General features: G+C 45.9%; 2 protein-coding genes and 1 long non-coding RNA gene across 4 annotated transcripts; 1 reads left to right on the top strand and 2 right to left on the bottom strand.

Annotated features, from left to right (window-relative positions):
• Nucleotides 1-3,295: 3,295 nt before the first annotated feature.
• On the bottom strand, nt 3,296-26,381 carry LOC147113476 (uncharacterized). The gene is made up of 2 exons (XR_015079216.1): nt 26,295-26,381; nt 3,296-5,948 (listed from the first exon to the last, which is right to left on the bottom strand). It is a non-coding gene; the product is annotated as an uncharacterized LOC147113476 (long non-coding RNA).
• Nucleotides 26,382-26,426: 45 nt separating this feature from the next.
• Nucleotides 26,427-63,899, top strand: LOC147113477 (G protein-coupled receptor 26-like). 2 transcript variants are annotated; one of them, XM_085994617.1, is made up of 4 exons: nt 26,427-26,828; nt 26,912-27,481; nt 34,510-34,623; nt 63,122-63,899. In XM_085994617.1, the coding sequence occupies exons 2-4, from the start codon at nt 26,940-26,942 to the stop codon at nt 63,351-63,353; spliced, it is 888 nt and encodes a 295-aa protein (XP_085850743.1). In that variant the 5' UTR covers nt 26,427-26,828; nt 26,912-26,939; the 3' UTR covers nt 63,354-63,899. The 2 variants fall into 2 exon arrangements, with proteins under 2 accessions (XP_085850743.1, XP_085850742.1); XM_085994616.1 differs by having other exon boundaries at nt 26,427-27,481.
• Nucleotides 63,900-139,962: 76,063 nt separating this feature from the next.
• On the bottom strand, nt 139,963-434,710 carry LOC147113478 (inactive carboxypeptidase-like protein X2). The gene is made up of 14 exons (XM_085994619.1): nt 433,774-434,710; nt 432,965-433,066; nt 348,188-348,297; nt 330,250-330,389; nt 272,668-272,752; nt 270,499-270,649; nt 250,845-250,933; nt 215,465-215,588; nt 190,832-191,028; nt 190,507-190,686; nt 180,463-180,760; nt 155,109-155,248; nt 150,503-150,602; nt 139,963-146,940 (listed from the first exon to the last, which is right to left on the bottom strand). The coding sequence occupies exons 1-14, from the start codon at nt 434,018-434,020 to the stop codon at nt 146,690-146,692; spliced, it is 2,214 nt and encodes a 737-aa protein (XP_085850745.1). The 5' UTR covers nt 434,021-434,710; the 3' UTR covers nt 139,963-146,689.
• Nucleotides 434,711-576,716: the final 142,006 nt, after the last annotated feature.

Below are 576,716 nucleotides of genomic sequence, written 5' to 3' on the forward strand. Positions count from 1 at the left end.
TCACAGTTGTGATGTAGGAAACGCGGCAGCCAATTTTCATACAGCAAGATCCCACAAACCGCAATTAAATCAATGATCAGATAACCTGTTTCGGTGATGTTGGTTGAGGGATAAATGTTGGCCAGGAAATCAGGACTCCCTTACTCGTCTTAAAATAGGGGTTTTTATGTCCACCTGAGTAGGCACATATGGCTTCAGTTTAATATCTTATCTGAAAGACCGTATCTCCCACAGAACTGTAATCTCTCAGTATTGTGCTGAAGTGTCAGCCTAGATATGTGCTTAAATTCTGGTGGAAGCTTTAATGCACAACTTTCTGACTCAGAGGCAAGAGTGCAACCACTGAGCCATGGCTTGGCAGTTGCACCTCAACACTCTAGCAATCAAATAATTTCACACACGTTAGTACTAGCGGTGAAACTTTGCAAATTTATCCTTCCCTCCATGAAATTATCTGCCACAACCTAAAATCTGGCCCTTGTTAGCAGGAGTGCAGACACAGACATAGCCATCATTGGTTGACTCAGGATTGTTGGAGCATGCGTTAAGCAATGGAAAGGCTCTGGGATTAATCCTCTGACCCTCAGCACAATTTTTTTCAATCAGCAACCACCATACCCATTAGTCTGTCCTTGTGCTGTTTTCATCTAGCTCGACCCTTTTCTTACCCTACCTAATATAAAACCTATCTGAACGTGTTACTTTAGGATTCATTCCAACTACTTCAGATTGCCCTCATGCATTTGGTTTCAGTTCTTAGACATAACTTAAGGGACCTTTCATCCAATACTTAGATCAAATGTTCAGTATACAATCATAAAAGACCATATAATCATAATCTTATGCAATAGTTGATCATATTTCTGTGGCTTTTATTTTATTTTCTACTACAATGCCATAGACTATTTAGCAGAGCAGTTTGATGCCACGGCTGTTCAGCCAACAGCTTCACATGGTTACTGATGAATTGCCCAAATTTTGCAGTTTAGTTAATGATATTAAACTAAGATTGCTTTGAAATATTGTATGTATCTGTCTGAAATGGTGACATTTTGCATTCCTAGTCAGTATGCCATTCAGACTAGTTCTAGATATGTTATTTTGCTTCGCTGCTTAAACCTTCAATAATCCCTTTTTTGGCCAAAGTTGCAATTTAAAATTATGCACCGTAATTTCTCAACAGAGATGAGACATTTATTTTTTTAAATAATAACTATTATGAACGTGTTGTGTTTTTTTTAATAGAAACCAGGAAAATTAGATGGCCAAACACGACATTATTTCTGGATGTAACAATAAGAATTTAAAATGGTAACAAATGAATGTAAAGTATCAAATACAGATAGAGTGAGCAGAAATTTGGTGTAAGATTTTGATGTTTTGAAACTGAGCTATACAGGATGAAGATTAAAAACTGACTCTAAATGAAAAATATTTTCACAGGAACAACCTACTACCACTTAATTTTCTGACTATGTCAACAATGAGTGGAGTTCAGTGAGAACAGCAATCCGAAACATTTGGTGAAAAACATGCACCTTCTATGTTTACCAAGAATAGAAATGCATATAACAGAAAGGCTATGTAACACACCTCATCAGTCCTAATCTGTAATTACCCAGATGTAGAGGGTGGTGTGTAGGTCAGCCTCACCACTGACTTATGAGCGGTTCGAATCGCTTCCACTCCCTTGATTCTAGACCTTGGGCTTATTTGGGGGTTGTGACAAAAGTGCAGCAGACAACTGGTTTTGGTGCAAGAAACTTTGATCTTTATTCAAGAAAGAAAATACAACATAACAATCTTATACTCTAATAAAAATGGGGAACATTTTAATACATACGAGGGAAATACAGTAGAAAATACCTCACCCCTCCCTATCCCACTTCCTAGCTAAGTTGAACTCTAGAGGACCAGGGATAATGCTCACCAAACGAATCCTTGACAGTTGAGCTGGTTTGTGGTTTCGGAGTTCACTGGATGTGTTGGTCGGTGTCTGCTGTACCCCGGACACGGTAGAGGACTTCGACTGGTCAGCCTTTGCGAGTTCGCTGATGTGGTCGGGTGCGTTTTGGGTTTATGGGGTGAGTACCCACTTTTCTTCTGTAGAGATAGGGTTTAGAGTTCCTTTTAAGTAAAAATCTTACCCGAGGGTAAGTCAGGAATAGATTGTAGAGTGGAAAACTTTTGAATCTTCGGTTTTCTCCTGAGTTGTTTTTCTTTGGTCGCGGTGGCTCGATATTACCAGGTTGGTTGGTGGTAATATTTTGATGGTAGTTTCATAAGGCTCTTGTTGCTGCGATGTGTCCGATGATGTCCTGGGTCACTGAAGCTGTTGAACTTGGGTGTACGGTAGAATGCTGCCCCGTCTCAATGCTCCGGTTTCTTGTGTGTTGCTTCTAGAGAGAACTGAGTTCTTGAGAAAACAGGCCTTCAATTGTACTTTGAGGGGCCTTCTAATCTGCGCACCAAATCAGTCCCGGTTTATTGTTTGATTTGGGCGGGCTCGTTAATGGTAACTTGATTAGAAATGTGTAAAATAGTTTTGGGATGCTGTACTGATTATTCAATGAGCTGTTGAGCTCCTAGTTAATTGTCATAGCTATACTCAGGTTTCGAGTCTCCTGTCTGAGCCCGAGATTTCTATGTAGGTTGGCGAGGTGATTTGCGTTATGCATGTTTTGGATGGGTCCGGTGTTTTGAGTGGGGACTGCACCTCCGTGGGTCGATTGTTAGGATGTTAATGTCTGATAGGGGCTGAGTGAGGTTACAAGGTTCCCCAGACAATTTTATTTACTCCAATACCCAAACTGTCTTTACAGAGGTTGATCCCATTCCCTGTTGCAGCCTTTTCTCCCTTTACAGGCCCAACATGCCTTTTAAAATGCCAAATCTTGGTTTCCGACCTTGAATCTCCCTCCGTTAGGCCCAATGCGTATTTTATCATCCTGAAGCTTGTTAGAAAGAGTCCAAAGTCATTTTGCTTAGGGTTTTCTTCTAGCTTTGGGGGAATCTGTGAACTTTGAGAATCTTACACAGAGGCTCCATTCCATTGTTTCCATAATGTTGCCCATCTAATTTTTATTCAGGTGTTAGCCTGAATTTATTTCTCATATTGTTTCTGTTCCATCAGTTTTTGACAGCTAATGCCCGTGTAAAAATAAATGCTAAAACAATCAGACAGATTGTAACAGAATGAAGAGGCTGTACGAAGCATTCTGTTTCCATCCTGTCAGTTCAGAATTCAGTAAACATGAATCATATCTCAGAGACTCAAAGTACAATGCACCCCAGCAAATAATGCATGACAGAAAACTTGATTAGCAATGTACATCCATACCAGTTTGGAAAACTGGAATCGCCACTTGATTGAGATTACTCAAATTGGGGGGAAAATGGTGCACAGAATGTGAGAACCGCTTTGCCAGATTGCTAAAAAATGGACATCTATAGAACCCAGCTAGATTTGCAGGGACATGATGCCTTAGACATACCCCTGCCCCCAAATTATTAGGATTATGAAAGCTGATTTTCTAATTGGGGTACAGTGGTGAAGCAACCTGAAATGCATGAGCACATCTTATATAAAACGTGCATGGCACAGACCATGCGAGACTTTGTGAGGTTCGCTTGTTAAAATAATTATTCATTGCTCATAGGCTTGGGCCATATTCTGGGAATATGCAGGCTGAAGGATGGGGTATCTGAAGCAGCAGAAGATTTAAAGAGCTGCTGCTGTTCCTGAAAGGCTCAACAACAATTACAGGAATGCAAGTTAACATCTACCAAAATGTAGTCACTGTTTTGAGAGAAATGGCTTACGGTATTGCCAGAACCCAGCGAGGAGGGAAAGGAGTGTCTCCTTTACCAGAAGAGCCCTGAAGGTGATGCCGAAGGAGGTGCAACAAGGCATGATTGTCACCTTTAGGTCTGAGGGGCACCCTCCTCAGAAGTCTGTTGTCCGTGCAAAGGGGTTACAGACCAGGTGACCTCTGTGTTGCATGTGATGGGGGTCAATGGCAAAGACAAGTAAAAAGAGGACATTTGGCAATGTAATTGTACCCTGAATGTAGATGCTTCAACTGTAACATTATGGCATAGCTGCAACACACACTTTCACCTCAGTTGCATCTTGACTTCGGAAACATGGGGCCCGAATATCCATAAGCTTCGCTCCTGATAGAAGTGCCAGAATATGCCCACCAGAAACCTTCACTACAGATCCCACCGGAGTATCAAGGGTCAGAAGGACGTTCCCTATTTGTAAGTATTACTGGTAGGCAACCTACAGCACTATGGACACCTCTAGGGTGCATGCTAGAGCAGGAGCAGATACAGTCAAAAATTGCCAAAACACTCCCAGGTAGTCTATTAAATTCAAACAGATATTTACCTTAATGGAGGTGACTAACCCTTTAAAAAGTGCGTCTGTACCATGCTTCCCATCTGCTGAGGCAATAACTTCCCAGTCGAGGTTAAGACCCAACAAATCAGGTACTTCCACATACAAATTTAGCAAATGGATCCTTAATCATGTGCAGGACCCTCATTTTAATATTTAAATCAATGCTACATTCCTTACAGGCCGCTTAAAAAAACAACTCAGGACCAACTTAGCAGTAGTCCGGGTGCAATATCGCACTGTGAAAATCGGCATTGTTGAGCCGGTTTCATGCTTGAAAATGAGTGCACTCTTCTGATTTTGGTGATTAAACAAATAGTCTGTAACTAAAATAATTTTAAATAAAACTTAATAAATTAAATTAAAATTTGATTGGCCGGGGTGATGATGCACTCCAGTCCCCGCGGTGCCCACCAGTTGCGGAAGGCCTCAAGCGTGCCGGCAGACACCGCGTGCTCCATCTCCAGGGCCACCTGGGCGCAAACATGGCCGCGGAAGAGAGGTAGGCAGTCGGGCTGAACGACCCCCTCGACCGCCCGCTGCCTGGACCAGTTAATGGCTATTTTGGCCAGGCCCAGGAGCAGTTGAAAATGGGTGCAACAATGTGGAATTTAGACCCTTCTGTATCTACACTATCAAATCAATTTAACGACCTTGATGAGTATCCCGCAACCTTCTAAATGCGAGAGTGTTGTTAGAGTATCTCCTCTGACATGTTCAGGTAGGAGTGTTGGGGTCAATAATGAGGATCCTGGGGTAGTGACAGGTGCGGCTATAACATCTCAGGTGTTGTCATGCCTGCATTTGCTGTCCCTTTATTAACTCAGCTTCCTCATCTAAATCATGGAGTGCAATAGGACCCTCCAGATGAATTCCTATCTTCAGTATTTTGTTTGCTGCTAGTTTCTTTGCAGTAGCAATCAACAACACTGTACAAACGCTGTGAAGATGCAAAAAAATACTGCCCTCCATGGGAAAAGAAATATATCAAAGTTTCTTCCAAAAAAACACAAATTTCAATTAAACTTTGGGAGCGATAACCTAGCTTTAGAATCCAACTTCAGCAGGTCAGGCCAGTGGATTAGTCGTGCACCCAGTTTAAATGGGGCAATTGAGTACCATGGATAAAGCAAGCAATGCGTACTCATCGTAGGGCCTCATTAACATAAACGGCTCCATTATAAAGTCTGGTGAAGGCCGGCAGTGCAGTTTCCCTTTGGACCTCCCACAAGATGCAACACATAGCAACTCAGCAACTCTGAACACAAAATCCTGAACAACGCTCACCCAATTTCAACACTGATATCTTACATTAAAGATTGTACATACATGGATTCAATAATGAGACAATACAGTAATTAATATTCAATAAAATTAGCATTAATTAATTTAACAGAAAATCAGGGGCTGGCGCCGTGTAATTTCCCAATATTCACTCTGAGTGTGTACCGGGAGTGTTGAAGCAGTAAATCTCCTCTTAGATCCCCAGATGAGTCCATTAATGCAACATCTTCTGCAAAAAGCACTGCAATTATTTCAGAAAAACCTGGAACAGACAATGACAAAGAACACATTATTGATGCAGGCCTCAAATGGGACAGTTGACTGTCTCGTCCCACTCCTCTTTCAAGCGAGATAGGTTTGGTAAGTTTGCCAGCTAGCCTTATATAAATCTTGGAGCTGGAGTACACAGCGCAGATAAAATCCAATTTTTGTCTACATATTCCCACAGCTACTAGCTTCTTCATGAGTGTATGAAGCCAGGACAAAAGCTTTACAAAATCGATGAAAGTAATGTTAATTGCATTACAACCGTCTAACACCCTCTTGGCCATTCAATACATTTCTAATTTTTTTAATATTGCTATTTTGCTCCTTCCAGTTAGTAACTGTTACTTATGTGGATCTGTACTTATCATTCGCATTATAATCTTTCTTTCTTTGTGTTTGTCTGACATTTGCACTACCTCAGCAATCTATCATTTCAGCTTATATTTCTTTGCTAAACAATCACCTCTGCTTGCCTTTAAGTCTTAGCAGCTTTAAATTTCTACAAATCAGATTCTTGAACATTACTGCCTATCACAGTATGAAAGCTGGATGGCAATTTCCTCTTTTGTTCCCTGAGTTCTCATTTTAACCAGCTTTAGTTGTCTTTTTTTGTTCTTATTTTAAATCTTGTGCTAATCTTCCTAATAAGATCCTGGTATTGGATCATACAATACTTGTTTCAATTGTATAAAAAGGAGTTAAGATTATGTAGTAATATATTGTATATATGGAAAAACGTTTGCTTTGGGACAATTTGCTGATATTTTTGTTGTGAGGAATTCACATTTTGGCTTTTATGAATATTAACAGTGATATCAATAAGCAATAAGTTTAGTTATTTTCAATATCTTTCTGAAACATATGCATCATAGTGACAAATCTTTCTAATTATTTATACTGCAGTGTCTAAATTTTTTCTTAGTGTCTGTAGTCTTTGTTTTTCTGCTTTCTTATTGGTTCATACATTTTTCTGATTGGTGATATTTGTCAGTGGAAAGTAGTCACATTAAATATTAATCATTTTGTCATTCATCATCCCATCACGAATCAGATTACAGACATGACACTTCAACAGAACATCATTCCCTGACTCCATCAGGACTGCTGTATAGCATCCAGTCCCAACAGACTCTCACAGGTAACCAAGGGCAGAGTGGCAGCATAGCTCTCAGGGTGCCTCACCTAAACAAGCCTACAACTCAATTTATGACAGTTCTGATGTACAACAGAAGCCTTAGCCTTCACAGGTATGGTAATCAGTTTATGGATGGACCCCTGGATCTGATCACAGGTGGGGGGCTTGTGAAGGTAGATCGGCTTCAGTGTCACTTGACTAGAAAGGAAAACTATCAGCCAGAGTCCTTGGTCCTAATCACTTGTCTGTGTGTTTGGGGATGAAGTTTAGGACAAGAATGGGAATAGCTATTATGCCAGTCATGGTTAAATAAGCCATGTCAGTACTCATTGTTTAGGTTGAAACATGAATAATAATTGGGTGAGGCACTAAAGGGCTGCTGGCATTTTCAGATCAAGAGGAAGAATTTTTTATTATTTTTTTAAAATTTTTTTTTACACGTCCCAGGTACTCAGCATGGTTTTATCACCATCCTACCAAGCTTTCATGCCAGCTATCACTGTTTTATGTTACTTTTGGGGAAAAAAAATCAAAATCATAATTGTATTTGTGTGGTGTTTCAACTGTACATACAGGGCTCTGTGTCTCTTCTCTTTTGTTTCCTGATCCAGATCAGTTTTACGTTTGACCCCCTGAAGGAGGCCACCTACATCCTTAGATGTTACATATTTAATTATCGAATCCTTCATACCATCGGCTGGTCAGTTGGGTGGTCCAGCCCAAGCTGCATGACCCCGCTGCCACCTAGACACACGCGAGTCACTTGGCCATGAGAATCAACCACTGCCGTCTGCATGGCAGCCCACTGCTATTCCAGACTCTTCACAAGGAACCAGGTTGTGGTCCCAGGTACTCAGCATGGTTTCATGAAGGGGAAGTCATGTTTGACAAATTTGCTCGAGTTCTTTGAGGAAGTAACATACAGGGTGGATAAAGGGGAACCAGTGGACGTAGTGTATTTAGACTTCCAAAAGGCATTTGACAAGGTGCCACACAAAAGATTATTGCTCAAGATAAAAAAATCACGGGATTGGGGGTAATATTCTGGCGTGGGTGGAGGATTGGCTCTCTAACAGAAAGCAGAGAGTTGGGATAAATGGTTTGTTCTCAGACTGGCAATCAGTAACTAGTGGTGTTCTGCAGGGGTCAGTGCTGGGTCCCCAACTCTTTACAATCTATATTAACAATTTGGAGGAGGGGACAGAGTATAACATATCAAAGTTTGCAGATGATACAAAGATGGGAGGGAAAGTAGTGAGTGAGGAGGACATAAAAAACCTGCAAAGGGACATAGACAGGCTAAGTAAGTGGGCAGAGATTTGGCAGATGGAATACAATACTGGAAAGTGTGAGGTTATGCACTTTGGCAGGAGAAATCATAGAGCAAGTTATTATCTTAATGGCAAGAAACTGGCAAGTACTGTAGTACAAAGGGATCTGGGGGTCCTGGTGCATGAAACTCAAAAAGTTAGTATGCAGGTGCAGCAAGTGATCAAGAAGGCCAATGGAATGTTGGCTTTTATTGCTAGGGGGATAGAATATAAAAACGGAGGTATTGCTGCAGTTGTACAAGGTATTGGTGAGACCACACCTGGAATACTGCGTACAGTTTTGGTGTCCATACTTAAGAAAAGACATACTTGCTCTCGAGTCAGTACAAAGAAGGTTCACTCGGTTAATCCCAGGGATGAGGGGGTGGTCATATGAGGAGAGGTTGGTCATATGAGGAGAGGTTGAGTAGATTGGGACTCTACTCATTGGAGTTCAGAAGAATGAGAGGCGATCTTATTGAAACATATAAGATTGTGAAGGGGCTTGATCGGGTGGATGTGGTGAGGATGTTCCCAATGATGGGTGAAACTAGAACTAGGGGGCATAATCTTAGAATAAGGGGCTGCTCTTTCAAAACTGAGATGAGGAGAAACTTCTTCACTCAGAGGGTGGTAGGTTTGTGGAATTTGCTGCCCCAGAAAGCTGTGGAAGCTACATCATTAAATATATTTAAAACAGAAATAGATAGTTTCCTAGAAGTAAAGGGAATTAAGGGTTACGGGGAGCAGGCAGGAAATTGGACAGGAGTCTAGGTTCGGAATGGTCATGGCCCTATGGGTAGTGTAGTGGGCCCAGGGGCCGTGTAGCCTGGTTCTGCTCCTACTTCTTGTGTTCTAATTCTGTGTTGGATTTCAGGAGATGGTTTTATTCCTGTTCCTGGCTGGGGTGGAGATCGCCTTTACAGAAGGTAAGTACTGTAGAAAATATAGGGACAGAGTGATCTCCTGGACGAGTTTCGATCACCTAGATGGGTTGGAGAGGAATTTCCCAGATTTTTTCTCCCAAATTGGCCATTGGGTTTTTTAATCTGGTTTTTCGCCTCTCCCGGGAGATCACATGGGTTCGGGTGGATGGAGAGTGATAGAAGATTTGAGGTTAGGATCAGATCAGCCATGATCTTATTGAATGGTGGAGCAGGCTCGAGGGGCCGATTGGCCTACTCCTGCTCCTATTTCTTATGTTCTTATAGCAAAATACTGCAAATGCTGGAAATCTGAAATAACAGAAAATGCTGGAAAAACTCAGCAGGCCAGGCAACATCCGTGGAGAGAAATTAGAGTTGACGTTTCGGGTCGAAACCCTTTTTCAAAAGAGGAAATAAAATAGATCGAAGTCAGGGCTTCCCTTCCCCCCCACCTGACTTCGATCTATTTTATTTCCTCTCCAGTTTTGAAAAAGGGTTTCGACCCGAAACGTCAACTCTAATTTCTCTCCACGGATGTTGCCTGGCCTGCTGAGTTTTTCCAGCATTTTCTGTTGTTATTGTGGTCCCAGGTACCCTGCAATCATGCTTTGTTGCTTCAAACTCCACGTTGTATGTTCTGTGATACTGTGCCTCTAAATGTAATTTGGGTTCAGGCCTGTCGAATCAGATATGACTACATACATATGTATTTGAAAATCAATTTCAAATATATTAACATAGCAGCAACATGACCATAGCAGTAAGAGGACATTACACTACTTATCACTATGGGGAACTTTTACCAACATGACAGTGATTATCTCTGTCCTGGGAATTACGCCACCCGAGGTACTTTTCTTCTGTGGAGGATTCACCGTATCTTCTGGCCTAGGTGTAACCCAATCGCTTTATACTCTCTTATCACTGCTATGTGACAGCTCTGCTGCAACTCCTTTTTGTTTACATTGCACTTTCCTAGAACTTTATTACTCTTCTCTAAGCTAATGGCACCTTTTGTTGAATTAACACACTAGTGTCCTTGCAATTAGAACCAGTAAATATCAATTACCTGTGACCAAATATTGCAGCTCAAAATTAAATTACATTTCTCAAATGAAAAATTTAGCTTTCACACAGCTACAATATGCTTTGTAGCCTTATGATACAAAGCAAAGCATTGGTAGTATAACACTAACAAACTCGATCAAATTCTGCTGTTACCCTGATTAACCCTTTCCATTCTAGTTTATTACATTCACCCAAAGTTATTAACCATCACTGCCTACCAAGTTATTTGGCATCAGCTACATAATCCAGGTCCTCATATGAAGTTCATTAGTCAAAGAGATCTGCCTGCCTGACCCCTCTTCCAGAATGCTGAACAGTGGGGCCAACGTAGGCCAGAACCCTCCTTTTTGCCACAAATTGACATCACATCTTCAACCTAGATCTTGCTCATGGGCTGAAGGGTGCCTTTTGGTTGCATGCCTCGTAGCTCCAAACCTAAGTTTAGTTGATAAAACCCATGTGGTCGGGAAATGGTAAGCAATTGGCAAATTCAAATTTGGTCCCTCTAGCCCATGAGGCCTATATGATGACATCATTTGCACATCAGTGAGGTTGGCCCTGTGAGGCACTCAGTGGCATGGGTGCCAGCTGGCTCTTGCACAATGTGCTCGCCCACTGACCATACATATTCTGGCAGTCAATGCTAGAGGGCACCTGCTTAATTGCTGGTAACAGGACAGTATATGTAGTTTATATAATGCACGTTATACAATTGCCTCATTACAGTGTTCTTCATTCAAGGAATGAAACTTTTCCACAGGAAATGTGAGTGCCCAATTGAATAAGTTAACCATAATGTGTTGCAGAGAAAGCTGTCATGGCAACTTGGGTGACCCTGATAAGAGCAGTGTTCAAAGCAACAACTAGGAAATAGTTGAAAGATTGCAATTAAATGGAAAGTAGTGTATAATGGATCAACATAAATGACTTTAAAACTGATGGTTTGCTTCCATTGAGGATTGACTGCTGCTTAGTCCTGGAGCAGATTGTATTTACCTTTTCGCTGAATTATTTTTATTTGCTTCCTACCAGTGGCAAGTCAAAAAGTGGCAATCAGCATGAAGTGGCAATAATGGATGTTTCACTTCAATTTCCTCAAAAAGCAATGAATCATTTTGCAACACAATCACTAGATGCTAGTTACTGTTCTGTCACTGGAATATTATGGATGTTTTAGTATATTGTCCAATTTGAAGGAGCCATGAACATTTCCATCTGAATAGCTAAGAAGAAAATAATAATAGAATGAATGTTTGGTCCTGTAGGAAGTTAATTGCTCGAATTAGGTATTATTTAAACTTAATGGAGTTTGAAATCATATTGGTTCGGATTTTGCGGTGGGTAATGATGGTGAACTGTCAGTGTTTGCCGTCATTACCCCTCTGAAACTGACCGTAACTTCAGGAGATAGTGTACGTGCAAACGCAGAAATCCTGAATTTGTGATCAGTCATTCACTGCTCCAACAGAGGCTGCGCTATGGATCTCCCTGACCACCCCTGCCACCTATAGTTGGTAATTAGTGAAATCAGCACTAATATCACTGTTAAATCCCCAAATATATATTAAGCCTTGTTGGAATAGGTATAACTGGAGTATTGACAACGTATTGACTGCTAAACAACTGTTCTGGCCCTAAAAAAACTTTTTTACATTGTGGAATGTCAAATTTCTCCATTATGATTTTAAAAAGTTTTTAAAATGTAAATTTTAAGTGTGTTCATGATATTTCAGCTGCTACCTTATCCCCATGTGACAGTCCCAATCTTTATTTACAGTGAGTATTAAAGCTGCCTTTTATTTCCTGGTTTGCTGTCTGTGAAAATTTTTCAATGTGATTGGCTGCTTAGGCAGCTTGATGACGTCACTGCTGCACTACAGTCTGAATCCCCTATTCACAGCATAACAATCAATTACACATCGAGAAACCTCAAGTTTTTGCCACAGAGATCGCAAGAGCTCTGTGGGCAGTTTTCTTCGAGGTCAGCGGCGATCACCATCACATCGCCGCTGACCGCAAATTACGGGCCATTGTTTTGCAAAAGTTTGGTTGTTTAATGAAGGTGAGAAAAACAGTGGCCTAGGATTACTGGAGTGGGGCAACTCAGTGTGCCTGAGTAAATAGTCTTGTTCCTGCACCCTTCGGCTCAAAATATTTTTGCCCACGAAGTTGCTGGAAGTGCGTGTTGATAACGGCACGAGGACAACACTATATCTGGGACCTAGTCATAGAGTCACAGAGTCATAACGGCACAGAAGGAGGCCATTTGGCCCATCAAGTCTGTGCCGGCTCTCTGTAGAGCAATCCAGACAGTCCCTTTCCCCTGCTCTATCCCTATAGTCCTGCAAGTTTATTTCCCTCAAGTGCCTATCCAGTCTCCCCATGAAAACATTGAGTGTCTCCGCTTCCACCACTTCCATCGGCAGTGAGTTCCAGGTCCTCACCACGTAAAAAGGTATTTCTCACATCCCCCCTGTATCTCTTGCCCAAAACCTTAAATCTGTGTCCCCTGGTCCTTGTACCATCAACTAGTGGGAACAACCTTTCCCCGTCTAGCCTATCCAAACCCATCATAATCTTGTACACCTCTATCAAATCACCCTTCAACCTCCTTTGCTCTAATGAAAACAAATCCAGCTTCTCCAACCTGTCCTTGTAGCGAAGATCCCCCCATCTCCAGAATCATTCTGGTAAATCTCCTCTGCACCCTCTCAAGTGCCTTCACATCCTTCCTAAAATATGGTGACCAGAACTGGATGCAATACTCCAGTTGTGGCCTAACCAGCGCTTTATAAAGGTTCAGCATAACTTTGCTACTTTTGTACTCAATACCTCTATTTATGAAGCCCAAGATCCCATATGCTTTGCTAACCACTCTCCCAATATGTCCTGCCACCTTCAGGGACCTATGCACATTAACTCCCAGGTCCCTCTGTCCCTGCACACTCTTTAAAACTGTGCCATTAAGTGTATATTGCCTCTCCCTGTTCCTTCTGCCAAATTGCATCACCTCACACTTCTCTGTATTAAATTCCATCTGCCACTTGTCTGCCCATTCTGCTAGCCTTTCTATGTCCTGTTGCAATAAATTGGTATCATCCTCACTGTTTGCCACACCCTCAAGTTTAGTTTCATCTGCAAATTTAGAAATTCTACTCTGTATTCCAATATCCAGGTCATTTATATATATCAAAAAAAGCAGTGGCCCCAGCACCGACCCTTGGGGAACACCACTGCCTACCATCCTCCAGTCTAAAAAACAGCCATTTACCACAACCCATTGTTTTCTGTCCTTAAGCCAATTCCTTATCCAAGCTGCCACTGACCCACCTATTTCATGAGCCTCAATTTTGTTAACCAGCCTTCTATGTGGTACTTTGTCAAATGCCTTCCAAAAATCCATGTAGATAACATCCATTGCATTCCCTTCATCAATACTCTCCGTTACTTCATCAAAAAATTCAATTAGATTAGTCAAACATGATCTGCCTTTTACAAATCCGTGTTGGATTTCCTTAATTAGCTTAAACCTCTCTAAGTGCCTGTTAATTTTTTCCTTGATTATTGTTTCTAAAGCTTTACCCACGATTGATATTAAACTGACCGGCCTGTAGTTACAGGAAACTCTTTGGTATCTGGCACCGACAGGACCGGGATGGTGCCGGTTGATTAAAAATTCCGGATGACGGAGAGGGTTATCTATTTTTAACAAACAAAGAGTCAGACTCCTGTTATTGAGGTGTTCAGACTTCTGACAGCGCCAAGAAGCCAAGTAGTGGCAGTTTGGAGAACTACCCCCACTGACTAACTTGGCCACCGCAGGAGACTCGGACTCGGCAACATTTCCGGTTAATAGAGAATTCCGGATATCTAGGTGCCGTTTAAACGAGAGTTTCCTACACTAGGATTGCCCTTGCACCTTTTCTTGAATAATGGTGTCACATTTGCCACTTTCCAATCCTCAAGCACCTTCCCCGCATCTAGGGAAGATTGGAAAATTATGGCAAGCCCTTCTTCTATCTCCTCCCCCAATTCCCTTAGCAACCTGGGATGCAAGCCATCTGGACCAGGTGACTTATCCACTCTAAGCATACCCAGCCTTTCTAGTACATCCTGTCTATCAATTTTCACCCCTTCCATTGCTTCTACCATTTCCACTTCTACCAATATTTTGTCAGCATCCACCTCCTTAGTAAAACACCGATACAAAGTACTCATTGAGTATTCTAGCCTTGCCCTGTGCCTCGAAGCATATATCATCATCTTTGTCCCTAATAGGCCCGACCCCGTCTCTTACTACCTGTTTACTGTTTATATGCCAGTAGAAGATTTTTGGGTTCTCTTTTATGTTAACTGCCATTCTACTCTCATATTCTCTATTTGCCAATCTTATTTTCATCTTCACTTCCCCTCTCAACTTAATGTATTTGGTCTGCTTCTCCCTTGAAAAATTCACCTGACATGCATCATACACCCTCTTTTTTGATTCATCATCTTCCCTATCTCCCTTTTCATCCAAGGAGCCCTTGCTTTGGTTCCCTTACCCTTCCCTCATGTTGGAATGTACCTAGCCTGTACTTGGAACATCTCCTCAAAGATCACCCATTGTTCCATTACAGTTTTTCCTGCCAGTCTTTGGTTCCATTTCACCCTGGCTAGATCCTTTTGCATCCCATTGAAGTTAGCCCTATTCCAGTTTAGAAGTTCCACTCTAGATTGTTCCTTGCTCCTTTCCATTGCTAATCTAAATCTTATGATACAATGATCACTCGTACCAAAGTGTTCTCCCACAGGCACTTGGTCGACCTGGTCCACCTCATTCCCCAGCACCAGATCCTGCAATGCCTCCTTCCTAGTTGGGCAAGAACATACTGGTTAAGGGAATTCTCTAGAACACATTTCAGAAATTCCTCCCCCTCTTTTCCCTTTAACCTAGCATTATCCCAATCGGTATTTGGGTAATTAAAGTCACCACTCTATAGCTCTTGCATATCTCTGCGATTTCCCTGCAGATTTGCTCCTCTACGCCTCTCTCATTATTTGAAGGCCTATAGAATACCCCAAGAGCGTGATCACACCCTTTTTGCTCCTCAACTCTAACCAAATGGATTCTGTCCTTGTCCTCTCAAGAACATCCTCTCTTTCCAACACTACAATGTCTTCCTTAATCAGCACTGCCACCCCACCTCCCTTTTTTCCTTCCCTATCTTTTCTGAACACCTTGTACCCTTGAATTTTAAGTTCCCAGTCCTCACCGTTTTAAAGCCATGTTTCCGTTATTGCCACATGGCTAATTGTGCTTGTAGCTCACCAACCTTATTCACCACACTTTGTGCGTTTACGTACATGCATTATAAACCCATTTTTGAATTTTTCGTAGTCTTTCTTAGTCTGCTCCTAACGAATACTTCCGCCTCTAGTACTACTCAACACACTCACTCTTATGCACCTTATTCCTCTTTTCTACTCCTATATGCTGGTGCCCATCCCCCTGCCAAGCTAGTTTAAACCCTCCCTAACAGCACCAGCAAACCTCCCCGCGAGAATATTGGTCCCGGCTCTGTTGAGGGGTAACCTCTCCGGCTTGTACTGGTCCCACCTTCCCCAAAAATGGTCCCAATGCCTCAGAAATCTAAAGCCCTTCCTCCTGCACCATCTCTCCAGCCACGCATTCATCTGTTTATTCCTCCTATTCCTGTACTTACTAGCACATGGCACCGGGAGTAATTTGGAGATTACTACCTTTGAGATCCTGCTTTTTAATCTCTTTCTTAGCTCCCTATAGTCTGCCTGCAGGATCTCATCCCTGTTTCTGCCCATGTCATTGGTACCGATATGGACAATGACCTCTGGCTGTTTACCCTCCCCCCTCAGATTGTCCCGCAGCCGCTCAGTGACATCCTTGACCCTAGCACCAGGGAGGCAACATACCATCCTGGAGGCACGTCCGCGTCCACAGAAACACCTATCTGTTCCCCTAACCAATGAATCCCCTATCATTATTGCTCTTCCACGCTTCTTCCTCCCCCCGTGCAGCTAAGCCACCCATGATGTCGTGGCCTTGGCTCTGGCTGCTCTCCCCAGAGAAGCCATCACCCCTTCCAGTTTCCAGAACTGTGAACCGGTTAGCGAATGAGATGCACTCTGGGGATTCCTGCCCTACCTGCCTGGTCCTCCTTCTCTGTCTGTTGGTCACCCATTCACTCTCTGCCTGTACATTCGGAGGCTGCGGGGTGACCACTTCTAGAAACGTGCTTTCCAAGTATTTCTCAGCCTCGCGGATGCACTGTAATGACTCCAGCTGCCGCTGAAGCTCCGAAACCCGGAGCTCGAGTTGCTGCAGTTGACTACACTTCCAGCACGTGTGGTCGTCCAGGCCACAAGAAGCGTTCAGGATTTCCCACATGGCACAGTATGTGCAAATCACAGGACTGAGCTGCCCTGCCAGGCCTCCATTTACCAGACTATGGAGGTAATTTAGCCGAAATAAACTTAAAACTTTACAAGAAACACAACAGCTACCCACCAATCAGCACTTCTCTCTATTAGATAGGCTACGAGCTACTTAGCAGAAATATACTCAAAACAGAACAAAAAAAAACTTACCACCAATACTCACCCTCTACTTACCTCTCAGCTTCCTGTGCCAGCGACACCTTTGAATTCTGACGTCACTCCTTCATTGTGTCGCTTGTGGACTGTCTCCCTCGCAGGACCTTGGTGAACAACAGGACAAACATGAGAAGGAGGGTGAATTCAATGTCAAATCAGGTAAAGAAAGAGAAATAAAGAGAGGTAAAGAAAGAAAGATTGGCTTAAGAGAGAGAGAAAAGAGAGACAGAAGGGAAAAGTAAGAAAAACTCAGGCGCGATTTTGCTGATCTCGGCAGGTCCGTGGTGGGCGACATTGGAGGTGGGTCCCGACCCCGCTGCAGGCTCCATCCCACGATCTGAAATAAATTTCCCTTGATTGGCTGGGAAACGCACTGGGTGGGCTTAACAAGCCCAATTAGAGGAAGCGGGTCTGGTAACGTCATTTGATGATGCATCATCAGCCGTTTTCCTTGAAGAGACCATTGCCAACTTAAATTTGACATTTGTGCTGTCAGTGTTCTATAGCATTGAGGTACTGCAAACACTGACAATGACTGCACAAAGCCACAGGGCTGCACCCAGGCTCTCCCATGACTCCCTCCATATGTTTATGGAAGTAACAGCACACGGAGATCCTCTTTCCTTCCCATGGGCAGAAGAGACCTCCCCAGGAGATCAACACATTGCAGAGGAGGGCACAAGCAGGGATGTGGTCAGGAGGACCTGAGTGCAGTGCGACAAACATTTCAATGATCTCAATAGATCACGAAATGTTAGTACAAAGCCACATTCAACCTCATCCTGCTGTGCCTCTCATCACATCCCCATCACTCTGCCTTCCCTACCCTACTCCTGCATATCCTTACTCACACCAACTTACCTTGCTCCTCCATCCATCCCTCTCTATCTATATTATCACATCCCCATCTTACTAGCCACCCCTCACACTCATACTCATCCTAGTGCAATCATACCAACTAACACACAAGGGTAGGCACTTGGATGTTTTATGCAATGTTCATGTAAAGTTTCTGTTAATATGGTGTCAAGCATTGAAACCTTTATTTTCAACACTTTGCGTTCTTGGACAGATTTGTGTGCACCTTTGGAAGTGGCTTAGTGAGTTGCAGTGAATGGTGAGACATAACAGTACCCCCTGCAATGATGATGAGTGTGAAAGGAATTGCTTGGGCATTGTAGGGATGCTTTATGGTGTTGGCGTGGGGTGGTGCCAGCCTAACGCATCATGTGGCATCCAGGGTATACAGCATCAAGTGAAGTAAATCTGGCCATGGTGAGGCCATCACTGGCTTCCCGGGCAGCAATGTGCTTAGGTGCTGATGCCCTCTGTCCTGTGCTGCATTCATTGATTGCGGAGAAGGTTGGTGGTGTTGTTGGGGCTGCTAGCATTGGGGCTGATTGTGGTGAGATTCTGAGGACCAAGGTGAGAGAGTATAAAGGGTACCCATGCTGATGGCATAGATGGCAGGTGAAGTAGAGCTGACAGAAGCGATCTGTCAATGGTGAGAGAGGTAATGAGGTCAGACTGGATGGAGACTTGTGTAAAGACTTGCAGCATGGTGAATCTGTTGTGGAAATGCAGTGAGGAAGAGCTTGTGGCTGAGGGAAGATATGTCTGTAAGGTGGGAGCTTTTACTGTACATTTGGCGCATTCAACTAATCAGCTGATTCAATGGCCAAAACCTCCCACCTCAGCTTCACAGACCTGGTCTAGCAACAGCATGACACCCATGGGCAAGCTGTCAAATTCAAAAGGTCAGTTTAAAGCCATTGTTAAGTGGCTGTAAACAAGCCACTAATCATTTAAATTGGCTTCCCTGACATTTGGTAAAGGTGCGTGGCGGTGGCTTCACAGCGGGGTCCTGACCCGCTGGGGGAAAAAAAACACTGCCACCCGACCCGCCACCGATCACGCCCGCTGATCCCCCCAGAAAATCATGGCCCATATCTTCAGTGCAAGTGGATACGTGGAGCCCACATATACTGCTCCATGAAAATTGTGTCTAATCAGCACTTGAGTGCTAAACCTACAGGTGTCTGATTTAGTACCTCCAGACAAGTTCAAATTAAGGTAATCGTCAATTAGAACCAATCTTGAGTGCTAAAACCTGACTTCCAAACAGACGTGTCTCATTAGCACAGCACCCATTTGGCATCTGTTTTCACCCCGTCACCAAAATAACCCCCTCAATGTCCTGAACAGGCCCACTGAAATCCATTTAACATCTCATTCAAAAGGACAGCATCTCTGAGAATGCAGCACTCCTTCAGTACTGCACTGAAATTTAGGCCTAGGTTATGTGCTCAAATCCTGGAGTGGGGCTTGAACTCACGACTTTCTGATTCAGTGATAAGAAACTGTGTTAAGCTGGTACTTGCTCATAATAGAAAATAATAGATTTGTAATACTTCCCATTCTAATAATGAGCACCTGGAATAAGCTACTGTAGAACTGCCAGCATCCATGGAAAACCCCCTAGCATGTCCCAATCCCTTCCAGAGAGAAGGGACACAGACAAAAAGTTGGGAGAAAAGTTCTTCAAATGACTATCACCGGTTGGCAGATGTTCAAATACAACTAGATAACTAAAGCACAGAATTTTAATGAGACCACAACTGATTATTCAAGGGGTTAAATTTGCTAAAACATTTACTTTGTTTACATACTTTGTTTTGCTATAATACTTTTGCAAAATGTTTGGGTGCTGATGCCCTGTGTCCCATGTAGCATCAGGTGGTTGTGGAGAAGGTTGGTATTGTTGTTGGTGATGTTGGTGTGCCTGGTGATGTTGGTGTTGAGGCTGATCGTGGAGGGATTCAGAGGACCAAGGTGAGATTTTTTCAAGGGCACCGACGTTGCTGGAATATATGGCAGCTGAAGTTGAGATGACCGGAGCGATCGGTCAATGGTGAGAGAGCTTGCTCCAAGGAGGTGACAGTGGATAGACAGTTTACTCCAAACACTTCCAAATTGCATACAGCTTAAAAGTGTCTTCCAAGTCCTGAAGGCTCCAGCTTCTGACATTGGAAAGTGAACAGCTGTGAAATGTTAGCTTTCATAACACTTTTGCAGCTGTCACCTATTCACAGCAATAGGGAGAGACAGAGAACCCGACCTACTTACCTGACATGATCTCCAAACGACGTGAACCTTGTTAAAAAAGTGGTAAAATAGAAACAGGCTGGCAAAATAGTAGTTAACAAGCATTTAACTGTCTTAAATGCCTTCCCCGCCGCTTGGTGTCGGGTCTGTTCTGAAATCGCAGACCCGACACTTTGGAAACTTACATGGAGGCGGGTTCGGAGCAGGTTCCCAACCTGCTGTCAATCATTTAAATTTTAGAAACATAGAAGATAGGAGCAGGAGTAGGCCATTCAGCCCCTCGAGCCTGTTCCACCATTTAATGAGATCATAGCTGATCATCCAAATTCAGTACCCTGTCCCTGCTTTCTCCCCATATCCCTTGATCCCTTTAGCCTTAAGAAATATATCTAACTTCTTCTTGAATATATTTAATCAATTGGCCTCAACTGCCTTGTGTGGTTGAGAATTCCACAGGTTCTGGGTGAAGAAATTCCTCCTCATCTCTGTCCTAAATTGCTTAACCCTTATCTTTAGACTGTGACCCGTGGTTCTGGACGCCCCCACCATCGGGGAACATCCTTCCTGCATCTAGTCTGTCTAGTCCTGTTAGAATTTTATAAGTTTCAATGAGATCCCCTCTCATTCTTCTAAACTCCAGCGAATATAAGCCCAATCGACCCAATCTCTCCTCATACGTCATTCCTGCCATCCCAGGTATCAGTCTGGTGAAGCTTCACTGCACTCTCTCCATGGCAAGAACATCCTTTCTCAGATAAGGTGACCAAAACTGCACACAATATTCAAGGTGTGGTCTCACCAAGGCCATGTACAACTGCAGCAAGACATCCTTGCTCCTGTACTTGAATCCTCTCGCTATGAAGACCAACATACCATTTGCCTTCTTAACTGCCTGCTGCACCTGCATGCTTAACTTCAGCGACTGGTGCACAAGGACACCCAGGTCTCATTGCACTTCCCCTTTTCCCAATCTATTGCCATTCAGGTAATAATCTGTCTTCCTGTTTTTGCCACCAAAGTGGATAACCTCGCATTTATCCACATTATACTGCATTTGCCATGCATCTGCCAATCACCCAACCTGTCCAAATCATATTGGAGTTTCTCTGCATCCTCCTCACAGCACACACGCCCACCCAGCTTTGTGTCATCTGCAAACTTGGAGATATTACATCTAAGTCCCTCGTCTAGATCATTAATATATATTGTGAATAGCTGGGGTCCTAGCACTGATCCCTGCGGTACCCCACTAGTCACTGCCTGCCACTCAGAAAAAAGACCCGTTTATTCCAACTCTTTGCTTCCTGTCTGCCAACCAGTTCTCTATCCAAGACAGTACCTTACCCCAATCCTGTGTGCTTTAACTTTGCACGCTAATCTCTTATGCGGGACCTTATCGAAAGCCTTCTGAAAGTCCAAATACACCACATCCACTGGTTCTCCCTTATCTATTCTACCAGTTACATCCTCAAAAATTTCCAGTAGACTGGTCAAACATGATTTACCATTTGTAAATCCATGTTGACTTTGTCCGATCCTGTCACCGTTTTCCAAGTGCTCTGCTATTACATCTTTTATAATGGACTCTAGCATTTTCCCCACTACCGATGTCAGGCTTACCAGTCTATAATTCACCCTTTTCTCTCGACCACCTTTTTTAAATAGTGGGGTTACATTAACTATCCTCCAATCCATGGGAACTGTTCCAGAGTCTATAGAATTTTGGAAGATGACCAGCAATGCATCTACTATTTCTAGGGCCACTTCCTTAAGTGCCCTAGGATGTAGATTATCATGCCCTGGCAATTTATCAGCCTTCAATCTCATCAATTTCCCTAACACCATTTCCCTACAAATACTGATTTCATTCAATTCCTCCCTTTCATTAGACCCTATGTTCCCCGACATCTCTGGGAGGTTATTTGTGTCCTCCTTTGTGAAGACAGAACCAAAGTATGTATTTAATTGGTCTGCCATTTCTTTGTTCCCCATTATAAATTTCCCTGATTCTGACTGCAAGGGACCTATGCTTGACTTCACCAATCTTTTTCTCTTCACATATCTATAGAAGCTTTTACAGTCAGTTTTTATGTTCCATGCAAGCTTACTCTCAATCTATTTTCCCCCTCTTAAATTAATCCCTTTGTCCTCCTTTGCTGAATCCTAAACTGCTCCCAATCCTCAGGTTTGCTGCTTTTTCTGGTCAAATTATATGTCCTCTCCTTGGATCTTATGCTATCGCTAATTTCCCCTGTTAGCCACAGTTCAGTCACCTTTTTTGTTTTCATTGTTATGCCAAACAGGGATGAACAAATTCTGTAGTTCATCCATGCAATCTTTAAATGTTTGCCATTGTCTATCCACCATCAACCCTTTAAGTAACATTCCCCAATCCATCCTAGCCAACTCATGCCTCATACCATCGTATTTTCCTTTATTTAAATTCAGGACCCTAGTCTCTGAGTCAACTACTTCACTCTCCATTTTAATGAAGAATTGTATCATATTATGATCGCTCCTCCCCAAGGGGCCTCGCACCACAAGATTGCTAATTAATCCTTTCTATTTACATAATACCCAGTCTAAGATGGCCTGATCGCTAGTTGGTTCCTCGACATATTGGTCCAGGAAACCATCCCGTATACACTCTTGGAATTCCTCCTCCACAGTATTGTTACTAATTTGGTTAGACCAATGTATATGTAGATTAAAGTCACCCATGATAACTGCAGTGCCCTTATTGCACATGTCTCTAACTTCCCATTTAATGCCATCCACAACCTTAGCATTACTGTTTGGGGGTCTGTATACAACTCCCACTAACATTTTCTGCCCCTTGGTATTTCTCAGCTCTGCCCATACAGATTCCACATCATCAGAGCTAATATCCTTCCTTACTATTTTGTTAATCTCCTCTTTAACCAGCAATTCTACCCCACCTCCTTTTCCTTTTTTCCTGTCCTTCCTGAATATTGAATACCCTTGGATGTTGAATTCCCAGACTTGGTCATCCTGGAGCCATGTCTCCGTAATCCCAATTATATCATATCTGTTTACACCTATTTGCGCAGCTAATTCATCCACCTTATTACGAATGCTCCTCACATTCAGACACAAAGACTTCAGGCTTGATTTTTTAACGCTCTTGTTCCTTTTAGAATTATTATTTACTATGGCCCTGTTTGATTTACACCCTTGATTTCTCTACCTTCCACTTTTGCTTTTCTCCTTCCTGTCTTTTGTTTCTATCCTTGCTTCCCTTTCCTCTGTCTCCCTGCACAGGTTCCCAACAGAACCGCCTCTGGACCAGCCCTCTGAGTGCTGGCAAAATTGTGGCCATTGATTCAGAATTGGATACTGTATCTGCACAATGACAAATGGCATCTGCTATATTTGCTTCAAAGAAATTAATCACTTGCAGTTATTGCACATTTAAAAGCATAAATAACAGTTAGAATTTTGTAGTGAAAATTTCTTCCAATTGACGATTTCTGGGTGTCTTCAGTATAAAATATCCACACTTCTGGGGAAAAAAGATTGAGATTTATAGAGCATCTTATCACCTCTGAGGAATGTCTCAAAGTGCTTCACGCAAATTACTTTTGAAATACAGTCACTGTTGCTATGTAGGCAAAAGCAGCAGCCAATTGGCACACAGCAAGAACAAAAGCAGCCATAAAATAAATATCCTGTTAAAGGGGTAGAAATTTAACCTCATTGTGCCCGTTTTACGGCTGAGCCCGAAAATGGGCCCAGACAAATTTCTTCCCGTCTGTTTTTGCTGTTGTTTGAGGGAGAAATGTTGGTCAAAACACCAGGAAAACTCTCTGCCTTTCTTTGAATAATACTACAGAATCATTAGCATTTACTAGTTTAAGATCTCAACAAAAGGTCAGCACTTCGTGATAATCCAGCAACCCCGCATTGCTGTGTCACATCAGATTATGTGCTCAAGTCCTGGAATAATAATTTCAATCAACCACCTCTTAACCAACTGAGCCAAGCTTGTACTATTGCCCTAAACATTTCTTGACGTGAGCTGCTGTTGCTTTAACTCTCGTAGTTTTGTAGCAACGGACTCCTCTAAATGCTTTTCTCTCGTAAGTCCTTGTCACAGCTAGGAGGAATTGCTGGAGCTGCACTGTGCGCCGTAAGAGTTTTTTCAACTTGATGAAACACACTAATGGGCACCAAGAACCTGAGCATCCATAATTAAACAGTACTACTGCAGAAATAACAGCAGAACACGGTGCCTGCACCACGCATGACTTGCTGGTTGTTGGAATTGTTTAGACTGTGTTATGTATTTAGGTGCTTTATGCTTGTTATGGGAAAAATCTGGGCAATATAACATTCAACCTGCCTAAACCTAGTACAGATTAAGGAGTATGATCACTGTATTAAATATTTTCAATTAGTTTAAAATCCAATCGGAAAATTATCAGAAAGATGTTCAGTTCCAATATGAATATGACTGTGTTCTAGCAACAACAACATCGCATGTATATAGTGACGTTAACATAGAAAAACGTTCATCGGTGATTTTCATTTTAAATTATCTTTCGGGAATTCTTTGTCAACGATTGCATAACCAGTTCCCTAGGGCTTTTCATTTACTCCAACAGGCACAAGTGCATAAAAGCAAGGCAAAGACTTTTAGACTTTCTTTTGTAAGTCTCCAAATGACGACATTAATGCTATGCCATCAAATATTTTTAATTCAAGATTGAGTGAATTTCCATTATTAATTTCAGACTACTGCACTATCTGTAGGAGCAACAAAGAGAATTCATGCTGAAAAAAGAGGAAGCAACTGTCCATGATAAAAGATCTTGTACGGCAGCATTGAGAGATTTCTAACAGTGCTGCATAGATTGATTTTTGAATGTGTAAATGTGCATTATTTGGGTGTTTTTTTATACTAAAGAGAAGGTTGCACAAAGCCCATTCCAATACAGTATCTGTATTATGATCAGGATCATGGTGCTTATGTTTAAATTGCAGTAGTGTTCGTGCTGCTTAGCATAGTTAAAACTATTCTATTAGTCTTTCTGGAATCAGATGGCACAGAAGGAGGCCATTTGGCCCATCGTGCCTGTGCCGGCTCTTTGAAAGAGCTCTCCAATTAGTCCCACTCCGCTGCTCTTTCCCCATAGCCGTGAAAATCTTTTCTTTTCAAGTATATATCCAATTCCCCTTTGAAAGTTACTGCTGAACCAGCTTCCACCACCCTTTCAGGGAATGAATTCCAGGTCATAACAACTCGCTGCATTAAAAAAAAATCTCCTCATCTTACCCTCTCGTTCTTTTGCCAGTTGTCTTAAATCTGTGTCCACCACAAACTTACAATTAAGAATTTAGAGTTGGATTCAGAGCTCCAACCTTGATCATAAATCCTGTAAAATTACCCAAATTTCATCATTTCTTTGTTCCCCTCCCCAGCTTCATCAACATTTCTGTGTTCCCCCCTCCCCTCTTAAAAATATCTTCTCATCTAAGATTACAATTTTATTTCTAACATTTTCGGTCATAAGCAAAATGAGATCCATTCTTGAAATAACTTGAAATACCACCTATATCATGTGCTTTTACTGAGGCTTTCCAGAAAACATCGCCTTGTCGATAAGATATACTGTAGTCATTTAGCATAGACTCCGTGCTTGATACCGGGATAAGCTGCAATAGCGATGGAGAAATGCGTTCATTTCCCTCGCATCTTGACTTGGTAGGAATTGTTATAAATGGGGTATAAATCATGACTGTTTCCTGTACAGATAGTGACCATTCCCGCATGTTACACCGGTGAGATCCAAGTAATGGGGATCACACGTGGGATACATGTGTTATGCAAACTAGTGCCAACTTGTGCGTGATGTGTAACATATCGCATGCGTTAAATGACATTACTGATTGGCTGCCAGGCTGAGGGAACTACAGCTCTTTCGGAATGAAGGGGTTTCCTACTAGTACCCCTCAGTTTTCTCAAAACCATTTTTGAATGGGATTGTTTATTGCGCAGTTAACAGCGAAGCAAGAGTATGAATATATTAAATCTAATATCTTAGTACCTAGTACTTTTAAAGTTATGATAATGATTAGTATATAATTCGTTTAATCTGATAGTTAAATATGGCAAGTTAAGTTGTTTTACTGATCTGGTATTCTGATAACAAAAATCTACTTACTGTGCCTATTGCTACCGTGAATATCACGGTGCTCGGTATTAGGAGAAGCGTTAGTTCTAATGTACATGGTGGACACTTTTGTCCACAATTTTTCAGCGACTCAGATGTTCATGTGATAGACAGACCCAATAAATCTTACCTCCACTCAAGGCAGCGCGGAGATTTAAATGAGTGTGCCAATAATACCGAACTGACAGGACGGCTCCTCGCCAATAACCGTTGATCACTTGTGATTGGACTCTCGGAAGAACCCGTGAACTCTTTGGGAGGACAGGCGGAGAGTGGTTCAGCCCGGCTGATCATTTCAGACCCTCAGTTTAATGGACTTCCCTTATGCTCTGTGCATTAAACCGAGCCAGTGACGTGGAACAACCAACATCCCCATCAAACTGCAACTCGGCTGCGAAATAACACCGGACCGACTGGGGCCGAAAGCGAGGACAAATCTGCACAAAAATGTATTTTCTGGGATTTGGGAGTAACAGAACTGGCTGCAAGAGACACTGAGCGGCCAACACCATGGACACAGTGGAGGTGATCTTCTCTTTGTTTGTAGTAGTTCTGACGATCGTGTCGTTGCTGTCCAATGTCTTGGTGCTGATCTGCTTTCTCTACAGTGCTGAAATCCGGAAACAGGTCCCTGGGATGTTTATCATCAATCTGACCCTCAGCAACTTGCTGATGACAGTGCTGAACATGCCGCTGACTTTAGTGGGGATTATCAACAAAGAGCCGCCGGGTGCCGACTCCCTGTGCCGAATCGTTGGCTTCCTGGAGACTTTTCTGGTAACCAATTCCATGCTGAGCATGGCAGCTCTAAGCACCGATAGATGGATTGCGGTGGTTTTTCCTTTAAGTTATAATTCCAGGATGCGTTACAAAGACGCTGCGATCATGCTGGGTTACACGTGGTTCCACTCGCTGTCCTTCCCTATAGTGGCCGTCTGTTTATCCTGGGTCGGGTACAGCCACCTGTACGCCTCCTGCACTCTCTGCCAGACCCGAACTGACGACCGCATCCAGTTTGTGGTTTTTACGGTAGCTTTTCACACCCTCAGTTTTCTCCTTTCGCTAATAGTGCTATGTTTCACCTATCTGAAAGTGCTGAAAGTGGCGCGATTTCACTGCAAGAGGATAGATATTATCACCATGCAAACGCTAGTGTTACTAGTGGACATTCATCCAAGGTAGGCAACCCGGACCGTGGGTCAGTCCCGCCAGCATTTACTACTCTCTCTTTTTGAATGAATAAATAAATGTGCATGGTTATATTTTAGATCTCTTATCTTTCTCTGCAGTAATTCTCCCCGGAAGCAGAGACACATTTACACATATACACAGAATGGGCGATTAGGATGTTCTGACCAGTCAGTCTGCAGTGTGTGCAGCACTATGACTAAGACCTTGACTGAACTCTATAAATATGCGCGCATTTTTAGGGTAGCTACATTTTGAGAAGCATAGGTTAATTTTAGTCCCCAAACAAGACTCCCTCCTTTTAATATTTCTTTAGTATGTTTGAATTTTTGAAGACACACACGTCGATTACTGATGGGGTTTATCCTGAACATTCACTTGGAAATGACAGACATGTTGGAGAAAGTTCATGGAAATGATGTATTACACTTGTGTATGCTGTGTTAATTGTACAGGATATTTTGCGTCGGCTGACGTACCATGCAGCCTCCGCACTCTTTAACAGTGACAGATTATAAAAATAAGATACAATCTAACAGTACGCACGTTGCAACAAGCTAGAAGGTGCAAAGAAGGAAAATGAATGACTCCTAACAGCCTAAGTGTTTTTTAAATCCTCTTTACTTTCTTTTAATATAGGAAACGGACTGAACAATATATATTCTTCATGTAGAATAAGATACCTTGATACAACAACCTATGTAGCTCTATGCATGTTAATGGTTTTATCCCTGAGTAACTTAAATGGGAATTTAAAAAAAAACAATTGTGGTGATCATATTTCAAAATATTTGTCATTACGGACAATATAATGTTGCTGGGCTGAAAGGGATCCCCATGAAAGATCAATTTCAAGAGTTCCATTCGATGATCGCAGCATACTGGTGTAAGAAATGTTCTGTAATTTAATTCTCCCGTATGTGATCTCATTTGATCACACTTGCTGAAACTGCAGAGGTACCAAATACAAAGTGAGGAATATTGTATTGCCACATTGCTGATGAAACTGATGCGCTGTTAAATTCGCCTATTTCACATGATACCAAGTAAAGGATTCAATAAAACGATTTACTTCAGAGGGAATTGTTGCTTTGAAATCTCTCTGACATGGCTTACCACAGTTTTTGTTTGCTTCAGTGTCACTGGCTCGATGTGGTCTCCCTGTAGATACAAATATGTCGCTTGCAGATGATTTGGGGCATTTTTACTTTTCAACTGTTTGCCAATAAATCCTTAAGTTTTTGAGTGGGGTTTAGTGGACTTTAATAATTCCCCCATTTTTTTTTGTTCCATACTTCTTAAAATCTTTTTTCAAAGACAAATACACCTTCTGCAAAATGGACCAATCCTGAAGGAAATTGGTCTTCCTGCCATAGAAAATGCCCAAATTAGGAGTAGCCGACAACCATAATTGATATTTGAGACTCAAGTTTCAGACTAAGAAAGTTTTAGCTTGAGATGAAATTTTATTGTTAAATCACAATAAACCTTTGTGTGTGTATTTTGCCAGCTTTATATTATTAAAATGTGAAAACACTGGGCAGTAGAATATTACATCTTTGAATTGCCTCTTTATTAGGTTTATGAAGTTGCCTCTGATAAAATATGATTTTCCCGTGATAAGGATTAGGTCTCCTAGTTCAAAAATTGCAAGATGTATTCCTGTTCATTTAAACAGATTTTCCAGACATTGAATAAAAAAAGTCAAACTTCAGTAAAGTCCACAACCATAAAATTCATTTAACTCAGGTTTGTAAGAAAGGTCTCCTGTACTAATTTTAGCAAACATCCATGGTTGGTCACTTTACTGCAGATACCATGCCATTAAAACTTCTTAACCCTTAAGGAAGAGAATTTTTTTAAATTTTACTGTTTCATATCCCATCCCTGTTTGAACACCCATTAAGAACATAAGAAAATAAGAACATAAGAAATAGGAGCAGGAGTAGGCCATTCGGCCCCTCGAGCCTGCTCTGCCATTCAATAAGATCATGGCTGATCTGATCTTGGATTCAACTCTACTTTTCTGTCTGTTCCCCATAACCCTTGACTCCCCTGTAGTTCAAATATCTGTCTATCTCAGCCCTTGAATATAATCACTGACCCAGCCTCCACCGCTCTCTGGGGTAGAGAATTCCAAAGACTCACGACCCTCTGAGAGACAAAATTCCTCCTCATCTCCGTCTTAAATGGGTGACCCTTTATTCTGAAACTATTCCCCCTAGTTCTAGATTCCCTCAAGATGGGAAACACCCTTTCAGCATCTACACTTTCAAGCACCCTCATAATCTTTTATGTTTCAATAAGATCACCTCTCATTCTTCTAAACTCCAATGAGTATAGGCCCAACCTGCTCAAACTTTCTTCGTAAGACAACCCTTCCATCCCAGGAATCAACCTAGTGAACCTTCTCTGAACTGCCTCCAATTCAACTATATTCCTCCTTAAATAAGGAGACCAGAACTGTACGCAGTACTCTAGGTGTGGTCTCACCAACGCCCTGCACAGTTGTAGCAAGACTTCCCTACTTTTATACTCCATTCCCCTTGCAGTAAAGGCCAACATTCAATTTGCCTTCCTAATTACTTGCTGTACCTGCATGCTAACCTTTTGTGTTTCATGTATGAGGACACCCAAATCCCTCTGTACTGCAGCATTCTGTAGTCTCTCCATTTAAATAATATTTTGCTTTTCTATTCTTCCTACCAAAGTGGATAACTTCACATTTTCCCACATTATACTCCATCAGCCAAATTTTTGCCTGCTCACTTAACCAATCTATATCCCTTTGCAGACTCTTTGTGTCCTCCTCACAACTTGCTAACCCACCTATCTTTGTATCATCAGCAAATTTGGCTACAGTACACTCGGTCCTTTCATCCAAGTCATTAATATAGATTGTAAATAGTTGAGGCCCCTGCACTGATCCCTGTGGCACCCCACTAGTTACAGATTGCCAACCTGAAAATTGCCCATTTATCCTGACTCTCTGTTTTCTGTTAGTTAGCCAATCCTCTATCCATGCTAATAAATTACCCCCAACACCATGAGCTTTTATCTTGTGCAGTAATCTTTTATGTGGCATCTTATTGAATGCCTTTTGGAAATCCCAATACACTACATCTACTGGTTCCCCTTTTATCCACCCTGCTTGTTACATCCTCAAAGAACTCTAATAAATTTGTCAAACACAGTTTCCCTTTCATAAAACCATGTTGACTCTGCTTGATTGTATTATGATTTTCTAAATGTCCTGCTACTACTTCCTTAATAATGGATTCCAACATTTTCCTAATGACAGATGTTAGGCAAACTGGCCTATAGTTTTCTGCTTTCTGTCTCCTTTCTTGAATATGGGCATTACATTTGTGGTTTTCCAATCCGCTGGGACCTTTCCAGAGTCTAGGGAATTTTGGTAGATTACAACCAATGCATCCACTATCTCTGCAGCCACTTCTTTTAAGACCCTAGGGTGCAGGCCATCAGGTCCAGGGGACTTGTCAGCCTTTATAGTTTGCCTAGTACTTTTTCTCTAGTGATAGTGATTGTTTTAACTTTCTCCCTCCCTTTTGCTCCTTGATTTTCCACTATTATTGGGTTGCTTTTAGTGTCTTCTACCGTGAAGACAGATACAAAATATTTGTTCAAAATCTCTGCCATTTCCTTGTTTCCCATTATTAATTCCCCAGTCTAATCCTCTAAGGGACCAATGTTTACTTTAGCTACTCTCTTCCTTTTTATATACTTGTAGAAGCTCTTACTGTCTGTTTTTATATTTCTTGCTAGTTTACTCTCATAATCTATTTTCTCCCTCTTTATTATTTTTTTAGTCGTCCATTGCAAGTTTCTAAAAAATTCCCAATCTTCTGGCCTACCATTAATCTTCGCAACATTGTATGTCTTTTCTTTCAATTTGATAACCTCCTTAACTTTCCTTAGTAAGCAGCCAAGGATGGTTCAGCAACTGAAGTACATTTTAAGACACAACGCAAACCATTTTGGTCATTCTGTGGCCATTGAATTACATCAGTTAGTTCCAAGAAAGGTATCTGCTGCTATAACTGTGAGTTCAGCTATAGGTTTTTAATAATCAAATAGTAAATTATCAACAACTTGCATTTATATAGCACCTTTAGAACATAAGAACATAAGAAATAGGAGCAGGAGTAGGCCAATCGGCCCCTCGAGCCTGCTCCGCCATTCAATAAGATCATGGCTGATCTGATCCTAACTGCCAATCCACTATCACAGAACCATCTCCTGAATCTAACAGAATTAGACACATGAAATAGGAGCAGGATCAGGCTACACGGCCCCTGGGCCCGCTCCGCTACCCACAGGGCCATGACCGATCCGAACCTAGACTCATGTCCAAATTCCTGCCTGCTCCCCGTAACCCTTAATTCCCTTTACTTCTAGGAAACTGTCTATTTCTGTTTTAAATTTATGTAATGATGTAGCTTCTACAGCTTTTTGGGGCAGCATATTCCATGGACCTACCACCCTCTGAGTGAAGTAGTTCCTCCTCATCTCAGTTTTGAAAGAGCAGCCCCTTATTCTAAGACTATGCCCCCTAGTTCTAGTTTCACCCATCATCGGGAACATCCTCCCCACATCCACCCGATCCAACCCCTTCACAATCTTATATGTTTCAATAAGATCGCCTCTCATTCTTCTGAACTCCAATGAGTAGAGTCCCAATCTACTCAACCTCTCCTCATACGTCCATCCCCTCATCCCCGGGATTAACCGAGTGAACCTTCTTTGTACTGACTCGAGAGCAAGTATGTCCTTTCTTAAGTATGGACACCAAAACTGTATGCAGTATTCCAGGTGCGGTCTCACCAATACCTTGTACAACTGAAGCAATACCTCCCTATTTTTATATTCTATCCCCCTAGCAATGAAAGCCAACATTCCATTGGCCTTCTTAACACAGTAAATCATCCCGAGGCACTTCACAGGAGCATTATTAAGCAAAATTTGATACCGAGCCACATAAGGAGATACTAGGACAGGTGACCAAAAGCTTGATCAAGGAGGTAAGTTTTAAGGAGTGTCTTAAAGGAGAGAGAGGTAGAGATGCGGTGAGGTTTGGGGAGGAAATTTCAGAGCTTAGGGACTATGCAGCTGAAGGCACAGCTACCAATGGTATAGCGATGAAAATCGGAGGTGTGCAAGAGGCCAGAATTGGAGGAGCGCAGAGATCTCAGAGGGTTGTAGGGCTGGAGAAGGTAACAGCAATAAGGAGGGGTATGACCATGAAAGGATTTAAAAATAAGGATGGGAATTTTTAAGTTGAGGTTTTACTGGACCGGGAGTCAATGTAGGTCAGCGAGCACAGGGGTAATGGGTGAACCAGACTTGATGCGAGTTAGAATACGGTTAGCAGAGTTTTGGATGAGCTCGAGTTTACGGAGGGTGCAAGGTGCGAGGCTGACCAGGAGAGCATTGGAATAGTCGAATCTAGAGGTAACAAAGGGATGGATGAAGGTTTCAGCAGCAGATGAGCTGAGGCAGGGGTGGAGATGGGAAATGTTATTGAGGTGGAAATAAGCCGATTTGGTGATGGAGAGGATATGTGGTCGGAAGCTCATCTCGGGGTCAAATAGAATACCGAGGTTGCGAACAGTCTGGTTTGGCCTCAGACAGTTGCCAGGGAGAGGGATGGAGTGGATGGCTAGGGAATAGAGTTTGTGGCGGGGTCTGAAGACAATGACTTTGGTCTTCCCAATATTTAATTGGAGGAAATTTCTGCTCATCCAATACTGCATGTTGGATAAGCAGCGTGACAAATCAGAGGCAGTGGAGGGTCAAGAAAGCTGGTGGTGAGGTAAAGCTAGGTGTCAACAGTGTATATGTGGAACCTAACGTGGTGTTTTCGGATAACAAAGCACTATCATACATTGTTCATATTTGAAGGAACTTGTAAACTCAGTTGTTGGTAATGACCTTGGGTATGGTAGGTTGCTTTTCCTTGGGGCAAATAAATGGCTGAGTATGCTGCAGTCTGGACTCTCATCACAAAATTTAAAAAACTGTCCACTAGTAGTATGTTGAGCCAAGTCACGATTGGTCCAAGACATAGCTCAATAATAATATATTTGTTACATATTATAGTGAGGGCATGTTCTTCAAGGATAGCTCATGGAAAAAAATAGCCTGTCTGGTAGAAACTCTGAACTGAAACAAATGTGTGCTTCAGCCAAACCTGTTTTTCTCTTAGTCAAAGTTGAAACTGATTTGGATGAAATTAGTGAAGTCGATTATATACAGTTGGAATCACTTCCACCATTTGACACCATTTATTAGGTTGAATAATATAAAAGAAAAATCTTTTCCTGGAACCACATTGACTAATATTGCCATTGCTATCTGGTCTTTATCGGATCATATCATTCAAGTATAAAATAGTGAAGAACTAAATTTAGTGTATACCTTTTTAATGTTTGCTCATACACAACACCATAAATATGGTCTTTGTCATAAATGTATTAGAATTGCTAAATAACATTTTACATAATATACATATATTACATTACTTAAGATTCCTAATATATGTATACAGTGTTTGTTCTAATTAAAGACATATTTATGCTGACTAATAGTTAAATGTCAAGTAAATTTCATTTCTGAATTATTGCCCTTACTGCTTCTGTAAGATGATTAGTGCTGTCTGTAAACTGTATTGATCTGACAGCTGTGGTGATAAACAGCAAAATATGTTTGAAGTGATTTTGTCTATTTTTAAATGATGAAATCTCTTATGACAATGACCTATAGTTGGCTAGTTTTAATATTGATAGCAATTGAACTGCTTATAAACTGCATACCTTCCAACCGTGTGGTCTTTCTTGCTGATTTTATAACACAAAATAGAGTAATCCTTTTAGATCATATTACTGGCGACTTATACTCCGAAAACCATGCTAATTTTTACTTTCTGTGATTCTTACTAGCAAATGCTTCTGACTTCATAGAATATCCTGTATAGTTGCTTATCTTTATTTCTTTGCAGTGTAAGACAACGCTGCCTAGAAGAGCAGAAGCGGCGAAGACAACGGGCAACAAAGAAGATCAGTACTTTCATCGGTACCTTTATACTGTGCTTCGCACCTTATGTCATTACAAGGTGTGGTATAGTAATGCAATGTTACACTATAGCAAATGATGGAGCACATTGATGACCATGTGACAGATTTAAATACTTTGCAGAAAACAATATTTGTAAGGCTTGATAAGTTGAATCTAAAGCTTTCCATATACATCTTAGTCTTATTTATCCACACTTTGTTATTAAGCTTTACATTGTTATAGTTCAGGTTTACGTGGGCAAGGAATAAGACTTAGATTTGTCATCATTGTCTTGAACTTTTAGAATTCAAATTGAGTTTAAGGATATTGTACAGGATGCTTTTAAAATGCAATGGCACTAAAATTTAAGAGACATAAGCCTGTTAACTACTGTCAGCATTCTAAGTAATCTATCTGACCCTTATTTGACAATAAAGGAAGAATAAAGAATGGCTCCTGAGAGACTTAGGCAACCTACTGCAGCCCCGACTCATTGACCTTGTGCCAACCATGCAAGAAGCAATGCCCAGATACAATAAAACTTATGCAACAAACAGAATGATTATCAAACACCGAGATCTTAAAACAGCACTGCAGTTGTCTTGACTTATAAGGGGTACCTTACAGTACGGCTCTGTCCCAGTATTACAAATTTAAAGCCTGCTCTAGATATCCTCTTGGGTTCAGCATCACTGGTTTCCCCGTAGGTGGATCCCCCATCTGTTATGATCAGATGTTTCAGCCGAGTATCTAAGTCATATGATAAAATGACCTAGGGCTGTAACAGCAAAAGCCCTTTGTTATATGAACTGGTTGCTCAAATATTGCTTGTGTGACAAATGTTCATTTTGCAATCTCCTGAGAGGTGGACTGGTTAACACTTTAGTGAGATGAGGTCAAATACAAATCATGAAGCTGCTTTATTTTACAGTCAGTGATTTGAATGGCTGCTTAGCACTGTTAACAGGTGCTGGCTCTCATCACTGATCTTGTCATGCCACTGGTGAGCTCATTGTGCAGACTTATGTATAATTAATTGCTGCTCTTTAAAACAGCAATATTAGGGGTTAACATGAATGCTTTGTAAACCTCAAAAAGCTTATTCAAAACTCAGTTAACCCTTGATCAGCACACCATCAGTAATTTTCAGGCTATATATCATTGATAATCACTGCTGCTGTTATTTTACTGCGTGCAATTTGTTAGCTTCTAAAATTGTAATTATTTACAATGATATTTAATGGGATTAATTTAGGGCTTCACGTTAAATATTAGAACTGATTCTCTGATATCGCATTCACACATTTCATAAGCGCACCTCACTGTATCAGGTAAGTAGGCCTGAACATCCAGTTCACCAAACACCAAGTTCACTGTTCAGATTTTTTGTGCTTTTTGGAGGCCTGACATGGTGCATGTGGGGATTTCATTACACCTCTTAACTGTAGTGATCCTTCTATAAATTGATCCCACACCAAACTTTGTGATCGTTTTCAGCTGTTCACTCTTTTATCACTGATCGCCTGCTGGAAGTTCCTGTTCTGGCCTTCAGAACTTTGCTTCTTAAAGTGTGAGGGGACTGTTCCCATTATTTTCACTTTTCATATATTTAGTTTGGCATTTACTTTGGTGCATTACTTTCTGCTGCTGTTTGCTTGTGCATTGCAAGATCCCTTTGCAAATCTTTTTGTCACAGCACTGTTGCTGACAATAGCTGCTTCATCAGCAGTAACCACAGAGCTCAGCTTGGGAATTCCATTGGGTCTTCCAGCAGCAATGATGGATTTGGAGGTGAATGATGAGTTCAGACAGATTGTGCCTCAGGCGTCTGTCACCCACTAGATTGCAGCTCAGGAGCCAAGTCCTCAGATCTATTTGCACCCAGTCAAGGATGCCTGAGGAGAGTTGTCTTTGTCATCTACCCTTCATGAGGGAGGCTGTCACAGAGTGAGGTGATCTACTTGAGCCCAATATTTAGCACAGGGATAGCCCTGCTGATGGTTATGAAAGTTTTCACAGCATTAGCCATTACACCACCAGACCCTTCCAAGCTATTTGCAGCATTCATTAGTCTTCAGTTCACTAATGCTTAAAACAAGTGATTGAAGCCTTATGCCAGAGAAAGCACTTCCATCACTTTCTCCATAGAAAGGAGCAGTAGAGCAAGACAACTCAGTGCTTTTACCAGGTAGAGGGCCTTTTACAAGTTCAGGTCCTCATTGATGATGTGCATACCAGGGCCCTTAGCAACAGCACCATGACCTATATGAACAGAAAAGGCTTTCATTCCATCAATGTATAAGTGGTATTGGAACATAGCACAGAGTAATGAAGATTAGTGCACGATATACCAGCAGCACCCACGGTGGCCTTGTATTTTGACAGTCAACTTGCCACCACTATATAAAGGAATAGAGAAACTTGATGGCTGTCGGCTAGGGGGGACCAAGGATACCCATGGTAACCCTGGCTAATAGAACAATTAAAAGCTTCCTGAACAGAGGCAGAACTCAAATACAGTGAAGCTTAGACCTTCACCCAATTAGCTTGCTGAAGTAGCCTGTACCATAACCATGTTTGGACACACTGATGTGGGGAAGTACTGCTCTGTAGTCATGAAAGTGTCAAAGATTACTAGAATCTGTTATAAAGTGTCTCTTGCTATCCAGGTAGGGGAAACTATTCAGCTGGAGGGAAGGGTCTGCCTGAAGCCTATGCAGATGTGCAGCCAGAAGCCATTGATTGATAGGACTTTTACTTAAATCTGTAAATGTGTTCTTCATGAACAGTTTTCATCATAATATATTGGCTCCAAGAATAACATGGACTGCCTCTATTACCTTACCTGCCTATAACCCACAGCCTGCAACATTCATATGTTCCTTCCGAGAATAAACCTACACGCTAGGTGCACCCACTTTATTTTAGAACTGTCCTATTTTGCTTCCCTGTTGCTTGCCCTTGATGAGAGTGTATGGTTTGTGACAGCTACTACCTAATCTTATGCCCCTTCTAAGTGCTACCTCAGGGAGAGAGAAAGTGCAGTGGCAGCCTGTTACTCTGCAATGGAGGCCTCATGACATGGCTATCATGCTGTTTAAGATGTTTAAAGGATTTGATAGGGTTGATAGGGAGAAACCATTTCCTCTGGTGGGGGAGTCCAGAACAAGGGGGGCATAATGTTAAAATTAGAGCTAGGTTGTTCAGGGGTGATGTCAGGAAGCATTTCTTCACATAAAGGACCGTGGAGATCTCTTCTCCAAAAGCTGTTGAGGCTGGGTCAATTGAAACATTGAAAATTGAGATGGATAGATTTTTGTTAAGTAAGGGTATTAAGGGATATTGAGCAAAGGCAGGGAAATTAAGTTGAGGTACAGATCACCCACGATCTAACTGAATAGCAGAACAGGCTCAAGCCGCTGAATGGCCTCCTGTTCCTATGTAATTCTTTCTGCTGAATTATGAAATAACCCTACAACTACTGCCAATACCTTGGCCCCTACATTGGCTGCTCCTCCTTGCATCCTGCCGCTTCTTCAGTCCTCTGAAGAACACGGCTGGAATAGGCATGAAAGGTAACTGCCTTATCGATGCCTCCTCCTGGTCCATTCCAGCTGCTCAGTGTTCCTTGTGAATGACTTGGAATCTACATGGGAACAGATCACTCTCCACCACTTAGGTGTGTGAGACACACATCAGGTTTCTCTCGAGCTGATCCCCTAGTCTCTCCAAATCAGATATGATTAGGTGCTGTAAATTAGAACCTGTATCTCTATATCCCCAGTCACAACATCCATGAGAGAAGCCACACACATAATTTATGCCCAGGAGAGCCCAGAATATGGGTCAGATCCCAGCTCGCTGCCCCATTTGGACCAGACCTTTAAATTCCAGTTGTGGGAGGGAGCAGGGTGTGCGCAGATATTCCCCAGTGTCTATATCCTGGGTGCATATTGGGGAATTCCCGAGCTTCCCTGGGAAATTTCTCCCTTAACTTCCTTGAAAAGCTTCAGTGTAACACAAGCCAGTTAAGCTTGATCAGTTTCTTTCTCTAGTTGGAGTGGCTCCAGTGGGAGCCAAAGAGTTTAAAAAACAATCTTTGGCCAATTTGGGTCTCCAGATGACTCTGCTCTGCTTTAGAAGAATAGCCTTCCCAGTTATGGGTGAGGGGGAGGGGGCGTGGGGTTCCGCTCCGCCACATATGCCAGCAGTGTAGGACCCCAGGAATAGTCAGGCCACAGCGCAACATCTATCTTTCCAGCATCTCCTGCAGATGGCTGTAAAGTGACTGCTTACTCTACAATGCCCTATCGGTTTCCCAATCATTCTCGTATGAGTACACAAATGTCAGAGTAGCACTTCTGCAGAATTTTTGACGTATCATGCAGGCACCTCTGAAAATTCTCAGTAATGAGTTTCCCTTTGTAGGCAGCCCCTCTGAAATAAGAATTTGTGGACCTGGCAGTAGAAGAAGATGCAGCCCTGGTCCTTTGTCCACTTTGTTGCTGCTCATCTGTTGCCTCAAATTGCTCTTCCTCACTTGTGCTCTGTGCTTCACCAGGTACTCTCTTTTGACCTTCTCTTTCTGATTCACCTGAGGTGAATGCACTTGATCTGGTGCGTGCATGGTGGGATGCGTAAGGTTCCTGCTCATCTCTGATGACAGGTATGTCATCTTGGGAGGTCCCTACACAAAGAGAAAATAAACATGTGTTGGCATGATGAACACGTGAAATGGTTCTGCAGACAGTTACAGTTCTGATATAGAGCTGCTGCTGGGCTGGTATTACTGAGTGAGTGTGTTTGTTGGGCTGCTACCTGTCCTTGGCTCACACCCTCTCCCACAATTTGAAAGGCTGCCTCCTCACGGTGGTTCAAAGTGAGGAAGTTGGCAGGCCTGCCACCAGACCAGTTTCTGTCTTTCTGGCTGTGTACAGCCTTCTCCTTTATAAACAGACAAAACTTACACTTTCAACATTTGGAAATCACCTCAGGACCCAACCTACATTCCACCTTATGTGAATATTTGACTAAACAGTGTAAAAGCAGTTTCAGACGGCAAATTGACTTGGAGTCACAAAGTTCAAGTTGAAGCATTATGGATATAATGGGCAAGATGTGACTGGTTACATCAGTGCTTTCCATGTTCCACAGTTGATGCTGCACCATGTTGGAGGCACAATGCTTGTGGTATGAACATAATGTGGCATGAGTTGTCAAACTGTGGGTAACACTACCTTATCGTTCTTCCTCAGGCCTGAACATTTCTTTCTCATCTGCACAAGTGACCTATAGATATGAGAGTTAGTATTCACTCGATTCAACAGCTCATATTTGCCTGCATAGAAGGGTTTCCTTCTATCCCAAATATCACTATCCTCCACCTCCGTGAGACCAGCTAACCTCATCATTAAAGGAAGCAGTTCTGCCTACTTTCCCTTAACGACCTTCCATTCCTGCTGTCCACACAGCCACCACAAACACTGGTGTGTAAATGAAGCAGCAGCACTCGTGAGTAAAGAACATGGAGTGCATCAAATCTGGTGAAGTCAGCTCCCCGCTCCTCATGCATGAAACATTATGTTCACACAGTGATCCTAGCTCCATTTCTGTTGGAATTGTAGCATCAGCCCTATTGCTTATAATAAGCATTTCAATCTTTATATATAGAATTAATTGAATTATTACTGTTCAAAATAAATCTTTTTGTGACTAATATGAAGTAAGATTGATAAGCTCACAACATCATATGTTTGAGAAATTTCATACACCCAAAATGTGTTTAAAGATATTTGTAACAAAAATATTAGGCAGTTTAGCACTATGAGGAAAATCAGTTATAATGAGATTCCCTTTGTCGTGAAAAGCTTCCTAAGCTCCAAAGAAGACATTATACAGATATTCAAACTGTTCCTGTTACAGTGAAACTGCACTTATAATGACATTTTGATGATGACAAACAGCTTTTTACTGTAAATACTTTGCAAAATGTGCCAATTGATAGAAATGCTTGTCCTGGTAATGTTGGTTTGAAAAGCACCATTTTACTCAGGCACAATTTAATGTCTATTCATGTTATCATGTTTTCTTTAAAAGAACAACTAGGTAATGGAAACATTTGATGTTCAGTTTAGTTCAGATTTCAGCTGGAGACTGTAGACTATAACCTTATTATCCTGCTCTCCAAACAGGTAACTGCATTTTGCTAATAGTAATTTCAAAAAAAGGAAAAATAATGAAAAGAAAAGTTTGAAACAAAGAATAAATGCAGCCAGAGTTAATAAAATACAGTCAAAGAACAGTTGTCATATCTTCATGCTCATCCCTTGGAGGATAGCATGAAGTAGTGGAAGGATTCACAGGAAGGTTCCTTTCATGGCCGTGACCATCTTTACACAAACCGATAGGGTGGTTAGTCTGATATGGCAGGAGGGTTCTATGGGCTAGTACAACCCATACGATGGTGGGTTGGGGGGTGGGGGGGGGCGAGGCAGGAGAGTTCACCCAGGTATCTCGCTGGATGTCAACCCAGCATTCAGAGCTGCAGCTCTGGTCTCCACTTGGAGTGGGGTTGGAACCCTGCACCTTCTGACCCCGAAGCAAGAATGCTACCACTAAGCCAAAGGCTTGCTTCAATTGAAAATGTATATATACTCAGTAATACTAAGACCTTCCCACACTAGTAGCTACCTGGAAGCAAGAGATTACCATTGTATCTTGTCTGCTTCTCTGAGTAATCTCTCAATTTTACATTACTGCATCTTTATAGATATATGTTACAGGCTTCCTATTAGCTGTTTTCCTGTCACAGAATAAACAGATCACGAATTAAAATTAGAGATTGGATTCACTGACATGAGAATTCCTAAGACAGTTCTACCTTTTCTAGAAATGAATGTTCTAGTCATTTTGGTATCTCCATTTAAAAATGTTATATTAATCCATGATACCTGAAAATGATCCAATACACAGTCATTATAATATTATAACAGTGCTGCCTTGTTAAATGGAAGTTAACTTTATGATAAATTTGCCAAATTTATTTTCATTTGTTAACAAAACATATATAAAGCAATGACATAAGTTGTATTGAAACACTTAATCATATAATCATTTCTTGACTCATTTGCCCCACAAAAGAGGTAACTAAACATTTTCTCATGAAAGCAGTGCTTTTTAATGTTTTTCCCTCTCTCCTTTCTTGAAGGTAGTGATCTCTTGTGGGGTATGGTTTCTTGGGTAGCAGTGAGTGTCAGCAAGCTATTGAACTGTGGGGAGCATCACATCAGATCCCGATACACTCCTCACCTGATGTCGAAGTGCACTTGTAAACACTTTTTATAAATACCATTGTCCGGATTGTCAGCCCCATTGATATCGTCACTGCCTTAAATATCCTGATGGACTTCTGCATTCTAAATTCTTATGAATTTATTGTATCTCATGAAGCTGGCCCTGATTTTTAATTCTAGCCGGGTTTTGGGTGAGTGGGTGGTGAGGTGAGTTAGAAATTCACTCGCTGCAGCAGAAAAGAGGCCCGGGCTATTTTAACTCCCGGGCCTCATTAACATGCTGGGGTCTACTTGGGGCGGGAGGTAGGCATGAAGTGGCTGCTGGTCTGCGGAAAATTGGGCAGTCCCTGGCTGCCCACCAGCAGGCAGGTAGGTGTGGGGAAGAGGGTTCCATGAGAGCCTTGCAGGCGGAAAAGAGGGGGTGGGGGAAGGAGTCTGGGGCAGGTGAGGCCTAAACTTTTCTTATTAGGCCCTGAGGCGCACCCCTGCTGCACTTGGCCTCAAAAGGAAATTAAACACATACTGTAAATGGCCTCTTTTGGTCTCGGATCCTCTTCTCATTTGACTTTACCTGGCGGGAAAGCCATAGGGGGCGTCCCCAATTGGGCCCATGTTAAAATAGTACAGGAAACTTTCATTTAAACGGAGGTTAAATCTCCGGAATGCTCTATCCACCGGCAAAATTCAGGAGTCGGTTCAGATAACTTTTTTTACTTTTCGTTGCTTTTTTCCTCCATTCCTGGCTCTGCAAGCATCTAGCTGAAGCTGTTGCTCAGCTGCAGAGACGCTTGCAAGCTGCGCCGACTGTTTTGAAGCTGTTGCTAAGCAACAGGGTTTGTTGCTAGATACGGAGCTCAGAAGATCCGTATGTTTTAACATTAGTGCTGGTTTCTCCGGCAGTGTTGATCGACCGGCACCAGCTCGGTCCCATCAGTGCCGGATACCAGAAAGTTTCTTGTAGTTGGGGCCTGATGACATCAATCTGCTACCTGTCCAGAAGCCTGAGTTAAAATCATAAATGGTGGGATCCAGGCGACTCCGTAGTGAGTAAGTAACCATGGGCAATTTAACTACCCACCTGCCCAGTTCGTGCTGGGCGGTTAGGGTTAAAATCACCTCAGAGTAGTTGTGCTGTAAAGCATTTTAGAATGATGCCAATTAACCCAACGATAAATATTATTTGTTAGTATCTGCACAAAATTGAAACTTAAGTATCTCAGGACTAATTGGAAAGCTGTCTCGCTTCCTTTTTGATTACTGCTGACTTAAGTGATCATTCCCACCAGTACAGGTTACCAAATTAGTTTTTGGATCACTGCCCTGCAGAGACCATCACTAACCATTGGAGAAGATAATGAGTCCCTGGCAAACATTTGCTGCTTGTAATTTTAAAATGAGTGTACATTTATTTTAATTACTTTCTAGGATTCTGCAACCTGACACTTCCCATGGAAAGAAGCACTCACAGACAGCATTGGGTACAGTTGCTGCTAGGCTGCGCTGAGCGCAATTTGCCAGAAAATCGGCCAAACCAGCGCAAAAGATTGAAGAATTTCAAGCGCAAGTTACGCCCAGCATAAATCGAGTTTCCACGATCTTTTGCACTGGTTTATAAAACATTACGCTGGAAGCTGGGCCCGCCCTTAAAACTGGCCATGCCCGCGATCGAATTAATCACCATGGTGAATCTCTGCTAATTGCACCCATTTGCCGTCCCGACGAAGTTCTTAAAATTAAGCCTTTTTTTTAGGGACACAGGCACTAATCATAGAATCACAGAAACTTACAGCACAGAAGGAGGCTATTCAGCCCATCACACCTGTGCTGGCTCTTTGAAAGAGCAATCGTGCTCAGTGCCACACCCCCACTTCTTGCCCTTAACCCTGTAAGTTCCTCATCCTCAGGTACCTGTTCAACTCCCTTTTAAAATTATTAATGGAATCAGCTTCCACCACCTTTTCAGGATGAGCGTTCCAAATCCTGATGATTCTCCTCATCGCCCCTCTAGATCTTTTGCCAATGATTTTAAATCTATGACCTCTGGTTATTGACCCACTCACCAGAGAGAACAACTTTTCTCTGTCTACTCTATCAAAACCTCTCATCATCTTGAGAACCTCGATTAGGTCACCTCTTAACCGTCCCTGTTCCAAGGAGAACAGTCCTAACTTTTCCAACCTCTCCTCATAACTGAAGTCCCTCATCCCTAGTAACAACCCAGTAAACCTCCTCTGTACCCTTTCTAAGGCCTTTACATCTTTCCTGAAGTGTGGGGCCCAGAATTGTCCACAATACTCCAGCTGCGGCCTAACCAGTGATCTATAAAGTTCGAGCAGGATCTCTTTGCTTTTATATTCTATGCCTCTGTTTATAAACCCCAGTAACCCATATACTTTTTTTTAACCATAATAGGTACCTTTTAAAAGCTTTTAAATATAAAAAAATATCTAATTTACTAAGAAACTGACTACTGTACACCAATTTAATTAGTAAATAGTTCTGTATAGTTCTCTTTAAGTAATTTTCAGTTATTTAAAATTGAGTTACTCACAGATGGTGAACTAGACACTCTTATCAAAAATGGTTATTTTTGTGATAAACCCATTTTCAGCCGTATTACTAAAACTACACCAGGTTACCACTCTTAAATATATCAAGGAATATTTTATAATACAAGAGAAAAAAAATTACGTTCTAAAACGCTGCCCGATTGTGCTGGTTCATGGAAGATTTTACGTTTGTGATTATGCAAATGAGTTTGAACGAAAACTTGAGCCATAAAATCACTTTGGAAAACTAGCGCAATTTTGAGCGCAATTTGCGCCCAGATTGCTAATAGCGCCCAAAGCGGAAACTCTACCCCCATGTCTCAGCAAACTGCGAGCAGGCAGCCCATGATTTTCTGTCCATTTTAACAGAGCGAAACTCACGGTTTGCATGCCTGCCACGTGAGTGCCTTTTCTTACTTGGAGCAGATTCATCCCTTATATGTGCCCAATGCTACTCAAGTTGATCCAGTGCTGTAGGACCCACTCCACGATGTAAATTGAGTGCTTTATAAAGTACTAGTAAGTAACTGCTGTTGGCAATAAGACCAAATTGAAGTTAATAGTGAGCAAAATGTTTTAGGGGTTATTGCTACTGTATCTTAAGATAAAACGGCTTAGAAATGACCCTGTGTGATATCAGCATACAAAATCACTAGGTGCCCAGATTTAACAGAGTTCTTAGCTTAACGCTTCTGTTAAACTAGTGAACAAATTTTGTAGTAAAGTTTTCCACTTTGTTTGTTTCCAATTATAAAATGAACCATTTTGAACCAGTTTATTGTTGTGCAGAGTTTCTTTAGGTTGGTGGTTGGCCATACCTAATGATGTGATAGCAATACCCATAGTGGTGAAGTTGAGGGCATTCACCTGGAGGGTGTAAGGACTGGATCTGATGGTAGAAGGGACTGTTGGTGCAGGGGTGGAAAGATGATTCAACCAAAGCGTTCCTCGATGATCTGATGCCATACAGCTTTGGCAGCCGGTAGAATTGATGGCCCTTGGTCTTTCTCGGTATCCTGCTGTTGTTCCTGCTCCTGCACCTCTATTTCTTCCTCCCAAGTGACTCTAAGGGCTTTCCCCTTTGCAGGGCAAAGTTATGGAGCTCGCATCGCAGCAAACTACAACAAATCTGGAGACTCGGGGCTATATTGTAGGACACCTGCAGACCTTTCCATGGCACAAAACCTTTGTTTCAGGATGCTGATGGTTTGCTGAATCAGAGCTGTGGTAGAGGCGTGACTCTGATTGTGATGCTTCTCTGTATCTGGTCTCGGGTTCCTGACAGGTAACATATGAGATACCCCTTGTCCCCAAGCAGCCAGCCTGAACACTTGAGGGTATGGTTGGAAGACAGGGGGGATTGAGGACTGCATAAAGACATCATGACTGTTGTGTCTGTGTATAATAAGACACAGACTGCAGGAGAATGGTACAACAGGTGTTTACTCAACGTGGCTCACACTGGAACTGATCTGTACAGATTACTATTCAGTGCTATATACAGGTGTGGTCACTGCCGGTATTGCAGTATACATGAGCTGTAAAAGATAGTTCCCCCCTTAAAGGTATATACATTACAATTCCTCCGCTTTTAGATTAACAGTACCATAACACTCATTAAACAATTAAATATCAAACTAATTACAATTAACACTTTTAACATGCAACATTAGCTGAAAATAGTCTATTTATATATTCAGTCTTTGGGGAGGCTTCCTGATCCTTTCTGGATAGCGCCTTTCCCGAGTGTCTTGCTCTTGGTGCGGAGGCGATTCTGGCCCCCTGTCGTCGGTTGGTTCATCAGCTTCCGATGCTACTGTTTCTGGGGTAGATGCGACTTGTACGTCGGGTTTGTAAAGTCTGTGGGTTGTGCAGTTAATAAATACACAGACTTCAGAAGTAACAAACAAACAGGTCTTTACTATTCGAAGGTCCGGGCGAATCTGCCCCAGAAATCCTGCTACAACACTTATATACTGGTGTGGTCACTATCGGTATTACAGTATACAGAAGCCAAACAAATAGTGCCACACCTAAAGTAGTTCCCTTAAAGGTGAACGGTTACATTCAATAGTTCCCTTAAAGGTAGACGGGTACATACACTACAATCCTCCCTTTTTAGCTTATTACTTACAGAGTCCCCGTTAAACATACATATCTTCAACTTCCTATAAAACAAATTACAGCTATAATCTCGGTGGAGTCAATGTCATATAAAACAATTTACAAATATAATCTCGGTGGAAACAGTTCATAGATTCAGTCTCTGATCTTGACTTGTTCCGAACAACATTTCTTTGGGGTAGCCGGTTCACCTGGCTAGCGTGACTCCTCCATAGCCTTTTTCTTGACGTAGCAGCTTGAACTTTCGTCCTGTTGAACCAGCAGTGCGGACTTTGACAACCAACTGGCTGTCTTGACATTTACCAGTTTTTCAACTAATTTAGCTCCTTTCGTAATGTCCCGCCTGGAATGGTAGAAGTGCTAATATTTTAGACAGTTATTATCTTCTGCTTCTTTTTCTTTTCTGCCTTTTTGAAACTCTCGGAGCTCCTTTCTCGGCTGCCAGCTGTAGCGCCACCAACTCTCTATGTTCCTTAGACCTTAAGTGCTTCATCCGGATTTCAGCACTTTGAGAGTTTCCATCACAAGCTGGGCAGACCACATCCTCATAATATTCAGTGTCACTCAATAGGTCATGGTAATATTCAGGTTCGTCCTGAGTTAGGCCAGCGAGAGAGACTTCTTCTTCCTCCTCACCCGTCTGGACGTTAGCTGACGGTGGTTCCTTCCCTAAACATCTTTCTTGAAAAGCCTTCTTCATGCATTCATATTCATCCCGCTCTTCCTGGGTTATCTGCCATTCCTTCACGACGGACCTCATTTGTGAGTTCAATACCTTCCTTTCCACCGGTAATTGCGTTATCAGGCTATTTAACCCTTCTACTGAAGTAACGGTTTCCACCTTCTTCTGTTCGCCTTGACGTGATTCAACGTACTTTTGGCATCCTTGTAAAATTTGTGTTGCCACCTCAGCTATCTTCGTGACTTTTGAGAGCTCCAAACTCGTTCCCCCTGAAGATTGAAGCTCGTGTTCAGATTGTTCCCCTTGTAGAGTCTTGTCCTTCAGCATATGAAGGAGTTGGCTGACCGTTAACTCTTCCCTGGGAACACGGTGGATCAGAGTCTTCTCCATTTCATCCACCTCTTTCTCCAATACTTCCACCTTACGTTCCTCTTGAACTTTGGCTTTCAGCGCTCGGAAAAGCTGCGCCCTGATGCTCTCTAGTTCATGTTCAGGGACCATTCTTACAGTGTCCTGTTCTTCCACTGCAAGGATTCCCAGTTGAATCTGTTCTTCAAGTTGTTGAACCTCAGACATTGCCGCCTCATATTTGTCTTGGGTGTCCTTCAATGTTTTTATAAGTCCTTGGACATCCTGTCTTTCATGCTCTGCCATGATTTTCACCTCTAATTGCTCATCTATGGATGGAGCTTCTATCGATGAGTCTGTCTTGGCCTTGAGCTCATCAAGAATCTCCTGCAGCCTTTGGACTTCTTGCTCATGTTCAACCTTTAGTTGTTCATATGCTTCTACTGAAACTAGCTTTTCGGAGGCTGCCGAGTTAACCCCCTTCTGAATTGTAGCCTGGGCCTGTTCATACTGTTCTTTCAACTTCTCACACTCTGCTTGTAAGGAGTCGTAAAGAAGAACTGGAATAAAGTCCTGGCTCCCTGAAGATTCCTCTTCCTTTGGTTCATTCTGGAAATATTCTAGTTCCTGAACAGCATCAGGGGAATGTGATTGGTATTTGACCATGATGGCTCTATGGTCGCTCTCTGCTTGAGCTAGCTGTCTCTGTAGTCTTTCCAGGTTCCCCCATTCGGTGTCCTAGAACTTTCCCATATTTTTCATCTCCTGTACGAGACGATCACTCAACTGTTCTAATTGTTGTCGTACTTTGACATAAGTTTGCGTCCGAGCTCGGTGTTCTTCCGTCATGGATGAATCCTTTGCTTGAACAGGCTCAGAATTCTCTGTCAACCTGGAGTTCTGCTCTGCAGCTTTATTCTTCTTGGTACCATAAGTCCTTCTGCCTGTCTTCGTTTTCGACTTGGTCTTATCATCATCCATTTCAGAATCTGAGCTAATAGCTTGCACCGAGTCCTCCCTCATTATGGCTTTTAGGTAATGCCATTCCATGTCTATTTTCTTAATCCACTCCCGTCCTAGAAGTGGTGGTCCTCCCTCAGGTAATACGTACAAGCTCATTCTTGGGTGTTCTTTACCCCTATCTCTCACCTTGACTCTTATTTTCCCCACGGGGTATACGTTATGCCCCGTGTATGTCTGTAATACAAACTTGGTATTTCTTAAAGGTATGTGAGAGAATAGCTGGTGGTAGTCCCTTCGGTTGATGACTGATAGAGCTGATCCAGTGTCCAGCTCCATTCTTATTTGGACTCCAGCTATTTTTAGTATGACCCAGATGGCCTGTAGATCCGTTTCTTTACCCACATTGTGGATTCTCAGACTACCCAGCTCCTGGTTGTTTGGGTCTGAGTCTGAATTCTGTTCGTCTGAACTCTTCTCAGCCACCTTGTGTACCTTGTTGTACTTTTCTGGTGGTGGCTTCCTTTGATTATTGATCTTTTTCCCGGACCGGCATACCGGCGCGACCGGCGGCACTTAAAACCGGCGGGTTCAGCAGAGGCGAGGTCAGAGAGCTTGGACCTGTGGGAGAGCAGCAGCGCAACCGGCGGCACTTAAAACCGGCGGGTTCAGCAGAGGCGAGGTCAGAGAGCTTGGACCTGTGGGAGAGCAGCAGCGCGACCGGCGGCACTTAAAACCGGCGGGTTCAGCAGAGGCGAGGTCAGAGAGCTTGGACCTGTGGGAGAGCAGCAGCGCGACCGGCGGCACTTAAAACCGGCGGGTTCAGCAGAGGCGAGGTCAGAGAGCTTGGACCTGTGGGAGAGCAGCAGCGCGACCGGCGGCACTTAAAACCGGCGGGTTCAGCAGAGGCGAGGTCAGAGAGCTTGGACCTGTGGGAGAGCAGCAGCGCGACCGGCGGCACTTAAAACCGGCGGGTTCAGCAGAGACCAAATCAACAGCAGAGGAGAGAGGTAAAAAGTAATCAGAGTGTGACGTCACCAGGGAGCAGGTAAGTGATTGGTTGGTGAGTATTTCTCTTTTTTAAACTTAAACTCTGTAGTTTATAGTTACTAGGGTCTTTTCTGGTGTAGCAGGGACTGTTGGTAGACTATACAAGCGCCTTAGAGATATTTTTAATTGGAGATAGTAAATTAATTTAAATTAAGTAAAGGGAAGGTCATGCCAGGTGAGCCCAGCCCCGTGATATGCTCCTCTTGCTCTATGTGGGAATTCAGGGACACTGCCGGTGCCCCTGATGACCACGTGTGCCAGAGATGCATCCATCTACAGCTACTAGCAAACCGCATTGAGGCGCTGGAGCTGCGGGTGGATGGGTTGTTGAGCATTCACGATGCTGAGAGGTTCGTGGATAACACGTTTAGTGAGTTGGTCACACCGCAGGGAAGGGCTGCACAGGAAGATAGGAAATGGGTGACCACCAGGAGGAGCAATAGAAGCAGGCAGGTAGTGCAGGAGACCCCTGTGACCATTCCCCTCTCAAACAGGTATGCCGCTTTGGATACTGTTGAGGGGGATGACTCACCAGGGGAAGGCAGCAGCAGCCAACTTCCTGGCACTGGGGGTGCTCCTGCTGCCCAGGAAGGGGGGAAAAAGAGTGGGAGAGCAATAGTGGTAGGGGATTCTATAGTAAGGGGAACAGATAGGCGTTTCTGTGGCCGTAGACGTGAATCCAGGATCGTTTGTTGCCTCCCTGGTGCCAGGGTCAAGGATATCACTGAGCGGCTGCAGGGCATTCTGGAGGGGGAGGGTGAACAGCCAGAGGTCGTGGTCCACATTGGTACCAACGACATAGGTAAAAAGAGGGATGAGGTCCTGCAGCAAGAATTTAGGGAGCTAGGTGAAGGATTAAAGAGCAGGACCTCAAAGGTTGTAATCTCTGGATTACTCCCGGTGCCACGTGCTAGTGAGTATAGGAATGGGAAGATAGAACAGATGAATGCGTGGCTAAAGGGATGGTGCAGGAGGGAGGGCTTTAGTTTCCTGGATCACTGGGTCTGCTTCTGGGAAAGGTGGGACTTGTACAAGTCGGACGGTTTACACCTGAACCAGAGGGGAACCAATATCCTTGCGGGGAGGTTTGCTAGCACTGCTGGGGGGGGTTTAAACTAACTTGGCAGGGGGATGGGGTACAGAGTGGAGCTATAGCAGGGGTGATTTACAGCCAAATACAGAGAAAAAAACAAGGCAGAGCAAATATGCGAAGGCAAAAGGGAATATGGCAGGGCTGGAAGGCATTTATTTTAATGCAAGGAGTCTTGCAAATAAGGTGGACGAACTGAAGTTGTTGTTGAACACATGGGAGTACGATATTGTTGCTATCACGGAGACATGGTTGAGGGAGGGTCAGGACTGGCAGCTCAATATTCCGGGGTATAGAATCTTCAGGCGAGACAGAGGGGGGTGTAAAAGGGGAGGGGGTGTTGCAATATTAATTAAGGAGTCAATTACTGCTGTAAGGAGGGATGATATATTAGCGGGTTCCTCTAATGAGGCCATATGGGTAGAACTTAAAAACAAAAAGGGGGCAAGCACTTTGCTGGGAGTGTACTATAGGCCCCCAAACAGTCAGGGGGAGATAGAGGAACAGATATGTAGGCAAATCTCAGAAAAGTGCAAAAATAATAGGGTAATAATAGTGGGGGATTTCAACTTCCCCAATATAACTTGGGATAGTCAGAGTGTGAAAGGCTTAGAGGGTGCAGAATTCTTAAAGTGCATCCAGGAGAGCTTTTTGAGCCAACATGTAGAAAGTCCTACAAGAGAGGGGGCGATACTGGACCTAATTCTGGGGAATGTAGCCGGGCAAGTGGTGGAAGTGTCAGTAGGAGAGCATTTTGGCGATAGTGACCATAATTCGGTGAGATTTAAGGTGGTCATGGAAAAAGACAAAGACGGCCCGGAAATAAGGGTTCTAAATTGGGGGAAGGCCGATTTTAATATGATAAGGCAGGATCTGGCCAGAGTGGACTGGGAGCAGCTACTTATAGGAAAATCCACATCAAGACAGTGGGAGACTTTCAGAAGGGAAATAGAGAGAGTACAATGCCAACATGTTCCTGTAAAGGTCAAGGGTGGGACCAACAAGCAAAGGGAACCTTGGATGACAAGGGATATACAAAAATGCATTAGAAATAAAAGGGGGGCTTTTGGCAGTTACAAAAGACTAAAGACGGAAGAAGCCCTAGAGGAGTATAAAAAGTGCAGGGGCATACTTAAAAAAGAAATTAGGAGGGCGAGGAGGGGCCATGAAATAACACTGGCGAGCAAAATAAAGGAAAATCCTAAGATGTTTTATAAGTATATTAAGGGCAAGAGAATAACCAGGGAAAGGGTAGGGCCCATTAGGGACCAAAGTGGCAATCTGTGTGTAGAGCCAGATGATGTAGGCGGGGTTTTAAATGAATTTTTTGCATCTGTGTTCACTATGGAGAGAGACGATGCAGACATAGAAATCGGGCAAGGGGACTGTGACATACTTGAACATATTAGCATCGAGAGGGAGGAGGTGCTAGCGGTTTTAGCAGGCCAAAAAGTGGATAAATCCCCAGGCCCGGACGAGATGTATCCCAGGCTGCTGTGGGAGGCAAAGGAGGAGATTGCAGGGGCTCTGACACAAATTTTCAGAACCTCTCTGGCCACAGGGGATGTACCAGAGGACTGGAGAACAGCTAATGTAGTACCATTATACAAGAAGGGTAGCAGGGATAAACCAGGGAATTACAGGCCAGTGAGCCTAACATCTGTGGTAGGGAAATTATTGGAAAAAATTCTGAGGGACAAAATTAGTCTCCACTTGGAGAGGCAAGGGTTAATCGGGGATAGTCAGCATGGCTTTGTCAAGGGTAAATCATGTCTGACAAATCTGATTGAATTTTTCGAGGGGGTGACTAGGGGGGTGGATGAGGGAAATGCTGTGGATGTGGTTTACATGGACTTCAGTAAAGCTTTTGACAAAGTCCCGCATAGGAGACTGGTCAAGAAGGTAAGAGCCCATGGGATCCAGGGTGCCTTGGCGCGTTGGATCCTAAACTGGCTGAGTGGCAGGAGGCAGAGGGTGATGGTCGAAGGATGCTTTTGTGACTGGAAGCCTGTGTCCAGTGGGGTACCTCAGGGATCGGTGCTGGGTCCCTTGTTGTTTGTGATCTACATAAATGATTTGGATGAGAATGTAAAAGGTATGATCAGTAAGTTCGCAGATGACACGAAAATTGGTGGGGTGGTAAATTGCGAGGAGGAAAGCCTCAGGCTACAGGACGATATAAACGGGTTGGTCAGATGGGCGGAAAAGTGGCAAATGGAATTTAACCCTGAAAAGTGCGAGGTGATGCATTTTGGACGGACAAATAAGGCAAGGGAATACACAATGAGTGGTAGGACCCTAGGAAGTACAGAGGGTCAGAGGGACCTTGGTGTACATGTACATAGATCTCTGAAGGCAGCGGAACAGGTAGATAAGGTGGTTAAAAAGGCATATGGGATACTTGCCTTCATTAGCCGAGGCATAGAATATAAGAGCAGGGAGGATATGATGGAGCTGTACAAAACGCTGGTGAGGCCACAGCTGGAGTACTGTGTGCAGTTCTGGTCGCCTCACTATAGGAAGGATGTGATTGCTTTGGAGAGGGTGCAGAGAAGATTCACCAGGATGTTACCTGGGATGGAGCGCCTCAGCTATGAAGAAAGACTAAACAGGCTGGGGTTGTTTTCCTTGGAGCAAAGAAGGCTGAGGGGGGACCTGATTGAGGTGTACAAAATGATGAGGGGCATAGATAGGGTAGATAAAGAGGAACTTTTCCCCTTAGTAGGGGGGTCAATAACAAGGGGGCATAGATTCAGGGTAAGGGGCAGGAGATTTAGAGGGGATTTGAGGAGGAACTTTTTCACCCAGAGGGTGGTTGGAATCTGGAACTCACTGCCTGAAAGGGTGGTAGAGGCAGGAACCCTCACAACATTCAAGAAGCATTTGGATGAGCACTTGAAATGCCATTGCATACAAGGCTATGGACCAAATGCTGGAAAATGGGATTAGACAGGACAGGGGTGGATGGGCGGCGCAGACACGATGGGCCGAAGGGTGTCTTTCTGTGCTGTAAAACTCTATGACTCTATGACTCTATGACTCTATGACCTTCGCGATGTGACCCAGTTTGCCACATTTCCTACACTCTTGGTTCTTAAACCAGCATTGATTCTGGTCATGCGTTGTCTTCCCACAACGGTAGCATTTTGTTGTGCTTGAAGTAATTTGGTCCACCCCGAGTGCCGCCGCCTTTAGTTGCATTTCCGCCGTTCCTTTCGCTGCGGCTTCGTGCGATGCAGCTATAAGGACAGCCCTGTCCAGTGTGAGGTCATTCTCTTCCAGTAGTCGCTTCTGCGTCCCTTCTTTGGACAATCCGCATACGAACTTGTCCCGCAGCGCTTCTGTCAGATTCCCTCCGAACTGGCAGTATTTCGCTAGCCTACGCAGTTCGACCAAGTATTCCGCATTGCTTTCGTCTTTCTTCTGCGTTCTTGCGTAGAATTTGAATCGTTCAGCCAGCATCAGCGGTGTGGGGTTCAAGTGGTCCTTCAGCACAGCCACAATCTCTTCGAAGGTCTGATCCGCTGGTTTATTTGGTGCTATTAGATGCTTCAAGAGCCCGTATGTTTTTGCCCCCATCGAGTTTAGCAATGTTATCGCCTTGTCGTCTTCCTCTATTTTGTTGGCTTCGCAATAGATCTCTATGCGTTCCACGTACGTGGCCCAGTCTTCTATTTCAGAATTAAAGTCGTTAATATTCCCTTGCTTAGGCATCTTTCTTCCCTTGGGAGCAGCACCAGTATTTCTTATTTATTTATTTGTTTCTAAGATGGCGGTTTTCCCGCGAAATCGGCGGTTTCCCGCTCTTTCCTTCTCTCCCCGCCCACTTCAATGGCGGTATGTCAATCAAGATGGCGGTTTTCCCGCAAAAATGGCGGTTTCCCGCTCTTCCTTTCTCGCCCCGCCCACTTCAATGGCGGTTTCCTGCTTCTGGCGTCTTCTCCGCCTAATGGCGGCTTCCCGCGTTTCTTCCCGGTGGAAGGGGTACGCTTCCCCCTCAGCGGACAGGTTCAGCCGCTGGCTGGCTACCGCACAGCTCCCCTTACTCGGCTATGTCTTTTCCTCCCGCCCGCACGGCTCTACCGGCGCTGGGTACACCCCGTTAGCGGAGGACAGTTCTGCCGTCGGACTGGCTCTCGCGCAGTCTCTCTCTCTGTACCCGGCTCTGTCTCTCTCACCCGCACGTTCGATGCTACCGGCCCTGGGTACCCCGTTGGTGGAGAACAGCTCAGCCGCTGGACCGGCTCCTCGCAGTCTCTCTCTCCGCACCCGGCTCTCACCCGCACGGTTCCCGTTCGCCTCCCCAGCCCTCTCGCAGACCGGTGTTTCCCTCCCCGGCTGCGGCTGGGTTTCTCTTCCCGCGCCTACTCGCAGGCTCAGCGCTTCGTGGCTGCGGTCGCTGCCCCGATTGTCCCGCCGATCGCGGTCCGGCTGTCACCCGACGCCGTTGGACCCGACTTTTGGCCGGCACAGCTCCCCCTCGACCGAGGTCGAGTGCTCTGCCCTTATCCTCCGGATGCTTCTACACCTTCCCCTACTCACAGTCTCTTCGGCCACCTTGTTTCTTGCTGGTCGGCTCACTCCGCACCGTGGCAGAAGGGTAGTCAGTGCCTATTGCTGATACAGCTTTTGTTGTTAGTCTTCCTGCTTTCTGTTGTTGCAGCCTCGTGTTTTCTTTTGGTAGCACGACGAGGGCGGTTGTCTCTCTTCGACGCTCTTCGTTGCTTATGGTAATCTTGCCGCAAGGTACGATCGGACTCGTCGCCACTGTAAAGTCTGTGGGTTGTGCAGTTAATAAATACACAGACTTCAGAAGTAACAAACAAACAGGTCTTTACTATTCGAAGGTCCGGGCGAATCTGCCCCAGAAATCCTGCTGCAACACTTATATACTGGTGTGGTCACTATCGGTATTACAGTATACAGAAGCCAAACAAATAGTGCCACACCTAAAGTAGTTCCCTTAAAGGTGAACGGTTACATTCAATAGTTCCCTTAAAGGTAGACGGGTACATACACTACAGGGTTCATCACCAGTTACGTATGGGCGAGGCATGGGGTTGACTTGTTCCTGTGACTCTAGGATCTGGTCAGCATGGCGTCTCACGATACTCTCCCCAACGTCCACTGTGTACATTAGTGGGCCCTGCCGTGTGCATATCGTTCCTGGCTGCCATTTTTCTGTTCGGTAGTCGCGGGCCAAGACTGGTTGCCCTACATTGAAGCTCCTTGTTGGCTTCTCATGGATGTGCTGGAATTGCTTACTCTCAACATCTCTTCATACGTTTGGTCTGAGCAAATCCAGGCGAGATCTTAACCTTCGGTTAAAGAACATCATGGCTGGGGCCTGGTTGGTGACTGCATGTGTCGCATTCCAGTAGGCGAACAGGAAATTGTCCACTTTGTGCTGCAGCGGAATGTTGTCATTGTACATAGCCTTTATTGCCTTCTTAAAGGTTAGTACGAACCTCTCAGCCAATCCATTTGTGGCTGGATGATACGGGGCGGATGTGTAATGCCTTACCCCATTCTTTTTCAAGAACCTCTGGAATTCTTCGGACACAAACTGTGGTCCGTTGTCAGAGCAAATCTGTTCTGGCAAGCCATTCCTGGCAAAAATGGTCCGTAGGACTGCAATAGTTTTCTCCGTGGTGGTGGAGGACATTTTGATGACCTCAGGCCATTTCGAGTGCGCATCCACGGCTATTAAAAACATTGAGTCCATGAATGGACCAGCAAAATCAATATGCACCCGTTGCCAGGGAGATGAGGGCCACTCCCATGGGTGTAGAGGGGCCTGTGGTGGTGCATTTTGGACTTTCTGGCATCCTGAGCAACTCTTGGTCAGGTCCTCAATTTGTTTATCGATTCCCGGCCACCACACATAAGCCCTGGCTAGGCTATTCATTTTTACCCCTCCCAGATGACCCCCATGAAGCTCATTGAGCATGCTATCCCTTAACTTGGGTGGAATTACCACTCGGGATCCACACATCAAGGTCCCCCGGCACACTGACAGCTGTTCTCTCCTTGTCGAGAATGCTGGCAACAGTGAGTCGCCATGTGCTGGCCATCCCTTCACCGTCAAATCATATACCCGAGACAGTGTCGGGTCATTTCGGGTTTCCTTTTCGATACAAGCGTTAGTTGCTGGTAGGTATTCAACTACAGTCGAATGGAATATTTCGACAGGATCCACTGCTGGTACTTCCTCCGCAGTAGGCAGTGGCAGGCGTGATAGCCCATCAGCATTTCCATGCTGTTTCGTGCCCTTATATTCAATCACATAGTGGTGCGCCCCTAGAAAAAGTGGCCATCTTTGTAGTCATTGCGCAGTCATCACCGGAACGCCCTTCTTTGGATTAAAAGAGGCTGGTGATCAGTCAGCAAGGTGAATTTCTGCCCGTGCAGATAGTGATTGAACTTTTTCACTCCCCACACTAGGCTGAGGGCTTCCCTGTCAATCTGGGTGTAGTTACGCTCGGCTGAGGTTAGTGATCATGACGCAAAGGCTATTGGCCTCTCTGAGCCGTCTGAGAATTTGTGCAACAGCACCGCTCTGCCGTAGGGTGACGCATCACATGCCAACCGAATTGGTAATGCCGGGTTGTAATGGGCCAATACCTCTTTCGATGTGATTAGTGTTTTGCTCTTCTGGAAAGCTCATCTACATTCGTCACTCCACTTCCATGGCACCCCAGTTTGCAGTAGGGTGTTCAGTGGGTGTAGTATTGTAGACAAATTTGGCAAGAACTTATGGTAGTAGTTTACCAGCCCGAGGAACGACCTCAGTTGTGACACATTGTCCGGTGCTGGAGCCTTGACTACTGCCTCAATCTTCTCTGGGGACTTATGTAACCCCTCTTTTTCGATAACGTGGCCACAATACGAGATCTGTTTTCTAAAAAACTCGCATTTGGGGCGGTTAGCTCGGAGCCCATATTCCTGCAATCTAGTGAGCACCTGCTCCAGGTTGGCAAGGTGATCACTGTCATTTTCGCCCATGACCAGGATGTCGTCCAAATAACACTGGGTCCCTGGGATCCCTTGCAGGACTTGCTCCATTGCCCTCTGCCAAATAGCCGGAGCTGATGCTACCCCGAATACCAGCCGGTTGTATTGGTAAAGACCTTTATGGGTGTTGATTGTGAGGTATTTTTTTGATGCTTCTTCTACCTCCATTTGCAGATACGCCTGGGCCAGATCAATCTTAGTGAAGCATTTCCCTCCAGATAGCGAGGCGAAAATATCTTCAATCCGCGGAAGTGGATATTGTACGGTGTGAAGGACCGGGTTCACTGTTACCTTAAAGTCCCCACAGATGCGAACCTTCCTTGGTTCCCCAGGCGTGCTGCTCAATGACTTTTTCATCACAGGGATGATGGGTGTAGCCCACTCGCTCCAGTCTACCTTGGACAGTACACCTGAACGTTGCAGACTCTCCAGCTCTGCTTCGACGGCTGGGCGGATTGCATAAGGTACCAGTCTGGCCTTAAAAAATTTTGGGCTTGCGTTTTCTTCAATTTTAATCATCGCTGTCATGCCTTTTAGTGTTCCGAGTCCTTGCTGGAACACTTCTTTCGCGTCAGTTAGGATCTTTGACAGTCGCCCAGGTGTGACGTCGTCATCCTTTTTGTCAGCCACAGTCAGTGCCTGTACGGAATGCCAATCCAGTTGTATTTTCCGGATCCATTCACGTCCCAGTAATGGTGGTCCTCCATCTTGCAATACATACAGGTCTAGTTTTGGTGTTTCCTTACTGTTATCACACAGAATCACACAGAATCCCCACATTGCAGATAGAGGCCATTTCGGCCCATCGAGCCTGCACCGACACATATCCCATCCTATCCCCGTAACCCCATATATATAACGGTCACCCTTATTTTTCCTTTGGGGTAGACTTTTTGCCCCGTGTACGTCTTCAAAATAATTTTTGTGTCTCTCAAGGGTATGTGTGAGAATAGCCACTGGTAGTCCCATCGGTTTATGACTGTTAGGGCTGATCCTGTGTCCAATTACATCTTTACCTGGACTCCTGCTATCTTGAGAGTGACCCAAATGGTTCGGTGATCCTCCGTTGTGATCACATTATGTAGTTTCAGACAACTCAGTTCCCTGCTTTCGGAGTCGTTATCACTCTTTTATTCATCTGAACTATTCTCCGTCATCTCATGTACCTTCTTGTACTTTTCTTTGGTAGGTTTCTTATTGCTGGTTTTCTTTCCCAACCTGCAGACTCATGCTATGTGTCTGCACACTTTGTCTTTGAACCAGCAATCATTCTCATCGTGTGTTGTTCTGCCGCAGTGATAGCACTTCTCTGTTCTATATGACATTTCGTTTGTGCCATATTCTTGCGGTCTCTGTTGTATCTCTGCAGCACCCCGTGCTGCTGCTTCATATGATACCGCAATGCTGAAAGCCTTTTCCAGCGTAAGGTCCTTTTTAGATAAAGTCATTTCTGGGTTCATTCACTTTGAAGCCCACACACAAACTTGTCCCTTAAGGTATCTGCCAGTCCCGCTCCAAACTGGCAGTGTTTCGATAGTTTGCGCAGTTCTGTTAAATAATCAGCATTGCTTTCATCCTTATGCTGTTTCCGCTTGTGAAACTTGAATCTTTCTGCTATCAGCAGTGGTGTGGGGTTTAAATGTTCCTGTAGTATCGTTACTATGTCTTCAAAACTCTTTTCCATTGGCTTCGTTGGGGTTACTAGATTTCGTAATAAGCCATACGTCTTTGCACCCATTAAATTTAACAATACCGACGCTTTCTTGTCATCTGACACCTCATTTGCCTTGCAGTATACCTCTATTCGTTCGACATATGTAGTCCAATCTTCGACTTCATTGTCAAATGCGGTGATACTGCCACTCTTTGGCATTTTGGGTGTGGTTTAAAATGGCGTCTCACGCGCTTTCCTTCCTCCCCCGCTGCTGCCAACGCCACTCCCGACGGTTCTCGTGGCAATGGCGGCGCCCTGTAGGTTTTGCGCGCTTCTCCTGCGCTGCTGCCAACACCGCTCTCGGCGGTCCTCGTGGCAATGGCGGCGCCTCGTGGGTTTCTGCACATCTCTCTCTCCCTCTCTTCGACGCTGCTCGGCCCCTGAACACCGGCTGCACCTTGTGCACTCTGCCCTCTCTCTCCCCCGTCGACGCTGCTCAGCACTTTGCTGTGCCGCTCGGTCGGACTCTAGCCCGCCGCTGTCCGGGAAGGGTCTGCGCACTACCTGTTGCCAGCCCGTTTCGCTGGACCACCTCGACTGGAAAGCCAAGCCTGGCTCTCGACAGCCTCCCCTGCAATTCTCGAGTCTCTGCTGGATGACTGGGCGGTTGCCCATGGTCGACGCCCGAGTCTCTGGCCTTGACCTCCAATCCACTGATCTCCAGGAACGAATCCCCGGGAGGTGATGCAGAGTTGCAGGTAGGTTCGAACTTGCCTTGTCGCCAATGTTGTGTCTGTGTATAATAAGACACAGACTGCAGGAGAACGGTACAACAGGTGTTTACTCAACGTGGCTCACACTGGAACTGATCTGTACAGATTACTACTCAGTGCTATATACAGGTGTGGTCACTGCCGGTACTGCAGTATACATGAGCTGTAAAAGATAGTTCCCCCCTGAAAGGTATATACATTACAATGACAACTAGCAGGAAACTGGGCACAGACCTGCATGTTACAATTCCTGTCATTACACACCAGCTGCACGTTAACTGAATGCAAGCCCATCCTGTTTAGGAATCGTCCAGTGTCTTGGTGTGGAGCACACAAGGGTATATTGGTGCAGTTAATAATGTCAGGCACGAAGCAGAGGAAATAGGACAAAGACCTGTGATGCCCGGTCTTTGCCCCTTGATGTTGCCCTGGGAAGTTGAGGCTTCCTCTCAAGCAAGTGGGTGCACATTGCCTGCACATACAACAGGTTCAGCCCAGGGCAGTCATTTATATAAGGTAGGAGGGAGCATTCCTGCCTCTCCTGCTGTTTTAGGAGTCCTCAACCACAGCAGCCATTGCCACAGCTGCAGACCTCTCAGGCTTGCATCAGTGGCCAAGTTTCTCCTCACACTTCCAGATCCTAGTCCTTATCAGCGGGAGGGCCTGCGCCACTGATGTGACCAGGCCATTCAAATAACCCGGCCCACCAAATGCAGGCATATTGAATGCACCTGTCTCGCACTTGAGTAGAGATGGAAAAGGAAAATGAGCCCAGTATCACTTGAAGATACGAATTTAATTTCACCATAAACCATTCTGTAGATGTTACATGTACAGCTCGAAATGACTGCTGGGTATTTTAGCTGATGAACACTTAGTACCTGAAATGTTTCTGTCTGCTAGTTTGATGAAGGCGTTAACCCATTTAAAGTAAACAGGTTAAGACATCTGACAGAGGAATGCTGTACAAACGCATTAAGTGCTCATCTGCTGATATAACAAACAGCTTATTATTTTTTATTGGTATTTTTCTCCATTTTCTTGTGAGAATCCTTCTCCATTCACCTTCATGGTTAGGGGGTGAGGGGATGTGGCAGATACCCTCTAGATGAAGTCTGCAAGCAAATGTCAGTCAAGAATTTAATTTAAACTTAAGTCTGCTGATCAGATGTACAGTGCTGTAGTTTAGTAGACACCTTCAATCAGACTGCTATTTTGAGCTTCTTAAATAAAACTGGAGTATGTTAAAAAGTTGAAGAAGTGCTTTATTCTTTATCTTCAATTTTTTCATAAGATTGGTCCATTGTTCAAAATGTCATATTAATATTACTATTCTTTCTGTAGATTAGTTTAGTTCAGCTGAACACATGCCTTTCAATTAGATATTCATGTTTAATCAGTGGGATTGACAGTGCTGGCCCTGAGGTTTATAATGTTGTTTGATAACCCCACTGCCTTTGTTAAAGAGTATTAATGCATGAAATGAAAGCTGAATTAAACGTTAATGTTAAGAGATTGCCATGTGAATGTGATGCTATATAAATGGATGTAGGTCCTTTGTAAGGTCATTTGGATAGTAAGAGCTCAAATACTGGCTCCCAATGTTCCAGCCTATGGTAGATCTAAACACTATTGTAAATGGTCAAATAATGTTAATACTCAGTGCAAAAATAGCTTGATGCATGGAGAAATAGTGTAAGATGAGCACAAAACTAAATTTGCACCTTTTTTTAATAATTGCCCCATTAAAGAATACTAATGCCTAGGTTAAGGATGATGGACATGTATCCTATAATAACAATAACAATTTGCATTCATATAGAACCTTTAACTTAGAAAACATGCCTAGGTACTTCACAGAGAAGTGAGGAGAATGTGCACTGAGCCAAAGGAGAGATTAGGAGGGCTGACTGAAAACTGGGTCATAATGACAGGTTTTAAGGATGATCCTAAAGGAGGGGAAGTGGAGGGGTTTAGGGAGGGAATTGCAGAGAGTTGGGCCTAGATGGCTGAAAGCATGGCTGCCAATGGTGGGGAGAAAGGAGGATGGATAGACTAGAGCCAGAGTCAGAAGAACAGAGAGTTAAGAGTGGGGGTTGTGGAGGGGGTGGTTGGCGGTGGAGGGAGGGAAAGGACTGGAGGAAGTTACTGAGGTATGATGGCGTGAGGCCATGGAGGATTTATATACAGGGATGAGAATTTTAGATTTGAAGTGTTGGGAGACTGGTAGCTGACATAGGTCAGCAAGAAAAGGGATGTGGATGGGAAATGAACAGCAGACTTCTAGATGAGCTGAAGTTTATGGAGGGTGAAGGATGGGAAGCCATTATTATGCAGTTCAAGTGTCTTCACTCGGATATTAATGTAATATAAAAAAAACTATTGAGAAAACTTGATTCAACTTGCAATTGTAGCTTGAATACCCAATGGAAGCAATGAAGCCCCTTTAACATAACTCTGTGACAAATGCCTGTGTGGAGGAAGTCTCCTGATCTCTATCCATAACTTCAAGAGAAGATTGGCAGAATTCCCGGAGAAATGGCATAAATAGCCATTTTTATTCCATTTCTGTAGTTTCTTCAGGAGTTGCATTAATCTTCAGTTATAGTGGGAGATCGGGAGAACCCTGCGGAAATTCTCTCCCAGAGCCTTGTTACTATTATTAGCAAACCCTTTGTAGCATTAAAAGACATGAGTTGCCTGATTCACGACCCTGTGATCATGAGTTTGAGCCTCACGGTTAATGAACAGCTGGATCTGTGATGGATTTCATCATTTGGTTCAATGGGAAGCGAAGCTAGCATATGTGCCTCCTCCTATAAGCTGTGCACTTCATATTGGGTGGAATTAGCTTTCAAAGCCACAGTGAAACTAGCTTGCCTATTGTCCCTCTTGAAAGCATCTGTGTGGAGGGAGAAAGCACTTGATTGAAAAGGGAAGTGTGTACAAATTCACAGCTGAAATGTAATCTCTTAAAAAATGCATTAGAAGATTCCTGTTAACATTTTGTTTTTTGACAGGCTGGTGGAGTTGTCTGTGTCAGTACCAATCAATCCATACTGGGGAGTTCTTTCCAAATGTTTGGCTTACAGCAAGGCCGTCTCAGACCCCTTTGTATACTCTTTGCTGTGTCATCAGTACAAGAAGACATGGATGGACATTATTAATAGACTGCTTAAAAGAAGCTCCTTAAACTCCTCAGCACTGACAGGTGAAACGCAAAACAACAATTTTGTACAAACAGCTGAATGAAATAAACTTCATGAACAGAAACAGTGCGCCAGATACATGTATTGGGATTTTTATTGGAATATCTGTCTTATGGAACTTTTGACTTTACTCTGCTTTCTACTACTTTAGACAATATTTTGGTTAATGTTTAAAGGAAAACTAGCACAGCTCACCTTTACACTTTTGTAATTATAATTGTTATTTGGTTCTTATGTGTACTTGGATGATTGGCGTGTATTTTCAGTGAGGTCCTGTAAAAGCTCACAAGTAAAGTCACCTTGTAAAGTCTGTGGGCGGGTGGGTGTGGTGCGCTGGTAACTGAAAATGATAAGAGCTGAAATATCTTATTTACTTAGAGGATAATTATAGTCAACCAATAGAAAGGCAAAATTCAGAATTCAATCTCAACAAATTCTGATATCAGTAACAATCACTGGTCGAGTTTTCTTTTTTAAATCAGAGCCTTAACCATATATGTCATCAAATGTAAATCACAGTGTATTTAGAAGGAACCATTATTAAACCAGTTGGTTTCTGGGAATAACTTCCTTTGATATCATCACCTCAGCAGTGAGCACTGTCCTTTATTGACATCACCATCTCAGGCTATTATCTTTCTTAGCACCCATGTAATCTTTGTTATAGATTAGCCCCATTTATCAATACATATTATTTTTTTCTCTTAAGAACTGTTGAATGTTTTCAGGTATCCCACTGAGCAAAACTTAGTCTGGAAGGATATTGGTGATTAAATGGCAATTTAGTTTCACTCTTCACACCTTGTCTAATATTGGAATATGTAAAGGAGATGCCTGCATATGCCTTTCTTTTCTCAACTAGAGAGGCAGTAGGAAAGCAAATGAGCTATTAATGTTCAACATAATTTATTTGAGTAAGAACATAATTAAAGCTTTTGACTTGCCTGACAGTAACTTCAGAAATAGATTTACTGGTAAACAATTTGCCAATTGACTGGCTTACCTCTCAATTTTACTGCTGTTTTTGTATAATCATCTGAATGTATATAGAAACATGTCTGTTACCGTACCTGTCTGTAGGACATGCCAGTCAATCAAGCTGAAGTAGATAAGCAATGGTGACAGTTTGTTATCGATTACCAAGGTGTTCAAAATGAGTTACGCACACCTTAATAACAGATTTTCAAGACTTTAGAGCTGATTAGTATGATGGAAATTAGCAGCTTTCCAGCTAGCCCATTGTGAGATGCAAATGCCTAGAACTGAACAACGTAAATCAGTCAGTCAGTAACTATGATGGATGATCTTTTGACTATTTCATGACACATAATTTTCTTGTGAAATACAATTGCATCGTTATCTTTCTTGAAGAGTTTGAGCTCTAAAGTAAAATGGATTGCTGCACTCAGGCCTATAAAGACTTTCCCTTGAAACACTCCACAATTAGTATAGGAAATCAATGAAAGCAGGTTGAAGTTAAAATCTCATGTAAGGTTGATATTGCTGACTTTATCCCTCCATTGTAACTGACCTGTCAATCTTTTTATTAATAAAAGCAATTCTAGCAGCTTTTGGAGAGCATCAGAATGTAAATGTAACTATAATGTTGCATTATCCTTTGTGGCTGACATTGATAATTACAGGGTTCATAATGAACTCTTGTGCCAAAAAAAATATGAACCTTGATCACAACATAACAACAGCTCAAAGAAAAGTAAATTTTGAAGGTCCTATGTTCACCATATTATGTGGGTGATTTTAACCCTACCTGCCTGGTGGAAACTGGGTGGATGGGCAGTTAACATAACCCAAGTTATTTACCCACCCTGGAGCTGCTGAGAGCTGACATTTATTAATGTAACTAAATACAGTAAATCTGGTGTCCATAATTCACCGTTTAAAATATCAGACTGTGGTCCCTGTCCGACTCCAGTCCTCTTAAAGTAACACTGGTAGCATGAAACTAGTGTCTCTTTCCAGACAGTAACCAACCCTATTCACCTGTCCTCCCGAGCAGGCTGGAAAGGGCAGCTGCTGGCGAGGTCCTTCTTAACATATGCATGTCAGGTCCCGATGATGTCCCCGGGCCTCGACTGCAATTTTTACTAAGCGGCCTGAGTGGGAAGCAGCAGTTAGTTTCCCGCCAGGCCAACACAGTGGCGAAGAGGAGCTCTTACATTTTTTTAAATTTTCCTTGTGGGGCCAGGAGGAGCAGGAACCCACATCACCCCCCACCCCCCCCAAGGAAAGCTTAGGCCTTCCCTACTGTAAACTCACCCGCTCCCAATCGCGGGACTCCTATGAGGTGGTCCGACAGTCGATCCCGCTACTTACCTGCTGTCGGCGGGTGGTCTCTGGGCCGCACAATGTTGCACAGCTTCCCACCCAGCCGAGCTGGTATCAGCTGATGGGATTTAAACGAGGCCTAGCCATTAAAATCGGCCAGGACTCATTCTACCACTGGCAGCTAAAATGCAGGCCAATGAGTTTTCAGCTGCAAATAATAAAAGTTATCACTTAATAATTTATTAGGATACTAAAATGATTGAACCAATCAATACTATATTGAGTGCATTGCCTTTTTTGTGTCACAGGATGCAGATACTTGTTATTTCTGGTAGTACACTATAGTCAAAATAGACTAATACAGAAGAATATTTATCTGCTAATGTTTGTTCTATTCACATTTAGAAGAGGTTAATTGAAGTTTTTAATACTCCATTTATAAATGATCAAACTGGAACATTTACATTTAGGTAATTTATATTTTCTTCCAATTTCAAGCAAGTGTTTGAAAATTGTGTGGATTCTGTCAGTTAGTATTTACTTTTCAAACTGGAGAGCTGAGCTAGAAGCAATTGCCCAATACATTTTCCCAGCTTTTTAAATATCTAATAAAATATTAGCTGTACTCTGAGGATTGTGTCATGAAATGAAAGGTAAATCCATTGTAGTTAATACTTCATTAAAGGCATTTTTTCAGCTCACACGAGAGTGGTAAGACAGTTGTGAATATAATAAGTCTAACTGTTCTAAAATGATAGCTCGAAAATGTTGCCAGAGGAATAGGATCAGTGTGGTGTTATTCAAGATGATGCTGAATGCAATGTCCCATGATTTTTGCAGTAGTGAAGTATTTGAAGACTTACAATCCTCTAAAAGGTCCTCCAGTAAAATTGTCATTTTGAACCCTTTCCTTTTGGAAGTATTTCTATTGCAAACATCAGTGAAGAAGTATTTTCAGCCACTTCTTTGGATATGTAAATTAGCTCATTTGTTTACTCTATAGGTCAGAGATTCAGTTAGGAATTCTTTACATTCCTTACATCAATTAAAACCATCAAAAGTTAAATGATGGGTTGTTATCCATTTTGGAACATCTTAGCTTTTTTGACTTTTTTATATTAAGAGAACATAAAAATGTCCACGCCATTGAAAAAGTATAAATTCAGTAATTGACATGAATTAGGTATAAAATGAATAATTGCACTTATGTTCCTGATGATTATTACTTCAATCGTAATGTTCTGGCTACAGAGGAGAATAAATTAATGAGTTACCGTTCCCCACCTACTCATTCTGCAGTAAGAATATGCATTTGGCACCGAAGCCAACCTCCAGTAAGTCTTGACAAAGGGTTCACCCGAAACGTTGACTCTATTTTCTCTCCACGGATGTTGCCTGGCCTGCTGAGTTTTTCCAGCATTTTCTGTTGTTATTTCCAGTAAGTCATTATTGTGGGTCACCCGTGCACTTGCAATCGCACTTTTGGTTTCAGAGGAAACTGGACCGCTGATAGTATGAGCAAGTGCAAACCTTCCAGCGTAAGTGAAAGGGTATTATTTAACGCACGTTGCTTGACAAGCATTGTAGCATAACAACAGTATAAACGATATTCTGTTCTTGCAGTATTTCAATATGCATAATAAATGCATGCTTCCAATCTACAGGTAGAAGCTAAAGAAGCAAATCCATCCCATACTCTTCCCGGTGCCACTTATAATGAAGACATTCCAGTTTTCATTGTAGTGCTCTATCTAGTTTCAGGAACACGTGGCTTTTGTAATCATGTCATTGATCTCTTTTCTTTGACTTTAGGTTCCTACTAATTACACAGCCAAAATCAAGGTGCATAGAGTGGAGTTAGCAGCATAAACACACAAACCATGTGTCTCTGAAACTAGTCTCTGCTGTGAATAGCTGCACATTGAGTAATCATAGCACAAAAATATTAGGACCTAAGGAAGCCTACCATTAACTGATTTTGACACTTTTTTGCATAAAAGTTTGACTTGATTGGTCCATCATGTAACCTATTCAATCTTCAGGATCCACCCTTCCATAGGCTGAAAAATAGATTGATAAGGCTACTTTTCAACCAATAAAAATGCAACTGACATCTTCAAATGAAAGGAGAAAGGCAATTAAAAGATGCTTAAATAGCCAAAAAAGAATTTAAAATAGTGGTAGCTTAAGAGAGTAAAATAAGTCAAAATAAAACGGCCACGATTGTATTTTAGCTTCTTAATTTTGTAGTTTAAGATTAATGTCACTTTTTTTAGGAAAAAAATAAAATTCTAATTTTATTTCAACGAAAGTAAGAAGCGTTCCGGGCTGACCGATCGCAGCACTCAGCCCGCGTCCGGTGCTCAGAAATTATTTTTTAAAAATCAGCGATTACAATCGGCCACCGCGCCTTTAAATGGCGCCCCACGAGCGGCCAGCCTCACTGCTCGCGGCCCCTGCAGCAGTTGGTGCGGGGTCGAGGGGGAATTTTTCTCCCGAGGCGCTGCGCCTGAAGATGATGTCATGATCTCCGGGTGCGGAAGATCGGGGCGATACCTGATCGCACCATCACTAACCTCCCGAGGAATTTTGCAGGTGATGCAGTTAGTGCCTCGGGGGGCGAAAAGCCATTTGCGCCCTGTTAGCGCCTCCCACTGGAGGTGCTAACGATGGGGATTTTGCCCCCTCAGAATTGTTAACAATGTGAATCATTTTCAATCACATTTTTTAAATTGTAGCATAGATACCCCTTGTTAGCGGTATTGAAAAATTAGCCAGTAGGTTTCAACCACACTGCAATTGGATAGCAATTGTCCAATTATAGATTTCAAAGGTATAACCCAGTTTTCTGCCACTATTAGCAAGAGGTATATTGCATTAAAGGGTAATAAATAATCAGTGCAAGTACTGACCCCCATATTTGCCTCAGAACATTTTATTAACAATAAACCTTCACTGAGGGGCTGAACCATAAACATCCAGCAGACCAGCATGTCACTGAAATGGACAGAAACTCCTGATATCAAACAGAAGTCCTTCATAAATCATGTTTGATAACTTTCATTAGGTGCTGCAGAGTTAGCCTATTTACAGGCTGGCTTGGAATTGCCTTTTCCTGATTAAAGAAGTTCTCTTGAGTTTTTCTGTTTTTTCAGCTAACAGCAAAACTTGGCGAAAGATGAAATGAAACAGATCCCAATTTTTTTGTAGTTAGACTAACTAAGCAATGCTCAATGATAAGCACTGAGAATTCCCTGCTTGATATCAAGGAACACATCCACTTGACAGAGACATCCGCCTGCATTGATTGTTATCAATCAACAATAGAAGACTATTTAGAAAGGAGACTTGAGTTACATAAGGTGCTAAGTATGCCGATAGTATTTCCGACTGTAAGGTTTAATTTAAGTATACAGATTTTATCAGATTGGGACATTACTAAACTGAAAATGCACCCATGGAAATTCTGCAGCTGTTGAGCACACTCACTTTACTTATTATTCCTAATGTTATCTATAATAACAATAAACTTGGTATTAAATGCAATTTATCTGTGAAGTGCACAAGGTATGCAATTCTGTGCAATAATTGAATAGTGTTGCGCATTGCTTTAGAATCTGAATACTGTCTCCCCTGAGGAATCAGTGAGTAACTGAACCATCTGGTATGAATCATTGCCTTCAGGAGAAAAGAACGTTTGGGAGAAAAATATTCATTGACCTTTTCACTGGAGAACTTAATTTAAAGTTTAAATATAAAGTTTTCTTCTATAGCTGGAAATATGATTTTGTATATCTCATTGCAGCATGTTACAAGATAGAGTTAGTGAAAGGTACAGAACCATATCACAGTTTTCCCCCCTATGTATTCATTGCACCTCCTATCCCTATTCTTTTTTTGTAATATCTCAGCCCCTCCTCCTGACACCACAACTCGCTGTGTAAAGAATAATCGTCTGCTACCACAAAATGACAGCAATTCAGTAAACCTGTCCAACGGACCACTGGGCTGCAGTATAGCAGCAATTCACAGCACTCTTGAACTAAACATGATCATTATGTAATCTTTTATTTTGTACTCTAATATTGAATGCTCTTTCAGTGATCATCAGACTAATAAGTGTTGTGAATCTCACTTATATTTGGTGTGGCTTAAATTTTTTGCCATTGTTATGTAGTTGTTGCTGGGCTATTGGGGTTCCTGCATATGATGTGGCTATCAAATACAATTAAAGTATCGACAACCTCTTTGAAGTCTACAGTTTCAAGGGATCAGTGCCGGTGGAACCTTTACATGTGGGTGGACAATAAAAGTCTACTGGAGATTTTATACATTTCATGAATGGATTTTCATTCTATTGATATCTTGTCTGATAAGAACATTATGATCGTTGATTATCCTACTATTCAATTGTAGGTGGCAAAAATATTTCTGTTTTGCCTTTTAATGCTCTTATATTCAGAATTTTCTTGAGGTTGTTATCAAACATTCCTGTGAGATTCCCTACATTATATGTTCTATGTATGAATTCAGATTACAAAATATATTGACTGTCAATTTAAAAAAGTTTAAAAGGTTTATCACAAAAGCAGCTCATGTACAGTAACTTTTTTTTTCATTATTTGACCAACTGGCTAATGTATTTGTCATAAAATTCTACTGCAATTCTGTTTGTGAAAAGTTTATGTAAAGCGGTGCAGATTATCCACAGCAGTGCTTCTTGAGTGGTGTCTAAGTTATGTCTTCAGCTTAATGTTTTTCAGCCCACACAGCTGAAAAGTGACCTTGTTCATAATGACCAAAGCACCTGAAAGCCTGATAGTGACTGTAGCAACTGAATCCATTGATGACAATGCAATGCCAGTGTGGCAGTGCATTCATATAATAGGCACATTAAAACGGTAGCTAAACCTGAACTGCCAAACAAGACACGGGCTGGAAAGTGTTAAACACAAATGAGTACGATGTATGTTACATCTGTGATGTTGAAAGTGATTCTGTGTATGCATAAAGAAATATTAGATACTGTATTCTATTTTTAATATATGGCAATGTTGTTTGAATTTGCAAAAAATATTTATTGTGATTTTATTAAATTGAATCGTAATGTTAAATAACAAATATTTGTTGCATCTGGGTAATTTGTCCCAATCATTAGATGTATTTTTCACTATGTCCTTTGTATGAACTTCACATGTGTCTTCATGATAACTGACTAGATTTATTTTTGCTTAAGGATCCCTATTCCTTTGAGTATTAATGTGTATTTTATCAGTGAAAGGTCAAAACCCTAGTGCGAAGTAATCAATGACAAAAAAATCCATGACACATTACAAACTACAAATACCTCGCCATAGGGTAATTATAGAACATTGCTTCAACATGTCTTTTTGATCACTGTGAGTTTGAGGCAAGTACAATAAATATGTTATTACTTGTACTGCAAATCATACAATAACCTCAGTGCTAAAACAATTAATTGGTACCAATCTGAATCTTCAAAATACCTGTGACACTTAGAATAAAGAAGCCAATTTAGAACCTGTATAATTAAATTTTCAAGAAAGATGATGCAGATCTGCTGAATATTTATTGGAAGCACAGTTTCACTTGAAAGGCTGGGAAGACCAGAAAACCCTCAGACTTTGAACAACAATTGGATCATCTGGCATCTTCCCCCAACCCCCACGTCTGTATAAAATGTTATTCCAAAAATGGACGTCAGGTTTAATCTTCATGAATCAGAAAAGTCTAACAGTTTCATGAGATAATTGAAACAGTTAAATGTTTAAGCAGTTGATTATATTCAAATTCTGTATTTTATACTCTGGAACATACACACTACATGACAACCGTCATTGGTAAAGTGTCACATTGGTAACTAGTGCAGTGGTTAAAATGGCTCCTCAGAAATGTCAACAGGAGTGTCTCCTTGGTGAAGGATCCTGTGAGAATATTTGAATACACATAAAGAAAACATTTTGTGGCATCCTGCAATGCATCCGTTCAACATCACTTACAAATATCACTGATTGCATTAATTGTGTCATATCTGCATTTTCATTTTTATATCTGTATTTTACTCATTTTACTTGATCCATTTGTCTCTCCAGTTGGATTGACTGAATCCTCTCTGAAATCCTTATTTTATTGGTAAGAGGAATTTTTTTCCAACTCCATAATTAAGATGTTGGGAACGTGGAATGTAAAATGCCGCCAACTTTATCTGATCATAATATGCAAATCGTATATCTCAGTAAGCCACTTATCCTTGCTGACTTCACTTATATCCTTGCTCTCATTTGATAAGCAAACACCCCACTCCACAACTCCCAATTAACAGTTTATGTCTGCAACTTAAGGTGAGTTGATATCATGGCGAGGAAACTATGCTCACAATAAATATTCAGCAGATCTCCATCACCTTCCATGCAATTTTAATTACACAGGTTCTAATTTGGCTTCTTTGTTCTAAATGTCGCAGTAATTTTGAAGATTCAGATTGTAACAAATTCATTGCTCTAGCACTGAGGCCATTTGCACTGCAAGTACTAATGTATTTACTGTACTTGCCTCAAACTGGCAGGGATCCCAAAGACACGTTGAAGCAATGTACTATAATGTTTTACAATAGCAAAATACTGTGGATGCTGGAAATCTGAAATAACAACAGAAAACGCTGGAAAAACTCAGCAGGCCAGGCAGCATCCGTGGAGAGAGAAACAGAGTTAATCAAGCACTCCTAGTTTCGTTATAGTACACACAAATTCAGAGCAAAGCTCCCTTTATTCTACCCATCAATGAATGTTAAACTGAACCTCAGTTGAGCAGCCTCAAATCTTTGCGAGTGTGCATTTTTGCATTTCACATACCAACCATTGTGTGGTCTTCCTGTGACCAGTCATCAGTCTTGAACTCCTATAGCTCCAAAATGGACTAACTATGTATGCATTAGGTTGAATGGGGATTTTTATGCCTGTTCTTTTGACAGATGGGTATGAGGTCCCCATTTATAAAATAAACAGAGGGATTTGAAGATAATGGCGGTTACAAAGTGACTTATATGCTGGTACTTGTAGTCAAACTCCTGTGATGCATAGAAATGTTAATATGAACATTTTAAATGATATTAACATTCTGCAATAGATGTTTTTAATTCAACAAGCTTATTCATGTTAGATCCGTGATTCTGAGAGTATGCTGTTTTTCAATAACCACACGGATGCTGATACTTAACGATAAACAGGTATTTACTGGAGGAGGGTAGTCTCAAGACTGGGGGTACAGAGGCATGCGCAAGGCTTATATACAGGTGTGGTCACTGCCGGTACTACAGTATACAGGAGCTGTAAAAGTAGTTCTGTCTTAAAGGCACATACACTACAATTCCTCCCCTTTTAGATTAGTAGTACCCCTAAAATTCAAATAACAATTAACACTTTAACATGTACATTAAACAACAATAGTCCATTTATAGATTCAGTCTTTGGGGCGGCTTCCTGACCCTTTCGGGATAGCGCCTTTCCTGAGGTTCTTGTTCTTGGTGCAGAGGTGATTCTGACCCCTTTTCATCGGGTAGTTCATCGGGTTCCACTGCTACTGGTTCTGAGGTAGATGCTACCGGTATGTTGGGTTCATCCCCAGGTACTCGAGACATGGGGTTGACGCGTTCCTGTGACGCTAAGACCTGATTGACGTGGTGTCTCACAATGTTCTCCCCGACATCCACTGTGTACATTAATGGCCCCTGCCTTGTGCATATCGTTCCGGGTTGCCATTTCTCTGTTCGATAGTCACGGGCCAAGACTGGTTGTCCTACATTGAAGCTCCTTGTCGGCTTCTCATTGATGTGCTGGAATTGTTGGTCCTCAACATTTCTTCGCACATTTGGTCTGAGCAAGTCCAGACGAGATCTCAACCTTCGGTTAAAAAACATCATGGCTGGGGTCTGGTTGGTAACTGCATGTGTCGCGTTTCGGTAGGCTAATAAGAAATTGTGCATCTTATGCTGTAGTGGAATTTCATCGTCGCACATGGCCTTTATTGCTTTCTTAAAGGTTTGTACGAACCTCTCAGCCAATCCATTTGTGGCTGGATGATACGGGGTGGATGTGTAATGCCTTACCCCATTCCTTCTCATAAATTTTTGAAACTCTTCGGATACAAACTGTGGTCCATTATCAGAGCAAATCTGCTCTGGCAAACCGTTTCTGGTAAATATGGTCCGTAGGACTGCAATCGTTTTCTCTGTAGTGGTTGAGGACATTTTTATCACCTCAGGCCACTTCGAATGAGCATCCACTGCTATTAAGAACATTGAGTCCATGAATGGACCAGCGAAATCAATATGCACCCGTTGCCATGGAGAGGAGGGCCACTCCCATGGGTGTAGAGGGGCATGTGGTGGTGCATTTTGGACCTTCTGGCATCCTAAGCAGCTCTTAGTTAGGTCTTCGATTTGTTGATCGATTCCCGGCCACCACACATAAGCCCTAGCAAGGCTTTTCATTTTCACTCCCCCCCCCAGATGACCTTCATGTAGCTCATTTAGCACTCTCTCCCTTAACTTGGGTGGAATCACCACTCTGGATCCACACATCACTGTCCCCTGGCATACTGATAGCTGTTCTCTTCTGGATGAGAATGCTGGCAACAGTGAGTCGCCATGTGTTGGCCATCCCCTCACCGTCAAATCATATACCCGAGACAGCGTCGGATCATTGCGGATCTCCTGCTCTATATCCGCGTTCGTTACTGGTAATCGTTCAATTATTGACGAATAAAATATCTCGATAGGGTCCACTGCTGGTGCTTCCTCCACAGTAGGCAGTGGCAGGCGTGATAGCCCATCAGCGTTCCCATGCTGTTTCATGCCTTTATATTCTATTTCATATTGAATCGCCCCTAGAAACAGGGACCATCTTTGTAACCGTTGTGCAGTCATCACTGGAATGCCCTTCTTAGGATTAAAGATGGAGACAAGTGGTTGGTGGTCAGTCAGCAAGGTGAACTTCTGCCCATGCAGATAGTGGTTGAATTTTTTTACTCCCCATACTAGGCTGAGGGCCTCCCTGTCAATCTGGGCGTAGTTGCGCTCGGCTGAGGTTAGTGACCGAGACGCAAAGGCTACTGGCCTCTTCAACCCGTCTGGGAATTTGTGCGACAGCACCGCTCCAATACCATAGGGTGATGCATCACATGCCAAACGAATTGGTAGCACTGGGTTGAAATGAGCCAACACCTCTTTTGATGTGATCAATTCTTTACACTTCTGGAAAGCTCGTCTATGTTCATCATCCCACTTCCATGCTACCCCTGTTTGCAGTAGGGTGTTCAGTGGGTGTAATACCGTGGACAAATTTGGTAAGAACTTGTGGTAGTAGTTTACCAGCCCGAGGAACGACCTGAGTTGTGACACATTTTCCGGTGCTGGAGCCTTGACTACTGCCTCAATCTTTTCAGGGGACTTATGTAACCCCTCTTCATCGATGACGTGGCCACAATACGAGATCTGTTTCTGGAAAAACTCACACTTGTGGCGATTAGCTCGTAGCCCATACTCCTTTAATCTGGTGAGCACCTTCTCCAAGTTGGCGAGGTGATCACTGTCATTTTCGCCCGTGACCAAGATGTCGTCCAAATAACACTGGGTCCCTGGAATCCCTTGCAGGACTTGATCCATTGCCCTTTGCCAGATAGCCGGAGCCGAGGCTACCCCGAACACCAGCCGGTTGTATTGATAGAGACCTTTATGAGTGTTAATCGTAAGGTATTGTTTCGAAGCTTCTTCTACCTCCAATGGCAAGTGCGCCTAGGCTAGATCAATTTTGGTGAAGCGTTTACCTCCAGATAGCGAGGCGAAAATATCCTCCATTCGTGGAAGCGGATATTGTACCGTGTGAAGGACTGGGTTCACTGTCACCTTAAAATCCCCACAGATGCGGACCTTGTTTGGTTCCCCAGGCGTATTACTCAACGACCTCTTCATTACAGGAACGATGGGTGTAGCCCACTCGCTCCAGTCCACTTTGGACAGTACTCCTGAACGTTCCAACCCTTCCAGCTCTGCTTCGACAGCTGGTCTGATTGCATAAGGCACTGGTCTGGCCTTAAGAAACTTTGGGCTTGCATTTTCCTCTATTTTAATCGTTGCTGTTATGCCTTTTAGTGTTCCTAGTCCCTCCTGGAACACTTCTTTTGCGTTGCTTAGCATTTTTGACAGTCGTCCAGGTGTGACGTCGTCATCCTTTTTGGCCTCAACCTTCAGTGCCTGGATGGAATGCCAATCTAATTGTATCTTCCGGATCCATTCACGTCCTAGCAGTGGTGGTCCTCCATCTGGCAATACATATATATCCATTTTAGGTATTTCCTGGCCTTTATATATCACTTTCACCCTTATTTTTCTTTTGGGGTAGACTGTTTGCCCCGTATACGTCTTCAAGACAATCTCTGTAGCTTTCAAGGGTATATGTGAAAATAGCCGCTTGTAGTCCCTTTGGTTTATGACTGTTAGGGCTGATCCTGTGTCCAATTCCATTTTCACTTGGACTCCGTCTATCTTGCGTGTAACCCAGATAGTCTGGTGATCCTCCATTTTGGTTACCTTATGTAGTTTCAGACAACCCAGCTCCTTGCTTCCGGAGTCTGTGTCACTTTTCTGTTCACCTGAACCACTGTCCATCACCTGGTGTACCTTTTTGTACTTCTCCTGTGGAGATTTCTTACTGTTGGTTTTCTTCCCAGATCTGCAGACTCTTGCTATGTGTCCTGCATTTCCACACTGTCTGCACACTTGGTCCTTGAACCAACAATCCTTCTGGTCATGTGTTGTTCTGCCGCAGCGATAGCACTTCCCTGTTCCATAGGACATTTCATTGGTGCCATATTCTTGCGGTCTCCGTTGTATCTCTGCAGCGCCCCTTGCGGCTGCTTTGTGTGATACTGCCATACTGAAAGCCTTGTCCAGCGTAAGATCCTTTTCTGATAGAAGCCGTTTCTGGGTTCCTTCACTTTGTAGCCCACATATAAACTTGTCCCTTAACGTATCTGCTAGTCCCGCTCCAAACTGATAGCTTGCGCAGTTCCGTTAGGTACTCAGCATTGCTTTCGTCTTTGTGTTGGTTCCTTTTATGGAACTTAAATCGTTCTGCTATCAGCAGCGGTGTGGGGTTTAAGTGGTCCGGTAGGATTTCTACTATGCTTTCGAAATTCTTGTTCACCGGCTTCTCTGGGGTTATTAGATTTCGCAGTAACCCATAAGTTTTTGCACCCATGGAATTTAACAAAACCAGTGCTGTACACCTCAATACGTTCCACATATGTCGCCCAATCTTCGACTTAATTGTCGAACGTAGAGATACTGCCACTCTTCGGCATCCCTGGGTGTGATTGAACTGTCAAAAATGGCGTCTCCCGTGCTTCCCCTTCTTCTCCGCTGGCACAAAATGGCGTCTCCCGCGCTTTCCTTCCTTCCCGCGCTCGCCCTTCTTCTCCGCTGCGGCTTCTAAAAATGGCATCTCCCGCACTCTTCCTTCTTCTCCGCGGCTCAATGGCGTCTCCCGCGCTCTCCCTTCTTCTCCCCGCGGACACTGTTCAGCCCTTGAGCCCTGGCTGTGCTCTGCGCATTCTTTTTTTTTTCTCTCGACGCCGCTCGGTCCTGAACCTGGCAGTTGCTTTACCCTCTCTCGCTCCGGTTTGTTTTTTTTTTACTCGACGCCGCTCGGTTTTCAACCCCCGGCTGCGCCCTGTGCGCTTCACCCTCTGTCTTACCCCGTCGACGCTGCTCGGCTTTCTCTCCGCCGTCGGTCGGCTCCAGCCGCCGCTGTCCGGGAAGGGTCTGCGCTGGACCTGTCGTCAGTCTCTTGCTGATCATCGTGGCTGGGGAACCAAGCCCGGCTCTCCACAGCCTCCCCTGCGATGTTCACTCTCTGCCGGACGACTGGGTGGTTGCTCATGGTCGATGCCCGTGTTCCTGGCCTCGACTTTTTTTTTGTTACACCGCCCTCGAATCCTCGAAGGGAAATGCAGAGTTGCAGGTAGATTCGAATTGACACTCGTCGCCACTGTTAGATCCGTGATTCTGAGAGTATGGTGTTTTTCAATAACCACACGGATGCTGATACTTAACGATAAACAGGTATTTACTGGAGGAGGGTAGTCTCAAGATTGGGGGTACAGAGGCATGCGCAAGGCTTATATATAGGTGTGGTCACTGCCGGTACTACAGTATACAGGAGCTGTAAAAGTAGTTCTGTCTTAAAGGCACATACACTACAATACATATATATTAATGATCATGCTAGTTATACTTAATCTGCGTATGTTCATCACAATAATTCAAACAATGCACTTTTTTTATTGTTCTATTACATAAAATACACATATAATGGGTTGACCTAGCTTAAATATATCAAATAAATTAGCTAGAAAATATCCTGTTCCTAAATCAGATTTTGATCATATATATATTCAGAAAGCTGTTCATAAAAAAAGTTTTATCTGCTAGCAACAGAAAAGAATACGTGGCGACCAAGAGTAACATTTTGTAGAGTACAGAGATTTCTATAGGAGAAAGCAATAGACATGGGGCGGAGGTGATGTTCCTCTGGCACCCACCCCATTGAAGAGGTGCATGGCAGTTGGAAATGGCAGGGAAGCAGTGACTATCCCTTGGATGCCCAGAACCCACCTGAGCAATTTTCAGGCAGGCCAGTAAATAGACGCCTAGAATTCCCAACCAAATGGGCAGGAGGCTGCTTGCATGTGCAAATCTGGGTCCTAGACCAGTGATAGGACCCCATTTGCAATCTTCAACTACAAATAGGCAGAGTGTGAGCAGCCTCATCCATTGGTCCTAAAGGGATTGCTGGAGGCCGCTCCAAAAACGACCAGGAACATTTTGGGGGGAGGTTTTTGTTGGGACTGCGCCACCTGACCCCACAGAAATACCACAGCATGCTGCCGACCACAGCATACACCTGCTCCTGGTGAGTCTTCCTCCTCCTTTTACTGCCGACTTCTGACTTGGCTTGGCTGGCTCATGGAGTCACCGGATTTTCAGCCTCCCGGTTTGGCAAGCTGCCCGCTGGCGCTATTGAGCGTCAGGTAGCTCTACTGAGGCTTGAACCTGAAAATAGTTCGGGCTTCCCGCTGATAGGTCCAGGCGTGTGCAGCTGATTTCACGCCCGTTTCAGGGTATGTTTAAAATCACCCCTTCATCTTTCTGGATCTGACTTTGGAAGTAAACAAAAGAATATACATATTGGATCAATATAAAAAGCTTCTAAAAAATAATGATACAATATTTAACCTTTAGCAACGTGACTGTGAGGTTCAAATCCATGGAACACCTGCTTCTTCCATGATCCTAGCAAAACACGGGCATTTAGTAGCCAGCTCAGTTATGACACTGATCTAAATGAGTGAAGCCTAGAGGATATGTACAGTTTAAAATGTCCCCTGCATTAATCACATTCACTGGAGAGAGATTAAAAGAAAAAGAAAGACACTGCGGCTGAGTTTCACACTTAAATTTTTTGACTATTGAAGATAAACAATCTTCTTATTCCTGTCAAGGTTTGAGGCCTTCAGAAGGAGAAGACAGCAGATAATGCCAAGGAACATCAGAGGCGGACATGCCCACATCCAACATTTAGCAGCACATGAAGAGGAAGCAATGCCAATAAGTGGCATCAACTTTGGCCTTTCAGTCGGGGACGAAGAAGGGGGAGTCTCTGTGTCTTCTGTGGGTTCTTGAAAACATGTACCATTCCTTATTTAATGTTTCTCTTGTAGTGTATGTACCTTGAAGAAGGAACTATATTCTGCAGCCCCTGTATACTGCAGTACCAGTAGTGACCACCCCTGTATATAAGCCTGTGTAGTAACTTTGTATAGTAGTTCCAGTTCTGTCTCCATTCAGTAAACACCTGTTATAACCAACTTCTGCAGTTCGTGTCTCAATTACACACGGACATTACATTGGCGACGAACAGATCCGAACTCACCTACAGTTCTGCACCACCTCACGGGGATCCATCCCTGAAGCGAAGTTATTAGAGGTCGAAGCCAGAAGGGAGAAATCCAAAAAGAAAAAAAACCAAACAGAAGAAACAGGCGTCGACCGTGGGCAACCGCCCTCTGATTCATCGAATTCGAAGATTTGCAGGAGAGGCTGTCGAGAGCTGGGCTTGGTTATCCAGTCTATGGTGTTCCAGCTAATCGGGCTGGTGGCAGGTAGTACACTGATCCTTCCTGGGCTGCGGCGGGCTAGAGCTCGATCGGGTGGCTTTTCAACGGGGCCAAGCAGCGTTGTCAGGAAGAGGAGAGAGAAAGAGAGGGTGGAGCACACAGGGCGCAGCCGGTGCTATGAAGCCGGGCAGCGTACAGACCCGAGAAGAGGGAGGGAAGTGTCCCATAGGGTCTGCTCTGACGATGGGAACAGTAATTAAAATAAAAGAAAAAGAAATTAGAAGCGCAGAAAGCCGCGAGGAGCTGCAGTTCGCCACGGGGACCGCGGAGAGCGGCGTTGGCAGCAGCGCGGGGGGAAGCGCGCGAAGACCATAGGGCGTCGCCATCAAGGCATAAAAACGCCAGCAACAGCACTGGCAGCAGCGGAAAAGGCAGAAAGCGCGGGAGGCGCCATCTTAATCCAGCGGGGAAGAAGGCAAAGCGCAGGAGGCGCCATTTTGTTCAATCGGGGAAGAAGGCAAAGCGCGGGAGGTGCCATCTTAGATCTCCAAGATGCCGAAGGCTGGCAATATCACTGCCTTCGATAATGCAATAGAAGACTGGACCACGTATGTGGAAAGAGTCGAAGTATATTGCAAGGCAAATGAAGTAGCCGATGAGAAAAAGGCATCGGTGCTACTAAACTTAATGGGCGCAAGAACGTACGGCCTATTGCGGAACCTGATCACTCCAGTCAAACCGATGGCGAAGAGTTTTAACGAAATTGTTGATATCCTACAGGAACACCTAAATCCTACACCGCTGCTGATAGCAGAAAGATTTAAATTCCACAAGAGAAATCAGCATAAAGATGAGAGCAATGCTGATTACCTTACAGAACTATGCAAGCTATCAAAGCACTGCCAGTTCGGAGCAGGACTGGCAGATACCCTACGGGACAAATTTGTCTGTGGACTCCTGAATGAAGGAACCCAGAAGAGGTTACTCTCAGAGAAAGAGCTGACGCTAGATAAGGCTTTCAGCGTGGCAGTATCGTACGAAGCAGCAGCAAGGGGAGCTGCGGAAATACAGCAAAAGCCACAGGAAAACGGCACCCATGAAATGACACGGGGATTTGAAAAATGTTATCGCTGCGTCGGAACAACCCATGACCAGAAGGACTGCTGGTCCAAGGACAAAACATGCAGGCAATGCGGAAAGATGGGACACATTGCACGAGTTTGCAGGTCCGGGAAGAAGACTAACAAAAACAAAAAGACTACTAAGGAACAGTACAGGAAAGTACAAAAGATGACGGACAGTAGTTCCGAAGACCAGAAGAGCGATAGTGAATCCGGGAACAAGAGACTAAGCTGTCTCAAACTACACAACATAAGCGCAAAAGAGGATCACCGAACCATTTGGGTCACCCTCACGATAGCAGGGTCCCAAGTCAAAATGGAATTGGATACAGGATCAGCCCTGACCGTCATGAATCGACGAGACTACGAGCGGCTATTCTCACACATACCCTTGAAAGACACATCCATTGTCTTGAAGACATATACGGGGCAGAAAGTATACCCCAGAGGGAAAATAAGGGTGCCTGTCGAATACAATGGCAAGGAAATACAGAAATTGTATCTGTACATACTGCAAGATGGTGGACCACCGTTATTGGGATGTGAATGGATCAGAAAGATACGTTTAGACTGGCACTCCATTCAGGCACTGACTGTGGCTGGTAAAAAGGATGACGACGTCACACCTGGACGATTGTCAAAAATCTTAGCTAACGCTAAAGAGGTATTTCAACAAGGACTGGGAACTCTTAAAGGCGTAACCACCTCGATAAAAATAGAAGAGAATGCAATTCCCAAGTTTTTCAAAGCAAGACCGGTACCGTATGCAATTTGCCCAGCCGTCGAGGTAGAGCTGGAGAATCTGGAGAATGCAGGCGTGTTATCTAAGGTAGACTGGAGCGAGTGGGCGACACCCATCATTCCTGTCATGAAGAAAACGTTAAACAATAAGTCTGAGGAGCCAAGGAAGGTTCGCATCTGTGGGGACTTCAAGGTGACTGTGAACCCAGTCCTTCACACAGTACAGTATCCTCTTCCGAGGATAGAAGATATTTTCGCCTCACTAGCTGGAGGGAAACATTTTACAAAAATTGACCTAGCGCAAGCATATTTGCAGATGGAGGTTGAAGAATCCTCTAGGAAATATCTCATGATAAACACTCACAAAGGTCTTTATCAGTATAATCGACTGGTATTCGGAGTAGCATCAGCTCCGGCTATATGGCAAAGAGCGATGGAACAAGTCCTGCAAGGGATTCCGGGGACTCAGTGTTACTTGGACGACATCCTAGTGACAGGTGAAAATGACAGTGAACACCTTGCCAACCTAGAGCAGGTGCTCACTAGACTAAGAGAACATGGGCTACGAGCCAACCGCCCCAAGTGCGAGTTTTTTAAGAAACAAATATCGTATTGTGGCCACGTGATTGATGAAGAGGGGTTACATAAGTCCCCTGACAAAATTGAAGCGGTAGTTAAGGCTCCAGCGCCTGAAAATGTGTCGCAACTGAGGTCATTCCTCGGATTGGTGAATTACTACCATAAGTTTTTGCCGAATTTGTCCACAATTCTGCACCCACTGAACGCCCTGCTACAAACTGGAGTAGCATGGAAATGGAGCGATGAATGTAAGCGGGCCTTTCAGAAGTGTAAAGGCCCGATCACTTCAAGAGAAGTATTGGCTCACTACAACCCATCACTACCGATAAGACTGGCGTGTGATGCGTCTCCCTACGGCGTTGGAGCGGTACTGTCACATAAATCCCTTGATGGTTCAGAGAGGCTGATAGCTTTTGCGTCACGCTCGTTAACTGCAGCCGAGCGTAACTACGCCCAGATTGACAGAGAGGCCCTCAGCCTGGTGTGGGTATGAAGAAGTTCAATCACTACCTGCACGGACAGAAATTTACTCTACTAACTGATCATCAACCTCTTGTCTCCATTTTCAACCCTAAGAAGGGCGTCCCGATAATGACAGCACAACGGCTACAGAGGTGGTCCCTTTTCCTAGGGGCACACCAATATGACATCGAGTACAAAGGAACTAAACAGCATGGGAATGCTGATGGATTGTCGCGCCTACCGTTGCCGATGGTGGAAGAAGCACCTGCAGTGGAACCTGTGGAGATATTCCACTCAACCATAGTCGAATGTCTACCTGCGACGAATGCAAACATAGAAAAGGAAACACAAAATGACCCGACACTCTCCAGGGTCTATGATTTAACGGTGAAGGGATGGCCAGCACATGGCGAACCACTGTTGCCAGCATTCTCGCCGAGAAGAGAACAGCTGTCAGTGTGCCGAGGAACCTTGATGTGTGGATCCAGAGTAGTAATTCCACCCAAATTGAAGGATAGAGTGCTCAATGAGCTTCATGAGGGTCATCTGGGAGGGGTAAAAATGAAGCACTTAGCCAGAGCGTTTGTGTGGTGGCCGGGAATCGATAGAGAAATCGAAGAGATGACCAAGAGCTGTACAGGATGCCAGAAGGTCCAAAACGCCCCACCACAAGCCCCTCTACATCCATGGGAGTGGCCCTCATCTCCATGGCAAAGGGTACACATTGATTTTGCTGGGCCATTTATGGACTCGATGTTTTTAATTGCGGTGGATGCACATTCAAAGTGGCCAGAGGTAATAAAAATGTCCTCAACCACCACAGAAAAAACTATCACAGTCTTACGAACCATATTCGCCAGAAATGGGCTGCCTGAACAGATTTGCTCTGACAATGGACCACAGTTTGTGTCTGAAGAGTTCCGGAGGTTCTTAAAGAACAATGGTGTTAAGCATTACACATCCGCCCCATATCATCCAGCCACCAATGGATTGGCTGAGAGGTTCGTTCAAACATTCAAGAAGGCTATCAAGGCAATGTGTAATGAAGACATACCCCTACAACACAAGGTGGCTAACTTTTTGTTTGCCTACCGGAATGCGACCCATGCGGTTACCAACCAAACTCCAGCCATGATGTTCTTCAATCGAAGACTAAGATGCCGCTTGGATTTGGTTAAGCCAAACATCAGAAGAGATGTGGAGAACAGGCAGTTTCAGAATATGAATGAAAGGCCAACCAGGAGTTTCAAGATAGGTCAACCAGTTTTGGCCCGGGACTACCGCACAGAGAAATGGCAGCCAGGAACGATCTGCACACAGCAAGGACCTCTAATGTATACCATGGACGTTAGAGAGAGCATTGTAAGACGCCATGCTGACCAGATTCTAGAGTCACTGGAAAACGTCAAATCTACACCACGATCCTATACACCTGGTGATGAAACCGAAGTACCAATTGCATCTACCTCAGAATCGGTGATATTGGAAGCAGACGAACCAAACAACGACGTTGATCCCGAATTAACCTTGCCAGAAGAACCTGATACCCCAAAGAGGCGTTATCCAGACAGAATCAGGAAGCCTCCTCAAAGACTGAATTTATAATTGATTAACTTCAGCTAATGTATATAGCAACCGTAATTGTAAATATGTTATTTAATTATTACTCGAATGTTATGTACTGTTTAGCTAAAAGGGGAGGAATTGTAATGTATGTACCTTGAAGAAGGAACTATATTCTGCAGCCCCTGTATACTGCAGTACCAGTAGTGACCACCCCTGTATATAAGCCTGTGCAGTAACTTTGTATAGTAGTTCCAGTTTTGTCTCCATTCAGTAAACACCTGTTATAATCAACTTCTGCAGTCCGTGTCTCAATTACACACGGACATTACATCTCTGTATTCTTCACTCTCTTCACCAACTCTCACTTCCTTCATAAGAGATTCATAAAGTAGTTTTTTACTCTAGAGGGTGCAAGACACAGCTGAGAAGATTGCTAAGAGCAAGACCTTGCAGTTATGCTAGAGTCCATTGTAAAAGATGTAATAGCAGAGCACTTGGAAAGCAGTGACAGGATCGGACAAAGTCAACATGGATTTACAAAAGGTAAATCATGCTTGACTAATCTACTGGAATTTTTTGAGGATGTAACTGGTAAAATAGATAAGGGAGAACCAGTGGATGTGGTGTATTTGGACTTTCAGAAGGCTTTCGATAAGGTCCCAAATAAGAGATTAGCGTGCAAAATTAAGGCACATGGGATTGGGGGCAAGGTATTGACTTGGATAGAGAACTGGTTGGCGGACAGAAAGCAAAGAGTTGGAATAAACGGGTTGTTTTCCGAGTGGCAGGCAGTGACTAGTGGGGTACCGCAAGGATCGGTCCTAGGACCCCAGCTGTTCACAATATATATTAATGATCTGGATGAGGGAATTGGATGTAATATCTCCAAATTTGCAGACGACACAATGCTGGGTGGGTGGGTATGCTGTGAGGAGGATGTCGTGAAATTCCAGTACGATTTGGACAGGTTGGGTGATTGGGCAGAAACATGGCAAATGCACTATAATGTGGATAAATGTGAGGTTATCCACTTTGGTGGCAAAAACAGGAAGGCAGATTATTATTTGAATGGCAATAGATTGGGAGAAGGGGAAGTGCAAAGAGACCTGGGTGTTCTTGTGCACCAGTCGCTGAAGGTAAGCATGCAGGTGCAGCAGGCGGTTAAGAAGGCAAATGGTATGTTAGCCTTCGTAGCAAGAGGGTTCGAGTACAGGAACAAGGATGTCTTGCTACAGTTGTACAGGGTCTTGGTGAGACCGCACCTTGAGTATTGTGTGCAGTTTTGGTCGCCTTACCTGAGGAAGGACTTTCTTGCCATGGAAGGAGTGCAGCGAAGATTCACCAGGCTGATACCTGGGATGGCAGGAATGACGTATGAGGAGAGATTGTGTCGATTGGGCTTATACTCACTGGAGTTTAGAAGATTGAGAGGGGATCTCATTGAAACCTATAAAATTCTGTCAGGCCTGGACAGAATAGATGCAGGAAGGATGTTTCTGATGGTCGGGGAGTCCAGAATCAGGGGTCATAGTCTAAGGATAAGGGGTAAGCCATTTAGGACTGAAATGAGGAGGAATTTCTTCACCCAGAGAGTGGTGAACCTGTGGAATTCTCTGCCACAGAGGGCGGTGGAGGCCAGTTCATTAAATATATTCAAGAAAGAGTTGGATATATTTCTTAAGGCTAAAGGGATCAAGGGATATGGGGAGAAGGCAGGGACAGGGTGCTGAATTTGGATGATCAGCCATGATCTCATTGAACGGCGGAGCAGGCTCGAAGGGCCGAATGTCCTACTCCTGCTCCTATCTTCTATGTTTCTATGTTTCTATGTAAGTTCCCTCTGCCTTTGGCAACACTGGCGATCAGTCACCCACCTCATCATTCATATCCCTCCCTTGCACTCAGCAGGTCAGAGACAGGTAGTGTAGATGAGGAATTGACACATAGTAAGATGCAGAGCACAAAGAAGCCTGGGGAGGCAAATGAGGAAGGGGCACCTCATGTAGTTGAATGGAGGTGTAATACATGTCAGTCCCTGGCTGCAGAGCAAGCAAATTATGAACTCAAGGGTCTCCTGCCATGAAGAAAAGGATGCTAGCAATTCATCAGACGCAGATGGAGATTTTATGTGGCTTCTCCCACAATGGCTGGGATAGAGGTGGAATCCACTGTCCCAATATGTGCCAACTTCCAAGAAGGTGATGCCTTTTGTGATAGAATAGCCTGCCAGCACTCTTGTCCAGGCTTACACATGACATTTAGATGATGAACCAATGGAACCACATCCAAGCTGAGTCAGCATCTTCATGGAGGAGAGGAGGAAATTGTGAGGGGGTTGGTGCAAGTAGAAAACAAGACAGCCAAGAAAGAACCTATGAGGGCCTCAGTATCTCAGTATGTACAGATACACGAAACATGCAGCTGAAGGATCAGTTCTGGGTTGGTATCCTGGAACTTTAAGGATGTCAACAATCGAACTAGGAGGACAACCTAATAAACTTGCATGAAAAATGACATGCGATGGAGGCTTCTTTCAGAAAATCCACCGCACAGGGCAGCATTCACAAAATGAAAGAAAGCAAAGATAGGGAGGAATACTTTTCAATGTAAAGTACACTTACCAGTTAGGTGATGTAAAAATGGTAAATAAATCTTAATTGAAAAGAGATATTTGAAATTCTCCACCATTTTATGTTGTCACATATGGCTGGGAGCTGCTTCACTGACATCAATGACAAGGCCCATCTGTTCTTGTTACTCTAGAAAAAAAAAGCTGTTGGACAGTAATTTTGACTCAATCACCGGCAAGGTTGCTGGATAGGCTTAACACCAAAAAGGGAGATAATACTGGTTTGGTGACTCAATGATTAAATACACCATCTAGTGTGTCACTGAGTCACACAGACCGTGAAGGAACAGGATTGATCCATGGCCAGCGCCGAGTTAGCTGACCTCATATGGGTGGCGCTAGGGTGCCCCAATCATCCAGAGATACCACTGCTGACTGTTGTCTAATGACCATACCAGGGAATGTCTGTTTGTGAATGTCAAATAAGGGCAGCATTAGGTTCAACTGTCATGTTTCCCATAGTTGAATAGACTGCCAAAGCTCACAGTCTGGATTCACAAGTACAGAATGGCCCCTTGGGTGAGGTGCTGGAGAACTGCCAGTGGCATGGATCAGCATGAATCAGTGTCTTCAAGACAGCATGGAAGAATGAAAAAAATTGCAGGGGAGACTATCCTTTGGGCAGGAGCAAATGAAGAGGAGGAGCTAAATGTGCTGAATAGCCTTTTATTTTATCTATCTTTGTGCCTTCATGTGTTGCTATTGGAAGATAAACAAGAGAGCACAATTTCAAAACAAAAAGAGAGTAAAGCTAAACTTAAAAAAATATATATCAAGGTTTCAAAAGTGAGTGGTGTGAGGTAAGGTTGGAGGTTGGGATAAAACATATATGGGGAGATTTGGCTGCAAAGGAACCCACCCAATTTCCTTCCTATTAATTTAAATGGAAGGACAATCATGCGGGTTCCTTTATAGACGTGCGCTCTGACCCACCCGATTTTCTGATATTTGCTGTGCCCGGACTATCCAGTGTAGCTGTGTGCGGACCCAGGAAAATCTCTCCTCTTGAGACTTCTGGTGGATACGTACAGACATATTAATGGGAATAAAGACATATTCACTGTTATTAGATATTCAATTGACTGGAACATGGACAAAGATTAATTCAGCAGGGTCAGTCAAAACTAAAACAATCTAGCATTAAAGTAATCCGTGTCACGGTGTGAGAATCAGATTACTTGATAAAACCATTCTTTTTGAGATGCAATACACTAGCACACATATCACTGCTTTAAGGTCAGGTCTACAAATAACAATTTACAAACAAAATCAAAATAATCTCATAATTTGTAATTCCTGGAAACTCTGGCTATCCCCTTCTTATAAGTGAAGACCATATTCTGTTTTGCATAGGATTACATAGGATATACGGCACAGAAACAGGCCATTCGACCCAACCAGTCCATGCTGGCATTTATACTCCACTCGAGCCTCCTCCCATCTTTCCTCATCTAAATCTATCAGCATAACCCTCTATTCCCTTCTCCATCATATGCTTGTCTAGCCTCCCCTTAAATGCATCTATACTATTTGCTTCAACCACTCCCTGTGGTAGCGAGTTCCACCATTCTCACCACTCTTTAGGTAAAGAAGTTTCTTCTGAATTCCCTATTGGATTTCTTGGTGACTATCTTATATTGATGGCCCCTGGTTATGCTCTTCCCCACAAGTGGAAACATTCTTTCTGTATCCACTCTATCAAAATTGTTCATAATTTTAAAGACCTCTATTCGGTCATCCCTCAGCCTTCATTTTTCAAGAGAAAAGAAATCCAACCTGTTCATCCTTTCCTGATATGTATACCCTCGCATTTCTGGTATCATCCTTGTAAATCTTCTCTGCACCCTCTCCAGTGCCTCTATGTCCTTTTTATAATATGGCAACCAGAACTGTATGCAGTACTCCAAGTATGGTCTAACCAAGGTTCAATACAGATTTAGCATAACTTCCCTACTTTTCAATTCTATCCCTCTAGAAATAAACCCTAGTGCTTGGTTTGCTTTTTTATGGCCTTGCTAACCTGTGTCACAACTTTTAGTGATTTGTGTATTTGTATTCCTAGATCCCTTTGTTCCTCTACCCCACCTAGACTCGCACCCTCCAAGTGATATGTGACCTCCCTATTCTTCCTACCAAAATGTAATACCTCACATTTATCTGTGTTGAACTTCATTTGCCAATTATATGCCCATTCTTCAAGTTCATTAATTTCCTCCTGTAAGTTGTTGCAGTCCTCCTCAGTATTGACTATCCCCCCAATTTGGTGCCATCTGCAAATTTAGAAATTGTGTTTTTGATTACTAAGTCTAAATTGTTAATGTAAATTGTGAACAGCAGTGGTCCCAGCACTGATCCTTGTGGAACACCACTACCCACCTTCTGCCACTGTGAATAGCTACCCTTTACTCCTACTCTCTGCGTTCAGCCTTGAAGCCAGCCAGCCAGCCAGCCAGCCACTTGTCCCCTGACTCCACATTCTCTGACCTTGTTCAACAGTCTATTATGGGATACCTTATCGAAGGCCTTTTGAAAATCCACATAAATTACATCTGCTGTATTACCATTGTCTACTCTCTCTGTTACCTCTTCAAAAAATCCAATAAGATTGGTCAAGCAAGACTTTCCCTTTTGAAATCCATGTTGAATATTTATTATTATATTTTTGGTTTCTAGATGTTCTTCTATTTTCTCCTTTAGTAGGGATTCCATTATTTTTCCTACCACCGATGTTAAGCTGACTGGTCTATAATTCCCTGGGCATGTTCTATCTCCCTTCTTAAATATCGGTATTACGTTAGCTATCCGCCAGTCCTCTGGCACTATACCTTTTTCTAACGAATTATTAAATATGTGTAGTAATGCCTGTGCTATCTCTTCCCTAGATTCTTTTAAAATGTGTGGACGCTTCATCCGGACCAGGGGTTTTATCCTCTTTGAATTGATTAATTTATTTAATATATCCTCTTTTTTATTTTAAATGCACTTATCTCATTACTAATCTCATCATCCAATGTCATGTCCACCTGTTCTATCTCCCTGGTAAATACTGAAGCAAAATAATTATTTAATATTTCTGCCATCTCTCTATCGTTACCTGTGGTATTGTCCTAACCATCCCTTAATGGCCCTATTCCCATCCCAGCCTTCCTTTTTTTATTGCTGTGCCTAATGTAAGGGGTGGTGTTGTGTGGTTTTTGGTCAGCTTCACCTCTGACTATTTTGTGTGGTTCGAATCGCTCCCACTCCCTTTTGTTCTAGACTTTGGACTTATTTGGGGGTTGTAATGAACTTGCAACAGACACCTGGGTTGGTCAAAAGAACTGAGATCTTTATTTTGAGACAGGAAAATATACAGTACAATAAACTTATACTCTAAAAGGGTGGGGAACACTCGGAATAAGCGAGGGAGAATTACAATATACAAAATCCCTTACCCTCACAACCCCACTATCCTAACTAGGTTGAAATCCAGAGGACCAGGTAATGCTCACCAAACTACTTTCTTGACAGATTGTAGAGGTTCGCGATTTCGGGGTTCTCCTTAGTTGTGGCGGTTGGGGCCTGCCGTACCCCAGATGTGGTAGAAGACTGCACCAGCGTTGGGTCTTCAGTTTGGGTTTGTCCGCTGATGTGGTTAGTCGCACAGTTTGGATGTATCGGGTGAGTACCCAATATTCTTTGGTTAGGCTAAGTTTTAGGGTCTTTTGTGTCAAAATCTTACCCAGGGGTAAGTCAGACTAGCCTGTAGAGTGGAAACAAGTCTGTGTTTTTCAAATTTTCGGTGGTTGGTTTCTTGTTGGTCGCGGTGGCCCAATATTACCTGGTTGGTGGTAATATTGGTAGTTGTTGGTTTCTTTAGGCCTTTGGTTGCCACGACTTTCCTTTTTCTTCTGTTTCTCCAAGTCTCCGATTCTGATGATGATCCGTTGAGCTGTACTGTGCTCTCACTGACTCGAGTCGACTGTCTGATGACGAACTGACTTGAACTGACTGTTTCTCTGAAAAAAGCAGGCTTCAATTATACTGGTTTGAGGCCTGGCTTATCTGACCGCCCAATTTTGGGTTCCTTTGTTAAATTTGGCAGGCTCGTTATTTTTAATACGTTTTAAAACTTTAACGAGCTTCAGGGATGGTCCATCTATTCTTAATTGGCCTTCAACTGGTTTTGGGTTTGCCTTGAAACTAGTTTAAAAATGTAAAACGTTTGTAAATCTCTTTGATTGGTTTTGGACTGCTGTTTGATTGTTGTATCCTGTTGGGCTATGTTCTTTCCTTTGTGTTGCTGTGGGCATATACTGTTTTATTCATGTACTTTTTGGCTCTGCGATTTTCGTCGGGAACAGGTTTTATTGTCTTTATGTAAAGGCTGAGGTGGCCCAGGATATTCCCAGACTGTCCAATATCCAAACTCGGGGGCCCACCCCACCTTTCCTGTGTCACAGCCTTTCGCAAGTCTGAACATGCCTTTTAAACCAGCCAAATCTTCCTGGGGTTTTTAATCATAAATCCCTTTGGCCCAATATTCCTTCAAACAGTCCAATATCTCTCCTTTCTTCCTTTGGGGGGAAATGTGTAATTTTGTGATCCTTACACTATAAAATATTTTACTATTTTGTTTTATGTTCCTTGATAATTTAATTTCATAGTTCCTCTTTGCCTCCCTAATTGTTGTTGATTACAAAGTCTAAATCATTAATATAAATGTTGTGTGTGACCACCAATCATTGATGTAACTATTAGAAATGTAATGCATCAAGATAGATATACATATGGTTGATTGTGAAACATGATGTTTGTTTATATGATCAATATCTGAATATGAATTGTATAAATGTGAAACCTCATTAAATAAATAGTATATGTATATAGTACTTCATCACATCAAATGTCTCAAAGTGTCTCACATAAGTTTTATTTTTGAAATGTAGTGACTACTATGAAGGCACTATAACCTATTCATCAAAAGGCATAAGTTCTATCTTTCTAAAATATGATTGTACATTCATGATGCTAGTAGAAATAACTACTGAAATATACTAATTAGAATTCATTTACATTTTAATTTAGATCAACTAAAATAAATGTCTCCTAGTATGTCAACATCTTAAGTCCATGTATATGAATTTCATAGAATATAATTGTTATGCTACTAGACATAATGTTAATTAAGGTCACTGACTGTACCTTCTTCACACATGCAAATTAAATCTATTCCAAAATAAACTTTCTTCTCATGAAATGTATGTCATTTTTATGAAGCTGAGATACTGTTAGGCACAGTGATAATCTCAGACGTAACATATTCATGAGTTCTAATAACGACCAAATTTAGCCATACAAATTATAAAATACACTTCCTTCACTGAAAGTTTCTGTCACAGAAAGAATCCTATTTAAATGCTCAATTACATAGGCCAAATAGCATTGCGTCAGTTTCAGTCAATCCCTTTTACTAATTACTAATATATGAGCAGGTGTGTGTTTGTTATGCAAAACTGTTGCCAGGTTGGCTTTTGGATAACAGATTGCATGATAATGAAACTCAGGTTATTAGTTACCATAAGATTTTGATGTTTTTATTATTTTATAATAAATCTTTGGGCTACAGAACAGAAACAACTCCAATCAGCTTCTTTAACATTTACAGAATTCCACCAGGTACAGATCAAAGTGGTGAGATCTCAAGTCCAGCCATCAGCTCTCCTTATCCTCCTTCCCCTCCTTCCCCAAGCCAAAGTACCCCAGACAATGATTCCCGCCCTCTTCAGGCTCCACTCTGCTGCTTTCTGGCCCAGATTTAGGCCTCACCTACAGCTAACTCCACACCTGCACTTGTCACTGCCAGCGATCCCCCATAACAAAAAGAACCCCTATTCCATCAGTCAGAAATAGTAGACCCACAGATAAATATTGCTAGCTGTTCTCTACAAACTCAACAGAACTTGCATTACAGTCTGGCTAATAGTCACACTTTAGGTCAGGACAGACATGCATATTTCTGGAGCTTCCTGATATGCACAGTCTGATTGCTGCCACAAAAGATGAGGATTTCAACAGCAGATGGGCTGAGGTGGGAACAGAGTTGGGCAATATTATGAAGGTGGAAGTGATCAGTCTTTGTGATAGACAGTATAGACCAAGTGAAGGCAATCCCACTAAACTGGATAATGGAGAAGAGTGGGATGAGGATGGTGTGGTGTTGTTGACTGTGTTGAAAGCTGCAGAGAAGCCAAAGATTACAAGAAGGAGTAGTGCACCATAATCACAGAAAATGCCATTCATGGCGCTGTTTAAGACCGTTTCTGATATGTGGGAGGGGTGGAATCCAGATTGGAAGGATTCAAACAAGTTTGCTGTGGAGGTAGTGGGCCTAGAGCTGGGATGTGACTACATGTTCAAGAACTTTGGATAGAAAAGAGAGGTAGGAAATGAGGAGGTAGTGAATGAGGACAAATGGGTCAATGGCAGGTTTGTTGAGGAAGAGCTGATGATGACAGTGTTGAAAGGGAGGGGGTAGTGCCTGAGGAGATGGAACCATTTATAACACTGGCCGAAATGGGGCCCAGGAACGTAAGAACAGGAATGGGCCAGTCAGGCCCTCGAGTCCATTCCACCATTTATTAGATCACAGCTGATCTGTACCTCAACTCCATTTACCTGCCTTTTCTCCATATCCCTTGATACGCTTACCTAATAAAAGTCTTTCAATCTCAGTATTAAAAATTTCAATTGACTCCGGATGCACAGCCCTTTGGGGAGCTAGTTCTAGATTTCCAATACCCTTTATGTGAAAAAATGCTTCCTAATTTCACTCCTAACTGGCCTAGCTTGAATTTTAAGATTATGCCCTCTTGTTCTTGATTCCCTCACTAAAGGAAATAGTTTCTCTGTATTTACCCTATCAAATCCCTTTATCATTTTGAACACCTCGATTAGATCACCCCTCAACCTTCTAAATGGAAAGGAATACAAGCCAAGTTTATGCAACCAGTCCTCATAATTTAACCTATTAAGCCTCGATATCATTCTGGTGAATATGCGCTGTGCCCCCTCCATAGGGAAGGTGAGTGGTCAGAAGCTTGGTGGGAATGGGGGCCAGGGAGCAGGAAGTAGGTCTCCTGGACAAGATGAACTTGAAGACGGCAGGAGGGGAGATGGTTTGAACTAGAGAGAGAGGGGGGCTCAGGGCTAAAATGGAAGGGGGTCAGATGGGTTTGATTTCTTGGAGGAGTGAGGCAGCAGACGCTGCTGAGCGGATGGTCTCTATCTTGGTGACAAAGAAATCCATGAGTTCTTCTCCCTTGTTGTTAGAGGTAGGGGGGTATAGGGGCAGAGAAGTGGGGTTTAAGGAAGGGGTCAGTGACAGAAAGAAAAGGAGCATGTGGTTATCTTTGCTCTCCTATAGCACCCTGGGTGTTATACTAGGGGGAATGACAGCAATAGGAGAAATTGATGACAGACAACTCTGTGCCAGAAGTTTTCAGTTATGGTTTAGATTTTGACCAGTTGTGCTTAGCCAGCAGAAACACTGGGCTAGTTTGACTCTGTGACAGTGGCCACGGCACACAAGTAGCGAACATCCATTTGATTTCAATGGAAAAGAAAATCGGACGGGGTGTAAAAGAGGCAGCCGATTCTTTGTCACCCTTTCCTGCCCGGCGATAAAAGTTAAAATGATTCCCCCCCATATGTGACTATTCCGGCAGTTGCACCAGGGTCATGCTCACTGGTGCCCTCCAACACTGAACCCCCCCTCCACCCCCCCCACTGCAGTTCGCAAGGTCATTGGGAGCACACCTCATTTGAATGGAACGACAAGTGAAAGTGCCACTCGAGGTGCTTCTTTGGCACCCATCTGCCCCGTGACGGTGGAAATTCAGCCAGTCGAGCACCACCAACAGCGGTGCTGCTCTGATTGTCCCCGAAGCAGTGCGGTTGATTCAGGAATTTTGGTGAGGCCCACATGTGTAAAGGAAAAGCCATATTTCAGAAAGATACACCATCCTGTGAACAGATTTCTGATATTATTAAAACATGATAAACTGGGGGTTAAAAATCTAAAAGCCTCAATGACACAAGCTGTAAACAAAAATACAGGCTTTTGAGATAAGATGAAGATGCCTGTGAGGGTGCTCTAAATGATTATCGAGATAACCAACAAAGATGGGATAATGTCAATCGCATTATCCAATTAAATCATGACCTCTTAGGTCTACCCCAAACTAAACCTATAATGAGATCAGAAACTAGGGATAAAAAAACCAGAGAAGGTACCTTTGGTACTCAGAAACAAGGACTGTATAGACCCAAGTCTCAAGTCCACCCTGCCCAGACACAAACTCGTGGCTTGGGATCTCCAAGAGGGTATTCCAGAAGGTTTACACTCCCAACTCACCCACAATATGAGACATCTCCCCAGAAAGATGGGATAGACGAGGGGCTAGACCTCGAAAGGAAAGCAAAGGACAGTGGACTCCCTATGGGGGCAGCTTTTACACTGGCCAAAACTATCAAAGAGCCATGGGAGGGTACAGAGAAAACCGAAATTGGGATCAAAAAGATTCCCAGCAGAACCAACGTCCACCTCAACAGGAGGATTGTCAAGAAAGTAAACAGTCCGACAAACCCCCTCAGGGATCTGGAAAACATGAAACCCCCAAGAGGGAGGAACAAAAATCAGTTAAAATAATTAAAGATAAAGCAGCAAATGAAGCTCAGGATCTTGAGGATGAACAATCCCAGGATTGAAGGCCTGGCACCCAGCCAGGGCCTCTTGAATTCCCCTATGCCTTGGCAACCTTGCTCACAAACACACAAGTGAAAGCCCTGTTTGATACAGGAGCTGATTACACTGTAATAGATCCTGCAATTATAAAAACTAAGTGGACAGGTTTGGGAAGCCCAATTTGTAAAAAATCATTAAGGGGATTCACACAAGAGAAAACCAAAATAATTAATTTTTACAAGATACCTATTACTATATATGGAATCACGGTGACCCTAGATGCAGGACTGGTACCACAATTGGCCTGTTCCCTCATTATAGGACAACCAGACATGAAACATTACTGTAAAATTTCAACCAGACCTGTAGAAGCATCCACAGACCAGGATGACAGGGAAAAACATGTTGGAACACAGCTTGATCAAACTTGCCTAGAAGGGGGAGGCAAAGACCACCTCAAGCAACTCATAAATAGACACTACCCTTATCTACAATGCCATCCAAATCAGTGTGGAAAGATAGAGCGTCTCCCCATCATGGAGGATGATGATACGGAGGAGGGAATCAGACAAAGACCTATGAGAACGCTTACAGAATACCAACAAGTTATTTACTGTGATGGATCGTCAATGACGATTAAAAAAGAGACATCCCAACAATCCTCAGCTGGGATGGAGATAATAGTAGGGACTTTTCAAGATTCCTATTTTTTTATCCAGAAGAATTACTCTCTATACCCCTTGGCCATAAGACAGCGCAATATGCTAAAGCCGCAGCATTATGGCATGCTTTAGAGAAAGCAGACCTTACTAAACCCACACTGTGGAAAAATATTCTCCGTTTGGGAATGGAGAAAAAGAATTGTCAGGTGATTCATGTAAACGGGCATACCACTGAGACAGTACACTCAAAAGGAAGCAGCCATGCAGATGAACAAGTGAAACGTTCGGTCTGCATGACACCCCCTCGAGAGGGGCCTGCCAATGTTAGTGTAATCACTAGGGCGGAATGGGCAGCTAATCAGGATGAGGAACGGATTCAGCTATTAGACATGACAAAAGAGAATCCACCAGGATAGCCACCAAAGTATTTTTACTCGGAAACCCCTACGGGTATTGTACTAGTTAAGTTGCCCAAAGGAAACCAAGAGGTACCCCGAGACACAAACGAGAACAGCTTGTAAAAGACGCTCATGAGGGCATAAGTCAAGCATATTGTGGTGTTAGAACAACATTCTGCAAATTGACCCCCTTATATTTGTGGCCAGGCATGGCTAAAGCCTGTAAAACATATGTGGCAAATTGTGAGCCATACTATTTAACCAATAAGTCATCACTAATTAAGCCACCACCACTGGCTCCTGTGAAAGCTGATGAGCCAATGGGAAAATTCTTTATTGACTTTATTGGACCACTACCCCCATCTTTGGGATATAGACATGTTCTCGTTTGTGTAGATGGATGCACTTCCTTCTTCTGACTGGTTCCCACAAAAACTGTTTCAGAAAACGTACTTGCCAGGGCTATTTATGATATAATTACTGCAGCTGGTGCACCCAAAATCTTACACTCCGATAAAGGCGGAGCCTTTGTATCTAAGGTCTTCAAAGACTACTGAGAACAAAGGGGGATTGGGTTAGAGCACAGCACGCCACGTCATCCACAATCAGCGGGACTGGTGGAACATAAAAACCAGGAAGCAAAAAAGCTATTGGTCAAACTGTTGAGAATCAGGGGGAATAAGTGGACCACCATCATTCCAGAGGTACAGCTATCACTCAATAATGTGCCCACATCTGCATCAGGGACAGTGCCCCCTAAAACTCCATATTATCTGATGTTGTGGGGTTGAGATGCATACACCGCTTACCCATAGTTCTTTTATTGCCTCTACACACTCTGAGTCCTTGACCTGACAGCGATAGTTAGATTTTTTTAAAAAGAAGTAACAGAGGAGATTCATCGAATTGATCAGAGGATAAGGGAAGCAAATATGCAGAAAAAATTGATAAATAAAGCATGGCAACCCATAGTAGGAGAATGGGTACAGGAAAAAAAGTTCAAGCAGAAAACTGGTTTAAGACCGAAGTGGAAAAACCTGTTCAAATACATTCTGTTATTAACGAAAGAACAGTTCAAATACATATTAACCAGCCAAATGGCAAGCATATTCTTAAAACTGTCTCCATAGACAATATCAAAAGAGGTGCTCCAGGATACGGAAAAGGAGGAACAATACAAGGTGCAGTCGTACACTGTCTTTCAATACCCAGCTTGGAGCACAACACAGGAAATGGATGTAATAATAATAATTCAACTTTATTGTCATTGTACAATGAAATGTGATCTTGCAAGCTCCCATGAGTCCAGTACAAATAACATTAACATTAAACGTAAATAGCACTGTCCTGGGAGAAGCAAAGCCGCTGCGTCTGTGCGTGCCGCCATTCCATTTCCACCATTCCGACAATCTTTAGCCCAACGCCCGGGCCTGCTCACCAGCCGCCCCTCCCAGGGCTTCTTCCGTGACCTTCTCACCAACCGCCCCTCCTCGGGGCTCCTTCCGTGACCTTCTGCACCTGGTCTTCCCTGATGGTCACCCCTCCAGGTACTAACCAGGCCTGGCTCTGCTTAGCTTCCACACCTTGCCAGTGACCCTGTCCCTCGTCCCAGATCGAATTACTGATGACGGTCAGTCAGACAGTGTCGCCGGCTCTTCCACACGTTGCTTGGCAACGCATCAGGAATTGGATTTGCGAAAAGCAACAAACGAAACAAGGAAAGATCAACAAGTTCCTTCAGTGAAGGAAGAAGACACCGCGGATAAAGAAGGAATCAACTGAGTGCCTGGCAAGGCCTTTACGACAACACGCATCTGTACACACCCCAGATTGAAGGAACAGCGTGTCAAGCTTCAACTAGTTTCAACTGACGTCTATGAATAACTCATTTCTACGGAACATACATCTGCCGTTTGGCCATTCTAAGTACATGTTGTTTCGTTCATAGCATGACTATGTACTTATCATCCTTTTAAATTGTGTTCTATTTAAAATAAGGCAAAACATTGTCCTAGGATGACTTCAAAGGAATTTTCATCTAGCACATGAATGTGCATCTCGTGAAATTAATATGCTATTGTAACCTCATGGGAAATATTGACCAAACTCTGTCTAGATATTCCAGCTCAATTTTTGGTCAAGAAGGGGGTGTAAAGGAAAAGCCATATTTCACAAAGATACACCATCCTATGAACAGATTTCTGATACTATTAAAACATGATCAACTGGGGTTAAAAATCTAAAAGCCTCAATGACACAAGCTGTAAACAAAAATACAGGCTTCTGAGATAAGATGAAGTGTTAACACAAAAGTTGTAAACACCACACAAGCTTTTGAAATGGGAATTGATTGTTAATGCTGAGACAAAGGCCCTATTGAAGAAGCAAAGGCTTGCTTCCAAGGAGTCTGCAGTTTGGAACCAACACAATAGCAATGCCCAAGTAAAGTGTTAAAAACTGACACTTCGAACAGAAACACAGAATATTAAAAAACCATGTGCCTTTGTAAAAGTAACATCAAATGAGAAACAGGAAACACGATTATATATACAACCAATTGAAGTAGCTAAGAAATGCAACAAACACCCTAGTTGAAGTGTTTTTGATTTACATATTGTAAAAAGTACCTACAGAAGACTTTGAAAATATGACTTCAATAGATGACACCAAGCAATCACATGGTTTTTGTATTGAAAATGGAATAGTTAGGAGACACGCCGTCTGATTATAACCAGTTAAGCCAATATTAAGAATTGAATTGAAGAACCTTTGTAAGAATGGCATCAAAGAAATAAATCTCGGGCGACTGTCTGTGTGGAGTTTGCACATTCTCCCCGTGTTTGCGTGGGTTTTCTCCGGGTGCTCCGGTTTCCTCCCACAGTCCAAAGATGTGCGGGGTTAGGTTGATTGGCTATGATAAAAATTGACCCTTAGTGTTAGGGGGATTAAATACATGGGGTTACGGGGATAGGGTGGGATATGTGTTGGTGTAGGGGTTACGGGGATCGGGTGGGATATGTGTCGGTGCAGGCTCGATGGGCCGAAATGGCCTCTATCTGTACTGTGAGGTTTCTGTGATTCTGTGAACCATTTTATATGATAAATTTTTGAAACACCTATACAGCAGACAGGATTCTAAAAGTTAACAGTTAAATTGACAGTAAGATTAAAAAGAAATCAACAGAAGATGACTAGAGATAATTAGCTTACATCAGCAGAAAACTTCAAAGGCTAAACCGCTAAAAAAAGGTATAAAAATAGAGCTTTTCAGATGGAAAGTCAGAAGTCGCTGGAAAGGGCAAGCGATTCTCAACTTCAGAGGCAGTCTCTGTAAGTTTTTAACTCTTTGGCCTAGAAATTCAGTATCGCCACGTTTGGGGCGCTACAGCCGGGCGTTCGCTAAATTTAGCGCCCGGCGCAACTTAGCGCCACCTTCACCGAAATTGAGTTGCATCACCCCAAGAGGTTGCTGCTGCGCTAAAGCAGGCGATGCACGACTAACATAAGGTGCCAAGCCGGTGAGCCGAGGCGCTAACACCGAGGGCAGGCGCAGCGCAGGTGCGGCGAGTTGCTGATTGAAGGCAGACACGCTGGCGCCAGTCAGCTCTTAAAGGGGGAGGGTGGACTTGGTTGGCTGCCATGCCCTGCACACAGCAGCCCTGAAGCAAGGCCTGACCATTGCTGGATCATCATTTCTACGCCCAGGAACATGCAGAAGGCTAGGGAGCGAGCGGAACGCTTCAGCGAAGGTGCCCTGAGGCTACTGGTTGGCGCAGTAGAGCGCAGGCGACCTGTCCTCTTCCCTGACAGTGGGAGGAGGCCGCTTCCCAGTGAATACCGAAAAGCCTGGAGGGAGGTGGCAAACAGGGTGACCACCAACAGCATGGTTGCCAGGACACCACTTCAATGCAGGAAAAAGTTCAACGACCTCACTCGGGTTGTCAGGGTGAGTACCCTTTCCACTATCCTGTTCATCCCTGCATGTGCACCTCAGTTTCTGGCCAAAGGGACCTGAAAGCCCCAATGCCCAGCCCTCATCCAAGAGCTGTGGGACTCTCAAGAAAACCACTTGCACATTCAGCACTTTACACACTGTCAGGGCTATTCCACCATGGGAGGCAGTGCAGGCAAGATGAGGGCTTGACACTGTCAGGGCTATTCCACCATGGGAGGCAGTGCAGGCAAGATCAGGGCTTGACACTGTCAGGGCTATTCCACCATGGGAGGCAGTGCAGGCAAGATCAGGGCTTGACACTGTCAGGGCTATTCCACCATGGGAGGCAGTGCAGGCAACATGAGGGCTTGACACTGTCAGGGCTATTCCACCATGGGAGGCAGTGCAGGCAAGATCAGGGCTTGACACTATCAGGGTTATTCCACCATGGGAGGCAGTGCAGGCAAGATCAGGGCTTGACACTGTACTTAGAGGCTGTCCTTTCTCTTGCAGGGCAAGCTGGCCCACAATCGCAGGCAGCAGCAATGGACCGGGGGAAGCCATCCTGACCTCAAAGAGCTCAGCGACCCGGAGCAGCGTGTGGAGCACATTATGGCAGGCCAGCTGATTGGCCCCATCGCCAGTGGAGATGCCGACCCTGTTCTGGACAGCAATGGTAAGGTCATCACCTTTTTGGCCTCTCTCTTTCCACTTGTGCCTCACACCAGCATCCTTTGCCACTATTGAACCAATGCAGTGCATAGCAGCACTCATGCCCCCCTCGCTGCCGCCCTGTCCTCATTCTAAAGCAGCTCTTGTGCCTCACTGCTTTCAGATGCTGATTCGCCAGGTGAGGAGGCGGGCCCTCAAGCTGCCACTGTCAGTGATTCTGAATTCGAGGAGGAGGAAGAGGAAGCCGGCCCATCAGTGCCACCCTCAGCCGAGGCAGCCCATGGCCATGATGGGGACACGTCTTCGCTGGAGGGGAGCAGGGGGGAAGGGTCTGAGGCGAGTGAAGCTCCGGGGCCCAGCGGGCTGCAGCAATGCGGGAGGGGTGGGGAAGCTCGGCAGCCTTCTCCCCGGAGGGTGAGTGCAGCCTCCAGTCCTGCTATGGTGAGCGCAGAGGAGGTGCAGCTCCTTGGTGAAATGGGCGCCCAGGCTGAGCGCAGGCACACTGAGCTCATGGCTGCAGTGGCAAGGATGCCTGACTCAATAGAGTCACTGGCAAGGAGTGCTCAGGAATTCAGGGCAGCATAGGCCAGGAGTCTGCAAGAATTCAGTGCAGCACAGGCAAGGAGTCTGCAGGACTTCGCGGCAGCACAGGCGGCTTCCAGCCAAGTGCTCAGTCGTGCCGTGCATTCACTGGCTGGTCTGATGCAGACACAGATCAGGGCCACACGGGCACTAACTGCTACCACCCTCGCTGGATCGGCCAGGCATCGCCGGGGTCCTCGCCATGCCGCAGCAGCCCAGCAGTCTGTGCTTCAGCAGATTGCTGCGCATGCTGCAGTGCTGGCCCGTGTGAGTGCCAGTGTATCAGCTGACCAGGGAGTGCCTGTGCTCTGTCAGGTTGGCAGCATTCCTGCAGCCAACACTGTCACTCCTCCACTGCAGCTGCCACCACCCGTAGGACAGACTGCTGCTGCCCAAGCAGAGTTGGAGCAGTCAGCAGCCGGGCCCTCCAGGCCCAGAGCTGGTCCAGGCCGTCCCCCAAGGGCATCTGGCGTCTCACCATCTGACCCTCAGCAGCCTTCCCCCTGCCTTGCTGCAGCCACTGGGGTCCCATTGAGGAGGAGCTGTAGGGCGGGAAGGGGCCATTCACGGAAACGAGGCGGACCACCCTCACAGTGGAAAAAGTAGAAGGTGTGGCCAAATGTTATGTTTAGATATGAAGGCCGAGAATGTTTTTTTTATATATGAAGGCTGAGACTGTTGTGTTTGTTTTTTATATGAAGGCCGAGGATCATGGTCATTTTTGTTTAACTGTTTTTTTCATTTTCTGAAGGTTGTGAGAGCCAGTTATGTCTCTGACTGTTTTTTGGGGGGTTTATCTGAATTAGTTTGTCATGCAGGAAGGGCACAGAGTTTGCACAGTAAAACATTTTCTTTAATCACATTGTCCATGTTTGCACTTTGAACAATTTGTTGCCTTGACCAGCTCAGGGTTTGCGGAGCGGCTCCATTCATGTTCTTTCATTGGCACAAGCCATTCCCTGAGAGGGGGCCTAGAACCTAGTTGCAATAAGCCGCCGACGGACGGCCCTTGCACTTTGTGCCTCCCTCCCGTCTTGGTGCTCCTCCTCCTCCTCCTCCTCCTCCTCCTCTTGTGGTCCTCCAATGTCTGCTGGCAGTGGCTGACTCCTGAGGATAGCCAGGTTGTGCAGCATGCAGCACACTACAACGAAATGGGAGACTCGCTCAGGCGAGTACTGTAGGGCTCCACCGGAACGGTCCAAACAGCGAAACCATTGCGTGAGCACGCCGATTGTGTGCTCAATGATGTTCCTGGTAGCTTGATGGCTGTCACTGTATCGCTCTTCAGCAGGGGTGCTGGGCGCACGGAGCGGGGTCATCAGCCAGGTGCACAAAGGATAGCCTTTGTCCCCGAGAAGCCATCCTCGTGGGTGAACCGGGACTTCGAAAATGTCTGCCACAGAAGTCTGGCGCAGGATGAAGGCGTCATGGCTGCTGCCTGGAAAGCGGGCATTGAAAGCTAGTATGAGCTGCCTGTGGTCACACACCAACTGGACGTTGAGCGAATGGTAGCCCTTCCGGTTGCGGTAATCCTCGGCATTCTGTAGAGGTGCCCGCTGTAGTGTCCGTGTGTAGATAAAGACACTGAAGACAGGAGTTGGTTCATGGGTATTTACTAAGCAAGTCTGGGAGGGGTTCTAAAGGATATACACAATACACAGGCTTATATAGCCCAAGTGGCAATTACCGGCATTACGCACACCTGGGGCTCTTAAAGGCACATACACCACAATTGCTCTTAAAGGCACATACACCACAATTCCTCCCCTTCTAGCTAACTAGTACATCATATTTTAAGTAATTATTAATTACATGTTATATGCAAAATAATATACATTGCTGTATTAATTAATTATAAGTTAGTCTCTCAGGAGGCTTCCTGACTCGGTCCGGATAACGCCTTGGGGGTGTAGTAGTTTCTGGTGGTGTAGTAGGTTCTTCTGGCAAGGCTGATTCGGCTTGAAGGCCAGTGTCAGGTTCATCGGGTTCCAGTATCACCGGATCGGAGGTAGATATGGGTATCTCTACTTCATCGTTAGATGTATAGCGTGGTGGTGTAGCTTGTCCCTTTTCGGATGACTTGATGATTTGGTCCGCATGGTGCCTTATTATGCTTTCTCCGATGTCCACGGTATACATCAGTGGTCCTAGTCGTGTACAGATAGTTCCAGGCTGCCATTTCTCGGTACGGTAGTCCCGGGCCAAAACCGGTTGGCCTATCTGGAAGGCCCTAGTTGGCCTTTCATTCATGCCCTGAAACTGCCGGTTCTCCACGTCCCTTCGGATGTTGGGCTTGACCAAATCCAGCCGGCATCTTAGGTTTCTATTGTAGAACATCATGTGGGAGTTTGGTTTGTAACCATATGTGTGGCATTCCTATAGGCAAATAAGAAGTTATCCACCTTGTGCTGAAGTTTTATGTCTTCATTACCCATGGCCTTTATGGCCTTCTTAAAGGTCTGGACAAACCTTTCAGCCAAGCCATTGGTGGCGGGATGGTATGGGGCGGACGTGTAGTGCTTTACCCCATTGTTCTTTAAGAACTTTCTGAATTCTTCGGACACAAATTGCAGTCCATTATCAGAACATATCTGTTCCGGCAGTCCATTCCTGGCAAATATGGTCCTTAATACTGTGATGGTTTTTTCCGTGGTGGTGGAGGACATCTTTATTACCTCCGGCCACTTGGAGTGTGCATCAACTGCGATTAAGAACATTGAGTCCATAAATGGACCAGCAAAGTCGATGTGCACCCTTTGCCAGGGAGATGAGGGCCACTCCCATGGATGTAGAGGGGCCTGTGGCGGAGCATTTTGGACGTTCTGGCATCCTAGGCAGCTCTTGGTCATGTCTTCGATGTCTCCATCGATACCTGGCCACCATACAAACGCCCTAGCTAGGTTCTTCATTTTCACTCCACCCAGATGCCCCTCGTGAAGCTCCTTTAGCACTTTATCCTGGAGTTTGGGTGGAATCACCACTCTGGATCCACACATCAAGGTTCCTCGTCACACTGACAGCTGTTCTCTTCTTTGTGAGAATGCTGGCAACAGTGGTTCGCCATGTGCTGGCCATCCCTTCATTGTTAAATCGTAGACCCGTGAGAGAGTAGGGTCATTTCTGGTCTCCCTTTCACTGGCAGAATTTGTCACCGGTAGACATTCCACTATGGTAGAGTGGAATATCTCTACTGGGTCTACTGTAGGTGCCTCTTCTATCGTTGGCAACGGCAGGCGTGATAAACCGTCAGCATTCCCATGCTGTTTTGACCCTTTGTATTCAATGTTGTATTGGTGTGCCCCTAGAAAAAGGGACCACCTCTGTAGTCTTTGTGCCGTCATAATGGGGACACCTTTCTTAGGGTTGAATATGGAGATGAGGGGTTGATGGTCAGTCAGCAAGGTAAATTTTTGTCCGTGTAGGTAATGGTTGAATTTCTTCACTCCCCATACCAGGCTGAGTGCTTCCCTGTCTATCTGGGAATAGTTACGCTCAGCTGAGTTCAATGAGCGTGACGCAAAAGCTATCGGCCGTTCCGAGCCATCAGGGAATCTATGGGACAATACCGCTCCTATGCCGTAAGGGGATGCATCGCATGCCAGTCTGATTGGTAGTGATGGGTTGTAATGAGCCAAAACTTTCTCGGATGTGATTAAGTCTTTACATTTATGGAAGGCACGTTTACAGTCTTCGTTCCATTTCCAAATCGCTCCTGTGTGTAGAAGATCATTAAGAGGGTGTAGAATAGTTGATAAGTTCGGTAAAAATTTATGATAGTAATTTATTAATCCCAGGAATGACCTCAATTGTGAAACATTTTCAGGTGCTGGGGCTTTTATAACTGCTTCAATTTTTTCAGGTGACTTATGCAACCCTTCCTTATTAATTATGTGGCCACAATATGATATCTGATTTTGGAAAAATTCGCACTTGGGGCGATTTGCTCGTAGGCCCCGTTCTTTCAGCCTAGTGAGCACCTGCTCCAAATTGGCAAGGTGCTCATTGTCGTTTTCTCCTGTTATAAGGATGTCATCTAGGTAACACTGAGTCCCCGGAATCCCTTGCAGGACTTGCTCCATAGCTCTTTGCCAGATAGCTGGAGCTGATGCTACTCCAAAAACCAGTCGATTGTACTGGTACAGGCCTTTGTGTGTGTTTATTGTGAGATACTTTTTAGAGGTCTCCTCAACCTCCATCTGTAGATATGCCTGTGCCAAGTCAATTTTTGTGAAACATTTTCCTCCGGATAGGGAGGCGAAAATATCTTCTATCCTCGGAAGAGGATACTGTACCGTGTGAAGGACCGGGTTTACAGTCACCTTAAAGTCCCCACAGATGCGAATTTTTCTCTGTTCCTCAGAGTTATTTTTCAATGCTTTTTTCATGACTGGAACGATGGGTGTTGCCCATTCGCTCCAATCTATTTTGGATAATACGCCTGCCTTTTCCAAATTCTCCAGCTCTGCCTCGACTGCCGGACGTATTGCGTATGGCACCGGTCTTGCCTTAAAAATTTTTGGAATTGCTGCATCTTCCACTTTTATTGAGGCGGTGATGCCTTTCAAGGTTCCTAGTTTCTCTTGAAACACTTCTTTGGCGTTGGCCAAGATGTCTTTTAATCGTTCAGGTATGATGTCATCATTGTTTTTTTCCTTACTGGTCACCGTCAGTGCCTGAATGGAGTGCCAGTCTAAACGTATCTTCCTTATCCATTCACGTCCCAACAACGGTGGACCACCATCTTGTAGAATGTATAAATACAACTTTTGTATTTCTTTGCCGTTGTATACCACAGGCACCTTTATTTTTCCTTTGGGGTATACTTTCTGCCCCGTATATGTTTTTAAGATAATGGATGTGTCTTTTAGAGGTATATGCGAAAATAGCCTCTCGTAATCTCGTCGATTTATTACGGTTAGAGCTGATCCTGTATCTAGCTCCATTTTAACTGGGGACCCTGCTATTATGAGGGTAACCCAAATGGTCTGGTAATCTTCATTGGCAATTACATTATGTAATTTGAGAGAGCTTAGTCTCTTGTTCCCGGAGTCGCTATCGCTCTTCTGGTCTTTGGAGCTACTGTCCGTCATCATTTGTACCTTTCTGTGCTTTTCCTTATTGATTCTTTCCCCGTTAGTGGATTTTTTATTTTCAGATCGGCATACACGTGGAATGTGTCCCATCTTTCCGCATCGCCTGCATGCTTTTTCTTTGAACCAGCAATCCCTCTGGTCATGGTTGGATCTGCTGCAGCGATAACATCTCTCGAAACCCCGTGTCATTTCATGGGTGCCGAAGTCCTGTGGCCTTTGCTGTATCTTTGCCGCTCCTATTGCACTGAAAGCCTTGTCCAGTGTTAAATCTTTTCCAGAAGATACCTTTTTTTGTGTTTCTACACTTAGGGGATCGCAGATGAATTTGTCTTGCAAAGAATCTGCCAGTCCTGCCTCAAATTGGCAGTGTAGGCTATCAACAATCTCCTCAAAATTCTTGTCCATCGGTTCGGCTGGAGTGATTAAGTTGCGTAACAGCTTGTATGTTTCTGCGCCCATTAGATCCAGAAGCACTGAAGCTTTTTTTTCATCTTCTATTCCATTTGCGGTGCAAAACACCTCCACTCTTTCTACATATGTGGTCCAATCCTCTATCTTGTTATCAAAAACATCAATATTGCCAAAGTTAGGCTCTGTTTCGTTATCAAAAGCATCAATATTGCCAGACTTAGGCATTTCAAAAAAGATATGGCGCTTCCCGCGCTTTTTTTTTCTCTCTGTAGCAACGATATGGCGCTTCCTGTGCTTTCCCGCCGCTGCTACCGATAACAACGCTGTTTTACTGTGGTTTCCGTTTATTCACTGTTGGAGACTCGTTCCCGACGGAGGTCTAAACGTTGACCTGCTTGCCGCGCCGGCCGTCTCCCGAGTGCACCCTCCCAGTCCGTTATTGCTTGCCTCCGATTTCGCTGCCTGTCTCAGCTGTAGAGCCCGCCGCTGGAGCCCCAGCCTGACGCCCAGGAAGGATTAGCGCAGTGCCTGCCACCAGCTTGGCCAGCTGGTGAAACCACAGTTTCTATTACTTCCTTGAGTCTTCTGGACGCTGGAGGAATCGATGTCCTTGAGGTGCTGCCGAATTGCAGGTAAGTCCGTTTCCACTTCGTCGCCACTGTAGTGTCCGTGTGTAGATAAAGACACTGAAGACAGGAGTTGGTTCATGGGTATTTACTAAGCAAGTCTGGGGGGGGTTCTAAAGGATATACACAATACACAGGCTTATATAGCCCAAGTGGCAATTACCGGCATTACGCACACCTGGGGCTCTTAAAGGCACATACACCACAATTGCTCTTAAAGGCACATACACCACACCCGCAAAGCCACATGCGTGCAGTCAATGGTGCCCTGGACCATGGGGAAGCCCGCTATTCCTCCAAATCCCATTGCACACTGTTGCTGCTTGTCCAGGGTCATGGGGAAGGAGATGTACTGACGTCTCCTTCTGAAAAGGGCATTGGTCACCTGGCGGATGCAGCAATGTACCGTGAACTGGGAGATGTTGGCTATGTCCCCAGTAGCGGATTGGAAGGAGCTGGTGGCATAGAAGTTGAGAGCCACCATCACCTTCACCGCCACTGACAGAGACGTCCTGCTCCTCAGCTGTGGCTGCAGATCTCTGCGAAGCAGGTGGCAGATCTCAGTGACCACCTCCCTTCTGAATCGCAGCCTCCGAACACACTGCTCCTCAGACATGTTCAGATATGAGAACTGCTGGCGGTATACCCTGGGTGGGTAAGGCCTCCTGTGCTGACGCCTGTTGGCCCTTCTCCATCTGGCCATGACTGGCACTCTCTCACGGTGTCTCTGAGCCATTTGAATGCAATGCAGTAAGCCAACGTTTCCACCCATTGCAGCCCCCACTATATGTGGCGACTCAAGGCTATGGCATTGAAAGTTAAGTCCAAGTGCAAAGCTCTGGCCTGAAGCCAGAAGTACCTGTGCGCATGCTGAGTCAAAGCAGAAAGCTCTCTCCCTTTGTCTCTCTCCAAATATCTGTCTCTCACACAGAAGGATTGCCACAAAATTGCTGCCACTTATAATGCAGGAGGAGTCCCCTTTAAATAGCATCCCCCGTGCCCCGCAGCGACTGGGAACCGTTCCCTTCTGCCAGTCGCTGGGGGCGCCAGGTGCACAGAAGGGCGGCACCACTGAAGTTCCGGTTTGGGGCGCACCAAGGGCGTTGCACCATGAAATGACGTCAGGATCTGCGCGCGCAGCTGAGCGGGCGCTGCGGTTTTGCGCCGCCGCTAAATCTTGAGTGAAGTTCGCGAGAGGCGCAGATCGTGCCACGCCCAGGCGCTAGCCGCTTAATGCCCCACTTTTCCTCCTCTTAAGGTGCTCGCGGCTGGCGCTAACAACTGAATTTCTAGGCCTTTGAATCTCAGGGATCAAAAAGGTACTCTTATTTGATTTTGGTGGATATTCTGGATTAGAAATAATAAGAAATGTAAAAATGTTCGAAGTTAAGATTTGAGAATAAGGATCTCTGAGAATAAGAAATGTAAGTTATTTGTATTTTGAACTGTTAAAGTCGCGATTGACTCACAAGCTGTTACCTGTATGTTGGCTCTTAAATAAATCTATATATTTTTAGAACTGTCTCAAATAGTATTTCTGTATCAAACTCGCAAACTCAATTTCTGTAAAAAAGGGTGTAAAAGAAAAGATAGCCATCCGTGGCTAAGTAAAGTAATTAAGGATAGTATCCGACTAAAAACAAGGGCATATAAGGTAGCCAAATCTAGTGGGAGGATAGAAGATTGGGAAGTCTTTAAAAGACAGCAAAAAATAACTAAAAGATTGATTAAGAAAGGGAAGATAGATTATGAAAGTAAATTAGCAATAAATATAAAAACGGATAGCAAAAGTTTCTATAGTTATATAAAAAGAAAAAGGGTGGCTAAAGTAAATGTTAGTCCCTTAGAGGATGAGACTGGGAAATTAATGGTGGGAAACATGGAGATGGCAAAAACGCTGAACAAATATTTTGTATCAGTCTTTACGGTAGAGGACACTAAGAATATCCCAACACTGGACAAACAGGGGGCTCTAGGGGGAGAGGAGCTAAATATGATTAAAGTCACTAAGGAAGTGGTACTTGGTAAAATAATGGGACTTAAGCCAGATAAATCCCCTGGACCTGATGGCTTACATCCTAGGGTCTTGAGGGAAGTGGCGGTAGGGATTGTGGATGCATTGGTAGTAATTTTCCAAAACTCCCTGAACTCAGCAAACTCCCTGGACTCAGCAAAGGTCCTGGCAGATTGGAAAACTGCTAATGTAACACCCTTATTTAAAAAGGGTAGTAGGCAGAAGGCTGGAAACTATAGACCTGTTAGCCTAACATCTGTGGTTGGTAAAATGTTAGAGTCCATTATTAAGGAGACAGTAATGGGACATTTGGATAAACATAATTTAATAGGACAAACTCAGCATGGTTTCATGAAGGGGAAGTCATGTTTGACAAATTTGCTCGAGTTCTTTGAGGAAGTAACATACAGGGTGGATAAAGGAGAACCAGTGGATGTAGTGTATTTAGACTTCCAAAAGGCATTTGACAAGGTGCCATACAAAAGATTATTGCTCAAGATAAAAAATCACGGGATTGGGGGTAATATTCTGGCGTGGGTGGAGAATTGGCTCTCTAACAGAAAGCAGAGAGTTGGGATAAATGGTTCATTCTCAGACTGGCAATCAGTAACTAGTGGTGTTCCGCAGGGGTCAGTGCTGGGTCCCCAACTCTTTACAATCTATATTAACGATTTGGAAGAGGGGACCGAGTGTAACATATCAAAGTTTGCAGATGATACAAAGATGGGAGGGAAAGTAGTGAGTGAGGAGGACATAAAAAACCTGCAAAGGGACATAGATAGGCTAAGTAAGTGGGCAGACATTTGGCAGATGGAATACAATACTGGAAAGTGTGAGGTTATGCACTTTGGCAGGAAAAATCATAGAGCAAGTTATTATCTTAATGGCAAGAAACTGGAAAGTACTGTAGTACAAAGGGATCTGGGGGTCCTGGTGCACGAAACTCAAAAAGTTAGTATGCAGGTGCAGCAAGTGATCAAGAAGGCCAATGGAATGTTGGCTTTTATTGCTAGGGGGATAGAATATAAAAACAGGGAGGTATTGCTGCAGTTATACAAGGTATTGGTGAGACCGCACCTGGAATCCTGCATACAGTTTTGGTGTCCATACTTAAGAAAAGACATACTTGCTCTCGAGTCAGTACAAAGAAGGTTCACTCGGTTAATCCCGGGGATGAGGGGGTGGTCATATGAGGAGAGGTTGAGTAGATTGGGACTCTACTCATTGGAGTTCAGAAGAATGAGAGGCGATCTTATTGAAACATATAAGATTGTGAACGGGCTTGATCGGGTGGATGCGGTGAGGATGTTCCCAATGATGGGTGAAACTAGAACTAGGGGGCATAATCTTAAAATAAGGGGCTGCTCTTTCAAAACTGAGATGAGGAGAAACTTCTTCACTCAGAGGGTGGTAGGTTTGTGGAATTTGCTGCCCCAGCAAGCTGTGGAAGCTACATCATTAAATAAATTTAAAACAGAAATAGATAGTTTCCTAGAAGTAAAGGGAATTAAGGGTTACGGGGAGCGGGCAGGAAATTGGACATGAGTCTAGGTTCGGAATGGTCATGGCCCTGTGGGTAGTGGAGCGGGCCCAGGGGCTGTGTAGCCTGGTTCTGCTCCTACTTCTTGTGTTCTAATTCTGTGTTAGATTTCAGGAGATGGTTTTATTCCTGTTCCTGGCTGGGGTGGAGATCGCCTTTACAGAAGGTAAGTACTGTAGAAAATATAGGGACAGAGTGATCTCCTGGAAGAGTTTCGATCGCCTAGATGGGTCGGAGAGGAATTTCCCAGATTTTTTCTCCCAAATTGGCCATTGGGTTTTTTATCTGGTTTTTCACCTCTCCCGGGAGATCACATAGGTTCGGGTGGGATGGAGAGTGATAGAAGATTTGAGGTTAGGATCAGATCAGCCATGATCTTATTGAATGGTGGAGCAGGCTCGAGGGGCCGATTGGCCTACTCCTGCTCCTATTTCTTATGTTCTTATGTTCTTATGTTTTGTGAAGAGGGTTTTCCAGACCCTCATAATATCCAGAAGGTTACAGTCTAGTTAAACTTATTAAAAGTGCTATCTGGAGGACGGTAACATCGTCAAGTCATTCCTTTCCATTAGAGAGAGATAGCCTGGACCTTTAGACCCAATTAAGCGTCTTATAGAATTCGGCTATCTCTAACTTTAGTTGAAGGTAAATATCTGGGGAATATGCCTGATCTGGGGTAGCCCGAAAAGGGCTAGGACTAGTAATTATCCCTTCACATGCACCCTCGGCGAGGCTTTTGCATCTTGCCTCACTCGGCATGCTCGCCTCCACTGAAACACTGGGTCAGAAAACCGGGAACTCCCAGCTTAGGGTGTCCCTGCTGCCAGCCCTACCATTGGACCCTCAGTTGCTGTGCAAGGGGCGGCTAGGAGTTCTGTTTGCTAAAAGCCAACTTGGAAACTCGCAGAAATAGCTGAGGCATGATATTTCAGGCTATGCTACCTTCCTTAGAGGATGGGCTGATGTCCCACCAAAGGCACTGCACTAGACTAGAACTCCTGTGGAATTTTGCAGCCGCACAGATAGGGAACAGAGAGAGAGGCTATAGGATAGTTTCAGCAGTATGATTTTAACCTAATAATATTGCTTTACTGCAAAAATTATTTATGAGTAAAATGAATACTCAGACATGATTGCATATGTATGAACAGCCTAAAACAAAAATACATTTGTATAATTATTACTTGACTACATCTCTGATTATTTGTCATTGTAAGTACCAAATCTGCAGTTAAACACAACACACCAAGGCAGGAACAGTAAGATTCAGGAAAGGATAAAGAACTTGTGCTTTTGTGTTAACAATGAAGCTAATCTTTTAATGATGTTTTGTGCAGGCACACACATATTCTCACAGTATACTATATTTTGGATTTTTCTCTGTACAAAACCATCTGCTGTGATCAGTGTTCTCCCTGCTGCTTCTGTCTGATGTAATCAATAGCCTCCCACACATTCCATTCTTGTCTCTCTTTACTTCCAGGCTGTTGCAATTGTCTGATGCCCTTAATTTCTTGATTTTCTTTTTCAGCCTCATAACTTCTACGACACAGTTTTAAACGACAAACTGAATTTGAAAGTATTGCAAACTGAAGCTTTATATTTTGTGATAACCACGTAAAATATTCAACAACATGAATTGTAAAATGAAATGAAGATTCTGACCAGAATTACCAGAGGCAAGGGCAGTTATTTTAAGTACATGGGAATGAACAATTTAATGCTTTAAATTGTGACTCAATTTGAAATAAATATTAATTCTTAAAAGATTTCTTCTGCTTCAATTTGTAAAAATATATTAATAAAACTAATATTTATATTGATCCCATTAAGAATTCTTGTTGTCACACATTATATACAATGTTGCTAACCTATTTCTAACTTGATGATTTTGTTTTTTTCATTAACCATGCCGGCTGCGCATTGAAGGGAAATAAATTCCATGCCATTATTCCGAAATATGTGTAATATGCTAACTGCATAACAATGACATCTACCAGCTATACGTAGTAGTTAATGCTAATCGTTATGGAAAATTGGATTGCCAGTATTTATTCACAAGCATCTGCCTGTGAAAGAAGGAGAGATTCATTACTGTCATCACTGTGATGGCAGTGCATTCAATTATCACTATTTCTGTGGGTGGCAGTGCGCAGTGTGGGTGTCTCAGGAAGACCACATCTGTATATCTGGTAATGAATTTTAGTGCATGAAAGAAATTACCGAAGTAGTGTGATACGACTGAAGTCTTTCTCATTTCTTGTGACAGCTCAATCTTTTGTCGCCTTTATGGTTTCAGAGCTGAGGTCAATTTTTGAGCATGTAAGTACAGGACTGACTTGAATACTGCTCTGCCACTGTCAAATTGTTGTCTGCCCTAATGAAAGGCAGGCAATATCCTGTCAATCAACAGGATGCACAAAGGAATATTTGTGAGATTTAAGTAATATGAGGATGGATTTTAACTCTTGGGCGGCTGGTGAGAAGGCTCCCCGATCCTGCCGGTGGTAGGCCCCATTATCATGCCACTGGGCTCCCGCTTCATCACTTCTGCTGCTGCCGGCCCCACAAAAATACAGTTTCACTTATCTTTTAGGGGCCTCTTTATCTTCACAACTGGGTGGAGTGTGCAAGGTGAACTTGCTGTCCAGCCATCCCTTGAAATATAATCAGGGTCCTGTGTACTTCCTATGACCCCGATTTGCATAGTGTCTTGAGGCTAATGCTCGATCCAGTGGGTGCCTGGGCCGCCCAGAGGAAGGCCCCAGTAAATATGGCTGCAGTATGAGAATGGGGTGATTCGTTCACCACAGCCATTTTAATTCCGCTAGCAACCTCTTTCTACTGGGTGGATCGAGTTAAAATTAGCCCTCTTGTCTTGATGTTTAGTAGCAAGGTCATACTCATTTAAAATTAGGAAGCTTAAAGTAAGAGATGCAAAATGTGATGAAAAATTCACCTCGTGATACCAATTTTCTGCACTGGAATGCTGCTGTGCAGAGGGAATAGCTTGTTACAGGGCTCTGTGAATCTCACTGTCTTTGTATAGTTTTTACAAACCCAAAGCTTTCCCTGTGAGGTTTCTCTAGGAATAACTGCAGGTTTGTAAAAAAATAATGTCTGAGGCTACATGAACATGATTATCATTTCGCTATCAAGCATGCTTATTAATAACTGCTAACAGTAAGATTTTACCAGAGTTCCTGTAGGATTAGATATTAGTGATATTACTATAGACCACTCCAAAATAGGAGAAAAAAAATGACTGTCAGAACTGTGCAGGAAAGCTCCGTGATATGTGTCAATAATTAGCATAAACCTTAAGGAGGCCATTCAGCCCATCATGCCTGTGCTGGCTCTATGAAAGAGCTATCCAATTAGTCCCATTTCCCTTCTCTTTCCCCAGAGCCCAGCAAATGTTTCCTATGTAGGGGGCCAAAGCAGTCCAAACGTTCACCACCATGGGCAGAGCCAGGCCAGGTGTGGAGGAGGTTTGGAGGCATGGCTGCAGGAAACGGCTACCTCCCTGGTGAAGTGTAAGCAGTGAAGACAGAGTTCCTCAGGCATGCCCAATGACTGTGGCATTGTCAGTACACCCACCTGCTTGGGCTAAGCCCTCCATCAATACAGATACACTTGCATCTACACATCTTGCAGAACTCCTTCCCATCCTCTAGCTCTGTGAGGGCAAGAGGAGTTCTCAAAGGAATGTCCATCCTATACAGGGGGCAGGTGGGTGCTGTCAAAAATCACAGTGAAAGTGGTAGGTGGTAAATAAGGGAAATAGGAAAAAAATTAAAAGACAAGATTAAAGCAATTAAATAAATGAAACAAAAGGAAACCAAAGAGGCCAAAAAGCAAGTTCTCCATTCTTCCCAAAATGAATGGACACACAGCTTTAAGATGACCAGGAAACCACTTCTCCTGTTGGTGTGCCTATTTATACAGGTGCACATTGATGACATCGCATATTGGAGCAAGCCACCAGAAAATGCAGAGCATAGAGGCCTCATGTAATTTACATATTTATTGATGTGTAATGAGCCTCACGCACTCCAGCAGCATCAGCCACCTGCCCGCCCAGTGCTGCCTGATTGGAAAAACATTCTCCGGTGCATTTCCAGTGCTCAGAATGTGACTTTCCAACCCCCTCCCTCACCTGCTGCACTTTTTGCAGTGCTAGTTCAGGGGAGCAGAGAATCTCCACCCAAATTCTCTAGGGCCTGGGGCTTCCTCATGATTTGCACCCAGATACACGTGTATAAGAGCAAAAATTTAACACAACAATTTGTAAGACCAAAACGATGTAAACTTTTTGAAAATTGTGCAAAGACTGTGTTAAACTTTAACCTTTAAACATGAACAAGAGTGCAAAAATTTACCAAATTTAAGAATTGTACAAAGATTGTATTAAAATTTAACAAATCTCTTCTAGCCTGGCAGCTTTCCTCCCATTGAACCACAAGGAGGAGAAAGTGGAGGTAGTAGAGACAGGAATTAAATTCCCCCAACTCTCTCAAGACATCTCGCTTGGCTCCAATACCCAGATGAGCTCTTCTATCAGCTGGCCCCCTGAGCTGCCTATCAGCCGGCATGGATGGTGCGACTTCTTGCGATGCGATGGATGGATGATGAGCCGTGGGCCTTACGGCCATCTGCTTCTGGAGCAGGCATGCTACTCCCTGCATCCTTGGATTGCCTCGTGCAGTCTGTCGTGTGCAGCTGGCAACGTGCCTGCTCCTGTAAGGCTGGAGCCCAGGGTGGTGCTGCCACCCATGGAGATGGAAGCATCAGCCGCTCGGATCGCATGTACCAACCCACCAGTGCGGAATTGATCTGCAGCCTCAGCCAATGCCCTGATGGGTGGATCAATGGCAGCTGCCAAATCCCGCAAGGCCTCATTGAGACACTGAAAAGCACGAGTCATCACACCCTCCAGTTTGTCTAGCAAAGCCTGAACAGCAGAAGCCTCAGCCTCCATTAAGTTGGGTTCCTGACTTCTACTTTGTCAACCCTTTGCAGCTGAACTACTTGTTAAAGCAGCAGTCAACTGTTGTATGGGCTCCTGGAGCTGTAGTGTCACCTGTGCGATGTTGCCGCAGATCACCACAGCAGAAACTGACACCAGGCCATCAAGGTTGTCCATGTTCTCATTGATGGAGCCCATTCCACTCTGATGCTCCACCAGCAGACGTCCCTTCATGTCTGCAGATGACAAGCCAGACTCCACTGACTCACAGCTCCATGGCCGCCTCTTGAGAGGCAAATGCATCCTCCATCTCCTCTGAATCTCCCCACCACCCCCGTCACAGTATTGCTGGAGTCAGACCCCTGGGAGATATCGCAGCACAGAATTGCTCTCTGAGCACAGTTATTTGTGTCAGGACTGGCGCCCGGCTGAGGCGAGTCGGTTGACTTTGTCACTGCTTGGGGGTGACCTGAGGGTGGGGTTGGGGATTGCACACCCAGGAAGGAGCGTTGGTGAGAAGCCCTGTCCTTCCACTGGCCCCTCATCTGCCAGCCCGATGGGCATGAGCGGCATTGTGAAGCCCTCTTGCGGACAGCCTCCTTCTCACCGTCAGTCATCTGCAGGGAGGGAAAAGTTAAAAAACACTTCAGACTCACTACAGAGTGACTTAAATTAATTACTGTCAAAGTTTGCAGAGATACTTACTTTGTGGTCTCCAGCCTCACTCTGAAGGGGAATTTGCTTCTTTACCTTTTATACTACCACATCCTAGCACTTTGAGGCTCCATTGACTTTTTTCCAGTTACATTTCGATTACGCTCGTTGATTGCACTGATTCATGGGAGATTTTACGTTGGGGTTTATGTCAATTAGTTTGCACGGAAACTTGGGCGCAATTTCACCTTGGCCAGACGGACGCATTTCCCGATTGCGTCCGTGGAGCAAAGTTCAGGTCATGTTCTTCAACAGAGTTGAATTAGTTGATCTTTTCTTCATCTGCCCAGTGCTGACCAGAGCAAACAATCTGCAACAGTTGTTGCAATGCCAGTTAGAAATCAGCATCCGCAATGCATCGCAGTTGCAAGGAGATAACATTGCAAAATGATGCAAGTTCAAATGAATGATGTCAGTATTAACAATCTCAACGAGGCTACCACACATGGATTCAGCACTATGCTGCCAACAGGCCACTTTATGTCAGCAATAATTGTGTAGTGTGCCATGATAAAGCCAAACAAAAAATGTATGCCATATAGCACTCCTGAAATGAATCACACCTTGTCCAGAGGTAACACAGCCATTAATAGTGATGGCAAAAGTAATTTCTAGGTTTAAATGTTCGACCAAACACAATTCTTTGAAAAGAATTTAAAAATCTTAAATAATTGTGAGCATTTATAGAATCATAGAATTTTGCTGCACAGAAGAAGGCCATTCGACCCATTGTGCCTGAGGCCAACTCTCTGAAAGAGCTACGAATTAGTCCCACTCCCCTGCTCTTTCCTCATGCATATGTTTCCTTTTTAAGTATATATCTAATTCTTTTTTGAAAGCTACTGACGTAAGAAAACTACTAGGCACTTGGTCTGAGTATTAAACGAGGCTTTAATCAACTGTTTTTCAACATGGAGATCTAGTTGTGTATTCACTGGTTCCTGTTAAAGAATGTCCTGAGCAAGCTGTCCCGAGTATTTATACTCTCCCTGGACAGCGCCACCAGCAGGCTGCCCAGTATAATTTCATAAGTCATTTCCACATGAATGACAAGATTCATGTCATTCTTCCCGCCTGAAAGATTGGAAGTCCGGCGGCTTCCTTCTACCGAATTAATCGGACTAAGAATAGACGCAGTCGTTTGGATCTCTGTTGGAGGCCGGAAGGCACATCTCCTCTGACTGTGTTTTGGTCCCTGGGTCGCTTGGTTCGTACTGGCAGGCTGGCAGAATCTGTGTCGCCTTGATCGACCTGAGGGGGACTGGGGAGATCATGGCTCCGGGTGCGGGCCCCCACCGGCACACAGCTGACTTCACCCTGCTCAGTAGTCGGTGTCTGACCAGCGTCCTGGCTTCGGGTGGCCATCCCGCTGGGAGCGCTCTATTCCCCAGGTTGATCCGGCAGAATAGCTGGCAGATTCCTTGACATCCTGGGTAGGGCGTCATCCTCAGAGGAGCACAGGGTATCGGCATCATTAATACGGATCCCACTATCGATTGGGTCCGTGGGACCGGTTGGGCAGGGAGCTAGATCCTGAAGTGACACTGTGGATTGCCGGCCATCAGGGTACCGCACTTGCGCATACGTGGGATTGACATCTGTCAATTCCACTTCGTCAATGAGGGGATCACTCTTAGAGGATCAGACAAATCTTCGGAGCAGCAAGGGGCCAGGAGCTGCCAACCATGATGGTAGGGACGTCCCATGAGTGGAGCGACGCTGGAACCCGAAGAATCGTTCGTGAGGAGTAGCGTTGGTGGATGTAGAAAGAAGAGACCTGATGGAATGCAACGCGTCAGAGAGCATAGTTTCCCACTGCTGGTCTGATAGGTTGTGTGACCTCAGTGCAAGATGAACAGCGTTCCAAACGATGGCGTTGTATCTCTCAACCTGTCCATTTACAATAGGATGATACGGTGTCATTTTACTTTTGGCGAGTCCCCATTGGGAAAGATAACTTTTGAGTTTGCTTGACATGAAGGAGGGACCTTGATCAGAGTGGATGAAATTGGCCATACCGCAAAGGGAAAAGACCTGATCGAGGCATTTGATCACTGTGGAAGTAAGCATATTGGAACAGGGGAAAGCAAAGGGAAAGCATGAATATTCATCCACCATAGTAAGCAAGTAGGTGTTTCACGTTGAGGAAAGCAATAGCCCTTTAAAGTCAATGCTGAGTCACTGCATAGGCTGTGTAGCGTGTATGAGCGAGCCATCCGACGGATGGAAGAATTGCGGTTTTAATTCTGCGCAAATTTTACAAATTCTACGGATCCGGTTTGATTTGATGACACCATTGCCCACCCAGTAGCCAAGGATGTTGACTGATGGTACTGCTTTCACAGATTTGGACTCATTTAAGGTTAAGTTGTGACAACGGAGAACGTCAAGAAATTTCTGGAGGTTGGCACCATGCTCCTTCTGGTTATGACCAGCAATGGTGATATTATCCAGATATGGAAAAGTGTCCATTAAGTTCTCCTGCTTGACTAGGCTGTCCATTGCCCGTTGAAAGGTGGCCATCCCATTGGTGACTCCAAATGGAAGGCGACAAAACTGGTAAAGCCAACCATTGGCCTCAAAGGCCATATACTTTTTGTCAGAGTCCTTTAATGGTACTTGATGGTATGCGCTCTTTAAGTCAAAAGTTGAAAATACCCTGTAGTTGGCAAGGTTATTGACCATGTCATCGATGCGTGGTAGTGGGTAGGCATCCAGGTCGGTATACTGGTTAATAGTTTGCGAGTAATCGATGCAAAGACGTTTCTTGTGTTGCTTCAGAGGATTTTTAACAATGACGACTTGAGCCCACCAGAAAGATGAACATGGCTCAATGATACCGTCAGCTAGAAGATGAGAGATTTCTGCCTCGATAAAGGATAGATCATCTTGGCTGAAATGTCGTGATTTAGTGACTATGGGCTTACATCGGGGGGAAAGATTGGCAAACAAGGAGGGCTCATCGAGCGAAGCCGCCGAAAGCGCACAAAACAGTACTTTGGAAATAGTAAGCTCCGGCTTTGGCCCTCCAAACTCGAAAGTGAGTCTTTTGTGTTGTTTCTGGAAATCCTGTCCCAGGAGCACATCACTGCATAAGTTTTTGAGCACCCTGAGCTGGGTGGAAAAATAAGTGCGGCCATTGAGAATAAGGTCGACAAGACAAAAGTTGGAAGAGTTGGTGGTCAGTGTTGTCAGAGCTATTACAATTTCCCTGTCTGAGGGGTAAATACGCAGTTTTAACTGATGAAGCTGTCAGAGCTACATGAGTCGGTTAATGCACTCAAAATGTGTCCATTTACCGAAACCCTCGTGGCTGCATGGAACAGGCTTTGGGGAAAAACAGCTGTAGCACTAGTAGTGGCTCTTGGGGGAGGAGCAGTTTTATAGATAGCAGCTGTAACACTAGTAATGGCTCTTGGGGGAGAAGCAGTTTTATAGATAGCAGCTGTAACACTAGTAGTGGCTCTTGGGGGAGGAGCAGTTTTATAGATAGCAGCTGTAACACTAGTAGTGGCTCTTGGGGGAGGAGCAGTTTTATAGATAGCAGCTGTAACACTAGTAGTGGCTCTTGACCACCATACTTTAGAAAAGTGATCTTTCTTACTGCAATGATTGCAGGTTGCATTACGAGCAGGACAAAATTTCCTAAAATGGAATGCACCTCCACAGAAGAAACACTTCTTTTTAGATTGCCACGATGCCACTAGGGTAGGGTCGTCATCAGTGAGGGCTTCCGCCTGAGGCTTACCGGGGGAGTCACTAAAAGTGGTAGCAGCAGTCCGTGCATATGGTAAAAAAAATAGGCATCTGAATTTTTTTGAGCTAAGTCCAGAGAATATGCCTGGTTATAGGCAGCTTGTAACCCAAGGGTTTTATTCTCCAACAGATGCTGGCATATGAGGGAAGAAGCAATTCCATTAATAAAAGAGTCATGAATTAATTCCTCCCAGTACTGCTCAGCTGAGACAGCTTTAAGGTTACAATCTTTGCTGAGCCTGCGAAGCTCTTGAAGGAATTCATCAAGTGATACCCTGGGTTGTTGTCAAGTTCTGGCCAGTAGGTGCCAAGCAAAAATTTTGTTTAGGGCCTTAACATACAGTTGCTGTAGTGTTTGGATAGCGGAGTCATAGTCTACACAGTCTTCGATAAAGTCAAACACATGAGGGGATACATAATTGGCAAGCATTCGTAACTTATTAGGAACATTCTCACCACACTCCTCGAGAAAGTTGCTGAAGGTACGATACCAGTGTTTCCATACCTTAGCAGCTGTAAGTGAATTCGGGTCCAGGTCGAGACGGGCGGGTCTGAGTAGTTTCCCCATGATGGATTGATTACCACGTCCGAGTTCCCTTCTACAGTTTGAATCATAGCTGTCTGTTCCCAAATCACTCAGAGTGTGGAGCGGGTTGCAGTTGATTAAATTGATGTAAGAAAACTACTAGGCACTTGGTCTGAGTATTAAACAAGGCTTTAATCAACTGTTTTTCAACATGGAGATCTAGTTGTGTCCTTCACTAGTTCCTATTAAAGAATGTCCTGAGCAAGCTGGGCCCATGCCCGAGTATTTATACTCTCCCTGGACAGCACCACCAGCAGGCCGCCCAGTCTCATTTCATAAGTCATTTCCACATGAATGACAAGATTCATGTCAGCTACTATTGAATCTACCACCACCACCCTTTCAGGCAATGCATTCCAGTATTGTTCAATTAAAATGGTGCAAAAGTGATTTTAATGAATTATTACAAAACCTTTTTGTAAATGTGTAATTATATATCTTGGTTAAAATACTGTGGTCAGTTATCTATAGCATGTGGAATTAAATGATTATGACTGGCACTTTTCAAAACCCAGACATTAATTTCCATTAGGTGCCACATGGAAACAATTCATTTCATACCCATTATTATCAAGATTCAAGTGAAAACACATGTAGACAATCTGTCCGTCAGCCCTTTGAGTATTTCATTTCATAAGTTCTCAATCAGAATATCAAATACCCACAGGCCATTTGGATGGTACTCTCCCAGATAGCTCCACAGATATAGGCCTAGAAATTGAGTGGGGTTAGCGCCCATTTTGAGGCGCTAGAGGGCCTAGCGCCGCAAGTACAGCCGATTGAGAAATTCACTTGGGCGCTGCCATCGGCGTTAGCCGGTTGCGCTGCGCCGGCACCGATGACGTCATCGGTGTGCGCAGCGTCCCGGTTGCCGTGGCAACGCGCCCGAACGCCGAAATTGAGTTGCGGCCGCCTCGCCCGTGGCAGCCGCAACCAACGATTTTTCAAAAGTTCGCTACGGGTCTTAGCGCTGGCGCATTAAGGTCGCGCGGCGGCCGGCCACTTTCCCGGCGGCCGCCTGCCCGCACCTCCCTCCCCGGACTCCTCCAACACCCCCCCGCGGCACAGATGCATGTGGGCCGCGAGCCCGGCACTTCTCTGAGGTGCCGGGCTCATTTTTCTCCACAGATCAACGGCCAGCGGTCGGGTGCAGGCAGCTCCTCCTTAACGGAAGGAGGAGGCCTGCACTTCCCCAGCCTGCCGCACCGCATCGGGTGCCGCAGCAGCGGATTAGCGCCGCAATGCGGCAGTCAGCGCCCATTGCGAGGCGCTGACACCCTCCAGTAGCGCCGGCAGCCGTCTGGGCGCGGCGCTACTGAATTTTTGGCACGCGCAGGGGGACTTAGCGCCGGCGCTAAATTTCCGGCGCTAAAGCCCTGGCGCGGCGCCAACTCAATTTCTAGGCCACACTCTCTGGCCATGTTAGGAGAGCTTTAAGGGGCTGTCCTACAAAATAATGTTACAAGATAAAAATTCTATAAGTACAAATTAAGGATCCAACCTGCCCATAGTCTCGGATTTCAGTATAACTTTGCAATAATACTTATGAATAGTTTCAAAGATATAAATATTATCCTCAAGATTTTAAAATATTTACAAGGATAAGCTCTATGGTCACCTTCATGCTTGATCCCCTCCCTCCCCAGAAATACTTGTATTATACTTTAATCAATCTGCTTTTCTAATTGATTCAAATGGTAGGATGTTAAGAGTGAGATGCAGAAAAAGAAAACAGGGACAGCACTTCTGGAGAAATAACAGTGGAAATAAAGCACCAATTTCGCAATGACAAAGTAACCTAACAAGATCATTTCAAATGATTTCCTTGCGTCAAAAACAGAACCAATATCACTAACATTTTTTTCTCAAATGTCAGTGCAGTACAATAAATACCTCTGAGTCTAATCATAAATCAATATTTGACAAACCATATTTGTAGAGATACTTAACATATTGTACTGCTACCCACATCATATCCTCTATACATAAAGAGGATTTCATGAGAAAATATCAAGCACACTCTCAACATTGAGTATCTATTGGATGAATACCAGCTTTGGAGACTTGTCAGTTCACAAGCATATGTATTAATATCTCCTCTATCTCACACAAGATGGTCTGTGGAAAGTAGGATTAGCATGAATGTTTACAGATTGCAGATTGCTTTTGTGTGTGGGTTGGAAATCATATGTCAATCAGACAGTATATTGGCCAGCACAGGGAACCAAGCACAACTTAGCATTTACTTTCTTCTACATTCTATTACGCTAGAAAGCTCAAAAACAAAATCAAGATACATGTTTAGTGTCCGGTTGAAGCCAAAACCGGTTTGCATAAATGTGGAAGTTGCAATGTAAATGCACACAAAGTGGAACAGAAGATGAAAAGAGGCCAGTGTCAGAGGAGCGGAGAGTTTGGGGAAGTTGTAAGACTGCAGAGAGAGGAAGAGATTTAAACAGAAAGCTATTGCTGGAGATGCTCTGCCTACGATCAAATAGGTAAACATGGAACTAAGTGAGGGTAGTCTCACAATGGAGGAGAGTCGTTGGCGGAAGATGATGTGGTCGACCATGTCAAATATAACCAGCATTCTATAATTCTCAATATTCTAATTTATAGAGTCATAGAGTCAGAGAGTCATACGGCACAGAAGGAAGCCATTTGGCCCATCGAGTCTGTGCCGGCACTTTGTAGAGAAATCCAGTCAGTTCCATTCCCCCATTCTATCCCTGTAGCCCTGCAAGTTTATTTCCTATCCAATTTCCTTTTGAAGTAATTGATTGTCTCCGCTTCCACTAACCTCGTCGGCAGTGAGTTCCAGGTCATTACCACTCACTGCGTAAAAAAGTTCTTCCTCACATCCCCCCTGTATCTCTTGCTCAAAACCTTAAATGTGTCCCCTAGCCTTTGTATCATCAGCTAATGGGAACAGCCTCTCTCTGTCTACCTTATCCAAACCCATCATAATCTTGTACACCTCTATCAAATCTCCCCTCAACCTCCTTTGCTCCAAGGAGAACAACCCCAGCTTCTCCAACCTAACCTTGGAGCTAAAATCCCTCATCCCTGGAACCATTCTGGTAAATCTCCTATGCACCCTCTCAAGGACCTTCACATCCTTCCTAAGGATGTGGGGACCAGAACTGGACACAATACTCTAGTTGTGGCCTAACAGATCTTTATAGAAGTTCAGCATAACTTCCCTGCTTTTGTACTCATTACCTCTATTTATGAAGCCCAAGATCCCATATGCTTTGCTAACTACTCTCTCAATATGTCCAGCCACCTTCAAAGATCTATGTACATGAACCAGCGGGTCCCTCTATCCCTGCACACTCTTTAAAACTGTGCCATTAAGTGTATATTGCCTCTCCCTATCCCATCTGCCAAAATGCATCACCTCACATTTCTCTGCATTAAATTCCATCGGCCACTTGTCTGCCCATTCTGCTGGCCTATCTATGTCCTGTTGCAGTCGATTGGTATCATCTTCACTGTTTGCCACACCTCCAAGTTTGGTATCATCAGCAAATTTTGAAATTTTATGCTGTATTCCAATATCCAAGTCAATTATATATATCGAAAAAAGCAGTGGTGCTAGCACTGACCCTTGGGGAACACCACTGTCTACAATCCTCCAGTCTGATAAACAGCCATTTACCACAACTCGCTGTTTTCTGTCCTTAAGCCAATTTCTTATCCAAGCTGCCACTGACCCTCCTATTCCATGAGCTTCAATTTTGTTAACCAAACTTATATGTGGTACTTTGTCACACGCTTTCTTAAAATCCATATAGACAACATCCATTGCATTCCCTTCCTTGACCTTCTCTGCCACTTCATCTGCCTTTTACAAATCCGTGCTGGCTCTCCTTAATTAACTTAAACCTTTCCAAGTGCCTGTTAATTTTTTCCCTGATTATTGTTTCTAAATCCTTACCCAACATTAATGTTAAACTGACTAGGATTGTCCTTACACCCTTTCTTGAACAAGGATGTCACATTTGCCATTTTCCAATCCTCTGGCACCTCCCCCGCATCTAGGGAAGATTGGAAGATTATGGCAAGCCCTTCCACTATCTCCGCCCCCACTTCCCTTAGCAACCTGGGATGCAAGCCATCCAGACCAAGCAACTTATCCACTCTAAGCATATGCAGCCTTTCCAGTACATCCTGCCTATCAATTTTCACCCCATCCATTACCTCTACCATCTCCGCTTCTACTGTTACTTTGTCAGCATCCTCTTCCTTCGTAAATACCAATACAAAGTACTCATTAAGTATTCTAGCCTTGCCCTGCGCCTCTAAGCATATATCACCTTCTTTGTCCCTAATAGGCCCCATCCCACCTCTTACTACCCGCTTACTGTTTACATGCTGGTAGAAGATTTTTGGGTTCCCTTTTATGTTAACTGCCATTCTATTCTCAAATTCTCTCTTTGCCAGTCTTATTTTCCTCTTCACTTCCCATCTCAACTTATTGTATTTGGCCTGGTTCTCACTTGAAGAATTCACCTGACATGCATCATACACCTTTTTTTCTTTCATCATATTCTCTATCTCCCTCGTCATCCAAGGAGCCCTTGTTTTGGTTCTCCTACCTTTCCCTCTTGTTGGAATGTACCTAGCCCGTACCTGAAACATCTCCTCCTTAAAGATCACCCATTGTTCCGTTACAGTTTTTCCTGTCAATCTTCGGTTCCATTTTACCCTGGCTAGATCCCCTCTCATCCCATTGAAGTTAGCCCTCTTCCAATTTAGAAGTTCTACTTTAGATTGTTCCTTGCTCTTCTCCATTACTAATCTAAATCTTATGATACGATGATCACTCTTACCCAAGTGTTCTCCCACAGACACCTAGTCCGCTTGGCCCAGCTCATACCCCAGCACCAGATCCTGCAATACCTCCTTCCTAGTTGGGCCAAGAACATATTGGTCAAGGAAGTTCTCCTGAACACATTTCAGAAATTCCTTCCCTTCCTTTCCCTTTACTCTAACATTATCCCAATCGATATTTGGGTAATTAAAGTCCCTCAATATCACCACTCTATAGTTCTTGCACATCTCTGTGATTTCCCTGCAGATTTGCCCCTCTCCCTCCCTCTCACTATTTGGAGGCCTATAGAATACCCCCAATAGTGTGATCATACCCTTTTTGCTTCTCAACTCTAACCAAATGGATTCTGTCCTTGTCCCCTCCAGGACATCCTCCCTTTCCAACACTACAATGTCTTCCTTAATCAGCACTGCCACCCCACCTCCCTTTTTCCCTTCCCTATCTTTTCTGAACACCTTGGGCTGGTGTAAGATTCGCAAAATTTCTACATTTCCCCAAAGGTTATTAATAAGAAAAGGGACCCTGCATGGACATTTTAATGAAAAAGGGTACCCAAAATGGCGTCCACACCTCGTGGCAGAAAGCTTGTGAGATTTTTAAAACTTGGACTCTGCAGCACAGGCAGCTCATGGGGAAATCAAAACCAAAGCTGCAGTTTCTGTGAAGAGAGACTTTGCATTTTTAAAACCAAACAGGACTTTGAATTATGTATTAGGCCAAATCGGAGACAAATCTAAACCCAGTTAGGCCTATAGTTAAGGCCATCAAGCAGTTTGCATAAATAATCGGGAACAGATTAAGGAAGCCATCGAGGCTGGACAGGCCCATCAAGGTGCATTCATGACAAAACAAGTCAATTATCGGGCCAGTAGATGCGATTAACAACCATCTAAAAAAAACAGTTAGTATAGATTGCTACCATTATTTAAAATAGCCCGCCAAGATTGGGACAAAGAACTAACCTGATTTGGCACGCAGATAAGGGTTTTCAAAAGGAGTATAATTGAAGGCCCCGGGTAGCAATTGCGCTCTGCTCTTCTCTCTCTGCTCTCAGCCTTTGCTCCGGCTCCGGCCCCTCGCCCTCATGCTGCTGCTCTTTCCCCATCCCGCGCTTACCCCCTGGCCTTTGCCCGTGCCTTTCCCCATTCCGTCTGGAATCTCCCAGGCACTGCATCAGGCGGACATGGACAATTCAGGCCAGTGGAGGAGGGACGCGATGAGGCGAGGAGGCAGGATGAACTGAGGAAGATAACAGAGGAGATGAACTGAGGAGACGAACTGAGGAAGACGACTGAAGACAGGCTTCAAATCATCGGGCCTACAGTCTCAGCTGACCTGCGACTATCTTCATACAAACTCAAACTGTCGGCCGAGGAAGAGTAACCGTCATCCCTGCAAGGTAAAGTATCCAAGCAGAGACTTTAACTTTGGGGTACTTATACCTGGACAACGCCCTTGCAGCACCTGAAGACCACGTGACGACGGCAGGCTCCAGAGAGCACCAAGAGCGAACCCCGAACCCCACCGCGGTTTTGAATTCAGCAGATCTTTTGGATTGGTGAGCATGAAGTTCTGACCCCTCATAGCTTAATCTAGTTAGGTATAGGGGGTGGGATAAGGATAAGGGGATTGTTAAGATAGTTGTTTTCCCTCGATGTGCCGTGTGTTCCCCATTCCCTGTATAAGTATTTTATTTTGTATTTTGCCTGTAAAAGCGCATACTAGTAACTTTTTCGTAAGATTGTGTTAATTTGCTCTTCAATAAAAATCTTGGTTTTTGCTTACATCCAACCACCTGTCTACTCGAGTCTTTTCTGTATCGCCGCCTTGTACCTAAGTCCAGTGTCTAGAACCCAGGGCTGTGGGAGCGATTCGAACTGCTCATAAACAGTCAGAGGCGTAACTGACTGGGCGCACGCGCCACCCCACACCACCCCCTACACTGGATTTTATCAATGGGGACGTGATGGAGGTGGGACTCCCACTTTTTGGGTTGTAGTCCCACCTTCATCGACTTGTGGCCAACCCACACTATTTTCCCTTGATTGACCTTGTTAAGCCCGCCCAGCAGGCTCAGCAGGCCAATTAAGGAACATCTGGTTACTGGTGATGTCAGTGATTGACATTTCATCTGTCAAGAGCTTTTGACAAATGAAAAATCAGCGTTTGACAGCTCTGTGAAACTGTCAAACACTGACAATCTGTCTTCTAACTTGAGTCCTTCTACTTAGACTCAGTTAGAGATCTCTCCAGACCAGAAAGCAGAATGCTGCAGATTTTTACATTTCAGCGGCCATTCTGCTTTCTGTGCCGGTGAGATGAGGGACTCCCGAGACCTGAAGGAAGGAAGCCTGCAGGAGAAAGTAAAGGTAAGTAAAACTTATTAAAACACTTTACACACACCTCACACACTTACCTCTGCACACATGCACCCATCACTCACCTGCACAATGGACATCTCGACTCCTCCAACCCCTTCAGACCGACGGTCCACCTCGCTAACTTGCCGTGGTTCGGAGCTGTTGGGAAGCCCACATTCAGGGCTAAAAATAGGGATTAGGCAAAAAACTGCCTGTTAACTACCTGTTAACAGGCAGTTAATTGGCACTAATCCCCTTCCCGCCTCGGGGAGGCGGCTCCCAGCACAGGTCAGATACCCGCCTCCTGGGACATTGGCATGGAGGCAGGTTGGGGGTGGGATGGGTTTGTGACCCCCGATTCTGCAATTTTCCCACCACTCCCGCCTCCAAATCCGCCTCCACGGGGCTTGGAAATTCGAGCTCCTTGTTTCCGTGAATATTAAGCGCTCAGTCCTGACCATTTTTAAGCCACATTTCCGTTATTGCCACTACATCATATTCCCACATGGCTAATTGTGCTTGTAGCTCACCAACTGTATTCAACACACTTTGTGTGTTTACATACATGTATTCCAAACCTGTCTTTGTATTCCTCGTAGTCCTTCTTAGTCTGCACCTATCTAATATGGTACTAGTTCTTTCTCTAGTACTATCCAACACTCTCCCTCCTTTATGTACCTTATTCCTCTTTTCTACTTCTATATGCTGGTGCCCACCCCCTGCCAATTTAGTTTAAATCCTCCCCAACCACACTAGTAAATCTCCTCATGAGGACATTGGTCCCAGTCCTGTTGACGTGCAACTCGTTCCTTTTGAATAGGTGCCTCCTGCCCCAGAACTGGTCCCCATGCCCCAAGAATCTGAAGCCTGCCCTCCTGCGCCATGCCTCAAGCCATGCATTGATCCTCCCTATCTTCCTATTTCTACACTCGCTGGCGCGTGGCACTGGGAGTAATCCAGAGATTACTACTTTGAGGTCCTACTTTTTAACTTCCACCCTAGCTCCTGAAAGTCTGAGTGTAGGACCTCAATACCTGCCCTCTTTATGTCATTGGTACCAACGTGTACCACAACTTCTGGCTCACTCCCTTCCCCCTGCAGAATATTCTGCACCTTCTCCTTGATGTCCTTTACCCTGGCACCAGGGAGGCAACACACCATGTGGGACACACGATGACGGTTACAGAAATGCCTTTTTGTCCAACTATGGAATCTCCTATAACGACTGCATTTCTATGCTTTGCTGTTCCCCCCCCCCACCCCCCATGCAGTCCCTTGCCCATTGGTGCCATGGTCTGGACTGCACTCCTTCAAGGTGTCGTCTCTCCTAGCAGTCTCCAATGCTGCGTACCGGTTTGAGAGTGACACACACCCCGAAGACACCTGCACTTCCTGCCTCTTCCTACTCTTCCGGATGGCCACCCATTTACTATCCTGAACACTCTCTGCCTGTGGGGTGGCCACCTCCTGGAACATATGGTCCAGGGAACTCTCAGCCTCCCTGATGCTCCACAGTGACTCCAGCTGCCGCTCAAGCTCGGAAACCCTGAGCTTGAGCTCAAGCAGCTGGAAACACTGCCTACACACACGGTCCCCCAAGACACATGAAGTGTCCTGAAGTTCCCACATGGCGCAGGAATTGAAAGCAGCAGGTATCAGCTGCCCATTCATGATCTAAAAAATGTCTAGTCCCTCTTTCAGAAGCTAATTAGTATCCTGGTTATACTATTCATTTTAATGAATGTCTCTAGACCTCAGCTCTCAGGTATCCCCGACTCACGCTCCCTCTCTTGGACCACTCCTTGTTTTAAAAAAAAACAGAATACCACCACTTCCCTCAATGCACCGAATTCCCTCACTCACCAAATCCCGAGTTTAGTACTCTGTAGAAGCAGTACTATGTCGAACTGGGCTCTGTGCTACTTACTCCGTGCGTTAACAAAAGCCTCCTGTATTTATACGAGCAGAAATTCTAGAGACCTGAGTCAATCCCTGCTGACAATAATTATCAGGTAACCAGTTCTGTAAAATAGTTTTTTAAAGCAATTGATTGCAATCAGTCCTTTCATTTATTACCGTCTCACATGGTAGCTTCTAGGAATTGTGAAAATAATTAAAATGGCCTCAAATGTCTATATATATAAAACACTGAATCTGGACATCCAACTACCTGAATTCAGGGTGGAGTTTTATAAGTCTTTCATGCTGTGGAAAAAAAGTCAACATATGTAGAAACTACATATTAGAGCCTCACTACATGATCTATATTCAATAGATTTTATTTAGTTCAATAGTAACACTGGGGCTTTTAAGGGGATGTACTGAAGCAGAAAACCGGGCACCCCAATGCAGGCATCAACACAAAAGGGACTGGTAGCCAATGGATAAATGGTGCACTAGGCTCATTAGGTCTTCAGTTTCTACTTAAATAAGTTGCTGCCCCATAATATACTGCAGCACTAGAGCAGCCAGACAGCCAGCTCCAGCCACACAGCATCTATTTGGAATGGTTGCTGAAGTGGAGGCTATCATTAAAAATTGTAAAAACAAATTTGAACTCCCCTGCTCCCCTCAGCAATGCAGCCATTGGCACCAATTCGCCACTTGCCCAGTACCCCACATACCTGCCTGTGCCCCTCTGACCCTTATCCACTCACTCAGGCCGGAATTTTACCAGCGCTGAGAGGATCGGATTGAAGGCGGGTCAGCTGTGAAATTTGAAATGATTGGCAGCGGGCCGGGACCCCGCTGTCAACCCACCTCCATGCTAGTCTCCCAGGTGTTGGGTCTGTCAACGCTGAACAGACCCGACACCAAGCAGCAGGGGAGGCAATTTATATCATTAGCCAGATTGTTAAGGGGCAATTAAGTATTATTTGAAGCTTACCTTCAGATTTTTGGAGTTCGCCAACAGCTTCCCTGCTGCTCGGGGATCACGTCAGGTAAGGAGGTCGGATGTTGTGTCATCATGGGGTTATTTATTAACTTGACAGCTGCAAATGGTCTATAAAAGCTCCTATTTCATAGGTCTTCACTTTCCAAGGTTAGAAGCTGTTGCTTACAGCATTTGGAAGACAGATTGAGCTTTATGTAGCTAGCAAGTGTTTGAAACAAACTCTTTATCCAGTGTCACCTCATTGGAACAACCTCTTTTACCATTGACTGATTGCATCTGTCATCTCAACCTCACCTGCCATCTATTCCATCAGCATCAGTGACCTTGAAAAAAATCTCACCTTGGTCCTCAGAATCCCACCACAATCAGCCCCAACACCAGCATCACGGGCACAGGTACAAATTAAGTTGGTGTGAGTAAGGATGTGCAGGAGTAAGGTAGGGAAGGCAAAGTGATGGGGATGTGATGAGTGGCACAGCAGGATGAGGTTGAGTGTGGCTTTGTACTAATGTTTCCTGATCTACTGTGATCATTGAAAGGTTTGTGCCACTGCAGCCTGGTCTTCCTGACGACATCCCTGCTTGTGTCCTCCTGTGCAATGTGCAACCAGGCTGTGTTGGTCTCGTGGGTGTAATGATCAATAACATGTCATTCTATAGTGGGCACTAGGTGGAGCCGTAGAGCTGTGTAGAGCTGTATATAGCTGTATGTATATAAGACTACACTACCCAGCTGTATGTATATTAAGACTACATTACCCATGAGGCACTAGGCTAGCCACAAGGCAGCAGTCAAGATGGATGCCTCTACAGATACTGTACCTAGTCCACATGTGCTCAATAAAGTGTCTAGCAAAAGCTAGCTGTGTTCATAATAAAAATGTCTATTTATTAATGAACATAATATGGTACCAGGATGGTGAAGATCTGCTGAAAATTGTGAAAAGCGACATGGAGAATTTGAAGCCACCAGAGCGTTTGAAACTCACAGGAAATATCGACTACAATTGGCAGACTTTTAAACAACAATTCGAACTCTACATGGCAGCCATCAGATTCGGTACGAAGCCAGACGCAAGGAAGATAGCATTGCTGCTTACGGTTGCAGGCCCACAAGCGATAGAGGTATTTAATACATTTGTATTTAATCCAGAGGAGAACAGAGAAAAATTAGAAGATGTGCTAAAAAAATTTGATGCACATTGCTCTCCCAAAAAGAATGAGACCTATGAAAGATACATCTTCCGTTCTCGGACACAGCAGCAAAATGAGACTTTTGATAGCTTTATAACTGATCTGAAACTGAAAGCACAGACATGTAATTTCTCTGAGCTCAAAGCATCCATGATTCATGACCAGATTGTGTTTGGTATTCATGATAAAAAAGTCAGGGAACGTCTGTTGAGAGAAACCGAACTAAATTTGGAAAATGCTGTGAAAATATGCCAAGCCAGCGAGCTAGCTCGAAAGCACGCGAAGACTTTCAGTGAAATCAATAATGATGTGATTGTAATGAGTGATAATGCTGCTGTCGGTGCTGTGTCCTACAAGGGGAAGAAACGTGGGCAGAACAGAAATGAAAAGCAATCGGAGGATGAAATTTTTAATTGTAAACGCTGTGGTTACAAACACCAGTTAAGACAATGCCCAGCGTTTGGAAAAATGTGCACAAAGTGTAATGGAAAGAATCACTTTGCCAAACAATGCTTTTCAAAAGTAAAAACTAAGAAAGGGCAACGAGTTAATGTAATTGAGGACACTGATTTAAGTGAGACATTTTTGGTAGGAATGGTGTCATGTGACAATATCAAAAAGGATACAGAAAATGTGCAGCACTCAGAAATGGACAATGCTGAACATAAAGTTAATGCAGTAAAAGAGGACAAATGGATGATCCCACTGCAGGTAAATGGAGCATTAGTTACCTTGAAACTAGACACTGGGGCAAAACCAAACTTAATCAGTATGAGTGACATTAACAATATGAAAGAAAAGCCCAAAATACAGAAAAAGTCAGTACTACTGAAGGACTATAATGGACAGAAAATAGATAGCTTAGGTGTATGCAGACTTAAAGTTACAGTCAAAGACAAAGTGCATCATCTCATGTTTTCTGTTGTGGCTGAAAGACTTGATTCACTACTGGGTGACAAAGCTTGTGAGGACTTAGAACTGGTCAAGAGAGTCTACCGTTTAAACTGTTCCATAAGCAGACCAGATGACTCGGTGGATTCTGTAGTGAATAATTTCCAGGATGTGTTCAAAGAATTTGGAGTTCTACCATTCACTTACAAGATCCAGCTAAAGGAGGATGCTCAGCCAGTGGTACATGCTCCACGAAGAGTTCCAGCACCCCTGCATGACCAGCTCAAGAATGAACTAGACAGAATGACCACACTAGGAGTCATCAGGAAAGTCGAAGAGCCAACAGACTGGGTTAACTCCATGGTATGTGTAAAGAAAAAAAACAATGATCTAAGAATATGCATGGATCCAAAGGACTTAAATGCAAACATAAAACGTGAACACTACCAGATTTCCAAGCAAGAAGAAATCACCAGTGAAATGTCAGGTGCCAGATACTTTACAAAGCTCGATGCCTCACAAGGATTTTGGCAACTAAAACTGGATGAAGAGAGCACCAAATACTGTACCTTCAACACACCATTTGGCAGGTATTGTTTCCTCAGAATGCCTTTCGGGATAATATCTGCATCTGAAATCTTTCATAGAGCGATGGAACACATAATTGAAGGTCTGGAAGGAGTTCGGGTCTATGTTGATGACATCATCATCTGGGGCCCCATACTGAAAGAACACAATGAGAGACTGACTAAAGTGCTACAGAGCATACGCCGGAATGGACTGAAGCTCAACAAAGCCAAGTGTCAGTTTGGCGTCCAGGAAGTCACTTTCCTAGGAGATAATCTATCTGGTAAAGGAATAGAGCCAGATATGGAAAAAGTAAACGCCATACTCAAAATGCCCCGACCCACTGACAAAAAAGGAGTGCTACGCATCATGGGAATGATAAACTTCATTGGAAAGTTCATTCCTAACTTGTCAGCCAAGACAGCCTGTCTGCGAGACCTGCTACATAAAACAAATGAGTTCGCATGGACAGAAAGACATGAACAAGAGTGGATAAACCTCAAAACAGTGCTGACAACCACACCTGTACTCACCTTCTTTGACCCAACAAAAAGAATCAAAGTGTCAACGGATGCATCAAAAGATGGCCTAGGTGCGGTCTTGCTACAAGCAGAGGGTGAAGATTGGAAGCCTGTTGCCTATGCCTCCAGGTCTATGACTGATACTGAGTGTCGATACGCCCAGATTGAAAAGGAATGTCTAGGCTTGGTAGTTGGACTAGAAAAGTTTCATGGCTACATATATGGACTTCCCACCTTCACAGTTGAGACAGACCACAGCCCTCTGGTTGCCATCATAAAAAAGAACCTGAATGAGATGTCTCCAAGGATTCAACGACTCATGATGAAGCTGCAAAGATATGACTTTGAACTGATCTACACACCGGGCAAATACAGTGTCAGCAGATGCACTATCCCGAGCACCCACAATGAGTCATGTGAGCTCTACTGAAGAAGACGTGGATGTTCATGTGAGTATGGTCACTGCTGCGCTGCCCGTGTCAGACACAAAATCAAAGCAAATAGCAGAAGAAACAGTAAAAGATACAGTATTACAAACAGTAATCAAATCAATCAAATCAACTTTTATTGTCATTGTTAGTGCACAAGTGCAGTACAACGAAATGTAGGCTTGCGGCTCCCGAGAGTGTACATTTGGATTAAGACATTTAAACATTCAACATACATTTGGCTTGTAGTATATTAACATAAATATGACCATAATAAAGTGCATTGGCAGATGTGCAGGCTTTAGAGTTTATTTGTGGAGTTCAGTAGGATGACAGCCCTGGGAAAGAAGCTGTTCCTAAATCTGGTCGTACGGGTGCGAATGCATCTGTAGCGTCTCCCAGATGGTAGGAGGGCGAACAGACTGTGGCTGGGGTGGGTAGGGTCTTTGATGATGGACCGTGACCTCCGTAGGCAGCGTTTCTGGTATATGTGCTCTATGGTCGGTAGCCGGGTGCCGGTAATGCGTTGGGCAGTTTTGACTACCCGCTGCAGGGCTTTCCGGTCATAGTAGCTACAGCTGCCATACCATACTGTGATACAGTTTGTCAAGATGCTCTCTATAGTGCAGCGGTAAAAGTTAGAGAGGATCAGGGGTGACAGATTACATCCCTTCAGCCTCCTTAAGAAATATAGGCACTGCTGGGCCTTCTTCACCAGAGAGGAGGGACCAGGAGAGGTCTTCCGTGATGTGGACTCTGAGGAACTTAAAGCTGTCCACCCTTTCCACCACAGCCCCATTGATGTGGATGGGGGTGTGACTTCCGCCTTTGGACTTCCTGAAATCCACAATGATTTCTTTTGTTTTCTTGGTGTTAAGGGCCAGGTTGTTATCGGCGCACCACTTCACGAGATGCTGGACCTCCTCCCTGTAGGCTGACTCGTCGTTGTTGGTGATCTGGCCTACTACCATGGTGTCATCCGCAAACTTGATGATGGTGTTGGAACCATTAACAGCCACACAGTCGTGGGTGAAGAGGGAGTAGAGGAGGGGGCTCAGCACACATGCTTGTGGGGCCCCCGTGTTCAGGGTCGGGGGGGGTGTGGTTACCTAATTTGACAGACTGGGGTCTGTTTGTTAGGAAGTCCAGGGTCCAGTTGCAGAGGGAAGTGTTCAGGCCAAGAGTTTGGAGTTTGGTGGCCAGGGAACATTCATCATGGTTGGCCAAAAGGTTCCTGTCCAAAATATTTTCACATAAGGTCAGAATTGAGTGTCGCAAGTGGACTATTACTAAAACAGAACAGAATAGTCATTCCACAGGCTCTACGTCAAGACATGCTCAAAAGGATTCATGAGGGACACCTCGGAATTAAAAAATGCAAAAGGAGAGCAAGAGACACTGTTTATTGGCCTGGCATAAATAAGGACATTGAGAACATGATAGGCAAATGTGAGACATGTCAGAAATACCAAAACAAACAAGCAAAGGAACCAATGATAGTAGCTGACATACCAACAGCACCATGGCAAAAGGTTGGTATGGACCTTTTTCATTTAAATGGTAAAGACTATCTAATAGTGATTGACTACTATTCTAACTATCCTGAGATGGCACTGCTCTCAAGCACCACAGCATGCAGTGTCATAATGCATGTGAAATCCATCTTCGCCAGACATGGAATTCCCAGGATTGCCGTTAGCGACAATGGTCCGTGCTTCAACTGTAAGGAGTGGCAACAGTTTGCAGCACATTATGACTTTCAGCACATCACATCCAGTCCTTTGTATGCTCAGTCAAATGGTAAGGCAGAGAAAGGTGTTCAAGTTCTCAAGCAGCTACTGAAGAAAGCGACAGAAAGCAAGTCTGATCCTTATCTCGCCCTGCTGAGCTACCGAGCCTCACCTTTAGACTGTGGTTCTTCACCTGCTGAACTACTAATGGGTCGCAAGTTGCACACCACGCTACCCTGCTGTGCAAAAGAACAGCAAAGTGAGGAACTGAGACAGAGACTTCAACTGTTAAAGCTGAAACAAAAATCATACTATGACAAGTCATCCAAAACTCTAAAACCATTGACAAGGGATGATGTTGTCAGGATTGAGGATCCAGATGCATGGAACAGGAAAACTACAGTTCTTGAGGAAGTAGGACCAAGGTCATACACTGTTAGAACTGAGGAAGGACAGATTCTCAGGAGGAACCGCCGTTCCCCCCTAAAAACACAAGAGACTATTCAAGACCAGATTGATGACAATGCCGCAACTGCATCTTGTCATTCACCGCCAGAACAATCTCATGAAGACACATCAGACTTACCCGTGTTGAGAAGATCCACACGTGAAGTAAAAAAGCCTGATAGACTTAATCTTTGAGTACAATGTAAAGCCTTGAAAATGTGTTGACTGTTTTGAAAATGTTTATGTTTATAGAGCACTAACAAAAGTGTTACTGATATTATCTTTATTGTTTTGTTGAAAGTTGATTGATATTGATTTTGTTAAACCTCAAAGAAAGGGGGATGTAATGATCAATAACATGTCATTCTATAGTGGACACTAGGTGGAGCCATAGAGCTGTGTAGAGCTGTATGTATATAAGACTACACTACCCAGCTGTATGTATATTAAGACTACATTACCCATGAGGCACTAGGCTAGCCACAAGGCAGCAGTCAAGATGGATGCCTCTACAGATACTATACCTAGTCCACATGTGCTCAATAAAGTATCTAGCAAAAGCTAGCTGTGTTCATAATAAGAATGTCTGTTTATTAATGAACATAATATTGGGGAGGTCTCTTCTGCCCATTGGAAAGAAAGAGAACCTCCCTGCGTGCTGTGACTCCCTCCAAGTATATGGAGGGAATCATGGGAGAGCCTGAGTGCAGCCGTGCACCTCTGTGCAGTGCCTGTCAGTGTTTGCAGCACCTCAATGTTGCAGAACACCGACAGCACAAACATCAAAGTAAATTTGCGCCTGGTCCCTTTAAGGAAACCGGCTGATGACGCGTCATCAAATGACATCATCAGACCTGCTTCCTTTTAATTGGCTGGGAACCTCGCTGGGTGAGATTAACAAGCCCAATCATCGCAAAATCACTTCAACAGAGCGGGATGGAGCAGGCAGCGGGCTGGGACCGCGCTACCGACCCCGGCCACCCCGGACCTGCCTCGGTAGGTGAAATGGCAGCCTCAGTGTCTGGTGTCCTCACTCACACTGGGAAAGCACCTCACACGCAATGGGCAGCCAGCAGCTCTTCACTGGCTACTGGCACACCCGGTGAATAAGACATGTTGTTAAAGTGGCAATAAATTATGCAAATAGACTGGGCTCACAATGTAAACTCGTTTGTGCACATGGGCACATAATGTTGCTAACGAGAGCACAGAACTTGGACTGCATTATCAGCCTCATTTCCCATAACTCTTTGAGCCATTCAAGTGCAACATCTATGCAATAAGTCTTTAAAAGTATCTCAATTCACCTTTCCTCTTTTTTTTGTAGTCTCACCCTAAGTTTTCTGCTTCCTAGCAATTCCTTTCCTATTTATAGACGTTATTTTACTCTCACAAAGACAGCAAATTAACAAATCTGAACAGTGCTGGCGTCTATTTAGTTCTATTCATTCTCTGCATTTATTGTCCATCCCTAGTTGTCCTGAGAAGATGGTGGTGGGCCGCTGTACCAGTTTGATACAACTGATTGTCTTGATAGGTCACTTCTGAGAAATGTTAAGAGTCAAGCATGTTGGTGTGGGACTAGATTCACATATAGGCCAGACCCGGTAAGGATGGCAGATTTCCTTCCTTAAAGAACATCAGTGAACCAGTTGGGTTTTTATGCAAATTCAATAGCTTCATGCTCACTTTTTTTAATTGAAACTAGCTTTTTTTTAATTTCCAGATTTAAAAAATAATTAATTTAGATTCCCAAACCGCGATGGTGGGATTTGAACTAACATTCTCTGGGTTATTAATCCAGGACTCTGAATTACTAGTCCAATAACATAACCACGGCACTACCATACCATAATTCACCAGAGAATACCTACTTTGAAAATATCATAAGGATTGTATCATTTTTTTAAAGTAATTTGAACGTAGTTGCATAAAAAGTGAGTTGGACGGGATGTGTACTTCATAAATAAAAAGTTCCATTTTAGGGCACTTCAGCTTAAAACAATTCAGTTATCAGAATGATCTTATTACAAACGAAATACATATAAATGTTTCCACATGGTTATAAATTTCTGGTTGTAGAACTATTACAGAAAACAGAGATGACACCAGAGCCCCTGTTACATTTGAAATGCATTTTCCCCATCGATCTGTAACTGCCACACACATTATGTGGAACTAAAAGGCTCCTAGTGGAAACACACATGGAGCTCCAATGTCTGATATCAATGCACAGCATCTATCTCTATGGAAGGTCAGGCTGCTGTGCTCTACAGAACAGCCCTTTAAACAAGGATTACTCTTTAAATGTAAGATGTGGGGGGGGGGAGGTGGGGGTGCGGGGGAGGTTGAAAAATTCTATGGAACATACAAAGAGTTACAGATAAAAGGTTAAAAGTGCTCTCAGACCCAGGCAACAATGGTTAGCTGTAGGAAAATGGACGAAAATGGGGCCAAGACTATCATCCATCAGCTCATTATCAATATTACTGAATCAATGCAGCAACAGTGGCAAACTGATATGTTATAATGCTTTATTAAAGTGCAAGAACACTTATAGAGTTCAGATGACTGCAAGTTAACAAATTAGCACAAAGTGACAAATTAATACAGAATGAACAAGTTACAGTCATTCTAGCAGGTTAAGTACAAAAACGTTATGGATATTCAGCTTACAATTTCCACCATAAATCCGAGTGTACACCAAACATATAAAATTTTTTATATAATTATGCAGGAATAAGAAAGGTACTATTTTCCAAGGCCATATTTAGAACCTCAGCCATGACTACATAAATGTTTAATTTACACTTTCATTACTTGCCACATGGGAACGTAACATTGGTTGTAAACAATACTTAAAACACTCAAAGTGACGTGACAAAATACTGCTAAATTTTCTTTTTGCACACAAACTCAATATTGTCCTTTCAGCTTTAAATTGACCCTTCTACCATACATTTCATTATAGTCGTGACAATACCATAAATTGAACTGATTTTTAAGGGACACTTCACTGAAGGGAAATAATACCATTTTGGGTTTAGAGCTAGCCTGAAAACACCGTTACCTTTAGCTGGTCCCAGTCTCCATCAAATGTCCACATTTCTATTTGTGAAACATAAATCTAAAATTTTGTGATGTCTTGAAAATTTGAATATTTAAAATCAAAGTTACTGACAAAATAATTCAAATAACTCAAATTTTATCCATTGAACATTTATTTTGAATACCTTTATAATAACATTTCTTGTATCTGTATTAACCTCCTTGGTTACGTCTCTGTGTTTTTCTCCTTCTAATTAGTTATCTTGGTTATACTTTTGCTAATCACCAAGAATACTGTGCAAAAGCTTGCTCCCTAATTAGAATTTTGCCCGAAGCACATCGACCAAAAACAATTCTACCCTATCATATTCCACCAAAAAAGCTCTTCCAGATGCACCTGCCATTGCAGTTCCTCACATCCCACTATACAAAATGCAAGGCGGTGATTCCAACTTGTGCACAAAGAAAAGTTCCTCTTTCTTCATAAAACCAATGATATACATCTACAAGAGTCCTGGCTTTATTTATGTATTTTAGTATGCTATGGCACAGGGAGTAGGAAGAAAACAGACAGAAAGGCAGAGAGACAGGCACTGGCGGGGAGAGAACAGGGTGACAGATGTTGCTATGGAAATGGGAGAGAGACCCTCTTGGTAACTGGTAGTGGAAGGCAAAGATCAAGAGATAAAAAGAAAATGATACCATCTTGGGGTAGTGGCATTGTTAAAAGAGAGGGAGAGATATACTGTCATGGGTGCAGAGAGATAACTAGTTGAAGAAGGAATACCCAGTTCAAGGGGGGGTGGAGAAGAGATGAAGACCCTGTTGTGGGGAGAAGAGAGTGAGAGAACTGGAGTTATGGGGGCATTTATGCTTCTACTGGAAGTGGGAGAGGCTATTGCTGTCAGAATTTAGTGTGCCCACATTTTAAAATAGCCAATCCTAAAACACACCATGAGCAAAGTCATAAAAGATCCATCAACATATAAAATGTTCTTAATTTGACAGGTAGGGGGCGATCTTCAACTTCTGCCTGAAATTGTATCCGGTGAGTCTTAGGGCTAGATTTTCGGGGAGCCATCAGGCGGGGTTTCAGGCGTGTGGGGGGGGGGGGGGCGTAATCCCGACTTTGGGGGTCCCGACACCATCCCGCCCAAAACCCCGCCCCGCGTAAGTTTCAGGGGTGGCGTGTACCTGCCCCGCACTGGGACCCGCCAAAACCAGGCGGGAAGGGATTAGTGCCAATTAACTGACTGTTAACAGGTAGTTAACAGGCAGTTTTTAGCCTAATCCCCATTTTGAGGGGTTTCGTGTGGGTTTCCCGACGGCTCCAAACCACGCCAGGTTAGAGCAGCGGGCCGTCGGGTTGAAGGAGTTGGAGGGGTCGCGATGTCGGCACTCAGGTGAGTGATGGGTGCATGAGTGTAAAGGTAAGTGTGTTTGGTGTGTCTAAAGTGTGTAAAGAACTTTTACTTACCTTTACTTACCTTAACAGCCTTTCTTCCTGTAGCCATTGGGAGCGCAGCACTCAGCCAGCACTGAAAGCTGAACAGCTGCGATCTGTTAAAAGTGACAGCCTTCAGCTTTTAGTGCTGCTGAGATTTCTAAATGAGTCTGCGCAGAAGGACTCATCTTAGAAATCAGACTGTCAGTGTTTAACAGCTTCAAACAGCTGTAAAACACTGGTATTTCATCTGTCAGAAATCCTGACAGATGAAATTTCAGTCTGTGACGTCACCTGTTGCCGGGTGGCCCTTAATCGGCCTGCTGAGCCTGCTGGGCGGGCTCAACAAGGTCAATCAAGGAAAATCGCGCGGATTGGCCGGACGGCGAAGTAGGCGGGTCAGAAACCCGAAAAGGGAAGTCCCGCCTTCTTCCCGACAGGTTCGACAAAATCGACCCCTTAGTGTTAATAGGGCAACTGAGGTGCCAGCCATCTGTTTTTCGTGGAATTGAAAAGGGACTCCAATCCGTGGGTGGCACGGTGGAATAGTGGTTAGCACTGTTGCCTCACAGCGCCAGGGACCCGGGTTCAAATCCGGCCTCGGGTGACTGTCTGTGTGGAATTTGCACATTCTCCCCGTGTTTGCGTGGGTTTCCTCCAGGTGCTCCAGTTTCCTCCCACAGTCCAAAGATGTGTGGGTTAGGTTGATTGGCCATGATAAAAAAAAATTAAAAATTGGCCCTTAGTGTTAGGGGGGATTAAATACACGGGGTTACGGGGATAGGGCTTGGGTGGGATGGCTGTCGGTGTAGGGACCGGGTGCTAGGGTTTGGATGATCAGCCATGATCTCGTTGAATGGCGGAGCAGGCTCGAAGGGCCGAATGGCCTACTCCTGCTCCTATCTTCTATGTTTCTATGTAATCCATAGAAATGTGATTAAGTGGGACATCCTTTTGATTGATCTGAATAACAAAATAAATGTGCAGCAAACAACATTCAATGGGGGTAATTTTCAGTTTAGGCGTAGGCAGGTGTATAACGGGAAGCCAATCCGCAACTAACAGTTTTCTGCTGCACCCCTATTTTCTGTGACCATTTCATGTTATCTTTTTATTGTTTCAAATTTATCAAATTTATTGCAGCATTGATTTATTTATGGGCGACAGTCTCACTTTTGAAATCAAAAGATTATCTGTTTTGACTGAATCTAATTAGAAACTGGAATTTGGTATTTGGACGGACCCACTGATAACGATTGTTTAACAGATTAAAATGACATAGTATATGCCCAGAACCAATAAAATAATATTGTGAGTCCATGTAAGTTGATATGCTTTCATCATTTACATGAAACCACAAACTGTTTAGAACTTTCCCTTGTTGGCTCTTTCCATTTTACCACAGTTCAAATCAATTTTGTATTAGAATGACTGAAATAGCGTTTGAACTGAAATTCATGAGTAACTCTTTTAAACTGTGATGCCTCAGCTGTTCAAATTGGTCAATAAGGTTTTGAAGTTTCATTTTAAATGTAAACTGATGCTTCCTTTATTTTTTCCAAGTTAGGCACTTGGCGCAATTCTCTACAGCCTTTAGAGAAGTAGCATAAGAATGAGAGATCAAAACAGGTTTCTGATTTCCTTGCTGATAGTGTAACAGTAATTGTGTAGAATGTGCAACAAAGGCCAGGAATTGCCTCAGTAAACAGGGCTTTTGCTGCACGAACAGTGAACTTATGGCAGTGGAGCGGCTCCAGATCCAAAGCAATTCCCACTTTTTCACTACGCTTAACAGAAACATGGTTATTTCGATATTATTACCAAAATATTCATCCATGGGGAATAGTAACTCCAATACAATACACTCATTAAGTTGCAGTTCATTAAGGATGCAAAGCGATTTCTGCTTCACACTGGCAGTCTAAGTTCAGAGTCAGGCCCCAACCTGGCTCCAGTGTGAAACCGTGTGAGACGTCTTGAAGTAGTGAAGTAGTCTCACGCTACACGGAGTTTGAATCTGTTGGACCCCCAGGCACTTTGTAAACACACCTAATCTCAATTTAAATGTTTAAAGTGTGGGGATTCTCCGCGCCTTGCTTAAATGTTTACATTTTTAAACTGTTGAAGAGAGCTTTGCCCACACTTGTATCCAGGCCTGCACAGACCTGCCTTTTGGGCGAGACTGGCAGGAGTTAGACAACGTAAATGTGGTTCTGCCTGTCTAGGGCACGTACTGCAGCTACTGATCTCAGGCTAATAGCTGCAGTGTAAATGCACCCTAAGTTAGTGCTTCAGGTAACATAGGATTGGTTCCTATCTGAGCACATTGCTGTAGAGTTATTTATTTATGATATGTGACTATATGTCATGTGGAATGTAAGAAAAGGCCAGGACAGTGAGAGTGTATACTCAGTGAACCAGTGCAGACTGGTTACTGGAAGAACATGCAGGCCAGAAAGAAAGGCAAAAACTATAATAGAAGCAACTCTGAATATAGTACTGTTGGGAATAGTGTCTGAGTCTATTCTAATAGAACCCTAATGCCAACAATCACTTACTGTCAAATCAGAATCAGCATCACGGTGGCCATTTGCCTGTGGGGTACTTTGCTGCTATGCACCCTTGAGTCACTATGAACAAGTAAACTGCTGTTCTAACATATTGGGCACTTGGTAGATACAGGCTGCATTTTACTGGTGCAACATTTTCTTGTAGATTCTCCCTAACCATCCTTGTGCAAATGGGGACGAAAGCATCTCTCAGGCTGTCCCCCTAAGCAACTTATGTTTATTTAGTAAAGTTGTCAGACTTAACTTGAACACACCAGCTGCAAGTTAATAGGGAGGTACTGTACTAGCCTCAAATAGATTCAAAAACACAGCAGACCCATTTGATAAGAGTTTTTTGAGGAAGTCACTAGGGTCGTGGATGAGGGAAATCCAGTAGACATTGTCTTCTTGGACTTTCAGAAAGTCTTTGATAAGATACCTCACACTAGGTACCTTATCAAAGAAATAATGAAATCTTATGATATCAGTAGAAATTCAAAATGCTTGATTAGGAATTAGCTCCAATCCCACAGCCAAAATGTTGTAGTTAACGGATGTGGTTCAGCTTTGGAGACGTGCTACTAGTGGTGGCCCCCAGGGATCGGTCCGAAGCCTGCTACTCTTCACGGTCTTTATTAATGACCTGGACAGTGGTGGTGGAAGTATGGTAAGTAGGTTTGCAGATGACACCAAAATCTGTGCAAGGGTTAAGACGGTGAGGGAGTGCAATCAAATCCAAAAAGATTTAGATGTTCTAGTGGGGTGGGTCACACATTGGCAAATGGCATTTAATTTAGATAAATTTAGTGTCATGCATGTTGGTTGGGCCAACACAGAATAGACGTATCATTTACAGGGAACAATACTGAAAGAAGTCGAGAGAGAAAACGATCTTGGTGTTATTGTGCACAGATCACTGAAGGTTCACGACCAATGCAGAGAAACTGTAGCTAAAGCTAACAAGGTATTGGGTTGTAGTAATAGAACCATTCAGTATAAATCAAAAGACACCATTTTGAATATATACAGGTCGCTGGTCAGACCCCATCTAGAGTACTGCACTCAGTTTCGTTCCCCCCACATGGTGGGTGATATAATGGCCTTGGAAAAGGTCCAGAGGACAGCTACAAGAATGATTTCTAGCTTTAAGAAGCTCAGCTACTCCGATAGACTCAAGGACCTTGGCCTATTTACTTTAGAGCAGCATAGACTTAGAGGTGATCTGATAGAGGTCTATAAAAGAATTAAAGGGCTGGATAGCGTCCCTATTGATAGATTATTCCAGGTTAACAAATTGAGGAGGACCAGGGTACATGAGTTTAAACTATGTATGATAAGAATAGACTGGATATTAGGCAGTTCTTCTTTTCCCAGACAATTCTGAGCCCTAGGAATACATTGCGAGCTGATGAGCTGGATGCTGACTCTCTGTACATCTTCAAGAGGGAGCTGGACTGGTTCCTGACTAGGGCAGAGATCGCATCATATAGAAGCTAAGTGTCTTTATAGGTAACAGTTGGTCCATGTGAGCACTGAGACTGTTTCGATCGCCTGAGGGGGGTCAGAGAGGAATTTTACAGAGTATTTTTTCCCTTATTGGCCCTGGGCTTTACTGGTTGTTTTGCCTCTCCCAAGAAATTAGGCTGCGGGGGAGGTGTGAGGTGTGGGGATGGGGGTAGGGGGAGGTTAGGGGAAGGAAGAAGTGTTTAGCCATCATGGTCCAGCCATCATGGCGTGGGGTAGGCTTGATGGACCAGCTAGTCCTTCCCTGCTCGTCAATTGTGTATGCTCGTATTCCATTTATTACAGTACAACTCATAACACTGCAGTAAACTAAACACTCCCAATAGTTAGAGAACATTTGAAGGTACAACCTTTCGAGATACATGAATAATATCAATGCAGCATCTGTTAGTAGTGACCAGTGCTTCCAAAAATAGTACTATTAAAATCTTATCTTTATATGTAGGCAACAGTGTGGCAAGTTTTCTAACTAAATCATGCAGAAAAGTGCTGAATAGTGTGAAAGTCGCATATGTTATATATTAAAATAATGAACTGAATGATGTGCCCACAAATAATATAAACACAGATTGCATCTTGTTACTTTAAATGAATTGGGGATGTTTGTTGTTATTTTATATAAAATATCTTAAAATGTGTTCATTTAGAAAGGTCTTTTTTTGGTAATTTTCTCGACGAGGAATTCCTATAACTGGCGACGTCTGTGTCGAACCCGCCTGAACCGTTTGAGCGGCAGATTGATTGGCTGCTTCCCAAACTTCTCCATTATCTCTTTAATTCTTGCCAGATTCGTTCGGGCCAAAATAAAATGACACTGCGTTGCTCCCATGTCGTATCCCACCTCACAGTTTCGGGTTGCACTCGAGTAACCTTCAGCCTTGGCAGTGACTTTGTACTCACCAGGATTCAAGAGACGCCAGTAGTCTCCATCAGTCGCTGCAACAAAAGATGCACCAACAGGATTAAACGCCAGAGCTCATTTGCTATACCGGCAGCTTTATCTGTCACACTGCACTCCATTTTACGATCTGACTTGAATTGGAAGACAACTGCCGCTTGATTAACAACACAACAATTTTTTGATTGCTCTCCAAAATCTGTTACAGTATTGAAAGTTTAATTTCTTTTTATTATATTATATATTTTGTTTAATGGTTAAAGTGGCTAGCGCATACACCTTGGGTTTTTTCTTCAGTTTAACCAACCTGTTACTCTTATATTGGTCAATGCCAGCTAAGACATCTTTCTTGTTGAAACCATTGTGCTTTACTCATGACAGGAATTGACTATATTCCGCTTCAGCTTTTATTAGAAGAATTCCCTCTTTGTCAACCCACCATTTTTAGGCCTCTTTATCTTCAGGGCTCTCCAATATACAGTGTACACAGTAAATTTTCTATACATTCATCAGTTTGATTTTAACTTAAAACAATGCATGTTAATTAACTAGATTTCAAATATATATATATATATAAATAATTTGATTTAGGATCATCTTGGGAGATTTAACTTTCAGTTTTTCTGATTTTCCCTCATTTTCGTTTTCTTTTGGCCTTACATGTCAGATCTATGTGAATAAGGAATGGATTCACGTTTTGCCATAATTTCCCCAGACGTCTTATGATTTATTTAACCTTTCAGGATACTTTTATTTCCTGAGATCATTTCAGTTTCCTCCAATTTCCAAATCAGTCAGTTTATATCCCAAGAAGGTCAATGCCTTGAAAAGTACTTGGAAGGAATTTTAATTCTCCCCTTCTGAGGGGGGAAAGGAGCGAGCAAGCTCCAGCCTGAAATACAACTCAATACAGGAAACTCTTTTTTATCCGGCACCGACGTGACCGGCGTGGTGCCGGTTGATCAAAAAGTCCGGATTACAGAGAGGTATACTTACTAAGGTATGAGAGCCCCGTACACGGCCACAGATCCAGGCGTCCCTGTTGCGTGCAGGAACCCCGGTTACACGGCCACAAATCCAGGAACCCCAGTTACACGGCCACTAATATGAAGTAAAACTTACCTGAACCTACTCCTGAATTTTGCCGGTTAAGAGAGATTTCTGGTTATTTAGGTGCCAGTAATAAGAGAGTTTCCTGTATAAGCCTCAGTTAATACCAGATGTTTACCAAGTCTTCTTCTTAGGCAGTCCCTCGGAACCAAGGATGTCTTGCTTCCACATTAAAAATTAGTTCGCAGGTGACTGATGAGTCCAATGCGGGACCTACAGTCTCTGTCACAGGTGGGGCAGACGGTGGTTGAAGGGGCGGGTGGGTGGGGTGCTTGGGTTGACATGCGCTCCTTGCGCTACCTGCGCTTGGCTTCCGCTTGCTCCCGGCGAAGAGACTCGAGGTGTTCGGCGCCTTCCCGGATGCTTCTCCTCCACTTTGTGCGGTCTTGGGCCAGTGATTCCCAGGTGTCGGTGGGGCTGTTACACTTTTTCAAGGAGGCTTTGAGGGTGTCCTTGCAGCGTTTCCTCTGCCCACCTGGGGCTCTCTTGCAGTACCGGAGCTCTGAGTAGAGCGCTTCTTTTGGGAGTCTCGTATCAGGCATGAGGACAATGTGACCCATCCATCGGAGCTGATTGAGCGTGGTCAAAGCTTTGATGCTGGGGATGTTAGCCTGAGCAAGAACACTGACGTTGGTGCGCCTATCCTGCCAATGGATTTGCAGGATCTTGTGGAGGCAGCGTTGTTGGTACCTCTCCAGTGCTTTGAGGTGCCTGCTGTACATGGTCCATGCCTCTGAGGCATACAGCAGGGCGGGTATCACTGCTGCTCTGTAGACCATGAGCTTAGTGCCGGGTTTGAGGTCCTGGTCTTCAAACACTCTCTTCCTCAGGCGAACGAAGGCTGCATTGGCACACTGAAGGCGTATGAGAGTACCGGCCACCACAAGGGGAGATGTGGGACCCACTGGTTGGTTCCAGATCAGGATAGCCTGCTACCCTGAAAACCTGGCAATATCTAGACAATTTAGCCCACCTCCTCCCCCCAATCCTTATGGGGCCAAAGAGAGCTATTAGCATGGTCTCAAGACTCTATAAACTTATGGGATTGCCGAATGCATTGTGCTTTGACCTATCCACTGGATTCTGTGCTTTTCTGCTGCGGGCATGAGGCTACTCTACAAGACGAATCAACCCTGGTAAGTTCACGTTTCAGGTTGATGAGTACACTTCCGAGCGTATTACACAACCCTGCACTCCCAGTGGGGAGCTGCGCTTGGAGGGAGCTCACGTGAGAGATGTGGGCCCGGGTTTTGCTATAATAATAATGGTGAGGCTAACAGTGCTTGCCATTATTACAGCATAAATCTGACAGCAACTTCTGGTGTCCACACATGCACAGTTAAACATGGAAATCCAGAAGTTACTGTCAGAGATACCCTGCTCTTACACAGGGTGTGCTGTTGCAGTCCTCACCGATAGACTCGGCACTGAAATCACAGTAATGGCATGAACTAAGTATAATTAGCCCCGAGTCTTGCACTATAAAACAGCTGGAAACGTTAGGGCTATTGCATTCAGAAGTGAGTTTATAATGGCATAATAAGTGATAATTACTGCTGAACAACCTCTCCGGCCCTGAAAAAATAATTTAATAAATGCGGAGTCTCATTCCCCCAGAAGAAAATCAATGTTGCAGATTTTTTAGAAGTTTCTCCCTTATGCCTCTCCCCGAAGAGGGGGCGCTGCAATGGATCAGACATGGGATTTGTAGAAATCTCCGCTGACAAGCCTGCGAAAACTCTCTCTCCTTCGCCGCTGAGGGGAAAATCTGGGCCATTGTAGCCTTGATTCTCTGATGAGCACTCTCTGGGAAGATACCCAGTGGGAGTGCAGGATTGTGAAATGATCCTTCTCACCTGATTCTGATACACTACTGTTTGCAAATGGGAACCTGAGTTTTAAATTTGTTAAAATGATGAAGTACAATTATGTAGAAAAACTAGTCAGCCTAGATACTTTGCCAGATACTGAGCACAGACAAAAGGATTCACATTTGGTATAGTAGCTGTATTGGTGTTTTCAATTCAAACTCTGATGCCAACCATAAAGGAACGCTGGCAAAGAAGCAGACCAACAGAGTGCTTAACAAGCTCTTGAGTAGATGACCTAATTAGCTGCTGGAGAGCTCTATTATCAGGAAAGGTGTCGCCTTTCCCATAATTTAAATGTAGCTATCCAAAAACGGAGAGGAATATCTAATGGAAAGTCTGTTCTTTGTCGAATTAATTGAAATTGAGCAATTGTAGTTTCTGACATGTGTCTGTCCAGTTGAATGACACCTTGGAAAAAAGATTCAAATGATTGAGTTGATCATCTTTAGTGACAACTAATAGTCATATTCCATAAGTAAGTTTCCTTCATACCAAAGTATCTGCCGCTACCCACCACAAAGAGAAGAATCAAGCCCAATATTTCTTGCATAGTGTGCACCTACACTATAATTCGTACATTTCAGTCTAATTTTGTTGAGAGAAAAAGATCTTTTCTTACCTGTTGTAACATCATGATTTATACCTTCAACAGATATAACAGCATTTGGAATTCCTCTTCCTTGTTTATCTTGCACTATACCTTTGATACCCCTATGGACCTGATTAGGGAAAAAAACTGAGACTGAAATACACAAATATAAAAACGTAAGTCTCCTGTATTTGCAAATCTTACAGCTATTACAATTACTAAGTGCCAAAAGGTTAATTCACTCTGTAACAGATCTCCTGGAATTCCTCACACGTATTTTGTGTTGTGGCAGAATGTTTAGCACTTTGTGATGGGGGCCAATGTATCTTAGCCACACAGTTAACTGCACTTGGATCAAGTTGCTGCGAAGCCAGCAGCAACACAGTCAAACGGCGCATATGTACCTGAAAAGATACGAGGGTGGATTGTCCAACACGGGTGCAGTTTACTACCAAATGGTTAGAAATGGAGTTAAGCCCACATGAAGTAAAGTGTGCCGTATGCAATGCAAGCTTCCACTGTCAGCTCATTGTCATAATCACATGTAGGCTGAGGCAGAGATTTGGACATGGGTGGAGAGTCATTGTCATAATTACATGTAGACTGAGGCAGAGATTTGGACATGGGTGGAGAGCACACTGGTTGTGGGAGCACAAGTGAAGGGAGTATGGAAGTGAGATTCAAGGGGATGCAAACAATTGCAGGGAAGAGTCAGACAAGGGGGACAAAAATCCATGCAGACTTTTAAAGGCTAAATTAAAAAGTACTTCCACTTATTGGTAGCCTTTTCCAAGACTGATGAGGGAGAGGGCTAAGAAGTGACAGGCAAAAATGAAGTGAAAGGAAACCCAATTCTCCAGCAAATGATAGAGCAGCTCACACCCAGCCTCCCGTTTGATGGCTGCTGAAGTGGAGGTGTCGCTGTAAGTAGGACCTTGACAGCAAATAAAAGAGATAAGCATTTGGAATTTGTGTGGGGCTTCTCCCGATTTCCCACAGTAATGCCATGGAAGATCAGCAGAAGCCCTGGAGAAGCGATGTAAGTGGCCATTTATGTGATTTCTTCAGGGGTTCTGCTGAACTTCTGCTGAAGTTACAGTTGGAGATCAGGAAAGCTCTGTGGAATCCTAAAGTGTGGATTGAGCCTAGGCCAGATGTCCAAAGTTCAAGCCTCCAAAATAAAAGTTACCCTAATTTAGCACAGCAAAATATTTACACATGAATATTAACAGTTTTCTAGACACAAAAACAATCTTAGCGGGAAAAGTCAACACTAGCATCTACCTAAGGTTTTACCAGAATATTATAATGTTGTGAAAAATAGGTCAGCACCTCCACTGCATGTAAATGCACTGATTTATATGCAGGGCAGGAGTATGGAAGATAAAGTAACAGCTATAGTTTTACCATGATGAAAAAATGTCCTTAAGGTATTGCAAGGGATTACTCATCATTGTAATCTTGTCCACATAAATGGGGGAAATGTCTTGTGTTATTTTACGGTCATTTCCTTTGTTTATGCCATTATCACAAATCCACTTTCCTTTGAGAATTACTGCTGGATTGTTTTGTACCACATCAACATGAAAAATACATAAAAGCTTCATATTTTCCCATTTATTCATGAGAATACTAAAAATGGAGAAATGCTTCATCGCAGATACATTTCTCTACTTTAAAGCATTAGAAATTTGTAATTTTTTATGTTAAGTCATTGAAATTGTGCGTATTTTGAAAGGAATTTTCATTACCTAAAGAGTTAAGCAGATTCAGGTGTCAGAATCAACGACAGAGAAACATATTTTATTCACAGGTTGGTTATAATTTTACTAACCTATCATGTGCATTTTGTATTTATATATTTATAAATGGTGATAAATATACAGACAGTAAGATGATATGTAGAAAGCAGTTTTTTGGAATCTGATGCCAAAACTACTGAAGCAAAATGCTGTGTAGCTTAATCTTGTAAATAAATGTAAGCCGATTAACTGAAATTATTTTTCACAAATTGCATTTAAGCATAAAATTCAGTAAAATCACATTTAATATGACATCTCTCAATTCAACTGAATTTTTTTTACTTCTAAAAGGTATTGGCCTAGAAATTCAGCTTGGTAGTGGCACAAAATGGCGGCATTGGATCGGCCGCCCCAGTACACGCAGCACCTGATATTCAATTCCGTTGCAGTCATTGGAACTGAGTATCAGACGCTGCTCATAACGGGCGGCTGATCTGATACTGCTCGTTTCGTGCCACCGCCCGACATGAATTTCTAGGCCATTATCTCTAAAAGTGCCTTTTTAAAAAAATGTTTAAGTGTAGAACAAATTGAAAACAATGATTTCAGTGGCCTAGGAACTGGATCGTGCCAGAAAACGGGCGCTAAGGGGCTGGGGCATGCGGCTGTTGGCATGGTCGCACTCTGCAAGTTACATTTCTGCTGGGACCTCATTTGAATGAGTCAGGCATGCAGCCAGTGCTACCCGCTCTATTCATTGGCTGTACGGCTGTTTGGGGGAGCTGGAAATCAGTCATCCCTGGTGCCATTTAATGGCAGCCAGCACCTCTTAAAGGGGAGGTGCACTCTGGCTGTAGAAGGAATGAAACACTTCTGAACAGAGATATTAGCTGCTCGACCTGAAGATATTGCCCCTTGTTTCTCAGACGCTGCTTTGGAAGCCCTGGTGGGGCAGTGGACAGGTGGAGGGAGATCTTGTTCCCCCCAGGGTGGAGAATGGAAAAATCACCCAGTTCAAGATGGAATTTGCGGAGAAACCTGGGTGTGGGCTTCTCCATCTTCTATCGGTGATTTGAAGTGGGCTACCTGACTCCACCATTTAAACTGTCCTAGGTTTTGGAATGGGGGTCTGCATATCCATCGCTATTGATGCATTTAAGTCCTGATCTGCATCACTAATGGTAGCAAAGTGGTGATATTGGAATTGGGACTGTGTGCTCTGTATGGGTTGGCTGTGAGAGATGGTGGTTTAGAGTGCCTGTTATGAAGAGCAGCAGACTTTTTTTTTTACATTTTGCTCTCAGAGTGCATCACTCGTGAAGAAACGCTCACTGATTCTATACCCCTGACCTTTTGGTGCTGTAAATAAGCGTGCTGTCATTTTAAAAAAGGAAATAAGAACCTGGACCCAAAAATAACATAAATCGGGTAAAAGTCAGTTCGTTGACAATTAACTTGGACAGGCTAATTCAGCTCACTTTTAGTATGAATAAAGTTGTACATCCTTGCTGCTTCAACACTAAGTCCTCCGGGTACTGAACCTCTTTCTGCTAAGCTTATTATCAACACCATTCCAGCATACCAAAGTACCAGCTCTGACTCAGTGACAATCAAACAGAAGGACCCATTGTAGCTTCCACTTTGGCTCCTTGCATCATCTTTTGATGTCACTGAGCACAGCACAGAAGAATGAAGAGAAAGTTAATTATTCACAGAGAGGGCACTAAGCTTACCATAGATGGGAGAAGTGTCAGCAGGTATGCCAAGTGCAACAGATGAGGGTGGTGACACATCACAGAAATTGAAGCAGTAATAGCACTAACATGAGTATATTGCCGCCAGGCAGACAGTCGTAGTGAGCAACAGTCTTCTTCCATCCAGGGAATACAATTATAGCCACCACAGTTATCACATCTGTATTATTTGCTATAATGAGACCTGAAATGGCTTACAACTGCAGATCACTTTTCTGTCTGTGTGCTTGTTGTGTCCCTAACAGGAGCAGGTATAACATACCCTACACATGATTAAATCTTAGCCAATTGATGGACTAAAATAAATGAAAACATGGCTTCAAATTTCAAAGAAACCTCATTTTGACATATTCCACATGTTGCTTTATCCTGCTCATCTTTTATTTATATCGATATTTTGCCGATGCATCCAAGTCTGCAAAACCTTTATGAATTCAAAGTGACAGTGGGTGCTTTTAATTTGTCACGCCTGGCATTAATGGGGCGGCAACGGCCTCAAAATGGGGTTGTTAGCCGTACAGCCCCATTAACCCCTACAATGCAGCCGCTGCCATTTTGAAAGGGGTCTACCACAAAGCTACTGCCTGTTTCAGGCTGTTGGTTTCTTTTACGATGTAAATTGTGATCCTGATTGACATTTTAGGTCGCAATTGGTTGGAGAGCATGCCATGCATGCTCTGATTAGTTGCACGGGTGATAGAACTGAACAGGCCCAGCAAGGGTAAGTTTAAAATTATATTTGTGGGGCCCGGAGGAGCAGGAGTAGGCCACCCTGGGACCTCTCCCCTATCCTACTCTGTGATTGCGACCCCTCTCCCACACTTACCTTACTACCAGGCGTAGCAGCCCAATATTGGCCAGACTTAATCCCGTGGTCTACGTCAAGAGGAAAGTTTGGCACCTCGCACCTCAATGAGGCCAGGGACTCAAAATCGCCACCGCCTCTTCGCTGTCAATCGATCGCTCCTAAAGTGATAATCAACCTCACATTTTTTTTGCCCACTTCTATCACTCACACTGTAGTCTAGTTTGTCTTGCAATAGAATGGCATATATCTTCTACCCAGAAATAGTTGGTCCCTTCCAGGTGTTAATTGTAGAGGAGGATAGTATAAAGAATGAATCTTCTTCTATAATGTACCTGTTCCATGAAAACAAGCAGGGATTCTCGGTTGTTTTCCCACTGCTCTGGTAGTTCACTCTCATGAGGGAATTTGTCGCAGCCCACATACATAGATATTTCAAAGCAGTTTGTGTGCAGGTAACTGAAGTCGTTCATACCTTTAAAGAAAACATGACTTTTATTTTAAAACACAGTTGTCCGATAATTATCTGGCCAATTATCATAACAATGTTTAATTGAAATCAAATTAAAGTTCCATGCTCTTCTAACATTGGAAAAATTTGGTTGCTTTGCGCCTCCCGCTAGTGCCTTAAAAGGGCGCTAATGGGGCACAAAGCAACTAGCGCCCGGGCGTGACGATGTTTGTGCTGCTTGTAAAATTAACTAGACATTTTGTGGTGGCGCTAAACACTACCGCCACAATCTCCTGCGTCGGCAGATCATGACGTCAGTCGAGTGCGCAAAGCCCCGGTAGCGCCCCGGACCGGATTTTGAGTGGTGCCCCCTGCCTTACCGCCTGCCGCTAGCAACGACAGGTTGAGGGGAGCGTTTTGCAGTCAGAAAGGGACTGGGGGAGCGCTATTTAAAGGCGACCGCTTCCTGCCTTATTTTGTTGGTGACATTTTTGCACCACGCATTCTGAGAGAGAGAGAGAGAGAGACTTCTGGAGAGATTCAATGCTGTGTGAAGGAGTTTTGGGTACTGAGCAGCACTTTGCAGGTTCATTTTGATTTGCCCTTCCTTGTATCGATTTAGAAGAGATTGTGGGGGCTGCACTCTGAGCTCTTTCCCTGGGTCTCTCCATTGTTCTTTCCAACAGATTTGATGTACAGGTCTCTCCAGGCTGAGATTTAAGGCTGCAATGAGCAGGATGTGGATGGAGTGCAAAATCAACCCTCCCCTTTAAGATAAAAACAGAAAATGCTGAAGAAACTCAGCAGGTCAAGCAGCATCTGTGAAGAGAGAAACAGAGTTAACGTTTCAGGTCGATGACCTTTCGTCAGAACTCCCCTTTAAGAACTGGCCGGCGCCAGTGTGTCTGTGTTCCATTGCTGACTGACATCACATGAGCTTCACCAGCGCTCTGAGGTAGCGCCTCGCTCCTCAGCCTTTGCGCCTTAAGACAGGTGTGAATCGCCTGATTTAGCGCTCCAATCACCTCCATGAGCGATAAAAGCCAAGTTTGCCGTCGGAGGCGATAATTAGCGCCAGGCGCTAAACTTTGCGCACGGCCGATAATGGCGCCTCAAATGGGGTGATACCGAATTTTTCCCCCTTCTATTCTTTATCATTTACTTCAATTTCCAACTTATTTAAATATATTTTACTATCATCTCACTGTTATAGGATACTAACATTTACGCAGTGTAGATAATAGAGAAACATTCTTCAAAATACATTGGGGAAAAAGAACTGTTGTGGTCGCTGTTTGTCATCACATTGTAAGTACATTCAAAAAGAAAATGTTTGTGCTTTCACTACACGGGGTCATGAGCGCAATTCATTCCCGTGGGTTAGCTAAAGACTTTTGGGTATTTCTTGATGATTAAATGTAGAATTAATTTTAGTAATCAAACTTTTAGATCTAGCAGATGATACATTAAGGGGTATAGTAGCGTCAACAAGAACAACTTACATCATTATATAGCACCATTAATGTAATACTAACAACCCAAGGCGATTCACAGGAGTTTAATCAGACAAAATTGACACTGAGCCAAAGAAGGAAACATTAGGACAGGTGACCAAATGCTTGGTCAAAGAGGTAGGTTTTAAGCAGCATCTTAAAGGAGGAGAGAGAGGAGGAGAGGCATAGAGGTTTGGGGAGGGAAATCCAGAGCCTAGAAGGCTGAAGGCACGGCCACCAATGGTGGGGTGAAGGAAGTGGGAGATGCACAAGAGGCCAGAGTTGGAAAAACATAGAGTACTTGGAGGATTCTAGGGCTGAAGGAGGTTAGAGAGGTTGGGAGGGGTGAGGCATTTGAACATGAGGATGAGAATTTTAAAATTGAGGCATTTTGTGGACCGGAAGCTAATGCAGGTCAGTGAGTACAGGGGTGATGGGTGAACGGGACTTGGTGCAAGTTAAGATACAGGCAGCAGAAGTTTGGATGACCTCAAATTTAGAGAGGACAGAAGATGGAAGGCCAGAGCATTGGAATAGTTGAGTGTGAAGTTAACAAAAGCATGGATGAGCTGAGTCATGGCTATGGTACTGTACTAGTAAATCTGGAAGTGAGAAGTTCAAATCTTACCATGGCTAGTTATGAAATTGAATTCAATAAATCTGGTAATTTGCACCAGAATTTTTTTTCTAAATGTTGCTGCATTGTTGTAGAAACCCAGCTGGTTCACTAATCTTCAGGGGTTGTGCCACCTCGACCTGGTCTGGCTTACATGTGATTCTAGTTCACACTGTGTGGTTGATTCTTATACCCTCTAAAGTGGCCTATCCAGTGGCTCAGTCTTACAATCACTACTCAAGAAGATTCAGCACTACTTTCTCAGAACAACTAGGGATGGGCAATAAATGTGGCCTTGCCAGTGTCACACACAACCCACGAACAAATTAAAAATAAAAATAATGTTGTGTATTTAACTAGTGTTTTTTTTTAAACTCTCATTTATAACCATCTTTGCATTTTGTCACTATCTGAATGCATAGCATAGCTATTGTTGGGTTTTACCCAAATCCATAAAGTACAGGGCAGTTTCATGATCACTCATTTAAGTTCCATGTATAATCGAGTACATAAACCCACACCTGGTCCAAGCACAATTCAGAATGAAGCTTAGCATTCTAAAGTATCACACTTCTTCCAAGTTGCTCCTGCTATATAGAATTCCAATGATGGCAAACCACTTCTCATTAATACTATTATATAAAATTTCTAATACACCAAGACCATTTCCCATTACTTCTTATTATATGCCCATATGTTTATCTTAAAGACAAAATCTTGATCTAACTATAAAAATGCAAAATGCCAATGGCCATCCGTGAAGACACCTTGAAGCAGAGAATGACGGCACATGTGCAGCGATCTGAAATTCATGTGGTGTGTGGGGAAAGTAGAGGACTGAGATTACACATATGTGGAGCGCTGAAAAATAATGGACCCAGTTGAGCAATACAAGCTATACAGGAATGGAACAGAAGGCAATTCTGAGGTGGGAGATGGGCCCAGAATCATTCGGCGGCTGGGGTGTGAATGATCAGGAAACACTTTGGGGAAACTGGGGCTTGGGAACACTCAATGGAGAAAGGGTCTGGATGCCATGCTGATGGTATTTTGGGAGTGGTCAGGGAGTGAGGGTACAGAGAATGGCAGCTGTGGCTGGAAGCATAGACCATGACCTCTGTAAAAATTTGATTATAAACCTTATTTTGGCATTAGAAATTTCAGTTAATGAGAAGAAAAATGAGGCCCTCATTTTTTTTTCCAAAAAGTGTTTTGAGTGATTTGATTGATTTACCTTTTCCTTTCTTTTATTGGTATGTTCTTCTGACTGGCCATTCAGGAATGGCTATTTTCATAAGTCCTTAGTAATTTCTCATTGGTAGTTTTTTAGTTAGTTTCCTAACTTTTGATTCATATGCTTACTACCTCTTCAGTTCTGCTGCTGTTTTGCTTCGAGCCAATCAACAAGGTGTGATGACAAAATTGTGATGTTATAGGAAGTGCACACACTTAAGGGGCAGAGTTTCCGCTGTGGGCGCAATCAGGAAATGGCGGCTAAAATGCGCTTGAAATTGCACTGGGTAGGTTACAGTTCAAGTTTCCGCTAAAATTCATTTCCATAATCACAAACGTAAAATCTTCCATGAACCAGCACAATCAGGCGTAATAGAACAGAATTGTTTCCTTTTTTATCTTTCCATTAAAAAGTATCCCTTGATGTATTTAAAAGTTTTAACCTGGTACAGTTTTATTAATACAGCTGAAAATGAGTTTATCAGAAAAAATAGGCATTTTTTAATAAGGGTGTCCAGTCCTCACCTGTGAGTAACCTGATTATAAATCACTGAAAATGACTTTAAAAAAACTATACTGAATCATTTAATAGTCAATTTCTTAGTAAATTAAATATTTTTTGATATGAAAAAAACTTTTAAAACGTGCCTACTAGTTCCTGTGCGCCTAAGAAAATGAACGCAATTTGAAGAGCTTCCCCGAACCAGCGCAATTGGCGAATTCTTGCAATTTTGACCTGGGGGTGAGACCACTTTTGTGGGCGGGGCCTGATTCAGGTGAATTGAATCTTGAACCAGTGTAAAAGAACGCGGAAAAAACGAGCATAAGTAGTTTTGGCTGTAACTCACTTACGTTTCAAATTCCCCAACCTTTTGCTTCGGTTCGGCCGATTCCAACTGGGTTGCCTCGCGGAAACAATGGAAATTCGACCTGAAAACCCTTTAATATATACTAGTTGATCTCCCATGGTGTTGCACATGGGGAGCTAAGGCCAAGTGTTGCCAAGAGGGTTAGGAGGTAATTGGGCCACTGCATGCAGATGTAAATCCATCTCCAAGGCAACATTCCATCCTTATTTTAATAAAATATTATGATTTCGTATTATTATGAGCTAAGTAGCAAAACTGACAAGCAATGTAGGAAACAGAGAAGTAGAGCTGGTTGCAACACCGAGGTTTCTCTGCAGTACAGGCTGGAGTTGGGAGATGTAAAGCTGAAGTGGAGTAAAGGCACCACTGGCACGAGGTATACTTACAATGCAACATGGTTTACACAGGCAGTTTCCATTACAAACATGAGCATAGTAATTTATAATGGGAAAAGTTGATATAAAATGTGATAAAAATATGTCAATGGGAAGTGAGGTTTTGTAGACAGGAAATGCGTGCAGGCACAAGAATTTTAATATACTATAGATAGTAACATTTTTCAAAAGGGTGAAAATAGTGACATTCTGTTAGATAGTGGCTTTTGATTAGCTAGGTTGTTAGTTTCAAAGACATTTGAGCTAATCAGAATGTTCTGTGCTGCACATTTTTGCATGCCAGATGCAAGGCTTTTAATTACACAGTTGCGTCAAGTTTCTATTAAAAGCTCATATAAACATTTGATCAGAGACGTCAGTGACACTGACTTAATGGTGTTCTTTTATGAGTCAACTGTGGCAGCTTTAAGAAGCATGTCTTGAAGTCACTGTCAATAGGTAAGATATTGGCCTGGAATTTCCTTGTATTTTTCGCCATAAATATGGTGTACAAACATGCTCATTTTTAGAAAGGAAACTTGCATGTAAATGATTTCTGCCACTTTTTGCCACCTGACTCGTTCTTTTGACCGCTTCCACCATCTGCCTGATGAAACTCTGTACTGCTCACTTCCACAGCTCTGCCGCATCCAATGGCACAGCTGACGCCAGTTTCCTGCTTTAATGCCACCAATGCACAGCCTCCATCACCTGATCTTGATGTAGCTCAGGAGTTTGAGCACTGGTGTCCCCAAACTCCTTTTTTGGATTTCTGCAGCTTTCTTGTGAGTTTCCTCGCAATTATTTTGACTTTTTCTCAGTGAGACCTGAAAAAGGCATTTTTATGTGGACAGATCTTTAAAGTGGCTCACAATGCTCCCAAGAGTACCATCTTTGAATCTGCCTGACTTGGGTGGCCCCATCAGAAGTTATACTCCCACAAGCAGAGCTCTCAGGGTCATAGGAGCACACAAGCCTTCTGAATACATCAAGGTGCAGTCCCTATGGAAAGCAATGTAAAAAGCAGCCTTCATAAATAACTTGCTTTACTGTTTCCTAACACTGTGTGTCCTCCTGGTGACTAGACGTGCCTTTCTATCACCTATTCTAGTGCTGCTTCTAACAGTGGCCTGAGGGCCAGGAAGTGGTGGGCTTCTGATGCTGGGCAGAAGGGCCATGGGCCAGGGTAACCCTTGACTAATGGTATTTGGCTCCTGTCATGGAGCTACTGTTGGCTGTGTCTCTGGAGGAAGTCCCTGGGTAGCCTACTCTTGCCTGCTAGATTCCATTGGTATGGTGCTCTTAGGGAGAAGGCCAGAGTCCTGACGTGTTCTGCTCTCCTGAGAGACAGCATCATCAGGCACTTGGACTACAAGCGCCACCCTTCCATTTGGCCCGGAATCTCCGACCCCAGTTATTAGTTGGGTGGCTGGTATGATGGCCGCCACTAAATCCTGGAAGCCCTGACTCACTGAAGTTGCCAAGGAATGGAAGGCATGATTAAAGGTGCCCTCCAATATGTCCCCTAATGCCAGCACAGCTTCAGTCATGCTGACAAGAATGGTCCCTGGCTGCCTCTTAACTGAGGATCTACTGCAGACATGGATCCAGCTGCCTTTTGCTGTATCAGTTCCTGCAGACCAAACAACACCTCCATGGTGTTGCCACAAATCAGAGCTGTAGACTTTGCAGCCACTTTCTATGAGATGTCTTAAATCAGGGGACATCGTCCTCAGAGCACTCATGTGCCTCTCGTGTTGTTGGTCTTTTGAGGCAAGAACACTTGAGGTTTGGATCCCAGAACTCTGAAGTCCTTGGCCGTCTTCTACTCAGACTCTGTGATGAATTGGCCACCACCTTCCCTATTTGCCACTCTTATGGGTCCCACGTGCTTTGTGTCTCACTCAGTGAGCTTTCCGAACTTCCTTTAACTAGCTCCCCCTCCCCCGGTGCCAATCTCTGAGCTGGTGCCTGGAACAGGTCAGTCAAATAACATAGGTGTTAAGTCAGAGGGGCTTGGGTTCATGAGGATGGCGTGCTCTCAGTGGAGGACAGAAGATTACAGCCCTGGTCTTCCCCCTCTTCACCTGGGCCTTCAGAAAGATGTGGTGTTGCCAATATCAGTCTTCCAAAGTATCGCATTTCTGGCATAACACAACCCACAGAAGCCTCCAGTCCTGCACAGTTGATTTATGCTGCTACAGCTATTGTTCACCAACCATGTGAAGCAAAAATATTTTCTGCAAATAATGCAAAATGACAGGGTGATGGTATAAATGACGGAAATGAGAATGTTCATTATTTCTGGTTTGTATGTGAACTTGTGGCCTGACCCATAACCAAGTTGGGACCAGTTATATTCCTGTAAATCACCTCAGTCTATTCATTGTCTAGTTTTTGTCACTGCTGTGAATTATTATTGCACTGAATAGTGAAATTATTATCCATTTTTGAAGAATATACCATATGGAACAATAAACTGCCAATTTCTCCCTTCAAATGTCTCCCTTTTTCGCCCCTGACTTCACAGAATCACAGACACCCCACAGTGCAGATAGAGGCCATTTCGGCCCATCGAGCCTGCACCGACACATATCCCACCCGATCCCCGTAACCCCTACACCAACACATATCCCACCCTATCCCCGTAACCCCACGTATTTAATCCCCCTAACACTAAGGGTCAATTTATCATAGCCAATCAACCTAACCCGCACATCTTTGGACTGGCGTATAGTACCATGGGTGATAGCAGCCATCTGGAACCTTGCCCAAGTGGTTATTATTCATGTGTGAGTTTATGCAGTGAGTGCTGGCAGATTATTCAACTGCGGATGACACTATCCTCACCTGATGGCCACACAAAAGTGCTTACCAGCAGCTGTTGTGTCGGTACCTTTCTACCTAGACACAATTTAGGACTCAGAACTCAGAGATTCAAACATGAAGTGCTTTATTGGAAGGAAAGGAAGTTCTGGAAAGTTCCGAACAAAGAGAGCTAAACTTAACAGAGAACACCCAACCATTTATCTCCTGTGACAGCGCCACCACAGGTGGGAGGAGAATACACAATAGAACACACAATACATAACATATTCCTCCCCTCTTAAATGGAAGGTCCACATTATTCCTCAACAGGTAAGTTACTTTCAATGCACTCAACGAACCTAGGGTAGAGGTAGACTGCCTCAAACCCTGACTTTACCCTGGGGTTTATTCTGTCCCAGTCTTGTGGGTAAGTCACTAAGCCTACAGATCCAAGCGTCTTGGAGGCCGCCGCTCTCTGACAGGATACCGGCGGTCATCGCTGGCTTCCACAGCAGTAGGCATTGACACAGGCCTGGATGGAGAAGGTGCCTGTGTCAGTCGAAAGTCAGGAGTTTGCACAGGTGGAACAGTCTCTATGACTTCCTGTGTTGGAGAAGAGCACTGTGGCAAGGGATGCTGGTTTGCGGTATCATCCGGAAACAGTTCAGGCCAACCAGCCATTGGAGCCTCTGTGGCTGTCTCTGCTCCTAGCAACAGTTGATCTGTGTGTCTTCTCCAGACGACGTCCTCAGCAGTCTCAACCGTGTAAGACACAGGGCCCGTCTGCGCGATCACCGTAGCAGGAACCCATTTCGGTCCAGTGTTGTAGTTTTGAGCTAGGACGTGCTCTCCTGGATGAAACCGTCTCTCCTTGGCTCTTTTCTCTCTCTTTTCAACTTGAGCTTGTTGTTGACAATGGACAACCTGTTCTGCCCTTGGAGGTTTGAGTAAGTCAAAACTTGTCCGCAACTGCCTCTTCATCATGAGCGAAGCGGGGGAAGTTTTGGTTGTGGCATGCGGCTCGTTCCTGTAGGACAACAGGAAGCTGTTCAGACGTTGGTGGATTGAGCCCTGACCTTGCGATGCCTTCAAGGCGTGCTTCAAAGTTTGCACAAACCTTTCTGTCTGGCCGTTAGTAGAGGGATGATAGGGCGCAGACCTGATGTGTTGGACACCATTCACATGCAGGAAGGTTGCAAACTCCTGTGATACAAATTGTGGACCGTTGTCACTTACGAGTTGTTCTGGTGAGCCATAACGGCTGAACATCTCACCAAGTTTCTCAATTGTTTTCTCTGCCGTGGTAGACCTCATCACAGCGACCTCCGGCCACTTGCTACGAGCGTCCACAACCACCATAAACATCTTCTCTTCGAAAGGACCGGCGAAGTCCACATGTACTTGCTGCCACACTTCTGCAGGCCAATCCCAGGGGTGTAGGGTTGCCAGCTGTGGAACATTCTGGACCCTTTGACATGGGGAACATGTTTTGGCTTTCTCCTCAATATTCCCATCGAGTCCTGGCCACCAGAAGTAGCTTCTTGCCATTTCCTTCATCCGAACCATCCCACTGTGGCCTGTATGAAGTTGTTGCAGTATAGGTTCTCTCAGAGATGGCAGAATGATGACACGGCATCCCCAAAGAAGACAACCTGCCTGGACGGAGAGCTCATTTCTTTTTGAAACGTAAGGTTTCAAACTAGGAGAATCTCCTATAGCTCTCCCTCGAATGACATCGTCCATTACCTCAGACAGGACTGGATCGTTGCGGGTGTACCTTCGCACCTGAACTGCAGTGACAGGTGCTCCCTCCACTTGTCTAAAGTAGAATATGTCTATCTGACGAGGCTCTGGGGGAGTAACAGGCAAGGGTAGCCTTGAGAGACCGTCTGCGTTGCCGTGCAAGTCTGATTTGCGATATCTGATGTCGTATGTGTGTTCTGACAACAGTAAAGCCCACCTTTGCATCCTGCTTGCAGCGAGAGACGGAATTCTGGTGTGGGGCCCGAAGATTGAAGTCAATGGACGGTGGTCCGTCAGGAGTGTGAACCTTCTCCCAAACAGGTACTGATGAAATTTTCGAATTCCAAAAACGATTCCCAAGGCCTCGCGCTCGATCTGCGCATAGTTACTCTCGGCCTTGTTCAAGGTGCGTGATGTGAAGGCGATAGGTTTCTCTTCACCTGAAGGCATGATGTGGGATATGACTGCTCCCACACCATATGGTGATGCATCACATGCTAGCTGCATGGGTAGCTTTGGGTCGAAGTGTGTCAGGACCTCCAATTTCAGCAATGCTTTCTTTGCTTGGGCGAAAGCTTCGTTGCACAGTTCAGTCCATTTCCATGTTTTGCCTTGACATAGCAACTGATGTAATGGCTTCAGCAATGTTGCTAAGTCTGGAATAAACTTCCCATAGTAGTTAAGTAGCCCCAGAAATGAACGTAACTGGCTCACATTCTGGGGTGCTGGGGCCTCCATGATCGCCTTGACCTTTGACGGCGCCTTATGCAGGCCAGTAGCATCAATCACATGCCCCAGGTACTCAACTGAAGACTGAAAGAATTCACATTTGTCTTTACGAACTCTGAGTCCGTACTCTTTCAGTCGTTGTAGTGTCGCATCCAAGTTCAGAAGATGATCCTCATTTGTCCCAGTGACAAGGATGTCGTCCAGGTAGCACTGGACTCCTGGCAGTCCACTCAAAATCTGATCCATTGCCCTTTGGAATAGAGCAGGGGCCGACGTAATTCCAAACGGAAGGCGGCAGTACCTGTATAGCCCCTTGTGTGTCACAATTGTCAGCAGCTCCTTTGATTTGTCATCGACATGCATTTGTAGATAAGCCTGGCATAAGTCTATTTTGCTGAACTTTTGCCCTCCGGCCAGGCCCGTAAAAAGATCATCAATGAGAGGAAGGGGGTACTGTTCTGCAGACAGCACTGGGTTAATAGTCACTTTAAAATCCCTGCAGATTCGAACAGATCCATCCTTTTTCAGGACAGGAACAATGGGTGTGGCCCATTTGCTCACGCTCACAGGCACCAGGACTCCATTCTCGACTAAGGCCTCCAAGTTAGCCTCAACTTTTGGCCTAATTGCATAGGGTACAGGTCGGGCTTTGTGAAACTTCGGCTTGCTGTCAGGTTTAATGTCCAGTCTCACGCTGATCTTTTTCATGCTCCCAAGTTCCCCATTGACGAGTTCTGCATGTTTGTTTAACACTGCAGTCAGACCTGACTCCCCTTTTGACATCATGCGGACTGCAGGCCAGTCCAGCGTGATTTTCTCTAGCCACGCACATCCCAGTAGCGATGGGTAATTTCCCTTTACCACATATAGTGGCAGTTTTGCAGTCTGTCCGTTCAATTTAACTGTCACCTCAATGACGCCTCTCATGGCCACAGGTTCGCCGGTATACGTCTTTAGCACAATGTTTGTTGGCTGAAGGGTAAGATGCTTTAGCATTTTGTTGTAGACAGTGTCTGAAACAAGGGACACAGCCGCGCCTGTGTCCACCTCCATCCGCACTGATTGTCCCTCCACCAGTGGTGACACCCAGTAGCCATTTGAATCACCTGCAACCTTCAGTATGTGCACCTCTTCCTCCTCAGAGGTGTCGCTCCCCTCTGTTTTGCTTGTTCCATCATACTGCACTGAATGAACACTCTTTTTCCTCTCTTGTCCAAATACAGACATTTTGCTTCCATGCTTCCCAGCTCTGTCTGTTCTTTTTTTTACCTCTACAGGCGCGTTCAATGTGACCCTTTTTGCCACAATTTCGGCATTCCAGCTCCGTACACCAGCAGACATTAGCCCGTTTTCCCACAACGGTAACATGTGCCGTTCCGCGCACCTTTAGGCTCAGACGACACCTTGTGAACTCTCCCTGTTGAACTCAACTGGTGAGCCTCCTTTTCCGCCATCTCCATGGAGACACTAACTTCAATGGCCTTTTCAAGAGTAAGGTTGTCCTCAGTAAGAAGGCGCTTCTGTGTGGCTGCATTTTGCAGACCACACACAAGTCTGTCTCTAATGGTGTCATTCAGCACCTCCTTGAACTGGCAGTGTTCCGACAACCTTTTTAAAACAGCAATAAACATCGTCACTGATTCCCCCTCCTCTTGATTCCGTTTGTGAAATCTAAATCTCTCAGCAATAACCAGAGGTTTTGGTGAAAAACGTGCTCCAAGAATTTCCACTAGTTGCTTATATGTTTTAGTTCCTGGCTTATCTGGCTGCACGAGGCTGCGAAGTAAATTGAATGTCTTCGGCCCGATTACACTCAAAAAGGTAGGCATGACCTTTTCATTTGCCACCGCATTCGCCAATACAAAATAGTCAAAACGTTCCGTATAAGCGCTCCATTGCTCCACATTTTCATCAAAATCACCAATGTTTCCTAATATAGTAGCCATCTCACGTTTCAAATTAAATTTTCTGTTTGCTCACTGCACCCGTAACGTACGCAGATTCATCTGCTCCTCGTTGTCACTTGTTGTGTCGGTACCTTTCTACCTAGACACAATTTAGGACTCAGAACTCAGAGATTCAATCATGAAGTGCTTTATTGGAAGGAAAGGAAGTTCTGGAAAGTTCCGAACAAAGAGAGCTAAACTTAACAGAGAACACCCAACCATTTATCTCCTGTGACAGCGCCAGCACAGGTGGGAGGAGAACACACAATAGAACACACAATACATAACAGCAGCGGTCACTGCATAGTAATTGGAAGCAGAAACGCTGGCAGATTTCCCTCTTTTCTAGGCAAGGGGTGCCAAGCCATTATAGTTCCAGAACTACTACCTTGGTGGAGACCAACTAACTTAGCACAGATCAAGGACCAAGTTTAGGAGCTTCCTGGTGTGTATTGCATAGTGTGACACTATATGGTGCTTTCAATCACTGAGCTATGGGGAAGCTTGCAATTCATATCAACTGATTACACTTCAGAAAAGGTAATCCATTGGAGGTAAAAGCATTTCGGGACATCCTGAGGACGTGAGAAGCTCTATATAATTGTAAGTTCTTTCTTTTTTCTTAACCAGCTTATTTTTTTTTGCTTAAGGTATATCTCTATAACTTATTGTTATGTTGTTATCCATCAGTCACACAGGCCACGATTTTGCCGGTGCTCAGAGGGCAGGTTCGGAGGCGGGTCAGCTGTTAAATTCGAAATGATTGACGGCAGGTTGGGAACCCGCCGCGAACCCGCCTCCATGTAAGTTTCCAAAGTGTCAGGTCTGCGATTCCAGAACAGACCCGACACCAAGTGGCTGGTGAGACATTTAAGATAGTTAATTGCTTGTTAAGTGCTTGTTAACTGCTATTTTGTCTGCATTTTTCTATTTTCCCACATTTTTAACGGGGTTCCCGTCATTCGGAGATCACGTCAGGTAAGTAGGTCGGGTTCTCTATGTCTCCCCATTGCTGTGAATAGATGCCAGCTGCAAAAGTGGTATAAAAGCTACCATTTCACAGCTGTTCACTTTCCAATGTCAGAAGCTTGAGGTTTCAGGACTTGGAAGACACTTTTGAGCTGTATGCAGTTTGGAAGCGTTTGGAGTAAACTCTCTGGGGGAGAAATTGGGTGGAGTCACAAACGGGGCGCCAAGCTCGCCTGGGCGCCAGATTTTGCGCTGCGATCGGAGCAGCAGCGATCGCCGGAAATTCAGCTTGAGCGCCCCAAGAGGGACACTGGGCGAGGCTCGAGGCGCTCCGCGTCCCTCTTAGGGCGCTGAAACTGAATATCGCAGTGCAACGTGCCACAGCGCCACACGCTGCGGCACAGCGCGCTGCGGTACTGCAGGCCTTCCTCCCATTCTTAAGGGGGAGGGGCTTGCACCAGCAGGATGAGTGATCGTGAGTGCCGGCAAAAGAGCCCGGCACCGAGGAGAAGTGCCGGGCTCTCGGAAAACAGCCGGCAATGCCGCGGGGGGAGAACAGGAGGCCAGGGACGGAGGTGCTGGCAGGCGGCCACCGAAAAAAACGGCCACCCCGCACCTCCACCTTAATTTGCGCCACTGCCGCCACTGGTAGGCCCCATGAACCGGGCATGATTAGCGAGCGGCGCTACAGAGGCAGTCGCTGCCAAATATCACGATCGGGGCGGTAGTGGGGCGCTGCGCACACCGATGACATCATCGGTGGCGGCGCAGCGCAACAGGCTAATGCCGCCATTAGCGCCCCAGCTAAATATCGCGGGAGGCGTGACCAGTGGCGCTAAAGCCACTGAGTGCCCTCTTTAGGCGCTAACTGGTGGCGCAGCCCACTGAATTTCTCCCCCTCTATCCGTTGTCACCTCCTTGGAGCAAGCTCTCTCGCCATTAACAGATCGCTTCAGTCATCTCAACTTCAGCTGCCATCTATTCCAACAACATCGGTGCCATTGAAAAAATCTCACTTTGGTCCTCTGAATCCCTCCTTGTTCCTCTGAAACCCTCCAAGATCAGCCCCAACACCAACATCACCAGGCACACCAACATCACCATCAACAATACCAACCTTCTCCACAATCATCTGATGCTGCACAGGACACAGGGCATCAGCACCCAACCACATTACTGCCCGGGAGGCCAGCAATGGCATCATCACGGCCAGATTTACTTCACTTGATGCTGTACACCCTGGCTGTACACCCTGGCTGCCACATGATGCGCCAGCTTAACACCACCCCACACCATCACCATAAAGCATTCCTACAATGGCCAAGCCATTCCTTTCATGCTCATTACCATTGCGGGGGGTACCGTTATGTCTCACTATTCACTGCAACTCACTAAGACACTTTTAAAGCTGAGCACAGATCTGTACAATAAGGCAAAGTGTTGAAAATAAAGATTTCAATGTTTGACAACACATTAACAGAAAATTTACATGAACATTGCATAAAACACCCAAGTGCCTACCCTTGTGTGTTGTTAGTTGGTATGATTGGACTAGGATGAGGGTGAGTGTGAGGGGTGTCTAGTGAGATGGGGATGTGATAATGTAGATAGAGAGGGATGGGTGGAGGTGCAAGGTAAGTTGGTGTGAGTAAGGATGTGCAGGAGTAGGGTAGGGAAGGCAGAGTGATGGGGATGTGATGAGAGGCACAACAGGATGAGGTTGAGTGTGGCTTTGCAGTAACGTTTCATGATCTACTGAGATCATTGAAAGGTTTGCGCCACTGCAGCCTGGTCCTCCTGATGACATCCCTGCTTGTGCCCTCCTGTGCAATGTGCAACCAGGCTGCGTTGGTGTCCTGGGGAGGTCTCTTCCGCCCATGGGAAGGGAAGAGAACCTCCCTGTGTGCTGTGTCTCCCTCCATAAGCATATGGAGGGAGTCATGGGAGAGCCTGGGTGCAGCCGTGCACCTTTGTGCAGTGCTTGTCAGTGTTTGCAGCACATCAATGCTGCAGAACACTGACAGCACAACTGTCAAAATGAATGTGGACATGGTCCCTTTAAGGAAACCGGCTGATGACGCGTCATCAAATGATATCATTAGACCCGCTTCCATTTAATTGGCCAGGAACCCCGCAGGGAGGGCTTAACAAGCCCTATTAACGGAAAATCCTTTTGACAGAGCGGCTGCAGCCAGCAGCGGGACCAGAATCCCCCAACCAACACTCCGGCTGCGAACCCGTCTCCGCTGGAAAAATCCAGCCCATAATGTCCCTCCTTCATGGAATAAACCAGGTATTCTCCTATTTCCACTACATATCCTCTACTTGTTCTCAGAAAAAGATTTAAACAACAGATGTTAAGGATGTAGAGGATACATTAGGAAAACCCATGAGACATTTATTATCCACAAATGGACTAGTCTGATAGATCATGAGCAATGAAGTCACAACTGATTTACATTCAGTGTCACCATTGGGATATAAATCATATTCTATAGGCTTTCATAATCTGATTCTGTTTCTAACGGAGGGGCTGATTGGCCTACTCCTGCTCCTATTTCTTATGTTCTTATGTTATATGTTAAAAGATTAATTATATAAAGAATGAGAAAAAGTTGATCCTGTATGGTTAAAAACAGATATATTTAATGGTGCACGTGGTCCCTTGTGGCATAGTTCCTCATGGCGCCATTTCTTGTGGCGTGGTTCTTCCTGGCATGGTCCCTCCTGCTGTGGTTCGTGGCACGCTTCCTCATGGTGCGTTTCTCTGTGGCATGCTTCCTTGTGGCATGGTTGCTTGTTGCACACTTCCTTGTGGTGCAGGTCCTCGTGGCACAGTTCCTTGTGACGCGGTTGCTTGTGGGGCGGTTGCTCATACCGCGGTTCCTTGTGGCACTGTTCCTCGTGGCATGATTCATTGTGGCATGGTTCATTGTGGCATGGTTCCTTGTGGCATGGTTCTTTGTGTCGCGGTTACTTGTGCGGTTACTTGTGGTGCGGTTACTTGTGGCGCGGATACTTGTGGCACGGTTCCTCATGGCACGGTTCCTCATGGCGCGGTTCATTGTGTCGCGGTTCCTCATGGCATGGTTCATTGTGGCGCGGTTACTTGTGTCACGGTTCCTCGTGGCATGGTTCACTGTGGCGCGGTTATTGTGGCGCGGTTCCTCATGGCATGGCTCATTGTGGTATAGTTACTTATGTCGCGGTTCCTCATGGCATGGTTCACTGTGGCGCGGTTACTTGTGTCACGGTTCCTCGTGGCATGGCTCATTGTGGCATAGTTACTTGTGTCGCGGTTCCTTATGGCTTAGTTCATTGTGGTGAGGTTACTTGTGGCGCGGTTCCTCGTGGCTTGGTTCATTGTGGTGCGGTTAATTGTGGCGCGGTTCCTCGTGGCTTGGTTCATTGTGGTGCGGTTAATTGTGTCACGGTTCTTCATGGCTTGGTTCATTGTGGCGCGGTTCCTCATGGCTTGGTTCATTGTGGCACGGTTACTTGTGGCGCGGTTCCTCGTAACATGGTTCCGTGTGGCACAGTTCCTCAGGGCATGGTTCCTCATGGCGCAGTTCCTTGTGGCATGGTTCATTGTGGCACGGTTACTTGTGGCGCAGTTCCTCGTGACATGGTACATTGTGGCACGGGTACTTGTGATGCGGTTCCTCATGGCGTGGTTCCTCATAGCGCAGTTCCTCGTAGCACAGTTCCTCATGGCACGTTTCCTTGTGGTGCGGTTGCTCGTGGCGATTTGCTTCTGGTGCGCTTCCTTGTGGCGTGGTTCCAGTGCAGCTGAAGGCAGTCTGAGTGCTGATTATCCAGTTGTTATGTGACACGGATTTAGAATGTTTATAGTCTGGACTATCTCTATAAATAAATATTGGAATTAAAACTAATTCTAGCAATTAGATTGTGATGTAATGTCACCTTCATAAAATATGAAAAATATTTCTCAGAAATATATTAAATGTTGGGGAAAAGTTTAAAACGCTAACAGTGATAAAATGCAACATACGGCCAAGAGTTAAATTGCTACCTCTGTTTCTCTCTCCACAGATGCTGCCTGACCTGCTGAGTGTTTCCAGCATTTTCTGTTTTTATATGACCATGTGTAATGGTTCCAACTGCTGCTGCATTGTTATTGTAAAAATACTTCAGTAAGTAGTTCTACAATGCTAGCATTATCTCCTGGTGTAGTTTAAACAATGACAACTTCTTGCATTTGTATCGGGCCTTTAACAAGCTGAAAGATCACAAGATGCTTCACAAAGGCAAAAGTGGACAGTGATAGAAGAGGTATGGAAGTGACTGAACCCACAGTTAAAGAGGTAGGTTTTGAAGAGGGTCTTAAAGAAGGGGAGACATAGAGTAAGGTGAAGGGCTTTAGGGAGAACATTTCAGACTATGGGGCCAAAACAGCTGAATGTTCTTTCACCAAAGGTGGAGCAGAGGGATGAGAGGATGCAAAAGAGGTCAGACTCAGAAGAAAATGAGAGGCTGGATTTTGTCAGCCCCGGGGAGGTGGGTATGGAGGCGGGACTGCCGGTAAAGTTGCAGAATTTGGGGGCGGCTGGCAAACGCGCCCCCAACCCGCCTCTGTGCCCTTTTACCAGGAGGCGGGAAGCCCTCCTGCCCCGGATCCAGAGTACAGGTAGTTAACAGGCAGAAAAAAGGATTAGTCCCATTTTACCTATTCAAGTGCAGGCTTCCCGACCTCGGAGAACCCCGCCGGGGTGTAGGAGATGTGAAGGAGGTCTGCAGGGGTCGGAGGGTTCTGTAAGTGAGATGTAGAGGTGAGTGATGGGTGCAAGAGTGGAGTGGTAAGTATGTAAGGTGAGTGTAAAGTGTTAGAAAATGTTCACTTACCTTTGTTTCTGCCTACAGCCTTCAGTCGCTGTGGATCCGGAGTCCTGACATCTTCATTGTAGATTTCACAGACTGGCTGTTGGATCCTCCGAACCAATAGCCAGGTGATTTCTGCAAAGTTGAAAGGTTTGATGAGTCCTGAACACAAGGACTCATCAAACTACGCAGAATGTCAGTGTTTGACAGCTTCACAGAGCTGTCAAATGCCGACATTTTTTCTTTCAAGAAATCTTGACAGATGGCACGTCAGACGTTGACGTGCTCTGTCAGTGACTTCCCCCTAATTGGCCTGCTGAGCCTGCTGGGCGGGCTTAACAAGGTTAATCAGGGGAAAATCCCGCTGGTTGGCCAGAGGCTGATGGAGGCGGGACTGAGACCCAGCAAGCAGCAGTCCCGCCTCCAACACGTCTCCATTGAGAAACTCCAGCGCGAGGTGTTTGCTGACATGTAGGGCTGGAGGAGGTTTCAGAGGTGTGGAAAGGTGATGCCATGGTGAAATTTGCAAATGAAGACAAGGATTTCACATTCATTGCTTTGGGGGATTGGGAGGATAGTATTATGGGAGTGCAGGATTTAGTGCGGAATAGATGGGGACATCACAGTTTTGGAATTTGTGTAGGATGGAACTTGGGAGTCTGGTAAAAAGAGTGTTCAGAAAGTTGAGCCTGGACGTGACAAATGTATGGATGAGGGTTTCAACTGCCGTAGTAAGGATGGAGATAAGTGATGTGCAGCGATGAATAGTAAGGCCAGCTCAGGGTCAAAAAAAATACTGAGGTTGCACATCAACAGATATGGCCAGAGCAAGCAGCTAGACAGGAGGAAGTAGGAGCCTTGAGCGCAGAGATTTTGGCGGGAGCCAGACAAGATGGCGTCAGTCTTACTGATAAGTAAGGGAAAGCTCTTGCTCATCCATGACTTAATGTAGTTCAAGCAGCTAAATAGCATAGGAGTGGTGGAGCACAGGTTGTGACTTCGAAAGTTATGGTGGTGAGATAGACCTAAGTATCTCCACCACATAGGTGGAAAGTGACCAATGCCAATGGATGAGGTTGCCAAGAGGCAGCATGCAAATGAAAAAGGGAGAATTCTAAGAATGGATCCTTAAGGATGAGAGTAATTACCATTACAGAAATGTGCAGGCTGTTTTGAGACAGGTAGGAGTGGAACCAAGTGTGAGCAGTGCTTTGGAAGGGAATCAGATGGGGGTTGGGGGGGACAGTAAAGGAGTCAGAGTGGTTAACCACGGAGAGGTTAAGGGGGACAAGGAGGGATTTAAAGGCATGGTCACAGTCATTAATGATGTTGTTGTTGACTTTGACCAAGAAGGTTTCTGTACTCTGGATAGGGCAGAAACCAGACTGAGAGGATTCAGACAGGGAGTGATGGGAGAGATGGGCATGCAGCTAGGCGATGATGATGACACCAGAGGGGAAAAGGAGGTTGGAGGTCTGACGGTATGTGAAGAGAATGAGGGGGGCCAAGAGTAGACCTTTTGAGGAAAGGTAATGATAGCAACTTTGCAGTATGTACAAACAGAGCTTCAGGTAAGGGAGCCATTGAAGGTATACTGTGCATTGAAATCTATATAGTTCTGTGGTAAGGAGTTAGATGGGAGAAGTAGCGTGAGTCCCACTGAGGCCTGTAAAAAAGGCTTTACTAGGAAAAGATATCAGTTCCAGAGGGTCACTTGCTCCATTAGCAGCAGGAAAAATGAAGAGGAAATATTTCTTTAGGGTCTTGCCAGGTCTCCTCTCCGCCATCGGAGAGCATTGCACTGGCAGTTTGAGTGGGACAGACACCACTGATGCATCTGTGCAGATGCGGGTGGCTTACCTTGGCCATACCCGATAGCTCAGTCCCCAGGATTTGGGTTTGGGTTTCCAGTATGGGGCTAGGGCGGATGAGGTTCCATTCCACCACACTCGTACCAATGGAGTGAACCTCCAAGAATTTTGGCTAAAGTGTTTGTATTTCAATGGTGAGGATGCAGGGAGGAACTTTCAGCTTAGGAGAAGCAAGAGAACGAAGAACACTGACCATAGTAATGCCGATAAAATAGAGACAAGAAAGCTTGCGATGGGGAGAGTGGATGGAGATTAGAGTTGCAAAAGGATCACCAATCAGATGACACCCTTTCTCTTGTAACCTATCCATTAATGAAGACGCGGTGTTAGAAAAGCTTTATCAGATATTCAAGTCTCGGGAAGACTTAAGAGCTGAGGGGAGAAATGTTTGACATGGAAGGTGCAACCAAGCAATTTTAGCAATGGTGGAGATGCTATGCCAATACATCATGGAGCTGAAATTGATCTTGGGCGATGGTGAAAAATGGGCGCTAGCAAAGTCAATGGAAAAGAAAATCGGGCCGGGTTTAAAATGGGCTGTCGATTCGCTCTCACCCATTTTGGGTTAATGCCCAAGACCAATTTCAGCCTCCATGATTTGAAATGTTTTTAATGATACGTTGATGTTGGGAAATGTTTCGTAATGTAACATTCAGAATGTAAATGAGCCTTTTATTTCCGAATGAGTTGCCAGATGTCACTTATTATAGCAACTCAAATTAAGTTGTGTTTATTCTTAAGAACTGTTGCAAGGTCTGAGCTGTACAATGAGTATGCGTAATGGTTGGATTTATTGCTAGTATAACTTATTCTAAATCAATAATGTCAGACTCAACAATACAAATTTGATAGCATCTGCTCTATCTGTTTCTTGCATATAATTAACATTCCCAGTAGACTGGATACTAGCTAGCTTTGAAAATTATTTTCTAGCTTCCACAAACACAAAGCAGATGTATTGTTGTTATTCTTACTGTGGCATCTCCATCTTTCACAAACCCCTGTAGTTACACGTTTCCAGAAGGCCCACTATATGATTCTGCAATAAAGCAATAGGAGGAGTCACTGCAAAATAGTCAATTAAATATCTCTAAGGCAACCTGGCTAGATGCAGAGTCCTCAAAGAAATGACAAAGGAAATAGGTAAGGCTCAAGAAAATCGATAAATAAGAGAATGGAAAAGAGCAAACCTAATCCAAATACTCAAAAAGAGAGACATGAACCTGGAAATTATAGGCCACTCAGCTTGATGACCATTGTGCTGAAAATACTTAACAGCATTATCGGGATATTATCAATGCTTGTTTAAAAAGCATAAAAAACATAAGAAGTAGTCAGCATGTAGAAGCAATAAACCATGTCTCATAAAATCTATTGAACTACTGAAAAGGCAACTAAGCTAGTAGATAAGCACTATCTAGTGTGCATAATTTACTTCAAATTTTAAAAGACATTTCATTATGTTCCAACAGTGAAGCATTTAAATAAGGCTAAGGCTTATGGAATTAATGAGAAATTAGAGTTGGATTAAAGACCAGCTTGGTAGCAGAAGGTGATGATAAATTGAAAAAAGCTCTGTCTGCAGGGCAGTAGCTAAAGGGGTTCTATAGGCTTCGTACACATGATTCATAAATGATTTGGAGGAGAGTATTTTGTAGTATTATAATGTTTGCTGATAATTCTATGTGTCTAAATAATGAGTTTAAGGGAAATTGATAGCATTAAAAGATATGTGAATCAATTAAGCAACTAGGCTAAGGAATGGCAAATTAATTTTTATATGTTGATATATATCAGGTCGTGCATTTTGGAACAGTAAACAGGAATTGTGTGTATCTGATGAAGGGGTGTCCATTAGCAAAGATGAAAGGTACAAGGGTATGATTATTGACTACTCATTGAAGGTCCCCACTCAATATAAAGTTATCAACAAGACTAATCATGTATTAGGATGTATCTCAAGGTAATCTCATTACAAGATGAAAAATCTAACTTTGTGTAAATCATTGGTGAGGCCACATTTAGATTATATTGTGTATTTTGGGATACTGTTTCATTGTAATTTGTAACAGTCCTCATTGGTAGGATGAGCATTCCTACTGAACTCTCTCTTGCCCTTAAAAAGCTGGCAGACAAGAAGGAGTTCCAGGGGAATGATGAGGGGGAGGTATGCCTGTACCTGAGGTGGATAGCACACTCACTGCTACCCAAGTGTGCAAGTCCCCATCAAAGGTACTCGAACATGACAGAGATATGCCTTCGCCACCTATACTTTACCAGGGTAACCTTTCTCCTGGTTGTGATTGGGCTCGAGTGCCAACTTGTTATACAGCAGAAAAGTAGTCTTGAGATATTGGAAGTTGAAGGCGCAGTGTCAGACATGTGGACAATCTGAACAACCCACACACCGACCTGGTTGTCAGCAAGTAACAATCCATCATGTAGCTGGGTTGTTTTATAATGATTTAAGGTGTTATGGCTTTGGAAAATGGTTAGTTGTAAGATAGCACAAAATCATTCTCATCTTACTTAAATACACTGGCCCATTGTCAATGGGCATTTCCACTGTCTGCCAGAAATAATGGGGTAGGTTCAAAAGTGGGTGGGAATCAAGCATTGTGGATTCACACCCCTGCCCATCCAAGTACAACCTGAAAATACAACAAAGTGCTGCGGGAAATCCCAGCTCTTTTTAAAGTGCCACAATATTTTTAATAACAACATTTTATCAAATTGTAAGTATTTGAAAGAAACAATAATATAGGTAATTTGTTCTAAGATTTGTTTGCTATAAAATTCTGCTAACATTTCCACTTCTGTGCTGAACATTTGAACTTTCTATACTGTTTTGATTAAGAGTTTTTGGGAAGTGATTCAGTTTGTACCAGTTATGGTACTGTAACAGATTTATTTTGCCATTTACAGCATATTCATTAAGGTCACTATCAGAAAGCTTAGTATCAGTTGTATTTAGATATTTTAATTATCGTAAGTTTCTATGTTAACCATTTTTGTCTGGTGCGTTAGCTTCATAGGTTTACTTATTATTTGTATTTCTTGTACTGTATGAAGCACTAATGTGCTTTCTTTTTTCATCAACTATAATAAATACCAAAGCCTTTAGGTTTAGTTTGATTTAAGCCCTTCTTAGTTTGCTGGAATTTCCATATATATTACAGCTCACAAGATGTGTGTGGACACAAAGGGCTAAATTCGATTGCCCCCGAATATGGGCACAGGGATCATGATGCGCAATCAACCCATGCCCGTTCAAAGTAATGGAGGCAACATGCAAACTTTGTGGTGCCTGCTAATTGTGGCATGCAGCCTAGCGTTGAACGCGCTGCTGAGTGGCTACACACCTCAGCAGGGGGCCCAAATTCGTGCGAGGCTAGCAACAGTTAAAGCTAGCCTGCACTTCTTAAAGCCAGCCCTCACCTCTTAAAGGGGAGGTGCATTCTGGCTGCAGCAGGTACTGGAAGTCATTGTAGAGGAGTAAATGATCTATAGGAAGAGTCAAGATGGTGCATCATCTACAAGGTGCACTGCAGCAACTCGCCAAGGCTTCTTCGACAGCACCTCCCAAACCCACAACTTCTATCACTTAAAAGGACAAGGGCAGCAGGCGCAGGGGAACACCATCAGCTCCAAGTTCCCCTCCAAGTCAGACACCATCCTGACCACCATATCGCCGTTCCTTCATCGTTGCTGGGTCAAAATCCTAGAACTCCCTCTCTAACAGCACTATGGGAGTACCTTCACCACATGGACTGCAGCGGTTCAAGAAGGCGGCTCATCACCACCTTCTCAAGGGCAATTAGGGATGGGCAATAAATGCTGGTCTTGCCAGCAATGCCTACATCCCAGGAACGAATAAAAAAGGCAGACCGAGGGCTCCCAGATTTTCTGATGCAGCACTCGAGGCCCTGGTACAGGAGGCAGACAGGAGAGATGTTTGGTATCCACAGGGGGCCAGGAGGCCCTCCAAACAAACTGTGGTCAATGCCAGCAGTGTAGCCTCGAGGACCTGGATGCAGTGCTGCAAGAAGTTTAATGACCTCACACGTGTAGTCATGGTCAGTGAATTCATCTTCAAATGCCATATCCTTACAAGTGAACCACTAGGCTCAGACACTGCTCAATTAACCACCCCCCTTCACTCACCTACCAACAATCTCTATCAATCATGTCTCAGGCCTCACATTCATAGCTTCACCTCACCCTCACACACTGCTGCAAGCCTCACACCCACATCTGACAGCTTGCACACATTACCAGCTATTCAACCATGACAGTCACATCACCCAAACACATTGCACCACGCTCACTGACACACTTCCCTCTCTCTTGCAGGGCACACACTACTACAGCAGTGTCTGGAAACAAGTGGTCTTAGCAGAAGCCTTGAAGTAACCTGCCACACCACTCCCTGGAAATTTCAGCAACTTCAAATAAGATAACAAACCACCAAACACTCTACAAACTCACCAAGTGCCAGTAGAAATCAATCAGCTTCTCACGTGAAAGCAGTTGATGATCCCTTTAATTAGCGCTGGTGGTAGGTCCTTCCTGCTGCTGAACGCATGTTCAGCTGTGCATGTTTAAGAGAGGGCATTAGCTGGAGCGTTGAGGTCGAAAATGGCAGCATTGGCGTCAAATCAGCATTGCATGCTGATTGACATCAGGATCTCCCTACTCTGCATACTTCCAGCGCATGCTCCCAGCGCCCGCGCTAACGGCCTACCCAAAATCACATCCAGCACGGCCCGCAGCAGAAATGTGCATGCACGCCGCAGACACCATTTCGGACCAGAATCGGCCCCCGTAGCACTGAAAAACCAGGCACTACACAGCTGAATTTAGCAGTTAAACAGTTTAAGCAGTGAGGGAGGATTAATTAATTCTTTCAGCTCCGACAAGTACTAGCATTACAGGAGCTGATAATTAATTATAGCAACAGATCAATCAAAAAGAGGTCAATATGAGGGCAATCAATTCCAGGTCTGGTCTCAAGTGGTGTCGTTACAATGATACTCAACACCCATTATGCAGGCCTGATAAAAGGGATATTGTCTGTGTACAACAACACCTTTTGTATAATGCTCTTCGTATAAAGGAAAATATCAGAGGGCTTTAAGGAGGGTGAAGTAGATGAAGGAAGGAAAGGAGTGTTAGAAGGGGGAACCGAAGGACTGGGGGGATAGGTAGGTTTCTATGAAATCTTTGAAGGCAAGGGGAAAGAAAGCAAGGTAAAGTGGTTGAGGAAGAGAATTTCAGAAGGCAGGGGCAAAATGACTGGGTATCGCATGAAAAATGTCCCACAATCATTTTAACTTTTCTTGATTCTTTGCAAACACGTAGACACAATGACACATTTTAAATTAAAACATGTTATTATGGTTCAAAAAGTAAGGCTGCCACCACACAGCATGTTATTGTGACTGTTTGTGTCTCTAAGATATAACTGTAGAAATGACTGTTGACGGTGTTATCACCCAAGTTCTGAATGTACTGGGACCAATTTCCTCTCTCTGCTATTTTACTAGAGGCAATAACTCATTTAAGATAAGCTGATTAAAATAGCAGAGAATAATTTGGTAAGGGTTATACTTTTACACAACCTGTACCCAACAACGTTCCTAGAAATTGAGGAAAAGCTGCACAAGAGGCTGAATTAGAAAAGCAATGGGTCAATTGTTGATTATTATTTCTATGCTCATTACATTCATGCATGCATTTCACACTTACTTCCTGCTACTGTGTGCCATGATGCCCCATTTATAGTTCCATCTTCCTTAGCAAAATCATCTGTGTGGCACACTCTTCTATTTGCATCTGTCATTAGACGGTGAGTGGAAGCATAAGAGAAAGCCAGCCACCTGAAGACATGATCATCTGGCGTGGCACTGTACTCATGGACTTTTGTGCTCAACCGTGTCATGTCGAATGGATATGTCACAACCAATTCTCCTCCTTGTACATTTCCGCCCAACACAAATGGAAACTTTTCCATCCAGGCAATCACTGCTCGTGTCTCAACAGCTACCTGTAAAATTAATTATTTTCAATCAGAATTATGTTCAATATTTGGTGCAGAATAAGAAAAGGATGTGCAGCTCTCACTGACCCCTGATATCAAAGCTATCTATTTTCACCAGTACTGGATACATGCTCCAAGGACTTAGATAAGTTAAGGTGTCATTAACCCTCCCACCCCCTGCCCACCCTCCCCAAGAAAGGTAGGATTTATTTATTAAATTATATTTTATAGAGTAATTTGGCTGATGTACTAGTAAATCTGTCTAGCTTTGTTCTTCATTGATAATCTGTGAATGTAAAACAAAATAAAATATCTGCACAGTTCGATAATGACTCACAACATGTATTTAATAGACTTTGTCCAATTCTGATTCAAGCACAATTCAGCCAAAACTTTAGAGCATGCAATAGTTAAAGCCAAGACAAGCACTCTTCACTGAATGCAATAGGCGGGTTAAGGGGTTCATATTTTCTGCGTTACTGACTTAAATTTTCAGTTTTATTTGTAATGGTTTTGGTTAAAGCTAAAATTGTTTAAAACATAAATTAATTCTATATAGTTGAGATTTTCAAAGTTGTTACACTTCAACCCCTAAAATCTACATTGCAGTTTGCAGTCCCATTATAACCAACAAGGTGGTACTTGCACCCACCAGTGAGTTGACCACGGACTCTAGTAGAACTGAGAAGCGGGGGGGGGGGGGGCGGAAAGGGGTTCAGCTCACTTTGATATTCACTGATGGGTCAGGAGTGCAACTCCTGTGCAACGTGGGAGTAAGTTACTGTGGTGGGGGAGGGGAGAACGAAACTTGTTGCTGTAGGTTGTAAAAGCCTTCAACAACTGGCACCCTCCTGGAGGCACAGCAGGTAAGTGGTATGTATGTTCTCCTTTTTGCTTTTGTCAGAATGTTCAAGTCCAGTGGTTTGTAACCTAAGGAATCCTTGTGTCTTCTTGCCTACTCAACATTTTATCATGGCTTCTACTTCATATTCTGGTAGCTCGTGAGGAAGAACTGAGGTATGTGGCGGCAGAAGGAGGTGAGGCCACAATTTTGCAGATGCTGATCGACACATTCTTCTTGATGCGATCCACCAGAGGAGAGGTCGCCTGCTGGGCTCGCAGGGAAGGAGGCCACCAAAATCATGTGGAGGGAGAGGATAGTGGCACTGAGTGCCACCTCCCTCACCCCCAGCATAGCCCACAACAGGTCCTTCTCAAGATTTAACTGTCATTAGACAATGGCTACCTCAGTTCCAAGAGTCTCTTGTACCACAGCAGCTGCCAACTACTTCTCATGACACTGACCTGTCAGTGACATTTAGATGCAGCACAAGGATAAGTATTATAAATGCACACCCAGGCACCCAGCGGAAACATAATGATAAGAAGTAGGTTGGAACACTTATTGTAAAATAAAAATTATGTTGCATTTTTAGTTAGGTTTGTTGCTCGATGATATAATAAAATCACATGACCTCTGGTATGTGTGACGTGCCAGAAAGACAGGTGTTTATGTATTGAATAGTTGGAATTGGCCGAATGCTGGGGAAATGTTGTGGTGGAATTTAGCTAATCTGAGGAGAATGTATTACTAATGATCTCCCTATGAATGTCGCTGGCAGCTGACACTGAAGAGTCTGCCAAGTGTTGATCCACCTGATGCTCAGGTCCAGGCTCCTCAGTATCAGTCCAGGCTCAGTATCAGTCCCACTTCCCCCTAGGAATCCATGAGCAATTCTTTCTGAACTATGAAGTTGTGACGGGCACAGCACCAGAGACCTGTCTCTCCAGATCTATCAATGCAGCAAAACGTCACCTTCAGAACCCCTATAGTCTTCTCACTTTCAATGCATGGGCCTTACAGTAGCAATGCTCTGCTGGTGAATTTGGCAGTCAAAGGCTTTCAGAATTTTTGTCCCCTTATTGTGACACTCCCTTTTAATTGTTCCTATCCATTTGACTTATGCAGAGATTTCCTCTGCTACCCCGTTTGCACTTTAGATCCATCCAAATCACAGCTGAAGTTATGGTACTGAGCTGACCTAGAAACTATTTCCATTTGCGTCTGTCAAAAACCCACTAATTGCCATTCTGGTGGTGATAACACCAATTGGCTTGAGAGTGCATAAAGATAGCTGGCAAATAAAATGGAAAAATTCACACTGCTGCAATAGAGAAATTTTGAAGTTTGGTTGAACACAACATAAAAAATGACAAAAGCAATGATGCTCCCACAGTAAAGTTACAATAAATGGATTATTTTCTCCTGTGGATAGAGAGGCGACTGACAGAACAGTAAATGGCACTTATCAGTCAACATTTGAGTTATTCTGGACAATCTTGCCATTTTGTTCTAATAATGCAATGATGAATGACTGTTGGATTAAACCTTTGCATTTTCCTAAGCATAGTGCTTCCAGGCCAAATTATATGTTGCCTCACTTGCCAATAAAAGAAAAGTGAGGAGTATAGAAAGCGAATTGGACTTTATTAAATCTATTTCATTCCTGACATTGGCATGAAGACTTATGTGGATTTTTGCTGCTAACCCATCTGTTTTACATTTACTTGGTAGCTCAATCCTTAACTTGCTAACAATCTGCAGGTGGACCATGCCAAGGCTACTGAGCTCATTTAACTTATACTCATTGCCGACTGATGAACAATTTGCAGATCAACCTGATGAGCAAATTGATGAAATATAACTCAAAATCTTATAGGAGAAATGCCCTAAGAATTGCCTTAACTATGTTATCAAAATAGAGCCAGTAGTTAGACTGGGTGCTAGGAAAGGGCTTTTGTTAATTAAACCGTGAAGGCTTATCTAAACAAAACAGGGATGGAAGACAAGCCATCAAGATGGCTTTTTAAGGAGGGTATAAAGATGTCCTGCCTTATGTGGATCTGTGTGCGCCCCCTTTGTTAGCAAAAGCTTGAGAAGCTAGGGAGTAAACGGACGCACTGGCATGTCTAGGTGCCAGTGTTTCATTGATCTGAAGGTCATCAGGGGTAGCACCAGAAGGGCTGAACTCTTTTAACACATCTGTCACTCAAATCGGTCAATGGAATTGAGGCTTCTTTGGAAATTAAGGATATATAAGTGTTTTTGACACTAATATTCAGTCTTCCATTTTCAGTCTTCAGTCATTGGTTTGTACTTTAGCTCTAGTTCTTTTAGGAGTCTTTCTAGTAGAAAGTGTAGGAGTTCTTTATCTAGAATATGTAGAAGGCTGTTTGTGCAAAATTGGAAAGGGCAACTCTGACAGAGATAGTGAAAGTTACAAAAGTTATGATAGTACGGCTATACCAGCCAAATACAAACAGATATTAAGCGTATCACTTAGATGTACAAGTTTCCCTGAGATCAAGGGAGGTGAGATGTAATCCAGCTAGTCCAGAATCAGCTAGCAGCATGGAAAGGGAATTCACCCAGGAGCTCAGGATCCAGGAGGAACAGATAGCACCTCGACAGACAAAGGTTCCCCATCACTCTGATCTCACAGAAGACTAACACCATGCTTCCAGAGGAAAGCGAGGCAACCAGTTCATGCTCACCAGCTCATAGGGATGAGGTTGTATAAATTCTGGAAACATTGATAACTACAAGCATATAGACTGTAACCTATTCAATAGACTGGGGCTATCTAACACGTCAGCTATCTAAGGAGTTTAATCCTAAATTAATCTCACCAATTTATATCAATCTCAGATACTGATCGCAACTGTAAATTTATAATCAGCAAGCAGTTAATGCTGAATTAATGTGACACAACTGAACTGCCCTTATAATCTCTGTTACTTATTTCGTAAATTGCCCCTACTAATTGTGTGCACACTCAAAGTGCTGATAACTGTGATGCTAAGTTTAATAAATAATTGTTAGTTCATGACTTGTTGTCTGTCTTCTTCTTTTATAATTGGCAAGAAAGGGTTAATTGATTCACTTAGTAGCTTGTATGGATCCTGATGGGAGGTTGGTGATGTGAATGCTAATATCATTCAAACTGGTTAATGTAAGACATTTCAACATGCGAAATTTGAACATCATTAACTCCCAGGCATTGACTGGGTGGAAAACCTCAGACGGTTCCTTGATGAGAAGTTAAGGTGAAGGAGTTAAGGATTTGGCTGGTGCCATTGATGAATATTCTTGTCAGCGTATCGATCCCAGTGTTCTTAGACTTTCTAATTAGGAAAACAAAAAGGTCTCCTCCCATAAGGCCACTGTCATAATAATCCTGTTTAGAGGGGGCAGCAGCCTTGCTTTAATTAATTACTTTCTTCAGTTTGATATCAAATTCCAAATTGCTCATTTTATCCTTCTTCTCTTCCATTATAATTTCATGGGGAAGATACCTGTTGGAGTGACCTGTTTCTAAACTCCGCTTCTGTATATGGACATTTCAGGAGAGGAATATCAATCAATATGCACGGTGGCATAGTGGTTAGCACTGTTGCCTCACAGCGCCAGGGACCCGGGTTCGAATCCGGCCTCGGGCGACTGTCTGTGTGGAGTTTGCACATTCTCCCTGTGTTTGCGTGGGTTTCCTCCGGGTGCTCCGGTTTCCTCCCACAGTCCAAAGATGTGCGGGTTAGGTTGATTGGCTATGATAAATTGACCCTTAGTGTTAGGGGGATTAAATATGTGGGGTTACGGGGATAGGGTGGGATATGTGTTGGTGTAGGGGTTACGGGGATCGGGTGGAATATGTGTCGGTGCAGGCTCGATGGGCCAAAATGGCCTCTATCTGCACTGTGGGGTTTCTGTGATTTCTGTGATTTCTGTGACTTCGAGCAACTGACGGTTAACAAGATTCTCCTGTATTCTCCATCCTTCGAAGCTGACTCACTTCCAGATCTTGACAGACAAACATGATTAGCTTATCTCAATAGGAAAGGAGGTTAAATGGACCCATTTTGCGATGAAGCCATACTATCTGTTTGCAATCTGTCTACATTCTAATGAATGGACAAGAACGCCTCCTTATCTCCCTCCCACTCCCAGCTGTTTCACATTTTGAAGTTCCTGTAACAGATTGTGGCATAGAATCATTTGGATTCTCTGTAAATACAAGACTTTAAGGTTTGTGATTCACTATCGTTATCCTTGTCATCAAGATGTATTCATTAACCCCAAGGATCCCTATTTGTTTCCATCTTTCCAAATAATTAAATTGTTTATAACCAAGTTCCACAGCATTCCCACTGACACAGATTTTCTGATTGCCTCTCCAGATTTCAGAACTGTTCTTTCTGCTCCCACACCCTACAGATTGGATCTTGTCAAGGAAGTCTCCTTCTTGCAATCCTCACAGCTTCATCATTATCTGGGGCCAAATTGGATCTCAGGGGATTCTGCTATTTTCAGGAAATTGTTAATTTTACTTTTGCAGCAAAGGCACATTTCACTTCACCTTGCTATAACATAATCTTTAGGGAGTTGACTGACTTGACAGATGTCAGACTTCTAGTCAGATTCTAACCACTTTCTCTTTTGTTCTCAAGTCCCTTGTAGTATCCTATTTGTCTTCAAACAACTCTCAAGTCACATTCTTCTGCATTAATATCAGTGTTCCCTGCAGTCATACCCACCATCTAATCTAATCCTTATGGTTTACTCCTGTAGCATATTCAAATATACCTTATATGGGATAGGACTATCCCTTTAATCTTATGCAGAATTTGACAACTACTCCTACTCGCTTAGAAATTTGTCTGCTATTTAGTTTCTCTGATAATACTAAACTGGGCGTAAAAGTTGGCATCTTCACTTTCTGAAGATATTTGAACTTTGGTTTCATCTAGTCTCTTTTGGCTATAAGATTCTCTTAACTTGGAGGTGAAACTGCAGCAGTCTTCACTAAAGAAGAGGATGCTGCCAATGTCCCAGTAAAGGAGGAGGTAGTAGATTAATTGGGTGGGATAAAAATAGATAAAAGAGGTGGTTCTTAAAAGTCACCCGGTCCAGATGAGATGCAGCTTAGGTTGCTGAGGGAAGTAAGGGTGGAAATTGCGAAGGCTCTGGCCACAATTTCCAATCCTCCTTAGATATGGGAGTGGTGCCAGAGGACTGGAGGATTGGAAATGTTATACTCCTATTCAAAAAAGGGGAGGGATAAACCCAGCAATTACAGGCCAATCAGCCTAACATTGGTGGTGGGGAAACTTCGAGATATTAATCCAGGACAAAATTAATTGACACTTAGAAAAATATGGGTTAATATTTAATAATCCAGAACAAATTTCTTAAAGGCAAATCGTGTTTGATTAACTTGATTGACTTCTTTGATGAAGTAACAGAGGGTGGATGAGTGTAGTGCAGATGACATTGTTTATGGACTTTCAAAAGGCATTTAATAAAATACCAAATAATAGATTTGTTAGCAAAATTGAAGGCCATGGGATTAAAGGGGCAGTGGCTGCATGGATATGAAATTGGCTAAGGGACAGAAAGCAGAAAGTAATGGTGATCCGTTCTTTTTCAGACTGGAGGGAAGTATGCAGTGGTATCACCCAAGGGCTGGTGTTTGGACCACTACTCTTTTTGATATATATTAATGACCTGGACTTGGATATACACGGCATAATTTCAAAGTTTGCAGATGACATGAAACTCAGAAATGTAGTGAACAGTGAGGAGGATAGTAACACACTTCAGAAGGACATAGACAAACTGTTAAAAAGGGCAGATGGATTAGCAGATTAAATTTAACACAGAGAATTATGAAGTGTTACATTTTGGTAGGAAGAATGCAGAGAGGCAATATAAAGTAAATGGTGCAATTTCAAAGGGAGTGTAGGAACAGAGAGACCTGGGGGTGGGTGTACACAAGTCTTTGAAGGTAGCAGGACAAGTTGAGAAGGCTGTCAAAAAGGCATACAGGATCCTTGGCTTTATAAATAAAGGCATAGAGTACAAAAGCAAGGAAGTTATGCTAAACTTTATAAAACATTGGTGAGGCACCACACTTTAGGAAGGATATTAAGGCTTTAGAGAGGGTGCAGCGGAGATTTACTAGAAGGGTACTAGGGGTGAAAGACTTCAGTTACATGGAGTGACTAGAGAAACTGAGGTTGTTCTTCTTAGAGCAGAGAAGGTTAAGGGGAGATTTGATAGAGCTGTTCAAAATCATGAAGGGTTTTGATAGAGTAAATAAGGAGAAACTGTTTTTAGGGGCAGAAGGGTCAGTAACCAGAGGACACAGATTTAAGGTCATTGGCAAAAGAACCACAGGTGACATGAGGGAAAAAAAAGTTCACAGCAAGTTGTTATGATTTGGAATATACTGCCTGAAAGGGTGGTGGAAGCAGATTCAATAGTAACTTTCTAAAGGGAATTGGATAAACACTTGAAAAGGAAAATAATTGCTGGGCTATGGGGAAAGAGCAGAGGAGTAAAATTAATTGGACAGTTCTTTCAAAGAGCCAGCACAGGTACAATGGGCCGAATGGCCTCCTTCTGTGCTGTATCATTCTATGATTCTATGAAACAACTTGTTTTTGACATCTCTTATTTTCTGTTTTGGTAAATATCTATCAGAACAATATTTTCTTCTGTTTGGGACACATTTGCATAGTTCTACTTCACTTCAAGGGTGTCAGGAGTAATTTTCTGTCTGTTCTCCTATTCAATTATGGAGTAAGTCAATGTTTTCTGGTGCCATTTCCAAGTTCAATTAACACTACACCAGGGGTGACTTTGTCCCCAGAACCGGCAGATGAGGAAGCAGTCTTCGACCATCTTGATGGCTATCAGCTGGAAAAGTTTCCAAACCTTTCACAATTTCTGCTGGATATCAGTCATCCAAAAGAGTTTTCTTTTTCTGAAGGGGTTATAATTTTGTAAACCAAGGTTCCCTTTAAAGCAGTGGTGAATAGCCATTCGTACTTGCTCCTAAAGTGACCTCGACAGGATATTGTTTTGTTATTGTCTTAATTATCTACTCTCTTTGTTCACATCTTCCATCAGAAAAAAATCTAGTCAGATTGAAGCTGCATTCCAACCCTTATCCTAAATAAGTATATGCACTGCCATCTAGTGAGAGCTGCTGCTGAGGAAAACCTTAGGGGTAGATTTTCACTTCGGGTGGTTTTTGGCTGGACATTGGGTGGTGCAGTTTGGATTGCCTGTTCAATGTCATCAAGGAGAGGCCCAAACCATTGTGACGGTTGGGCCTCATTTAAATTTCACTGGCACCCTGCCCATGCATTCCCAGCAATAACGGGCAGCCCGGCCAATTCGAGGGCAGGATTTCCGGCAATCCCAGTGCCCATTTATAGAGTGAATGCACCTCTTGTTGCTGCTATAGGTGGAGTCCATCTGGGGTTCCAAACCCAGTTCCGACTTACGCTGGGAGTGTGCCATTGGGCCCATGGATATTTGGGGCCAGTATCTAACAGAGTAACGACTGCCCAAGGACAATTATCATCAGAGGTTTATATGGCCAAGTTTGTCTGATTCATTGCATGAAATTGGGTTTGTCTACCAGCAGGGAGTGCATGCTATATATAATACTTTTAATAAATTATAGATAGCACCGCTGGTCCTGACAAGCGTCACTGTACCTGAAAGAATATCTAAGACAAAACCCAAACTTGTAACAGATACCTTGTATAATTATGTGCAGATAAACAGCACATTGGCGATGAGGAGAAATACCAGTATTAGTAAATTTCCTCCTTTGTTTACATTCCTTAAGATATATTACCAGGTTAAAATGGCATTTCTTAGCAATACCGTTACTCCACAGTCTCTATGAGATAGTAAATTAAATGTCCTAAATTAAATAGGTTGTAATTAGATTAATTCATTTGTCCTGGCTTTGAACAACCTTGGAAAGCTGCATGTGTACATTCTATGCTATGCAGAGCTATTTAATATCTAGCCAGATAAAGCCATTGATGAAGCAAAATATTGTTTAACCAAGATTACTGATCAAAGATGCAGAAAGCCACGGCTTAATCTGCTCACAAAACATATGAATATATTATTGACACTGTTCAGATTGTGTACCACATTCTCACAATCATATTTTTGACAATATATCCCATGTTATTTAATGCCATCCGTATATTGCAGAACAGCTTAAGTAGAAACAGTCCCAAGTGCTGTGGAATCATTCGTATTACCACAGGGCAGATTCCTCAGCACCGGTGATAACATAAAAACAACTGAATACACACAAGGTTGCACACAAGCAGTTGTTTAAAAGTTTCAATCGTGACATTCATTTCTGGCTTCTCAGCCTCTGCCAATGTATGTGGAAAATCCATTCAGACCAGCTATGTGAAGCCCACTGACCCGTATGTACGGGCTCAGTGTTCAGTCATTCCCAGCCAGCACACATGTTATCTGCAGCAACAGCTGTTCAAGTTTGCCCCGGCTGCACTCCAGACCAGCAGCAAAGCATCACCTCTTCAGTTCGTTCTCACAATTTACAATACAGTACCGCCACTGGAGATGGGCTGCTGCAGTCAGTGGTAGTGCTGTAATATAAAAGGATTATTTAAATACTGTCTTTTGGGGATGAGGTATCTGAAATGTAAACTTTATGACAGTTGTCATGATTAATGTGAATCTTTGAAAAATCTAATTTCAACTAAGTATTTTGCTTGTACTCCATTTAGCTGCTGTTCTGTCCATCTGCTGGTATGAAGTAATGAAATAACCTTCAATTATTTTACTTTATAATGTAAACAACATAGTCAAATTATTATTTTATATATACATTGTGTGCACATAGACAACTCACAGTGGCGTTTTCAGATAAGTACCACTCAGGGATGGGTAGGTGATGATTATTCACTTTCTTATACCCTCTTCTGCGCTCCTCTCCCTCCCAAAGAATAGAATTGAGATCAGGAAAATTATGATTGATATCGATGCCATCATGAGTCCAACGTCCCAAAGACCAGCCTACTAATTCAGAACCCTAAAATGCAACACACGAGAGTGATCACATTCAAACACATACTATTATATGATGGGAAAAGTGGGATTGAGCTGCATTAGTAAAGTTCAATTCATGTAAGTGCCCGGAGAGAGCAACAACTGTGAGAGGTTTAATGAAAAATTACCACTTCGAAAGATTTTTCATATCCATCAGGATTAACAGAAGGTAACAAATGGATCCTAGTCTCCTCCACAAGGTGCTTGATTCGTGGATTTCCTGCCAAGTACTCTTGACACATGAACTGCATCAGTAAGAGGAGCAGCTCACGGCCAAGCACTTCATTGCCATGAGCTCCTGAAGAGTAATGGAACTCCGGCTCACCTAGTTCAGACAAACACAGTCAAAAATTACTTCATACAGAACTAAAAGTAAATGATACATTACTTACCCCATATCATTTTAATTTATGTCCTTTAGTACCATAACCAATGGACTACCAATGACCATTTAGGCTGTAAAACTCAAAGGTACACAATTGTATTCTCTAAATAAAGCAAACTGTCCCGATTTGTGTTTCAGAGAGGATAAACTAGTCTCCCTTCGGTGATACAATTTAGGGTGCCATTAACCTCTGGCCTTACTGAATGATTTAGTGGTTACAGAACAGGACTAATACACAAAGTCAGATCGCATGAGGTTAGGTCACTTTGGTTCAGTTTTCTGGAAAATATTCTAGACTGAAGGGAACTGACTGTAACAGGGAGCAAAGTACAGCAAATTTGTAATTTCTAGGACATGGTTGAGCTTCTGAATGAAAATTTCAATATTTCGCATCTACTTGAAGCTTGTTAGAAGTTTCAACATTATGCACTTTTAGCAGCGAGCTTGTTAAATTGTCTAACACACTATACTCAGAACAAGTCATTTTACACTATTAATGAATTAGATCACAAGATCAATTTGGATTATGAGGGCCTTACTATTACAACAATCAGTGAATTAAGTACACTTTCCATTCAGTTTCAAACTAACTAAAAATAAAGCTGAGCGATTTAATTCCAAACCGTAGAAGCCAACCCCATTTTATTGATGGAAAAGTCAAATCATTGGCTCATTGACTATCCTAAACAGGAGCTGTGCAAATATTCTGGAGTTTACATTGGACAGACTTTTCAAAGTTTAAAAGAACTTGGACTCTGAGTAATGAATGTGTTGTCATCTCCAGTGGATATGTGCACGCATCCAACACACTTTCAAATAGTTTTATACAATTTTTGAATATTGTCTGTAATTTTTTTCCATTATGTCTATTGCCACTTGACTATGTTGTGCCAGTCCAAACATTCAGTCCAGATAGGTATAATGACAATAATTCAGCCAAACTAATATTTGGTTACATTTGGCAAACTGACATGAGTTGATACTTCCTCAGTTAGTAAGGAGTTCAAGAGACCACTGTTAATATTGATATGATTAGAACAGACATTTCTCATACTTACCATCAAGTGTCAACTCTAAACATTGTGCCATGTCTCATTTTAAAACTTATTGAGGTCGATTTTTACTTCCGGGATGCGCAGCCTAGAAAGCAGCTGACCCATTCAGGAGATGTCACTGGATGACTTAGCCAATTTTAACAGCCGGCCTGCATTACCATACCCAATGCCAACTTCATGACCAAAACGGCCTGTAAGTCGGCGGGAAGCACCTGCCCAGCATTTAAAATCAGATGACTCGTGTATTGATTTCTTTGTGGGTTCAATAACGACTCATTTATGAAAGAGAATGAGTTTTAATCTGAAGTCTATTCAACTCTTTTTAACAGCCTTTACAGAACACACTATGCTGTGATGCATCTAGAATGAAACTGAAAGTAAAACTGTCAGCCTGTTTGTCTGTGTCACATGACCTCTGCTGCTCAGGCACAAGCAATCAAAAACACAGACAAATATGCTGTAAGGCATAAGTAATCAAACACAGACAAATATCATCACTATTTGCTGATATCATTACATCTCCCTTTCTTAAAACAAAAGTATTTTACTTTTAACTAACAACATTTAATGAACTTACATTATCATTATCATGATCAAGGTTTTTTACCCATGCATTGTGTGTTCACATGAAATATGTCAATACACTAGAACTTGAAGAAAGAATAAGATAACATTACTTCCTTCTATAACAATAGTCCTTAAATTTGCTCAATGAGTCTCTTAGGAGGCTTCACGTCTCTTGAGGATTTTCTGATTGATTGTCCTTGAATCTGAGTTGTTGCCTCAGATGATTGGTTCTCAGCTGTGTGATCAGGTTGTTCACCAGTATCAGTCTCTTGACCTGCTGTGGCTGGTCCCATGAGAAGATCTCGACGATTTCTTCTCAGAACAGCACCCTCATCTGTCTGAATGGTGTATGATCTTGGTTGAACTTCACTCAGGACAGTTCCCTTCTGAGTCCATGTGTTTGTTTTGTCTTTGAACCTTACTTGGTCACCAGTGTGGAGTTCAGGTAGGTTTTGTGTTCCTCTGTCATAGTAATACTTTTGCTTTTCTTTCTGTTGTTCTTTGAACTTCCTCACTTTCTCCCCCTCTTTTGTTTTCAGGAGGTTCTCCGGGATGGGTAGGTTTGACCTTAGCCGACGTCCCATCAGGAGTTGGGCTGGTGACATACCACACTCGAGCGGCGTTGTGCGGTATACAAGCATGCTTTGGTAGAAGTCAGTTCCACTGTCTTTTGCCTTGTACATCAGTCTTTTCACTGTCTGGACTGATTTTTCCACTAGTCCATTGGACTGTGGATAGTGAGGACTTGACGTTGTGTGGACAAAGTCCCACTCTTTGGCAAAGTGTCGGAAATTTGCATTGTTAAACTGGGGTCCGTTGTCTGTGAAGACCTCGCTTGCCACGCCATGTCTGGAGAATATGGCTTTCATACTTCTTATCACAGCTTCTGCAGTGGTGGTGTACAGTCTACAAACCTCTGGATACAGGGAGTAATAGTCTGTGACGACAAGATAGTCCTTCCCTTGACATACGAATAGGTCAGCGCCTATCTTCTGGTAAGGTCTGTCTGGTGCTGGGTGTGGCTTTAGTGGTTCTACCGGATTGCTTGCTCGATATTTCAGGCATATTGTGCAGTTTGACACCTCATTTGTCACATCTTGGTTGATTCGTGGCCAGTACATCACCTCTCGTGCTCTTTTCTTACACTTTTCGATTCCCAGATGTCCTCCATGGACCTTTTTTAGCATCTCTCTTCTCAGACTCTTTGGGATAACTATTTTACTTCCTTTGTAGATGATGTCTTCGACCACTGATAGTTCCGCCCTGCAGTTCCAGTACTCTGCTATATCAGGTGAGCAGTCTTGCTTCATGTTGGGCCATCCATCCAAGATGCTTTTTCTCAGTCGTCTCATTGTTTCATCTTTGTTTGTCTCAGTCTTTATGAGCTCCATTTTTGCATCTGCTATGGGCAGTGCACTTGTGATCATGTCCACGTAGGCGTTCACTTTTTCATCCATTGTGGTGTTTGCGGGCTCACTTGGGTCAACAGCTCTGGACAACGTGTCTGCTGTATACATCAGCTTACCCGGTGTGTACGCAACATTCAGTGTATAGCGTTGCAGCCTGATCATCATTCTTTGTATTCTAAGCGGACAGCTATTTAGTGGCTTTTGGAACAATGCAATCAAGGGCTTATGGTCAGTCTCTACACTGATTCCTTGTCCTGCCACAAACTGGTGAAATCTTTCACAGGCGTATGTGATGCTGAGCAGCTCCTTTTCTATTTGAGCATATCGCGTCTCTGCGTCTGTCATTGAGCGCGATGCATATGCAATAGGTTGCCAGTCGTCATATTTTTGCAGAAGAACGGCACCGAGCCCACTCTGTGATGCATCTGATGATATCTTGATGGGTCTCGCTGGGTCATAAAACCTCAGAACTGGTTCCTCTGTGAGCAGTTTCTTTAGATCGCTCCATGACTTCTCATGCTCATGATTCCATTCCCATTCTATGTTCTTTTCAGTTAGTCTTCTCAGCGGCGCCATCTTTTCTGAAAGGTTGGATATGAATTTACCCATGTAATTGATCATTCCATTAAACCTCTGCACGTCCTTTTTGCATTGTGGCCTTGGCATATTCTCAATGGCGGACACCTTTCTGGGATCTGGTTTGATGCCCTCACTGCTAAGGATATCTCCCACGAATGTCAGTTCTGTCACCCCGAGCTGGCATTTCTCTCTATTCAGCTTCAGGTTTGTTTTCCTTGTTGCTTCCAGCACTTTTGTCAGTCTCTCGTCATGCTCAGTTCTCATGGTTCCCCATACTATGATGTCATCCATTGATGTATCAACTCCCTCCAGGTGCTCATAGATCATATGGATAGTCTTGTGATACACTTCAGGAGCTGAGGCAATGCCAAATGGTAACCTTAGGAATCTGTATCTGCCAAATAGAGTGTTGAACGTGCACAGTCTTGAACTTCCTTCGTCCAGCTTCATCTGCCAAAATCCTGAGGATACATCTAACTTGCTGAAATATTTTGCATTTGCAAACTGTGCCATGATTTCCTCATGTGTAGGAAGCTTGAAGTGCTCTCTATTTATTGCTCTGTTTAGATCTCTTGGATCCAGGCAAATTCTGAGCTTTCCATTCTTTTTGTCCACTACGACGAGGGAACTCACCCACTCAGTTGGCTCATCTATCTTCTGGATCACATTCAGGCTTTCCATCCTGTCCAACTCTGCCTTCAGTTGCTTTTGAAGAGCAAACGGAACTTTTCTGCATGGATGTATGACCGGTGTCATACTTTTATCTACTCTGATCGTGTGTTCTCCTGGAATGCAGCCTAGACCCTTAAATAGGTCTTTGTACTCTTTCATGAGTTCATCATAGACTGTCTCTCCTTCGCTTTCCACAACGAGGACTCTCTTTACCAGGTTCAGTCTCTCACAGGCTTTTAAACCTAGTATGGCTTGCACATCCTTAGGCACCACGATTAATGCTAGCGTGTGCTCTCTGTCCTTGTGTGTTACTTTGACAATGCATTTTCCTTTCACTGGTATATCAGTACCTGAGTATCCGGTCACTTTCACTTGTATTCCATGTAACTTTGGTCTGGGTCTAATTCTCTTAAAATCGGTCTCTATCACATTAACTTGTGCTCCAGTATCCAATTTAAATGGAATGTGTATGTCATTCACTTTTAGTGTCAACATCCAGTCTCTTTCTTCTTTTTTGTTTTCAGACACCACATCTACATAGAATTCCTCTATCTCACTTTCATCTACTGTATGGACCTTGCTTTGTTGTGCTTGGTTCTTACAGCAACGGGCATAATGGTTGTTTTTGTTGCATCTATTGCATGTTTTACCATATGCTGGACACTTTCTTGGTGGATGCTGTGTACCGCATCGACTACATGACTTCCGATTGTCCCTTTCATTTTCATTTGCTGGCCACGTCTCTTTTTTCACATTGGCGCTCTCTTTGTTAAACGGTTTGTAACCGTTCTTTCTCACTGCATCCACGTTGCAGCTACTGTCACTGAACAGCTCCTTTGCCTGCAACTTCACAGTCTCTGTAGCCCTATACAGTGCTATGGCGTTTCCCAGGTCTAGATCTTGCTCTCTTAGCAGTCTTTCCCTTAGACCGTTATCTGGAATACCACACACCAGTCTGTCTTTTATCAGCGAGTCTGTGAGTCCCCCAAATTCGCACGATTTGCTTCGGTTTCTCAGTTCAGTCACATACTGATCAATAGTCTCGCCGATTTTCTGTACACATGTGAAAAATTTGTGCCTCTCAAAGGTCACGTTGCGTTTAGGTATGCAGTAGGCCTCAAACTGTTCCATTATTTTATCTAGCTTCATTTTGTCTCCATCAACATCAAATGTGAAGTTATTATACACCTCGAGCGCTTCATCACCCACGACATGTAAGAACAGTGACGATTTCCTTTTATTACTTTTCTTGTCAGCTCCGATAGCTGATAAATACAACCCTACACATTGTTTGAATCTCCTCCAATTTTCAGCCACATGACCTGTCAATTGAAGCATCGCCGGTGGGAGTAAACCTTCCATTTTTCACTTTGTTAGCTATTCTCTAATGGTAAGCAACGATGTTCTCTTCTGGCTTGCTAATCTGTGGAGAGCTGATTTAACTTCAGATATTTTCTCTTCATCTCTTTCAGCCACTTCTGACACCATGTATTGATTTCTTTGTGGGTTCAATAACGACTCATTTATGAAAGAGAATGAGTTTTAATCTAAAGTCTATTCAACTCTTTTTAACAGCCTTTACAGAACACACTATGCTGTGATGCATCTAGAATGAAACTGAAAGTAAAACTGTCAGCCTGTTTGTCTGTGTCACATGACCTCTGCTGCTCAGGCACAAGCAATCAAAAACACAGACAAATATGCTGTAAGGCATAAGTAATCAAACACAGACAAATATCATCACTATTTGCTGATATCATTACAACTCGGAGGCCACCGCTGGAGACTGGGGGAACGGTTTCCCGCACACAGTAAGCGCATCAGAGGGCTGGAGAAGGGGAATCGTGGTCGGGGCGGGGCAGGGCGGGGTGGGGGGAAGGTCATCCGGGGCAGGGAGGAGCACTCCCGCTCCCCGTGACCCACAAGAAGACCTGTAAAAAGTTAAGATATTACGCTTACCTGGATCTCCTCTGGCCCTGGATCTTGATCCTAACAGCTTTAAACTGGTGGGGAAGCCACCACTGCTCCCCCACTCAGGCCACAGGTAAATATAGCAGTCGGACCGCGATGACGCCATTGGCGACTTACTGCATACGTAAAGAAGGACACTGCTGGCTTTGGGCAATTTAAAATTGCAATCGGCCAGATTGGGAATGAAGTGGGTAATTTCCCCCGCTCCTTTTTAACTTCTTCTCCTTCCGGTTTCTACCGGACGAATTGGGTTAATTCAACTATATTATTTGTAATTTAAGTTTTTTTTAATACTGTAGTTCTTTGATCTTCCATAGTGTTGCTGACTGTAAATTGGATGACATCTATGTTTTAAGTGTTTGTAATGCACAATGTGTTTTTATTTCTGCTGAAGTGAAATTGTGACCCCTTAGGTCATAAAGTCTGAGTTTGGTTAAGTAAATGGAGCCTCAGATCAAACAGAGTTAGTTTGTTTGTCGAGAAACGGTTCAGAGTGAGGCCAATTAGTGTTTAACTGCAGTTCAGTCTACTGAGCCAATTTACATGACCCTTGTTTCTGGGGAATCCCCATTTTTCCTGGTGCAAAGGTCAAGAAAAAGGGTTGGACAACTGATTCCCTGGATGTTTGCCCGTTTTATGCTGCAAGGATTTCCGCAGCTTCCCTGGGAAGGCAGAGCAGGCTTCCACCTGGAATTGGAGTGATCTAGACAATCACATGCTAATGAGACAGTAAGGGGCATTTCCACTGCTCTCATTTTATTCTTAACAATGCTGGCTGGGTGACCCAGTGCAAGGATGCCCAGTAAAACAAGGTATGAGAGCCTGCCCTGCTGTTATTCCAGGTCTTCTGTGGCCTAATCAGCGATTCTTAAAGGAGACCACTCCAAAAATGTAAGGAAAGTATTTAATAGTTTAACTTCAGTGGTGCCAGTAGGATCAGGAGTGCTCCTCCTGGCTCCACAAAAATACTGCGGCCCACGCCCACCCCACCTTTTACCCCGCTCCCAGGACCTACCTGCAGGCCAGCTCGCAGTCAGAATTAGTCAGACCCCGATCGTTGAGCTGCACTGGGATGCCCAATTGGGATCCGCAGCTCGCCGGTTCAATGCAAATGAAGCCCGGCGATCCATTACGCTCGGGTGTCAGGATTGCGCCGCCTGTTTCGCGCTGGTTTCCGGCGTGAGTTGAATTTCTCTCGCTAGTGCTTTTTTTCCCTTTGTCTCAGCTGTCAAAAAACTGTTGCCTTGGTTGCTGGGTGTAAAGTCTAGGCTGGCTGCTGGTAACCGAGGCCTGGCGTAATTGCTGGGAACTGATGCCAGGTATTGTCAGTAACGGAGGCCTGAGTTGACTGCTAGGATTTGAGACATGGTCTGCTCACTGATGGGGTTAAAAATCCCATTCCTGTGCCTAAGTTTAGAAATGTGTTTTTAAAAAATTCATTCATGGGATGTGGGCATTGCTGGCAAGGCCAGCATTGATTGCCCATCCCTAATTGCCCTGGAGAAAGTTGTACTTACACAGATACTCTCACAGTGCTGCTAGGTAGGAAGTTCCAGGATTTTGATCCATTGACAATGAAGGAATGGCGATATATTTCCAAGTCAGGATGGTGTGTGACTTGGAGGGGAACTTGGAGGTGGTGGTGTTCCCATGTGCCTGCTGCCCTTGTCCAGCTAGGTGGCAGAGGTTGTGGGTTTGGGAGATGCTGTCAAAGAAGCCTTGGCGAGTTTCTGCAGTGCATCTTGTAGATGGTACACACTGCAGCCACGGTACACTGGTGGTGGAGGGAGTGAATGTTTAAGGTGGTAGATGGGGTGCCAATCAAGCAGGCTGCTTTGTCCTGGATGATGTTGAGCTTCCTGAATGTTGTCAGAGCTGCACTCATCCAGGAAACATAAGAACATAAGAAATAGGAGCAGTAGGCTATTTGGCACTTCAAGCCTGCTCTGCCATTCAATAAGATCATGGCTGATCTTGTACCTCATCTCCACTTTCCTGCACTATCCCCATATCCCTTGATTCCATTAATGTTCAAAAATCTATCGATCTCTGTCTTGAATATACTCAACGACTGAGCCTCCACAGCCCTCTGGGGTAGAGAATTCCAAAGATTCACCACCCTCTGAGTGAAGAAATTTCTCCTCATCTCAGTACTAAATGGCTGACCCCTTATTCTGAGACTGTGACTCCTGGTTCTAGATTCCTCAGCCAGGGGAAACATCCTCCCTGCATCTACCCTGTCAAGCCCTGTAAGGATTTTGTATGTTTCAATCAGATCACCTCTCATTCTTCTAAACTCTAGAAAATATAGGCCTAGTCTATTCAATCTCTCCTCATAGGACAATCCCCCCATCCCAGGAACCAGTCTGGTGAACCTTCGTTGCACTCCCTCTATGGCAAGTATATCCCTCCTTAGGTAAGTAGACCAAAATTGTGCACAATACTCCAGGTGTGGTTCACCAGGGCCCTATATAATTGCAATAAGACGTCTTTACTCTTATACTCAAATCCTTTTGTAATAAGCTTTCCTAATTGCTTACTATACCTGCATGTTAACTTTCAGTGATTCGTGTACAAGGCCACCCAGGTCCCTCTGAACACCAACATTTCCCAATCTCTCACCATATATAAAATACTCTGCTTTTCTATTTTTCCTACCAAAGTGGATAATTTCACATTTCTACACAATATATTCCATTTGCCATGTTCTTGCCCACTCGCTTAGCCTGTCTATATCCCCTTGAACTTACATTCCCACCCAGTTTTGTATCATCAGCCAACTTGGATATATTACATTTGGTCCCCTCATCCAAATCATTGATGTAGAATGTGAATAGCTGAGGCCCAAGCACTGATCCTTGCGGTACCCCACTAGTTACAGCCTGCCAACCCGAAAATGATCCATTTTTTCCTACTCTCTGTTTTCTGTCCGTTAACCAATCTCCAATACATGCTAGTATATTATCCCTAATCCCATGAGCCCTAATTTTGTTTAATAACCTCTTGTGTGGCACCTTATCAAATGCCTTCTGAAAATCCAAATACACCACATCTATTGGTTCCCCCTTATCTATTCTGCTAGTTACAACCTCAAAAAACTCTAACAGATTTGTCAAACATGATTTCCCTTTCATAAATCCGTGTTGACTCTGCCCAATCCTATTATTATTTTCCATGTGCACTGTTACCACGTCCTTAATAATAGATTCTAGCATTTTCCCTACAATGATGTCAGGCTAACTGGTCTGTAGTTCCCCATTTTCTTTCTCCCTTCTTTCTTAAATAGTGGGGTTACATTTGCTACCTTCCAATCTGCGGGAACGATTCTAGAATCTATGGAATTTTGGAAAATGACAATCAATGCTTTCACTATCTCCATAGCCACCTCTTTCAAAACCCTAGGATGTAGGTCATCAGGTTCAGGGGATTTATCAGCTTTCAGTCCCAATAATTTCTCCAGTACTATTTTTTACTGTTACTAATTTCTTTCAGTTCCTCATTCTCGCTAGAGCCTTGGTTCTCCACTATTTCCGGGAAGTTTTTGCGTCTTCTTCCGTGAAGACAGACACAAAGAGCTGGATTTTGTCAGCCCCGAGGAGTCCAAAGATGTGCGGGTTAGGTTGATTGGCTATGATAAATTGACCCTTAGTGTTAGGGGGATTAAATACGTGGGGTTACGGGGATAGGGTGGGATATGTGTTGGTGTAGGGGTTACGGGGATCGGGTGGGATATGTGTCGGTGCAGGCTCGATGGGCCGAAATGGCCTCTATCTGCATTGTGGGGTTTCTGTGATTTCTGTGATTTCTGAGGCGGGTATGGAGGCAGGACTGCCAGTAAAATTGCAGAATTTGGGGGCGGGTGGCCTCTGTGCCCTCTTGCCAGGAGGCGGGAAGCCGTCCTGCCCCGGGTCCGGTCTCCTCAAGGCGGGAAAGTGATTAAAGCCTATTAACTGCCTGTTAATAGGTAGTTAACAGGCAGAAAATAGGATTATCCCCATTTTTCTTTCTGAAGTGCAGGCTTCCCGACCTCGGGGAACCCTGCCAGGGTGTAGGAGATGAGTAGGAGGTCTGTGGGGGTCGGAGGTGTCTGAAAGTGCGATGTAGAGGTGAGTGATGAGTGCAAGTGTGGAGTGGTATGTATGTAAGGTGAATGTAAAGTGTTCGAAAATGTTCACTTACCTTTGTTTCTGCCTACAGCCTTCAGCTGTTGTGGAGCCGGAGTCCCGACATCTCCATTGTAGATATCACAGACTGGCTGTTGGATCCTCCGAACCAACAGCCAGGTGATTTCTGCAAAGTTGAAAGGTTTGATGAGTCCTGAACACAAGGACTCATCAAACTACACAGAATGTCAGTGTTTGACAGCTTCACAGAGCTATCAAACGATGACATTTCTTATTTCAAAAGTTCTTGACAGATGGCACATCATACGTTGATGTGCTCTGTCACTGACTTCCCCCTAATTGGCATGCTGAGCCCGCTGGGTGGCTTTAACAAGGTCAATCAGGGGAAAATCCCTGAAGCTGATGGAGGCGGAATTGAAAGCCGGCAAGCAACAGTCCCACCTCCAAAAGCTTCCCATTGAGAAAATCCAGCCCAAAGTATTTGTTTAATTTCTCTACCATTTCCTTATTCCCCATTATAATTTCTCCTGTCTCAGCCAGTAAGGGACCCACATTTACTTTTGCTAATCTTTTCCTTTTTGCATATAGAAGCTTTTACAGTCTGTTTTTATGTCTATTGCTAGTTTACTCTCGTATTCTATTTTCCCTTTCTTTATCAACTTCTTGGCCTTCCTTTGCTGAATTCTAAAATCCTCCCTATCCGCAGGCTTACTACTCTTTTGGGCAACATTATAAGCCTCTTCCTTTGATCTAATACTATCTTTAATTTCTCTTTCTTTATCAATTTTTTGGCCCTCCTTTGCTGAATTCTAAAATCCTCCCAATCCTCAGGCTTACTACTCTTTTGGGCAACATCACTTTGCTTCCAATTTCCACCCTTCCCTCACCTTCACATGGTCCATCTCCGACTCTCCCTTCCCTTCCTCGACTTCTCCGTCTCCATCTCTGGAGATAGGTTATTGACTAACATTCACTACAAGCCCACTGACTCCCACAGCTACCTGGACTACACTTCCTCCCACCCCGCCTCCTGTAAAGACTCTATTCCATTCTCCCAGTTTCTCCGTCTCCGCCGCATCTGCTCCAACGATGCCACCTTCCATACCAGTGCTTCCGACATGTCTTCCTTTTTCCTCAACCGAGGATTCCCCTCTACTGTGGTTGACACGGCCCTTGACCGTGTCCATTCTATCTCCCGCACTTCTGCCCTCACCCCTGCCCCTCCCTCCCTCCCGGAACCACGATAGAGTTCCCCTTGTCCTCACCTTTCACCCCACCAGCCTCCACATTCAACGGATCATCCACCGCCATTTCCGCCACCTCCAACGTGATCCCACCACCAAACGCATCTTCCCCTCACCTCCCCTTTCAGCATTCCATAGGGACCGCTCCCTCCACGACACCCTAGTCCACTCCTCTACCACCCCCAGCACCCCTTCCCCTTTGCCCGGCACCTTCCCGTGCAAGCGCAGGAGATGCAACATATGCCCTTATACCTCCCCTCTTCCCACTGTCCAGGGCCCCAAACACCCCTTCCAGGTGAAACAGTGATTTACTTGTACTTCTTGCAATTTAGTATACTGTATTCGCTGCTCACGATGTGGTCTCCTCTACATTGGGGAGACCAAATGCAGAGTAAGGGGCTGCTCTTTCAAAACTGAGATGAGGAGGAACTACTTCACTCAGAGGGTGGTAGGTCCATGGAATATGCTGCCCCAAAAAGCTGTAGAAGCTACATCATTACATAAATTTAAAACAGAAATAGACAGTTTCCTAGAAGTAAAGGGAATTAAGGGTTATGGGGAGCGGGCAGGAATTTGGACATGAGTCTAGGTTCGGATCGGTCATGGCCCTGTGGGTAGCGGAGTGGGCCCAGGGGCCGTGTAGCCTGATCCTGCTCCTATTTCGTGTGTCTAATTCTGTTAGATTCAGGAGATGGTTCTGTGATAGTGGATTGGCAGTTAGGATCAGATCAGCCATGATCTTATTGAATGGCGGAGCAGGCTCGAGGGCCGATTGGCCTACTCCTGCTCCTATTTCTTATGTTCTTATGTTCTTATGGATGACCGCTTTGCGGAACACCTCCATTCAGTCCGTAAGGGGGACTCCGAGCTCCCGGTGGCCTGTCACTTTAATTCACTGCTCCATTCCCACTCAGACCTCACTGTCCTCGGCCTCTTGCACTGTTCCACGGAAGCTCAGCGTAAGCTCGAGGAACAGCACCTCATCTTTCGATTAGGCACTCTACAGCCCTCTGGACTCAACATAGAGTTCAACAATTTCAGATCATAACCTCGGCCCATATCCCATATATATATTTTCTTCTTTTTTTCTTCCCTCCCACATGGCAGCTGCCCTTCATTCTGCCAGCGCAATTCACACCTCATCTAGAGCCATCCTTTGTTCCTTAACCTGCCCTATTACCACCTCCTCTTGCCTTGAATATCTCTTAATGTCTCTCAATGTCTCTTAATCTCTCCTGCTTTCTATCCTATCACTGACCTTCCTTTTTGTTCCTTCACCCCCCCTTTTCCCAGCCCCTAAACTTGATTTCCATTTCCTGCTTTTTTCCAGTTCTGTCGAAAGATCATCGACCTGAAACGTTAACTCCGTTTCTCTCTCCATGTATGCTGCCCTGTCCTGCTGAGTTTTTCCAGCGTTTTCTGTTGTTATTTCAGATTTCCAGCATCCGCAGTATTTTGCTATCGCATCATTTTAAGCCTCTTCCTTTGATCTAATACTATCTTTAATTTCTCTTTCTTTATCAATTTCTTGGCCCTCCTTTGCTGAATTCTAAAATCCTCCCAATCCTCAGGCTTACTACTCTTTTGGGCAACATTATAAGCCTCTTCCTTTGATCTAATACTATCTTTAATTTCTCTTGTCAGCCACGGTTGGACCACTGTTCCTGTGGGTCTTTTGTGCCTTAAAGGAATGTATATTTGTTGTAAATTATGTATTAATTCTTTGAATGCTAGTCATTGCTTGTCTACCATCATACCTTTTAATGTAGTTTCCCAATCTACCTTAGCCAACTCGTCCCCCCATAGCTACGTAGTTTGCTTTGTTGAGATTTAATACCCTAGTTTCGGATTTAACTAAATCACTTTCAAACTCAATATAAGATTCTATCATATTATGGTCACTCTTCCCTAAAGGCCCCTTTACTACAAGGTTATTAATTAACCCTTTCTCATTGCACAATACTAGATCTAAAATAGTCTGTTCCCTAGTTGGTTCCTCAACATACAGATCTAGAAAACTATCTCGCATACATTCCATGAATTTATCCTCCACACTATTGCTGCAAATTTGGTTTGCCCAGTCTATATGTAGATTAAAGTCCCCTATGATTACTGTATTACCCTTGTTACATGCGCCTCTAATTTCCTGATTTAAACTCTGCCCTACATTACAACTACTATTTGGGGACCAAAAACAACTCCCACCAATGTTTTCTGCCCCTTGCTGTTTCTTAGCTCCACCCAAACAGATTCTACTTCTTGATTTTCAGAGCTAAGATCCTTTCTCTCTACTGTCTTTATCCCATCTTTTATTATCAGGGCTACCCCTCCTCCTTTTCCATTTTGCCTCTCTCTTCTAAAAGTGAAGTATCCTGGAATATTTAGTTCCCAACCTTGGCCACTTTGCAATCACGTCTCCGTTATGGCTATTAGATCAAACCTGTTCATTTCTATCTGCGCTATTAATTCATCTATTTTGTTGCGAATGCTTCGTGCATTCAGATATAGCTTTGACTTATTTCTATTTTTCCCTGATGTCAACTTAGTCACTGATGCCTTATTACTTTTGTTATTCTCTCTGTCCCTTCCTGGCCCACTCTGCTTATTTTTACCCAAAACTCTACTCTGCTCTAGAGCCTTGACACTTCTCTCGCTGCTTTTAAATTTACTCTTTCCTGAATCCTCCCACCCCCAAACCCCCCCGCCACCCCATTCCATCACACTCCTGACTTGAGCCTTGCAGATGGTGGAAAGGTTTTGGGGAGTCAGCAGATGAGCCACTCGCCACAGAATACCCAGCCTCTGACCTGTTCTTGTAGCCACAGTATTTATGTGGCTGGTCCAGTTAAGTTTCTGGTCAATGGTAACCCCCAGGATATTGATGGTGGAGGATTTGGCGATGGTAATCCCGTTGAATGCCTTGGGGAGGTGGCTAGACTTTCTCTTGTTGGAGGTGGTCATTGCCTGGCACTTGTGTGGGACAAATGTTACTTGCCACTTATCAGCCCAAGCCTGAATGTTGTCCAGGTCTTGCTGCATGTGGGCACGGACTGCTTCATTATCTGAGGAGTTGGGAATTGAACTGAACACTGTGCAATCATCAACAAACATTCCCATTTCTGACCTTATGATGGAGGGAAGGTCAGTGATGAAGCAGCTGAAGATGGTTGGGCCCAGGACACTGCCCTGAGGAACTCCTGCAGTGATATGTCCTGGGGCTGAGATGATTGGCCTCCAGCAACTACGACCATCTTCCTTTGTGCTAGGTATGAGCTAGTGGAGAGTTTTCCCCCTGATTCCCATTGGACTTCAATTTTACTCGGGCTCCTTGATGCCGCACTCGGTCAAATGCTGCCTTGCTGTCAAGAGCAGTCACTCTCACCTCACCTCTGGAATTCAGTTCTTTTCTCCATGTTTAGACCAAAGCTGTAATGAGGTCTGAAGGCGAGTGGTCCTGGTGGAACCCAAAATGAGCACTGGCAAGCAGGTTATTGGTGAGTAAGTAACAGTTGATTGCACTGTCAACGACACCTTCCATCACACTGCTGATGATTGAGAGTAGGCTGATGGGGCGGTATTCGGCTGGATTGGATTTGTCCTACTTTTTGTGGACAGGACATACCTGGGCAATTTTCCGCTTTGTTGGCTTGATGCCAGTGTTATAGCTATACTGGAACAGCTTGGCTAGAGGCACAGCTAGTTCTGGAGCAGAAGTCTTCAGCACTACAGCGCAATGTTGTTGGGGCCTATAGCCTTTGCTGTATCCAGTGCGCTCAGCCGTTTCTTGATATCATGTGGAGTGAATCGAATTGGCTGAAGACTGGCTTCTATGATGGTAGGGACCACAGGAGGAGGCCATGATGGATCATCCACTCGACACTTCTGGCTGAAGGTGGTTGCAAATGCTACAGCCTTGTCTTTTGCACTCACGTGCTGGGCTCTGCTATCATTAAGGATGCGGATATTCATGGAGCCACCTCGTCCGGTTAGTTGTTTAATTATCCACCACCATTCATGATTAGATATGGCCGGACTACACAGCTTTGATTGTGGGTTCACTTAGCTGTGTATATAGCATAATGCTTCCGCATGTATAGCATGCATGTAGACCTGTGTTGCAGCTTCACCAGATTGGCACCTCATTTTTAGATATGCCTGGTGCTGCTCCTGGTATGCTCTTCTGCACTCTTTATTGAACCAGGGTTGGTCCTCTGGCTTGATGGTAATGGTAGAGTGAGGGATATGCCGGGCCATGAGGTTACAGATTGTGGTGGAATACAATTCTGCTGCTGCTGATGGCCCACAGTGCCTCATGGAGGTCCAGTTTTGAGCTGCTAGATCTGTTCTGAATCTATCCCATTTAGCACAGTGGTAGTGCTACACAACACAATGGAGGGTGTCCTCAGTGTGAAGAAGGGACTTCATCTCCACAAGAAATGTGCGGTGGTCACTGCTACCAATGCATAGAAACATAGAAAAATAGCAGCAGGAGTAGGCCATTCGGCCCTTCGAGCCTGCTCCGCCATTCAATATGATCATGGCTGATCCTCTATCTCAAAAGCATATTCCCGCTTTCTCCCCATACCCCTTGATGCCTTTTATGTCTAGAAATCTACCTATCTCCTTCTTAAATATATTCAGTGACTTGGCCTCCACAGCCTTCTGTGGTAGAGAATTCCCAGGTTCCCCACCCTCTGAGTGAAGAAATTTCTCCTCATCTCAGTCCTAAATGTCCTACCCCTTATCCTGAGACTGTGACCCCTTGTTCTAGACCCCCCAGCCAGGGGAAACATCCTCCCTGCATCTAGTCTGTCTAGCCCTGTCAGAATTTTATACGTTTCAATGAGATCCCCTCTCATTCTTCTAAACTCTAGTGAATACAGGCCTAGTCGACCCAATCTCTCCTCATACGACAGTCCTGCCATCCCAAGAGTCAGCCTAGTGAACCTTCGCTGCACTCCCTCTATGGCAAGTATATCCTTTCTTAGGTAAGGAGACCAAAACTGCACACAGTACTCCAGGTGTGGTCTCACCAAGGCCCTGTACAACTGTAGTAAGACATCCTTGCTCCTGTACTCAAATCCTCTTGCAATGAAGGCCAACATACCATTTGCCTTCCTAACTGCTTGCTGCACCTGCATGTTTGCTTTCAGTGACTGGTGTACAAGGACACCCAAGTCCCTTTGTACATCAACATTTCCCAATCTATCACCATTTAAATAATACTCTGACTTTGTTTTTCCTACCGAAATGGATAACTTCACATTTATCCACATTATACTGCATCTGCCATGTATTTGCCCACTCACTCAACTTGTCTAAATCGCCTTGAAGCCTCTTTGCATCCTCCTCACAACCCACAATCCCACCTAGTTTCGTGTTGTCAGCAAACTTGGAAATATTACATTTGGTTCCCTCATCCAAATCATTGATATATATTGTGAATAGCTGGGGCCCAAGCACTGATCCCTGCGCTACCCCACTATTCACCGCCTGCCACCCCAAAAAGACCCATTTATTCCTACTCTCTCTTTCCTGTCTTAACCAATTTTCAATCCATGCCAGTATATTACCCCCAATCCCATGTGTTGTGTATGTACCTTTAAGGGAATAACTGGTCTCAGACTGCAGTACCGGCAGTGACCACCCCTGTATAAAAGGCGCTAGCAAGCCTCTGTAGTTTCAGTTTCCCGATTGACTCCATTCAGTAAAGACTTGTTTAAACCAACTCCTGCTGTCCATGTCTCAATTATACACGGACATAATATTGGCGACGAGCAGATACGAACTTACCTACAGTCTGCACCACCTCCTGGGATCCATTCCTGAAGTGAAGTGAGCAGAGGTCGAGGCCAGAAGGAAGAAAGAAGCAGTAGAAATGGGCGTCGACCGTGGGCATCCGCCCCTGAGTCAGCGGAGTTGAAGATTGCTGGAGAAGCTGTCGAGAGCGGGGCCTGGTTCCTGTCGATGGTGCTTCAGCTAATCGGGCTGGTGGCAGGTAGTACACTGATCCTTCCTGGGCTGCGGCGGTCGCGAACTCGAGCGGGTGGCTTGCAACGGGGCCGAGCAGCGTTGTCGGGAAGAGGAGAAAGAGAGAGGGTGGAGCACACAGGGCGCGGCCGGTGCTACGAAGCCGGGCAGCGTACGGACCTGAGAAGCGGGAGGCAAGAGTCCCACAGGGTTGTTCCACGATGGGAAAATAATAAAAAAAGAAATATTAAACGCGCAGGAAACCGTGAGGAGCTGCAGGTTGCAATGGAAACCGCAGAAAGCAGCGCTAGCAACAGCGGGGAAGAAGGCAAAGCGCGGGAGGCGCCATCTTAATCAGCGGGGAAGAAGGCAAAGCGCGGGAGGCGCCATTTTGTTAAATCGGGAAAGAAGGCAAAGCGCGGGAGGTGCCATTTTAGATTTTCAAGATGCCGAAGACTGGCGATATCACTGCCTTTGATAATACAATAGAGGACTGGACCACGTATGTGGAAAGAGTCGAGGTATATTGCGAGGCAAACGAAATAGCCGATGAGAAAAAGGCATCGGTATTGCTAAACTTAATGGGCGCTAGAACATACGGCCTATTGCGGGACCTGATTACTCCAGCCAAACTGAAGGCGAAGCGTTTTAACAAAATTGTTGCTGTCCTACAGGAACACCTAAACCCTGCACCGCTGCTGATAGCAGAAAGATTTAAATTCCACAGGAGAACTCAGCATAAAGATGAGAGCAATGCTGAGTACCTTACGGAACTACGCAAGCTATCAAAGCACTGCCAGTTCAGAGCAGGACTGGCAGATACCCTACGGGACAAATTTGTCTGTGGACTCCTGAGTGAAGGAACACAGAAGAAGTTACTCTCAGAGAAAGAGCTGACGCTAGATAAGGCTTTCAGCGTGGCAGTATCGTATGAAGCAGCAGCCAGGGGAGCTGCGGAAATACAACAAAAGCCACAGGAATACGGCACCCACGAAATGACACGGGAATTTGCAAAATGTTATCGCTGCGGCAGAACTAACCATGACCAGAAGGACTGCTGGTCCAAGGCCAAAATATGCAGGCAATGCGGAAAGATGGGACACATTGCACGAGTTTGCAGGTCTGGGAAGAAGACCAGCGACAACAAAAAGGCTACTAAGGAACGGTACAAGAAAGTACAAAAGATGACGGACAGTAGTTCCGAAGACCAGATGAGCAATAGTGAATCCGGGAACAAGAGACTAAGCTGTCTCAAACTTCACAATGTAATCGCAAAAGAGGATCACCGAACCATTTGGGTCACCCTCACGCTAGCAGGGTCCCAAGTTAAAATGGAATTGGATACAGGATCAGCGCTAACCGTCATGAATCGACGAGAATATGAGCGGCTATTCTCACACATACCCTTGAGAGAGACATCCATCGTCTTGACGACGTATACGGGGCAAAAAGTATACCCCAGAGGAAAAATAAGGGTGCCTGTCGAATACAACGGCAAGAAAATACGGAAATTGTATCTCTACATACTGCAAAATGGTGGACCACCGTTATTGGGATGTGAATGGAGCAGGAAGATAAGCTTAGATTGGCACTCCATTCATGCAATGACGGTGGATGGTAAAAAAGATGAAGACGTCACTCCTGGACGATTGTCAACAATCTTAGCTAACGCCAAAGAGGTATTTCAACAAGAACTGGGCACTCTTAAAGGCGTAACCACCTCGATAAAAATAGAAGAGAATGCAATTCCCAAGTTTTTCAAAGCAAGACCGGTACCATATGCAATTCGCCCAGCCGTCGAGGCAGAGCTGGAGAATCTGGAGAAGGCAGGCATGTTGTCTAAGGTCGACTGGAGTGAGTGGGCAACACCTATCATTCCTGTCATGAAGAAAACGTTAAGCAATAAGTCTGAGGAGCCAAGGAAGGTTCGCATCTGTGGGGACTTCAAGGTGACGGTGAACCCAGTCCTTCACACAGTACAATATCCTCTTCCAAGGATAGAAGACATCTTCGCCTCACTATCTGGAGGGAAGCGTTTTACAAAAATTGACCTAGCACAAGCATATTTGCAGATGGAGGTTGAAGAATCCTCTAGGAAGTATCTCACAATAAACACTCACAAAGGTCTTTACCAGTATCATCGATTGGTATTCGGAGTAGCATCGGCTCCGGCGATATGGCAAAGAGCGATGGAACAAGTCCTGCAAGGGATTCCGGGGACTCAGTGTTACTTGGACGACATCCTTGTGACAGGTGAAGATGACAGTGAACACCTTAACAACCTAGAACAGGTGCTCACTAGACTACGGGAACATGGGCTACAAGCCAACCGCCCCAAGTGCGAGTTTTTTAAGAAACAGATATCGTATTGTGGCCACATGATTGATGAAGAGGGGTTACATAAGTCCCCTGACAAAATTGAAGCGGTTGTTAAGGCCCCAGCGCCTGAAAATGTGTCGCAACTGAGGTCATTCCTCGGATTGGTGAATTACTACCATAAGTTTTTACCGAATTTGTCCACAATTCTGCACCCACTGAACGCCCTACTACGAACGGGAGTAGCATGGAAATGGAGCAATGAATGTAAGCGGGCCTTTCAGAAGAGTAAGGACTTAATCACTTCAAGAGAAGTATTGGCTCACTACAACCCAACACTGCCGATCAGACTGGCGTGTGATGCGTCTCCCTACGGCATTGGGGCGGTACTGTCACATAAATTCCTTGATGGTTTAGAGAGGCCGATAGCTTTTGCGTCACGCTCGTTAACTTCTGCCGAGCGTAACTACGCCCAGATTGACAGAGAGGCCCTCAGCCTAGTGTGGGGGGTGAAGAAGTTTAATCACTACCTGCACGGTCAAAAATTTACTCTACTAACTGATCATCAACCTCTTGTCTCCATTTTCAACCCTCAGAAGGGCGTACCGATAATGACAGCGCAACGGCTGCAGAGGTGGTCCCTTTTCCTAGGGGCACACCAATATGACATCGAGTACAAAGGAACTAAACAGCATGGGAATGCTGATGGATTGTCGCGCCTACCGTTGCCGACGGTGGAAGAAGACCTTGCAGTGGATCCAATGGAGATATTCCACTCGACCATAGTCGAATGTCTCCCTGTGACGAATGCAAACAAACAAAAGGAAACACGCAATGACCCGATACTATCCCGGGTCTATGATTTAACGGTGAAGGGATGGCCAGCACATGGCGAACCACTGCTGCCAGCATTCTCGCCGAGAAGAGAACAGCTGTCAGTGTGCAGAGGAACCTTGATGTGTGGATCCAGAGTAGTAATTCCACCCAAATTGCAGGATAGAGTGCTCAATGAGCTTCATGAGGGTCATCTGGGAGGGGTAAAAATGAAGAACTTAGCCAGAGCGTTTGTGTGGTGGCCGGGAATCGATAGAGAAATCGAAGAGATGACCAAGAGCTGTACAGGGTGCCAGAAGGTCCAAAACGCCCCACCACAAGCTCCTCTACATCCATGGGAGTGGCCCTCATCTCCATGGCAAAGGATGCACATTGATTTTGCTGGTCCCTTCATGGACTCGATGTTTTAAATTGCGGTGGATGCACATTCAAAGTGGCCAGAGGTAATAAAAATGTCTTCAACCACCACAGAAAAACGATCACAGTTTTACGAACCATATTCGCCAGGAATGGGCTGCCTGAACAGATTTGCTCTGACAATGGACCACAGTTTGTGTCTGAAGAGTTCCGGAGGTTCATAAAGAACAATGGTGTTAAGCATTACACATCTGCCCCATATCATCCAGCCACTAATGGATTGGCTGAGAGGTTTGTTCAAACATTCAAGAAGGCTATCAAGGCAATGTGTAATGAAGATATACCCCTACAACACAAGGTGGACAACTTCTTGTTTGCCTACCGGAATGCGACACATGCAATTACCAACCAAACTCCAGCCATGATGTTCTTCAATCGAAGACTACGATGCCGCTTGGATTTGGTTAAGCCAAACGTCCGAAGAGATGTGGAGAACAGGCAGTTTCAGAATATGAATGAAAGGCCGACCAAGAGTTTTAAGATAGGTCAACCAGTTTTGGCCTGGGACTACCGCACTGAGAAATGGCAGCCAGGAACGATTTGTACACGGCAAGGACCTCTCATGTATACCGTGGACGTTGGAGAGAGCATTGTAAGACGCCATGCTGACCAGATTCTAGAGTCACTGGAAAACGTCAACTCCACACCACGATCTGATACACCTGGCAATGAAATCGACGTACCAATTGCAGCTACCGCAGAATCGGTGATATTGGAAGCAGATGAACCAAACAACGACATGGATCCAGACTCAACCTTGCCAGAAGAACCTGATACTCCAAAGAGGCGTTATCCAGGCAGAATCAGGAAGCCTACTCAAAGACTGAACTTATAATTGCTTAACCTCAACCAATGTATCTAGCAACCGTAATTGTGATTGTAATTAGTTATCATTTAGTTGTTAAATGAATGTTATGTACTGTTTATCTAAAAGGGGAGGAATTGTTGTGTATGTACCTTTAAGGGAATAACTGGTCTCAGACTGCAGTACCGGCAGTGACCACCCCTGTATAAAAGGCGCTAGCAAGCCTCTGTAGTTTCAGTTTCCCGATTGACTCCATTCAGTAAAGACTTGTTTAAATCAACTCCTGCTGTCCGTGTCTCAATTATACACGGACATAATACCATGTGCTTTAGTTTTGCACACTAACCTCTTATGTTGGACTTTATTAAAGGCCTTCTGAAAATCCAAATACACCACATCCACTGGTTCTCCCTTATCTATTCTACCAGTTACATCCTCAAAAAACTCCAGTAGGTTTGTCAAATACGATTTCCCTTTCATGAATCCATGTTGACTTTGTCTAATCCCGTTGATATTTTCTAAGTGTCCTGTTATCACATCCTTTACAATAGACTCTAGCATTTTCCCATCTACTGATGTTAGGCTAACCAGTCTATAGTTCCCTGTTTTCTCTCTCCCTCCTTTTTTAAATAGTGGGGTTACATTTGCCACCCTCCAATCTGCAGGAACTGTTCCATTATCTATAGAATTTTGGAAGATGACAACCAATGCACCCACTATTTCCATGGCTACCTCTTTCAGTACTCTGGGATGCAGATTATCAGGCCCTGGGGATTTATCGGCTTTCAGCCCCATTAATTTCTCCAGCACTATTTTTTTACTAATACTAAGTTCCTTTAATTCTTCCTTCTCACTAGACCCTTGGTTCCCTAGCATCTCAGGGAAGTTATTTGTGTCCTCTTCCGTCAAGAGAGAACCAAAGTATTTGTTTAATTGCTCTGCCATTTCCTTATTCCCCATTATAAATTCTCCTGTTTCTGACTGTAAGGGACCTACATTTGTCTTCACTAATCTTTTTCTTTTTACATACTGTCATGGACAGATGCATCTGCAACAGATAGATTCACGACGACAAGGTCAAGTAGTGTTTCCCCTCGTGTTGGTTCTCTCATCACCTGCCACAGGCCCAGTCTATCAGCTATTCCCTTCAGGGCTCGGCCAGCTCGGTCAGTAGTGGTGTTACCGAGCCACTCTTGGTGATGGATATTGAAGTCCCCCACCCAGAGTGCATTCAGTGCCCTTGCTAACCTCAGTGCTTCTTGCAAGTGGTGCTCTACATGGAGGAGGACTGATTCATCAGCTGAGGGAGAGAGGTAGGTGTTAATCAGCGGGAGGTTTCCTTGCCCATGCTTGACCATATGCCATGAGACTTCATGGGGTCCGGAATCAATGTTGAGGACTCCCAGGGCCACTCCTTCCTGACTGTATACCACTGTGCCGCCACCTCTGGTGGGTCTGTCCTGCCGATGGGACAGGACATACACAGGGATGATAATAGAGGAGTCTGGGAAAAATTATTGTCCAAATCAAGAGGCCAGCCACTGCATGAGTGTTTAAATAATTTTTTTAAGTTTCAAGAGCATATTTTTCACACGAATACTCCAGGTTTTATCCTGGGTTATTTTGTTAGCAGACAATGGCCTAGAAATTCACTGGTTTGGGACACCAGTCTCGCCAGGGCGCCAGAAGTACCGCTCCGGAAGGAGTCGCGAGCGCCCGCCGGAAATTCAGTTTCAGCACCCCAGACGGAAGCGCAGCACTACTCGAGGCGCCCCGCATCCCTCTTGGGGTGCTGCAACTGAAAATCGCAGTGCAACATGCCGCAGCGCCACACGCTGCAGCACGGCATGCTGCGGTACTGCAGGCCTTCCTCCCCTTCTTAAAGGGGAGGGGCCTGCTGCAGCGCGATCGGCGATCGTGAGTGCCGGCAAAAGAGCCCGGCACCGAGGAGAAGTGCCGGGCTCTTGGGACACAGCGGGGGGGGGGGGGTGCTCAGGAGGCCAGGGACGGCGGCGCGAAGAGGTGCTGGCAGGCGGCCAGCAAAAAAAATGGCCGCACCGCACCTCAGCGCCTCTACCGCCGCAGGTAGGCCCCCTGAACCGGTCGCAAATTTGGGTAGCGGGGCGCTGCGCACACCGATGACATCATCGGTGGCGGCGCAGCGCTAATGGCTAGCGCCAGCATTAGCGCCCCGCTAAATTTAGCGGGAGGCGTGGCCAGTGGCAGAAAACCCACAAAGTGCCCTCTTTGGGTGCTAACGGGTGGCACAGCCCACTGAATTTCTAGGCCAATGTATTTGTCAGTGTACGGGTGAATGTAATTCATTGTAAAGAAAACATTTATCTTAGAAAATGAATGGGATTCTTACACAGCAAACAGAGGCATTCTGCAGTCTTTAGGATATAAATCTTACCAATTTCATGCTCTCCTGGATTATCAGAGATCTCGATGGCGTACAGTTTCATTCCCTGATAGCTTTTGCCAATGTTGTAAATCCTAGTGATGGTTGGACACTGTTCATTTACTATCTTCATCAACTGTTCAACAAAATGTACAATTCGGTGAGAATTCAGTGGTTGGGGTTGAAAGCATCACAATGAGTTAGTAGCTCCCTTGAGTGACATTAGAGCATCATTCTATCAGACTACCTCATATAGCTCATTTAAACTGTGTGAGCAATCTGAAACTACCTCGACACATCGAGGGACTAGCATCGTATTAAAAAATTCAGAAGTTTACACCAGTGAGTACTGAGCAATGATTAGCCATTAATAAATCATCAGTCAACTAGGGCTGCACTAAAGACGGACTTTCATGCTTAATTAACTGAATAAATTGTTTTGTCCCTTATTGCAGAAATCTTTGTATCTGCATCAGGGCACCATTTTAGAAGTTAATGATGCATGTTTGTGTCATATGTTGAGCTGCAATCTCCTGAAAGAAGCTCTGTAATCTAATGATATAAATTATTGACAAGATATGGAAACCATACTGTGTGAAAATTTTAACCCTAGCACCAGTCACTTTGTACACAAATCTTTGAAGGTGGCAGGACGGGTTAACAAAGCAGTTAATAAAGCATATGGGATCCTGAGCTTGATAAATAGAGGCATAGGCCGCGAATTTCGACACCTTAGCGGCGGTAGTTATGGCATTTTTTTTTTAAATGGTGTCCGCTTTGCTTCAGGCCCGGCCGTGCTTTTCGCCATCTGATGAAGGCGATAGCGTGAGCGGTACGTGCGTGCGCCAGCAGTATGCAGAGTAGGCAGGTCGCGACGTCAGCTGCATGAGGGACCTCTGCTTAAAGGGATACATCCAACTTGCAGGTAAGTTGATTATTGCTTTTCTACTGGCTCTTGCAGAGTTTGTATGAATACTGGCTTGCTGGAAGACATTTAAAAAGTTGTTAAAATGTGCAGGGAGTGCTGCTGGACGTTAGCAAGGTGTTGGCTGCTACTGGAAGGCCTCCGCCTCTACCACATGCTCCCAGTCATGGGGGCTCTATGTGCAGACCCACTTGTGTTGCAGCATGACAGGGAGATGGAGCAGAGGCTGCTCACAGAGGAAAGAGGAGGACGTGGAGAAGGGCTCTCAGCAGAAGGCCTTACCCACCTAGGGAGCACTTTTCCTAGCTGCACCTAAGCCAGTGAGTTCGGCAGCTCCGCTTCACCAAGGAGGTGGTCACAGAACTCTGCCACCTCTTGGAACCAGACCTGCAGCCTCAGAGCAGGGCAATGACGGCTCTGCCAGTGACCCTCAAGGTGACCGTGGCCCTGACATTTTTCACCAGCAGATCCTTCCAGGCCGGTAACAGGCGACGTAGCAAATATCTTGCAGTTCGCCGTCCATAGCTGCATCGGGAGGTCACAGAGGCTCTGTACACTAGGAGAGGGGACTTCATTGTCTTCTCTCTAAACAGAGAGGAGCGTGCATATGGCTTTGCCAGGATATCGAGCTTCCCCATGGTGCAGAGTGCCATCGACTGCACACAAGTAGCTTTGCGGGTGCCGCATCTCAATGGTGAGATATTTCGTAACCTCAAAGGGTACCACTCTCTAATGTGCAGTTGGTGTGCGACAACGCCCAGCACATCATGAAATAACAACAGAAAATGCTGGAAATACTCAGCAGGCCAGGCAGCATCTGTGGAGAGAGAAACAGAGTTAACGTTTCAGGTCTGGGACCCTTCATCAGAACTGGAAAAAGCTGGAAATGTAACAGATATTAAGCAGGTGCAGAGACAGGGGGGGAGGGGTTTAGGAGGGGAGGAAGGAATTGAAAGAACATGCTGTGAAAATGTTGCAAATGGGAATGCCAAAATCATACTGCATGAAAAATGGGGGCAGGGATTATTATCTGAAATTGTTGAACTCTATGTTGAGTCCGGCAGGCTGTAAAGTGCCTAATCGAAAGATGAGGTGCTGTTCCTCGAGCTTACGTTGAGCTTCATTAGAACAATGTAATAGGCCGAGGACAGAGAGATCAGAGTGGGAGTGAAGTGGAGAATTAAAGTGACAGGCGACCGGAAGCTCAGGGTTACCCTTACGGACTGAACCGAGGTGTTCCGCAAAGCAGTCGCCCAATCTGCGTTTGGTCTCCCCAATGTAGAGGAGACCGCATCGTGAGCAGCGAATACAGTATATTAAATTGCAAGAAGTACAAGTAAATCGCTGTTTCACCTGGAAGGGGTGTTTGGGGCCCTGGACAGTGGGAAGGGAGGAGGTAAAAGGGTATCTCCTGCGCTTGCACAGGAAGGTGCCAGGTGAAGGAGAAGGGCTGTTGGGGGTGATTGAGGAGTGGACCAGGGTGTCGCGGAGGGAGCGGTCCCTTCGGAATGCTGAAAGGGGAGGTGAGGGGAAGATGTGTTTGGTGGTGGGATCACGTTGGAGGTGGCGGAAATGGCGGAGGATGATCCATTGAATGTGGAGGCTGGTGGGGTGAAAGGTGAGGACAAGGGGAACCCTATCATGGTTCTGGGAGGGAGGGGAAGGGGTGAGAGCAGAAGTGTGGGAAATAGAGTGGACACGGTCAAGGGCCGTGTCAACCACAGTAGAGGGGAATCCTCGGTTGAGGAAAAAGGAAGACATGTCGGAAGCACTGGTATGGAAGGTGGCAGCAATCTTCCAACCACCACGTTGAACCCGAGAGTGGCTGCTCAGTGACAAGGACTATCCGCTCTGCACCTGGCTGATGACTCCCCTCCGCAACCCCACCACTTGTGGCCAGCACTCATATAATGACATCATGCTGTCACGAGAAACATCAACGAGCAGACCATCGGGGTTCTGTAGCAATGGTTCAGCTGCCTTGACCGCTCGGGAGGAGCTCACCAGTACACACCAGAGCTGGTGTCCCAATTTGTGGTAGTCTGCTGCATTCTCCACAACTTGGCCATCATGAGGGTGCAAGCCTTACCACCACAGGTTCCAGGACCACCTCAGGAGGAGGAAGAGGAGGAGGAGGAGGAAGGGAGGAGGCAGCCTGCAAATCCACGTTCAGGGCAAGCTGTCCGTGAGCGCATCATCAGACTCCACTTCCCCTGAATGAAGCCCAGATCCCCGCTGCTCAACACTTTCCCACCTTACCATCCTCTCTGTCATGGAACATCACAGCGTCATCTTGGCCACAAAGCTGAAATAAAAGCCACCACAAAACAAACATCCCAAACCACATTTTTAAATCATTCAATCCAATACTACATAACAAGGTCAACTAATCACCCTTGTGCATTCCCTTAGTGCCTGTCTTTCGTGTGCCTTTGCGTGTCCTAGTGTTCCTACGAAGTGCTACCCCAGTGGCTACAGCATGGCTGGTGGAAGGCTATTGACTTTTACTGGGGGAGACTGCAGATGGCCTTGCAGGACAACCTTGAGCAGCTCTGGGCCTAGAAGACCCGGCTGTAGACTGCTGCTCCTCGGCATGGGTGGCAGCAGTCTGGGCTGGCTGGCTGACAGTTAACAGCAAGGCGGAGTGGCAGTGGTGGAAGTACGAATGCTGTCATCCTGAGAGAGGACAGCAGGTTTGTGCTCCACAAAGCCACTGCCACCACCCCCCCGCCCCCCCACCCCCCCGGGGTGGGGCCTCAGCAACCCTAGTAATCTGTTGGAGGACAGATTGTTAGACTGCTGCAAGCCCATTTCCACACTGGCATCCATGATGGCAGCAGTCTGAGCTTGCGTGGCAACAAGCTGAGCTTGCGTGGCAGAAGTCTGAGCTTCTCCTGCAGCACTCAGACGTTGGCTCGCTTCTGCTTGTGCTGCAATGAAAGCTGAGACATCGCCCAATAGACCCTGCATCATGGTTGGGCCCACAAGTGCTCTAATGGAGTTGCCAATCACTTCCATCTTGGAAATATGGGCTTCAAGCGCTGCGCAAAGCCCTGTGCAAGGTTGGTGCGGATTCCACCATGCTCCTTGACAGTGCCAACAGGCTCTCTGGCAGACCTGCCAATGCACCAAGTAATTCTGTGTGCACGCCCATCACCCTTCTTCTGAAGGCCGCCCCATCGAAGTCCTCTACAGCAGAACTCGTGTGCAACCTCGCCTTCGGGGGAGCTGACACCTGCACTACCCTTTCCCCCTGCCATGGCTGCAGCCACTCGTGCCTGGTGATTCACCACGAGCAGATCCTGTCTCTACACTACCTTCTAAAGTACGCGCAGTATCAGTTTCTGAGCTGGTGCCTCCAAGTGTCAGATTGAGTGATGTTGTCTCTTCTTCTCCATCACTCTCTTCTTGTTCTTCTGCACTGGCTGGGAAGCTTGGAGTTCTTGGGTATCTGAAAGGAGGAAGGCACAAGGGTAGGGTTGTGGTGCAGGGAGGGGTGGAAAGCAAGATGTGCATGCTTACACCATCAGCAGCTTGTAAGTGAGAAGAGATTGTGGGAAGTGGTATTTGAGAAGGAGTGTTAGGTATGAGCATACCGTCATCTTCAATGGTTTCAGCTTCGCCGTTCACCACGGCCTCAGTGACGGCCCCTCCAATAACGTTCAGCATAGTCTCCTCCAGCTGGATCAGTATATGCAGCCATACCTGTCCCCCGCCGGTTAGCTGCTGCTGTCTCCTGTTATGCGCCACCTTGGCCTGCAAGAGAAAGGGAAGTGTGTCAGTGAGTGTGATGCAATGTGTTTGGGTGATATGCCTGTCATGCAGCGCGTGCAAGGTGTGAGATGTGGGCATGAGGCTTGCAGCAGTGGTAAGTGTGTGAAGGTGAGGTAAAACTATAAATATGATGTATGAGCCATGATTGATAGAGGTTGTCGATAGGTGAGTGATGGGGGTGTGGTGCATTTAGCAGTGTGTAAGGCTAGTGGTGCAGTTGGTGGGATATGGCATTTGAAGATGTATTCACTGACCTTGACCACTCGTGTGAGCTCATTAAACTTCTTTTGGCACTGGATCCAGTTCCTCGGGGAAAGACTGCTGGCAGTGACTGCTTCAGCTATCTGCTCCCACTGCCTTATTACTGTGAGGCTGGAAGGCCGCCTGGCCCCCTGTGGGTAGAGGACCTGTCTCCTCTGTTCAACCCCCTGCACTCGAGTGCTTCAACTGAGAACCTAGATGCCCTTTCTCTGCCCTGTTGAGCCATAACTGCTTGACAGTTGCCTTGACAAGTACAATGAGGTGCTGAATGCAGAATGCACCTCCCCTTTAAAAAGTGCAGACTGCATTTAAAACTGGAGGCTAGCTTTAAATAGAGCTCGCCTCCCATGAACCTGGACCCCCTGCTGTGCAGTCAGCCACTCAGCAGTGTTCTCATCGCTGGGCTGCATGCATCAATCATGTTAATTAACAAGCAACACGAATGTCGCGTGCTGCTTGCACTACTTTCAACGGGCGCGGGCTGATCACGCTTCACGATCCCTGCGCCCCTTTTTTGGGCCTAGTCCAATTTTTAGCCCATAAAGTACAAAAGCCAGGAATTTATGTTAAACTATAGAAGACATTAGTTCGGCCTCAGCTGGAGTAGTGTGTCCAATTCTGGGCACCACACTTTAGGAAGGACATGAAGGTTTTGGAGAGGGTACAGACGAGATTTACCAGAATGGTTCCAGGGATGAGGGATTACAGTTATGTGGATAGACTGGAGAAGCTGGGGCTGTTCTCCTTAGAGCAGAGGAGGCCGAGAGGAGATTTGATAGAGGTGTTTAAAATCATGAAGGTTTTAGGTAGAGCAAATAAAGAGAAACTGTTGCGATGGCTGAAGGTTCGATAACTAGAGGGAACAGATTTAAGGTGATTGGCAAAAGAACCAGAGGTGACATGAGGAAAAACTATTTTATGCAACGAGTGGTTAGGATTTGAAATCCACTGCCTGATAGGGTGGTGAATGCAAATTCAATAGTAGCTTTCAAAAGGGAATTGGATAACTTTTTGAAGGAGAGAAAATTGCAGGGATATGGGGAAATAGATGGGGAGTGGGATTAACTAGGTTGCTGTTCCAAGAGCCAGATGGGCTGAATGGCCTCCTTCTGTGCTGTACTATTCTATGATTCTATAACTGTTTGGAATGATCACACTTGGTTTGAAGTTTTTCACTTGAATATATTGTTGTCATTTTTGTTACTCCAATTAGAGTTTTATTCCTGATGAACCATGTCAATGATTCTCAATGCACGCCTGCAATATATGCACGCACACTCCCAGTCAAAATTTAGTGGTAGAACCTGTGGTGTATGTGCCTTTAAGAGCAATTATGGTGTATGTGCCTTTAAGAGCCCCAGGTGTGCGTAATGCCGGTAATTGCCACTTGGGCTATATAAGCCTGTGTATTGTGTATATCCTTTAGAAACCCCCCCCCCAAGACTTGCTTAGTAAATACCTATGAACCAACTCCTGTCTTCAGTGTCTTTATCTACACACGGACACTACAGTGGCGACGAAGTGGAAACGGACTTACCTGCAATTTGGCAGCACCTCAAGGACATTGATTCCTCCAGCGTCCAGAAGACTCAAGGAAGTAAGAGAAACTGTGGTTTCACCAGCTGGCCAAGCTGGTGACAGGTACTGCGCTAATCCTTCCTGGGCGTCAGGCTGGAGCTCCAGCGGTGGGCTCTACAGCTGAGACAGGCAGCGAAATCGGAGGCAAGCAATAACGGACTGGGAGGGTGCACTCGAGAGACGGCCGGCGCGGCAAGCAGGTCAGCGTTTAGACCTCCGTCGGGAACGAGTCTCCAACAGTGAATAAACGGAAACCACAGTAAAACAGCGTTGTTATCGGTAGCAGCGGCGGGAAAGCGCGGGAAACGCCATATCGTTGCTACAGAGAAAAAAAAAGCGCGGGAAGCGCCATATCTTTTCTGAAATGCCTAAATCTGGTAATATTGAGGCTTTTGATGGCGAAATAGAAGATTGGACCACATACGTAGAAAGAGTAGAAGTTTATTGCACTGCAAATGGAATAACAGATGAAAAAAAAGCTTCAGTACTTCTGAACTTAATGGGCGCGAAGACATACGGGCTGTTACAAAATTTAATCACTCCAGCCAAACCAAAGGACAAGACTTTTAAAGAAATTGTTGATACCCTGCAGGAGCATTTAAACCCAACACCGCTGCTGATAGCGGAACGATTCAAGTTCTTCAAGAGAAATCAACACAAGAATGAAAGTAACGCTGATTACCTAACCGAATTAAGAAAGCTATCAAAGTACTGCCAATTCAGAGCAGGACTATCGGATTATCTTCGAGACAAATTTGTTTGCGGTCTCTTAAGTGAAGGAACACAAAAAAAAACTGCTTTCTGAAAAAGATTTAACATTGGACAAAGCTTTCAGTATGGCTGTATCATATGAAGCAGCAGCAAAAGGAGCTGCAGAGATACAACAAGAGACACAGGACTTCGGCACCCATAAAATGACACAGGAGTTCGGAAGATGTTATCGCTGCGGCAGATCCACCCATAACCAGAGGGACTGCTGGTTCAAGGGCAAAGCATGCAGGCAATGTGGTAAGATTGGACACATTGCACGGGTATGCCAATCTGGACAAAATAAATCCACTGACAGAAAACAAAAAATCAATAAAGAAAAGTACAGGAAGGTACAAATGATGACGGACAATAGCTCCGAAGACCAGAATAGCGATAGCGACTCCAGAAACAAGAGACTAAGCTGTCTCAAATTACATAATGTACTTGCCAAAGAGGATTACCAAACCATTTGGGTTACCCTCACAATAGCAGGGTCCCCAGTTAAAATGGAGCTAGATACAGGATCAGCTCTAACCGTAATAAATCGACGAGATTACGAGAGGCTATTTTCGCATATACCTCTAAAAGACACATCCATTATCTTAAAAACATATACGGGGCAGAAAGTCTACCCCAAAGGAAAAATAAGGGTGCCTGTGGTATACAACGGCAAAGAAATACAAAAGTTGTATTTATACATTCTACAAGATGGTGGTCCACCGTTGTTGGGACGTGAATGGATAAGGAAGATACGTTTAGACTGGCACTCCATTCAGGCACTGACGGTGACCAGTAAGGAAAAAAACAATGATGACATCATACCTGAACGATTAAAAGACATCTTGGCCAACGCCAAAGAAGTGTTTCAAGAGAAACTAGGAACCTTGAAAGGCATCACCGCCTCAATAAAAGTGGAAGATACAGCAATTCCAAAACATTTTAAGGCAAGACCGGTGCCATACGCAATACGTCCGGCAGTCAAGGCAGAGCTGAAGAATTTGGAAAAGGCAGGTGTATTATCCAAAATAGACTGGAGCGAATGGGCAACACCCATCGTTCCAGTCATGAAAAAAACATTGAAAAATAACTCTGAGGAACAGAAAAAAATTCGCATCTGTGGGGACTTTAAGGTGACTGTAAACCCGGTCCTTCACACGGTACAGTATCCTCTCCCGAGGATAGAAGATATTTTCGCCTCACTATCCGGAGGGAAACGTTTCACAAAAATTGACTTGGCACAGGCATATCTACAGATGGAGGTTGAGGAGACCTCTAAAAAGTATCTCACAATAAACACACACAAAGGCCTGTACCAGTACAATCGACTGGTTTTTGGAATAGCATCAGCTCCAGCTATCTGGCAAAGAGCTATGGAGCAAGTCCTGCAAGGGATTCCGGGGACTCAATGCTACCTAGACGACATCCTTATAACAGGAGAAAATGACAACGAGCACCTTGCCAATTTGGAGCAGGTGCTCACTAGGCTGAAAGAACGGGGCCTACGAGCAAATCGCCCCAAGTGCGAATTTTTCCAAAATCAGATATCATATTGTGGCCACATAATTAATAAGGAAGGGTTGCATAAGTCACCTGAAAAAATTGAAGCAGTTATAAAAGCCCCAGCACCTGAAAATGTTTCACAATTAAGGTCATTCCTGGGATTAATAAATTACTATCATAAATTTTTACCGAACTTATCAACTATTCTACACCCTCTTAATGATCTTCTACAGACAGGAGTGATTTGGAAATGGAACGAAGACTGTAAACGTGCCTTCCATAAATGTAAAGACTTAATCACATCCGAGAAAATTTGGCTCATTACAACCCATCACTACCAATCAGACTGGCGTGCGATGCATCCCCTTACGGCATAGGAGTGGTATTGTCCCATAGATTCCCTGATGGCTCGGAACGGCCGATAGCTTTTGCGTCACGCTCATTGAACTCAGCTGAGCGTAACTATGCCCAGATAGACAGGGAAGCACTCAGCCTGGTATGGGGAGTGAAGAAATTCAACCATTACCTACACGGACAAAAATTTACCTTGCTGACTGACCATCAACCCCTCATCTCCATATTCAACCCTAAAAAAGGTGTCCCCATTATGACGGCACAAAGACTACAGAGGTGGTCCCTTTTTCTAGGGGCACACCAATACAACATTGAATACAAAGGGTCAAAACAGCATGGGAATGCTGACGGTTTATCACGCCTACCATTGCCAACGATAGAAGAGGCACCTACAGTAGACCCAGTAGAGATATTCCACTCTACCATAGTGGAATGTCTACCGGTGACAAATTCTGCCATTGAAAGGGAGACAAGAAATGACCCTACTCTCTCACGGGTCTACGATTTAACAGTGAAGGGATGGCCAGCACATGGCGAACCACTGTTGCCAGCATTCTCACAAAGAAGAGAACAGCTGTCAGTGTGCCGAGGAACCTTGATGTGTGGATCCAGAGTGGTGATTCCACCCAAACTCCAGGATAAAGTGCTAAAGGAGCTCCACGAGGGGCATCTGGGTGGAGTGAAAATGAAGAACCTAGCTAGGGTATTTGTATGGTGGCCAGGTATCGATGGAGACATCGAAGACATGACCAAGAGCTGCCTAGGATGCCAGAAGGTCCAAAATGCTCCGCCACAGGCCCCTCTACATCCATGGGAGTGGCCCTCATCTCCCTGGCAAAGGGTGCACATCGACTTTGCTGGTCCATTTATGGACTCAATGTTCTTAATCGCAGTTGATGCACACTCCAAGTGGCCGGAGGTAATAAAGATGTCCTCCACCACCACGGAAAAAACCATCACAGTATTAAGGACCATATTTGCCAGGAATGGGCTGCCGGAGCAGATATGTTCTGATAATGGACCGCAATTTGTGTCCGAAGAATTCAGAAAGTTCTTAAAGAACAATGGGGTAAAGTACTACATGTCCGCCCCATACCATCCCGCCACCAATGAATTGGCTGAAAGGTTTGTCCAGACCTTCAAGAAGGCCATCAAGGCCATGGGTAATGAAGACATAAAACTTCAGCACAAGGTGGATAACTTCTTATTTGCATATAGGAATGCAACGCATATGGTTACTAACCAAACTCCCGCCATGATGTTCTACAATAGAAACCTAAGATGCCGGCTGGATTTGGTCAAGCCCAACATCCGAAGGGACGTGGAGAACCGGCAGTTTCAGGGCATGAATGAAAGGCCAACTAGGGCCTTCCAGATAGGCCAACCGGTTTTGGCCCGGGACTACCGTACCGAGAAATGGCAGCCTGGAACTATCTGCACACGATTAGGACCACTGATGTATACCGTGGACATCGGAGACAGCATAATAAGGCGCCATGCTGACCAAATCATCAAGTCATCCGAAAAGGGACAACCTACACCACCACTCTATACATCTAACGATGAAGTAGAGATACCCATATCTACCTCCGATCCGGTGATACTGGAGCCCGATGAACCCGACACTGGCCTTCAAGCTGAATCAGCCTTGCCAGAAGAACCTACTACACCACCAGAAACTACTACACCCCCGAGGCGTTATCCGGACCGAGTCAGGAAGCCTCCTGAGAGACTAACTTATAATTAATTAATACAGCAATGTATATTATTTTGCATATAACGTAATTAATAATTACTTAAAATATGATGTACTAGTTAGCTAGAAGGGGAGGAATTGTGGTGTATGTGCCTTTAAGAGCAATTATGGTGTATGTGCCTTTAAGAGCCCCAGGTGTGCGTAATGCCGGTAATTGCCACTTGGGCTATATAAGCCTATGTATTGTGTATATCCTTTAGAAACCCCCCCCAAGACTTGCTTAGTAAATACCTATGAACCAACTCCTGTCTTCAGTGTCTTTATCTACACACGGACACTACAGAACCCACTGTTACTGATGCTATATTATGAACATTTAACATGCTCATATCACATTACTCTCTTTGCTAATTGTACAGGTTTTTAACCAGCTTTTGGTGTCATAATCTTAGTTACATAACTCAGGGGCACGCTGTTGTAACCAGACATTGGCTAAGTTAGTAAGTGTGACTTAAAATATGTTCCTAATGGAGATAATTCATCAGTTAGTTTTACCAGGTCCATCAACATTGTTATTTTAAAAGGTAGGCACATTAAGATGAGCTATCGCAGCAACAGCGAATGTTTCAACATTGTCTTTTTTCTTTTTGCATTTTGGAGAAATCACTGAGTAAAACTTGCTTGCTTAAGAAAAATTAAGTTATTGCACATTTATGAAATTATGTTTTGCACCGTTGAGAAGTAAATTTAATTTGTCAGGCAAATTTAATTGTATCCAATTTGAAAATCATTCAAATATTTCCTATGCTTGTGAGCGCTTTCCCACGTACTTAGTGAGTTCAGAAGATTTCAAATCCACTTCACATTGGAAATCTGCCACAGATCAGAATCCATTCCGCTGAACAATTTCTCCTCAAAATTAACAGACAAATACCAAGAACAAATGAATAGGCCACATTTTACTTTGTGTTAACTGGGTCTGAACCAACTTCAAATGTCACAGTTTATTATTACCAAAGTCAAGCTTTCAACCATAGATTTCTTTGCCACACTTGCAGTGGTTAAATATCCGAGAATCAATATTGGCCCTGAGATTATACTGTGGGGCTAATGTTAATGCATTCATCACTAATATCCCAGAGCTATTGCTTTTAACTTCTTCTGAAAGTACCATCTACCTGCTTACATAGTGTACTTGAACACGTCAGATACAAGCCTAGAAATTGCTGTTCGTACACTAGGGATTAACTGAGTTTGTACATTTTTGGGAGGTGTAACAATTTTGCTGTTTTCAACCGATAAGCTAAACTGTGGGTTATATCTCCCGTACCGTGGGCCAGCCAATGAAAAGGAAATAGTATTTATCCTCTTAATCAGCTGCAAACTGCAATTCAGAGGGAGATGCAGGGCCACCAGAAGTTCAGCAGCTTGTCACTGAAATCCTGCAGCCATATATCATGCTTACTCCTCCACAATCACTTAGAAGGAATGGTGGGTTAGATGTCACTCATCTAAAACAAAACACAAGCACCAAGGGACAGGAGTGTGCTAAATTAAACTGCCATTATTCACGCACTGTACAGTAGAGGAATAAATGCGATGCACTTGACTTAAACATTGTGCTGAGTATTTATTTGTCTTTGGTTACAATATAGTAGGGCCACAGCAAAACGTGAAATTTTAAATAACTGCACATGAAACTGCAGGATAAGGTGGTTTCGGCATGGTTATTTGGCAGATGTGGCCTGCCACGTTAAGGAATGGTGCATTCATGGCATTTCACTGTGTGCAAAGTGACTGGTGCCAGGGTTAAAATTTTCGCACCAGTATGGTTTCCATATCTTGTCAATTATTTATATCAGGAGTATGTTATTTCTCCGTAAGGTAGAGTGACCAGGTGTATCCAGTAATAACCTGCACTATTTCCATTGTGCACCTAATTGGTGAAAGAGTTAATTGTTCATCCTGCATCCCATTATTCCACATTGTTTTGTACATCTATCTATCTATATATATATAAATAAATAAAAAGCAGTCCGTCCGTCTGTCTGTCCGTCCGTCTGTCCGCTATACACTCAAAAGTTATAGAGCGTACCTACGCATATGTTATATCAAAAGAAAGCTGATGTTCAGGGAAGTGTCATAGGCATATTTATTTTTTGGTCAGACAAATATTTTTCCGACAGTATACAAAAAACGTTCAAAAATCCGCTCATTAGCGGTTGACCAATCCTACCGCTCATTAGCGTTGAGTGACGTGATGGTTGACCAATCCTACAGTTCAGTGACCTGATGGTTGACCAATCGGTGCGTCACGGGGGGCGTTTCATTCTGTCTGTGGGCCAGCCTAATCCTGCAGCCTCCCGAAACTTCGCCGCCATTTTTTTAATCGCAACAGCGACAGCACCAGCACAACATACCCCCACATTGCGGCTCCAGCACAGTATCCCGCTCCCGGCCCACCGGAGCGGAAGGTGAGTTGGGGTCACTCGGGCCGGGCCTGACAACCGCTCGGCCCGAGACACAGAGTGGGCTGGGGAGCGGCAGCGGCCGGCCGTTAACCGCGCGGCCCGCAGCCGGCTGCACCGGGAGCTCAGCTGGGGTCAGTATCGGCCCGAGAGCCCGGCCGGGCCTGAAGCGCTAGGCCGCGCACAGCCACCGCAGCCGGGCTCCATTTTCAAAGCCCTTCCCCGGGTGCCAAAAGAGGGGGAGGGAGAGAGTGGGAGAGGGAGAGAGAGGGAGGGAGGGAGAGAGGAGACAGACAGGGGCAGAGAGAGAGGGGGGGAAAGAGAGAGGGGACAGAGAGAGGGGCAGGGAGAGAGCGTAGCAGGGAGGGAGAGAGAGGGTCAGGGAGGGAAAGAGTGACACAGAGCGGGGGAGCGGCAGCGCCCGGCTGTAAACCGCGCGGCCCAAAAAAGCCCTGGCAACGCCGGGCCCCCCCAGCTAGTAAGGTTATGTTTCGGTTCCTAGGGAGCATGGGCTTGTCTGTGGGAGTGGGATTTTGCACTGGACACGAGAAAAAGTATCTGGAGCGTGCTCAACTCTTAACAGTAACAATAAACATACACTCCTTTCACCTGTACTTTATACATGCCAAATGTTTAAAGTGATAGTGAGCGAGGTACATGTTTAACACACTATCAGCTGGTAATTATGCCCGTTGGTAACTTTAGGACTCAGGTGGGTGGAGCTTAAGCAGCACAGATCTTTTAACCTCACAGGCTGCAACATCTGACGGGCAGCAAAAAGGACACAGGCTCAATGTAACTGAGTCCAGCCTCAAATTCTGCCTCCATCTACCCAGATGCTGCTTCTTTTTACAGCCCCAAGGTCCCAGAATTTTCAGGGCTATTTAGTCAGGATAAATCAATCGACCTAATTATACATGTTTGGAATTGCAGGAAAAGTGATCCGCAAAACACTTGCAATAATCCTGGGAAATCATGCAATGATAAAAAAAATGGGATTAATTCCGTCTGTGCAAAACAGTGGCTCTGATCATTAGCAGCTCTTTAACTAAAACCAGTGTTTCACCTATTTTACTAGTACTGATTTACACACTGGTATTGGCAGTTTGTGCAGAATAGCTTTAACACAGTTCAAACAATTGTCTCTGAATTGCGTAAGAATCCACGTTAACTAGCTAACAATTTAAGCAGTTCCCTACAGTCTGTTGATTCTCTGCAAAATGTTTCATGTATAAGTGAGAACATATCTGACAGGAGCGTGGAAAATCAAGGTTCCACGGTATCCGATGCTGTGATTTCACTATATTTCACTGTATTGTAAGGTTTATAACTGTTTGAGCTAAGTTATAAGTTGTAAAGTCCGCGCCTCAATAATACACGGACTTCAGGAGAACAGTTTAACAGGTACTTTACTGAACAAGAGGCAGCTTGAAATTGAAACTACAGAAACCTGCTAGGGCCTTTTATACAGGGGTGGTCACTGCCAGTACTGCAGTCTAAGACCAGTTATTCCCTTAAAGGTACATACACAACAATTCCTCCCCTTTTAGATAAACAGTACATAACATTCATTTAACAACTAAATAATAACTAATTACAATTACAATTTTCTCAGTAATATATACATCAACTGAAATAGTCATTTATAAGTTCAGTCTTTGAGGAGGCTTCCTGATCCGGACTGGATAGCGCCTTTCTCGAGTATCCTGTTCTGGCGGTGGAGCCAATTCTGGCTCATTGTCATTGGTTGGTTCGTCAGCTTCCAATACCCCTGCTTCTGAGGTAGACGCAATCTGTACTTCGGGCTCATTACCAAGTGCACATGCTTGTGGTACAGGTTTGGCTTGTTCCTGTGACTCTAGAATCTGGTCAGCATGGCGTCTCACGATGCTCTCTCCAACGTCCACTGTGTACATTAGTGGTCCCTGCTGTGTGCATATCGTGCTTGGCTGCCATTTTTCTGTTCAGTAGTCGCGGGCCAAGACTGGCTGCCCTATCTTGAAGCTCCTGGTTGGCTTCTGATTTATGTGCTGGAACTGCTTATCCTCAACATCTCGTCTTATGTTTGGTTTGAGCAAATCCAAGCGACATCTTAGTCTCCGGTTGAAAAACAGTACGGCTGGAGTTTGGTTGGTTACTGCATGTGTTGCATTCCGGTAAGCAAACAGGAAGTTATCCACCTTGTGTTGCAGTGGTATGTCGTCATTATACATTGCCTTTATGGTCTTTTTAAAGGTCTGAACAAACCTCTCAGCCAATCCATTTGTGGCTGGATGATATGGGGCAGATGTGTAATGTTTCACCCCATTATTCTTCAGGAACCTCCGGAAATCCTCAGACACAAACTGTGGGCCATTGTCGGAACAGATCTGTTCTGGCAACCCATTCCTGGCGAAGATGGTCCTTAGGACTGCAATAGCTTTCTCCGTGGTGGTGGAGGACATTTTAATGACCTCTGGCCATTTCGAATGGGCGTCCACAGCAATTAGAAACATTGAGTCCATAAATGGACCAGCGAAATCAATGTGTACCCGTTGCCATGGAGATGAGGGCCACTCCCATGGATGTAGCGGGGCCTGTGGTGGAGCGTTTTGGACCTTCTGGCATCCTGTGCATCTCTTGGTCATATCCTCGATTTCTTTATCGATTCCTGGCCACCACACAAACGCCCTGGCTAGGCTCTTCATTTTTACCCCTCCCAGATGACCCTCGTGAAGCTCATTGAGTACTCTATCTCTCAACTTGGGTGGAATTACCACTCGGGATCCACACATCAAGGTTCCCCGGCATACTGACAGCTGTTCCCTCCTTGGCGAGAATGCTGGCAACAGTGAGTCGCCATATGCTGGCCATCCCTTCACCGTCAAATCATAGACCCGAGAGAGTGTCGGGTCATTTTGGGTTTCCTTCTCAATACTTGCGTTTGTAACAGGCAAACATTCGACTATGGTCGCATGGAATATCTCCACCGGGTCCACTGCAGGTGCTTCTTCCGCCGTAGGCAACGGTAGGCACGACAGCCCATCAGCGTTTCCATGTTGTTTCGTACCTTTGTACTCTATGTCATACTGATGTGCCCCTAGAAAAAGTGACCATCTTTGCAGCCGTTGCGCCGTCATCACCGGAACGCCCTTCTTTGGGTTAAAAATTGAGACCAGGGGTTGATGATCAGTCAGTAGGGTGAATTTCTGCCCGTGCAGATAGTGATTGAACTTCTTCACCCCCCACACCAGGCTGAGGGCCTCCCTGTCAATCTGGGCGTAGTTACGCTCGGCTGAGGTTAGCGAGCGCGATGCAAAGGCTATTGGCCTCTCTGAACCGTCACGGAATTTGTGTGACAGCACCGCTCCAATGCCGTAAGGTGACGCATCACATGTCAACCGAATCGGTAGTGTTGGGTTGTAGTGGGCCAATATTTCTTTTGAAGTGATTTGGCATTTACATTCCTGAAAGGCACGTTTACACTCATCACTCCATTTCCATGTTACAGCAGTTTGAAGGGGGGCGTTCAGTGGGTGCAGAATTGTAGATAAATTCGGCAAGAACTTATGGTAGTAGTTCACCAACCCGAGGAACGACCTCAGTTGCGACACATTTTCTGGTGCTGGAGCGTTGACTACAGCCTCAATCTTGTCCGGCGACTTATGCAACCCTTCCTCATCAATCATGTGGCCACAATACGAGATTTGTCTCCTGAAGAACTCGCATTTGGGACGGTTGGCTCGTAGCTCATATTTCTGCAATCTCGTGAGCACCTGTTCCAGGTAGGCAAGGTGTTCACTGTCATTTTCGCCCGTAACCAGAATGTCGTCCAAATAACACTGGGTCCCCGCGATCCCTTGCAGGACTTGTTCCATTGCCCTCTGCCACATAGCCGGGGCCAATGCTACCCCAAATACCAGTCGATTGTACTGGTAAAGGCCTTTGTGAGTGTTTATCGTGAGGTATTTCCTAGATGCTTCTTCCACCTCCATTTGTAGATACGCTTGAGCCAGGTCAATCTTTGTAAAACGTTTCCCTCCAGATAGTGAGGCGAAAATATCTTCTATCTGCGGAAGCGGATACTGTACTGTGTGCAGGACTGGGTTCACAGTCACCTTGAAGTCCCCACAGATGCGAACCTTCCTTGGCTCCCCAGGCGTGCTGCTCAATGCTTTCTTCATTACAGGAACGGTGGGTGTGGCCCACTCGCTCCAGTCCACCTTGGACAGCACCCCCGAACGCTCCAGACTCTCCAGTTCAGCTTCCACAGCTGGGCGTATCGCGTATGGCACCGGTCTGGCCTTGAAAAATGTTGGGGTTGCGTTATCCTCAATCTTTATGGTTGCCTTTACTCCTTTTAGAGTCCCAAGTCCTTGTTGGAACAACTCTTCCGCATCAGATAGAATTTGTGACAGACGTCCAGGTGCGACGTCATCATCTTTTTTGTCAGTCACAGTTAGTGCCAGAATGGAATGCCAATCCAATTGTAGTCTTCGGATCCATTCACGTCCCAATAATGGTGGTCCTCCATCTCGTAGTATATACATGTATAGTTTCTGTGTTTCCTTTCCGTTATATTCAACTGGCACCCTTATTTTTCCTCTGGGGTAGACCTTTTGCCCCTTGTATGTCTTCAATACAATGGACGTGTCCTTTAAGGGTATGTGTGAGAATAGCCGCTCATAGTCTCGTCGATTCATGACAGTTAGGGCTGATCCTGTGTCCAATTCCATCTTCACTGGGGACCCTGCTATCATGAGGGTGACCCAAATGGTTCGGTGATCTTCTTTTGCGATCACGTTGTGTAACTTTAAACAACTTAGTCGCCTGCTCCCGGAGTCCTTATCACTCTCCGGATCTTCGGAACTACTATCTGTCAGTTTCTTTACTTTCCTGTACTGTTCCTTAGTAGTTCTTGTCATGTTGGTCTTCTTTCCCGACCTGCAGACTCTTGCTATATGTCCCATTTTCCCGCATTGCCTGCATATTTTGTCTTTAAACCAGCAGTCCTTCTGCTCATGGGTTGTTCTGCCACAGCGATAGCACTTTTCGGCTCCATACGCCATTTCGTTAGCGCTGTATTCTTGTGGTTTCTGTTGTATTTCCGCAGCTCCCCGTGCTGCTGCTTCGTAGGATACTGCCACGCTGAAAGCCTGTTCTAGCGTCAGGTCCTTTTTTGAAAGTAGTCGTTTCTGGGTTCCTTCACTCTGGAGCCCGCAGACAAACTTATCCCGTAAGGTGTCTGCCAGTCCTGCTCCGAACTGGCAGTGCTTCGATAACTTGCATAGTTCCGTAAGATAGTCAGCATTGCTCTCATCTTTGTGCTGGTTTCTTTTATGGAACTTGAATCTTTCTGCTATCAGCAGTGGTGTAGGGCTTAGGTGTTCCTATAAGATATGAACAATCTCCTCAAAACTTTTCTCCATTCGTTTAGCTGGGGTAATTAAATTCCGCAATAGGCCGTACGTACTCGCACCCATCAGATTTAATAATACCGACGCCCTCTTTCCATCAGCCACCTCATTTGCCTTGCAGTACACTTCAATTCTTTCCACATACGTGGTCCAGTCTTCTACCTCGTTGTCGAAAGCAGTGATACTGCCACTTTTCGGCATCTTGGGCGATTTAAAATGGCGCCTCCCGCGCTTTTGCTTCTTCCCCAATGGAATAAAATGGCGCCTCCTGCGCTTTTGCTTCTTCCCCTTACTGCCACGCTGCTCCTAGCATTCTACGGGGTAATGGCGGCGACCCGCAGCTTCGGCGCGTCTCGCTTTCCTTCCCCCCCCGTATTGTTTCTCTCCGCTGTCCTGTTCTCGAGCACCGACCGCACCCTGTGCACTCCACCCTCTCTCTCTTGTTTTCTTTTCCCGGCGACGCTGCGCGGCCCGATTTGTAGAGCCGCTCGATCGAGCTTGAGCCCGCCGCAGTCCGGAAGGGTCAGCGCGCTACCTGCTACCAGCACGATTCGCTGTAACCACAGTCTCTCCCGCAATTCTCCAAACACCAATGGATTCTTTGGGCGGTTGCCCTCGGTCGACGCCCGTTGCTCAGACTACGACCTTCCAGGACCTTCCTTTCAGGCGAGATCCCCGTGAGATGATGCCACACTGCAGGTGAGTTTGAACTTAGTCGTCGGCACTGTAAAGTCCGTGCCTCAATAATACACGGACTTCGGGAGAACAGTTTAACAGGTACTTTACTGAACAAGAGGCAGCTTGAAACTGAAACTGCAGAAGCCTGCTAGGGCCTTTAATACAGGGGTGGTCACTGCCGGTACTGCAGTCTAAGACCAGTTATTCCCTTAAAGGTACATACACAACATAAGTATTCTGTTGAAACATGCTTACGTAATTTAAATACCCAAAGTGAATGTAAATCTGCCCTAACCACCAAATGTTACAATGTTTTAAATTCAACAAAGAAAAATTTCCAGGTTCCTGATGGCTCAGTGGGTTAATGCTCTGTGGTGTGCAACTGAACCATATAGAACAGGAAGGCTCTCAGTTTAATCCATGGTCTCTGCTCAGTTAGCCTATCTCAAATGGGCTGCTCCTCAATTTTTAGTTACATTTTAGCCCTATGTCCCTTATCTTCAGTCAGTTGGTATGCAGGGGTATGAGCACATCAGAAGACCCTCTGGTAGGTCTGCTCCTGGACTTGGCTAAAACTGCATCCACAGGTTCAGGATGCGAAGGATCAGCCAGGAGGGGTCGTTCCAATTGCTTGCCTCTCTTGTGTTTGCCCAGGTGACCTTGGAGAGTGGTCTCGCGATTTCTTCCCACTGTCGACTCAGAACATGCCTGGAGGGTTTCCTGCCCCCTGGGGGAAAATGGATGTACCTCTTCATCTTCACTGCCTGCATAAAGGCCTCCAGTGCAGCATCAGAGATCCTTGGTGCCCACTCACTCCCTACTTCAGCCATTTGTTCAGCAAGTGGTTCTAGGTTTCTGTAGCCAGAATGCACATCCCCCTTAAGAGATGCTGGTTGCCTTTAAGAAGTGCTATGTGTTAGATCCGTGATTCTGAGAGTATGCTGTTTTTCAATAACCACACGGATGCTGTAACTTAACAATAAACAGGTATGTATTGGTGGAAGGTAGTCTCAAGTCTGGGGGTACAGAGGCATGCGCAAGGCTTATATACAGGTGTGGTCACTGCCGGTACTACAGTATACAGGAGCTGTAAAAGTAGTTCTGTCTTAAAGGCACATACACTACAATTCCTCCCCTTTTAGATTAGTAGAGCCCCTAATATTCAAATAACAATTAACACGTTAACATGTACATTAAACAACAATAGTCCATTTATAGATTCAGTCTTTGGGGCGGCTTCCTGACCCTTTCGGGATAGCGCCTTTCCTGAGGTTCTTGTTCTTGGTGCAGAGGCGATTCTGACCCCTTTTCATCGGGTAGTTCATCTGGTTCCACTACTACTGGTTCTGAGGTAGATGCTACCGGTATGTCGGGTTCAGCCCCAGGTACTCGAGACATGGGGTTGACGCGTTCCTGTGACGCTAAGATCTGATCGACGTGGCGTCTCACAATGTTCTCCCCGACATCCACTCTGTACATTAATGGCCCCTGCCTTGTGCATATCGTTCCGGGTTGCCATTTCTCTGTTCGATAGTCACGGGCCAAGACTGGTTGTCCTACATTGAAGCTCCTTGTTGGCTTCTCATTGATGTGCTGGAATTGTTTGTCCTCAACATTTCTTCGCACATTTGGTCTGAGCAAGTCCAGACGAGATCTCAACCTTCGGATAAAGAACATCATGGCCGGGGTCTGGTTGGTAACTGCATGTGTCGCGTTTCGGTAGGCTAATAAGAAATTGTCCATCTTATGCTGCAGTGGAATTTCATCGTCGCACATGGCCTTTATTGCCTTCTTAAAGGTTTGTACGAACCTCTCAGCCAATCCATTTGTGGCTGGATGATATGGGGCGGATGTGTAATGCCTTACCCCATTCCTTCTCAAATTTTTGAAACTCTTCGAAGACAAACTGTGGTCCATTATCAGAGCAAATCTGCTCTGGTAAACCGTTTCTGGCAAATATGGTCCGTAGGTCTGCAATCGTTTTCTCTGTAGTGGTTGAGGACATTTTTATCACCTCAGGCCACTTCGAATGAGCATCCACTGCTATAAAGAACATTGAGTCCATGAATGGACCAGCAAAATCAATATGCACCCGTTGCCATGGAGAGGAGGGCCACTCCCATGGGTGTAGAGGGGCATGTGGTGGTGCATTTTGGACCTTCTGGCATCCTAAGCAGCTCTTAGTTCGGTCTTCGATTTGTTGATTGATTCCCGGCCACCACACATAAGCCCTAGCAAGGCTTTTCATTTTCACTCCCCCCCAGATGACCTTCATGTATCTCATTGAGCACTCTCTCCCTTAACTTGGGTGAAATCACCACTCTGGATCCACACATCACTGTCCCCTGGCATACTGACAGCTGTTCTCTTCTGGATGAGAATGCTGGCAACAGTGAGTCGCCATGTGTTGGCCATCCCCTCACCGTCAAATCATATACCCGAGACAGCGTTGGATCATTGCGGGTCTCCTTCTCTATATCCGCGTTCGTTACTGGCAATCGTTCAATTATTGACGAATAAAATATCTCGATAGGGTCCACTGCTGGTGCTTCCTCCACAGTAGGCAGTGGCAGGCGCGATAGCCCATCAGCGTTCCCATGCTGTTTCGTGCCTTTATATGCTATTTCATATTGATTCGCCCCTAGAAGCAGGGACCATCTTTGTAACCATTGTGCAGTCATCACTGGAACGCCCTTCTTAGGATTAAAGATGGAGACAAGTGGTTGGTGGTCAGTCAGCAAGGTGAACTTCTGCCCATGCAGATAGTCATTGAATTTTTTTACTCCCCATACTAGGCTGGGCGTAGTTGCGCTCGGCTGAGGTTAGTGACCAAGACGCAAAGGCTAATGGCCTCTCCAACCCGTCTGGGAATTTGTGCGACAGCACCGCTCCAATACCATAGGGTGATGCATCACACGCCAAACGAATTGGTAGCGCTGGGTTGAAATGGGCCAACTCCTCTTTTGATGTGATCAATTCTTTACACTTCTGGAAAGCTCATCTATGTTCGTCATCCCACTTCCATGGTACCCCTGTTTGCAGTAGGGTGTTCAGTGGGTGTAATACCATGGACAAATTTGGTAAGAACTTGTGGTAGTAGTTTACCAGCCCGAGGAACGACCTGAGTTGTGACACATTTTCCGGTGCTGGAGCCTTGACTACTGCCTCAATCTTTTCAGGGGACTTATGTAACCCCTCTTCATCAATGACGTGGCCACAATACGAGATCTGTTTCTGGAAAAACTCGCACTTGTGGCGATTAGCTCGTAGCCCATACTCCTTTAATCCTTCTCCAAGTTGGCGAGGTGATCACTCTCATTTTCGCCCGTGACCAAGATGTCGTCCAAATAACACTGGGTCCCTGGAATCCCTTGCAGGACTTGATCCATTGCCCTTTGCCAGATAGCCGGAGCCGAGGCTACCCCGAACACCAGCCGGTTGTATTGATAGAGACCTTTATGAGTGTTAATCGTAAGGTATTGTTTCGAAGCTTCTTCTACCTACATTTGCAAGTACGCCTGGGCTAGATCAATTTTGGTGAAGCGTTTACCTCCAGATAGCGAGGCGAAAATATCCTCAATTCGTGGAAGTGGATATTGTACCGTGTGAAGGACTGGGTTCACTGTCACCTTAAAATCCCCACAGATGCGGACCTTCTTTGGTTCCCCAGGCGTATTACTCAACGACCTCTTCATTACAGGAACGATGGGTGTAGCCCACTCGCTCCAGTCCACTTTGGACAGTACTCCTGAATGTTCCAACCCTTCCAGCTCTGCTTCTACAGCTGGTCTGATCGCATAAGGCACTGGTCTGGCCTTATGAAACTTTGGGCTTGCATTTTCCTCTATTTTAATCATTGCTGTTATGCCTTTTAGTGTTCCTAGTCCCTCCTGGAACACTACTTTTGCGTCAGTTAGCATTTTTGACAGTCGTCCAGGTGTGACGTCGTCATCCTTTTTGGCCTCAACCTTCAGTGCCTATATGGAATGCCAATCTAATTGTATCTTCCGGATCCATTCACGTCCTAGCAGTGGTGGTCCTCCATCTGGCAATACATATATATCCATTTTAGGTATTTCCTGGCCTTTATATATCACTTTCACCCTTATTTTTCCTTTGGGGTAGACTTTTTGCCCCGTATACGTCTTCAAGACAATCTCTGTAGCTTTCAAGGGTATATGTGAAAATAGCCGCTTATAGTCCCTTTGGTTTATGACTGTTAGGGCTGATCCTGTGTCCAATTCCATTTTCACTTGGACTCCGTCTATCTTGAGTGTAACCCAGATAGTCTGGTGATCCTCCATTTTGGTTACCTTATGTAGTTTCAGACAACCCAGCTCCTTGCTTCCGGAGTCTGTGTCACTTTTCTGTTCGTCTGAACCACTGTCCATCACCTGGTGTACCTTTTTGTACTTCTCCTGTGGAGATTTCTTACTGTTGGTTTTCTTCCCAGACCTGCAGACTCTTGCTATGTGTCCTGCTTTTCCACACTGTCTGCACGCTTGGTCCTTGAACCAACAATCCTTCTGGTCATGTGTTGTTCTGCCGCAGCGATAGCACTTCCCTGTTCCATAGGACATTTCATTGGTGCCATATTCTTGCGGTCTCCATTGTATCTCTGCAGCTCCCCTTGCGGCTGCTTCGTGTGATACTGCCATACTGAAAGCCTTGTCCAGCGTAAGATCCTTTTCTGATAGAAGCCGTTTCTGGGTTCCTTCACTTTGTAGCCCACACACAAACTTGTCCCTTAACGTATCTGCTAGTCCCGCTCCAAACTGGCAGTGTTTCGATAGCTTGCGCAGTTCCGTTAGGTACTCGGCATTGCTTTTGTCTTTGTGTTGGTTCCTTTTATGGAACTTAAATCGTTCTGCTATCAGCAGCGGTGTGGGGTTTAAGTGGTCCTGTAGGATTTCTACTATGCTTTCGAAATTCTTGTTCACCGGCTTCTCTGGGGTTATTAGATTTCGCAGTAACCCATAAGTTTTTGCACCCATGGAATTTAACAAAACCAGTGCTTTACTAGCATCTGGCACTTCATTCGCCCTGCAGTACACCTCAATACGTTCCACATATGTCGCCCAATCTTCGACTTCATTGTCGAACGTAGAGATACTGCCACTCTTCGGCATCCCTGGGTGTGATTTAACTGTCAAAAATGGCGTCTCCCGCGCTTCCCCTTCTTCTCCGCTGGCACAAAATGGCATCTCCCGCGCTTTCCTTCCTTCCCGCGCTCGCCCTTCTTCTCCACTGCGGCTTCTAAAAATGGCGTCTCCCGCGCTCTTCCTTCTCTGTGGCTCAATGGCGTCTCCCGCGCTCTCCCTTCTTCTCCCCGCAGACACTGTTCAGCCCTTGAGCCCTGGCTGTGCTCTGCGCATTCTTTTTTTATTTTTCTCGACGCCGCTCGGTCCTGAACCCGGCTGTTGCTTTATCCTCTCTCCCTCCGTTTTTTTTTTTTTTTTCTCGACGCCGCTCGGTTTTCAACCCCCGGCTGCGCCCTGTGCGCCCCACCCTCTGTCTTATCCCGTCGACGCTGCTCAGCTTCCTCTCCGCTGTCGGTCGGCTCCCGCCGTCGCTGTCCGGGAAGGGTCTGCGCTGGACCTGTCGTCAGTCTCTTGCTGATCGTCGTGGCTGGGGAACCAAGCCTCCCCTGCAATGTTCACTCTCTGCCGGACGACTGGGCGGTTGCTCGTGGTCGACGCCAGTGTTCACGGCCTCGACTTTTTTTTTTTTTTTGTTACACCGCCCTCCCGGAGTGAATCCTCGAAGGGAAATGCAGACTTGCAGGTAGATTCGAATCGACACTCGTTGCCACTGTTAGATCCGTGATTCTGAGAGTATGCTGTTTTTCAATAACCACACGGATGCTGTAACTTAACAATAAACAGGTATGTACTGGAGGAGGGTAGTCTCAAGACTGGGGGTACAGAGGCATGCGCAAGGCTTATATACAGGTGTGGTCACTGCCGGTACTACAGTATACAGGAGCTGTAAAAGTAGTTCTGTCTTAAAGGCACATACACTACACTATGGATGCCCGATATCGCGCCCCCCACCCCACCGGATAGGTGTGCAGCCAATGAATAGCATGGGTAGGCTGGCTGCATGCCTGGATGATGCAGGCAGCACAAATACTGCATGCTGTCTTCATTGACCTTAACAGGCACGGGCAGTTTATGCCACAGCCCTTGCGTGCCCATTTTCGAGCACGATCCAATTTCTAGACCATTAACTTTAGATGAGGAAAAGGAGGAAAAATAGACTCCATATTTGCATTTAGTCATCGGTTTACAATGAGCCAAAAATGTTTACTTTCAGCTGTCTTATTCTCCTAATAAGTTATGTAAGATGACACGTTAAACACTGCTTTGGTTGCCAGGTTCATCCACAGGTCTGCACTTAACAAAGCAATGCATCACTTTGATTAACCCAGGGATCTTTTCAACTTGGGTTGTGCTGCATTGAATTACACTGGGAACTGATGCATGGACTGGTGCAAAGTTCACATGATAGACTGAAATTAATCGGACGTAATGGTAATGTGTTGGAAAGGTTCGGGCAAAACAAGAAGCTTGAACTAAAATATTTAGGTCAAACAATAGTCAATCACTGATAAGTGCAGAAATCCAAGATACAGTGGAGCCTAAGAGGCAAGCTAATTAAATAGAATGTGGTAATGGATGTTATCGTAAAGTGTATAATGTGTACTTTAATCACCATTCACCATTAGTTCAAATAGAGCAGGCAATGACATATAATCTGCAGGAGAAAGAGAAACTGCTAGGAATGCAGTGGCATGTCATAAGGTGTTTGCAGACTTTGGTGAATTGATGTCTATTATTAATGTACAGTATAAGTAGTAATGAATTGATTCATGTATTAATGTACAGTATTAAAAGTAAATGAATTGTTGAATTGGATTGTATAGATAGTATAAGGATACAGAACATTATTTTTGGTATTATTTCCCCCATCTTTATTACTAATCTTGAAAGAAGTTATAGCTTTTCTAAAATACAGATGTTCTTATATGAATTGTGTATTCATACTGCTTGCATCAGTATAAAATGAATAAAGTAGTCTAGCGGGTTCAGAAATACACATAACCCCATAAAGATAATAGTGGTTATCAGTTCCACAATTCTCAGGCTGTTTTCATTAACCTATTACTTTGAACTATTTATGTAAATTCAATACATAAACAAAACTTTTTCCTTTTATCTTTTATTAGGGCATAATAAACTTTAATTAGAACAAGCAAAAGTTACACATGGCACACTTTATGCGACGATATAGAACTCCAGTGGATGGTAATTATGTTTTATAGACCAGGCAAGTTTAGAATAGCTAGACTATTAGATCATGGTTAATGTCTATGGAATTTACTCGAGTCAAACACAGCTTATCTATATTTGTCTTGCTGTGGTTTATGCAGCATATAATGTAATTTTAACATGTTAAATTAACAGAATTTCTTCAGTATTATTGAACTTCCAGTAAAGTTCTGACCTAACCCATTAAGCTGCACAGAAAAACATATAATAGTAAAACTATTAACAAGACAGCACCCAGTAATTCAGTATGTTGACATAATAATGCAGCAGGCCATGGGGAGTAAAGGCATTTTACATTATAAAATTGCAGCTGATGGTAAACACACGGTTATCTCTCTGTCTACTTCATATAGAAATATCAGCTGTCTGACTTTATACCGATGCCAGCAGAGACCTTTTTTGTGGGTTTTGTGACATCCTGCCAGATTTGCCTTCTCCGCTTTTGACTGGTATCTGATGTAGAAAACACCAGATAGAAATAAAACACAGGGCATAAACGGCGAAGAGAAGCTGGTTCTGGTGCTGCTCTCCCCAAACCCACACAGCGGTGTAAAGAAAGCTTTGATTCAGTGTCGCTATTCACAGTTTCCCACTCTGCTTTTATCCATTGTCGGGTCATTAGTACTACGTGAAGGCGAGACTAGAGATTAGAAGAAAAGTTTTCCCACTGGCTAGTAGATATGTGGAACAGAGTTTTAACAAAAACAGGTAAGATTGAACGATTAACTCCTTCAAAAAGGAGCTCGGCAAATACCTGGCTGTGAACGGGAATTGGAGGTTATAGGAACAGATGAAGACTGGGATGACCAAATGTCCTGTTGCGCACAACAGTTTGTGAACTGCTGGGGGCTGGCTGGATTGGGGGAAGGCGGGGAACTGAGGAAGTATTGTTTACGGGGAGCAGTAGACCATGGTTGAAAGGTTGAGTTGTGAGATGACTATTCTGGAGCTTTGCTAGATAAACTTTGGAAATCAGGGGGTGGTTATTCAAGACTTTCCTTTAGGAGGTTAAGTGAATGGGATACACGTACATGGTCTGTAGAAGGAGTCGGATTGATGGGACAAAAGCCCTAGGCTCTTTCCATGATTTTATTTTTTGCCAAATTTTCTCTTCTTTCTATCCTGACGTGTTCACTTCTGCTGTGATATGATTCCACAGGTGCCAGGCGTCCTTTGTACTTCAGCAAACTACTCATTCTTCATCTAGGTATGCGTCTAGAAAGCGAGTATTGGTACACTGTTTGACCATACAGCACATCATAACCAAGCCTGATCGTGACCTCATCCCAAATCCACACATGTACATTTTCCAGCGGGGTTCTCTGGGTAGTGATCAAGAGCAGGAGGTCTGGCTTATTTTTCTCCTTTGTAGTCTGGTGTTGCTGAGTGTTGTGTATGTACCTTTAAGGGAATAACTGGTCTTAGACTGCAGTACCGGCAGTGACCACCCCTGTATAAAAGGCCCTAGCAGGCTTCTGTAGTTTCAGTTTCAAGCTGCCTCTTGTTCAGTAAAGTACCTGTTAAACTGTTCTCCCGAAGTCCGTGTATTATTGAGGCGCGGACTTTACAGTGGCGACGAGTAAGTTCAAACTCACCTGCAGTGTGGCATCATCTCACGGGGATCTCGCCTGAAAGGAAGGTCCTGGAAGGTCATAGTCTGAGCAACGGGTGTCGACCGAGGGCAACCGCCCAAAGAATCCATCGGTGTTTGGAGAATTGCGGGAGAGACTGTGGTTCCAGCGAATCGTGCTGGTAGCAGGTAGCGCGCTGACTTTTCCGGACTGCGGCGGGTTCAAGCTCGATCGAGCGGCTCTACAAATCGGGCCGCGCAGCGTCGCCGGGAAAAGAAAACAAGAGAGAGAGGGTGGAGCGCACAGGGCGCGGTCGGTGCTCGAGAACAGGACAGCGGAGAGAAACCAAATGGGGGGGAAGGAAAGTGAGACGCGCCGAAGCTGCGGGTCGCCGCCATTACCCCGTAGAACGCTAGGAGCAGCGTGGCAGTAACGGTAGAAGCAAAAGCGCGGGAGGCGCCATTTTATTCCATTGGGGAAGAAGCAAAAGCGCGGGAGGCGCCATTTTAAATCGCCCAAGATGCCGAAAAGTGGCAGTATCACTGCTTTCGACAACGAGATAGAAGACTGGACCACGTATGTAGAAAGAATCGAAGTGTACTGCAAGGCAAATGAGTTGGCCGATGGAAAGAGGGCGTCGGTATTATTAAATCTGATGGGTGCGAATACGTACAGCCTATTGCGGAATTTAATTACCCCAGCTAAACCAATGGAGAAAACTTTTGAGGAGATTGTTCATATCTTACAGGAACACCTAAGCCCTACACCACTGCTGATAGCAGAAAGATTCAAGTTCCATAAAAGAAACCAGCACAAAGATGAGAGCAATGCTATCTTACGGAACTACGCAAGTTATCGAAGCACTGCCAGTTCGGAGCAGGACTGGCAGACACCTTACGGGATAAGTTTGTCTGCGGGCTCCAGAGTGAAGGAACCCAGAAACGACTACTTTCAAAAAAGGACCTGACGCTAGAACAGGCTTTCAGCGTGGCAGTATCCTACGAAGCAGCAGCACGGGGAGCTGCGGAAATACAACAGAAACCACAAGAATACAGCGCTAACGAAATGGCGTATGGAGCCGAAAGGTGCTATCGCTGCGGCAGAACAACCCATGAGCAGACGGACTGCTGGTTTAAAGACAAAATATGCAGGCAATGTGGAAAAATGGGACATATAGCAAGAGTCTGCAGGTCGGGAAAGAAGACCAACATGACAAGAACTACTAAGGAACAGTACAGGAAAGTAAAGAAACTGACAGATAGTAGTTCCGAAGTTCAGGAGAGTGATAAGGACTCTGGGAGCAGGCGAATAAGTTGTTTAAAATTACACAACGTGATCGCAAAAGAAGATCACCGAACCATTTGGGTCACCCTCATGATAGCAGGGTCCCCAGTGAAGATGGAATTGGACACAGGATCAGCCCTAACAGTCATGAATCGACGAGACTATGAGCGGCTATTCTCACACATACCCTTAAAGGACACGTCCATTGTATTGAAGACATACAAGGGGCAAAAGGTCTACCCCAGAGGAAAAATAAGGGTGCCAGTTGAATATAACGGAAAGGAAACACAGAAACTATACATGTATATACTACGAGATGGAGGACCACCATTATTGGGACGTGAATGGATCCGAAGACTACAATTGGATTGGCATTCCATTCTGGCACTAACTGTGACTGACAAAAAAGATGATGACGTCGCACCTGGACGTCTGTCACAAATTCTATCTGACGCAGAAGAGGTGTTCCAACAAGGACTTGGGACTCTAAAAGGAGTAAAGGCAACCATAAAGATTGAGGATAACGCAACCCCAAAATTTTTCAAGGCCAGACCGGTGCCATATGCGATACGCCCAGCTGTGGAAGCTGAACTGGAGAGTCTGGAGCATTCGGGGGTGCTGTCTAAGGTGGACTGGAAGGAGTTGGCCACACCCATCGTTCCTGTAATGAAGAAAGCATTGAGCAGCACGCCTGGGGAGCCAAGGAAGGTTTGCATCTGTGGGGACTTCAAGGTGACTGTGAACCCAGTCCTGCACACAGTACAGTATCCGCTTCCACGGATAGAAGATATTTTCGCCTCACTATCTGGAGGGAAACGTTTTACAAAGATTGACCTGGCTCAAGCGTATCTACAAATGGAGGTGGAAGAAGCATCTAGGAAATACCTCACGATAAACACTCACAAAGGCCTTTACCAGTACAATCGACTGGTATTTGGGGTAGCATCGGCCCCGGCTATGTGGCAGAGGGCAATGGAACAAGTCCTGCAAGGGATCCCGGGGACCCAGTGTTATTTGGACGACATCCTGGTTATGGGCGAAAATGACAATGAACACCTTGCCTACCTGGAACAGGTGCTCACGAGATTGCAGGAATATGGGCTATGAGCCAACCGTTCCAAATGCGAGTTCTTCAGGAGACAAATCTCGTATTGTGGCCACATGATTGATGAGGAAGGGTTGCATAAGTTGCCGGACAAGATTGAGGCTGTAGTCAAGGCTCCAGCACCGGAAAATGTGTCGCAACTGAGGTCGTTCCTCGGGTTGGTGAACTACTACCATAAGTTCTTGCCGAATTTATCTACAATTCTGCACCCACTGAATGCCCTCCTTCAAACTGGTGTAACATGGAAATGGAGTGATGAGTGTAAGTGTGCCTTTCAGGAATGTAAATGCAAAATCACTTCAAAAGAAGTATTGGCCCACTACAACCCAACACTACCGATTCGGTTGGCATGTGATGCGTCACCTTACGGCATTGGAGCGGTGCTGTCACACAAATTCCGTGACAGTTCAGAGAGGCCAATAGCCTTTGCATCGCGCTCGCTAACCTCAGCCGAGCGTAACTACGCCCAGATTGACAGGGAGGCCCTCAGCCTGGTGTGGGGGGTGAAGAAGTTCAATCACTATCTGCACGGGCAGAAATTCACCCTACTGACTGATCATCAACCCCTGGTCTCAATTTTTAACCCAAAGAAGGGCATTCCGGTGATGATGGCGCAACAGCTGCAAAGATGGTCACTTTTTCTAGGGGCACATCAGTATGACATAGAGTACAAAGGTACGAAACAACATGGAAACGCTGATGGGCTGTTGCGCCTACCGTTGCCTACGGCGGAAGAAGCACCTGCAGTGGACCCTGTGGAGATATTCCATACGACCATAATCGAATGTTTGCCTGTTACAAACGCAAGTATTGAGAAGGAAACCCGAAATGACCCGACACTCTCTCGGGTCTATGATTTGACGGTGAAGGGATGGCCAAAATATGGTGACTCACTGTTGCCAGCATTCTCGCCAAGGAGGGAACAGCTGTCAGTGTGCCGGGGAACCTTGATGTGTGGATCCCGAGTGGTAATTCCACCCAAGTTGAGAGATAGAGTACTCAATGAGCTTCACGAGGGTCATCTGGGAGGGGTAAAAATGAAGAGCCTAGCCAGGGCGTTTGTGTGGTGGCCGGGAATCAATAAAGAAATCGAGGATATGACCAAGAGATGCACAGGATGCCAGAAGGTCCAAAACGCTCCACCACAGGCCCCGCTACATCCATGGGAGTGGCCCTCATCTCCATGGCAACGGGTACACATTGATTTTGCTGGTCCATTTATGGACTCAATGTTTCTAATCGCTGTGGACGCCCATTCGAAATGGCCAGAGGTCATTAAAATGTCCTCCACCACCACGGAGAAAACTATTGCAGTCCTAAGGACCATCTTCACCAGGAATGGGTTGCCAGAACAGATCTGTTCCGACAATGGCCCACAGTTTGTGTCTGAGGATTTCCGGAGGTTCCTGAAGAATAATGGGGTGAAACATTACACATCTGCCCCATATCATCCAGCCACAAATGGATTGGCTGAGAGGTTTGTTCAGACCTTTAAAAAGGCCATAAAGACAATGTATAATGATGACTTACCACTGCAACACAAGGTGGATAACTTCCTGTTTGCTTACCGGAATGCGACACATGCAGTAACCAACTAAACTCCAGCCGTACTGTTTTTCAACCGGAGACTAAGATGTCGCTTGGATTTGCTCAAACCAAACATAAGACGAGATGTTGAGGATAAGCAGTTCCAGCACATAAATGAGAAACCAACCAGGAGCTTCAAGATAGGGCAACCAGTCTTGGCCCGCGACTACTGAACAGAAAAATGGCAGCCAGGCACGATATGCACACAGCAGGGACCACTAATGTACACAGTGGACGTTGGAGAGAGCATCGTGAGACGCCATGCTGACCAGATTCTAGAGTCACAGGAACAAGCCAAACCTGTACCACAAGCATGTGCACTTGGTAATGAGCCCGAAGTACAGATTGCGTCTACCTCAGAAGCAGGGGTATTGGAAGCTGACGAACCAACCAATGACAATGAGCCAGAATTGACTCCACCGCCAGAACAGGATACTCGAGAAAGGCGCTATCCAGTCCGGATCAGGAAGCCTCTTCAAAGACTGAACTTATAAATGACTATTTCCGTTGATGTATATATTACTGAGAAAATTGTAATTGTAATTAGTTATTATTTAGTTGTTAAATGAATGTTATGTACTGTTTATCTAAAAGGGGAGGAATTGTTGTGTATGTACCTTTAAGGGAATAACTGGTCTTAGACTGCAGTACCGGCAGTGACCACCTCTGTATAAAAGGCCCTAGCAGGCTTCTGTAGTTTCAGTTTCAAGCTGCCGCTTGTTCAGTAAAGTACCTGTTAAACTGTTCTCCCGAAGTCCGTGTATTATTGAGGCGTGGACTTTACACTGAGGCCAATTGCTGGTGCTCCAATTGCTGCCCCAGTTATGTTTAGCCAATTGAGCACAGGTTGGGAATCAACCCTGAAAACTCTGATCTCTATGGCTCAGTCGCACATTACATTTACCAAGTGAGCCGATGGGGACTTGCTCACGTTTCTTCTTATGCTGAACTGATAGAAAATTCATCCTGAACCATTCTAATTCATCTCCTGTGGGACAGTTCCAGTTCTTAAAGCAAGCCAGTTACTATCTCTTAATTGGAAAGTAGTTTGCAGTGAAGGAAGCCCTAAAAGAGGAGGGGAAAAGTAACTAAAATGTAGGAGATTAATGGAAACTTACAGCTCAGTCGTTACCAAGCTAGAATACCAGACTCTTTGCTTACATTCACTACTTCAGCTATTACTTGAGCACACATTTCACTAATCTTGACTGAGACTTCTAGGAAGGGAAACTTAGAACAAGATCACCATCTCATATTACAGAATTGTGCTTCATTGGGAGATATTTAGAATCTGAACTATCCCTCCTCACCGAACAAAACAGTATGGATCGGAGAAAAAAATGAGAAAATACAGAAAATAATTACAAGAAGGATTGACACATCTTTAATACTACTCTTCTGACATGAACATCTGGGTACTGTTCATTCCCATTATTTATCCAGAAGTAAATTTCTGACTTCACACTCCCAGCGATGAGATTTGCCTGCTGGTGCTTCATGTCAGAAATTTGGGTATGTTCTTGGTATGATTTTCCAACCAAAATGATTTACAAAATTGTGCACAGCGCACCTGAACCATTGGCAACTTCTTATTGGTTGGTTTCTTTGATTGGCTGGTGTCATCACCAATAAAAAGGAAGCACGTGCCCCCTTTAAAAGGGACATAACCAATAAACTGTAAATTAGTTGAAATTTAAAGGAATCTTAACAAATCAAATTAAAATTTGATTTCCGGGCGGGGGCGGCTGAAGCACTCCATTCCCTCCGGTTCCCACTGGTCGCGGCAGTGAACCATTGGCAAGTGCTGCCAATGGGTGAGGCTCCCTGCTAGGAGCATGAAGTAAAAAAAAATAGCCTTATAAATGCACAGCAGTTAACTTCGGTTAAAGTTTACAATTCAGCACAAAATGTGTGCATTGCACATGTAGAAAGATTATAGTTTGTCAAATACTGATCCAGAATATTATACTAAGAACACTTGCGTTGTTCAAAATACAACTACTTTACTGGTTTCTTTAATGAATATTGAAAGTTCAAAAGTGACTGTAGCATGTTATGTATTTCAAAATCTTAACAAAAAGATGCCAAAAAGTACATATCGGGTACAAATAATCTTATATGTTAGGTTACAAACGCTGATTGGATAAATTCTTTCAAGATCAAATAAAAACACTTTACATATCATCTTTTCTCAGTTCACATCTATATATATAAAGGAATCGATCTGTCTGTCTGTCCTTCTGTCTGTCTGTCCTCGGGTGTGCGTCTGTCCGGCTATGCGCTCGAAAGTTATACGGCGTACCTACGCGCGCGTTACCTCCGAAGAAAGTTTACGCTTCCGGGACGCTGGTAAGCGTATTTACTTTTCGGTCGGACGAAAATTGTTCGCGCCTTATGCAAAAAACCTTCAAAATTAAACTCATTATCTGCTAGCATTGATTGACTGACGTCAAGGTTCGACCAATCCTGTGCCGTCACGATTGACCAATCCTACAGTACGGTCCCCTGATGGTTGGCTAATCGGTGTGTGTGTGTGTGGGCGGGACTAATCATTTTCATCTCGGGGATCTGGCAGCCATTGTTTCAGTGCCATGACTTCAGCTTCCAGCTCAAACTACTTTGAAAGTTAGTATCTCTTTTAAAAATAACATAACATTTACCAAAAACGTTTTATAAGTACTTTCACTTTCATCTTTCAAGGTATTAAGTGTGTGTGTGGGCGGGACTAATCGTTTTCATCTCAGGGATCTGCCAGCCATTGTTTCACTGCTTGCAGCTCAAACTACTCTCCTTATCCAGCTTTGAAAAAGTTAGTATCTCTTTTAAAAATAACATAAAATTTACCAAAAACGTTTTATAAGTACTTTCACTTTCATCTTTCAAGGTATTAAAAGGTAGAAATGTTGCCCGCCAGCAGATTCACAGAGGGACACAGACAGGGCCCAAAGCCTGGCACTCGATTTAAACCGCCCAGCCCAAAACAGCCCTGGCAAAGCCGGGCTCCCCCCAGCTAGTCCTTAATAAATAAGCAGCATCTGAAAAATATTAAAAACTTTTTATTCAGTTAAGTGAAAGCTCTGAAGCACTGATTTTCGTTTTCTGTTGTTGTGAGTCTATAAGGGTCATGCTCCTACCTGCCTCATTTCCTTGTAACTGTGGTGTTTGAAATCCAGATCATCTGTTGTGGTGACTTCATTTCGCCTGTGGTAGTAATTGTTAGGATCTGAAAGTAAATGAAACACAGAACTTGGGCTCTAATTGGTTAAGCACACAAATATACTTAATAAGAACAATAGGACTTACAGGCGTAAAACGGGCGGACCGAGGCTCAGTTTTGGGTAATTGGATTTGGCCACTTTTCAGGCTTCCTTGGCAGCTGCCTAAAACAGGTGTTACGTCCTTATATATGTAAATTATGAACCTAATGCCTGTGTTAAGTCCCCTCACAGAAATTGGGCAACAATGAGCAGGGCTGGCATTAGGCCTGCCTTGCTCAGATTCCGCTGCTGGTCAGGTACTGAAAGTAAGTTTCTTCAAAATTCTTTTTAAAGAATCTTCCTGTGGAGCAAGGAGGAGCAGGAGTGCTCCCCCCAACTCCACAGTCCTCATGATCACCCGCCACCCCGGCCCATTGCTGTAATGTATGTACCTTTAAGGGGGAGAACTACTTTTTACAGCTCCTGTATCCTGTAGTACCGGCAGTGACCACACCTGTATATAAACCCTGAGTCGTGATCTGTACAGTCAGTTGCAGTTTGAACCCTCATTCAGTAAACACCTGTTGATCATTCCCTGCAGTCTGTTGTCTGATTATTGAAGGACACAACATTAAGATACACGGATATAACATTGGCGACGACGCAGATTCGAACCTACCTGCAACTCTGCATCACCTCCCAGGGATTCGCTCCTGGAGAACAGTGGAAGGAGGTTGAGTCCAGAAGCACGGGCGTCGACCACGGGCAACCGCCCAGTCATCCAGCGGAGATTTGAGCATCACAGGGGAGGCTGTCGAGAGCCAGGCTTGGCTTTCCAGTCACGGTGGTCCAGCGAAACGGGCTGGCAACAGGTACTGCGCAGACCCTTCCCGGACGGCGGCGGCTAGAGCCGACCGAGCGGCACAGAAAAAGGCCGAGCAGCGTCGATGGGGGAGAGTGCGAGGGCAGAGCGCACAGGGCGCAGCCGGTGTTCAGGACCGAGCGGTGTCAACGGGGAGAGAGACGAGAGAGAGCAGAGCGCAGCCGGTGTTCAAGACCGAGTGGCGTCAACGGGGAGAGAGACGAGAGAGAGCAGAGCGCAGCCGGTGTTCAAGGGCCGAGCAGCGTCAATGGGGGAGAGAGGCGTGCAGGAAAACACGAGGCGCTGCCATTGCCACGAGGACCGCAGAGAGCGGCATTGGCAGCAGCGCAGGAGCAGCGCACGAAACCCACAGGGCGTCGCCATTTGCCATGAGGACCGCCAAGAGCGGCGTTGGCAGCAGCGCGGGAGACGTCATTTTAAGCCGCAGCGGGGAAGAAAGGAAAGCGCGGGAGACGCCATTTTAAACCGCAGCGGGGAAGAAAGGAAAGCGCGGGAGATGCCATTTTAAGCCAGTCTAACCACACCCAAAAATGCCGAAGTGTGGCAGTATCACAGCGTTCGACAAAGAAGTCGAAGATTGGACGACATATGTCGAACGCATAGAAGTATACTGCAAGGCGAATGAAGTGCCAGATGACAAGAAAGCGCTGGTATTGTTGAATTCAATGGGTGCAAAAACGTATGGCTTACTACGAAACCTAGTAACCCCAGAGAAGCCAGTAGAAAAGGATTTTGAAAACATAGGCCTAGAAATTCGGTTTTGGCGCAGCGAGGGCTTTAGCGCCGGAAGTTAGTGCCGGCGTTAAGTCCCCCTGCGCGTGCCAAAAATTCAGTAGCGCCGCGCCCAAACGGCTGCCGGCGCTACTGAGGGGTCTCAGCGCCTCAAAACTGGCGCCACGCGCCGCATTGCGGCGCTATTCCGGCGCTGCGGCGCCCGCTGCGGTGCGGCAGGCTCGGGAAGTGCAGGCCTCCTCCTTCCGTTAAGGAGGAGCTGCCTGCACCCGGCCGCGGCCCGCGATAATCTTTTTAAAAATGAGCCCGGCACCTCGGACAAGTGCCGGGCTTGCTTCTGTTCCGGGGGGAGGGGGGGGGGAAGTCCGGGGAGGGAGCTGCGGCCAGGCGGCCGGCGGGAAAGCAGCCGGCCGCCGGGGGGCCTTTAATGCGCCGGCGCAAAGTTCTGTAAGGCACCTCTGCCAGAACGTTGCTTGCGGCTGCCACGGGCGAGGCGGCCGCAACTCAATTTCCGAGTTCGGGCGGGTTACCATGGCAACCGGGACGCTGCGCACACCGATGATGTCATCGGTGCCGGCGCAGCGCTACCGGCCTAACGCCGATTTAGGGCCCCTGTCAATTTCTAAACTGGCCATAACTTCGGCGCTAGGCCCTCTAGCGCCTCAAAAGCGGCGCTAAGGCCAGTGAATTTCTAGGCCAGAGTGTCAATCCTACAGGACCACTTAAACCCCACACCGCTGCTGATAGCAGAAAGATTTAAGTTTCACAAAAGGAAACACTAAAAATGGACCTATATGTATTGCCAGATGGAGGACCAACACTACTAGGACGTGAATGGATCCGGAAGATACAGCTAGATTGGCATTCCATACAAGCACTGACTGTAGATGCCTAAAAGGATGACGACGTCACACCTGGACGACTGTCAAAAATGCTAACTGACGCACAAGAAGTGTTCCAGCAGGGACTCGGAACACTAAAAGGCATAACAGCGATGATCAAAATAGAGGAAAATGCAAGCCCAAAGTTTTTTAAGGCCAGACCGGTACCTTATGCGATCCGCCCAGCCGTCGAAGCAGAGCTGGAAGGTTTGGAACGTTCAGGAGTACTGTCCAAAGTGGACTGGAGCGAGTGGGCTACACCCATCGTTCCTGTAATGAAGAGGTCGTTGAGTAATACGCCTGGGGAACCAAAGAAGGTTCGCATCTGTGGGGACTTTAAGGTGACAGTGAACCCAGTCCTTCACACTGTACAATATCCGCTTCCGCGGATTGAAGATATTTTCGCCTCGCTATCTGGAGGGAAACGCTTCACTAAGATTGATCTGGCCCAGGCGTACCTGCAAATGGAGGTAGAAGAAGCCTCGAATCAGTACCTCACGATCAACACTCATAAAGGTCTCTACCAATACAATCGGCTGGTGTTCGGGGTAGCATCAGCTCCGGCTATTTGGCAAAGGGCAATGGAACAAGTCCTGCAAGGGATTCCAGGGACCCAGTGTTATTTGGACGACATCCTGGTCATGGTCGAAAATGACAGTGATCACCTCGCCAACCTGGAGCAGGTGCTCACTAGATTGAAGGAATATGGGCTCCGAGCTAATCGCCACAAATGCGAGTTTTTCCAGAAGCAGATCTCATATTGTGGCCACGTTATTGATAAAGAGGGGTTACATAAGTCCCCTGAAAAGATTGAGGCAGTAGTCAAGGCTCCAGCACCGGAAAATGTATCACAACTGAGGTCGTTCCTTGGGCTGGTGAACTACTACCATAAGTTCTTGCCGAATTTGTCTACCGTACTACACCCACTGAACACCCTACTGCAAATGGGGGTACCATGGAAGTGGAGTGACGAATGTAAACGAGCTTTCCAGAAGAGCAAAGCATTGATCGCATCAAAAGAGGTGTTGGCTCATTTCAACCCAGCACTACCAATTCGGTTGGCGTGTGATGCATCACCCTATGGCATTGGAGCGGTGCTGTCGCACAAATTCCCGGACGGCTCGGAGAGGCCAGTAGCCTTTGCGTCTCGGTCACTAACCTCAGCCGAGCATAACTACGCCCAGATTGACAGGGAGGCCCTCAGCCTAGTGCGGGGAGTGAAAAAGTTCAATCACTATCTGCACGGGCAGAAGTTCACCTTGCTGACTGACCACCAACCACTTGTCTCCATCTTTAATCCAAAGAAGGGTGTTCCGGTGATGACTGCGCAACGGCTACAAAGATGGTCCCTTTTTCTAGGGGCGAACCAGTATGAAATCGAGTATAAGGGCACGAAACAGCATGGAAACGCTGATGGGCTATCACGCCTGCCACTGCCTGCTGCGGAAGAAGCACCAGCAGTGGATCCTGTCGAAATATTTCATTCGACTATAATTGAATGCTTGCCAATAACTAACGCTGGTATAGAGAAGGAGACCCGAAATGACCTGACACTGTTTCGGGTATATGATTTGACGGTGAAGGGATGGCCAACACATGGCGACTCACTGTTGCCAGCATTCTCATCCAGAAGAGAACAGCTGTCAGTATGCCAGGGGACCTTGATGTGTGGATCCCGAGTGGTAATTCCACCCAAGTTAAGGGAGAGAGTGCTCAATGAGCTTCACGAAGGTCATCTGGGAGGGGTGAAAATGAATAGCCTTGCTAGGGCTTATGTGTGGTGGCCGGGGATCGATCAGCAAATCGAGGACCTGACAAAGAGCTGCTCTGGATGCCAGAAGGTCCAAAATGCACCACCACATGCCCCTCTACACCCATGGGAGTGGCCCTCATCTCCATGGCAACGGGTGCATATTGATTTTGCTGGTCCATTCATGGACTCAATGTTTTTAATAGACGTGGATGCGCACTCGAAATGGCCTGAGGTGATCAAAATGTCCTCCACCACCACGGAGAAAACTATTGCAGTCCTACGGACCATTTTTGCCAGGAACGGCTTGCCAGAGCAGATTTGCTCTGATAACGGACCACAGTTTGTGTCCGAAGAGTTTCGAAGATTTATGAAAAGGAATGGGGTAAGGCATTACACATCCACCCCGTATCATCCAGCCACAAATGGATTGGCTGAGAGGTTCGTACAAACCTTTAAAAAAGCAGTAAAGGCCATGTGCAATGATGATATTCCACTGCAGCATAAGGTGGACAATTTCCTGTTAGCCTACAGAAATGCGACACATGCAGTCACCAACCAGGCCCCGGCCATGATGTTCTTTAACCGAAGGTTGAGATCTCGTCTGGATTTGCTCAGACCAAATGTACGAAGAGATGTTGAGAGTAAGCAATTCCAGCACATCAATGAGAAGCCGACAAGGAGCTTCAATGTAGGGCAACTAGTCTTGGCCCGCGACTACCGAACAGAGAAATGGCAACCAGGAACGATATGCACACGACAGGGGCCACTAATGTACACAGTGGATGTTGGGGAGAACATTGTGAGACGCCATGCTGACCAGATCGTAGAGTCACAGGAACGAGTCAACCCCATGTCTCGGCCATACGTACCTGGTGAGGAACCCGACGTACAGGTCGCATCTACCTCAGAAACAATAGCATTGGAAGCTGATGAATCAACTGACGACAGGGTGTTAGAATCACCTCTGCACCAAGAGCGAGGCACTCGGGAAAGGCGTTATCCAGAAAGAATCAGGAAGCCTCCCCAAAGACTGAATTTATAAATAGACTATTTTCAGCTAATGTTGCATGTTAAAAGTGTTAATTGTAATTAGTTTGATATTTAATTGTTAAGTGAGTGTTATGGTACTGTTAATCTAAAAGGGGAGGAATTGTAATGTATGTACCTTTAAGGGGGAGAACTACTTTTTACAGCTCCTGTATCCTGTAGTACCAGCAGTGACCACACCTGTATATAAACCCTGAGTAGTGATCTGTACAGTCAGTTGCAGTTTGAACCCTCATTCAGTAAACACCTGTTGATCGTTCCCTGCAGTCTGTTGTCTGATTATTGAAGGACACAACATTAAGATACACGGATATAACAATTGCCAGCTCCAAACCTCCCTCCCAGGTCTTACCTTAGGGCCATTGCCAGCGAGGCATTGGGGCCCAATATTCTTCTAAGTAAAACTCGTGAGCTACCTGTGGAGGCACGAGAGGCACCGGCAGCTCATGCAAATGATGTTAATTAGGCTCAATTTCAGGCCGGTCTTAGGCCTACTGGTTGGGTCCCGTGGACCCTAAAATGAGCTCATAAGAATTTCTACCCCAAACAGTCATACAAGCAAAGTTGGAAAAATTGAGGGGAGGAGAGGGAGAGAGAATCAACAGATACACTAATCAGAGAGTGGGTGTAAATGTGTTAAATGGCCTTAAAACAGCTAAATAGAAAACAGGTAAGATAAAGTATTATTCGTGAGGTAATGCAAATATACAGAAAGGACAAAAGAATGTGTAAATAGTCGAGGGGAAGACACAAGAGAAGTCAGTGTCCAATAAAAGCATGATCTCCAATCTATCCCTCTCTGAACCTATTGCTCCTTGTTCTCTCAGCTCCAGCTGTGACATCATCATAAACATGCTGATCAAGGAGGTATTGTTCTGAAGAAGGGTTTCGACCCGAAACGTTGACTCTGTTTCTCTCTTCACGGATGTTGCCTGGCCTGCTGAGTTTTTCCAGCGTTTTCCGTTGTTATTTCGTATTTCCAGCATCCGCAGTATTTTGCTATCATAAGGAGGTATTGTTGCTGTGTGTCAGGAGGGCTTCTATTCAGCTGAGGCTGAACACCAACTCTCTGATGACTCCTCCTATCTCCCTCTGGACCAGGACCCCACTACTGAACACCACGGCATAATTTCCCAGACTACTGATCTCCTCCGCAAGATACATAAAGAGAGCTGCCTCAGCAGACCAATTATTTCGGCCTGTTCCTGACCCACAGAACTCATTTCTGTTGGTTCTCGCCCCCTTTCCCTCCCCCACATATTCTCTCACCTTATTAAATGTTTGTTTATCTCTTACCCTTACCCTTCAGTTAGATGAAGTATATGCACCTGAAATATAATAACCTGTCTTTACTTTTGAGTGACCTGCTGTGTACCTCCAGTATTTTCTGTTTTTATTTTAGATTTCCAGCATTTGCAGCTCTTCCTTGTTATTTTATCCAACATTTACATCATTGTCTTCTTTGAGTTCAGAAATGTTTTACACTGCTTACGCTCTTTAGTCCTGACCATCATTCCCACAACTCCCTGTTTGAATCTCTCCAATCAGCTTTCTGTCCCTACCACAACACTGAAACTGCCTTAATCAAAGTCATACATGACATCAATGTTCCCTTTAAGCCGCGCAGTGCTCTGGAGGTCCTGCGCAGCCGGCTCACCGGCTTTTAAAGGGAAAAAGCACGCATGCGCGGAATTTTGAATGGGCCGCACAGCCCATTAAAGGGGCCACGCAGCCCCCCAAAAAATTAGAGGGAACATTGCATGACATCCTCTGTTATTGTGAATGTGGCGCATTAAATCTCCTCATTCTCCTTAATTTCTCTGTAGCCTCTGATATGGTCAACCACACCATCCTCCTCTAACGTCTCTTCTCCAATGTCCAGCTCAGTGGGATTGCTCTTGCTTGGTTCCACTCTTACCCATCTGATTGCTGTCAGAGCATCTCCTGCAATGGTTTTTCTTCCCACCCCCGAACTGCTGCCTCCAGAGACCATCTATTGTTGTTCCCTCCTCTTTCTCATCTACATGCTAGCCCTGGGTAACATCATTCATAGGTATAGTCTAAGCGTCCATATGTACATTGATGACACCCAGCTCTACCTTTGACAACTCCGCTGCCTCTGTGTTGTCAGACTGCTTGTCTGACATGCAGTCTTGGATGAGCCATAATTTCCTCCAACTAAACATTGGGATGACTGAAACCATCATCTTTGGCCCCCACCAAAAACTCTTGCCACTGATTCCATCCTCTCCCTGGCTAGAGGTGACGAAAAGCTTGGTCAAAAGGGTAAGTATTAAGGAGCGCCTTAAAGGAGGAGAGAGGGGTGGTGTGGCGTAGAATTTAGGGATGGTATTCCAGAGCTCGGGGCCTAGACGGCTGAAGGCATGGCTGCCAATGGCAGGACAAAGGGAGTGGGGGATATGGAAGAGGGCAGAGTTGGAGAAACTCGGAGTTCTCAGAGGGTTATAGGACTGGAGAACATTACAGAATTAGGGAGGGGCGAGGCCATGGAGGAATTTGAACATCAAGATGAGAATTTTAAAATGGAGGCATTGGTCAACCCTGAGCCAATGTAGTTCAGTAAGCACAGGGGTGATGGGTGAATGGGACTTGGTGCAAGTTAAGATATGGACAGCAGAGTCCTGGATGAGCTCAGGTTTATGCAGATTAGAGGATGGAAGGCTGGTCAGGAGAACATTGGAATAGTCAAGGCCGGAGGTGAGAAAAGCATGGATGAGGGTTTCAGCAGTGGACTGGCTGAGGCAGGGGCAGAGACGGGTGATTTACAGAGGTAGAGGTCAATGCATTTTGTGATGGAGAGGATATGGGGTTGGAAGCTCAGCTCAGGGTCAAACAGGACGCTGAGGTTGTTACACGAGACAGTGGCCGGGGAGGCGGATGAAATTGATGGGGAGGGAACGGAGCTTGTGGTGGGTGTCCAAAGAGAGTGGCTTTAGTCTTCCCAACGTTTAACTGGAGAAAGTAAAGAAAGAAAACAAAGAAGCTATAGGCTTCTTCAATAATAATTTATCAAAGGGCATGAGAAAAGCTGGTACAATTTTCTATTTCATTACTCAAAGATACACATCTAATCTTTAAGTGGCATAACTTTATTGCTATTTTAGTTTCTTTTGTGAAGTGCTCTGAAGTGGGCAGACAATATAATGTTATCTTCAGCACTGCAGGTCATTAACTCTACTGAGAGAGATCAATTGTAATTTTGCCTCCCACCCCTGCTCTGTAGGAGTTCTAAAATAATTTTAGTTACAGACATTCAGATTATGGCAACACACTCACCTGCACAGGGCCAAATAAGTGCTGGACAAGCTATTAGAGAGTGGGAATTCGCAAGAGAGCTGAGCTCTATTCATCGCTCTCAGAAACTTTGGGCTGGGTTTTCATGAGGAAGGCGGGTTGGGGGGCGGAGGGGCTCCGAGGCAGTCGGGAAAGGCCGGGTTTCCCGCAGGCCCTGCCGACTTTTACGGCAGGGCCTGATTTGCATGCAAGGCCTCTGCTTCCCACCCACAGCCAGTCAGATTGAAAGGCTTGAGAGGCTGGCTGGCTCCGGGCAGGTAGGCCTACGACACTAGGCCGCACAGAGGAGGGAGGGAGGGTTTGCGTGGGGGGCCAAGCCATAAAGAAGATCGGAGAAGGGGGAGGTCAGGCAGAGGATCGGCGGGGGGGGGGGGGGGGGAGGACCAGGCCGGGCCGTTAAGAAAATCGAAGTGGGGTGGGGTGGGGGGGGGGGGGGGGGGCGGGCGGGGTGGCGGGAGTCGGGCAGAAGATCAGGGGTCAAGCCGTTAAGAGGATCGGGCAGAAGATCGGGGGGTGGGATGATCTGGGGTGGGGCGGGGGGGTGGGTGACCGGGCTGAAGGGAAGATCGTGGCCGGCCACCGGAGGATCAATGGGGAGGGAGAGAAGATCAGGGTTGGCCTCAGCATCATGGGGTGGCGAGGGAGGGGGGATTTGGGAAGGCGATCAGAGGCCTGGTGTGGGGGTCTCCGATTGCGGGGGGTGGGTTAGGTGGGGACCCTGTATCCAGGAGGTAAGTGTAAAGGCACTTGCCTCCTGGGGGCTACAGTCCTCGCCTTGCTGTAACTGCCAGGTTTTATGAAGTGTGTAAAACCTGACCAGTTACAGTTAAAAACAAAATGGAGGGTAAAGAAGAAGCTTCCAGCCTCATTAAAATATTTAAATTGACGTCTCGCCTCCTGGCAGCGGGTTGGCTACCCGCCCCCCATCCTGCCTCCGTTAAACCTGGAAGTGGGCGGGTTGGAGGCGGATTCAGGTCGGGATTCCGATTTTTAACAATTTAACTACACTCACGCTCCTAGCCCACCCATTTTTTTCAGGTTAAAATTCCCCCCTTTGTCTTTCGACAAAGCCCATGACTGCAGAATAATTTAATACAGTAGCCCTGCTGTGTCGGAAGTACAACATGTGCAACTCCCCGGAAAACCCATCCCTTGTGCAGTAATCTGTACAGTCTAAAACTACTTTTACATTGCCACTTATTTGGGTTGGATTCTGGTAGAATGGAATCTGTGAGCTCACTCCTGGCATTTAGATGACTAAATCTGACACTCTTATTCCAGTGGCAGAATCCTGGAACCTTGAGAAACTGTGTCTATAATTCCGTCACTGGGATAAGAAAGTTTTTCTTACATGTTCCCACAGCCAGCTTTAGTAAATCCAGTAAGTTTGCTCTGGGGTTGTCAATGACTGTGAGACCTATGCATTGGTAGCCTATGGGCCTAGCACCATACTTAACTCAAGACAAAAGCGTCTTATACCGGAACACAAAGCTGCAACTCAGCAATCAGAAAAGCCTGCGCTGAATGCCAGCAGCAAAGCTTCACACACTGCTTCGGGACTCTCTCCCAGGTAGTGACTTCACATAAATCTCTGTCCCGTATACCCAGTAGCTTAAATGAAGAGATAACCAGTGTTAACCGATTCATACTTGCTGTCAGTTTGTGATATCTCTCTATTGCTCTCTCTATCTACATATATACAAATACACACGATACACATATATAGTGGAGAGACTAGAGAAGCTGGGATTGTTCTCCTTAGAGCAGAGAAGGTTCCGAGATTTAATAGAGGTGTTCAAAATTATGAGGGGTTTTGATAGAGTAAATAAGGAGAAACTATTTCCACTGGCAGGAGGGTCAGTAACCAGAGGACACAAATTTAAGGTAATTGGCAAAAGAACCAGAGGCGACATGAGGGGAACATATTTTATGCAGCGTGTTCTTATGATCTGGAATTCATTGCCAGAAAGGGTGGTGGAAGCAAATTCAATAGGAACTTTCAAAAGGGAATTGGATAAATATATACAGGAAACTTTGTGCTATCCGGCACCCACGGGACCAAGCTGCTGCCGTTGCCTCAAAACTGCCATACTCTCCAGAGTTAATGTTGAGAGATACGGAGATTCTTATCTCCGTATTTGACAACAAACACTGTTGCTTAGCAACAGCTTCTAAACACTCGGGTGTGGCCTGCAAGCTCTGTAGCTGAAGCTGTTGCTATAGCTACAGACCTTGCACAGCTTGACTGTTCAAACAAAGCAAAAAAAACAAACAAAAAGAATAAAAAACGGCTGCTGATTTTTGCCGGTAGCTCCAGATTGCCGGATAGCTCACCTCCGGATAGCACAAAGTTTCCTGTATTTGAAAAGGAAATATTTGCAGGGCTACGGGGAAAGAGCAGGGGAATGGGATTAATTGGATAGCTCTTTCAAAGAGCCAACACAGACACGATGGGCCAAATGGCCTCATTCTTCTGCGCTGTATGATTCTATGATTCTACATACATATATGCCCATAGTGTATAGTAAGTTAACAAAATTACTGATGGAAAAACTGACATTAAAGCATTACTCAAAATCAGTAACAATAATTAATGTTAGGTAGGAACAAACTGACAGATTATACTCTGTTTTTATTACTTTTACTTTAAAGTTCATAGTTTGTGAAAGAAAGTCCTCCACTCAGTATTCAGACCCATGTTGTGAAGGATAACTCCGTATGGTTTGGTTAAAGCTCCCAATAATTTTGACAGCAACATCCTTAACTACAATTTGAAAAGAGCTCCACTGCACCAGTGCAGTGAATTTTCCATTTCCAACATCAGCTGTATTTGTGGTATCTGAGACTGCCGATTTAATGGAAATTGGGTTCAGGTTAATAAGCTTACTTGGCTAGAAACCATCAGAGAGAGAACACTTTAGGACCTATTTCCTGTTCCCAGTCCTGTGTCGGCAAGGTGCTTTGTGCTCACCTAAATTGCAAATGGCCAACACTGATAGATCTTTTGGAGTCAACCTCATTGCTTATTCACAGCAAACACCTGGGCTGAATTGAGTCTATAGCCAGGAGTTCATAGATTTATAGCATTGGGGGAGGGGGAGTTGGAGACAGGGAAATGCTGTACAGCTGAGAAGGAAGGAGGCAAAGATGTTGCTACAGTATTTGTTGAAAAATGACTTTTTGCATGTTGCAAACAGTTTCCTCTCAACCTCTGAACTTTGACTAAAGCCACATGCAAAGCACTCAGATAACCGTACAACAATTTCACAGCTTCACGTGTGTACCCAGACTGCAGGCGGGCAAACTTCCAAACTGGAACTGCTGTCACATTAGCATCAGGAAAGCTGAGCTCATAGAGCAAACGTCCAACAAAACCTAGCCGCATGATTCATGCTTACTTAGTCACACACACTGGAATGAAGGATCGACACTTCAGTGTCACCCTGTGCTTTTTCCAACTTCCAGCATTTCAACACCACTCTTCTACTTGCAGAAAAAGGAGGGAATAAACCCACATAAAGGAAGGCAACATGACTAAGCCTTTGGGTCCCTTTGCAGAGCGTGAAGCCAGAGATCTCTCAACGAAAGGACTAGTACATTTTTGCTGTTAATCTTTCTCCAGTCACATTAACTGCAGCACACAACAAAAAGAATTTGAATTTATACAATGTTGTCAACATAGAAAACATCTCAAAGATATTTCACAAAGGGTGGGAAAGAAACAGATGCCGAGGTATTTGGCAGAATCCTGGGGTTCAGCGTTGACCAGAAACTTAACTGGACCAGCCACACAAATACTGTGGCTACAAGAGCAGGTTATAGGCTGGGTAATCTGCGGCGAGTGTCTCACCTTCTGTCTTTCCACCATCTGCAAGGCACAAGTCAGGAGTGTGATGGAATACTCTCCACTTGCCTGGATGAGTGGGAGAGCTATAGTAATAGGGGATTCTATTATATGGGGAATAGATAGGCATTACTGCGGCCGCAAACGAGACTCCAGGATGGTATGTTGCCTCCCCGATGCAAGGGTCAAGGATGTCTCGGAGCGGCTGCAGAGCATTTTGGAAGGGGAGGGTGAACAGCCAGTTGTCCTGGTGCATATAGGTACCAACGATGTAGGTAAAACCGGGATGAGGTCCTAAAAGCTGAATATAGGGAGTTAGGAGGTAAATTTAAAAATAGGACCTCAAAGGTAGTAATCTCAGGATTGCTACCAGTGCCATGTGCTAGTCAGAGTAGAAATAGAAGGATATTTCAGATGAATACATGGCTAGGGGAACTGGACGGTTTGCACCTGGGCAGGACCGGGACCGATGTCCTAGGGGGAGTGTTTGCTAGTGCTGTGAGGGAGGGTTTAAACTAAAATGGCAGGGGGTTGGGAACCTGTGCAGGGAGACAGAGGAAAGGGAAACAAGGATAGAAGCAAAAGACAGGAAGGAGAAAAGCAAAAGTGGCAGTCAGAGAAATCAAGGGTTTAAATGAAACATGGCCACAGTAAATAATAATCCTAAAAGGTCTAAGAGTGTTAAAAAAACAAGCCTGAAGGCTTTGTGTCTTAATGCAAGGAGCATTCATTATAAGGTGGATGAATTAGCTGCGCAAATAGAGGTAAACGGATATGATATGATTGGGATTACGGAAACATGGCTCCAGGGTAACCAAGACTGGGAACGCAACATCCAGGGGTATTCAATATTCAGGAAAGACAGGCAAAAAGGAAAAGGAGGTGGGGTAGCATTGCTGGTTAAAGAGGAGATTAACACAATTGTAAGGAAGGATATTAGCTCTGATAATGTGGAATCTGTATGGGTAGAGCTGAGAAATACCAAGGGGCAGAAAACGTTAGTGGGAGTTGTATACAGACCCCCAAACAGTAATGCAGAGGTTGGGGATGGCATTAAACGGGAAATTAGAGACGCGTGCAATAAGGGCACAGCAGTTATCATGGGTGACTTTAATCTACATATAGATTGGGCTAACCAAATTAGTAACAATACTGTGGAGGAGGAATTCCTGGAGTGTATATGGGATGGTTTCCTGGGCCAATATGTCGAGGAACCAACTAGAGATCAGGCCATCTTAGGCTGGGTATTATGTAATGAGAAAGGAATAATTAGCAATCTTGTTGTGCGAGGCCCCTTGGAACGGAGCGATCATAATATGATAGAATTCTTCATTAAGATGGAGAGTGAAGTATTTGACTCAGAGACTAGGGTCCTGAATTTAAATAAAGGAAACTACGATGGTATGAGGCGCGAATTGGGTAGGATCGATTGGGGAATGTTACTCAAAGGGTTGACGGTGGATAGGCAATGGCAAACATTTAAAGATCGCATGGATGAACTACAGAAATTGTTCATCCCCATTTAGCATAAAAATAAAACAAAAAAGGTGACTCAACCGTGGCTAACAAGAGAAATTAGGGATAGCATAAGATCCAAGGAGAGGACATATAAATTGGCCAGAAAAAGCAGCAAAGCTGAGGATTGGGAGCAGTTTAGGAGTCAACAAAGGAGGACAAAGGGATTAATTAAGAGGGGGAAAATAGAGTATGAGAGTAAGCTTGTAGGGAACATAAAAACTGACTGTAAAAGCTTCTATAGATATGTCAAGAGAAAAAGATTGGTGAAGTCAAGCGTAGGTCCCTTGCCATCAGAATCAAGGGAATTTATAATGGGGAACAAAGAAATGGCAGACCAATTAAATACATACTTTGGTTCTGTCTTCACAAAGGAGGACACAAATAGCCTTCCAGAGATGTCGGGGAACATAGGGTCTAATGAGAGGGAGGAACTGAATGAAATCAGTATTGGTAGGGAAATGGTGTTAGGGAAATTGACGGGATTGAAGGCCGATAAATCCCCAGGGCCTGATAATCTACATCCTAGGATACTTAAGGCAGTGGCCCTAGAATTGGTAGATGCATTGCTGGTCATTATCCAAAATTCTATAGACTCTAGAACAGTTCCCATGGATTGGAGGGTAGCTAATGTTACCCCACTATTCAAAAAAGGTGGTAGAGAGGTGGTAAGCCTGACATCGGTAGTGGGGAAAATGCTAGAGTCCATTATAAAAGATGTAATAGCAGAGCACTTGGAAAACGGTGACAGGATCGGACAAAGTCAACATGGATTTACAAAAGGTAAATCGTGCTTGACTAATCTACTGGAATTTTTTGAGGATGTAACTGGTAGAATAGATAAGGGAGGACCAGTGGATGTGGTGTATTTGGATTTTCAGAAGGTTTTTGATAAGGTCCCACATAAGAGATTAGCGTGTAAAGTTAAGGCACATGGGATTGGGGGCAAGGTACTGACTTGAATAGAGAACTGGTTGGCAGACAGGAAGCAAAGAGTTGGAATAAATGGGTCTTTTTCTGAGTGGCAGGCAGTGACTAGTGGGGTACCGCAGGGGTCAGTCCTAGGACCCCAGCTACTCACAATATATATTAATGATCTAGACGAGGGAACTAGATGTAACATCTCCAAGTTTGCAGATGACACAAAGCTGGGTGGACATGTGTGCTGTGAGGAGGATGCCGAGAAACTCCAGTATGATTTGGACAGGTTGGGTGATTGGGCAGATGCATGGCAGATGCAGTATAATGTGGATAAATGCGAGGTTATCCATTTTGGTGGCAAAAACAGGAAGGCAGATTATTATCTGAACGGCAATAGATTGGGAGAAGGGGAAGTGCAACGAGACCTGGGTGTCCTTGTGCACCAGTCGCTGAAGGTAAGTATGCAGGTGCAGCAGGCGGTTAAGAAGGCAAATGGTATGTTGGCCTTCGTAGCAAGAGGGTTCGGGTGCAGGAACAAGGATGTCTCGCTGCAGTTGTACAGGGCCTTGGTGAGACCATACCTTGAGTATTATGTGCAGTTTTGGTTGCCCTATTTGAAGAAGGATGTTCTTGCCATGGAGGGAGTGCAGCGAAGATTCACCAGACTAATACCTGGGATGGCAGGAATGATGTATGAGGAGAGATTATGTCGATTGGGCTTATACTCGCTGGAGTTTAGAAGAATGAGAGGGGATCTCATTGAAACTTATAAAATTCTAACATGACTAGACAGACTAGATGCAGGAAGGATATTCCCGATGGTGGGGGTATCCAGAACCAGGGGTCATAGTATAAGGATAAGGGGTAAGCCATTTAGGACAGAGATGAGGAGGAATTTCTTCACCCAGAGAGTGGTGAACCTGTGGAATTCTCTACCACAGAAGGCAGTTGAGGCCAATTCATTAAATATATTCAAGAAGAAGTTAGATATATTTCTTAATGCTAAAGAGATCAAGGGATATGGGGAGAAGGCAGGGACAGGGTACTGAGTTTGGATGGTCAGCCATGATCTCATTGAATGGCGGAGCAGGCTCGAGGGGCCGAATGGCCTACTCCTACTCGTATCTTCTATGTTTCTATGAGTGCAGCTCCAACACTCAAGAAGCTCGACACAATCTAGGACAAAACAACCTGCTTCATCGGCACCCCACCCACCACCTTAAACCTTCACTCCCTGCACCACCGGCGCACCGTGGCTGCAGTGTGTACCATCTACAAGATGCACTGCAGCAACTCGCCAAGGCTTCTTCGACAGCACCTCTCAAACCTGCGGCCTCTACCACTTAGAAGAACAAGGGCAGCAGGCGCATGAGAGCAGCACCACCTCCAAGTTCCCCTCCAAGTTACACACCATCCTGACTTGGTAATATATCGCCATTCCTTCATCGTCGCTGGATCAATATCCTCCTGAACAGCACTGTGGGAGTATCTTCAACTCATGGACTGCAGCCGTTCAAGAAGGTGGCTCCCAGGAACGAATTTAAAAAAAATTAAGGGTGGTGACCGAAGGCTTGGTGGAACAGATGGGTTAAAAAGCTGGAGGGAGTTGTGGAGAGGAGGAAGGGTCTAAGCAAGGAATTCTAGTGAGTAGGGCCAGGACAACCACCAGTGATAGGGCAAAGGGTGTGCAGCTAAAGCACTGAAGGGTGCAGGAGGGGTTTCAAGCTTGAAAGAGGTTACAGAGACAAGGTGTGGCTAAGACCATAAAGAGATTGAAAGATAAGGATGATGATTTTTAATTTAATGGATTGGGGGACAGTTGGCCAGTGTAGGTCAGCAAAGGCGGGACTGGCGGGCAAGTGGGGCTCTGTGCAGGACAATATATGGGCAGCTGAGTTTTAAACAAGTTGGACTTTATGGCGGATGGAGACAGGCAAGGGACGCATTGGTGAAATATGACACACAGAATATAGTCATGAAGCGCAGTTTGCACAGGGGTCTTGCAGCCAGCATCCTAGTATATATTTCTCATTTGTTTTTATAGCCCACCATTAAGAACCAACCTGACCTGCCATACAAATGGAATAAGCTAGCATATGATCACACCCTACTCCACTCACTCCACTCATAGTTAGTACCAGCGCTGAGTGATACACAGAGCACAAGTGAGCAGAAGCATGGTGGTGGAGGTGGAGGAGAAGAAACCTGCTGCCTGGAGGATCAGCTCACTTTGTTCCTTAGCTACTGATCACTGGTATTTCGACCTCATCATAGAATCATAGAAATTTACAGCACAGAAGGAGGCCAATCGGCCCATCTTGTCCGTGCCGGTCAACAAAGAGCTATCCAGCCTAATCCCACTTTCCAGCACTTGGTCCGTATCCTTGCAGGTTACGGCACTTCAAGTGGGGAAAAAGGTCAGGAACTCAGGGAGGGTGGGGGAGAGAAGGTCAGGAACTTGGTGAGGGGGGGAGAGAAGGTCAGGAAATTTTTTGGAGGGGAAGAACACGGACAGAACAGTGGGGATGGGGAAGAATGTGATCCAGGTCTAAAGGGGTGGGGGTTATGAGATGGGAAGACAGATCATGTTCTCCTCCCTCTTTTAGACGTGGATCACTTTCTTCCAACCCCACCCCACCCCCCTCTACACCTGCACCACATTCTCCCTCTCCTCCCCCCGAGACCTGGATAATGCTCTTGACCATGAACGGCAGTGAGCTCATTTCTCAGAAAACCCAGCGCATGTGCGGCAAGTGACGTCATTGGACTGGACGAAATCCGGAAGTCGTAACACTTTCACTATTCACTTCGTACCCAATAAACCTGTTAACACTCCGTGACCCACACACAATGCCCCTTCAGTCATCACAGCTCTCGCCCAGAGTGTTTAGTTTGACGGAGTGATTAGCGGCAGTGTGGGTACTTCCGGTTTTCGGTTGACCCATGATGTCATCCTGCGCAGGAGCCGGGCCACTCGATGATGTCATTCTCAGCACATGCTAAAAATCTACAGTTCTGCTAATGATGTCACTTGGAATGATGTCACCCTGACCTGTTCTCGTTGAATGAAAGGCGCCTCACTAAACTAACTTTGCAGCTCAAATTATGTAAAATAGTCACTGCTGTGGATTTCACTCAGCAAATCAGGCAGCATTTACGGAAAGAGAAACAGAGTTAACGTTTCACGTTCTGACAAAAGGTCATCGACCTGAAACGTTAACTCTGCTTCTCTCTCTACAGATGCTGCCTGACTAGCTGAGTATTTCCAGTATTTTATGTTATATCACTCAACTGATGATTGCGAGGAGGTCGACAGGGCAGGCTGTATGTGGTCGTGTGAGAGTTATCTTGCTTTTCTAGGTGACCCTCCACATTAACAGGTAATTGCCACTGTCATGGCTGCACTGGAGCATTTTCACTGGAGCAGCCTGCCTGTGACAATGACTGGATTAAATTACACATTGCAGAGACTTTGAATTACTCTCCAGCAGGCAGGATCAAATCAAATCAAATCAAATCAAATCAAATCAAATTCCCTCTGCAACTGGACCCTGGACTTCCTAACAAACAGACCCCAGTCTGTCAAATTAGGTAACCACACCTCCCCCCCCGCTGACCCTGAACATGGGGGCCCCACAAGGATGTGTGCTGAGCCCCCTCCTCTACTCCCTCTTCACCCACGACTGTGTGGCTGTTAATGGTTCCAACACCATCATCAAGTTTGCGGGTGACACCACGGTAGTAGGCCAGATCACCAACAACGATGAGTCAGCCTACAGGGAGGAGGTCCAGCATCTCGTGAAGTGGTGCGCCGATAACAACCTGGCCCTTAACATCAAGAAAACCAAAGAAATCATTGTGGACTTCAGGAAGTCCAAAGGCGGAAGTCACATCCCCATCCACATCAATGGGGCTGTGGTGGAAAGGGTGGACAGCTTTAAGTTCCTCGGAGTCCACATCACGGAAGACCTCTCCTGGTCCCTCAATACCTCCTCTCTGGTGAAGAAGGCCCAGCAGCGCCTATATTTCCTAAGGAGGCTGAAGGGATGTAACCTGTCACCCCTGATCCTCTCTAACTTTTACCGCTGCACTATAGAGAGCATCCTGACAAACTGTATCACAGTATGGTATGGCAGCTGTAGCTACTATGACCGGAAAGCCCTGCAGCGGGTAGTCAAAACTGCCCAACGCATTACCGGCACCCGGCTACCGACCATAGAGCACATATACCAGAAACGCTGTCTACGGAGGTCACGGTCCATCATCAAAGACCCTACCCACCCCAGCCACAGTCTGTTCGCCCTCCTGCCATCTGGGAGACGCTACAGATGCATTCGCACCCGTACGACCAGATTTAGGAACAGCTTCTTTCCCAGGGCTGTCATCCTACTGAACTCCACAAATAAACTCTAAAGCCTGCACATCTGCCAATGCACTTTATTATGGTTATGTTTATGTTAATATACTACAAGCCAAATGTATGTTGAATGTTTAAATGTCTTAATCCAAATGTACACTCTCGAGAGCCGCAAGCCTGCATTTCGTTGTACTGCACTTGTGCACTAACAATGACAATAAAAGTTGATTTGATTTATTTACTCTTTATCAAAATATTAGCTGAATTATCAATTGAAAACAATATATTTGCAAGGAAATGTTATTCAACAATTGTACTGTACAATGTTAGACCAGAATTTTACCTGGCATGGGGCAGCCCAAAACCTCCACTCTCATACAGATGTTACCATCCATATACCAACTCCGAGGGTTTATTCTTACGTAGCGCGCAACCACTGGAGTGGGGAACTCGTTGAGTACAGGAATCTCTTTCTCTTGGTTTGCCTCAAATATCTGAAAAATAAAGATCCAATGAATAACTATATATATAGTACAATGGAACAAGTTTTAGTATTTTCAAAATCTATAAAAGACCAGTGTTTCAAACCACAAGATAAATACAGATGAGTGGAGGTAATTCGCTCCATGTAATGGTCTTTTTATTAATACTAGAACAGTATGCAGCCAAAAGCAATTGTATCGAGGGCATATGTTTCATGAATTTGATCCAGGTGGCTACTGGGAGCACTTAGAAAAATCCTACTAGACTGCTGATGGGTTAGTCAAAGGTTTCTCACAGTCCTAAGCATGCTCCAACATCCCAAGCTCAGCAAATGATGGATAGTTTTGTATTTCTTCAGCAGATGCTTAATGGTAAACTGTTGCTAAAGAGATCTTCCTTTCCTGCAGCAGAATGTTTGTCCAAAGCTACAAATTTTGACTGTAGGAAGCCACCAGTTCATGGGTAATTACATAAGCACCGGTGGCATGATCCCAGAAAAAGAGATAATAACTATGGCAGTGTTATTGTCTCCTCCAGTAAGAATGGCTTACATGGTATAGAGCTATGATTCAAATTTTTAGCTAAAATGTTTGTGATGAAATATTCCATTCATCACTCATCAGTATTTCTCTGCCTGTGACTGTGGTTGGTTTCAGTTTCATTTCCATTGTATTGTACTGTGTGTAGGGCTCCGCCCATACCTGGCTCCTATGTAAGCTGGCCCAGCCTGCAGCACATCCAGTACGGCAGACCTCTGGATGGAAGATACATTCTCCTCTGTGTGTTACCTTCTAAGTCAATAAAAGCCTTGTTTTGTTTCGCTAACATCGAGTCTCGGATTTATTGAGGCACATCAATGTTGACACTAGAATGAGCAATTAATGTCGGTTATGATAATTGTTCAATAAGGATGTGAAAAATGGTATGCCTTAGACCAAACTGATCAGTTTGACTCGAGCAGTTAGTTTGAACTAATGGACATTTGGTACAAGTGTTCAGTTTAACCTTTTTCTTTCAGGAGTGGAGGAGAGGGGAAAAATCAGACATTGACTATTTTATAAAGTATTTATAGGGCTGATTGTACCAACAAGAGTTAATGCTACCACAGGCACGCAATGTGCTTTTATATTACAGTAGTGCTGTCAACTGCATCACCTGCACATTATCTATATTTTCATATAACTGCTCACGAAGGGTCAAGAATAGTACATATAGTATTGCTAAATAGATTTTTTTTTTAATAAAAAAGACATTTTATCTAAAAGTTGTAGTTGTAAGTATTCCTTGCCAGCCCTCCTCCCAAGACGGAAAGCGAAGTAATACATTGCAAGCCACGTCAGCACGGAATTCACAAGCAGATTTTATTTTTACCACTCTGAAGATGGTAAGAAGTGGACATCAGTAGTTTCTGTGTTAATTTAGGATAAGCACCCGACAAGCACACTGTTTTATAATAAAATAAAATGTCTCTGAAGGAAACGTCGCTTCACTTTCAATAAAATCTGAAAGCATCTATTGAAGAATGCTGGCAAAACTCTGAGGGGAGAAATTCAGTAGCGCTGCTCCCGTTTTTCAGGCACCTAAGCATCCAATATGGTGGCAGGGCTGCACGCTCATCTTGTGTTGTCCACCATTTGGTCAAGGCAGAAAAAGAGACATCCAGCTCCCGTGCCTGAAACAGGCCCTCCGTATATGTAATTAGGGGGCATAATGCCTGTTAGAGGCTCAATGAAAAATTGGGCTGCATTGAATGCAGCCAGTGCCGGGCATGAATGTGGAGCTGGAAGGTACAGGAGTGCTCCTCCCTGTTCCACTGCAGTGCTGAAGACCATTGCCAGCATCCGCTCGGCCTCCTCCCACGTGAAAAACTGTTCTGAATGCAAGCTGGTGCAAATTCAGTTCCTTGTTTCACATTTATGCATTGAATGTGTTAACCATCTCTAGGATCTATTATTTTAGATAGGGACTATTATATGCAGTTTTCCTTTCTTTATCCATACAAAATCATTACAAATATCAGGGAGCTCACCATATCATCTGATCCATTTTTGACAGTGACCCAGCTGTGGCTGTCATTGCTCAACAGAACGCAGTATGACGTCACCCAGTCACCCCTACAAGGAGAAAAGACCTGGTGAATAAGGTTTGGGCTCGGGCTTCCTGATGTTTCCACCTTTGCCTTTCTTTCCTTGAAAAAATAATTCATTTAATTCAGAGGGAAAACAGCTCTTCATCATAAGTATATATATATATGTGGCAACAATGTCCCAACAAAAATGAAGATATTCAGACTATGTTAACCTGCAGCACTGTATGCAGAGCTGGGACAGTGCCTGTGCTCCCAGAATAAACTCTGCATAAAAAGACACATTTGCTGCATTTGCTAAAAATTTACACAGAAATTGTGCATCTTGAAATTTGGAAAACAGCATATGAACATTTAACACATTTGTACGAAATCCTTTTGTTATTTTATCAGAGGTATTATTTAATCAATAACTGTTAAACATTTATACACTGGTATCACACAGTATAATTTCAAGAGCATGATGAGTAGGCATTGCTGACACTGGTATTATACAACACAAGCAAATGTGTATTGAATATAATTAAAATGTATTCTCCTAGACATGACAGAACTCCTAATATATCATTATAATTTGTTATGATTTAAACCTCAGGCAATTGAAAACAGCTGACTGCCCTCTTGTCTTAATGGTATAGTGCTGTTACATTCTTAAAGGAATAGTCAAGAATGGAGGATGAAACAGGATCCACTTGTAATGTTGCTGAGTTTGATAAGTCTTCCATATCTCGAGTTTCCTCTATGGTGCTACAAAAGACTATCCAATATACACTACAAATTGCAACTATATTGGATCTGTCATTAAACCCACTTTAACTGAAATACATCCCACTCAAAATAGATGTTCAATCATGTGCTTTGCAACAACATCTGATGCCACATATTGGTAGAGACGCAATTGCAAAGAATTGCCACATCGTCCAAGAATCATTTTGAGTCCAACATTTCCAGTAAGGCTGAGTTAAAGGTGGTACATACTGCAGTCAAGATTGGCGTGCAGAGCACCTGGGAGTGATTTTTAGCAGCAAAGAGAAAGCTGTATGTAGACAGATCAGCAGTACTAGTGCTACATTCCTGCAAGCTGTCAAGACTTTCCAAAAACACCCTTAATGAGACAATAACGTGAAAGTCTAATCATGGGGATGTAAGGTTATACATTACTAAAGGAATAAAGAAACGAAACCAGAAAACCTTTGTGCGTATTATATGATCTGAACACAGCTAATTTGTTATAACAACAGAAAACACTGGAAAAACTCAGCAGGCCAGGCAGCATCCGTGGAGAGAGAAACAGAGTTAACGGGCTAGATTTTGATGGAGCCATCAGGCGGGGTTTCAGGCGTGTGGGGGGGGGGGGAAATCCCAAATTTGGGGGTCCCGCTACCATCCCGCCCAAAACCCCGCCCCACGCAAGTTTTAGGGGCGGCGGGTACCCGCCCCGCACTGGGACCCGCCGAAACCAGGCGGGAAGGGATTAGTGCCAATTAACTGCCTGGCAGTTTTTAGCCTAATCCCTATTTTGAGGGGTTTCGTGTGGGTTTCCCGACGGCTCCAAACCACGCCAGGTTAGAGCAGGCGGGCTGTCGGGTTGAAGGAGTTGGAGGGGTCGCGATGTCGGTGTTCAGGTGAGTGATGGGTGCATGAGTGTAAAGGTAAGTGTGTTTGGTGTGTCTAAAGTGTGTAAAGAACTTTTACTTACCTGTACTTACCTTCACAGCCTTTCTTCCTGTAGGCGTCGGGAGTCCATCACTCAGCCAGCACTTAAAGCTGAATGGCTGCGATCTGTGAAAAGTGACAGCCTTCAGCTTTGAGTGCTGCTGTGAGTTCTAACTGAGTCTGTGGAGAAGGACTCATGTCAGAACTCAGACTGTCAGTGTTTCACAGCTTCAAACAGCTGTGAAACGCTGATATTTTATCTGTCAAGAACTCTTGGACAGATGAAATTGCAGTCTGTGACGTCACCTGTTGCCGGGTGGCCCTTAATTGGCCTGCTGAGCCCGCTGGGCGGGCTCAAGAAGGTCAATCAAGGGAAAATCGCGCGGATTGGCCGGACGTCGATGTAGGCGGGTCAAAAACCCGAAAGGGGAAGTCCCACCTTCTTCCCGACAGGTTCGGGAAAATCTACCCCAACGTTTCAGGTCTGGGACCCTTCATCAGAAAATTTGTTTGTGGTTCCAAAAGCTCCAATCGCGATCACACCTCTAATTAAGGATTGCTGTCAGCTTGTAGATTGATAACACTGAGAAGGTTCAATCAGTTGCTGTACTTTTCATTTAGTTGTATCCTTGTACTTTCAACCGTTCCTTTAATTTATGGACCATAATCTTCTGGTAGAATTAATATTTGTAATTTTATGTAAAACAAGACTTTCCCATAAGAGCCACAATGAAAGATGTCCACTGTTGGTGCCTTTACTATTTTCACATCATGACTCTGATCATATACCTTACACATAAACCCTCCCATATACATATTTATCTGTCAGTACCCCTTTGATGTTTTGACAATGCCAGCAGCTCGCCCCAGTTGTTCAGATGAGACTCAAGGTACAATTTCTATCGACGCTCAGGTCTCTTGGGTCGGCCATGTGCTCCCTGCTCCTGCAATGCGGGCCCTGACTCATTTCTACCCTTATGTGTCAGGGGTTAAAGGGGAAGAATGCCTCTGTGGCTTGTTGAGGAGGTGAAGAGTGCTCTGTGAACAGGAAGGTTTTTGATGAAAATAGTGCCTCTGCCAAATGTGGAAGGGAACTGGTGCCTCTTTTAAGCAGGGAGGAGATGGGAAGTACTGTTAAATAGGGGAGCGAGTGAGTCAAGAGAAGGGATGGTCTGGTTGAATATAAATAGACACAAATGTCAATTTTTTTAATGATTGAAAATATATAAATTGTGAAGTAGTGAAATAACCAGAGTGCACAGCTTTTAATGTAACAGTTCAAAGGTTTATGGGTAGGATGGTCCTGGGCCCCAAAAATGCACTTCCCATTGAGCAAGGGGGCTGGCAGAATTTGGAAAAAGTGTACTACATCTCTACATTTTCTGTCTATACCTCTGTTGTGAGCTGCCTTAACCTCCTACCTGCCTCTGCCTCCTACAATGTCTGATTGCAATACTGTCTGCCGAATAAGCTCCAACTGTTAGGTAAAATTATGAAATCTAAATGTATTAATGAAATTGATTTATCATTTGGGGGAAGTATGGGGTCTTTTTGTCTGAATGAATGTGATAAACGCATAGCACCTGGAAGGATCCCTAATGAAAGGACTCGACATATGTTCAGCAGGCATTTATTGATATCTGGCTCAATTTGTCTATAAAATTTGACTGAATACCATTTATCACCTCGTTGATTGCTTCGCTTCATTTTTCAGCTGTATTAGAGCATTGAATTTATCCTATCAGGATCGGAAGCCATTTTGTTCATATGCTGGGAAATTGGTAGCAGCATTGCCTTAGGTTCTGATTTATATAATATCCCCAAACCATCCAACCAGCTGTTTTAGCCATAATACCCTTTGTTACTATTTGTTCAAGCAGATCAAATCAAAATAGAATTTCTCTTGTTTCCTTGGAGTCGATTTTGAATACTGGGTGACTGACCGGATGAGCACGGCAGGCCAAATGGGGCGGGGTGCCAAATAGGCATCCAGATGCACCTTGCCGGATTGAGGACCCCCAATATCAGGCCACCCCAGCCTGCAGAAAGGTAAGTGTGGGGGGTGGTCGCGATCGCAGAGCGGATGGGGGGTGTCGGAGTGGGGCAGCAGCGGCCCAGATTATTTTTGTGAGGCCCTCCCATTCCTCCTTTCCCTACGAAAATAACATCAAATGTACGTTAGCTGGGCCTCTTCTCCTCCATCACCTGTGGAGCTGATCAGAGAGCGCATGGCACATACTCTGACCATTTCCAACCTAAAATGGCAATCGGAGTAATTTTCATTTTGAAATAGGCCCATTGCCTGAAACAGTGAGGGGCTTTGGGTGCCCAGTGGTAGGTCCCTTTCAAAATAGCACCGGCCACATCACTGGGTTAATGGGGCGGTAAGGCTACCAACCCCATTTTGAGGTAATTACTGTCCTGTTAACACAAGGCAATACTGTCCTGTTAACATTGACGGAAGTGGCCTTTATTCATCAAAGCAAAACTGCCCTTTTCAAGTAAGCACTTAAGGAAATCATTCTGTGGTTGGCTGGAATTTTCCCTTCTGAGTTGGATCAGGTGCATGTGGGTCGCGTAGCGGGTTGGAAACGCAATGGCCCATATTTTCCGATCGGAGGCTTCCTGCGTGCGGAGGCCTCCGATCTGGAAAAAATCTACGAACTTACCTGAGGGCTCCCGAGGTCCGGCCATTTCCGCTCCTGGGCCTCTCCAACTCGAAATGCGCAGGGCCCAGGTATCCCAGAGGCGCATGCTGTTCGCAAGCGTCCCTGGGATCACGTGGGCCATGGGGAGCCAATAGGAGAAGGGAATCGCCCTTCATACACTTGACAGATAGACCTGTCAAATATATGAATGGAGATCACCCTAAAAACAGAGAAACATGAAATAATTTTTTTTTAAACCATCAAGTTTTTAAATGAGTTAAAATTACAATAAATTAAATATTTTAAACAAAAATTTAATTTTTTGAAAAAAATAATTAAAGTTTTTTACGGGGCTAAAAATAAACTTACCTTTTTGAAAGTATTTTTAAATCATAAATGAGTGATAACATTTTAAAAAACTTTTTTCCACTCTTATGCTGCTTTTACCAGGCGTATGATTTCTAATGGTTTTCTGCGGGCGGAGGTTCTGCAGAAAGCGGAACTGTCCACCCGCAGAGGCCCTTCTCCAGGGCAGGCGTCCGATCTGTCAAGAGCATTCTTGACAGATCGGAAATACCGGTTTTCAGCGCATGCGCTTCACATGCCTGAAACCGGCATTTCCGATGTCCCTACAGGTGTGTACACAGTTCGTACATATCCGTAGGCATGGGAATATACGGCCCATTGTCTTAATCAGCCCGCTCTTCAGAGCAACTTTAGCGTAACGGCCCCAATTAAACCAGCCATGCGCATTTCCCGGCCCTATTATAGGGTGTGGGTTTGATGACGTCATCGATAACTCATCTCCAGCGCCCATATTTAAAGCAGCCTTGTACACAACTCATTTGAAGGTTGATAATGGAGTGTGGAAGGAGCATTGGAAAGGTTGGCGTTATTGTGCAAAGTGAAAAATATGAACACCCAAAGGCAGAGGGCTGCACCCCGCTTTACAGATATCTCGCTGCACATTCTGGTCGAGGCAGTACGAGCACGCAGGGAAATGCTCTTCCCAGCAGATGGGTACAAGAGATCTCCCCAAGAGACCAGCAGAGGAGGTCAGCAGCAGGGAGGTCGTGAGGAGGACCTGGATCCAGTGCAGGAAGAGATTCAATGATCTGATGAGTTCAGGAAAGGTGAGTGCAAAGCTACACTCACCTTCATCCTGCTGTGCCTGTCACCCCAACCCCATCACTCTGCCTTCCCAAGCCTACTCCTGCACATCATTCCTCACACCAACATACCTTCCAGGTCCACCCATCCCTCTCTCTATGTACATACTCACATCCCCATCTGACTAACCACCATGGACACTCACCCTCATCCTAATGCAATCATAGCAAATAACACCACAGAAGGAGGCCATTTGGCAATGTCACCCCACTCCCTTATAGTCATCCTCTACAGATATAACCCATCCATTCCTTACACACATTCCATCACTCTCACTGAAACTTCTCTTCTTTCCCTCCTTGCTGGAGAAAAGAACGCACAACAGCAGAGGAGGCGGCTTTGGAGATTTCAGGAGCTCGAGAGACGCTGGCGGTGGGAGATGGAGAGAGGGGGACTTCCCAACAACCTGGTGATAGAATCACATCTCATACAGCCACATGGCATACCACAGTCACCCATATCTCAGCAGCCAGTGAAATGTCATCATGTGCATAATGGTAACGTTATCCATTCTTATTATAACACTTCTAATTCAGCTCTTTACTCTCCCATAGGTCCATCAACTGCCTCCCTCCCTCCCACCACTGTCCAGCCGGAGGAGGAAGATGACTCCTCAGAGGAACCTCCAGCCTCTGAAGGTACAACGTTAGCAGACCCATGTGCACCCAGCACCAGTGCAGATACTCACACCTTGTTGGGTGCTTTACGCCATAGATAGACTTGTCACCTGGTGTCTCACAATTCACAAGTGAGCAAGAGGAGATGGTGGAGACAGGGACAACAGTGGAGACTCCTCGCCGGAGGGTGCAGGACACTCCAAGCTCTGCTCAGTTGCATGCAGATGCTGAGCCTCGGGGGCCATGAAGAAAGAGGGTGATCCTGGAGGGGCAACGACAACTGGATTAGGCTCTGGCATCTTTTGCAGCCGCAATGTCAGAGAATATAGGAGTCTATCTCCAACATGAGTACCACCATGTCGCAGGCGATAGTGACGATGTGCTGTTCCATGGAAAGGATGGCCACCTGCATGGAGCAGCAAATGCGTCACTCACATGAGCACATGCTAACTGTGGACAACAGATGGCAGAGCCTCATAGACCTCATCTCTAGGAGGAATGTAAACATAGACTTGGGCGTTCATGGCTCCACTGCTGTGCAGTGAGGTGCTCTCCAGCTCCTTGCTAGCAGGGAAGTGCGGGTGGCCCATGAGAGGAATGATGGTGAGAGGGGTCATGGTAGTGGGGGCTCTTCTCAAAATGCTCCCACTTCTCCCCCATTGCCTCCCCCTCAGTCAGAGCCCCACATGCTTCCTCGGATCCCGATGGCCAAATCTGCCCCTGCACAGACACAGGAGGAGCAGACTTTTGGCGGGGCCCATCACAGGCGCCAAAACCCAGAGGACGTCTGCCAAAAGTGTCTGGCAAGTCGCAGCAAGGAAGTGAGCAGCCTGCAACTACCTCTGCTGAAGCCACAGGGATTGCACCTCATAGAAGCACTCGGAAATGAAAATGACACAAAAGTAGATGCACATGGGTATGAAAATGGGTGTATTAAAAAATGTTAGTGATAAGTTTCAATTATTTTGATGACACACATAAATGGTTTTCTTTTCACCACTTTCGGGACTTGTCCATTCTTGCCTCAAACCTTGGAAGTGGCTTTGTCACTAAGAGTAAATGGCGACACATTATTTAACCTGGAACATTGGCGCTTTGGGTGAGAGGAATGGATTGGTCATTGTAGGGATGCTTTATGGTGTTGTTGTGGGGGAAGAACTTAGTACCATGTCTTCTTCTTCTTAGGCAGTTCCTCGGTACTGAGGATGACTTGCTTCCACATTAAAAATGAGTTCTCAGGTGACTGATGAGTCCAATGCGGGACCTACAGTCTCTGACACAGGTGAGGCAGACGATGGTTGAAGGGGTGGGTGGGTGGGGTGCTTGGGTTGCCATGCGCTCCTTGCGCTGCCTGCGCTTGGCTTCCACTTGCTCCCGGCGAAGAGACTCGAGGTGTTCGGCGCCTTCCCGGATGCTTCTCCTCCACTTTGTGCGGTCTTGGGCCAGGGATTCCCAGGTGTCGGTGGGGATGTTACACTTTTTCAAGGAGGCTTTGAGGGTGGCCTTGAAGCATTTCCTCTGCCCACCTGGGGCTCTCTTGCCGTGCCGGAGCTCCGAGTAGAGCGCTTGTTTTGGGAGTCTCGTATCGGGCATGCGGTTAATGTGACCCGTCCATTGGAGCTGATCGAGCGTAGTCAAAGCTTTGATGCTGGGGATGTTGGCCTGAGCAAGAACACTGAAGTTGGTGCGCCTATCCTGCCAATGGATTTGCAGGATCTTGTGGAGGCAACGTTGGTGGTACCTCTCCAGTGCTTTGAGGTGCCTGCTGTACATGGTCCATGTCTCTGAGGCATACAGCAGGGCAGGTATCACTGCTGCTCTGTAGAACATGAGCTTAGTGCCGGGTTTGAGGTCCTGGTCTTCAAACACTCTCTTCCTCAGGCGACCGAAGGCTGCACTTAGTACCATGTGCTAGGCATGTGGCTGCATTGGAGCAAGTTAAGAAAATCTGGCCATGATGAGGCCACTCCAGGCCTCCCGGGCAGCAATGTGCGCCACTGCTGGTGCCATCTGCACCTCAGGTTCCTCCTCCTACTCCTCTTACTCCTCCTCTGAAGAGGCAGTGCGCTCTGTGCCTTGCTCCTCCTGCAGCTCCAGTCCTCACTTCTGTGCTATGTTGTGCAGCACACAGCAGACGACGACAATTCTGGAGACCCTGGCTGGTGCGTACTGAAGGGCTCCTCCAGGTCTGTCAAGGCATCTGAAGCGCATCTTCAGCATGCCTATTGCTTGCTCTATGACACATCTGGTGGACATGTGGCTCTCATTATAACTCTCCTCGGCCTCAGTACTTGGCCTCCTCAGGGGTGGCATGAGCCACATCTTGTGAATAGCTCTTGTCTACAAGCAGCCAGCCGGCAAGTGTGTTTGGAGGTGTGAAGAGCTGAGGTAGGGTGGACTGGCGCAGCACGAAAGAGTCATGACAGCTGCCAGGGAATCAGGCGCACACATACATAATCATCATTTTATGGTTGCAGACGAGCTGCACATTGAGGGAGTGGAAGCCTTTGCAGTTCACAAACACTCCTGGGTGATGATGGAGTGCCCTCAGTAACACTGGCTTCATCAGTGGCAAAGTTGTTATAATTGGCTGACTTATCAAACATGGCATCGGTCACCTGTGGGCAGCCGACTGCGAGTCCCGCAAATGTCTGCTGCAGATCCCTGGAAGAAACCTGAGGCGAAGAAGTTGAGAGCGGTGGTGACTTTGACAGCCACGGGTAAGGAGTGTCCACCAGGTCCTCTGGGCAACAGGTCATGTTCCAGCAAGCTACAAAATGTCTGCGACGACCTGGCGCGATAGCCTGAGCCTCCTGCAGCACCGCTGCTCAGTCATGTTGAGGAAACTCATCCTCTGCCTGTATACCCTGTGTTGGGGTTATCGTCTCTGGCGCGGTGCAGCCCTGTGGGGCCCCCCTCTCTCCTGTGGAGCATCAGGTTGTTGAGAAGAAGGCTGCTGCTATGGTTGCTGCTGCTGGTGTTGTGGCTCATCTTGGTCCAACTCTGAGGACCAAGGTGAGACAGTATAAGCAGCACCCATGCTGATGTAATAGATGGCAGGTAAAGTGGAGATCAGAGGGCCACGCCCTCAATGTTGTGACAGTGAGTAATAATGTGGTGAGAGTAGCTTCCGAGGTTTCAGAAATGACCTGCAAACTGCTGACACCCAAATCTGTGGACAAAATTGAGTGACCAAGAGCCTTTCCATGAGGCAAGTAATGAGAAAGAAAGACTTGCATTTATATAGCGCCTTTCGTGACCACCGGACGTCTCAATGCGCTTTACAATCAATGAAGTACTTTTGGAGTGTAGTCACTGTTGTAATGTGGGAAACGCAGCAGCCAATTTGTGCACAGCAAGCTCCCACAAATAGCAATGTGATAACGACCAGATAATCTGTTTTGTTATGTTGATTGAGAGATAAATATTGGCCAGGACACCAGGGATAACTCCCCTGCTCTTCTTCAAAATAGTGCCTAGGGTTCACCTGAGAGAGCAAACGGGGCCTTGGCTTAACATCTTATCTGAACAGTGCAGCGCTCCCTCAGCACTGCACTGGAGTGTCAGTCTGGATTTTTGCGCTCAAGTCTCTGGAGGTGTAATGTTGCAGTATTTATGTGCTATTCCCAGCCGTCAATGAATGAACTCGCCAATGGTCACTGAGCTTCCACCTCCCCTTCACAGGTGAGGCACCCGACCTCCGTGAATCCCGTTCTCTTGCAGTAAACCTCAGAAGCTGGCGTTAAAATCACTCCTAAAGGGTCTGTAAACAATCACTTAATGATTTCAATGAGGTTGCCCGCCTCTGCGGATCAGGTCCGTGTCGTGCCTTCAAAGTCGCCTGAGTTAAATGCTGGAGGCGGCGGGATGACAGCAGCTTCCTGATGCGCTCGCCATTTCTGGCATTTTTACTGCTGCCCCACCTCCAAACCCGCACGCGTGGCAACGGGAAAATTCTGGCCGTTGTGCCCCAATATATTTAAAATAAAAGTACCAGGAATACTTGTGGCAAATGCCAGTAAATGTAAAAAGCAGCAGACACTTCTCAGGACCCGCGGGTTCAAGCAGCCATCTTATTTGAGTATACCATGTGATTCCCCTTCCATGCAATTTAGCTTTTAGTTAAGGTTAATAAGTAATGAACTGCAATGTTAATTAGACTGTTGCACTCTGTAACCCCTATAGGGAATTTTTAGAAGTGAAATATTGTTGGGACTCAGTTAAATGCTGATCAGTGACAATCCCCTCAGGAACAATATTCTACCAATAAATGAAAAAGTTCACTGCATACCTGTGCAGTCAGACGGAAAGCCTGTGTAAACTATCCACTTTTCCTGGGGCATTCCTAGGACATTAAACTAAGATTCACTCTGAAGGAAACTGTGTTGAAATAAGCAGCACATGACAATATATGAAAGTATAATAAAATAATATTTTATTTTACACCTCCAGCAACAACAACTTGCATTTATATAGCACCTTTAACTTAGTGAAACATCCCAGGGCCTAGGCAGCTCAAGGCACGGCCATCAATGGTGGAACGATTAAAATCAGGGATGCGCAAGAGACCAAAATTGGAGACGCGCAGAGATCTCAGAGGGTTGTAGGGCTGAAGAGGTTACAGAGATAGGGAGGGGCGAGGTCATGGAGGGATTTGAAGACAAGGATGAGATTTCTTAAATTGAGGCGTTGCCAGACCAGGAGCTAATGTAGGTCAATGAACACAGGGGTAATAGGCAAACGGGACTTGATGTGAGTTAGGATACGAGCAGCAGAGTTTTGGATGAGCTCAAGCTTATGGAGGGTGCAAGGTGGGAGGCTGGCCAGAAGAGCATTGGAATAGTCGAGTCTAGAGCTAACAAGGCATGGATGAGAGTTTTAGCAGCAGATGAACTGAGGCAGGGGCAGAGACTTTGATGTTACGGAGGTGGAAGTAAGCCATCTTGGTGATGCAGAGGATATGGGGTCAGGAGCTCAGCTCAGGGTCAAATAGGATGCTAAGGTTACAAACGGTCTGGTTTAGCCTCAGACAGTGGCCAGAGAGAGGGATGGATTCAGCGGCTAGGGAATGGAAACAGCTCCTGGACTCATGCGTCCTCCACAACTGTCTGTGAACCTGCACAAAGGTTCATCAATGCTCCAAACTGACCCACCCTGTCTATAAATCAACTTGATCCTGTCACAGGACTTCTAACTTTAACTTTGAACTCTCTCATATTATCTCCTATGTTTACAACCAGGGCATAGCTATCCTAACCTTTGCCATTTCTATGTAACCTGAAATCCTACTGCGTCCATTTGCATGTGCATTCTGGCTTCCACTCTGGACCTGAGTCCATTATTTCTATCTCTCTTTTTACTCTTTTCTTTGCCCATCTTGGGCCCTTTTCTTCAGTCTACATCCCTTCCTATCACCCAGTCATCTCACCTTTCATTTCTCCCTTCTCGGGTACTTTGTTCCCCCCCCCCCGCCCCCCACCCCATTCCCTACTCCAATCCTTCACTTTCCTTTGCGTTCATAATCTCCTGCCACCATTCCAGGCTTGAAATCCACTTGGATAAGTCCACAACTACCCCCTGTGCCTCTCTCAGAATTCTCCGAAGGGCCCATCGAGGCACCCGTGAATGCCCTCGTTATGAGCAGCAACTCCAACTGCTCCATTTTCCTCTCTCGCCAACCTTCCCACTCAGTGTGCCCACTGGGGAATAATCTTGCCAACCTCTTTCCTGTCCTGCTCACCTGAACTAGCCCGGCCCCCTTGGACTCTGCCAGCAGGTTAATAGTCGGCACCCCGCTTCGCATTTCCCATCATAATGTCCAGTCACTCACAAATAAAGCCCTTGCCACCCATAACACTACTGTGGATGATTGCATTGACATCCTGGCTTTGATAAAAAAACTTGTGTCACAGGTCGAGCATCTCATTTGATTCACCCCTCTCACCTCCATTAAAATCTTCATTCTCTACTGCCTCCCAAAGCCCCTTCCCAAGTTTATCACCAAGATATCCTTACGCCTCTCCTCTCTCAGCACCTGCACTGAACAATGCCTCCTCCTCAGTGATTTCAATCTCTATTCCAACTCACCTTGCTCTCTCCCCTTTGATTTCCCTGCCTTCCCTTAACCTGCCGCTCCATACAAACTCTTCCACCCATATTCATGAACACATCATCAACCATGCCATCTCCCGGGGCCTCTCTACTCCCATCATCTTGATCACAGACAAGGCCACCTCTGACCACTTCCTTGTATCCTTCGCCACTTACATCCTCTTACTCCCTTCCAATCCCACATAATTCCTGGAAAGAACTCTCTCCCAAGTCACTTACTTTCAAACTTTCAACTGTCTATCCTTTGGCCCTCTATTTGTCACAATACTACTGCAGCTGTCGATCGCCTCAATCACTCCCTCACCTCTGCATTTGATGGCCTTGTCCTCAGTAAAACCCTGATTCTATCCCTGGTCATTCCCCTTGGAATAGCCCTATTATTTGCTCCAAGTCCAAGCGGCACAGTCGTAAATGTATCTGACGTACAACTGCTTTAGCCATTCATCGTCAGATTTGGCTGGACCACATCAAGCACACACTCTCCTCTGCCTAAGCCACTTACTATTGCAGCATCATACTGGGATGCAAAGATAACCATGGTTTCTTTTGTCTACTACAACCTGTCTCCTACAAACTGTCGCTCTCCCTTTCAAAACTGCCATCATCACACCCTTCTCAAAAATATCAAAAATACCTTTGTCCTTGCAAACTACAACCCTATCTCCAACCTCCCTTTCCTCTCCAAAGTCCTTGATCATGTTGTTGCCTCCCAAATCCATGCTCACCTTTCCTGCAACTCCATGTGTGAATCTCTCCAATCAAGTGTATGTGCCTGCCACGGCATTGAAACTGTGCTAATCAAAGTCACAAATTACACCCTCTGTGACTGTGATGGTGGGCATTATCACTCCTCATTTTCCTCATCCTTCTTGACCTTTGTGGAGCCTTTGGTACAGTTGACTAAACCATCCTCCTCCAACTCCTCTCCTCCATTGTCCAGCTGAGTGGGACTGCCTTCACTTGGTTCCACACTTGCCTATCCAATTATATCAATGGCTTCCATGCCTTTGTGGCCTTGACCACTCCAATGGCCTCCCATCCACCACCCTCCATAAACCTTAGCTCATCCAAAACCTTGCTGCTTGTATCCCAGCCCGCACCAAGTTCCATTCAACCTATCACCCCTGACATAACATTGGCTCCCATTCATCCAATGCCTCTTATTTAAAATTCTCATCCTCATGTTCAAATCTCTTCATGGCCTCACCACTCCCTATCTCTGACACCTCCTCCAGCCCTACAACCCTCAGAAAACTCCAGGTTCCTGCAACTCTGGTCTCTTGTGCGTCTCCCGCTCCCTTCACCACACCATTGGCGTCAGCCATCTCAACCCTACATTCTGGAATTCCCTCCCTTAAACCTCTCCGTCTCTCCACTTTTCTCCTTCTATAAGACCCTCCTTAAACCTATTGGCCTAGAAATTCAGTTGTTTGCGCCAGCCGCTAGTGCCTTAGGAGGAGGAGATGTGGGGCGCTAGGCGGCTAGCGGCCGGGCGCAGCGTGATCTGCGCCTCTCCCCAACTTCAGTAAAGATTTAGCAGCGGCGCAAAGCCTTTGCGCACACTCAACTGCGCGCGCAGATCCTGGCGTCATTTCATTGTGCAACGCCCTTTGTGCGCCCCAAACCGGAAATTCAGTGGCGCTGGCCTATTGTGCGCCTCGCGCACCTAGCGACTGGTAGAGGGGAACGGTTCCCAGTCGCTGCGGGGCGCGGGTGGCGCAAATTAAAGGGCACTCCTCCTGCAGTAGAAAGGCAGCCATTTTGCAACACTCCTTCTTTGTGAGAGACGGATCTTTGCAGAGAGACAAAGGTAGAGAGCTTTCTGGTTTGGCTCAACACTCGCACAGGTACTTGTGGCTTCAGGCCACAGCTTTGCACTTGTCTTTAACTTCAGAGCCATCTCATTGATTGGAAACATATAATGGGGGCAGCAATGGGTGCAAACGTTGGCCTTCTCCATTGCATTCAAAGGGCTCAGAGACGCCGTGAGAGAGTGGCAGTCATGGCCAGATGGAGAGGGGGCAACAGGCGTCGGCAAAGGAGGCCTTACCCACCCAGGGTATACCGCCAGCAGTTCTCATATCTGAACATGTCTGATGAGCAGTGTGTTCGGAGGCTGCGATTCCGAAGGGCGGTGGTCACTGAGATCTGCCACCTGCTTCGCAGAGATCTGCAGCCACATCTGAGGAGCAGGATGTCTCTGTCGGTGGCAGTGAAGGTGACGGTGTCTCTCAACTTCTATGCCACCGACTCCTTCCAATCTGCTGCTGGGGACATTTCCAACATCTCCCAGTTTGCCGTACATTGCTGCATCCGCCAGGTGACCAATGCCCTTTTCAGAAGGAGACGTCAGTTCATCTCCTTCTCCATGGCCCTTGTCAAGCAGCAACAGCGTGCAAGGGCTTTGCAGCATTAGCGGGCTTCCCCATGGTGCAGGGCGCCATTGACTGCACGCATGTGGCTTTGCGGGCACCTCTAGAGCATGCCGAGGATTACCGCAACCGGAAGGGCTACCATTCGCTCAACGTGCAGTTGGTGTGTGACCACAGGCAGATCATCCTAGCTGTCAATGCCCGCTTTCCAGGCAGCAGCCACAATGCCTTCATCCTGCGCCAGACTTCTGTGGCAGACATGTTCCAGGCCCAGCCTCACCCACGAGGATAGCTTCTCGGGGACAAAGGCTATCCTTTGTGCACCTGGCTGATGACCCCGCTCCGTGCGCCCAGCACCCCTGCTGAAGAGGGATACAATGACAGCCATCAAGCAACCAGGAACCTCATTGAGCAAACAATCGGCGTCCTGAAGCAACGGTTCCGCTGTCTGGATCGTTCCGGAGGAACCCTACAGTACTCGCCTGAGCGAGTCTCCCATTTCGTGGTCGTGTGCTGCATGCTGCACAACCTGGCTATCCGCAGGACTCAGCCACTGCCACCAGACATTGGAGGACCACCAGAGGAGGAGGAGGAGGAGGAGGAAGAGGAGGAGGAGGACCAGCACAGGAGGGAGGCAGGAAGTGCAAGGGCCGCCTGTCGGCGGCTTATTGAATGTCGGTTCTAGGCCCCCTCTCAGGGAATGGCTTGTGCCAATGGCACAAGATGAATGTAGCCGCTCCACAAGCCCTCAGCCGAGCAGGGCAACCAGGACTTCCAAAAGAAAGCATGGACAGTGCGATTTAAGAACATTTATTACTTTGATACCTCTGTGCCCTTCCCACATAACAAACTAAGGAGAGAAGCCCCCCCAAAAACACAAATCGAGCAGTCTCGGCCTTTCAAAAAACACAAATACACCAGTCTCGGCCTTTCAAAAAAACAAATCCACCCTCCCCCTTTAAGAGCTCACCGGCGCCAGAGTGTCTGCCGTCAATCAGCAGCTCGCCGCACCTGCGCTGCGCCCGCCCTCGGGGGTTTCGGCCCGGGCCGCCGGCTTAGCGCCTAATGATAGTCGTGCATCGCCTGTTTTAGCGCAGCAGCAACCTCTTGGGGTGATGCCACTGAATATCGGCGAAGGTGGCGCGAAGTTGCGCCAGGCGCAAACTTTAGCGGCCGCCCGGCTGTAGCGCCCCAAACGTGGCTATACTGAATTTCTAGGCCATTGATTTTAGTTACCCTTTCTAATATCACCTTTGACTTGCTGTTAATTTTGTCTGATTATGCTTCCCTGAAGCACCTTGGGATTTTTTTTACTTTAAAGGCGCTATATAAATGCAATGTAAAGTTGTTGTACTGTAACAGCATCTATCAAAGTGCTCTTAAAGACTGCAAGAAACCATTAGACATTACTAAAATAGTCTTTCTGAACCAACATAAAATGTACTTTAAATAAAGCTATTTGACCTGAAATAGTACCTATTACTAGTAATGTAGATAAATTACTATCTAATGGAGTGAAAATGTGTTTTAGGAATGTTCTTAATAATAAAGTTCGATACAGTGTGTTATCAGTCTGGCAATATCTGAAATGACTGTAGGACAGGCAGCATTTAAAAAAATTTGTTAGCAAGCCAACCTGCACCATAGAAAACTTCATTTTAATGCTTTTTGAAATATTGAAGGGGCAATTGTATTCACTGTAGCTAAACTTTTTAAAGACACATGGAGTACTAGAGATGAGACTATTCAGAAAGCTAAGGTTAAGGAGCGACCTCAACTGCAACAGAAAACATCTGAAAAACAACAAGTTTACTTGTACCTACTATAAGCCCACTGACTCCCACAGCTACCTGGACTAGACTTCCTCCCACCCCGCTTCCTGTATACCTGGACTAGACTTCCTCCCACCCCGCTTCCTGTATACCTGGACTAGACTTCCTCCCACCCCGCTTCCTGTATACCTGGACTAGACTTCCTCCCACCCCGCTTCCTGTAAAGACTCTATTCCATTCTCCCAGTTTCTCCGTCTCCGCCACATCTGCTCTGACGATGCCACCTTCCATACTAGTGCGTCCGACATGTCTTCCTTTATCCTCAACCAAGGATTCCCCTCTATCGTGGTTGACACGGCCCTTGACTGTGTCCGTTCTATCTCCTGCACTTCTGCTGTCACCCCTTCCCCTCCCTCCTGGAACCACGATAGGGTTCCCCTTGTCCTCACCTTTCACCCCACCAGCCTCCACTTTCAATGGATCATCCTCTGCCATTTCCACCACCTCCAGCGTGATCCCACCACCAAACACATTTTCCCCTCCCCTTTCAGCATTCCAAAGGGACCGCTCCCTCCGCAATGCCCTGGTCCACTCCTCTATCACCCGCAACACCCCTTCCCCTTCGCCTGGCACCTTCACGTGCAAGCGTAGGAGATGCAACACATGCCATTTTACCTCCTCCCTTCCCACTGTCCAGGGCCCCAAACACTCCTTCCAGCTGAAACAGCGATTTACTTGTACTTCTTGCAATTTAGTATACTGTATTCGCTGCTCACGATGCGGTCTCCTCTACATTGGGGAGACCAAACGCAAATTGGGTGACCGCTTTGCGGAACACCTCCGTTCAGTCTGTAAGGATGACCCCAAGCTTCCGGTCGCCTGTCACTTTAATTCTCCGCTCCACTCCCACTCTGACCTCTCCGTCCTTGGCCTCTTACACTGTTCCACTGAAGCTCAACGTAAGCTCGAGGAACAGCACCTCATCTTTCGATTAGGCACTTTACAGCCTTCTGGACTCAACATCGAGTTCAACAATTTCAGACCATAACCTCTGCCCCATCTTTATTTTTCTCTCTCTCACATGGCAGCTGGTGATCATTCTGCCATTGCCATTTACACTTCATCTAGAGTCATCTTTTGTTTCTTAACTTGTCCCATTACCATCTCCTTTTGCCTTGCACCATCATCCCTTTTGTCTCTTAATCTCTCCTGCCTTCCATCCTATCACAGACCTTCCCTTTTGTTCTTTCCTCCCCTTCCCCCTCTCCCTGCCCCTACACTTGCTTAAAAACCTGTTCCATCTCCAACTTTTTCCAGTTCTGATGAAGGGTCAGTGACTTGAAATGTTAACTGTGTTTCTCTCTCTACAGATGCTGCCTGACCTGCTGAGTATTTCCAGCATTTTCTGTTTTTATTTTAAGTTTACTCGTACCTTCTGGCACAGTCTGCATTATTTAGGCTCTGAGATTACACCTAACAGAGGGGTTTTCACACAGTTACTTTAATTTCTTATATGACTGTCTGTGAATGGACTGTTTAATGCGCTGTTTTTCCTTCATCCACCCACTTCAGCAAGTTACATGCTGAACAACTAGTATTCCCTTCATTGCCAGTATCAGTCGAGACTGAGGGGTGGAGTTTTACCCTCAGCAAGTTTCGGGAGGCAGGGGGCAGGGTGAGTGCCCGCTGTCAGAAATTTCCAGCTCAGTGTATTCTAACTCCCAGGCCTCTTCCACATGCCACCAGTCAGCTGCCCGCCCACAAGAGACGGAAAGTGGCAGCAGGCCAGCAGGCGGGAGGGGGAGTTCGGACGGTCCAGATGCTGCCTGCTAGGACTAAAGGAAGGCTTGTCACTCCTGCTCCTCCTGGCGCCACAAAGGGAAAGTTTTGCACTTACCTTGGGCGGCCCTCCTCTGTCCTCAACCAGCTGCAGACCTGCTTCTGTCGGCCCCGGGTTAAAACACCACTGGGGTGCCACTGGCATCACTGAACCCCGATTAGCATTATTGCAAGTTCACCCTTCTTTTATAGAACCACTGAAATGAATGGCTTGAAAGTCAGGCCAGCTCTATATTAAGTCAATTCAATTTTTATTTGCCATATGTAACCAGTACAAGTACAATGGAATGCTTACTCCCCGTGGGGACACGTCAGCTATTTTTACAGCGCCGTGTTCAGAAAGTCAATTCTTTGGCATCCAGTGGCAGTGGGAGCACGATGTCCCTCAGCCGCTCCGTCCTCCTCATCACCGCGGCCTCCTCCTCACTGTTGCCGGCTCGGCTCCACGTGTGGTGGCCTGCTTCTCCCACTCACCCTCTGGCCACCATCCCCGGCTCGCCGAACACCTCGCTCCAGTTGTGGGAGCGAGCGGCGAGAGCAGGCCGCCCGAAGCAGGGAGAGCCATCTAAAAGGTGTGTGATTGTCCCCCAGATTACTGTCCAGGCAGTGAATACGAAAATCTACCCCTGTATTTCTAAAAGTACTGGAAAATGAATTAGGAAGTGGAGAAAGAAATTTAAATTGAGTGGGGAGAGGCCATACCTCCAGAGCGCAACCAGCTCCCCACGCCCCCCACCACCACCCCCCCACACACACACCGCCCCCACCCCAGGAAATAAATCTGGTGCATCAGTACTTGCAACCTGTGTAAGAAATGTCTAACTCTGGAATTTCAAAAATGCATCTTTGTGTGCATTCGTTTTTTCGCTGTAATATAAATGATGGAATATTGTATGTGTCTGCGGCTTAAGTTGTGACAAGCCTCATCTCACTGCACTGCATGTGTTTTCACAAGTCATGGGCAAGGTTTTTGAGTTTCAGCTTTCACAAAAAAGGGTCACATTGCGAATGAGATCACCGAAACACTGGCAAAGGTCCCGGAATCCCATGTAATTAAAGCAGAATTCAACCTATTCAGTCATTATAAAGCTATGTCGGTGATCATAGGCCTATATGCAGTTCGTTTTCTTGAGTTGCCAGCTTTTTTTTGCGTGCTATTAGCAAATATACAAAATGTACAATTTTCTTTTAAAAGATAAATCAAGGCAGCAGTGATTAAGTGGCAAAAGCTTGGGTTCTAAAAGCCAGAATATATTCAATGGAAGGAAGACTGAAGGAAGTAAGAAGTTCCACAGTTTAGAGAAAGTAGAAGAATTAGTTGAAAGTAAGAATCTGTGAAATAAGTCCTGCTTTCAAAAGGGTGCCGATGTAAGACAGGAGGAGCGTGCAGGATTGTGTGTTTGCAAGGTTATGATGGAGAGTGAGAGGTCGAAGGTGAGATGAGAGACAAGCCTCTTCTCATGTCCTGACCAAGGGTGCAAGAGAGGAGTAGAAAAGCTTCCCTGGATATTTGAGCAGTGTGCTGGGGGGGGTGGAAACCCCCTCAAATCAGGTGCTGCTGAGTATTTTTAATAATACAGGTTTTCCCGGGCCACTGCTGGAGAAACCCTTTATAGAAATTATCCTGACCCCTGACCTGACTTGACCTGACCCAACCTGACCTGAGTTCTAAGGAATCCACAGCATTGCAAAAGCTGCATTCCAAACTAATGTTAAGTCCCAAGAATCGTTTTTGCAGTCACAAATGTCACATTCCCGGCCTTTGTCAGGAGCTCACTTACATTCATCGTTGCTTTTAAAATCAATTATTCAAAAAAATAGATTTTTTTTTACTAGGACCCAATGAAAGTGTGGTGTCACAGTGGGTAGGGGCACCAATGTACCACCAGCCATGCTATGAGTTGCCAATCTTAGTCATGTTACCAAGCATAGGGATGGGCAATAAATGCTGGCCTTGCCAGCAACACTCACATCCCATAAACGAATTTAAAAAATGGTTCCTTATACATGGAAAGTAAAAAAAAAATGAAAGTACTGCCATCTAAAGCTCCTCACTTCCTAGCTATCAGTTTAAGAATAGCTTAAAAACTGGTCACAGTTCTCCCATCTACCCGCCCAGCCAGGGATGCTGAAAAAAATAACATACCAAGGGGGAGAAATTCATTATAGCCCCGATTGGGGCGCTAAAACCTCGGAAGCGGAAAAAAAAATCGCCAGGCGCAAATGATGAGACGCTCCCGCGAAATTCAGTTGTAGCACTCCAAGAGGGAGGTGGAGCATTAAATCAAGCGCTACCACTTCCCTTAGAGCACTAAAGAGTGTGCGCGGGGCAGTATCGGCGGAGCGCTGAGCAATGTTCCGTGCAGCGCTGCTGGATTCGCAGGCTAGAGAGTGCAGGGCTGATCAATCACGGCAATGAAACATTTTAAAAAACACCACAAAGGGGTGAGAATTTTTTTTTGGCCCACCTGACCACCAATCCCTTTAATTACTGCACCCCAAGCAGCCAGCCGAGGTCATAACGCCTTCAGCAGCTGCGAATTTAGGATCCAGGGGGGGGTAACGGGGCGATGCGCACCGCATGACGTCACGATCTCTGGGGCGCAGGAGATCAAGGCGGTACGTTTTACTGCCGGCGCTACCCCCCCATTGAATCTCACGGGAGTCGTTTCTTTCGCCGTGCCCTGTCAGTAAGTCGTTAGTGCCCCATTATCGCCCCCCCACAGGCGATAACGGGAGGCGCAAAGGAGGCCAATTTCTCGTCCCAAGACTCTTAAATTTAAAAAGCGTCATTTTGGTTGGTATTAGCCAGGGATGTGGCATGAGAGCTAAAGGGGAATGTATTATTGTAGCTATAAATCGTAGCAGTATGCTTCTGCTAAAAAAGTTCCCAACAGTTGGACTAGGTCAGTGGATTATTCATTGCACTGAAAGACATGAAAATAGAGCACCGTGACATAGGAAAGTGCCACACAGATCACTCTGAATTCTCCTTTCTATGCCAGCAAGTGAGCATGTGATGCAAGACAACTAAATGCCCAGAGATGACAGGCAGTTATGTGCAACCAAGATGCCAGTGATATTATCAATTGTTTTCACCGCAACACCTCCTAACCTTAAGGGAGCGCAATCCTTCACCCGTCCTGTCAAGATCAACCAACTAATTAATAAGGCTAAGAAGTACCATCTAGAATTTATTGGTGTCACTGAGGTGAGAGCAATAGGCCAGGAACATGTTATTGACTGTAGTAAGGAATTCATCTCTTGTGGGATGATGGATGTCTCACAACAGGAATCAATCTACTACTGAATATCTTGCTTAGAAGCTGCAGCTCTTATTAAAGTGCGTAGATGGCCAGCCAAGCTCAACCTCTTTTCAGAACAGTCATGCCAACCTCTCAGAATTAGCAATTTAAAGCAATCATTTTTAATTTCAATGAACAAACATTCGAGGGCAGTGAGCCCGCGATCTTCTGCTTCGCTCTGCGAGGTTCTCACAGCAAGCACACATCCTGAACATTACTGGCCAGGTGTCCACTGGTAACATGGTGGGGATGATTGCCAAGAAGTTCCCAAAAAAGGTATGAAGTCGGCGGAGTGGCCACCCTGCCCGCCCGTTCCCGTTTACGGACTGCTGGTTAAGCTGCTCAACGTCTGGTACAAATGAGCAAAGTGTGCGCGTTGCATGGTCTGCACACTGTACCTGAACATTGCAATGGGGGCCCTTCAACCGACATAGGACCCCGAATTACATATTTAAACAGCCTCCTGCCTGTTATAGGCCCGCCTGAAAATTGTATCAGACGGAACTTGGGCATTACTGAGGTAACCCTGCCCCACCTCCGATTTTCAATTGCTCGCCACCCATTTTTCAGGTGAGAAACGGGCAGTCAGCAGATGGAAATTGTTGTGTATGTGCCTTTAAGAGAAGAACTGATTCTATACTGCAGTACCGGCAGTGACCACCCCTGTATATAAAGCCATAGCAGGCTTCTGTATTTCAGTCTTGAATTACTCTCTGTTCAGTAAATACCTGTTTTATTGTTCTCCTGCAGTCTGAGTATTATTTATACTCGGACATTACACTGGCGACGGGCAGGTTTGAACTCACCTGCAGTACTGCATCACCTCACGGGGATCTTTTCCCTGAAGAGAAGCTTCTTGGAGGTCGAAGTCAGAACGGCGGGCGTCGACCGCGGGCAACCGCCATGGGATCCATCGGAGAGTTGCAGGGGAGGCTGTGGAGAGCTGGGCCTGGCTCCCCAGTCGAGGTGTTCCAGCAAGTCGTGCTGGTAGCAGGTAGTGCGCTGACCCTTCCGGACTGCGGCGGGCTCAGGCTCGATTGAGCAGCTCTGCAAAGGGGCCGTGCAGCGTCGTCGGGAGGAAGAGAGAGAGGGTGGAGCGCACAGGACGCGGTCGGTGCTCAAGAACAGGGCAGCGTGGAGAGGATAGAATGCGGGGAAGGAAAAGTGAGACGCGCCGAAGCCGCGGGTCGCCGCCATTACCCTGTAGAACGCTAGGAGCAGCGTGGCAGCAAGGGGAAGAAGGAAAAGCGCGGGAGGCGCCATTTTATTCCATTGGGGAAGAAGGAAAAGCGCGGGAGGCGCCATTATATTACATTGCGGAAGAAGAAAAAGCACGGGAGGCGCCATTTTAAATCACCCAAGATGCCGAAGAGTGGCAGTATCACTTCTTTCGACAATGAGGTAGAAGACTGGACCACGTATGTGGAAAGAATTGAAGTGTACTGCAATGCCAATGAGGTGGCCAATGGAAAGAAGGCGTCGGTATTATTTAATTTGATGGGCGCGAGAACGTACGGCCTATTGTGGAATTTAATTACCCCAGCTAAACCAATGGAGAAAAGTTTTGAAGAGATTGTTAATATCTTACAGGAACACCTAAACCCTACACCACTGTTGATAGCAGAAAGATTCAAGTTCCATAAAAGAAACCAGCACAAAGATGAGAACAATGCTGAATTTCTTACGGAACTACGCAAGTTATCAAAGCACTGCCAGTTCGGAGCAGGACTGGCAGACACCTTGCGGGATAAGTTTGTCTGCGGGCTCCAGAGTGACGGAACCCAGAAACGACTACTTTTGGAAAAGGACCTGAAGCTAGAACAGGCTTTCAGCGTGGCAATATCCTACGAAGCAGCAGCACGGGGAGCTGCGGAAATACAACAGAAACCACAGGAATACAGCGCTAACGAAATGGCGTATGGAGCAGAAAAGTGCTATCACTGCGGCAGAACAACCCATGATCAGAAGGACTGCTGGGTTAAGGACAAAGTATGCAGGCAATGTGGGAAAATGGGACACATAGCAAGAGTCTGTAGGTTGGGAAAGAAAACCAACACTACAAGAACTACTAAGGAAAAGTACAAGTAAAGAAATTGACAGACAGTAGTTCAGAAGATCAGGAGAGTGATAAGGACTCCGGGAGCAGGAGACTAAGTTGTCTAAAGTTACACAACGTCATCGCAAAGGAGGATCACCGAACCATTTGGGTCACCCTCATGATAGCAGGGTCCCCAGTAAAGATGGAATTGGACACAGGATCAGCCCTAACTGTCATGAATCGACGAGACTATGAGCGGCTATTCTCACACGTACCCTTGAAGGACACGTCCATTGTATTGAAGACATACACAGGGCAAAAATCTACCCCAGAGGAAAAATAAGGGTGCCAGTTGAATACAACGGCAAGGAAACACAGAAACTGTATCTATATATACTACCAGATGGAGGACCACCATTATTGGGACGTGAATGGATCCGAAAAATACAATTGGATTGGCATTCCATTCAGGCGCTAACTGTGACTGATAAAAAGGATGATGACGTCACACCTGGGCGACTGTCAAAAATTCTAACTGACACGAAAGAGGTGTTCCAACAAGGACTTGGGACTCTAAAAGGAGTAACGGCAACGATAAAAATCGAAGATAACGCAAACCCAAAATTTTTTAAGGCCAGACCGGTACCTTACGCGATCTGCCCAGCCGTTGAAGCAGAGCTGGAGAGTCTGGAGCGTTCGGGTGTGCTGTCCAAGGTGGACTGGAGCGAGTGGGCCACACCCATCGTTCCTGTAATGAAGAAATCATTGAGCAGCACGCCTGGGGAACCGAAGAAGGTTCGCATCTGTGGGGACTTCAAGGTAACTGTGAACCCAGTCCTGCACACAGTACAATATCCACTTCCACGGATAGAAGATATTTTCGCCTCACTATCTGGAGGAAAACACTTTACAAAGATTGATCTGGCCCAAGCGTATCTACAAATGGAGGTGGAAGTAGCGTCTAGGAAATACCTCACGATAAACACTCACAAAGGCCTTTACCAGTACAATCAACTGGTATTCGGGGTAGCATCAGCTCCGGCTATTTGGCAGAGGGCGATGGAACAAGTCCTGCAAGGGATCCCGGGGACCCAGTGTTATTTGGACGACATCCTGGTTACGGGCGAAAATGATAGTGAACACCTTGCCAACCTGGAGCAGGTGCTCACGAGATTACAGGAATATGGGCTACGAGCCAACCGTCCCAAATGCGAGTTCTTCAGGAGACAAATCTCATATTGTGGCCACATGATTGATGAGGAAGGGTTGCATAAGTCGCCGGACAAGATTGAGGCTGTAGTCAAGGCTCCAGCACCGGAAAATGTGTCGCAACTGAGGTCGTTCCTCGGGTTGGTGAACTACTACCATAAGTTCTTGCCGAATTTATCTACAATTTTGCACCCACTGAACGCCCTACTGCAAACTGGTGTAACATGGAAATGGAGTGATGAGTGTAAGCGTGCCTTTCAGAAATGTAAATGCCTAATCACTTCAAAAGAAGTATTGGCCCACTACAATCCAACACTACCGATTCAGTTAGCATGTGATGCATCTCCCTACGGCATCGGAGCGGTGCTGTCACACAAATTCCCTGACGGTTCAGAGAGGCCAAAAGCCTTTGCGTCGCGCTCGTTAACCTCAGCCGAGCGTAACTACGCCCAGATTGACAGGGAGGCCCTCAGCCTGGTGTGGGGGGTGAAGAAGTTCAATCACTATCTGCACGGGCAGAAATTCACCCTACTGACTGATCATCAGCCCCTGGTCTCAATTTTTAACCCAAAGAAGGGCGTTCCGGTGATGACGGCGCAACGGCTGCAAAGATGGTCACTTTTTCTAGGGGCACATCAGTACGACATAGAGTACAAGGGTACGAAACAGCATGGAAATGCTGATGGGCTGTCGCGCCTACCATTACCTACGTTAGAGGAAGCACCTGCAGTGGACCCTGTTGAGATATTCCATGGGACCATAGTCGAATGTCTACCTGTTACAAACTCAAGTATAGAGAAGGAAACCCGAAATGACCCGACACTCTCTCGGGTCTATGATTTGACGGTGAAGGGATGGCCAGCACATGGCGACTCACTGTTGCCAGCATTCTCGCCAAGAAGAGAACAGCTGTCAGTGTGCCGGGGGACCTTGATGTGTGGATCCCGAGTGGTAATTCCACCCAAGTTGAGAGATAGAGTGCTCAATGAGCTTCACGAGGGTCATCTGGGAGGGGTAAAAATGAAGAGCCTAGCCAGGGCGTTTGTGTGGTGGCCGGGAATCGATAAAGAAATCGAGGATATGACCAAGAGATGCACAGGATGCCAGAAGGTCCAAAACGCTCCACCACAGGCCCCGCTACATCCATGGGAGTGGCCCTCATCTCCATGGCAACGGGTACACGTTGATTTTGCTGGTTCATTTATGGACTCAATGTTCCTAATCGCTGTGGACGCCCATCCGAAATGGCCAGAGGTCATCAAAATGTCCTCCACCACCACGGAGAAAACTATTGCAGTCCTACGGACCATCTTCGCCAGGAATGGCTTGCCAGAACAGATTTGCTCCGACAATGGGCCACAGTTTGTGTCCGAGGATTTCCGGAGGTTTCTGAGGAATAATGGGGTGAAGCATTACACATCTGCCCCATATCATCCAGCCACAAATGGGTTGGCTGAGAGGTTTGTTCAGACCTTTAAAAAGGCCATAAAGGCAATGCATAATGACGACATACCACTGCAACACAAGGTGGATAATTTCTTGTTTGCTTACCGGAATGCGACACATGCAGTCACCAACCAAGCTCCAGCCATAATGTTCTTCAACCGAAGGCTAAGATGTCGCCTGGATTTGCTCAAACTAAACATAAGACGAGATGTTGAGGATAAGCAATTCCAGCACATCAATGAGAAGCCAACCAGGAGCTTCAAGATAGGGCAACCAGTCTTGGCCCGCGACTACCGAACAGAAAAATGGCAGCCAGGAACGATATGCACACAGCAGGGACCACTAATGTACACAGTGGACGTTGGAGAGAGCATCGTGAGATGCCATGCTGACCAGATTCTAGAGTCACAGGAACAAGCCAAACCCATACCACGAGCAGGTGCACCTGGTAATCAACCCGAAGTACAGATTGCGTCTACCTCAGAAGCAGTGGTATTGGAAGCTGACGAACCAACCAGTGACAATGAGCCAGAATCAACTCCACCGCAAGAACAGGATACTCGAGAAAGGCGCTATCCAGTCAGGATCAGGAAGCCTCCTCAAAGACTGAACTTATAAATGATTATTTCAGTTGATGTATATAGTACAGAGAAAATTGTAATTGTAATTAGTTATTATTTAGTTGTTAAATGAATGTTATGTACTGTTTATCTAAAAGGGGAGGAATTGTTGTGTATGTGCCTTTAAGAGAAGAACTGATTCTATACTGCAGTACCGGCAGTGACCACCCCTGTATATAAAGCCATAGCAGGCTTCTGTATTTCAGTCTTGAATTACTCCCTGTTCAGTAAATACCTGTTTTATTGTTCTCCTGCAGTCTGAGTATTATTGATCCTCGGACACTACAGAAATCACCCCCAATCAGTCTTGCTGTAATACAACATGACATTAGAAATCATGATGTGAAAGACTGATAACAATGTAGAGAAAATCAGGCAGACTTCCAGTCAACAAATAAGACATGCGAGGGCTGGGAAATTAGGCAGCGATCGATTTTGTCAGCTCCCTGCTGGATTCATTCAATGTATAAATATCAAGGCAGCCTTTTGGGCCAGTGTAAAGCACTCTCTCACAGAAGGTTCGAAAGCTTCAACTTATCCAAACAAGAATCAAAGCACAAATTCCCTTTCATTCTCCTGGATCGCACAGTGCACATGCCCAGTCCATATATAGGGGGGAATTTTAACCTAAAAAAAAAAGGTGGGTTGGGGGCGTGGGGATAGTTAAAGTGTTAAAAATCGGAATCTTGACCTGGACCTGCCTCCAACCCGCCCACTTCCGGTTTTAATGGAGGTGGGATGGGGCGGGCAGCCAACCCGTTGCCAGGAGGCAGGGCCGTCTATTTAAATATTATAATGAGGCTGGAAGCCTCTTCTTTAACCTCCATTTTGCATTTAACTGTAGCTGGTTGGGTTTTACACACTTCGTAAAACTCGCCAGCTACAGCAAGGTGAGGACTGCAGCATCCAGGAGGCAAGTGCCTTTACACCAACCTCCTGGATCCAGGGACCCCGTCTAACCCACCCCCCGCAATTGGAGACCCCCCGCCCCATGAGGCCTCCGATTCCCCCTCCCCTCCCCCCCCCCCTGGCCTCTCGCCCGCTTCAGACCTCCGATCCCTCCACGAGGCCTCTCCCCTCCTCCAGCCCATCCCATGCTGCCCCTCCGGACCCAGATTCTCTTCAGACCCGCAACCACCCCCCCCATCTTTCTCGGGCCCCTGATCCTCTTTGGACCCCCTCCCGCCCTGATCTTATCCTGGCCCCCGACACTCGATCTTCTCCTGACCGTCCCCCCCGATCTTCTCCCATGGAGGAACTATTGGATGAAATGAAATCACTGAAGGTGATTGTCCAGTCCCAGGAGAGATGCATTACCGAGTTAGGGAACAATCTCTCAAAGTTCACCAATGGCACTGCTTAATTCTACCTTCTCCTCCAGCATGCACTCCAAGGTATCAGTGCTTCCTGCCAAGCCAGTTCAACTCATCATTGCTGATCCTGACAACTCTGGTGGCAAATGATAGTAGCTTTTATAACAATCTATATAAAAGTATGCACATTCTTAACTCCAGTGAGACAAGACCATGTGGAAGTATTTAGGGGGAATTGCAACTCCCGTTAGCGCCTAAGATGAATTTCGGCCACAGAGGTGCTAATTTTTTCAGGGCGCTAAAAGTAGCGCCCCGGCTAAGTTAATGCCCAAAGAGGGCGCGACTCAATTTTTCCCCCTTAATGTTTTGTTCCAAAGTTTAATTGAAGAATTCACGGGAAATGTTAAGAGATGTTTGGGAACTACAGTAAACTAAAAGTCGAGCCACACCGGATCAGTGTTCCTACATAAGGTTCTGGACTACTAGTGTTAGTGAGCGTTAAGCTCTCCATGAGCAGATACCTTCAACATAAACACCAGACATCTCTTTGAATTGAGGGAGGGGGAGGGGGAGGGGAAAGGGCTGTCCTCAGCATGACCACCAGCAGACCAGTAGGTCATGTCAAGGGCCTCTGCTGGATTGTGAGAGGGTATAGTCTGAACTGCAACTTTTTCAAGTATATGATTCACAAAACAAAATAACTTTGAAACAATCTCCGGGCTAATATTCTTACAGACGTCTTCAGCTTGTGGCTGCATTGCTTTTGGCAAATAAGGTAGCAGATACAGTTCAGCTGGGGTGTAATGAAATAATATTTAGTGGATCTAATTTTAAGTTCACAATTTGCACTGTGTAAGGTTGGGGCAGTATTTGGCACTTGGTAAAAATGATATTTTATAGCATTCGGAGATAGGACTCTAAATACAGGCTAAAATGAGTAGACAATATGATTTATATGGTACATTGTGAAGCCAGTATATTTGTGCGGTGAGTCAGTCCAGAAACAGTGATGTACAATGCTAGCAAATCCACAGGGCATTCTCCGTTATTGTCTTTCTTTTATAAATAAAATGGTTTTGTTTTAAGAACTCTTTAGCCATCAGAAATGGAAATCTTTAAAAATGATTAAAAGTGTTATTTGGTATACTGGACTGTGCAATCTGGCAAAAAGAAGTGCTGTTTTATTTTTGTGATGGGTTTATGCTTTTTTTTTTGTTCTATCGGCCCCCAACAGCCCCCCTCCAACCCGATCTTCTCCCGACCCCCGACCCCTCGAACTTCTGCAGGAACTACCCCCATGCGATCCCTCCCTCCCTCTTCTGTGCGGCCTAGTGCCGCAGGCCTACCCGCCCAGATCCAGCCAGCCTCTCAATCTGGCTGGCTGCGGGTGGGAAACAGAGGCTTCCCATTCAAATCAGGCCCTGCCGTTAAAATCGGCAGAGCCCGCGGGAAATCTTCTCTCCCAGGTTTCCCGATCACCTTGGAGCCACCCCTTCTCATTCCCAACCTGCCTTCCCCATTAAAATTCAGCCCACAGTGTCTGTGAAAAGTAATGGCCTTTTAGAAAATTGCTTCTTAAAGGGGGACTAAAGTATTTTTTGTTACTGCAACAAACATTGATAAAATGGGTATTGCATTTAGTGCCCCTGTCACAGGCGGCAAATGGCACTTCTGCTTCCCCCTACTGAATGGAGACTCAGTGTTGTTTCTGCATTTGTTACATTCCTTTCTCTACATTCTCTATCTCTCTCTACCTCAATTTGCATAGTAGTTAGTCGAACGTATTTAAAGCAATGGAATAGAATTCACATAGGGGTTTTGTCGATTCCCCCCCATAACTTTGGCGGAAACCCCGGCAAATAGTGTAAATGGCCCCAGAGGGCTGTGAACGCTGAGTCTTTGAGTATATTCAAGGCTGAGATAGATAGATTTTTGGACTCTAGGGATGTGGAGATCAGGCGGGAAAGTGGAGTTGAGGTCGATGATCAGCCATGATCCTATTGAATGGCGGAGCAGGCTCGAGGGGCCGTATGGCCGACTCCGGCTCCTATTTCTTATATTCTTATGTTCTAACACAATTGCAAATGATCACCTGCTGAAGTTAGTTGGAGATGGGGAGAACTTAGTGGAAATTCTACCCAAATAATTTCTATTTAACACCGAATCAATTTAATTGAGTCGATCATACTTCAATTATCAAATAAACACACTGTTCAAAAATAGGCATTCTCTTGAAAGAAACAAGGCCCTGATATTCCACGGGGATTTTCCCGATCGCCGAGATCAGCTAAACCCCCAGAGAAATGGCACAAATGGCCCTGCCGTATTTCAGGGCCCAAATGTCATTCAATCACTTTGGAGGTAATTTTAGGAGGTTTTGTTACTGGCAGGATGCCTCAATAGATGTGAATACAGGTCAGAGAATGGGCTATAATAACATGACATTAGAAATCATGATGTGAAAGACTGATAACAATGTAGAGAAAATCAGGCAGACTTCCAGTCAACAAATAAGACATGCGAGGGCTGGGAAATTAGACAGCGAATGATTTTGTCAGCTCCCTGCTGGATTCATTCAATGTATAAATAGCAAGGCAGCATTTTGGGCCAGTGTAAAGAGAAGGCTGTTAAAAAAGCAAATGGGCTCCTTGGCTTTACTAATAGCGGAATCGAGTACAAAAGCAAGGAAGTTCTGCTAAAACTTTATAAAACGCTGATTAGGCCTCAGCTGGAGTATTGTGTTCAATTCTGGGCAACTTTAGGAAGGATGTCAAAGCCTTGGAGAGTGTGCAGAAGAGATTTACTAGAATGGTATCAGGGATGAGGGACTTCAGTAATGTGGAGAGACTGGAGAAGTTGGGATTATTCTCCTTAGAGCAGAGAAGGTTAAGAGGAGATTTGATAGAGGTGTTCAAAATTATGAATGGTTTTGATAGAGTAAATAAGGAGAAACTGTTCCCATTGGCAGAAGGGTCGGTAACCAGAGGACACAGATTTAAGGTGATTGGCAAAAGAACCAGAGGCGATGTGAGGAAAAATTTTTTTACACAGCAAGTTGTTGTGATCTGGAAAGCACTACCTGAAAGAGTGGTAGAAGCAGATTCAAAAGAGAGTTGGATAAATACTTGAAGGGAAAAAATTTACAGGGCTATGGGGAAAGAATGGAGGAGTGGATTAATGGGATAGCTCTACCATAGAGCCGGCAAAGGCATGATGGGATGAATGGCCTCCTTCTGTACTGTATCATTCTATGATTACTCCAATTCCCTGATCATGCTCACCACTAAGGAGGCTCACAAAATGATTCCCTTTGCCCCAACTATACACTGCCCTAAATTTACATTCTCTGTATAAAGAAATTCTTCATAAATTCTTTATTTGACCTGCTTGTGGCTATCTTACATTTATGCTCTCTTGTTCCAACAAAAGATCCTTGGGGGACTGCAGAGGTGACTATGTGGCGGTGGGAAGAGAAGCTTTTGCTGGAGATGTACTGGCTGCGCTCAGTCAGATAGGAGTGGAACCAGCAAGAGTAGCTCAATGGAGCTGGACAATGGACACCACTAGCAGGTCACATGTATTATGATCACTGTAACACAGCAAAATATATCCCATAAAAGGAAAACAAATTGAAAAAACCTGGAAATTTGTAATAAAAACTGAAAATGTTGGAAATATAACAGGAATCTCATGGCTTCAGGTCAAGCATGGGCAAGGAAACCTCCTGCTGATTGCCACCTACCGCCCTCCCTCAGCTGATGAATCAGTACTCCTCCATGTTGAACACCACTTGGAAGGAGCACTAAGAGTAGCAAGGGCACAGAATGTACTCTGGGTGGGGGACTTCAATGTCCATCACCAAGAGTGGCTCGGTAGCACCACTACTGACCGAGCTGGCTGAGTCCTGAAGGACATAACTGCCAGTCTGGGCCTGCGATAGGTGGTGAGTGAACCAACAAGAGGGAAAAACCTAGTTGACCTCATCCTCATCAATCTACCTGTCGCAGATGCATCTGTCCATGACAGCATTGGTAGCAGTGACCACTGCACAGTCACTGTGGAGACGAAGTCCTGTCTTCACACTGAGGACACCCTCCATCGTGTTGTGTGGCACTACCACTGTGCTAAATGGGATAGATTCAGAACAGATCTAGCAGCTCAAAACTGGGCATCCATGAGGCGCTGTGAGCCATCAGCAGCAGCAAAATTGTATTCCACCACAATCTGTAGCCTCATGGCCCGGCATATCCCTCACTCTACCATTACCACCAAGCCAGGGCACCAACCCTGGTTCAACAATGAGTGTAGAAGAACATGCCAGGAGCAGCACCAGGCGTACCTAAAAATGAGGTACCAACCTGGGAAGCTGCAAATCAGGACTACATGCATGCTAAAAAGCGGAAGCGGCATGCTATAGACAGGCCTAAGCGATCTCACAATCAAAGGATCAGATCAAAGCTCTGCAGTCCTGCCACATCTAGTCGTGAATGGTGGTGGACCATTAAACAACTAACGGGAGGATGAGGCTCCAAGAATATCCCGATCCTCAATGATGGTGGAGCCCAGCACGTGAGTGCAAAAGACAAGGCTGAAGCATTTGCAACCAACTTCAGCCAGAAGTGCCGAGTGGATGATCCGTATCGGCCTACTCCCGAGGTCCCCACCATCACAGTAGTCAGTCTTCAGCTAATTCGATTCACTCCATGTGATATCAAGAAACGGCTGGGAGCACTGGATACAGCAAAGGCTATGGGCCCCGACAATATCCCGGCTATCATGCTGAAGACTTGTGCTCCAGAACTAGCCGCGCCTCTATCCAAGTTGTTCCAGTACAGCTACAACACTGGCATCTATCCGACAATGTGGAAAACTGCCCAGGTATGTCCTGTCCACAGAAAGCAGGACAAATCCAACTTGGCCAATTACCGCCCCATCAGTCTACTCTCAATCATCAGCAAAGTGATGGAAGGTGTCACCGACAGTCCTATCAAGCGGCACTTGCTCACCAATAACCTGCTCACTGATGCCCAGTTTGGGTTCCGCCAAGACCACTCGGTTCCTGACCTCATTACAGCCTTGTTCCAAATATGGACAAAGGAGCTGAATTCCAGAGGTGAGGTGAGAGTGACTGCCCTTGACATCAAGGCAGCATTTGACCGAGTCTGGCATCAAGGGGCCCTAGTAAAACTGAAGTCAATGGGAATCAGGGGGAAAACGCTCCACTGGCTGGAGTCATACCTAGCACAAAGGAAGATAGTTTTGGTGGATGAAGGTCAATCATCACAGCCCCAGGACTTCGCTGCAGGAGTTCCTCAGGGCAGTGTCCTAGGCCCAACCATCTTCAGCTGCTTCATCAATGACCTCCCCTCCAACATAAGGTCAGAAATGGGGATGTTCGCTGATGACTGCACAGTGTTCAGTGCCATTTGCAACTCCACAGATAATGAAGCAGTCCATGCCCGCATGCAACAAGACCTGGACGACGTTCAGGCTTGGGCTGATAAGTGGCAGGTAACATTCGCGCCACAGAAGTGCCAGGCAATGACTATCTCCAACAAACGAGAGTCTAACCACCTCCCCTTGACATTCAATGGTATCACCATTGCCGAATCCCCCACTATCAATATCCTGGGGGTCACCATTAACCAGAAACTTAACTGGACCAGCCACATAAATACTGTGGCGACAAGAGCAGGTCAGAGGCTAGGTATTCTGCGGCGAGTGTCTCACCTCCTGACTCCCCAAAGCCTTTCCACCATCTACAAGACACAAGTAAGGAGTGTGATGGAATACTCTCCTCTTGCCTGGATGAGTGCAGCTCCAACAACACTCAAGAAGCTCGACACCATCCAGGACAAAGCAGCCCGCTTGATTGGCACTCCATCCACCACCTTAAACATTCACTCCCTCCACCACCGACATACTGTGGCTGCAGTGTGTACCATCTACAAGATGCACTGCAGCAACTCGTCAAGGCTTGTTCAGCAGCACCTCCCAAACCCGCGACCTCTTCCACCTAGAAGGACAAGGGCAGCAGGTGCATGGGAACACCACCACCTCCAAGTTCCCCTCCAAGTCACACACCATCCTGACTTAGAAGTATATCGCCAATCCTTCATCATCGCTGGGTCAAAATCCTTCAGCTCCCTATCTAACAGCACTGTGGGAGCACCTTCACCACATGGGCTGCAGCGGTTCAAGAAGGCAGCTCACCACCACCTTCTCAAGGGCAACTAGGGATGGGCAATAAATGCTAGCATTGCTAGTGACACCCTGATCCCATAAAACGAATTTAAATTTAAAAAAAAAGTCTGTCAGCACCCAAAAGAAACAAAAGGCCAGTGCCCGAGTAAAGACTATCGCAGCAGAACTGTGTTGTGACAAAGGTTATACAGCTACGACCATCAACCTGACTCCCCTCCCGTCAGATGCCAAAGGACGAGACATGCATCCCAGCACACCCTGCTTCAGAATCCAGGTACTTGTGCAAGTCTACAGGCTTGTGATACATCTCCCTGGAAAGCACATTTCCAGAGCGGAAGAGAGAAAAATCCAGGAAGGGAAGTGAAGATCTAGACTTGGGCCATGTAACTGTGAGGAATTGGTGGAAATGAGAAGCAGAGTCAATGAGCAATAGCAGGAAGGAATGTCAACTCCTCGGGGCATCAGAAGCAGGATGACACTGGTAGGGCAGACATTCTTCATTTTATACTCATTTATTTTCATGCTGCTGTTTCAGCTCCAGTATAGCAAGTTCCTGGACTGCAGCGTGCATTCCTCGATAAACACATGAATCCTGCCATCATTAGCAGGAAAAATACCCTTCCCTGCCACATATGACACTGGTTCTGAGCTGTGCCATTAGATTGGACCAACACACCATTTTTGTTTCAGAAAGGAGAGAACGAACCCTATCCTGCTCCAAACAGTGTGCCTAGTATCACCTCACATGACACAGCACTGAAGGTCACTGTAGGGAGGTCCACTGGTCAAACTATTCCTTTCTGCTAGCTGAATGAGGCCTGGAAGAAAGCCAGAACTTCAGAAAGACAGAGAGTTGGAAAACTATAGTAATTGTTACAGCTACCCGTACAGAGGCAATAACTAGCCTGTGAGACCCGGCAGTTCTGTTGAACGGTTCAACCCGAAACGTTAACTCTGTTTCTCTCTCCTCGATGCTGCCTGACCTGCTGAGTGTTTCCAGCACTTTCTGTTGTTATTTCAGATTGCCAGCATCTGCAGTATTTTGCTATTGTGTATCCTGTGAGACCTGCTGCCCTGGCTCTTGTCTGGCAGTCCAGAACTCCTTTCAAATTACATTTTTTCCATAAGTTGCTTTCAATTCCTTTCCAACCCTAGTCCTAAAGTTAACAAGCCTAAGCTATGTGTGTCATTGTTGTACAGTTAGTTTTTCATCTGTAAACAGATTTTAATAATATTATTCAATCCAACATGCAGTAAAATATACAGAGTGGCTAAATACAACCAAGGCTCTTCCTCTAAAAGCAAATTTCAGAACGTTCATGTCAAATAATGATTTCACCAGATCTGAGTATAGCCTTTCACCCCAGTGGCTTTGGACGGAGGTTTGTTAACTTTCTGAACGAGCACAGTGAGTTTCCCACCAGAATCACTTGCGATCTGCGGCTTTCAACTGTGCTGACCCATGCTGGTCAAGATTGAGGTAGCCCACAATTATGCTCTGGTAACATTCTCATCCTTACTTTACACCCGTATGGATAGAGAAGAAAAAAGGATAGCTTGTTAAAGTTGGCTGTGGAAAAATATCTACTTGAAAAATGCATTAACAATTCAATGAATTCATTATTCCCCAAGAAGAGCCAACCTTATCGAATAAGCTGCAAAGATCATAATGATCCCAGAGATATCCAGCAAATTGATTGCCTTTTTAAAATGCACTCAGTGCACATAAATCATTGCCATTTTCCATCATTGTGTTTTACTTTTAATTAGCGCCTACACTGCCGGTTGTTTAACTCGGAAAGATTAAATGAAATGGCACATCTCCACCCACACATCCGATTTACATTCTGAGAACTTTCTTTACAACACAGCAAAGAAAAAGTGAAAGGCATCACATTTCAAAGAAAAAAAAGGGGCACCCAATTCAGTCGCATGATCTTCTGATTTTATTCAGCGCTCTTTTAGAAACAGCCATCTCCTGTAGCTAACTTCAGTCGCACGTTGATCAATTACCTCCATTTAAGGTATAATTAGGGTGAATGTGACTGGTCATATATCATACATTATATAAACTCCTCTAAATAGTTATTGCTAAATGTGCAAAACTAGGGATGCTTTCCTGTCCAGCTCCTGCTTACTTTATGCTGGCAGCATTCCACAGCAGAACACAAACAGAATCTGACAATAATGGGAATTGGCCTTGTAGCTCAGCTGTGATTTTAATGAGGGCTGAGTGATCCTTTAATAGTCCCAGTGACCGGCTTACAATTTCCACCTCTCTGGTGACTGTTAGGTATAAACAAGTTGAGCATACTGTCGGCTCATGATCAGGCACCATGGAAGAAATATGTCATGCAATTTTAATTGGTGCGCATGCAGAGATCTGTGCATGTATCAGGCTCCAGTAGATGCTTTAATCCAAATGTTGTTTAACTGTAATTAGAGTAAGTAGCATCCACCGAATATGGCCCGTGCTATCGGTAGCATGTGCAGCACAGCGGAACTCTCAATTTCATAGAGATAGGGTGATCTTAAACTGGATTTAATCTTAAAAGATCTTGTCGAGGACATTTTACTATAATACTGTAAAAATGCTGGCGCAGTCATCTTTTTGCCATTAATGAATGCGCTTGTCCTGATTCTGGAGAGTGCCCTCTGTGGGCCATTCTCTTCTGTGTTTAAGCTGTGAGTTGGGAGCTGGTCTCTGTAATGATGCTGCTGGGCTCCACTGGATGTGGACACCCGGACACACTCATGTATGCTAAAGACATCTAGTGGCAGTTAATGGCTATTACATTCATTTAAAATATATATAGTTCACTGTGTGGATCAAACATTGATGGGTACATCATACAGCTCTTACCTCAGTTAGAGGTACTTATTTGTGGACAACCAGCTGTCCTGCTTTATTTCACAGGAATCCAGTCCCTTAACCCGATAGGATATTCGTACATCTATATTTTTAGCACCTGGAAGTTCATCTCTTTACATGAAGGAGCGCAACTGATGAATGAAGATCTGGGTATCTGCCTCTGGGTACACACTTATACCGTAAAAACACCTCCTTAAAATAAATTCAGAATGAGCCCAAAATGTAATTCCCATTTTGTGCTCACATCAGCTTTTTGCAAGAATTATCAACAAGAGGAACTATGCATTATTTAGCACTATGGCTCACTCATGTATGCTAAAGACATCTAGTGGCAGTTAATGGCTATTACATTAACTTTAATATAGCTATAAGGGAGGGGAGGAGGGCAGGGAGAGGGGGAGGGAGGGAGAGAGAGTAAAGCAGGGAGAGACAGGGGGAGGGAGAGAGAGAGGGTGAGGGAGGGAGAGCGTGAGGAGAGGGGGAGGGAGAGTAAAGCAGGGAGAGACGGGGGAGGGAGAGAGAGGGTGAGGGAGGGAAAGAGTGAAGGGGTGGGACAGGGAGGGAAAGAGTGAGGGGGTGGGAGAGCTTACCTTCTTCCTTCCTTCGCAGGGGTCCATCGGGCCACCTTCCCCCCCGTCGCGCTCTCTCTCTTCCCCCCCGTCGTGCTCTCTCTCTTCCCCCCCGTCGCGCTCTCTCTCTTCCCCCCCAGTCACGCTCTCTCTTCCCCCCCAGTTGCTCTCTCTCTCCCCCCCCGTTGCTCTCTCTCTTCCCCCCCCAGTCGCTCTCTCTCTTCCCCCCCAGTCGCTCTCTCTTCCCCCCCAGTCGCTCTCTCTCTTCCCCCCCCAGTCGCTCTCTCTCTTCCCCCCCAGTCGCTCTCTCTCTTCCCCCCCAGTCGCTCTCTCTCTTCCCCCCCAGTCGCTCTCTCTCTTCCCCCCCCAGTCGCTCTCTCTCTTCCCCCCCCAGTCGCTCTCTCTCTTCCCCCCCAGTCGCTCTCTCTCTTCCCCCCCCGTCGCTCTCTCTCTTCCCCCCCCAGTCACTCTCTCTCTTCCCCCCCAGTCGCTCTCTCTCTTCCCCCCCCCAGTCGCTCTCTCTCTTCCCCCCCAGTCGCTCTCTCTCTTCCCCCCCAGTCGCTCTCTCTCTTCCCCCCCAGTCGCTCTCTCTCTTCCCCCCCCAGTCACTCTCTCTCTTCCCCCCCAGTCGCTCTCTCTCTTCCCCCCCAGTCGCTCTCTCTCTTCCCCCCCCAGTCGCTCTCTCTCTTCCCCCCCCAGTCGCTCTCTCTCTTCCCCCCCAGTCGCTCTCTCTCTTCCCCCCCAGTCGCTCTCTCTCTTCCCCCCCAGTCGCTCTCTCTCTTCCTCCCCAGTCGCTCTCTCTCTTCCCCCCCCCGTCGCTCTCTCTCTTCCCCCCCAGTCGCTCTCTCTTCCCCCCCAGTCGCTCTCTCTCTTCCCCCCCAGTCACTCTCTCTCTTCCCCCCCAGTCACTCTCTCTCTTCCCCCCAGTCGCTCTCTCTCTCTCTTCCAACAACAACATGCCCTCGAAAAAGCCTCGGCACCGCCGGGCACTCCAGCTAGTCTATATATATATAAACGAGTCAATCTGTCTGTCTATCTGTCTGTTTGTCCTTCTGTCCTCGGGTGTGCGTCTGTCCGGCTATGCGCTCGAAAGTTATAGAGCGTACCTATGCGCGCGTTACCTCCAAAGAAAGCTTACGGTTCCAGGACGGTCGTAAGCATATTTACTTTTCGGTCGGACGAAAATTGTTCGCGCCTTATGCAAAAAACCTTCAAAATTAAACTCATTATCTGCTACTTAGCATTGATTGACTGACGTCAAGGTTCGACCAATCCTGTGCTGTCACGATTGACCAATCCTACAGTACAGTCCCCTGATGGTTGGCCAATCGGTGTGTGTGTGTGGGCGGGACTAATTGTTTTCATCTCAGGGATGTGGCAGCCATTGTTTCACTGCTTCCAGCTCAAACTACTCTGCTTATCCAGCTTTGAAAAAGTTAGTATCTCTTTTAAAAATAACATAAGATTTACCAAAAAAGTTTTATAATACTTTCACTTTCATCTTTCAAGGTATTAAAAGGTAGAAATGTTGCCCGGCAGCAGATTGACAAAGACACAGAGACAGGGCTCAAAAGCCTGGGACTCGATTTAAAATGTTGCCCGGCAGCAGATTCACAGAGGGACACAGAGAGGCCCCAAAGCCTCGCACTCGATTTAAACCACCCGGCCCAAAACAGCCCTGGCAAAGCCGGGCTCCCCCAGCTAGTATATATATATATAGAAACATAGAGAAAAATAGGAGCAGGAGTAGGCCATTCGGCCCTTCGAGCCTGCTCCACCATTCAATATGATCATGGCTGATCCTCTATCTCAATACCATATTCCCGCTCTCTCCCCATACCCCTTGATGCCTTTTGTGTCTAGAAATCTATCTCCTTCTTAAATATATTCAGTGACTTGGCCTCCACAGCTTTCTGTGGTAGAGAATTCCACAGGTTCACCGCCCTCTGAGTGAAGACCCGCATTGTGTGGAGCAAACATTGTTGGGTACATTATACAGCACTTGTGTCATTTAGAGGTACTTATTTTTGTTTTGAGACTCTTTCTCAAGACTGCAATCCTTTCATTGTCGCAGCAGCTGAGTCATTCCAGAAGTTGGGTGACAATGGGCTCAAAAGGGAATAAATATCTTTGAAAAATACGAAAAAACGTATGTGTGAAATATTTTCTTTTTAACGCAAGAAAGGCTCTGGTGGCAAAACAAATTATTAAAAAGAAAAATCAAAGGGAAAGTATCCATCTGCAAAAAAAACAATAATCAAACTAGTAATGAAAAGTCGTAAACAGATGCACAATAATGTTGGAGGAATAGAAGTTATTCTCTGGGGGAAAACATTGATGGGAGAGTTGCTCAGCAAACAGGCTTAAATAATGAGGGAAATATAAATAAAATTATAGGGGTGTATATTAATTTTAAAATAATATTTTTACACGATTATACAACTGTTTAATTGAGAACAAGTAAAAAAAATCAACAATTCCACAATGTCGATCTCATCACAGATTCTCTTCAATTTAAAACATTTGATTCCATTACTTCTGTTAAGTAGTAAGATTCTAAAATACAATTGAATTCATCTAACAGCAATGTTTGATTTGTGTTAAAAGGCTATTCCTATCTACATTTTCATGATTACGTATTTCTAAACATTCCACTTCTCTGGCACTTCCCTGGGTGACCAGCGACATCATTACTGAGAACAGTGGTAAACAAGCTAGAAAATAACTAGAGATCCTGCAGCAAAACCTGCCTGAAATGTCCCCGAACATCAGGGCTGCCAGCTCCTGATTAATCTTTTGGCAAAATGTTCCTGTGTAGCTGTGAACATTTTCTCATGCTGTCAAAAGCTAAAGGCAGTCAAGAAAAAAAAAATATTTGCAACCATTACAATCATGGCGCTGTTTTATAACTAAAAAATCACCGCCTCTTAAGTGTTCCATCATAGATGCTTATTATTCAGCCAATTTACATTTCAAAATATTACGTTAAAACAATCAGTCAAGTCCTGAAGATGTACAAAAAAGTAAGATCTTAATAGTTCCCAGCCTGCCTCCATTTCTGAGACTCAAGCCCAGATTATGTGAGGTCCTGTACTGCCAGCAGGACATCACACGCAGCTGCCGTGGTCCTTGTTTTGCTGTCCATGATTTTGGGGGGTAAAAAGTAATGTTAAGCTACTGCCATCTGCGCCTTCATTAAAATATGCAAATCCTGTTTTAACATTTTAGTGCCAGGATTTTACAACTTTGAGCAAGACTCCGGCCATAGCACCAGCCTTGCCCTTAAAAATTGGGCATACTGGAATGTTTGGGAGTTCGCCCGCTCATGTAGGTCTCTCAAAAGAGGATACAAACTTTTGTTTTTGTTTTTTTTATCTTTTATGTACCTTTGGCTGTACTTTAGTTCATGCATTCATTGGATTTGTTGTAAAAGCCTCTATTTTTGTGGTTTTGTGTTTTTATTTCTCTCTCTATTACCTTTCTTAATTATCCCTGCGTACTGCTGACTTTGACATGGCACCTTACAAAGAGGGGATGTTGGTTGTTCCTTTAGGGTTCTGAATACACTGCATAACTGAAATGAGGGAGAGAATTCCTCACACCCATCACTACCCTGGAAACTACACCTGGCCATGTCAGAGGAGGTCTGTTTTCGCCACCTGCTTCGAATAGCAAGCTACCACACAGTTGTGCCATCTTCTGTGCAGCATCCTATGTGCAACATTGGGACCAAGGTTCTTCCATCAGATGTGGATCCACCACATCCTTCTAAGTCCCCCAGGAGACATCTATCACATCAGGCATTCGCAGTGCACACATGTATGAAGGAGATGATAACCACTAAGTTTGCAAGATAACAACACTTTCATCACTTTAGCTCTGGCAAAAATACATGGGCAAAAAATTCAGTTGGTTAGCGCCTCTCGTTAGCGTCTGCAGGGGGTGCTAACGGGGCGCTGATGCAGTAGCGCTGGGGAGAGCCGAATCCAGCATCACACAGCAAATCCGGACACCGCATTGTGCCTCCGGTACGAGGTACCGCCGGGGACTTCAACTCCAGGCAGATCGTGACGTCAGTAAGTGTGCAACGCTCACTGGGTGCCAGATCTACCAAATTCATTATTGACACTTACCTTTGTGCCTCGAGCAGACAGCAACAAGGAGAGGAGGCACACAGCTGCAGGACGCCAGATCCAGGGATGTTATTTAAAGGCATTCACATTAATCACTCACAGCTGTCAGGGCAGGTTAGTTTCTGTGGTCTCTTGTCAGTTTCAGCTAGTGGATTAGTTTGCATGAGTAAGTTCAAAGTTCTTTTTATCAGCAGTGTTCTGGCAACTGCAAATTGCCTACATTTATTGTTCAAAGATTCAAACCGCTACACTTGGCAACATTAATGGGGGCTGTACTTGCGTGTCACCTTGCCCTCCAGGATCTATGATGGAGGGAGTGCAGGCAACCAGAAATATGGGAACATGTGCACAGAGGAATGAGGAGGGACATCAGGGCTCTCAGCAGGATGACTTAAACCCCAGATTCCTTTTGCTCACCACATGCCCATCATACCATCCCCGTGTCATGCCATATCACAGCATCCTCCTGGACCACAAAATATTGCAAACTCCATTAATAAATTTATGCATAAACATATCACATTCACTCTAATAACTAATGACCCTTGCGCCTGCCATAGTTGAATAGCTGTCATTGTGTGCAAGGCGTGAGATGTGGGTGTGAGTGATGGTAGGTAGAGATTGTTGGTGGGTGAGTGCTGGGGGTGTGGTGCTTTGGGCAGTGTGTGAAGCTTATGGTTCAGATGGTGATATGTAGCATTTGCTGAAGCATTCAATTACCCTGACCACCCGACTGAGGTAGATCTGCCATGAACACACCTGCTTCAGTCCTCCGGCTCCTTCTCCTTGTTGTGCTTCTCCTTGCTGAGGCAGCTGCACAGCCAGCAATGCTGAGAATGAGGTACTGCTGTATCAATGAACCTCCCCTTTAAGTATTGGGAAAAGCCTATGATAAGTTGAGATTAGACTGCACCCGATATTGGCCCACCTTTTGAGTGTAACACCACTGAGCTAGGCCTTTAGGACTTGATTCAGCGCCCCAATCATTTCATTGAGCAGTGAGAATGAATTTTGCATGCAGTCTAAAGCATTAGCGCCTGGCGCTAATTCTCAAACTTTTCTAAAGATACTGCCCATTCCTGGGCTATAATGAATTTCTAGCCCATGATCGGAACAGGACACACAGGTTTCACTGGATTGCATTATTCCCTTTAGTGCAATTAGTCACACATGGCTCCCAAGTGGGCATCAGCATACATGCCAACCATCACAGTTTTAGGCCAACAGTAAGCAGCCTTGTGTCTGTGGCTCAGCATTAGTTGACAGAAATCAGTGTGTCCAGCGTTACCTCGTCTGTCCTTTGAGTCATCCCAAAATGCCATGTCATTTTGTAGTACGCATTGTCTGCATCCACAGCAATGTATGTCCCTTGCTGCTTGCTTTCTCTTCTAATATCACCCGCGAATACCCCAGAGTTTTCACTGAATACAAGCGTGATGAAGTGGGGCCTGTATTGTCTGTCCACACTTCCACTATCACCGCAAAAAGCCCCAAACTGTTTTAGGTGCATGCACAGTGCCTTCACACATGTGTGAAATTAATTAAATATTTTAGTGTATTTTTTGATGTAAATTTAATTCAACAATGCCAATTATGGCACTCTTGACAAAGGTATTAATTTCTGGACTGTCAGGTACCAAATTCCTGGGACATTGGAACCAGTTCTGGGGGAGGTGGGACCAGTACAAACTGGACGGTTTGCACCTGGGCAGGACTGGGACCGGGACCGATGTCCTAGGGGGAGTGTTTGCTAGTGCTGTTGGGGAGGGTTTAAATTAAAATGGCAGGGGGTTGGGAACCTGTGCAGGGAGACAGAGGAAAGGGAAGCAAGGATAGAAACAAAGTACAGGAAGGAGAAAAGCAATAGTGGAAGGCAGAGGAATCAAGGGTGTAAATCAAACAGGGCCGCAGTAAATCATAATTCTAAAAGGACTAAGAGTGTTAAAAAATCAAGCCTGAAGGCTTTGTGTCTTAATGCGAGGAGCATTCGTAATAAGGTGGATGAATTAGCTGCGCAAATAGATGTAAACGGATATGATATAATTGGGATTATGGAGACATGGCTCCAGGCTGACCAAGGCTGGGAATTCAACATCCAGGGGTATTCAATATTCAGGAAGGACAGGAAAAAAGGAAAAGCAGGTGGGGTAGCATTGCTGGTTAAAGAGGAGATTAACACAATAGAAAGGAAGGATATTAGCTCTGATGATGTGGAATCTGTATGGGCAGAGCTGAGAAATACCAAGGGGCAGAAAACGTTAGTGGGAGTTGTATACATACCCCGAAACAGTAATGCTGAGGTTGGGAATGGCATTAAATGGGAAAGTAGAGACACGTACAATAAGGGCACAGCAGTTATCATGGGTGAGTTTAATCTACATATAGATTGGGCTAACTGGAGCTGAGCAGCGGAACTGCGAGAGGCACAGAGTCAGTGAGAGGAGGATAAAAAGAGCGCGGAGAGGAGGCCTGGGACTGGAACTGAGCGGTGGACCTGCGAGAGGCACAGAGTCAGTGAGAGGAGGATAAAAAGAGCGCGGAGAGGAGGCCTGGGACTGGAGCTGAGCGGTGGACCTGCGAGAGGCACAGAGTCAGTGAGAGGAGGATAAAAAGAGCGCGGAGAGGAGGCCTGGGACTGGAGCTGAGCGGTGGACCTGCGAGAGGCACAGAGTCAGTGAGAGGAGGATAAAAAGAGCGCGGAGAGGAGGCCTGGGACTGGAGCTGAGCGGTGGACCTGCGAGAGGCACAGAGTCAGTGAGAGGAGGATAAAAAGAGCGCGGAGAGGAGGCCTGGGACTGGAGCTGAGCGGTGGACCTGCGAGAGGCACAGAGTCAGTGAGAGGAGGATAAAAAGAGCGCAGAGAGGAGGCCTGGGACTGGAGCTGAGCGGTGGACCTGCGAGAGGCACAGAGTCAGTGAGAGGAGGATAAAAAGAGCGCGGAGAGGAGGCCCGGGACTGGAGCTGAGCGGTGGACCTGCGAGAGGCACAGATTTAGCGAGAGGAGAGAAAGAAGTAAAAAGTAATCGAAGTGTGACATCACCAGAAAGCAGGTAAGTGATTGGTTGGTGAGTATTTCTCTCTTTCTCGCTTATTTCCAAACTTAATTTTTGTGGTTTATAGTTTCTAGGGTCCCTGTTGTGTAGCGGGGAGTGCTGGTAAACAAGGACCCTTGAGTATATCATTTAATTGTAGGGTAATTAGTGGTATTGATTTGATTTAATTTAATTTGAATTAATTAAAGGGTAAGTCATGGCAGCACAGCTCGGTCCCATGGCATGCTCCTCCAGCACTATGTGGGAAATAAGGGACACTTCCTGTGTCCCTGGCGACCATGTGTGTGGGAAGTGTATCCAGCCGCAGCTACTGACAGACCGCACTGCAGCGCTGGAGCTGCGAATGGATACATACTGGAGCATTCATGATACTGAGCACATTGTGGACAGCATGTTTAGGGAGTTGGTCACACCACAGGTAAAGGATGCACAGGCAGGAAGGGAATGGGTGACCACCAGGCAGAGTAGTAGGTGCAGTCAGCTAGTGCAGGGGTCTCGTGTGGCCATCCCCCTTTCAAACAGATATACCACTTTGGATATTGTTGAGGGGCATGGCTTATTGGGGGAAGGCAGCAGCAGCCAACTTCCTGGCACCATAGGTGGTCCCGCTGCACAGAACGGGAGGAAAAAAAGCGGGAGAGCTATAGTGATAGGGGGTTCTATTGTAAGGGGAATAGTTAGGCGTTTCTGCGGCCACAAACGAGACTCCAGGATGGTATGTTGCCTCCCTGGTGCAAGGGTCAAGGATGTCTCGGAGCGGCTGCAGGGCATTCTGGAGGGGGAGGGTGAACAGCCAGTAGTCATGGTGCATATAGGTACCAACGATATAGGTAAAAAAGGGGATGAGGTCCTAAAAGCTGAATATAGGGAGTTAGGAGGTAAATTTAAAAATAGGACCTCAAAGGTAGTAATCTCAGGATTGCTACCAGTGCCACGTGCTAGTCAGAGTAGAAATGGAAGGATATTTCGGATGAATAGATGGTGCAACGGGGAGGGATTCAAATTCCTGGGACATTGGAACCGGTTCTGGGGGAGGTGGGACCAGTGCAAACAGGACGGTTTGAACCTGGGCGGGACCGGAACCGATTTCCTAGGGGGAGTGTTTGCTAGTGCTGTTGGGGAGGGTTTAAATTAAAATGGCAGGGGTTTGGGTACCTGTGCAGGGTGACAGAGGAAAGGGAAGCAAGGATAGAAACAAAAGACAGGATAGAGAAAAGCAAAAGTGGAAGGCAGAGAAATCAAGGGTGTAAATCAAACATGGCCTCAGTAAATAATAATTCTAAAAGGACTAAGAGTGTTAAAAAATCAAGACTGAAGGCTTTGTGTCTTAATGCGAGGAGCATTCGTAATAAAGTGGATGAATTAGCTGCACAAATAGATGTAAACGGATATGATATAATTGGGATTATGAAGACATGGCTCCAGGATGACCAAGTCTGGGAATTCAACATCCAGGGGTATTCAATATTCAGGAAGGACAGGAAAAAAGGAAAAAGGAGGTGGGGTAGCATTGCTGGTTAAAGAGGAGATTAACACAATAGTAAGGAAGGATATTAGCTCTGATTATGTAGAATCTGTATGGGCAGAGCTGAGTAATGCCAAGGGGCAGAAAATGTTAGTAGGCGTTGTATACAGACCCCCGAACAGTAATGCTGAGGTTGGGGATGGCATTAAATGGGAAATTAGAGACGCGTGCAATAAGGGCACAGCAGTTATCATGGGTGACTTTAATCTACATATAGTTTGGGCTAACCAAATTAGTAACAATACTGTGGAGGAGGAATTCCTAGAGTGTATACAGGATGGTTTCCTGGACCAATATGTTGAGGAACCAAATAGAGATCAGGCCATCTTAGAATGGGTATTATGTAATGAGAAAGAATTAATTAGCAATCTTGTTGTGCAAGGTCCCTTGGGGAGGAGCAATCATAATATGATACAATTCTTCATTAAAATGGAGAGTGAAGAAGTTGACTCGGAGACTACGGTCCTGAATTTAAATAAAGGAAACTACGATGGTATGAGGCACGAGTTGGCTAGGATGGATTGGGGAACGTTACTTAAAGGGTTGACGGTGGATAGGCAATGGCAACATTTAAAGATTGCATGGATGAACTACAGAATTTGTTCATCCCTGTTTGGCATAAAAATAAAACAAAAAAGGTGACTCAACCGTGGCTAACAAGGGAAATTAGGGATAGCATAAGATCCAAGGAGAGGACATATAATTTGGCCAGAAAAAGCAGCAAACCTGAGGATTGGGAGCAGTTTAGGATTCAGCAAAAGAGGACAAAGGGATTAATTAAGAGGGGGAAAACAGATTATTAGAGTAAGCTTGCAGGGAACATAAAAACTGACTAAAAGCTTCTATAGATATGTGAAGAGAAAAAGATTGGTGAAGTCAAGCATAGGTCCCTTGCAGTCAGAATCAAGGGAATTTACATGGGGAAGAAAGAAATGGCAGACCAATTAAATACATGCTTTGGTTCTGTCTTCACAAAGGAGGTCACAAATAACCTCTCAGAGATGTCGGGGAACATAGGGTCTGATGAAAGGGAGGAATTGAATGAAATCAGTATTTGTAGGGAAATGGTGTTAGGGAAATTGACGGGATTGATGGCCGATAAATCCCCAGTGCCTGATAATCTACAGCCTAGGGTACGTAAGGAAGTGACCCTAGAAATAGTAGATGCATTGCTGGTCATCTTCCAAAATTCTATAGACTCTGGAACAGTTCCCATGGATTAGAGGGTAGCTAATGTAACCCCACTATTTAAAAAAGGTGGTAGAGAGAAAACGGGGAATTATAGACCGGTAAGTCTGACATCGGTAGTGGGGAAAATGATAGAGTCCATTAGAAAAGATGTAATAGCAGAGCACTTGGAAAACAGTGACAGGATCGGACAAAGTCAACATAGATTTACAAAAGGTAAATCATGCTTGACTAATCTACTGGAATTTTTTGAGGATGTAACTGGTGGAATAGATAAGGGAAAACCAGTGGATGTGGTGTATTTGGACTTTCAGAAGGCTTTCGATAAGGTCCCGCATAAGAGATTAGCGTGCAAAGTTAAAGCACATGAGATTGGGGGTAAGGTACTGACTTGGATAGAGAACTGGTTGGCAGACAGGAAGCAAAGAGTTGGAATAAATGGGTCTTTTTCCGAGTGGCAGGCAGTGACTAGTGGGGTACCGCAGGGATCGGTGCTAGGACCCCAGATATTCACAATATATATTAATGATCTAGATGAGGGAACTAGATGTAATATATCCAAGTTTACAGATGAAACTCCAGTATGATTTGGACAGGTTGGGTAATTGGGCAGATGCATGGCAGATGCAGTATAATGTGGATAAATGCGAGGTTATCCACTTCGGTGGCAAAAACAGGAAGGCATATTATTATCTGAATGGCAATAGATTGGGAGAAGGGGAAGTGCAACAAGACCTGGGTGTCCTTGAGCACCAGTCGCTGAAGGTAAGCATGCAGGTGCAGCAGGCGGTTAAGAAGGCAAATGGTATGTTGGCCTTCATAACGAGAGGATTCAAGTACAGGAGTAAGGATGTCTTGCTGCAGTTGTAACGGGCCTTGGTGAGACCACACCTTGAGTATTGTGTGAAGTTTTGGTCGCCTTATCTGAGGAAGGATATTCTTGCCATGGAGAGAGTGCAGCGAAGATTCACCAGACTGATACCTGGAATGGCAGGAATGATGTATGAGGAGAGTTTGGGTCGATTAGGCTTATATTCACTAGCGTTTAGAAGAATGAGAGGGGTTCTCATTGAAACTTATAAATTTCTAACAGGACTAGACAGGCTAGATGCAGGAAGGATGTTCCCGATGGTGGGGGAGTCCAGAGCCAGGGCTCACAGTCTAAGGATAAGGCGTAAGCCATTTCGGACTGAGATGAGGAGGAATTTCTTCACCCAGAGAGTAGTGAACCTGTGGAATTCTCTACCACAGAAGGCAGTTGAGGCCAATTCATTAAATATATTCAAGAAGGAGTTAGATATATTTCTTAAGGCTAAAGGGATCAAGGGATATGGGGAGAAAGCAGGGACAGGGTACTGAATTTGGATGATCAGCCATGATCTCATTAAATGGCAGAACAGGCCCGAGTGGCCGAATGGCCTACTCCTGCTCCTAGTTTCTATGTTTCTATACAGAAATTAAAATTACCCCTCCACAGGGACCAAAAAAAATTAACAACAATTTAAAAAAATGCTAGGGATATAAAATAAGCAGAGGCGTAGAGGTTAGGGTTGGGAATTCCAGTGCCTAAGGCCCAGACAGTTCAAGGCACGGCCACCAATGGTGGGGCAAAGGAAGTGGGGATTGTATAAGAGGCCAGAGTTGGAGGAACACAGAGTTCTCGGAGGGTTGTATGGCTGAAGGGAATTACAGAGATGTTGAGGGGTGAATATGCAGATGAGAATTTTAAACTTGACGCGTTGGTGGACCTTGAGCCAATGTAGGTCAGCGAGCACCGGGATAATGGGTAAACGAGATTTGGTGCGAGTCAGGAAATGAGCAGCAGAGGTTTGGATGACCTTACGTTTATGGAGGGTGGAAGATGGGAAGATGGCCAGGAGAGCATTGGAATAGAAAAGTTTGGAGGTATGAATAAGGGTTTCAGCAACAGGTAGGCTGAAGCAGGGATGGAGATGAGCGATGATATGGAGGTGGAAGTAGGCGGTCTTTGTGATGGAGAGGATATGTGATCGGAAACTCAACTAAGGGTCAAATAGGATGCCAAGGTTGCGAATAGTCTGGTTCCTCCTGAGATAATGGCCAGGGAGGGGATAGAATCGGTGGCTAGGGAACAGAGTTTGTGGTGGGGGCAGAAGACAATGGCTTTGGCCTTCCTAATATTTATTTGGAGGAAATTTCAGCCAATTAGTAATGGCACTTTCTCTTGCACTGGATTTCTTCTGCGGTGCTGTATATATTTTGGATGCAGGATATTACAGGCAATTGTAAAGTTAGAAGCAAACTTACTTCTCTATTCAAGCCTGATCACAGCAGGTTCTGCATTCAAGAAAACACATCCTTTGTACCATCTCTTCAGCCTAGCAACCACTGCAGCAAGTCAAACAGAGGGGGGAGTATGTGATCCATTCAAATTAGCCCTTTAATTAATAGTTTACAGTCCTTTTAGGCATCCATTACTATTTGAATAAATTGAAATTTAATTAGTTTGAAAGAAAACCCATCACCAATGAAAAGTAGCTTCAAAGAATATTTCAGGATAAGGCTTTACAGCGGATTTATCTTTGATCATCTGTGTAGAAAATACACCCATGATGAGTCTAGTTTCTTTAAAAGAAAGTTCTCACTAAGCTGACTGTATTGTGACCACTCTTTTCTTCAAGCTGGGGCACTGAACCATGACATTTCTTCCCTTGGTCTGGTTTCCTTCACTCACCCGCACTATTCTATTGAAAGCAGAGAGTGGGAGAGGGAGATGCTGGGAGCCAAGGCCAAGCAACAAAACTTTCAGTACCCAGCTTCAGAAATAACATAAAAATAGCAACCTTAATTAGGAGGGCAAGCATGGCACAACAAGGAATTTGAACTCAGAATTTTCATTTTAAATTAGATGGGGGATATTTTTTCACTCAAGTACATAAGAATAAGACCATTCTTGGATGTTATCCTGGAACATTCCTTTGCAACTTGAAAACTGGGTTGCAAGAGTGTAAATAACCGTCCATAGTCAATGCCTGGATCCCACGTGTAGACTGCCCATGCTTGAAATCAGCAGGACTTCAAACAGCGCACATCACTCCAAATCGACCTGCGAGTCACCACTGTTCAGTTCTTCTGTACATGTGCAGTGAGTTTCCCTCAATCAGTTATCCTCTGCACCCACGGCGCCTGACAAAGCTGTGGCTCAGTTGGTATCACTCTCGCCTCCGAGTCAGAAGGTTGTGGGTTCAAGTCTCGCTCTAGGGACTTGAGCACATAATCTAGGCTGGCACTCCAGTGCAGTACTGAGGGAGTGCTGCACGTGAGACATAAAGCTGAGGCCCTCCCCCAGCCTGCTCTCTCAGGTGGACGTAAAGGATCCCGTGGCACTATACGAAGAAGAGCAGGGGAGTTCATTTATCCCTCAACCAACATCACTTAAACAGATTATCTGGTCATTATCACATTGCTGTTTGTGGGAGCTTGCTGTGTGCAAATTGGCTGCCACGTTTCCTACATTCCAACAGTGACTACACTTCAAAAGTACTTCATTGGCTGTGAAGTGCTTTGGAACATCCTGAGCTTATGAAAGATGATATATAATTCCACGTCTTCGTTTCTCTAACAGCCTGGATACTTCAACATCTGTTTGCTGATCCTCAGCTGCCACCTCCACTATCAAGAAAACTGAGCTGTGTGGCTTAGGCGCAATGAAAGAGTGGGAGTAATTTTCAACCTGGATGGACAAACAGGGGCAAAGAAGGTGGGTCACCTCTGTCCCAGGCAATATGTAATATTCGTGCTGCTTCCTCATTATCATGAGTCTGGCGTGAAGCCAACTCTACCCACGCTACTCATTAGTTGCATGCCTGTTATGGAGGCTAGATATCGGACGTTTCTGATGCCACTTAAAGGCAGCCTGCACTTCTTAAAGGGGAGGTACAGAAGAAGAGAAATGGCTTGTAGACCTACAGGTTGGGCACCCAGCTTCTCCGATGCTGCCTTGGAGGCCCTGTACAAGCAGTGGGCAGGAGGAGGAAGATCCTCCTCCCCCCCCCCAGGTGGCAGTAAGTCTCCAGGCAATAACTCCGCCACCAGTGGGAAGAGGTCGCTGAGGAGGTCAATGCCAGGAGCTTAGCTCCAAGGTTATGGTTGCAATGTCGCAAAAAGTTCAATGACCTCACCAGAGTTGTCAAGGTAAGAATGATATTCTCTTACTCTCTGTTCATACCTCCACCACCTTCAGCATGCGCTCTGGAGAAGCTCGATCTAATATGGTGGCCGACGCAGCTCCGGTTCAAAATGAGTGCTTCTTGCCCACTATATTGGTGACTTATGAATCCATTTAGCAGCTGAAAAACGGGCATAGTGAAATCAAATTTCTAGGTCACAATCTCTATAACTCAGCAACAAGTGCAGGTCGGCGAGTCGCTTTATAATTCTATTCCCAAGGAGAGCCCAAGGCTGCCTAGGTTTGATTGCCCCATCTAACAATTTAGGTGAACGTAATTTTTTTTTAAATAACTCTTTGTTACAGAGGCCACATTAAACTAAAACATTATTTATGATGTTTATTTTCCTATTTTCTCCCATCTTTTCCTAAAGGTGGAAATGCAATTCTGCAAATGGCACCCGACCAGTTCCAGTACCTCACCCAAGTGGCCACTCTTCATTTGTGAGCTTTTGCCAGTGAGTGTCACCAGCTATTTAACTGTGGAGGGCACCACAGCACAGCCTGACTTTGTCCTCACAAGGATAGTGATTGAGAATGGGAACGCTCACAATTTTTTCCCTTTTCTAGCCCCTGGTTAATTGTGATATATATCCCTGTTGCTGCTCTGGCAGAGATCAGCTAACGAAGCACAAGATAAGAATCATTGTGGCACATTCCTGGTTTGTGTGGCTCAGTACTATAGCGGGCAGTTGAAACCCAAACAACTAGCTGGTCTAGAGGCTATAGGCAAAAGCAATCCCCAATCATTCTACGGAGTATAATTGGAAAGAAATTTCCAATCCTGAAAGCTAACCACTTCCAAATTGCACCCTCAATAAATGACTGGCCTGCTCCAGTGGAGTGGAAGTGACCCCCTGTTCACTTAACTTATGTGATGTACAAAAGAACAACAGCAAACAGACACAAGGGACAAGCTAATGAAAAGTATGAAGCATGGTGGAGAATTCCGGGGTGAGAAGGCAGTGTTGGAAGGTGAAACTGGGGAGCACAGAGAGGGAATTTTGTATTTCCATCAGTTATTTGGAAAAATCTGTTTTTAAATGTTTTTTCCCATTGGATTTTAAACATGGGCTCCCATAAAATGGAAATTCTCATAGTATCTGGAAACTCAAATATTGCAATAACTAAACAACATACGACACCTGGGGCTGAAGTTTCTTTATGTGCTATTTTTAGGACACTAACTAATCTATTTGCATCAAATTCCTGGGTGCACCATTTTAACAAAGTTATTATCCTGTTTAAAATAAATTGGTAATTAGTTTTATTAAAGCATCACACATAGAAATTTAATGTAATCATATTAACCAGAGTGCTAAAAAGAACAGAGGAATTTTAGTCCTTCACTCACCATTTCCTCAGGCACCACAAAAGCCCAAATTATTCATTCACAGCCCTTTGATCATTTTGTGGAGAAGCAGTTATACTTTTCTCAGAACAGTGCATTGTCAATTGTTAGTTGACGCATTGCTTCAAACCATTCATCCCGTCAGCTGGTGCTGAGTGCTTGCGACATCTACCTTTCAAACCCTGCTTCAGGGTAGAAGGCAGCTTCAGTGGCTAAAAATGGAACAGTCTGAGGTTTGCCTGGGAAATGGAGTATGTTCCACTTGAGAATACACAACCCAAGCAGCTAGCTACGTGTTACGAATCCACTGAGGTATCCACAGAGATTGCTCCTGTATTTTTCTGAGTATTATAATCACACAGAATCACAGAATCCCCACAGTGCAGATAGAGGCCATTTCGGCCCATCGAGCCTGCACCGACACATATCCCACCCTATCCCCGTAACCCCACGTATTTAATCCCCTAACACTAAGGGTCAATTTATCATAGCCAAATCAACCTAACCCGCACATCTTTGGACTGTGGGAGGAAACCGGAGCACCCGGAGGAAACCCACACAGACACAGGGAGAATGTGCAAACTCCACACAGACAGTCGCCCGAGGCCGGATTTGAACCCGGGTCCCTGGCGCTGTGAGGCAACAGTGCTAACCACTATGCCACCGTGCAAAAGTGATTTAACACTTCCATTAACTTTAGCAAAACAGCCATTTTTATGTTTTTGTTGTTGCTAATATTAACTGATTAACACATTAAAGACTTAATTAGCAAATTCTAGTGAGTTGATTAACAAAATAAGTATACAATGATTGGAATTAAATTAGCACCGGGAGAGAAAGAAAGGGTCCTAGAAAGGAAGAATTTTCATTTATATAGCACCATATCACATCCTACAAAACATTACAAATGTTTGGTGGCCAATTTATTGCTTTTGGAAACACATTCATTGTTATGTAGGCAAATGCAGCAACCAATATGTGCACAGCAAGGTCCCACAAATGGTAAATGAATGAATGAACAGTTAAACTGTTTTTGTGCTAATATATGAGGTAGAAGTGTTGGTCAGGGCACCAGGAGAACTTCCTGCCCTTTTAGTAGTGCCACGGGATCTGTCACATCTACTGGAGCAGGTGGACAGGCCCTCGGTTTAATAACTCATTCACAATGGACAATGAAATGCTATATTAACATATAGGACGTACGTTTAACTTTTAGCAATGGTGTAAGGCAGGCACTATGGGATTGGCTGCTCATTCAATGGAAAGGAAGGCGGGCTGTATAATGGCCAGCCAATCTGATATATAGTCCATTTTAAACCATCACCAGAAGTTAAACTTATCCCCATGGAGTGCTAGTCTATTCATACGGCCATGAGTATTTTTCTAGGCTACAATTCAATTAGAAAAGGTAGAGAATATTGAAAAAGATTGATCTCTAGTGTAAAGGGAATTGCTATGAGGAAAGATTTTAAAAGATTAAGGTTTACAGAATAGAAAGAAGATGGCTAAGGGTGGCAGGCTATAACTAGTGGGGTGCCACAAGAATCAGTGTTGGGGCCTCAGCTATTTACAATCTATATTAATGACCTAGATGAAGGGACCGAGTGTAATGTATCCAAGTTTGCTGATGATACAAAGCTAGGTGGGACAGTAAGCTGTGAGGAGAACACAAAGGGCTGGATTTTGTCAATAGGGACGTGATGGAGGCGGGACTCCCACTTTTTGGGTTGTAGTCCCGCCTCCATCGACTTGTGGCCAACCCACGCGATTTTCCCTTGATTGACCTTGTTAAGCCCGCCCAGCGGGCTCAGCAGGCCAATTAAGGGATACCTGGTAACTGGTGGCATCAGTGATTGACATTTCATCTGTCAAGACTCAGTTAGAGATCTCTCCAGACCAGAAAGCAGAATGCTGCAGATTTTGACATTTCAGCGGCCATTCTGCTTTCTGTGCCGATGAGATGAGGGACTCCCGAGACCTGAAGGAAGGAAGCCTGCAGGAGAAAGTAAAGGTAAGTAAAACTTATTAAAACACTTTACACATACCTCACACACTTACCTCTGCACACATGCACCCATCACTCACCTGCACAATGGACATCTCGACCTCTCCAACCCCTGCAGACCGGCGGTCCGCCTTGCTAACTTGGTGTGGTTCGGAGCCGTCGGGAAGCCCACACTTCAGGGCTAAAAATAGGGATTAGGCAAAATCTGCCTGTTAACTACCTGTTAACAGGCAGTTAATTGGCACTAATCCCCTTCCCGCCTTGGGGAGGCGGCTCCCAGCACAGGTCAGATACCCACCTCCTGGGACATTGGCACGGAGGCGGGTTGGGGGCGGGATGGGTTCGTGCCCCCCAATTCTGCAATTTTCCCACCACTCCCGCCTCCAAACCTGCCTCCACGGGGCTTGGAAATTCGAGCCCAAAGAGTCTGCAAAGGGATATAGATAGACTAAGTGACTGGACAGTAAGGGGGCAGATGGAGTATAATGTAGGGAAATGTGAGGTTATTCACTTTGGTAGGAAGAATAGAAAAACAGAATCTTTTTTAAATGGTGAGAAACTTTCAAATGTTGGTGTTCAGAGAGATTTGAGTGTCCTCGTGCAAGAAACAGAGAAAGCTAGCATACAGGTACAGCAAGCAATAAGGAAGGCAAATGGCATATTGGCCTTTATTACAAGGGGGTGGGAGTATAAGAGTAAGGAAGTCTTGCTACAATTGTAGAGGGCCTTGTTGAGACCACACCTGGAGTACTGTGTGCAGTTTTGGTCTCCTTATCTAAGGAAGGATATACTTGCCTTGGAGGCGGTGCAACGAAGGTTCACTAGATTGATTCCTGGGATGAGAGGGCTGTCCTACGATGAGAGATTGTGTAGAATGGGCCTATACTCTCTGGAGTTTAGAAGAATGAGAGGTGATCTCGTTGAAACATACAAGATTCTGAAGGGAGAAACAGAGTTAACGTTTCAGGTCTGGGCTCTGTTTCTCTCTGCACGGATGCTGCCTGGCCTGCTGAGTTTTTCCAGCATTTTCTGTTGTTATTTCAGATTTCCAGCATCCGCATTATTTTGCTATTGTATAAGATTCTGAAGGGGATTGACAGGGTAGATGCTGGAGTGTCTAGAACTAGGGGGCATAGTCTCAGGATAAGGGGTAGGCCATTTAAGACTGAAATGAGGAGGAATTTCTTCACTCAGAGGGTTGTGAGTCTTTGGAATTCTCTGCCCCAGAGGGCTGTGCATGCTGAGTCTTTGAGTATATTCAAGACTGAGATAGATAGATTTTTGGACTCTCGGGGAATCAAGGGATATGGAGATCAGGTGGGAAAGTGGAGTTGAGGTCGACGGTTAGCCATGATCTTATTGAATAGCGGAGCAGGCTCGAGGGGCCATATGGCCTACTCCTGCTCTTATTTCTTATGTTCTTATGGAAGAACAAGGCTGAAAATTTTAAAAATAGCATGGAGAAAAAGAAGACAAACTAATAAGTGGCAAATAGATGACACCAAAGCGAAGGTTTTTAAATTCTAAAGGTTTTACGAGGGCCAGGGAGGATGAAGATGTTGCAGTGCTGTGTATTACGAGCTTAGGAGGAAGAGAGGAAAGTTCACAACAGCACCAACTGTAGTAGTATCAATAAAATACAGAAAGACAACAAAGTTGTGATGGAGGTGGGAGAGGGATTATCTATCAGGTAGATATCAAGCTTTCTTCTTGAATGCTGTCCAAGACTATGAGGGAAGTGTTAAAAGAGGCCCTTAGATATGACAGCAGTATTCAAATCTTAGATGGATTTAGGCCTTGTGAACAGTTAAGAATTAGTGAGGAAAAAAGCGTTTGGTACAAAAGAAGAAACTAAGCTTGTCGGAGGCAACTTTAGCAATGGATGCGATGTGGGAGTTCTGTTTGAGATCAGAGCAGATAATGAGGCCAAGAATGTGAACGATAAAGAAAGACTAAGTGTGGAGCTATTAAAGTAAAAAGGTGGGAGCTATCGGCTGGACTTACGAGTGACATGAAGAAAACGTGCCTGTGAAGAATTGAAGAAAAACGACTTTTTATTTCCTTGAACTTCAATGTTTTACATTGTAGAGAATAGAAAGATAGAACATTTTTTTAACCTTAAGTGAAACACAACTATAATCCTGACTTCTTATTTACATATCTAGATGTGATAACAAAAAGAATGTTTATTACATATCTAACTTTAGGCCCCAAAACCTTTGCTTCAATCTCATTGTTTACAGAAGTAAATGCTGTTTTGTCTTGAAACATTTTTTGTGCCAAGGCTGATAGTATTACTTACGACCAAAGTGAGTTTCTTCCTTGTGTTATAACTCCAGTGAATTTAGTTAGTCTTCTCGCGTCCACTTCAAACCATTGTGAATAATCGTTCCTACCAGCACACCAAGCTCCGTCATAGAAGTCGTCTTCAAAGATGCCAGCCTGTGGGTAGGAAAAGGCACAGCCTAAGTGTTATTAGTGCTAATTTGCTCAAACTCCCTTCAGTTTCAGAGTGCAAATAATAATGACAGACAATAACTTAAATGACATCTCACCACTGAACTGCTACAGATACAAAAATCAAAGAACTCCTGCCAGCAACAATCGATATAATAGCTATGAGATCATTAGCTGCATTTAATTATTCTCCAATCATTAAATCCCATCCAGTTACAAAAAAAAAAATTAATTACTGATCCTTTTGGACAATTTCCCACCCCAAGTAAAATTCTAATGTAGAACTTTGAAAATAGAATTGGATAGTGTTGACCTAGGCCATGGAGGGCATTGAGAGAGGGCTGTGAAGGGGCTGGTAACAATCTTCAGGCCTGCTGTGGAGCCGGGAGGAACATTACTGCTCCTCCCGGCTCCACATTCAAGTAAGTCTATTTTTATAAAATTTACCTTTTTGGTAGCAGCCTCTTTTAAGGGCTGCTGGTTAGGTCACAGGTAGACCTGGTTATCCTGAACGCAGTAGGCCTGGCACAACCTACATTCAGGACAGCCCAATTTCGGGAAGGAGTCCTAAAACATGCTTTGGGCCTCCTATTTGTGTATGCAAATGGACCTAACGTCTGTTTCATGCGTGCATCCCGAATGCTTATACTAGAGCCTTTACCAATATGGCGGGCGGTACACACTAACCGCCATATTGGATGCTTCGCCATCCATTTTACACCTGTAAAATGGGCACGTGTGAACAAATTTCTAGGTCAAAATTTCCAAACATTTAGCAATTGTAATACAATGAAGTTCTAATTTTAAAATAAATAAAAATGCTTTTGTCTTTTCATTCTAATTGAATTTATCCTGTCCAAACATATATTTATAGTACAGAAGAAAGGCATGATGCATTTAGATAAAATGGGATAAGTACTGACATAAGCAAATTTGCTGTATATACATATATATGTTTTTATTCATTCATGGGATGTAGGAGTCGTTGGCAAGGCTGGCATTTATTGCCCATCTGTAGCTGCCCTTGAGAAGGTGGTGGTGAGCCGCCTTCTTGAACCACTGCTGATATATGTAAATTTTAACCACTGGTTGCGCTTGTCAAATGTAATGTTACTATTAGTGATTATGTAATTTTCTACCTGGTTGTACAGATAAAAATGGGCTATATTAGAGAGGGAATTTTAACTCCCGGGCGGTGAGCCGGCAGAACATGAGGGCTGATCGACCGGGAAGTACAGCGGGAAATCCAACCCATTTTAACGGCTGGGCCTCATTTAAATGGAGCCAGCGAGCTGCCTGACCCAAATCGGCACCCAGAAGCAGTTCATTGGGTTTGGGCTGGCCCAATACTGGGCGGCCCAGATAAAGCCCAGTCGGCAGCGAGGTAGGTCATCAGGGGTTGGGCTTCGGGAACCTGGAAGTGGGGGAGCCTGAGGCGACAGCAGACCAAACTATTTTTACAGCATCTGGAGGAGCATGCCTACTCCTCCTCGCCCCACAAAGATATTTCTATTTCCTTATCTTGGAGGGCCTCTGAGTGGGCGGTCTGCACAGTAGGCCATAAAAAAAATGCTTTGGGCACCTTTCTGCATAATAGGTCCCTGATTAGCATAAAGTCATGAGGCTCATGATTTTACTATGCAGAAATATATTTACAACAGGTGCTTCATTTTTACTACCATGCCTATCCCCTATGTGAAAGAAAAAAAAAGACTTGCATTTTATATAGCGCCTTTCACAACCACCGGACGCCACAAAAGCACGTTATAGCCAATTAAGTACTTTTGAAGTGTAGTCACTGTTTTAATGTGGGAAACACAGCAGCCAATTTGCACACTGCAAGCTCCCACAAAGAGCAATGTGATAATGACCAGATAAACTGTTTTAGTTATGTTGATTGAGGGATAAACATTTGGTCAAGACACCGGGGCTAACTCCTCTGCTCTTCTTCGAAATAGTGCTGTGGGATTTTTTACGTCCAGGTGAGAGCAGACTTGGTTTAACGTCTCATCCGATAAGACAGCACACTCCAACAGTGCAGCACCCCCTCAGCACTGCGCTGGAGTGTCAGCCTAAATTTATGTGCGCAAGTACCATAGGGTGGGACTTGAGCCTACAACCTCCTGACTCACAGGCGAATGTGCTACCCCCTGAGCCACAGCTGACACTCTGTGTGGTTCTCATCCTGGTAGACCAAGGTGTTACGAGAGGGTGAGGGATGCCAGTGATGCTGGCTGCATCGTGAGCCTCTTGGGACCAATAGGGCATTCATCTTTATGCTTCTGTGTCCTGAGAGGACTCTTTAGCAGGCTGCATCACCACAGCAGTTGAATGGAGACCCTGGTTCTGTATCCTGCCACCAACATGAGCAGGTATTTGATGGATCTGGCTGGAAAAGTCCCAGAGAAAGAAAGACATTATGAAAGCAGAGTTTATTCACGCCAATTGTGCTGGATTCGAGATCTGAGTGCCCACTGATCAGCAGGAGGACAGACATGATAGCATCAGTTAGATCCTCCAGACGCTGACAGATGTTACCACAAACACCTCAGAAGCATTTTTTCATTGTTGTCTCTAAAGGGCTCCCAAGCCCTGAAGGCCAAAGTACAAGGGCATCCACGCTGGATGCACTGACTGGTCAGGGGGCCTCTCTGTCAGGGGGAAGACTGCAGATGTTCATGGTTCCACCATCAGCTTATCTTACATTGGCACTGAGGATGACCCCTGCCATCTGTCTCAGGTCCTCTGAGATGGTCCTCAGTGTCATGTCAGTATGATGCTCCAACATCCTTGTTTTAAGAACAAGACCCACAGGTTTGAGTCCATAGGGTCTAGACCCAGGGGTTGACTTCTGTAGAGCCTCCTGACTGTCCAATCCCACTTGCAGCTCTAACACATCTGGCAGTGTGAAGGTAATGAATGAAGGAGAGCCACACAGATAAAGAGACTGCAAGGAAGGAGCAGGGGAGCAGGCAGTTCATCTTGGCAGCTCTGGTGAGGCCAATAAACTTCCCTCTGCACACAATGGAGTCCTGGGATTGAAGGAGGTGACACTCAGTGTCATAGCCACCTGCATCCATAGTGTGTGTACCACATTCCTGGTCTCTGAACCCTGGCCCCAAAAGTCCTGTCCGTCTTGCTCATATCTCCATTGGGAGGTCATGCAGGTCCAGCTCTCTGTCCCTCCAGCTACAGCCACCCGCACCAGCCATTCAGGGACCATTAGTGTCAGCTCTGGCTCAGTTGGTAGCACTCACATTTGCAAGTGAGAAGGTTATGGGTTCGTAGTCCCACTCCAGTCCCACTTGAGCACAAAATCTAGACTGACACTCCAGTGCAGTACTGAGGGAGTGCTGCACTACTGGAGGTGCCATCTTTCAGATGAGATGTTAAACTAAGGCCCTGTCTGCCCTCAAAGATGGACGTAAATGATCCCATTGCACTATATCACAGAAAAGCAGGGGCGTTCTCCCTGGTATCCTAGCTGATATTTATCCCTCAACCAACACCTAAAAACAGATGATCTGGTCATTACCTCATTGCTGTTTGTGGAACCTTGCTGTGTGCAAACTGGCTGCCTCATTTCCTGAATTATAATAGTGACTACACTTTGAAAAAGTACTCAATTGGCTATAAGGCATTTTGGGGCATCCTGAGGTTGTGAAAAGCGCTATATAAATGCAAGTTCTTTTTTTCTTAAAGGCCTAACTCCCGTCTATGTAGACAGCCCGCACACCTCTGTATAATTTAAGTTACCTGCAATTAACAGCAGGGTCGGCACCATGACCTCATGGTCGGTCAAAGTCCTAACCCACCTCAGTCCCAACAGCACAAGGACATATAGAACTTTATGTTCAAAATAATTAAGGAAAAATCATGATTTCTTTCCACACTGTTGGGCACAATTTGATTTCACCTAGTGACATGAGAGACTATTAACTAAATCAAATCTTTGCAGTCCAGGCTCAGGGCAAACTGTCTGACAGGATTGCCATTTGCTATAGGCTGTTGAAAAACAACCTTGCGGATGCAGCAGCTGAGTTCTGCTCTATTTGGATTTCCTCAATTTGACATTAAAATGTATGACGTGTAAAGAAATGTAATATATCTGTGGCTGCAACACCACAATGTTTATGCCAAATCAAAGATTCAAGGATATAATATCCAACATATTTAAGATTTTTTACAAGTCTGAGTTATGTGGTTAACACAAAGTTAACATTATTTGAAGTGATTATGCATAAAAAATACTTAGTTGTCTGTTTAAGTAAGAAGAATTTTAAAAGCCCATGTGTTGTATTTCTATCCACACATAAATTCCGTGCATAGTTTTCAAGTTGCATTGCAAGCCTGTGTATGTGGTGTTCATTACAGTGATCTGCCACAGCACAGCTTTAAACTATAATTAACGTCTCTGCTTATTCGGTGAAATTATCGAGCTTTATGGTTTCAATGCAGAATATTTTCAACAGCTAAAATTCTCAAATAAGTATGAAATTAATTATTGCATATTTGTTCTGTCCATTTAATTGACAAAGCAAAAATGGGTAGCTACTTTGTAAGAAACCAATTATTATTATGTATATTAATATAATTATAAATGACCATATAATGTGTAGACAATTATTTGTTTCTGTATCCTCAGTCTGTTGTTTGATATAAAGCTCAGATCTCAATTATCAGGTTTATGAAATAAAGTAATGAATCATGCTGATTTTATTTCATATTATTCATATTATAATTAAAAATATCAAACTGTTGGTGGATGCAGAGTAATGGTGATGTAAAACAACATTATTGTGTATCAGTAAGAGAAGTATTCCCCAATGCTTCAGCTGGTCAAGGCACTGAGTAGCTGAGCCATGCAAGCTCGAGAGTCCCAGGTTTGATCCCTGGTCAGTTGGGGCAGCTATATTTGGTCTCCATGGCCCAGTAATAGAGAATGGAAAATCAGCCAGGATTTCTGCTCCTCATCATCATACATAGTTGGGGGGGGGACAGGCTCAGAAGCAGCTGTGATGTCACGACAGTCAAACAGCCTGCTGAAACTCACTGTTTAGGCTAACACATGAAGAATGACCATGTGCGCAAGGTACCAGAGGGCGACTGGCAAACATGGAACGCTATCCCAACAACAATTCAAGGGGCGGGGGGGCGATCTTCTACTGCTGGCTGCTTGTTTCTGGCCTGAAAAGCCTTGAAAATTGCCAGAGCGGGCACCTTGCCAACCCGTTAACACCCAAGGCCCAGTTTTCAGATGGGCCTGTAAGTGGGCAAGCAGCCTGCTCACCTGAAACAGGCGGGACGCTGCTTAATTATGCAAATTATGGTCCTGCTTAATTATGCAAATTGGGGTCCTATGCCGGTTCTAGGACCCTGATTGGAATTTGTGCCATGCCCATTCCATCCAGTTGTACCAGGCAGTGAGCTGCCTAACCAGTGGTTCTTAAAGGTGGAGGTCACTCAAAAAGCGGTCCAGGAAGCTTTCAATTTGTTTTTCGGTGGGTCCACGATAAGGAGAAGTCTTCCTGAGCCCCAAAGACTCTGGCCTGTTACTGGCCCATTCATGGTTCCATCCCCCAGGATCACCCTCTCCTCTTAGTGATGACTTGCCGCCCGGTCTACATGGGAGCGGCCCAATTTTCCACCCTACCAGAACTGGTAAGCTGCAGTGGGGCGTCCGCTTGAAACCCACAGCTCGCCAGCAGCATGCTATGAAGGCCTGTATGCTGCTAAGTACAACAAAAAGTGAATGTTACCTCCTTCCCAAAGATCCACAAACAGGACTGCCCTGGTGGACCCATCATTTCAGCTTGTTCTTGCCCCACAGAACTGAGTGCTTCCTTTCTCGACTCTATTTTTTCTCCCCTTGTCCAGTCTGTTTCCACCTACATCCGCAACTCTTCCGACGCCCTCCGCCACTTTAACAGTTTCCAGTTTCCTGGCCCCAACCATCTCCATTTCACTATGGATGTCCAATCCCTCTACACCTCCATCCCCCACCAGGACGGCCTGAGGGCGCTCCGCTTCTTCCTTGAACAGAGGCCCAACCAGTCCCCATCCACCACCACCTTCCTCCGCCTGGCTGAACTTGTTCTCACATTGAACAACTTCTCCTTTGACTCCACTCACTTCCTCCAAATTAAAGGTGTTGCTATGGGAACCCACATGGGTCCTAGCTATGCCTGCCTTTTTGTGGGATATGTGGAACATTCTTTGTTCCAGTCCTACTCAGGTCCCTGTAATGATCAGTAACCTGTCATTCTGGAATGGTACACTAGGTGGTGCTGTATGTATATAAGAGTGGGCTACCCACGATGCACTAGGCTACCCACAAGGCAGCAGTCAAGATGGAGGCCTCTACAGATACTGTACCTAGTCCACATGTGCTCAATAAAGTGTCTAGCAAAAGCTAGCTGTTCTTAATAAAAACGACCAGTTATTAAAGAACAGAACATGGTACCAGGATTGGTAAGATCTGCTGAATATTGTGCAATGCGACATGGAGAATTTGAAGCCACCAGAGCATTTGAAACTCACAGGAAATGTTGACTACAATTGGCAGACTTTTAAACAACAATTCGAACTCTACATTGCTGCCATCGGGTACGGTACGAAGCCAGACGCAAGGAAAATAGCGTTGCTGCTCACGGTTGCAGGCCCACAGGCGATAGAGGTATTTAATACATTTGTATTTAATCCAGAGGAGAACAGAGAAAAATTAGACGATGTGCTAAAGAAGTTTGATACATATTGTTCTCCCAAAAAGAATGAAACCTATGAGAGGTACATCTTCCATTCTCGGACACAGCAGCAAAATGAGACTTTTGATAGCTTTTTGACTGATCTGAAACTGAAAGCACAGACATGTAATTTCTCTGAGCTGAAAGCATCCATGATTCGTGACCAGATTGTGTTTGGTATTCATGATAAAAAAGTCAGAGAACGTCTGTTGAGAGAAACCGAACTAACATTGGAAATTGCTGTGAAAATATGCCAAGCTAGCGAGCTAGCTCAAAAGCATGCCAAGACTTTCAGTGAAATCAATGATGATGCGATTGCAGTAAATGCTGCTGTCGGTGCTGTGTCCTACAAGGGGAAGAAACATGAGCAGAACAGAAGTGAAAAGCAATCGGAGGAAGGAATTTTTAATTGTAAACGCTGTGGTTACAAACACCAGTTAAAACAATGTCCAGCGTTTGGAAAAATGTGCACAAAATGTCATGGAAAGAATCACTTTGCCAAACAATGCTTTTCAAAAGTATAAACTAAGAAAGGGCAACGAGTTAATGTAATTGAGGACACTGATTTAAGTGAAACATGTTTTGTAGGAAAGGTGTCATGTGACAATATCAAAAAGGATACAGAAAATGTGCAGCCCTCAGGAATTAACAATGCTGAACATAAAGTTAATGCAGTAAAAGAGGACAAATGGATGATTCCACTGCAGGTAAATGGAGCATTAGTTACATTGAAACTAGACACTGGGGCAAAAGCAAACTTAATCAGTATGAGTGACATTAACAATATGAAAGAAAAGCCCAAAATACAGAAAAAGTCAGTACTACTGAAGGACTATAATGGACAGAAAATAAATAGCTTAGGTGTATGCAGACTTAAAGTGACAGTCAAAGACAAAGTGCATCATCTCATGTTTTCTGTTGTGGCTGAAGGACTATTGGGTGACAAAGCTTGTGAGGACTTAGAACTGGTCAAGAGAGTCTACCGTATAAACTGTGCCATAAGCAGACCAGATGACTCGGTGGATTCTGTAGTGAATAATTTCCAGGATGTGTTCAAAGGATTTGGAGTTCTACCATTCACTTACAAGATCCAGCTAAAGGAGGATGCTCAGCCAGTGGTACATGCTCCACGAAGAGTTCCAGCACCCCTGCGTGACCGGCTCAAGAATGAACTGGACAGAATGACCACACTAGGAGTCATCAGGAAAGTCGAAGAGCCAACAGACTGGGTTAACTCCATGGTATGTGTAAAGAAAAAGAACAATGATCTAAGAATATGCATGGATCCAAAGGACTTAAATGCAAACATAAAACGTGAACACTACCAGATTCCCAAGCAAGAAGAAATCACCAGTGAAATGTTAGGTGCCAGATACTTTACAAAGCTCGATGCCTCACAAGGATTTTGGCAACTAAAACTGGATGAAGAGAGCACCAAATACTGCACCTTCAACACAGCATTTGGCAGGTATTGTTTCCTCAGAATGCCTTTCGGGATAATATCTGCATCTGAAATCTTTCATAGAGCGATGGAACACATAATTGAAGGTCTGGAAGGAGTTCGGGTCTATGTTGATGACATCATCATCTGGGGCTCCACACTGAAAGAACACAATGAGAGACTGACTAAAGTGCTACAGAGCATACGCCGGAATGGACTGAAGCTCAACAAAGCCAAGTGTCAGTTTGGCGTCCAGGAAGTCACTTTCCTAGGAGATAATCTATCTGGTAAAGGAATAGAGCCAGATATGGAAAAAGTAAATGCCATACTCAAAATGCCCCGACCCACTGACAAAAAAGGAGTGCTACGCATCATGGGGATGATAAACTTCATTGGAAAGTTCATTCCTAACTTGTCAGCCAAGACAGCCTGTCTGCGAGACCTGCTACGTAAAACAAATGAGTTTGCATGGACAGAAAGACATGAACAAGAGTGGATAAACCTCAAAACAGTGCTGACAACCACACCTGTACTCACCTTCTTTGACCCAACAAAAAGAATCAAAGTGTCAACGGATGCATCAAAAGATGGCCTAGGTGCGGTCTTGCTACAAGCAGAGGGTGAAGATTGGAAGCCTGTTGCCTATGCCTCCAGGTCTATGACTGATACTGAGTGTCGATACGCCCAGATTGAAAAGGAATGTCTAGGCTTGGTAGATGGACTAGAAAAGTTTCATGGCTACATATATGGACTTCCCACCTTCACAGTTGAGACAGACCACAGACCACTGGTTGCCATCATAAAAAAGAACCTGAATGAGATGTCTCCAAGGATTCAACGACTCATGATGAAGCTGCAAAGATATGACTTTGAACTGATCTACACACCAGGCAAATACATAGTGTTAGCAGATGCACTATCCCGAGCACCCACAATGAGTCATGTGAGCTCTACTGAAGAAGACGTGGATGTTCATGTGAGTATGGTCACTGCTGCGCTGCCCGTGTCAGACACAAAATCAAAGCAAATAGCAGAAGAAACAGTAAAAGATATAGTATTACAAACAGTAATAGAGAACATTCATCATGGTTGGCCAAAAGGTTCCTGTCCAAAATATTTTCACATAAGGTCAGAATTGAGTGTCGCAAGTGGACTATTACTAAAACAGAACAGAATAGTCATTCCACAGGCTCTACGTCAAGACATGCTCAAAAGGATTCATGAGGGACACCTCGGAATTAAAAAATGCAAAAGGAGAGCAAGAGACACTGTTTATTGGCCTGGCATAAATAAGGACATTGAGAACATGATAGGCAAATGTGAGACATGTCAGAAACACCAAAACAAACAAGCAAAGGAACCAATGATAGTAGCTAACTTACCAACAGCACCATGGCAAAAGGTTGGTATGGACCTTTTTCATTTAAATGGTAAAGACTATCTAATAGTGATTGACTACTATTCAAACTATCCTGAGATGGCGCTGCTCTCAAGCACCACAGCAAGCAGTGTCATAATGCATGTGAAATCCATCTTCGCCAGACATGGAATTCCCAGGATTGCTGTTAGCGACAATGGTCCGTGCTTCAACTGTAAGGAGTGGCAACAGTTTGCAGCACATTATGACTTTCAACACATCACATCCAGTCCTTTGTATGCTCAGTTGAATGGTAAGGCAGAGAAAGATGTTCAAGTTCTCAAGCAGCTACTGAAGAAAGCGACAGAAAGCAAGTCTGATCCTTATCTCGCCCTGCTGAGCTACCGAGCCTCACCTTTAGACTCTGGTTCTTCACCTGCTGAACTCCTAATGGGTCGCAAGTTGCGTACCACGCTACCCTGCTGTGCAAAAGAAAAGCAGAGTAAGGAACTGAGACAGAGACTTCAACTGTTAAAGCTGAAACAGAAATCATACTATGACAAGTCATCCTAAACTCTGAAACCATTGACAAGGGATGATGTTGTCAGGATTGAGGATCCAGATGCATGGAACAGGAAAGCTACAGTTCTTGAGGAAGTAGGACCAAGGTCATACACTGTTAGAACTGAGGAAGGACAGATTCTCAGGAGGAACCGCCGTTCCCTCCTAAAAACACAAGAGACTATCGAAGAGCAAATTGATGACAGTGCCGCAACTGAATCTTGTCACTCACCACCAGAACAATCTAACACAAATACACAAACAGGCTCTCATGAAAACACATAAGACTTACCTGTGCTGAGAAGATCCACACGTGAAGTAAAAAAGTCTGAAAGACTTAATCTTTGAGTACAAAGAAAACTACATTGAAAATGTATTGACTGTTGAAGATGTTTATGTTGTTATTGATTGATATTGATTGATACTGATTTTGTTTAACCTCAAAGAAAGGGGGTTGTAATGATCAGTAACCTGTCATTCTGGAATGGTACACTAGGTGGTGCTGTATGTATATAAGAGTGGGCTACCCACGATGCACTAGGCTACCCACAAGGCAGCAGTCAAGATGGAGGCCTCTACAGATACTGTACCTAGTCCACATGTGCTCAATAAAGTGTCTAGCAAAAGCTAGCTGTTCTTAATAAAAATGACTAGTTATTAATGAACATAACAGTCCCCTCCCTCACCTCTTTTTCTGATACATTTATGACTGTATCGGTGCCATTTCCTGCTCTCACCCTGAATTAGAAAATTTCATTCACTTTGCTTCCAATTTCCACCCTTCCCTCACCTTCACATGGTCCATCTCCAACTCTTCCCTTCCCTTCCTCGACTTCTCTGTCTCTATTTCTGGGGGTAGGCTATCGACAGGCATCCACTATAAGCCCACTGACTCCCACAGCTACCTGGACTACACTTCCTCCCGCCACGCCTCCTGTAAGGACTCTATTCCATTCTCCCACTTTCTCTGTCTCCGTTGCATCTACTCTGACGATGCCACCTTCCATACTAGTGCTTCCGATATGTCTTCCTTTTTCCTCAACCGAGGATTCCCCTCTACTGTGGCTGACACAGCCCTCAACCATGTCTGTTCTATTTCTCACACTTCTACTCTCACCCTTTCTCCCTCCCAGAACCACAATAGGGTTCCCCTTGTCCTCACCTTTCACCCCACCAGCCTCCACATTCAACGGATCATCCTCCGCCATTTCCACCACCTCCAACGTGGTCCCACCACCAAACACGTCTTCCCCTCACCTCCCCTTTTAGTATTCCGAAGGGACCGCTCCCTCCGCGACACCCTGGTCCACTCCTCAATCACCCCCAACACCCCTTCCCCATCCCACAGCACCTTCCCGTGCAAGCACAGGAGATGCAACACCTGCCCTTTTATCTCCTCCCTTCCCACTGTCCAGGGCCCCAAACACTCCTTCCAGGTGAAAGTGATTTACTAGTACTTCTTGCAATTTAGTAAACTGTATTCGCTGCTCACGATGCGGTCTCCTCTACACTGGGGAGACCAAACGCAGATTGGGTGACCGCTTTGTGAAGCACCTCCGTTCAGTCCGTAAGGTGGACCCCAAGCTTCCGGTTGCCTGTCACTTTAATTCTCCACTCCACTCCCACTCTGACCTCTCCGTCCTTGGCCTCTTACTCTGTTCCACTGAAGCTCAACATAAGCTTGAGGAACAGCACCTCATCTTTCGATTAGGCACTTCACAGCCTTCTGGACTCAACATAGAGTTCAACAATTTCAAAGCATAACCTCGGCCCCTATTTTTTCACATGGCAGCTGTTGATGATTCTGCCATTCCCATTTACAACTCATCTAGACTCATCTTTTGTTTCTTAACTTGTCCCATTACCATCTCCTTTTGCTTTGCACCAACATCCCTTTTGTCTTTTAATCTCTCCTGCTTTCCATCCTAACACAGACCTTTCCTTTTGTTCTTTCCTCCCCTCCCCCCTTTCCCTGCCCCTGCACTTGCTTAAAATCTGTTACATCTCTAAGTTTTTCCAGTTCTGATGAAATGTCATCGAGCTGAAACGTTAACTCTGTTTCCCTCTCCACAGATGCTGCCTGACCTGCTGAGTATTTCCAGCATTTTCTGTTGTTATTTCTGTTTTTATTTCAGATTTCCAGCATCCGCAGTATTTTGCTTTTGTGTCATCCAACTGCTAGTGTTAGTTCAGAAATCAGGTATCTCCACTCAGGTTGTTCACTAACATTAACAAACAAAGAAAACATGAACAACTTGCCACCTTTTCAACACGCTGGTCATAAAAGGGCCAAGCGCTCTCCAACCGCTGTCACCCTCCCTGTCCCTCTCCAGAAAGCATTGCCAGTGCTCTCCCGGCAGGCAGCAGCCTTTCATTGGCTTCAGCTCCCACCTCCCCGCTGCGGTTCCCAGCACTTGGCGCCAGGTGTACCAGAAGCATATTTAAACCAGCTGACCTCACAGTTTTAAGTGAGGTATGATCAGGCCTGCTCAGCTGGTGCCGAACTGATAAACCGTACTGGCCCCGGTGATACCGTGCAGAGGCTGGATTCTCGGCTCCCATAGATCAGGTCTCCAACAGAAGTGCAAACCCATTGCTGAGACTGTTGTAATACTATTGGGGGTCATTTTAACTCTCGGCAATGGTGTAAAACGGGTGTTATAATCAAATCAAATCAATCAAATCAACTTTTATTGTCATTGTTAGTGCACAAGTGCAGTACAACGAAATGTAGGCTTACGGCTCCCGAGAGTGTACATTTGGATTAAACATTTAAACATTCAACATACATTTGGCTTGTAGTATATTAACATAAATATAACCATAATAAAGTGCATTGGCAGATGTGCAGGCTTTAGAGTTTATTTGTGGAGTTCAGTAGGATGACAGCCCTGGGAAAGAAGCTGTTCCTAAATCTGGTCGTACGGGTGCGAATGCATCTGTAGCGTCTCCCAGATGGCAGGAGGGCGAACAGACTGTGGCTGGGGTGGGTAGGGTCTTTGATGATGGACCGTGACCTCCGTAGACAGCGTTTCTGGTATATGTACTCTATGGTCGGTAGCCGGGTGCCAGTAATGCGTTGGGCAGTTTTGACTACCCGCTGCAGGGCTTTCCGGTCATAGTAGCTACAGCTGCCATACCATACTGTGATACAGTTTGTCAAGATGCTCTCTATAGTGCAGCAGTAAAAGTTAGAGAGGATCAGGGGTGACAGATTACATCCCTTCAGCCTCCTTAGGAAATATAGGCGCTGCTGGGCCTTCTTCACCAGAGAGGAGGTGTTGAGGGACCAGGAGAGGTCTTCCGTGATGTGGACTCCGAGGAACTTAAAGCTGTCCACCCTTTCCACCACAGCCCCATTGATGTGGATGGGGGTGTGACTTCCGCCTTTGGACTTCCTGAAGTCCACAATGATTTCTTTTGTTTTCTTGGTGTTAAGGGCCAGGTTGTTATCGGCGCACCACTTCACGAGATGCTGGACCTCCTCCCTGTAGGTTGACTCATCGTTGTTGGTGATCTGGCCTACTACCGTGGTGTCATCCGCAAACTTGATGATGGTGTTGGAACCATTAACAGCCACACAGTCGTGGGTGAAGAGGGAGTAGAGGAGGGGGCTCAGCACACATCCTTGTGGGGCCCCCTTGTTCAGGGTCAGAGGGGGGAGGTGTGGTTACCTAATTTGACAGACTGGGGTCTGTTTGTTAGGAAGTCCAGGGTCCAGTTGCAGAGGGAAGTGTTCAGGCCAAGAGTTTGGAGTTTGGTGGCCAGCTTGTTGGGGACGATAGTGTTGAATGCTGAGCTGTAGTCTATGAACAGCATTCTGATGTAGGTCTCCTTACCATCTAGGTGATTCAGTGCCGAGTGTAGAGCAGTTGTGATTGCATCCTCCGTTGATCTGTTTGCACGATAGGCAAACTGGTGTTGGTCAAGGGAGGCAGGAACACTGGCTTTGATGTGGGCTAAGACCAGTCTCTCGAAACACTTCATTATGATGGGTGTGAGTGCGACAGGTCGATAGTCGTTCAGGCACGTCACAGCCGTTTGTTTTGGCACAGGAATAATGGTAGCGGTCTTGAAGCATGTAGGGACTACTGCCTGGGCCAATGACAGATTGAAGATGGCGGTGAAGACATCAGCCAGCTGATCAGCACATTCCTTGAATACCCATCCAGGGATGCTATCCGGTCCAGCAGCCTTTCGTGTGTTCACTCCGCGTAGAACACCCCTTACGTCGGAGGTCGACAGAGTGAGCACCTGGTCTTCCGGGGGTGGCAAGGCTTTGGTAGCCGGCTCCCTGTTGTCCCTGTCGAAGCGAGCGTAGAAGTTGTTAAGCTCCTCCGGAAGGGAGGCATCGCTAACCGGGGGACTGGTGTTTTTGCCCTTGTAGTCAGTGGTGGACTGGATGCCTTGCCACATGCGCCGGGGGTCCGAGTTGTTGCAGAAGTGATCCTCTATCTGCAGTGTCTGTTTCCTTTTGGCAGTCCTGATACCCTTTTTTAGGTTGGTCCTAGCTGCACTGTAAGCCGCCGCGTCGCCAGATTTAAATGCTGCGTCGCGTGCTTTCAACAGTGAGCGGACCTCTCCATTCATCCAGGGTTTCTGGTTGGGGTATGTCCTGATATTTTTATGGGTCGTGACGACCTCGACACAGCTGTTGATGTAGAATAGCACTGTGGATGCGTATTCCTCGATGTCATTATGGGCAAACATGCCCCAATCAGTGCGTTCGAAGCAGTCCTGAAGCTCTGATACTGCCCCCTCTGGCCATACTTTCACTGCTCTCACTGATGTTCTCCCTCTTTTGATGAGCAGTTTGTATGCCGGGGCTAGAAACAGGGAGAGGTGGTCAGACTTCCCAAGGTGGGGGTAGGGAATGGTCTTATAAGCGTCTACAATGCTCATGTAGACTTGATCCAGTGTGTTCTCCTCTCTTGTGGGGCAGGAGACATTCTGGTGGAATTTTGGTAGTACAGTTTTTAGGTTTATGTGATTGAAGTCCCCCGCGACGATAAAAGCTCCATCTGGGTGCGCAGTTTGTTGTTCGCTGATGGCCCCGTAGAGGTCCTTCAGTGCTAGTTTGGCATTAGCGTGTGGTGGGATGTAGACCGCAGTGATGATAACAGCCGTGAATTCCCGAGGCAGGTAGAAGGGTCTGCACCTTACCATGAGGAATTCGAAATCAGCCGAGCAGGATCTATCAATTATATCAATTATATCATTATCGGATGGACCGTCCATTATACACGCCGCCTGATTTCTTTCACTATTGAAGTCAATGGAAAGGAAAATCGAAACGGGTGTATAATGGGTGGTGGAGCCGATAGATATCACCTGTGTTAAAATGAGTGGTTGCGAATTGACTGCATGTTATGCCCCCACCCTTTAGATTTTGGAAAATCAGGCGGGGTGCATAATTGGCGACAGATTCACTACCGTCCATTTTGGACTCCCGCCTAAGTTGAATTTCACCGCCTTATAACAAATGCTGCTGTGGCTGCTCCTACTATTACTTTAGCTCTGTGTTTCCTAAATTTTAAACTGCTTTTTGTTTTAACTGAGTGAGAAAGACTGAGAGCTGCTAAGGTCAATATGTAGATCACATTTCACATTAATACCAGTGTAAGGTTTCCAGCCACTTCTTCACTATATCCATAAATTATTTGAAACTGAAACAGAGACTGATCCACAGAAGCTGCTTGGTGAGCCTTGTAAGGTCTCAGCAGTGATTGAAAAATGACTCTTAAAAGGACGTACTGCACCGAGGACCAAAATAGCAAGTAATTAATGACATCCACTTCAAATGGACATTTTTTGTTTAATATAGAAGGTAAGATCACCAGTATAATTTTTCAGAAAAATTGGCAGGTATATGTGAAGAATGAAGCTACCTTGATTGCAATGACTAGTTTACAAAACTGTACCAAGAAAAAGAGCTTTTGTTTGCATTTCACCAATAAAACAGTCCATTTGATGGAGAACAACCAATTCTCACCCATTTGTTTTAGCTGGTGAGACAGTTGTATTTAGACAATAACTTAAGAAACTCCTTCTCACGCAGAACTCATGAGCCTTGAAGTTACCACCACTGAACATGTTCACCTGAATTTAGCAGTGATGTTATAGAAACACAGAAATGATAGTACAGGAGGAGCCATTTGACCCATCATGCCGGTCAGCGCTTCTAGTGGAACTATCTATTCTAATTCCATTTTCCTGTTCTTTCCACAAATCTTTTTATATTCTTCCTTTTCAAGTATTTATTTGATTTCCTCTTAAAGGATGTTCTAGTTTCTGCCTCAACAACCACTTGTGGTACAGCATTCCATGTTCTACTAACCCTGGGTAATCCTTTTCATTTTCTCTTCATTGTTCTGGGGAAAATCCCAAATCTTTGCCCCTTTGTTACTGATTTGCCAATCAGGTGAAACAGTCATTCGCTATATATCCCCTCCAAAGCTTCTGGAAAACCATTACTAGATTTGCCCTTTACAGTGAAAAAAGCCTCAATTATTTATATCTTTCTTTGTGACTATAGTCTCTCCTTCCTGGGGTCAGTTCAGTGAATCTTCACTGTACCTTTTCAATGACTCTAATAAACTTTCTATAACAGAGTGCCCAGAACTGCATGTAATACTCCAGCTGTGGCCTGACCAGTGTCTTCTGCAGATTTGACATCACTTCCTTGCCTTTATATTCAATGCTGCTATATGTGAAACCCAGAATTCTATTTCCCTTCTTTTTGGTTTACTAGGTTAATGCCTCTGCTAAAACAGTGCCGAGAAATTCCAGATGGATGCTTTGATTCACAGTTGTTCCACAGTGTAACTTCAATGCCAAGATGTAGAGCACACACTCAAAAAGCACTTCTCAGGGATCATTTTCCACCTTTGAGCTGCCAGTGGGGAGCCTCACCCACCAGGGGGGGGCAATGTGGAAATGGGCCACATGCTGAGCATGATATTCTGACCATTTAAAGCAATGCTCGGAAAATCAGGCACAGCACATGCTTGAATTTCCAATGTGGGCTTCTGCTGGGCACGGGTACCCACTGGCAGCATTGGGTTAGAAGAATACCGTGTGCTGTTTTACTTTCTGGATTATTTAAAAATAGCAGTAATTGCAGAACTCCACAGGGACCCTGTACCACCCATTTTAACAGAGGGGATGTGTTCAGATGATGTAAGGGAAGGGGATTCCCATGCAGCATCTGCTTTGCAGAGCCAAAAACCCGTTGCTTTGTAATGTTCACAGATTGTTCACAGATCATTCTCCCTATGTTAATTTCCCCCTCCCCCCCTGTTGCTGCTGAGCATTCATCGGGTGTTTGCTAACACAACAACCTACGGACACTCAGCAAACAGCCAATTAACTGTTCTCGCTCCTTTGATACACACCCACTGTAAAGGAATCCCTTTTCCCTACAGCATCTTAATGTGTTTGCCCCATTAAAATGAACAGATTAAAGAGCTGCCCTTACAGTCCATTAAATACAATTTTTTTGAACTCAATTAAGAAGCTAAAATGATAGAGGAATGATATTGATTTAAATCCTTCCACTTACCCCTACACTAGAGTTCCCTTTGATGTTGCTTCTTTGATATATTACTTATTTGGCATTTAATAAGGCTGAAGAAACTCCCCTCCCCCATACAAAACTTAAATGTGCTTTTTAAATACATACCTGGATGTTCAGTCTGCCTCTGTGAGCCCCCAAACCATAACGCTGGACAGTAGATGCATGGAGCTGAAAATCATCAATTCGCAGCGTCTCCAAGCCCAGAGGAGGGCATTCTGTTAAAGAACAGAAGGAAATAATTCAAACCTGTAATATATCAATACTAAGCACTTTAACGTAGTCTTTCTCTGCCATTTACTGGTTCTCGCTGTTTGAAATATTTTTTAGTTATTAATGTGACAACATTTTGGAAAGGTACATAAGATGTAGCAAACTTTGTTTTAACCTAATCTCTTTATAAATTAAAAAGTTAGCCAAAAATATCTTATTCCATTTTATCTTTTTTCAGCTTGGCACAGTGGTGGTGCTCTCACTTCTGAGTCAAAAGGTCCACTCCAGGACTTGAGCACATAATCTAGGCTGACACTACAGTGCCGTACTCAGGGAGTGCTGCATTTTCAGACATGTTGTCTTTTGGATGAATTGTTAAACTAAGGCTTCACCTGCCTGCTCATGCGGACATGAGATCCCAGGACAGGATTTAAAGAAGAGCAGGGAGTTTTCCCAGTGTCCCAGCTAACAGTTTTCCCTCAACGATTACCACCCAACAGAAGAGATTAGCTGAGCGTTCATTCAGTTGTTGCTGGTGGGACCTTGTTGTGCATATGGTTGGCTGCCATGTATAGCCCTTTTGGACTATTTCCTATTATCCGTATTGGAAACAGTGGTGGTATCTATTTGATATAAGACTTAATACATTACAGTATTTCAGCAACAATTTACAAGGAACAGTTGAGATTTATATTACCCTGGTCTTCCTTGGCTACAAGATTTGACTCCTGTTCCACCTTCCCCCTACAATTCGTCCTCGTTAACCCTCTAGGTGGTCACTGTTGAATCTTCTTCACTGAGAGTGGGCCCAAAGCCATTGTTATACCCCGCAAACAGGAACTTGCAGCAGAATTTGTCCAATCATGTTTTCTCCCATACTCCCTGCAACCTACCCAATCATATTGACGATATGCACATGTCCAGGCCCCTCTTATTTCTGTCTTCAGTCTCATCACAAGCTTTTATTGTCTCTGGGTTAATGACCCATCCTGCAGACCTCGAAACTGACGGCCTTACTGACTGTAATCAGCTCTCAAAACATTGTCCTCTTTACTAATTTAATTAGAGGAATGAATGTAACCATGGCCTGTCAGAGCTAAGAAATGAAGGGGGAAAAATTTGTTAGTGACCATTTTGTGTCGCTAACATCGCTGGCGATCGCTAACTTCAGTTTTAGCACCCCAAGAGGGAAGTGGAGCGCTAATTCAAGCTCTTCACTTCCTTCTTAGAGCGCCAAATATCGGGGCAGTGCGTTCTGCAGTGCTACGCACTGGGCCACGTAACGCTGCCGCATGGAAGTACTCATCCCCTCATTAAAGGGGAGGGCCCAAGCTCACAACTCTGTGAGGCCCTACCTGGGAGCGCACGGCACGGACCCCGCGTTCAAAGACGCAACGGGCCGCGACAAGTAAGTCGGCCGGTTTATTTCCCCGCCCATCAGCTCCCATTTACTTAGCGCCCCGTGAGCCTCCTGCCGCTCCGTTCCCACCCCCTGAATCGGTCGCTGTCATCGCCCAGCACAATGGGGCAAAAATGGGGTGCTGCGCACGGTGATGACGTCATCATCGCCTGCACAGCGGAGCAGGGTGCTACCGGTTACCACCACCACTAAACTCCTGCTGAATTTAGCGGGAGTCGTTAGCACTGCCGCGCCTGGGCAAAAGGTCTTTGCATCCAGGGGCGCTAACGAGAGGCGCAAATGCACCGAATTTCTAGCCCTTTATGTAGTCTACCAAGGCCCAATATTGACCCAGAAATTCGGGTCGGAAGCTTCCCGCGGGTGCAAGCCTCCGACCTGCACTTACATAGCGCGCCAGCCGTTGTGCTGTGGGCCCGCGTGCGATTCTGATCCTGGGCCTGCTCCCACTGCCGGCGCGCAGTGCTTGCGTATCCCAGGGGCACAGTTAGTTCGAAGCATCCCCTGGGATCACGTGGGCCATGGAGAGCCAATGGTAGCAGGGAAATGCCCATTCATAAATTTGACAGGAAGAGCTGTCAAAACTATAAATACTATAAACCCCAAAACATAACTAAAACTTCAAATATTTTTTTTTTTAAATCACATATTTAAAATAACTATAAATTACATAAAATAACTATTTTAAACAATAATTTAAATTTTTGAAAAAATTAATTAGATTTTCTAACGGGGCTAAAAATAAACTTACCTTTCTTTAAAGTATTTAAAAATAATAAACCTGTGGAAAAAATGTTTTAATTTTAATTAATTCACCACTTACCTTTTTAAAAGCAGGCCTTGCACCTGCTTTTTAAAAGTGTAACTGCTGGAGACTTACCCTCCCGGAGAAACCTGGAAAAAAAACGTTGAGTTCCAGGCGCACGCACTGCCTCTCCGGCGTACGCATTCGACCTCTGAACCCCTTCCTTTAAGGGAACGGAAGTTCCGGTTTCCCACGCATGTGCAGTGCATGCACGAAACCGGAACTTTCGTTGGGCCTACGGGTGAGTACCCAGCGAGTACTCACCTGTGGAGACCCGAATTTCTGGGCCAAACTAATCAAAGAGGTTGTCGATTAGACAAAGGAATAAACAGAATACTCGTTAGACTGGAAAAGCCTATTATCAATTGTAGCAGTTTAAGGTGAATCCACTGTTCCAAGCAAGGCTGCAATTTTTAATTCTTTCGGACTAATTTCCCCAAATACCTTTGAAACCCATATTTCCATATTTGCCTACATAATAACAGTAAACACACTTCAAAAGTCTTCATCAACAGCTCCTCCTAAATCCGCAACCTCCACCACTCAGAAGAAAATGGAACAGGTGCATTTTAAAAAATTCATTCCTGGGATGTGGGCGTCGCTGGCAAGGCCAGCATTTATTGCCCATCCCTAGTTGCCCTCGAGAAGGTAGTGGTAAGTCGTCTTCTTGAACCGCTGCAGTCTGTGTGGTGAAGGTACTCCCACAGTGCTGTTAGGGAGGGAGTTCCAGGATTTAGACCTAGCGACGATGAAGGAACGGTGATATATATTTCCAAGCAGAATGGTGTGTAACTTGGAGAGGAACTTGCAGGTGGTGTTCCCATGCACCTGCTACCCTTGTCCTTCTTGGTGGTAGAGGTTTGGGAGGTGCTGCTGAAGTGGCCTTGGCGAGTTGCTGCAGTGCATCTTGTAGATGGTACACACTGCAGCCATGGTACGCTGGTGGTGGAGGGAGTGAATGTCTAAGGTGGTGGATGGGATGCCGATCAAGTGGGCTGCTTTGTCCTGGATGGTGTCGAGCTTCTTGAGTGTTGTTGGAGCTGCACTCATCCAGGCAAGTGGAGATTATTCCATCACACTCCTGACTTGCGCCTTATAGATGGTGGAAAGGCTTTGGGGAGTCAGGGGTTGAGACACTCACTGCAGAATACCCAGCCTCTGACCTGCTCTTGTGGCCACAGTATTTATGTGGCTGGGCCAGTTAAGATTCTGGTCAATGGTAACAATGGTAATGCCATTGAATGTCAAGGGGCCGGGTTAGACTCTCCCTTGCTGTGGCTCAGTGGGTAGCACTCTTGCCACTGCGTCAGAAGGTTGTGGGTTCAAGTCCCATGCCAGGGACTTGAGCACAAAATCTAGGCTGACACTGCACTGTTGGAAGTGCTGTCTTTCAGATGAGACATTAAACCGAGGTGAGGTCTGTTCTCTCAGGTGAGCGTAAAAGATCCCATGGCACTATTTCAAAGTAGAGCAGGGGAGTTATCCCCGGTGTCCTGGCCAATATTTATCCCTCAATCAACATAACAAAAACAGATTATCTGGTCATTATCACATTGCTGTTTGTGGGAACTTGCTGTGAGCAAATTGGCTGCCGTGTTTCCTACATTACAGCAGTGACTCCACTTCAAATAGTACTTCATTGGCTGTAAAGTGCTTTGAGATGTCCGATGGTCATGAAACGCGCTATATAAATGCAAGTCTTTCTTTCTTTTTATAGTCATTGCCTGGCACTTGTGTGGTGCGAATGGTACTTGCCACTTATCAGCCCAAGCCTGAATGTCGTCCAGGTCTAGAACACCATCACCTCCAAGTTCCGGTCCAAGTCAAGCACCATGCTGACTTGGACAGATATCACCATTCCTTCATGGTCACTGGGTCAAATACCTGGAATTCCCTGCCTAACAGCACCATGGGAGCACCTTCACCACATGGACTGCAGCGGCTTAAGAAGAAGGCCGACCGCCACCTTCTCAAAGGCAACTACAGATGGGCAGTAAATGTTGGCCTTACTCATGACACCCATATCCCCAGAATGAATTTTTAAAAATCAATCCATTGGTTGTAAAGGATGTGATAATGTGCTACATAAATATAACTTCTTTATATTTGAATTTTCAGCTGAGTACACATTACACATAAACACACAATTAATGGCAGTTGCACACTTGCCTTATCTGGGCCCAGGCAGTAGGGAGAGAATTGAAATGTTTCACATTGCAGTCATTTCATCACTATTTGCATCCTGGGGGTGGGTTTTCAGTGAATGCTGCGGGAGGCTGATATCGAGGGTTGAGGCTAGTGCGGATGGCTTCAGGAGTGGCAGAGAATCTCCACAAAGCCTCTGCCACATTTTCCTCCATTGGCTGTTCCAGGATCACCAAAAAAACAGGCAGAAAACCAACAGAAAATCTAGCCCTGGAATTCTCTGCTGTATATTTTCTGATTTTTCTGGGGGGTAAATCCTGATTTGATGATGTATTGTCGCTACCAGCGCTCACACTGGTAGTTTCTGTAACCAGAGCAGGGGGGTTCTACCCGGTGTCCTGGCCAATATTTAACCCTCAGCCAATATCAGTAAAACAGATTATCTGGTCATTATCACATTGCTGTTTGTGGGACCTTGTGCGCAAATTGGCTGCTGCGTTTACTACATTATAACAGCGACAACACTTAAAAAGTACTTTATTGGCTGTAAAGTGCTTTGGGACACCCTGAGGTCATGAAAGGTGTTATAAAATTGCAAGTCTTTCTTTCTTGTCAGATTATATCAGCCAATTGGATAGCTAACCCTATGTAGCAGATGGGTTTTAGGGATCGATGGGGGGAGGGGGGGCACCCACACCCACACCCATTGGGCACAAGTGCCCTGCTGGATGTCAACCCAGAATTTAGAGCCAAAGCTCCAGTTTCCACTCGCTGGGGCTGCCTGGAGCAGGTCTCGGACCCTACACCTTCTGACTCTGGGGCGGGAATGCTAACCACTCGCTCTTAGTGTTCTGAAAGGCACTGTTAAGATAAATAATGCTTGCATTAAAAAGATACAAGAAGGGATTCAGTGCAACCATGCGTCAAGGAACAGCGTTGATCAGAAAATATTCCCCAATAGGAATTTCTCTATTTCATATAATGTTTTTTTTTAAAGGACGCGACTGCTGCCAACGACATAAAGTAGTTGTGCGTATGCAGTCCCAGCGTTTTTTTGGTTGCTCTCGTCGGACTTCCCACAGATTGGTGAGAAAGGTGAGGGGTTGGAAATTTCAGGTATTGTGAGGTCTGTAATGTGACGTGAAGGTGATATTGGGGTGCTGTCAGATTGTGAGAGTTTGACTGTACTCTCGCGGAGCGTGTTTATCGCCATCAGCTCCTCTGTCGGTTGTGGTATGAACACGCGACTGGTGAACAGAATGCAGGCGCAGGATGTTAGGATTTAATCGGCTGGGAAAAGGATCATTGAGAAAGAAAATAAAGACAGTGCGGAGAGATGGAGAGAGGAGCGCTAGACAAAGAGACAGGGGAGGAAAATGAGAGGGAGAGCAGAGAAGCAACGCAAGAAGAGAGAGTGGCAGCGGTGTGATTAGTTCATCAGAATGAACTGCTAAAACTTCCAGTACAATTTAATGAGGAAATGTGACTTGAAGGAGATACTCGGATGTTGTCAGATTGTGAGAGTTTTATTGTACTCTCGCCGAGTGTGTTTATTACTATCAGCTCCTCTTGTCTGTTGTGGTGAACGTTACTTTTTCATATTTGGGATCTGGCATTTATGTGCAGAATGCTTCTGCGCAGCTTCCGGTAACTTCCGGTTTATTGGTAGCAGTCACTCTGGGCTGGATTTTACGAACCTCGGCCGGTCCGTTGCGGCGACGTCAGCGGCGGGTCCCGACTCTGCTGCTGGCTCCATCCTGGCCTCTAAAATGAATTTCCCGATTGGGCTTGTCAAGCCCGCCCAGCGCGTTTCCCGGACACTTAGAGGAAGCGGGTCTGGTGATTTCATTCATGATGCGTCATCAGCCGGTTTCCTTAAAGGGGCCATGGCCAACTTTCTTTTGACATTTGTGCTGTCAGTGTTCTACAGCATTGAGGTGCTACAAACACTGACAAGCACTGCACAGAGGTGCACCCCTGCACCCAGGCTCTCCCATGACTCCCCCCATATGCTTATTGAGGGAGTCACAGCACACAGGGAGGTCCTCTTCCCTTCCAAGGGTGGAAGAGACCGCCCCAGGAGACCAACGCAGCCTGGTTGCACATTGCACAGGAGGACACAAGCAGGGATGTCATCAGGAGGACCAGGTTGCAGTGGCACAAACCTTTCAATGATCTCAGTAGATCACGAAATGTTACTGCAAAGTCTCACTCAACCTCATCCTGCTGTGCCTCTCATCACATCCCCATCACTCTGCCTTCCCTACCCTACTCCTGCACATCCTTACTCACACCAACTTACCTTGCACCTCCACCCATCCCTCTCTATCTATATTATCACATCCCCATCTCACAACCACCCCTCACACTCATCCTAGTGCAATCGTACCAACTAACAACACACAAGGGTAGGCACTGGGGTGTTTTATGCAATGTTCATGTAAAGTTTCTGTTAATGTGGTGTCAAACATTGAAAACTTTATTTTCAGCAATTTGCGTTCTTGGACAGATTTGTGTGCACCTTTGGAAGTGGCTTAGTGAGTTGCAGTGAATGGTGAGACATAATGGTACCCCCCCCGCAATGGTCATGAGTGTGAAAGAAATGGCTTGGGCATTGTAAGGATGCTTTACGGTGTTGGTGTGGGGTGGTGCCAACCTGGCACATCATGTGGCAGCCAGGGTGTAGAGCGTCAAGTGAAGTAAATATGACCATGGTCAGGCCATCCCTGGCCTCCTGGGCAGCAATGTGCTTGGGTGCTGATGCCCTGTGTCCTGTGCAGCATCAGTTGATTGTGGAGAAGGTTGGTGTTGTTGCTGGTGTGCCTGGTGCTACTGGTGTGACTGGTGATGCTGGTGTTGGGGCTGATCGTGGTGGGATTCTGAGGACCAAGGTGAGAGAGTTTCAAGGGCACCCATGCTGATGGAATAGATGGCAAGTGAAGTAGAGATGACAGAAGCGATCTGTCAATGGAGTGAGAGGTAATGAGGTCAGACTGGATGGAGACTTGTGTAAAGACTTGCAGCATCCTGAATCTGTAGTGGAATTGCAGTTTAGAGAAGCTAGTGATTAAGGGAACATTTCTCAATCAGCTGGGAGCTTTGACTTGACAGTTGAAGCTGTCAACTCATCAGCTGGTTCAATGGCCACTGAACTTCCGCCTCAGCTTCACAGACGAGGTCGAGGCACAGCGGGAAACTGGTGGGCGACCTGTCAAATCCAAAAAGCTGGGAAAAAACCATTGTTATGTGGCTGTAAACAAGTCACTAATTATTTTAACGGCCTCCCCCGCCGCTGCGTTTTGGATCTGTTCAGTGCTGACAGACCTGACATTTGGTAAAGGAACGTGGCGGTGGGTTGACAGCGGGGTCCCAACCCGCTGGGGGAAAAAAAACACTTTCACACCCGACTCACCACTGACCACACCCGCTGACCCCCCCAGGAAATCCAGCCCAGATTTGTTTTTTTTTTAAATAGCTAGGGTTCAAAATGGAGGTTTCTGCCTTTTTGCAAAGTTTGAAAATAGAAGGCTATCAGTCTACTAGTAAGAAATCAGTGAAGATAAAGTTCCTTTGATGGTTGAGGCAGCAGGTTTCAAAATGTTAATGTCTGCAGTTTGACAGGTGAAATTGCAATTTCTAGCCATGGTTAGGTACTGGCAGAAATATGCAATAAAAGCAGTTACAGGCTTTTGCCATTTTATTTGCTAAGGTGTAAAGACTGTTAACACCATGGCTGCTAATCTACTTTAAAAGAAATGGCTTTACATGAAAGCAATTTTGTCGACTATTTTTTAGTTCTGGCAAAAACATCCAGGCTCTGTAAGCATGATGACTCGTGTACTATGTGGAAAAGTTCATACTGAAAAACCATTGACAAGGAAAGAGAAGCCCAGCTGGTTTATCCAGAGGATCTGTGGTTTGCAAGGAGACTATAAGAATCAGCTCCCTGAAAAAAATTAAATTAACCCCTTGTAGACTGGTTCCAATTCTCTCACTAAGTATTAGGCCAGAATTTGCTGTCAAAATAACGGTGAGGCTTATGACGCTCGTCGCTATTTCTGCATAAGCGGTACAGCAACTTCAGGCGAGGAGCAGGTGCAAGGTTAAATACGCTGTTAGCTCTGCGAAAATGGCATTTCACTGTCGGCCTCACTATTGACACGCATTGCATTTCATGAAGTTGCTGTACTTGCGTGGTAGATATGAACCAAACCCGCCGCAGATATTTAGAGCTAGTAATTAGTAGTGTAAGTACCCTTTTAATAATGTTAATTACTGTCAATCAACCTCTCTGACACTGAAAATTAACTATTACAAGTGCGGTGTCTCATTCCTTCAAGTTTTGAATTTTTCAGGGAATTTTTAAAAATGTCATGTTTTTAATTTTATTTTTTTTCTTACTTTTCCTTTCTGTCTCTTTTCTCTCTCTCTCTTAATCCAATCTTTCTTTCCTTCTTTTTATTTCTCTTTCTGTACCTGATTTGACATTAAATTCACCCCCTTTAATTCACCCTCCTTCGCAGTCCTTCCGCCATTTATTTCCCAATCTTTAAATCTCATTGATTAAGGAGATACCCTGTTAGTTGCCATGTTCACTCAGGTCCCAGATGCCCTGTTTCACTTACTGTGCCGTTATCAGCTCACACTTTCTGCATCTTTGGGAGCTGAAGGGTGCAGGGGGAAGTCCAACTAACGGCAGGTGCTACAGCAAAATCTGGCCCTTTATGTTGTATTGTATCTCATCTATATTTCTTCTACATATTAATGTATCTGTAACTAAATCCAGACAAGCAACTGTAGCCTGTACAGAGATCTCGAGGTGTGTTATTTTTCTGTCTTCTGAGATGACAGGAGAACATATTGAGCATTCCATGGATTCTACGATAAAAAATTTACTGCTCTTTGGGGTTCCTTGTTAAATTGGACTACACTAACCCTGCACAGGCAGAGACTAAACGTGTAGGTTTCAGATCATACAGGACTCGGTCTACTTATGAACACTATACTTTATGTATTGGAAAAAGCTCAAACTGTAACTCCTTACCACTCTCAGTCTTTCCTTCCTTTTATGATCATCAGGTTTTTAAAACTGGCACTTGGCATAACACTACTCACAACTTCTTCACCATCTTCACTCTCTGGTGGTCTAGTGGTGGATATAGGTCAGACTCTCTGGTGGTCTAGTGGTAGATGTAGGTCAGACTCTCTGGTGGTCTAGTGGTAGATGTAGGTCAGACTCTCTGGTGCTCTAATGGTGGAATAGGTCAGACTCTCTGATGGTCTAGTGGTTATTATGGGTCAGACTCTCTGGTGGGCCAGTGGTGGATATAGGTCAGACTCTCTGGTGGTCTAGTGGTTAATATGGGTCAGACTCTCTGGTGGTCTAGTGGTAGATATAGGTCAGACTCTCTGGTGGTCTAGTGGTTAATATGGGTCAGACTCTCTGGTGGTCTAGTGGTAGATATAGGTCAAACTCTCTGGTGGTCTAGTAGTAGATATAGGTCAGACTCACTGGTGGGCCAGTGGTGGATATAGGTCAGACTCTCTGATAGTCTAGTGGTTAATATGGGTCAGACTCTCTGGTGGTCTCGTGGTAGATATAGGTCAGATTCTCTGGTGGTCTAGTGGTAGACATAGGTCAGACTCTCTGGTGGTCTAGTGGTGGAGTAGGTCAGACTCTCTGATGGTCTAGTGGTAGATATAGGTCAGACTCTCTGGTGGTCTAGTGGTAGATATAGGTCAGACTCACTGGTGGGCCAGTGGTGGATATAGGTCAGACTCTCTGATGGTCTAGTGGTTAATATGGGTCAGACTCTCTGGTGGTCTAGTGGTGGATATAGGTCAGACTCTCTGGTGGTCTAATGATGGAATGGGTCAGACTCTCTGATGGTCTAGTGGTTATTATGGGTCAGACTCTCTGGTGGGCCAATGGTGGATATAGGTCAGACTCTCTGGTGGTCTAATGATGGAATGGGTCAGACTCACTGATGGTCTAGTGGTTATTATGGGTCAGACTCTCTGGTGAGCCAATGGTGGAATAGCTCAGACTCTCTGATGGTATAGTGGTAGATAAACGTCAGACTCTCTGATGGTCTAGTGGTTAATATAGGTCAGACTCTCTGGTGGTCTAGTGGTAGACATAGGTCAGACTCTCTGGTGGTCTAGTGGTTATTATTGGTCAGACTCTCTGGTGGGCCAGTGGTAGATATAGGTCAGACTCTCTGGTGGTCCAGTGGTGGAATAGGTCAGACTCTCTGATGGTTTAGTGGTTAATATGGGTCAGACTCTCTGATGGTCTAGTGGTGGATATAGGTCAGACTCTCTGGTGGTCTAGTGGTTATTATGGGTCAGACTCTCTGGTGGTCTAGTGGTGGATATAGGTCAGACTCTCTGGTGGTCTAGTGGTGGAATAGGTCAGACTCTCTGATGGTCTAGTGGTGGATATAGGTCAGACTCACTGATGGTCTAGTGGTTATTATGGGTCAGACTCTCTGGTGGTCCAGTGGTGGAATAGGTCAGACTCTCTGATGGTCTAGTGGTGGATATAGGTCAGACTCACTGATGGTCTAGTGGTTATTATGGGTCAGACTCTCTGGTGGGCCAGTGGTGGATATAGGTCAGACTCTCTGATGGTCTAGTGGTGGATATAGGTCAGACTCTCTGATGGTCTAGTGGTGGATATAGGTCAGACTCACTGATGGTCTAGTGGTTATTATGGGTCAGACTCTCTGGTGGGCCAGTGGTGGATATAGGTCAGACTCTCTGATGGTCTAGTGGTGGATATAGGTCAGACTCTCTGATGGTCTAGTGGTGGATATAGGTCAGACTCACTGATGGTCTAGTGGTTATTATGGGTCAGATTCTCTGATGGTTTAGTGGTTATTATGGGTCAGACTCTCTGATGCTCTAGTGGTGGATATAGGTCAGACTCTCTGACGGTCTTGTGGTGGATATAGGTCAGACTCACTGATGGTCTAGTGGTTATTATGGGTCAGACTCTCTGGTGGGCCAGTGGTGGATATAGGTCAGACTCTCTGATGGTCTAGTGGTTATTATGGGTCAGACTCTCTGGTGGTCTAGTGGTTATTACAGGTCAGACTCTCTGGCACTTTAGTGGTGGTCTTGACTCAGACTTTGACAGTTTTGTGATACATATTCATCTGTTTGCACTCCCAGTCGAGCCACAGTTATAAGTCTCGCTCCCTAGCAGCTTACCAACACATTTCCTCAGGATAGAGGTATGTTTGCTGCAAGAAGAGCAAAGCAAAATGTTAATTGGCCCCTTGATGAATGAAACTATGAACCGAGAATCTGTTGCAGCTTTGAATCTATCTGCTAAATTAGCATGCCTAGTGTCCGTTTCACACCAGAAAGAGCAGGCGCAACGCATACAAATTTCTACCCCAGCCACATTGGTGTGGGACTGAAGTCACATGTAGGCCAGACCGAGTAAGAATCTCCAACTGGCATTGTTGCCCATGACCCTCAATGGAGGCAAAACAGCTGTGTAAGTTTTATAGATGGGCTGCAGTTATTACACTGATTTGTGCATCAGAGTTGTCAACAACTAATGCAGAATAACACTGGAGGAAACCCGATGATCAATATCAAAACCATCAGCTACTCCAATGCAAGATCTTCATCAACATGTTAGTACTTAAACCTCTGTCGTGACCATTTCAGTTTCCCATCTGAACTCTATTCTTCCTTGACACACATATGTAAACGTTTGAAGATAATATATACAAGACAATAAAGGAGTTGAACCCATCTCCAGTCTCTCGTATACAATGATATTAGTTGCTGATCTTCCAAAATGTTTAATATGGCTTCAGCTGGTTGCAGTCATCTCAAAACACAAATCATAGTTTCAACTGAAATTTGCAACAAAAAAAAATGCTGCTGGGATGTAACATATTCTGTTACAGTATAATGTTCTTTAACAACTGTATTTAATTTAAGTTACATAAATCTGAGCTAAGGTATATCTATTTCAGCATTTTAAAGAGTGTTAATAGATTTGCAGCTGCCCCAGACAAATCTCATGGTTTCTAATAAACGTCTATAAGAATTGCATCTGAAACACAATTCTGTCATTATAATGTAATGTACTATCTGGCAGGCATACAAAGGCAGGAAGAGGTCAAGCCAAATGATGAATATGACTGGATTATTACTGTCTTCTATCAAGTAGGTAAGATTTAATCATACCATACTACAGAAGGCAGTAACGTTGAACGAAAGGATTTATAGTCACTCAGAGATTGTTATAGCTTCCAACGCTGTCCCTGAAAATCAGTCATACAGAGAAATAAATTATACAAAGTAGGTGTCGAAGAAAAGGAGTCAGGCATTGTAATGCTTCTGTGTGAAATTGAGATGTGACATTTTCAATAAAAAGTGAAATATGCAACATTATCAATTTTTAATAGAGATAAAAGGTCTGACACAAAACATGGCCCATGTTATCTTAGTAATAGCAATATGTGGATCTATGTGAAAACTTTCTTTTTCAGTGCTTGATAGATCAGATTGGTTGTTGAATGCACTAATATCACATGATGGACTTCTAATAATTGGGGGAAACATTGGGAAATGCAACAGCCAAAATATATTATCAGAATTTTTCATTGTTAAGCACTGCAGAAGTTATTAATTTTACATTAATCAAAATTATAATTGTTTAACATATAACTCATTCTTATATTTAAGCTCAGTTTTATATCCTTAGGAACAAAAAACTGTACAGGACCAGAAGAGACAATTGTGGTCCATCTGGCTAGTCACAGTCTTCAAATAATATCCTACCCTGTATTTTTTTACATCCCACATTTATTTCTTTTGTCAAAAAACTATCCAACCCCCTCTTCAATTTGCTGAGGCCTCCTTGTCTCTATGAGCAGCCTGCTCCACATGATCACCACCTTCTCTGTGAAATAATTACATTAAAAGTGTCTTTTTCACCTTTCCTCTTCTGAGCTTTGGTCAGTGCCCCTGCCACAGTTACATAGCTTGAGAGCTTTTCCTTATTCTTGAAAAAGTACAACATCCCCACCGACACCTGGGAATCCCTGGCCCAAGATCGCACAAAGTGGAGGAGAAGCATCCAGGAAGGCGCCGAACACCTTGAGTCTCTTCGCCGGGAGCAAGTGGAAGCCAAGCGCAGGCAGCGCAAGGAGCACACGTCAACCCAAGCACCCCACCCACCCGCCCCTTCAACCACCATCTGCCCCACCTGTGACAGAGACTGTGGGCTCGATTTTAACGCAGCCAACAGGTGGGCTTTTAGGCGTGTGGGGGTTAAAATTGCAAAACCTGGGGGTCGGGACCCCCCTGCCTGGTTCCCGCCTCCACGCCATTTTAACCTAGGTGTGTCTGATGGACCCAAATCAGTCCCGCCTGCAACAGGTGGGACTGGTCTTTAGGGCCCTTAAACAGCACTAATTGGCCTTTATAATCCCATTTTAACAGGCCCTTGCCTGTTTAACCCTTTTCCCACATAAAACATGCCTGGTGGGGATGACGCCTGTGAAACCTGGCGTGAACACTATTGGCTTGCTGACTATCAGCTGCAGGCCCAACATTAAATAGGATATTTGATCAGCCATCATTTGCAGGTGGCAGGACTTTGTTGTCTCAGGTCTGGGGCAATTTTTACCAGGCCTAACCACACCTGTGGAAGGTTAGAGCCTCACACACTTCTCCAGTGTGACCTCCTGTGAGACCCCTCTCGCCACCCTCACTCAGCGCTTCCTCAACTGAGGCATCTACCAGAAGCATGGGAGGCTTTTTTTTCCTTCCCCTCTTGGCATTAGAGGACCTCCAGCCCCATTTGCGAAATGACACACGCCACAACTGCAGAAGTTGCCATCAGAATTTTTGTGAAAAACAAACAACTGATGGCATTTTTACAAAATACACAGCATTTCACCCAAGTGATTACCCTTGTGACTATTTGTGCTTTATTTTCCTCTTACGCATGTTCCTACGTAATGGTTCCCCTGTGGCTTCAGCAGATGTGGAGGCCCCTTGCTCACTTTCCTGCTGCTCCTGCCTCGACACCTTTGCCGGGCGTCCTCTGGGGTGGCGAGTCTGCTGCTTCTGCGGCTGTGCAGGGGTTGAGACCTCTATCTCCGTTGGGTGTGGACTCTGGCGGGGCTCTGACCGAGGGCTCTGCAGTGGCATGGAAGTGTGAGCGCTTGGAGAGGAGCCCCCACTTCCTTGAGGTCTGCCACCAACCTCCCTCTCATGGGTCAGGTCCCCCTCAGTGCCTGCAAGTGGCTTGAGAGCAGATTGCTGCACATCAGGGGGGCCATGGAGACCCGTATCTACAATGGCAGTCATACTCAGAAGCACTTCCATGAAGGTCTGGTTTCTCTGTTCAATAGATGCCCATCGCTCCTCAAGAGATGTCATTCTATTCTGAACACTCACCATGTTTTCCATACCCTGGCGACTAACCTCCTCCAAGGCCGTAGCCCTCCTCTCCTTTACCGTAGCCAGCCTTACCACGGAGGCAGCAATCATTTCCACGTAGGTAGCCATCCTTTCCGTGTTGATGCGTTCATGCGCCACTGACTCCACAAAGGCTCTGCTCATGTTCGCTATGGACTCCTCCATTCGCTCCACACTCGCAGCGACCCTGGAGACAAAACCTGCCAGAGACTACTGCATCTGTGCATGGAGTTCCATCACCTCTGATCTTACGGATGGACCCAGAGGCAGAGGGTCGACATGCAGCTGAGCCGAGCTGGCAGAGTCCTGCGCCCTCCGACGAGGACTCTCCACTGCTGTCCCTGTCTCCACAATCTGCTGATGCTCACTTGTGAGCTGTGATACACCAGGTGACAACTCTACTCTATTTCCTGAAGGTCCCACCGAGGTGTGAATGTCTGCGCTGGTGCTGGGTGCGCTTATTTCTGCTGACGCTACGCCCTCAGAGGTTGCAGATTCCTCTGAGGAGTCTGGCATCTCAGGCTCTTCCTCCTGCACAGTGGGTATGGGGGCTCTCGATGGTCCTGTGGGGGAGTCAAGGAAAAAGTTAGAGATGTGATGCCAAGGTTACATGCACATTGCATTTTGCAGATGATCATAAGTCCATATGATGTAGCTTCAGAATCATTATCAGCGACTCATGCAATACCAATGAGAGAGATGGAAAACTATTCTGTCACCAGCTTGCGGGGATGCACCTGTCTGTCCTTCCCCAACTTCCACATCTCGGTCAGCCCGGCAATCTCCAGGACACCTTCCTCCCAGGGGGTGAGCTGGGCTGCTGAGGGCGGCCCTCCTCCTGTCCTGGCTTGCTCTCTCCTGTTGTGAGCTCTCTTTTCCTGCAATGAGGGAGACAAGTGGAGGTTGATTGAGAATGAAGGAGTGCAGAGATTGCATAGCATAGATACTTAGAAGGAGACAAAGATGGAGTGAGGTTGCAAGACCAAGGGCCCTCCCTGTGTGTAGTCAGTTGTGTTCAAAGCATCAGAGTGAGAGGGAGTGTGAGGGCTGTGTAGTGTATGTACCTTTAAGAGGAGAACTACTTTTACAGCTCCTGTATACTGTAGTACCGGCAGTAACCACACCTGTATATAAACCCTGTGTAGGGATCTGTACTGTTAGTTTTTAGACTACCCTCATCCAGTAAACACCTGTTGATTGTTAATCTGCAGTCTCCGTCTATTTATTGAAGAACACCATACCTTAAGATTCACGGATTTAACAGTGGCGACGAGGTCGATTCGAACCTACCTGCAACTCTGCATTTCCTCCCAGGGATTCGCTCCTGGAGGACAGTGGAAGAAAGTCGAGGCCAGAAGCACGGGCGTCGACCATGAGCAACCGCCCAGTCATCCGGCAGAGAGTGAGCATCGCAGGGGAGGCTGTTGAGAGCTGGGCTTGGTTCTCTAGCCACGACGATCCAGCAACAGGCTGGCAACAGGTACAGCGCAGACCCTTCCCGGACAGCAGCGGCTGGAGCCGACCGACGGCACAGAAAAGGCCGAGCAGCGTCGACGGGGTAAGAGAGAGGGTAAAGCGCACAATGCGCAGCCGGGGGTTGAAGACCGAGCGGCGTCGACGGAAAACAAAGAGACAGGGTAAAGCACAGCCGGGGTTCAGGACCGAGCAGCGGCAACGAGAGAGGCGCACAGGAGAACGCGCAGAGCGCAGCCAGGGCTCAAGGGCTGAGCAGCGTCCGCGGGGGAAGAAAGGAAGCGCGGGAGACGCCATTTGAGCCACGGAGAAGGGCGAGCGCAGGAAGAAAGGGAAACGCAGGAGACGCCATTTTGAGCCAGCGGAGAAGAAGGGAGAGCGCGGGAGACGCCATTTTAACCAGTCTAACCACACCCAGGGATGCCGAAGAGTGGCAGTGTCACAGCGTTCGACAATGAAGTCGAAGATTGGGCGACATATGTGGAACACATTGAGGTGTACTGCAAGGCGAATGAAGTGCCAGATACCAGGAAAGCACTGGTTTTGTTGATTTCCATGGGTGCAAAAACGTATGGCTTACTGCGAAACCTAGTAACCCCAGAGAAGCCAGTGGAGAAGGATTTTGAAAGCATAGTGGCAATCCTGCAGGACCACTTAAACCCCACACCGCTGCTGATAGCAGAAAGATTTAAGTTCCACAAAAGGAACCAGCATAAAGACGAAAGTAATGCTGAGTATTTAACGGAACTGCGCAAGCTATCGAAACACTGCCAGTTTGGAATGGGACTAGCAGATAAGTTAAGGGACAAGTTTGTGTGTGGGCTTCAAAGTGAAGGAACCCAGAAATGGCTTCTATCAGAAAAGGATCTTACGCTGGACAAGGCTTTCAGCATGGCAGTACCACATGAAGCAGCCGCACGGGGCGCTGCAGAGATACAATGGAGGCCGCAAGAATATGGCACCAATGAAATGTCATATGGAGCAGTGAAGTGTTATCGCTGCGGCAGAACACACGACCAGAAGGATTGTTGGTTCAAGGACCAAGTGTGCAGACAGTGTGGAAAAGCAGGACACATAGCAAGAGTCTGCAGGTCGGGAAAGAAAACCAGCAGCATGAAATCGCCACAGGAGAAGTACAAAAAGGTACATAAGGTGACGGAGAGTAGTTCAGATGAACAGAAAAGTGATACAGACTCCGGAAGCAAGGAGCTGGATTGTCTGAAACTACATAATGTAATCAAAATGGAGGATCACCAAACTATCTGGTTCACGCTCAAGATAGACGGAGTCCAAGTGAAAATGGAATTGGACACAGGATCAGCCCTAACAGTCATAAACCGAAGGGACTACAAGCGGCTATTCTCACATATACCATTGAGAGATACAGAGATTGTCTTGAAGACGTACACGGGGCAAAAAGTCTACCCCAAAGGAAAAATAAGGGCGAATGTGATATACAACGGCAAGGAAACACCAAAAATGGATCTATATGTATTGCCAGATGGAGGACCACCACTACTAGGACGTGAATGGATCCAGAAGATACAGTTAGATTGGCATTCCATACAGGCACTGACGGTAGAGGCCAAAAAGGATGACGACGTCACACCTGGACGACTGTCAAAAATGCTAACTGACTCACAAGAAGTGTTCCAGGAGGGACTCGGAACACTAAAAGGCATAACAGCGACGATCAAAATAGAGGAAAATTCAAGCCCAAAGTTTTTTAAGGCCAGACCGGTGCCTTATGCGATCCGCCCAGCCGTTGAAGCAGAGCTGGAAGGCTTGGAACGTTCAGGAGTACTGTCCAAAGTGGACTGGAGTGAGTGGGCTGCACCCTTCGTTACTGTAATGAACAGGTCGTTGAGTAATACGCCTGGGGAACCAAAGAAGGTTCGCATCTGTGGGGACGTTAAGGTGACAGTGAACCCAGTCCTTCACATGGTACAATATCCGCTTCCGCGGATTGAAGATATTTTCGCCTCGCTATCTGGAGGAAAATGCTTCACTAAGATTGATCTGGCCCAGGCGTACCTGCAAATGGAGGTAGAAGAAGCCTCGAAACAATACCTCATGATCAACACTCACAAAGGTCTCTACCAATACAACAGGCTGGTGTTCGGGGTAGCATCAGCTCCAGCCATTTGGCAAAGGGCAATGGATCAAGTCCTGCAAGGGATTCCAGGGACCCAGTATTATTTGGACGACATCCTGGTCACGGGCGAAAATGACAGTGATCACCTCGCCAACCTGGAGCAGGTGCTCACTAGATTGAAGGAATATGGGCTACGAGCTAATCGCCACAAATGCGAGTTTTTCCAGAAGCAGATCTCGTATTGTGGCCATGTTATTGATGAAGAGGGGTTACATAAGTCCCCTGAAAAGATTGAGGCAGTAGTCAAGGCTCCAGCACCGGAAAATGTGTCACAACTGAGGTCGTTCCTCGGGCTGGTGAACTACTACCATAAGTTCTTACCAAATTTGTCTACAGTATTACACCCACTGAACACCCTACTGCAAACGGGGGTACCATGGAAGTGGAATGACGAATGTAAACGAGCTTTCCAGAAGTGCAAAGAATTGATCACATCAAAAGAGGTGTTGGCTCATTTCAACCCAGCACTACCAATTCAGTTGGCGTGTGATGCATCACCCTATGGTATTGGAGCGGTGCTGTCGCACAAATTCCCAGACGGGTTGGAGAGGCCAGTAGCCTTTGCGTCTCGGTCACTAACCTCAGCCGAGCGCAACTGCGCCCAGATTGACAGGGAGGCCCTCAGCCTAGTATGGGGAGTGAAAAAGTTCAACCACTATCTGCACGGGCAGAAGTTCACCTTGCTGACTGACCACCAACCACTTGTCTCCATCTTTAATCCAAAGAAAGGCGTTCCGGTGATGACTGCGCAACGGCTACAAAGATGGTCCCTTTTTCTAGGGGCGAACCAATATGAAATAGAGTATAAGGGCACGAAACAGCATGGAAACGCTGATGGGCTATCACGCCTGCCACTGCCTACTGCGGAGGAAGTACCAGCAGTGGACCCCGTTGAAATATTTTATTCAACTATAATTGAACGCTTGCCAGTAACTAACGCGGATATAGAGAAGGAGACCCGAAATGATCCGACACTGTCTCAGGTATATGATTTGACGGTGAAGGGATGGCCAACACATGGCGACTCACTGTTGCCAGCATTCTCATCCAGAAGAGAACAGCTTCTGTCAGTATGCCAGGGGACAGTGATGTGTGGATCCCGAGTGGTAATTCCACACAAGTTAAGGGAGAGAGTGCTCAATGAGCTTCACGAAGGCCATCTGGGAGGGGTGAAAATGAAAAGCCTTGCTAGGGCTTATATGTGGTGGCCGGGGATCGATCAACAAATCGAGGACCTAACAAAGAGCTGCTCAGGATGCCAGAAGGTCCAAAATGCACCACCACATGCCCCTCTACACCCATGGGAGTGGCCCTCCTCTCCATGGCAACGGGTGCATATTGATTTTGCCGGTCCATTCATGGACTCAATGTTCTTAATAGCAGTGGATGCGCACTCGAAATGGCCTGAGGTGATCAAAATGTCCTCCACCACTACGGAGAAAACGATTGCAGTCCTACAGACCATATTTGCCAGGAACGGTTTGCCAGAGCAGATTTGCTCTGATAACGGACCACAGTTTGTGTCCGAAGAGTTTCGTAAATTTATGAGAAGGAATGGGGTAAGGCATTACACATCCGCCCCGTATCATCCAGCCACAAATGGATTGGCTGAGAGGTTCGTACAAACCTTTAAAAAGACAGTAAGGGCCATGTGCAATGACGACATTCCACTGCAGCATAAGGTGGACAATTTCCTGTTAGCCTACAGAAATGCGACACATGCAGTTACCAACCAGACCCCGGCCATGATGTTCTTTAACCGAAGGTTGAGATCTCGTCTGGATTTGCTCAGACCAAATGTGCGAAGAAATGTTGAGAATAAGCAATTCCAGCACATCAATGAGAAGCCGACAAGGAGCTTCAATGTAGGACAACCAGTCTTGGCCCGCGACTACCGAACAGAGAAATGGCAACCCGGAACGATATACACACGGCAGGGGCCACTAATGTACACAGTGGATGTTGGGGAGAACATTGTGAGACGCCATGTCGACCAGATCCTAGCGTCACAGGAACGAGTCAACCCCATGTCTCGCGTACCTGGTGATGAACCCGACATACCGGTAGCATCTACCCCAGAAACAGTAGCATCGGAAGCTGATGAACTAACCGACGACAGGGGGCCAGAATCGCCTCCACACCAAGAGCAAGACACTCAGGAAAGGCGCTATCCAGAAAGGATCAGGAAGCCGCCCCAAAGACTGAATTTATAAATGGACTATTTCAGTTAATGTGCATGTTAAAAGTGTGAACTGTTAAATGAATGTTATGGTACTTGTAGTGTATGTACCCGTCTATCTTTAAGGGAACTATTGAATGTAACCGTTCACCTTTAAGGGAACTACTTTAGGTGTGGCACTATTTGTTTGGCTTCTGTATACTGTAATACCAATAGTGACCACACCAGTATATAAGTGTTGTGGCATGATTGCTGGGGCAGATTCGCCCGGACCTTCGAATAGTAAAGATCTGTTTTGTTTGTTACTTCTGAAGTCTGTGTATTTATTAACTGCACAACCCACAGACTTTACAGTGGCGACGAGTCCGATCGTACCCTGCGGCAAGATTACCAAAGCAAGAAGAGCGTCGAAGAGAGGCAACCGCCCTCGTCGTGCTGCTGGAAGAAAACACGAGGCTGCAGCAGGAGAAAGGTGGAAGACTTTAGCAACAAAAGCTTCCATTAGCAACAGGCACTGACTACCCTTCTACCACGGTGCGGAGTGAGCCGATCAGCAGGGAACAAGGCGGCCGAAGAGACTGTGAGTAGGGGAAGGTGTAGAAGTATCCGGAGGATAAGGGCAGAGCACTCGACCTCGGTCGAGGGGGAGCTGTGCCGGCCAAAAGTCGGGTCCAACGGCGTCGGGTGACAGCCGGACCGCGATCGGCGGGAAAAATCCGGGCAGCGACCGCAGCCACGAAGCGCTGAGCCTGCGAGTAGGCGCGGGAGGAGAAACCCAGCCGCAGCCGGGGAGGGAAACACCGGTCTGCGAGAGGGCTGGGGAGGCGAACGGGAACCATGCGGGTGAGAGCCAGGTGCGGAGAGAGAGACTGCGAGGAGCCAGTCCAGCGGCTGAGCTGTTCTCCACCAACGGGGTACTCAGAGCCGGCAAAACCGAACGTGCGGGAGTGGGTGAGAGACACAGCCGAAAACAGGGTGAGAGACTGCGCGAGAGCCAGTCCAGCGGCTGAACTGTTCTCCACCAATGGGGTACCCAGGGCCGGTAGCACCGAATGTGCGGGTGAGAGAGCGACAGAGCCGGGTACGGAGAGAGAGACTGCGCGAGAGCCAGTCCAGCGGCTGAACTGTCCTCCGTTAACGGGGTGTACCCAGCGCCGGTTGGGCCGTGCGGGCGGGAGGAAAAGACATAGCCGAGTAAGGGGAGCTGTGCGGAAGCCAGCCAGCGGCTGAACCTGTCCGCTGTGGGGGAAGCGTACCCCTTCCACCGGGAAGAAACGCGGGAAGCCGCCATTAGGCGGAGAAGACGCCAGAAGCGGGAAACCGCCATTGAAGTGGGCGGGGCGAGAAAGGAAGAGCGGGAAACCGCCATTTTCGCGGGAAAACCGCCATCTTGATTGACATACCGCCACTGAAGTGGGCGGGGAGAGAAGGAAAGAGCGGGAAACCGCCGATTTCGCGGGAAAACCGCCATCTTAGAAACAAACAAATAAATAAGAATACTTAAAGAAATATTGGTGCTGCTCCCAAGGGAAGAAAGATGCCTAAGCGAGGGAATATTAACGACTTTAATTCTGAAATAGAAGACTGGGCCACGTACGTGGAACGCATAGAGATCTATTGCGAAGCCAACAAAATAGAGGAAGACGACAAGGCGATAACATTGCTAAACTCGATGGGGGCAAAAACATACGGGCTCTTGAAGCATCTAATAACACCAAATAAACCAGCGGATCAGACCTTCGAAGAGATTGTGGCTGTGCTGAAGGACCACTTGAACCCCACACCGCTGATGCTGGCTGAACGATTCAAATTCTACGCAAGAACGCAGAAGAAAGACGAAAGCAATGCGGAATACTTGGTCGAACTGCGTAGGCTAGCGAAATACTGCCAGTTCGGAGGGAATCTGACAGAAGCGCTGCGGGACAAGTTCGTATGCGGATTGTCCAAAGAAGGGACGCAGAAGCGACTACTGGAAGAGAACGACCTCACACTGGACAGGGCTGTCCTTATAGCTGCATCGCACGAAGCCGCAGCGAAAGGAACGGCGGAAATGCAACTAAAGGCGGCGGCACTTGGGGTGGACCAAATTACTTCAAGCACAACAAAATGCTACCGTTGTGGGAAGACAACGCATGACCAGAATCAATGCTGGTTTAAGAACCAAGAGTGTAGGAAGTGTGGCAAACTGGGTCACATCGCGAAGGTATGTCGGTCCGGGAAAAAGACCAATAATCAAAGGAAGCCACCACCAGAAAAGTACAACAAGGTACACAAGGTGGCTGAGAAGAGTTCAGACGAACAGAATTCAGACTCAGACCCAAACAACCAGGAGCTGGGTAGTCTGAGAATCCACAATGTGGGTAAAGCAACGGATCTACAGGCCATCTGGGTCATACTAAAAATAGCTGGAGTCCAAGTAAGAATGGAGCTGGACACTGGATCAGCTCTATCAGTCATCAACCGAAGGGACTACCACCGGCTATTCTCTCACATACCTTTAAGAAATACCAAGTTCGTATTACAGACATACACGGGGCATAACATATACCCCGTGGGGAAAATAAGAGTCAAGGTGAGAGATAGGGGTAAAGAACACCCAAGAATGAACTTGTACGTATTATCTGAGGGAGGACCACCACTTCTAGGACGGGAGTGGATTAAGAAAATAGACATGGAATGGCATTACCTAAAAGCCATAATGAGGGAGGACTCGGTGCAAGCTATTAGCTCAGATTCTGAAATGGATGATGATAAGACCAAGTCGGAAATGGAAGACAAGGCTAAAAGGGACTTGCCGACGATGGGAAAGAAAACGAAGACATGCAGAAGGACTTATGGTACCAAGAAGAATAAAGCTGCAGAGCAGAACTCCAGGTTGACAGAGAATTCTGAGCCTGTTCAAGCAAAGGATTCATCCATGACGGAAGAACACCGAGCTCGGACGCAAACTTATGTCAAAGTACGACAACAATTAGAGCAGTTGAGTGACCGTCTCGTACAGGAGATGAAAAATATGGAAAAGTTCTGGGACACCGAATGGGGGAACCTGGAAAGACTACAGAGACAGCTAGCTCAAGCAGAGAGCGACCATAGAGCCATCATGGTCAAATACCAATCACATTCCCCTGATGCTGTTCAGGAACTAGAATATTTACAGAATGAACCAAAGGAAGAGGAATCTTCAGGGAGCCAGGATTTTATTCCAGTTCTTCTCTACGACTCCTTACAAGCAGAGTGTGAGAAGTTGAAAGAACAGTATGAACAGGCCCAGGCTACAATTCTGGAGGGGGTTAACTCGGCAGCCTCCGAAAAGCTAGTTTCAATAGAAGCATATGAACAACTAAAGGTTGAACATGAGCAAGAAGTCCAAAGGCTGCAGGAAATTCTTGATGAACTCAAGGCCAAGACAGACTCATCGATAGAAGCTCCATCCATAGATGAGCAATTAGAGGTGAAAATCATGGCAGAGCATGAAAGACAGGATGTCCAAGAACTTATAAAAACATTGAAGGACACCCAAGACAAATATGAGGCGGCAATGACCGAGGTTCAACAACTTGAAGAACAGATTCAACTGGGAATCCTTTCAGTGGAAGAACAGGACACTGTAAGAATGGTCCCTGAACATGAACTAGAGAGCATCAGGGCGCAACTTTGCCGAGCGCTGAAAGCCAAAGTTCAAGAGGAACGTAAGGTGGAAGTATTGGAGAAAGAGGTGGATGAAATGGAGAAGACTCTGATCCACCGTGTTCCCAGGGAAGAGTTAACGGTCGGCCAACTCCTTCATATGCTGAAGGACAAGACTCGGCAAGGGGAACAATCTGAACACGAGCTTCAATCTTCAGGGGGAACGAGTTCGGAGCTCTCAAGAGTCACGGAGATAGCTGAGGTGGCAACACAAATTTTACAAGGATGCCAAAAGTACATTGAATCACGTCAAGGTGAACAGAAGAATGTGGAAACCATTATTTCAGTAGAAGGGTTAAATAGCCTGATAACGCAATTACCGATGGAAAGGAAGGTATTGAACTCACAAATGAGGTCCGTCGTGAAGGAATGGCAGATAACCCAGGAAGAGCGGGATGAATATGAATGCATGAAGAAGGCTTTTCAAGAAAGATGTTTAGGGAAGGAACCACCGTCAGCTAACGTCCAGACGGGTGAGGAGGAAGAAGAAGTCTCTCTCGCTGGCCTAACTCAGGATGAACCTGAATATTACCATGACCTGTTGAGTGACACTGAATATTACGAGGATGTGGTCTGCCCAGCTTGTGATGAAAACTCTCAAAGTGCTGAAATCCGGATGAAGCACTTAAGGTCTAAGGAACATAGAGAGTTGGTGGCGCTACAGCTGGCAGCCGAGAAAGGAGCTCCGAGAGTTTCAAAAAGGCAGAAAAGAAAAAGAAGAAGCAGAAGATAATAACTGTCTAAAATATTAGCACTTCTACCATTCCAGGCGGGACATTACGAAAGGAGCTAAATTAGTTGAAAAACTGGAAAATGTCAAGACAGCCAGTTGGTTGTAAAAGTCCGCACTGCTGGTTCAACAGGACGAAAGTTCAAGCTGTTACATCAAGAAAAAGGCTACGAAGGAGTCACGCTAGCCAGGTGAACCGGCTACACCAAAGAAATGTTGTTCGGAACGAGTCAAGATCAGAGACTGAATCTATGAACTGTTTCCGCAGAGACTGAACCTGTGAACTGTTTCCACCGAGATTATATTTGTAAATTGTTTTATATGACATTGACTCCACCGAGATTATATCTGTAATTTGTTTTATAGGAATTTGAAGATATGTATGTTTAACGGGGACTCTGTAAGTAATAAGCTAAAAAGGGAGGATTGTAGTGTATGTACCCGTCTATCTTTAAGGGAACTATTGAATGTAACCGTTCACCTTTAAGGGAACTACTTTAGGTGTGGCACTATTTGTTTGGCTTCTGTATACTGTAATACCGATAGTGACCACACCAGTATATAAGTGTTGTGGCATGATTGCTGGGGCAGATTCGCCCGGACCTTCGAATAGTAAAGACCTGTTTTGTTTGTTACTTCTGAAGTCTGTGTATTTATTAACTGCACAACCCACAGACTTTACAGTACTGTTAATCTAAAAGGGGAGGAATTGTAGTGTATGTACTTTTAAGAGGAGAACTACTTTACAGCTCCTTTATACTGTAGTACCAGCAGTGACCACACCTGTATATAAACCCTGTGCAGGGATCTGTACTGTTAGTTTTTAGACTACCCTCATCCAGTAAACACCTGTTGATTGTTAATCTGCAGTCTCCGTCTATTTATTGAAGAACACCATACCTTAAGATTCACGGATTTAACAGGCTGCATGGTGCAATAGTTCTGTGAATGTGAGCATAGAGAGAGAGGGAATGGGTAAGGGTGCATGGATGTGAGTGTCTAGTGGGATGTGCAGGAAGAGATTGGTAAAGCTGAGTGCTGGTGAGAAAAGGCAATGGGGATCAGATTGAGGGTGATGGAAACTTCATACAGTACTTACTTTTCCAGTGCGAAGAAGGTCATGGAATCTTTTCCTGCACTGCAACCACATTCTTCGTGTGAGCCCCAAGGAGTTGACTTGACCTGCCACCTGTAGCCACACAGCCTTGGTCTGGCTGGGAGGCCTCTTCCTCCCTGATGACGTCATATTCTGCGACTTTCTGACTGGAAATACTCAATTGCCAAGGCTTCCCACATGCTGGAAATCAATTGGCCAATTGAGTTAAAATTGCATCAATCTCACAGACCCATTTACAATTGTGTGGGAATCACTGAATTCGGGGAACCCGCCAATTCCCCGCACCCAAGTTAAAATCGACCCCTGTAGGTCCTGCATTGGACTAATCAGTCACCTGAGAACTCATTTTTAATGTGGAAGCAAGTCATCCTCGGTTCCGAGGGACTGCCTAAGAAGAAGATATTTCTATGATAGATGTGGAAATACTAATGCCTATTAAAAATTTCAGTAGCGCAGTATTGTCAAGAATCTGCCCTCCTGAGAGCCGGGAGTCTGGAGGGGGTGAACTGGTCTTTGGCGGTAGTGCAAAATAGGTGATAGCGAATTGGCAGCTTGTCCGCCCGAGTTTTTTTCCATTGATAGTCATTGGAATAGAAAATCAGGCAGGGTGTAAATGAGGCTGCTAATTCAGTACAGGTATCAACTATTTTGCGCTACCGCCAAAGATCATTTTTACCCACTGTATCTCAAAAGTGAAACCACGATTTCTTCATCCTGTTATACATATGAGTCACTTAGTCGAAGGCAGGATGTGGTGTAATGTTATACACACTCCAAACCTGCAGGAAAGTCAGCGGATTTTCTAAGGTGGGATAGATTACAGCCAAATAGCTCATTGATTGAGTACTGGATCCAGGACCAGAAGGTTAAATTCCCAGCAAGGTGCACTTAGTTTCTCTTCCTTCGGAGGTGGCCAAAATGAGTACCATATCATAGAAAGTGAGGCAAAAGCAGCAGACAATGTTTGCCAACCTGTCGTAGCATTCCTCTTCAAATACTTCTGACTATTTGGCAATAAAAAGAGGGAGCAGTGCCATACTCAAACAGGCCAAAGCAGAATGACTTTGATGAATGGTTGAAAATCCTCGAGTTCTCTTGCAGGTCTAAATTTTGTTTTTATCCACTAAATGAAAGACCCCAAGACCCGTTGCTATGGTTGACCCATTTGAATGTGCAAAGGCACTTAGTCATAAAACATGGCCGCAGGACGCTCCTAGCTTTGCTCAGCTGCATATAGGCGCTGAGCCTCGGGGGCCACAATTCAGAAATAGAGCAGTGCTGGAGTCTCTGAAACAAGTGCAGGAGGCTCGGACTGGGTTTGCAACCACGGTGACTGCAAGTGTGCAGAGAATGGAGGATTCCATCTCAAACATGAGCAATGCCGTGGTTCACGCAATGGCGAATGTAGGTCCCGTCATGGAAAGGATAGCAACCTCCATAAATTGCCAGACTCAAATGAACATGGTGACTCTTCTAAATAGATGGTCAGCTATGGAGGATAGATGGGCATCTATCGTGGAGAGGAACCAGAGGTACATGGACGTCCCCGTTATGAGGACAGTCAGTACAGAGACAGGTCCTCATGGTCCCACTGATGTGCAGCAAGGTGCTCTCCAGCTATTTGCTAACGGAGAAGTGCAGGTGGCCCATGAGAGGGATGAAGGTGGGAGGCGACATGCAACTGGGGGCTCCTCTCCAAGCACTCCAACGTCCATCCCCTTGCCAACCCCTCGGTCAGAGCCCCAGATGACTGCTGGAGCACTGATGGCCGAGTCTGCCTCTGTGCAGCCGCAGGAGTAGCAGACTTTGGCGGGGCCTTCAAAGGCTCCAAAACCCAGAGGACGACCGCCGAAGGCGTCTAAGCAGGCACAGCAGGGACGTGAGCAGGCTGCCTCTACATCTGCTGAAGCCACAGGGGTAGCACAACATAGAAGCATGCGTAAGAGAAAGTTAACACATAACTGATCACAAGGGTACTCATTTGGGTGTTCTGGTATAATTCAATGTTAAGTTTCTGTTCTTTTATTATGCTGGAATAAATTGCTGTCGTATGAACGTTTGACATAGTTGCCATTTGTGTGCTCACAATTTGAAGTGGCACAGTGAAGGGTGAGGGCACCTTTTATGTCCAGCAATGCAGGTGACAGTGGATGTAGAGTTGACAACAGACACTTACAGCCTCAAGACAGTTTCCCAAGTCGTGAACTCAGCAACCTCCGACATTTGAAACTGAGCAGATTTGAGAGTGCAGCTTTTAGACTGAAGTTGCAGCTGTGAAGTTTCCAGCTCATTGGTCTTCCCGACACACTTACCTGACGTGATCTCCGAAAGTCGTGAAACCTGATTAAAATGTTGGAAAATTGCAAAAGGCTCTCAAAATAGCAGTTAACAAGCACTTAACAAGAAGTTAAGTGCCTTAAATCCCTCACCCGCCGCTTGCTGTCGGGTCTGTTCTGAAATCGCAGACCTGACACTCTTGAAACTCACATGGAGGCGGGTTCCCAAACCGTCAATCATTGCATCTTTAACACCTGACCCACCTCTGAACCCGTCCTCTGAGCGCCGGCAAAATCGCGGCTGATGTATCTGAATGTTTGACATATCTTTTTCAATTTGGTGTTATTTTGGAGTAATTTGGAGTAAATCAATATGTAAACCATCAGGTAAATGACTTAAAACCCGTAAGCAGATTTAAAAACCCAAGAGAAATAGCCGGTGAGAATTAGCAGACGATATAATAATAGGTTCAGTTCTCAGGGCTCTAGAAGTGGAAGAGATGTTGATTTTACAGTTCTTTTTGCTACTGTTTCTTTATTGCTACTGGATATGCTTTAAAATAGCCTGTTTCGTGTCTCCTTAAATGATGCTAACAAGAGAAACACACAAGCAAAAGGCAGCAGGTGTGATCAGAAAATGTGATAAGTGCAGATGGAACTGTGACCTTTCCCACACCAGTCACTCTAAGAACAGTGGCCCAACCCAGCTCTGCCCTACAGCCAGACTGGCTGACTCTTGAACACTTCCAACTAATGACAACCCTGTTTGAGACTGCCATAAGCTTGAGAACCAGTGAACACTGACTCAAGAAGGAAGGTACACAGACAGTTCAGATTTGATTACTTTATACAGAGCTAGGTGAACAGTGGAACAGACTAATTAGGGAGCAGTGGCAGATAGTGGAGAAAGTTTTACGGGAGAATTGAATAAATATTCGAGTCTTTCCCAGTTCCTATACTTTCCTATGTTCCTATGTAATTATACCCCAGTTGCCACTGCCAAAAGACATCCTGGGGGTAATGCTAATTTTATTGCCAGTTGAAAAATGGGCAAAAGTAAATCGGCTGCTCATTTTACGCCCCGCTTGAACTTCATTCTATTGTGGAAAAGATAATTGAAAGTTAAAATTACCGCCCTCCCCCGATTCTCATGCATGGAGATATATAACGGTCTCATGTGAATTTGTTTTGGGAAGACCAATTGGCATGGACTTACAGCACAAAAACTCCCTAACTGGCAATCTGACTCAGAGAGGCCCAAGGACGGTCAATGTGAGAAATAGAAAAAAATATCATGGTGGTGCAGCATGGAGTATTATTTTGTGATTGGGGCAGAATAGAGCAACTTTACTCGATATCTAGCAGTTATATACCTGACCTGGGAGTGCTTGATGCTGATTCTGAGGCCATGATTTAACTTCGCCCACCTGGCAGAAACCGAGCTGGGGGGGGCGGCGGGGAGGGGTGCAGTTAAAATAAGGGCAGCAAATTACCCCCGGGATCGCGCTGCTTTCCCACAGGATTGATTTTAACCTGCTGTTTTCAGCAGACACGCCAGCCATCCATCGGAAGGCAGTGGGGTACTGCTTTAAATATGCAGATTGGGTCCCAATGAAATAATTGTGGGCCGACTGGAATTTTAGCCTGAGGCCTGAGCGGGTAAACAGTGAGATCAAAACTGCTGGGAGCTGCATCAAGGACCAGAAGAGGCCCAACGAGCTAAGTTGTTTTAATTTTTTTAGATTGCATGGCGCACATTCCGATCAGTTTTCTCCTTAAATGGCAATCGGGGTCCTATGTACAACATAGGATGCTTATTTGCATATTAAAAGGGGCCTACCACCTGAAACAGGGAGGCACTTCAGCTGCCCAGTGGTAGGCCGGATTCAAAATGGCGGTGGGCCGATCATTGGGGTTTAATGGGGCGGTAAGGCTACTGACTCCATTTGTAGGCCCTTAACGCTTGATAATGCCAATTTTCCCAAGTGAAAATCAGCCCCAGTGTTTGTGAATAACACAAAGAATCTCCAAGTGGAAAAATGTAGATCATTTTCTAACTGTGCTTGACGTGTTTTATTTTGATTAGTAAGAAGCTAACAGCTACCTGCCATAAATAGTTGTGCACCGGTTCACTTACAAAAAGTTGTGTAAGATTACGCTCTTTGTTGTTAAGTGCAACTCCATACAGCTCCAATTATTATTCGAAATGGTGGAAGATACTACTCAGATCTCCCTCTTCTAATTGATGTACCATTTAGAATGATAGATATTTGAACTGTCCTTTTTGGGATTATAAAATGGTGTGTGGTCTGACAGATAATACTGGAGCAGAATTCAACAATATTGCTCACAAGACCTACATATGTACAGTTCACAAGATGAGGTGAGTAGAAAGAATTTGCCAGATGTTCCTCTAGTTACAAGTGAGTGAAAGAGTTTGCGCGAGTATAAAACAGGGCAATCTATTTTATATTCACACTGACTTCTTTTCTCACATTAGTAACAAGAGGAAAATATACCCTTAAGTACCTACTCCCTGCAATCTCAAAGCAGACAACTCTGGGCCCATTAGGGAAGAAACAGAAATTATTTGGAAAACGAAAATAATGAAGGAAAATTATTAATGGAATGGTGAAGAGTTAATACATGAAAAGACTTACTTTAGAGCGTTCCAAGATGTGACTGGTTGCTTACCTGAAGTCTGGGATTTCAACTGTTTTCGCTTCACCGAAGTTGAAAGATGTCAAGAAGTGCCAGATTAATTTTGCAGGGTGCTTCTAAGCAGCAATACAGAGCTTTGGACAGCACAATTGTGGTTTGAGGCAAACACCATCTCTCCTGGAAAATGGAAGTATGCTAAAATACTTCTCTCTGATTTATGTCTGCAGGGTCAAATATACGCAGTCATATGTTTAACTAATATTTCCTGTGCTTTTCTTCAATATTAGCCAAGTCATCAGAGGACGTCAAGCTGTAGTGAAATGCTCCTCCAAGGGAAGGAGGGAAAATTGTCCAAACAACTCTCTCACATATCTCCTACATCCTGGTTGTAGGGGCTAAATTAGTAAAGACCTTGGAGCAGGTCACCAGCACTCAGAGGGCGAGTTTGGAGGCGGGTCAGAGGTTAAAGTCGTTATGATCGACGGAGGGTTCCAAACCCGCCGTCATCCCGCCCAAACACAACCTTCCCGAGTGTCGGGTCCCCGATTTGCAAATGGACCCGACACCAAGCGGCAGGATAGGGATTACAAGCAATTAACTGCCTATGAACAGGTACTTGTGAGCAATTTTCAGGTATTTTTTTGAATTTCCAGCTGCTGGCTCAGGTTTCGCGACGTTCGGACAACACGCCAGGTAAGTGTGATGCGAACACTAGCGAGCTGCAGACTGCAGAGCTGCAACTGCCGTGTAAAAGCTGCAGTCTTCAATCTAGTCATTTAGAAATCTCTAAGCTTGGTGATTGTGTCATTTGGGGGGCATATTCTGTTTTTAGGCTAAAAATCTGTGTTGGGTACTATAGGTGCACTCTAACCAGCATTGCTGGATTTTAAAGGTGCATTTACCCTAAACTGCCACCTCAAGTTGTCACCACAACGATGCCAAACCTTGGCTCAACATCAATTTATTACAAAAATCGCTATGAACAGAAACATTTCAAATAATGATATCATACCACCCAAGTGAGAACACTTGTGGTAACTAACGTGACATCTTTCTCTTACACGTGCTTCTACGTTGTGAGACCCCTGTGGCTTCAGCAGATGTGGAGGCAGACTGCTCACTTCCCTACTGCTCCTGCTTAGACGCCTTTGGCGGCCGTCCTCTGGTTTTGGGAGCCTTCGAGGGCCCCGCCAAAGTCTGCTCCTCCTGCGGCTGTGCAGGGGAAGATCGGCCATTCCTGTTGCCTCAGACAGATGGGGCTCTGACCGAGGGTTCGGCAGTGGCAGGGGAGTGTGAGCGCTTGGAGCAGAGCCCCCACTTCCTTGTGCTTGTACATCACCGTCCCTCTCATGGGTCACCCGCACTTCACTGCTAGCAAGTTGCTGGAGAGCACCTTGCTGCACATCAGTGGGGCCATGTGAACCCGTCGCTGTACTGACATTCCTCATGACAAGGACGTCCATGAACCTCTGGTTTCTCTCCTCAATAGATGCCCATCTACCCTCCATGGATGACCATCTATTTAGAAGTATTACCATGTTCTCCTGAGTCTGGCGATTTATGTGCTCCATGGAGTTTGCCATCCTTTCCATTGCAGCACATATATTGCCCATAGAGGTCACCACGGCATTGCTCATGTTTAGCATGGACTCCTCCATTCTCTGCACACTCGCAGTTACCGTGGATAAAAACCCACTCGGAGCCTCCTGCACTTGTTCCTGAAGCTCCAGCATGGCTCTCCTTCTGGATGGCCCCAGAAGCTTAGCATTTACACGCAGCTGAGCAGAGCTTGGAGAGCCCAGCGTCCTCCGACGAGGACTCTCCACTGCTGTCACTGCCTCCAACATCTGCTCCTGCTCACCTGTGAGCTGTGATACACCAGGTGACAACGCTACTCTATCTCGCACAAAACACACCGAGGTGTGCATCTCTGCACTGGTGCCAGGTGCGCTGAGTGCTGGTGATGCTGCTCCCTCAGAGGCTGGTGGTTCCTCTGAGGAGTGCTCCTGCTCTTCCTCCTGTACAGTGGGGAGCGGGGCTCTCAATGGTCCTGTGGGGGAGTAAATGCATTAGTTAGACAAGTGAAATGTAGGTTGCAGGTACATGCCATTGTGCAGATGCTCAGTACTCATTCTCTATGAACATCATATCCCATATTAGTCACTCATGATTGCTAAATCAGAGGGTTGGAAATCAATTCTCGCACCAGCTTGCTGTTCTATGCCCGTCTTTCCATCCCCCACTGCCAACTCCACTGCACCTCCAGTGATCTCCAGGGCTGCCTCCTCAGCACTCGTAAGGTGAGCCAGGGATGGTGGTCCTCCTCCTGTCCTCCCCCTCTCCCTTTTATTTTGGGCTCTCTTCTCCTGTGGTGAGGGACACAAGTGAAGTTTGAGAGAGACTGATGGCGTGAGTGTTAAGAATGCATGACATAGATGTTTAGAGGCAGACTGTGAAGGAGTGAGGTACACGAACCATCTTCCCTCCCTGTGCATTTTATAACAACAACAACTTGTATTTATATAGTGCCTTTAACGTAGTAAAACGTCCCAAGGTGCTGCACAGGAGTATTTTAAGACAAAAAATTTGACACCGATCCACATAAAGATAAATTAGGGCAGGTGACCAAAAGCTTGGTCAAAGAGATAGGTTTTAAGGATGCTCAAGAGGGCACAATTGGAGGAGCACAGATATCTCTGGGGGTTTTGGGGCTGAAGGAGATTACAGAGATAGGGAGGGGCGAGGCCACGGAGGGATTTGAAATCGAGGCGCTGCTTAACCTGGAGCCAATGTAGGTCAGCGAGTACAGGGGAGATGGGCGAACGGGACTTGGTGCGAGTTAGGACACGGGCAGCCGAGTTTTGGATGACCTCAAGTTTACGTAGGGTGGAATGTGGGAGGCCAGCCAGGAGTGCGTTGGCATAGTCAAGTCTAGAGGTAGCAAAGGCATAGATGAGGGTTTCAGCAGTGGATGAGCTGAGGCAAGGGCGGAGACGGGCAATGTTACGGAGGTGGAAGTAGGCGGTCTTTGTTATGCTGTGGATCTGTGGTTGGAAGCTCATTTCAGGGTCAAATATGACACCAAGGTTGTGAACAGTGTGGTTCAGCCTCAGACAGATGTTAGGGAGAGGGATGGAGTCAGTGGCTAGAGAATGGAGTTTGTGGAGGGGACCAAAAACAATGGCTTCGGTTTTCCCAATATTTAATTGGAGAAAATTTTTGCTCATCCAGAACTGGATGTTGGACAAGCAGTCTGACAATTTAGCCACCGTGGAGGGGTCGAGAGAAGAGGTAGTGAAGTAGAGCTGGGTGTCGTCAGCGTACATGTGGAAACTGACGCTGTGTTTTCGGATGATGTCGCCAAGGGGCAAAATGTAGATGAGAAATAGGAGGGGGCCAAGGATAGATCCTTGGGGGACACCAGAGGTAACGATGCGGGAGTGGGAAGGGAAGCCGTTGCAGGTGATTCTCTGGTTACGATTAGATAGATAAGAATGGAACTAGGCGAATGCAGTCCCACCCAGCTGGAAGACGGTGGAGAGGCATTGGAGAAGGATGGAGTGGTCAACCATGTCAAAGGCTGCAGACAGGTTGGAGGCATTGCATAAGGGTGTGAGTGTTGCAAATCAAGACGGGGACGTGATTCTGTACAGAGAAAGAGAGGGATGGGTGAGGGTGCAAGGGATGTTAGAGTGAGTTGGGATGTGCAGGGGAAGGTTCCCAATGCAGATTGATGGGGATGATATGAGATGGAAGGCAGATTGAAGGTAAGTGTGATGTCATACTCACTTTAGCTGATCTCAACAGATCATTAAACCTTTTTCGACACTGAATCCATGTGCGTCTGCACACAGACCTCAAACTCACCTCTTCAGCAATTTGCAGCCAAGCTGCCTTGGTTTGCTGAGGAGGCCTCCTCCTTCCGTTTCCAAGGAAGAGGACCTCCTGACGTCCTCTAACTCCCTCCACAAGAGCATGGAGGGAGCCGTCATCGAACCTGGGTGCAGCCTTAGTTTGTTGCGCTGCTGAGAGAAAAAAGCTAATGCTTCAGCAAAGGGGACATGGCCCCTTTAAATCTTCACTGAAACAACGCGTCATCAGATGCAAGCATCTGACGCACTCCAAGCAATTGCCTGGAGGGACCCGCACGCCGGCCGTAACGAGGCCAATCAAGGTAAAATTTCACCTGCGGGGCAACAGCAACTGGGAGCGGGTCCGGAAGACGCCGACTAACAGGCCCGCCGTCAACCCGCCTCCGGCAAGAAAATCCAGCCCTTAGCTGGGGAATGGTTTACATCATATGGAAGTCAAAAATGGGAAAGGAAGTCAAATTTGGAACGGTAGTATAATTAATGTTGTAACTTTGAGCAAAATAGGGATGATTATAAATAGCCAATTTTCTTCTGAGGGAGAAGAGAACATTCCAACAAAGTGATACAGTTAACCGAAAGAACTACAGGTATTCTAATGTTTCACCTTTTGACTTGTTATTTGAACCAATAAAACCAATAACATAGAGGGATTTTTTTTTCTAAAGTGGACAGTGGGTATATTTTCCTCTGGGAACAAAGAATAGCAAAAAAGGGATTAGTCAAATGGTGAGGGATGTTACCTTTATTGTAAACCGACTCTAAAATCTGTTACTGGAAACTACTATATGAATTCCACTGCAATTAAAATGTCAAAAGACAAGTAACAAGGAAAAAGTGCCAAAAAATAGCTTGTAAGGATTTTAATTGCTTATTACATTGAAATGGCAACATGTCAGAGTGAAAAATATAAACAAATCGAAAGTTAGTATCTTCTACTTGGATCTAGTTTATTTTTAAAATAGGAGTTTGCCCAGGCCTTTACGGTTAAACCCGACCTGGACCAACCCAACTCAAGCTGGATCTGAAGTACATGAAATTATATGGAATTTTGCTTACTGCCCAAATATCCACTCACAGCACAGGAGAGCATATCATTGACAAACTATTATAGGAAGTACACACATTAAAGACACCCAAATAGGTAAATATAAAGATTCATGCATTTGAAGATATGATTATTTTATTCATTATTTTAACACACTGGAATTATGAGCCGTGGGTTTGCGAGACTGCAGTGTTGGTGCACCCTTGCTAGCAGCGAGGAAGTCTGGCCGTGTCAAATTCTGTGAGGGAATCCTTTCCCCTTCATTTAAATGGGCTTCCTGAGCATGCAAAAATGACCTGGCAAGGAGTGCTCTTGTCTGTGTGTTGGAACATCTGGCCGGAGATCAGCTCTTAAAGAATGAACACAGTCCAGATTTTGCCGTTCCTGCTTAATTTTTTGCTGAAAAAGAAATGGATGCAAAAAGAAATGTGGGCAAAGCCCATTCACTGATAACCTGGAGGTCCTGCTGCAAGAGGTGCGGCAAAAAAGGGCAGGTCTCTGTGGAACAGAGACCACCCTCCTCTGAAATCATACATGCAAGAATCATGGAGCGAGGTAGCCGTGAGTTCATGCAGCCTTGCTTGTCGGTTTCACCCAAAGTCACAAAATTGTGTGGGAGCTGATTTAAGTAGATATCTATTTAAAGGCGACTTCTGGTAGAGCAAGAGTTTATGCAGTGAGGAAGTCTTTTCTCTGCAAGAGGAGTTCTGACTGAGGGACAGGACAGTAGCACACCTTATTTGTTAATCTTTCTTGGGAGACTTTCCTTGTTTCTTTCACCCCCTGAAGAGGACTGAAGGATAGACCTAGGGCCATTCTGAATGCTTCAGGTGAGGGAGGGTGACTGCAGTGCAGTGGTTTGTATAATTTTAAGGGAGGGGGTTGAAAAGTAGCATCCAGATCTCCTAACATGTCTGAAATGACTAAAAGTTGCTTCTCTGAACTTTGTTCAATTACACTAGAAGTTCAAAAATGACTAGATTACAATGATCCTTTCAGGGATTTAACACGGCAGGTTAGATATGAGGGTAAAATTATGGCTAATGAGCAAAACATACTTTGCATTGGTTTTCACTTATGAAGATGATGCTACAATCTTGATATTACTGCTTCACGACGACATGCAAGCCGTGATCCTGACCATCGGATCCACCACAGCCCCAATTCACGTACGGACCGGGGTCAAGCAAGGCTGTGTCATCGCACCAATGCTCTTCTCGATCTTCCTGGCTGCAATGCTCCATCTCACCCTCAGTAAGCTCCCCGCTGGAGTGGAGCTAATCTACAGAACAAACGGGAAACTATTCAACCTCCATCGCCTCCAGTCCAGATCCAAGGCCGTCCCATCCTCTGTCATCGAATTACAGTATGCAGACGACGCTTGCGTCTGTGCACACTCTGAGGTCAAACTCCAAACCATCGTCAACACCTTCTCTGAAGCGTACGAGAGCATGGGCCTTACACTAAACATCCATAAGACAAAGGTCCTCTACCAACCTGCCCCCGCCACACAGTACTGCTCCCCGATTATCAAAATCCATGACGAGGCCCTGGACAACGTGGACCACTTTCCATACCTCAGGAGCCTACTGTCAACAAGGGCAGACGTCGATGACGAAGTCCAACACCGCCTTCAGTGTGCCAGTGCAGCCTTCGGGTGCCTGAGGAAGACAGCGTTTAAAGACCAGGACCTCAAACTCAGCACCAAGCTCATGGTCTACAGAACAGTAGTGATACCCGCCCTCCTGTATGCTTCAGAGACATGGACTATGTACAGCAGGCACCTCAAAGCACTGGAGAGGTACCACCAACACTGCCTCCGCAAGATCCTGCAAATCCATTGGCAAGATAGGCGCACCAACATCAGTGTTCTCGCTCATAGAGTCATAGAGTCATAGAGTCATAGAGTTACACAGCACAGAAAGAGGCCCTTCGGCCCATCGCATCCGCGCTGGCCATCAAGCCCTGTCTAATCTAATCCCATTTTCCAGCATTTGGTCCGTAGCCTTGTATGCTATGGCATTTCAAGTGCTCATCCAAATGCTTCTTGAATGTTGTGAGGGTTCCTGCCTCTACCACCCTTTCAGGCAGTGAGTTCCAGATTCCAACCACCCTCTGGGTGAAAAAGTTTTTCCTCAAATCCCCTCTAAACCTCCTGCCCCTTACCGTGAATCTATGCCCCCTTGTTATTGACCCCTCTACTAAGGGGAAAAGTTCCTTTCTATCTACCCTATCTATGCCCCTCATAATTTTGTACACCTCAATCAGGTCCCCCCTCAGCCTTCTCTGCTCCAAGGAAAACAAACCCAGCCTGTCCAGTCTTTCTTCATAGCTGAAGCGCTCCAGCCCAGGTAACATCCTGGTAAATCTCCTCTGCACCCTCTCCAAGGCAATCACATCCTTCCTATAGTGTGGCGACCAGAACTGCACACAGTATTCCAACTGTGGCCTTACCAGCGTTTTGTACAGCTCCATCATAACCTCCCTGCTCTTATATTCTATGCCTCAGCTAATGAAGGCAAGTAGCCCATATGCCTTTTTAACCACCTTATCCACCTGTTCTGCTGCCTTCAGGGATCTATGTACATGCACACCAAGGTCCCTCTGATCCTCTGTCTTTCCTAGGGTCTTACCATTCATTGTGTATTCCCTTGCCTTGTTAGTCCCTCCAAAATGCATCACCTCACGCTTTTCAGGGTTAAATTCCATTTGCCACTGTTCCGCCCATCTGACCAACCCATCTATATCGTCCTGTAGCCTTAGGCTTCCCTCCTCGCTATTTACCACCCCACCAATTTTCGTGTCATCTGCGAACTTACTGATCATACCTTTCACATTCACATCCAAATCATTAATGTAGACCACAAACAGCAAGGGACCCAGCACCGATCCCTGCGGTACACCACTGAACACAGGCTTCCAGTCACAAAAACAACCTTCGACCATCACCCTCTGCCTTCTGCCACTAAGCCAGTTTTGGATCCAATGTGCCAAGGCACCCTGGATCCCATGGGCTCTTACCTTCTTGACCAGTCTCCTGTGTGGGACTTTATCGAAAGCCTTACTGAAATCCATGTAAACCACATCCACTGCACTACCCTCATCCACACACCTAGTCACCCCCTCGAAAAATTCAATCAAATTTGTCAGGCATGATCTTCCCTTGACAAAGCCATGCTGGCTAGCCCTAATTAATCCTTGCCTCTCCAAGTGGAGACTAATTCTGTCCCTCAGAATATTTTCCAGTAATTTCCCAATCACTGATGTTAGGCTCACTGGCCTGTAATTCCCTGGTTTATCCCTACTACCCTTCTTGAATAATGGTACTACGTTAGCCAACGTTCCCAGCATCGAAGCTTTGACCACGCTCGATCAGCTCCGATGGATGGGCTACATCGTCCGCATGGCCGATACAAGACTCCCAAAGCAAGTGCTCTACTTGGAGCTCCGACATGGCAAGAGAGCCCAAGGTGGGCAGAGAAAACGCTTCAAGGACATCCTCAAAGCCTCCTTGAAAAAGTGCAACATCCCCACCGACACCTGGGAATCCCTGGCCCAAGACTGCACAAAGTGGAGGAAATGCATCCGGGAAGGCGCCAAACACCTCCAGTCTCTTCGCTGGGAGCAAGCAGAAGCCAAACGCAAACAGCAGAAGGAGCACACGTCAACCCAAGCACCCCACCCACCCATCCCTTCAACCACCATCTGCCCCATCTGTGACAGAGACTGTAGGTCCTGCATTGGACTCATCAGTCACCTGAGAAATCATTTTTCGTGTGGAAGCAAGTAATTCTTGGTTCTGAGGGACTGCCTAAGAAGAAGAGTACTGGATAGGTCTGCTGCTAAAATTGCTTCAGTGCAGAAGTGGTTTAGAATTAAGGCACGTAAAGTAGATCATGCTGATCATGCTGAACATGCTGATGCACCTAATTCCATTTATCTACAGTGCTTTAATAGGAGAAATGGAGGATCTCATATGTGAGCCATTGGCTCATACATTCAAAGCTTTGAGGTTTACGTTGGTTTCAGTCGATTCAAGGGAGGCTCATATGGTCCCATTATTTAAGAAGGGGAGGAAATTAGACACTGGGAACTGCAGCCTATCAGTTTGATGTCAGTTGTATGAAAGCTGCAAGAAGGCATTATATGGGATGTGATTTATGATCACTTAGAGAGTTCAGCAGTTACTAACAAGGCTTCAGGGAATGGAAGTCCTCCTGACTCACTAATCTGATTGAATTCCTTGAGGAAGTGAACAATATATTAGATGATAGCAGTCCTGTTGATTTTATAAACTTTGATTTCCAAAAAGCCATAAAGCCAAGTGCTGCATAAGAGGCTATTTGAAAAGCTTAGATCATATGGGACTATAGGGCAAACCTATATACTAGATAGGAATTATAAATCCCACGGGGGAACAATTGTCATTAATGTGAGTAGATTTGACTGAGGCCTGGTCACCTGTTGTACAGGGATTCATTTTGGGATTGTTGCTTTTCGTTATTTTGAATAATAATTTGGATTTGGATTCAATATGTATCCATAGTACTGTTCATAAATCCACAATGACATAAAAATGCCCATAGGGGTTTGTAATTTAGACCAAATCAATAGGGTTGTATGCTGATTTAGTTTCATGCAATAGGGATTGGGAAACTTCAGCCACGCTTATACCATACAGGGTTATCTATTAAAGGTTACAGGTTAAGAGAAAGACCTGGGGGAAATAGTTGATTAATCATTGAAAGTCCACAATCAGTGTGAGGTAGCTATAGGGAAGGCATATTGGATTGAAAGCTCCACCAGATTAAATGTGCTCTTCCATTCATCCTCACCCAACTTGAGATCCCATCCCAAATTCCAGAGATGGGATCATTTACCTCTACAGGCAGCTAGCCTGAGTGAAGACAACTATACCGGGCCGCCCGTCTTGCTGGCAGTGGCCCTTAGGATGTTGGGTTTGGAATATAAGAAGATAAAAACATAAGAAATAGGAGCAGGAGTAGACCATACAGCCCCTCGAGCCTACTCTGCCATTCAGTAAGATTGTGGTTGATCATCGACCGACCGATCTCCATATCCCTTGATTCACCTAGAGTCCAAAAATCTATCTACCTCAGCCTTGAATATACTCAAAGACTCAGCATCCACAGCCCTCTGGGGCAGAGAATTCCAAAGATTCACAACCCACTGAGTGAAGAAATTCCTCCTCATCTCGGTCTTAAAAGTTTCTCACCATTTAAAAAATATTCTGTTTTTCTGTTCTTCCTGCCAAAGTGAATAACCTCACATTTCCCTACACTATACTCCACCTGTCACCTTACTGCCCACTCACTTAGTCTATTTTTATATCCCTTTGCAGACTTTGAGTTCTCCTCACAACTTACTGTCCCATCTAGCTTTGTGTCATCAGCAATCTTGGATACATTACACTCGGTCCCTTCATCTAAGTCATTAATATAGATTGTAAATAGCTGAGGCTCCAGCACTGATCCTTGCGGCACCCCACTAGTTACAGCCTGCCAACCTGAAAAAGACCCATTTATCCTACTCTCTGTTTTCTGTCCATTAACCAATCCTCTATCCATGCTACCCCAACCCCATGAGTCCTTATCTTGTGTAATAACCTTTTATGTGGCACCTTATCTAATGCCTTTTTGAAATCCAAATATACTACATCCACTGATTCCCCTTTAACTACCCTGCTAGTTACATCCTCAAAAAACTCTAATAAATTTGTCAAACACGATTTCTCTTTCATAAAACCACGTTGACTCTGCCTAATCATGTTATGATTTTATAAGTGCCACTTCCTTACCAATGGATTCCAGCATTTTCCTGATGACTGATGTCAGGCTAACTGGCTTGTAGTTCCCTGTTTTCTCTCTCCCTCCTTTCTTGAATAGTGATGTTACATTTGCTACCTTCCAATCCGTTGGGACCATTCTCGAATCTAGGGAATTTTGGAAGATCAAAACCAATGCATCCATTATCTCTGCAGCCACTTCTTGTAGAACCCTAGGATGTAGGCCGTCAGGTCCAGGGGATTTGTCAGCTTTTAGTCCCAGTTTCTCTAGTACTTTTTCTCTACTTATATTAATTATGTTAAGTTCCTCACCCTCAGTAGACCCTTTGTTCCCCACCATTTTTGGTATGCTTTTTGTGTCTTCTACTGTGAAGACAGATACAAAATATTTGTTTAACGTTTCTGCCATTTCCTTATTCCCCATAATAATTTCTCCTGTCTCAGCCTCTAAGGGACCAACATTTATTTTTGCTACTCTCTTCCTTTTTACATATTTGTAGAAGCTCTAACAATCTGTTTTTATATTTCTTGCTAGTTTTCTCATTGACGTAAGAAAACTACTAGGCACTTGGTCTAAGCGTTAAACAAAGCTTTAATCAACTGTTTTACAACATGGAGATCTAGTTGTGTCCTTCACTAGTTCCTGTTAAAGAATGTCCTGAGCAAGCTGGGCCCATGCCCGAGTATTTATACTCTCCCTGGATAGCGCCACCCGCAGGCCACCCATATTATTTCATAAGTCATTTCCACATGAATGACAAGATTCATGTCACTCATATTCTATTTTTCCCTTTTTATCAAGCTTTTGGTCATCATTTGCTGGTTTCTGAAACTCTCCCAACCTTCAGCCTTACTGCTATTCTTCACAACATTATAAACTTCTTCTTTCAATCCAATGCTATTCTTAACTTCTTTAGTTAGCTACGAATGGATCACTTTTCCCATGGAGTTTTTGTTTCTCAATGGAATGTATTTTTGTTGAGAATTATGAAATATTTCTTTAAATGCTAGCCACTGCTTATCTACCGCCATACCTTTTAATCTATTTTTCCAATTTACCTTAGCCAACTCGCCTCTCATGCCTATGCAATTGGTTTTATTTAAGTTTAAGGGGGAGAAATTTGGTATCGCCCCGTTTGGGGCGCAATTATCGGCCGGGCGCAAAGTTTAGTGTCTGCCGCTAATTATCACCTCCGACTGCAAACTTGGTTTTTATCGCCCCTGGAGGTGATTTGAGCATGAAATTAGGTGCTACACACCTGTCTTAAGACACAAAGGCCGAGGAGCGATGCGTTATCTCAGAGCGCTGGCGAAGCTCATGTGATGTCAGTCAGCAATGGAACGCAGACACACTGGTGCCGGCCAGTTCTTAAAGGGGAGGGTCGATCTTGCTCTCCATCCACACCCTGCTCATTGTAGTCTTGAATCTCGGCCTGGAGAGGCCTGTACATCAAATCTGCTGGAAAGAACAATGGAGAGGCCCAGGCAAAGAGCTCAGAGCGCAGCCCCCATAGTCTCTTCTAAATCGATGCAAGGAAGGTCAAATAAAAATGAACCTGCAAAGTGCTGCTCAGTACCCAAAACTCCTTCACACAGAGTTGAATCTCTCCAGAAGTCTCTGTCTCTCTCTCTCAGAATGCGTGGTGCAAAAATGTCACTAAAAAAAAGGCAGGAAGCGGTCGCCTTTAAATGGCACTCCCCCAGTCCCTTCCCAACTGCAAAACGCTCCCTTCAACCTTTCGTTGCTAACGGCAGGCGGTAAGGCAGGGGGCACCACTCAATATCCGGTCCAGGGCGCTACCGGGACATTGCACGCTCGACTGACGTCACGATCTGCGGGCGCAGGAGATCGTGGTGGTAGTGTATAGCGCCGCCGCAAAATGTCTGGTCAATTTCGCAAATGGCGCAAACATCGCTGCGGCCGGGCACTAGCTGCTTTGCAGCCCAAACGGGAGGCGCAAAGCAACCGAATTTTTCCCCCTAAGACTCTAGTTTTGGACTTAGGCAAGTCACTCTCAAACTTAACGTGAAATTCTATCATATTATGATCACTCTGCCCCCGAGGATCCTTTACTATGAGATTGCTAATTAATCTTGTCTCATTACACAATGCAAGATCTAAAATAACCTGTTCCCTGGTTGGTTTCATGATGTATTGTTCTAGGAAACTGTCCCAAATGCATTCCATGAAAGCGTCCTCCAGGCTACCTTTGCCAATTTGATTTGTCCAGTCGATATTTTTTTTTAAATTTGTTTTTATGGGATGTGGGCATCACTGGCAAAGCCAGCATTTATTGCCCATCCCTAATTGCCCTTGAGAAGATGGTGGTGAGCTGCTTTCTTGAACCACTGCAGTCCGTGTGGTGAAGGTACTCCCACAGTGCTGTTAGGGAGGGAGTTCCAGGATTTTGATCCCGCGACGATGAAGGAACGGCGATATACTTCTAAGTGAGGATGATGTGTGACTTGGAGGGGAACTTGAAGGTGGTGGTGTTCCCATGTGCCGGCTGCCCTTGTCCTTCTAGGTGGAAGAGGTCGCGGGTTTGGGAGGTACTGCCAAAGAAGCCTTGGCGAGTTGCAGCAGTGCATCTTGTAGCTTGTACACACTGCAGCCACGGTACGCCGGTGGTGGAGGGAGTGGATGTTTAAGGTGGTAGAGGGGGTGCCAATCAAGCGAGCTGCTTTGTCCTGGATGGTGTTGAGCTTCTTGAGTGTTGTTGGAGCTACACTCATCCAGGCAAGTGGAGAGTATTCCATCACACTCCTTACTTGTGCCTTGTAGATGGTGGAAAGGCTTTGGGGAGTCAGGAGGTGAGACACTCGCTGCAGAATATCCAGCCTCTGACCTGTTCTTGTTGCCACAGTATTTATGTGGCTGGTCCAGTTAAATTTCTGGTTAATGGTGACCCCCAGGATGTTGATGGTGGGTGATTCGGTGATGGTAATGCCATTGATTGTCAAGGGGCGGTGTTTAGACACTCACTTGTTGGAGATATTCATTGCCTGGCACTTCTGTGGCGTGAATGTTACCTGCCACTTATCAGCCCAAGCCTGAACGTCGTCCAGGTCTTGTTGCATGCGGGCATGGACTGCTTCATTATCTGAGGAGTTATGAATGGCACTGAACACTGTGCAGTCATCAGCGAACATCCCCATTTCTGACCTTATGTTGGAGGGAAGGTCATTGATGAAGCAGCTGAAGATGGTTGGGCCTAGGACGCTGCCCTGAGAAACTCCTGCAGCGATGTGCTGGGGCTGTGATGATTGACCTTCACCACAACCATCTTCCTTTGTGCTAGGTATGACTCCAGCCAGTGGAGAGTTTTCCCCCCTGATTCCCATTGACTTCAGTTTTACTAGGGCTCCTTCATGCCACACTTGGTCAAATGCTGTCTTGAGGTCAAGGGCAGTCACTCTCACCTCACCGCTGGAATTCAGCTCCTTTGTCCATGTTTGGACCAAGGCTGTAATGAGGTTGGCAGCCGTGTGGTCTTGGTGGAAGATTAAAGTCCCCCATGATTATTGCATTACCTTTGTTACAAGCCGCTACTATTTCTTGATTAATATTTTGTCCAAGTTACTGGCTGAAGAGAACATTTCCAAATATATAAAGTAAGTTGTTAGTTAGTTATAATTATGAGTCATGGGCTATGTTAGTCTCCTGGGCCTTAGTTTGATTGCCATGGTCAATCAGAGTGGAATTTCCCAGAGATTTTCCTGAATTGGCTATAGGTTTTTTTCTCCATCTTTTGCCCCTCCAAGGAGATTGGATGGTTAAGGAACGGGTTGACAGTGCATGTGTTTACAGTTTCTAGATGTGGAAGTCATAATCAGGGAAGGAGCTGATTGGTGAGCAGCAGGCAAGTGTTTCTAATTAATAGTCTACAAAGGAAAGGCATGGCAGTGCAGCTCAGCCCCGTGGAATGCACATCCTGTGCCATGTGGGAAGTCCTGGATGCTTCTCGTGGCCTGGTCGACCACGTGTGCAGGAAATGTCATCAGCTACAGCAGCTCACGCTCCGGGCTACAGAGTTTGAGCAGCGGCTGGAGTCACTGCAGTGCATCTGCGAGGCTGAGAACTTCGTGGATTGCACGTTTCAGGAGGTGGTCACCCTGCAATTTAAGAGTGTGCAGGCAGAATGGGAATGGGTGACCGCCAGATGGAAGAGGAGGACCAGGTAGGTAGGGCAGGAATTCCGAATGCATCTCGCTCGCTAACCGGTTTTCAGTTCTGAATACTGGTGAGGGCAATAATTCCTCTGGGGAGTGCAGCCAGACCCAAGTCCACGGCACCACGGGTGGCTCAGCTGCACAGTGGGGGAGGAAAAAGAGTGGAAGAGCTATAGTCATAGGGAATTCAATAGTTAGGGGAGCAGACAGGCGTTTCTGCGGCCGCAGACGTGACTCCAGGATGGTTTGTTGCCTCCCTGGTGCCAGGGTCAAGGATGTCACTGAGCAGCTGCAGGGCATTCTGAGGGGGGAGGGTGAACAGCCAGAGGTCGTGGTCCATATTGGTACCAAAAACATAGGTAGAAAGAGGGATGAGGTCCTGCAGGCAGAGTTTAGGGAGCTAGGAAAGAGATTAAAAAGCAGGACCTCAAAGGTAGTAATCTCTGGAGAGATGGTGCAGGAGGGAGGGCTTTAGATACCTGAGGCATTGGGACCATTTCTGGGGGAGGTGGGACCTGTACAAGCTGGACGGGTTGCACCTCAACAGCACCGGGACCAATATCCTCGCGGGGGTGTTTGCTAGTGCTGTTGGGGAGGGTTTAAACTAGCTTGGCAGGGGAATGGGAACCTAAGATTAGATTCAGAAGGGAGAGAAGCAAAGCTGGAAATGGAAGGCAGAAAATTAGTAAGCGAGTTTGGAAGGCAGAGGGAGTAAAGGCTGGAAAATAGACAACAAGGGAGTTTGGCAGTGCTAAATGGTATATACTTCAACGCAAGGAGTCTAGGGAATAAAGCAGATGAGCTGAGGGCACAGATAGTCACGTGGAAGTTTGATATTATAGCTATTACTGGGAGAAGGGCAGAAAGAAGGGCATAAATGGCAGCTCAACATTCCTGGTTACAGGGTTTTCAGACAAGATAGAGAGGGGGATAAAAAAGGAGGGGGGGTCGCAATATTGATTAAAGAAACAATTACAGCTGTGAGGAGGGATGATATCTTGGAAGGATCATCAAATGAGGCCATATGGGTTGAACTGAAAAACAAAAAAGGGGCAATCGCACTGCTGGGAGTGTATTATAGATCCCCAAACAGTCAGAGGGAGATAGAAGAGCAAATATGTGGACAAATTTCTGAGATGTGCAAAAATAGGGCAGTAATAGTAGGGGATTTCAATTTCCCTAATATTAACTGGGATAAAATTAGTGTGAAAGGTATAGAGGGAGCATAATTCTTAAAATGCATTCAGGAGAATTTTTTTTAGCCAGTACGTAGCAAGCCCAACAAGGGAGGGGGCAGTTCTGGACCTGGTTTTAGGGAATGAAGCTGGGCAGGTGGAAAGGGTATCAGTGGGAGAGTATATTGGTGATAGTGATCATAATTCAGTTAGATTTAGGGTAGTTATGGAAAAGGACAAGGTTAGACCAGGAATAAAAGTTCTCAATTGGGGAAAACCTAATTTTACTAAGCTGAGATGTGATTTAGCCAAAATGGACTGGAGACAGAAACTTGAAGGTAAATCAGTGTCATAGCAGTGGTAGGCATTCAAGGAGGAGATAGTGAGGGTTCAGAGCAAGTATGTTCCCTTAAAGAAAAAGGGTGAGACTAACAAATCTAGAGCTCCCTGGATGTCAAGGGGTATACAGGGTAGGATAAAGATAAAAGGGGAAGCTTATGACAGATACCGAGGGCTCAATACTACAGAAACCCTAGAGGAGTATAGAAAGTGCAGGGGTGAAATTAAAAATGAAATTAGGAAAGCAAAGAGAGGGCATGAAAAAATACTGGCAAGTAAAATGAAGGAAAACCCAAAGGTGTTTTATAAATACATTAAGAGCAAGAGGATAATTAAAGTAAGAGTCGGGCCTATTAGGGACCATAAAGGTAACCTGTGTGTGGAGACAGAAGACATGGGTATGGTTCTTAATGAATACTTTGCGTCTGTTTTCACAAAAGAGAGGGACGATGCAGACATTGCAATCAGGGAGGAGGAGTGTGAAATATTAGATGAAATAAACATAGGGAAAGAGGAAGTAATAAGGGGTTTAGCATCTTTGAAAGTGGCTAAATCCCCAGGCCCGGATGAAATGTATCCCAGACTGTTAAGAGAAGTAAGAGAGGAAATAGCAGAGGCTCTGACCATCATTTTCCAATCCTCTCTGGCTATAGGTGTGGTGCCGGAGGACTTGAGTACTGCTAACGTGGTACCATTGTTTAAAAAGGGAGAAAGAGATAGACCGAGTAATTACAAGCCAGTCAGCCTAACCTCGGTGGTGGGAAAATTATTGGAAAAAATTCTGAGCTACAGGATAAATCATCATTTAGAAAGACACGGATTAATCAGGGACAGTCAGCATGGATTTGTTAAGGGAAGGTCGGGTCTGACTAACTTGATTGAATTTTTTGAGGAGGTAACAAGGTGGGTCGATGAGGGTAGTACGTTTGATGTAGTCTATATGGATTTTAGCAAGGCTTTCGATAAGGTCCCACATGACAGACTGGTCACGAAGTTAAAAGCCTATGGGATCCAGGGCAAAGTGTCAAGTTGGATTCAAAACTGGCTCGGAGGCAGGAAGCAGAGGGTAATGGGTGATGGGTGTTTTTGTGACTGGAAGGCTGTTTCCAGTGGGGTTCCGCAGGGCTCAGTACTAGGTCCCTTGCTTTTTGTGATGTATTTCAATGATCTGGACTTGAATATAGGGGGTATGATTAAGAAGTTTGCAGATGATACTAAAATTGGCTGTGTGGTTGATACTGAAGAAGGAAGCTGTAGACTGCAGGAAGATATCAATGGACTGATCTGGTGGGCAGAACAGTGGCAAATGGAATTCAATCCGGAGAAGTGTGAGGTAATGTATTTGGGGAGGGCGAACAAGGCAAGGGAATACACAATAAATGATAGGAAACTGAGAAGTGCAGAAGATCAGAGGGGCCTTGGAGTGCATGTCCACAGATCCCTGAAGGTAGCAGGACAGGTAGATAAGGTGGTTAAGAAAGCATACGGGATACTTGCCTTTATTAGCCGAGGCATAGAATACAAGAACAGGGGGGTTATGCATGAACTATATAAAACACCAGTTAACCCACAGCTAGAATACTGCATGCAGTTCTGGACACCACATTACAGGAAGGATGTGATTGCACTAGAGAGGGTGCAGAGGAGATTTACAAGGATGTTGCCTAGGCTGGGGAATTTTAGCATTGAGGAAAGACTGGATAGGCTGGGGTTGTTTTCTTTGGAACAGAGGAGGCTGAGGGGAGACCTAATTGAGGTGTATAAAATTATGAGGGGTGTAAGGGGAGAAAAATGACTTCTTAGAATTAAAAGTTAGAAGAAACTATAACTTCTTAGAATTAAAATTAGTGGAAACTAGAAGCTAATAAGTTTGTCTCCTATCCTTGCTTAGGAACGTAGGACCTAGACAAAACAGGAACTGTAAAGCTAATAAGCTGGTCTTCTGTCCTTGCTTAAGATAAGACAGGACATACAGATTCTCAAAGCATGATTCTGTAGACCAATCAATGAGCGTAGGAGGGGGGTGCATGAGGGGTGCACGCCTCAAGTTATGGTATAATTGCTATACGTATTTGACACTCGGTGGAAGAATCCTTTCTCTGGGATGAGAGTGAGATTTTCCCCTTGCATATGCTTGAATAAAGATCGTGAAACTTATCCAAGGTGTCCGTCTGGTGAATTCGTGGTTGCTATAGGGCAAGTGTCGACCTCTTATCTCAGGGGGTCCGCTTGAGAGGAGGGAAGACTTCTCTTTTACTCCAACAAGAGGCCTAGATAGAGTGGATAGGAAGGACCTATTTCTCTTAGTAGAGTGGTCAATAACCAGGGGGCATAGATTTAAAGTAATTGGTAGGAGGATTAGAGGGGATTTGAGGAGAACTTTTTCACCCAGAGGGTGGTGGGGGTCTGGAACTCACTGCCTGAAAGGGTGGTAGAGGCAGTAAACCTCATCGCATTTAAAAAGTGCTTGGATATGCACTTGAAGTGCCGTAACGTACAAGGTTATGGGCCAAGTGCTGGAAAGTGAGATTAGGGTGGATAGTTCTTTGTCGGCCGGCACGGACAAGATGGGCCGAATGGCCTCCTTCTGTGCTGTATTTCTATGATTCTATGAAGTCTTGATTAGCCTGATGATCTTTTCTCATCCTTCTTTCCGCATGTTCATACGCCAGCAACTTGTGCGATTGTGGGGGCAGAAGGGGGACATCACAAAATGCAACACATATTGAATGAGGCCTGCAAAGTCTGGAGCCCAATTTTCTGACCTGCGCATAACCACCAGCAAAGTTCCATACTGCTAACAGAACATTAAAAAATGTACCCATAAATTCAAATCAGAAACTCTTCATTTGAAAAGCATAGACATATTTGGCACAGTCAACAGCTTTGTGAAAATAATTTGGATGAAATGAAAGGGACACAAAATTAATGAATGGTGAGCCCAGTGCTCAGATACATTACAGGAGATTTATTGTATGACTTGGTTTATTAATGCCTTTTTGTTAGTATGTTGTGTAAGAAGGTAATGGCAATATTTGCCTAACCCGATAACTTTCAATGTGTTCTTTCCCTGCTGTAATTCATCAATGTTATGCTTTTCTATCTTGAGGGTGCACAATTGGACTGGAAGTATAATTCCATACAGTATCTCAAGTACTTCTGACACAGTAGAAGTTGGGTTAGGCCAGATTGGATCCAACAGTAGGAACAAGGCAGCAATGGCAATAGAGGCCAGGCGAACAACAGCAACTTAGGCTTGCTCATATTTCAGCCGACTATTTAGCAAACCATCCGCTTCCTACTCAAGCAGCTACGTTTATTACCTTTTAACCAGTTAAACCACTCATTCTCTGTTTCAGTAATACTAACCAGCACTGAACGTGCGTGCTGACTGTTCAGTTTCTGTAGGGTAAGATCATCAAATTTGTGCAGTACAAAAATACCAGTTTGATTGACAAGTGCTAAACACAGCCAGAAACATTTTACCAAATAGAAAGATATGCTGCATTGTCCTTAAATAACCTGCTCTAAAGCCAATCTTCGTAGGTTTCGGCAATTTTCAAGTTAAGAAAAGAGTAGGCACAAGCAAAGAGTCATGAAATGGCAGGAGAAACTACCATTGGTTTGGTTGGCTATGTCCAGTCCTAACTCTGAACTTTCCTATTCTTCAAATATAGGAATTAAAAACTGTAAAATGGGAGGTTCAGAGAAGATGGGATGCAGAGGGGAGAGTTGATCCTTTAAAAGAAAGTTCTAAAACAGGTAGAAATAAAGGAAATTAAAGACATCATGAACAGACGCCTGCTCAATGTGAAGACAATGGGTCGAAATTTACGGTAGGCGGTGTACCTCCGGAGTACACCTCCGAACCGGAAAAAAAACCGGAAGTACCTGGTGGCTCCGGAGCTTGGGAGTCTTCGGGTCCTGAGTTTTCAGGCGTACGCCTCCGTAAAGGCCCACGGATCCCGGGGACACAGGTGGTTCAGAAGCATCCCTGGGATCTCGTGGGCCAGGCCAACCAATTAGAAAGGGGGATTCCTCACAAGCTTATGGGGATTCCATTTACAAATGGAATCCCTGTAAGCTTATGAGAAATCCCCAAATAAATCAGTAATTAACACAGTTCTAATAAAAAATAAAAATCCCCATGTTCTAAATTAATTAAAAGTCCCTTTGATTAAGCACTTTAAAAAAATTACATTTTTTGAAAAATAATAAAAAACATTTTAATCCGGCCCACAATTTACATAAGCTAATTTTAAATGTTTTTGTATGTTTTAATCACTTTTAAAATGTTAATTTAACATTTCTTTTAACCCTCACGCTGGTAGAAGCCGGTCCTATGCCTGCTTTCACCAGGCGTAAGGGTTTCGTGGGCATTCGCTGGGCAGTAATGCGCCAACGAAAGTCTTTCTGGGGTGCGTGCGGACGATCTGTCAAGGAGTAACTTTGACAGATCGCAGTTTCCGGGTTTTCGTGCATGCGCAGTGCACGGGGAAACCTGGAACTTGTGGGGACATTCCGACGTCATCGGCCCCACCAAATCCAACCCATTATAAATAAGGCAAATCAGGTTCCATTTGCAAAAGCATTGGATTACAAGTCAGAACAATAGTGAGGCCAGTTTGATAATATTGGGCACCCTGCTTTAAAAAGGATATAGGTGCCTTGAAAATGTTTTAGAGAAAAGTGGCTGATCCCATGCCTTGGGGAATTCAGTTATGAAGAAAGGCTCAAGCAACTAAAGTTATTTTCACTGAAACAAATAAAGCTGAGCAGAGCCATATTATGACTCTTTAAAATAATGGAAAATATATATTATGTCAAAGTTAGCAAAATGTTTAACTTGGATAATGAGCATCAGAATAAAGATCGCAAGTAAAAATTCACAAGCCTCAAGCACAGTTAGAAAAGAAAATTCTCCATAGGTTGATGAACTGGCCGAGGCTTTCCGGCCCTCTTACACCAGTTTTCTGGTGGATCTGAGGCCGATGGGGCTGGAAAAGTGCTCAGGGGCTCAGTCTGCCATGTTGCTACCTATTCCCTGTTCTGGAGGGAGGACATAGCAACATGAAGTTCACCTGGCCTCATGTGGACAGGTGCATGAGGAACATACTGAAATGAGGGAAACGCAACCTCTGTTTCCCATCATTTGTCCTGTTTGAATGCTGGACCTCAAGACTGCCTGTTAAGGCCTAGTGTCTGGTGTTGAAAGGCTGGCAGAGAAGGCCTCAGAGATTTCTTCACAGAAGGGCCTGTGCAGTTGTTCTCAGAGTGTATCATGCACAGGCCCCAGAAGTAGCAGCAATTTATTTATTTTTTTAATTTCCAATTTTTCAGGCAACTCAGCGATAGCCTTCAGGAGGCGTGCCACAGCATGCTTCTCGTCCCAGTTCAGTACGGGTTCCTAGTGGATGATTCGTTTATCCCTCAACCAGCATCACTAAAACAGATCATCTGGTCATTATCACACTGCTGTTTGTGGGACCTTGCTGTGTGCAAATTGGCTGCCGCATTTCCTACATTACAACAGTGACCACACTTCAAAGAGTACTTAATTGGCTGTAAAACAATTTGGGATATCCTGAGGTTGTGAAAGGCATTATATAAAAAAAGCGAGTCTTTTTTCTTTCTATGTATGTCAGGAAGCCCACCTCTAGCAGTCAGCTAGGGTCAGTGGAGCATCGCTGTGCTGGGCAGATGTCCCGTCCCACTGGTGATGTGACCCATTTGGAAAGTTTAGATCACTGACTTTCGTCTGTGGAGATACAGGAAGCAGCTTTGTGTACCTGAAGTAGAGAATCAACACGTGATGATGGAAAGAGGAGATGTCATCATACATGGACGCATGACTACACTTAAAAAAAAAAATTGGCTCTAAAGTGCTTTGGGACGCCGTGAGATCGTGAAAGGTGCTATATACAGGAAACTCTTTTTTATCCGGCACCGACGGGACCGGCGTGGTGCCGGTTGATCAAAAAGTTCGGATTACAGAGGTATACTTACCAAGGTACAAGAGCCCCATACACGGCCACAGGTGCAGGAGCCCCGGTTACACGGCACTTGTGCAGGAGTCCCGGTTACACGGCCACAGATCCAGGAGTCCCTGTTGCATGGCCACAGGTGCAGGAACCCTGGTTACACGGCCACAGATCCAGGAACCCCGGTTACACGGCCACTAATATATAGTAAAACTTACCTGAACCTACTCCTGAATTTTGCCGGTTAAGAGAGATTTCCGGATATTTAGGTGCTGGTTAGAAGAGAGTTTCCTGTAAATGCAAGTCATGCTTTTTCTTTCTTTCATGAAGTGGGCTTTATGGGCCAAATGGCCTTTCTCACTCCAGACATTCTTATGTTCTTAAGATACTAGTGCATTTGACTCTGATGAACATGACTTAAATGAATAGCATTCATATACAAGTATGTCTCATGAATTCTTCATGGAACTAGACACTGACAGTAGATGTCACAGGTAAAGCAATAAATGATACTGGAATATGGATATTTATGCTGTCTTAGACACATTTTAACCAGAATGTGCCTAAGAATGTAAAACATCTTCTTGCTGTCATTTGTAGGTTATAGTCAGGCAATCGACAATGTCCACATTATCTCTCTTAATCCACTTTGTCATCATTATCTGCAGCCTAGATTAAACAAGCCTTTAAAATGAGATGCATTTATTCAACTCAAAGCAAACATCAAATCATAACAAATCTGTGAATCTGTCAAATAAGTGACCTGTTTTTTCTAATCAAATATTTTTCTTCCTCTGGACTAATGTGCTTTCAAAATGACTATTCACTACTTAACAGGAAAGTCTTGTGGTCAAGTACACAGAGCAAATTATTTTAACCCTTTTCCACACAAAATAACCAAATAAAACCATAATCTCAATTTTCCCCATAACTCCTGAAGTCAGTGACTCTAGCTTGGTGTTGCCAATCATCTAATACGTTCTCCAAATGGTCCTCCTTTATGTTTGAACCTAGATATTTTCTACATTTGTGCTATTGGCATTGGGCCTGCCTGCCAGGAGTATGTTATTGGAAAATCTCATGTATATAGCCCATGGTTATTTATGGGCTGCATGTACACGACTGTAATTATGCGCTCCCAACGTGTGAGGCTCCCGCCAGGAGTGCACAAACAGAAAATTAACCCTGGAGTGTTAGCAACCTGTTCAACAATGGGTGTGGAGCATGGCAAACCTGTTCCCAGGTGACACCTATACAAGCACACACTTGCCAGCAGAGACCACTGGAGTAGGAACCTTAGCTGATTTTTCTCTTCCTGCTCCAGGAACAAGAACGCCAACTGTAGTACCCTATTGCCATAAAGACTAGCCCGACTTAAATTAGCAACCTCGCTACAGCCCAGGGTTTGAACCTAAGTTACCATCCTGATCTCTAAGGTTCAGTACAACACCAGGCTGTGCACTTATTCACTTAGCCAGCAGAGTATCCGGCTATGATTTTCTATTGGAAATCATAAAGGCGTTTGCAATTTCTGAGTATTAAAGAACAAAGATTTAACTTCTGTCTTTTGTGCATCCAATCTTTATCCTGTTAAGATGCCATTAGCACCATTAGAGTTACGGGGACAATGCCTAGGAGTGAGGACCAATCAAACTTGTTGCTTGAGAGTATCAGATTGGACTATTTGAATTTTCTTTGTGAGGATCTGAGTTTGTCCAATTTGGTGGCTTTGATTGGAGGTATGGTTCTGTCCTTTTTTTAAATGATATGATCTGAACTATTGGGCAGCTGACTGGCAGGTGAAACTGGGTGGAGTTGAAACGTTAACTCTGTTTCCCTCTCCACAGATGCTGCCTGACCTGCTGAGTGTTTCCAGAATTTTCAATTTTTATTTCTGGGAGATTAGCCCCAATAATGACGGGGGCGGGTTTGGTAAATGGGAGGGGTGGGGGATTGGTGGGAGGGTGGGGGTGCGGAGTTTTTCCCTACATGCTGTTGCGTTTTAACTCCACAGTGTGCAACTTTTTTTTTTAACAGGATCCCCATTTGGTAATCAGCCTGATTGACAGGCTTGGCTGGTCGCAGGAGCAGGTATAGAGCCTGCAGCTGCTAGTGGGCGGGGAGTCCGATCCCCAACCCCGGGAGAGTATCTGATCCCCAATCGGGGGTGGGGGGGAGGGTCTATGGATGGGGGTGTCCGAGGCCAGGGAAGGAGGTAAGCTTGGTGGGCCAGAGGGAAGCAGTCTTGCTCCTCTTACCCCACAAGCAGTACTGCAAGGGCACTTACCTTTTCCCCGAAGCTGTCCTCGCCTCTCTTGAGCTGCCAGGTTTCCGAGGCCTGGGAAACCCGGCTAGCCAGAGTTAAACCTGTAAAACGGGTTAAATGCTAGGCTCCCGGCCTCATTATAATATTTAAATGGCCAAACCGCCTCCTGGGAGTGGGTTGGCTGCCCGCTCCCTGTCCCACCTCTGCTAAACCCGGAAGTGGGCGGGTTTGGATCGGATAGAGATTTTTAAAATTTTAACATCTCACCCGACACCAACCCACCCATTTTTGGGGGTTAAAATTATCCCTGAACTGTCTGTATGAGTCAAAGAGCCATTAATATGTAATATTTTAACAGCAACCTTTTTTACCTGCTTGTTTTGTGCTGTCGAGGAATCACTGAGTCCAAAGAGGTTTTACAACTTGATTAGAAATACAGTTGCACCTAGCAGCTATTAACATTTTTGAATTTTTTGAAGAGTTATTTTTAGGAATATTTCTTATTAGCTGCATGCATATTTATTAGTCCATTAAATTGGTCAGATCACCTTTGGTTTTCCTGTATCTCAATTTTTAACTTAATTGGGCTCAAGAGATAAAACCCTGGCCAGACAGCATCTCAAAGTGTGTTGTAAACCTTGAGCGTGTCTGACAGCCTGATGCAAATGTGACAGCTCCATGTTTGATTTCCATTGTTGCTGGTTGAACTTCAAAGTGGATGGAAAATATATCTTGGACAAGCTTTCTTCAGTTGTTCTGAGGACATCATGAGAAAGGCAGGAGCTTCTGTGGGGCAACAGTTAAAGAAGCTCATTTAAATTATTGTTAGGAGTCGTTATCTCAGGACCAGTATTACTAGGAAAATTAATGAAGGGTTGCATCTGTTTATAATCTTCTATGTTCAAAGAGGAATACATAGGTTATGTAAACTACTGTAATCTGCTATGTTATTTATTGCTACTCTTTATTTTTTATTTTCTAATAAACATATTGAAAATTTTACAACGTAAATAAAAAGAGTTTATTACTTTCTAAAGGCTAAGAAGTCATGAGGGGACTTGTGAAATAAATCCAAAGGGTTTTTGTTTGACTCCTATGGCTAAAAATTGAGTAGCGCTCCGGAAAAATTAGCACCCCTGTGACAGAAATTGAGTGGTAGCGCCCAAGAGGGAAGCGGGACGCTACTGGAAGCACCCCGCCTCCCTCTTGGAGCGCTGCGAGGGAATATCACGGCGCTACGTGCCATGGTATTGCAGGCCTTCCTCCCCTTCTTACCCTCCCCTCCCAGCTGGGCCCCCAGGGATCGGGAGTGCCAGCAAAAGAGCCCGGCACTCAAGGGGCGGGTAAGGAGGCCGGGGATGGGAGCGGAGGCAGGTGCTGGCAGGCGGCCAGCAACAAAAGCGGCCGCCCCGCACCCCGCCTTTAAATAGCGCCGCCCTGGCCGCAAGTAGGCCCCCCTGACCCTGTCGGACATAGCGTCCAGTGGTAAGTCAGGGGGCGCTCCCGAAGATCGCAGCCAGGACGCGAGCGGGGCGCTGCGCACGGCGATATGTCATCACTGGCGGCGCAGCGCCGTGGGGCAATACCGGTTACCGCTGCCGATAACCTCCCGCTGAATTTTGTGGGAGGCGTAGGCGGCGCCGCGCCTGGGCGCTAACTGCTTTGCGCCCCATTAGCACCCTCTTAGGGCGCTAACGGGAAATGCAAAGCAACCGAATTTTTCCCCCCTGGTCTTCCAACATTACCAGATATTGGTACAGATAAAGTCACACTCCAGCTTGTAAGGAGTGAAAATTAACTTATAAAGGTAGTTTTTGGCACTGAGCATGGGAAATATATAAGCAATACCCAAAAATGTAACAGTATAGTTACAGAGGCACAATAGGGAGTAATTTTCCAACTTTGCACTCCCAGCAAGGAGCCTTGTCCACTGGGAATACATGTTAAAAAATTGGACACATGCTGTACATGATTTTCCAATGTACAATATACAATGTAAATGGCAAATAAAATGCTATTTTTGCTGCCCCTCTGTTTCTGCAAAAATATCTTTTATTTTGTAATATGCACAACGATTGTTGTAATGTTCTGCCATCTCGTTTGCCATGAAGTAGTAGCAGAGTATGTTTGAGCTGATGCCATTCATAAAAGGGGAAATGCATCCAATCCTTTGGTAGAATAGTGCTCATCCATAGAAACATAGACATAGAAGATAGGAGCAGGAGTAGGCCATTCAGCCCCTCGAGTCTGCTCCGCCATTCGATGAGATCATGGCTGATCATCCAAACTCAGTACCCCATACCTGCCTTCTCCCCATATCGCTTGATACCTTTAGCTCTAAGAAATATATCTAACTCCTTCTTGAATATATTTAAAGACTTGGGCCTAGAAATTCAGTGGGTTGCGCCAGCCGCTAACGCCATAAAAGGGCTATATTTCCGGCGCTAGACACTTAGCGCCTGAACGCAGTCCGATCTGCGCCGACACCCAAATTCAGTTGACATTTAGCGCCGGCGCAAAGTGTTTGCGCCCGCTCAGGTGCGCGCGCAGCTTATGACGTCATATCATCGCGCAACGCTGTTTGTGCGCCCCAAACCGGAAATTCAGTGGCGCCCGCCCAATGTGGGCGTGGCGCTGCTAAGAACTGTGAGGTGGAACGCAAAAGAGGCCCTGTGGGCCTCGGGGAGCGCAAATTAAAGGGCACTTACACTGACCTATAAAGCACAGCCATTTTGCTGCAATGACTTTACTGCTTTGGATTTCTGGACAGAGACCAAGAGACAGAGGTTACAGATTTGGGACAACATAGGAGAGGTATTTTTGGCTTCTGGCCAGTGCTTTGACATTTGATTCATTGTGATTTATCTGTTCTCAACTTTATTATGGGGGCTGTATGGGGGGCCAACCCTCAGTTGCAGCATTATGTGCGAAGGGCTCGCAGACGCTGTGAGAGAGGGCCAGCCATGCCTAGATGCAGAGGGGCCATCAGGCGTCGGCAACGTAGGCCTTACCCACTCAGGCAATACCGGCAGCAGGTGTCCTATCTCACCATGACTGCGGCGCATTGTGTGAAGAGGCTGCGCTGCAGAAGGGAGGTGGTTGCAGAGATCTGCCAGTTGCTTCACACAGATCTGCGTCCACAGCTGATGTGCAGGACGTCTCTCTCGGTGGAAGTGAAGGTCACGGTGGCTCTGAACTTTTATGCAAGCGGCTCCTTCCAAGCCGCTGCTGCGGACATAGCGAACATCTCCCAGTTCGCCGCGCATCGCCGCATCCGGCAGGTCACCGATGCACTTTACGCGAGGAGACACCAATTCATCTCCTTCCCCATGACCCGACAGAGGCAGGAGCAGCGTGCAGTCGGATTTGGCAGGATCGCGGGCTTCCCCATGGTGCAGGGCGCCATTGACTGTACGCATGTGGCTATGCGGGCACCTATCCACAATGCCGAGGATTACCGCAACCGGAAGGGCTACCATTCCTTAAATGTACAGCTGGTGTGTGACCACAGGCAGCGCATCCTAGCTGTCAATGCCCGCTTCCCAGGAAGCAGCCACGATGCATTTATCCTGCGCCAGACTACTGTGGCTGACATGTTCGAGGCACAGCCTCCACCAAGGGGATGGCTTATCGGGGACAAGGGCTACCCTTTGTGTACATGGCTCATGACCCCGTTCCGCGCGCCCAGGACCCCAGCGGAGGAGGCATACAACGAAAGCCATCAAGCCACAAGGAACATCATCGAGCAAACGATAGGCGTCCTCAAGCAACGGTTCCGCTGCCTGGATCGTTCCGGAGGATCTCTTCAGTATTCGCCGGATAGAGTCTCCCAGTTCGTCATCGTGTGCTGCATGCTGCACAACCTGGCTATCCGCAGGACTCAGGCACTGCCACCTGGCATTGCACCACCACCTCAGGAGGACGAGCAGGAGGAGGAGGAGGAGGAGGAGGAAGAGGACCAGCCCAGGAGGGAGCGACAAGGGCCAAGGGCCGTCCGCCGGGGGCTTATTGATCGACACTTCTAGGCCCCCTGTCAGGGAATGGCCTGTGGCAATGAACGCACCTGAGGCAGCCGCTCCGCAAGCCCTCAGCCAGTTAACGCAAAAACCACTTCAAACATGACACCTGGACATGCTGAATAAATCAAAAGCTTTATTTCACAAACTCAGGGCCCTTCCCACATGAAACAGAAAAACAGACAAGACCCCCAAAAAACAGTCGAAAACATCTGTCAGTCCCAAAACCTGGGGAGGACTAACAAAACTTGCCCATCCAAAAGGCCTTCAACAGCGGCCTTACAAAAATAAGCCCCCCCCCCACAACAGAGACACCCCCATGAGAACAAAAAATGCCTTGATCCTCGGCCTTAACAAAATAATGCCCCCCACAACACAAGCCCCCCAATATAAAAGAAACCGCTCTCACCACACTCTAATGGGTGTGCCGAGAGGGCGAGTCCTTAGACAGGCTTCTCCGGCCCCTGGCCGACCTGCTGCTCCGCCTCAACCTGGGCCCTGCGGGTGTGGCGAGGCTGGGGGAAGGCTCATGAGGGCCACAAAGCGTGTCGGCAGATGCCCTTGGGGGTCGGCCTAGACGAGGCCTGGCCCGGGAGGGGCCGCCTGCTGACTGCCGCAGCTGTGGCTGGGCAGCATCAGTCTTAGCAGCAGCTCATCGCACCTTGGCTGGGGGAGTGGCAGTGTCGGCAGCACCATTGGGGGCAAGCTGGCTGATGGCAGGTGCGCGCTGCTCGCCAGAGACACTGGCACTCGGCCGGGCTGGCAGTGTAGCAAGCGCAGCAATCTGGGGGAGGCCAGACCGCTGTGCTGCAGCAGGGCGGCGGGTGCCATGGCGATGCCTCCGTGCCACAGTGAGTGTGGCAGAAGTGAGTGCCCGAACTGCCCTGGTATGTGCCCGCATCAGCTCTGCCAGTGTGTGGACGGCACCACTCATCTCGCGAGTCGTGTCCTGCGCTGCCGCCAGTTGCTGCACACCCGCGTCCTGCGCTGCCGCCAGTTGCTGCACACCCGCGTCCTGCGCTGCCGCGAGTTGCTGCACACCCCTGTCGTGCGCTGCGGCCAGTTGCTGGACACCCCTGTCGTGCGCTGCCGTGAGTTGTTCGAACCCCCTGGCCTGTGATTCCCCGAAAGCCACCACACTCTGAGCCAGGGACTCAATGGCATGAGGCATCTGTTCGACCACCCCCATGAACTCTTGGTGGCGCCGCTCAGACGCCGCCGACATCTCATCGAGGACGCGCACCTCCTGGGCGAGGACCGTGTCCGGACTGGAGGGCGGACTCTCCCTCCGGGGAGAAGGCCGCCGAGCTGGCCGACCCTTCCCGCGTGCGTCGACCCCACTTGGGCCAGGTTGTGCCCTCCCCTCCAACACCTCCCCCCTCTGGGCAGAAGGCCGGCGTGCTGCCGGAGCCTTCCCGCGTGCGTCCACCCTACTGGGACCAGCTTCGGCCCTCCCCTCCAACACCTCCCCCTGGCTCTCCTGCAGGCCAGACGTCTCCCCTCCATTGCCATCCCCTGGCGCGGAGGAGGGTTCCCCCGATGTGCCGCCTTCCTCCTGGTCCTCGACGTCCTCCTCCTCCAAGGGCCTGGCTCTCTGCGCTTCAGGGACCACCTCCTCCTCACCAGCTGAAAGCAGGAAGGCACAAGAGTAGCTTTAGAGTGAGGACAGGCCGTCAGCGAGGGAGGCCTGAGTGGTGCATTATGCACATTTGTCGGTCAGTGGGAAAGGATGTAGATCTGAAGCGCGAGGGCAACGAGAGAGGTGCAACCGGTCATGTCCTTACCAGTGGGTACCAGTACAGGGTCCGCCTCGCCGATCGCGACAGGGCCAGTCACCCGGCCACGCATGAGTCGTGCCACGCTCTCCTCCAGATCAGTGAGCGCCTGGTACTCGGGACGGCCTCCACCAGTGACAGCCTGGCTCCTTACATTGCTCGCCAGCTTGGCCTGCAAGAGAAAGGACGGCCTCTAAGTACAGTGTGGTGCCCTGTCGCTGTGTGCACTGCCTCCCATGGTGGAATAGCTTGGCCAGTGTGGTGCCCTGTTGCTGGGTTCACTGCCTCCCATGGTGGAATAGCTTGGCCAGTGTGTTAAGTGCAGAAAGTGCTATTGATGAACATGCAAGTGCCATTGCTGCGGGAGGAGGGCTGCCCATTAGGCCTTTGAGGTCCCTTTGCCCATAATGTGAGGTGCACATGCAAGGATGAGGGGGACACTGGAAAGGGTACTCACCTTCACCATCCGAGTGAGGTCGTTGAACTTCTTGCGGCATTGGTCCGCACTCCTGGGGACATCACAGGTGGATGACACCCTGCGGGCGATTTTGCCCCAGGCTCTCCTGTACTGGCTCCTGGGAGCCTTCCTGCCACTGTCCGGGCACAGGATCTCTCTTCTCTTCTCCACACCATGAATGAGCACACTCAGAGCATGCTCTGAGAAGCGCTGCGCTCGCTCACGGGCCCTCTCCATTGCTCCAGGCGCTATTTTGGCACACCAGTAGTGCTGAGGCCTAGCTGCAGGGCTCTAGTATGCAGGGCGTGGCAGCAGTCAAAGTTGACCCTTCCCCCTTTAAGAGCTGGCCGGCGTCAGGGTGTCTGCTGTCAATCAAAACATGACCGCACCTGCGCTGCGCCCGGCTTCGGCGTTATTAGGCCGCATCGCCGGCTTAGCGCCGGAACACAGCATTTCAACGCCAGTTTCAGCGCTTGGCCAAACTTAGGGCCAACTCTACTGAATTTCGGCGATGTGGCCTACACTTTCCGGCGGGCGCTAACTTTAGCGAGCGCCCGACTTTAGCGCCCCAAAAGTGTCCAGACTGAATTTCTAGGCCTTGGTCTCAACCGCCTTCTGTGGTAGAGAATTCCACAGGTTCACCACTCTTTGGGTGAAGAAATTCTTCCTCATCTCTGTCCTAAATGGCTTACCCCTTATCCTTAGACTATGACCCCTGGTTCTGGACTCTCCGACCATCGGGAACATTCTACCTGCATCTAGTTTGTCCAGACCTGTCAGAATTTTATAAGTTTCGATGAGATCCCCTCTCATTCTTCTAAACTCCAGCGAGTATAACCCCACTCGACCCAATCTCTCCTCATACGTCATTCCTCCCATCCCAGGGATCAGCCTTGTGAATCTTCGCTGAACTCCTTCCATGGCAAGAACATCCTTCCTCAGATAAGGTGACCAAAACTGCACACAGTACTCAAGGTGTGGTCTCACCAAGGCCCTGTTCAACTGCAGCAGGACATCCTTGCTCCTGTACTCAAACCCTTTTGCTATGAAGGCCAACATACCATTTGCCTTCTTTACCGCCTGCTGCACCTGCATGCTTACCTTCAGCGACTGGTGCACAAGGACACCCAGGTCTTGTTGCACTTCCCCTTCTCCCAATCTATTGCCATTCAGATAATAGTCTGCCTTTCTGTTTTTGACACCAAAGTGGATAACCTCGCATTTATCCACGTTATATTGCATCTGCCATGCTTCTGCCCAATCACCCAACCTGTCCAAATCATCCTGGAGTTTCTCGGTATCCTCCTCGCAGCACACACGCCCACCCAGCTTTGTGTCGTCTGCAAACTTGGAGATATTACATCTAGTTCCCTTATCTAGATCATTAATGTATATTATGAATAGCTGGGATCCAAGGACCGATCCCTGCGGTACCCCACTAGTCACTGCCTGCCACTCGGAAAAAGACCCGTTAATTCCTACTCTCTGCTTTCTGTCCGCCAACCAGTTCTCTATCCAAGTCAATACCTTGCCCCCAATCCCATGTGCCTTAACTTTACACGCTAATCTCTTATGCGGGACCTTATCGAAAGCCTTTTGAAAGTCCAAATACACCACATCTACTGGTTCTCCCTTATCTATTTTCCCAGTTACACCCTCAAGAAATCCCAGTAGATTAGTCAAGCACGATTTACCTTTTGTAAATCCATGTTGACTTTGTCCGATCCTGTCACTGTTTTCCAAGTGCTCAGCTATTACATCCTTTATAATGGACTCTAGCATTTTCCCCACTACCGATGTCAGGTTTACCGGTCTGTAATTCCCCACTTTCTCTCCACCACCCTTTTTGAACAGTGGGGTAACATTAGCTACCCTCTAATCCATGGGTACAGTTCCAGATTCCAGCGAATTTTGGAAGATGATCAGCAATGCATCTACTATTTCTAGGGCCACTTCCTTAAGTACCCTAGGATGTAGATTATCAGGCCCTGGGGATTTATCGGCCTTCAATCCCGTCAATTTCCCCAACACCATTTCCCTACAAATACTGATTTCTTTCAGTTCCTCCCTCTCATCAGACCCTATGCTCTCCAACATATCTGGGAGGTTACTTGTGTCCTCCTTTGTGAAGACAGAACCAAAATATGCATTTAATTGGTCTGCCATTTCTTTGTTCCCCATTATAACTTCCCCTGCTTCTGACTGCAAGGGACCTACACTTGATTTCACTAATCTTTTTCTCTTCACATGTCTATAAAAGCTCTTAGTCAGTTTTTATGTTCCCTGCAAGCTTACTTTCATATTCTATTTTCCCCTTCTTAATTAATCCCTTTGTCCTCCTTTGTTGAATCCTAAACTGCTCCCAATCCTCAGGGTTACTGCTTTTTCTGGCCAATTTATATGCCCTCTCCTTGGATCTTATGCTATCCCTAATTTCCCTTGTTAGCCACGGTTGAGTCACCCTTTTTGTTTTATTCTTATCCCAAACTGGGATGAACAACTTCTGTAGTTCATCCATGCGGTCTTTGAATGTTTGCCATTGCCTATCCACCGTCAACCCTTTGAGTGACATTCCCCAATCAATCCTACCCAATTTGCACCTCATACCATCGTTGTTTCCTTTATTTAAATTCAGGACCCTAGTCTCAGGACCCTAGACCCTAGTCAAATCACCGTACACAGTCATTGATATGACAAATGGAGCTGGGTGTATCAGTACATTGACTCACAAATTGAAATTCCTTTCTGCAGTATTTTTGGTGCATCTGTTAGCAAAATTGTTTTTTTTCTGTCATTAGCTCATTTCAGGACTTTGTTAAAATAGCACACACAGGAATTCAGGACAAAAGTTATTAACTAGCGCACTAAAAATGCACAGGTGTTACAAACACTTAGAGAGAAAGTACACAGCAATAGTTAGCACATTTTTTAAATGGTGAGAGATTGGGAAATGTTGGTGTTCAGAGGGACCTGAGTGTTCTTGTACACGAATCACTGAAAGTTAACATGCAGGTACAGCAAGCAATTAGGAAAGTAAATGGTATGTTGGCCTTTATTACAAGAGGATTTGAGTATAAGAGTAAAGGGGGGAGAAATTCAGTTGGTTGCGCCACCCATTAGCGCCTTAAGAGGGCGATAGGTGGGGCGCGAGCCAGCTAGCGCCCAGGCGCGGTGAGACCTGCGCCTCTCGCGAAATTGAGCGGACATTTAGCAGCGGCGCTAAACCGCAGCGCCCGCTCAGCTGCGCACGTAGATCCTGACGTCATTTCATGGTGCAACGCCCTTGGGGCGCCCCAAACCGGAAATTCAGTAGCGCCACCCTCCTTTCCGCCTGTCGCTCCCAGCGACTGGTTGACTGGAACGGTTCCCAGTCGCTGTGTGGCTGGGGGGGCGCTATTTACAGGGGGCTCTTCCTGGCTTCTTTGTGGTAGCCATTTTTGGACCACTCCTTCTGTGAGAGAGAGATTTGCAGAGAGACAAAGGGAGAGAGCTTTCTGCATTGAGTCAGCGCTCGCAGTGGTACTTTTGGCTTCTGACCAGAACTTTGTAGTTGGTTTGCTTCTTCACCGGCATAACCTTGAGTGGTCACATACTATGGGGGCTGCAATGGGTGGGAACGTTGGGCTTCTCCATTACATTGAGAGGGCACAGAGACGCAGAGAGAGAGTGCCAATCATGGCCAGACGGAGGAGGGCCAACAGGCATCGGCACACGAGACCTTACCGTCCCAGGGTTTTCCGCCAACAGTCCTCATACCTCAATATGTCTGAGGAGCAGTGTTTTCAGAGGCTGCGATTCAGCAGGGAGGTGGTCACTGAGCTCTGCCACCTGCTTCAGCCAGATCTGCAGCCTCAACTGAGGAGCAGGACGTCTCTGTCGGTGTCAGTGAAGGTGACAGTGGCTCTCAACTTCTATGCCACTGGCTCCTTTCAATCCGCTACTGGGGACATTGCCAATATCTCCCAGTTCGCAGTGCATTGCTGCATCCGTCAAGTTACGAACGCCCTCTTTAAAAGGAGACGTCAGTACATCTCCTTCCCCATGACCCCGGACAAGCAGCAAGAGCGCACAATGGGATTTGCAAGAATAGCGGGCTTCCCCATGGTCCAGGGCACCACTGACTGCACGTATGTGGCTTTGCGGGCGCCGCAAGAGAATGCCGAGGATTACCGCAACCAGAAGGGGTTCCATTCGTTGAACGTCCAGTTGGTCTGTGACCACACACAGCTGATAGTCGCTGTCAATGCCGGCTTTCCAGACAGCAGCCACGACGCCTTCATCCTGCGCCAGACTTCTGTAGCAGACCTTTTCGAGGCCCCGGCTCACCCAGGAGGCTGGCTTCTCGGGGACAAGGGCTATCCTCTGTGCACCTGGCTGATGACCCCGCTCCGTTCGCCCAGCACCCTTGCTGAAGAACGATACAATGAGAGCCATCAAGCGACCAGGAACATCATTGAGCACACAATCGGCGTGCTCAAGCAATGGTTCCGCTGTCTGGACCATTCCAGAGGAGCCCTTCAGTACTCACCTGAGCGAGTCTCCCATTTCATTGTTGTGTGCTGCATGCTGCATAACCTGGCAATCCTCAGGACTCAGCCACTGCCACCAGACATTGGAGCACCAGCAGAGGAGGAGGAGGAGGAGGAGCAGCACCAAGACGGGAGGGAGGCACAAAGTGCAAGGGCCGTCCGTCAGCGGCTTATAGCAAGTCGGTTCTAGGCCCCCTCTGAGGGATTGGCTTCTGCCATTCAAAGAACATGAATGGAACCGTGCCGCAACCCCTAAGCCGGTCAAGGCAACAAATAGTTCAAAGAGCAAACATGCACATTCTGAATAAAGACACTTCTTTATTTAACAAACTGTGTGCCCTTCCCGCATGACAAAGTAATAGAGAGAAAAGCCAATAAAAGCAGTCAGTCACATAACTGGCTCTCACAACCTGGAGACAATGAACAAAACAGTAACCAAAAAATGACCACGATCCTCAGCCTTCAATAAAACATTTAACAGCATTTTGCCACACCTCCTACTTTTTGCCCTTCAAGGGTGATCTGCTTCGCTTGTGAGATTCGCCCCTTCCCACCCTGCAGCTCCTCCGCAATGGGACCCCAGTGGCTGCAGCAAGGCTGGGGGAAGGCTGCTGAGTGTCAGAAACTGAGACTGCAGATGCCCTTGAGGGACGGCCTGGACCAGCTCTGGGCCTGGAGGGCCCGGCTGCTGACTGCTCCAACTCTGCATGGGCGGCAGCAGTCTGTCCTACAGGTGGTGGCAGCTGCAGTGGAGAAGTGAAGGTGTTGGCAGCAAGAATGCTGTCATCCTGACAGAGGACAGCAACTCCCTGGTCGGACGACACACTGGCACTCCCACGGGGCAGCGCTGCAGCATGCGGAGCAATCTGCTGAAGCACAGACTGCTGGCCTGCTGCAGCGTGGTGAGGGCCCCGGCGATTTGGGCCCGATCCAGCGAGGGTGGCAGCAGTCAATGCTCGTGTGGCCTCAATCTACGTCTGCATGAGACCAGCCACTGACTGCATTGCAGCACTAAGCACTAGCGTGGCAGCCGCCTGTGCTGCGCTGAAGTCCTGGAGACTCTTTGCCTGTGCTGCGCCGAAGTCCTGGACACTCCTTGCCAGTGACTCAATGGATTCGGGCATCCTTGCCACTGCAGCCATGAGCTCAGTGTGCCTGTGCTCCGCCTGGGCGCTCATTTCAGCGAGGAGCCGCACCTCTTCTGCGCTCACTATAGCAGGACTGGAGGCTAGACTCTCCCTTCAGGGAGAAGGCCGCCGAGCCTCCCTACCCCCCTCCCGCGTTGCTGCAGCCCGCTGGGCCCCGGAGCTTCACCCTCCTCAGACCATTCCCCCCTGCTCCCCTCCAGGAAAGACGTGTCCCCATTATGGCCATGGGCTGCCTCGGCTGAGGGTGGCACTGATGGTCCGGCTTCCTCCTCATCGTCGCCTTCAGAGTCACTCACAGTGGCAGCTTGAGGGCCCGCCTCCTCACCTGGCGAATCAGCATCTGAAAGCAGGGAGGTACAAGCGTGGCTTTAGCGTGAGGACAGGGTGGCAGCGAGGGAGGCATGAGTGCTGCAATGTACTGTATTGGTTCGATAGTGGCAAAGGATGCTGGTGTGAGGCACAAGTGGAAGGAGAGAGGTCAAAAAGGTGATGATGACCTTACCATTGCTGTCCAGAATGGGGTCGGCATCTCCAGTGGCGATGGGGCCAATCATCCGGCCTGCCATAATCCGCTGGACTCGCTGCTCCAGATCGGTGAAGGCTTGAAGGTGAGGCCAGCCTCCCCCGGTCCATTGCTGCTGCCTCCTGTTATGGGCCAGCTTGCCCTGCAAGAGAAAGGACGGGCTCTGAGTACAGTGTGAAGCCCTGATAATGGCAGCACTGCCTCCCATGGTGGAATAGCCCTTACAGTGTGAAGCCCTGATCTTGGCTGTACTGCCTCCCATGGTGAAATAGCCCTTACAGTGTGAAGCCCTGATCTTGGCTGCACTGCCTCCCATCGTCGATTAGCCCTTACAGTGTGTAAAGTGCTGAATGTGCGTGTGAGTTTCCTGAAAGGGCCATAGGTGTTGGATGAGGGCTGGGCATTGGGACTTTCAGGACCCTTTGGCCATAAAGTGAGATCGACATGCAGGGATGAAGAGGATTCTGAAAAGGGTACTCACCCTGACGACCCGAGTGAGGTTGTTGAACTTCTTCCTGCATTGCACACGGGTCCTAGGCACCATGCTGCTGGAGGTCACTCTGTGAGCCACCTCCCTCCAAGCTTTGTGATAGTCGTTGGGCAGCGGCCTCCTGCCAGTGTCCGGGAACAGGATAGATCGCCTGCGCTCCACCGCGCCAACCAGAACCTGCAAGGCCCCCTCGCTGAACCGCTGCGCTCGCTCCCTGGCCCTCTCCATGGTCCTAGGTGTCAGAATGTGGCAGCAGGTCTGTCCAGGCCAAGAATCAGGGCTCCGATGCGCAGGGTGTGGCTGCAATCCAAGATCGAACTTCCCCTGTAAGAGCTGATCGGCGCCAGCGTGTCTGCGTGCAATCGCTAACTGGCCGCACCTGCGCTGCGCCCACCCTCGGTGGTAGCACCTCGCTTCTCCGGCTTAGCGCCTTAAGACAGTCGTGCAGTGCCTCTTTTAACGCTCCAAGCACCTCCTAGGGCGAAGCAGGCCAATTTACCAGTAGGTGGCGATAATTTGCGCCGGGCGCAAAATTTCGCGCCCGGCCGATACTTACGCCCCAAACGGGGCGATACTGAATTTCTCCCCCAAGATGTCTTATTGCAATTATATAGGGCCCTGGTGAGACCACACCTGGAGTATTGTGTACAGTTTTGGTCTCCTTACCTAAGGAAGGATAGACTTGCCATAGAGGGAGTGCAACGAAGGTTCACCAGACTGGTTCCTGGGATGGGGGGATTGTCCTATGAGGAGAGATTGAATTGACTAGGCCTATATTCTCTAGAGTTTAGAAGAATGAGAGGTGATCTAATTGAAGCATACAAAATTCTTACAGGGCCTGATAGGGTAGATGCAGGGAGGATGTTTCCCCTGGCTGGGGAGTCTAGAACCAGGGGTCACAGTCTCAGAATAAGGGGTCGGCCATTTAAGACTGAGGTGAGGAGAAATTTCTTCACTCAGAAGGTGGTGAATCTTTGGAATTCTCTACCTCAAAGGGCTGTGGAGGCTCAGTCTTTGAGTATATTCAAGACAGAGATTGATAGATTGTTGGATATTATGGGAATTAAGGGATATGGGGATAGTGCAGGAAAGTGGAGATGAGGTAGAAGATCAGCCATGATCTTATTGAATGGCGGAGCAGGCTCGAGGAGCTAAATGGCCGACTCCTGCTCCTATTTCTTATGTTCTTATGTTCTAAACAATGTTTCAAACTTACCAAACTATAGCTGGCAAATAGTCACACGGCACTCTAGAAAGCTAGGATCCCTTTCAGCGTGCCTGAGCTTTATCTTAGTGACAACTTGTCGACATTCAGTGCGGTTGGGCTGTTAATGACTCCAAGGAATGAATACTGGCAGAGCTGCCTATCCTGCACTTGTGACCCACCCCATCCATCAGTAACTATGAAGAAACATTAACTTTAATTATGGAGAAGTCCTCAACACAGACTATCTCACTACTGAGTCAGCTGAAAGAAGGACAAGATAGAGTAACATGGGATTCAAAAAAAAGACAAAATAATAAGATGGGTTGAGTAAGTAAATATCATTAAGTGGAACTAGCAGTTAAGCTTTAAGTAACTGGCTGTTGAACATGATGGAATAGGCAACAGGATGACTAATTACTTTGTATTCTGCGCTAGAATTGTTTTTATGTACATTGGGTATATTAACAGAAAACCACCTAGAAGCATTTCTTTTTCATTAAAGCTATTTACAGTACTTCTATATGCAATCGAGGTTTGGGTCTAACAAAAACAGTGATAAACTGAAATCTTAATGAGAGCAATTTTGCTTAGCAGTAACTTTTTTATTGAAAAATTCCGCACACTATCAGCAGAAGATCTCTGTTTCTTTAGTAACTTGTATCATTTATTTAAAAGGCAGTACTATATATTCCATTCATGTATATAAAAAATATGCTTCTTTCTGTCTGGCTCTAATATTCAAATAATGTAGCCAAATTTCCAGCCCCCCGTGTCTGAATGCTAACCAGGTGCAGTGTACCTGAAGTGTACTGCGCTTATCCCAATCCCCCAATGCAGGTCGGCCCCACGGCAGGGGCCTGTGCCCAGAGTCAGGAAGAGAAAGAGCCCTGCAACAGTGGGATGGTCGCCGGCTGTGGGGACTTCTGACTACTAAGGGTAATAACAGCTTCTTCGGGTCCCCTTTATCTCAGGGCACCTGGCTAAGTGAGAGGAAAATGAGGTAAGAAGGCCGGGAATGTCCTCTCCTGCCTGTTATAAATCTCATCATCATCAAAAAACTACTCATGAAATAACACTGGACGGCCAGCTGGTGGCGCCATCCAAGGAGTATAAATACTCGAGCGTGGGCCCAGCTTTCCAAGGACATTTTGTAAGACAAGGAACTAGTGAAGTACAACTAGACCTCCATGTTCTGAAACAAGTTGATTAAAGCCTTGCTTTATGTTCAAACCAAGTGCGTAGTGAGTTTTATTATGTCAATTTAATCAACTTGATATCAACTCCACGCTTTGGGTGATTTCGGGAACAGCCAGCTACGACTCGAACCATAGAAGGGAACTCAGACAAGTAATCGATCCATCATGGAGAAACTACTCAGACCCGCCCGTCTCGACCTGGACCTGAATTCACTTACAGCTGCTAAGGTATGGAAACACTGGTATCGTACTTTCAGCAACTTCCTCAGGGTGTGTGGTGGGAATGTTCCTGATAAATTAGAGATACTTGCTAATTATGTATCCCCTCATGTGTTTGATTATATCGAAGACTGTGTAGACTATGACGCCGCTATCCAAATACTACAGCAGCTATATGTCAAGTCCCCAAATGAAATTTTTGCTCGGCATCTACTGGCCACAACTCGACAACAACCCGGGGAATCACTTGACGAATTCCTTCAGAAACTTCGCAGGCTCAGCAAGGATTGTAATCTTAAAGCTGTTACAGCTGAGCAGTACCAGGAGGAGTTAATTTGTGATTCCTTTATTAATGGGATTGCATCTTCCTTCATACATCAGCGTCTGTTGGAGAATAAAACCCTCAAGTTACAGGCTGCCTATGACCAGGCATGTTCTCTGGACTTAGCAAAGAGGAATGCAGATACCTATCTTTCACCACATGCACGGGCTGCTGCTATCACTTTTAGTGACTCCTTCGATAGGCCTCGGGCGGAAGCCCTCATGGATGGCGACTCCAACCTGGCTGATGACAACCCTACCCTAGAAACCTACATTGATGACAACCCCGCCCTAGCGGCATCTTGGCAATCTGGAAGGAAGTGTTTCTTCTGTGGAGGTGCGTTCCACTATAGGAAATTTTGTCCTGCTTGTAACACAACCTGCAATCATTGCAGCAAGAAAGGTCACTTTTCTAAGGTATGCCAGTCAAGAGCCGCTGTTAGTAAGAAAGGCCACTTTTCTAAGGTATACCGGTTGAGAGCTCCTGTTAGTTTTGCAGCGACTATCTATAAAACTGCTCATCCCCCAAGAGCCACTACTAAGGTTACAGCTGCAATCTATAAAACTGCTCCTCCCCCAAGAACCACTACTAAGGTTACAGCTGTCAAGGGTAAAACTGCCCCTCCTCCCATCACAGCTGTTTTTCCCCAAAGTCTGTCCCATGCAGCCACGAAGGTTTCGGTAAATGGACACATTTTGAGTGCACTAATCGACTCATGCAGCTCTGACAGCTTCATTAGTGAGCGGACTGTCAGTAAGTTAAAACTGCGTATTTACCCCTCGGACAGGGAAATTGCAATGGCTTTGTCGACACTGACCACCAATTCTTCCGGCTTTTGTCTTGTCAACCTTATTCTCAATGGCCGCACATATTTCTCCACCCGGCTCGGGGTGCTCAAGAACCTATGCAGTGATGTACTCCTGGGACAGGATTTCCAGAAACAGCACAAAAGACTCACTTTCAAGTTTGAAGGGTCAAAGCTGGAGCTTACTATTTCCAAAGTACCATTTTGTGCACTTTCGGCGGCTTCGCTCGACGAGCCCTCCTTGTTTGCCAATCTTTCCCCCTGATGTTAGCCCATAGTCACTAAATCACGACGTTTCAGCCAAGATGATCAATCCTTTATCGAGGCAGAAATCTCTCGCCTTCTAGCTGATGGTATCATTGAGCCATGTTCATCTTCCTGGTGGGCTCAAGTCGTCGTTGTCAAAAATCCTCTGAACCAACACAAGAAACGTCTTTGCATCGATTACTCGCAAACTATTAACTAGTATACTGACCTGGATGTCTACCCACTTGGAGGCAACAGCTATTTCAGCTTTCAACCTCCTCAAGCGACAACTGGAAAAAGCCACGCTTCGTTCCATTGATGAAAATCTTCCTTTCGTGGTCGAGTGCGATGCATCGGATGTGGCGATCTCTGCTACCTTAAATCAAGGTGGTCGACCCATTGCATTACTGTCCAGAACTTTGCAGGGTAGAGAGCTCCATTATCTTCCTGTCGAGAAGGAGGCTATGGCCATCATCGAAGCTGTACGTAAATGGAGTCATTTTCTTGCTCGTCGCCACTTCACACTTATAACTGATTAGCACTCCGTGGCCTTTATGCTGGATAACCGGAAACGCACTAAGATCAAGAATAACAAAATACAACTCTGGAGGATGGAATTGGCTGCCTTTGGATACACCATACATTATCGACCCAACAAAGAGAATGTGGCCCCGGATACCCTCACGTGGGCATTCTGCTCTTCTATGTCAACTTCGACTCTTGCGGATCTTCATACTGACTTATGCCATCCTGGCATTACCCGTATTTTGCACTTTGTGTGATCTAAAAATCTCCCATTTTCTACGGAAGATGTGAAAAGAACATGCTCCTCCTGTAGAATTTGTGCGGAATTAAAACCGCAATTCTTCCATCCATTGGATGGCTCGCTCATACACACTATGCCGCCTATGCAGTGACTCAGCATTGACTTTAAAGGGCCATTGCCTTCCTCAACGCGAAACACCTACTTACTGACTATGGTGGATGAATATTCACGCTTTCCCTTTGCTTTCCCCTGTCCCAATATGCTTACTTCCACACTGATCAAATGCCTTGATCAAGTCTTTTCCCTTTGCGGTACGGTCAATTTCATCCACTCTGATCGGGGCCCTCCTTCATGTCAAGCGAACTCAAAAGTTATCTCTCCCAACGGGGAATCGCCACAAGCAAAACGACACTGTACCATCCCATTGGTAACGGACAGGTTGAGAGATACAACGCTATCATTTGGAACGCTGTTCGTCTTGCGCTGAGGTCACGCAACCTACCAGACCAGCAGTGGGAAATTATGCTCCCTGATATGTTGCATTCCATCAGGTCTCTCCTTTCTACATCTACCAATGCCACACCTCATGAGCGATTCTTGAGCTTCCAACATCGCTCCACCCATGGGACATCTCTACCGTCATGGTTGGCAGCTCCCGGCCCTGTGCTGCGCCAAAGATTCGTCCGATCATCTAAAAACGTTCCTCTCGTCGACGAGGTAGTACTCACGGACGTCAATCCCACGTACACGCACGTGCGGTACCCTGATGGCCGGGGGTCCACCGTTTCGCTCCGGGACCTGGCTCCCTGTCCAGTTGGTTCCATGGACCCAACTGATAGAGGGACCCACGGGGATGATGCCGACACTCTGCACTCCCCTGAAGATGACGCCCTACCTGGGACATCGAGAGATCTGCCAGCTGCCCCACTGGATCCACTCGGGGAGCCGAGCGCTCCCCGTGGGATGGCCACCCGAGGCCAGGACGCCGGTCAATCCCCAGCTATCAAACAGGATGAAGCCAGTTTTGCGACTGTGGGGACCCACACCCGGAGTCACGATCTCCCCAGCCTCCCTCGGGTTGATCAGAGTAACACGGGCCCTGTCGATCCACCAGTACGGATTAAGCGGCCCAGGGACCAAGACGTGGTCCGGGGAGACGTGCCTTCTAGCCATAAACAAAAATCTACAAGACTGCGGCTATTCGTGGTCCGCCTAATCCGTTAAGAGGAAGTCATCGGACTTCCAAATCTTTTAGGCACGAAGAATGTTATAAATCTCATCATTCATCAAGAAACTACTTGTGAAATAATGCTGGACGGCCAGCTGGTGGCGTCGTCCAAGGAGTATAAATACTCGGGCGTCGGCCCCAGTTTTCCAGGGACATTTTGTAAGACAAGGAACTAGTGAAGTACAACTAGACCTCCATGTTCTGAAACAAGTTGATTAAAGCCTTGCTTTATGCTCAAACCAAGTGCGTAGTGAGTTTTATTACGTCACTGCCTCATTTACATTTCTGCCAGGCAATCTATTCCTCGCCCCACTCCCCCCCTCCCCCACCCCACCATCCCACCCCAGCGAAGTCCCAGAAAATATAAAGGGAGCCGAGAGCCAGCATCATCACGGGTCCTCATCCCTGATTTCCACACTTGCACCTGGGAACTAATCAGCTCCAGTGAATCATATCCCTTTTATTTTACATCTAAGTGTCAAACTGAACTAGTTCCATTCTATACATGTTTTTATCCAAATAATAAAAGCTTTTCTTTGTGCTGCATTTGAATGTTACTTCAAACAACCCTCCTGTCCTCACTAGCTTTAGTTATGTTTGCTATTATATAGTTTTGAACTTTTTACCTTAGTATGTATATGTCTTTACTTGCACTAATGCAGTACCATTTGGGAGGTATGATTGTAAATCTCTCATCACTCTATACATCTTTTCTGATTAAGCAACGCTGAGATAAAATGCCATTCGAATATTTGGAAGTACTCTAGACATTTTAATATTGAGCTGTGAGTTCTATTTACATACAATGTGCTGAAAGGAAAAATAGGAATAACATTAAATCATGAGGTTTTATATCTTAATTGGAGAAGTCTAACAATTCCGAGTAAACTGTGCCACCATAGATTACAATCCAGAGAACAGCGAATTAGCAAAATAACATCTCGAAGAATTGTAATGTTTTTCTATTTATTCATAAAACTCAGCTATAAAATTGGAATGAAGTGAAAATATGCACAAGAATATTGCATTGTATGAGGCTGCACAAGAAAATGCAGCTTCAATACAGCCTATTGGTCCTTTGTAATAGGTCTGTTCTTTATTTTGGCTCCAAGAACAGAAATGAACTTGTTAAACCTTTACATTTATAAGTGCAAAGGGGGTTACGCATTTAGATAGAAGGCTTTACTTAACTACCTTCAAAATCCCAGCACTTAATTTGTAGGTCCTGGTAGGAATTCTGATAACAGCTGAAGATATGTCTGGTCTGTATGTGACTCCAGTCCCACACCAACACGGTAGACTCTTAACTTCCCTCTGAAGTGACCTAGCGAGTCACTCAGTTGTATCAAACTGAGGTTGAAAGAGAAGGCCCTGGGCAACTGGGGATGGGCAATAAATGCCAGCCTTGCCAGTAATGCCCACATCCTGAAAATTAATATTTTAAAATTATATTCTTATGAAGAGATTTAAAGTACTTTGGCTTTTTCACAAAATGTCACCTTTATTTTTTACATTTAACATTATGTAGTTTTTTGTGTAGATTTGTGATCAGCAATTTAAAGAAAAAGACAAAACTTAGCCAATGTGATATTAAATGCATACCACTGAATGTAAATTTTAATATGGAAATGCTTTAGGAAAATTTTAATATGGAAACACATTAGGAAAATTTTTAGATGATCCAAGTCTGAAGTCAATTTATGAGTTACAGTGCTAAAAATAATAGTTTTTTCCAAGAAAGTTACAGTTGGGCATCAATTGTTTTAGTATAATATATGTGCACACGCACTGGCCTAGAAATTGAGTTTGCGCTGCGCCGGGGCTTAACGCCGGAAATTTAGCGCCGGTGCTAAGTCACGCTGTGCGCGCCAAAAATTCAGTAGCGCCGCGCCCAAACGGCTGCCGGCGCTACTGAAGGCTGTTTGCGCCTGAAAACTGGCGCTACGCGCCGCATTGCGGCGCTATTCCGGCGCTGCGGCACCCGATGCGGTGCGGCAGGCTCGGGAAGTGCAGGCCTCCTCCTTCAGTTAAGGAGGAGCTGCCTGCACCCGCCCGCTGGCCGGTTAAATCGCCACAAAAATGAGCCCGGCACCTCGGGGAAGTGCCGGGCTCGCAGCCGAGAAGCATCTGTTCCGCGGGGGGGGGGGGTGGGGGAGTCCGGGGAGGGAGGTGCGGGCAGGCGGCCGGCGGGAAAGCAGCCGGCCGCCGCTCCACCTTTATGCGCCGGCGCAAAGTCGTGTAAGACTCTGTTGCCAGAGTCTTAGTTGCGGCTGCCATGGGCGAGGCGGCCGCAACTGAATTTCGGCGCTGGGGCCCGTCACCACGGCAACCGGGACGCTGCGCACACCGATGACGTCATCGGTGCCGGCGCAGCGCTACCGGTGTAACGGCGATGTTGGGCCCTAGTCAATTTCAAAACCGGCTGTAAGTCCAGCGCAATGCCGTCTAGCGCCGCAAAATGGGCGCTAAGCCCACTCAATTTCTAGGCCACTGTCTCTTTTACACACTCTCACACATGCACACTCTTCTCTCTCTTAGGCAGTCCCTCGGGGCCGAGGATGACTTGCTTCCACATTAAAAATTAGTTCTCAGGTGACTGATGAGTCCAATGCGGGACCTACAGTCTCTGTCACAGGTGGGACAGACGGTGGTTGAAGGGGCGGGGTGCTTGGGTTGACGTGCGTTCCTTCCGCTGTTTGCACTTGGCTTCCGCTTGCTCCTGGCGAAGAGACTCGAGGTGTTCGGCGCCTTCCCGGATGCATCTCCTCCACTTTGTGCGGTCTTGGGCCAGGGATTCCCAGGTGTCGGTGGGGATGTTACACTTTTTCAAGGAGGCTTTGAGGGTATCCGTGAAGCATTTCCTCTGCCCACCTGGGGTTCTCTTGCCATGTCGAAGCCCCGAGTAGAGCGCTTGTTTTGGGAGTCTCGTATCGGGCATGCGGACAATGTGACCCGTCCATCGGAGCTGATCGAGCGTGGTCAAAGCTTCGATGCTGGGGATGTTGGCCTGAGCAAGAACACTGACGTTGGTGCACCTATCTTGCCAATGGATTTGCAGGATCTTGCGGAGGCAACGTTAGTGGTACCTCTCCAGTGCTTTGAGGTGCATGCTGTACATGGTCCATGTCTCTGAGGCATACAAGAGGGTAGGTATCACTACTGCTCTGTAGACCATGAGCTTGGTGCCGGGTTTGAGATCCTAGTCTTCAAACACTCTCTTCCTCAGGTGACCGAAGGCTGCACTGGCACACTAAAGGCAGTGTTGGACTTCATCCAACACTACTCGAGAGCAAGAAAGCAGCTCTACAGACGCCTGAAGGCCGAGGTCCAACAAAAAACTCACGACCTAAACAGATGGTGGGTGGAGAAAGTGCAGGAGATCCAGCAGCTAGCCGACAACCACGATGTGCATGGATTCTTTAGCACAGTCAAGACCACCTATGGCCCAAGCACCCAAGGTCCTACCCCACTGTGGGCCAAGAACGGAAAGGTACTTATCAAGGACAGGGAGGCAATCAGTGCCCGCTGGAAGGAGCACTTCAAAGATCTTCTTAACTGAGGCTCTGTCTTCGACGCGAGTGTCCTCAACTCCATCCTGCAGCATGCTACCCGCCACCATCTCAGCACATGCACACACACTCTCACACAACTATGTATACGTTGTGCGTATCATACAGTTCAAGTGCACAAGCCCTACTCGTGCATCACAATTTTAAGTCATGCTTTCTTTGTCAACATTTAACATTAACATATTTATAATGGAAAAACCCCAAAGAAACATGTCAACATTTATAATGGGAAAAATCTACTTCAACATGTCAACATTTTGCCATGAGAACGTGTTGATGAATTAACGGAATCATTCAAAATAGTTCTTTTTACAAAACAAATATTTTTTTGTCAGTAAGTGATATTTCTAAAATTTCCAAAATAAGGTTATAAACAAAAAATTTAGAATAAATTATATATTTTATAATAACATTTTACCCCTATCCTGAGTGGAGTGCCCACTGCAGATGCCCCATTCAGTTTGAAGGCAGCAGAGGCCTCCAAGGTAAGCAAAACAATGGAAGGAGGAGCAGGAGTGGGTTTGCAGGCCCCACAAGGAAGGCCTAGGCCTCTGCTGCTCCGGGCTCTTCCCCCCTTCCCACCCATGAGACCCTGCCAAATTCCCCTCCACTGCCCCTCCCAACACACAAATTACCTGCGTGCTGGCAAGCCTTCCTGTGGTGCTGACAGATGGCCTCTGGACTGCCCAAATCTCCTGCCTGTAAATGAGGCCTGGAATTTAAAATACCCCAGGCCTAAAATTTATGCCAGTGGGTGCATTTCATACTCGCCTCGCCCTCCATCCACCCAAAACCCACTCCTGGTTAACATCCACTGCAGTGCTTTACGATGTTACAGCACAGGATAAAAAGTATAACAGGGCCAGCTAATTGAAATAATTTTATTTTGTATTATTGTGGCAGCATTCCTGTGTTTTAACTAGCTTTTCTTCATGCACCAATCTGAACAGTCTGTATATTGATGATATTGAACCATACGGGATATCACTACCAAGCCTAATCATGTCCTCACAGAGTGTCCACACATATGCAATTCCAGCAGAGGTCACCGCGTAACTACCAGGACAGAGAACCTTGGCCAACTTTACTTTCCTCCCCTCAGGGATGCAGAGGCCAGTTATCGTGCTCCCACCACTGTCCCAACTGAGATTAGCTAACTCACCACAGAACAGAGATCAAACCTTGAACCTTGCTGGTCTCAACATTTTTACCAAGTGACCCGTCAGGGAGCTCAAAAAGCAGTTTCACAAAGAAATAATATACTGTGTTACTGGTGAATAATACCGTTGAAGATATGACTAATTCAACACAGGATAATAATATACATATCATTGAGAAAAGGAACACTATAAATTCACAACAGCACAATTATTTTGCTTAAAGGCAAACAAATAAATTATGATAAATCCACTCTACAATTACAATGTCTTGTTTTGGATGAGTTTGGGAACTGGCCCATCCCTTATGTTTGGATTTATAATTTACAAAAGACAACATTTCAATTCGTGTGGATTTCTACTATGGTATGTAAAAGAGGATACTTATTATGTAACTCATCTTAATTATATATACACCTTAATATTTTGCATCAAAGAAAAACTGATTGTCTTCCAAATTCTGCATTATCTAGATTTGCTGTAAGTTAATGCTACAAATACTGACAGTAATGGATGCTAGAGCATTTACATCAGTGAAGATTTGCTAACTAGTTTACACTGGAGTCACACCAGAATTAAACCACCTTGAACCCTGGACAAGTGAGGTAGATTTTTATGCCAGAATTAGTTTGCTCTAGTTGAATTCTGAAAGTGCACAATAGAGACTTGCTTTTTTTTCTTTTTAACTCCCACACTAGCCATCCAGACTAAGAGCTAGATCACACATATATGAACATGAAGCTTATCCACGCACACATTCATGCAAACACAGTATTTAAACCAGATATTTACTGTCTAGTGTTCAATTATCAAAATTACTGGACAGTTATTCCCAAAAGCAGGCTGTCTGGTTCAAAGGTGGTTCTGGTTCAAAGACCAGCGTGTGATCACCCTAACTAACATGGAAGCCTGCTGCATTTGCCATGATACAGAAATACAGGACTGTAATCTAGTCACGTGATAACTGTTGATGTCAGTGTGCAGAAAGGATGACTGATGTGCACTGTATGGAGTGGTAGAAATAGCTGTTAAACATTTAACTAATTTGATTATAATTAGTTATCATCTGGAAATCAATGCTGTAGTAAAGATTAAGTAATTAGAAATAACAACAGAAAATGCTGGAAAAACTCAGCAGGCCAGGCAACATCCGTGGAGAGAGAAAGAGATTCAACGTTTCGGGTCGAAACCCTTCTCCAGAACTGAGAAAAAAAGGCAGGAAATGAAACGGATTAAAAGGCAGTTTGGGGGCTGGGAAATGGGGGAGGGGATGAAAGAAGAGACATTAAGAGATATTCAAGGTGAGATGAGATACTAATAGGACAGGTAAAGAAACAAACAACGGTTTTTCCAGTGTTTTCTGTTGTTATTTCAGATTTCCAGCATCCGCAGTATTTTGCTATCATTAAGTAATTAGAACTTAGTTTAGTAATTAGTAAATGATGCCATGAGACCCGAGAATTTGAGTGTTTACAAGCATTGGGTATGCATGTGGCTTGTAATTCATCGTGCAATTTTGGGAGTCAAAACAGTGTCAGTTTCAAACACTATTCACTGTAAATAAACCTACAATATTCTGTTTGCATGTGTGGTATAAATAGGTTTTTACCAGGTGATTTACAAGATGTTTGCTAGTAGTCAAAGCAAATATTGATGAACTTAATAATTAATCATTTCAGGATTATTCTTGTAATTACATTAGTCAATTTTTAGTAAAACGTGAAGATTGCTTCTGGTTCTTTGCAAACTTTCAGGCAAAATAAATGGCAAAAAACTTTACTATGAAGCTGAAGAAATCTGCCAAAGCGTGCAGTAAACTCATGAAAGTATGTTCCACCCCCTCCTCTCCAATAAGGCTTTGACAGTAATTGGCATTGTATAAATTCACTTCTATCCTTGTGCAAAGTCAGACGATGCTGTCATACTTAATATAGTAGGCTGAGGCCAGTACTTGCTTAAGGTAACGCGGGGACAGTCAGCCAAGTTACATTGCCAGCTCCACTTTGCTCCTGGCCAAGCAAGCACACACGCATAGAGTTCTGCACACTGGCATCTAAATGTAAGCTAATTTAGAGAATGGCTGATGGGACAGTTGGTTCTTTTTCAACATTAAACAATGTCAGAAGTTCCCTGGAGATACAATATTTGCCTGGGAGTTTTGTAAAGTTTGCTCACACTGAGTATAGTTATACCTCAGCCAACGCAAAGCTGAAGTAGTGTGAGCTGCTTCTGTGAGATGATCTAACAATGCTCGACTTCGTTCTGGCAAACTTCACTCTTGAATTCACTGCACAGCTTTCATTCACATAAAACCAAAGCTGCTTTACACTGAAGCAAACTGTGTTGTATAACTGACCAATGTTAACTGAGCATTTGAGAAAATGTCTAGCCTCCAAATTATTCTCTCTCTAAATTTTGACCTGTGTTATTAATTCCATGACATACACTTTGGCGCATCAATAAACCATATGATCTTGGGCCACATTAATGATAGCAAAAGATTTGAAGTCCAATCACTTAGTAGTCTAATGGTAGAAAGTTGGAATATTGACATCTTTCAATGGATAGTGGCATTCTGTGTCACACACGTGGATGATGTCACTGGATTTATTTCATGGCGAATGTATATAGAAAAGGTTCAAGATATGTGGATCCAAGATGGAAGATCAGGCCATCTTAGACTGGGTATTATGTAAATAGAAAGGATTAATTAGCAATCTTGTGGTGCGAGGCCCCTTGGGGAGGAGCGATCATAATACGATAGAATTCTTCATTAAAATGGAGAGTGAAGTAGTTGACTCAGAGACTAGGGTCCTGAATTTAAATAAAGGAAACTACGATGGTATGAGGCGCGAGTTGGCTAGGATGGATTGGGGAACGTTACCTAAAGGGTTGACGGTGGATAGGCAATGGCAAACATTTAAAGATTGCATGGATGAACTACAGAATTTGTTCATCCCTGTTTGGCATAAAAGTAAAACAAAAAAGGTGACTCAACCATGGCTAACAAGGGAAATTAGGGATAGCGTAAGATCCAAGGAGAGGACATATAAATTGGCCAGAAAAAGCAGCAAACCTGAGGATTGGGAGCAGTTTAGGATTCAGCAAAGGAGGAAAAAGGGATTAATTAAGAGGGGGAAAATAGAATATGAGAGTAAGCTTGCCAGGAACATAAAAACTGACTGTAAAAGCTTCTATAAATATGTGAAGAGAAAAAGATTGGTGAAGTCAAGCGTAGGTCCCTTGCAGTCAGAATCAGAGGAATTTATAATGGGGAACAAAGAAATGGCTGACCAATTAAATACATACTTTGGTTCTGTCTTCACAAAGGAGGACACAAATAACCTTCCAGAGATGTCGGGGAACATAGGGTCTAATGAGAGGGAGGAATTGAATGAAATCAGTATTTGTAGGGAAATGGAGTTAGGGAAATTGATGGGATTGAAGGCCGATAAATCCCCAGGGCCTGATAATCTACATCCTAGGGTACTTAAGGAAGTGGCCCAAGAAATAGTAGATGTATTGCTGGTCATCTTCCAAAATTCTATAGACTCTGGAATAGTTCCCATGGATTGGAGGGTAGCTAATGTAACCCCACTATTTAAAAAAGGTGGTAGAGAGAAAACGGGGAATTATAGACTGGTAAGCCTGACATCGGTAGTGGGAAAAATACTAGAGTCCATTATAAAAGATGTAATAGCAGAGCACTTGGAAAACAGTGACAGGATCGGACAAAGTCAACACTGATTTACAAAAGGGAAATCATGCTTGATTAATCTACTGGAATTTTTTGAGGATGTAACTGGTAGAATAGATAAGGGAGAACCAGTGGATGTGGTGTATTTGGACTTTCAGAAGGCTTTCGATAAGGTCCCGCATAAGAGATTGGCATGCAAAGTTAAAGCACATGGGATTGGGGCTAAGGTACTGACTTTGATAGAGAACTGGTTGGCAGATAGGAAGCAAAGAGTTGGAATAAACGGGTCTTTTTCCAAGTGGCAGGCAGTGACTAGTGGGGTACCGCAGGGATTGGTACTAGGACCCCAGCTATTCACAATATATATTAATGATCTAGACGAGGGAACTAGATGTAATATCTCCAAGTTTGCAGACGACACATAGCTGGGTGGGCGTGTGTGCTGTGAGGAGGACGCAGGGAAACTCCAGTATGATTTGGACAGGTTGGGTGATTGGGCAGATGCATGGCAGATGCAGTATAATGTGGATAAATGCAAGGTTATCCACTTTGGCGGAAAAAACAGGAAGGCAGATTATTATCTGATTGGCAATAGATTGGGAGATGGGGAAGTGCAATGAGACCTGGGTGTCCTTGTGCACCAGTCGCTGAAGGTAAGCATGCAGGTGCAACAGGCGGTTAAGAAGGCAAATGGTATGTTGGCCTTCATAGTGAGAGGGTTTGAGTACAGGAACAAGGATGTCTTGCTGCAGTTGTACAGGACCTTGGTGAGACCACACCTTAAGTATTGTGTGCAGTTTTGGTCGCCTTATCTGAGGAAGGATGTTCTTGCCATGGAGGGAGTGCACCGAAGATTCACCAGACTGATACCTGGGATGGCAGGAATGATGTATGAGGAGAGATTGGGTCGATTGGGCTTATACTCGCTGGAGTTTAGAAGAATTAGAGGGGATCTCATTGAAACTTATAAAATTCTAACAGGACTAGACAGACTAGATGCAGGAAGGATGTTCCCGATGGCGGGGGAGTCCAGAACCAGGGGTCACAGTCTAAGGATAAGGGGTAAGCCATTTAGGACTGAGGTGAGGAGGAATTTCTTCACCCAGAGAGTGGTGAACCTGTGGAATTCTCTACCACAGAAGGCAGTTGAGGCCAACTTATTAAATATATTCAAGAAGGAGTTAGATATATTTCTTAAGGCTAAAGGGATCAAGGGATATGGAGAAGGCAGGGACAGGGTACTGAATTTGGACAATCAGCCATGATCTCATTAAATGGCGGAACAGGCTCGAGGGGCCGAATGGCCTACTCCTGCTCCTATCTTCTATGTTTCTATCTGACACTCGCAGCCAGTAGCTGGTTTGCACATATAATGCCTGCACTGGTATTGATCCCATATTTATTCATTCCAAACCCTTTCTCTATGTTACAATATAGGTTGCAGCAAATGTTCAATTATAGTGAGATTGCACAATCTAATGATTACACAACATGTAGTTTCTGGGTACCAATAAGAATTAACTGTCAGTGAAGTTGACTGGGCCAATAATAAAGATTTCATTACTTACTCTCAATCTTTTCTTCAGTCACCTTATAGTTTTCTTGACTACTATTTGGTGTTTTTCCATTGGACTTTTTCTCTTTCTCTGTTTTTTTATTCCCATTTTTGACTGGAAAATGGAGACAGTGCATGAACAATTTTAGATAATAAAATATCAAATAGTTTCAAAGTTATTATAGTAGCAACTTTCAGAGACAGCTTAACAGTGCAGTATTAACACCCTGTAGTAAAATCGAATCCACGTTTTGTAAAAGTAAAGCAGACTCACACATTGTCTGCACTTTCTATCGTATTTCCCAAGTGTCCCTTTAGTTATCAACCGTTCTGGATAATTTATATGTAAACCACAGTCCCATTGTTCATTAAAACACCTACAACGCATGAATCATTCATGCTCCTTGCAGCAATTTGCTTATTTTGAGCGCAATTCTAATGAAACTTGTCTTTAACTTTGAATTTTTTTAATTAAATGCTGCACTATATACAAAAAATGTGTTCGTCCCTGCGCGGAAACTCTGGGAAAGTTTATAATATTAATAAACTATCTGTCGTCGGTGTTGCCCGGCATTGTTTACAAATCTTGATCACACTTATAACTTTTCTCTACAAATATCGTCCATGCGATATTATTCTAGTTAAAATGTTAACCCCAATCGCCTCTTCTGTATGTACTTTAAAATATAACCGCTTGCTTTAAGTTTCATACAGCGACTGCCTAAGTACAGCGTTGCAATTTTAGGATACATATTATATACTAATACATCTAACTCGGCAATAATCTGAACCCGTTTTGTGTTCATGACAGCCACTGTTTACCTGGCGCTCCCACGGGTTTCTCTTTTTCCTTCTTTACTTTCTCCCGGGGCTCCCTTTCCACGGGAACCTGTGAATTCCTTCGACGCTCCTCGGGGTAGTAGTGGTAACCCTCTCTGGAAATGATCTCTTGCAGGTAGTAATCGTGGTCCTCTGCAGGGTTCCCACAGGCAACATCCGAGAAGATCACTAACCCCCATAAGCAAAGACCCAGAACTGCAACGCAATAGCCACGGGTCAGAGGAAGCATTGTAGTAACTGCAGAGCAACTCACCACTGACTCCACCAAAACAACTGTGGCCAGAAACACAATGGTGAACCGACACTCAAACTGCTATCGATTCCTCTGCGTTTTATTTTTTTAATTTTCACAAACTTTCCATGATCCAAAGATCTGATGAGCCTGAACTCAGGAGGTCCATGTGATTGTAAGTGCGTCAGACAGAGAGGAGAGAGAGACTTCAGCCTGGATATTGGCAGGTGACTTCGGCACTAGGATCTCAGAGCTTGCTTTCGGCCAAATCCAGAGGCACTGTACAATTTCCATGAACACAAAGTAATCAAAACCATATCTCCTTACAAAGCAGTAGAACGCGTGTTGCTTTAGAAGAGGTTTGGCAGCTGGCACCACCCATTAATCTTCTTAAACCTCTAATAAAACAATGTCAATAAATACTTATTTTTGCCTGTGTGTGTGTGTGTGTGTGTGTGTGTTTCATAATGCTGATGCCTGTAGGTTAAGCACCATTTTTTTCCTGGGTTTACTGAGATCCTTGCCAGCGTGGCTCCCGAAACTGATCAAATCCAGAAACGGCAGAGCGAGAAAATTAATTGAACACAACTTTTTTTAAATTTGATTTCTCGCTTTCAGCGTTCACGTTTGCATGGAGTTTTCCGAATTAGTGGGAATCTCCAGCTGTCTTTAAGTTCTTGCAGCAATCGCGTTTCGGGCGTTTTCGAGAGGATGGCCAGAAAGAAAGCGTGAGTTGTTCAATTGACAGACTCCGCATGAGTGCAGAGACAAGTTAGCGAGAGGTGCTGAGTACTCGCTGGTGCGAGGTATTGCAATGAGCTGAAACACCCAGCTCCTTCTCTCCACAGACACGTTTCAGATGTGAGGCAGGTTTCAACAGAGCGGCTGCACTATTAATCTTTCACACTGTCACAAAGAATCATTTCATAGGGTGAAGAGTGTTCTCAGCAACAGAAGGCACCGTTTTTAATCCGATCTGTCGCTTTAGCTGAAAAACCATCCACAGGTCATTTAAAACCATTTTTTTTGAGCATTACTAAGTGCCAAGAAATCGAAAGTTTGCAAAAGCAATTTTACCTTGAAGTTGTTAAAGCGAGCAATATACCTCGGCTGTGTTTCTAAGCCTGTTATTTAATCTACCGTAATGTTCCCATTGGAAACGAAGTGCAATGGGCTGAAGGAAATGTGCTTCGTACCTTTCCCCTTAACAGTTCTAGTGATTGAAATAGGCCCTGTTGTAAATATCACCTTCATATCCGAACATGGGAACATTAATTATAGAAATCTAGCCGTTTGTGGGCGGCCTTTATTGGGCGCCGCAATTAAGGTCTATCTGGCAGTGGCCAAAACTGGATGGCCAGGAAGAGCCTCTTGTAACAGCGAAATTGAAACGGCATGGGATCAGAAGAATTGTCTTTTTTAATTCCATATAGCGTTCGGTAGAATTATTCACTGCCGTGCAAAATGGTCCTGGGAAATTCATCGTTTTCAAAATTCAAAACAGTTACAACTTCAAGATCCGGTGGGCGGGAGGACTGGAACTGGGACAGGTGTCTAACCGACTGCACTGTTTGCTTAACACAAGCTCCCAACAGTTGGGTTTCCTCCTGAACCAGAATGAGATGGCGATATGTTTATACAATGTACAATCGACCGAGAGCCGGTATTGTTGAAGTTTCTACCCTTAGTTTTCTTTAAGACTCTGGCCACGTCGATTTACTTATCACATGCAGCTGTTCCGCCACGACTCAGGGGCTGTGACTGCTTCTGTTTTCAAATAAATGTTCGTCATTTCTGGACGGGTCCCTTTTAGAGAGTGTTATGTAAGTTTTTGTCTAACCCCAATGGTGCTGATGTGTGCAGTGTGCTAACATCACGCTGGATCCCAATTGGACTGCTCCCATGTGGTGAGTTACTTGGTAAACCGCTCACTGAATAGTGTTTGGAAAAGCGAAGCTTTATTCCAGCTGTTTTTCTGAAGTGATTGGAACGAGTCGAAATGTATATTAGTTCAGGATAGAAAATAACCCCATCTTAAATTTGCCATGGCAGTGTCTGCTACCGGAGAATGTTTCCCCATAATATTGCTTGGCCATTTCTTTTCATCTTTATCTGCTTAAGGTGAGCAAGAGCTGTCTGGGAATCGAATATCTCTCCCTGTTTGAAATGTCATGGGTAAGATTTAGTCTGGTATTCCATAGCTGCTCCAGTTGGCTACCGATCTGGTTGCGAACAGATCACTGTATTCAGGTTCCTCACGTGAATGAATTCGCTGACCTACATTGGCTCTCGGTTCAGCAACCCCTGGATTTTAAAATTCTCATTCTTGTTTTCAAATCCCTCCATGGCCTCGCCCCTCCCTGTCTTTTCAATCTCCTCCAGCCCCACAACCCTCCAATATCTCTGTACTCTAATTCTGGCCTCTTGAGCATCCCCGATTTTAATCTCTCCACCATTGGTGGCCGTGCCTTCAGCTGCCAAGGCCCTAAGCTCTGGAATTCCCTCCCTAAACCTCTCTGCCTCTCTACCTCCCTTTCCTCCTTTAAGACGCTCCTGAAAGCCTACCTCTTAATATCTCCTTATGTGGCTTGGTGTCAAATTGTGTTTGCTAATGCTGCTGTGAGGCGTTAGCTGCTGTGAAATGTTTTACGACATTAAAGGAGCTATATAAATGCAAGTTGTTGTTGTTGTGATACCCAACGTCTTGGCCCTGATGCACCAGCTGTACCCTGGTGTTTGCCAGCTGTACCAGTGAACCATCAACCTGGCCAAGGTCAGTTACTATAGCATGGAGTGGGTGCAGAGCTGAGGTAGGGAGGGGGAAAAGATTTTCTTTTATCTATTTTTGACAGATTGATCTAACTTTCACAAAATAAAACTTTTTACCTTACAGCAGGGGGGGGGGGTATCAGTGTAAAGAAGCCCTGTTATGATTCCAACTGCTCCAGATACTTTTACTTGTACCCAATAAAAAGTCAGCTCTCATTGGCAAGCCTGTGCTTTCTGTGAACTGAAGCAAAACATTGTGCGAGAAATAATCAGGGATATTGGCCCTCCACACACAGGACCTCTTTGTTGCCTCTAAATTACATGTTGGACTTCTACTAAATTCCCCCATCACTTCAGATAATATAAGCCTTTCACAACCTCAGGACTTCCCAAAGTGCTTTACAACCCATGAAGTACTTTTGAAGTGTAGCAATGTAGGGAAACACAGCAGCCAGAATGTGCACAGCAAGGTCCCACAAACATCAATAGCTCCAATTTTAAGAAAAAAGAAAATAATTTGCATATATATAGCACCTTTCATGACCTTGGGACATCCCAAAGCACTTCACAGCCAATGAAATTTTAACTTAGGGTGGCAGTCATGTGGGCGGGAGCCAAGATGGGTGACAAACTGCTCCGATGTCGGCATTGTGAGACTCAGGGAATTAAACTCCCAGGCCTCATCTGCATAGGCCCCCATCAGTCTCTTGCTCAAAACTGGTGGCAGGTGGCCAGTGGGTGGGAGCGGAATGTGGGTCAACAGGAGGCCACTGCCAGAGACCGAAGGAACGTCCCCGGCACTCAGGCAAGAGGCTGGGAGGGTGCTGGGGAGGGCCCTGCAGTGGGCTGGGGGGTAAGCCCAGGGCAGGGGAGGCCTAAACTTTCCTTTTGCAGTCTAGAGAAGCATCCTTCTCCTCTTGGTCCCATAAAGAAAATTTTACAAAAGGATAAAAAAAACTTCGCTTTTCTGCCCTCTGCTGGCCCTGACTCCTCTTCCCTACAACAGCTTTACTGCGCAGGTCTCTGGCTAAAGTAACTGTCGGGCCCCGATGACATCATTAGAGCCTGATCTGCATATTTAAAGAGGGACCCGACAGCTTCCAATGGGTGTCCCTTCCGCCTGCTCAGAAGAGCAGGTTAAAATTGGTACCCGTGAGAAAACAGCGGGACCTCCGCAGGTATGTACCGCAGGCGATATTGACTCCCTGCCTGCCCAATTTCTGAGGGCCTGAAACCACCCCTAATGAGATAAATGACCAGATAATCTGTTTTAGTGATGTTAGTTGAGGGATAATTGTTAACTAGGGCATCGGGAGAACTCCCCAGCTCTTTTTCGAATAGTGCTATGAGATCTTTTATGTCCATCTGAGAGGGTCGACAGGACCTCGGTCGAATGTCTCATCCAAAAACCAATTAATATCAACCATACTAGACAATTTTGTAGCTCACATAACTATCACACGGGTTTCTTTGTAGATGAAGTCATGTATAGCAGCATACAGTAACAGCAAAGGCACGACTGTATTTCAAAGAGTTTACCATAATTGTCGAAGATTGCTTAGGAGGACGTTAGATCTTCAGAAATAAATGTGGATGAATAATTCAAATTCAAAATCTTTCTTAATTAAAAATGAAGTTAACACTTGATGGTTATTTTCCAGAAGTGTTCACTAGGGAGGAAAATACTGGTTCGCTAGCCAAATATTGCGGTCCAATAAATAACATAGAATATTTTGAAATCAATATGGAGGCACTTGATAAGTTAAAACGACTGGAGAGTGCCAAATTCTATGGGCCAGATAGCATTTATCCTAGGGCGCTGAAGGAAACTACAATAATGAAAGATTTATAGGGCATTGGCAGTTCTGCAGAATTGGGAGCAAATAAACATAGTGCCAATATTTACTAAGGGGGAAAAATCGGACTTGGGTAACTACAGGCCCATTAGCCTTGCATCAATACCAAGTAAAATAATGGAAACTGTACTAAGCAGTAGATTGGAGGAGTATCTGTCTAATAATAGCTTAATAATGTAAGATTCGCAATTTTCAGCAAAAATCACGCAAGAAAACTGGATAAAATAAGACTGTTTATTGACCAAAGTAAGCTTGCACAGAAAAACCTTTGATAAAAGGGCATACAAAATGGCCGCCAGGCCCCGTGATCAGTTTATGAACCATTTTATTTCTGTTACTGCAAGCCAGACAGGCTTGTGGATTGAAGACAGTGAGCCCACGAAAGCCAGTCTCTGGGAACCGAAACTCAGAGCAACAGCATACATATTCAATGGATTATAAGTACAGGATGGGGCCCATCAAGATATGGGCGGACAATGTAAAAACACTTATACCCATTTATCGTACAAAGGAAAAACCGTTTAGCAGCCATCAAGGAAAATGTCCGGACCGATCAATATGCGAACCGAGCCACGGTGACAATGCAAAAGACATTGAAAGACATTATCGGCCAGGAAGGCCAGTTTAAGTTATCACCGGCTCCGTTACAAGACAAAGCGCCCCTGCAGAGATTTCTGCCCGCCAAAATTAATACAAAGACAGGACTATGATTTGGCGGGAGATAAGACTGTCCCAAAAGAGTATAACTATGGATTGAAAGTCCATCTAAGTTACTTCGGACTTCGGGTTACTTGAACAACTTCTTCTTCACTGCCACGGTTTCTTGTTGGGCGACTTCAGGCTTCCATTTCTTCAAGAACTTTCTTCTACGAGGAACGAAAGAAGGGCGGACGGTGCCCGGATCGGCGCCTCTTCCACTTCGGCAGATCGATGAAAACGTTTTCGTCTTTTTAAAGACGGACGGTTTCGGTAAAAGGACAACGTGGTCGGTGTTCAGCCAAACAAGGCTCGGCCACGACGAGAAGACGACGAGGGTGGCCCGGGTACTGGGGTCGGGAGATCATCGACGACCCAGGCCGACGGAGAAGAAACCCTCTGGAGAACCGGCGATCGATGCCACAAGATTCTCCCAAGTGCATAGCCTGCATCTGGGTCTGCTCCATGAACCCAAATTGACTTAGTGGATCTCAACCTTAACGAGCGCTCATCGAGGCTGGGTCTACCCCACCGCCTCGAGGGAGGAGAGAATATCGACTGCGCCAGAAGTTTCCAAATCCACGTGACGACGGAAAGCGGTGCCAAAAAGGCTGCGAACCCCCCCCCCTTTCTCGCGATTTCGAGAGTGGTGAGCATGATCCCAAGTTCCCCAGGTCGAAACTTAGTTTAGGTATAGGGGAGGGAGTTAAGGGAAATCGTAATGTGTTTCCCCTTTTTCGATGTGCCGTGTGTTCCCCATTTCCATAGAGTCAAGTTCATAAATTTGTGCATGATTGTAGTAACTTTAATCTGTGCCTATGACATGTATTTTGTAATGCTTCAAACTGTTTAAAAATAAAAGCATCCATTTCGTGCTATTCAACCTGGTCTATTGAGTTCTTTCTCTGCACTACTGTTCTCTGCACCTAAGTCCAAGGTCTAGAACCGTAGGGGGGGAGTGGGTCGAACCACTCAAGGGTAATTATTGCACGAAGCCTGGCAGGAGACCAGAAAGAGCAAGAGAAACCCCCTACAGAAATGGCGACCGCGGCAGGACCTTGGCAGCAGGAAAGTAGTGTGTTAGATCAAGATCTGAATAAACGAAATGTGATGGATGAAAGAATAGCAGATTATGTTTTCGGAAAAGTCAACCTCACAAAACAATGGATATCTGATCTACTAAGGGATAGGCGCCCGCTAGACGCAGCCATCAAGTGGACAGCGGGTAGAGAGCATAAGAAATCTGTACAAAAGGCGGTCTGGCTGATGTGCTACAAGAAGCAAGTCCAGCTTTTGGACCAGGTAGTTGCAGCACAGACAGTCCAGATCAACGGCTTGCTTAAAGGCGTGGAGGAAAAGGTTGCGGGAGGTCAAAAACTGATTGAATCGCTTGACGCGCTGAACCAGGAACGCCGCTCTGTAATTCGCTGCCACGAAACCCGGGTAGAATATTTAAAATGTCAGGTCATTGAGGCCAAGGCCAGTGAAGGTAGAATGAGAGAGAGGTGTTCCCGTCTAGCCAAACAAGTAGATGCCCAAGAGGAAAAGCTCCTGGGAGCCAGGGCAGCATATAAAATGGCCATGGAGGATAGATCTGAGAACACCGACCACAGCACTTGCCGCCGGGAGCTAGAGGACCTGAGAAAGGCCCTAGCGAAGGCAAACGGGTTGGTGTGTCTCATAAATCCACCAGCGAGTCAGCTGTTGCTAGCCAAGGAATCCAAAAGACCGATTCCACAAGAGGCAGTTGGGGTACCAACCCCCGAACCTTCTGCGCCTCCTGCCTATGAGGAGTCTTGGACTCCGGGACAGGAGACGGAGACGGTAGAGGAAGAGAGCCCTGAGGTAGAGCAACCCCAGACAGTAGAGTCGGGGTCGGCGCCAATGTGTCCAACGAGACACCGGAGGATCGGTCCAAATGAAGAAAATGGCGATGACGGACCCCTTGAGAGTCAGATCATAATGCCTCATAGCGCACGACAGCTAAGAGAGATGATAAGTCACATCCCAAAACTCTCCGAGTCAGGAGATCCCTCCGTGCATTTCAGGGACGTGGAGCAGACCGCAGCAGTCAATGACTGCGACGGGATTGAACAGTCTAAAATGCTGCTGTTCTCCCTGGACAGTTCGCTCCTCCAGTGTCTCCCTGACGAGAGCAAGAGAGGGCACAGGGACTATGAGTTGCTACGGGATGAGATTCTGGAGATCATGGGAGAGGGGGACGGAACTCCGTTCCTCCGTTTAGAAAAGACAGTGCAGTTAGAGGGAGAACCCCCACGGGTTTTCGCCGACAGGTTGTGGCCAGTGTATCGGCGCAGCTGCCCGGGCGGGCCGGCCCGGGCCGGGCTGGATGGCGAACAAAGGGCTCACTGGCTTCGGTGCCTGGTAGCAGGTTGCCTGCCAGTAGTGAAGGAACAGGCCAAAGCATGGTTTGACCCCACTAACGCCCGCTCCACGGAGGAAGTAGTACTAGATCAGCTCACGATCAGTTATAGAAACAACAAGGGCAAGAAAACGCCTGTTGTGAAAGGAAAGGTGCATGAGGTGAGACCTGCAGCCTCTGCTAAAAAGGAATGGCGTCAGGAGGGAAATCGCCATCCCCAAGCAAATAGCAGTTGTTACGGGTGTGGGAAGGAGGGTCATTGGCGCAAGGACTGTAGGAATCCTTGGAAGGATAAGAGGGAGAGAGCGTTCGCCGCAGCCCAAGATCAAGCCCAAGCCCGAGTCGCCAACGGCCCGAGAGTTTACCCAACACCAGCACAACCACAAGTGCAGGCCGCTGCCCCAACACCAGTCCAGAACCCAACCGTAGCCTTTGCCCCGAATGAAGGGGGTGGTGCGGTTGTGGACCCCGCTGCGATCGAGTCAGTCTTGGAGACTATGCGGTCTCTGATGACCTGGCAGGGGAAGGTAACGGTTGCTAACAACCCTATCGCCCCCGAGACCCCAGCCGAAACACCTAAATGACTGACGCCCGCGCAGCCCATCTACTTGTGTCCGCTCCGCTATGACGCTTGGAGAAGACCTGTGGTGGAGATGGAGGTGGAGAAACAAAGGGGTAGTTACCTGTTGGATACGGGAGCTTCGTGTACCTTGATCCACACGGACAAACCTTTTGCCTCACCTCTGTCCGCCCAGGCTCCATATTTAGTAGCGGGTTTCACAGGTAGAGCACAGGCTGGCGCGCACTCCCTCCCGCTCTCCATTCAGTTGGGAGCGCTCCACACCACATGGACGTGCATCCTATTGAAGTGGAAAGAGGGGGGGGGGGGAAAGGCATCCTCGGGGCTGATTTCTTGGTGGAACACGGGATCCTCGTGGACCTGAGAAATCACTGTCTCTGGGGAGCCGAGGGCGGTTTAGGTAAGGTAGTCGTAATCCCGGGGAAGGAAGAAAAGGGGGCCCTGTGCACTATGAAGCCATCAGGAGGTTACGATCTCGAGCTCATGATAACAAATGTCCCAACGGACTTGCAGGCGCGTGTGTCAGAAAATATGACCGCGTTCGCCACCCACAAGCACGACTGCGGGAGAGTCACTGGGTTCGAAGTCAGCGTAGACGGGGACCCCATGATCCGACCCCAAAAGCAGTATAATTTCCCCAAGGAGGCAGAACCCGACATGGAGACAGCAATATCTTCATTGGTACAGCAGGGCGTATTGAGGACGATAGCCACCCACGTGAACTCCCCATTATGGCCGGTAAAGAAACCGGACAATTCGTGGAGAGCCACGGTGGACTATAGAGTCCTCAATAGTAATATCCCAGCCTGCGCGCCCACGGTAGCAGCAGTTGCAGACTTAATAGGGAGTATTCCAGCATCGGCGACCACATTCACGGTGCTGGACATCTCGAACGGTTTTTGGTCCATTCCGCTGCGGCGGGAGGACCAGTACAAGTTTGCCTTTACTTTCAAAGGGCAACAGTACACCTGGAACTGCTTACCACAGGGTTTTCACAACAGCCCCAGCATTTTCCATCAGTGCATGGCGGGGAGTTTGAAAGAGTTCAGCCAGCCCAACCAGATAGTGCAGTATGTGGACGACTTACTCCTGTTCACAGATACAAGGGAGCAGCACGGCCCACTGTTAGCCGAATTGTTAGAACTGTTAGAAAGGAAGGGTTTCAAAGTAAACCCAAAGAAAGCCCAGATCGGCCAGCAGGAAGTTAAATTCCTGGGTCTGGCCATCCGCGCTGGGGAAAGAGCCATAGATAAGGCCAGACGGGAATCTATACAAGATCTGCCGATTCCCAACACAGTAACGGGTGTAAGGTCCTTTTTGGGACTGACCGGGTACTGCAGAGGTTTCATCGAGGACTATGCTGCCACAGCGGCCCCGCTACTTCGACTCTTACACAAGGGAGTCGAGTGGTCTTGGGACGAGGGGTGCCAGGCAGCATTCGAGAAGTTGAAAAGAGATCTGCAGACCGCGCCAGCCCTAGGGGCCATAGATGGGGGAGAGGAGTTCTTTCTGGAGGTAGCCGCTAGTGGGGACAGCCTGAGCGCAGTGCTGCTCCAAGAGCGGCACGGCAAGCTAAGACCAGTAGTTTATTCCTCCAGGGTGCTCACGGATGTGGAGAGGAGTTTCTCCAATTGCGAATGGCATCTCCTGGCCACGCATTGGGCTGTGAACAGATCAGTGATCTTCACAGGGACCTCTCCCATTATGCTCCTCACCCATCACACCCCCACGAAGATGCTTCTGGACGGGAGGATTAAGGATGGGACTGTAAGCAGCGCTCGGATTGCGCGCTGGACCCTCCTCCTTTCCCAGATGGATCTCAAAGTTAAAGGCCTCTGCGCGCCAAGGCTCGCAGCCAATATGGCATATCCCGGGACAGCCCATCAATGTTCCGTAGAAGGGGTATGGGAAGTTAACATAGGTTTACGGGCCGGGATACATCCCACGGGCCGCGAGATCTACGTAGACGGTTCTAGCACTGTAGCTGACGGCAAGCGACTCACAGGGTGTGGAGTTTATGACCCTGCGGCAAACATTGCCCTGGCAATTAAGCTCCCCAGCACTATGAGCGCGCAGCAGGCTGAACTGTCCGCGGTGGCGTACGTGGTTACCCACCCTGAGATTTTCCCAACCCCATACACGATTTGCTCAGACAGCATGTTCACGTGCAATTCGTGTACGGAGTACCTCGCCATCTGGTCCCGACGCGGGTACACCTCCGCGGACGGGCGGCCTTTAACAGTTAAGCCCTTGCTGGAGAAGATCCTAGCAGCTGTGGGGGAGAAAGGAGAGGTGTTCATCCATAAGGTGAAGGCTCACTCCATTACAGAACCCCGCAGTCAGGGCAACCAGCAGGCGGATGCGCTAGCCAGGGAGGGTGCCCGCAGCGGCATTCTCTGGGACCCATACGAACCCTGACCCGTGGCGGCGATCCAAGGCAGGGAGGGAATTCCCGGGAACACAGGGGTGACACCGCCCCCAGACCTAAAGACCGTCCAAACCCTGGATCCCGCCCTAAAAGCAGTCCTAAAAGCCATCACAGAGGGCAAACAGGTAGAAGGTCCGTACAGTACGGCAGCCCTCACAGTCAAAGAAGGTATGCTGTTCCGAAAGGAGCAGTGGGTTGTGCCGCAGCAGCACCGAAGGGAATTCCTGCAATTGGCCCACGAGGGTCCAGGAGCGGGACACCCCGGACCTGAGGTCACCTGGCAACGGGTGGAGCAGGCGGGATGGTGGCCGGGACTTCGGGACGATGTCCGCGAGTTCTGCGCAAGCTGTCTTGTGTGTGCTGCTAACAACCCAGACCCCCACAAAAGGAAGGTGCCCATGGGGCACATCAGGAGGGTAGAGGGACCATGGCAGTCGATTCAGGTCGACTACATAGGGCCCCTGCCCGCCGCCCAGGGAGGCTATAAGTACTGCCTTGTCCTGGTAGATGTGTTCACCAAATGGGTAGAAGCCTTCCCGTGCAGAACAGCTACGGCACTGGGTACTGCTAAGATCTTGATTCGGGAAGTGTTCTCACGGTGGGGACTCCCCCGTTTTGTAGAGTCCGACCAAGGGAGTCAGTTCACCGGTCAAGTAATGCAGAACGCCCTCAGGCTCTTGGGCATTGAGGGAAAGTGGCACGTAGCATACAATCCCCAGTCATCCGGGATTGTTGAGCGTATGAATCGGACCCTCAAGGAAAAGCTGAGGAAAGAGACAATGGGCTCGCCCCAGAAATGGGCGGAGGTCCTGCCTTTAGTCCTCATGGGGATCCGAGCCAGCCAGTCCAAAAGCACGGGGTATTCCCCGCACGAGTTAATGACTGGAAGGATCATGCGAACACCCACCCATGTGCTAGCCCCGGTGCTCACTGAGGGCCAGCTCCGAGAGGTGAAACGGGACAAATTCGCCCAAACCCTCTTGGAGCGCCTGAGACAGATTTATGGGCAGGCGGCTGGGAACATGGGAAGACAGCACCAGGGAAATAAACTGTTGTTGGAACCTCGGAAACAACAAGAGTGGGTAGTCGGGGACCAGGTTATGGTCCGAAACTACGCCAGGGTAGGGAGTTTTGAACCACTGTACATGGGGCCATACAGCATTGTAGACAAAGCCAGCCCCATGGTTTATGCAGTGAAGACGCCCCGACGTACCAAATGGTTTCACATCAACCAGTGTAAACTGTTTAAACCGGGTACACAAGGGCCACCAAAGGGGACCAGGTCTGAGAACAAAGATCCTCAGCCTGTAACAGAGTCACAGACCACACAGGCTGGAGCAGTAGCCTGCGTGAAGGGAGAGGCCATCCCATTGGAGTGGGAGGTCTCATCTTTTGAATGGGATTTAGGCAGGGGAGAGCCCGAACAGCTCAACCTCGCTTTAGACCCAATCACGGAGGAGGAAGAGTCAGAGGACGGCAGTCCCGCCCTCGACTCAAGCTTGGGGGAGGTAGGGAGTGGGGGTGGAGACTCGTTACCTGTAGGGACAGGTGAGGTGGAGTCGGAAGCCACAGATCCCGACCCCGGGGGGGCGGAGCCTGAGGAAGGGGAGCTGGAGCCGGCAGCTGTGGAGGAACCACAGGCTGTGACGGTAACAGTCACGACCCCAGGTCCATCGGCCCCGGGAGCCCAACCCAAAGCAGCCCCTCGTAGGTCAGCTCGAGCGCCCCAGCCCAGAAAATTTTGGCCAGATTCTCCCCATCCTCCCCAACCACGGTTTAAAGCAGCCCCAGGAAGACATGATCCCCGTTCAGCAGCGACAGGCTGCGGGGGATCAAGGCCAAAGATCAATGCAGCCCCACCGCAGGGTGTGGCACGCGACAGACCTCACAGGGATTCGGAAAGCCGCCCCACGGAGGGCGGCGCTGTACATAAGTTAAGATAGGTAATTATGGTCATAGTTTAAGGAATGTAAAGTATATGGTGTTAAGAGTACAATTTTGAAGTCTGCCCGGTATGTGTGTTTGTTAGGGAGCGGGGTCCAGGAACCCGCGCGTCCAATTAATTTAGGCCAGCACCTATCGGGAGCCCGGCTACATCATTTTGTTGGTTACAGAAACCTGGGATACGATGGAAAGGATTGTCGTCGCGTTCATGGCGATCGGGTGCGGGTGGGCCTACCGAGGCCGCACCAAGGACGTCATCATTTTCGGGTGCTCCGGGGACACGGCCCCCATCGCAACGGATGGGACGGGGGAGCGAGAGGTAGAGGAAACCGCCACCTACTTCCACCAAGGGAGATGGCCAGGTTGGCTGGGAACGAATTCTACGGAATATTCCAGCAATTTCGGTTTTGCCTACCAAGAGACTTCATTAACGTGCCCTCGAGTGAGGATCCTAGCGCCCAGAGTCAGCGTCACCGTGGGAAAGAGGATTTGTCTGGTGTGCAATGGGAACGTACCACCAAGGCGATGGTGGTGGCTACGAAAGCTGGGCAAGGACATGAGAAACTCTACGGTCGAGTGGGAGCGACTGGGTAATAATACCCATCGGACTATTACGGGAACTCACGGACAATTACGTGTGTGTTGGGACAAATGGTGGGAACCGGATGAGGGAATATATGTCTGTATGTGGGGTTCGAGACGCGTCTGCCCCAAGGGCGTGTCCATCTTCTTCCAGAGGCAGTGGCAGGATGAAGGGAAGGGGATGAGATGGGATGTTAGCACTCGAGCGTGCGGAGCCCCATACTCCCCTATTCCGGTGAACGCCACTGAACTCATCACCCGCCCACGCAAGCCCCTGCCCACGCTTCCGGTAGCACTAGCCCAGAAAGGAGGGTGCCCAACCACCACCAAGGGACCCGGGAACGGTTTAGTATTGGTACCCACCGGTCAGGTGCTGTACCAAGGGGTACACTACGCGGTGGCCTCAGTGATTTTAAATCTCACTGAGGTAAGATTGCCGGAGTGGTGTCCCAAAGAAACGGAACAATTATACCAGGTCCTGTTAACCAGTATGTTTAGACAATTTTACGAATTTGACTTTGCCGACATCGACAGAGACAAATTATACACCACACCGCCAGAAGTTTTGGATCGAGTCGGGAGGCAAAGAAGGGGTACTGTAAATGACATATTCACTGCTTTTAATACCGGGACATCTGTTGTCAACGCTCTAGATAACGTGGAGCTGCAGACACAGATCAACGGTTTAAAAGCCCAGTTAAGGAACATATTGACAGACGAAAACAAGGTCGTGGGTTCTGAGTTGCATGAGGACCAGGCCATGACACTACACTTTAAGGACATAATTGCTGAGCTGGAGAAACACGCGAGAACGGTAAATGCACTCATTAAGGAGGATCGGAATGCGTCCGATCAAGCTGCGCAAAACGAGGCCTGTGTGCTGTACGGGGCGTGGTTATTGGGCGAGGGCCGCAGTAATCTTGAGGATTTAAAACAGGGTTTGGTCCCGTCCTGGATCAGCAACAAGCACTTGCAAGCGCTCCACCCTTTTGAGAATGCATTAAGCCCGTGCCAGCTCAGACTAGCCGCAGAAGCATACCCAGTTCCAGTGGACTGCGGACATTCGAATCACACTATTATGGGAATAGTAGTAAGAATGCCGGTGTTGGGTCCCGCAGCAAAGCCCGCCCCGGTATACAGAGTAGAGAACATTGGAGTCATTCAGGGGGGCGCACACATTCGTTACGCAGTGGTCCCGCCTTACGTCATCAGATGGGAGCGTACGATGACAGGCACCGACCTCTCGGGATGTCGGAGCCGGGGAGCACACATCATCCTGTGTCCCCAGCACTTGAATGCCTTTTTGAAACCACAGTGCGGGTTCAGAACCGCTAGCGCGAAGCCGGTGAATTGCACCATGGAGGCAATGGCAGAGGACCATGTGCCCCCACAGGTAGCATATATCGGGGGTGGGACATACTGCGTCACCACTGCAGCGCCTCAGTACCGATATGGACAACACGAGTGGTGTTCGGTCGGTGATAGCAGTTTCTGTTTCAAACCCAGGGCCGAGGTTCAAGTGGCACAACAACGAATTGTTCCCATTCCTGCGCCCTCCACTGTACACATCACTATCAAAGAGAATTTCACAGACTTACAACGATTTGTCGCGCATTTTGGTTATGTCATTCCCCCTCTTCCCGAACACCTCACCAAGGTTTTAAAAGCCGTTATAGTTTCGCAGAAACATTTCTATACACTGGAGCAGAAGACTTTAGAGATAGGAAAAGACATCTTGGACATAACCATCCCACCATGGTGGGACTTGTTCACCAACATAGAGGTCCCCGCCTGGATTAGAATAGCATCCCATATCCTAGTAGTATGTCAGGTTTTGATTGTGATATTTTTGCTCTTCGTGCATTGCAAAAGAAGCAAACGCCTCCAGAGGCACGAGAACACAGGAGAATGGAGAGAACGCTATGTGCGGATGGGGGAAGCAGATACCCCACTCTAAGCTGCTAGTATAAGATTAAGCGTCCCTCCATTTAAATTTTTTTTTGATTGTTTTGGGTTATAAGGAAATAAGTATTGTCATGTTATTAGTTGTTCTTAAGTTTTTTTGGATTAATAAAAGATGCATGCAGATGGCGCAAAAGGGTATCAACCCCTGCCCATCTGACAGGTGAAGGTGTTATAGTTTAAGATTTGCTGTCTATGATTCCAAATGTGCATGAGGTAATTTTCATTTTTCTCCGGAAATGGGAACTGCATGTGTCGTGAGGGGCATAGATAGTTAAGTGCCAGGAATGTTTGGATGTGGGGAATCAGGGAAAATTTGCTCATCAAGGATTATTGATACTTTAAGCAAGCTATCAGTATCACAGGGGGGCCTGTAAGATTCGCAATTTTCAGCAAAAATCACGCAAGAAAACTGGATAAAATAAGACTGTTTATTGACCAAAGTAAGCTTGCACAGAAAAACCTTTGATAAAAGGGCATACAAAATGGCCGCCAGGCCCCGTGATCAGTTTATGAACCATTTTATTTCTGTTACTGCAAGCCAGACAGGCTTGTGGATTGAAGACAGTGAGCCCACGAAAGCCAGTCTCTGGGAACCGAAACTCAGAGCAACAGCATACATATTCAATGGATTATAAGTACAGGATGGGGCCCATCAAGATATGGGCGGACAATGTAAAAACACTTATACCCATTTATCGTACAAAGGAAAAACCGTTTAGCAGCCATCAAGGAAAATGTCCGGACCGATCAATATGCGAACCGAGCCACGGTGACAATGCAAAAGACATTGAAAGACATTATCGGCCAGGAAGGCCAGTTTAAGTTATCACCGGCTCCGTTACAAGACAAAGCGCCCCTGCAGAGATTTCTGCCCGCCAAAATTAATACAAAGACAGGACTATGATTTGGCGGGAGATAAGACTGTCCCAAAAGAGTATAACTATGGATTGAAAGTCCATCTAAGTTACTTCGGACTTCGGGTTACTTGAACAACTTCTTCTTCACTGCCACGGTTTCTTGTTGGGCGACTTCAGGCTTCCATTTCTTCAAGAACTTTCTTCTACGAGGAACGAAAGAAGGGCGGACGGTGCCCGGATCGGCGCCTCTTCCACTTCGGCAGATCGATTAAAACGTTTTCGTCTTTTTAAAGACGGACGGTTTCGGTAAAAGGACAACGTGGTCGGTGTTCAGCCAAACAAGGCTCGGCCACGACGAGAAGACGACGAGGGTGGCCCGGGTACTGGGGTCGGGAGATCATCGACGACCCAGGCCGACGGAGAAGAAACCCTCTGGAGAACCGGCGATCGATGCCACAAGATTCTCCCAAGTGCATAGCCTGCATCTGGGTCTGCTCCATGAACCCAAATTGACTTAGTGGATCTCAACCTTAACGAGCGCTCATCGAGGCTGGGTCTACCCCACCGCCTCGAGGGAGGAGAGAATATCGACTGCGCCAGAAGTTTCCAAATCCACGTGACGACGGAAAGCGGTGCCAAAAAGGCTGCGAACCCCCCCCCTTTCTCGCGATTTCGAGAGTGGTGAGCATGATCCCAAGTTCCCCAGGTCGAAACTTAGTTTAGGTATAGGGGAGGGAGTTAAGGGAAATCGTAATGTGTTTCCCCTTTTTCGATGTGCCGTGTGTTCCCCATTTCCATAGAGTCAAGTTCATAAATTTGTGCATGATTGTAGTAACTTTAATCTGTGCCTATGACATGTATTTTGTAATGCTTCAAACTGTTTAAAAATAAAAGCATCCATTTCGTGCTATTCAACCTGGTCTATTGAGTTCTTTCTCTGCACTACTGTTCTCTGCACCTAAGTCCAAGGTCTAGAACCGTAGGGGGGGAGTGGGTCGAACCACTCAAGGGTAATTATTGCACGAAGCCTGGCAGGAGACCAGAAAGAGCAAGAGAAACCCCCTACAATAAGTTACAGTCAGCATGGCCGTATAATGGCCCATTATACCACCTTTTATAGTGGTAATAACAGAGCTAGTTCTTGCTTCTCAAATATTATTGTGTTCCTCAGGCTATATCTGAAAAAAATACTCCTTTTTATATTTTAAATATTCTTCTGTGCACATGCGTCAATGCACTAAGTATATAAACAAATAAACTGGTTCCATATGTTGCTTTGTTCACCTTTTGCTGCAGGAATTGATATTAACTTATACTGTTTACTGTTATATTGCTTCTTACTCCTCAGCTTCATTTCCTTCCCTTGCTGTTTCTTTTCTTTCTGTTTCTCTTCTTGTGGTTTCTTTTTCTCTCTCTATCTATTGGTTCTCTAACTCATTTCCTTCTCTTTTGTTATTTATTTTGAATTAATTGCATATCGAAGACCTGAGATTAGTACATACTTAAAATGGTTGTCTTGGAGAATGTGGGTGACGTCCAGGGCAGGGGAGGCGACGACTTGCCTTGTGGGGCCCGGAGATAAGGGCCCGGAGGAGCACTCCTGCTCTTCCTGGCCCACGAGGAAAACTATGAAAATAATTAACATTTTACACTTTACCCTAGATCCGGATCCCGACAGCTTTGGACTGGCAGGGATGCCATCACTGCTCACCCCCAACCCTCCCCTCCCCTCCCCTCCCCATCCCCCTTTCCTCTATCAGGCCTCAGGCCTTCCACAAAAGAAAGTTTTTCATTTACCTTGTGGGGCGGGGGGGTGGGTGGGGCCTCTTCGTCCTTCCCGACAGCTGCCGACCAGTCTTCACCTGGCAGGAAAGCTGTTGCAGCTTTCCCACTCAGACCCGGGCTAAAATGTAATTCCATTGACATGGGAGTACAAAGGTAGAGAAGTTATGCTGAACCCTTATAAAGCGCTGGTTAGGCCACAACTGGAGTATTGCGTCCAGTTCTGGTCACCACACTTTAGGAAGGATGTGAAGGCCCTTGAGAGGGTGCAGAGGAGATTTACCTGAATGGTTCCAGAGATGGGGGATCTTAGCTACAAGGTTGGAGAAGCTGGATTTGTTTTCATTAGAGCAAAGGCCATTGAGGGGTGATTTGATAGAGGTGTACAAGATTATGATGGGTTTGGATAGGCTAGATGGGGAAAAGCTGTTCCCACTAGTTGATGGTACAAGGACTAGGGGACACAGATTTAAGGTTTTGGGCAAGAGATACAGGGGGGATGTGAGGAAAGACTTTTTTACGCAGCGAGTGGTGATGATCTGGAATTCATTACCGATGGAAGCAGTGGAAGCGGAGACACTAAGGGGGAGAAATTGGGTGAGTAGCGCCACTTGTTAGCGCCTAAAGAGGCAGGCAGTGGCTGTAGCGCCACTGGCTGCGCCTCCCGCGATATTGAGTTGGGGCGATAATGGTGGCGTTAGCCTTTTGCGCTGCGCCACCACCGATGATGTCATCGGTGTGCGCAGCGCCCCATTCGCGCCCCGTTTGTGGTATTTGGTAGCGAACGCAGCAGTTGCGCCGTTCGCTACCCGCACCCGGTTCACGGGGCCTTACTGTGCCGGCAGCGGCGCAAGTTAAGGTGGAGGTGCGGGGCGGCTGCCTTTTTCGGCGTCCACCTGCCAGCACCTCCATCCCCGGCCTCCTAACCACCCCCCCCCATTGCCGGCTGTTTCCCGAGAGCCCGGCACTTCTCCTTGGTGCCGGGCTCATTTGCCGGCACTCGTGAGCAGGGATCGCGCTGTTGCAGGCACCTCCCCCTTAACAGTGGGAGGAAGGCCTGCAGTACCGCAGCGTGCACGCTGCGGCATGTTGCGCTGCGATATTCAGTTTCAGCGCCCTAAGAGGGACACGGAGCGCCTCGAGCCTCGCCCCGTGCCCCTCGAGGGGCAATGAAACTGAATATCTGACGATCGCTGAAGCCTCGAACGCTGCGCTAAATCCTGCGCTCAGGTGACTTTTGCGCCAATTTGGCACCCCAACCCAATTTCTAGGCCTAAATGTTTTCAAGGGGAGACTGGATAGGCACTTGAGGGAAATAAACTTGCAGGGTTACGGGGATAGTGCGGGGGAATGGGACTGACTGGATTGCTCTACAGAGAGCCGGCACGGACTTGATGGGCCGAATGGCCTCATTCTGTGCCATTATTATGACTCTATAATAGGTCCTCTATTTGCACAATTTTATGAGTCTACTGCCTCAGCCACCTAACTGCAGTGAGCAGTTAAAATGATGGCCAGCGGGATTCCAGCAGAAACAGGATGGTAAATCTCAACGCTCCATTTTAAAGGACTTCCCGCTGGGCTGGGCGTGGGGTGGGGGGTAGTTTAAAATCGATCCTTTTTTTGTTTTCCTTACTAATTGTCAACTAATTGCCTGTCTATGAGTAGTACACCACAGAATACCACATTTGTTAATAAATTTAAATTAATGTCAGACTTGTCTGAAATAAAGCTTTGAGAATTCAAGCTCCAGTTTTTTCCAAGTCTTTTGGAAAAAGCAAAGCAACTCTGAAGTCTCCATAGCAGGAGAGCATACATCATTCTGCACAAACTTATGTCGAGGCACAGATTACATGCTAGGAAATTCTGCAAGCTGCACATGCTCCGAATACACAGATGTGGTTGGAAACTCTCTCCAACTATTGCGAGGTAAAATATCCAGTCAATTCCAGGCTTTTGGAACAGACTTGAGGCATTCAAGTAAAATCTTTTATCAATGTATTAAAAGGCACAAGAGAAAATTGAATCATTTTACTCTGCCACATGTAATTTTAGTTACATTTTATAATCTTTTTGCCATCATTTGTTATATATAAACTTGGTGGTTTGGTAAAAGTACACGCGGGGTGTTGTATTTCCACAGGAGCAGTGTAAAAATGGCAATTCCTGCCAGGGATCTTTCTCTGTCACACACAGACCTCCTCCATTAGAACTTCCAGTGATTGTTGCCAGGTGATGTGGGCTGTCCTGGTGTACTCAATTTTATAAGCATTTCTAACACTTGTTAACCAAATTTATGGTTGAGTTTATTCATTTTTTCGGAATAGTGTCATTTTTTAATGTTTTTGGTGTCAGAAGTGGCATTTATACTAAATACATTTACCTCACACACCTCAGTCTCTGTCAATTATGAATGCAGCCTCTCTCTGTAAAAGGTTACCTCAAAAAATGTTCCAAACATCATTCTTTGGATTGTTTTGCAGTCATTTCAAAAAACAAAGTCTGCTTAATGTTTTCTGTTTCAGTTGATGTGTAGATTCTCTTCAGACTAATGCCAGTGCATTCTGGATGTTTCGCCACAGTGCTCAGACTGCGAGTGATAGTTAATAGCCTTTTCAGCTTAAGTTATAGGCTTACTAGAGAAGCAAGGGACTCCAGACAAAAACTTAATAGAGAGATTCAAAACAAATGTAACCCCTTCACGGTTCTCTAGATATATGTGAGATGTGGTCACTGTTGTAGACAGTATTCTATAGTCCAGTAAGGAGATCACTACTACAATGGCTTAATTCTAATTATCTTACTTTATAGTTTTAACGTCAGACAGTATAAGAAGATTACAGGTCAATGAACTAAATTAGACATTTGCATACATTAGAATGAATCTAGGCATAATAAACATACATTCTCCATTTACATGGATTCAAAGGAGAATCTGTCCCTGTGTCCAAATTCGAGTGCACTCTTTCGTTGGCGCGCTTAAGTTGGAGCTCATGGTATGTATAATGTCTGCAAGACTTACGACTCCGAACCCCTTCGTTGAATTCTCTTCACGATCACTGAATCCCACTTTGAGTTCTGGATGCAGAGCTACTAATACGAAGGGCGGCGGCCGAGTTTGGAAGCCCGGGACGGGATGCGGCAGCCATTTGCCTCCTGAGCCCTCTTTTCAGAGCTCCTGCCCTCTTCTCTTCCAGTCGCTCTTTTCTTCCCGCTCGAAAAACCCGACTCCACCCCTTCCTCCTGGGGTTTCTGCCTGGAGACTGCGCAGCCTCACTGTCTGCAACAGTTGATACTGGTGCAGAATTATGGAAAGTATGCTCTTAGTCACATTGTGTCCTCAAAAGTTCTTGCCGTACTTTCACATGGGCAACTTTAACCCAGGGATTTATAACAATGATAATACAGTGTCTAAGTTAAAGATTGATAACCATACTTAGCGTACATAACATTTCCAGTGGGTATTACACCCCCCCTACCAAATATAGGCATGTCCCCATGACTAATGAACTTTACACATAAGGGGTTGCATGCTTCCCAACCATGTATAAAGGGAGGTAACATATCGAACCGTAGGGGCTATCATTACACTTGGCACTCCTAGTGTACTGTATGTCAATCTTTCAGGAACCTTCTTAACTCGCTGTGAGCTCCTTATTTCGGATACCCGGTCTTCAGTTCCTTCAACTACGTTGGAGGCGTTGGTTCCTTTGTTATCATGCCTTTCAGTCTCTTTTATCTCCTTCTCGGAAGCATCTGGTTCTTCCCAGACCATGTCCAAGTCTGAGCTAAATGGTTCAGACAATTCATCCAGATTCTGTCTTATGCGTCTTTCTGGGAGGTCGTACCATAGATCCCATTCTTCATCTTCCGACTCATCAGGTTCCTCATGATCCACACACTGTGTCAAGGGTTTTCTGTCTTCTGGAACAAAGTTTTCCTGGTTTCTCGTTTTTTTCCTTCTTCTTCTCTGCAGGGTTCTCCTACTAGGTGTCGGCTCATTATCCGCTGGCGGATCCAGATGCATTTGCTGTCCCAATGGCAGGATATGATTCCGGTGCAGTATTTTTATGGCTCCATTCCCACCTGCAGGTTTTAGCCGAAACACAGGTAGTTGTGACATTTGACTTTCAACAATATAAGGTGTAGAAGCCCAGCAGTCTGCTAACTTATGTTTCCCTTGAAGTCCTAGGTTCCGTATGAGAACTCGGTCACCAGGCATGAGTTGGTGAAGAACGGAAGGAATATTTCAACAAGTTTTGTGAAGATCAGGCGGTGGCAGCAGCTGTTTTCAAACACGTGGAGGAGAACGAGATCCTGTACACCATGTGTTACAACCCTTCCTACTGCTGGATCCTCGGTCTGTCACTGGGCCCCTTCTTTACACAAAGAGACAGGAATCAGCAGCAAGTTCCCAAGACCATCACCCAACTATATTCCTACTATATTTACAACATTCTGAAAAACCATGGCCGAGAGATTGAAAGCCCCCGTGATGTGTTACTGAAGCTTGGTGAGATGGCCTTCACAGGAGTCTCCAAGAAGAAGATTGTGTTTGAACCCCTTCACGGTTCTCTAGATATATGTGAGATGTGGTCTCTGTTGTAGACAGTATTCTATAGTCCAGTAAGGAGATCACTACTACAATGGCTTAATTCTAATTATCTTACTTTATAGTTTTAACGTCAGACAGTATAAGAAGATTACAGGTCAATGAACTAAATTAGACATTTGCATACATTAGAATGAATCTAGACATAATAAACATACATTCTCCATTTACATGGATTCAAAGGAGAATCTGTCCCTGTGTCAAATTCGAGTGCACTTTTTCGTTGGCGCGCTTAAGTTGGAGCTCATGGTATGTATAATGTCTGCAAGACTTACGACTCCGAACCCCTTCGTTGAATTCTCTTCACGATCACTGAATCCCACTTTGAGTTCTGGATGCAGAGCTACTAATACGAAGGGCGGCGGCCGAGTTTGGAAGCCCGGGATGGGATGCGGCAGCCATTTGCCTCCTGAGCCCTCTTTTCAGAGCTCCTGCCCTCTTCTCTTCCAGTCGCTCTTTTCTTCCCGCTCGAAAAACCCGACTCCACCCCTTCCTCCTGGGGTTTCTGCCTGGAGACTGCGCAGCCTCACTGTCTGCAACAGTTGATACTGGTGCAGAATTATGGAAAGTATGCTCTTAGTCACATTGTGTCCTTAAAAGTTCTTGCCGTACCTTCACATGGGCAACTTTAACCCAGGGATTTATAACAATGATAATACAGTGTCTAAGTTAAAGATTGAGGCCTAGAAATTCAGTTGCGTTCGCCAGCCGTTAGCGCCATAAGAGGAGTAGATTTCGAGCGCTAGGCACTTAGCGCCCGGGCGCAGACCGATCTGCGCCTACGCCCAACTTCAGTTGACATTTAGCGCCGGCGCAAAGTGTTTGCGCGCGCTCAGCTGCGCGCGCAGCTTATGACGTCATTTCGTCGTGCAACGCCGTTTGTGCGCCCCAAACCGGAACTTCAGTGGCGCCTGCCCAATGTGGGCGTGGCGCTGTTAAGAACTGTGAAGTTGAACGCAGCAGAGGCCCTGCGGGCCTCGGGGAGCGCTAATTAAAGGGCACTTAGACTGAACTATAAAGGCCAGCCATTTTGCTGCAATGACCTTAGTGCTACGGATTTCTGGACAGAGACCAAGGAAGAGACCTTACTGATTTGGGTCAACATAGGAGAGGTATTTTTGGCTTCTGGACAGAGCTTGGAAATTTGACTCATTGTGATTTCACTGTTTGCAAGTATATTATGGGGGCTGCATGGGGTTCCAACCCTCAGTTCCAGCATTATGTGCGAAGGGCTCGCAGACGCTGTGTGAGAGGGGCAGCCATGCCTAGACGCAGAGGGGCCATCAGGCGTCGGCAACGTAGGCCTTACCCACTCAGGGAATACCGCCAGCAGGTGTCCTATCTCACCATGACTGCCGCACATTGTGTTAAGAGGCTGCGCTTCAGAAGGGAGGTGGTTGCAGAGATCTGCCAGCTGCTTCACAGAGATCTGCGTCCACAGCTGATGTGCAGGACGTCTCTGTTGGTGGAAGTGAAGGTCACGGTGGCTCTGAACCTTTATGCAAGCGGCTCCTTCCAAGCCGCTGCTGGGGACATAGCGAAGATCTCCCAGTTCGCCGTGCATCGCTGCATCCGGCAGGTCACCGATGCCCTTTTCGCAAGGAGACACCAATTCATCTCCTTCCCCATGACCCTAGAGAGGCAGGAGCAGCGTGCAGTCGGATTTGCGAGGATCGCCGACTTCCCCATGGTGCAGGGCGCCATTGACTGCACGCATGTGGCTATGCGGGCACCTATCGACAATGCCGAGGATTACCACAACCGGAAGGGCTACCATTCCCTCAATGTACAGCTGGTGTGTGACCACAGGCAGCGCATCCTAGCTGTCAATGCCCGCTTTCCAGGCAGCAGCCACGATGCATTTATCCTGTGCCAGACTACTGTGGCTGACATGTTCCAGGCACAGCCTCCCCCAAGAGGATGGCTTATCGGGGACAAAGGCTATCCTTTGTGTACATGGCTCATGACCCCGCTCCGCGCGCCCAGGACCCCTGCTGAGGAGGCATACAACGAAAGCCATCAAGCCACAAGGAACATCATAGAGCAAACGATTGGCGTCCTCAAGCAACGGTTCCGCTGCCTGGATCGTTCCGGCGGATCTCTACAGCATTCGCCGGATAGAGTCTCCCAGTTCGTCGTCGTTTGCTGCATGCTGCACAACCTGGCTATCCGCAGGACTCAGGCACTGCCACCTCACGTTGGACCACCACCTCAGGAGGACGAGCAGGAGGACCATGAGGAGGAGGAGGAGGAGGAGGAGGAGTACCAGCCCAGGAGGGAGCCACAAGGTCCAAGGGCCGTCCGTCGGCGGCTTATTGAACGACACTTCTAGGCCCCCTGTCAGGGAATGGCTTGTGGCAATGAAGGCACATGAATGCAGCTGCTCCGCAAGCCCTCAGCCGGTTAATGCAACAACCACTTGAAACATCACACATGGACAAGCTGAATAAATAAAAAGCTTTATTGAACAAACTCAGGGCCCTTCCCACATGAAACCCAAAAACAGACAAGACCCCCAAAAAACAGTCAAAAACATATCTCACTCCCACAACCTGGGGAGGAATAACAAAACTTGTCCATCCAAATGGCCTTCATCCTCGGCCTTACCAAGACAAACCCCCCCATACAGAACACAAACACCCCCATATAAAAAAACATTTGCCTTCATCTTCGGCCTTACCAAAATAAACCCCCCCCATACAGAACACAAACACCCCCATATAAAAAAACATTTGGCAACACACTCTACTTTGTGTGCCGAGAGGGCGAGTCCTTGTCCAGGCTTTTCCGGCCCCTGGCCGACCTGCTGCTCCGCCTCAACCTGGGCCCTGTGGGTGTTGCAAGGCTGGGGGAAGGCTCCTGAGGGGCACAATGCGTGACGGCAGATGCCCTTGGGGGTCGGCCTAGACGAGCTCCGGCCCTGGAGGGGCCGGCTGCTGACTGCTGCAGCTGTGGCTGGGCAGCATCAGTCTCTCCAGCAGCTCGTCGCAGCTTTGCTGGGGGAGTGGCAGTGGCGGCTGCAGCAATGGGGGCAAGCTGGCTGATGCCAGGCGCTCGCTGGTCGCCAGAGACACTGGCAGTCGGCCGGGCTGGCACTGCAGCAAGCGCAGCAATCTGGTGAAGGCCAGACCGCTGTGCTGCAGCAGCGCGGCGGGTGCCCTGGCGATGCGTGCGTGACACAGCGAGTGTGGCAGCAGTGAGTGCCCGTACTGCCCTGGTCTGTGCCCGCATCAGACCAGCCAGTGACTGCACAGCACCACTCGTCAACTCTCCACTCGCTGCCTGTGCTGCCCTGAATTCGGACCGACTCGCGTCCTGTGATGCCCTGAATTCTGCCCGACTCGCGTCCTGTGATGCCCCGAATTGTTCGAGACCCCTGGCCTGTGCTGCCGCGAGTTGTTCGAAACCCCTGGCCTGTGAGGCCCCGAAATCGGCCACACTATGAGCCAGGGACTCAATGGCCTCAGGCAACCGTGCCACAACCCCCATGAACTCGGTGTGGCAACGATCCGAGTCCGCGGACATTTGATCAAGGAGGCGCACCTCCTGGGCGAGGACCGTCTCCGGACTGGAGGCCGGACTCTCCCTCTGGGGAGAAGGCCGCCGAGCTGGCCGACCCTTCCCGCGTGGCTGGACGCCACTGGGCCCAGCAACTGCACTCCCCTGCAACACTTCCCCCCTCTGGGGAGAAGGCCGCCGTGCTGCCCGACCCTTCCCGCGTGGCTGGACGCCACTGGGCACAGGAGCTACACCCCCCTGCAACACTTCCCCCTGGCTCTCCTCCAGGCAAGACGTGTCCCCTCCATTGCCATCCCCTGGCGCGGATGAGGGTTCCCCCGATGTGCCGCCTTCCTCTTGCTCCTCGTCGTCCTCCTCTTCCGAGGGACTGACACTCGCAGCTTCAGGGACCTCCTCCTCACCAGCTGAAAGCAGGAAGGCACAAGAGTAGCTTTAGAGTGAGGACAGGGCGTCAGCGAGGGAGGCATGAGTGGTGGCATTATGCGCATTGGTCGGACAGTGGCAAAGGATGTAGATCTGAAGCGCAAGGGGAACGAGAGAGGTCCAAACGGTCATGTCCTTACCATTGGGGCCCAGCACAGGGTCGGCATCTCCAATTGCAACGGGGCCAATCACCCGGGCACCCATGAGTCGACCCACGTGCTCCTCCAGGTCACTGAGCTCCTGGAACTGGGCACGGCCTCCCCCGGTGACAGTCCGGCTCTTCAGATTCTCGGCCAGCTTGGCCTGCAAGAGAAAGGACGGCTTCTAAGTACAGTGTGGTGCCCTGTTGTTGTGTGCACTGCCTCCCATGGTGGAATAGCTTGGCCAGTGTGGTGCCCTGTTGTTGTGTGCACTGCCTCCCATGGTCGAATAGCTTGGCCAGTGTGTAAAGTGCAGAAAGTGCTATTGATGTTCATGCCAGTGCCATAGCTGCTGGAGGAGGGCTGGCCATTAGGCCTTTGAGGTCCCTTTGCCCATAATGTGAGGTGCACATGCAAGGATGAGGAGGACACTGGAAAGGGTACTCACCCTGACCAACCGAGTGAGGTCGTTAAACTTTTTCCGGCATTGGTCACCAGTCCTGGGGACATCGCTGTTGGCTGTGACCCTCTGGCCGATTTCCCTCCAGGCTCTCCTGTACAGCCTCTTGGGAGCCTTCTTGCCACTGTCCGGGAACAAGATATCTCTTCTCCTCTCCAAAGCCCTAACCAGCACCTTTAAATCATGGGCAGAGAAGCGCTGCGCTCGCTCACGGGCCCTCTGCATCCTTGCTGGCGCTATTTCTCTCCAGCAGCAGTGTTTAGGCCTAGCTGGAGGGCTGCAGTATCCAGGGCGTGGCAGCAGACCAAGTCGACCCTTCCCCCTTTAAGAGCTGACCGGCGCCAGGGTGTCTGCTGTCAATCAAAACATGACCGCACCTGCGCTGCGCCCGGCCTCGGCGGTATCAGTCTGCACTGCCGGCTTAGCGCCTAAAGATAGGGGTGCAACGCCAGTTTTAGCGCTCGAGCAAACTCCTTGGCCAAAGCTACTGAATATCGGCGAAGTGGCCTCCACTTTCCGGCGAGCGCAAACTTTAGCGCCCGCCCGACTTTACCGCCCCAAAAGTGGCTATACTGAATTTCTAGGCCTGATAACCATACTTAGCGTACATAACATTTCCAGTGGGTATTACACAAAAAAGAAGTGAGATAAGTTTAAGTATATGTGCAACATGTCACTTTTATGTTTTTATTATGTAATCTTAATTTGAGCCTGAAAGTGTGATTTTGTGAGAAAGAAAAATGGCAAAGTTTTTTTTTAAATTGGTGCTTTTTTGGCATTTCTTGTAGTTACAAAGTTCTAATTTGTTTCTATTGAAGGAATTGAAAATTTTAGCCAACCAACAAAGTGTGACACCTAGCGTGACAGTTAAGTGTGTATACAGGTACCATTTTTGATATACTACCAGCAAATGATCCTCTGTGGTGTTGCTTGTAATGTATATACCTTTAAGGGGGGAACTACTTTTTACAGCTCATGTATACTGTAGTACCGGCAGTGACCACACCTGTATATAGCACTGAGTAGTAATCTGCACAGGCAGTTCCAGTGTGAGCCACGTTGAGTAAACACCTGTTATACCGTTCTCCTGCAGTCTGTGTCTTATTATACACAGACACAACATTGGCGACAAGGCAAGTTCGAACCTACCTGCAACTCTGCATCACCTCCCGGGGATTCGTTCCTGGAGATCAGTGGATTGGAGGTCAAGGCCAGAGACTCGGGCGTCGACCACGGGCAACCGCCCAGTCATCCAGCAGAGACTCGAGAATTGCGGGGGGAGGCTGTCGAGAGCCAGGCTTGGCTTTCCAGTCGAGGTGGTCCAGCGAAATGGGCTGGCAACAGGTAGTGCGCAGACCCTTCCTGGACAGCGGCGGGCTGGAGCCTGACTGAGCGGCACAGCAAAGGACCGAGCAGCGTCGACGGGGAAGAGAAAGAGAGGGCAGAGCGCACAGGGTGCAGCCGGTGTTCAGGGGCCAAGCAGTGTCAGAGAGAGGGAGAGAGAGACGCACAGAAACCCGCGAGGCGCCGCCATTGCCACGAGGACCGCCAGGAGCGGCGTTGGCAGCAGCGGGGGAGGAAGGAAAGCGCGGGAGACGCCATTTTAAGCCATTGGGAGACGCCATTTTAAACCACACCCAAAATGCCGAAGAGTGGCAGTATCACCGCATTTGACAATGAAGTCGAAGATTGGACTACATATGTCGAACGAATAGAGGTATACTGCAAGGCAAATGAGGTGTCAGATGACAAGAAAGCGTCGGTATTGTTAAATTTAATGGGTGCAAAGACATATGGTTTATTACGAAATCTAATAACCCCAACGAAGCCAATGGAAAAGAGTTTTGAAGACATAGTAACGATACTACAGGAACATTTAAACCCCACACCGCTGCTGATAGCAGAAAGATTCAAGTTTCACAAACGGAACCAGCATAAGGATGAAAGCAATGCTGATTATTTAACAGAACTGCGCAAACTATCAAAACACTGCCAGTTTGGAGCGGGACTGGCAGATACCTTAAGGGACAAGTTTGTGTGTGGGCTTCAAAGTGAAGGAACCCAAAAACGGCTTTTATCTGAAAAGGACCTTACGCTGGAAAAGGCTTTCAGCATTGCGGTATCATATGAAGCAGCAGCACGGGGTGCTACAGAGATACAACAGAGACCACAAGAATATGGCACAAACGAAATGTCATATGGAACAGAGAAGTGCTATCACTGCGGCAGAACAACACACGACCAGAATGATTGCTGGTTCAAAGACAAAGTGTGCAGACAGTGTGGAAAAGTAGGACACATAGCACGAGTCTGCAGGTCGGGAAAGAAAATCAGCAATAAGAAACCTACCAAAGAAAAGTACAAGAAGGTACATAAGATGACGGAGAATAGTTCAGACGAACAAAAGAGTGATAACGACTCTGAAAGCAGGGAACTGAGTTGTCTGAAACTACATAATGTGATCACAACGGAGGATCACCAAACCATTTGGGTCACTCTCAAGATAGCAGGAGTCCAGGTAAAGCAGGAGTCCAGGTAAAGATGGAAGTGGACACAGGATCAGCCTTAACAGTCATAAACCGACGGGACTACGAGCGGCTATTCTCACACATACCCTTGAGAGACACAAAAATTATTTTGAAGACGTACATGGGGCAAAAAGTCTACCCCAAAGGAAAAATAAGGGTGACCGTTATATATAACGGTACGGAAACACCAAAACTAGACCCGTATGTATTACAAGATGGAGGACCACCATTACTGGGACGTGAATGGATCTGGAAAATACAACTGGATTGGCATTCCATACAGGCACTGACTGTGGCTGACAAAAAGGATGACGATGTCACACCTGGGCGACTGTCAAAGATCCTAACTGACGCGAAAGAAGTGCTTCAGCAAGGACTCGGAACACTAAAAGGCATGACAGTGACGATTAAAATTGAAGAAAACGCAAGCCCAAAATTTTTTAAGGCCAGACCGGTACCTTATGCGATCCGCCCAGCCATCGAAGCAGAGCTGGAGAGTCTGGAACATTCAGGTGTACTGTCCAAGGTAGACTGGAGTGAGTGGGCTACACCCATCATCCCTGTGATGAAAAAGTCGTTGAGCAGCACACCTGGGGAACCAAGGAAGGTTCGCATCTGTGGGGACTTTAAGGTAACAGTGAACCCGGTCCTTCACACCGTACAATATCCACTTCCGCGGATTGAAGATATTTTCGCCTCGCTATCTGGAGGGAAACGCTTCACTAAGATTGATTTGGCCCAGGCGTATCTGCAAATGGAGGTAGAAGAAGCATCAAAAAAATACCTCACAATCAACACCCATAAAGGTCTCTACCAATACAACCGGCTGGTATTCGGGGTAGCATCAGCTCCGGCTATTTGGCAGAGGGTAATGGAACAAGTCCTGCAAGGGATCCCAGGGACCCAGTTGTTAAGTCTGTGTGTCCCAGTTATGCTTATTATAAATCACTGGACACAGACCACAAGAATAACTTTTAACAGGTCTTTACTATTCGGAGGTCAGGGCTGAACTGCCCAGCAAATCCCTACACAACGTTTATATACCGGTGTGGTCACCACCGGTATTACAGTATACAGCAGCCAAGAGAAAGTAGTACATCTCTTAAGGTAGTTCTCTTAAGGTGGAACAGGTTACATACACCACAATCCTCCCTTTTTAGCTTAACAGTTATATCCCCATTTAACATAACATAATAACATATAGATATATATATATACAACTTCATGCAAAACAGTTCAAAGATTCAGTCTCTGAGGAGGCCTCCTGATTCGAGTTGGATAACGCCTTTCAGGGGTCTCTGATTCTCGTTGCTGGGGTGACTCATCTAGTTGATCTCTTATGGATTGGACATCATCCTCAGGTACATTCACTTCTGAGGTAGATGCTTCAGGTTCACTAACTTCTTCCACGGTTGTCTCTGCCGTAACCCTGGGTTCGAACCTTGTTCTCGATTCTACCAGTTGGTCAGCATGACGCCGTATTACATTTTCACCAATATCTACCGTGTACATCAGGGGTCCTTGTCTGGCCCAAATTGTTCCAGATTGCCATTTCTCGTTTTTATAGTCCCGGGCTAACACTGGTTGTCCTATTTCGAAACTCCGAGTGGTCTTGTTATTTATATGCTGGAACTGTTTGTTTTCAACTTCCCTCCGCACATTTGGTTTTAACAAGTCCAACCTGGACCGCAACCTTCTGTTATAGAACATCATGGCAGGACTTTGGTTTGTCACTGCATGAGTGGCGTTTCGATATGCCAGTAGGAATTTGTCCACCTTGTGTTGTAGTGGAATCTGATCTTCGCTCATGGCCTTTATCGCTTTTTTGAACGTTTGTACAAATCTCTCAGCCAACCTGTTTGTAGCTGGATGATATGGGGCAGAGGTATAATGTTTCACCCCATTCTTCTTCATGAATTTCTGGAATTCTTCTGACACGAACTGCGGTCCGTTGTCTGAACATATTTGTTCTGGCAATCCATTTCTTGCAAATATCGTTCTTAGCACCGCAATCGTCTTTTCCGAGGTAGTGGTAGTCATCTTAATCACTTCTGGCCATTTAGAATGTGCGTCCACCGCAATTAAAAACATGGAGTCCATGAATGGACCAGCAAAGTCAATGTGTACACGTTGCCATGGGGTTGAAGGCCATTCCCATGGATGCAGCGGTGCAATCGGAGGTGCATTTTGCACTTTTTGGCACCCTGAGCAGCTTTTCGTCAGATCCTCTATCTGTTGGTCGATACCCGGCCACCACACATAAGCCCTAGCAAGGCTTTTCATCTTGACTCCCCCCAGATGACCTTCATGCAGTTCCTTTAGAACTCTCTCTCTTAACTTAGGAGGAATAATCACCCTTGTTCCATACATCAATGTTCCTTGACAGACGGACAGCTGTTCTCGTCTTGCTGAGAATGCCGGTAACAGTGGATCACCATGTGCTGGCCATCCCTTCACTGTCACTTCGTAGACCCGGGACAGTGTCGGGTCGTTCCTGGTTTCTCTTTCAATACTTGCATTGGTGACTGGTAAACATTCAATGATGGTCGAGTGAAATAACTCAACAGGGTCAACCGTCGGTGCCTCCTCCTCTGTAGGTAGTGGCAGGCGCGACAGCCCATCAGCATTACCATGCTGCTTTGTACCTTTGAATTCGATCTGATATTGATGTGCCCCTAGGAAAAGGGACCATCTCTGGAGTCTCTGTGCTGTCATCACCGAAACACCCTTCTTAGGGTTAAAAATGGATACCAACGGCTGGTGGTCTGTCAGAAGCGTAAACTTTTGGCCCTGCAGGTAATGATTAAACTTCTTTACTCCCCACACAAGGCTGAGAGCCTCCCTATCTATCTGAGCATAGTTGCGCTCAGCGGAGGTCAATGATCTGGATGCGAACGCGACTGGCCTCTCCAGGCCATTTGGCAACTTGTGTGAGAGTACTGCCCCAATACCATATGGAGAAGCATCACAAGCCAAACGAATAGGCAGCGTTGGGTTGAAGTGAGCCAACACTTCCTCTGAGGTGATCAATGCCTTGCTTTTGCGAAAGGCCCTCTTACAGTCCTCGCTCCACTTCCATGGTACTCCCTTCTGCAAAAGAGCGTTCAGCGGGTGCAGCACCGTGGATAAATTTGGCAGAAACTTATGGTAATAGTTAATCAACCCTAGGAACGACCTCAACTGGGATACATTATCCGGAGCGGGAGCCTTCACAACAGCTTCGATCTTGTCAGGAGACTTATGAAGCCCCTCCTGGTCAATGACATGACCACAGTACGAGATCCGCTTCTGAAAGAACTCACATTTCTGGCGATTAACTCGAAGTCCATATTCTTTCAATCTGGTGAGCACCAGTTCCAAATTTGCAAGGTGTTCCTCGTCATCATCTCCTGTAATCAGAATATCGTCCAGGTAACATTGTGTGCCTGGAATTCCCTGTAATACCTGCTCCATGGCCCTCTGCCAAATTGCTGGAGCCGATGCCACTCCAAAAACCAGTCTATTATACCGGTACAAGCCTCTATGCGTGTTGATCATGAGATACTGGCGTGACTCTTCCTCAACTTCCATCTGTAAGTACGCCTGCGCCAGGTCTATCTTGGTGAAGTGTTTCCCGCCAGACAACGAAGCGAAGATATCCTCAATCTGCGGAAGCGGATACTGCACCATGTGAAGCACCGGATTAACAGTGATCTTGAAATCTCCACAGATGCGAACCTTCCCCGGTTCCCCCGGCTTGTTGCTCGATGAACGCTTCATGACGGGAACAATGGGCGTGGCCCACTCACTCCAGTCTACCTTAGACAGTACTCCTGAACGTTCTAGCCCTTCCAGCTCAACTTCCACAGCAGGTCGTATCGCATAAGGTCTGGCTTTGAAAAATTTCGGGTTTGCATGTTCTTCAACCTTGATGTTTGCCGTAATTCCTCTCAGTGTTCCCAGTCCCTGTTGGAACACCTCTTTAGCATCTTCCAATATTCTGGACAATCGTTTAGGTTTGACATCTTTTTTACCGGAATCTACCGTTAGTGCTTTTAAGGAATGCCAGTCCATATTTATTTTCCTAATCCACTCCCGTCCCAGTAGTGGTGGACCTCCCTCAGGTAGCACATATAAGTCTATTCCTCAGCTTTCTTTGTCCTTGTGGACCACCTTTACCTCTACCTTCCCGATGAGGTATACTCTTTGCCCCGTGTATGTTTTCAATACAATCTCCGTATCCCGTAGGGGAATATGTGGGAATAACCTTTTGTAATCTTGCTTATTCATGACCGTCAATGCCGATCCAGTGTCCAATTCCATCTTCACTTGGACTCCTGCTATCTGAAGTGTGACCCAGATTGTTTGGAGGTCTGCTTCATTACCAACATTGTGTACTCTTAGACTACCCAGTTCATTACTGCTGGAGTCTGAATTTGACTTCTGTTCATTCGAACTATTCTCTGTCACCTTGTGTACCTTTCTGTACTTTTCCTGTGGTGAATTTTTGTTGCTGGTCTTCTTCCCTGACCGGCATACTTTAGCTATGTGACCAAGCCTGCCACATTTTCTGCATTCCTGATTTTTGAACCAGCACTGGTTCTGATCGTGCGTTGTCTTTCCACAACGATAACATTTTACTGTACCCAAGACCATTTGATTGGTGCTGAGTTCCGGTGACCGTAGCTGCATTTCCATAGTGCCTCTCGCTGCGGCTTCGTGCGATGCTGCAATAGTGACAGCTTTATCAAGTGTAAGATCATTCTCCTCAAGCAGTCGCTTTTGTGTTCCTTCTTTTAACAATCCACACACAAATTTATCTCTCAGCGCATCTGCTCGTCCTGTTCCAAACTGACAGTACTTTGATAGCTTACGCAGTTCAATTAAAAATTCAGCGTTGCTTTCGTCTTTCAGCTGCGTTCTTCTGTAAAATTTAAATCGTTCCGCTATCATCAGCGGCGTGGGGTTTAAATGAATTTTCAGGACAGTAACAATATTCGCGAAAGTCTGATCCGCCGGTTTATCTGGTGATAGAAGGTGCTTCAATAGCCCGTATGTCTTCGCACCCATTGAGCTTAATAAGGTTAGTGCTTTTTCATCATCTGGTACCTTATTTGCTTTACAATAAACTTCCATGCGTTCTACATACGTGGTCCAATCTTCGATATCGCTATCAAATGTATTAATGTTCCCATGTTTAGGCATCCTTGCAAGTTTTTAAATTTTTCTTTTTCTCAAAATGGCGGCTTCCCGCGCTTGTCTTCTTCCCCCGCCTACTAAAATGGCGGCTTCCTGCGCTTGGCGGTCTTTCCCGCGCTGATCTTCTTCCCCCGCTGACTACAATGGCGGATTCCCGCGTTTGCCTTCTTCCCCCGCTGGCTGCAATGGCGATTGCCGTGCTGCTGCCGTTCTCGCCTCCCCAGCGGTTCTCAATTCCCCGACGTTGCTTTTACTCCCCCGCGGTTCCCGTGGGCATTCACGCTTCCCCTGCTGTTGCGCCTCTCAGCCCCGCATGCAGCCCGGTCCTTTACACCGGCTGCGTTTGAGTTCTCCGCGGCTCTCGTGCCTTAAGCTGCCCCAGTCGCTGCGCCTCTCGGCCTCGATTGCAGCCCGGCCCTTTTCACCGGCCGTGGTCGAGTTCTCCGCCCTTTTTCCTCCGTTTTCCCTCCCCCACTCCACAGTCAACGCGGCCGACTTTCTGCTCATGTCGCTGATCGGCTTACCCACCACCGTGGTAGAAGGGATGATCACTGCCTGTCGCTGATGGAGGGCTTCGTGGTCAGAATTTTTCTTTTTAACCCGGGTTCTCGATGCCTCCTGTGCGATGGTGCTCAGCAGGATGATGAGGGCGGATGCCTCTTCTCGACGCCCGTTCTGAGGACGAAGCTGCCTTGGATGTAAAACTGCCGCAGGGTAAGATCGGACTCGTCGCCACTGTTAAGTCTGTGTGTCCCAGTTATGCTTATTATAAATCACTGGACACAGACCACAAGAATAACTTTTAACAGGTCTTTACTATTCGGAGGTCAGGGCTGAACTGCCCAGCAAATCCCTACACAACGTTTATATACCGGTGTGGTCACCACCGGTATTACAGTATACAGCAGCCAAGAGAAAGTAGTACATCTCTTAAGGTAGTTCTCTTAAGGTGGAACAGGTTACATACACCACACCAGTGTTATTTGGACGACATCCTGGTCATGGGCGAAAATGACAGTGATCACTTTGCCAACCTGGAGCAGGTGCTCACTAGATTGCAGGAATATGGGCTCCGAGCTAACCGCCCCAAATGCGAGTTTTTTAGAAAACAGATCTCGTATTGTGGCCACGTTATTGATAAAGAGGGGTTACATAAGTCCCCAGAGAAGATTGAGGCAGTAGTCAAGGCTCCAGCACCGGAAAATGTGTCACAACTCAGGTCGTTCCTCGGGCTGGTAATCTACTACCATAAGTTCTTGCCAAATTTGTCTACAATACTACACCCACTGAACACCCTGCTGCAAACTGGGGTGCCATGGAAGTGGAGTGACAAATGTAGACGAGCTTTCCAGAAGAGCAAAACACTAATCACATCGAAAGAGGTATTGGCCCATTACAACCCAGCATTGCCAATTCGGTTGGCATGTGATGCGTCACCCTACGGTATTGGAGCGGTGCTGTCGCACAAATTCTCGGACGGCTCAGAGAGGCCAATAGCCTTTGCGTCATGTTCACTAACCTCAGCCGAACGTAACTACGCCCAGATTGACAGGGAGGCCCTCAGCCTAGTTTGGGGAGTGAAAAAGTTCAATCACTATCTGCACGGGCAGAAATTCACCTTGCTGACTGATCACCAGCCTCTTGTCTCCATTTTTAATCCGAAGAAGGGCGTTCCGGTGATGACTGCGCAACGACTACAAAGATGGTCACTTTTTCTAGGGGCGCACCACTATGAGATTGAATATAAGGGCACAAAACTGTAAAGTCTGTAGGTTGTGCAGTAAATAACTTCAGAGACTTTAGAAGTACAAACAAAACAGGTCTTTACTATTCAGAGGTCTGGGCGATTTCTGATCTAGTTAACGTATCACAACCCTTATATACTGGTGTGGTCACTATCGGTATTACAGTATACATGAGCCAATAAATAGTGCCACCCTAAAGTAGTGCTCTTAAAGGCGAACGGTCACATTCTATAGTTCCCTTAAAGGTAAACGGTTACATACACAACACTCCTCCCTTCCTAGCTTATTACTTACAGAATCCCGTTAAACATACAATCTTCAATTTTATATAAACAGTTTGCAGATATACTCTCGATGGAGTCAACGTCATATAACAATTTACAGATATACTCTCGATGGAGTCAACGTCATATAACTTCATGTTTAACATAACATAATAACATATATAACTTCATGTCAAAACAGATCACAGATTCAGTCTCTGTGGAAAACAGTTCATAGACTCAGTCTCTGTGGTGTAGTCGGTTCACATTGCTGGAGTGACTCATTCAATAGTCCTTCCATGGGTTTAACAGTTTGAACTTCCGAACTGAATTGGCTCCGTTCGGAGGGACCACGTGTGTGATCTGGTAGAGGTAATAATGGTTCAGATGGGTCATCTTGTGTTTCGACTTTTCCTTTTCTGCTTCTTGGAGACTCTCTGGGCTCCACTGTCAGCTGCCAGCTGCATGCGCAGTTCCTCCTTCTCTTCCTCCTTTTTCCGTAGTAGAGCCACCTTCTCCCGATGTTCCGTAGACTTTCGGTGCTCCTCCATGATTTCTGTATGGTGGGAGTCGAAGTTACAAGTTGGGCAGGACAGGACATAGTAATATTCGGAGTCGTCCTGAGCTAGGCCAGCGAGAGGGTCTTCTATGTCCTCCCTACCCAGCTGGACGTCAGCCAGCTTTTGTTCCAAATCCAGACATCTTTCCTGAAGAGACTTCTTCACGTGTTCCGCTTCCTCTAACTTTTTCTGGGCTTTCAGCAAGTTGTTTACTAATGACCTCATTTGTGATTTTAATACTTCAACTTCCTTTGGAGATTGATTGATCGGACTATTCAATCCCTCTACCGGAGCAGTTGTTTCAGCGTTCTGTTGTTCAACCTTGACATGAGTCAGCGTACTTTTGGTATCTAAGGGTTGCTCTGCTGCCATCTTCTCAGTCTGTGTTGCAACCTCGGCTATTTCAATAACTTTTGAGAGCTCCAAACCCTTCTCCTCTGACGATTTAAGCTCATGTTCATGGCCCATTCTTACGGTCTCTGTGTTTCTTACAGTTCCCTTTTCTTCCACTGAAAAGATTTCCAGTTGCATCTGTTCTTCAAGTCGTTGGACCTCGGCCATTGCCGCTTCATATTTATTTTGTGTTTCCTTTAATAATTTAACGAGTTCTTGGACATCCTGTATTCCCTGTTCTGGTATGTCTTCCACCACTAATTTTTTTCCTATGGATTGAATCCCTAACGATGAGTCAGCCTTGGCCTGAAGCTCATCAAACATTTCCTGCAGACTTTGTAATTCTTGCTTATGGTCAACCTTTAGTCGTTCATGTTCAACCTTTAGTTGCTCATATGCTTTCACTAACACGAGCTTTTCGGAAGTTGCCAAGTTAACCCCTTCCAGGATTGTAGTCCGAGCCTGTTCATACTGTTCTTTCAACTCGTTACACTCTGCTTGCAACAAGTCGTAGAGGTGAACTGGAATACCATCCTGACTTCCTGAAGATTCCTCTTCCTTTGGATCGTTCTGTGTATATTCTAGTTCCTGAACAGCCTCAGGGAGATGTGATTGGTACTTGGCCACGATGGCTCTATGGTCGCTCTCTGCTTGAGCGAGCTGTCTCTGTTGTCTTTCCAGGGACTCCCATTCGGTGTCCCAGAACTTTTTCACCTTTTCCATCTCTTGTAGGAGACGGGCACTCAACTGTTCTAATTGTCGTTGTACTTTGACATAACGTTGAGTTCTAGCCCGGTGTTCCTCCGTAATGCATATGTCTGTAGCTTGAACAGACTCAGAATTCTCTGTCTTTATGCACGCCATCGATTTCCCAACCTTAGTCCGTGAGTTCATGTTAATCTTGTTTTTCATACATAAGCTGGACTTATCGTCTTCCGGCTCGGAGTCTGAGCTGCTTGTCTGCACCGAGTCCTCACTCGTCATTGCTTGTCGGTAGTGCCATTCCATGTCTATTTTCTTGATCCACTCCCGTCCCAGAAGTGGTGGTCCTCCCTCAGGTAGTACGTACAGATACATTCGTGGGTGTTCTTTACCCCTATCTCTCACCTTGACTCGTATTTTTCCCAGGGGGTATACATGATGCCCCGTGTATGTCTGTAATACGAATTTGGTATTTCTTAAGGGTATGTGAGAGAATAGCCGGTGATAGTCCTTTTGGTTGATGACGGATACAGCTGATCCCGTGTCCAGCTCCATTCGTACTTGGACTCCCGCTATTTTTAGTGTGACCCAGATCAACTGTAGATCAGTTACTTTACCCACATGGTGGATTCTCAGACTATCCAGCTCCTGGCTGTTTGGGTCTGAGTCTGAATTTTGTTCGTCTGAACTCTTTTCAGCCACCTGATGCACCTTGTTGTACTTTCCTTGTGGTGGTGGCTTCCTTTGCTTGTTGGTCTTCTTTCCGGACCTGCATACCTTCGCGATGTGACCCAGTTTGCCACATTTCCTGCACTCTTGGTTCTTAAACCAGCACTGATTCTGGTCGTGCGTTGTCTTTCCACAACGGTAGCATTTGGGAGTGCTTGCTGTAATTTGGTCCACCCCGAGTGCCGCCGCCTTTAGCTGCATTTCCGCCGTCCCTTTCGCTGCGGCTTCGTGCGATGAAGCTATGAGGACAGCCCTGTCCAGTGTGAGGTCGTTTTCTTCCAGAAGTCGCTTCTGCGTTCCTTCTTTGGCCAAGCCGCATACGAACTTGTCCCGCAGCGCCTCTGTCAAATTCCCTCCAAACTGGCAGTATTTCGCTAGCTTACGCAGTTCGACTAAGTATTCCGCATTGCTTTCATCTTGCCTCTGGGTTCTGGCGTAAAATTTAAATCGTTCAGCCAGCATCAACGGTGTGGGGTTCAAGTGATCCTTCAACACTGTTACGATCTCTTCGAAGGTCTGGTCCACTGGTTTAACTGGTGCTATTAGATGTTTCAAAAGCCCGTATGTTTTTGCTCCCATCGAATTTAACAAAGTTATTGCCTTGTTGTCATCCTCAATTTCGTTGGCTACGCAATATATTTCTATGCGTTCCACATACGTGGCCCAGTCTTCTATTTCTGCATTAAAGTCATTAATATTTCCTCGCTTAGGCATCTTCTTCTCTTTTTGAGAACAGTACAAGTATTACTTTACTTATTATTAATTTTCTTCTCTCTTCTTGAGAACACACCAGCCTTTCTGAAAAATCTTATTACTTTTCTGAAATTCTTAATAATTTCCAAGATGGCGGTTTCCCGCTTCTTCCTTCTTCTTCAGCGGTTTTCCCCGAAAAATGGTGGCTTTCCCGCGCTTCTCGCTCTCCCCGCCCACTTCAATGGCGGTTTTCCCGCGCTTGGCGGTCTTCACCCGGTCCCCCGACGCCGTCTGTCAGCCCGAGTGCGGCCCTTATCTATAATGCGATCGCTGGATCGCGAAGCGGCTGCCGGCCCTTATCTGTAGATCCGATCGCTCTCGCGGCTCTCGGCCCTTATCTGGAGATGCGATCGCTGGCTTGCAACGCCTCCCGCTCGGCTCTGGCTCCCCCGCTCGCGCGGCTCTCGGCTCTGACACTCCCGCGCCTACTCGCAGGCTCAGCGCTTCGTGGCAGCGGTTGCTGCACGGCTTCTCACATTGCCCGCGGTCCGGCTGTCACCCGACGCCGTTGGACCCGAATGCTTTGCCCTTCTCCTCCAAATACTTCTACCCCGTTTTTTTTAAATTTATTTGTTTTAACTACTCACAGTCTCTTCGGCCGCCTTGTTTTAGGCTGATTGGCTCGCTCAAGATGTGGTAGCAGGGTAATCTGTGCCTGTTGCTGCCGCAGCTTTGCTGTTAATCTTCCAGCTTCCAGTAAGTACTATACTTTTAGTAGACGGAGCCTCGTGTTTTCTTTTTGAAGCTCTCTGCTACTGGTTAGTCTTGCCGCAGGGTACGATCGGACTCGTCGCCACTGTAAAGTCTGTAGGTTGTGCAGTAAATAACTTCAGAGACTTTAGAAGTACAAACAAAACAGGTCTTTACTATTCAGAGGTCTGGGCGATTTCTGATCTAGTTAACGTATCACAACCCTTATATACTGGTGTGGTCACTATCGGTATTACAGTATACATGAGCCAATAAATAGTGCCACCCTAAAGTAGTGCTCTTAAAGGCGAACGGTCACATTCTATAGTTCCCTTAAAGGTAAACGGTTACATACACAACAAAAACAGCATGGAAATGCTGATGGGCTATCACGCCTGCCACTGCCTACTGCGGAGGAAGCACCAGCAGTGGATCCTGTTGAAATATTCCATTCGACTATAGTTGAATACCTAATGGTAACTAATGCTTGTATCGAAAATGAAACCCGAAATGACCCGACACTGTCTCGGGTATATGATTTGACGGTGAAGGGATGGCCAGCACATGGCGACTCACTGTTGCCAGCATTCTCGACAAGGAGAGAACAGCTGTCAGTGTGCCGGGGGACCTTGATGTGTGGATCCCGAGTGGTAATTCCACCCAAGTTAAGGGATAGAGTGCTCAATGAGCTTCATGAGGGTCATCTGGGAGGGGTAAAAATGAAAAGCCTAGCCAGGGCTTATGTGTGGTGGCCGGGAATCGATAAACAAATCGAGGACCTGACCAAGAGCTGCTCAGGATGCCAGAAAGTCCAAAATGCACCACCACAGGCCCCTCTACACCCATGGGAGTGGCCCTCATCTCCATGACAATGGGTGCATATTGATTTTGCTGGTCCATTCATGGACTCAATGTTTTTAATAGCCGTGGATGCGCACTCGAAATGGCCTGAGGTCATCAAAATGTCCTCCACCACCACGGAGAAAACTATTGCAGTCCTACGGACCATTTTTGCCAGGAATGGCTTGCCAGAACAGATTTGCTTCTACAACGGACCACAGTTTGTGTCCGAAGAGTTCCGGAGGTTCTTGAAAAAGAATGGGGTAAGGCATTACACATCCGCCCCGTATCATCCAGCCACAAATGGATTGGCTGAGAGGTTCGTACAAACCTTTAAGAAGGCAATAAAGGCTATGTACAATGACAACATTCCGCTGCAGCACAAGGTGGACGATTTCCTGTTCGCCTACCGGAATACGACACATGCAGTCACCAACCAGGCCCCAGCCATGATGTTCTTTAACCGAAGGTTAGGATCTCGCCTGGATTTGCTCAGACCAAACGTACGAAGAGATGTTGAGAGTAAGCAATTCCAGCACATCCATGAGAAGCCAACAAGGAGCTTCAATGTAGGGCAACCAGTCTTGGCCCGCGACTACCGAACAGAAAAATGGCAGCCAGGAACGATATGCACACGGCAGGGCCCACTAATGTACACAGTGGACGTTGGGGAGAGCATCGTGAGACGCCATGCTGACCAGATCCTAGAGTCACAGGAACAAGTCAACCCCATGCCTCGCCCATACGTACCTGGTGATGAACCCGACGTACAGGTCACATCTACCCCAGAAACAGTAGCATCAGAAGCTGATGACCCAACCGACGACAGGGTGCCAGAATCGCCTCCGCACCAAGAGCAAGACACTCGGGAAAGGCGCTATCCAGAAAGGATCAGGAAGCCTCCCCAAAGACTGAATATATAAATAGACTATTTTCAGCTAATGTTGCATGTTAAAAGTGTTAATTGTAATTAGTTTGATATTTCATTATTAAATGAGTGTTATGGTACTGTTAATCTAAAAGGGGAGGAATTGTAATGTATATACCTTTAAGGGGGGAACTACTTTTTACAGCTCATGTATACTGTAGTACCGGCAGTGACCACACCTGTGTGTAGCATTGAGTAGTAATCTGTACAGGCAGTTCCAGTGTGAGCCACGTTGAGTAAACACCTGTTATACCGTTCTCCTGCAGTCTGTGTCTTATTATACACGGACACAACATTGCTGTTTTATGAAAATGGGCATGTTAAGCCCAGCAACATACAATGGAGTATCAGAGATACTGATTTACAGTGACTGAATAAGTAAAACTGCATTTTTATTGCATGGTATTATGGGATTCACCGAGTGTTTTGGGGATTCAATTCTGCAATTTTGTCCATTTAGCACAGAGTGCTCTTTACTACTTAGCATTGCCAACTCTGGTTGGAGGTATCCCTGGAGGTTTTATCACATGACCGGCCGCCCGCAGCTGCCCCACCCAGCCAAACAGCCTTTTCCCATTTCTCCAATATTTTTATAACTAATAAACAAAAATGTTCAAAGAAAAGAAAACAAACACACAATTTTTCAATGCCCCTATAATTTATCTCCCGGTTTGCTCACAGCACTAACCACATGATTAATCTTTAATTGCTCGAGACTCCAGCATAATCCTGGAAGGTTGGCAACCCTACGAATAAGGTATGTGCCAACTTTATGCAAGTACAGTTGTCAAATTCATTATTAAAAAGCATTTTACACTAAAACTGGCTTCTAGCCAGGAACCAGGCTGATGGCCTGGGAACGTGGAGAAGGTAGAGCTGATGGACAGGAATGGGCTGCTGAGGGCTGAGTACAGCTGTGGTGATATAGCAAATATTTGGGCCAGAAAGACTCGGGGGAGGGGGACAGGCAGCATTAGATCATGGCAGGTCAGAGTGGGTCAGAAAGTTGAGCCACACCAGCACAGACCCGATGGGCCGAATGGCCTCCTTCTGTGCTGTAAATTTCTATGATTTTTTTAAGCTCTTATAAAAAGTATGCCTATAAGTTAATAAGACACACTTCTGAGGAATTCAGTGCTCTTATAGGTAAGTTAAATATGTTTTTACAGTTTTTTATGGCTTTGCACATTATGTTATGAATTGTATTTCTTATTTGGGTGTCTGAGGGGAAAATTGTAGACAAAAAAGGGGGACTAAATTGTTTCATGCCTGTTTTCAGGTGCAAACCAAATGGGTCTCATGTTGCACGCACCAGCAGAAGCCGGCCTGAGCACCACCCGAAATTGGTCCATCTTAATATTTTGGGCGAGCTACCAGAGCCTGTCACACCTCCAGAGGCAGCTCGCCACTCTGGTCCCCTTCAGTTTCAGGCCGCTTGCATTGCCAGCAATGGCCCTAAGGTAAGCCCTGGGGATGGGGGAGAGAGGAGAACAGGAGGAGGGGTGAACATGGGTTGGCTGCAGTGCACAGTAGTGCTAAGTAGCTGGAAGTAGCATGCTTGCACTTCCCGGCTCCTCATCAAGGTAAGTATTTTCTTAAACTTACTTTTTTGGAGGTGGCCCGTCGCTCAGCGGAAAGGAACAGTTTTTATGCCCCTTATTAATATTTTCAAGAGGATTAATGGGGGTGATTTTCATTCAGAAGTCGGGAAGGAGGCGGGACTACAACTTTCGGGGTTGTAGTCCCGCCTCCATCAAGATGCGGCCAATCCACATGATTTTAACTTGATTGACCTTGTTGAGCCCGCCCAGCGGGCTCAGCAGGCCAATTAAGGGCTGCCCGGCAACAGGTGACATCACAGACTGAAATTTCATCTGTCAAGAAGTTTTGACAGATGAAATATCAGCGTTTGACAGCTGTTTAAAGCTAGCAAACACTGACAGTCTTACTTCTAACCTGAGTCCTTCTACACAGACTCAGTTAGAAATCTCACCGGCACAGAAAGCTGCAGGCTGTCACTTTTGACAGTTCGCGGCCATTCTGCTTTCTGTGCCAGTTAGATGATGGACTCCCGAAACCTAGAGGAAGGAAGGCTTAAAAGGTAAGTACAGTTAATTTAAACTTCTTTAGACACACCAAACACACTTACCTTTGCACTCATGCACCCATCACTCACCTGAACACTGACATCTCGACCCCTCTGAGTCCTTCAACCCGACGGCCCGACTCCTCTAACTTGGCGTGGTTTGGAGCCGTTGGGAATCCCACACTTCAAGGTTTAAACTAGGGATTAGGCTAAAAACTGCCTGTTAACTACCTGTTAACAGGCAGTTAATTGTCACTAATCCCTTGCCGCCTCGGGTTGGCGGGTCCCAGTGCGGGGCGGGTACCCACCTCCTTTGAAACTTACATGGAGGCGGGTTGGGGGCGGGATGGTGTCGGGACCCCCGAATTCGGGACTTTAACCTCCCGCACGCCTCCAATTCCGACTCCACGGGTCAATGAAAATCGACCCCAATGCCTTTTTTGGGCAGCTGTCAGGGACACCTCTACAGTGCCTGACCCATTATGGTGTTGGACGTGTTTTCGATGATGCTTGGGTGCGGCAGGTTAGCCCCCTAAATTGGACCTCTGTGCCTCTGTTTTGCACCCAGAAAACAGGTGTTCAGCAATATTTTAAGGAATCTTTACATGGTTTTAATAATGTTGCTTCCCTCTGATATGCACAATTCGGTAATGGCAGGAACTCGTGGTAGAGAGAAGAGGTAAGGACCCTTGAATAAATCATTACAATGCCCAACCTGCCCAATCGGAATAACTATTAGTCATTAGGAGAGACCCCAAATAATCAGAGAGATGTTTGGAATATTCACTGCCAACGGGGAGTGTTCCAATTCCACAGCAAACGTCCTTACGTAATGGACTGAATTATACAAACATTATGATTGGATTAGTTGGCTGACCCCTTGCAATTCCACAATGTAAGAAGGAACCTCAATAAGACACTTCCAATGCGGAGGTACTTCCAGAAAATTTCACTGTGAGTGATTACAGAGTCTGGGTTCTCGAACTTAGATGCAAGAATGAAAAACTGAATCGACACAATGGATTGTGCTGAAATGCCTTATTTTGATCACTGATGCAGTTTAGTGATAATCTCTATAAATTCAACATTCCCTTGTGGGACAGTGGAGTTTTGTGATTTTTTATGGACCAGCTTAAAATTAAATGTAGTGTCTACACTGTAACATTTCAAAATAAAGGTCATTGCGTGCTTTATCCTTTCGTCCAAGCATCACTATTTTCAATCTTGACTTTTTCTGAAGGTAGGTTGGAATAAGTATGTATTAAAATAGTCTGGAAACTTTAAAAAAAAGTTAGAAAAATGAAATTACAGCAAATCAGCATTTTCATTGAAGCCAGACTAATAACTCAGCTTAAATGTAATACTACTGACAGATTTTTTAAATTAGTAGAATTTTACAGATGAATATTTCACAAGAGTTACAGTCTACTTAATATCAAAGTAACTTCAAAAGTCAGTGGTGAGCACTGGCAGACAGGTCTAGTTTACACAGAAATTCAGTTGTTCTAATGAAGATTTCTACTGGCACTTCAAGTTATTTTCTCTGAAGACAGTTGCTTTTATTATTCTGTTCTGCATAATTACTTTTAATTTTTTTTTACCAAGAATCATCAAATTTCTTTAAGACTTTTAAATTGTTTGATTCAAAAAATATATACTTTTTTAAGATAATTGGCAAAAGAATCAAAGGGGAGATGAGGAGAATGTTGTTTACGTGGTGAGTTGTTATAAGCTGGAATGCTGTACCTGAAAGGGTAATGGAAGCAGATTCTTTCAGTAACTTTCAAAAGGGAATTGAATATATACTTGAAAAGAAACATTTTGCATGGCTCCGAGGAAAGAGCCGGGGAGTGGGACTAATTGGATAGCTCTTTCAATGAGCCGGCACAGACACAATGGGCTGAATTGCCTCCTTCTGTGCTGTATGAATCTATGATTATTCTAACTAGCATTAAAAGTACACAATATTTAATCTCCCTACAATTTTTATGCAAAATTTTGTCTGGCAGTGTCTAAGACGTGAATATTCAAAAGATCACAAGATAAATAAAACATCCCAAGATAATTGGCCCATCTTAATACATCCGTACAGAAAAGAGTTATATTCGGTACCTCTCATCATCTAACTATATCATGAATTAATTTAAGGGCTAGAAATTCACTATTCATAGGAATGGGTGGTAAAATTAGAAAAGTTGGAGAATTAGCGCAAAATTCGTGTTCACTGCTCAAAGAAATGATTGGAGTGCTAATTCCAGTCTTTAAGCCCAAGCTCATTGGCATTGCACTCAAAGGGTGGACCAATATCAAGTGCAGCCTAATCACAAGTCATGATTGCCACAAGCTTGTTTCAGTTCTTAAAGGGGAGGTTCATTGATGCTGCAGAACTTCATTCTCAGCATTGCTGGCTGTGCAGCTGCCTCAGCAAGCAGCAGCAGGTCAAGGAGAAGGAGCGGGAGGACTGAAGCAGCTGTATTCATGGCAGATCCACACCCCAGGGAGAGAGCCTGCAGATTCTGCGGTCAAGCATTGGAGGTGTTGCTGCTTGCTGTGGAGAGATGGAGGGCGGTGCTCTACCCAGCAAGTGGCAGGAGGCCCTCACCGCAAGTCTTCCGCACCATGTGGAGGGAGGTAGCGCAGCATGTCCCGGGCAGCACTGTGGTCCCCAGCACCCACACACAGTGCAGGAAGAAATTTAACGATCTTACACCGGTGGTCAGGGTGAGTAAATGCTTCAACAAATGCTACATACCACCATCTAAACCATAGTCTTCACACACTGCCCAAAGCACCGCACCCCCAGCACTCACCCACCAACAATCTCTACCTACCAACACTCATACCCACATCTCACACCTTGCACACAATGATAGCTATTCAAGTGTGGCAGGCACATCACCCAAACACTTTGTTCCACACTCAGTCACACACTTTCTTTTCGTTTGCAGGCCAAGGTGGCTCACAACAGGAGGGAGCAGGAGTGCACAGGCAGGGGACAAGCCAACACCCAACCACTGTTTGCACTGGAAAATAGAGTGCTGCAGATTACTGTATTGGGTGCCATGTAGTGGATGCTGTGGCTACCGGCGACGTTGACCCCCTTGGGTACAACAACGGTATATTCATCCCTACTCCTTCTTCTCACATCCCACATCCCCCTCACCCCACAAAAGTTTCAGTTTCCAGCTAATCATGCTGTATGCATGCATTTCTCCCTTCCTGCCCCCTCCCCTCACCTTAACTCAACTCTTGTGCCTTTATGCTTTCAGATAATGAGAAAGCACCTGAGCAGCCTGTCTCTGAGGGCACCATTGAGAGCGAGGTGGGAGAAGAGGAGGATGATGAACACACCGCGTCACTGCATGTCTTACCCACAGGCACCAGCTCAGATACTGGCACTATGCATTCTTTAGAGGCTAGTATAGTAGCGGGATCTGCACAGGGTGAGGTACCGGGGGGCGAGCGAGTTGCAGCAAGGCCAGGGGAAACGGATAGCTTGAGGGCCAGCTCCACGGATGGCGAGCTTGCGCATGAGTTCTGCTGCACAGGACTCAGATGAGGACTTTGATGGGGCGGCCTTTAGAAGAAGGGTGATGGGCATGCACACGGAGATGATAGGAGCAATGGCAAGGGTGCACGAGAGCCTGTCAGCAATGATAAGGAGTGTGGAGGAGTCCACCTCCAATATTGCACAAGGCTCTGAGCACACCATGGAGCCCATAATTTCCAGTCTGCAAAGGATAGTAGATTCCCAGAGATGGTGGCGACCCAGACCGGATGCCACGTGTGATGGGCGATCTCGCAACTTCCATTGCAGCACAGTCTACAACCGGGCCTTCCAGGCCCAGAGCTGGTCGAGGGTGTCCTGCAAGGCCATCTGAAGTCTCCCGCATGGACACTCAGCAATCTTCTACCAGCCCTGCAGCAGCCACTGGGCCAACACTTCGCAGGAGCACTAGAGTTGGCAAAGGCACAGTAATGACAGGCACTAAGGGATTGCACAAGGGTGAATAGTTAATATTTTTGTTGTAAATATGTGTTCGCTGATTTTTGATAATTGAATTCATTCAGTTTGGATTTTTTTGTGGTGTGTCTCATTTCAGCTTTGCGCTGCGATATGGCCTGCGAAAGGGATGGAATGATGGGGATGTGGTGCACAACGGGGATCTGGGGCTTAATTCATTGGAACTGCAGTCTGATGAGGTGGTCATGGACCGCCCTTCCGGAAGGACAATTGAGTGGCTGCCTCCTTCCTCGCTCCTGTTCCTCCTCCTCTTCATCCTCCTCCTCTCCCTCCTCACCCTCCTCCTCTCCCTCTTCCTCCTCCTGAGGTGGTCCCGCAATCCTTTGGTGGCAAGTACTGGGCTCTCATGATGGCCAAGTTGTAGAGCATGTAGCAGACCACCACGAAATGGGACACCCACTCAGCCGAGTACTGGAGGGCTCCTCCTGAGCGGTCAAGGCAGTGGAACCATTGCTTGAGCACCCTGATGGTCTGCTCGATGATGCTGCTGGTCACAGCATGGCTCTCATTATATGAGTGCTGGGCAGGAGTGTTGGGGTTGCGGAGGGGAGTCATGAGCCAGGTGGAGAGCGGATAGCCCTTGTCTCCGAGCAGCCAGCCGTGAGCTTGACGTGGTGGCTGGAAGAGTGCTGTAACACTGGTCTGGAGCAGGATGAAAGCATCATGGCTGCTGCCATGATAGCTGGCATTGACACTGAGGATTCGCTGTCTGTGGTCACACACTAACTTGCACATTAAGTGAGTGGTAGCCTTTGCGGTTACGGAAGATCTCAGGATTGTTATACGGTGCCCGCAAAGCCATGTGGGTGCAGTGAATGGCACCCTGCACCATGGGGAATCCTGCTATCCTTGCAAAGCCACATGCATGCTTGTCCTGCTTCTCTCTGGTGATGGGGAAGGAAATGTAGTCCCTTCTCCTACTGTAGAGAACCTCTGTGGCCTCCCGGATGCAGCAATGGATGGCGAACTACGAGATGTTACCTATATCTCCTGTTGCAGACTGGAAGGATTCACTGGTGAAGAAATTGAGGGTGACGGTGACCTTGACTGCCACTGAGAGAGCTGTGGTCGCCCTGTTCTGAGGCTGGAGGTCTGTTTGGAGGAGGTGGCAGAGTTCTGTGACCACGTCCTTGGTGAGGCGGAGCCATCTAATACACTGCTCCTTGCTTAATTGGAGGTAGGAGAAGCGCTCTCAGAATTCCCTCAGAAGGTAAGGCCTCCTGTTGAGTGCCCTGATTGTTCTCCTCCTCCCTCTAGCCACATGCTCCAATCTATCTCGTACCCTCTGCTCCCTGCACTGTAGATCCTGGAGGGTGAGGTCAACTGCCAGTACAGCCCCCATTAATGTAACCAAGTGTAGCAGTTTGATTTTTTAAAGAATAAATGTAGCTACTTTTTAGTTGCCACAACACTCCTCATGCAAAATAACCTTGAAATTATGGAATGAGACTGTTGCACTATGTGAAACTGACAAGAAAGCACTGAAACTCCACTAACCTACAGCTGCGACTCATTACTGATGATCCCTTTAAATAACATCCCTGGAGCCAGCTTCCTGCTGCTTCATGCCAGCTCTCCCTGTCGCTGTTTATTCCAGGCGCTAAGGTAGGTGGTGACAATCAATTTCGCAGATCGGGTGGCCAGTGAGCGTTGCACGTTCACTGACATCATGATCCACCGAGTTTCGGATGGGAAACCCGGAAGTCCCAGTCATGCGTCTTTTGTACTTGACAGGTCCCCACCTGGAAGTCAGCCTGATTGACAGGCTTGGCTTCCAGTTGGTGGAGAGGACTCCAGAGCAGGCTACAGGAGCAGATAGGTCCGATCCATGACCCGGGGGTGGGTCTGATCCCGGGGGCAGGGTGGGGTGTTTCTGATCCCCGACCCCAGTGGGGGTGTGATGCGCTATCAATTACTCAAAAGACTGAGGTTAAGCGAGTAACTAACAGGCTTTTATTAACAAGAGAATGAAGGTGTGCCTCGAGTAGTCAACCAGTCCAGAATACAGAGGGACTGTGGAGCAGTCACCTTTATACCTGGACTCGTGGGAGGAGTCAGCTGAGGCATGTACAGACATGTACACAGTGGAATACAAACACCCACACAGGCAGGTATAACAGTGGTTTACCACATTCACCCCTTGTTTAAAAATGAGTCCGGCGGGGTGAAGTGTATTAAAAGTTTGTGTATTGGAGTCTCTCCGGAGGTCTTGTCTGCCGCTGTGATCGACGTGGCAATGGCAGGGGTAGTGAAGCTTCCGGCGTCGAGTCCCGCGTAGGCTGGGGCACTGGTGTGTAGTCCTCGTGGGTGTCGAGCGGGTCGCGGGGCCCAGGCGTGCCGTCTGCTGGGGTTGGATATCGGATTGTGGGGGGGGTGGTAGTGGGTAGTGGGTTACTGGGGCCCCTGAGGGTGCGAGGTCTCGTATGGAGACTGTGTCCTCCCGCCCGTCCGGGTACGCAATATAAGCATACTGGGGGTTGGCGTGGAGGAGGTCGACCCTCTCGACCAGGGGGTCCGTTTTATGGGTCCTCACGTGTCTTCTCAGTAGGACCGGCCCTGGGGACGTCAGCCATGGCGGTAGCGATGTCCCCGATGTGGACTTCCTTGGGAAGACAAACATTTTCTCATGAGGGGTGGCGTTAGTGGCAGTGCAGAGCAGTGACCGAATAGAGTGGAGCGCATCGGGGAGCACATCCTGCCAGCGGGAGGTCGGAAGGCCCCTAGACTTTAAGGCTAGCAGGGCGGCCTTCCAAACTGTCGCATTCTCTCTTTCCACCTGTCCGTTCCCCCGGGGGTTGTAACTGGTGGTCCTGCTTGTGGCAATACCCCTAGCGAGTAGGTACTGGCAGAGTTCGTCGCTCATAAACGATGAGCCCCGGTCGCTATGGATATAGCTGGGGAAACCGAACAGGGTGAAGAGGTCGTTCAGACATTTAATGACCGTGGCACTGGTCATGTCCGGGCAGGGGATGGCGAACAGGAAACGGGAGTACTCATCAATAATGTTGAGGAAGTACACATTGCGGTCGGAGGAGGGGAGAGGCCCTTTAAAATCAACGCTCAGGCGCTCGAAGGGGCGAGTGGCTTTTATCAGGTGAGCCCTGTCTGGTCTATAAAAGTGCGGTTTGCACTCAGTGCAGACTTGGCAGTTCCTGGTCATGGTCCTGACCTCCTCAATGGAGTAAGGCAGGTTGCGGGCCTTGATGAAGTGGAAGAACCTGGTGACCCCCGGGTGGCAGAGGTCATTGTGGAGGGCCCGCAGTCTATCGATCTGCGCGCTGGCGCAGGTGCCACGCGATAGAGTATCCGGGGGTTCATTGAGCTTCCTGGGCCGGTACAAGATCTCGTAATTGTAGGTGGAAAGTTCGATTCTCCACCTCAAGATCTTGTCGTTTTTGATTTTGCCCCTCTGCTTGTTGTTAAACATAAAAGCAACTGAACGCTGGTCAGTGAGCAGGGTAAATCGTTTTCCGGCCAGGTAGTGCCTCCAATGACGCACAGCCTCCACAATAGCCTGGGCCTCCTTCTCAACAGCGGAGTGTCTGGTCTCCGGGCCCTGGAGGGTTCGTGAAAAGAAGGCCATGGGTCTCCCCGCCTGATTAAGGGTAGCGGCCAGGGCAAAGTCGGACGCGTCGCTTTCCACCTGGAAGGGGATGGATTCGTCCACTGCGTGCATGGTGGCTTTGGCAATGTCTTCCTTGATACGGTGGAAGGCTAAGCGGGCCTCTGCCGTCAAGGGAAAAGAGGTGGACTTGATCAGCGGACGGGCCTTGTCCGCATAGTAGGGGACCCACTGGGCGTAATAGGAGAAAAACCCTAGGCACCTCTTCAGGGCCTTGAGGCAGTGGGGCAGTGGGAGTTCCATAAGGGGATGCATCCGGTCGGGGCCGGGACCGATGACTCCGTGTTCCACAACACAGCCAAGGATGGCGAGGCAGGTTGTGCGGAATATGCACTTCTCCTTGTTATACGTCAGGTTCAGGAGTTGGGCGGTGCAGAGGAATTTTTCGAGGTTTGCATCATGGTCCTGCAAGTCATGGCCGCAGATGGTCACATTGTCCAGGTATGGGAAAGTGGCCTGCAACGCATTTTGATCGACCATCCGGTCCATCTCCCTTTGGAAGACGGAGACCCCATTGGTGACGCCAAAGGGAACCCTAAGGAAGTGATAGAGGCAGCCGTTTGCCTCAAAGGCAGTATACTGGCGGTCCTCAGGGCGGATAGGGAGCTGGTGGTACGCTGATTTCAGGTCAATGGTCGAGAAGACGCGGTACTGCGCGATCTGGTTGACCATATCAGCTATGCGGGGGAGTGGGTAAGCGTCCAGCAGGGTGTAGCGATTTATTGTCTGGCTGTAGTCGATGACCAGGCGCTGCTTCTCGCCGGTCTTAACGACCACAACCTGGGCTCGCCAGGGGCTGGTGCTGCCCTCAATAATCCCCTCCTTCAGGAGCCGCTCCACTTCGGTTTTAATGAAAACCCTGTCCCCGGCACTGTATCGCCTGCTCTTTGTGGCGATGGGCTTACAGTCTGGGGTGAGGTTAGCAAACAGTGGGGGGGGGGGGGTGACTCTGAGTGTGGAGAGGTTGCACCTGGTGCGCGGCGGGCAATTTGGAAGCTGCTGGCTGCGGACTGTGAGTGGGGGGATGGGTCCACCGTACGCCATCGCAACACTTTTAAGGTGGCACTGAAAATCTAACCTCAGTAGAACGGCAGCGCAGAGGTGGGGCAGGACCAGAAGTTTAAAATTATCGTACACAGTCCCGTCTACTAAGAGTGTCACCACGCAGTAGCCGCCAATGTCCGCCGACTGGGACTCGGAGGCCATAGAAATCCGTTGGTGCGCGGGCAGGACTGGGAGAGAGCAACGCCGCACCGTGTTGGGGTGGATGAAGCTCTCCGTGCTCCCAGAGTCAAAAAGGCAGGTTGTTTCGTGACCATTTACCTTAATGTCCATTGTGGACCGGGCCAGTTGGTGCGGTCTCGCTTGGTCCAGCGTAACGGAGGCCAGCGTAGGGGTCGGTGTGTCGCTGCGGGTATCAGATGAGGCGGTGTTGGGGGCCTGCTGCGTCCCGGCTGGCATCCAAGATGGCGGTGTCCATGATCCCCATGTGGCTGGAGGCGTCCAAAATGGCTGCTGTTCCGGTGGTTCGCACATGGCTGGGGAGGCCCAAGATGGCGGCCCGCACGGCCCACACGCGGTGCTGCTGGGGTTCGGGGTGGCTTTGGCCCTGCAGACGCTGGCGTAGTGTCCCTTCTTCCCGCAGCCCGAGCAGATCGCATTTTTCGCCGGGCAGCGCGCTCTGGGGTGTTTGGCCTGGCCACAGAAGTAGCATTTCTGGCCTTGGGACACTGCTGCGGTAGTTGGGCCGTTGCTGGGATGTGGCTGGGGTGGCACGGCGCTATGAGATGGTCCTACCGTGTCCCAGGCTGTCGTTCCCCGCGGCATCCACGCTGCAGAGGAGTAGGCATCCATGCCCCGGTAGGCTGCGTCCAATGATATTGCGAGTTCAGAGGCCTTGTTGAGGTCGAGGTCACTCTGCTCCAACAGTCGCTGTCGGGTGTAATTGGACCTGTGGCCTGCTACAAAAGCGTCCCGGATAAGTTCCTCTGTGTACACGGCAGCCTTTACATCCTTACAACCACAGGCCCGGCCAAGCACAGACAGTGCCTGAAGGTACTCCTCGGTCGATTCCCCAGGTTGTTGTTTACGACTCCCCAGGCGGTGCCTGGCGTACACCTCGTTCACTGGGCGCGTGTACTGGTCCTTGAGGAGCTTGAGAGCAGCCGTGTACGAGGTCGCGTCCTGGATGACCGAGTACGCTCGGTGGTTCACTTTGGAGGTCAAGACATCCAGTTTGTCCTCATCCGATTTGACCGTTGCAGCGGAGGCGATCAGGAATCTTTCAAAGCACCTAAGCCAGTGAGCAAACTTGGTGGATGCGTCCGCCTCCCGATGGTCTAAGTCCAGGCATGCTGGTGTGAGGATCTTCTCCATTATAAAAAAATCTTGTTAATAAAATTGATGCGCTATCAATTACTCAAAAGACTGAGGTTAAGCGAGTAACTAACAGGCTTTTATTAACAAGAGAATGAAGGTGTGCCTCGAGTGGTCGACCAGTCCAGAATACAGAGGGACTGTGGAGCAGTCACCTTTATACCTGGACTCGTGGGAGGAGTCAGCCGAGGCATGTACAGACATGTACACAGTGGAATACAAACACCCACACAGGCAGGTGTAACAGTGGTTTACCACAGGGTGGTCTCATCCTGGTGGTTTTTGTATGGCGGGGGGGTCTGATTGATCATAGCTTGGGGGCACTCCTGCTCCTCCTGGCCCACAAGCAGTTCTGTAAAATTACTTACCTTCTCCCCGAAGCTGTCCTCGCCTCCCTTCAGCTGTTGGATTTCCCAAGGTCTGGGAAACATGGCTGACCACTGTAAAACCTGAAATGCAGGTTAAATCAGAGCCTGGCAGCCTAATTAAAATAGTTAAATTACCAACCTGCCACCTGGGAGCGGGTTGGCTGCCCGTCCCTTTTCCCGCCTCCATTAAACCTAGAAGTGGACAGGTTGGAGGCGGGTTTCAGAATTTTAAAATTTTAACATCTGACCCGACCCCTACCCACCCACTTTGGGGTGCTACATTTCAGCCCGTTAGTTATTACATCTATTATAACTCCTGGGCCTTTCACTTTTAGCCATTTTCACCATCCTGATATAAGTACAGCAGCCATTTTCAGTCAGAGGAACAAAATTGGAAAATAATCTTTAATGTTTGCACAGTTTTACTTTGCCCTTGCTGCTATTTCTCTGCTATTACAGTACACTTATTTGCAATCATCCAATTCCCTTCTGGAAGCCACCGGATGATGCCCATGATATCGCTGCTCCATAGAATCATTTTGCAATCTGATTTCCAGAAATCGGCATTTGCAGACACCTGTTCCTACACACCCCCTCTGCACCAACTGGGCGTAATCAGCAATGAAACGTAAAGGAGATTTGCCTCTGCAGATTTGTAGAGGGCATTCTGTGCTGCAGTTTGAAAACCTGTGCTCCCTTTCAATTCTGCATGTTGACTTTTGGAACAAAACAAAATGACTTATACAGCAGCACCCATTGACAGTGGGCCTTCGAGGTTGTATCTACCCACCTCAGATTGGAGCATCTGAGAAGGAGTCACTAGTAACCCTTTTCCAACCTCCAAGCCAGCAGAGGAGGCTCATTAGAGATTGATGTCTTCCAGCTACTGTGTTTGCACTAAGGCCCTGAGGCCAGCGGCCATTATCGCTGCTGCACGCTTCTCAGGTCTCTGCCCTGCGTGTTTCTCCCCTGCTTTTGTGCGCAGGTCCCTTCTAAGGGGCATTCCTGCGCAGGGGAACTTCAAAGCCATGGTAATGACTTGGACCTGCAAATAGAAATGGATTCAGGTCCCTTCAGGCAGAAAGTGTTAGGAACGCAAGTAGGAAAGTTTGTATTAAAGAATCCATTTTATGTTAAAGACTCCATTTTGTAATAAACAGACAGCTTTTCCAGAATCTGCTGAAAACAGCATTTTGGAACATGTCCCAAACCAGCCTAGACACTCAAAGCCCTCTGGCTGGTGCAGCTGGAGTTGTGCCGCTTCAACATCCTTGTAGATGAGCTTATTTGTATTATTGTCTTATAGCATAGATGAGTAAGGCCATGAAACTTTCGTCCACTGATACCATGGAAGTCACCAAGTCTTTGGAATGCTGAGCTGATGTAAGTTAGTTTAAAACTAGAGGAAGGTCATGGAAGAGGGACGATGTAATGACCTTTACCCAAGGGTATAATTGTGAGACCAATGTAATGCAAGTTGGGAAGATCCAGGGGTTAATCAACTGGCAACTGAACTCAGCAACTGTAACGTGAGATCTCCCGCAGCCTTTGCATCATCGTGTGTGTTGTCTGTCAGTATAATTTCCTCTAATAAATCTATAAGCAAAAGGCCCAGAAGGGACAGCTCCAAGCTTATCCCTCTAGTATTAATCAAAAAGTGCACAGTTGGTATGCTCTGTCCAACTTGCACTCAGGCAGAGAAGAGAAGGAGGAAAATTAGTCCAATGTGTGATCATTCTACCATAGACTTCCACTGCCCCACCACTAACATCTGCTGATTTCTTACTTTAAATGTTTCTTCATTACTTAGTCCCCTAAAGCCTGGAATCATATTTATCATTATTCTCTAAATCCTTTCTGTGCATTTATATGATGAGAAAGTAGATGGTCTCATGGAGCCATTAAAATAAAGCCAATTGTATGCAGCACTGGCCAGCATGATAAAATCCAATCTATATGCACATTCAGCAGAAATGATAATGGTTTGAATCAGACATATTGGTCTAGGTTTTCCAATCGTAATGTTAATGGTGACACGTTAAAATAAATGGGCTACGGTCAGCGTTACAATTAGTATACACTAGTAGTGGCTTAGATTTACTATCAGACTGAATGTGACTGCCCCACCTATTGTGTAGGACAGTCCTCAGTGCTTATAGCGGGAGCATTATTGGGACTGCGATTTGCCCGCTATATGCGATGGCCGGTATAACGTGGTAGCGCTATTATAATACGCTACTATATAACAAGAATGTTGTAGATCAAGACTGCAGGCAATGTAACTAGCTTTATTTAAACTGCAGCCAGTGCTTAGTACAAACTGTATCCCCACACCGCTTAGAGAGGATTAGAGAGGCTTAAGTACATAAAAGGTAATTGAACATTAACATGTTGCTATTCACTTGTTTGTTCTTGCACTCAACGAGGTGCGAACTAATGAGAAAACACGGGTGTTTCTGCCCGAGATAAACGGAGCATTTAAGACACTATGGGGGGAAAATTCAGTTAGTTTGCGCCTCCCATTAGCGCCTTAAGAGGGTGCTAATGGGGCGCAAAGCAACTAGCGTCCGTGCGCGGCGATGTTTGCGCCGCTCACGAAATTAACTAGACATTTTGCGGCGGTGCTAAACACTACCACCATGATCTCCTGCGCCGGCAGATTGTGACGTCAGTCGAGTGTGCAACACCCCGGTAGCGCCCCGGACAGGATATTGAGTGGCGCCCCCAGTCTTACCGCCTGTCGCTAGCAATGACAGGTTGAGGGGAACGTTTTGCAGTCGGGAAGGGACTGGGGGAGCGCTATTTAAAGGCGACCGCTTCCTGCCTTTTTTTGTCGGCAAAACTTTTACACCACGCATTCTGAGTGAGAGAGAGACTGCAGGAGATATTCAAAGCTGTGTTGAGGAGTTTTGGGTACTGAGCAGCATTTTGCAGGTTCTTTCTGATTTGATCTTCCTTGCATTGATTTAGAAGAGACTATGGGGGCTGCACTCTGAGCTCTTTCCCTGGGCCTCTCCTTTGTCCTTTCCAACAGATTTAACATACAGATCTCTCCAGGCTGAGATTCAAGGCTGCAATGAGCAGGGTGTGGATGGAGAGCAAGATCGACCATCCCCTTTAAGAACTGGCCGGCGCCAGTGTGTCTCTGCTCCATTGCTGACTGACATCACATGAGCTTCGCCAGCGCTCTGAGGTAGCGCCTCGCTCCTCGGCCTTTGCGCCTTAAGACAGGTGTGTAACGCCTGATTTAGCGCTCGAATCACCTCCAGGGGCGATAAAAGCCAAATTTGCAGTCGGAGGCAATAATTAGTGCCAGGCACTAATCTTTGCGCCCGGCCGATAATTGCGCCCCAAATGGGGCGATACTGAATTTCGCCCCCTATAATATTAATGCAAATGAGTAACGGTTATATTTGGCCGATATAAGTGACTGCCCATTTTAAATGTGGATGTTTTAAGCAGCGGGGACTGTTAATAGAAACTACTAAGTGTTGCTCAGAGCAGACATTAAACCTCAAGTGAACTTTTAGATTTTTTAATACTTATTAATCTAACTGGCACTCTGGCTCATTAGCAGGACTATAGGCCTAGAAATTCAGTTGGTTGCGCCAGCCATTAGCGCCTTAGGAGGAGTAGATGTCGGGCGATAGGCGGCTAGCGCCCGGGCCCAGCGCGAACTGCGCCTCGCCCCAACTTCACTAGAGATTTAGCGGCAGCGCAAAGTCTTTGCGCGCGCTCAGCTGCGCGTGCAGATCATGACGTCATTTCCTCGTGCAACGCCCTTTGTGCGCCCCCAACCGGAAATTCAGTGGCGATGCCCCATTGTGCGCCTGGCGCCCCTAGCGACTGTTAGAGTGGAACGGTGCTCAGCCGATGCGGGGCGCGGGGGGCGCAAATTAAAGGGCACTCCTCCTGCACTATAAAAGGCTGCCATTTCGCAGCACTCCTTCTTGAGAAACGGATCTTTGGAGAGAGACCAAGGTAGATAGCTTTCTGCTTTGGCCCAACACTCGGACAGGTACTTCTGGCTTCAGGCCACAGCTTTCCACTAGTCTTTGCCTTCATTGACATCTCATTGTTTGCCAGCATATTATGGGGGCTGCAATGGGTGTCAACGCTGGCTTTCTCAATTACATCCAAAGGGCTCACAGACGCCGTGAGAGAGTGGCAGCCCTGGCTAGACGGAGAGGGGGCAACAGGCATCGGCAAAGGAGGCCTTACCCACCCAGGGTATACCGCCAGCAGTTCTCCTATCTCAACATGTCTGAGGAGCAGTGTGTTCGGAGGCTGCGATTCAGAAGGGACGTGGTCACAGAGACCTGCCAGCTGCTTGGCGGTGATCTGCAGCCACAGCTGAGGAGCAGGACGTCTCTGTCGGTGGCAGTGAAGGTGACGGTGGCTCTCAACTTCTATGCCACCGGCTCCTTCCAATCCGCTACTGGGGACGTTGCCAACATCTCCCAGTTCGCCGTGCATTGCTGCATCCACCAGGTGACCAATGCCCTTTTCAAAAGGAGACGTCAGTTCATCTCCTTCTCCATGGCCCTTGCCAAGCAGCAACAGCGTGCAATGGGCTTTGCAGCATTCGCGGGCTTCCCCATGGTGCAGGGCGCCATTGACTGCACGCATGTGGCTTGCCGGCACCTCTGGAGAATGCCGAGGATTACCGCAACCGGAAGGGCTACCATTCGCTGAACGTCCAGCTGGTGTGTGACCACAGGCAGCTCATCCTAGCTGTCAATGCCCGCTTTCCAGGCAGCAGCCACGATGCCTTCGGTGGCAGACATGTTCCAGGCCCAGCCTCACCCACGAGGATGGCTTATCGGGGACAAAGGCTATCCTTTGTGTACCTGGCTGATGACCCCACTCCGTGCGCCCAGCACCCCAGCTGAAGAGGGATACAACAAGAGCCATCAAACGACCAGGAACATCATCAAACAAACAATCGGTGTCCTGAAGCAACGGTTCCGCTGTCTGGATCGTTCCGGTGGAGCCCTACAGTATTCGCCGGAGCGAGTCTCCCATTTCGTGGTCGTTTGCTGCATGCTGCACAACCTGGCTATCCGCAGGACTCAGGCACTGCCACCAGAGATTGGAGGACCCCCTCAGGAGGAGGAGCAGGAGGAGGAGGAGGAGGACCAGCACAGGAGGGAGGCACAAAGTGCAATGGCCGCCCGTCACCGGCTTATTGAACGTCGGTTCTAGGCCCCCTCTCAGGGACTGGCTTGTGCCAATGTCAGCAGATGAATGTAGCCGCTCCACAAGCCCTCAGCCGAGCAGGGCAACCAGGACTTAACCAAAAAACCGTGCACACTGCAATTTAACAACAATAATTTATTGAAAACCTCTGCCCTTCCCACATTACATGCTCATGTGGAGAAGCCCCCTCCAAAAACACAAAACTACCGGTCTCGGCCTTACAAAAAGAAAGAAAGACACCAGTCTCGGCCTTACAAAAAGAAAGAAAGACACCAGTCTCGGCCTTACACAAAAACAACTGCACCAGTGTCGGCCTTACAACAAGCACCAGGCATTTGTGCATACCTCTACTTTTTGCCCTGCGAGGGCGATGCCTTGCGCATCCTTGCCTGGCCCCTGCCCGCCCTGCTGCTCCTCCTCAATGGGAGCCCAGTGGCTGCAGCAAGGCTGGGGGAAGGCTGCTGAGGGGCAGATGGCGAGACGGCAGATGCCCTTGGGGGTCAGCCTGCACCAGCTCTGGCCTTGGAGTGGCCGGCTGCTGACTGCTCCAACTCTGGCTGGGCGGCAGCAGTCTGTCCAGCAGCTCGTGGCAGCTGCAATGGCGGAGTGGCAGTGTCGGCTGCAGGAATGGTGGCAACCTGGCAGATCGCAGGTGCTCGCTGGTCGCCTGAGACATTGGCACTCGCACGGGCCAGCACTGCAGCATGCGCAGCAAACAGCTGAAGAACAGACTGCTGGGCTGCTGCTGCGCGGCGAGTGCCCTGGCGATGCCTGGCTGATCCAGCGAGGGTGGCAGCAGTTAGTGCCCGTGTGGCCCTGGTCTGTGTCCGCATGACACCAGCCAGTGAATGAACGGCACGACTGAGCACTTGGCTAGAAGCCGACTGTGCTACCGCGAAGTCCTGCAGACTCCTGGCCTGTGCTGCACTGAATAGTTCCAGACTCCTGGCCTGTGCTGCACTGAATTGTTGCAGACTCCTGGCCTGTGCTGCACTGAATTGTTGCAGACTCCTGGCCTGTGCTGCTCCGAATTGCTGCACACTCCTTGACAGAGACTCTATGGAGTCAGGCATCCTTGCCACTGCAGCCATGAGCTCAGTGTGCCTGCGCTCAACCTGGACGGCCATTTCCTCTAGGAGGTGCACCTCCTCTGCGCTCACCGTCGCGGGACTGGAGGCCGCACTCACCCTCTGGGGAGAAGTCCGCCGAGCTTCCCCACCCCTCCCGCGTTGCTGCAGGCCGCTGGGCCCCGGAGCTTCACTCTCCTCCGACCCTTCCCCCCGGCTCCCCTCCAGGGAAGACGTGTCCCCTACATCGCCATGGGCTGGCGCGGCTGAGGGTGGCACTGATGGGCCGGCTTCCTCTTCCTCCTCCTCGTCTTCTGAAGGGCTGACAGTGGCAGCTTGAGGGCCCGCCTCCTCACCTGGCGATTCACCATCTGAAAGCAGGAAGGCACAAGAGTAGCTTTAGAGTGAGGACAGGGCGGCAGCGAGGGAGGCATGAGTGGTGCCATTCACCGCATTGGTCGGACAGTGGCAAAGGATGCTGATCTGATGCGCAAGTGGAACGAGAGAGGTCCAAAAGGTGATGCCCTTACCATTGGTGCCCAGAACAGGGTCGGCATCTCCACTGGCGACGGGGCCAATCAGCCGGCCTACCATAATGCGCTCCACACGCTGGTCGAGGTCGGAGAGCTCTTTGAGGTCAGGACGGCCTCCCCCGGTCTCTGTTCGGTTGCGCCGGTTGTGCGCCACCTTGGCCTGCAAGAGAAAGGATGGCCTCTAAGTACAGTGTGTAGCCCTGATCTTGTCTGCACTGCCTCCCATGGTCGAATAGCTTGGACAGTGTGTAGCCCTGATCTTGTCTGCAATGCCTCCCATGGTCGAATAGCTTGGACAGTGTGTAGCCCTGATCTTGTCTGCAATGCCTCCCATGGTCGAATAGCTTGGACAGTGTGTAAAGTGCTGAATGTGCAATTGATTTTCATGCCAGTCCCATAGCTGCTGGATGAGGGCTGGCCATTAGGGCTTTCAGGTCCCTTTGCCCATAATGTGAGGTGCACATGCAAGGATGAGGAGGACACTGGAAAGGGTACTCACCCTGACAACCCGAGTGAGGTCGTTGAACTTCTTCTGGCATTGCACAGGAGTCCTGGCAACCACGCTGTTCGAAGACACCCTGTTGGACACCTCCCTCCAGGCTTTCCGGTAGGCGCTGGGCAGCGGCCTCTTGCCACCTTCTGGGAACAGAACATGGCGCCTGCGCTCCACTCCGCCAACCAGCAGCCTCAGGTCACCGTCGCTGAAGCGCTGCGCTCTCTCCCTGGCCTTCTCCATAGCCCTGGGCGTTGTGCAGGTGAAGCTGAAGTGGCCAGGCCTAGGTTGAGGGCTGCAGTGTGCAGGGCGTGGCAGGCAAACAAATCCACCCTCCCCCTTTAAGAGCTGACCGGCGCCAGAGTGTCTGCCGTCAATCAAGAACTCGCCGCACCTGCGCTGCGCCCGGCCTCGGGGGTATCGCTCAGCACCGCTGGCTTAGCGCCTAAAGATAGTCGTGCATCGCCTGTTTTAGTGCAGCAGCAACCTCTTGGGGCGATGCGACTGAATATCGGCGAAGGGGGCGCGACTTTGCGCCGGGCACAAACTTTAGCGGCCGCCCAACTTTACCGCCCCAAAAGTGGCTATACTGAATTTCTAGGCCTTAATCTCCAATTGATTATACAGACTGAAAGTTTGTTCTGGTTACTTGTACTTTATTCACTGATAGAATGCATCTCAGTCAGTTAAAGTAGTTACTGCCTGTAAGTAAACACTCTAAAGTGTAGAAGTCGCGACTTACACCTGGAGAGCATTTGCGCTAGATTTAGTCTAGGTGGAACGCTAAGGCCAGAATTTTAATTTGGAGGCGGGTAGAGAGCCGGCGGTGGGGGGGTGGGGGCGCGGTGCTGGAAAGCGGTCGGGAATCCCAGGAGAATGGGTTTCCTGCAGTCTCTGCCGAATTTAACGGCAGGGCCCGATTAGCATTTGGAATCACTGTTTCCCACCTGCAGCCAGCCAGATGGAAAGGCTAGCTGGCTGTCAGGTGGGTAGGCCTGCGGCACCAGGCCACAGAGAGGAGGGATCGGGGGGGGGGGGGTTGGGATTGGAGGCTGGAGGGAGATCGGGGGCCAGAGGGGGGAGGTCGGAAGGTGATCGGGGGTCAGAGGGGGGAAGTTGAAAGGTGAACGGGAGTCAGCGAGGGGAAGTCGGAAGGCGATCAGGGGCCGGAGAGGGGAGGTTGGAAAGCCAGAAGGGGGATCGAGTATCAGAGAGGGGAGTTCGGAAGGCTGGAAGAGGGCCAGAGGGGGGAGGTTGGAAGGCCGGAGAGCGGATCAAAGGCTGGGGGGTCGGGGGCTGGAGGGGAATCGGGGGCCAGAGGGGGGAGGTCAGAAGGCGATCGGGGGTCAGAGGGGGGAAGTCGAAAGGCGAACAGGGGGTCAGTGGGGGGAAGTTGGAAGGCGATCGGGGGCCAGAGAGGGGAGGTTGGAAAGCCAGAAGGGGGATTGAGAGTCAGAGAGGGGGAGTTCGGAAGGTCGGAAGAGGGCCAGAGGGGGGAGGTCGGAAGGCCGGAGAGCAGATCAAAGGCTGGGGGGTCGGGAGCTGGAGGGGAATCGGGTGCCAGAGTGGGGAGGTCAGAAGGCGATCGGGGGTCAGAGGGGGGAAGTCGGAAGGCGATCGGGGGCCGGAGAGGGGAGGTTGGAAAGCCGGAAGGGGGATCGAGCATCAGAGAGGGGGAGTTCGGAAGGCTGGAAGAGGGCCAGAGGGCGGAGGTCGGAAGGCTGGAGAGGGGATCAAAGGCTGGCGGGTCGGGGGCTGGAGGGGAAGCGGGGGCCAGAGGGGGGAAGTCAGAAGGCCGGAGAGGGGATCAAAGGCTGGGGGGTCGGGGGCTGGAGGGAAATCGGGGGCCGGAGGGGGGAGGTCTGAAGGCCAGGGGGGGATTGGAGGTCAGAGGGGAGTTTGGGGGCTGGGGGTTGAGGATCGAAGACCGGAGGGGTGATCGGAGATCGGAGGCCTCATGGAGACGGGGATCAGAGGCCTCGGGGGGGAGATCGGAAGGGTCAGAGGGTGTCCGATTCCGGGAGGTTGGCGAGGCAGGAACATTGGATCCAGCAGGTAAGTGGGAAGGCACTTACCTCCTGGACCCTGCAGTCCTCACCTCCCTTTAGCTGGTGGGTTCCCCAAGGTCTGGGAAACCTGCCCACCCACAGTTAAATTTAAAATGGTGGATCACCATGAGGCATGGCGCCTCATTATAATATTTAAAGTGCCAACACGTCTCCTCGAGCGGGTTGTCTAACCAACCCCTCCCAGGAAGCCTCTGTTAAAACCGGAAGTGGTTGGAGTCGGGATTCACTTTTTTAACCCTTTAACCTCCCACCCGAACCCAGCACACAGTCAGTTGCAGTAAAACGCTGGAAGGTTTTATTCTGAAACACTTCCTGAGGGCAATGACTTCAAGCAGTGAGCCCCATATTAAATTAAAGCCAAGGCATTTGGAACTCAGCAAGAACATCTCATCAGCACTATACATTCAAGCAGTATTAAACTGGCTTGGGGAAAATAGGCTACAGCGACTAATCATTAAAATGTAATTAAATAGTGTGTGGAGGAGATATTTATGTTAAGTGCAGCTGTTATTGTGTTTTCATTCTCAATGATATTATGATAGAAGTAGAGTGGGTGACTGCCAAGTTGCTGCTAATATGCAGCAGAGTTAATCTGGGGACATCTGGCATTGCTGTGCAGGTAACAATTATGACAGAAATTGTATTTAAGAAATTGTCACAAGGAATACAGCTTATCTCTGGGGCTTTGCATTTACAGGTACCTGAAAGATCCTGATTCTGAAACCCCAATAATTAAATAGCGCAGTAAAATGGGGCAGTGTGCTGTTAACTCGTGCCAGTTGTTAGAAGTGCAGGCATCATGTGAAATCCACACCACCTGCTCATTTTAATGGTCTGTGCATGCAGCCAGTGCTGCCCGCGCTGTTCATTGGCTGCACCCCTCTCGTGCCAATATCGCCCAGTATCGGGAGGAACCCACGCCACCTAGAGGCAGCCAGCACTTTTAAAGGGGAGGTGGATTGTAGCTGCAAGAAGTGCTGTGAAGAACTGCTGAGTGAAATGGTGAAGCTGCGAGAGAGCGGGCAGCAGTATTTTCTGAAGCTGCACTGGAGGACTTGGTGCAGGAAGTGATGGGGAGGAGGAACATCCTTCATCCCCCAGGGGGGCAGGAAGTCCTCCAGACTGATGATGAGGAGGCAATGGGTGGAAATCACCAATGAGGTCAATGCCAGGAGCATTGCTTCCAGGTCAGGGATGCAATGCCGAAAGAACTTTAATGATCTAACTCAAGCTGTTAAGGTGAGAAATAAAGGTAAGAAAAGGCTTGCACACTTCCTCCCCCTCGAAGAAAGCATGCTAGCCATAATGGGCAGGAGAAGAGATCCCCTGCTTTATCATAGAATAGAATCATAGAATAATACAGCACAGAAGGAGGCCATTCGGTCCATTGAGTCTGCACTGGCTCTTTCGAAGAGCAATCCAGTTAGTCCCACTCTCCAGCTCTTTCCCCATATCCCTGCAATTTTTTCTCCTTCTAGTATTTATTCAATTCCCTTTTGAAAGATACTAATGAAACTGTTTCCGCTATCCTATCAGGCAGTACATTCCAAATCCTGACCATTCGTTGCATAAAAACATTTTTCCTAATATCGCCTCTGGTTCTTTTGCCAATCACCTTAAATCTGTGCCCTTTGGTTATCGACCCTTCAGCCATTGGAAACAGTTTCTCTTTATTTACTCTATCTAAACCTTTCATGATTTTAAACACCTCTATCAAATCTCCTCTTAGCCTTCTCTGCTCTACTGGGGAAAATGCTAAAGTCCATTATAAAAGGTGTAATAGCAGAGCACTTGGAAAACAGTGACAGGATCGGACAAAGTCAACATGGATTTACAAAAGGTAAATCGTGGTTGACTAATCTGGTGGAATTTTTTGAGGATGTAACTGGTAGAATAGATAAGGGAGAACCAGTGGATGTGGTGTATTTGGACTTTCAGAAGGCTTTCAATAAGGTCCCGCATAAGAGATTAGCGTGTAAAGTTAAAGCACATGGGATTGGGGGTAAGGTACTGACTTGGATAGAGAACTGGTTGGCAGACAGTTTGAAAGTTCTCTATCTGAATGCACGTAGCATTCGTAACAAAATAGACGAGTTAATGGCACAAATAACTACATATGGGTATGATCTTGTGGCCATTACAGAAACATGGCTGCAGGGTGACAATGCCTGGGAATTAAACATACCAGGTTATTTAACGATCAGGAAGGACAGGCAGGAAGGAAGGGGAGGTGGGGTGGCTATGTTAATAAAGGAAGGAATCACTGTAATACAGAGAAATGATATTGGGACAAAGGATCAGGATAATGAAACAGTTTGGGTGGAGGTAAGGAATAATAAGGGGAAAAAAACACTAGTGGGCGTAGTCTATAGGCCTCCAAACAGTTGCAACTCTGTTGGACGGAGTATCAATCAGGAAATAGTTAAGGCTTGTAATAAGGGAACATCTATAATTATGGGGGATTTTAACTATCATATTAATTGGACAAATCAAATTGGGCAGGGCTGCCTTGAGGATGAGTTCATTGAGTGTATTAGGGATGGGTTTCTTGAGCAGTATGTAACTGAACCGACCAGGGGGCAAGCAACCTTAGATCTGGTCCTGTGTACCGAGACAGGATTAATTAAAAATGTCCTAGTAAAGGATCCCCTTGGAATGAGTGACCATAACATGGTTGAATTCCATATTCAATTAGAGGGTGAGAAGGTTGGCTCTCAAACAAGCATGCTAAGCTTGAATAAAGGAGACTATGAAGGTATGAGAGCAGAATTGAGTAGAGTGGATTGGGAAAATAGATTAAAGGGTAAGACGATACATGATCAGTGGTGTACATTTAAGGAGTTATTTTACAACTTCCAAAAAATATATATTCCACTGAGAAGAAAAGGGTGTAAAAGAAAAGACAGCCATCCGTGGCTAAGTAAAGAAATTAAGGATAGTATTCGACTAAAAACAAGGGCATATAAGGTAGCCAAATCTAGTGGGAGGATAGAGGATTGGGAAAACTTTAAAAGACAGCAAAAAATAAAAAAAAGATTGATTAAGAAAGGGAAGATAGATTATGAAAGTAAATTAGCAAAAAATATAAAAACAGATAGTAAGAGTTTTTACAGTAATATAAAAAGAAAAAGGGTGGCTAAAGTAAATGTTGGTCCCTTAGAGGATGAGACCGGGAAATTAATGGTGGGAAATATGGAGATGGCAAAAACACTGAATGAATATTTTGTATCAGTCTTTACAGTAGAGGATACTAAGAATATCCCAACACTGGACAAACAGGGGGCTATGGGGGGGAGGAGCTAAACATGATCAAAATCACTAAGGAAGTGGTACTCAGTAAAATAATGGGACTCAAGGCGGATAAATCACCTGGACCTGATGGCTTACATCCTAGGGTCTTGAGGGAAGTGGCGGTAGGGAATGTGGATGCATTGGTAATAATTTTCCAAAACTCCCTGGACTCAGCAAAGGTCCCGGCAGACTGGAAAACTGCTAATGTAACACCCTTATTTAAAAAGGGCAGTAGACAGAAGGCTGGAAACTATAGACCGGTTAGCCTAACATCTGTGGTAGGTAAAATTTTGGAGTCCATTATTAAGGAGACAGTAACAGGGCATTTGGATAATCATCATTTAATAGGACAAAGTCAGCATGGTTTTATGAAGGGGAAGTCATGTTTGACAAATTTGCTGGAGTTCTTTGAGGAAGTAACATATAGGGTGGATAAAGGGGAACCAGTGGACGTAGTATATTTAGACTTCCAAAAGGCATTTGACAAGGTGCCACACAAAAGATTATTGCTTAAGATAAAAAATCACAGGATTGGGGGTAATATTCTGGCATGGATAGAGGATTGGCTATCTAACAGAAGGCAGAGAGTTGGGATAAATGGTTCATTCTCAGACTGGCAATCAGTAACTAGTGGTGTTCCGCAGGGGTCAGTGCTGGGTCCCCAACTCTTTACAATCTATATTAACGATTTGGAGGAGGGGACTGAGTGTAACATATCAAAGTTTGCAGATGAAACTAAGATGGGAGGGAAAGTAGTGAGTGAGGAGGACATAAAAAACCTGCAAGGGGTCATAGACAGGCTAAGTAAGTGGGCAGAGATTTGGCAGATGGAATACAATACTGGAAAGTGTGAGGTTATGCACTTTGGCAGGAAAAATCGTAGAGCAAGTTATTATCTTAATGGCAAGAAACTGGAAAGTACTGAAGTACAAAGGGATCTGGGAGTCCTGGTGCACGAAACTCAAAAGGTTAGTATGCAGCTGCAGCAAGTGATTAAGAAGGCCAATGGAATGTTGGCTTTCATTGCTAGGGGGATAGAATATAAAAATAGGGAGGTATTGCTTCAGTTGTACAAGGTATTGGTGAGACCGCACCTGGAATACTGCATACAGTTTTGGTGTCCATACATAAGAAAAGACATACTTGCTCTCGAGTCAGTACAAAGAAGGTTCACTCAGTTAATCCCGGGGATGAGGGGATGGACATATGAGGAGAGGTTGAGTAGATTGGGACTCTACTCATTGGAGTTCAGAAGAATGAGAGGCGATCTTATTGAAACATATAAGATTGTGAAGGGGTTGGATCGGGTGGATGCGGGGAGGATGTTCCCGATGGTGGGTGAAACTAGAACTAGGGGGCATAGTCTTAGAATAAGGGGCTGCTCTTTCAAAACTGAGATGAGGAGGAACTACTTCACTCAGAGGGTGGTAGGTCCATGGAATATGCTGCCCCAAAAAGCTGTAGAAGCTACATCATTACATAAATTAAAAACAGAAATAGACAGTTTCCTAGAAGTAAAGGGAATTAAGGGTTACGGGGAGCGGGCAGGAAATTGGACATGAGTCTAGGTTCGGATCGGACATGGCCCTGTGGGTAGCGGAGCGGGCCCAGGGGCCGTGGAGCCTGATCCTGCTCCTATTTCGTGTGTCTAATTCTGTTAGATTCAGGAGATGGTTCTGTGATAGTAGATTGGCGGTTAGGATCAGATCAGCCATGATCTTATTGAATGGTGGAGCAGGCTCGAGGGGCCGATTAGCCTACTCCTGCTCCTATTTCTTATGTTCTTATGTTCTTATGTAATGCAAAGAGTTGGAATAAACGGGTCTTTTTCCGAGTGGCAGACAGTGACTAGTAGGGTACTGCAGGGATCGGTGCTAGGACCCCAGCTATTCACAATATATATTAATGATCTAGACGAGGGAACTAGATGTAATATCTCCAAGTTTGCAGACGACACAAAGCTGGGTGGGCGTGTGTGCTGTGAGGAGGATGCCGAGAAACTCCAGTATAAGTTGGACAGGTTGGGCGATTGGGCAGATGCATGGCAGATGCAGTATAATGTGGATAAATGTGAGGTTACCCACTTTGGTGGCAACAACAGGAAGACAGATTATTATCTGAACAGCATTAGATTGGGAGAAGGGGAAGTGCAACGAGACCTGGGTGTCCTTGTGCACCAGTCACTGAAGGTAAGCATGCAGGTGCAGCAGGCGGTTAAGAAGGCAAATGGTATGTTGGCCTTCATAGCGAGAGGATTCGAGTACAGGAGCAAGGATGTCTTGCTGCAGTTGTACAGGACCTTGGTGAGACCACACCTTGAGTATTATGTGCAGTTTTGGTTGCCTTATCTGAGGAAGGATGTTCTTGCCAAGGATGTGCTGCGAAGATTCACCAAACTGATACTTGGGATGGCAGGAATGACGTATGAGGTGAGATTGGTTCGATTGGGCTTATATTCGCTGGAGTTTAGAAGAATGAGAGGGGTTCTCATTGAAACTTATAAAATTCTAACATGACTAGACAGACTAGATGCAGGAAGGATGTTGCCGATGGCGGGGGAGTCCAGAACCAGGGGTCACAGTCTAAAGATAAGGGGTAAGCCATTTAGGACAGACATGAGGAGGAATTTCTTCACCCAGAGAGTGGTGAACCTTTGGAATTCTCTACCACAAAACGCAGTTGAGGCCAATCCATTAAATATATTCAAGAAGGAGTTAGATATATTTCTTAAGGCTAAAGGGATCAAGGGATATGGGGAGAAAGCAGGGACAGGGTACTGAGTTTGGATGATCAGCCATGATCTCATTAAATGACGGAGCAGGCTCAAGGGGCCGAATGGCATACTCCTGCTCCTATCTTCTATGTTTCTAAGGGGACTTCAAATAGTGCCATGGGATCTTTTATATCTACCTGAGAGGGGAGACAAGGCCTCTGTTTAACATCTCAACTGTACCTCTGACAGTGTAGCACTCTCTTGTTGCTGCAGTGAAAATAGTAAATGGGCTAAAAATTGGATTACACACGAAGACAGGCGCGGGGATCATGATGCACAATCACCCCTCACCCGTTGAAAGGAATGCGGGCAGCACACAACCTTCATGCTGCCTGCTAACTATAATGATTGTAGCATTCAGCCCAGCACTGGTGAGTGGCTGAACGCTCAGCAGGCGGGCTCAAGTTCATGCAAGGCTATCATCAATGAAAGCTAGCCTCCACTTCTTAAAAGCAGTCTGCACCTCTTAAAGGGAAGGTGCATTCTGCCAGTAGCAACTCATGCAACTAGCTAGGAGAGACAGTGCAAATGTCACAACAGGGGAGAGAGCCTGCACCAAGGTTCTCTGATGCAGCACCGAAGGCCTTGGTGTAGGAGGTGGAAAGGAGGAGAGAGGTCCTATGTCCGCAGGGGACTGGGAGGCCCTCCAGGAGGCCCCAAGGCAAACTTGGAAGCGCCAGATAGCCATAGCTGTTAACGCCAGCAGTGTCGCCCCTAGGAACTGGCTGCAGTGCAGGAAGAAGTTTAATGACATAGCTCGAGAGGTCAAGGTCAGTGAATTAATCTTCAAATGCCATATCCCATGATATGCACCACTAGCCTCATACGCTGCTCAATGCACCACACCTCCATCACACACCTACCAACAGTCTCTACCAAACACAACTCGTACCTCAAATTCATAGCTTCACCTCACCCTCACATACTTAGCACTGCTGCAGGACTCACACACACATCTCACAGCTTGCACACACTGTCAACTATTCAACCATGACGGGCTCATCACACTAACACATTGCACCACACTCACTGACACACTTCCCTTTCTCTTGCAGAACAAGGTGGCTCACAATCGGAGCCAGCAGGGGCTACCTGAAGGGCCACAGGTGTGCCTGCACAATCTCAATCCCTGGAGGAAATGGTGCTGGACATTCTTGGGATGGCTGAGCCCATGGCCAGTGGCAGGGCTGAAGCTATCCAAGTTGCAGCACCAAGCGTATCTAAAAATGTGGTGCCAACCTGGAGAAGCTGCAACACAGGACTACATGCATGCTAAAAAGCGGAAGCAGCATGCTATAGACAGGGCTAAGAGATCTCACAATCAACGGATCAGATCAAAGCTCTGTGGCCCTGCCACATTCAGTCATGAATGGTGGTGGACCATTAAACAACTAACAGGAGGAGGCTCCACGAATATCCCTATCCTCAATGATGGTGGGGCCCAGCGTGAGTGCAAAAGACAAAGCTGAAGCATTCGCAAACATCTTCAGCTAGAAGTGCCGAGTGGATGATCCATATCGGCCTCCTCCTGAGGTCCCCACCACCACAGAAGCCAGTCTTCAGCCAATTCGATTCACTCCACGTGATATAAAGAAACAGCTGAGCGCACTGGATACAGCAAAAGCTCTGGGCCCCGTCAACATCCCGGCTCTTGTGCTGAAGACTTGTGCTCCAGAACTAGCTGCACCTCTAGCCAAGATGTTCCAGTACAGCTATAACACTGGCACCTATCCGACAATGTGGAAAACTGCCCAGGTAGGTCCTGTCCATAAAAAGCAGGACAAATCCAATCAGGCCAATTACTGCCCCATCAGTCTACTCTCAATCATCAGCAAAGTGATGGAAGGTGTCGTCGACAGTGCTATCAAGTAACACTTACTCACCAATAACCTGCTCACTAATGACCAGTTTGGGTTCCACCAGGACCACTTGGCTCCAGACCTCATTACAGCCTTGGTCCAAACATGGACAAAAGAGCTGAATTCCAGAGATGAGGTAAGAGTGACTGTCCTTGACATCAAGGCAGCATTTGACCGAGTGTGGCATGAAGGAGCCCTAGTAAAATTGAAGTCAATGGGAATCAGAGGGAAACTCTCCACTGGCTGGAGTTATACCTAGTGACATAAATCGTGCCATTTATGTAGAAAGGACTTATGAAATATACTGGACGGCCTGTGGGTGGCACTGTCCAGGGATAGTATAAATACTCGGGCACGGGCCCAGCTTGCTCAGGGACATTTTGTAAACAGGAACTAGTGAAGGATAACTAGACTTCCATGTTGTGAAACAGTCGATTAAAGCCTTGTTTAATACTCTGACCAAGTACCTAGTAGTTTTCTTACATCACCTAGCACAAAGGAAGATGGTTGTGGTTGTTGGAGGTCAATCATCATCGCCCCAGGACATCACTGCAGGAGTTCCTCAGGGCAGTGTCCTAGGCCCAACCATCTTCAGCTGCTTCATCAATGCCCTTCCCGCCATCATAAGGTCAGAAATGGGGATGTGCGCTGATGACTGCACAGTGTTCAGTGCCATTTGCAACTCCTCAGATAATGAAGCAATCCATGCCCGTATGCAACTAGACCTGGACGACGTTCAGGCTTGTGCTGATAAGTGCCCCTTGACATTCAATGTCATTACCATCGCCGAATCCCCCAACATCAATATCCTGGGGGTCTCCATTGACCAGAAACTTAACTGGACCAGCCACATAAATACTGTGGCAACAAGAGCCAGTCAGAGGCTAGGTATTCTGCGGCGAGTGCCTCACCTCCTGACTCCCCAAAGCCTTTCTACCATCTACAAGCCACAAGTAAGGTGTGTGTCGGAATACTCTCCACTTGCCTGGATGAGTGCAGCTCCAACAACACTCAAGAAGCTCGACACCATCCAAGACAAAGCAGCTCGCTTGATTGGCACCCCATCCACCACCTTAAACATTCACTCCCTCCACCACTGGCGTACCGTGGCTGCCGTGTGCACCATCTACAAGATGCACTGCATCAACTCGTCAAGGCTTCTTCAGCAACACCTGCCAAACCCGCGAGCTCTACCACCTAGATGGACAAGGGCAGCAGGTGCATAGGAACACCACCACCTCCAAGTCACACACCATCCTGACTTAGTATATTGCCGATCCTTCATCGTCGCTGGGTCAAAATCCTGGAACTCCCTCCCTAACAGCACTGTGGGAGTACTTTCACCACACAGACTGCAGCGGTTCAAGAAGGCGGCTCACCAGCACCTTCTCAAGGGCAACTAGGGATGGGCAATAAATGCTGGCCTTGCCAGCGACGCCCACATCCCAGGAAATAATTTTTTAAAAATTCCTCACCTGTAATCCTCCTTCTCACATCCCATTTCCCCCTCATCCCACTATCACTTCTGACTTACAAGCTGCAGATGGTGTAAACATGTACCTCTTGCTCCCCCCCCACCTCTCTCATTACCACAACCTTACCCTTGTGCCTTTCTCCTTTCAAATAGCCAATTGGCCAGGCAACTGCCACCTTGCCAAGCACTGGTGGAGCAGCAGGAAGACAGTGATCATGAAGACACAGCGTCACTCGATTTCACACTCCCAGCCACCAGCTCAGATACTGACACTCCACGTACTTTAGAGGATCAGATAGACATGGGATCTGCATGTGGTGAGACACCGGGCACGAGTGGCCTGCAGCCAGGGCAGAGGGAAAGGGTAGCACAGGTGCCAGCTCCCCAGAAAGCAAGGCCGCTCACAAGTTCTGCTGCAGAGGACTCGGATGAGGACTTCGATGGGGCGGCCTATAGAAGAAGACTGATGGGTATACACACTGAAATGCTTGGTGCATTGGCAAGCCTGTCGGAAAGCCTGAGTGCAATGTCAAGGAGCATGGAGGAGTCCGGCAACAACCTTGAACAAAGCTTTGCGCAGAACTTGGAGCCCGTGATTTCCAGCTTGATGGCCAACTCCATTACTGCACTTGTGGACCCAACCATGATGCAGGGTCTGATGGTCGATGTCTCAGCTTCCATTGCAGCACAAGCAGAAATGATCCAATGTCTGAGTGCTGCTGTGGAAGCTCAGACTTCTGTCGTGGACGCTCAGACTCCTGCCATGCAGGCTCAGCTTGCTGCCACGCAAGCTCAGACTGCTGCCATCGTGGCTGCATTTACCAGTGTGGAAAGGAGCTTGCAGGGTGTCACAGCAGTCCAGCAATCTATCCTCCAACAGACCACTAGGATTGCTGAGGCGCTGCCCCAGGGAGTGGCAGTGGAATGGAACACAAACATGCTGTCTTCTCTCAGGATGACAGCATTCGTGGTCCCACCACTGCCACTCCGCTAGTGCCCTTGATGTTGTCTGTCAGCCAGCCAGCCGAGACTGCTGCCGCCCATGTCGAGATGGTGCCGTCTACAGCTGGGCCTTCTAGACCTACAGCTGCTTGAGGTCGTTCTGCAAGGCCATCTGCAGCCTACCCCACTGAAAGTCAGCAGCCTTCCACCAGCCATGATGAAGCCAGTGGGGTTGCACTTCGTAGGAGCACTAGGACAGGCAAAGGCACACAGAAGACAGGCAATAAGGGTGATTAGTTGACTTTTTAATGTAATATTGGATGGATTGATGTATAAAGTCGATTTGGAATGTGTGTTTTGTGTGTGCTTTCATTTCAGCATTGAGGCCAAGAGGAAACTGTAATGGTCCGTATCAGAAGGATGGTAAGGTGTGGGACTATTGGTGAATGTGGAATTGGGGTTGTATTCACTGGAACCGCAGTCAGATCAGTTGATCACGGACAGACCCCGGTAGAAAGCGGCTGTCTGGGTTTCCTCCTCCCTTCCGCTTCCTCCTCTTTTGCTTCATCCTCCTCCTCTTCTGTTTCCTTCTTATCCTCTTCCTCCTCCTCTACCTCCTCCTCTTCCTCCTCCTCCTCAGCTGACAACGGTTGTGCCCTCATGATAGCGAGGTTGTGGAGCATGCAGCAGACTATGATGAATCTTGAGACACACTCTGATAAGTACTGCAGGGCTTCTCTAGAGCAGTCCAGGCAGTGAAACCGTTGCTTCAGCGCCCCAATGGTCTGCTCTATGATGTTTCATATGGCAGCATGGCTCTCATTATACCTCACCAAGATGGCGTCCGGCATGGCACGCACCAGAAGTGTGCGTGAGCAGAATGGACGCCATTTCCAGCACAAAACGGCACCCGTAACGCTGAAAAATTGGGTGCTACAGAGCCAAATTTTTCACCCACAGTCTTCAAAATATCTACAATACACCGATTTTCTTTTACTTGATATATATTATTCCTGAATTTAATAATGTGCACTGCACTTCACAGCATGAAATAAAATAATTACTCAAAGTGCTTCACAATTTTTATTCCTGTGGTGGTATTCCTATGCTGTAGTCAAAGGTTATACTAGAATAGAACTTTCAATTATCTGCAGGATGTACAGTGCATATACTATCGGACTTTACTTTCTTGATATCCTGTGATGCTTAGTAAATTTTTTCCCAAATATCATTTTAGAAAGAGAAACAAATTGAAAATATTTAAGGTGAAAAAAATTGCAGGAATATGGGGAAAGAGCAGGGGATGGGACTAACTGGATTGCTCTTCGAAAGAGCCAGTGCAGACTCGACGGGCCGAATGTCCTCCTTCTGGTCTTGAAAGAAATGAATTTCTTAAAAGACATATTTTAAAAACATGGCGAAACGGAAGGAAGGAAGAAAGAGAGAAAAAAAGGAAAGAACTTGTATTTATGTGGTATCACTCATGCCCTCAGGACATCTCAAAGCATGTCAAAAGCAATGAATTACTTTTGAAGTGTAGTCACTGAAGGGTAAGCAAACACTAATGAAGGCTTCTACCTAAAACTTTATCATATCTTTTCTCTTTACAGTTGTTGACTGATCTGCCTTGTATTTCTATCATGTTGTGCTTCTGTTTCAGATTTCCAGCATTTATTTGTGAAGGGAATATGTTTTGAATTGTTACACTCAAGGGGGTTTTGCTGTTTGAAAATAGGATCTGTGTATGATGGACCTTAAAATTATTTTGTTGAAAAATTGGAAGACCCAGTGAAATTTTTCTTTGTTGATTTATTTTTTACTCTTTCCCAATCAAGGGAACAATTTTAACTTGTTGCACCAGGCCTCAAAATGGGGTTGGCATTCTTACCACACCGTCAGCCCCAACGATACAGCCGGCGCCATTTTGAAAGGGGCCTACCATTGAATTCACAAAGCTGTTGGACATCCCGGAGAGTTGTATGTTGGACATCTTGGGGAGTTAAAGGTTAATAATTGAACTTCTTTGTATCTTAGAGCAACAGACTTTTCCAATATAAACAGGATGGCTTTGAAGTGTCGTGAGAGGAAAGCCTGGCTTATCTTTTGCTTTTTGTGTCCGAGTATTGTATGTGAGAAATGTTTGTACAAGTAAATATGTGATAGTAATGACGTCAGCCATGGATGATTAAAGTATAACTTTGGTGGCTAGGGTAATAAACATATGTAGAGGGACCCATTAACTATAGTACAGAAAGATAACGGTTAATAAAGCCTGTTCTTCAAAGAGGTTAAGAACAATTAGGTCAGGAAGTCTTGTTTGAGGGAAGCAGCTTTGGAATAAACAACTGCAACTGTTTACATGAATTGACTGTCTTCCAAAGGATTTGGGAATAGATACATCATGAGATCTTATCTGTGTCATGTACCTTTGATGTAGGCAAAATATGATGTATAAAGGTACATGGTTTTCAACAGTTCTTCAGAGGGCTCGAAAGATAGAACTTGAAGCTGAAAGCCACTCTCGAGTGATCCAGGTTGAGCTGATCCCCCATCTTAGGTGTCAATAAAGTCTGTTCCGTATACTACACTATCAAGTGTCTTGTGGTTACTAGAAACGTGTTGTTGTGAACCATATTGGCCAGCCTTAATCCACTGAGCTGCATCAAGATGCCCGTTGGGCCACGGGTACAGGCGACTCCCAGTCGGACTTCAAAAAGTCAAAATCATGTCTCCCTCATCGAAGGATTTCTGGAAGCTTGTTGCTTTTCACCTTAAGTATGTTTGGTATTATTTGTGGAAGTCCGCAGTGAATTATAGAAAAGCATGTGTCTTTTCTTACAATCTTCTCACTTAATATTTCACCTTGTTAGACAATTTTCACCTGCCGCTTATTTCTGGTCTGAAGAATGGCAGCCGGCAGTTGAAAATCAGAGGGTGGCACCTCAAACACCCCACAAATGGCAAGTCTCAATGGAGTGCCTATTTGGTGCCCACAGTTTGGTGTCCTGGCCAATATTTAATCCCTCAACCAACATAACAAAAACAGATTATCTGGTCATTATCACATTGCTGTTTGTGGGAGCTTGCTGTGCGCAAATTGGCTGCCGCGTTTCCCACATTACAACAGTGACTCCACTGCAAAAGTACTTCATTGACTGCAAAGTGCTTTGAGACGTCCGGTGGTCGTGAAAGGCGCTATATAAATGCAAGTATTTCTTTCTTTCAAATTTAACCAGTGGCACTTAAATAATGTTAGTTCTGGACTCCCAACACCAGCTTTGGGTGGGCGGTGTGGTTGTTCTGCAGCCAATGTCACTGTTTCGAAGATGAGCCCAAACGTGTCATGTAGTAAGATTTAATTCTTATTTGCTGTTTGATTGTTTTGAGTGGTTAAAATATAACTGGTTGCTGCTGTTTGCAGAGTTTTCAGTAATTGTCAGTGCTGCTAAGTATGTGTGAAATATTGCTCTTTAGTGGCTGCTGATCAGTTTTATGAGCCCAAAGTTCCATGGACCCTATCCAGGGACTTCTGCCTGCCATTTTGTCACACTAGTGACCCCATTGCAAATCCTGGAAATGGGATCATATTAATATTCAGGACGGGTGTTCTGTGTCTGCAACAGATAGACCTGCCCCACAGTGCCAGCAAAAACTCAAAGCAACACCCCAGTGCTTTACAGGCAGGAGCCAGATGCATTTATCGGGCCAAAGTTAAGGCACTAAAATCATGTCAGGGAGCAAAGTGGCAACACAGAAATGGCATTTAATCCTTCTAGGATCTATTGGCTTATGCCTTCCTCGCTGTAAGCCCCACTTGAAACCCACAACGGAACCTATACCTGTTCTCAGCAGGCATGAGATCCAGTATATCTAACAGGGCTGAGCTGGGAGGAATTCCTGAAATAGTCTGGGCAATCCCTCAGACATACCCCTGAACTGCTGCCAGGACACCGGACGCCTGTCACTTCGTCCATACCTAGCCGGATTGGAATTTCTCAACATGGTGCAAATGGTGCAGTGGATCCGGGTACGGCCCAATTTGGGAGCCCCTCCCCCCGCCAGGATTGCACTGTAGTTTCGCCTTTTCCAGCCCCATGAATTTTGGGCCCTATGCCTTTAAATTTATCACAATTGGTCTGATTGCACATTAAGAGCTGCCAAGGTTGGTAAAATGCGTTTGTAACATATTCAAACATGGTGTCAAAAATCATACAAATTGCTATATGTAATGCAAAACCAGCTGGTTTGACCTCCATTTTCCGTTTCTATGATGCGGGCTCACACTTCATTACTTAGCCGAAGCTTCTCATGTAAGACTCTTCACAGCAACATTCCATTCACAAGCGGGTCCTGTCTGGTGATGATGGATTTGCGTATAATCCATAAAGAAAATGATTTATATGTGCAAACAGATTGGTGAATTTTTCTCTGCACTGGATACCAAGCGCTGCTCCTGTAGCCACACGTCTGTAATAAAGATGTGCAACAGCTGTAGACATCCGTATAAAAAGGAAGATCATTGTTCTTCCTTTCGTTTGACAGGATAATTGATGTATGCTATTTTTGGCAGGACATCGAAACGCAGGAGATTTAAAACCATTCACCAATTATTAATGTGTGATTATATGTGGAGCATAATACAAAGAGAGAGAGACAATACAATATGAGTCGACCTTTGCCAACAACACACCTGTTTAAAAAAAATCGAAAGTATTCTAAGGATATAATTCTGTGCTGTCAAACAGATTTGGTGAACTGCTTGGATTGAACATGTGGCTTTTGATCTTTAACAAGTATTTATTTTGTCAGAATGGAACTAATGTGTGAATTACAATTTGCCCAACCGTGCAAAATTACATCATTGACTTGCAAAAACAGCCATATCCATGGGCAACCTCAAGGCTATTCGTATAATTGAAGGGCCCCGTCCAAGAGAAACCAAATTAATTCCAAGACGTTCCTTAAAACTGCTGTATTCATTTTTTTCTGTGACATTTATGAGCATATTTGAAAATCTGTGGTGCTATAAAAACAAATTCCATCCACTCCAGTTTCTGTAATAACTCCAAGAGTAGTCTTCATTCTACTACTGATTTGAATTTTATTGTAGTAATCTATTCAGTGGAATTGACAGAACCACTCTTGGCTTATATGCAGATAAATCATTGTTTGATGACTTTTAAAATGGTAAACGTGATCATTGGAAAGGGAAATTTTGTATTGAGTAATGCTTTCATATGAGGGGCCGTGATCTTGGAAGGAGAGGGCACCTGCTCTCATGATGAGGCAGTAGTGATTTTGCTGCATCAAATATAGCTTAGAAGGAACTTGCTGTTTCCTTGAGATGGCCATTGGGTAAGCAAAACAGTGGGGTACAGAACTCGACAGGAGGTGGCTGATTTGGTTAGTGCCAGCTGCACTGTTCCGAAGATGTAGGTCTGATGTCGTCAAAGTTAAATGACCTCACCAGGAATGGCAAGCTCCACATTGTCATCTCATATTAATGCAATGCAACATGTTATGGGTATGAACTCTTTCCTCCTACCCGTGCATGCTCCACAATGCCTTCAGCTTTCTATGGTTTCCCATTATGTTGCGCTATTAACTTCTAGCTCCTTCCTTGTGCAGCATTGCTTCCTTCAGCAGGAGCCTGCACAAGACAAGCCCCATTAAACTTTTTCTATGTACGGCACTTGCATGTTGTCTGTTAGTGTCTACCTATTGATAGCACCCTGACACACGGGTTTCGAGATATGACATGCACCAACTACTCAACTACCCTTGGGGCTTTGCTCACAGAGGTCAAGAACCACCTCAATCCCAGGCTTCAGTCATGTGGGTTGCACGGAGAAGAAACACTAAGATCAGGTAGCGCAGCACACACACACACACTATTAGGAATGGGAAGGACTGCAGTATTAGGCAGTAGATTCATCACGTTATTTGGAATAAAATATGTTGGCACTGCAGCTGCAGCATGTATAGACATTTTTGTTTGTTTGGCTATGGAAAGACGTGAAGTCAAGTCGAGTGATTGGCTGATAGATAAGTAGATTGGTAATGCAAATAATGACAATGGTGATTTATTACAAGGCATGGATGCAGGGAGTACTGCTAATAGCAAGGGTATGTGGGTCTTTAGTAGGTTGTGATGAAAAGCTCTAACAGCTTTCAAAGGTATTTGTGTCGCTGCCTTCTGTGGTTCCTCAGGGTCCTCAGTGACACCTTCCAGTTGTTCAGACATAGGGAATTAAGACGTGTTCCATAATTTATAGCTTTCTCCACGAATGCTTTGTAACATCAATACCAGTAGGAAATGAGTCTGAAAATGTTACAAGGAAACGTGATGGCTGTATGAAAGATCTACCAGTACTCAAAGGGTGGAACAAATATTTAATGTCAAATTTTTTCTAATACTTAAAATCTAAATGATTAATCAATTTTACATTTTCTCAATGTATAAAGTAAAGAAAATTCTTATGTTAAACTGACATTAGTTTGAGAAAAGTTTAGTAGAAGAATTTTTCTTTAACTTTACACACAGAGAAAAAAATGTATGAGCAAAATTCAGGATAAATGACATTCAAATTTAAAGTATGGCTAAAAGTACACATAATATGTGCAATTAAGATACTTTAGTGCTCAGAGTGCTAATAGTTACAGACATTTCTAACGTATTTGCAAATCGCCCATGTCCTGAAAGTCCTAAGTATAAAAACCTAAGCATAACTAGTACAACTACACCATGTTCAACACTTGTTTCTCGGGGGATTCAACCATTATTGGTCTAAAAGTGCAATTCTAGAAGTCCAAAAGTGGAGATCAAATAGGCTTAAATTGACTCTGCGTCCATTCTTGATAAATGTGATATTCCATTAGTATTATATTTCAGAGTACTCTCAGCCAAACCACAAGTGACAGGGATTGAGAAATTCTTTGATAAAGTACAATTCCTTTACAGGCTGAAATAACTGGAGCTTATTCATTTTCTCTGTGGGAGGGTCTATCACAAAGTCAAGTGGTGGACCCAAGAGAGCAGGAATTAAGCCCTGAAATGTATTGATATCAGTAATGTTTTGATGATGTTTAGCACTGCAACATAATAAAAGGCAGGCATTCGGAACACCCAAAACATGTTCCGAAAGGTTGACATTCCTGCAAATGTCAACATGATAATTTCATTTAAGATGCGCAGTCGAATTTATAAATTTTGCATGTGTTTCCAACAGCTTTGTGCAGATTGAGATTGCCAAGGACATTTCCCAGTCATAGAATCATACAGCACAGAAGGAGGCCTTTTGCCCATCGTGCCTGTGTTGACTCTTTGAAAGGGCTCTCCAATTAGTCCCACACCCCTGCTCTTTCCCCATAGCCCTGCAAATTTTTTCTTTTCAAGTATATTTCAAATTTCCATTTGAAAGTAACTACTGAATCTGCTTCCACCACACTTTCAGGCAGTTCAGTCCAGATCAGAACAACTCGCTGCATAAAAAAATTCTCCTCATATTCCCTCCGGTTCTTTTGCCAATTATCTTAATCTGCATCTTTTGGTTACCAACCCTCTTGCCAGTGGAAACAGTTTCTCCTTATTTACTCTATCAAAATCCATCATAATGTTGAGCACCTCTATTAAAACTCCCCTTAACCCTCTCTGCTCTAAGGAGAAGAATCCCAGCTTTAGAAGAATGAAAGGTGATCTCATTGAAATGTAAAAAATTGTTAGATGTCTTGACAGGGTAGATGCTGAGAGATACTTCCCCTGGTTGGAGAGTCTGGGGCCTAGAAATTCAGTTGCCTTAGCGCCGCTTTTGAGGCGCTAGAGGGACTAGCGCCAGAGTTATGGCCAGTTTAAAAATTCCCTGGGGCCCTAAATCGGCGTTGCACCGGTAGTGCTGCGCCGGCACCGATGACGTCATCGGTGTGCGCAGTGTCCCGGTTGCCATGCCGACGGGCCCTAGCGCCGAAATTCAGTTGCGGCCGCCTCGCCCGTGGCAGCCGCAACTAAGACTCTGGCAACAGAGTCTTGCATGAGTTTGCGCCGGCGCATTAAAGGCCCCGCGGCGGCTGGCCGCTTTCCCGCCGGCCGCCTGCCCGCAGCTCCCTCCCCGGACTTCTCCCCCCCACCCCCCGGAACAGGTGCAAGCCCGGCACTTGTCCGAGGTGCCGGGCTCATTTTTAGACAGATTTGCGCGGGCCGCGGCCGGGTGCAGGCAGCTCCTCCTTAACGGAAGGAGGAGGCCTGCACTTCCCGAGCCTGCCGCACCGCATCGGGTGCCGCAGCGCCGGAATTGCGGCGCGAAACGGCAGTTAGCGCCGATTTACCGCCGCAAAGATCCTTCAGTAGCGCCGGCAGCCGTTTGGGCGCGGCCCTGCTGAATTTTTGGCGCGCGCAGGGGGACTTAGCGCCGGCACTAACTTCCGGCGCTAAAGCCCTGGCTAAGCCAAAACCCAATTTCTAGGCCTAGAACTAGGGGGCACAGTCTCAGGATAAGGGGTCAGCCATTTAGGACTGAGATGCGAAGTAATTTCTTCACTCAGAAGGTTGTGAATCTTTGGAATTCTCTACCCCAGAGAGCAGTGTATGCTCAGTCATTCAGTATATTCAAGACGGAGATTGATAGATCGTTGGGCACTAAAGGAATCAAAGGATATGGGGATCAGGTGGGAAAGGAGTTGAGGTTGAAGATCAGCCATGATCTTATTGAATGGTGGAGCAGGCTTGAGGGGCCGTATGGCCGACTCCTGCTCCTATTTCTTATGTTTCTTATGTTTCTCCAGTCTCTTCACATAACTGAAGTCCCTCATCCCTGGTATAATTTTGGTAAATCTCCTCTGCAAGGGCTTGACATCCTTCGTAAAGTGTGTTGCCCAGAATTGGATACAATACTCTAGCTGAGGCTTTATCAGTAATTTATAAAGATATAGCATGTGGTTATTTCTCAGGATGTAAACCTTTGTTACCTAATTTTTATTTATGGAAATTTACTATATTACTATCCATAAAACAACTGTGTTTGAGATAAAAAATCACGGGATTGGGGGTAATATACTGGCATGGGTGGAAGATTGGCTATCTAACAGAAAACAGAGAGTTGGGATAAATGGTTCATTCTCGGGCTGGCAATCAGTAACTAGTGGTGTTCCGCAGGGGTCAGTGCTGGGACCCCAACTCTTTACAATCTATATTAACGATTTGGAGGAAGGGACCGAGTGCAACATATCCAAGTTTGCTGACGATACAAAGATGGGAGGGAAAGTAGTGAGTGAGGAGGACATAAAAAACCTGCAAAAGGACATAGACATGCTAAGTGAGTGGGCAGAAATTTGGCAGATGCAATATAATGTTGGAAAGTGTGAGGTTATGCACTTTGGCAGAAAAAAAATCAAAGAGCAAGTTATTATCTAAATGGAGAGAAACTGCAAAGTGCTACAGTACAAAGGGATCTGGGGGTCCTGGTGCATGAAACACAAAAAGTTAGTATGCAGGTGCAGCAGGTGATCAGGAAGGCCAATGGAACCTTGGCTTTTATTGCAAGGGGGATGGAGTATAAAAACAGGGAAGTCTTGCTGCAGCTATACAGGGTATTGGTGAGGCCACACCTGGAATACTGCGTGCAGTTTTGGTTTCCATATTTAAGAAAAGATATACTTGCTCTCGAGGCGGTTCAGAGAAGGTTCACTCGGTTGATCCAGAGATGAGGGGGTTGACGTATGAGGAAAGGTTGAGTAGGTTGGGACTCTACTCATTGGAGTTCAGAAGAATGAGAGGCGATCTTATCGAAACATATAAGATTGTGAGGGGGCTTGATCGGGTGGATGCGGTGAGGATGTTTCCACTGATGGGTGAGACTAGAACTAGGGGGCATAATCTTAGAATAAGGGGCTGCCCTTTCAAAACTGAGATGCGGAGAAACTTCTTCACTCAGAGGGTAGTAAATCTATGGAATTTGCTACCCCAGAGAGCTGTGGAAGCTGCAACATTAAATAAATTTAAAATGGAGATAGACATTTTCCTAGCAGATAAGAACATAAGAGCATAAGAACATAAGAAATAGGAGCAGGAGTAGGCCAATCGGCCCCTCGAGCCTGCTCCGCCATTCAATAAGATCATGGCTGATCTGATCCTAACTGCCAATCCACTATCACAGAACCATCTCCTGCATCTAACAGAATTAGACACACGAAATAGTAGCAGGATCAGGCTACACGGCCCCTGGGCCCGCTCCGCTACCCACAGGGCCATGACCGATCCGAACCTAGACTCATGTCCAAATTCCTGCCCGCTCCCCGTAACCCTTAATTCCCTTTACTTCTAGGAAACTGTCTATTTCTGTTTTAAATTTATGTAATGATGTAGCTTCTACAGCTTTTTGGGGCAGCATATTCCATGGACCTACCACCCTCTGAGTGAAGTAGTTCCTCCTCATCTCAGTTTTGAAAGAGCAGCCCCTTATTCTAAGACTCTGCCCCCTAGTTCTAGTTTCACCCATCATCGGGAACATCTTCCCTGCATCCACCCGATCCAACCCCTTCACAATCTTATATGTTTCAATAAGATCGCCTCTCATTCTTCTGAACTCCAATGAGTAGAGTCCCAATCTACTCAACCTCTCCTCATATGTCCATCCCCTCATCCCCAGGATTAACCGAGTGAACCTTCTTTGTACTGACTCGAGAGCAAGTACGTCCTTTCTTAAGTATGGACACCAAAACTGTACACAGTATTCCAGGTGCGGTCTCACCAATACCTTGTACAACTGAAGCAATACCTCCCTATTTTTATATTCTATCCCCCTAGCAATGAAAGCCAACATTCCATTGGCCTTCTTAATCACTTGCTGCACCTGCATACTAACCTTTTGAGTTTCGTGCACCAGGACCCCCAGATCCCTTTGTACTTCAGTACTTTCCAGTCTCTTGCCATTAAGATAATAACTTGCTCTACGATTTTTCCTGCCAAAGTGCATAACCTCACACTTCCCAGTATTGTATTCCATCTGCCAAATCTCTGCCCACTTACTTAGCCTGTCTATGTCCCCTTGAAGGTTTTTTATGTCCTCCTCACTCACTACTTTCCCCCCCATCTTAGTATCATCTGCAAACTTTGATATGTTACAATCGGTCCCCTCCTCCAAATCGTTAATATAGATTGTAAAGAGTTGGGGACCCAGCACTGACCCCTGCGGAACACCACTAGTTACTGATTGCCAGTCTGAGAATGAACCATTTATCCCAACTCTCTGCCTTCTGTTAGATAGCCAATCCTCTATCCATGCCAGAATATTACCCCCAATCCCGTGATTTTTTATCTTAAGCAATAATCTTTTGTGTGGCACCTTGTCAAATGCCTTTTGGAAGTCTAAATACACTACGTCCACTGGTTCCCCTTTATCCACCCTATATGTTACTTCCTCAAAGAATTCCAGCAAATTTGTCAAACATGACCTCCCCTTCATAAAACCATGCTGACTTTGTCCTATTAAATGATGATTATCCAAATGTCCTGTTACTGTCTCCTTAATAATGGACTCCAAAATTTTACCTACCACAGATGTTAGGCTAACCGGTCTATAGTTTCCAGCCTTCTGTCTACTGCCCTTTTTAAATAAGGGTGTTACATTAGCAGTTTTCCAGTCTGCCGGGACCTTTGCTGAGTCCAGGGAGTTTTGGAAAATTATTACCAATGCATCCACAATCCCTACCGTCACTTCCCTCAAGACCCTAGGATGTAAGCCATCAGGTCCAGGTGATTTATCCGCCTTGAGTCCCATTATTTTACCGAGTACCACTTCCTTAGTGATTTTGATCGTGTTTAGCTCCTCCCCCCCTTTAGCCCCCTGTTTGTCCAATGTTGGGATATTCTTAGTGTCTTCTACTGTAAAGACTGATATAAAATATTCATTCAGTGTTTTTGCCATCTCTATATTTTCCACCATTAATTTCCCGGTCCCATCCTCTAAGGGACCAACATTTACTTTAGCCACCCTTTTTCTTTTTATATTACTGTAAAAACTCTTACTATCTGTTTTTATATTTTTTGCTAATTTACTTTCATAATCTATCTTCCCTTTTTTTAATCAATCTTTTTGTTATTTTTTGCTGTCTTTTAAAGTTTTCCCAATCCTCTATCCTCCCACTAGATTTGGCTACCTTATATGCCCTTGTTTTTAGTCGAATACTATCCTTAATTTCTTTACCCTAGCCACGGATGGCTGTCTTTTCTTTTACACCCTTTTCTTCTCAGTGGAATATATATTTTTTGGAAGTTGTAAAATAACTCCTTAAATGTACACCACTGATCATGTATCGTCTTACCCTTTAATCTATTTTCCCAATCCACTCTACTCAATTCCGCTCTCATACCTTCATAGTCTCCTTTATTCAAGCTTAGCACGCTTGTTTGAGATCCAACCTTCTCACCCTCTAATTGAATATGGAATTCAACCATGTTATGGTCACTCATTCCAAGGGGATCCTTTACTAGGACATTTTTAATTAATCCTGTCTCGTTACACAGGACCAGATCTAAGGTTGCTTGCCCCCTGGTCGGTTCAGTTACATACTGCTCAAGAAACCCATCCCTAATACACTCAATGAACTCATCCTCAAGGCAGCCCTGCCCAATTTGATTAGTCCAATTAATATGATAGTTAAAATCCCCCATAATTATAGATGTTCCCTTATTACAAGCCTCAACTATTTCCTGATTGATACTCCGTCCAACAGAGTTGCCACAGTTCGGAGGCCTATAGACTACGCCCACTAGTGCTTTTTTCCCCTTATTATTCATTACCTCCACCCAAACTGTTTCATTGTCCTGATCTTTTGACCCAATATCATTTCTCTGTATTACAGTGATTCCTTCCTTTATTAACATAGCCACCCCACCTCCCCTTCCTTCCTGCCTATCCTTCCTGATCGTTAAATAACCTGGTATGTTTAATTCCCAGGCATTGTCACCCTGCAGCCATGTTTCTGTAATAGCCACAAGATCATACCCATATGTAGTTATTTGTGCCATTAACTCATCTATTTTGTTACGAATGCTACGTGCATTCAGATAGAGAACTTTCAAAGATGTTTTGTGACACTTAGTTCCTGCTTTTGCCCTTTTTATTCCCCCTAAGGGAATTAGGGGTTACGGGGAGAGGGCAGGGAAGTGGACGTGAGTCTAGATTCGGATCAGCCATGATCCTATTGAATGGCGGAGCAGGCCCGAGGGGCCGTAGGGCCTACTCCTGTTCCTATTTCTTATGTTCTTATGTTCTTATACAAAAAAACATTGCTATCATGAGCATTCAGTGAATCAGTATAATTTAAGGACCTCGTGTTGTTCCTCAGATTATTCAAATGCTGCTGTGCTGAATTTCAAAGCTGAGCAAAATTGATTATAGTCATTTCCATACTTAATATTCTGCACAAAATAGCTATTATATTTAGCTTTACTGAGGAGGGCGGATCTTGCCTTTCCTTTAATTTGTATTTCTGTGGATTTAATTGGAATTTCCAGGATTAATTGTGATGTTATCCTTCAATTAGCAAACTCTCCCTTTAAAAAAACTATCTCTTGAAATGAAATGAAGCAGCTGTTTGTCAAAATGTTTCTAGCTCAAGAGGCATAAGTTTCAGTTCCATTTGATGCTGTTTAGAAAACAGCTCGGGCTCGATTTTGCTGGCGCTCAGGGGGTAGGTTTGGAGACGGGTCTGGTGGGAAAGTTGGAAAAATTGGTAGCGGGTTCTGATCCCGCCGCTAACCCGCCTCCGCACAACTTCCCCAGAGGCGGGCTTGGAGACACTGTTTCAGTCTCGCCTCCGGCCGGCGGGACAGGTCCTTAACAGCCACTTAACAACCTCTCTAAGCTGATTTTGAGAGGCACTTCAGATTTTGCAACGTTTTCAGCGGCCTGCACGCCTCTCCTGCCTCACGCCAAACACGCCAACCTGGTGGTTTCTCTGGCGGCTGCCTTCCTGATTGCTGCAGCTCCACCATAAAAGCAGAGCTTTCACCAAGGATCACTTGCAGGTTGCATAACTTTGTATTTTCAGGTAGTGGAGAACTTTTTGCAGGACTACTGATTTTGGATTTAGTGAGGATGAGATTCCCCTCCAGTGTCATCTCCTGGGAAAACCCTCTCCCCACATTACCTGAGCGCTTCCTCACCTGTGGTTTCCACCAGCAGCATGGGAACCATTTATCTCCTTTAATCGTGGACCCCAGCCTCGGACGAGGAGCACCCACGGCCGCAGCAGCACCATGAACAACAGTAGCAGCAGCAGCAACAGCAGCGCCAACATCCTCCTCACCCACCTGATGCTGCACAGGGCAGAAGGCATCAATCAGTGCAGGGAAGCACGTCGTCACAGGAGAGACCCCCAAAACAGGGTTTAGAGGCGGAGGATGACCTTCCCCAACATGACTAAGCAGCAGCGCCAAAGGAGGATGAGAGTTTCGTTATAGATAGTTGCAGACATCTGGAGCCCAGAGGAGCGGGTGGAAACCCCTCACCAATGGCTGTCAGTCACCACCGCACTCACCTTTTTTGCTTCAGTCTCCTTCCAGGGATCATCAGCAGCCATCCGTGGCATCGCCCAGTCGGCCGCACACGCTTGCATGATGCTTAGGTTGCCCAATCAAACACGTGGCTGGCACCTTCTTACCACTCCATAGACAATGGGCAAGAACCTGTGGCTTCCTATCACTGTGACCACCATTATGACTAATCCAAGTCACCCTGAGCCCTCAAAGGGGAACTTCCATTTTCGAAATGACAAAGACCAGAACTGCAACAGTTTGCCATCAGTGCAGTTTATTAAAATCAGTAAATGATGGCATATAACAATTGAACAGAACAGAACACCCAAGTGACTACCCTTGTGACTACTCGTGCTTTATCTTCCTCTTATGCGTGCTCCTACATGTTGGTTCCCCTGTAGCTTCAGCAGATGTGGAGGCCCCTTGCTCACTTTCATGCTGCTCCTGCTTCAACACCTTTGGCAGACGTCCTCTGGGTTTGCGAGCCTGTGATGGCTCAGCAAAAGTCTGCTCCTCCTGCAGCTGTGCAAGGGCTGAGACACCCATCTCAGTTGGGTGAGGACTCTGGTGGGGCTCTGACTGAGGGCTATGCAGTGGCATGGAAGTGTGGGCGCTTGGAGTGGAGCCCCCACTTCCTTGTTGGCCGCCACCAGCATCCCTCTCATGGGTCAGCCCCACCTCAGTGCTAGCAAGTGGCTAGACAGCAACTTGCTGCACATCAGGGGGGCCATGAGGACCTGTATCTACTCTAGAGGACTTCCATGAAGGTCTGGTTTCTCTGCTCAATAGCTGTCCATCGCTCCACCAAAGATGTCAGTCTATTCTGAATAATGACCATGTTTTCAACACTCTGGCGACTTAGCTCCTTGATGGCCATAGCCATCCTCTCCTGTACTGTAGCCATCCATTCCACGGAGGTAGCCATCCTTTCCACGGAGGTTGCCATCCTTTCCGTGGTGATGCATTCATGCGCCAATGACTCCACAAAGGCTCTGCTCATATTAGAGTTGGACTCCTCCATCCTCTCCACACTTGCAGTGACCCTGGAGACAAAACCTGCCAGAGACTCCTGCATCTATTCCTGAAGTTCCAGCACCGCTCTCCTTCTGTATGGACCCGGAGGCATAGGGTCCTCATGCAGCTGAGTAGAGCTAGGAGAGTCCTGCGACCTCCGACGAGGTCTCTCCGATGCTGTCCCTGTCTCCATCATCTGCTGATGCTCACTTGTGAGCTGTGATACACCAGGTAACAACACTACTCTGTCACGAAGGTCCCACTGAGGGGTGCGTATCTGTGTTGGTGCTGGGTGCGCTTACGTCTGCTGATGCTGCACCCTCAGAGGTTGCAGGTGCCTCTGAGGAGTCTTCACGATCGCCTTCTTCCTCCGGGACAGTGGGGAGGGGGGATGTCGATGGTCCTGTGATGGAGCAAAGGCAGGAGTTAGACATCTGATATTAATGTAGCATGCACATGAATTGTGCAGATCATCAATAGTCAATCTGTATGAGCATCAGAAGCCATTTCAGTCACTCATACAATGTAAATGAGAGAGATGCCAAACTATTCTGTGACCAGCTTGCTCCTCTGTGCCTGTCTGTCCATCCCCCACTTCCACATCCACGCTAGCGCCAATGAGCTCCAGGGCCGCCTCCTCAGCATTAGTGAGATGGGCTATTGAGGGTGGCTCTCCTCCAGTCCTCGCCCTTTCCTGCTTATTGTGGGCTCTCTTTTCCTGCAGGGAGACAAGTGGAGTTTGATTGAGAATAATGGAGTGAGTGTAGAGATTCCAGAGCATAGACGCTTAGAAGGAGACAAAGATGGAGTGAGGTGCAAATACCAAGGGCCCTCCCTGTGTGTTGTTAGTTGTTGTCATTGCATAACTGTGATAGGGAGTGTGAGGGCAGCATAGTCGAATAGTCCATATAGAGAGAGGGATGGTTAAGGGTGCAAGGGATGTAAGGGTAAAGTGGGATGTGTAGGAGTAGGTTGACAATGCAGAGTGCTGGTGATGAGAGGAGAAGGGGAGCAGAATGAGTGTCAAGGTGATAGTTTACTCACTTTTCCTGTTTGCATAAGGTCATTGAACCTTTTACAGCACTGCAGCCAGGTTCTGCTGCACACTGACCTGATGCTCACTTCCCCTGCAATCTGTAGCCATACAGCCTTTGTTTGCTGGGGAGGCTTCTTCCTCCCAGAAGAGGGGAAGAGCACCTCCTTATTAGCTGCTACTCCCTCCACCAACAATTGAGGGAGTCGTCGCTGAATGTCGAGGCGGCCTTGGGCCCTGAGCTAGACATCGTTGAAGAAGGCAAGATTCCCAGACTTCCGCAGCATCAAGAACACAGGCAGATAAGGAACAAGGCTGCTTGGAGCCCTTAAATGCAGCTGGATAAGTGGCGTCAGCAGAGGCGAGTTTCAGTCCCAAAGCACTAATTGGGCCAGGAGAACCCACACACCCAGAATTCATTGACCAATTAGAGGAAAATCACAACCTTTTCCCAGCTGACAGCGGAGGCGGGTTCGGGACCCGCCAGCCACCTGACCCGCACCTAACCCGCCTCCAATGGGAAAATCGCGGGCAACGTCATATCTGTTGTGCAAATACAGAAAAAAACAATTGTCCATCTGTTCCACTAATAATGAACCTTCATGGCCACTTCATCTTTTCAACACTTTTAAGTTGTGGTATATGTGGCCTCACATTGGCTGCCATTCAATTAAAATAGTCTAGAAGTTGTATTAAAACCATGCATATGGAACACTGAAGCTGTGTTTATACAGTACATAGGATTTATTTACTGTTATCAACAGTAATACCCTTGAGTGCTTTAGCATTTTAAGTTGCATATGGTTTTGTTGATGAGAGAGCGCTGAGCATAAATCCCTGGATAAGATGAGTAAAGTAGAATGCGGTTTGGTGTTTCCTTTTGGGCACATTTAAAAAATAACTTAACAAGGGAATATAGCTGGCTTCACAGATGGTCTACTGTCTTTGAGGGATTGCCATGTGTACAGACAAGGCATTAATAAAATACTTTTGGAATCATATGATTTATTTTCTTATGGGACCAGCATCCCTTAATATTATTTTAAAAAATAACTTGACAACTGTATGCAATTTAGCCAACTCAAAAATTCAGGAGCGTGTGACCAAAGGGTGTCCATTTTAAATGTGCTCTACTTGTTAGAGCTGCTCGTGTGTGACAATCTCAGAGAAGCCATTGACCACGTCACTCAAACTTTGTTAATTACACTGATCCTAAATCTGAATGTATGGACTCAAACTGAAAAATACAATGGATCTAGTATTTTGATTATTACATTACTTTATCAATCCATGTCCTTTCACTACATTATACTTAGTTAAATTTGTGTTTGTCAAAAAGTACAGGATAATGGTCAATTTAAAAATGGTCTACTACATTCTTGTACCTAATGGATGGCAATCCTGAATAGTAGAACGTTTTCCTCCTTGCACTCAGAGATAGCCTCAAACACTCCCAGTTCTGACAAAACACAGGTTAGATACAATTTAAATATCATCTCAACACTCCCAATTCTACTAAAACATGGCCTGAATGTCAATTAGAATTCCCTCCAGACAAAATACATTAACCCCAACTTCTTAAAACCTCTTCCAATGTAATTGGTCATACTGTTTTTTTATTGAGTTAGCTAAATTAAATTGTACACAGTTGTCAGCTTGACTCAGTTGGTAGCTTGTCATAAGATTGTGGGTGCAACACTCTAGGACTTGAGCACATAACCTAGGCTGATACTTGCGTGCAATATTGCATTATCGGAGGTGCCATCTTACAGATATGATATTGGGGGAGACCTTCAACTGTTGAATGCCCATTTCTCACATGTAAAACAGGTAACCACAAAGTGAAAATCTGCTGGGGACTGTGTGCACGCACTTGCCCTTCAGAAATCAACATTCAGGCAGGCCTTTAAATGGGCAAAGCGGGCATGAGGCTGTTTAGATATAGAAATCGGGATCCTACATCTATGGTAGGACCCCATTTGCAAGTTACAAGGAGAAATGGGTGGAGCATGCACGGCACCTGTCAGTCCCTTTTCTCCAGGCATCGAGAGGCCTAAACAGCAGCCTTTAAAGGGACCACTAGCGGCTTCTCCCAAAAGGTACGTTTTTTATAAAGATTTTTGTGAGGCCAGGTGGAGCAGGGGCACTCTTCCGTGCCCCACTAAAATCTTTTGGCCTCCTGCAGACCAAAGCGCACCCCCCCTATATGTAAATGAGGCTCCATTCCCAATATTTTGGCAGTGGTTTAAATTTAACACTGGCTGGCCAGGTTTCCCAGGGCTCGGGAAACCCGGCAGCTAATGGGAGGTGGGAGCAGCCGGATCAAGTGCTTTTTATAGCACTGTTTGTAGGCCAAGAAGAGCAGGAGTAAACCCCCATCATTCCACCCCACCACCCCTCAAGCAAATCTTCAGCTGTGTTCGGTCTGACAGCACCCCCCCCCCCAACCAACCTGTAATGTTTCCCGGTCCCGCCTCCCTCCCAATTGCCGGCCTCACCCATCCCCCCACTCTCCTGCGATGATTCCCAGTTGCTGTGGACCATCCCCAGGCTGTCCATCTGGCCGGCTGCCGGGCAGGAAATTGAGTAAAAAATTGATAATGTGGTCCAACTGTTAAATGCAGCAGGACTTCCACATTCCCGGCATTTCTGAGTGCTCCCCCACCTTCTTTCCATAAATATCGGGGCCTATATAAATGCAAGGAGGAGAATCTCCGCGAACCTTTCCTGATCTCACACCGTAACTTCAGAAGTCCCAGAGAAACGGTGGAGACAGCTGTTTTTGCCATTAACACTGCTTCGCTGGGGGCTCTGCCAATCTTCCAGCAAAGTTACAGTGGAAGATCAGGACAAACCCATGAAAATTCCAGGTGCAAGTCTTTTATTCTCTTACATAAGCTTAAATGATCAGAACTTACCTCATGGTCGTTCTTATAACTTGTTGCAACATAATAGACATTCTTTTAGCCTTGTAATTGTATTTATTGGTTATTGGTTTAAGAACCACTCAATCTAATTTCACTTAGGATTTTAAAACCCAAGTAGAGAATGAGTAGCAGGCTTTACATGAAGGAACAAACAGTTCCTCTTCTGAAAAATGAGTTAGTCATGACAGGGTAATGACCTGCATTTCTGAAGGGAAAAAAAAATTGCAGGGCTACGGGGAAAGGGCGGGGGAGTGGGACTAGCTGAAGTGCTCTTGCAGGGGGCCGGCATGGGCTGGATGGGCTGAATGGCCTTCTTCTGTGCTGTAACCATCCTATGATTCTATGATTTCTGTAGCTCTACTCTCCCAGACCAATTCTACTGATTCACAACTTTATACAGCCATGGTACCCGTCGTGAGGGTGGTTTGTGCTTCATGTCACCGCTGATGTGTGCAATATTGAGCAAACAGATTAAAACTTGGAACCAATCGCCCTAGCTAGAGATTGTTGAACAATGGGATTCCGGGAAGACAGCAATGGTTTGCATAATATCAGATATACAGTTGAATTATAGAATTTTAATTTGCTAAATTCAAAAAGCAATTTTTGAGCAATTCATTATTATGATGCTAAGACAAATTGTGATCATTTAAAAATATATATGTTAAGCACACTATGATATACAATCAAGGAATAGACTAAAATGTAACTCAAATCACCAGTGCAAACTCAAAATATCACAGAGCAAATAAGGACTCCTAAAATGTTGGAAGATATACAGTTCGTATCCGAAGCATGTCCAAATTCCTTTGCTCTGATTGCATCTTGTAACACACTTACCTGTTGCTTTATAATTGCTGTGCAATTTCTTTCAAACATTCCAAGACACAACAGCTTATGAACATCAGTAACTGAAATATGATAATGTGGTAAAATCACCAATGAACTCCTGTACAAATGAATAACTGTCTTTAAAGCAATGTTACAGCACCTATGTCCGTTTGCTGAGTGTAAACAAGCTTTCTGTAAAAACCCTGAAACAACGCGATGACGTCATCACGTTGGTCACGTGGTGCCCCGAGTGGCGGGAAACGTGATGACGTCAGAGGTGGGAGGTTCTGAGTTCAGACCTCGTGGAACTAGTTACTGTGTAGACCTGTTTGCTGTTGCTCCTGCATGTTTTTGTTTTGTTCCCCAGTTTAATTAAATTCGGTTAATTTACTGAACTGCCTCGACCTCAGTGATTTAGATAGGAATCCATTGATTCCTACTATAAAGCAGAAAGGCCAGGGATAATCTGGAAATACAATGAAAAAAATCTTTTTAAGCGATGAATTTGTAATGAAGCGTTACCAATTTGCCCAGTGTCACTGGAGGTGCATCACTTTGTGCAGTCTTCCACTGTGAGTGTGTGGGAAGATAGCTTACAAACCTGAGAAAATTGCTGTATGCCACCAGATCAATTTTTTCTGGTTGCTGTACTTTTTTGGACCACAAGGATGAATCTATAATGACAAAATCTTCAAGCTGCAGACCATCATTTTTAAATGTTCCAAGCATATTGGGGTTGATTTTCACATGCAGTGCACATCAGGCGGGCAGGAGCCTGAGCGATTGCCCCGCCCACCTCATAACATTAACGAGAGGCCCAAACCATTCTCCTGGTCTGGCCTCATTTAAATTGGCTTGTTGAGCTGCCAGTGCTCAATGAGTGCCGACAGACAGTTCCCCGATTGGGGGTGGACGGGAAATCTGGTGGCTCCTCCGCGGAGTCAAGGCAGAGGTGAAACCTTAAAGTGGGGGGGGGGGGAGGGGGTAATCCGGCAGGGGAGCCACTGAGTGCCCAACAGCCGGTGGGAAGATTTTATGGGGGCAAAGGATACCTGAAAGATGCCCGATTTTTCAGGCGTCCCTGGTAGCCACCTAAAACAGGCACCAGGCCCTTTTACACTCTGGGAAATAGGAGATTGCAGAGCAGAGCAGCAACTGGGTATTCTCCACTCTGAATTCTTCTGTGGCCGCTGCAGCCTAAGCCCACAAAAGGTGAGTTTTGAAGAAACATAGAAACATAGAAGATAGGAGCAGGAGTAGGCCATTCGGCCCTTCGAGCCTGCTCCGCCATTCAATGAGATCATGGCTGATCATCCAAATTCAGTACCCTGTCCCTGCCTTCTCCCCATATCCCTTGATCCCTTTAGCCTTAAGAAATATATCCAACTCTTTCTTGAATATATTTAATGAACTGGCCTCCACCGCCCTCTGTGGCAGAGAATTCCACAGGTTCACCACTCTCTGGGTGAAGAAATTCCTCCTCATTTAGTCCTAAATGGCTTACCCCTTATCCTTAAACTATGATCCCTGGTTCTGGACTCCCCGGCCATCAGAAACATCCTTCCTGCATCTAGTCTGTCCAGGCCTGACAGAATTTTATAGGTTTCGATGAGATCCCCTCTCAATCTTCTAAACTCCAGTGAGTATAAGCCCAATCGACACAATCTCTCCTCATACGTCATTCCTGCCATCCCCGGTATCAGCCTGGTGAATCTTCGCTGCACTCCTTCCATGGCAAGAACGTCCTTCCTCAGGTAAGGCGACCAAAACTGCACATAATACTCAAGGTGCGGTCTCACCAAGGCCCTGTACAACTGTAGCAAGACATCCTTGTTCCTGTACTCGAACCCTCTTGCTACAAAGTCCAACATACCATTTGCCTTCTTAACCGCCTGCTGCAACTGCATGCTTACCTTCAGCGACTGGTGCACAAGAACACCCAAGTCTCATTGCACTTCCCCTTCTCCCAATCTATTGCCATTAAGAATATCTATTTTTAAATGTTCCTGTGGAGCCAGGTGGAGCAGGAGTGCTCTCCATACTCCCCGGTATCCCAGTCGCCACCCGGTGAAATTCATCCTTTTAAAATGGGCAAGCTGCATGTGAAGTTGCAATTGGCACTGGCAGCTCAGACAAATAACAGTAATGAAGGTCCAAGGCTGTCCAAATGACAAGACACCACTGAAACTCTACTAACCTGACAGCTGCGACTCATTGCTGATGATCCCTTTTAATAACGTCCCTGGAGCCAGCTTCCTGGTGCTTCACGAGAGCTCTCCCTTTCGCTGTTTACTCCAGGCGCTAAGGTAGGTGGCGACAATCGTTTTCGCAGATCGGGCGGTCAGTGAGAGTTGCCCACTCACTGACATCATGATCCACCTGGCGTTGAGGCTCCCAGCGATAACTGTTACTGGTGGCAGTGCGGGGAGGGGGGGGCAGGGCTGGATATGGCGTGCGGCGCTGGATTCGCCTCGCGATAATGCTCTAGCGCCATCTGCTGGCACAAACAGGAGGCGCTACAGTACCAAATTTTTCCCCCTATTATGCCTATAAATCTCCTGATGAAAACACCATGGAAGGAACTTTCATTGGGACAGTAATAAAGTAGTGGTTATAAGTATTGTATTCTGTTCAGGATGATGCAACATTCATGAAATTTGTTGTTATTGAACATAGAAAGATTGTAAAATTGGATCAAAAATCCAGTGAAAAACATGTTCTTTACTAATCTCTATTCTCGCCATACGCTCAGATGCATTGTTTAACTGTCAACTGTCAGAAATGGAAAACTAGGGCGCGATCTTGCCAGCCCTGGGGAGGTGGGTTTGGAGGTGGGACTGCCGGGAAGATGGCAGAATCTGGGGGCGGGTGCCCATCCCGCCCCCAACCCACCTCCGTTGTCATCTTCCCAGGAGGCGAGTAGCCAACCCGCGCCGGGTCCCATCTCCTGGAGGCGGGAAGGGAATTATAGCCAGGTAGTTAACAGGCAGATAAGAGGATTATCCCCATTTTACCCACACAAGTGCAGGCTTCCCAAAGGCTCCGAACCCCACCAGGGTCACCGAGGCGAGTAGTGGGTCTGCGGGGGTCGGAAGGGTGCAAACGTGTGTTGTGAAGGTAAGTGATGGGTGCAAGTGTGGAGAGGTATGTGAGGTAAGTGGAAATTGTTAGAAAAAGTTTACTTACCTTTGTTTCTTCTTGCAGGCTTCAATCGTTGGGGATGCGGAGAGTCTCGCATCTCCGCGGCAGAGATGACAGATGGCTGCTGCATTCTCCAATACAACAACCATTTAATTTCTGCTAAAGCAAGAGGTTTGATGAGTCAAATGATGACAATTCATCTGTCAAAAAAAGGTTGACGTTCTCTTTAACTGACTTCCCCTTAATTGGTCTGCTAAGCCCGCTGGGCGGGCTTAACAAGGTCAATCAAGGGAAAATAGCGTGGGTTGGCCAGAAGTCGATGGTGGCGGGACTACAACCCGACAAGTGGGAGTCCCGCCTCCAAAAGCTCCCCATTGGCAAAATTCAGCCCCTAGTGTCTTATTATTAAAATTATTGCTCAAAAGCCACTTAAAATTTCTACCATGTATATGTTCCCTGCTATCTCACCTCTCTGACTTTCAAGGAGCCCACTTGTTGTCTTTCAATTTTAATTCTTTGCCTAATTTACACAATATATTTCTCCACTTTCTCTTTTCATTTATTGTAATAATTTTAGTTTAATATATTTTTTCAATATTCCTCCTTCCCTGTTGTTGAATCCGTGAATCTTTAGGTAGTGTGTTCTTCAAATAATCGACAGAGACTGCAGAGGAACAATCAACAGGTGTTTACTGAATGAGGGTTGCTCTAAAACTAAACAGTACAGATCCCTACTCAGGGTTATATAGAGGTGTGGTCACTGCCGGTACTACAGTATACAGGAGCTGTAAAAAGTAGTTCTCCCCTTAAAGGCACATACACTGTGGTGTATGTGCCTTTAAGAGCCCCTGTATACTGTAATGCCAGTAATGGCCACTCGGGCTATATAAGCCTGTACAGTGTCTTGTATCTGTTAGTTCACCTCCAGACTTTGTTCAGTAAACACCTGTGAAACCTACTCCTGCATTCCGTGTCTCCATTAACACACGGATACAACAGTGGCGACGAATTGGAAACGGACTTACCTGCAATTCGGCAGCACCTCAAGGAGATCGATTCCTCAGACGAAAGTCGAAGAAAAACAAGAAAGAAAAGAGAAAATGGAAAGGCTGTGGTTTCACCGGCTGGCCGAGCTGGTGGCAGGTACTGCAGTGGTCCTTCCTGGGCGGCGGGCTGGGGCTCCATCGGCTGGCTCTGCAGCGGAGCTGAGCAGCGAAGGCGGAGGTAAACAGAGACAGAGGGGGGGAGCACTCGGGAGACGGCCGGCGCTGCAAAGCAGGTCGGCGTTCGGACCAAGCAGAGGGAGGGAAAAGTCCCAGAGAGTCCGGCGGGAACGAGTCTCCACCGATTGAAAAAAAAAACCTATGTAAATAAAAACCGCGGAGAACAGCGTTGTCAGCAGCAGCAGCGGCGGGAAAGAACGGGAAGCGCCATTTTTTTCTGCAGGGAAGAAAGGAAAGCGTGGGAGGCGCCATTTTTTTTCAGGATGCCTAAGGCTGGCAATATTAATGCTTTCGATAGCGGTATAGAGGATTGGACCACATATGTGGAAAGAGTGGAGGTATATTGCACAGCAAATGAAATAGAAGATAATAAAAAGGCATCAGTACTTCTAAATCTAATGGGCGCAAGGACATACGGGCTGTTACAAAACTTAATCACTCCAGCCAAACCAAAGGACAAGAATTTTAAGGAGATTGTTGATACCCTACAGGAGCACTTAAACCCAACACCGCTGCTGATAGCGGAATGATTCAAATTCTTCAAGAGGAATCAGCACAAGAATGAAAGTAACGCTGATTACCTCACCGAATTAAGGACGCTGTCAAAGCACTGCCAATTCGGGGCAGGACTGGCAGATTCTCTTCGAGACAAATTCGTCTGCGGTCTCCTAAGTGAAGGAACACGGAAAAGGCTACTTTCTGAGAAAGATTTGACACTGGACAAGGCTTTCAGTATGGCTGTATCATACGAAGCAGCCGCAAGAGGAGCTGCAGAGATACAGCAAAAGCCACAGGACTTCGGCACCCATGAAATGACACAGGGTTTCGAGAGATGTTATCGCTGCGGCAGATCCACCCATGACCAGAGGGACTGCTGGTTCAAGGACAAAGCATGCAGGCAATGCAGAAAGATAGGACACATTGCACGTGTATGCCGATCTGGACACAAAAAATCCACGGACAGGAAAAAAATCAATAAGGAAAAGTACAGAAAGGTACAAATGATGACGGACAGTAGCTCCGAAGACCAGAAGAGCGATAGCGACTCCGGAAACAAGAGACTAAGCTGTCTCAAATTACATAATGTAATTGCCAAAGAAGATTACCAGACCATTTGGGTTACCCTCACGATAGCGGGGTCCCCAGTTAAAATGGAGCTAGATACAGGATCAGCTCTGACCGTCATAAGTCGACGGGATTACGAGCGGCTATTTCCGCATATACCTTTGAAAGACACATCCATTAACTTGAAAACATATACGGGGCAGAAAGTATACCCCAAAGGGAAAATAAGGGTGCCTGTTGTATACAACGGCAAGGAAATATAGAAGTTGTATTTATACGTTCTGCAAGATGGTGGTCCACCGCTGTTGGGACGTGAATGGATCAGGAAGATACGTTTAGACTGGCACTCCATTCAGGCACTGACGGTGACCAGTAAGAAAAAAAATGATGATGACGTCATACCTGAACGATTAAAAGACATCTTGGCCAACGCCAAGGAAGTGTTTCAACAGGAACTAGGAACCTTGAAAGGTGTCACCGCCTCAATAAAAGTGGAAGATGCGGCAATTCCCAAGTTTTTTAAGGCAAGGCCGGTGCCATACGCAATTCGTCCAGCAGTCGAGGCAAAGCGGGAGAATTTGGAAAAGGCAGGCGTGTTATCCAAGATAGATTGGAGCGAGTGGGCAACACCCATCATCCCGGTCATGAAGAAAACGTTGAATAATGATAAATCTGAAGAACAGAGAAAAATTCGCATCTGTGGGGACTTCAAGGTGACTGTAAACCCGGTCCTTCACATGGTACAGTATCCTCTTCCGAGGATAGAAGATATTTTCGCCTCACTATCCGGAGGAAAACGTTTCACCAAAATTGACTTGGCTCAGGCATATCTACAGATGGAGGTTGAAGAGGCCTCTAAAAAGTATCTCATGATAAATACACACAAAGGCCTGTACCAGTACAATCGACTGGTTTTCGGAGTAGCAGCTATCTGGCAAAGAGCTATGGAGCAAGTCCTCCAAGGGATTCCGGGGACTCAATGCTACCTAGACGACATCCTTGTAACAGGAGAAAACGACAACGAGCACCTTGCCAACTTGGAGCAGGTGCTCACTAGGTTGAGAGAACAGGGCCTACGAGCAAATCGCCCCAAGTGCGAATTTTTCCAGAAACAAATATCATATTGTGGCCACATAATTAACGAGGAAGGGTTGCATAAGTCACCTGAAAAAATTGAAGCGGTCATAAAAGCCCCAGAACCTGAAAATGTTTCACAATTAAGGTCGTTCCTGGGATTGATAAATTACTATCATAAATTTTTACCGAACTTGTCAACTCTTCTGCACCCTCTTAACGAACTGCTACAAACGGGAGTAATTTGGAAATGGAGCGAAGACTGTAAACGTGCCTTCCATAAATGCAAAGGCTTGATCACGTCCAAGGAAGTTTTGGCTCATTACAACCCATCACTGCCAATCAGACTGGCGTGCGATGCATCCCCTTACGGCGTAGGAGCGGTATTATCGCATAGATTCCCTGATGGCTCGGAGCGGCCGATAGCTTTTGCGTCACGCTCATTGAACTCAGCTGAGCGTAACTATGCCCAGATCGACAGGGAAGCACTTAGCCTGGTATGGGGAGTGAAGAAATTCAACCATTACCTACACGGACAAAAATTTACCTTGTTGACTGACCATCAACCCCTCGTCTCCATATTCAACCCTAAAAAGGGTGTTCCCATTATGACAGCGCAAAGGCTACAGAGGTGGTCCCTTTTCCTAGGGGCACACCAATATGACATAGAATACAAAGGATCAAAACAGCATGGGAATGCTGACGGTTTACCGCGCCTACCGTTGCCAACGGTAGAAGAGGCACCTACAGTGGACCCAGTGGAGATGTTCCACTCGACCATAGTAGAATGTCTACCAGTAACAAATTCTGCCATTGAAAAGGAAACGAGGAATGACCCGACTCTCTCACGAGTCTACGATTTAACGGTGAAGGGATGGCCAGCACATGGCGAACCACTGTTGCCAGCATTCTTGCAAAGAAGAGAACAGCTGTCAGTGTGCCGAGGAACTTTGATGTGTGGATCCAGAGTGGTGATTCCACCCAAACTCCAGGATAAAGTGCTAAAGGAGCTTCACGAGGGGCATCTGGGTGGAGTGAAAATGAAGAACCTAGCCAGAGCGTTTGTGTGGTGGCCAGGTATCGATGGAGACATCGAAGAAATGACCAAGAGCTGCCTAGGATGCCAGAAGGTCCAAAACGCCCCACCACAAGCCCCTCTACATCCATGGGAGTGGCCCTCATCTCCATGGCAAACGGTACACATCGACTTTGCTGGTCCATTTATGGACTCAATGTTCTTAATCGCGGTTGATGCACACTCCAAGTGGCCGGAGGTAATAAAGATGTCCTCCACCACCACGGAAAAAACCATCACAGTATTAAGGACCATATTTGCCAGGAATGGGCTGCCTGAACAGATCTGTTCTGATAATGGACCGCAATTTGTGTCCGAAGAATTCAGGAAGTTCTTAAAAAACAATGGGGTTAAGCACTACACGTCCGCCCCATACCATCCCGCCACCAATGGATTGGCTGAAAGGTTTGTCCAGACCTTCAAGAAGGTCATAAAGGCCATGGGTAATGAAGACATAAAACTTCAGCATAAGGTAGATAACTTTTTGTTTGCATACAGGAATGCAACACATGTGGTTACAAACCAAACCCCCGCCATGATGTTCTTCAATAGAAGCCTAAGATGCCGGCTGGATTTGATCAAGCCAAACATCAGAAGGGACGTGGAGAACCGGCAATTTCAAGGCATGAATGAAAGGCCAACTAGAACCTTCCAGATAGGTCAACAAGTTTTGGCCCAGGACTACCGTACCGAGAAATGGCAGCCTGGAACTATTTGCACACGACTAGGACCGCTGATGTATACCGTGGACATTGGAGAAAGCATAATAAGGCGCCATGCTGACCAGATCATAGAGTCCTCCGAAACGGGACAACCTACACCACAACTCTATACGCCTAATGATGAAGCAGAGATACCCATAGTATCTACCTCCGATCCGGTGATACTGGAACCAGATGAACCCGACACTGGCATTCAAGCCAAATCAACCTTGCCAAAAGAACCTACTACACCACCAAAACCTACTACACCACCGAGGCGTTATCTGGACCGAGTCAGGAAGCCTCCAGAGAGACTGACTTATAATTGATTAACTGCAGCAAATGTGTAGATTATTGTTCTTGTAATATGTTAATTAATGATTCCTTAAAATATTATGTACTGGTTGTCTAAAAGGGGAGGAATTGTGGTGTATGTGCCTTTAAGAGCCCCTGTATACTGTAATGCCGGTAATGGCCACTCGGGCTATATAAGCCTGTATAGTGTCTTGTATCTGTTAGTTCACCTCCAGACTTTGTTCAGTAAACACCTGTGAAACCTACTCCTGCATTCCGTGTCTCCATTAACACACGGATACAACATCCACTACAATTCCTCCCCTTTTAGATTAACAGTACCATAACATTCATTTAACAATTAACACTTTTAACATGCAACATTACCTGAAAATAGTCCATTTAAAAATTCAGTCTTTAGGGCGGCTTCCTGATCCTTTCTGGATAGCGCCTTTCCTGAGTGTCTTGCTCTTGGTGCGGAGGCGATTCTGGCCCCCTGTCGTCGGTTGGTTCATCAGCTTCCGATACTACTGTTTCTGGGGTAGATGCTACCTGTATGTCGGGTTCATTACCAGGTACGCGAGACATGGGGTTGACTCGTTCCTGTGATGCTAGGATGTGGTCGACATGGTGTCTCACAATGTTCTCCCCAACATTCACTGTGTACATTAGTGGCCCCTGCCATGTGCATATCGTTCCTGGTTGCCATTTCTCTGTTCGGTAGTCGCGGGCCAAGACTGGTTGCCCTACATTGAAGCTCCTTGTCGGTTTCTCATTGATGTGCTGGAATTGCTTATTCTCAACATTTCTTCGTACATTTGGCCTGAGCAAATCCAGACGAGATCTCAACCTTCGGTTAAAGAACATCATGGCCGGGGTCTGGTTGGTAACTGCATGTGTCGCATTTCTGTAGGCTAACAGGAAATTGTCCACCTTATGCTGCAGTGGAATGTCGTCATCGCACATGGCCCTTACTGCCTTTTTAAAGGTTTGTACGAACCTCTCAGCCAATCCATTTGTGGCTGGATGATACGGGACGGATGTGTAATGCCTTACCCCATTCCTTTTCATAAATTTCCGAAACTCTTCGGACACAAACTGTGGTCCGTTATCAGAGCAAATCTGCTCTGGCAAGCCGTTCCTGGCAAATATGGTCCGTAGGACTGCAATCGTTTTCTCCGTGGTGGTGGAGGACATTTTGATCACCTCAGGCCATTTCGAGTGCGCATCCACTGCTATTAAGAACATTGAGTCCATGAATGGACCAGCAAAATCAATATGCACCCGTTGCCATGGAGAGGAGGGCCACTCCCATGGGTGTAGAGGGGCATGTGGTGGTGCATTTTGGATCTTCTGGCATCCTGAGCAGCTCTTTGTCAGGTCCTCGATTTGCTGATCGATCCCCGGCCACCACACATAAGCCCTAGCAAGGCTTTTCATTTTCACCCCTCCCAGATGGCCTTCGTGAAGCTCATTGAGCACTCTCTCCCTTAACTTGGGTGGAATTACCACTCGGAATCCACAGATCAAGGTCCCCTGGCATACTGACAGCTGTTCTCTTCTGGATGAGAATGCTAGCAACAGTGAGTCGCCATGTGTTGGCCATCCCTTCACCATCAAATCATATACCCGAGACAGTGTCGGGTCATTTCGGGTCTCCTTCTCTATATCCGCGTTAGTTACTGGCAAGCGTTCAATTATAGTCGAATAAAATATTTCGACAGGGTCCACTGCTGGTGCTTCCTCCACAGTAGGCAGTGGCAGGCGTGATAGCCCATCAGCGTTTCCATGCTGTTTCGTGCCCTTATACTCGATTTCATATTGGTTCGCCCCTAGAAAAAGGGACCATCTTTGTAGCCGTTGCGCAGTCATCACCGGAACGCCCTTCTTTGGATTAAAGATGGAGACAAGTGGTTGGTGGTCAGTCAGCAAGGTGAACCTCTGCCCGTGCAGATAGTGGTTGAACTTTTTCACTCCCCACACTAGGCTGAGGGCCTCCCTGTCAATCTGGGCGTAGTTACGCTCGGCTGAGGTTAGTGACCGAGACGCAAAGGCTACTGGCCTCTCCAAGCCTTCCGGGAATTTGTGCGACAGCACCGCTCCAATACCATAGGGTGATGCATCACACGCCAACCGAATTGGTAGTGCTGGGTTGAAATGAGCCAACACCTCTTTTGATGTGATCAATTCTTTGCACTTCTGGAAAGTTCGTTTACATTCGTCATTCCACTTCCAAGGTACCCCCGTTTGCAGTAGGGTGTTCAGTGGGTGTAGTAACGTAGACAAATTCGGCAAGAACTTATGGTAGTAGTTCACCAGCCCGAGGAACGACCTCAGTTGTGACACATTTTCTGGTGCTGGAGCCTTGACTACTGCCTCAATCTTTTCAGGGGACTTATGTAACCCCTCTTCATCAACAACATGGCCACAATACGAGATCTGCTTCTGGAAAAACTCGCATTTGTGGTGATTAGCTCGGAGCCCATATTCCTTCAATCTAGTGAGCACCTGCTCCAGGTTGGCGAGGTGATCACTGTCATTTTCGCCCGTGACCAGCATGTCGTCCAAATAACACTGGGTCCCTGGAATCCCTTGCAGGACCTGATCCATTGCCCTTTGCCAAATAGCCAGAGCTGATGCTACCCCGAACACCAGCCGGTTGTACTGGTAGAGACCTTTGTGAGTGTTGATCGTGAGGTACTGTTTCGAGGCTTCTTCTACCTCCATTTGCAGGTACGCCTGGGCCAGATCAATCTTAGTGAAGTGTTTTCCTCCAGATAGCGAGGCGAAAATATCTTCAATCCTCAGAAGCGGATATTGTACCGTGTGAAGGACTGGGTTCACTGTCACCTTAAAGTCCCTACAGATGCGAATCTTCTTTGGTTCTCCAGGAATATTACTCAACGACCTCTTCATTACAGGAGCCCACTCGCTCCAGCCCACTTTGGACAATACTCCAGAACGTTCCAAACCTTCCAGCTCTGCTTCGACGGCTGGGCGGATCGCATAAGGCACCGATCTGGCCTTAAAAAACTTTGGGCTTGCATTTTCCTCTATTTTGATCGTCGCTGTTATGCCTTTTAGTGTTCCGAGTCCCTCCTGGAACACTTCTTGTGCGTCAGTTAGCATTTTTGACAGTCGTCCAGGTGTGACGTCGTCATCCTTTTTGGCATCTACCGTCAGTGCTTGTATGGCATGCCAATCTAACTGTATCTTCCGGATCCATTCACATCCTAGTAGTGGTGGTCCTCCATCTGGCAATACATATAAGTCCATTTTTGGTGTTTCCTTGCCGTTGTATATCACGTTCACCCTTATTTTTCCTTTGGGGTAGACTTTTTGCCCCGTGTACGTCTTCAAGATAATCTCTGCATCTCTCAAGGGTATATTTGAGAATAGCCGCTTGTAGTCCCTTTGGTTTATGACTGTTAGGGCTGATCCTGTGTCCAATTCCATTTTCACTTGGACTCCGTCTATCTTGAGCGTGACCCAGATAGTTTGGTGATCCTCCATTTTGGTTACATTATGTAGTTTCAGACAACCCAGCTCCTTGCTTCCGGAGTCTGTATCACTTTTCTGTTCGTCTGAACTACTCTCCGTCACCTTATGTACCTTTTTGTACTTCTCCTGTGGAGGTTTCTTGCTGCTGGTTTTCTTTCCCGACCTGCAGACTCTTATTATACATAGATACATAGATACATAGAAGATAGGAGCAGGAGTAGGCCATTCGGCCCTTCGTGCCTGCTCCGCCATTCGATGAGATCATGGCTGATCCTTTAATTCAGTATCCCGTCCCCGCCTTCTCTCCGTAACCCTTAACCCCTTTTGCCCGTAGAAATATATCTAATTCCCTCTTAAATATATTTAATGAGCTGGCGTACACTGCCCTCTGTGGCAATGAGTTCCACAGGTTCACCACTCTCTGAGTGAAGAAATTCCCCCTCATCTCTGTCCTAAATGGTTTAGCCCTTATCCTTAAATTATGTCCTCTAGTTCTGTTCTCACCCGCCAAGGGAAACATTCCTTCTGCATCCAGTCTGTCTAGACCTGTCAGAATTTTATACACTTCTATGAGGTCCCCTCTCAATCTTCTAAACTCCAGTGTGTACATCCCTAAACTACATAGTCTCTCCTCATAGGTCATTCCCGCCATTCCTGGTATCAGCCTGGTGAATCGCCGCTGCACCCCCTCCATGGCAAGAACATCCTTCCTCAGATGAGGCGACCAAAACTGTACACAGTACTCGAGGTGTGGTCTCACCAGTGCCCTGTACAGCTGCAGCAAGGTATCCCTGTTCCTGTATTCTAACCCTTTTGCTATGAAGGCCAGCATACCGTTTGCCTTCTTGACCGCCTGTTGCACCTGCATGCTCGCCTTCAGTGACTGGTGTACAAGAACACCCAGGTCTCTCTGTACTTCCCCCTCTCCCAATCTATTGCCATTTAAATAATAATTTGCCCTCCCGTTCCTGCACCCAAGGTGGATAACTTCGCACTTGTCCACATTATAGTGCATCTGCCATTTATCCGCCCAATCGCCCAGTCTGTCCAAATCGCTCTGGAGCTTCCTGGTCTCTTCCTCTGAGCCCACCCCCCCTCCTAGTTTAGTGTCGTCTGCAAATTTGGAAATGCTGCATCCGACTCCCTGATCCAGGTCATTAATGTAAATTGTGAACAGCTGGGGGCCCAGGACAGATCCCTGTGGTACCCCACTTGTTACTGCCTGCCATTCAGAAAATGAGCCGTTTATTCCAACTCTCTGTTTTCTATCTGACAGCCAGTTCCCTATCCACGCCAAAACTTTCCCCTTTATCCCATGAGCCTCAATTTTCCATGCTAATCTTTTATGTGGGACCTTATCGAAGGCCTTTTGGAAGTCCAGGTACACCACATCTACTGGCTCTCCCCCATCTATTCTACCAGTTACTCCCTCAAAAAATTCCAATAGATTAGTCAAGCACGATTTACCCTTTGTAAATCCATGTTGACTCTGTCCTATCCTGTCCCCATTTGCTAAGTGCTCCGCTATTTCATCCTTAATGATGGACTCCAGCATTTTGCCCACAACTGATGTAAGGCTTACAGGTCTGTAATTACCTGCTTTTTCCCTACCCCCCTTTTTGAATAGTGGGGTAACGTTAGCTACCCTCCAATCCATCGGCACTGTTCCCGAGTCTAATGAATTCTGAAAAATCATCCTTAGTGCATCCGCTATCTCTAGGGCCACCTCCTTCAGTACCCTAGGATGCATGTTATCAGGCCCTGGGGATTTGTCCACCTTCAATCCCTTTAGCTTCCTTAACACCATATCCTTAGAGATATTGATTTGCGTCAGTTCCTCCTTTGCCAATGTCCCTATTTTTCCCGATATCCCAGGGAGGTTTTTTGTGTCTTCCTTCGTAAAGACTGACCCAAAGTATGCATTTAGTTGATCTGCCATTTCCTTATTTCCCATTATATATTCCCCCGTATCTGACTGCAATGGACCAACTTTGGTTTTCACCAGTCTTTTCCTTTTGATATATTTATAAAAGCTTTTGGAGTTAGTTTTTATATTTTCCGCCAGCTTGTTTTCGTAAGCTATTTTGCCCCTCTTGATCATGCCCTTTGCCCTCCTTTGCTCTATCTTAAACTGTTCCCAATCTTCCGCTCTGGCGCTTTTTTTGGCTATTTTATACGCCCTATCTTTGGATTTTATGCTGTCTCTAATTTCCCCTGTTATCCACGGTTGAGTCACCTTTTTAGATTTCCTTTTATGCCAGATTGGTATAAACAATTTTTGCAATTTTGTCATTCTATCTTTAAATGTTTGCCATTGTTTATCTACCTCCAGTCCTCCCAGGAACGTTGTCCAATCAGACCTACTCAGTTCCCGTCTCATGGCATCATAATTCCCCTTGTTTAAATTCAGGACCTTAGTCTCTGAGTCAATTTCTTCGCTCTCCATTTCGAGTGAGAAATCGATCATGTTATGATCGCTCTGACCCAAGGGTCCCCGTACAACAAGATTACTGATTAGTCCCTTCTCATTGCACAGTACCCAGTCCAATATAGCCTGTTCCCGAGTTGGTTCCTCGACATATTGATCCAGATAACCATCCCTTAAACACTCAAGGAATTCCTCCTCCTCATTATTTTTACTGATTAGGCTAGTCCAATCTATATGTAAGTTAAAGTCACCTATGATGACAGCTGTGCTCTTATTGCACGCTTCTCTAATTTCCCTCGTGATGCCCTCCCTAACCTCTATTTTACTATTTGGAGGCCTATATACCACTCCTATTAATGTTTTTCGCCCCTCGCTATTTCTTAGCTCCACCCATATAGATTCTGTATTAACTGAGTTAATATCCTTCTTTTCAATTGCATTTATCCCCTCTTTTACTAGCAATGCTACCCCTCCTCCCTTTCTTTTTTGTCGATCCTTCCTAAATACTGAATACCCCTGTATGTTAAGCTCCCAGCCCTGCTCACCCTGCAACCATGTTTCCGTAATCCCAATTAGATCATAATTATTAACCTCTATTTCCACAGCTAATTCATCTACCTTGTTCCTGATGCTTCTCGCATTAAGGTATAAAACCCTCAGGCTTTTTTTATGCTCACATTTTTTATGAATTAGTTTGGCCCTTTGTTTTTTGTTCCTCACCCTTTTACCATTTATTTCTGTCTGCCTTTCACTTTCCTCTATTTCACTACATAGGTTTCTAGCCCCCTGCCATACTAGTTTAAATGCTCCCGAACTGCTTTATCAAAAATTACCCCGAGAACATCAGTTCCATCTCTGCACAGGTGTAGACCGTCCCTTTTGTATCGGTCACACCTACCACAAAACTGGTTCCAATGCCTCAAAAATTTAAAACCCTCCCTCTTACACCACTGCTCAAGCCACGTATTTAGCCTAACTATCCTGTTCTCTGTACTCTTACTAGCACGTGGCACTGGTAGTAATCCAGAGATTACTACCTTCGAGGTCCTACTTTTTAGCTTGGCTCCTAACTCCCTAAATTCTACTTGTAGGACCTCTTCCCTTTTTTTAGCTACGTCGTTGGTACCAACATGTATCACGACAACTGGCTGTTCCCCCTCCCCCTCCAGAATGTTCTGCACCCGCGCCGAGACATCCTTGACCCTTGCACCAGGGAGGCAACATACCATCCTGGAGTCTCGGTCGCGACCACAGAAACCCCTATCTATTCCCCTTACAATCGAATCCCCTATTACTATAGCCCTGCCACTCTTTTTCCCTCCCTTCTTTGCAACAGAGCCAGTCATGGTGCCATGAGCCTGGCTGCTGGTGCCTTCCCCCGATGCGTCACCCCCCCCGACAACAGTACCTAAGACGGTGAACCTGTTGCTAAGGGAGACAACCCCAGGGGATTTCTGCACTACCTTCCTGCCCTTGCTCTGCCTTTTGGTCACCCATGTACTGTCTACGCTGGCCTTAACCTGCGGTGTGACCAACTCACTGAATGTGCTATCCACACCCCTCTCAGAATCGTGGATGCTCCAAAGTGAGTCCATCTGCAGCTCAAGGGCCGACATTATGTGTCCTACTTTTCCACACTGTCTGCACACTTGGTCCTTGAACCAACAATCCTTATGGTCGTGTGTTGTTCTGCCGCAGCGATAACACTTCACTGCTCCATATGACATTTCATTTGTGCCATATTCTTGCGGTTTCCGTTGTATCTCTGCAGCGCCCCGTGCGGCTGCTTCGTGTGATACTGCCATGTTGAAAGCCTTGTCCAGCTTAAGATCCTTTTCTGATAGAAGCCGTTTCTGGGTTCCTTCACTTTGAAGCCCACACACAAACTTGTCCCTTAAAGTATCTGCTAGTCCCGTTCCAAACTGGCAGTGTTTCGATAGCTTGCGCAGTTCCGTTAAATACTCAGCATTACTTTTGTCTTTATGCTGGTTCCTTTTGTGAAACTTAAATCTTTCTGCTATCAGCAGCAGTGTGGGGTTTAAGTGGTCCTGTAGGATTGCCACTATGCTTTCAAAATCCTTTTCCACTGGCTTCTCTGGGGTGACTAGGTTTCACAGTAAGCCGTACATTTTTGCACCCATGGAATTCAACAATACCAGTGCTTTCCTGGCATCTGGCACTTCATTCGCTTTGCAGTACACCTCTATGCATTCTACATATGTCGCCCAATCTTCGACTTCATTGTCGAACGCTGTGACCCTGCCACTCTTCTGCATCCCTGGGTGTGGTTAGACTGGCTAAAAATGGCGTTTCCCGCGCTCTCCCTTCTTCTCCGCTGGCTCAAAATGGCGTCTCCCGCGCTCTCCCTTCTTCTCCGCTGGATCAAAATGGCGTCTCCCGCGCTTCCCTTTCTTCTCCGCTGTGGCCCAAATGGCGTCTCCCGCGCTTTCTTTTCTTCCCCCGCGGACGCTGCTCAGCCCTTGAACACCGGCCGCGCTCTGCGCGTTTTCCTGTGTGCTTCTCTCATTGACGCCGCTCGGTCTTCAACCCCGGCTGCGCCCTGCACGCTTCACCCTCTCTCGTTGACGCCGCTCGGTCTTCAACCCCGGCTGCGCCCTGTGCGCTTTACCCTCTCTCTTACCCGTCGACGCTGCTCGGCCTTTTTCTGTGCCATCGGTCGGCTCCTGCCGCTGCTGTCTGGGAAGGGTCTGCGCAGTACCTGCTGCCAGCCCGCTGCGCTGGATCGTCGCGGCTGGAGAACCAAGCCCAGCTCTCCACAGCCTCCTCTGCCTGCTCAAGTCCTCTCAGGATGGTCAACGCCCGCACTGATGGAATCAGCCTTCTTCTGGAAAGTTGCAGGTAGGTTCGAATCACCTCGTCGCCAATGTTGAATCCGTGAATCTTTAGGTAGTGTATCCTTCAAATAATCGACAGAGACTGCAGAGGAACAATCAACAGGTGTTTACTGGATGAGGGTTGCTCTAAAACTAAACAGTACAGATCCCTACTCAGGGTTATATACAGGTGTGGTCACTGCCGGTACTACAGTATACAGGAGCTGTAAAAAGTAGTTCTCCCCTTAAAGGCACATACACTACACCTGTCTCCTTACATCAATACATACATCAAAATCTTACATCTAGAGTGTGGTTTCTCTTTGTCATGCTTACTTGCTCTGTCACCATTTTCACATGCCTTGGTGTCACACATGGGTGTAAGGTCTAAGTATTACTTAACTTTAATTATATACTTAATTTTCAGTCCTTCCACCACCACAAAATCAGTTTTCCTGAAGTCAGGTGCATTATCTCTTCTACTTGCTTCACGATATCAGATCTAATGACACGGTGATTGATTTTGTTGAAGTGTTCTTTACTTCTGCATTTCTGATCATCTCAGGCACTCTATCAAATAATAGACCAAGTAAGGTTTCTTTCCCGGTCTCCATTTTAACACTTTGTATCATTAACTCTGTGAACTTATCTCTACCTTATGGAAGATCCTTTCCCACATATTTTAGTCTAGGATAATTAACTGCTTTCGCCTCCCCAGCTCCTCAAATTTCTATCTTATCCTATTAAAATAAAAACAGAAAATCCTTGAAATACATATCAGGTTCACAAAGTATAACTGCAGCTGGTGCAAAGCAAAGTTTAGCATGTTTACAGGCAGCCCACTGGGAACTTCTTAAACCTCGTTTTTAATCTTTTTTTACATTATCAGAGAGCTAAGGGCTCTTTGTAAGCAATACAATTTAACCAACATTCAGATACCAGCGAGTACAGCTCTGTATTTGGGTGTTGGCATGCATGTACAGGGCAAGGAACATAGCCAGAAGTATAACTTGGAACAACTAACCCTGTATCATTATAAACAGGTACCAGACTCAAATAAATTCATGTCTTCTTCAAAATCAGCAGCAATTGCCAAATTAATTTCTTCTAGTATCTCGCTGTTCCTTCATCAAATCCTGGAACTCCCTCCCATCAGCACTGTGGAAGTACCTTCACTTCATGGACTGCAGCAGTTCAAGAAGGAGGCTCACCATTACCTTCTCAAGGGCAATTAGGAATGAGCAATAAATGCTGGCCTTGCCCACATCCTAAGAATGAATGAATAAAAGCCTGTTTAGCCCCAACTACAGATTATTTTGGTTTGAAATTCCATCTCTTATGCTATTTGTTTCTTTCTGTATTTTGTTGCAGACTCTTGCGCCCCGATTTTATCCTAACCCGCCCAGCGGGGATGGGGCGGGTACGGGTCGCACGGCCACTTTACACCCACCCGATTTTATGCTCCATTGACCTCTGGGTAGGTGAGATTAAAATTGGGGCTTTGAAATTCTTATTGTGTGGCCTTGGTCTTTGTTGTGGGTGGGTCTTAGCGTTTCCATTGTATGTATTTCTTAGTACATTGCCCTTTTAGACCACCAGATTTGATGCTATTTATAGAAAACAAAACAATTTAATTAATTTTATTTTTAAGCTATTTTTAGTTAGTTAAACATTAAAGTATAAACAGCCTTTATATCTGCATTGTTTCTACAGCTATTACTAACATGCTCTGATTTGTATTCACATTACTAAATACTGTAGAATGAAGCTGATTTACTTCAAACAGCGCTTTGTTTTGTAGTATGTATTAATTAGATTTAAAAATGCTAAGATGCAGTTACAAATCTTCTTTGTGCTTCTTTCATCCATTTCAGAACTGATTTGTTGTAATAAAATTACTTTAAAGTATGCTCGCACTGGCAAGCCATGGGCACCTGCTAATAATTCTGTTTTGAATGATTTGAAAATATCATCGTTCACAACTGCCAAGAAATCTTCAATAAAATTACCAGCTCTTTATTTTTAAGTGCTGTTTAAAATCTTGGCATTGTTCGCTGCTACAAACAGCATGTCATTTAGAACTTCCAGGTTAATTTAGGACTACTGAAAGCGCAGGGATCATTCAAAGACTCACAAATCAGTTAAAATTACTGTTATTCAAAGTTTATTGCTTCATAGTTTTCTTCATTTGTTGAAACAGCAAATAAATAATCTTCTATTAAGCTAGTGAAGGAATTTGCTTCCTTTATTGCTGCTAATGCTTAAGCATGGTGGGAGTTGATTTTAATTTCGCCCGCCTGCCGGAAACCATGTGGGGGAGGCAGTTAAAATGAAGCAAGGGACTTTCCCACCCCTTTCTAACCCGATCTGGCTGACTGCAACTTTAAATTTCAGGTGGCAAGGACACCCACCCCAAGCCAGCGGGGTCCTCATTAAATATGCACATCAGGCTCGGATGGTTCCATCTGGGCCCGATCTGCTATTTTAACCAGAGGCCTGTGCGGTGATGACTTCCGCGCCAAGCATCCAAGCGGACGCCTAAAACAGGTGTTAGGCCCCCGTCCATATCTGATTGAGAGGCCTAATGCCCATTGAAGGACCCTTTCCCAAAGCTAGGTTGCCCTGAATGCAGCCAGCGTCGGGCCTGCTGTGTTCAGGGTAACTAAGTCTACATGCAGCCAATCTGGCAGCCCTTAAAGGGACCACTGGATGCTGCCACCGAAGATGTAAGTTTCTGAAAAAATTATTACCTGAATGTGGAGCCAGGATTAACAGGATTGCTCCTCTCAGCTCCGCACCAGTCCTGACGACTGTTGCTCGGTCCTGCTCGGCCCCCTCCTGTCACCTCCCTTCTCCTCGCCCCCGCACTCCCCCCCCCCAACCGATCAGCTCCCCCTTTCTCCATCGCCAATCCTCGCCCCCCGATCAGCTCCCCCTTTCTCTATCGCCAATCCTCCCGCCACCACCACCCGCCCTCCCCCTCCCAACCCACCCCTGGACCCACCTGAGGGCGGCTGAAAGCCCGAAGATGATGTCAGGTTTGCCGGTGAGCTTCCTGGGGGTGCACAGCAGGTGTCCACAGCTCATCGGTCTAATTTAAATGAAGCCTGAGGCCCAATTTCAATCGGGCCTACTTGTTATGCTATACTGTAGGACAGAGTATAAATCAAGAAATAATGGGGGCTTCTAAGAAAGGTACTGCAATAATCATGGGCGATTTTAATCATCATATAGATTGGACGAACAAATTGGCAAGGGTAACCTTGAGGATGAGTTCATAGAGTGTTTTTGGGATGGTTTCTTAGAGTATTTTAGATCTGGTAATGTGTAATGAGACAAGATTAATTAATGATCTCATAGTAAAGGATCCCCTTGGAAAGAGTGATCATAGCATGGTAGAATTTCAAATTCAGTTTGAGGGTGAGAAACTTGGGTCTGAAACTAGTGTCCTAAACTTAAATAAAGGCAATTACAAAGGTATGAGGACAGAGTTGGCTAAAGTGGACTGGGAAAATAGATTAATGGGTAAGATGGTAGATCAGCAAAGGTATATTCCAGTGAGAAAGAAAGGTTCTATGAGAAGGATGCACCATCCATGGCTAACTAAGGAAGTTAAGGATGGCATCAAATTGAAAGAAAAGGCATGCAATGTTGCAAAGATTAGTGGTAGGCCAGAGGATTGGGAAATTGTTAGAAACCAGCAAAAAAATTATAAAGAGGGAGAAGATAGAGTATGAGAGTAAACTAGCAAATAATATAAAAACAGACAGTAAGAGCTTCTACAGGTATGTAAAAAGGAAGAGAGTAGTTATAATAAACATTGGTTCCTTAGAGGATGAGACTGGGGAATTAATAATGGGAAATAGAGAAATGGCAGAGACCCTGAACAATTATTTTGGATCGGTCTTCACGGTAGAAGACACTAAAAACATCCCAATAATAATAGATAATCAAGGGGCTATAGGGAGGGAGGAACTTAAAACAATCTCTATCACTAGAGAAAAAGTACTAGGCAAACTAATGGGGCTAAAGGCCGACAAGTCCCCTGGACCTGATGGCCTGCATCCTAGGGTCTTAAAAGAAGTGGCTGCAGAGATAGTGGATGCGTTGGTTGTAATCTACCAAAATTCCCTGGATTCTGGCGAGGTCCCAGCGGATTGGAAACCACAAATGTAATGCCACTATTCAAGAAAGGAGGGAGACAGAAAGCAGGAAACTATAGGCCAGTTAGCCTAACATCTGTCATCGGGAAAATGCTGGAATCCATTATTAAGGAGGTAATACATTTAGAAAATCATAAGGCAATCAAGCAGATTCTACATGGTTTTATGAAAGGGAAATCGTGTTTGACAAATTTGCTTGAGTTCTTTGAGGATGTAACAAACAGGGTGGATGTGTGAAGGAATAAGCCATATAACCTATTCAGAAAAATACTATCTTATGAAAGAATTCTGGCCTTATTTAAACATGACAAACTAGGTTTGGAAATGTAGAAACCTAACTATGAAATAGCTATGAAAGCATTCTGGCTATTGAGATAAGATAGTTGTTGACACTGAATCAATAACCTTATTGAAACAGAAGTGAATGGGTCCCGACAGGCTGACCTTTGGGAACGAAACAATGGTTCACCCTGGATAAGGTGTTGTAATTTACACCTCATAAAGAAACACAAAGATCTGCCTTTGTAAAAATGACACCAAGTAAAAAACACACCTGCCGTCACACCGTTTTTTATGGTAAACTTAGAACACCTAGAGGGGAGACATAATTCTGTAATGCTACCAGCCGAGGTGACTGTAAGAATTGCAGGGGTCAGCAGAAAAATGACTAGAGATCATTAGCTTGCATCAACAGCAAACCTTAAAGGAATTACCACTGGAAAAGGGTATAAATATTGAACTCTCAAATGGGATAGGAGACTCACTTTAATCGGGCAAAGCAATTCTCGGCTTCACAGGCGGCTCTGTAAGTCTCCAACTCTTTGTACCTCAGGGATCAAAGATATTTGATTTTGGTGGATATCCTGAATACAACTTTAAGAACTGTAAAACTGTAGCGAAGTTAAGATTTGAAAGTAAGGTTCTTTGATAATAAGATTGTAAGTTTTCTCTTTTTGGAACTGTTAATGTTGCGATTGACTCACCAACTGTAAACTGCATGTCGGTTCTTTAATAAATCTATATATTTTTAGAATTGTCTCACATAAGACTTCTGTATCAAACTTGCAAACTCAATCTCTGTACACTCTTTGGTGAGGAGTTGCAGATTTCTGGGGGAGTTTTCCGGACCCTCATAATATCCGAAACATTACAGTCTAGCTAAACTTATTAAAAGTGCTATCTGGCAGATGGTAACATTTTCAGGTTGTTCCTTTAGGGAGAGATAGTTCAGACCTTTAGACCCAATTAAGCATCTTTAGGATTCGGCTACCTCAAACTTTAGTTGAAAGTGAACGTCTGAGAAATACGCCTGCTCCAGGGTAGCCCTAAAAGGATTAGGACTAGTAATTATCCCTTCAGATGAAGGGGAACCAGTAAATGCCGTGTATTTGGATTTCCAGAAGGCATTCGATAAAGTGCCACATAAAAGGTTACTGCACAAGATAAGAGCTCACAATGTTGGGGGTAATATATTGGCATGGATAGGGGATTGGCTAACTAACAGAAAACAGAGAGTCGGAATAAACGGGTCATTTTCCGGTTGGCAATCAGTAACTAGTGGGGTGCCACAGGGATCAGTGCTGGGTCCTCAACTATTTACAATCTATATTAATGACTTGGATGAAGGGGCTGAGTGTACTGTAGCCAAATTTGCTGATGATACAAAGATAGGTTGGCTAGCAAGTTGTGAGGAGGACACAAATGGCTCAATTTTGCCAAGCACGTGGAGGCGGGTTTGGAGGCTTGCGAGGTGGTAAAATCACAAAAAATGGCAGGCGGGCGGGCCTGATCCTGCCTCCATCCCACCTCCGAGCAATTTCCCAAATGCATGTTTTCTGACCCCCTTTCCATCCCGCCTCCAAGAGGTGGGATAGGCCCTTAAGGCCCTTAACAACCATTTAATTGCCTCTATAATCCCATTTTGAGAGGCCTTTCTGATTTTTGGACATTTCCTCCATCCTACACGCCTCCTCTGGAACATGCCAGGTAAACCTGGAGGCCTCACAAATGGATTGCTTACTAACAGCTGCAGCTCCAATGATCATTTGCAGGTGGCGGAACTTTGTTGTCTCAGGTCTGGGGGAATGTTTAGCAGGCCTACTCATTGTTGTGGAAGTTTGGAGCCTGAAACCCATCTCCAGTGTGACCTCCTGGGAAACCCCTCTCCCCACCTTGACTGAGTGCTTCCTCAACTGAGGTATATACCAGAAACATGGGAACCATTTATTTCCTCTCCTCCTGGACATCAGATTCGGACGAAGACCAGCCGCGGCAGCAGCAGAACCATGAACAACAGCAGCACCAACAGCAGGAGCAATAGCAGGAGCACCAAACTGCTGCTCACCCACCTGAAACTGCACAGGCCAGAAGGCACCAGAGCATGAACACATTGCTGGCCGGGATGCAATGGGCACACTCATGTTGGCCAGATTTGCTTAGCCTGCACAATCAAACCCTTTTGCCTCGCACCTTCTTAGCAGAGCATCAACAATGGACAAGAACCTGCGGATTCCTATCACTCTGACCACCATACTGACAATTGCAAGTCGCTCTAAGCCCTCAATGTGGAAGTCCCATTTGCAAAATGACGCAGGCCACAACTTCAACAGTTTGCCATCAGAAATTTTTATCACAGCAAGCAACTGATGGTATTTCAAAAATAAACACAACATAACACCCAAGTGACTACCCTTTTGATTACTTGTGCATTATCTTCCTCTTACACGTGCTCCTACATGGTGCTTCCCCTGTGGCATCAGCAGATGTGGAGGCCCCTTGCTCACTTTCTTGCTGTTCCTGTCTCAACACCTTTGGCGGCCGTCCTCTGGGGTTGCAAACCTATGAGGGCTTGGCAACAGTCTGCTGCTCCTGCGGCTGTGCAGGGGTTGAGACGCCCATCTCAGTTGGGTGAGGGCACTGGTGGGACTTTGACCGAGGGCTTTGCAGTGGCATGGTCGTGTGAGCGCTTGGAGAGGAGCCCCCGCTTCCTTGTTGTCTGCCACCAACATCCCTCTCATGGGTCAGCCCCACTTCAGAGCTAGCAAGTGGCTTGACAGCACCTTGCTGCACTTCAGGGGGGCCATGAGGAACCATTTCTGCACTGGAAGTCCTACTCCAGAGGACTTCCATGAATGTCTAGTTTCTATGCTCAATAGCTGACCATCGCTTCTCAAGAGATGCCAGTCTATTCTGAACAATGACCATGTTTTCAACACTCTGGCAACTTAGCACCTCCATGGCTGTAGCCATTCTTTCCTGTACCATAGCCATCCTTTCCACGGAAGTTGCCATCCTTTCTGTGGTGATGCGTTCATGCACCAATGCTTCCACAAAGGCTCTGTTCATGTTCGCGATGGACTCTTCCATGCGCTCCACACTCACAGCGACCCTGGAGACAAAATCTGCCAGAGACTCCTGCACCTGTTCCTGGAGTTCCAGCACCGCTCTCCTTCTGGATGGACCCGGAGACACAGGGTCGACATGCAGCTGAGACGAGCTGGCAGAGTCCTGCACCCTCCAACGAGGACTCTTCATTGCTGTCCATGTCTCCACCATCTGCTGATGCTCATTTGTGAACTGTGATACACCAGGTGACAACACTACTCTATCTCCCGAAGGTCCCACAAAGGTGTGAGTGTCTGCGCTGGTGCTGGGTACGCTGAATTCTGCTGACGCTGCACCCTCAGAGGTTGCGGCTTTCTCTGAGGAGTCTGGAAGCTCAGGCTCTTCCTCCTGGACAGTGGGGACAGGGACTTGCGATGGACCTGTGGGGGAGTAAAGGAAAGAGTTAGCGGTGTGAGGTCAAGGTTACATGAACATTGAATAGTGCAGATGATCATAAGTCAATCTGTTAGAGCATCAGATTCATTATCAGTGACTCATGCAATGTCAATGAGAGAGATGCCAAACTATTCTGTCACCAGCTTGCTGTGATGCGCCCGTCTGTCCATCCCCCACTTGGGTATCATCCTCGATCGCAGCGATTTCCAGGGCCGTCTCCTCCCAGGGGGTGAGCTGGGCTACTGAGGGTGGCCCTCCTCCTATTGTGGGCTCTCTTTTCCTGCAATGAGGGACACAAGTAGAGTTTGAGTGAGAATGAAAGAGTGAGTGTAGAGAATCCATAGCATAGATGCTTAGAAGGATACAAAGGACCCTCCCTGTGTGTTGTAAGTTGTTGTTGTCATTGCATCACAGTGATAGGGAGTGTGAGGGCTGCATGGTAGAATAGTTAGGTCAATGTGACCATAGAGAGAGGGGGAATGGGTAAGGGTGCAGGGATGTAAGTGTCAACTGGGATGTGGAGGAAGAGGTTGGCAAAGCAGAGTGCTGGTGAGGAGAGGCGATGGGGACCAGAATGAGGGTGGTGGGAAAGTCATACTCACTTTTCCTGTGCGGAGAAGGTCATGAAACTTCTTCCTGCATTGCAGTCAGGTTCTGCGCCTCATTGCAATGGAGTTCACCTCCTCGGCCACTTGCAGCCACACAGCTTTTGTCTGTTGGGGTGGCTTTTTTCTCCCTGAGGAAGGGAACAGCACCTCCTTATTACATCTGGCTCCGTGCACCAGAGCTTGGAGGGAGGGCTCATCAAATCGAGGTACACACTTTTGCTTGATCGTGGACATTGTCGGGAAATTAACTCCATCAGACAATTTGCAAAGCGTTTGCAGTCTCCAGAAGAAGCAAGGCTGCTTGCAGGCCTTAAATCCAGCAGCATTGATGACGTCATTGGAGGCGACTTCCTGTATGAAAAGACTTATTGGGCCAGGGTTTCCCACACACAGGAATCCAGTGGCCAATTAGGGGAAAATCCCACTTTTTCAACACTTCAATTAGGAGTTGGGGTCCTGACGCGATTTCCACCTGACACGCCTGAGCCCGCCCACACTGGCAAAATCCAGCCCAAAGGGTCTGCAAACGGATATAGATAGGTTAAGTGAGTGGGCAAGAATTTGGCAGATGGAGTATAATGTGGGAAAATGTGAGGTTATCCATTTTGGAAGGAAGAATGAAAAAGCAAATTATTATTTAAATGGAGTGAGGCTACAAAATGCTGCGGTACAAAGGGATCTGGGGGTCCAAGTACATGAAACACAAAAAGTTAGCATGCAGGTACAGCAAGTAATTAGGAAGGCTAATGGAATGTTGGCCTTTATTGCAAGGGGTATGGAGTATAAAAGTAGGGAAGTTTTGATGCAACTTTACAGGGCGCTGGTGAGACTGCACCTGGAGTACTGTGTGCAGTTTTGGTCTCCATATTTAAGGAAGGATATACTTGCATTGGAGGCAGTACAGAGAAGGTTCACTAGGTTGATTCCTGGGATGAAGGGGTTGACGTATGACGAAAGAACATAAGAACATAAGAAATAGGAGCAGGAGTAGGCTAATCGGCCCCTCGAGCCTGCTCCGCCATTCAATAAGATCATGGCTGATCTGATCCTAACCACCAATCCACTAATCACAGAACCATCTCCTGAATCTAACAGAATTAGACACACGAAATAGGAGCAGGATCAGGCTACATGGCCCCTGGGCCCGCTCCGCTACCCACAGGGCCATGACTGATCCAAACCTAGACTCATGTCCAAATTCCTGCCCGCTCCCCGTAACCCTTAATTCCCTTTACTTCTAGGAAACTGTCTATTTCTGTTTTAAATTTATGTAATGATGTAGCTTCTACAGCTTTTTGGGGCAGCATATTCCATGGACCTACCACCCTCTGAGTGAAGTAGTTCCTCCTCATCTCAGTTTTGAAAGAGCAGCCCCCTTATTCTAAGACTATGCCCCCTAGTTCTAGTTTCACCCATCATCGGGAACATCCTCCCCGCATCCACCCGATCCAACCCCTTCACAATCTTATATGTTTCAATAAGATCGCCTCTCATTCTTCTGAGCTCCAATGAGTAGAGTCCCAATCTACTCAACCTCTCCTCATATGTCCATCCCCTCATCCCCGGGATTAACCGCGTGTACCTTCTTTGTACTGACTCGAGAGCAAGTATGTCCTTTCTTAAGTATGGACACCAAAAGGCTGAGCAGGTTGGGCCTATACTCATTGGAGTTTAGAAGAATGAGAGGTGATCTTACTGAAACATATAAGATTCTGAGGGGGATTGAGAGGATGTTTCCCCTAGTGGGGTAACTAGAACTAGGGGGCATAGTTTCAGAATAAGGGGACGCCCATTTAAGACGGAGATGAGGAGGAATTTCTTCTTTCAGAGGGTTGTGAATCTTTGGAATTCTCTACCCCAGTGAGTTGTGGAGGCGGAGTCATTGAATATATTCAAAACAGAGATTGACAGACATTTGAACTATAAGGGAGTCAAGGGGTATTGGGAGAGAGCGGGAAAGTAGTGTTGAGGCCAAGATTGGATCAGCCATGATCTTATTGAATGGCAGAGCAGGCTCGAGGGGCTGATTGGCCTACTCCTGCTCCTGTTTCTTATGTTCTTAGGTTCTACCGCATTCTCTCACATATGCAAAGACATTTTCCAGCAGGGATCATGGATAGCAATCAGGAGTAGGAACTCTCATTAAATTTTCTCCCCCTAACCGGATAGGTAGATTTATTTTATTCTGAATTAATTAATTCAGCCCCTACTTACAACGAAAGAGAAGTTATGACTTTGTAGATTATTCACTTTGTCCTCAGTTTTCATTAATGGACTTAATTTCATGCTGCTAGAACCATAAGCCCTTTTCTACTGATAGTTTCCTAACTTCATTATTACTTTCGATAACACTCTAGTCCATGCAATTTAGTCTGTCAAGTAGCTTTAAGAAAACCCTAGATCATTCTTACCATTTAATGAACATAGCATCAAACTTCAAGATAGAATCGCATTTCAACAAATCAATTTAAATGTCGAAGCACATCCTAGCTATTAGTACCACTGTTCAAATATTTAATTACTTTTGCTTTATCTACAATGTATAAAGATATGGTATACCTCTGCTATATAATGGCATTGCCTGTCACTGTGGAAACAAAAGCAATATTAACAAATTGCATATTTTTATGGTTTCGGAGAGACAGTCATTCTGAAGCAAAATCACAGCATCTGCCTTCAATTAATGTTGACTAATCTTTACCGGCATAGTGACACAAAATCCATTGAGTACTTTTCTGTTTAGAAGTGGCCCGACTCTACTTTCTGCTTCCATAAAATAACAGATTCGATCGCCAGAAATGTCCACAAAGTTCTCCCGATCGGCGGCCGTAACTTTGACAGAAAGTGGGTGGAAGCCTCGGGGCAAATGGCAGAAAGAGCAATTTACACCATTTCCGCTGATCTTCCAGCCGGCATTAGTGGCAGATTGGGGAACCCCCACAGAAATTCTACCCCAATATTTCTAAAGTCCAATCTTATAAAACAAGGTCAGTAATAATTGGGGGAAACATTCCCTATTTTACATGGTGCTAGCCTATGGAACTTCTCAAGATGCTTCCTAGACTTATGCACAAATTCAACATGAAGAAGAAACAGACAGGCAAACGGAAGGGAAAAGGGAGTAATAAAAAATAAATTACAAGCAAAAGATACACTATTTTACTCAGCTGCATTTGTTTGTTGCAGAGCTGTTGGACTCTGGGATTTGAGGATGACAAATATCAAGTGTAGCCTTGATTGATGAGTCATTGCAGCATGTTGGAACTCTTTGGAGATTGAAATGCCCATGTTATAGATTTCTAAAACACTGTTGTAAGGACTCCAGTGGAGGACTCTACAAATTTTGAAACAATTTATTATTTGGCCTCAAAACACAGTTTGAAGTATTGGTAAGAGTTACATATAGCTATTTGTACCTGCTGATATATTTCTACTTCTGCAAAAATCTATGCATTATAATTAATTAGAATTTGTAGTTATTGTGCACTAACTGCTTCAAACCACTGCTATAGCAGTGTCAGTGCAGCGAATGGCTTTATGGAAATATGACTATTCAAAACACATACCTGTGTATGTCATGCATACTGCATGAATTCAGTCGCTGCCCCTCTTTCATGGTTCACTGTGAAAGAGATGCTCAGTGTAAACATAGGGGTGACATAAGGTATTATTTGCATCATGGCCAACTTATTTGCATTGGCAAATGCTAATTAAATATCTGTTGTTTTTATTAATAAAGATCATGACAAATAATGAGTTCTATAACAAATTAGTTAAAAATACAAGTTAATGGTCAGTGATGTTATTCCATGTGGGCAGAAGCTTAAGAATTAGTCAGAATATATGACTTAGCAAAACACGTACCTATGACTGTAATATCAATTACTTCCTTATCTTCTCTATAAAGCAGCATTTATTAAATTTCATAAACAAGCATAAAACCCCAAGCATAGTTTCTATGACAACCCATGGAATGTTACTGTGTATTAATGCTTCACACTATGGCCACTTTACAAGGCGCTTTCATTCCTTGCCAACACAGATTGACAAAACGGATCATCAGGAAACAAGTGTATTACAGCAATGAAATTGGTGTCAGAGAGCACAGGACAGCACAATCCATGTAGTCCTGCACTGAATTGCTTTCTGTTTGGGAGTGGGCAGGAGGGATTATTAGCAACATCATGTATAGGGAAGTAACAGAATGACAATCACCCCTCATTGTGGTTACTTTTATCCAATTGTTAAATTTACCCAAGACTTAAATGGAAGATAAGTAAACTTTTCAGGTCCATTAGCTTGGGGGTAAATTTAAGTTAACCCGCCCGGCAGAAAGCGGACTGGATTTGCACCTCGCCCGATTGAAGTCAATAAAGAGTAAATTCGGGCAGGGTGTAAAACGGGCAGCTGACTCAATCCTGTCAGCTTCCCACCTGGCATGTTAGCTCAAAAATACTCTACTTATGTTTTTTTTCTTTAAAAAATTAGATTTTCAACTATTTATCTCCTCGCCAGCAATGACGGCTCCTTGTTTGATGTATGTTTCCACAGATGCCAGCTACCTCCTGTTACCTTGTCCATATGACCAGTATTCATATGTGAGACTTGACAGTGAGTTCAGCAACTATCGGAATACAGGAGTCTTCACAGTTGAGCCCAATTCTATCCTTATCTGATGTTTACACAGGGACAATTTCAGCAGGAGTCACTGGAAAGCAGTCAGGTTTAGGGATCTTGATGATTAACCCCTTATCAGGTCCACTGACACTAATTGTGGCTCCCCTATCACATACCATCTATGTTCTTTTCCTTATTAAGGGGATACTCACTTTGTTTGATGCATTAAGACTGATGTAATCTTTCATTCGTGTCTGTGTAATGTGGGCCCAATTCTACTTATTGTTTTCTAGTATTGCGTCTGCCTGGACTTAAATATCAATGTAAGGTTGGTTTGTGCAGGTGTTTTCATTTGCACCAAATGTCAGTGATAAAGTCTGCTTTAATCCACAAACACTTAGGGGGAAAAATTCAGTTGGTTAGCGCCTCCGGTTAGCGCCTGGCCGGAGCACTGATGCAGCAGCGCTGGGGCAAGGTGAATCCAGCGACACATGCCAAATTCAGCCCCCTGTAGCGCCGCTGCTATGAGTTACCACCGGGGACCTCAGTGCCAGGCAGATCGTGATGTCACTGAGCGCCTGATCTGCAAAATTCATTGTTGCCCCCTCCCTGCCTTAACACCTTGCCCCGACAGCGACGGAGAGGAGGCGTCAAGGATGTAACTTGTAAAATAGATAAGGGAGAACCAGTGGATGTGGTGTATTTGGACTTTCAGGAGGCTTTCGATAAGGTCCCGCATAAGAGATTAGCATGTAAAGTTAAGGCACATGAGATTGGGGGCAAGGTATTGACTTGGATAGAGAATTGGTTGGCAGACAGAAAGCAAAGAGTTGGAATAAACAGGTCTTTTTCTGAGTGGCAGGCAGTGACTAGTGGGATACCGCAGGGATCGGTCCTTGGACCCCAACTATTCACAGTATATATTAATGATCTGGACGAGGGAACTAGATGTAATATCTCCAAGTTTGCAGATGACACAAAGCTGGGTGGGCATGTGTGCTGTGAGGAGGATGCCGAGAAACTCCAGTATGATTTGTACAGGTTGGGTGATTGGGCAGAAGCATGGCAGATGCAATATAATGTGGATAAATGTGAGATTATCCACTTTGGTGTCAAAAACAAGAAGGCAGATTATTATCTGAATGGCAATAGATTGGGAGAAGGGGAAGTGCAACGAGACCTGGGCGTCCTTGTGCACCAGTCGCTGAAGGTAAGCATGCAGGTGCAGCAGGCGGTTAAGAAGGCAAATGGTATGTTGGCCTTCGTAGCGAGAGGGTTTGAGTACAGGAACAAGGATGTCTTGCTGCAGTTGTACAGGGCCTTGGTGAGACCGCACCTTGAGTATTGTGTGCAGTTTTGGTCACCTTATCTGAGGAAGGATGTTCTTTCCATGGAAGGAGTGCAGTGAAGATTCACCAGGCTGATACCTGGGATGGCAGGAATGACGTATGAGGAGAGATTGGGTCGATTGGGCTTGTACTCACTGGAGTTTAGAAGAATGAGATGGGATCTCATTGAAACTTATAAAATTCTAACAGGACTAGACAGACTAGATGCAGGAAGGATGTTCCCGATGGTCGGGGAGTCCAGAACCAGGGGTCACAGTCTAAGGATAAGGGGTAAGCCATTTAGGACAGTGATGAGGAGGAATTTCTTCACCCAGAGAGTGGTGAACCTGTGGAATTCTGTACCACAGAAGGCAGTAGAGGCCAATTCATTAAATGTATTCAAGAAGGAGTTGGATATATTTCTTAAGGCTAAAGGGATCAAGGGATATGGGGAGATAGCAGGGACAGGGTACTGAATTTGGATGATCAGCCATGATCGCATTGAATGGCGGAGCAGGCTCGAGGGGCCGAATGGCCTACTCCTGCTCCTATCTTCTATGTTTCTATGTTTCTAAGCAAGCAGATGCTAGCTCCAGGGGTGCTACTTAAAGGGATCATGAGTAATGAGTCGCAGCTGTCAGGTTAGTGCTGTTTCACTGCTTCCTTGTCAGTTTGACATTGTGCAACAGTTTAATTCAGTCATTTAAAGGATGTTTAGTATCAGGAGTGTTGTGGCTACTAACAATGAGTTACATTTATTCGCACAACATTTTAAAGTGCTACACTTGGTTACATTAATGGGGGCTGTACTGGCAGTCGACCTCACCCTCCAGGATCTATTATGGAGGGAGCGACAGCAGCGAGAAATGTTGGAACATGTGGCCAGAGGGAGGAGAAGGGCCATGAGGGCTGCTTGAGTCGTCCAGTTCCTTCTCCTTGACCTGCTGCTGCTGGCTGAGATGGCTGCTCAGCCAGCAATGATGAGAATGAGGTTCTGCAGCATCAATGAACCTCCCCTTTAAGAACTGGAAAGAGCCTGTGGCAATGATTACTTGTGATTAGATGGCACCTGATATTGGTCAGCACTTTGAGTTTAACACCATTGAGCTAGGCCATTAGTGCTTTATTTGATGCTCCAATCCTTTCTTTGTGCAATGAGACTGAATTTTGCATGCAGTCTGAAGCATTAGCGCCTGGCGCTAATTCTCAAACAGTTACCACCCATTCCTGGGCTATAATGAATTTCTTCCCCTTAGAAAAATGGGTGAGATGCAAGCAGATAATGGACAAAAAATAATGAATGCAGACAGGTTGGATTGGAGCAACCATTATGGAAATACAAGGAACCAAAAAACATAAGGGATAATAGCCCTTTCCAGCTTACCTGATAGATAGATCTTTCAAAATGTTAACCTATTTCCAGCATGCATCATATGGGAAGAATGTGCAAAAATCCTGGACAGAACCTTAAAACTCAAAAATAAGACAGACAATGATAACATCTGTAATAAATTGTACAAGGAGCCAGGAGAGAAGAAACTTCCAAAGTTTCACAACAAAGAAATGGAATCTCCTTTCTACCCACAGAGCAGATCTCACATTTTGAGGAGGTGGAATCAGAGATCATCTCCATGCACCAGCTAATTAGACAGTATATGTCATCACAGAAAAAAACCCACACACAATATAACAAGTGAATAGAGCACACTAAAAATAACAAAGCACCCCTGCTAACTTGGATTATGAGGGGAGTTCTAACATTGAAGAGTTCATGTGATTGCCAGCATGTCTGGAAGCCGGCTCCAACCTGCCAACTTCAGGGTTCAATTTGGGCGTATGTAACCTCCCAGTCGGCTGCACACAAATGCATAAGGCAGGTCACTGATGATGCGAATGTTTGCCAGGGCCAGCAATTATGTCAACTTTGCCTATCGCCAGTCAGAATGGATGGGCGCTCGAGTTTGCATCTCTGGCTGGCTTACCACAGGGGTAGGGCATCAACGACTGTACACACGTGGCAATCCGCGCACCCCCGATCAACCAGGAGCATTCGTAAACCACAAGGGCTTCCACTCCATCAACCATAAGAAAAGGTTCATGCAAGTGTGCGCCAGATTCCCAGGGAGCTGCCATCAAGCTATCGTCTTGCAGCAGTCCATGCTCCCAGAGCTCTTTGGACTTGCAAGCAGACTTAAGAGGTGGCTACTAGGAGACAAAGGATACCTCCTTTAAACTTGGCTGATGAAACCAACCAATGAAGCCCAAGAGATGTACAATAAAAGCCATATGACAACCGGATGTGTCATTGTGCAAGCGATCGGCATACTCAAGATGTGCTTCAGGTGCCTGGACAGATCTGTAGGCGCCCTTTAGTACTCAACAGCCAGTGTCTCCAGAATGATTGTGGTGTGCTGTGCTCTGCACAACACTGCACAGTAGCAAGGATTGGAGCTGCAGGAGGAACAAAGCACTGAGCGCCCATCGTCTGTGGACAAATCCGAGGAAGAGGAGGAGGAGGAGGATGGCGACCCCATCACAGCACCAGCTGCTCTCATTGCTGCCCAGTGTGCCAGGGATTCCCTTATAGCTGTAAGGTTCAGTTAGTTACCATCATTGGAGCCATGCCACAACTACATCCAATGGCCACTCTCATCCACCCCACCCCCAATCCCACTGACACAAAGCAGTCCTGCTACCAACCAACCACCCATTGCACATTCCCCCATTGGGTCCCATCAATTTATGTCTTCTCATTCATCAACGAGCAACTGAAAAGTCGAGATGCCACCCAGCAACCAAGAATGGGCAACATGGAAAAATGGTGCAAAGTAATAAATGTTACGTGATTCTACTAAAGAACAGAAACTTAACTACGTAACATTTTGTCACGCAACCATGTGCATACCCTTATGCAACTACAAAGCTTTACTCTTCCTTTTCCTACCACTCCCACATGGTGCAACCCCTGTGGCTTCAGCAGAGGTAGGGGCAGGCTGCTCAGATCCTTGCTCTGACTGCTGAGATGCTCTTGACTGGCGAACTCATTTTGCAGCCTGTGAGAGCCCCGCCAAAGACTGCTCCACCTGGACCTGTGCAGGGGCAGACTCGGCCATTGGGACACGAGGCAGCATGTCGGGTACTAACTGAGAGGGAGGGGGGCAACGGGTGCGAAGTGAGAGCTCTTTCAGTGGAGTTCCCACTTCCATGTCCCCTTTCACCATCATCCCTCTCATAGGCCAGCCACACTTCGCTCCTACCACTCTGCTGGAGAGCAGCTTGGTGCAGATCAGTGATGCGCTGTAAGGCCACGGCCAAGGCTAAGGTGTCTGTCACCCTATTTAAGGCACCAAACATGTTGGCATCCAGAGTCTGTACGGCCGTGGTCAAGGCCTAAATGGACTCATTTTTTTGCCGCAATTGATGCTCCATGGAGTTGGCCACTCTATCCATGGAAGAAGATATTCTTGCAATGCCCTGCGACATCAACCCACTCAGACTTGAGGTGGACTCTGTAAAGTCTGTGGGTTGTGCAGTTAATAAATACACAGACTTCAGAAGTAACAAACAAAACAGGTCTTTACTATTCGAAGGTCCGGGCGAATCTGCCCAATAACTCCTGGCACAACACTTATATACTGGTGTGGTCACTATCGGTATTACAGTATACAGAAGCCAAACAAATAGTGCCACACCTAAAGTACTTCCCTTAAAGGTGAACGGTTACATTCAATAGTTCCCTTAAAGATAGACGGGTACATACACTACAATCCTCCCTTTTTAGCTTATTACTTACAGAGTCCCCGTTAAACATACATATCTTCAACTTCCTATAAAACAAATTACAGATATAATCTCGGTGGAGTCAATGTCATATAAAACAATTTACAAATATAATCTCGGTGGAAACAGTTCACAGGTTCAGTCTCTGCGGAAACAGTTCATAGATTCAGTCTCTGATCTTGACTCGTTCCGAACAACATTTCTTTGGTGTAGCCGGATTACCTGGCTAGCGTGACTCCTCCATAGCCTTTTTCTTGACGTAACAGCTTGAACCTTTGTCCTGTTGAACCAGCAGTGCGGACTTTTACAACCAACTGGCTGTCTTGACATTTTCCAGTTTTTCAACTAATTCAGCTCCTTTTGTAATGTCCCGCCTGGAATGGTAGAAGTGCTAATATTTTAGACAGTTATTATCTTCTGCTTCTTCTTTTTCTTTTCTGCCTTTTTGAAACTCTCGGAGCTCCTTTCTCGGCTGCCAGCTGTAGCGCCACCAACTCTCTATGTTCCTTAGACCTTAAGTGCTTCCTCCGGATTTCAGCACTTTGAGAGTTTTCATCACAAGCTGGGCAGACCACATCCTCGTAATATTCAGTGTCACTCAACAGGTCATGGTAATATTCGAGTTCGTCCTGAGTTAGGCCAGCGAGAGAGACTTCTTCTTCCTCCTCACCCGTCTGGACGTTAGCTGACGGTGGTTCCTTCCCTAAACATCTTTCTTGAAAAGCCTTCTTCATGCATTCATATTCATCCCGCTCTTCCTGGGTTATCTGCCATTCCTTCACGACGGACCTCATTTGTGAGTTCAATACCTTCCTTTCCATCGGTAATTGCGTTATCAGGCTATTTAACCCTTCTACTGAAGTAACGGTTTCCACATTCTTCTGTTCACCTTGACGTGATTCAACGTACTTTTGGCATCCTTGTAAAATTTGTGTTGCCACCTCAGCTATCTCCGTGACTTTTGAGAGCTCCGAACTCGTTCCCCCTGAAGATTGAAGCTCGTGTTCAGATGGTTCCCCTTGCAGAGTCTTGTCCTTCAGCATATGAAGGAGTTGGCTGACCGTTAACTCTTCCCTGGGAACACGGTGGATCAGAGTCTTCTCCATTTCCTCCACCTCTTTCTCCAATACTTCCACCTTACGTTCCTCTTGAACTTTGGCTTTCAGCGCTCGGAAAAGTTGCGCCCTGATGCTCTCTAGTTCATGTTCAGGGACCATTCTTACAGTGTCCTGTTCTTCCACTGAAAGGATTCCCAGTTGAATCTGTTCTTCAAGTTGTTGAACCTCGGTCATTGCCGCCTCATATTTGTCTTGGGTGTCCTTCAATGTTTTTATAAGTTCTTGGACATCCTGTCTTTCATGCTCTGCCATGATTTTCACCTCTAATTTCTCATCTATGGATGGATCCCCTACCGATGAGTCTGTCTTGGCCTTGAGCTCATCAAGAATGTCCTGTAGCCTTTGGACTTCTTGCTCATGTTCAACCTTTAGCTGTTCATATGCTTCTACTGAAACTAGCTTTTCGGAGGCTGCCGAGTTAACCCCCTCCAGAATTGTAGCCTGGGCCTGTTCATACTGTTCTTTCAACTTCTCACACTCTGCTTGTAAGGAGTCGTAGAGAAGAACTGGAATAAAATCCTGGCTCCCTGAAGATTCCTCTTCCTTTGGTTCATTCTGAAAATATTCTAGTTCCTGAACAGCATCAGGGGAATGTGATTGGTATTTGACCACGATGGCTCTATGGTCGCTCTCTGCTTGAGCTAGCTGTCTCTGTAGTCTTTCCAGGTTCTCCCATTCGGTGTCCCAGAACCTTTCCATATTTTTCATCTCTTGTACGAGACGGTCACTCAACTGTTCTAATTGTTGTCGTACTTTGACATAAGTTTGCATCCGAGCTCGGTGTTCTTCCGTCATGGATGAATCCTTTGCTTGAACAGGCTCAGAATTCTCTGTCAACCTGGAGTTCTGCTCTGCAGCTTTATTCTTCTTGGTACCATAAGTCCTTCTGCATGTCTTCGTTTTCTTTCCCATCGTCGGCAAGTCCCTTTTAGCCTTGTCTTCCATATTCGACTTGGTCTTATCATCATCCATTTCAGAATCTGAGCTAATAGCTTGCACCGAGTCCTCCCTCATTATGGCTTTTAGGTAATGCCATTCCATGTCTATTTTCTTAATCCACTCCCATCCTAGAAGTGGTGGTCCTCCCTCAGGTAATACGTACAAGTTCATTCTTGGGTGTTCTTTACCCCTATCTCTCACCTTGACTCTTATTTTCCCCACGGGGTATACGTTATGCCCCGTGTATGTCTGTAATACAAACTTGGTATTTCTTAAAGGTATGTGAGAGAATAGCCGGTGGTAGTCCCTTCGGTTGATGACTGATAAAGCTGATCCAGTGTCCAGCTCCATTCTTACTTGGACTCCAGCTATTTTTAGTATGACCCAGATGGCCTGTAGATCCGTTTCTTTACCCACATTGTGGATTCTCAGCCTACCCAGCTCCTGGTTGTTTGGGTCTGAGTCTGAATTCTGTTCGTCTGAACTCTTCTCAGCCACCTTGTGTACCTTGTTGTACTTTTCTTGTGGTGGCTTCCTTTGATTATTGGTCTTTTTCCCGGACCGGCATACCTTCGCGATGTGACCCAGTTTGCCACATTTCCTACACTCTTGGTTCTTAAACCAGCATTGATTCTGGTCATGCGTGGTCTTCCCACAACGGTAGCATTTTGTTGTGCTTGAAGTAATTTGGTCCACCCCAAGTGCCGCCGCCTTTAGTTGCATTTCTGCCGTTCCTTTCGCTGCGGCTTCGTGCGATGCAGCTATAAGGACAGCCCTGTCCAGTGTGAGGTCGTTCTCTTCCAGTAGTCGCTTCTGCGTCCCTTCTTTGGACAATCCGCATACGAACTTGTCCCGCAGCGCTTCTGTCAGATTCCCTCCGAACTGGCAGTATTTCGCTAGCCTACGCAGTTCGACCAAGTATTCCGCATTGCTTTCGTCTTTCTTCTGCGTTCTTGCGTAGAATTTGAATCGTTCAGCCAGCATCAGCAGTGTGGGGTTCAAATGGTCCTTCAGCACAGCCACAATCTCTTCGAAGGTCTGATCCGCTGGTTTATTTGGTGCTATTAGATGCTTCAAGAGCCCGTATGTTTTTGCCCCCATCGAGTTTAGCAATGTTATCGCCTTGTCGTCTTCCTCTATTTTGTTGGCTTCGCAATAGATCTCTATGCGTTCCACGTACGTGGCCCAGTCTTCTATTTCTGAATTAAAGTCGTTAATATTCCCTCGCTTAGGCATTTTTCTTCCCTTGGGAGCAGCACCAGTATTTCTTTAAGTATTCTTATTTATTTGTTTGTTTCTAAGATGGCGGTTTTCCCGCGAAATCGGTGGTTTCCCGCTCTTTCCTTCTCTCCCCGCCCACTTCAATGGCGGTATGTCAATCAAGATGGCGGTTTTCCCGCGAAAATGGCGGTTTCCCGCTCTTCCTTTCTCGCCCCGCCCACTTCAATGGCGGTTTCCCGCTTCTGGCGTCTTCTCCGCCTAATGGCGGCTTCCCGCGTTTCTTCCCGGTGGAAGGGGTACGCTTCCCCCACAGCGGACAGGTTCAGCCGCTGGCTGGCTTCCGCACAGCTCCCCTTACTCGGCTATGTCTGTTCCTCCCGCCCGCACGGCCCAACCGGCGCTGGGTACACCCCGTTAACGGAGGACAGTTCAGCCGCTGGACTGGCTCTCGCGCAGTCTCTCTCTCCGTACCCGGCTCTGTCGCTCTCTCACCTGCACGTTCGGTGCTACCGGCCCTGGGTACCCCGTTGGTGGAGAACAGTTCAGCCGCTGGACTGGCTCTCGCGCAGTCTCTCACCCCGTTTTCGGCTGTGTCTCTCACCCACTCCCGCACGTTCGGTTTTGCCGGCTCTGAGTACCCCGTTGGTGGAGAACAGCTCAGCCGCTGGACTGGCTCCTCGCAGTCTCTCTCTCCGTACCCGGCTCTCACCCGCACGGTTCCCGTTCGCCTCCCCAGCCCTCTCGCAGACCGGTGTTTCCCTCCCCGGCTGCGGCTGGGTTTCTCTTCCCGCGCCTACTCGCAGGCTCAGCGCTTCGTGGCTGCGGTCGCTGCCCGGATTTTTCCCGCCGATCGCGGTCCGGCTGTCACCCGACGCCGTTGGACCTGACTTTTGGCCGGCACAGCTCCCCCTCGACCGAGGTCGAGTGCTCTGCCCTTATCCTCCGGATACTTCTACACCTTCCCCTACTCACAGTCTCTTCGGCCGCCTTGTTCCCTGCTGATCAGCTCACTCCGCACCGCGGTAGAAGGGTAGTCAGTGCCTGTTGCTAATGGAAGCTTTTGTTGCTAAAGTCTTCCACCTTTCTCCTGCTGCAGCCTCGTGTTTTCTTCCAGCAGCACGACGAGGGCGGTTGCCTCTCTTCGACGCTCTTCTTGCTTTGGTAATCTTGCCGCAGGGTACGATCGGACTCGTCGCCACTGTAAAGTCTGTGGGTTGTGCAGTTAATAAATACACAGACTTCAGAAGTAACAAACAAAACAGGTCTTTACTATTCAAAGGTCCGGGCGAATCTGCCCAATAACTCCTGGCACAACACTTATATACTGGTGTGGTCACTATCGGTATTACAGTATACAGAAGCCAAACAAATAGTGCCACACCTAAAGTAGTTCCCTTAAAGGTGAACGGTTACATTCAATAGTTCCCTTAAAGATAGACGGGTACATACACTACAGACTCCTCCATTCTCTCTACAATCATGGACAGTGTGCGTGGAAAGCCTGTCAGTGCATCGCAAATTTTCTGCTGCCCCTCAATGATTATCCTTTTCATCGATGGCCCCCCAGGATACAGCATCTGTGTCCAGCTTAGCAGAGCTTGGAGAGACATAAGCTCTCTGACACAGACTCTCCACAGCTGTCCCTGCCACCACTCTCTGCTCTTGCTCACTTGTGAGCTGTGAGTCACCAGATGAAAACCCAACTATTTGCCTACGTGGTCCCACCAAAGTGTGAGTATCTGAGCTGGTGCATGGTAAGCATAAGTCCTGTGACAGTGCACCCTCAGAAGGAATCATCTCCTCTGAGGAATCGTCATCCGTGAGGTCCAGCGATTGCTGCTGCACACATGAAGGCCCTGACGAAGAGAAACATAAAGGAATTAGTACTGGCAAGGTAAGAATGTTACAAATTATCATTACGAAGATGATCATATTTCACTTGCTGCTGAAATCAAGTCAATATGACTGAGTGTTGTATGACATGTAGGTCGATGATATTTAGTTGTGTGACCAGGTAGCTGGGAGGACCCAATCTCCCTATCTCCGATGACCAGGGATACCAAAACAGCACTGATCTCCAGTGCTTCCTCCTCTGCAGTTGTCAGCTGTGAGATCTGTGGAGGACCACCTCCAGTTCTCTCACTCTCCCTAGTGTTTTACGCTCTCTCTTAAAATGGGGAAAAGAACAGACCTATGAGTGAGAGTAATGGCATGTGTTCACCCGATGGATGCAGTGCATTTGTTGAGGGTGACTATGAGGGAGAGGCATGGCATTGCAAAAGGATCAGGGTGAATGGCAGTGGTGGATTGATAGATGGAGATGTGAGGAAGTGCATGGAAAGAGAAGGATGGGTGCACTTGCAAGCTAAGTGGGTGTGAGGAGTGTTGTGATGGAATCGGCTTGACAAGGCAGAGTGAGGAGGTAGGGATGATGCGCACAACAGGATGTAGGTGCACTCGCATTTCCTGACCTGGTTAGATCATTAAAGCACTTCCTGCGCTAAAGCCAGGAGTGTGGCACAGTGTTCCTGCTGCTGACCTTCTGGACCACATCCAGCCACGCCTTCTTAGGAGCAGTAACAGGTTTCTTTCTCCCATTGCTGGGAAAGAGTATCTCTCTCCAGCTCTTCACTGCCGCCAGCAGTACATCAAGCGAGGCGTTATTAAAGTGGGGTGCAGCTTTTTATCATCCTAAGTCCATATTCTGAAATTGCTGTCTCTGTGCCAAACTTCCCAGCTCCTCCATAGTCCATCTTTGGATTGGCGCTTTAAATTGACCCTGTTCCAGTACAGCTGCAACACTGGCATTTATCCGACAAAGTGGAAAACTGCCCAGGTATGTCCTGTCCACAAAAAGCAGGACAAATCCAATCCGGCCAACTTACGCTGCATCAGTCTACTCTCAATCACCAGCAAAGTGATGGAAGGTGTCATCGACAGTGCTATCAAGCGGCACTTACTCACCAATAACCTGCTCACTGATGCCCAGTTTGGGTTCTGCCAAGACCACTCGGCTCCCAACCTCATTACAACCTTGGTCCAAACATGGACAAAGGAGCTAAATTCCAGAGGAGAAGTGAGGGTGACTGCCCTTGACATCAAGGCAGCATTTGACTGAGTGTGGCATGAAGGAGCCCTAGTAAAACTGAAGTCAATGGGAATCAGGGGGAAAACTCTCCACTGGCTGGAGTCATGCCTAGCACAAAAGAAAATGGTTGTGGTGGTTGAAGGTCAATCATCACAGCCCCAGGACATCGCTGCAGGAGTTCCTCAGGGCAGTGTCCTAGGCCCAACCATCTTCAGCTGCTTCATCAATGACCTTCCCTCCAAAATAAGGTCAGAAATGGGGATGTTCGCTGATGACTGCACAGTGTTCAGCGCCATTCACAACTCCTCAGGTAATGAAGCAGTCCATGCCCGCATGCAACAAGACCCGGATGACATTCAGGCTTGTGCTGATTAGTGGCAGGTAACATTCACACCATAGAAGTGCCAGGCAATGACTATCTCCAACAGGCGAGAGTCTAATCACCGCCCCTTGACATTCAATGGCATTACCATCACCGAATCCCCCATCATCAACATCCTGGGTGTCACCATTGACCAGAAACTTAACTGGACCAGCCACATAAATACTGTGGCAACAAGAGCAGGTCAGAGGCTAGGTATTCTGCAAATGTCTCACCTCCTGACTCCCCAAAGCCTTTCTACCATCTACAAGGCACAAATAAGGAGTGTGATGGAATACTCTCCACTTGCCTGGATGAGTGCAACCCCAACAACACTCAAGAAGCTCAACACCCTCCAGGACAAAGCAGCCCACTTGATTGGCACCCCATCTACCACCTTAAACATTCACTCCCTCCACCACCGGTGTACCGTGGCTGCAGTGTGTGCCATCTACATGATGTACTACAGCAACTCGCCAAGGCTACTTCGGCAGCACCTGCCAAACCCGCGACCTCTTCCACCGAGAAGGACAAGGGCATCAGACGCATGGGATCACTACCACCTCCAAGTTCCACTCCAAGTCACACACCATCCTGACTTAGATGTATATCGCCGTTCCTTCATTGTCGCTGGGTCAAAATCCTGGAACTCCCTTCCTAACAGCACTGTGGGAGTACCTTCACCACACGGACTGCAGCGGTTCAAGAAAGCAGCTCACCACCACCTTCTCAAGGGCAATTAGGGATGGGCACTAAATGCTGGCCTTGCCAGTGACGCCCACATCCCATAAACGAATTTTAAAAAAGCAGTGGAGCTGAGATCACATCATGTGGGTCCTCATCACACCTGCAATCAACGCCAAACCCGGAAGTAAAATGATAATCAGGTGGCTGCAAATGCCACAGGCAGATGCGTTGAAACATAGAAGATAGGAGCAGGAGTAGGCCATTTGGCCCTTCGAGCCTGCTCCGCCATTCATTGAGATCATGGCTGATCATCCAAATTCAGTACCCTGTCCCTGCCTTCTCTCCATATCCCTTGATCCCTTTAGCCTTAAGAAATATATCCAACTCCTTCTTGAATATATTTAATGAACTGGCCTCCACCGCCCTCTGTGGCATAGAATTCCACAGGTTCACCACTCTCTGGGTGAAGAAATTCCTCCTCATTTCAGTCCTAAATGGCTTATCCCTTATCCATAGACTATGACCCCTGGTTCTGGACTCCCCGGCCATCAGAAACATCCTTCCTGCATCTAGTCTGTCCAGTCCTGACAGAATTTTATAGGTTTCGATGAGATCCCCTCTCAATCTTCTAAACTCCAGTGAGTATAAGCCCAATCGACACAATCTCTCCTCATATGTCATTCCTGCCATCCCAGGTATCAGCCTGGTGAATCTTCGCTGCACTCCTTCCATGGCAAGAACGTCCTTCCTCAGATAAGGCGATCAAAACTGCACACAATACTCAAGGTGCGGTCTCACCAAGGCCCTGTACAACTGTAGCAAGACACCCTTGTTCCTGTACTCTAACCCTCTTGCTACAAAGGCCAACATACCATTTGCCTTCTTAACCACCTGCTGCACCTGCAGCGACTGGTGCACAAGAACATCCAGGTCTCTTTGCACTTCCCCTTCTCCCAATCTATTGCCATTCAAATAATAATCTGCCTTCCTGTTTTTGCCACCAAAGTGGATAACCTCATATTTATCCACATTATAGTGCATTTGCCATGTTTCTGCCCAATCACCCAACCTGTCCAAATCGTACTGGAGTTTCACGACATCCTCCTCACAGCATACCCACCCACCCAGCTTTGTGTCGTCTGCAAATTTGGAGATATTACATCCAATTCCCTCGTCCAGATCATTAATATTTATTGTGAACAGCTGGGGTCCTAGGACCGATCCTTGCGGTATCCCACTAGTCACCGCCTATCACTCGGAAAACGACCCGTTTATTCCAACTCTTTGCTTTCTGTCTGCCAACCAGTTCTCTATCCAAATCAATACCTTGCCCCCAATCCCATGTGCTAATCTCTTATGCGGGACCTTATCAAAGGCCTTCTGAAAGTCCAAATACACCACATCCACTGGTTCTCCCTTATCTATTTTACCAGTTACATCCTCAAAAAATTCCAGTAGATTAGTCAAGCATGATTTACCTTTTGTAAATCCATGTTGACTTTGTCCGATCCTGTCACTGCTTTCCAAGTGCTCTGCTATTAAATCTTTTATAATGGACTCTAGCATTTTCACCACTACCGATGTCAGGCTTACCGGTCTATAATTCCCCGCTTTTTCTCTACCACCTTTTTTGAATAGTGGGGTAACATTAGCTACCCTCCAATCCATGGGTACTGTTCCAGAGTCTATCGAGTTCTGGAAGATGACCAGCAATGCGTCTACTATTTCTAGGGCTGCTTCCTTAAGTACCCTAGGATGTAGATTATCAGGCCCTGGGGATTTATCGGCCTTCAGTCCCATCAATTTTCCTAACACCATTTCCCTACAAATACTGATTTCTTTCAGTTCCACCCTTTCATCAGACCCTATGTTCCCCGGTATCTCTGGGAGGTTATTTGTGTCCTCCTTTGTGAAGACAGAACCAAAATATGTGTTTAGTTGGTCTGCCATTTCTTTGTTCCCCATTATAAATTCCCCTGATTCTGACTGCAAGGGACCTACGCTTGACTTCACCAATCTTTTTCTCTTCACATATCTATAAAAGCTTTTACAGTCAGTTTTTATGTTGCCTGAAAGCTTACTCTCATATTCTATTTTCCCTTTCTTAATTAATCCCTTTGTCCTCCTTTGTTGAATCCAAAACTGCTCCCAATCCTCAGGATTAGTGCTTTTGGGTTCCCCACACGATATTGGACCAACCCCCCCCTCCCCCCTCCACACCCCCCCCCCCCTCACTCCCAACGCCCGTCGAAGTTAATATCGGGGCCTATGAATCACTGGTAACATATTTAGCTTTCATTAATGTTTAACCATCTATACTGTTGACATTCACAAGAGACATGTATCTAGAAAAAAAAGTTAAACTTCAGTATTTCCCAATTCATTCTAATTTGAGGATATTGCCACCATCACTCTCTCTCACATATTTCACAGCTGGTAACATTTTAATGAGGCTGAAACCTGAAGATCATTCATGCCTCCCAGCTGATGGGGGGAAGAATGAAGAGGCCCTGCAGGTAGGTGAAATAATTTATTTTGTGGGGTCATGAGGAGTAGACGTGCTCCTCCGAGCTCAACATGGAAAGTCACGGCCTCCCTTGCCCCTTCCCTCTCATCAGACCCTCCAAAAGTCACTCCTCGTCACTTACCTGCAGCCTGCAATTCGGCGAACGGCTAAGGACCCACCTGAACTTCTCCTGCCAGCAGCCACTCTGCGCCCACTTCACCCTCGTTCTAGGTGGAAAGTGGATTGGCAGCTGGGAGTTAAAATACCCCAATTCTGAAACCCAGGTCATAGAGTGCATCTTGCAGTTGTTCAGCCCATGGTCGCGGCCCGCAGGCAGGTCTTAAAGAGTGGATGGAAAGAAGTGATTGGGAGGGAGGGGATGACCGAGAGAGGGGAGGCAGACCAGGATAGGATCGATCGTGCAACCGGGAGGGGTGCCAATCTGGACGGGGGTTGATCGGGAGATCAGGACAGGAGGTGATCGGGACATCGGCACAGGGGCAAGCAGTGTCTGGCAGCAGCTTGTGGTTTTAATATGGAGCTGGGAGGAGCACTCCTCCTCCTCCTGCCTCCACAATGTAGGGAGTGGTGTGTGGAGTCAGCTTTGCCCTGACTGGTTTTGAGCGGTTCGAATCACTCCCACACCTCTGGGTTCTAGACACCGGACTTAGGTACAGGCTGTGATACAGAATTGGAGTAGACAACTGGTTTGGTGCAAGAAAACTGTATTTTATTTAGAGTCACAATAAAATTACATACTTCAATTACTGGAGTAGTTACAGACATTCAAGAGTACACTTAATTAAGAATGGGGAACACACGGCACAACGAGGAAAAATCATATTAATAATCCCCCTACCCTTGTCCCACCCCCAATACCTAACTAAATTGCACTAACAAGAGCAAGGGATTATGCTCACCAATAGGGGTTTCTTGACAGTTCGAATCCTGTCAATTAAGCCGGTTACGTTTTGGGGTTCGCTCTTTGTGTCCTTTGGGGCCTGCCGTCACCACGTGGTCCCAGTCTTGGGATCTGCAAAGATTCTTCAGTTGGGTGGGGTCCGCAGATGCATTAAGGGCGCAGTTGTGGATTTGTCTGGGTAAGTACCTTCTTTTCTTGGTTAGAAATAGGGAATAAAGTTTTTGTTGGGTACTTTAGCTTGTAGAGTGAAAAACTTCGGGTTTTGTTCTTCTGGTGGTGGTCTGGTCGTCGAGTTTTGTTGCGGTTGAAGTTCGGTTGGCGGTCTTCGGTGTCGGCTCGGTCGCGGTGGCCTAGATCATTACCTGTGCAGTGGTAATCATCTGAGGGTATGGTTTACCCGGCCCTTTGTTACCGCGGTGCTCATGGTCAGTCTCTGTGTAAGGCTGCAGTTGCGGCCTAGTCGTCTTCGGTCGAGCCTGCCCCACCATGCCTCCTCTCCGCGATGTTCCGTGAGCCTTCCGGTTGGATGCCCCTGTGGCCTGAAGGTTTCTGCGAGTGTTGTCAGCGAGTCTAGCTTCCTTGGTTACTGGTGGGCCTACAATTATACTGTTTTTGAGTTTGTTATCTGTGCGCCAAATCAGGGTTAGTTCTTTGTCTGAATTTTGGCGGGCTCGTTAAGGTGATTATAGTCGTTCACCTTAACTGGTTTTTGGGTGGTTATCCCGTTATTAAATGGTTTTTAATGTCTTGGTGTTTGTTTATGCATAATGTAAATCGGTGTCTTCCTGGCTTGGTAGCTAGTTTGAATTGTAGGCGATTATATATGCATAGTCTTGATGGGTTTTAAGTTTGCGCAAGATTAAGTCTCTTCCTGAGTTGATTTGTTTTAAAGGGAAGAATACGTGTTCTGTCTCCTTTAGCTGTCTGGTTTGAAATCACAAATCAAAGCTGTCTCCCACAGGCCTGGGCATGTCAAGTTTGAGTTTTGAACTTGACATGCTGTGCAGGGCCCTGCTTTAACCTTGCAGGTCTTTGCCATAAAATCCAAAAGCCATTGTCCTTCAGGGTTCCCTTATTTAATAACTTGTCCTTCAGGGTCCCTTATTTAATAACTTGGGAAATGTGGGAATTTTGAGAATCTTACAGCCCCTCCTGTGATACTGAAAACTCTCTTCAAGTATCATACTTAACAAAGGTGAGCAAAATTCTCGACCCTCCATAGCCAATCTTCCCTGTAATTACCTATCTAAAATCCCATGACACACACATTCCCCATTCTTTAAGAATGTAGTGTACATAAGCATACATAGGCAAAAAATACAATTATTTACATACATCCAAGCATGGAGGGGTCCAACACCCCTGCACCACTTGGTACACTTATATCTTTATTAAAATATAACACGTCAAAGTCTTTATT

This window comes from Somniosus microcephalus, chromosome 8 (assembly GCF_052327205.1).
Source record: "Somniosus microcephalus isolate GS21.2 chromosome 8, FLI_Smic_1.0, whole genome shotgun sequence".
Taxonomy (NCBI): Eukaryota; Metazoa; Chordata; class Chondrichthyes; order Squaliformes; family Somniosidae; genus Somniosus; species Somniosus microcephalus.

Bases quoted from the DNA above. Each gene is read 5' to 3' on its own strand.
- LOC147113477 (XM_085994616.1), top strand. From the start codon at position 26,814: ATGGACACAGTGGAGGTGATCTTCTCTTTGTTTGTAGTAGTTCTGACG. The intron at 27,482-34,509 runs GTAGGCAACCCG...ATTTCTTTGCAG, and splicing joins CTAGTGGACATTCATCCAAG to TGTAAGACAACGCTGCCTAG. The intron at 34,624-63,121 runs GTGTGGTATAGT...GTTTTTTGACAG, and splicing joins GCACCTTATGTCATTACAAG to GCTGGTGGAGTTGTCTGTGT.
- LOC147113478 (XM_085994619.1), bottom strand. From the start codon at position 434,020: ATGCTTCCTCTGACCCGTGGCTATTGCGTTGCAGTTCTGGGTCTTTGC. The intron at 348,298-432,964 runs GTAAGTAATGAA...GTTCTTTAACAG, and splicing joins GACTGAAGAAAAGATTGAGA to AATGCCCTCCTCTGGGCTTG. The intron at 190,687-190,831 runs GTAATTTTTCAT...GTTGCATTTTAG, and splicing joins ATGAAAAATCTTTCGAAGTG to GGTTCTGAATTAGTAGGCTG.